The sequence below is a fragment of the Poecile atricapillus genome, chromosome 5, assembly GCF_030490865.1.
Source record: "Poecile atricapillus isolate bPoeAtr1 chromosome 5, bPoeAtr1.hap1, whole genome shotgun sequence".
In the NCBI taxonomy this organism is placed as follows: Eukaryota; Metazoa; Chordata; class Aves; order Passeriformes; family Paridae; genus Poecile; species Poecile atricapillus.
In genome coordinates, this window is record NC_081253.1 from 7,640,920 (window position 1) to 8,217,635 (window position 576,716).

General features: G+C 38.9%; 1 protein-coding gene across 1 annotated transcript; it reads left to right on the forward strand.

The window, feature by feature from the left end:
• The first annotated feature begins 140,404 nt into the window (after positions 1 to 140,404).
• On the forward strand, positions 140,405 to 384,543 carry DPP10 (dipeptidyl peptidase like 10). The gene is made up of 26 exons (XM_058840442.1): positions 140,405 to 140,602; positions 189,083 to 189,197; positions 197,493 to 197,588; positions 258,954 to 259,048; positions 269,426 to 269,500; positions 323,334 to 323,386; positions 323,486 to 323,567; positions 342,636 to 342,756; positions 345,537 to 345,691; positions 348,155 to 348,252; positions 351,322 to 351,445; positions 353,582 to 353,620; positions 354,702 to 354,809; positions 358,302 to 358,393; positions 359,834 to 359,881; positions 360,411 to 360,532; positions 364,239 to 364,286; positions 366,332 to 366,430; positions 366,539 to 366,608; positions 373,231 to 373,425; positions 374,702 to 374,756; positions 378,309 to 378,408; positions 379,127 to 379,185; positions 379,270 to 379,342; positions 380,898 to 380,971; positions 382,345 to 384,543. The coding sequence occupies exons 1-26, from the start codon at positions 140,531 to 140,533 to the stop codon at positions 382,480 to 382,482; spliced, it is 2,406 nt and encodes an 801-aa protein (XP_058696425.1). The 5' UTR covers positions 140,405 to 140,530; the 3' UTR covers positions 382,483 to 384,543.
• The last annotated feature ends 192,173 nt before the right edge of the window (positions 384,544 to 576,716 follow it).

Here is a 576,716-nt window from a genome sequence, read left to right on the forward strand (position 1 = left end):
AAAATAAAACACAGTTGTAGCTGCTTCACTCTGTTCTCTGGACTAGGAAATGCTAAATATGAAACTAAAACCCAACCAGTTCTCTTTAAGAGTAAAATATATTCTTTTTTCTGAGACATATATTATGTGTATTTTAACAATAACTTTTGGAATATTTAATTTTAATGCTAACTGTAACTGTGATTTGCAATGTCTCCTGGTGCAATTTTTTCTCTGTTAATAACTATTCATTACAGCCAGCTACTATGTGATGTATATTATGACATAAACTTCAAAATGTAATATACACACAGGCATTTCAAGCTGCAGTAATTCTGGAACCTCTGTATTTGCTTATCCTAAGTTTCACATACTTGAAACAGCAACATCTAATGGCTGTGTAAAAAAATTCTGAACATTGTAAAACCTCAATGGACAGCACATGAATTGCAGTGGGTGTATTGGGGATAACCAGTTAAACTCAGCTTCTGGTGAATTTGGATGGGGAGCAAGTTGCTCTGGGTCACTTGTAGAGGGATATTTAGTGAGAATCCAACTATTTAGAGGTGGCAAGCAATTTCTCTGCAGAGAGGAATGAAGCTATGAGGATTGTTGGTCTGTTTCTTGGCACGTTGTTATTTACCTAGTAGTGGTTTAGGGTTGATATAATTTATTGTTTTATTTTATTTAGTTTAGTTGTTGCAGTAGAAAGAAAAGGCAGCTGGAGCTGTGGAGAGGATTTGCAGCAGCAGTGCAGGGTGTGTGTGTGTGCAGGTTTTATCTTTGCTCAACCGCAGGTGTAGCTCGAGCTTTTTGTGGAAGAGCATACCACTTCCACCCAGAGCAAGTATCCTGACTGAAACCCTTCTTAAATTCTCTGCTCTTGCCAAACATCTGCATTGCTAAGGGTGGGAACAGGGAAGGAGTTAGCACGTTCTACATCTCTAAGTGTTGCTTAAGTTGCTTTAAGTGCAAAATTTTATTTTGTCCCATAGGCTGTCTCTTGTTCTCTCTTGCTCTGCAGCTGAAACCCCCATTGGGGCTGCTCCATGGTTCTTTGAGATGCTTTTACCTTCTGGTTAGTTTTTCCTTGTTTTCCCTTCAGATCCCCATTCCCCCTACTATCTGTAGCATAAACACTTGTTTCTGTCACCTGAAGCTCTGTTTCTTGCAAGGGAAGGAAGAATTATTTCCCTTCCTGACACACTGACAATCTTAATCTTCTACCAAGGTCTTTCACTTGATCTTTTTTCCTTGCAGATCTTGATTTTTCTTACACCTGCCCAAGGTTTCTTTTCTTACTGGCATGGTTTAATATTCGCTTTTCTCAAGGAGCTGTTTTTGCTGCCCACTGCTCTCCTGCTTTGCCTCTGTCCCCTGTGCAGTGCTGCTCCAGGAGCTGAGCTGACCAGTGACATTCCCTCCTCTGGCATCCTGGAAATGCTCTAAAACCCACTTTGCTGGGAGTTGGGTGAGTCTATAATATAAATATAAATATACTCTGATGTACTCAGGGCTGCAACCAAGCTAGGCACAGCCTGACATAAAAACAAAAGAGACATAGAAACACAAAAGTCATGGAGAACCTCTAAAAAGGGGACCCTGTGCATTCAAAAATCTAAAGGTTTTTTTTTCATTCTGTGTTGTAATGATGTTATGTGATGGTAACAATACACAGTGATTTTTATTTAAAAAAAACAAAACAAAACCAAAAATACACAGTGACTTTTATTTAAAAAAAGCAAAATTTCAATTACTACAAAAATGCAAGGTCTGCCACCCAATCCATGGTAAATGTAGTAGAACACTTTTATAAGGTTTCCTGGCTAAAGCAAAAGTCTATTTTAAAGTTATTAAAGTTCCATAATGAGCTAGCTTTCTAAGCTCACCGATAAAAGTACAATATTCTGTGGCTCAATGTAATAATTCAGTGAAATTAACCAAGTAAGTGGTCAATGAAGCAAATGATTAAAAAGCAGAAGATTGAAAAATGAAGATTAAGAAGGGAAAAAATTGTTTTCTATTACTGTACATTTTGTAGGTCATAATTAAAGTCCACCAATAAAGAGTAAAACCACCCTTGTAAAATGTACAAAATTACGTAGGGGTGCTTACATCTTTGCCTGCTGTATCATACTATGTATGTGTTGCTAACTTTAAAGGCTTAAAACAATTACAAGAGAATTTGCAAACAAGGAAAAAAGGTCATAAATTTTAAAATGGTCTTAAGCAGCTATTCCAGCTTTTCTGCCTTTCTGCTGGTTTGTTTTGAGGTTTTGTTTGTTTGGGTCTTGGTATTGTTTGGTTTTTTTTTGTCTTTTCTGCCTGTGGGAGTGCTAATTGTGCATTAAAGATATTTAAAGTGAGGTTCACAGACCATATTTAAGCATTTTAAGGCCATGTTCATCCCTGATATCTTCAAACTCTGCAGCGTTGGTGTCTGTGTTTGTGTGACCAGAGCAGCTGCTGAAGGGAAGGATGGGAGTCAGAGATCCTGCCAGAGGGGATGTCACTGGAGATGTTTGGAAGTCAGCAGGAGCTGTAACTTGACAGTTCGGGCTATTTCTTGTAAAATTGTGGTGGTGTTAGATCTTGTTGTTGTTCAGAAAATTCATTTTGACTTTCCAGTGCTGGCTGTGATAAACAACAGCTTAGAGACTCTCAGTTGGGGGCATCAGTGTCACTTGTTGGCTGTGCTCCCTTTGACCTTGTGCAGACACTGCTGTAGGCTTGGGCTTTTTACATCTTTTGGTTTTGCCTCCTTCCAGTGACACCCGTGTCTGGATATTTGCTGGAATACCCACATTTATGTACTTTGCACCAAGAGAAATTTGTAACTCTCTGCTTAAAATAATGGCCTGGATTTTCAGTGCCAGGCTTCCTCAATTCCTGCTGGTGTCAGTGGAAAACCATTTGAATTTCAAGCTATTAACTGTGAACATGTAAGCAATTGTCCTCAGGCAGTTGGGTGTAAGTGTAATGGCTTGAGTCATGTAACACTAATTCTATAACCAGTTAGGGACTATTATTCAATAATTTTGGCATTATTAATTTCTTTTAACTAATGTTTACCAATATTTCAACACTATATGTATTAGACCACGTCGTCTTTGAAAGTCTCAGTTTTCATAATAAAGTGTGATTTTTGTGGTAACCTTTAATATCCCAACTTGGGGATTTCAATTGAATCTAATTATGTTTCACTTGAAAATAAGATATTCCTCAGACCAAAGCTGTACATCAGGGCTCATTACTAAAGCAGCTCATTATTTTTAATGAGCAACTCCATTACATCTGATTCTGCAGAGAATGAGATATAATTCCATCAAAGCTGAGAAGCTCATTAAAGTTTGGTAGCCAGCAGCATATGACTAGCAGCCTGAATTGGGCAACAAAGATGAGGAGGGTTAAAAAATCCAACCCCTTAGGATTCTAACCCATCCCCACAGGTGAATGAGTCTGAAAAAGAGTTTTGTAGTCCTTTTTTGTTGGTATCAACTTTGTTGGGCTGGAATAGTTGTATATTCCTTTTGTGGTTGTATGTTCCACCTTTCCAGCAGTCTGTTTTAGGAAAGGAACAGCAAGCAGAATTCACAACAGAACATAATTTTCAGGGAAGTTCTACTGTGAAGAAGGGAGGTTACAGCGTTTTCCTGCCAATCTCAGAGCCTGCTGGGAGTGTTACAATATGTGTTCTGTTTCCTAGCGCAGCATTTTTGTGTTGGGGCTCTGAATTAGCTCACGAATGTGTAAAATTGTTACCTGACAACTGCCTGGGGAGGGTACAAATTAGCAAGGCCTCGGGTAAACACGGTGTTAGTGCAGCACAGAGCAGGTATTGGTGTGCTGCTGGCAGAGCTCGGTGCTGTTGTGCTGCTCTGAATCTGTTGTGGCTCCCCTGCGAAGGCTCAGGAGCTCTGTGCTGGGAGGGAGAGTCTGTGATTGCATCTCTGCTCCTGGATTTCCATTAATGCATTGTTAAAAAGCAACAGGTATTCTTGAACAGTGAGGAAATAGTCAGAAAATGTGCGTACCTCTAAGTCTGATCAGCCTTTTTGTCTTCTTGGATGCACAAGCTATTTAGTTCAAAACTTTTGTAAATTTTTTTTCTAAATTTATTAGAGAATTTTAGCATATTTCTTAGTGCTAGGGTCATTAAATTGATGATGTAGCGTTTCTGGCTTTGATGCTCCAGCCTTACTCACTGTTTTAATAAAAAGTTAGCTGGTGAAATAGAGAATACACTTAGTAAATTTGAAGGAACTGAATTTTCTTATGTTTCCTGAAAAATCAGAGTATAAAATAACCTTGATAGAACAGTGACATGGTCTAAAATCATCAAGATCTGGAAAGGTGGAGCTAAATGCCCTAATAGAAGATGGGAAGAACTTGCTAAAAAGGAGCTGAGTGGATATTCATGAAGGTGTGAGCAGGAAATAAACTACATATACATCAGTAGTTTAAAGATGAGCAAAAAATGAGGCCTGATGCTGGCCAAGTTCTTTCCAAAAAAGACAAAGCTTCTCCATGTTTGGGAGAAGTTTTTTATACTTTTCAGTGAAATAGCCCCAAAGACATAAGCCTCTCACTTCTGCTGTCTCTTTTATGTGTCATTTTAAGTTACTGGAATCAGTAACTGAAACAAAAAGAGAAAAGAGCTTTTATTACTGCTGTGAGTAGACTGTTTCTAAAACATCTGACTCATCCCCCTACTTATGTGGTTGATAAAAAACACACAAAGCATTGCTTGTGCAATGCATATGGAATTCTATTTTTCCCCTTTTGAAGAGGTTTTCTTGTTGCAGAGATGTTCATGCAGTGCGTGAGCATTCCAAAATCAGAGTTAATCTTGCAGTACAGATAATTGCAACACTGGAACCATTGTGTTAAACTTTTATGAAGGGCAGTGTAACATTTGTCTGAGGTCTCAAGTGATCCTGAGGCACTGAGCTCAAGTCCCAACTAATCTATCAAAATCTTGCTTTAGTGTTACTGAAGTTGACATAATTATCACTGGTACTATTATTTCTTGCCACCTGCAACTTCAGGCATTGGTTTAGACTGGGAAGTGTGCTGGGATGTCACTGGAAAGAGTCAAACCCTGATTACATGGGCTGCAGTGTCTGTCAGTGCAGTTTTGTGGTTTCTTTTCTGTGCCTGGAGCTGATCACCGGCCACTGGTAATGCAGTGTTTGTATGTCAGGTACATGAAATTTTGATGCAAATCCCTCAAAGCAGGTAAAAACCAATAGGAGAGCTACATGAGAGTGTTCTCACATGCTAGAGTCAGGTTTATTTCCTACCTCACAGGTATGCTTTCGCTTTCTTTGAACTTCAAGTGCCTTTGTTCTGTCTTTTAAGCCCATGATAAAACCTTCCTACCTGTATATCTATTCTGCTTATTAATTTGCGCCTTATGGAATAGCAAAGCATTTCTACAACATTTAATCTTCTCTTAAAGTGATTCCTTCTCAACCTAGAGCTGAATGAACACAATTTTCAATCTGTTGAGAAGTTTCTTTCAAGTTTATTTCCAAATCAGAACGTGTCAGGACTGGAATCGATCAGCAATGATGCTGTCTATTCAAGTCAGAAGCAATTATCAGCAGACTCAAAAGATAACGGTATCTGTGGAACAAAGGCAGCTGATAATGAGCCTGAAATTGCATTTAAAAGGTGTATTTCATGCAGTGTTTTATATCCTATAAGATGTAGTGAATACACATAATGCCTCTGTAACAGCACCCAGTAACATAAAATTTCTGTTCTCTAGAAATCTTGGTATCTTGGGGTCACTCCTTGAAAATCAACCTCTAACCCTGGAAAAGTTGTTTATTGAGCAGAGCAATACAGAGGTCTGCACAACACACACGTTTTTCAAAACTTGTAAATGTGATAAAACAGAAGTCAGACCTAACAAAAACTAGTCTTTTCTATCTGGGTTTAGTTATATTTATCTTGTTCTGTATGAGTCTTGAGGGATACTGAAAAACTGTGTGATGAGAATTGGCAGTGCACGAGGACAGAGAATGTTCACTGCTCCAAATCTGGATCTTCTGCCTCCTTGACCCAGCCATGGGCTCTGTAGCAGGAGTGTTTTCCTCTTCAGTTTTGGCACATCTCCCAGTTGTTCCCAATGAGGAGCATCCTCAGGTCTCAAGCTGGGCTCCTCTCTGGTCACACGGAGCAGTCATGCTCTCCAGGAGTGCAGCTGTGCTTTCTGATTCACCCTTTGTGATAGAAACCCCTCTCTCCTGGATTCTGAACAGGAGATAGAAGAATGTTTGGTTTATTCAATTTTTTTCTATTACTTTAGTGCCACTGGATGTACAATCAGCAGCTTGATAATTAGGCTTGCATTTTGATACACATTCCTGTGGTAAAAAATTTTTAGGTATTTAAAGATTTGCATGGAATGCAACACATTTTGAAATTCGTTCTCAGATTTTAAGAAATGGAGTACCTGTGTTTACTCCAAGGGGCTTTTAATGTTGTTTAATTGAACTGGGGTTTTTCCATGCTAGCCTTTAATCTCAGCGTGGATATTCTATAGGAAAGGGGTGATCAGATTTGGGAACCAGTGGAAATACAAATTTGAGTGGGTGTTAGTATAGTAACTAAGCAGAAAGAGATAGTTTCTCTCTTGGTCTTTATCTGACTCAGTGTAGGAGCCACAAGTATGAAAATGAGACATGCATATAAGAAAACCACAGTTTGAGCAAGAATGATTGTGTTAACTCATTTCAAGGCCATAGTTAGCTCTAATTAAGATTCTCATGAGATGTCTGTGCTTTGATTAGGATGGCAATCAAGTACTTGAGGCTTTACATATTTGCCTTCAGAATCATTTAATGAGCAAAAAAGTAGAAAATTCAGCCTCACTTTGCCAAGCAAGTCAGTTTGGTCCTCAGCACCAAATAAAACTCTGTGTTCAGAATGCTGAAGTGAAACAATCACACTACCCAGAATTGGATATTATATGATATACCTAGTTAAACTTGATAATCATTGTTAATTGTCAATTCTGTCCTAAAGGAGGTGAAAAGAAAGAAAATAGTATGACATTTTAATTATTTTTTAAGAATAATCTGCCTGAGAAATGTAAAATCTTATTGACATTCTACATTCTCTGTTTTGAAGCTTTTTTTTTTCTCCCCAGTCTCCACAGAACCTCCAGTGAAACAAGGTTGGATGGGTAACAATCTGTAAAACAGAAAATAAAACTGTGGTCCCCCTTCCATGAGGAGGGAGTGAGAAAAAGTAATTAAGTGAGAAATATTTAAAATTCCCAATGAATTTAAGGAAATGTCACAGAAAGGAAGAAATAAAGTTTGTAAAGCATGGGCACAACCTTCTATGAAAAGTTTAGAAGGAAGTTCTTTACAGGCAATTCAGTGATATGAAAGGTGTAGTTTGTTAGCTTCATTGAAATGGAAATCATTAGTAGCTACCTTGCCTCAAAACCAGACAAAACTCAAACCCCAACCCCCCAGAATACCCCCAGCAGTAAAATCCTCAAACAGAAAACACAGTTGAACTTTGTGGTTTTTTTTTTTGTAATATCTGGCACATCACAAGATCTATAGAAGAGGAAGATAACATTACTGTAGCTATTTTTAAAGGATTGCACACTTGTTTGTATTTTTTGGTCAGCAAGCTACTTAATGTGAGCTCTGGCTGATGATGTGGAACTCATGGAAGGAGTCAGCGTTACCCTTGTGGTCTGAATGAATTCTGAATATTCAGTGGGAAAATTCTTACCAAAAAAACTCCAAAAACCCGAAGCAAAACCAAACCAGCAATAGGACAGTGTGAGCTGTGATTTATATGAATTAATACATTGCTAAAAGCACTTGTCTTTATCTGTCTTTTGTGTTTCTGTGGTGAAATTTTCTTGGTGTCAGGAAGGGCTCATGTATGTCATATATTAAAATCATGTAGTACATGCATTTTATTTGGAGAGGTGGTGCGTCATATTTAGTATCCTCTGAAAATAGGCACTGAATAAATCAGTGTTTGTGCAAGAACCTTTACAACATTTGTACCTGCCTGATTGCAAACTGGTGCATGACAGATGAACAGCACTTGGAATACTTAACCTGAAGTATTTTGCTGTCATTTCTGTGCATGAATATATAAATTATTTTTGCCATTTCTTTTCAGATCTAAGTGGATGCTTCATCCTGATATGAACAGATATTGGGCTTTTAAATGTGGTGGGAAGGGGTTGATTCAGCACCATCACAAGTTATGTATATACTGAAGCTGCAGTGAAAGACTATTTCTGTAGTCTCTGAATAACATTGCTTTGGCTTGAGTGGCCCTGTTCCAAATATTCCAAATATCTATGGGTGTCAAAAACAAAGGTTGTAATGAAATGAAGGCTGATATGCTTAGCTGAATTCTCAGACTTAAAGTGGGATGGAAATACGGATTTGTTTAATGAAATAAATTGGTTCCTGTTGAATGATAGCAGAAGGCTCCTTTTCTAATTCCTTGCAAATAACCTATAACATTTTTTAAACATGGACTTGATTATAAAAGAAATGGATTGGCATTTGACTTTCAAATGCATGATTCATCAAACTATCAAATGAATATTAGGTAAAACTAAGGTTTGTATTTTGAAATTGCTTCTGTATGCAAAAATCAGACCTATACAGCGTGACTTCAAATGAAACAAGCGATTTCTGCTAATGCAGGTGTGTAAAAGATGTGGTGAACTAGCAAACCTCAGTGACAATGTTATACATAATGTACCTGATCTGCTTGAAAAATTTAAGTTTTAGCAAGGCAGGAAAAAAGTTCCTAGACTACCTCATAAAGGTGATTTTCTGAATGTGTTTAGAATATGAAATGTATAAAGTTATTATTAATTAACATAAATGTGTTAATTAATGTTAGAGGTATTTTTATTCAAGAATTATATTTTAAAAATACATTTACATTTTTAACGCCAAGTTCTGAGTTTAGGTATGCAGCAATTCTGAAAACCTCACACTTTTCATATCAGTTTTTCTTGTTTTGTGCTAAGATTCAGCTTCCTTCAGAAGTTCTTCCAAATATATTTGAACAGATCAGAAGTGGGTTCACTTTAGGGGAAATAATTATAATTGATTCATCCTTTTCAGGCTGATTTTGCCTTTTCTTTGTGTGAGTGTGACCCATATAATTCAATTATAGTTATTCCAGTGGTCTCTGTTGGAGTGAGCTGTGTGAGGAGAGCACTGACCCAGCTCTTCTCACAGCAAGTGCTGCTGGCTGAGCTCCTTCAGGGGACTGGAAACCCCAAATGAACACTTGAATTGGTCACTTTTGTCAGTGGGCTGCTGACAAAAAGGAAGATCTGGGTGTTCTGTAGATGTATATTAAAAATTAAGGAAAACATGTGATGGTGAAGTCAACAAACTAGAGAATTCCCAAGCACCTTGTGGAATGTTCTTGCAGCTTGTGTGCTGTAATTCTCCAAATAAAACTTAATGGGTGCTGAGCAAGTGCTGTAGCTGAGGTGATAAGAGACAAGACTCAAGACAAAAAATTGTGCAAACATGCAATTCTGTGCAATTTTGAGGAAGACAGTTCCATCTTTGTTGAGAATAAAATACACTTTTTGAGCAGAGTTTTTAGAAAGAAGGATGCTGGCTTTTTAGGTGTGCTGTTTGGTGTTTCTCAAGGAAAAAAATTGTATTATCTAAGTAGTGGGAAAGGGTTTTTTTTTTTTTTTTGCTAAATTTGCATTTACCAATAGTTTATGTTAGCATAATAGTTTATGTTAGCAGCCATTTTAGTAGGTGATTTTAAAAGAAAAGGAGGCTAAATAAAAAACTGAATAAAGATTTTTCTTAAAGCAGGACTTGGAAAGAAATGCTGCTGTGCATATCATACTCTCAACTTCATCAATGCAGGTTGTCATGCAAAAAGCCTGATTTTGGGAGCCAGCTCATGACTGGCAGAGGGACAAACTCCATGGAAAAATGTCAGAGTTTGTGGTTAAGTTAGCAGTGACCTTGTGCTCTGCTGTGCCAAGTGGTGTGGAGGACTGCAAGAGGCAATGCAGACAGAAACAAAACAGTGATTAAAGCAGGTGCCCAAGTGGCTCTTGGCCATGGAGAAGCAGGGGAAAAAGGGAGCTAATCATTATGGGATTAGAGTTTCTTAATGTGGATTACTGCAGCTGTAAATATTCCTTGAGAGAGCCCTGCTGCCAGGGCCTCGGTGATGAATGGCTGCCCTTGGAGCTCTCCTCCGGGAGTGTTTAGAAACTGAAGGTAGAAATAGAATAAATACAGCACACTCCCATCATTTATCCTACCTTTGCACACTGAATTTTTCATTGGTTCGGGTTTGGTTTTTTGTTTTTTTCAGAGGGAAAAATATAGAAGAGCCCAAATAACCTTCAGCCTTGCAGTATCCTATTCTTGCAACTTCTTTTTGACTTATGTCTCATGGAGGGTTGGAAGAAAGGTGCTGCTGGGTCCAGTAGTCATAATTTTGGAAGCTCCTTCACCAGATGTACTCTGAGAATATCAGCATTTTCTGCTTTCCTCTCCCAACACTATATCTTTTGAGAAATGTTTTGGATTAAGTAAGTGTAGAGTTGAGAACTTTCTGGATTGTTTTAATGAGCTGTGTTGGCTACTAGGAACTGCCTAGATTTCTATGGACTCATGGATTTCAATAATCTTCATTTGCTCAAAGTGGTAATGTTAGTAACATTTTGAGTTAGAGACAGCAGACAGATGAAGAAACTGTGGTACATAAAAGCTAAATTTGTTATAGATTGCAAGCAAAGATAAAAATGTATTTGTATAGATACATGCTTGTATTAATGTATTTGTATAGATACATGCTTGTATTAATGTATTTGTATAGATACATGCTTGTATTTTTGTTCTCAACATAACTACATTTAGTGAAAGATTACTGGATCATTTGTAGACAAAGAGGAAATATGAAGTGTTTATGTACTTAGAGCATGATACAAGTTGTTTATGGAATTAATAACAATTAAGTTATCAGAGGTTATTGTTACCTTTAAAAGGCAAAACTAAACAGTAAAACTATTCTAAACTTTAGATATTTAGGGATTAGGAAATTACTCTGCCTTGCTCTTGATAAAAGCCTTGCAGTTCTACCAGTTTTCTATTTTTGTCTCCTTAATCTCAAGCTTCTGGTGGTCTCAGTTGTGATGGGTTACCTTAAACCACAGTAGTAAAAGCAGTGTGACTTTTTCTGCAAATGTGGAGCACATACTGACTGTAATTCCCACAGCAAGAATTCACTAAAGGGTGATTTACAGAGGGCTACTATCAGGAGTTTTGACAGCCTGGATTTAAACCTGCATCTATGTAAGACTTACTGCCTGCACTGTAGTTGCATGAAGGAACAAAGTACCAGCTGATTGCAGCTTGTCGACAAAGTAATGGCTTTTTTAAAAATATCAAGATATTTTAGAAATGTCAATTGCAATCCTCTTTTTTTCCCTCCTAGTGAAACATTCAATTAAAACTCAGAAAGCTTCCATGATAAATAGATAACTCAATTAAAGGGATCTATGTTACAAGGGATGCCAAGGTTCAAGTCTTTGTTTGCAGCAGAGTAGGGACTGATTTTTTAAATGTAGACTCCAAGCTGGGAGTCTGGAAAGAGGATAATTCCTCTTCCCCATTCCCTCCAGAATTATGCTAAAAATATTTCTCATTTCCAAATTCAGAACGAAATCATGTCAAAATCTCAATGTTTTTTGTGTGTATTAAAATTCTTGGTTTCTGGCCAAACCTCTACTATTATTTGTGGCAACCATTTAATACTTATTTCCTGCAGTAAGTCCAGGAAAACCATTAAGGGTGTGTATAATATGAACTGAGGAGTCTCACTGAGTTAGGTGGGGCAATCCTGTACACCTTGTATTTGGAATGATTTAGGGAATCTAAGCACATATGAGCAGGTAATCAGGAATCTGCTCTAGGAGCAGTATTTAGTATTTAGTGCCTTCTCAGCTGATACCTCATGAAATTATGGAAATAACCCAATCTATTCTTGTGTGGATTTCAGTATTTCTGAAACTTGATTAGCATCTGCAGTAACAGCCCTTGCCTGTTCCATGGAGCACTTTTGGAATCTGTGCTGCACGGGGAGAGCTCGTGGAGCCAAGAAGTTGCATTGCAGTGCCGGTGCTGTGGCTCTGTAATTTAATTGATGTACTGCAGGCTGTCAGCTGACCTTGTAACTCTCATATTCTCATTTTTCTTCCCTTCTACAACTGGCTCATGACGTGTATGTGATTTAAATGCCTACTGCCTTTCTACAGCATCCTTTTTCCTAGCCTGTCCATTGTGGTGGTTTTTTTCTTGTGTGTGCTTTGCTGCCTTATCATACTCACATATCTGTTCACCATTTATGTTTATAAACATAAATAAACGTCTGTCTGTGTTTTCCTTTTTAGAGATCTTTTAACACTGTGCATCTTTAATGCAGAAATTTTGTGCACACTGATACTTAAGGTCATAAAGATTGCTTATGAAGAAAAAAAAAATTCAACCTAAAGCCTCAAACTACTAAGTGTCCTTTATTTTAAAATTGAAAAGCATCAGGTTCTGAAACTCTAAACTGAGGTTCCTTCCTTTCCTACAGACTATGAATTTTTCAAAGTGGAATGATCAACATGTGCTGAGAAACAGTACCTGTTCCTGAGCATCTGAAAGCACTGAAACTACTACCAGAATAAATTACCACTCATAGAAACATGAGTATAAGGATATGATTAGTTGTTCTGACTCTTAAATTTATTGCTGAAGCATTTTTCATGCTATTCAGGGCAACTTTTTCTGAATAGATACAAACTCTAAAAGGGAAAGGGGACATTACAGTAAATATTGCATTTCAAGCTTGTAGAGAGATTAACCAGTCCATTTTACCCAGAAGAAAGTGACTTTTACATTTGGCATCTGTAAGAAATTAGTTAAATAATAATGATCAGCCTGGCAAATAAATATTGGGACTTAACACAAGTTCCTACAAAAAAATCCATATATATACATTTATGTATAGTATACACTCAGACATATTTTAAATTCAGGCAACTATCACTAAATACTAAACTGAATATGATTGTTTTCCTTGGGGAAAATAATTGTTATATAGTGGTAGAGTTAACAAAATATATGCCTTTGCTGGTTTTATTTACTTCTGCAGAACTCACTAAAATGAGATTTCTAGCTTGACTAGGATATTTTGTTCTAATATAATACAGAGGGGAAAAAAATGGTTAAACTACTCTAATGATGATGCTGTGTCCTGCTATCTATCTTTGTTTGGTTCCCTGAGCTGCAAACACTTTAGGCAGATGATGATAATTATCTGTTTGACAGTGCCTGAAACAATACAGCATAGTTCTCAAAAAAATGACTGACAAAATGATCACTTCATAAGTTAAAACTGTGACTGTCCTTGTGGGTCTATCATTTCAAAGTTGTATTTAGTTGTTTTTATCTGCATTTATGTTTTGGTGTTAGGACTAGCATCAGTATTTCTGCCTTGAGGGTCAGAATGAGAAATAATTGAAGAGCACTGGATTAAAAATGAGGCTTTCCTTCTACAAAAAGGTTTTGCTTTTGTCTTGGAGTAATTTATAAAACCTGGTATTTGGGACCTATTGCTAATTAGGGTCCTTGCTCCCTTCCAGCCCACCTGCCCTCCCTTTACAGTAAACCCTGGTCAGTTTGGGGAGGGAAAAGTGGCTGTTCCCTTTCCACCACCACCACCCTGTGTGCAGCAGACAGCTCCTCTTGGCTGTCCTGCTTCAAAAAACCCCAAACCAAAACCACAAACCAAACAAACAAAACCCAGGTGAGAATTCTTCCTCTTGGGAATGACCAGGACTGGCTTTGAGCCCTGGCTGATCCTTGAGGAGATGAAGGAGCACAGAGCTACCACCAGCCACAGATTTGATGCGTGCAAAGGGATGTGAGCTGGTGCTACCCTGAGCTAATCTAGCACGCACCATCCTCTTCCCTTCCTCCCAAAGCAGGTCCTGATTTTACTGAGTGTGTGGACAGTCCTGACTGAATGAAATGTCAGAAGAGAAAAAGGCATTTCTGTCGCTCCTGGAGCTGAACCAGCTGCCACTGAAAGCGTGCGAACAATAGCAGCATCTGTGTTTTATTTTTTACTCTCCCTTTGAGAATCTCCTGGAACTCTGTAATCCTCTGAAATTTAGCATGACATTCCCTGAAGTACACTCTGTGTCCCCACTTGTAACTTATCTGTTACAATGTGGGATTTTAGGTGCATTTTAGCTGCCTTTAAGGTAGGTAGAACTGTTGTGACTTCAAGGAGATGACACTTAATAAAAGTTTATATACCTTGTTTTCAACCATGCAAGGTGTTAAATTACCCTCTCAGCTGCTCAGTGTGCTGGAGGCACATTGTTGTGCTCTGGGGTGGAGAGGTGAGAGCAAGGCTGTTACAGGATGAGGAAGAAAATGGCAGCGGGGAGAGGATGGATGGAGGGAACTGGAAATTGAGACCTAAAGCTCTTGCTCTGAGATACGCCCTGAGCTCCTCTGTGACACCAGGTGTCCCTGGGGGGAGAAGCACCCTTGAACCCACCTCTCAGGCTCGTTTTTCTGCCCTCAGCCATCCACAGACCCACATTCTGCACAGGGACAAAAAGCCCTTAATAACAAAACCCAGTGGATTTCATTTTAGAAGTTCTAAGTAAATAAAAAGGTATTACCAAGATACTCTTTAGTGGAGAAACCTTTAGTTCATATTTGTGTGGAGTATTTTGAAAACATGAGTGCACAAAAAACCCCCCAAACACCAAGCCCTGCCTCTGATGGGAGCAGCAGTAATTAGTGGTGTTGTTCTTACAGACTGACAGTAACATACTGGCTGTTTTATTTGCCCTGTAATACGTAATGAGCATTCCATTTGGATTATAAAACAACACGATGGATGAATTGGGCTGTATCGATTGAACCTCTGTACCAGTCAGTAATCATTTGGTCCCTCAAGCTTTTATGCCTTCAGAGCAGGAATTAAAAAATGGTTTAATTAAAATGTGGGGAACTATCCCCTTCAGTCAGCATCTGCTAACAATAAAGATAAAGGGATTAAAGCAGAAAGACTTGTTAAAGGAAGTGGCAAGTCATGAAAGACCACAGGAAATGGTGGTGTTTGTTTCTTTAGCTGATTCTATGATTTTTTTTATTATTTTTAAAACTGGTTTACTTTTTTTTTTAGCTTTTCCTCATCTACTTAACCTACAGTTTTTCAATGAATGGTCATTTTCTTAAGAAATGGACTTAAATTGCCAGTATTTTATTGAAACAAAAATATTCAGAACATCTAGTAATAAAGAACTAAATAAATTTATACAGAAATAAACACTTTTGTCAGTAATTTTCATGACCAGCCTCTATCTAATTGTATTTCTTCTACAAGTTAAAAAAAGCAAACCAAAGCAGAGCTGGATCCTCTAGAAGTTAATGGGCTGTCCCCAGGGATATGTCCTCTGTACTTCTTGCTGTTGGCTTTTCCACAGAGCTGTTGACCAACCAAAATATCTTTTTATCAAACTCAATTTTCTCTAGGGTGTGAGCATGCTAAGGAAGATAGGTGGGAATTAAGACTAATGGAGCAGCAGGGCAATGGGTTATTTTGTGTTGTGCATTTTGGAGCCTCCTCATGCAGCTCCTGCTCCCAGGAGCTCAGCAGAGTTGTCACTGCAGCCAGGCCAGCCAGGCAGGGCTGCAGCTCCAGCTGCCAGCAAAGGGGAGAACCAGCAGGGCTTTCACAAAGATTAAATCAAGAAAATTAGTATCATTCCATGATGATACTTGTCCATTGTCAGTTCTGATGCTGGGGGGAAGGTTGGAAAGGAAAAGAGAGGGATGTGTGCTCAAGTGATGAAATTTAAGAGAAAGCACTAGTGATTTTTGGTAGACTTTGTTGAACACCCTGGGATGGGGATGTAGGGATGGCAGAGGATGTTACCTAGCAACTGCTGGAAGGTGGTTAACTCTTTGGTACCCATCCTTTCTGCCTCCCCAATAAGCTAAGAGTAGAAGCTGAATTTCTACAGAGAAAAAGTTGGGAAGGTTTCTGCTGTTCGCAGTAATGTTTTATGGAGGCTGTAATTAAAATGTTAGTAAATAAAAAAAAAAAAAAATATAGCCCTGAAATGTTATAGTCCCTGTTTAAACTACTGTAACTATTATAGGGCTTGTGAGTAGGTTGTTTACAACATTTTAGGATTTGTGTGGAGGTTCTTTATAACCATGACAGAAATGTCTATCACCAGCTATAACATTTCTGCAGCATGAATTTCTCTAACATGTACATAATAACATATAACATAATGTGATGTAACGTGCATGTGTGGTGTGAGTCATTTACTCACTGCCTGCAAATGTCAATCTCTTGAAGATCTGAGATTTTATTTTAATTTTTTTTGCTATAAACAAAAAGTATAGAATATATCAGTTCCCTACTGTAGATCAGGCTCCCAGGAGGAATCAATTGTCCAGTCAAGAACAATGGTTTCTCCAGTTAAACCAGTTAAATGCAGTAAAATCACAGGACTTAAACCAATTGGAGATGTAACTGGCAACATGGCATTACCAGTTAACAGAGGTAACAGAGCTGTTGTTGAGATGGAAATTCATTTTAGATGCAATGGTTTTAACATGTTGCTAAGCAAGATCTCATTAAATGTGTGGAAAGATGGGGGGTGTTTAGTAAGCAGTAGAAAACACTCAACTATGAGTATTCTAAACCACAATAAAGACAAGTTGATCTTAACTTACCCTAATACACTTTTCCCTACAGTAGTCTGCTCAATATCTTTCTGAGGGTGTTTGGATATATAGTATTTTTGAGGTATTCCCATTGCCATATGTGTTTTATAATTGAATGAACATACCTGCAAAGAGGCACCAGACAGGACAGTCCAGCAAGTCCCCTGTCAACAACAGGGGCAGGAACCCAACCCTCCAGTGGGTAGTTAGGTGTATATAATCTATGCTTGTGTATAAAAGTGAAATAAGAGAATGTTATGCACAAATAAACACAATTTGTTTTCCTCGTAACATTCCTATATTACTGTGTTAGATGCAAATTCAGCATAGAGTTTCAGGCAGCATGTCTTAGTAGTCTGCAGTTATTAGAGCTGTTGGTTTGTGAGCCTTCATTCTTCTAAATGTTCTCATGAAAACTGAGGTGCAGAAAGTTAAATGATTTCTCTCATCTTATTTATTATTTTGGTTTTGCTTTCTTGCTTTTATTTATGTTTTTTTAACCTCTTACAGTTTCCTCTAGGTGAGGAGGAATTTAATAATAGTAGGTTTTATTATGCAAAAGCACAGACTGGCTGACAACAGGGATGAAAACTCCAAAGAATAATAGAACAGGATGTGCTGGTAGCTGCATAGACAACTTTAAATTACATCAACAGACTGTAACGTTGTTACTGTCTCTATAGCTGAATATTGACTTTGATTTTGATTGCCTGAGCTAATATTTTGTTACAATTTCTCATATGAGAAATGTAATTGAAATTCTAACTTTTGGCATGTCAAGTATTGCTCGTGTTACAGGTGACGGTTTAGGAGTCTCATACAAGAATATTTCTCCTTTATTCTTTTCCTTATTGCTCATGATTCTGTCTGATCAGGCTGGCTTTGCACTGAAGCAGAGTAAACATGTTCACCTGGAAATGCAGTTCTGGTTTACCGTGCCTGTAATGGAGGTGGTCCAGACCTTCATCTTGGCACCAGTTCTTTCTGGTGAGGTGGGAAGCTCTGAGAGAGACTGAGAGCAAAAAGAGCTTTGTGTTCATCTTATGTTTGCAGCAGCTGATGATGACAAGGAAATGATGGGGTGGTCATTGAGGTAATTGCTCCTGTTTTTAATTTTAAATTTGAACCCAAATACAAAGCTTTGCAATTTGTGATTTTCTTTGCACTGCAGTAATAACAGGGATCTGTTTTTAAGATGTGTTTGCCTGTGGAGGGGTGGTCACAGTACTTTTACATTCCAGAAACCCAAAGCCAGAGCAGTGCAGGAGCTGCAGTTCACCTTCAGTTGCCTCGTGTGAGCCCTACAGAAACAGAGGCATAATGGAGTTGACAATTTATTATCTGAAGCATGGCATAACAAAACATTTTGTCCAGATTTGTGGCTGTCTGTAATTCCAGTACTGGGAATGGGATGCACCTGAAAGTTGGGGTGCTGACTGTAACATGTCCACTTTACAACCATATTTCTCCAAATGGGTTAGTTCCTCGGAGCAGTCTGACTGTGGAAAGAACAGCTCTTGGCAAGAGGATCATGGATGTCATCATGGGGTCCAGCAGAATTCCTTCAGGATGCACTGGGACCCATTCTCTGGTTCTGGGTGTTCCACATCCTACCTCACTTCAGCTCCGGCACTGCAGTCCCAGTAGGTTATATCCAACTTTTTCTAGGAGCTTTCCTCCACAACTGAGATGGATATTGCAGTTCCACTGTTAGTTATTGATACAGGCTTTTGTCGCACTCTGCTTATTTTCTTGACTTCATGGATGAATTTAGTAAGCTTAAAATTGGACAGTTATTGTATGTAATTTTATGAAATGACTGATTTATATTCAGACTATCTAAATGCCTGTGTGTGTTCTCTGTTTTTTCAAGACTCTTTCTGGGAAACAACTATTAAAATTGGAGATGATCTACATAAAAGGATCAGATGTTATAGGAGAGTCTCAGAAATGGAATTTACTGAATATTTCCTCATTGTAAATTTAAAACCACGACATTTTGAGATTTATTATTTACTAAAGATCTTGCATTTAAATTTATAGTATGGATTTTTAAAAAATGGGCAGACAAGCCTGATGTCTTAAAACATTTCTCAAATGTAAGTTTGAAAGGCATCAGTGGTTATTGAAGACAGTCATGGAGATAAATTTCAGTTTTAAGATGATAAAGACAAACTTGCTTCCCTCCATCTGCATTATGCTTTCTTGTTTAAATCCATTAAAAGTTTTTGAAGCTACACTGATGAAGTGGAATCAGGATGTTCTGGATATTTGTCTTCCCTTTCTGCTGATTCAGAGAGTAATAAACAAGATACAGAAGGACAAAACAAGGCTGATATTAATTGCTCCTGCTTAGGAGCAATTTGGGATGGCTGCAAACAAATTCAGCCTTCCTGAGCAATCCTTCATTCCCTGAGTTGGAAATGCTCAATCAGAAAAGACGTGTCTACTGGCTCCATCCTAACTGTGGGATTTTTCCCTCTGTGGCTTTTCAGTATGTGTTTTAGGCTAAATGTTTTTGTTAATGGGAAATATTGAAAGTAAGACAAAATTTTAATAACAGTAGTGTGAAGGAAAATTTCCATCACACACAGTGTGACATCAGAATAAAGAGCAGGTTCTCTCTGTCTCCTTACAGAGTTTGGCTAAATGAGAATTGCTGATGATTCTGTCAACACCCTGGAAGTCACTGTTGCATTTCAAAGACACATCCCAATGTAGAATGTTAAATTGCACTAGGACAGTGGAAAATGTTTTTCTGTGACTGTTTGAAATGCTAAGCTACACAGATTTCTTTCCTTTCTGATTCTTTCTTATTGTCCTTTCACAGACATTAATGCAACTCAGGCTTAGAATATAACATGACATGAGGCAACAGCAATATAAAAGAGGTCTTTGAAGCTGTTTCTTTTTATCATGCTTTGCCCTTAACAGGGTTTCTGTGGTCTAATTCCTTTGCAGTTCTAAAGAGAATCACATTTCAAGTTCCATAATTGCACCAGGGAATTGAAATCTTGTTTAAATAAATAAATAAAAAATCAAGTATTCTGTTATTCTATTATCAGCTAGTATTGATGGTTATGTATCAAGAAAATGTTTTGAGTATTGCACAAAAATCCTATTTATAATGAATATCCATGAAAAATACAACAGGCATTACTTAAGTCACTTTTGACACACGCTTCTTGACCTCACTGAAATGTATTTGAGAAGTTCTGTGCTATCACAAACACCTGAAACTTCATAAACCTTGTGTTTTACAGAAGCTGAATTACCACTTTCATTGCTAATTGCTTAAAATGTGATGATTTTGATGCTGCTTTGTCTATGTACTTTTGTGGTACTAATATTAATTTGCATTTATTCCTAGTTTGCCTTGGAAGTACAGAGAGATGGTGCACTGGGCAAGAGCACTTACCAAAGTGTAATACAGCCATACCCAGAATGACATATGTGCTGGAATCCCTCCAACAAATTGAAAATGTGATGGTACCAAAAGTGCTGCATCTGGTTACATCCTGTCTCTTTCTGACCTGCTTGATCTTTCCTTCTTCCATTATGAATATGTTCTATTCTAATGGCTAATTTCTCTCTATGATCAATAAAATGACTCTTCCAAGACCTGTGTATCCAACAGTGTCATCCAGATAAATGGAGAAATGACTGAAAACCAGCACAGCTTTGTCCTGCTGGAGCCCCTGCAGGGGTTGTGCCCAGCTTCCCTGATCCCACCAGGCAGCTTCCCCCCTCTGAAGGAAAACATCAGCTCCAGAACTGCTGATGCTGACAGCAATTCAGTGCAATTACACAATTGCACATTTGTGGTTCAGATGTGAAGTCAGACTACAGCCCTTATGAAAATCAATCATATTTAGTGTATTTGAAAATGCTGCAGTCATAGGAGAAAAAACCTGAATTGCTCATGAAGTTTTCTGTAGAGTTTTTATTATCTTCTATGTAAATTTCTATTATAATTTGGCTTTTTTTGTTTGGAAGCCTCAATCTCTTGCATGTCCCCTGTACCCATTGCTTGTAGGCACTCAGACTCTAAAATAGAGCATCTTATTTTATTTTATGTAATGGTGGGAAAAATCCATTGAGCAATATTACTCTGAGAGACAGTGGATGGCACTGTTGGGTTGCAGCTATGAATCTACAGAAATGAAGCAGGGCAGGACAACCTGAAAAAAAAATAAAACTGTAACAAAAATCACCATACCACTCCCACTGAAAAACAAAGAAAATCCCCCCAAAAAATACTCAAAATCAAACTAAATCATGAAGTAGTGTCTTCTTAATCTGGATGGAGTGATTTTCAAACTATGCAGCAGTACTCATAAATTCTCAGACTAATGAAGTTAGCATATAAGATTGATAAGCTAGGAAAAAAAAAATAAAAGAAGAAAAGAAAAGAAACTGGATTGCTTCTGTCTGTTCATCTGACACTGTGGTTTTGTCAAAGGAGGAAAAAAAAAATCCCAGCTGGCTGAGGTGGGCCTTAGTGGTGGTAAATTAATTTAGCTAAAGCACTGGAAGAGCCACATGCCCTCAGTCCAGGCAGGATTGCCAATATTTGTGGGGTTTGAGGTTTGCTGCAGCAAGATCACACCTGTGCAGACGAGGAAGAGAAATGTGTTCAGTCATTTGGAAACTGCTTACAGATGTTGTGTAGAAAAGGTGTAATTGTCATGTCTGGTTATGGTGAGGGGGAGGGAAGACTGATGTGATCTTAAAGTTTACTAAGAAAAGAGCAGAATGGGTTTTAAGACCCTGGAATTGTGCTGAGCTTTGCATTAGGAGATCAGATTCATTTGAAGGTTTGGTTCTTTGTTTTTGATAAAACCAAATGCATCAATTATTTTATCCAATTTTATTCTAAAATATGAGGTACACCCTTGACCAGTTTGCCCTGTAGAAGTCAGTGCTGGGCATGGCCAGTCTTGTGGTGAATGTGTGGTAATCTGTCCAAATCGTGCACACAGGAAATCCAATATTGAGTGAACAACTTAGTATTTATCGTCTCAATGCCTTTATGCTTGTCAAACACCAAAATTCAATTCAATTTCTGTCATGTAAATGTCATTTAAAGAGAGATTGAAACTATTAAGGGAAAATATCACCAAAAGATGAATAAGACTGTCATTATCACTAATCTTTTTTTTCCTGATAGTAGCAACATCTCTAAAGAGAGAGAAAATTTATTTGTGGAAGTTTTACTCAATTTGAAACTTATGAATTTGATGTTACAACATTTCTACAATCCACCAAATATCTAAGCCCTTGAGAATCACATTGATGCTTGGTAGCTCACAGCCATGCAGTGTTGTACGTATTTTATCCTTCTTTAAAAAGACAAAGCCTGTTTAGTTTGTAACAGTGTAACCAGTTACAATTATAAGAAATTATCACTTGATGAATTTGCCACAAAAATAAACCCAATGGCTGGAAAGAGAAGCACCCTTGTGAATAACAGTAAATGGTTGAATTCAGCCTGGTGTAAGTAACACAAGAGCATTTCTTATAGAGAATGAGTCACAGGATATGAACTATGAAGTTATCATTCAGAAATGTGCGTTTTTAAAATAACTTGTGCTTGAAATTCCACATTTGACATTTGGTCAAAGAAAAAGACCCAGTGGAATTAATGAAGCTCTTTTCTTCTTGCCTGGATGTGCTGTTTCATTGAAATGTGTGATTGTGTAGGGCAGTTTTGCTCTTCAGTTCACTGTCCATCTCATTACAGACAACACACAGAGACCCAGGGAATGCAAAGGGAGCGGTTCAACTCCTGCAAGTTTTTAATTCTTTTGAAACAAAAGCCCTGAGTAAGTCTCAGAGGCAGGAGATGGGGGCTGTGTCTGCTCTGCACTCAGCACATTTCTCACGCTGGAAAAGGTGTTGCTCTTCATCCCTTCCTCATGTGAAGAGTGGCAGACAGGCACGGTGTGTTACTTTACTGTGCTCTCATGAAAACTTCCAGTAAGGGTTGGGTTTTTTCCTGTCATGAGATCTAGATGGAAAACTGGAAAGGATGAATTGGCTGCTTACAGGAAATGGTGTTTTATTTGAGGGTATCAGTGTTGACTGTCAGTCCACTGATGAGAGACTCCGATATACACGCACTTGTATGAAAGCTATGCCTCAAAGGTGATAAAAATTATTATATAGGTTGATAAATTTGTAAAAGGAATTAGGTGGTCATCATTGGACAAAAGTTATTTTTTTTTAGAAACTGCTGATGCATCATCTCTGTGATGCCTTTAAAGATTGCAAGAAAGGGCTTCTCCTAAATTAACACCTTTTAACACCAAAGCAGTACAAAATATTGATTCCATAGCTGTTTAATCTGTATCCTGTAATCATCATGAAAGCCAGTTTTTATTTCCAGAAACACATTTATAGTCTAATAATACATTGCATTTAGGGGATGGTAATGAAATTATACCACTCTCAGTGTTAATTTTCTGTATGTGAATGCCCTGCATAATCTCTGTAGCATTTGTGCCAGCTCTAGAAACCTCACACACAGTAGTCATTGTAGCTGCTTCTGGAATACATTTTTAATGTGCTGTAAGATTCTACGGATGCTTATGTTTCACCTGGCATGGGGACAGTGCCGTTTTTGCATGCTTGGACAAGGAAATGATGGGTTCATCTTATGTTTGATGATTTGTTTGGGTCCTTGTTGCTTCTGTAAGAACAAATTATTGTTCTAACTAATGAAACCTTACCTTTTCCATCCTGGATGCAAGGGAACAGGCTGCTTTGTCTACACCAGCAGGATTCAGGATTAGGTGCTAGGGAGCATTGCAACAGCCAAAAAAATCCTGTGCTGGTGTCTGTTTTCCTGCCTGGTTGACTGTAAGAAAATACCCACCTGAGGAAAAGAATAGATATTGGGCTTTCAGTGTTGTGCAGGAACTCTGGCTATTACAGTACCTCTGTTTTTTCTACAGTACCTTTGTTTGTTCTTTTTCTAAAACACAAAACCAAGGTGGTTGCTATGGACTCTCATTATCAGTGTGACATGCCTGAGATGAGGATCCTTTGAATGTGTTTGCCAATTAAAAGATAGTGGGAGAAAATCAAACAGTTTAGTCATGGAGGAGGACAAGAAAAGTGCAGTGGTGAAATTCCAAGAAAGGAGAACAAAGATAATGATGAAACAGCTAGCAGAAACTGGCTTCAAAATTTAAGGAGACTGCAGAGCCAATCCTTTTTTCTGCTTAAATTCCTGGAGAGGAAATTGAATCCGGCCTTCTGAAATGCTAGGGGAAATAGGCTGTGCTAATAGAAAAATCTCAACATGGATATCAGCCAGCAGTAAAGTAGAAAAATGTGGATTTGTGCCAAAAAATCAGGCTGGAGATAGGGAGTAAAATAGCAGCTTCAATGTTGCACTTGTCCAAATCCTGATACATCTTGTTCCTAAATGTGCTTTTTTTTGCTGCTAATGTACAAGTATGTTGTGATTGACGTTGTTTGTTATTTAATTTATTAAAAGCATAATTTCTTCATGAATAATTATGCTGAAGGTGGAAATATATTTGAAAGGTCTGTTTAGATTGAGAAGTGGCCCTGGGCATCTTCTTGGTTCCAGACTATTAAATATATATTATTGTATGAATATGATTATGTAATATGGTCTGTGTGAGTAAAGGAAGTGTTTCCACTACATGAGTGAAATCTCACTCCACAGAGGGAATCTATTTAAAAGCCTTGTTGTGGTACCAACCCAGAACTTGGTTAATATTGGCTAATGAAGAAAGGTAAATGCAGTTGCCTTCTGCTGAGGACAGTATTTACTGCTGGTGGTCTTTTCCATTCACTAGGCTCTTCTTTTTCCTCCCCACTTCTCCAAAGTGTTTTCAGATCCCTGGGACAGCTCATCCTTTTCTGTACTGACACTTCACTTACCAGACTGGTGTGATTTTATCCATAACTTTTTTTATGCTTTTCTTTTATGCTTTCATAGCCCACTATTTGTTTTTTATTTTTAATTTTTTCAGACCTATGTTTCTATTTCAATAACTGGTTGGAAAATTTATAATAGATAGTTCTTGGAATATATCAGTTTGTTAAAATAGGTGTTATATTGAAAGGGCCTTGTTTACTGTTGTCAAGAAAGGTTTTTTTGGGCCTTGGGTGTCTCCTGGTTAAAAGATTCTCCTGCATTATTCAACCAGCTGACAGGTCAGAGGGGCAGGAGAGGGAGAACACAGTAAATCTCTCCTACAGGAGTGTCCCTGCTTACTGGAACTCTATTTGTTTGAAACAATGACCTGAATCCTGGTTATGCAGATTCCTTCCTTTGCATTCTTCCTGCTTTCCTGTGTACATAATTTACTTGACATGCTGGAGGAGAAACTGGAAAATAGATGAAGTGAATTGGGGCTGCAAATCTGTGATCAGGATTAGAAGCTTGGTGACCTTTAAGATCTCCTCTCTAAAGAGCATCTTGCTTCTGCTTCTGGATAATCCCTTTTTTTCTTTTTTTTCCTTTAAATTTAGAAGTTTTATGCTTGTAACAGTGCAAAATGGAATATTTGTAATGCTTTGGAAGCTACTGAATGTTGTTTGTGTCTAGATGAGAAACCTTAGTGGAGCTTTCAGGACCAGAAGTGTTATGTTTCGAATTGACCCCAGCCAGAGGAGTCTTCGTGGTAAAATGACTTCTTATGAACACAAAACCTATTATGTCATTTGGTTGTTCTTAGTGCTATTGATGTGAAGATTAAGGCATGGAAAGGAATCACATCATAAAAAAAGAAAACCTCCTTGAATTACAGAAACAAAATCAACATATTAGAAAAACAGATGTCAGAAAGCTAATGGCAAATGGCTGAGTCATTGAACTTTATGTTCTACAGAGCTTTCATGGTCCTACAAAATGTAAAAATGTATTTTGTTATATACTCCTGAGCATCAGGAGATGGCAGTAGTGCTTGCTGAATTGCAAAAGAAGGATATTGGGGAGAAAGCCCTAGAAATTAAAATAAGCTGCTTTGTAAATTTGCCAAAGTGGGTATTCTAATTTATTAGAACTGTGTACAATCATCCTATTTTGATTGCAAGTTTTATTGACTACCTGGTATGCTTAGCCTAGAATTTATTGGTTTTTATTTAAAAGCATTAAAAACTGCCATACATGTTTATCAATAACATATTAATATTAGGATTTGGAAATACTTTCTAGAACAAATATCCAATCCTGTCCTTGACCAAATTCATCATTTAGGTCTCTTGAAAGGTTAAAAACATCAGTCTTATTCAGGGTAGCAGCTTTTAGCAGGTACTGCATAAAAGAGTAATCTCTGCTTCCTAGACACAAAACTACACTGCTTTATATACAGTCATTTAATTTTACTAAGTATGTCTGTGACTCAGAAATGTGCTTGAACTCATTCTACAAAATAATGAAAAGGGAAGTGCTTCTTTTCTGGGCAGAGTTGCCAGGTATGATTTTTGTGTTGTAAAGTACCCTTGGTTCCCTTCAGTATATATCTGATACTTAAAATTTATTTTGGAGGGTAATTATGGTTAAATGCTTTGTAATGCCCCAAAAGGGGAAAAGAAATTTATTAAGTTAAAGGAAGCAAATTCCAGAGGAAGTGGAATTATGTCTTATTAGTGAAATATAATTCAACAATAAATGTTGAACAATATAATGTTTAGCTAATGAATAAATGAGGCTATGCGGGGACTTTATTTTTCTTGGCATTTATGGAAGAGAAAATTCTGAAAAGGAAGATACTGAAAAGAAAATACTGAAAAGTTTCTAGTATTGTGACTATGAGGAGAGAGTATGTTTATAATTGCTTGTTATTCTAAGAAAATCATCTTTTGACTTCGCAACAAATGCAACACAAGCAGCCTTGGTTTTTAAAGACAAACTTATCCACTTAAAATGTTATCAGTATTAAATAACAGTGTCTAGAAAGTCCAGCTTGGCATTGCTGAGCAGCAGGGCTGGATTCTGAGGGAATTGTGTGGGTGAACCATGTGTGCCATTCCTGCACAGTCACCTGCAGGACAGCTCGTTCAGGTGTCACAAGCTGGGTCCCACCTGTCTGTGCTTGATCCTGGGGATGCACAGCAGTCCAGAGCATGGGAAAGGGAACCTTGGCAAGTGAACAGCTCTTTATTCCCTGGGTAAGACATGAACACAAGGGTGGGACCTTTTGAAAGGAGCTGCACTTGGGTTGGTTTGGCTCCATGAGCGAGGCGCACAGAGCTGTGGCAGATCTTCCAGCTGTGTGCTGAGCCCTGGGTGCTGCTGTTTCACCCAGCTCTGGAGCTGGCTGCTCCTCCAGCTGTGCTCCTTCAGCTATGGACAGACCATACTTGAAATTGTGTCGTGGTAGCTTCAAAGGTTAGAAAGGGTTTTGTGGAAAAACAGCAGTCAGAACACAAAATACAGCACAGCCTTTGACAGGGTGCAGACCAGGGGCTTGCTCACCTGGGGAAGATGGCATTCAGCCTCTTATGTTAATCACCTCTGAGTATGTGTAATCAGTTTTTAAATCCATCTGGATCACTGGCTCCCACAATCAATCCAATAATTTATTTACGTGTGTGTGTAAATTCCTTTTGTTCTAAACCTACTGCCTGTAAAATTCACTTGGTGTCCATTAGTCCTTGTTTTATGAGAAGTAGTGACTAATCATTCCCATTCATCCTTTTTTCACTTGGCAGTTTTCCTCAGCTAAGGAGTCTGACTTGATTTGAGCTGTCCTTGTATTGAAGCCTTTTTATGTTTCTGATGATCCTTGTGGCTTTTCCTTTTTATTCTGTTGTTCTTGAGATGGAACACTCAAAACTACATGTGCTGTCCGGGATGCAGGAATAACAAGAATTAATGTAGTGGAATAATTATATTATTTTTTCCTTTTCTACATTCTTTTGCTGCAAATTCCTGGCAGTCTGGTTGTCATCTTACTGCCTTCTGGAAGATGTGCTGATATTCCAAGGAAAGATCTATGAGATATTCTTGAGTAGCATGAGCTGACTACTCTGTGGGTGTACTGTGCTTACCTTTCAATCCCCATTTACAATCTTTTGTATTTATCTGTATTAAATTCAGTTGGCATTTTATCACCCAGTCTCTCAATGTTATGAAATCCTCTTGCAATTCTTTTTAGGGTTTGTTACCCTGGATAATTTTGTATCAGCACTGGATATTATCACTTCTCTCTTCATGCACACTTAGGTGTGTCTCGAATACCCCAAGTTCCTCAACAGAGCTGTGGATGTAACCTCCATGTTTGGAAACTTCTTTTACTCCTGCTGTTCCTTTAAAGCTCTGTTGTTTGTTGTTTGTTGTCGTCTTTCAGCTTTTGGGGAGATAATGAAGTAGGAGAAAAGCTTTTAAAGTCACAGCTGTTCAAGTAGTTTGTTTACTCTCTCAGCTGGTTTTCAGTTCATAATATTTTAGTCTTTGGCTATTTGTAATTTTCTTTTGGTGAGTTTTGACACTGTTAAGCACTTTGTCTTGAAATGGAAGATGTTTAGATTTTTTTTTTTAAATTCCTCTTAATTTCAGGGATGTTGAGTTTGAAAAGCATGTAAGAATACAGTATCAGAGTGGTTACATTGTGAGAGATCTTGCATGAGGTTTGTGTCTAAATCAGGAACACGAGATTTTGAGACTAGTTTCTTTGTCAGAATCATTTGTGCTTAATAATTTTTTCTTTCCTGCGATCTCAGTATTTCACACTCAGTGCATTGGTTGATTGTATTTCACTTGTACAACCCTTTCTTTCTTTATGCAGGTAATAAAAGTCCAGGGGAATTCTGTAGTGCTCATTACACTGAATTTATTCCATTGGCTGTTGGCTTTCGTTCGCAATAAGGCATTTCTTTGACAGCCAATTCCATCATTCCTGCCATGTCAATTTTGAAATATTGGTGTTTCAGTTGTTTTCAGATACCACAATTTTGAAGTATTTTCATCATTAGATTATAACACAGTTGCTGAAAGCACTAATTTTACGGTGTGGAGACCTGACACCATGTCAATTTTACGTCTCTTTACAACTGGACATTTGGGAAGATAAATGTAGGTGACTGGCAGCTGTTTTATCTGTCCACTCTGGTCTTCTCTCTGCCAGGGATTTATTGACTTATCAGCAGAACTGGCAAGAATTTTTGATCTTTCTTCATAACACTGATAGGTTCTGGGTTTTTTGATCTTTATTTTTGCTTCAGAGAAAATATTGATGCGGTGTCCAATGCTGCTATCAACCATGAGACTGAAGGCTTATTTCTTTCTACTGTTTCTTTTTGCAGCAGGTGTAAGAGTTTGGAGAGTGGCAGATGATGTGTGTTGGCTGTGTTTGACACCACAGAGGGACAGGATCCAGCTCACAAAGTGGATTCCTCCACTAAGGAGCAGAATAAAATCCCTTCGTGCCCCAGATATGAAACCATAGCTTGCTGTGAGAAACAGGACCAGAGCTTTCAGAAAAGACTTTCCTGCTTATTCTGGGGGATGGCCTGCTCAGGTTTGGGGGTTTTTGGCTGCTCCCTGGAAGCAAAGTTTGATAACAGCAAGGAACGTTTTCTACCAAGTTCCACTAATGACAAGTTAAATGCTATAGGGGTAATGCAAAACTTTTAACTTTGTAGATTGCTAACGTACATGACAATGTTTTGAATCTGTCAATGGGAAAGAAACATTTTTAAAGTCTTTTTTAGAAAAGAAAGAGGTTCCTTGAATGAAGAGTTGTTAGATCCTAACTAAAAAGAAAGAAAAGCAATTGTTACCAGGAATGTCAGATACCATGTTTTCCGTGGTTTTCTTTTAGGGAACACTTGAAAAAATCATGGCAAAATGTTATACAGAAGTCTGGCTTCCTGCAATCTTTTCAGTTTTATTCTTATTTTTGACTGTGACAAGGTTTGTGTCTATTTAAGCATTGCATTACTCAGAGACTGTTTCAGGGCAATGACGGGATGTTAGATATTCCTGGTAAAGAGAATTATTGGACATGTTCTCCTATCACTAAACATATGGCTCTGCTAAACTAATTATACTGCTACCTTAATGTGGAGGGCTTCCAACACAGCAATCATTAACTAATGGTTTTGTAACAAAGGTGCAGTACAGAAACTGAAAAACTGCTTTGACGCTCTTAAAACTTGACTAAAAATCCAGAGTGTGTCTGAATTGAGGGTGTATCTTCAGCAGTCTTCTTCATTTCTGATCTCACAATTTCTTACCACCCTCAGGTTTACTCAGAAAGTTCCTCTTGCTCTCTCATTTCACAGCATTGTGTATCTGAATTGAACTTGGGTGCAGAAACATGGGCAGTTTGGCTTGGTTCTCTCTTCAGGGTCAAGACTTAAAGGCTCTTAACAGAGAAGGTTGATAAATGAAGGTTGCAATTTTCCTTTCTTTTCCATCCTACCACAGTAGATGATGTGTTGAAACTCTGAATTAGGAATTGACAGAGGATGAGTAGAGAACCAAACCCTGTCCCCTTAACTAACAGAAAAAGAGGACATTTTTAAAAAAACCCAAAATATTAGAATAAATAAAAACTTGTACCTCTTCCATCAGAGGTCTCAAGTGTGCTGTTTGTAACCCTGTGGTCCTCAGCTGCCCTGTCCCACCATGGAGGTGCCTGACTGCATGATCTTGTCCCCACTGTTCAGTCACCCCCTTTGCTCTTTGAGGAGTGGCAGATGATGGATTGCTCTGTAGACCCAGATGATGGATTCCTCTGCAGACCCAGATGATGGATTGCTCTGTAGCCCCACGATTTCACAATGTGGTTGCAGCCCTACGCTGCTGCTCCAGACCCTGCCTACATCAGCATCAATTCCCATCAAATACGATGCAGATAGTCATGGCAACACAGTGCTTTAATAGAAGTCATGGTGAGTAGCCAGGATTTCATTTAAAGGGTTAGGCAAATCAGCCTCTGAGTAATCTCTGTTAGTGCCAAGTGCCTTTGGAGTGCTCGTTTTGCTGCCCTGCCCTGATTTGGAGACTTCCTCTTCCCCATGATTGAGATAAATCCATTTGTTGCACAGCCCATAAACAACTTTACATTGATACCTAAAGGAACAGTCCTGGGCAGGAACAGAAATCATTAATTATGCAATATGCCACTATAAACTGGCAAGAAATCTTACATCACTAGTAATAGTTTAATATTATTATTAATATTAATAATATATAGTTTAATATTATTATTAATAGTAATAGTTAATAATAGTTAATTAATAATAGTTAATTAATAATAGTTTAATATTATTATTAATATTAATATTTAATTAATAGTCATTAAATGCTTTCTCATGAAACCTTTTCTGCACAGGGACTGAATTCACTCTCAGCCTCGACTTAATGGAATCTTTTAAAGATCTAACGCCTTTCTCATAACATTTTCACCAATATGAAAATGTGGAATCTATTTCAAATAATGAATAAAAGTGAAACTATTAAGAACAATAGTGCACTGTATGAGCTGTGATGTTTCAAGATGAGTAACCTCTGTTTTAGTATATCGACTTGACTGACAAGTAACCATGGTTTCTGCCTTTTTCCTGCTCTCCACTTACACACTTCCATTTACTGGATAAATATACTGGACTACAGAAAAGTAAGTGTTTCTACACTTTGGGGAAAGAGAATCAAAGCAAAGCATTCCCAGACACTGAAGGGCTGCAAAAAATAGTGTATAATTATTCAAAGGAGTTCTACCAGCTGATTGAAGTGACATTACCAATGGCAAGACTGGCAAATAGACAGTTATCTGTCATTAAAATGGTGCCAGAAAGCTAAAGCTTTAAAGCTCAAACTTGAGGTTTAGGACAACTGTCAAGGCTACATGTATGCCCCAGGGGCAGCTATGATTCAAAATTTCTTTCCATTCTCTTGTTGAATTATGCTGGTGAAAAGAGTTTTGCTTTTTATTTTTAAACAAAACCACTAGAAATACAGTGATTTGAGCAGCAGGTTTCTAAGTCATATCTTAAGGGTCTCCTTTGTGTTGAGTAACAATTCATTTTCTAAATCTTTGCACTACTAAGTGCTGTTTTCCTTTAGAATCATAAAATCATGGTTGTGGTTGGCAGACTTGCTGAGGGTGCACTCAGTCCTACTGTCCATGTCACCAACAAATGTCACCAACAGTGACAGTCCCAGCAACAGCCCTGAGGAACCCTGGCACTGGCACTTGTCTCCACATGGACATCAAACCATCCACTGCAGCTTTTTGAGTGTGAGCATCCAAACAATTCCTTATCCACCCAGTGGTACAGGCATCAAATCCTTGTCTCTGCAGTTTAGAGACAAAGATCTTGTGTGGGGTGGTGCCCAGTGCTTTGCACAAGTTCAGGCTGTCAGTCATCTAAAGATCTATTTAGCTTTTATAGGGTTTTTATTAGGCACTTTACATAAATTAATTTCATGGTATCATACAACCTGGCCAGTTATTTATCTACTGGTTTTCTCCTTTTTTTTAAACTTTACTGGACAAAATAATGCTTGATTTGAGCTGATTCCTTTGTCATAACAGTTATTATTATGGAAAAGTGCAAAAGCTGTCTCAATAGCAAAGCCATTTTCTTTACAATCAGTAATCAAAATTGATCTGATTAACATTCCTTTTAAGTTCAGGTCTTCACAATAGAAATAATGGGTTGTAGTTAATATTTTTTTAAAATATTAGCCTTTGAGATGTTATCTGAAGTAATCTAAACATTCAAAGCTTTAAAGTTGATTCTTTCAATAAGATAAAGCAAAAATCTGGCATCTAAAAAGAGTAATTTCTTTTGGGTATACTGAGATTCATCGTTCTCAAACCTCTTGAAAATGTTAATTAGCACAAAATAAAGAACAGTGAAAAATGTCTGCAGTCTTCCTTGGAGACTAAGATTTGGGACAAATAATTTTGCACGTGAAGTGAATATGCAAGTATAAAGAGATTTAAATATCTGATTTTAATAGGTTTCATCCCACTGGGAGAGACACTTTTGATTATCTATGACCTATACCAATTATTGTGATTCTCCCTGTAGGCAAGTCATAATTTTAACAACTAATCAAACTAAGCCTGAAGGTTCTGCAAAATGCCAAATATGTACGTGCACTCTTGCCAGTTACAGAGCTCATACTTGCTACCTGACCTTATTTCAGTTTCTTAAACTATTGATTTTCAATCCATTGAAATGTTCATCTTTTAAAGCAGAAATCCTTGGAAATCAAAATAAAACTTGATAACAAATGGTTATGGTTTGGTTTTGGTTTCACACCAAGCATAGTCATAAAATAGCAACCTCTCAGTTTAAATGAAAGCTGGCTTGACAGGTGCTGAGGCTTGAAGTGTGTCAGTAGTGCAATGGTACAGCCTAAACTAAATTATAAAGCAGTAACCCCATTAAAATTGGTATCCTGTTCACAGTGCAGACCTAATCTTGCTTTTTAGGTCAGTAGCACATCTTGTCTATTCACTCTGCAAAATAGACTTTAGGAAGCTCCTTAAGAGTCAGAGCTGAAAACAGTGATCTGCTGAGGTGATTTTGCTCTTCTAAGAATACATTGGCTGAGCTGAAAGAGGAAATTCTGCATTTTCTGATCACGGTGCTCCATTCAGGGAGCGTTGTTGGGAAGCTTTAGGCAAGTCTGAATCTCTGTTCAGTCTCTGCAGCCTCATGCAGGGTTAACTGGAGAAGATTTTAATGTCTCTCTGTAAGAGACTGGGTGCTTATGGTTCTACAGCTTATGGTGCTGTAGAACAGGGTAAATTCAGAACAGTAAAGGCATAGTAAACAGTCTTAGCTGTGCATACAGTGTTGCATGTGAATGTCATACCCATTTCTCGAGGTGAAATGTTCTTAGGAAGTTGTTGCTACAGTTGTATACAGAGTGAATGCTTGTCAGTATTCTTCACAGAAACTAACAGAGTTATAGACAGTAAAAACTTGCATTTAAATGAAAGGAAATATTGTACATGTGTAAGAATACCTCTCTGCAGCCTGCAGGCCACAGGATGGATGTTACATGTAAAATTAGTCCAGAATTTGAATTACTGTGGTCTAGTGATGTTTCTGCACAAATGTGTTTTAAACCAAGAAAGTATACAGCATATTAGCTGAGGCTCAGACTCTGACTGAGTTTCCTGTCTCACTCTTAATGGAAATAAACATTTCCTGATTAGAAAGCTTTGGCTACACCAGCAGATGCTTTTGAGCTGCTGTTGTTCAATTCAATTTGTGGTATGTCAGCCAAGACAGTACCTACAAAAATTACTGCTCCTCTCCATTGATAATTTATAAATCTAAATGCACACCAAGTTTTTCCTAACAGGATTGTTGGGTTATAAAATCATTTGGCAAAGTTTGAAGTCTTCATTGCTTCCTGAATCATCTCAGAATTTGACTTATTGATTGGTGTATTTAGTCAACCATCCAAAAAAATTGAAATTTGAAAGACAGTACACAGTAGAGGTTCTAATTGTCATCATGTTTGTTTACATTGATCTTCATTAGCTTTTGTCTTGAGTAATTTTACAATGTTAGTTATATTTCCGTTAATAATCTTAATTTTTTTAAATGCATACATTTTGTGTAGCATTTCACATTAACTTCATTCTGTTTAAACTTGGAGCATTACTAGTTAAATGCTGAATATACATGGGTAAGATTTTTTTTTAAGAACAGATCATGTGCCATTAAAATGCATTAAGGACAATATAAAAACACACTCAAAACTAGAAAACTTCAGTGTGAGATAAAATATAACAGATGCTAAATATTTGCTAAAATGGAACAAAAAGAAAGGTGCTACAGAGCTGTATGGAAGAATATATGAGAAAAGGGATATAATTGTTTTCACTAGACCACCTAAGGTAATTGGAAAAGCCCTGATGCCAGTGAGAATTGAGCTGAGATTTTGAAAGCTTTGCACAATTTCTTTATTGCTCAGTTACTCGTTATCATGATGCTTTTTGCATTTCTTTCTTACAGTCAGAAGCTAAGTGATGATCATCCCCCTTTGGAGCAGATTTGTATTGCAAGGAGAGGACTGGACTTGTCAAAACTGAATTAAACTGAATTAAAGCTAAGAATGAAGTAGTATGGATGATCAGAGATCCTGTGTTTTAGTTTTGTTGGCAGAAACCTTTTTTCATTTATCAATGCTGATGAGGCTTAAGGCCTCACCTGAGTATTGAGAACACAGTAAATGTATTTCATCCAGTAATCACAGTCATGTTTCTATACTCTTGATTTGGAGGTTTCTTTAATATTTGTGGTGAGGGCTTGCTTTGGAGCTTAATTGGGGTGTGTGATAATGAATCTTCTCTTTGGATGAATGTAAATATAATATTTTGCATGTAAATGTAGCACAGGAGGAGCAGCCCACCCTGCTGCCGACACAAGCACAGCTCTCCAGCCCTTCTCCGAGCTCTTCTGTCAATAATGTTTCCTTTCAAGGACACCTGATCAGATGCTTCAAGTTGTTCAATACACTGAATCAGAGACCTGCCAGAAATCTATAAAATGTGCTGTGCAGAGCTTATGAAATCCTGTTATTTTCTCCAAAAGCTGTCTCAAGGTGAAGTGTAGGTCAATACTGGGATGACCACGTTTAAAAGTGCCCTGAGTATCCCAGCTGCTGCCACTGAGTTCATCATTGATTTGAGATGGTATTTCAGGCAAAAAACTCACTTTCTTCTCAGAAGCCAAGAGCAAAGTATCACCACTAAGGTTGCTGCACTTGCCATCATCAGCCAAGTGGGTGATGAGAGATGACAAATTTGTCTGCTACTCAAAAACAAGCTTGTGTACCAGCAGAGAGAATTCTACACTAAACAAAGATTGTATCTCTCAAGAAAATAGTAGCCTCATGTAAGAATGATTTGAGTCCCTGCAATAACCCAAACACCTCAGTACAGTCAGGACTGCATTATGTGTGATCTGATGTTGGAATAGTCTGTATTGTCTGCTACACCTGACAAAATAAGTGCATCCCAGACCTTTTGTTAAGTACTGACCATTATTGCCCCTAGGTGAAAACAGAACTTTCTTAAATGGAATCTTTTGTAAAAGAAAAAAATGAGGGAACAGAAATCTTTCATACATATTAGCAGTGAACAGAGAAATTCTCTCATCATAAGTAATTTTTGACTAAAATATGGTAATTACTGATTTCCAAAGGCTATATGTTGATTATTCTTTGTAAGTGAGGTTGGGTTTTTTTTCCCCAATGAAATAACACTTGTTTCAATACTTTTATAGTGAATTGTAAAATTAACTGGATTGGGGAGAGGATGCTTGTATATAAATTATGTATTTTCCAGAACAAAATCATTTGCAATTATCATTGTAGCACCTGCATCCTTGGATTTTTGTTCTAAAACTGACTCTGCAAAGCTGGAATTGATGCATAAATTAAGGAAAGAAGCCTTTCTCCAAGTTTACTGAGGCCGTTCTTGGTTTGCTGCTTTATGTAAGAGGCAAAGGCATGCTGTTTAAGCAGGTTGTTTTCTCGAACACAATTTGAAATTATTTTCTCTGAATTAAGCTGTCTCATTAAGCCTTTTTTGTAGTGAAAAACATAATTGTGAATAAGACTTTATTTAACTTAAGAAGATACATATTCCCACATAGTTGTCACTATAGTGCCTGAAATATCCAACTGTTAGGTTTTGGTTTTCTTTTCCTTCCAAGCTCTTAAATACATATGTCACTTAAAAATGTAGTTTGGAAATTTTAAAATGACTATGCGTGCTGCTCTGGCATTTTCAACATTGTCACTGTGAATTTTTGATAAAATACTGATTTTTATTTTTAGCTACTTGGTGGGAAGGAGTGTCCCAAATCCAAAGACTTCCCTTGCATTTATTTGGGTTTCATTTATATGGGTTCAGTGTCTCAGGTAGGGTGCTCCTGTGCGTGTGTGAACGCTGCACCAAAGGACATAATGCTCAATTTAGTTTTGGAACTGAGACTTGTGTAAGCAACCATATTCCCTTCTGGATGTGATGTCTGTATAGGTGAGTCTGGCCTCAAGATTATATATTTATTTAGCTTTGAATTATTTGGGAATGAAATACATGCCCAAACACTAGACTTTTTTTGCCCCTAACTCAGTAATCAACCATTTTAAGAACAAAATAGTGAGTTATACAGCAGTCAATGTTTCTGCATGAGACATTAAAAATAGTAGATTTGTTCAGTATACAAGCCCAAGAAGCAACTTATTTACTCTGGCCCCGAATCATCCCCTTCCAGCCTTTCAGCACAGGGTGAGTTTAGGGATTTCAGAACATTATAATTTTAGTGGGACAAGCCATGTAATAGATGTCACCAGAAGCCGAGCGAGGACTTCTGAGCTGTCTGTCTGAGCTCTGTGTCCCTGTGTCTCACATATATCAAGAAGACCATAACTTGGGTATCTTAATCAAAGCCTGGTGTTTAGTGGGCTTCTGTTTCTGGCTTAAATAATTAACTGTATTCTTTTTTGTATGTGTCACTTCAAATCAATACATGAGATGAATAGAAATACTGAACTTCAAAATATTCTGGATCTGTTTATTTCAGAAGAAAAAAAGCAGTTTTCTGCTTTCTTGTCTTATTATAGTCTTGACACTGATGAGTTGCATTTGTTCACAGTGACAAGCTGACTTGATGAAGGCTAGCAGTGTACTTGTGGAGGAAGGATGAATAGGAAGCATGCCTGAAATTTTGGGGAATGATAGATACCTGCCACTGAGTGCTAAATGCACTTGAAGTGACATTGTGGCTGGCAAACACACATTTTGATTTTGAAGCTAGTAATGTGCAAAGTGCCTCCAAACACGCGGATCACCTGTAACAATAGATGTAACTAGATTTTGCTCTAGTCAAATGGCACAAATCTGAAATAATTGTCCTCAGTTTGGTGGAGTTGCACCTCAGTAACTACACTGCAGTTTTGCTGTAAAGTTATTATTGCCCTCTGCTTCAATGACCATTTTTTTGTGAGTTATGCTTTTCATATAAGGTCATCTGGAAAAGTGGATTCCATATTTTGGACTTTACTAGTGCTTGAATATATCGAAGATGATTGTGGTAATGGGCAGTGGTATAGAATTATATGTTAATTTTTTAAAAAATACTCTAGTTGGGCTATTTAGGTCTAAGTAATCACTTTTTTTGTTCTCCCTGACTTACCATGTAATTCAACTCTTACTAAGAAACTATTCTTTTTCCTAAATTTCAATTAGTAAAGGTGCAGTATTATATTAAATGCAAGTTCTAGCTTTGATTTCTCAGTTAATCCTGTTCTGTGAGTCAGGGTCCAGCTACCCAATAATCAACCTGGGCAATCAGATAACAAATCACTAATTTGCCACGTTCTTCCCCAAGAGACATAATGAGAAAGAGGGTGAGCTGCTTGGTACTCCACGATGTGCAGGGACCAAATCCATTTGTGCATTTGGGAACTTGTTGGAGTGGAGAGTCCCACTGGAGCTGCTGCATAAGGAACATCTTTAGTTTGTTGGCAGGGAGAGCTGTGCAGTGTCCTTCAGTTTGTGGGTGGCTTTATGTGTGTGCTCAGTAACTGCAAGCCCCAGCCCTCTGTGTGTATTTCACAGTGCTCAGTTTATTTTCTAACACCTGGATTAGAGCTGCCTTTGCTGATTAAACAGTTATGGCTGCAGTCATCTCCCCCACCTGAGAAAGGGCTACCATGAATATTTAGGAGTAAGGGGTGCTTTTAGCAATGAAAACCGTGAACAGAAAAATGCAGAGATGTAGGAACTTTCAAAGATTGCTGTGCTTTGAAGCACAACACGGATTTTGGATGCAGGCAGAAGACAGACCTGCCCCATGCTTTATAATAGCTGTTAAAAGTGCACCTTTTTTCATTAAGACTTTGCCTTTCTGCATTTACTCTGAAATGCAGAAAGTGAGGACAGTACCTCAGCAATGCTGCAAATAGTCCAGAATGTACCCATGTACTCCAGGCTTTCAGTGGTACCTATATGCCTTTTCATAGTGTCAAGTCTTTGAAAAATGGGCATTTTCTACAGTCTGGAGATTTCACATATTTTTGACAGCAAAAAACTGTATAAAGTATGCATTTTCAGGGATATTTCCTAAAAAAATTTCTGTTAGTTCTCTCTAGGATTGTAAAGGGACTCTGTGCAAATTCCCTGCAAGTAAAATTTACCTTTCAGCCTCTCTGTTGTAGTTAGGGGCAATATACTCCAAATCTTAATCAGTGTTTCATTTCACTCCCACATTTTACTGCTGCATAAAGAATACAAATTTTTTCTTTCCTCAGTTCCACATTATATCTGCTTTCAGCAGTAATCCATGGTTAAAATACAACATTAAAATACATGATTGCTGAGTCAAGTTTTTACAGCATTTCAGGTGTACCAGATTGTTCATATGTACATATGTGCATAATGTACATTTTTGTCCAAATTGTTGCTAAGCATGTTATAACTCTGCTTAGGACTCGCCAGCTCCTTTTGCTTAGAAAAATCCAGAAGAATTGGAAAGGCAATAAGCATTAGTTACCTGTTAAATTTCCATAAAAAATCATCTGCATGTACAATGAGTGTAAACAACTGATTGCAGGAAATTTGGAGTGCTTTTTTTTGGTGTCAGTTAAGGTGATGCTGACTTATGAATTCATAAGTGTGAACACTTTTTTGAGAGGCTGACTTCTGCTGTATTCAGGTATTGTTCATCAGTCACTCCTGGCATGGAGATGGACACCTCTCTGGGGTTTTTTGTGGCAGAGAAAGGTGTCTGACTGTAGCTCATTGTTTTGCTCATCAGGTCTGTCACTGCCTTCAAATCCACTTGCAAAAATTCTCTCAGGAGGGCCCATCCCCCTAATAGCAATGGACTGGAGAAAAATGACTATTTTTACCTTTGGGCTGTATCACAAGACAAGATTTAAAATCTACAATCTGATTCAGGAAGTGAAATAGCATTAGATTGAGTATGACGTCACCTACACCTCGAGGTGCATATGATATAAATGAAAAATTATAAAATCCCTTCAGTTTGATCCCAAAAAGGTAACAAAATCTCATGTGCTTTGGCAAAATGTTATAACAACACTAATACTGAATATATTTCATTGTCATCTTTACCATATTATATATGGGAGATAAATGTAATGAAGGAGTTAACCCTCTCTCTTTCATTGGTCTCATGAAATACTTAAAGCTCCTAAAATAAATTATTCAGCAGATTCGAGTATTTTTGGATTTAAATATAGATTATTTATTTCCTACTTCAGTAGGCACTGGATATCAAGGCTGGTAGATCCCCAAGGAAGCTTGCTCAGAGTTGCAGCACTGAGCTCTCAGGTACCTTTGATCTGAGTTGCCAACATTTTCAGTACAAGAATCAAGAATACTTAACCTAAAAATAAGACTTGTGAAGGTCTGGATGCCTGATAGGGAATGAGTGGATAGCTAATTATTAACTAATCAACACAACCAAATACATCTCCTTCTGTAATATGGAAGTTTATCTTCACTGGAGATAATCACTTTCTGCTCAGCTCCACTTTTCAATTCCTTTGCATGTACATGAAACTGGAGGAAGGTTGCTCTAAGTAGAGCCAGGTGAAATTTCTGCAGTCATGACCAAATTTTGAATAAAATGATCCCAGTCTGAGCCACCTCAGACAGTACAGAGGTGGGATCTGTTGTTCTCAGTACCACAGGACACTTAAGTTATAATACCTATGTGCTATTCACATAGTGGGAAACTAGAGAACTTTTCACCCTTGTAACAGTACTGGAGATCTTTGGGCATTCCTATTCTGTCAGAATAATTTAGCACAATTATAATTGTAATCAATGAAATGGTTCCTTTATAATTGAAAAAAATAGGGGAAAAAAAGTGATTTACATCTCAAAATATTTGTTTTTTGGGTAAAGTAATTTTATCATAGTGGATAAAATTCAGTCATTTAAAACCTGATTTCATTGTGTTAGGCCTCAGTAATAAACAGGAAGCCAGGAACAGTAAATATTTAATTGGCTTATCTATATCAAATGAACAAAGAGATTTTGCTGTATAGTATAATATTTCAGTGCTCTTATTGAATTTTCTTTTTAGTAGGAAAGGTTTATGTTGAATTTCTGAGAAGTTTCCTTACTGGATTTTTAATACCTACTTTAGTAGGTAAAATGTTCCCTTCAGTGAAATACACAATAAATCAAGGAAGGTTGGTTCAGCTGCTTGAGTGTGCTACAAGCAGAGTAATCAAAGAAATAAGGAGGTGATATTTCTGGTACTAACAGTAATATTTCTTTTGAACCAGGACTACAATGCATTGTGGTATTAGTGCTTTTCAGTATTTTAAATACACTGCTGCCTCACTAGTGGGCTTTCTTCCAAGAATGAATTTTCAGAGTTGAATATGATGGGGGAAAAAAGCATCTCTTGCAATGTCATTTTTGGTTTTGGATACAGTCTTTTTGTTCAAGTGCCTTCTTACCACCCTGCATTTGATAGACTGTGTAACATTTGATTCTGGTTATAGCACTGGAGAGACAGAGCTCCTGTTTCCTGGGACTTAAAATCTTTGTTTTGCATTGAGACTTTTTCTTCAACCTGAAATATTTCATACACATGCACAGTAATTATGTTATTGTTATTAGGCACTAAGATAAGTCACTGCTACCGGTGTCTGTGTGAAATCTACCTGGGTTATGTTTTATTTTTTAAAAACTGGAAAGGAAAATCTCCAGCATTTAACATTGATAAAGACAGCTAGTCAAAACTGAGTACATACAGCTGCCTGGGAAAATGTGGTGGTAATGGAGAGGGATACAGTTCCTGTGGCTGGATGGTCCAGTACCCATTTCCAAAGGAAGTGCCAGCACTGACATTTTAACAAAGAGAAAACAATATTTGAAGGTATTGATGAAAGAATGCTGTGGCCAGTTCAAATGGTCAGAATCACTCACCATCCTTTTAACAAGCTCTGATGCTAAGGCAAATAATTGGGGCTTATTCCAGAAAAAAGCCCCAAGGATTTAACCTGATTCTAATCAGTAACTCTTAGAAAAAAATTGGTTTCTGTAATCAACACCAGATTTTTCAGATGGAGAAATTATGTCCATTTTTTTTGAGGAAAAATCTTCTATAATGGAACATTAGTTCATTAAAGACATGGGGTAAAATCCTATGAACCTTCTCTGGGAGACATGGTGATATTTCCAACTTCCTTCTGTAAAAGGTGGATGAGGTGGTAACACTCCTTCTGAAACTGTGAGCTAAAATAAAACAGTGCTTGACAACCAAGGCAAAAAATGAGACTAACTCTCCAATTTAAATACTCTGTTCTTATCCACATTCACCTCATGAAAGATCTTTGAATTTATCTTTTGAATACATCAGCTTCACTTTTGAAGCTGCATACATGATAAATTACAAATTTTTAGCCTAGAAATTCTTGCTGTCTTGCTCTTCCACTTAAAAGCTTGAAGGTTATTTTAATAGCTGAAATTACACTAACTTAAATATTCTGAAAATTAGAATTAATTTTTCCTACATCCCCTGGAGTCATGAAGACAATTCTTAGGTCAGTTTCACTAAAAAAAAAAATATTTGATTACCATGAAATGTCCCAGCAGCCACGGTGCACTAATATGGGAAATACTCTGCTACATAACATTCCTGAGGAGATAATGTGGCAAGACTCATTAACCTGCTTCAGTGCTGCTCTACTCCTGATGAAGGAGCTTGACAGTGAAACAAAATAGTTTGATGCAAACTGTGAAATTTGTGTGCTGGAGTGCAATAGACAGAGTTGATAGATACAAAAATTCAGGCCCTAAAAGCCTCAATACACTAAATACTGCCAGTCACTTTTGTAAATGTGCTGCACCTTAAAGCTAAACAGAGTTACAACTTAGTTTCCTATTTTTATTTATTTATTTTTTTTTTTAATTGATTGTCTAATTAGAAAGGATGATGGTCTCTAAATCAGAGGGGACTGAATACTCGGTTTGAGATTTAGGAAAATCATAGTTTGTACCTGAACTCAGGTAGTCTTAGTCACTTCATTCAAAACCTACCTCTAATCAGTTCTCTTTCCATGCTCTTACAATTTGGTAGCTGAGCTTAGCTTGGTTAAGTTGATTTTTTCACAAAAATATCACATGGAGCATTTTATTTTCTTTTTATTATTGTTTGTATAAAACAATATAAACATTCAGAAAACAAAAATTGCAAATAAAATCTTCTTGCCACAGAACTCGTGACATGAGTCACAAACAGGAGCTTATAAAATAAGAGATGGGTAATTGTTTTCCACAAACAACTTTAGACTTATGTGTAATGTAAGAAAAACATATTTAATTAAAAATTATTCATTCCTACAGTTGAGAGAAAAATCATTAAAAATATATGAGCACTAAATATTTGGATTGCTTCAAAGTATGCAAAAATTGATTTCCTAAACAGGTTTCTCATTCTGGGTTCCCATTTCAAAACAGACTGTGGAAACTGTATTGATTGTTTGCCCAAAATGCACAATATCTAACATTTGATAATAGCAAAATAGTGCTTCAGCTTTATGGAAAGCTCCTAGAAGGTTCTGGAAATATTTTTTTAAGGAGGGGAGTCTGTATTTGTGGTACCCCAGTTTACATTATTTTGCAGTGGCTGAGATTGGCACAGAAGACTGTTCCAGGTGAGCACCTCTGTGAATTTTTAGTTCCAGAATCACAGGCAGAGCTGAGCAAACAGACACCCTTTACTTATATTTTATTAGGCTATTTTTACACAGGGTCTTAGCAGGTGTTAGCCTAGCTAATGCTGCTCTTGGGTTTGATTTCAGTGGATTTTCAAAAAGTTTAAACACTTTGTTATACAAAATCCCATTCCTTCCCTCAAATTACCTTAATTCATTGCATTCTTGCTATGATAGTTTAATTGAGTGTAGGGTATAAAGCTAATTTACTTCTCTTTTGCCATCCTAATAGTTCTCATTTTCTTTATTGAAATAGTAATTACTGCCTTTAGATACAATAACTGGGAAATTACTTTTTCTAATAACTTAGGTTATCATATCATCATTGTCATAGTAAAAATCATTGATGCACCAAAAAGAGTTTTGTGACTTCAAATTAGTTTAAAGTAGCTGATATTGCTATAAAAAGTTATATTTCTATGGTCATCATTTAACCTTTCTTCAACAGACTTCATTGTTCTGTGCAGGAGGTAAAAGACTGGGAAAATACAAGTTTATTTTTCTGTATTTCACATACTATTTTTAGGTGTTGAGGAATACATCCAGTTATTTTAGAATAAATTTGCTGTTTTCACAGAATTTATCCCTCTACCAACTATCTCTGAGTGGTACAAGTGAAAGAAACAAAAATTTGTTGCTCTAAATCAGATCTCTTCTTCAATTACATAAGCATATGTTATAAAAGAAGGTTTAAGTGTTAAAAGAAGAACAATGCAGTGTTGATAATGGCTAAAGGTGATTATGTGAGGTTTAGGTTAACTACTTTAAAAAATGAGAAAACTGACACTTAAATTGTGTATCAGAAGAATTACTACATAAGCATTTACACACTGGATATGTGAGCAATTAAAGCTGAGGCAAAGAGTTTTTGATTGCTCATCTTCTGCAAACTGAGGGCACCATAAATGGAATAGAAAATAAAATTGTGGCTTCTAGTGTATATAGAACATAAAACTGAATTTTGCTCTTACACTTGCTTAAGTAATTCAGCGTAATTCATTTTTATTAACATGTTCATCAGACAAGATAAGCTATAAATGGGATTGTTTTCCTTCCTCCTGTTCTGTTGTCAATAATTACTTTGCATGTAATAATGAAATGTTTTCCTTTAGAGGTCAGGGTAAGAAGGAATCATTACACAGCCAGGTGGGACAGGCTCCATGTGCTGGATCTGAACAACTTTCTAGCAATGTAAAAAAAAGGTGATGCTAAAATTCTATAAAAAATATAGAAAAAAAATTATATATCTATTTATAGGACTTGTTACCTGATCTATTATTGAGTCTTCCCATTATTTCACTGGGCCAGAGTCCAAAAGACTTCAGTTTTGAGATATGTGTGCAATAATAAGCAAGTACACATTCCTTTATCTGGCATCCTGTGATTGCTCTTCTCTACAATGCCAGGCATGAATTTTCACAGGAAGATGTGCAATATAGTACCACTTAATCTCATAATTATAGAGAGTTAGCAACCATTTTTAGTGGTTATTCCTCCTACTTCACAGGTCAAGGTCACCTGCCATATTTAGGCACTACTTTAAGAATATCTCTGTTAAAAACAGGAATTGCAGTGTCCCAGTAGGAAGCTGGAATATGTTTAGAGTCTCACTATTGAAATAATTAATAATGTTAACTTAACAAAAAATCAGCAAAAGCCAGAAAATCAAAAACAATATCAAAAACCCCCACTCCAAATTTTACGGGGGAGGGTGAAAGAGGTTTAGAGGTTTTTTTCCCCTCCCAAGATCAGAATTTTATTCACTCTAAATTAGTCTCAGCCACGAGCAGTTGTTTATTTTGGGCTCAGTTCCTGGTGTGACTTTGTTGGTGCCGTGGTTGTGAGTGCCTGTGCATCTCCAGTGTAATGTTTGTGTCTCCAGTAGCTGCTCTCTCATTTCCCCTGGGAGCACTGATGGACATGATGTGCTCCCCTGATGGACGTGATGTGCTCCCCTGGTGGACATGATGTGCTCCCCTGATGGACATGATGTGCTCCCCTGATGGACGTGATGTGCTCCCCTGGTGGACATGATGTGCTCCCCTGAAGGACATGATGTGCTCCCCTGATGGACATGATGTGCTCCCCTGAAGGACGTGATGTGCTCCCCTGAAGGACATGATGTGCTCCCCTGATGGATGTGATGTGCTCCCCTGATGGACATGATGTGCTCCCCTGATGGACATGATGTGCTCCCCAGATGGACATGATGTGCTCCCCTGATGGACATGATGTGCTCCCCTGATGGACATGATGTGCTCCCCTGATGGACATGATGTGCTCCCCTGATGGACATGGACACGAAGGTCCCTTCCCCTGTGCCAGGAGGGGCTCAGCAGCTCCAGCTGAGGCTGCTGCTGCTCCCTCAGTGCCCTTTGGCTCCTCAGAAGGCCCCAGCACAGCAAAGGGCCTGTGGCTCCATGCCCATTGCACAGCATCCGTGTGAAATCGGTTTTGTTCCAGAAGCTGGTGGATTTTAGTGGCAAAGAACTGGTCTGTCTAAGGCATATTAGAATGGGAGGTAATATGCTCCATGAGCTTTTATAAAACATGAATTACTTTGCTTGTTTTGTGCCAGGCAAAAAATTAGACTGTCTTTGCATGTGGCAACATTAATAGAACTGCACAAAAGAGTAGAGAGTGGTTTTACTGTAACGTGCCCACCTAAGACCTAACATTTTTCTCTCTTGTGGTCTCCTACAAAACAACAAAAGAAACTAAACCCACAGTATATGTCTTTCTTCTTATAGCATTTCATCTCTTTGGAGATACAAATTCAGTATTATGATCTGTAATTGCAATATAACTTCTCAGGGCTTAAATTGATCATAATGATTTGCACAGAATGGGGTACTTTTATCCATAGCAATTTTGTGATATAATTTTAAATATTACAGTGTACATGGAATTGCTTGTCCTCATGTTTTTGTGGTTTTGCTCTTAAATTCTGGCCCCTATTCTTTCTACCATTTCCTGAAGCAGTGCACACATCAGTACTAGTGGTGGAAAAGAAATTGATGCCACCACGTGCTTCCCAGGAGCTTTGGCTTAGTTAGTGCTGGAAATGTATTTCTCTTCTATTGTGCAAGGTCAATCTCTCTTCTTTTAGTGGTAAAAGACACCAAATGCTCTGTGCTGCTTTTTTGCCCAGCATATTGGCTAGAAAATATGACACATCTCAGCTCACAGATTTCCCAGTAATAAACTATATGTTTTCAGCACTTCCTAAGTGAAGAAGATGGCAATAGCTTTGAATCAAAGGCGCTGCAAATAGAGAGGTCTTTCCCTGAAGACATACATATCAAATATTTAAAATGGGATGGGAAAAGACAGTAAAGAGACTCCCATCTGAAACATTTTGCAAGAAGCACGGTTTGCTTCTCTAAAGAACGTTGCGCTGTGTATCACAGAGACAAGCCAAAGCTTGTGTTGTAATGACTTGAAATAGTAAAATATCACCAGGGTGATTTATCTATGGCATAACTCTCTTGACTTCAAATAGCCTCATGTATTTTGCACCAAAGCTCTAATTTGCCAGAAAGAACAGAGTGCACCTGGTGACAGTTATTTTATTCCAGTATAGTGCTGCTTCAAGATGTAAATAATAATGGCTGGGATGAAAGAAAGAACCTTTGATTCTGTTCATTTTGAATAACAGCAGAGCAGTTGACTGCATGCACAATGTAGTTCCTGCTATGAGATTTAGCCAGTAAGAACATTCGTGGCTTTATTAGACACCTTTAATAAAAAGCAAGCAAAGCAGTCTGGTGTCTGCACATTGTTCCAGAGGTGCTTCAGCAGAGCTGGTGTGTCAGAACCCTACAGAGCTCTGAGGGGGCAGAGTTTTCAGATCTCTTGAGGCCTGGACAAGACTCCCTGGGGAGCTGCAGAAATAAGAAAATTTAAAACACTTCCTCACTCATTTGAATGTGTGTTGGATTAAATCTTAGTACCTCAGTAAGGGTATTTTCCCCGTGTTAATATACTCCAAAATTCATGTTCTGCGGAACATAGTTTTGTAATTGTCAGATTTTAAGCAGCATTATTACTGTCTTAGGAGGAAGTGGGAAAATAAATCAGTGACCCATGCTTACTTCTGAGTGCATTGATTATCTGGTGATGTATAGCTGCTTTGAAGCAAAAACTCTGACTTCTTGTCAAGACTTTTGCTGCTGTTTACCTCAATGTACACATATGATTTGACTGATCTGTCTGCTTTTAAATTTGGTGGGCTGATCTGTTTTTAGGCTGGGATTTCTGATGATGAGAGCTCTTAGAGTGTTGCTTTATCAGTATCCTTACTAACTCATAATTGTTCTAGACATGCCAATCAAGCCCCATCCTCTCTTGTAAGCAGGGAGCAGACTCTGACCAGCATTTCTAACCAGCTAAGGGAGCCTTTGAGGTTGACTTACCTTTTGAGAAAAACTGGAATGATCCGTAGGGCCAGAGAGAAGATAACAGGGATCTTAATACCATAGTCTAGCATTCACCTGGAAATGTGATTTCCTGGGTAACTCCTGAGCATATTTCATTGAAGTCTCCAGCAAACACATCTGCCTTGGAAGTTAGTCCTGCTCTCAGCAGGAGGTTGGATTAGATGACCCCCACAGGTCCCATCCAGTCTAAATTACCCTGTGATTTTGTGATTTCATATTTGAAGGGTTGTTACAGTAGATTATTCTCTAACTCAGTCTGTTGGTGCTCTGGCCTGTGTTGCTGAGGTATTCTATGCAACCAATATTGCTAACAGCTAGGAATGCACACTGGAAGAGTAGAAATAATTTGATAATCATTGCTACCTTTAAAATTAAGGTTCCCAGCCTTTCCTGCATGTTCTACATAAGCAAGCAGGTTTTAAGTGTTCAAAAATTGTAAACCTCTGAAAATTTATTTAAATACTTAGTTTGAAAATATGGTATTACTAAAATATACATCCTTTTAAAGGCCAAGGCACCACTGAGCATTTAGCAGAGTGTATCTTTGAAGCTGCCAGCCTAAACATTTGAGCTATGGTGCAGCCTCCTTTGCCTCTGAATTACAAAAGAGGATGACAAGAAATAAGGGCAAATCAGTCTCAATCATGGGCTAAATGGAAAGTCTGGAGCAAGAAATCCTGCCTCTGAGATTTGGCTGCAGAACACACAGATAACTATTTCACCTGCTGTGGTTCTGCAGACAGGAAAGAAATGATAAAGCTGGCATATTATATCATCAAGCACAATATTCTTTATGGCTCTATTCCTGACTTTTTTTTCCCCATAGGGAAGTTTTCATGAGGTAAGGGCATGAACTCAAACCACTTGGCAAGTGTACAAACTGACCTTTAATAACCAAAGATAATAGGATGTAAAATCTACATTTGTATTAGGATTGTTGCACTGGTAGAAAAAAGGAACCTTTTTGTAGCTTATGTGCTTTCTAACTTCAAATTTTATAGCCAGATTTAATGCTACTACTGTGTCAAAGATGAAGGAACATGGTGTAATATTAGTGAAAAGCTGGACTTTAAGTGTTCCCCAGATAACTGAGAATTTTAACTGTATTAAAAATCAAAGTAGTTTTAGGTGAATTTAATATTGAATCTCACTGTTTTCTTCAGTTCTATATTTTAAAGAAAGAATATTATTCAAAAAATTTCTCATGTTTGCCCCAGTTGAAGTGGACTTTAACTTCATAGCAGCCCTTCAACTTCATCCCCTTGTGCAGCTCCATTAAATATAATCAGAAGCTGTTGACAGGATTCAATAAGTGGTATCTGAAATTAAGCCATGTAACCAGTCTTAGCAAAGGCTTAACAAGGGCTGCAGTTGTACATTTTCCAATTTGGGTACGAATGTTGTCATGGGAAAGGATTAATGTCCTGCCATTTTCTGTCCTTGTTACAATCTCTTTTTTTTTTTCCCAAAGAATGTCATATCAGAATTTTAATGTCTTGTGTAATCTGTGAATTATATCATTGTGCTCTACTGCTTTGACCTTTTCTACATACTCAGATTTGATAGAGTAGCCATTCCAGTGCTCTCTCTTTTAACTGCTTTATTGTCCCATAGGGAATGTGTAGTCTGGGAAGACATTCACAATGCACTTCACTCTCATTTTGACATCGACTGTCTGCCTTTTCTTTACTTTTCAGGGCTGTTACTCAGGCTTCATATTCATTAATTGGTACCTAAAAGGGAAGTAGGCTTATCAAGGAATGTTATAAAGAGAGGAGCTTGGAAGGAACGACGTGTACCAGAATACTGAGAAGTCAAAGTGGAGTTGCATAACATATTTCTTAAAGTAGTGTAACTACACGTGATCCCAGATGACACAGAATTAATTTGCACTATGACAAAGGTGATATCAAAGTGGAAAAAGAAATCATTTTCAGCAGTTCTCATGATCTGGAGACAGTACACTTGTGGCCTCCAGTGCCACAATGGTGGCAAGAGGTATGATGAATGGGAGGCAGCACCAGACATCACATTTTGGAAGGGCACAGGAATAATGTTCCAATGTTATCAATGCCACATCTGTGGTTGAATGAGATCAAAGTATTACAACTCTAAGAAAAATTGTTTAATTTCACAGTTTTCTATTGAAGGTTCATGAGGAGAATGAGTGATTTCATTTTCTCTGATGCTCTAACAAAGTTTTGCTAGTCTGCTGTGCAAGTGGTTGCTCTTTGGCATGTGTCAGAAGTGCTTTAGGTGTAATTTGGTGTCCTATTTAGTCAAACTTAGTCTGGCTTATTTACTGAATGAAGGTTTCATGAGCTTTTGTACTTAATGTACTCTTTGAGTAAAATAATAGAATTTGCTATGACTGAAAGGTGTTTTAAAAAGAAGAATCAGGGCTAAGGAGAAACTAATTTTGTGTAGCAAGGAAAGATTCTGAGTACTTGAAATGTACTTTTAAATGTTTATCAGAGGAGGTGCCTCTCACTGTTGTTTGATCACTTAAAACTCGTGAAACTTGAAATAAGTTTAAAGTTACAAGGAAAAGCATGTTTATGCTATTGACAATAAACCAAGATATTTCAAGTTTGGGAATGTATTTCTGACTCCTCATCCTGCTTTGAAACAGCAAATATTTTTAATAGGAACAAAAGTATCCGTAATACAGAGCAACATTTCCATTTCACGTCCACTGCTGAGTGACTTTAGAAATGTTTCAGCCTCTAGGCTTTGCCATTGGCTAAATGTTGGTGCTGTAAGGGCTGATTTTTGTCTCTGGGGGCAGCAGCCCTGGCTCTGAGCTGGAGCACCTACAAACCCTGCTCAGTGTTGCTGTGTAACAGTGGGCAAAGGAAGCTGAAAGGCAGTGGAGGAGCCGGGCACAGGGCTGAGCTCCACACACGCTGTGCCCAAATTGCTGCACCCCTGGGTGCTGTGAGCTGGCTCGGTGAGAACTGCTCAGCTTTCAGGCACTCTCTGGTGCTCTGGGTCACTCTGCACACAGATAAGAACCCCCCTGTTTCTGTGTTTCCTTAGGGTTGATGGCTACAGACACAGAGGGTTTGAAAAAGCAACAACCCATGGGGTGGATGCATAAAAGCTTTCCCTGCAGTCACTGTGACTCTTCCCATTGATCTGAGAGTTTTCTTCAGCACTGTGGTTTCAGACACCAGACCAAGGGGAAGAAAGGCTTGGTTTGTTACTTGCAACTAGAAAACAAAAAATAGATGCCATGACTAAGAAGATGTCTTACATCCTTCTTTCATCTTTTTGTCTTTCATTCACTTCTTAGTATTTATGTTAAAAAAATATAAAAAAATTAGGAGCTTCTTTGTCTGATTTCAGTTTGTTATTTTTTTAATGTATTCCCTCCCTTTATTGCTATTCATTTTCCTCATCTTTTGTACATTTGCTAACCAATCAGTGGCTCTCAAAACTTCCATAGAAGATTGTCTTTTACTATAATGTGCTATAATCACCCATCTTAGTGATACACTGCAGAAGGCACAATAGCTCCAAAAACAGACAGACAATTGGTGCTTATTTTCGGCCAATTTTCATTTATGTGATTTTTCTTATTTTTTTTCCTCCCTCTTTCAAATGCCTGTGAGTAACAACTTGACTCTTTGAAGGTCTCTCTGATGTGACTCTGCCTTGGGAAGATGACTCATTGTTCTGACCTTCAGTTCTCTCTCCTCATTTTGATGAGGCAACTTTCCATTTTGTAAAACAGAAAGCTGTTTTCACTTGCAAAATCATTTCATTGTGCCAGTCAAATTGCACAAGTTGTAGCAGGATGAATCTCTGATTTCCCATGAAGGCTATGGGTACGTTTAAAGAATCTTGCTTTCTGTGCTTGTGTATTGCTTCTTTCTCGTTTGTTTTTGAGCACCAACTCAAAACATTTGCAACACAAATCCTCCCTTTGTTTGTTTTGGTTTTGTGTTTTTTCATTAACTGGTTGAGTAATTTTGGTGCAGATGGCTCTTAGAGAGTCCTCAGTACGCACAAGCATTTCCCTTTGGTAAGAATCAGGTGTTCTGGCAAGTACACATGCAAGGTTTTCTTCATTTAAAATCAAGGGAAAATTCATTTAATATTTTAAGAACGGTTCTTTTCTTTGATGGAGCCTAGCAGAAAGCACACAGAGGATTCTCTAAAACTGCTAATGTTAAATGTGTGGGTTGTTGCTGAAATTCTAGCAAAGGAAGAAAAGAATTAGAATGAACTTCTTATGAACTTGGAGTAAATTTATCCTTCCTTATAGTTTTATTTCAAGAAAAGTTTCTTAGAGACTTCTATGCTTCCTAATGTTTTTATTTCCCAAAGGCCTTAGAAAAACAAATTTAAGTCTCCATTGCTATTTTAAACTTCACAGAAATAAAGAAGCAGGGTTACTTTATTCTGATCCTTTTAAGCTTTCCATAATTATGGGCTTACCACTCTCCCATTAAAAACATCTGAATTATAAAATTTTTATAGTGACTGCCATTGCCAGTACAATGTGGGTTTTTTGTTTTAAGTGCTAACAAATTTTTTGCTAGCTTATCAGACATACCTTTGTCAGTGCACATAAATAAATGTCCTTGACTTCATTTTTGACCATCCTTATCTAGGAAACACCTGAATTATGGTGAATTGTTTGAGCAGACTTCAGGTATTTTTCCATATGGGGAAAAGAGGAAAAAGAGTAAAAGCATGTAGTTTGCAAGAACCAGTACTCTGGCCTGTGACCAATAAAAAGTCAGTTCTATTTGAGGATTTTAATAAGACTTAGTCTAGTTTTGTTCAGTGCCCATGTAAAGCTGTATCACTTGCATTTTTTGTTATTTTTATTTTTTGGGGGGGGCAAGGGGAAAGCAAAGTATTGGTTGTGTGATGTTCAGATGACAGAAATCCAGACCTGGTTGAAGGTGAGGTGAAGTTTTTCCTCAGAGAGGATTCCAGTGACCGTGTGTGTTGAGTCAGTGTCATCCCTGTGTGCAAACCCCTTTTCCTCTGGGTTGTCTCAGCCTGGCCATTGGTTTTGCATGGCCAGGATTTCTCATGGAGATCTCTTTCCCAGGGGAGGGACCTCTCCTCTTCTCTTTTGAACTCAGGAGGGCTGAGTTCTTTTATTAGGGTGTAGTTCTGAAGAGAGACAAACAAAATTAGCAAATTTTATTTTATTAAGTCATCTTCGCTGTTCTTTTTGATTGTTTACAAAATCTCCAATACTGACTTGTTTCCCATGTTATTTTCTTTCTTTGCCTTCCTCATAGGGAGCTATTTATAATGCATTTTATTAGCTCTATGATAGGTAATAAATACAAATGCAGATACCATTCTTTGTCATAGACACAGTTTTCCAGTATTTCAAGTTTATGAAGCTAGTTTTAAACTGTCTTTTTTTTTTTTTTTTATACTTATATTGCCCTAATTTATAGTTCTCCTGAGACCTATGGAATAGGCACCTAGAATGATGAAACTGTTAAACATTTTCAGACAGTTCTTCTTAAAAGCTTAGTTTGAATTGTTTGCCCATTGTTCCTGATAGAAACAATACTGCTGTTACTTGAGTGCAGTTTATGATTTCTAAACTTTGGGGAAAAACTCTGGAAGATTGTAGGAAGCAGAAAATGTTTCAATTATTCTGTGCATATGCTTTTGCCAACAAATTGAAGGCCAAAGTTTTCATCCCAGAACAAAATCAGAATGATATTGAATGAAGGAGGAATTAAGGAGAAATACAAAGTCACTAACATAATAAAAACCAATTCAAATGATTTATTTGAGATACCTCTGAAATTGGGCTAAAGGTGTATCTTGATAAGGGACCTAAGATAAAGTTATCTTGATAATATTTTTAGAGGAATATTTTATTTGTATAGAAAAATTCCAGAACAAAAGTTAACTGTCCTTTATGCCTCTTCAGTGTTTATTGTTTTAATTCTCATTGTCTATAGCGTATTCAGATTCCTTAACTTTTTAAAAAGAGCTGTGTGAGAAACTCATTATGGATGACTTTCTAGTTTAAAAACATTGCTGTCTTATGCTTTAATAACTGTTGGCGGTAATTTATTTCTTATTTGCACATAGACCCTCTGGATTTGGTAGTTTATGAATGTTTTAAAAGTTAAATGGATCGATTTTATCTCTTTTTTTTATCCCACAATTTTAATTAGATGATATGAACTCCCTTCCATCTATGGACCATAATCTTCCCACATGCTGGGTTTTCCTCTGTTTTCTCAGCTCAGGAATATAAATCCAGATGCTACCATAGAACATATAATTAAAACCTGACTTAATGATCATTGCCTTTCAGACCCAGATGACAGGACATTAAGAGAAGATGAATTCTCTTTCTACTTAAGTCCTTCCTTCCCCGTCAAACCCTTCAGCTGGTGACACTGAGCAACAGTTGCCACCTCACAGAAGGATATTGTAGCTCCTCTGTTTTTCTGCCAGTAATACCCCTGTACCTGTGTCCTTGTCCAGTTTGGTACCAGGGAAAGCATCAGCTGTGCAGCTTCTCTTCCCTCCTCTGGTGTCCTCACTCTTGTGAATTAGACTGTTAAACAAAATGCTGTTTAGTGTCCTACCCCTTTTGAGCTCTGAAGAAGAACATATTTGTATTCCTGCAGTGGATTTTACTGGTTATATCTCAAACTCTTCCATTTGCACAGCATTGCTAGCATGGTTTTCTAAGGAGCTAGGACATGTATGGTTGTGTCCTGTACTCCCAAATCTTCTAAACCTGTCAGCAAATTCTGTGTGTGTTTGACAGAAGACTTGATGGCATTTAAGCCCTGTTTTGTGATCCCAACCTGTGAGAATATCTGAATGCTTGGCTACACCATTGCAGGGTGTTCAGAAAGTCAGCAGTGTCTCCCCTTGGAGACTGGGTGAGCCTTGCAGCAAAATTAGACTTTTCCCATTGCAGTTCCTGACTGAACTGATAGTTATCCTGAGCTGAATCCCTACATCTTCCTAAAGATACCTTCCCTTGAGAAACTCTAAGGACAAGATCTGTGGGACTATCTCTTGTCTTTCCTTTGTCTAAATTATTTCAGGGAAGGGAATTTTGCTGGGATTTAGTTATAGTCAAACAAGTCTTGGGTAGAACTCCTGGTGCCTGGGATCTCATTAGGTGATTTTCACAGTGTATTTGCTTCCAGTGTTCCCTCACTTCTGGATTGGAAGACCATCTTTAATTGCCATTCATTTTGGTTGGGACAAGGTTTCAATCTTAAATACAAGAAAAATGTGTGCAAAGTTAAAGAAAGAGTGTTGGGAAATCTTGGGATGTTTTTTCATCTTATTTCATGACAACTTCATGAAAGCTGCTCATTGGACAACCAGATTATTTTTTCTAATTGACAAAAATCTCCATAAGAATCTGAGAACCTGTGCAAAGTGGATGGACCCTCTCTCTGGTGTCCTGCCATATTGAGGTTTCTGTGCAAAACCTTTTACCCAGAACCCCAGGAACTCATCCAAAATCTTGGGCACAGCGCTTTCATAAATTTCTAGTAAATTGCTATCTGTCTACAACCTTTTTTGTTTTTTTAATGAATACATATTTTTCATTCTTCCTGCTGTGGACCTAACCCTACTTAAAGTGTGTAGGAAAGGAGGGGAATTGTAGCAGATGGCAGATAATTTGAGGATAATAAAGTCCTTTTGATGTCTCTTGGATTATTTAGCCATCTCTGATTAGATGTGTTCTATTTGGATTTAGGAAACTATTTGTGCTTTGTTAAATAATTGCTTGATCACAGCCCAGAGATGTAACTTTTAATGTTTCCTTTGGTGCAATTACACCGAATGAGGTGAAATGGAAGTCACTTGGTTTACATGAAAGCTGAGAGGTAAAAAACCCCTACAGTTAGAGACAATAATTATTGTAAACTGCTGATTTTATGAAAGAATGTTGGAAGTTAACCTGAGTATGCAAAAAAAAATTAATAATTTCAAAATGTTTGCATCTAATGCATTGCCATGTTCCTGTTCTCAGTACTGACCCACGACAGATGTCAGCTATGGTTACACAGATATTTTTAGGAATAATATTGCTGCTGGGCTTGTAATTAGTTTTGTGTCTGGCAACATTTGTGGAAAAAAAAATCATCAATTAATATTTTTGTTTTGCACTTGATGACATCATAATTTTTGGGGTTCTAAGCAGTAGTGCTGATTATTGATCTAAAGCCATTTTCTTTCAAAAGAAGTGTAAAATAGCTAAAATACAATAATTCGTCTGATTTTGGTTCAAATCATGCACATTTTCCAAGGTAAGAAGGACAGCCATTGCAAAGGGAGAGAGTCCAATTTCCAGTGAAGTTTGGTTGTCGAGCTACCTCTGCTTTTTTATCAAAGGTATTCCAAAAAGAAGGATGACTCTCTGGGGAGTGTCTGTACCTTCTTAAGGTACTGTCCTAGCACAAGGAGATCTGGGTGCAGTGTGTAGCTTTGGAAAGGTTTGGCTGTGGTGTAACATGTTCTGATCACAGTCTGACCTTCCCTATCAAGTTTCTTGCCTTCTCCAGAAGTGAAGGGTCCCCTAAAGAGCACTATTTGCAGAATGCCTAATGTGTTTGAGCAGCGCTTTACCCGATGGGCTAATATCCACATTAACATGTGCAACATAATAAAAGTAGTAACATAAGTCAAATAGCAAACCATTAGAAGATATGACTTATATGGATGAAACAATTTTCTCCTGTGTAATTGAAATTCAGGCTCTATAAAGTCAGAAGCAATACACCCTCTTTGCAGAGCTGTAGTATCGCCATTATTGCCGTTCTTATAATTTGTATTAATCATATGCTTCCTTGCAGTTTAGTTCTTGCTCAGGCTCTTAAAAGTGCCTTTTTCTTCTGTGAGCAAAGACAGTGGAGAACAGTCTTGAAGGTAAAACAGAAATTCTTTTGGAGTGGGATACAGTTGGGTTTCTTGAACATTTGCTTCCAGTTCCTTTTGAAAATCCTTTTAGGTTTTTGCATGTCTGGCACGAGTCTAATGTAAGGGAAGCAATCCTTTCTATACAGGGTAATTGATTACTACCTTGGGGAGTTATATTGAAAAAATCCTGTCTTTTCTTGCCATGGTATACACCTTAAAAAGAAGTGGTTGTAATTTGAAGGAGTGGAGACCATAATTTGCTCAGTTGCTGTTCTGATGTGGCCACAGAAATATCTCATGGACATTTGGATAGCTATGAGTGTTGCAATTTATTAGAAAAATAAACCAGGAGAGATGTCAGGGACTTACTCTTAACGTTGGTTTTATTTCATGTGAAGTCTGCTGGAGGAATTGAGTGTAAATAATCAAATTCTAACGATGCCAAACTCCTCCCTTTGTAAAAGTGACACAGCACTGAGCTCACATCTGGTAGCAATGACACAAGAAATGTACTTTATAGACTGTGACCTTCACTGTTGGCTGTGTGGGAAGAAATTAGTAATTTAAAATGCTTTAGCTTTTTGACTGTTGATAAGCAGAGTGCTGGATATGAACTACATTTTCTCTCCTGTCAAATGGAGCTGGCTCCTGTCATGGTTCTGTAGAGACAGGGACGGTGTTCCCTGCGGATTTACCAGACAAGAAGGGCTCTGAAATTTATGCACAGCACTCTGCTGCAGCCTTTATCCAAAGTCCTGCTCTGGTTATTTAAGGAGTCCTGTCCCTGTGTGGGTTTATAAGCTGCACCTCTTGTCAGAGGTTATGTTTTGAAGACTCCATTTGGGTAAATTTGATAAATAGAAAATACCTGGCCCCCATTCTGAGTTCTAAGCATTAAAATCCCATGAGCTGTTTGTGTAATGAACGTTTTGAGTTAAACATGTTCCTTTTTCCCATTTTGAATGTATTTTGTTAGGAATCACTCAGTGTGCAGTGCCATGCGCATAATGTGAATGTGTATTTACCATGATGGTGTGCTGTCCTCCTCCTTGAAGTAACGGGTTATTCAGGAATTTGGTTCACAACTGAGCATGGATTTTTCATTTCCTCTAAGTAGCAGTGTTAATTTGCAGTGTTTTAAACCACTGCTTAAACTAACAACATTTGGTGGGAGTGGTGTAACAACAGTTTGAAGATGATGAAATTGATCCTTCTGAGTATTCTGGCTTATTGTGAGGGGTTGTTTTGGGCTTGTTTGTTTGTCTGGGTTTTTTTTTCAATCCTCATTATTTTTATTTTCTTTAATAGTAAAATTCAAAGCAGAGAAACTCAAAACAAACCCCAGAATCCTGTTTGACACTTTTGGGGCCAGATGTTCACGTGAGTTCCAAAGCACTTAATACATTGCTTGCAAATGTTAGTTAGGACAGGACATGGCTTTGATTAAACAGGTTTTCAGACTGCTGTTTGTAGTCCTGTTGGTGATAAATGATGGGAACAGTGTTTGATAAAAGGATCAGAGAACTAATTTATAGATTTCTTCTAGATTCCACTGAGGTAGAAAGCTGTTAAGAATTAGTGGGAATAATACAATCAGTTATTCATAAACAGTGCCTTGAAGGTCAGTTCTTGAGGACCTGGTGATACCATTTCTCAAACAACAGCCGTAATTAAAAATATTGTCTATATTTGTAGCACTACAGTAATTATAATTGCTTCAGAAATTATTAAGATCTATAATAATCCAGAATATTGTCAGAAAATGCAGAAATTAACATTACAGCATCTGCAGTCCATTTTACTACCTAGAGAAGAGGGAGGAATTAATTTTTCTTTTGTTGATCCAAATAAATTTTCCCGGCTGGTTATTACGGCCCCTGCATGTCCCCCAAAGGGCTGTCCTGTGGTTCCATGGCACTGCACAACCTTTGAGTCACTTTCAAGCAAAAAGGAATGAAAAAGCGTGCCAGGAAAGTCCCCAGATCACTTTTAGGGTAGACAAACCCTGACCTGGGAGGGCTGTGCTGTTGCCTGTTGGCAGCTGCTGCAGCTGGACTGAGCTCTTCATCTTCCTGCTCCACACCCCACTGGCCTGGGATGGCCTTTGCTGCAGAACTGGGGAAAAATAGAAGTAAATTAGAAAAGTACGGAATGTTTGGGCACTTTAATCCAAAATGCCGCATCTTTATATCCTTGTTAAACACCTGTAATTGTCCAGTCCAAGTTTATGAGCAGTCACATGACTGGACCAGGCAATCCAGATCAGGGTTTTTTTAAGGCAGCTCTTCCATGAACATTTATTTTGGTAATTTTCTTGCATGGAATGAAAGCTACTTTGGTGCCCACTGCCTGGTTTTCTCTAGGAAATTCTCTTTATTTCAAATAGTTCATACTGGCATTTATGGGTGAGGATTTACTTTCAGTCATTGATATATTGGTGAAATTCCAAGCAGCTGTGGTGTGATAAATGTGGAATCTTGCCCTATAATAAACAAAATACATATCCCAAAATCTTACAGAGTACTGAGCAGTTGTGGTGTGTGCAGAGATTTGCAAAGTGCAGCAACAGCACCAAACTGAATTAAAGATGATTAATTTTAAGTAAGTTTTACATGGTTGCATTGATTACTTTCATTCACCTAAATCATAGGGAAGAAAAACCCAAACAAACAAAAACACCAGCCATTTTCTGCTTAACTGCAACAAATAAATATTTATTATTTAGAATGCCTGATGTTCAGTCTAGAAAAATTGTCTACCAAGAGATCAGTCAAATGCAGACAGGACACCAAGAAAATAAATTGATATTGGAGAACAGGACAGCAGGACTTCTACTTTTTCTGCTCTCTAGGTTCAATCTATAAAATTATAGCTTTCTGCATTAATTAGGCTGCTGTCTAGAGCTGTGTCGTGAAATTTGCAGAGCAATTGAAGTTAATGAGTTTTCTCCCAAATGCAGCTGTGTCCTCCTTCACTGCCATTGGTACAGTGCAGCCATGAGCAGGCACTGCAATCAGGGAATTACTTATTTTCTAGTAAAGGAGTAATGACAGGTGCTTACATTTAAAATATGTGATATATGTGTACAAATAGATATCTGGATATATATTTTTATACAAACCAAGCATGTATATATAAACTAAAATGGCTATTTTTTAATATCTATAAAACAATATATTTATGTTTTTAAGCATTTTCCAGTACTAATTTATATATAACTATGAACACTTGCACAACGAGTCAGAGAAAGGGACATTCCACTCATTCAATAGCTGCACTCAACTAATAAAGCAGTTTTGAAGGTCAATAATGGGATTATGTAGATCCAGATTTCGCCTTCCAGCCTCACCACTTCTGTCCTCTCATTAAAACTACACAGCTTGTGCTGAAATACAAAAACTGCCTTAGCAAAATGTTTCAGAAAATACCACAACTTCACTGGGACTTTTCTAGCCACTTTTAATAATAGTGTGTAAAATGAAATGTGAATATTTTTTTCAGCACAGGACTCTACATTTCCAAGGAAAAGCATCTATATGTTACATGATCAGTATTAAAAATGCAAGTTATTTCTATAAGTGATGTAAAGAACAAGAATCTTAAATATCATGAGCTCTTTAAGAACAATATGAATTCATTACAATTCTGTTATCATCTGTTCATTGGAAAACAAATAATAGAAAAAAGAAATGAAATTTAATGGGAAACAAAGGACAGGAAAATTCTTGTAAAAGCTTAGAAAGGGAGATCTGCTGAAATCTAGTATACTTCTAGAACCTTCAATTGAAAGGGAAGAACACAGGTTTAATTATGGGATTAGTTGTGTCTGGTTCATTTTAGAATATATCAGCATATTACAAAAATACCTTGTAGTACTTGAAAAAGGAAAAGAATAGTAATTACACTGATTCTGGACTTTAAAAAGGGGAAAGATGAGGGGTTTTTTGTTCTAGGGAGGCTACAAAACATAGTCAGTTTAGGGAAGCTCAGTTAAATTATAACATTTTAAATGTTATAGGTAATGTCTTTTCAAGTTAGTGTTTCCAGCCTAATGCAGATAATAGGATAATGAGGCATTTATGGAGATTATATTTTACAAGTTACAAATGTACTGCTTTCCAGCCAGAGAGATTGCACACAAAACCAGAGGGGTCATTCAGGAAACCATTAGAGATGTTCACAGTGTAGAGGAGAATAAATTGAACTTTGCTGGGTTTAATGGCTTTTCCATGTGTCCTAAATACTTATGTCCTTTTTAAAATTCTCCCTTCTCTAGTCAAGTTGCACTGTGGGTTTAAAGTGCGTTCATCTCCTCCAGCCCAAGGAATTAAATTCCACATTTTTAACTCCTCCTTGGGTCCTTGTGGAAGGTCCCTTGCCTTGCCCAGTCACCAAAAGGGCAGGCACTCTGCCAGGTGGGGTTTTTGCCATCAGCTGCTACCTCAGATGGTGTAACCTGGCTCAGAGTCCTTCTTGTGGGGGAGCCCCAGCTCGTGACACAGGCTCACCTGTCCTTCTGGATCGTTTACTTAGCTCTGCAAACTTGTGATGCATTTTTAATTGCCCAGCAGAAAGTTACTGACTGTCAGAAAACTGAATTTCTTTCAGAAAAACCAAGATACCAGAGTTAGAAAAGTTTGTCAGTGCTCTTCCTCAGTAGCGTGGAGAAATGAAGTGGATGCAGGGTGTAAAAAGAGGTGTAATACAGCCTAATGCCTAAGTGCTCTCCACTGACTTTTAATCTGGTCATATATGAAGATTATGGAGATAAAGGAATGTGACACAGAAGGAAAAATGGAGAAGAGGAAATTAAGAAAGGAAAGCATCAGAGAAGAATAACAAAACCATGTTCTGCAGCAAATAGGGATCTGCTTGAAGAAGGTGTGGGTATCCATGGGGATCTCTTGTGAGACTTTCAGTGAAGGACTCAGAGCAGAATTGGAGCAGACCCAGTGCAATATTCTTCTGATCATGTATCAATGAATTAATCATTACTCGGTGTTGCTTGATGTACCAACGAAATGCATCATTACATTGAGCCATCTGAATTTTTTACAGTGCAATACATCACTGGTGAGGTAGAGCCCTAATGATAAACTAGCATGCAGCCAGGCTTCATTATGTTAAATTAACTAAAACAAGATTCTTTAGGCTGATAAATATATAATGAGAGCCATCTCAGCTGGGAGACTGAGAGATAGGAGACTGGTGGACTTGCACATGTCAGAGTGTAACAGGAGAGCAAACAGCACAATTTGGGCTGGTTTGGATATGAAATATCTGCCTAAAATGGCTGTGGAAGTAATTGGATGAACCGGCACTTCAATCATGAAACTTGTCACTCTGTAATTACCTCTTGAGTTCAGCATTATCATGCTGGTCTGTCAAATAAAAAATGTGGAATGGTAACTGAGAATGCATATCTGAAAATGTCAGTATTTCTCATTTTACAGACGTGATCATTAAGAAGGAAGAAGGCTCTGAAGGTGCAGCCTCCTTGTATTTGCAAGAAAACAGATGACAATTTAGTCAGAGAGGAAAGAGAAATTTAGTAAATTGCATTCAACCAGAGTATAATATATTTACTTCCTTCTCATATCACCTCTGCTGAAAGTGGCTCCATACACATTCAAACATGATCTGATTGATATGAAAAATAAATCATATCCGTGTGCCTGTAAGTTTGCTACATTTTAAAATAATAGCAGGAATTCTGACATTTCTAGCATTAAAGCCATAACTCCATCTGTCACTGAGTTAAGAAAATCCCAGGTGGTGCTTTTAAAAAGTAACAAATTGAAGTTGTTGCTGTTGGAAGAAAACTCAGAACGTGACAAAGAAATACTTTTAATCACGGATTTATAGAGAAGTGATTGTTTATCTAAATATATAAAACAAAAATTTTCCCATTAAAACACATTTTAGTAACACATGTAGTTATTCACAGAAAAGATGGTTTTAACTTTTATGGGAAATAATGATTTTGTTTTTCATGTCAGTTTTTGATGTGACAAAACAGGAGATGCTTGATTACAATCAGACAAAATGCAAACAGTCACTTGTTTCTGCTTCAAAAATATATTATAAAGAATTGAAATTTGGAATAAAAGAGAAGAACATTTTCCCTTTTAATAATTCTTTGGAGTAAGGAAGAATTTTGATCAACCCAAAACAAAAGTAACAATAAAATTTCATTTACATAACGTGTTGGGGAACCATTTGGAAAACCAATACTCAACATACTACTCACTATGTAGAAAAGTGGAAAGTGTGGCCTTTTAGCATTTCCTGAATTGCTAAATTTTGTTCCAATTGTTAAATTTTGTTACAAACTTTACAAAAGAATCGATGCAGAGGTGTTTTGTGTGAAACCACCGTAGAAGCATTCACTTTTCAGTGCATTTTTGTTAGGTGGGCTGGAAAATCTGCTTATTGGAAAAAAACTCCAAGTCTTTTGTGGCATTTAGAGATTTAAAACTTGGTCTGTATTCTTCATAAAGTATTGGACAGCAAGGTAGTAGCAACAAATGAAAGGCATCACTTTGAGGCAGTATCTCCCTCCTTTTCCTAAATTTAAATTTGAATATTAATATGGTTTGCAGAAAGTAGTTAACTAAAAAAAATCAAATCTAATTTAAAAATTCATGGGCTGCATAAGTAAAAGGATTTGTGGAATATAGTTAAACATTCAAACCCAATTAAAAATACCTTAGTACATTAAAAATGAGGGAACTGTGTTCATGATACTCCTGCAAATAAATTAGTTTTTTCATTAAGACTATTTGTTTAATGTTCTCCATTAGGCTAATGAAATGCTGAGAGATAATTTGGGATACATAGTTCTGTGAATTTTTCTTTTAGACTAATCCTGTGTGTTTTAAGTCCTCCACTGATTATTTTTGAGTTGGCTGCAAGGTTTATATCCCCTGAAAAGCTGCACAAGAGATGCCCTGAATCAACTACGTAAATATACATTTGAAATTTAGTTCTCTTAAAAAAGAAGGTACAGGTCCAATCAATGACTGTTGGTCTCAATTAATTAATTAATTTCTACATACACAAGCAAATGAAGTTGTCTTCAGAACTGATGAGCGAAGTGTGTGTGCATGTGTTGTGTGTGTACATAAGGTGTGTGACTATTTAAAATATGAGTATTTGCCTTGTCCTGGGGTTCTTCATACTCAATGAGAACAGAAAAGTTAATGTTGATGGAGAGGATCACACTTGAAATCTGGTTCCATGGATACCTGGACAATTAAGCTCCTTTAAAATCTTTCTTCTCGTATTTGTTTTCAATAGAACCCAGAAATTTCAAGCAGAATTAAGTATTTCTTTTTGATTTGCATAGGTAGGATTTATGGTAAAGAAGTCCTGATGGCACATCCATTTCTTACCCTCTCATCTTCTAATGAAAAAAAACAAACAAAAAGTAAAACTGTGGTTCAGCCCTGAAGGACTGAATCCAGGATAAATCTTGGATCAGTCATCATAATATTCTATTTTTTCTCATGAGGAAGCAGATGCAATAAGCCCAGTACAGGCAAAAGGTCCATAATGCTCTAGCTACCCACATTAAAATAGGGTTGTTAGGCAACAATTTAATACCAAATATGTAAGCTATTATTTGAACTACCAAGAAAATAAGCATTAGAAACATTAGACGAGTTCTGTGTGATGATGAGCTATGCAAGCTGTTGCTTAGGTGGTCAATATTAAGCTGAAAAAGGCAGCCAGGGAATAGTTTTCACCCTTTTTTACCTCTTCCCATCACTTATTAATATTATACCTTTCACAAAATAAGAATATTTGGTGCCCCCAAAGAAGAACCAGGGCACTGTTTGAATAGAACAAACAATGGCAAATCCACATTAAAAAAATCCACATTTCTGGTATCACAGAACATATCTAGCATGTTAAAAAGACATTGTTCCTATGCAGTAGATTAGTAACACTGTCTAAATATGAACAATTTCAAAAAGTACATATCAAAATTTGCCCAGAACAGAACTTGGTAGCATTTGGTGTTCTGTAGCATCATCCCTCTTCATTTGTTTTGTGTCTGAAGAATGAAGTGCGAGCAGAGTGAAATGTGGAGGTTGTGTGAGGAGCCACAAGGCTTTGTCTCTAGATGTGATGTGTACACACAGATACACATGGGGAAGGAGCTGGAGTGTGCTGTGGAGATGAGAATTTGAGCTTAAATTGCTTCACTGGATTTTTCTTTTCGATGCCATTTTGCCCCTTCACTTAATTTCTTTCTCTTCTCTCTGGAATCTCATCAAGAAACTAATTGAGAGCGTAAAAGAGCATTGGCTTAGAGTACCTTTCATAGAGCTATTTTAATCAATCTTCAGTAGTGTATATGGACTCATATAAGACCTTCAATTAACTTGCACATTAACACTGGTTAGGCAATTTTAGATCCTTAACTTATCGGGAATGTTGTATGCAAGGGATTTGAGTGGCTGAGCGGAGTTTGTCATCAAACACATTTCATCACCGTGCTCTTATTATGCTGGTCACCACCCAGGAAAGGAAACAAATGAACTGAGCATGGCATTTTTCTGAGATTTTCCATTTTTTAGGCATTCATGTTATCTGCATATTGCTGTCTCACAAGTTTCAGCAGGTTTTCTGAAGGGAGAAGCACTTGCTCACCTTGCTACCTGTTGACTTCAGAATTGAGGGGATTCTCTGTGTAAAGAAGCCAGCCTCATTTAGTGGTTTGTAACATTTGAGTCTCTCTTTATGTGGCACATTATCAGGTCTCTGAGTGGTAGCAGTAGTGAGGAAAGCTCATTTCAGAGCTGGTGCTTGACTGGCCATTTGCCAGAGCTGCCAAAGCCAGGGGGGCAGCTGGCCCAGAGCTCACTCCTGTCCTGGGGGCTGGAGCTGCTCCCTACACGTGCTCAGGGAGTGCCCGTAGCAGCTCAGCCCAGTTTTTTCAGCATTAACTGATGAGAATAAATGAATTGACTCAGCTTCTAAGCATTTATTTTACAATTATCTCCATCTCAAAAATTCTACTACAACAAGAATGAGTTATTATTGTGCTTTCCTACTTTTTAAAATCACTTTTTGGAATATATTTTTGTGTCTTATGTATGTTTCTAGGGCCTCATATGTAATAGGAGCTTACTATGGTACAGATAGAAAAATTCATAGCACACACTGGCCTTCACCAGGAAGGACCTGGATTATTTCACAAAGTTTTAGCCTTATGTTCCCATGTTCTGCTTGCAAAAACAGCAAGGTAAATCCAAATTCCCATGAATGAAAAGTAAATTATTGAACTAAATAGGAGCTAATGCTTCTTGTTCAAAAGTGCCTACAGTATTTTAACCTGTAGTGCATTAATTTCTCAAAATTACTTCGTGTCCAGTCAAAAAATGATTATAAGGAGCCCTTTCCCTAATCAGAAAGATAACAATGAGTTTCAAATCCAATTATTCTGTTACCTGCTCAAAATTTCTGATGCCTGGCTGACATTATCACCATCACGGTGGGTTCACAAGGATACTCTTTGGTGTCCTTGCAGCAATGGGAGAGAGCTCTCTGTTGCTTTAGGGGCTGGCACAGACTTTCATGTAACGCTCCTTGGTGACCCTGCTGGGTTTGAAACACAGCCACCTCTGAGTGGGTGTGATCAAGCCCTCTCAAGTGAAGTGTGTTTTGGGTTTTGACCCTGAGACTGGGACCAATCTTTGCATTTAGTTTACTGGCGAGATTTTGTGACACAAAAGCTGCTAAAATGAGGACCAATGAACTTTATTGGAGTTTATAAACGTGTGAGGAAGCTGCACAGCATCACAAAACACAGCTGGGTGCAACTGCATGTATGAGATTTATTTCTCTACTATACTCTTTGTAGAACTCAGGAAATGTGAGCTTGGTGAAATTGTTGCACTGCTTTACTGATGGTTTTCAGTCAGGCTTTGTCATCTGATGAGCTCTGTATAAAACTGAACCCCCTTATCCCTGCCACACACCTAACTCCAGGGAGCTCGAAAACTGGTTGCAGTTACCAGATACAAGATGGCAATTAAAGGGGTGCATTCTTAAAACAGACATGCATAATGTGCTAGAGACTAATTAAAGATGTGAGCACACAGATCACTAGGAATTGCCCAGGAATAGAAGTTCACTTGAAAAAAGGTAATTAAGTTAATCTTCTGATAGTGGGGTTTTGCAGTAAGTGCATGTACTAAATATGAAAGTAAGGAACTTAAGAGGTAATTAAAAGTAATTCAGGCATTAAATTAACCTTCTAGCTATATGAAGTGGTAGTAATTACAGACATCAAAATTAGAATCATATTGTAATCAGATTAACTACAGTGTAATTAATGTACCTACATCACAACCTATCTACAGAAGTCAAATACAGGGTGTTGGTTTCCCAGCAAACATTAATGCTTCAGCTGGAGAGCAAGTCTCAAAACTGGGAGCAGACATCAGTATCCCAAATCTGCACAAAACTGCCTGTGCTGGGAACATGCACCATTTTCAAGAGCTGCAGCCTGGAGTTTCCAGGAAGGCTACGGAATTCTCTGCAGATTTTACTGTCTGGAGGTATCCCTGTGCCGTGGGTGAGCTTTGCAGGCTCCCTGGCAGAGCAGGAGTCAGGGCTCTGGGGATGCAGGCAGAGCCTCCACTCTTGCTTTGTGCAATTAGGCTTCTCAACATCCCTCTCAGGAAAGTGCTGCTGGATCATTAAGGCTAATTGCTGGCAGACACCTGATTGCCTCAGAGGCCAAGGAGAGGAGCTGGGCTGAGGGGAGGGCTGTGGTGCCTGAGCAGGAGCGCCTACCAGGCAGGTGGATGCACTTTTAATCATTTCTACAATTGACTTACAGCTACAGGAAACTTGACCTTTTCTTTGATTAGAATCTGAGCTGATGAAATTCCCCTTCTTCCCTGTAATCAGTTGCCACATGAATTAGGCCATTAGATTTGTCTATCTACCTATCTGCCCCAGGCATGTTGTTAATGCAGCTGTGATTAAAGTAATTTATTACAAATTATTGGGTGTGAAAAAGGATCTGATACTATGAAGTAATATTTTAAAGGAGACATTCTAATAGGCACAGTCAGTGTCATGCTTTGTTTTCAATTGTTTTATCTCTGGCACGAACAATAGATTACCCACTACAGGCTTTGTGTTATAGGGCAACTTGTACATGATCTGTGAAGCAAATGGAACTAAAAAAAAATCTGATTTCATCTCAGTCTTAGCAGAGGCTGTACCATTTTCCAAGGCTGCAGAAGCAGATTAAACACTATGCAGTTTGATTTCTATGTATTCCTTTATGCTAGAGTTAAGCATAAACCATTTTTCATGTCAGGAGAGGTTTCTTGCATGCTATTCCTCTCTTCCCCACTTTTTTCTGTGTCTTAATTTATTTCATATATTTCCCTAGATAATACTCAACTTTTATTTCAATAAAATAAAATTTCAATGTTGACCATTTAGCTCCATCTATTTATATGTGAGCAAGAAGCCCAGCCTTTGCCCCACTATATTCATTCCAGGGAGTTTTACTGTAAACTTGGCAAGTTTTTGGCTCGAGGCTGTTCCCATGCAGCCAGACATGCTGAAAGCACCATGAGGGTGCAGGTGTACATCAGTCCTCGTGTCATCAGTCATGCCTCTGAAAGTTGATTTTTTGGGCTTCAAACATTTTGGAGGGTCTGGAGATTTCTGTGGATGGGTGCAGGCACAGCTTTGTTCTGCCCTGTGCAGAGGCTCAGGGACACCATGGCTGTGTCGATGCCTTTGTGTTTCCAGGACTTTCCTCCATGGTTTGTTATGGACTCGAGCTGGAAAGATGAGAATTGCTTTGTGTAATTACACGACTGAACTGCTGGAATTGCCTGAAGGATAGATTGTATATCACACTCATGGCATTTATTACTTTTTCATCTGAGTGAAAAAAGCAGCAGAATGCTGTACAAGTCTGATCAAATCACACAACTATTCATCAGCAGTCATGAGTTAACACATAACATATACAAGACTCACTGAAAAGTGTGAATTTTACCTTAAAACCTGTTTGATTACTACATTGTGGTTCATAAATGAACTGTCTCTTTTTGTAATTGTGGATTAAAGTTAGGGGATAATGGATAAAAGAGCAAAGAATCAGAGAAGAAAGAAAACATATTTTTTGATTCAAAGCTCTGGTTAATTCAGTAAAATGTATCCCTTCAATATTTTCCAAAAGAAAGACGTCTTTGTGCTTAGGCTGAATCTGCCTTTATGAATAGGAAATCTGTCTAACAAAGCTGGAAAGCAGCTATTAAGTCTTCTTCTAAAATATTTTTTCATAATTCCTGTAAAATTCTTACACATCTTTAAAACAAACTGTCTTATTATTTGTTGACACTTCAGGGCCATTTTTTTGTGAATGCAAATCACATAAGCATATATTATTTTGTATGTTTTGATCATAAGGACTCTTGGTTTCTCCTCTGAAAAAATATATATTCTTCATACAGGGATTCCAACTTTCTTTCCAATCTTATTGGCCAGAAAAATGTAGTTGTTTAAGACCTTGAAGAAAGCATCATGACTTCATAGTCAAAGGCTCTATGATTTCTCGCCATTTTAATCAAAAGTACAAGAAACTGATTCCTTTATTGGAGAGCTGTGAGGAAAAAATTGGGTCACAGGAAGGTTGCAAAACTGGGCATTGCCAGAATTAGTAACACTGAAGTTCTTGCAGTGGTTGAGAGGCACTTGGCTCCTTATGGAGCCCTGGAGCTACAGGAAAAATGTGTTGCTGAGTCCAAAATATCCTCACTCTGCATTGTGGTTGGACAAAATTGAACTGATTCTAGGGAGTCAAATACAGTCTACAGAACACTTCAAGATGTTAAACAGAAGTGGGTAACATCATTTATTTCCAAATAAACATAAGCAGCGACTTGGTCTTTCTCCTTTATTTTCTGGATCATCTTATTGCAGCACTAGAGAAAACCTTAGTGCAGCTATGTGCTGTAATTTGGAGTGATGGATAATAGGTTTTTGAAAAACCTGACTTTTACATGGGAAATAACACAAATGGATACTCCCAGCCATGCTTTTCTAACAAACAGCTGCTCCCACTAGGAATTAGATTATACCTGTGTGTCCTTGGAAGCACTGATGGGTACCTGGAAAAGCTGTAAAGCCAGGAGGCAAATTGTCAAGGGCTTTCAGGAAGGACACCTGACCACTTCTGCTATTGTACCCTGTACTGTTAAAGAATTCATAGCTGAATGTTTTGAGTTCATTTCTGAATAGCAAGAAAACAGCATTTGTGTTTTCTTAGTTTTGGGGGCATTAAGGTCTGCAATTTAAACTTCAGAATTGCGATAGTGTATCATATATAATGGATTTTATTTTTTAAATAATGTAAATTTCAACCAACTGATACTGTTAATCAGGTTTAAATTTGCAAAATTCAGAACATTGCTTAAGATTTTTCACTACCATCTTAAATGTAGCTGATGCTGAAAGAGTCAAGTTGTGGGAGCATGGGCTGCATATAACTCGTGGTGCAGAAATGGCTTTGAAGTCAGACTTTAAGCCAAAGTTGCAAAGTGTCTGCTCTGTGTCCCTCCTTATCAGTGTCTTCACTGCTCCAGAGCCAATATTCCAGTGCTTCAGAGCTTGTCTCCCGGCACATTGGTGTGAAAGTGGGCAGCCCCTCACCAGCCCACCTCAGGGTTGTGGTGTGTGGTGACATGGATGAGGGGCAGAGGATACTGCTAGGCCCTTGTGGATCCACACGAGCCCAAAAATCACCAGACACGAGGAATAAATGAAGTTTATGGATGTTCTGATGCTCAGAGATGACACAGCCACTGTGGACCATGTGGAGAGGTGGAACCAAGTGTGAAGGCTGCTCTGGGTTAGTGGCCTCTCCAGGGCAGTTCAGTCTGGGTTATCCCTCTCTTGCACCTGACTCAGGCCCCTCAGACCAAGCTGGAACATGGCTGGGGGCACTCTTTGTGTGGTGTGTGAAATGGAGTTGAATAACTTCCTCTCACACAGCAGTGAAGAGTAATCCTGTTCCTAAATATCATCACATGTACGTTTGGTAGGTGACCCCGCTGGTACAAACAAGGCAGCAACCACAGATCACACCCAACCTCTTTCATTTTAGCACTGTACTGTAGGAATTAAAGCATCTCTTGACTAAGAGCTTTGGATGCCACGTTAGACTGCTGTCAGGTTTCTTTTCTGCTTCCTGTTCCAGTGTAAATGGCTGACTCTTGTATGGCATGACCTGATCACCAGGACAGGTCAGCCAGAATAGAACTTCAAATTGGGTTGGATGTATCTTGAATTTAATTAACTCCTGCTGTTTAGGCCACTTAGGCCTCACTTTCTGAGCTGAATGGTTTACTCTTCTACTTTCATCTCTTCAGGATGAGAAGCTGGGTCCAAAGACCAGCGAATTGAAAGGGCTTCAGGAAACTTTGTAGCCTGTCACAACAATAATGGGGGGAAGGATTCAGAAACTTCCTTTTGAGCGGCTACGCTCCAGGTGAGAGCAAACTCAAAAGCGGAGGGCAGGACAACTGGGGTGCGCCATTCCTTAACTTTTATTCCTGGAGCTGGAGATGAATAAGGCTGGCTTCTGCTCTCTGCTCCACATGCAGCCCAGACTTTCCAGTAGGGAGCAGAGGAACGGACTGAAATGGATTAAAAGCTTCCAGGTTAGTTAAAGTTCTCTCGATTCATCTTTGTTTCGTTCCTTACTAGAGTCACGACTCAACAAACCCATTGTAACCAGTGGTGCTTTTCAAGTCTCAAGCAGGAGAAGGTGGCCCTCCTGCCCCCAAATAAAGAGCTGTGTTGGCTCTTTAGCAGGGGCATTTGTGTGTGTTTGGAGGACAGTGCTTGCAGTTCATGCTCTTTGACCTGTCATTTCTGATGCTACCAGGTGCGTTTGGAGGGTGACCACGATGGCCTTTGCAAGGTATAAGTGGCCAAACAGATGAAACGAGATGTCAGGATAAAGGCAAGTGTTTTGTTCCCCACACAGGACTGTTGTCTTGACATAATGTGTTATCTTCATTAATTAGCAGAGTTAAACCCACAGAAGTGTTTCCCCAAGTTCTAAGGAGCTGCTGTGGCTGAGGTGGCAATTCAGCAGCTCCACAGCACCTGTGGCTTCGGATTCCTGTAGAACCCCATCAAATTAATCAGAGCAGGAGCAACCTGGTTCTCTTCATGATCCAGCTCTGCTTTGGAGACATCCTTCCATCTTTCCCACTTTGAAATCAAATTTTCAGTATCCATATTCCCAATCAAGAATAGGTATAGGTTCTTATAGAGCCTGAATATTCTGCCTCTCCCAGAGGGATGAGTCTCACCATTGACTGAGCTTGTATAAAGCTGATAATTCTGTGTAAGGGATGGTTTTTCTTTACAGTTAATAAATAAATGTCTCTATTTTATCTTCACAGTTATGTGAGGTAACTTCCTTTTTCACAGATCTTTTTGCATATTTTGTGTGATTTTCTGATGCTGCACATTTTGTGCCACGTGCATGTTTCTTCCTTAGTATAAATGTTTCATAGTCACTTAAAAAGTACAAAAGGAATTAGTGTCTGCAGCTGAGCTCTCAAGGGCAATAATCTAATAACAAATGTGTGGATGAGAGAGAAAAAGACTTGATTATGCATTTCTAAACCATTATGACAGAGAACAACAGATAGGAAATGTTTTTAACCTACGAAGCTTAATTAAATTTTATCTTGCACTGTAAAATGCTCTGGCCATGGTCCAAGAAGGACTTGTGTACAGATGTCTCCTTGCTCTCAATCCCTGCTTTCTCCAGCTGGTTGCACGACCCCGTGTTGAGCAGTTTGCCCTCCTAAACACATCATGGGAAGGGCTTGGAAGAATCAAGCTGGAAGTTGAACACTGCTTTTAAATGTTGTGGGGATTTAAAAAGTTCTGTCAGTTCTGGTCACTAAGGCCTCTCCCTGTCACCTTCAATCTGCATCAGCTCCTGCCCAGCTCCCTGATGTGTCTGTGCTGTGCTCTTGCATCTCGGAGCAGTGACGGGGACACGAACACAGGGCGGACAAAGGGCAGCTGAAACCAGCTCTGCCTCCTGAAGGAAAGCCTGTGCAGGGCTTTCTCCTTGCTCTCAGTTCCATAACTGGAGGAAGAGGGAAAAGTGCTTTTCCCCATGAAAAAGGCCTCCTAGACTTGTTTTTCTTTTTACATTTTACATAAAATATATAGTTTACTTTGAATCATCTTTAAATCAATCATGCAAATATTCCCAAAGCAGGACCTGGATGCTCTTCCCAGCTGTCAGGGAGACCTTCCTCCCTCAGTGCTCCAGCTCAGGCCCAGTGGCACATGGCATCCTTTCCACCATGTGGAACAGCTTCAGGGGGACACATGAGGATGTTGCTCAGCAATAAATGTTTGCCACTTGCTGTGTATTACATCCTAACAGTGCAGTAGAAGAACCCAAACAGTGTCCACCACTGAACAGAGAAATGCACAGGCAGCCTACTCAGAGCATACTAACCCTGCCTTGTCTTGACTTTGGGGACTGTAAGCTTTGTAAAAGTGTCTTCCTATAAAAAATTCCATTCTTTCACAAAATATTTCTACATTTTTTCCTTCTGTGTGAGTTACCTGGACAAGACAGTGAAAATGTAACTAAAATAATATTGTATTGCTTGATTTTTCAAGGATGTGTAAAAGGTGACTTCTGTCATCTGAATTTATATCAGTTTTACTGCAAAATCCATGCCCAGTACTTTGTCTGGAAGAATTGTTAATGTGTTCTCTGGTTGGTGAGCAAATATTGTTGTCTGCAGTATATACCTGTGGCCTAAGATAAGAAGCTGAATTTAATCTGAGTAAGTTTGTCAGTAGCAGAGCCAGAACACAAGTTTTGTGTATTTATGTTCCTCCTCTTCAGCTGCTGAAGCTTCTCCAAAGCTCCAGGATGCTTCTACCATTAGTGCTGCTGCAATTGTACCACTGAGATGATCTCTGCAATACAGACTATTGTACTTTATAGGTCATTTAACTGCTGAGGCAACAGCAATGTTGTAGTGGAGAAGGAAAAATTTAAAGAAATTAATTGTAAACACATCAGAAATCTGTTAAATGTGGTCCTTTAGCAGTAAATCTTGAGCCCTATGGAAATACTGCCATATATGTGCAGGGAACATAACACTTGAAGGAAGTTAGTCTTAAAATAATGTGAAGTTTGACAAAAGTAAGTTCTGAAGTACATTCCAAGACCAGTTCAGGGAGAAGAACATGATTACTATGCTACAAAAAATCGAGGTGAATTCTGCTCTGCATTAGACTGAGATATCCAATGGATGTTTGTAATGTGAGTGGAAATGTAAACTACACAAGAATTTTTGACAGAACAAGCATGGAGAGATGCCACAACTTAAACCATTGTACAAAACCAGGATTTAAAAAACAATTTACAGGAATTGTTGCTACAGCAATTGGAAATCGCAGCATAGAAGGACTGGCAGAGCAAATGTTCTCTCACAGGTCTCACTTCTTTGATTTACAAGATTAAATCCACTTGAGAAAAGCATAATTTCCCATACAGGAGATGAGAAAGAGGAGGCTGTATCTAATGCTGAGCATGTTTATTTAATGGCAAATACATTAAATGCTCTGTACCAGTGGTCTCAAAAGAAAACCCCCGTGGTCTGTGCATTTCTGTTCCTTTGGGAAACTTCTGCAATGTGTAACTTTGGTTGCATGTAGCATGGGAGGTGCCACCAAAAAGTAAAATGTGATTTTAATGATTCCAGGCTTACTGAGATTTCTATGTACTCTGTGGTTTCATCTGAGGTATAAAATTGTAAGTGTTTAATTAAATTCTCAATGCAGTGTTAGAAAGAGCATGTGGTGGGTAAAACAGAACAGAACTGCCCAGGTCCAGAACTACCCACAAGTGCTTATGTACCACAGTCAGTTACAAGATGCTCATCTGTGAGTTCAGATGCAGCTGGAGACTTGGAGAAGTCAGCACTGGCTCAGTGTGAAATTTTTCCTATTTGTCATTTCTGTTTCCTAAGATACCTGTTTATTGCTTATCCTGGCTGTATTGTTCTGGAAGAATACCAGGAACATTTTTCTTTTTAGGTTACAGGGCTGCAGATTGAAACTGTGGAACAAGTTCAGAAGCAATTTTATGGCATACTTTAACTTCCACCGAGTTTTGTTTAGCGTTACATAGTCAGCTAAAGACAGAACAAGAGCATATTAGATTTAATTTAATATCTTTGTCGATGAATTGAAAGATGAAGAAAAGGCTTTATATGAATCATAGTTGTCTATTTTGTAAGGTTTGCATTTGTTTCTTGTCAGAAAGTACCAAAGTTTATTGTTGTTTACTTTAGAGACAGAGTAGTTAGACATATTTTTCTGTTCAGGCAAAAGCTTGTGTTTTGCACAAACTGCATAAAAAATGCAAATAATCTGCTTTTATAGGTTTGCTATCGAGGTGCTGAAGTTCAGTCTTTGAGTTAAGTTGCACTGCATAAGGCATGGCAAGAGCACAGAAAATAAATGCAACAAGCAATGGAGGAACAGCTGTTGCAGAAGATGGATGTTTTGCTGTAATGATGTTGCTAAGATTATTAATTTATTTAATAGAATTCAGAAAGGATTCATCTGTTAGCTGTCATGATTTTATCACTGGGAGTCTGCAGGTTGCCATAGGCTATGGGCATGCTGTGTGCCTGTTAACAACATCCAAGGGGGGTCAGCTGACAAATAGCTTTGTTTATTACCATTTGGTTTATAGTTCAGGATTCATTTGGAATGTCCCAGCTAACATTTGGTCCCTCAGTTTCCTAATATTGCTGACACCAGCTGTAACATCAACCTTTCTCTTCTGCAAAATCCTTCTTCCTTTGATGAGCTTGTTCCCGTAATTGGTTAGGTTGTTTTTTTCCTGCCTAGATTTTATTAATGTTGGTATTGCAAGGGTACCTGCAGGCCAGTTATGACCTTTCTATTCTAGCCACAGTCTGTACACATCACAAAACCATATGTTGTTAAATATCTTACAGTTTATGTTTAAAATGAGATAATGGGTGGATGAAAACAGCAGATGCAAGGGCTAAAAAATGATGAGAAATTATCTTAACTAAGTGAATTTGTAGGATGCCGTGGATTTGTTTGCTGCTTCTTTGCTGTTATTTTAGGTTTTGGTGTTTCTGTCAGTCTTCCAATGCCATGTAGCAAACAGGACTTTTGCTACTGTAGCACCTGCCTTAAAGTGTGCTGGTCTCATGTGGAGGCAGAGAGGTGAAGGTCACAGTAATTGATCCTGATAGCTGTACTGATGGCATCCATACAACCTCAAACACCAGCAGTTATTGGCTGTAATCTGGGGTTGTAATTCAAGTGAACTGATTGAATACAAGGGGTGATAATGCTTCTTCTCATTGTTATTATTATTACAGAAAAAAAAATACCAGCAAGTGTCCACCATCATCAAGGAACTGTGTGAATCAACACGGTCTGATTTGGTTTCTGACAAGCTGATGGAAGGATTTTTTTATTCTTTATTTCTCTATTTCTTGTTCCATATATATATATATTATTTTATTTATTTATTTAATTATTTATTTTTTTTAATTTAGGAGCCTTGCATGTCCATCCTTTACCTATCCTACCAGAAATTTAACATAGTTTTAGAAAATAATTTTACTTTAATTTCAAGCAATTTTATTTTTGGTAAATTTTCTAGGGAGGAATGTAAATAACAACAATTCAAGCCAACTTCTTATTGCAACTCGGGCAGATAACCCAGTCAGGTTCTCCCTGAGTGCTAGTTGAAATGGGGCCCAAAGGTTTATGGAACTAAAGAAAAGCCACAAGTTACAGGAAATGAACATAATGGAAAATTAAGGAAGAGAATAAGACCCAACTTTAGTAAATTGATGAAAGGAAAACAAAGAATGTGGGAGTGCTGGCAACAAACCAATGACATCTTCACATTTGGAAAAGGAATCATTTTAGGCAGTGTTTCAAACACATCACCATCAGTCCCAAGACCAGGCTAAGTAACGTGAGCTCTGTACCTGGAGCTTGCTTTGCTGTGCTGCTCTGCTCATGTGCTTCTCCTTGCCCACCTGATTTTCCACCTTCCCACCTTCCCTGCAAAGCAAACAGCACAAAGCCATGACAAAGGAATTTATTACTCCTCTGACTTACATATTGGAAACAACAAAAGGGATGTTGCAGAATTCTAAAAGTGAGGTGACAGGTACTGTGTCAGCCTGAAAAACAGCAGTACCCACAAAACAAAAATACTCAGAACTCAAATGACCTCTTTGTTCCTTGAGCAGGGGAGCTGGGTCTGCTTTCCTGAAACTCAGCTGAGGTGGTTGACAGGTCAGTCCTGTCCCAGGGACTGAGGTGGGACTCACCAGCTTCATCTGGATAATTGTGAAATGAAAGTGCAAAGTTGCTGTTGTTGAACAGTGCAAACTCTTGTGAGATATAAGAGGCTTCAAGTTTTTGTTTGTTGAAGGGATGGAGAGAGGAAAAATCCATGTCATCAATCCAGGGCATCATTCATTTTGGTCTGTTTTTCAGTTGTGTTGCCTTCAAAATTTGTACCCAGACTAACAAGATGATGATATCTGAAGAAAGTTCTTGTGAATGACAAGGGGAAAGGACATATCTGCATTAACCTTATCTATAATGTAATACAGCAAGGCCTAATTTGTGTTAATCATGTTTTTGTATTATTTCTAAAATTTTGTCTGAGACAAAATAAAGAATATTGTCTCATTAAGAAATCTGGCTGTATTACTGTGACAGTAATCACATTTTCATTCTATTTTCATAACCAAAGCTTCAAAGCAGCTTGAGAAATATTCATTACTCATGCAGGCTTGAACATGCAAGTGAATAGCTGTATCAGTAGTGTCATATATAATTTCACCAACACTATCCAGCACAAGAGAAGTTTATCTAACTGCAGGATAAAAACAATGGACTGCTGGATAAGATTAATGAAAATATTTCTTAAGAAGAAAATAAGCCTCTGAGAAGCAACAAAACAAAACAAAACTAATTTTTTACTGAAGTAGTAAAGGCTGCTCTTTTATTGCTTGCTGTTGATACAGTTATTTCCCAAAGGAGGGTAGTCTGCTGGATTTTAAAGATTTACTTTAAAATATATTTTTGCTCTTTGGGGAGACTGTAAAGAAAACAGAACTTCAATAATTTGGTTAGATGTTTTATGTTTAAAATCAGGTGCCCAGGCAGGCTAAGATGTGCTTATAGAAGTTGGTGAGATGTGGTGAGGCTGAGCACCTTGATTTGGCTCAGGCAGTGGGAAAGGTCAAGAGAGAATTTGTTTTTCTTCTCCAGTATTATACTGGATGTGCCCTGGGGGGGAACATTGCTGGTTTTCCTTCATTAACCTAAAAGGACAAATTAGTCTACTGAAGTTAGAAATGAAATTGAAAAGCTTTTCAGTGGTGTGGAGTTAAAAAAGAAAAACCTGAAGTGGGAGATGAGTACTATTCTTTTAAATTACCCAGAGAGAACTATGGGAACAGAAGAGGGAAGGTAAAATTAATCCCCACCATGGGGTCTTCCTCTGCACATTATTCAGGGCTGCATAGCTGTAGTTACACAAATTTAATACTAAAACTTGTGGTGATTTAAAACTGTGATTTAAATCATATTTGCCTCCTGAACCTGTGGTGAGGAAGGTGGGAAGTAACGGGAGAATGGAGCCACCACAGGAGCTCATTTGCACATCCTAAAGCGTGCTGCCACTTTGGCAAATTGTCCCACCCTTTCAGAGTTAGTTTTTTTTCTCAAGTAGACCTTAACCTTTAGTTATGGGGTTGGAATTCTCTAAACTGCTTGAAGGTGGGACAACCAGTAAATTTGTCCTATTTATTTTCTGATGGAATTACTAAATAAAGGAGTTGGAATTTGCAGTACTGTCTTTTTAAAGCCTGAGATGAAATGTACCTTCTTAAGAAACAGTTCAGAAAATGTGCAGTGATTTTGAGCTAAATCCTTTTCCTGATATTGTCCTAAGTAAAGCCTTGCTGTTATTACAGTTGTCTGTAGCAATGCAAACTTGCACTGGGAACATGAAAGAGAGGAGTAATATTTTCTGAATCAAATTCAATGCAGTCAAAGATCATGATTATTGTAACTATACCCATTCCTCTAAATCTGTAAGTAGTTCTGATTTATTAACTTTGGGCTCATCCATGTTTTGCTTTGGAATACAATATTTTTAAATTATTTTGGTTTTAAGGCACGTGGTTGTGTCCTGATTGGTTATGTCCTTGATTTTGTTGAGCAAAATGTAATTGCAGCACAGTTTGTGGTTTGTGACCACGGTGTGATGTGATGTGGAGTCATTGTCAGCTGACTCTGCAGCCTGAAGGCCTGGTGGTCTTCTAACATGCACAAATTTCCTGCCATGCTCCATTTCTCTGCTGGTTTTGGTCTGGGCTCTTACTCTTCTGTGGGTTGTGGTGTCAAGGTTTTTGTCTCCATAACGTTTAACGATAGTTAAAGCAGGTGGGAAAAGAAACTTGCGACATTTGCACTTGTTACTGAAGATAGGTTGCAGATTTATTACTGTATATTTAAGGGTACCTAGTGAGGTGTGGAATTTAGAACTGCTAATAAAGATTTTGTCCTTTAAATCATCTCATGGTGACTGCAGTTCCATTTCTATTACAAATATTTAAAGGAGTCAAGTGAAACAGGTGGAGTGGGAAGCAGCCATAGCATTGAGGGATTTACAAAACCCAGTCTTGACATTCTGGGGATTTCCTAAATCATGTCATGTGCTTTGTGCTCAGCTGTTCAGGATAGCAAAATTGTCCTGTGCCCTGGGCTGAAATAGATATTAAGGTGCCCAGTAAAGCAATGAAATGTAAGAAGCTGTTACAGCAGTTTTCCTAAGGAGTGACCCTGAATGGATTATCCTATATAGGGATTGTGTTTAGAAAGTTATGAAAGAAAGGGAGGAAGGCTTATGAGTTAAAATTTGTTGGTGTGTTTTTTCATATGAGAGGCTTCACTTCTTTCAATAAAGTTATTTTGCTTTAGCATGAGGTTATTTTTCAGATAGTTCTCCCTAAATTAAGTACCAGACTCTGTGGAGCAGCAGCTTTTATGTAATGTTCTCCGTGTATCAGAGGTTGCTGGTGGTCCCACAAGAACTGTCTTGTCATGTTTTTCATTACTTTCCAGCTCGTTACTGTTAGATACAATCGGTACTTTCCCAGGATTGAAGTTCTGTGGAAGTTCCTGCATCTGCTGCCCAGGAATGCTGCATCTCTGATACTCAAGCTCTGTACATGATCATGACTGGGAAGTATGAAATAAATGAGAGTCTATATTCAGTTGTGGATGTACTCCAGCTCTCAGGGATGGGTTGCTATGTAGGAAATTACTTCCCACTGCTGTAGGAGATAATGGAAAATCTTTTATTTTGGACCAGGACTTGGAGTGTGTGACTTTGCTAAAAATAATAATTGAGACCTCATTTATTCTACAGCAGCTGTGCCGACTATTGCTGGATGTTTTTCTTTGGCTCTTCAGATATTTTTGCTTCTTTTTAAGTTCTCTCTTCAAGAGATGCCAGAGCTGCTGACCACCTCTGCAGGGCTCCTGGGCTCTCCTGCAGGCTCTGCAGGGCTCGTGCTGTGTGTGCTCAGGGCTGGGGGAGAAAGACAAATCTGGACGTGCTTGTCTGTGCTGTTGCCAAGGGCTCAGGGCTCTGCCCTGCTGGCAATGGGCAGGACACAGATTGCCCTAAGAGATGCTGGATTTTGAGTTTTAGCACGCATTGCTTCCTGAACCAAGATGTTGCTCTCCTGTTTTTTTTAGTGTTTCCTTCCCTGGACCTAAAAATACAGCTAGCTCTGATCTTGTGAACTTCATTCTATTTTTACTTTTCTTTCTGTCTTTCTAAATTTAGTTCACTCATCTCAGTTCTGAGTCTGTGTTGTGCCATTTCTGTGCTCTGACTGCAGCAGTGTTTCTCCATGCCTGCCATTTACTGAACACTTTTGTTTTTAAGCTGAACTCCAGCAAGGAACAGATCCTGCTTCACTCCTCAACAGCATTTAAATGTTTTAGGGAAGAGTGATTGTCATGTTTGATTTGAAAAAGCAGAGTTAGAACAGAAAATTACCAGTGGAAGTAAATTCTAATCTATGTGTCTGCTTTAACAGGACAGAGGAATGGTTGGTGTGCATATGTATGACTTTGTAGTACATTTGTCACTAGTCCTGAAAATCAAACGTTGCTCATAAGGAAGCAGACGTTTAATAAAGAAGAAAGATGAGATTAAAGTGGTTGAAAATAGCTCTATGAATAAATTGTATCAAAAAAAAAGGCATTGAGGGTGAAACTTGGTGAGAAAACTGAGAAATGTGTATATTTGCATGTAAACATAATGGCAACAGTGATGAGAACATATCAGAGCTGCCCAGTAGGAATTTAACTAGATAAGCCATTGATTTTTTTTGTTTGATGCAGGTCTGTTTTTAAAGTTGAGAGGTATATAAGTGCCTATACATTCCATTAAATGGACAGAGAAACCAGTGGGACTACCTAGAAAAGGGTGAGTCTGCCACCTAATAATGTCATATGTTGAGTATTAAAATAGAAATTGAAATGCATGTCAGAAAATAAGGTGTGGAATAATGTAGGAAGAATATATAAACGTGGAACAAACAGCTTGAGTGCAGTTGTTTGAGCTCCCATGTCCATTGAAGAATGCAATAATACTGCTCATCCTTAACAACTCCATGTAAGCCAGTGAAATGAATGCTTATGCTCTTTTTGCATGTTCCCACCTCCTTCTGTCATTTAAAGCTAATCAAAGGCACTTGTCACGTGTTGTGCTTCAGTTCCAGGAGTGATGGAGAATGGCCTGGGTGACCTAGATATCCCTATAGTGTCTCAAACTTTCATGATTCTATTAAAAGTGGTTTTCCCTCTGCGACTGAGCAACATAGAGATGTCTTTAATCAGTGTCCCTCCATCTTGCTCCAAGTGAAGGATAGATCTTCTCTGGGAACTTACTGCCCCTGTGGTTTTGCTTCCTCCCTCTAGTTCTATTTCTGGGACCTCCAGTTAACTTTTCCCAATATCACTTGTTCAAATATGACATTTGGCTGCTATCTCCAGAGCCCAGCTTTCACATTTACACAGAGTTTAGCATTAAGGACTAAGCTCAGGCTCATATCATTCTGATTTTGTCCTTATCAACACAGTCTATCCCTTTTCCATGGATGTAAACTGTTGCGGGTGTCTGGTACACACTGGAACAATCTTGAAATATTACAGAGTAGAGGCACTTTTATCTGCTTGCTTTATACATTTTCTGATAAACACACAGGATTTGTCATTTTATTATTTTAACTAATTATACTGCATTTATATTAGACAGTCATGTCTAATATAAAAAAGTTAATGCTGTATTGCATTGGTGGGAATGTTTTCTCAGATTTACCAGTGAACTTAGTCCCCTTCTGATTGTATCTGGTTATTCTGTTATGACTAATGCTTTTATCAGGACTTTACTGTTAGTCAACTTTCTGGCTTCCTGTTCTCTGGCATTTCTTTTTAAAGTCAACAGTCCTGAAGTTGTGGTTACAGCCATAAATGCAGCACAAAATTTACATGTGTTAAGTGTGTGGGTAGGCAGGGCAGAATTTTGGCCAAGCTGTCCAGTTCTGCTTCCATGTGTTATGGTTTTTAGACTTTGTCATGACAAAGCTACAAAATTTTCCCAGTTGCTGTTTCCACAATGACATTAGTGTTCATTATTGATGTAATAATTATTGACTTCTCTGAGGTACAGGTTAAATGCTGTAAACAGTAGAAATATGAGCCAATATTAGCAGTGACACATGTTTATAGCATTGATTTTACATCTCCTCAGCCTGGCTGGCTGTATATTTGATTGTGAAGTATTTAACCTGGCAAGGCATAAGTATTTCTTTTGGGCCATACTGCTGTGATAAAATATTAGTAGGAAACTCAGTAAGAAGCTTCTCTTTTTAGCTGATTTCCCTACATAATTTTCCTCCTTTCTAATCTGCAGTCTGTTTCTTTCAGTGCCTCCTTCTTCCCTGCTGGCTCTGTACAGGCACAGTGGAACAGAGTAATGGTCCATCAAGTCTGTTATCCATCTCCAGTGGTGACCTGTACCTGGGATCTTGTGTACTCTGTGATATTTTTATTTTGGCTTTAGCCTTGATGTTTGCCAGGGAAGCATCCTGTTACACAAATGCATCAAGAAACCTTAGCTTTCATTTTTTAAAAAAAGGGTCTTGGAGCTTTCAGTTACACAGAAATAATTTTGAGTCCAAGCAGAAGGTGATTGTGGCAGCTCTGCCGGTATTGTAAAGCTACAAAAACATCTTTGCACGTCAGGGACATTTGGCTTCACAATATAATCACTACAAGTATCACCATGACCACATCATCCAGCTTTTTTTTTTTTTTTTTTTGACTCTTAATACCTAATTTCTCCTATTCAGGAATCACACCTTCCACAGAGGTGTAGAGACAGCAATCCCCTCATTGTTTTGTTTCATCTGCAAATGACCTGTGTGCAGATACCTTGCAAGCTCATGCTGAGAAAACCTTTCTACTCCCGTGTTTTATGTACTTGTTGTGCTGCATCTCACAGATGAAAAGGGAGCTAAATTTGGAGAGTTGTCTAAGGTTTTTTGAGACTGCAAACTTTGTGACCTTCTGCCTGCTGAGGGCAGATATCTCAGTCACCACAAAGCTTTTCTAAAAGAAGATAAGATATGTAATGAATAAATAAAAAATAACTCTCCTTCACTCCTTTAAATGTAATGCTTGTAAAGAGCAATGTCTGTTGTTCCCCTGTAAGGAATCTCCCAGAAGTACTACATTCCTCAGTACAATTTGGCTCTTGAGCAGCTCTTCAAATACAGCCCTTAGATCTGTATGACACTACTGTCTGCTCGAAAGCCTGTTCTCTTCAAATGCACATCCATTAAATATGGCTTTGCTAGCCACAGTGTCCAGGAGAGCTGTCTGTCCTAGAGGCTTCCTGATTTCACCCAAAATGCAGAGAAGAAGGGTTCTCCCCCCCACAGCTGATGTGAGCCTCTGGGTGTGTTGGTGTTGGCTGGGAAAGAGTGATTTCAAACTTGGTTCTCTTTTCTGAGGAATGAAAAAGGAACAGTTCCTCCTGCTCTCCAAAGAGAGTAGGTTCAGTGTGAATGTTTGAGAGATGTGTGTATGCAAAGGGAGAAAATAATGCACTTCTTACTTTTCTGCTGTGTACTTCCGTGGCAAAGCAGAGCACACTGCCATTTATTGCAAAGTATTTATTTCTGCTTAGGATGATTTATGCTGAGTCCAGAATAGATTGTCCCTTTTCCTAATGAAACAAATGGAGATTGTCAATAAGTGAGGCAGAGATAAGATAGATAGTAGCTTGTTAGTGATTTGGGAGTGAGATGATATGGCACAATAAATTAATGCTTTGCCTTCATTTGTTGACATTTAATCTCTAAATTTTGGTTTGTATTCAGTGTACAAAGTAACTGAAAACCTCTCCAATTTGGTACTTGTGAAGTTGATACTAGACTCGCAAACAGTTTGCTTGCTCTTCTGTATTTCATTTTTTAAATAACTCTTTTAAACTGTGTTTCTGCAAATTGACATAATTGCACCATTTTCTCCTCAGGAGACTCAGTAATTATGAATTTGTGGCACGCCTTTTCTTTTCTGATCTCCTTCCTCCTTTTCCCACACTGGCCTGGTTGGAGGTTTGCATTTTTGCTGTATTATTCAAGCACTGACACTCACTGCTACAGTGCTCTGCTTGCATTGCCCTTGCAGTCCTTGTCCTTCCTGGCACCAGTCCTCCCGTGAAGATGAGTCCTGTGGAATGGCCAAAGCCTTTCTGTGCAAATATTCCCCCACCAGAGCTCTGAATGGTATAGGAGCAAAATTTACAACTGCAAACTGTTTTTATGAACATCTGCTTTTATGAAATCAGCTGTGTTTATGAAACTCACGGTGACACAGGGCTGGACTGTTTTTCTGAAATGCTGTTAACAGCAGTGTCATACTGAGCTGTTCCTGGGTCCCAGCTGGGAGAAGCAGCACCTCTCCTCGGGATGGCTGCTGGAAGCACACATGGCACCCATCTTTTAAGCAATGGCTATTACAGGTGCAGTTGGGAGAGAGCTCATCTTAAGATCAGTGGTGATGGAAATTGTGTTTTACTCGAAGAGTCTGTGCGGTCTGGGCAGCATTAACTGAGTAAAGTCCTCCTCATCCCTGCACCTCCGAGCTTCACTGAGCTCCAGAGAGTTTGTATCAAACACTGAGCTGGAGAGAGCAATTAACTCTGCAGGTCTGGTGGAGGGTGCCAGCCCTGCTGATGCATTTGATGATGACCCTCCTTTGTGGGAGCTGTCCTTGCCATTGAGAGATTTCCTGGATGACCCATTCCAGCACAGGAGATCTGGACAGCCGGGAGCAGGGCTGGGAAGGGGCTCTGTGGGAGCTGAAAAATGCTTCCTCCTCCTGCCATGTCTTTGTCTCATCATGGTAGTCACAACTGTTCCAATTCAGCACACAATATTCTTTACCATTTCCAGGGTTTCACAGGCACAACAGATCCCTAAGAAAAGAGAGTGATTTTCTGTGCTGGCACAAAAGAGCACGGAGCCTGGTGCAGTGTGCTGCTGCAGTGTGTCTTGCTTAGAGCTAGTGTTCTTATTCATTCAGGAAATACCAGTTGAGGCAAAAAGCCAGTTCATTCATATGTTTGCTAGTGATGGAAACAGGCCCCCAGATATTATCCTGTCTTAATACAAAATAAATCAGTAAAGACCACATGTTCTGTGTCAATATAAAAATAACATTTTTCAAGGGTGTTGGTTCCCTTTCCTAGGGACAGCTCTACTTGGATTTATTTTAACCACATTTCAGCAACCATGTCTGTACCTTCTAGGACAGGTTTTCCTGTAGTTAATATGCATCACCATATTTGATTATTAATTCATCCAGTCTCTTCTAAATCAGCCTTTTGTGTGCAGAAGAATGCTAATAGACTTTTGCTTCTAAATCTTCTAATGAACTGTGAAAAAGTCTACTACATAGCTGACTCCTGCCTCTTAAATATTTAAATTCATGTTCTTCTGTCTGCACAACTGATTTGCATGTCCACTGTTTGGATATGGAGCTACCTGGCTGTTGTAAATACTTCACAGCCCCATGATTGCCAGAATGAGCCTGCAAAAGCTCTTAAGAGACTAGTTAAAATGAAACTTCTTGAGTTTTCCTTCAGATCTATTTGACTTGTTTTTAAAAAGCTGCTGCTAAGTGCTGCTCTTCTCCTCTCCACATCCCACTCCAGCACCAAGATTTAATTCCTGCTGACAGAATGAGTTACCTGTGTCTAGTCTCAAAAACACCTTTTTTCCCTTTGACCCTACCGGTTTGCTCACTGGGGCTGATAGACAGTTGGTTAAGTAAGAGCATTACAGGTGCCTGACTGTGCAAAATCCCCAGTAATGAAATCCCCAGCTCAGCCTTAGATGTAGAGACCTGGAGTTGTTCTGTGCTTTGGTGCTGTTCCAAAAGGAGGTATGGAACCTGAGCATCATGATTTTAGCAGTATGTGTTTAGCACCCTGATGAGGATCTTCCTTTGAGGACTTCCTTCTTTGGTTGGCCACAGTACAGCCTGGGAAACAGGATAAGCAGAGATGTGGTGCTTTTAATGTGTTTTGCATCCTCATTTTTATTTCTTTCTTTTACTTTTTTTTTTTTCTTCCTTTCCTGTTTTTAAAGCAGTACCTGCAAAACTTCTACATGAATTTACTTTTATATAGAACTGCTTTAACTGTCTGTTTCGGTCATGGCTTCTGAGATGTGTTTGGTTTCTTCAAGTACTACAACAGTATTCCTTAACTATTTTTTTTTCTGCAGTCCGTGCTCTCACCTGATCAGGTGAACTAACCTGGTTTGTATATTGCCATACCCAGTTTGAATCAGAGCACACAGCTATTAAGCCTAGACACCTATAAAACTATTTTATTTCCTGTAGAAGAAAAATTCCACTAAAATTGGAAGAAAACAGCATAGAAAATTGATTTTGCTCCAGTGCAGAGTCAATAAACAAACTCTGCCAAAGTATTTGTGATGCTGATTACAGGAAGGCTGCAAGAAAATGAACGGCAAAGGTCACTTGCTGCCTTCTTATGATGTTCATGACTCATTAATCAGAAAGCCAAGTTTGCATTTATAATTTCTGTAATCAGACAGTGAAGTCTTGAAGGAGAAGGGACCACTGGAGTGTGCAGGGGATTTAATGCTGAACTGACACGTGTCAGTTCAGTGTAAATTGGAGATCTGTGGAGGTCGTGCCTTGCTCTGGCTGTGGAGAGGCAGGACGCCCGTTCACTCCCCTGAAGTTGGTTTGAAGTTGAATTACTGCCTTAGAGAAAGCCATCAGCACCTGCCCTTTGAGGTGATGCAGCAGAATACAGATGATGAAGAGAGGAAAAATGTGAAGGAATGTGGGTGTCCTTTAAAAGCTTCAAATGGTCCTTTCAGCAAAAATAGGTAAATCCCACGCAGATGATATTGGTTATTTAAAGGCTTAGATCACTAACTGAGGCTTTGGAAGTGCCCTCCCAGGTCCTTTGACACGGAGCAGGAGCTGGCTGTGTTGTCTTTGGACTTGCAGAGACCCCATACATGAACTGGGTTTGTTTGTGTTTTCTGTTTCTCCTGTGGCTGCAGTGACTGTGTTGGCTTTTCAGCCTGCCACGTCCCTGAGCAAACTACAGAGGTCCATACCAACCAAACTGCTCTAAGACAAGGTGTCGCCCTGAAAACTCAGCTTCTGAGCTTGCTGACATGGTTTTCTAAGGACTTTCCCAGGACAGTAACTATAAACATAGATATGTGTACATTCTTTCTGTTACACATCTTGTGATGGACATCTCTCATGGCCAGTGCTGTGAGAAAGTGTTATCCTGACCATCCAATCCCTGGCTGTGGTCAGGAGCCTATAAATCCTGGGAGGAAAAATAAACTCAGCCCTTTCTTTCACCACACCTCGACCTGTGTCCGCGTGATCTATTCATCTTCAGCGGTAACAACAAGGTCCTTATTTCACCTTCAAACTGGGCTGAGGATTTCAGGAAGAGAAGGAGGTGGTCACGAAACATGGATTAGTTAAAAATTCATGTTTGAGCAAAAGACATTGGCAGAGAATTAACACTGTTGACCTTTTAATGTAAGCCCTGTGTTCCCTGGAGAGAGCCCAGAGTGCACATTTGGTCAGGCCATGTCTGTATCGGGGTCAGTGGCCATATGGCTGCTTGGATACCACTGAGAGGGGTTGGGGATCCTTCTCAGGAGAAAGTTTCTGTGTCTGACTGCTGGCTGCTCTAATTTGTAGAACACCTCTTACATTTAGGCACAAATGTAGATCTAAATTGCTTACTCCTGGTTATTTTGGATATAAAATTCTCCTATTTTTCATAGTGAGGAGGATCCATGAGGACCTGTTGGATGTTTAGTTGATTGTGAGATGATGGATGAGATGCTGTTAATGAAGCTGCTGTTGTGTTTTGACATTTATATCTATTTTCTCATCTCAGTTAGGCCTGTTCCTCTGATTTTGCTGCCTGCTCTTCTAAGTTTTTCTTGACTATTTGCATAGGTCTTTTCAAAGCAGTATTTATATCCAGCTGGCTTAGACCAAATGATAGCAGGAGCCTGCTGCTGGTCCTATAGACTTGCGTCAATACTATAAGAATAAGATAAATAATGTAAAAGGCATGTTAAACTGATTTTTACATTCATGAATATCTACATATGCAGTCTGAGTAGGGAATGTAGATAGGGAAGGTTTCATTGTCTCTCTTCTTTTACCTTGTCTACTGCCCTACATTTCACAGGAGTACAGTGAACTTTGCTGGCTAATTCCCCAGAGAGAGAGATGCCTGCAGAGCTCCCTGCCTCTTCACTTCCCTGCTGTTGTGGCTGTTATAAGCATAATTGTAACCCAATATTTTTATTTTACCCCACTAGATGAATTTCAAAATTTCATTATAATGAATATTTAGACTATCTGCTGGATGTGCTTTATGATTTTTTTTTTTTTTTTTGTTAATACAGCAGAGGAATGGATAATATTTTCAAGAGTAATTGCTTAACTTAGTCTTCTGTGTCATGGAATTTATAGCAGCTTATAGAATTCAATTTAATAAATGAAAATGACATTTGGAGTTCATTTAAAAAAATAATCTTTTGCTCTAACTTTCAGTCTGATTCTGATCTCCTGTTTTATCACAGCTGTATTTTAATTTCAGAATAATTATTCTCAACTCTACCTGGCAGAAGAAATCTAGATCCTTTTTTCAACTGAGCAGCAATAATTCTCTTTACTATAGGTAAATCTAGCTATTGAAGTAGTGTTAGCAGAGTAGGAGAACTGTTTTAAGTACTTTTGAAAATGTGTAATATTTCACATAATTGTGATCTGTGAAGAGATCTGTGTGGCTAGAAGCCACTGCTGTGCAGGTTGATGTAATGCCCTTTATAATTATTGCAAAGTTTAGCTTTTTTTTTTTTGTAATTGTAAATTGTAAGTAAAATATTTTTCTATTTCTGAGGGCAATTATTTGGAAAAGTTAGAATGGCAAAGTTTTGGCTTACATAAACCACAAGTATTTTGTAGACAAAGATGGACCACTTGTATATTCTAATTATGCAAGATGCAAGGAATCAACAGACTCTCCAGCTCCATCCTTCTGCAGTTTTGAGGGCTTAACAAATCAAATCATTTCACAAAGCTGCTTAAAGCTGTCTTTGATGTGCAAACGTTTGGAAACAGTGAATATCTTGTTATGTTCTTGTTGAAGCACTAATCAGCTAAAGGACAGACACGTGTTTTGTTACAGGAACAAACAAAGTTCCTCAGCTTGAGGGATCAGAGAGAAAGATACGAGGTCTGACAGCTGTAGGCTTCTAAAACAGGCTGGACTAAAATGAAATTTTAGTCAGAACAAGAGCCTCTGCTGCTATGATAATCTGTTTTCATCTAAATAACAACATTTGCACCAAAGCCGTCTCTGAAACAGTGATATTTTAATGAGAGATCTGTGTGCTTGCATTTGAGCAGTTATGTACTAGAGCTACAAAAGCTCTATAAAGATCTAAAATTTGATTTTGTTTTATGTCAGGAGAATATAAATGAGAAAGACAAGAAATTAGAATGTTGAAGATATATAATAAAAAATATTAAGTGGAAGGACAGTGCTTTCACTGTGCCATATTTACATTACATTGACTAAGGTTAAGATCTGGGGTTAAGCTCTCGGGTTAAAGTTAAAATATTAATCTAGTTTTGAAAAAACATGATTTTTACACTGAATGTGTTCTTCAAAGTAATTAAACCTTTTTCTTTTTCTTTTTCTTTTTTTTTTTTCTTTTGTAAAATTCTTATTCCTGAGGTAATTAACTCCACATTTGATGCAAATTTTATGGTGGTTCCCAGAGCCATGGGTTTCAGCAGTGCCTCTGAGATAGAAATCACATCTCTAGGCCAGCATTTGGACAGTAATGCTGTATAGCAACTTGCAGGAAAAGAACAAGAAATTTATTCTTTTATCACCTTAAAAGCTCTTTACAGAGTGTGAGGGTTGGGATTTCTGATGGAATCTGCCAGGAGAGGATAAACTCCTGCATTTCTTATGCAGTGTACTTATTCAGTGTAAATATAATGTGGTATTTTGGATTTTTCCTCCTTCCAAAGAGTGAGTTAAAATATATTGTTCTCCAATATGAAATTTTAAAAAACATCCTATATATTTCTGAAATTTTCTGTCAATCACTTCATGAACATCCAGAAAAAGAGACCTAATAAAAACTGGCAGCTGAAAACTAATATTCCAAACTGTCATCACCTAATTAATTTTCTCATTTGTATTCTAAGTACAGCCCCAACTCATATGGACTTTTGCCAGGGAACTCAACAATAAAATGTTCATTTAAAATTTCTAACAGTAAGAAAATATTGAAAGGCTGGGAATAAACAATCTAACCTTGGATGAATCAGTCTGAAAATTTTATATTTGCAAGTATGCAAGAGACTAGTCATCATTTTGAAATAATGATAAAACCATAGCAACTCTGATTGCTTTGTATTTTAGGACAAATTGAATTGCCCTTCACACCTGTTAGCTTAACTTCAGACTTTCAGAATTTACTGGTAGGTTTTTTTTTCTTCCTTACATCTTTAATCATATCAGACAAGCCAATTGTTCATCTTGCTCTTAAAATTTAATATTGCTTACATTAAATGATTTATACAGAGACTGAGCCAACTACAAGTCATTATTTTAATCTGCAGATACTGATTTCAGTAGCAAGATATTTTTTTTTCACATGCTGACGTACCTTAAGGTGCAACTAATGAGATCTATCAGAAAACATCGAAGGAGCTAATTCCCTAAATACTGAAGTACTTTAGAAACTCCTTGAGACATTACCTGCATCACTAAATATCTGTAAAACACCAGCACTACAACCCATTTAATTGCAGATTGTCAGAGCCTGTGTTCTTACTTTCCCCTGTGAAATCTCATTCATTTAATTATCCAGGGTATAAAATACATACTCATTTGTGTCCATGATACCTGGAATTATGCAGAAGTGTTCATTCTGTTCATAGAATTTCTGCCTTGGTAACTTTTACATAGTGTTTTTTCTCACGTTGTTTTGTTTGGTTAAGCAATGCATTTGTGAGAGCAGCATTGTGCTGATTGTGTGACAGCACAAAAATGCACCAACAAACAATATATCATCTGCCATGGAAAGGAAAAAAAGCACCTCACTTTTTCTAAGATGCTGCTTGGTTTGGAAATTGAAAAATTGCTTGAAACTCCGCTAAGAATGGAAAGTAAATGAAATGGAAATACAATATATTATAATGAGACAGATGTGAGCTCATTTTCCCCAGTGCAGGTTCATGGACTGTGCATTCACTTGGTCTGCCTGACATTTAAATTTGAGTAAATTCAGTGGTTTATAAGAAAAGCATCTGTTGTTGGAATGACAATAGCGAGACACAATAGCAAGCAAAAGGAATGTAATTGTTAATAGGTATTAGAGCAGCATGTCAATGAAGGGGCTCTCATTGTGCAGAGATGCTGTCTCCAGGCTGGCTGGGAGGATGCCCAGCTCATCAGGGAGTGCAGCACATCAGTGAGCACCTCAGCCCTGGCTGGGGGTGTGAGCTCAAACCTGGACTCACAAAAGTTCCCAGTGCCATAAATCAAGAACAGAGCTAATAAACAACACATTCATGAGGGGAATATGATATAAATTACTGCGCTTTACTTCTACTAACTTTAACCTTTAATCACATTAGGCTCAGCATTTAATTTTTTATAGTGATATTCCTTCTAGTACCATGTTTTCAGTCCACTGTAACCCAGGAAAACCCTGGAATTTTGCTGTGTATTCAACCTGAGCAAGCTGTAAAACCTGCAGCTTTATGGCTTCTGCTTTAAGATCTCTATTTGGGCATGTTCAGTCACTGAATAGTGAGGGCTGCTGCTAATGACTTTTAATTAAATCAAAAAGCTTTGAGATCATAAACCTGCTGACTTCATTTCCTTTTCCAGTGCACTTCAAAAAAGTAATTACTGTACTGCAGATACAGGCAAATCTTGCAAAATACCCTCCAGATACAACTCAAAATTAAGACTTCTGGTAATGAATAAAGCCAGTTATGTTTTTCAGTAAAGAAATGAACCAAAAATTAGTATATTCGTCAAAACACATTTGAGAATTTTATTTCTCTTCTATTTTTAAATAAAAACCTATAAGACCCTGCCATTTCAGGCTCGGAGAGCACTGAATGTAAATCCAGTTTTCTGTTTTCATGATTGCTTTCAATTCTCTGCAGCCAATATAGGGTCTGTGCTGGGTTTTGAGTCTTTACATTTGATACACCTTGATTTTTCTTCATCATTAAAATTAGATGAAGAGACTTGTAGGAACATGGAGAAACTATAGAGGACAAACAGAACAATGGTCACAGGGATCACAAAAAGTAAAGACCAAAAATATGAAGAAGAAAATAAGAGAGATTACTTTTCTGGTAATTTAATGTCATCTCCAACATCTTCTGTGTCTCTCCCTCACCAACTTATTTTTTAAATTTATTTTCCTTTTTGGGCTGAAAGGGCATTTTGAAGTCAAAGATCGGAAATCTACAACTATGAAATAAGTTTTCTGAATAAAGTCTTGTAATGACTACACTATTTTCTGAAATTGGGTTGCAGCTGTATCCACTGAAAGCCTGCATTGCTGGACAGGGAGAAGAAATATTTATTAAAAAAAAAATCACAGTTTTGTACTTTCTTGTGGAATAATTATTAGTATAAAGTGCCCAGTGCCCACTGCCTTTTTTCGTACTTCCAGATGTGCCTGACACTGCAGTGGTGGGTATGGGGCATACGGCAGTGCCCATGCCTACTTTAATTCCCTGAGCATAGGACTCTTCAGTTGTTCTTAGTGATTTTTTTCATCAATTTATCTGCTTTTCAGAAAGATTTCTTGTGCTGTTTATTTCTCTCTCATAAGCAACAAGTACATGCCCAATTTTTATTTGTAACCCTCTTCTAAACAACAGACAGGCTGGCACCTCCTGCCCTCTCTGGTGCTTGCACGAGTGTTTTTGCCCAAACTCAGAATGCAGAAACTTGAGATTCTCTTTTGCATTTAGGAACATAAATAAGCGTTTAATCTGTGAAGTCAAGGTGCAAGGAGGTCTGGTAGCTGAATATCCACTAATTGTGTTTCACATTCTTCTACTCTTCCTTGAATATTCACAACAGATAAAACCTTCTTAACAGTTAAAAAACCCTGTTCTTATTCAATAAATTGCTTTAATCCATGTATTTACCACCTTCTTTTGTAGAAAGTTTGTATAAAGCTAACACATATTTTGCGTGTGGTTGTTTTTGAATTAAGACAACAATATTTTGGAGGCAGCGGTGTGAAATACTCTTTTAGAACATAGCAACTAAAAAGAAACTTCTGCACAAGGTCAAGAACCAGGACAGTCTTTGCTGGAAAAAATAAGTAGACTCATTTTTTAAATTTTTTTTTTTTACTCCTACACTTTTTTTTCAATTGTATTTTTACAGGTAGCCCAGAGCTGCCTTCCAGATCTCTGAGCCTCTAACAGCAGAGGCTTCCTGAGGCAGGAGCTGCTTTTTCTGTCTTTAGAAGCCTCAGAGGGTTTCTGTTGCTGACCTGGGCACCTCCTCTGTGAAGCAGCAGCAGCCACAGTGTCCTGTGGCAAGGACAGCACAGCCACACGTGCCCCAAGGGCACAAACCCTCCTGTGGGCTACTGCCTCACCTTGCTGGGCTGAGAGAGGCAGAGCAGGGGCCATCCCTCCTCTCCCCTGTGTGGTGTTTCTAGGCTGTCTCTGCAGCTGAGACACTGACCCTTGGGACAGAGATGTGTTTGTGTGTGGGGATCAGGAGGGTGAGGAGTGTGAGCAGAGCAGTTCTTTGTGGAGAGTCTCCAGGTCAGCATTGCAGATCATCAACTGGGGATGGTCATGCACAGGAGGGATGCTCAGGACGCTGCTCCTCACACTGCAGGCAGCTCTCCCAACCCCTGCCCTGTGATCTGCTCACACCACTGAGATGTAGAGTCTTCAGCTGTATGAATTCTGTTTGCTTCCCTGCAATCCCAAAATATAATTATCTGGAAAGAACAGCCGCTGTGTCCCAGTGTTCTACCTTCCATTTGCACAGATGAATATAAACGTGAATGTCTTGTACCTTGGCAGGGTACCCCCTGCCAAGTTTGGCAGTCCCTTGAGGTTTTATTATGTTTTAGGGGTTTTTTTATGTGGGTTTTCTTAGGAGAGCTGAATTAGTCATTCATTTAAAATGCAAGAGAGGAGGTGAGAGATGCAGGTTTGCAGTTAATATTCATTTTATATCAGTTTGTGAGGAGATTAATAATTTGGTTGGAATTCAAAAGACTCTAGAACATCGAGGAGTACAAAGTATATTTAGAAAATAACAACACAGATAGATTGTTCTGACATTTATTATTTATGTTCTTGTTTTTAAAATTCTTACTCTTTAAATCAGTTGGGGTTTTGTATTTGCACATGACAAAGTCACCTGTGGACTGGGGCTGTTGAAACCTCCTGTGATGGAGGGATTTGGAGGAAACTTTTAGGGAAGTAGAATATCTCCATTTTATTGTAATGTAACTGCCAGAGAGCGAGCAGAACACCCAGGATCCCTGTGCTGTGGGATGTCAGGGATGCTGAAGACTGGAAAGGGAATATAATTTATTGTAATTGCTACCTGAGCAGTACAGCTGTCTTCTGCAACTGCTGCTTGTCTTTTCCTCAGCAACAGCACAGATAACCACACTTCATCTGTCATCTAAGGCTTGTTATATTGAAAATATTCAGGTAGTATTGGGCTTCAGTTTGGCAGCAATTACTGAGAGAATACTGTTCTCCTCTAAAACATTTAAATATTAGAATTTTGTATTGGATTACTGATCATTACCTTTTGAACTGAATAGCAAGAAAACAAGATCTGTACTAGACTAGACCGGGAGGGGTTATCTGAAAATTTAAATATTCTACTTAGCAAAAATATGTATCATACAAATACTTTTTAAAAATATATGATAATGTTTCAATTAGTTGTTCATACCTAAACTCTCCCCTGTTCATTCTCTACAGAAATGGTATTTTTCCCCTGTAGTTTTCAAAATTTTTGTTATAGTTTGATTTTATGACTTTAATATGTGGTTTTGACTTTGTTTCCAAGAAATACTTTTTCACTTGTGCTACCTTTCCCTTTTTCTCCACCCCATTCCTAGAAATTATAATAGAGTTTGAGGAGAGGCTGCAAAAATGTTTGCTGCTTATGCAGCTTGTGGGTTTTCTGTCTAGTGAAAATAGTTTGGTAGAAACATTTTAGTGGAGATATTTGGATCCTTTTATCTTTCTGTGCTGAAAACATTTTGCCCAGCTAGACTATAATTTAAAAAGATTGAAATGCATGATAAAAGCTATAAACACAATTGCTACATATAGGGAGCTGTTACATAATCTGAGCTCTCTAGAAATGTGTGTTTAGTACCCTGGTAATATCCGAGGAATAAATATATTATTATCACTTCTTATAAATTTATTTTAATAGTGAAGGTTTATAAACATCTTTGAAAGTACATAGGAGTACCTAGGGCCAGTGTTAGAAAGTGCATTCTGAGCATTCCAGTAGTGTCATGGACCAAAATCCATTTGCATAAACATCACTCCTTACCAAGCATTTAGGCTGCAGATGTCTCTAGAAACTTCTGCTTTTCCAAAGGAGCATGAGCGACAGCAAATTACTGCAATTGAAATGATAGAAGAAAATGGTCTGTTATTCTTTAGGAGTGATGCAAATATTATAATTGGCTTTTTGTATTCAAATATTGTCACAGAAATGCAGTAATAGCTGTGCCCTTGTAGAATGCAAACATCCCTGCCCTGGATTTGCCTGCACAGGTGATGGTGAGGTGAATTTCCCCCTGCTCCAGCTGCAGGGAGCCCCATCTCACTCCTGTGGGCTGGCTCCTGTTGCTGGTAAAGAAACTTCCTTTATGCATCCTCGGTCTGGCTGGTGAGCTTGCACCAAGGAGGATGGAGGAACACACAGAAACTTCCCAGGTGGTGATTTAGCTCTAGGGATTGCCTGGCTGCAGAGCTGCTGTTTCATAGAGCGAGTTCTGGGTGGTGAAGCAGCGTCACAAAAGCATCCTCTGAGAGCAGCAATGTGCAGAGAGCTGGGGCTTCCCAGGGGTGGCAAAATCTGGATTTCTTTCTTAATGTAATTCAATTGACTTGTAAAACCATTTACACCACAGGATTAGTCTGCTCAGCTGTACCATCAGCCCGAAACAAGTAGCATCAGCAAGTAGTAAAGAAAAAATGAGGTCTGTGCATGAGTAGGCATTTATGAATTTGGCATATAACCTTTGAGTATTGAGAAGGTTTTTTACCCATTTCTCCCCAAACATACATAATTCACTCTTTCCAGAAAAAATATGCAGTTCTCAGTCTTATTAACTACTCGCTCCCAGCTTTACTTCCATGGAAATCAAGCTCCATTAAACACTTAATGGTGTTCATGGGAAGCAGAGGCAAAACCCAGGCTGGTAGGGGGTGTTCTCTTCTCCACTGCACAAACTATATTATGTTCAATGCAGAAAATAAAGTTGGACAGGGCCATTTAGAAAAAAAAGTATTTATCTTTGTTCTAAGCAATTTAATGGTAATATTCCTTCACAAATATCTATAACACATCAGCTGGTGGTCTGTATGTAGCTTTAAGATAAGAAGTTGGATCACCTGCCTATAACATCATTTTCCAGGTTTGGATGCAATGAGTGAGAATTATTTGTGGCTGTCCTTTTTTTGTAAGAAAATAAAACAGCTGCTAGTGAGCAGTCAGGTCCAACATTAGTTGGGTTGTTAAGGAAGAGGGAGGAGTTACCACATAACATTGGCTTAAATTCTTCCAAACCCTTTTTGAAAGGGATTAATAAATAGGTAGAAAACTTCAAGTGACTTTGCTGGGATGATAAGGATGGCTTTAGCAGTGTTAAAATAGCTGGACTTTATTGCTTCCTGAGTTGCCAGAGCAAGCTGGGAGAGAAGATATTTTAGGAAACATTTAGGCTCAGTTTGAAGCTGTGGAGCATCACAAACAATACTCTGATTCTGAAAGTCATTAGAAACAATACTAATAATTGCAATTGTAACAATCTCAAATAAAATTTTACTGAGAATGAAGTTTGTTTTGGGGAGGTTTCCTGAGCGGGTGAGACCTTGGATAAATAATTATTTGGCCAAATGAGAATTTTTCAGCTTCATAGTGTACAATGTGCATGCCAGTGAAGTAAGACCCACCATAGCATCACAAATACCATCTTTACTGGCATGGTTATTCCACACCACAGTGAGTTACTCGCTCCAGTGTCTTTAGCCAAGCAGTAGAGTAGAGCTAAAAAAAGATCTCATTGTCCTGTGCTGGAAGCATAACTAAGTAGAAATCACTGAATCAGGGAGACTTGGCTTGAAAGCTCTCAACCAACCTGCCAACGAATGTGTCCTTTCACACCCTCTGATCCCCAACATTCCCATGAAATGGGGCAGTATTCATAATGAGTGAAAGCTGAGAATGGGGTTGTTATTACTGTTCCCCTCCTTTCTCCATCACAGACATAATAACCGGTGCCTTCAGCTGGACAAGGCAGGTGCCAGCTGTCCCCTGACAAATGCTGCTGCAGACAAATCCTGAGTGTTTAACGGCAGCCAGAAGCACTTCAGAGCTTTTTCACTGGGCAGTGCCTTGGGATGGAGTGGAGGTAGCGTGTATAGCCCTAACTGGGGACTTTCTGGTAGGGTGATGAAATGATTTTTGTAGTCCTGCAAGGTGTAAATGGCTGGAAATAGGAGCAGAGCTTTCAGCTGGTGAAGAGAGAGCAGGTGGAGGTGCCTCCTGTGAATCCCATCTCCTCTTGTTGCTGAGTGCCTGGGGACCAGGTGAAAGCACCTGAAATCCTTCTCACCTTTGTTTGGGTGTTTACCAGAGCTGAGGAGAGAAAGCACAGCGTGAGACATCAGAGACAAACCTTGGATTACAAAGTTGAACAGCAGGGAAAATCACATAATTTCCAGCTGTGATAAAGGAGAGCGAGAGCAAGGAAGCTTTTAGAAGATATTGAAAATTCCCGAGGTTTTGACAAACTGATGAAAAAGCTGGAGATGGTGCTGAGGGTGGGGGTATCTGGGATCAGAAAGTGCCCCAGCAGAGAGCAGGAGTGCTGAGTTTGCTGTGCTAAGCTACTACTGTAAATAAAAAGCTGTGTGTGAGTAAAGTACCGAGAGCAGAGGGGTGAAGTGCGGAACACTGAGCACTGCAGGATATTAGAACAGACTCCAGGCAGGGTGGGAGACAGCACTAAACATTAATGGACTGTTGAGATGGAGAAGAGGAATACACAATGAGGTGAAAGCCAGACCAAGGGAAGTTTGAATAGCGAGGAATTTCCAGGAAAAGGTCAATTTTAGAGGCACAGAAGAATTAGCTTAGAGAAATGCTTCATTGTACTCTAATTATGGCCAGTAGACTGTTCAGGTGATAGTGCATGCTCTGTTTCTGGTGATGGGCATGATTGCACGGCTTGATGTAAATTAGCATCACTTGCACAAGTACAAAATTCATCAATTACCTGATTGAGGGTCTCTAGTCACCAGCTTTCATGAAATCACAGAGCAGAGCTGGCCTTTTGTCGGGTCCCTACTCTGTGCTCTCTTCACACAAAACTTGAAAAGAGGATGAATTTACTGCATTGTATTTGCTCTTTGTTCTGGGATCCAAGAATTTATTTCATCCAGTTGATGCTTAAATTCCCATTAGTTACTAGTGCAAAAAGCATTTCATAATTATTCAAACATGAAGCTGAATTTTCATCTTGATATTTTGTCCATATAATAATTCCTCTGGTAATTGCTTTCACACTATCTTTTAAAATCAGGAAATACAAATGGAATAAAAAATACACTACTCCTCTCTTTTATATCTGCAGTATAATCAAAGGTCAATAGATAAAACTAATACCATATCCTGGTGGTTAAATAGCTGCTAGAGGTGAAATAGAGGTGAAATAGCTGTTCTGTTACTACAATAATTTGACTTGCTTATACCAAGAAACGTGGCTTGGTAAATGTTCCCTCAGTTACAACAGTTAAAAAACCAGCTCTGTCTTCTCATCAAATACATGGAAAAAATGTTGAGAAACTGATTAGATGAAAGTTTTCCGCTGAAAATCCTGTGAAGTCTTCTCAAAAAAGTGTCTTTTGGGAAAGAAAAGTTGCATGGTGTGATTTCTTGTTGGGAATGTGGTTTCTATGGACAAGAGATGGATGTTTCAGGCTGCTCCTGCCACTGGCGCTCTGGGATACTCCATACATCCAGAGCAACACACATATATGAAACTAGGATAAAAAAATAATTCTAGTTTTTATAGTAATATAAAATTAAGCCTACTAAGTGATTGCATTTTCCCCTTTGGAGGCATTTAATTAGATACATTTGTTGGGATCACTGGCACTGCTTTTATCTGCTTGATTGTTAAAATTGTATTATAATTAGGTGTCACATCATGAAAGCTCTTCTGAAACAGACCTTAACTATTACTATCAGATTTCAAAATGAATTTCTAGAAACTAATGCTAACCAGGCTGTAGAATATTCTTAAAACAATTCCAAAGAGTAAACAATTCCCATGATAGCACTTCTGTTGCCGTAATATTAATTAATTTTTAAGCAGTATACAGCATGTTGTAACATGAAGAGATGATCTGGTGTAGTAAAAAAACATAAATACAGGCTGAAAAAACTTTGCAATAGTGTATATTTTAAATAACTCTTTCAAATGACACATTTGGGTTATGGCGTTTGTCGTGGAAAGAAACTCTGATTTAGCATGTGGGCACAATGCAATTAAAATGAGAAAATACATTTTGAAGTGAATGGTAGCACTCACAGGCAATTGGGAGGCTGGCACTTAATCTGCCAGTCCTGCTCCTTCTTGCCAGATCAGCTGAAGAGATACTGTGTGGAGTGGCTGTTGAATTACATGCTTTAGCAGTCTTTGTAATTGAAATGGTTGCACATAATAACTGTATCATGTCTGGATACTCTGTGTCTAATGCAGAGCTGGGATGAATTTTGATTTGTCTTGTATAGTTCATGTTCTCTGCTTGAATACTAAAGTATTCATGTAGAAGTGGAATTTTACACCCCCAATAAGTATCATGAAGTTTTGTTGTTGCTACTGTTGTTTGATTTGCTTTCATTTTGGTTTTTTTAAGAATTTTTGGTTTTGTTTTTTTTTTTTTTTGTTTGCTTCAAGTCTTGCGAAATTTAACCCAAAATACGAAATGAAAACCTACTGGTGGTGAAAAACTACCTCTTCCCCAGCTCAGCTGAGCTCCAGGCAGTTTATCAGGCTGCAGGGTGCTCAGGTTCCCAGAAACACAGCTTGTGGCCAAAAAAGAACCAGCTGCAGGCTAAGAAAATGGGACTTGTGGATTGTTTTATTACAGACTTTCATCTTTTGTCCCTCTTTATTCTAATTTCTGTTGATTGTACCTTGCTGTGTTACCTCTTACCTGCATTTTCTTTCTTTCTTTCTTTCCTATGTCTATACATTTTTTTTTCCCAGCTGATACCAATGGTTTTGAAAAAAACTCTTTCTTGTCCTTCTGTATTGGTGCAAAATTGAATATTGGAAAAGCAGAGGGCGTGTGCAGGGCTTTCCTTTCACTGAATGTGCAGATGTTTCTGCAGGTAGATCTGCCTCTTAGTTGTCAGAGATAAGAGTGAGCTATGATAACCCTTGGTTTGATATTAACACCATGTGTGTTTTCTACAAATGTTTTACCACTTTTTTCCCTGCATCTAGAGGAGTCCTTTGAAGACAGCAGACTGTTGTCCTCAAATGCCTTTGGAAGGAAAAAGACACTTTGAAGCTTTTTTGTGGTCAAATAGCTTTAATTTTATGCGCTAATTCATTTCATTTATGTTTATTCTGCTTATATGTAAATATAAATGAAAATTGAATGGAAATTAAATTATTCAAAATGAAAGTTGAAACGGAACATTTCTGCCTTCTTCAATTGACAAGATAAAAATCCTTCATTTCATACATTTCCACTGCAAGAGGTTTTTCATTTGATCAGATTTGATCTAATTCTTCTATGGAAAATTATTCCAGTCATTTTTTTTCTAACTCTGGTTTCAGCTGTGAATACTGTAAAAATATTAAAAAACTCCAGAATATGAAATCTGTTCTGTCTTTAACACTGTTTTAATATAATGGGATATTAGAACTAGAGAATAGTTTTGTTTAGAAGGGTTGAAGGTTTTGGGAAGAATATATGAGATATATAAAGTGACAGGTAAACATCTTCCAAATCAGAAATTGATGCAAAATTCTGTTGAAAGATCATGAAGTTAAGGTTAATTTAGATTTATTGTTATGTGGTTAGGGTTATTTTGCAAGGTGTGTGGTTCTTTGCTTTGTTCATTTCCTGAATACACATTTCCACAGGTCAAACATAGGAAATGAGCTTAGAAGCTCAGGACAGAGTATTGTATTTCTTAAACAAAAAAGAACAGCTGTGTAAACTGGTAATAATAGCTGGCTGTTATCTTCTGGATTCAGGTTATAAGGAGTACATTTTTATATTTTTTATATTTCTTATTTTATAATTTATATAATATTTTTATATTTATATATTAGATCCATTGGGTTTTTTTAATGAACATTCCTGTGCTCAGCTTTGGGGACATTTGCATGCAGTACAATCCCTGGCTTGATTAACGCTGGTTAGGAACCATCAAATAGCAATCTTTATTCAGGATGGTTAGGAACTATAACCCTGCCCCTTTCAGATCAAATATTTCACAACACTCCCTTAAAACTATGAAGTTGTTCAGTCTTCTGGAGGATATGTGAGGTACCAAGATTTATTAGGCTACAAATCTTGGGTGCAGGGAAGTCATCCTGAGTAAATGTTGTCTGCTAAAGACTTTGATTGCTAGTGGAGGGAGAGGTCTGCACATCTTCTTTCAGATATGGCTGGGAAACAACTACTGAACTCTTTTTCCCTGTCTTTGGTAGAAGTCACCATCCTGTCTTGACATAGAGTTACTTTATCTCAACATACCCAGAAAACAAGCAAAACCCACCTTGTCTGTCTCTGCATCGTCCTACTGCTCTTCCCCCAGCTCTGTCTTCTAATTTCTCTTCTCTTATTGGTTATCTACAATTAGAAATGTCTATTTCCTGTTGATCACTACCTCCTTTTGTCTTTAACAGCTCCCTTCATCTTTCAGAAGTGTGCTTTCTTTACATCAATCCACTGGGTTAGGAAGATTTTGGTTTGGCTCTGGTGCATTGGAACAGAGCAAGCAGCAGCAATGGCAGCTCAGCCCATTACAAAATCTTGATTCCCAGACAGATTCTTTTTTCTCCACAAAGACAAAAATGGACATGAACCTTGCTTTATTCACTGCCTTTTATACTCCTTCCTTCAGAGTTTGCCTGTGGGTTCATTAGAAAAAAAGATAAAAAAAACCCCATCAAAAAACCTTTGTGTGGAAAGATTCTGATCTAAAGTTGTTGGCATCTTCAAAGTACTGCTGGTCAATGGGACTGATCTTTTCATGCAGACAAGGATAGATCTAGCTAATATTTAATTCCTAGAATACAAAGACTTCTGAATAATGGATAAGATGAATGTATTGCTTGTGATATTCATATCTTCCCTTATAGCAGCCTTCCAGCACCTAAAAGGGGCTACAAGACAGCTGGAGAGGGACTTTTTGCATAGGACAGGGGTTGAGGGTTTTAAACTGAAAGATTGCAGGTTTAGATTAGATATTATGAAGAAATTATTTCATTTGTGGGTGGTGAGGCACTGGAACAGGTTGTCCAGGGAAGCTGTGGATGCCCCATTCCTGGAAGTGATGGGGCTGGATGGGGCATTGGTGGAGATGATTGTAAAGGAGCATTTTCCATCATCTTCATTTGCTCCAACCAATGAAAAGAAGTGTTTCAAGATGAGCAGTGGTTCAAGTCTCTGGTGGTTTTAACTGAGAGGATGAGCTACAAAGGTTTTGCTTTCTGGGAGTGCTGCTGGAATTTCCTGTTCTGTGTGTCCACGCTGTCTTGCTGAGGCAGACCCTGTTCCCAGGGCTTGGGTTTTAATGTTGGCACACCAGTCCTGCTGGCACAGGGCAGTCCCAGAATTGAGGTGTCACACAGCCTAAAAAAACCCAGCCAAAACAGAAATGAAGGGGTCTTCCTGTAATCATCACACCTCTCTTTGGAGCACATGGATTCTGTGCTGGACAGTGACTGTTCTGACAAGATCTAGCCATAATTAACCATTCTAAGGATCACTTGGCTGGGAAGAGGGCTCTGCTTGGCAATGTCCTCATGCAGCAATGTCAGCAGGCTGCACCTATAGATAACACCAAATACCACTTTTTATTTACCTCTTTGGACAGGAAATGGTGGGAAAAGGCAATACATGATATATAACTGTGTCTTCTGCTCCTGAGGAAACTGATTCTGTGTGTGAGGACCCCATCATGGGCCAGCAGCTGCAGGGGACAGAAAGGCCCCACGCATTTGTGCACATGGAAAGACTGTGGATTTCCATGTCTCACACATGGGAGACCAGGATCTTTTATTGGGCTCTGATTATCTCCTTCCTGCTGAAGGGAGAAGAGCGAGCCCTCGTGTGCTGGCTCCCTTACTTGGGGGTGAGTTATCTCATGTCCTCTCCTTTCCTAAACTCTTCTCACGGTGCCAGATGTTGCCATGGCCTCTTATCAGACTAACTGTCCCTTCTGGCATTTACTGCACTTCCAGCAGTATCCAAAATGCATTTCTTAATATGCTGTGTCATAATTTTGGGGTTGCTTTTTTCTTCCCTTCTTAAAACCAGCAAACAAGTGCATTTAACCATGAAAGCAGGTACAAATGTATTCCTGTTAGTGGGTAATAATGAAAAGTCAGAGAGATTAATGTGCTGTTGCTGTTTATTCAGTACTGCATTGCTTGTGACTAACTACAATGGATGAGACCTTCTTTCTGCCTCATTAAATAAGTTAATCATGTAAATCAGGAGGAAAAACATTTTGGGTAGTGAGAGTACAGGCTGAGCATCAGATATGCAGTTTTTATCGCTGTGTGTTAAAGGAGATTTGACAACATACAGGTCTCTTAACTACAAAACATTAACATCAGTCTTCTGTTCTCTCTAAAGTAAATGAAAACAAAGTTAAAAGGTCAAACTGGCACTTGTTGCAATCAAAAGTGCATGGCCACTGCCTGGAATTTCTTTCAGAGAAAGAGGGGAACTCTAAAGGAAATGGAAGTTCTTGAAGAAGACAAATTATAATGAACGTTGCAATATATTCAGAAAACTTTCATGGCTTTAAAATTACAAGTCAAAAGCACAATTCATTATCTGTAAAGTAGGATTTACTAAAACTTCCAGATATTGCTCTCCTGGCTTACCAAAAACATGCACAGATTGGAACTCTGGGTTTGAAGGCAAGAGAATGAAAATGTAAATAGGGACATAATCTTGACAACCTGGGAAGGAATAGGAATAAAAATGTTTAGATTAAACCAGCAACAGTGATAAGGAATTGTAGCTCTCAGGATTAAAAGACAGAATTAGGAAAAACCCACTATGTTATCTGAATATTTGTCCAAAACAATTTTTAAGCCCAAACCAAGCTGCTGAGACTGAAGAAATTTCAGGTTCCAGTAATGGGTTTTTTAATCAGACCGACTGCTTGCATTTTGTGATTGCAGATGGAATGGAAGAAGTTTTGAAATATTATTTTTTCAGCTCAAGAACTGCTGAAATTTTTATTTTTGTCATCACAGGATTCTTAGTCCAAAGGCTTCAGAAACCCTAACTGGATACTTAATGCCAGTCCAAGAATAAAGTGGCTGTGGAGGTAATTGTTAGAAGTTGGATTAAAGGATATAGAAATATTGGAAAAGTATTGCCTGCCTTCCTTTGTTTTCAATTAAAAAATAAAGTTAAATCCATTATGGGTTTATTTTAGAGGCAGCAGTGAGCACAGGAGAAACAAATAAGGGGGCCTGCAAAAGGATATTGGGAAAATGGCAGCACTTTATTGGTTGGAAGGAAATGAGTATGGATCTGAAGCAAAACTTGCTGAAATCAATGGAAGATACTGGTTTCAGTGATATTTGAGTAAGGCTCAAGAGCTTGAGTTGATGTTACCTAATTAAGCTCCTGATGGCTTATTTGACCCAAGAAATTGTACTGATGCTTCATTGCTGGAATAATATAGAGATCTAAAAATGAAATATCCAATTAAAACCAGCCATGCCTTTGCAATAGGCTTAATCTGCATTTCAAATCAGAAATCCCTATTTTTAGCATCAAAACCTGTTCTCCCACTTCTGAATGGCACTGTAGCAGCTAGTGTTTGACTTTTGCTTATTTCTTTTTACATCAAACAAAATTTGCATACAATTGGGATATCGAAACTCTTTATGAGATTAACTGTCATTAATGTTAGCCCATATTTTCATACCTTTTAATTTCATAACAATAATAGATCAAAATTAATTTTGCCAGTGGGCAATAATGAGGCAACTGCATTTTAAAGTTCTGTCTTAGATCAGAGTTGGTAAATCCCTGGAGGTTTTGTCTCAGTTTGGCCTGGGTGCTTTAGGCTTGAGGATGTTTTGTTGTTGTAACATTCAGCTCTGATGTGGGAAAAGTCAAAAGTAAAAATAGAGAGTGAAACTGGGGCCAGCCAAGTACCAGCTCACCTTCCACTGTGGCTGTGGTCAGACCAATCCTCTTCTCTTCATCGAATTTTGCTGTGGTTTGGATTGCTCTGAGAAGAGGACCTATCCCAAAATAACTGAGCAGCAAGACTGTGTAAGAACACCTGTCCTGGTGACATTTCTATTCAAGGTGAGAGAAAAGTGGCCACAACACCTGTTGTACTATTGTAGGCAGAAATGTTTTCAGAACAGTCATTGACATTTTGACATTCCTGAAACTAATCCTTAGCTTTATTTCTTCCCTAGTGACACTTTTTTTAACTGATAATTGAAAGAACATACAACTCTTTTTTTCTACAGTAAAAATAGGTGCAGATATGATATTTTTTCCCGTTTCTATCTTGTAGCAGTGCGAGCTGTAATACATTATATGGCTTCCAATGACAAAAAAAATTATGTTTTCAATTTGGTAAGTCATTTTCAATTGAAAATATAATGCATTCCTGCATAAGACATATTGCTCTGTGGCAGGCTGTAAGTATCAGGGAAGACCTACTATATCTGAAACAACATAATTAACACTCTTTGTTCATGATAGGCAAATAAACAACCAAGGCAGGCCTTTTCCAGTGATGGATAGCATCTTTATTAAAGAATTAATCTAGATCTCAAAGCAGGATCTATCTAGTACATAAATCAGGGCCTTGTGGTTCCATTTATGGTTTCTTTTACAACCTAAGTGTTAAGTTTATTGCCATATAGCCCCATAATTCATTGTTGAGGGATGCCAGGCCTTAGTCCTCCTATTCCCACTGCAGATGGAGACACTTTTAGTTCACAGCACCAACACTGATTTTCTCTGTTCTTAGCAAGTAGTTTGAATTCTTGCTGTCTAATGTCAATGATGTAACTATAATGAGAAGATTTAGTTGTGCTGATGAAATGTATTTATGTTTGTGAAGTATTTGCTTTCCTCAAACCATATGCAAAGTCAGGATTGCCCTGCCAGAGAGCTGCACTTCTCCTCCTGAGATGGTCAAGTTTGGAAGAACAGAGGGGTTGCATGAAAGCTGTAGTGATTTATTAGCTCATGTTTGGAGATGATGAGCCTAAATACTCCATTCCAGCTGTTTGGTATCTGCAATGATCTGTGAAAACCTACCTGAGCATGTGGCCAATATAGTTAAGTAATTTCCCTGGTCAGTAGTTCTCCGTGCATATTGCAGGTTCTTGGATCCCCAAAGGCTTTTTCCTTACCTGCCTTAACTGCAAGATGGGAAATTAGAGCACAATATTGAAAGGTGTAATTCAGCTTTCATTGCTCAGCAGCAGATCAAACACTGGCACCATGTCAGGTCATTGGATTCATGTATGGTGAAGTGTAATCAGAATAAAGCTTGCAAAATGCTTTTGGGCCCAGATGCCTCACTTTGGAGTTTAGAATATTCTTAGTGTAAGGTGTGTAGGTTGTTTGGAATTCATTTTATCTATTGTATCTGGCTGTGAGCAGACTATTAGATTATTTACTTAAGAACTAAGTGATGTTTCTATGCCTCGATGTGCAGTGGATTATCTGATGATGGTTTTGTTTAAATAATTATGAGATATGGGAGATACCTGCCTACGAGGGGTCACGTCAGCTGTCGTTTCAGATTGTTGCCAAATCCATGTAGATACATCTGCAGGGATTACACCCTTGGACTGGAAAGTTTCCAGGAAAAACATAGCAGAGCTCTAATTCTTTTTTAAAAAAATATACTTGTGTGTTTTAGTGAAAAATGAGATTTAAGAAAGCATTTTAGAAGTTTGTTTACAAGATTCTCATACAGATGCTTCTGCTCATTAGGAAATGCCAATTTGGAAGTTTTTAGTCTACAAAGATTGCAGATACATCAAGGAGAAGGAAATGGATTATTTAAGCATTAACAACAGTGGAAAATCTGCAGTCTACATAAGCTCTTCAAAAGGACACACACACACCAGCTTCCACTTCTCATTCTGCTTGGGACCTTGAGAGAGGGAAAGTCCACAGAGAGATAAAATCCTTTTCACAGAGAATGTTTCTGTTTGCATTTAGTTTTGAAAAGACAGTGAGCAAGTGAAAAGTGTAACTAATCTGGTAACTGTGGAGTAAATTGTGAGGGGGTTTTTACTAAAGATAAAGGAATAAGAGTTTTATTTTGTACAGCCAAGATCTGCTACTTTCCAAGAATATGGATGTAAGACACTGTTAACATTTTTAATATGAAAAGGCTTGTGATTCTCAAAAACCAATAACTTTTGTGATTTTATATCATAGCATCAAACAAAATGATGCCCAGATTTCTGAAATAAACAGGTGGATTCTGTATAATGCGAGTTAAAGTTAATTTGTTTTGAGAAAAGGTGTGTGACATTGTCTTGTTTTCATATAACACTTTTCTGGTTTTGTGCACGCTTTTCTAAATTCATATCTAAGATATCACAAGTCAGAATCTGAGTTCACATCTGTTGAATGAGCATCAGGAGGTTTTGTGCTTCGCCTTGATTTTTCAATAACATTGACTAAATTCAGTGGGCTTCTGCTTCAAATGTCTTACCTGGATGAGGAAGTGACGTGGGCCCTTAGTGAATATTTGCATAGCAACACCTCAGCTTCCTGGTGATAAATGATTTCAGCATATTGAAGTATAGGTAAATTTGAGAAATAATGAACCTCCCATTTTCTAAGGACTTGGAATTTTAATGAAATACTTTCTGGTAAAAAAGTGATATGCTGTAAAACCCATGCTGTACTGAAACTAAGGAACACTAAAGCTGGAATAAAATTATCCACATAGGTATTTTTAATAAGTTCAATACTGTGTTTTCCTGCCTGTTTGAGAAAATTTCTTGCTTTTGGTACGTCCTGCTTATATTACTTGGAATAAGGTATGTGACAGCTCAATCAGCATCATTTTCAATCAAGGAAGAAATACCCTTTTATCCCCTTTAGATACTGATGTAGAAGCATTCCCAATGAGAGCTTCTAAACTGAACCCAGAAAATCACAGCTGTCTCAAGTGGTGTTTGAAATGTTGTATGCACAAATTAAGGTTCACCCAGATCATTATTCTGCAACAGGTTCTTTCCTGTGTCAGCCTGGTGTGTGGGCACCGTCCCTCTCCTGTTGTGACAGGCTTTGCAGGACTGCAGGATCCATCTGCTTGAGCCTGACTGCAGCACCAAGGCCACACGAAATGTTGGTACAAAATATAAATAATACATTAGTGTGCAACATGACAGGCACTGACAGTGGGGCTGGACAAGTGGTGTAAGTCTGAATAAGAAAGAAGACTTTAGTAGAGGTGGAGGCTAGCAAAGAACAGTTTCTTCCAAATTAGAATTTTTAAAAACAAACCAAACATTGCACACTTTGGATTAAATTAAATTATTACAGTTCTTTTGTAGGAAGTTGTTTTAATTCCCATTTTCTTTCCATAAGTTGCTGCGTAAATTGTATTTTCTCTATAAATTCTCCCTGGTTTGGGCTTTGCCTCCTGGGGTTTTAATTTATCAGACTTGTCATTTCTTGACTATTATCACAGATTGAAGTGTACAGTAGACACCTGGAGGGTTTTACTTTTTTCCATCCTTGGGCTTTGTAGAAATAGGACCATCTGGCCTGTAGGTCTGGAAGCATCAACATTCACTCATTAAATGTGTCTGAAGCCCTCACTTTCAATCTGCCTCATTTAGCTACCTTAGGACTGTAGTTAGGGGGTCTGTTGTTCTCACCTGTTGTTTACAAGCAGTTCAAACGTGTGCTCCAAACTCGAGGAAAACATCTCCTACACCCATCTCAATCTTTGTGTTTTGGTACCATTTGGCTGTTCCTGGAGTAAGAATCTGGGGTTAAAGTGTGGTGGTATTTCTGAAATTTCATTCAACAAAATCAGAAACATGCAACATTTCAGAAACGCTATTGAATACAAAGATTTTAAGAGGATCCTGCTGGGATGTCTGATGGTGCTTCTCAAGACACAAATGGCAGGGAAGTGTCTGCTTCCAGTGACGTTTGCTGGTAAAATTCCATGTGGGATGTGCCTTTGCTGTGTCAAACAGGGCTCAGGTGCAAAAAGGAGTTCAAAGGGAGCTCAGCTCTCTGGCTGTGTCTGGGAAAGCAGCAACATTTTCAGCTTGGAAGCAAAAGCATATTCTAGTTGTGAATTAACTAAAGTCTGTCATCTTGCAGAGTGTTCCTGGGAGTAGTTAGACCCCAGAAAGGAGCTTTGTTTTGATTATTAGCAGTGACTTTCCTGCCTGTCAGGAGATGGTGACAGGCTGTAAAACCCCCTTCTATTTTGTGTGTGCTTGAAGAGTTGACAGCAGTTCATTGTCAACTCAGCAATGAGTAATTACACTGTCCTGTTAATGCAGTTTTTCTTCTCTCTGTAGTTAATAAATGCTTTTTAAAACTTAAAAATAAAAACAGAGAGTATAAAATTCCAAACAAAGTACCAAAATTTTTAGCTTTGCCATGTGAAGGGCTGTGTGCACTGAGGCTTGTTGCAAGGGGAATCATTACAGGCATTTGGGCCAAGCTTGCTTCTATTGAGGGAGAGAAAAACTCCTCCTACATAAAAGAAAAAGAGCCTGAAATTGTGCTGCTGTGATGTAAACATGAATAAGGGTTTAGCTTAATCTGGAGACTCTCAGGATCAATGAGAAATTTTAGTAGGAGCTTCTCTGCAACATAGATCAGAGCACATTTACTGAGGTGAGGCCTGTATTTTCACAACCACAGTAGTAGCTTTAATAACTGGGAATACTTTAGAGAGTCAGAATAAATATTAAGGTTCTCTTCCTTTCCTCATTTTGCCTGAAATCCATGCAGAACTATCATTTCCTGAAAGTAGATCTGCCAAAGCTTTGGAATGTGCAAACCATTCCTGTCTCTTTGTATACTTCAGGTCTCTCTGTAATTTCTTGTTGCTTGTCCCATTTTCACTGAAGGGAAATAGCTCTCAAAATTAACATTTCATGAGATGGTTCCAGCAGACCGTAAAATACACCATGACTATATGTAATAAATATTATTTGCTTCAGTCTTCTAAGATGTTACAAGTGTGCACCTTAGTCATGCACCTTTTTGTGAAACTCAGAGGAAGTGGGGGAAGGCAAAGTGGTGGAGTTTTATTCCATCTCCAGATACTCCCTTGGAAATAGAATGAAGTGCCCTGTGGGTCAGCTCTGTAACCCTGCCCAGGTCCCACCAGCATTCCTGAGGAGCCTCTGCTGCACCTGTACAGCCCCTGTGAAAACTTCTGTGCCTCCACAGAGAGAGCTGACTTCTCCATCCTCTGGATAATGCCATGAGCAAAGCCAGTGCTTTGCCCTTCAGTGGGCTCTGGGTCATGCCAATTCTCACATGAGCTAAGGGTAGGGTGGGTTCTGGGGCCAGTGTATCAGTTTACTTAGAAATATTATTTGGCAGTGAATTTCTTGACCTGAGTCAAGAGACTCTGCCTGATTATTCTGCTTTCTTCTGTTGTACACCTATTTTTTTTCCTCTGGTGTAGCCTGCTTTCATGCAAGGATGTGCATGACACCTCAAGAGTAAGTGCTGAATGGAGAGGAGGTCACTGAGGGGTGTGAAGGGGAAAGTGGAGGTGAAAGGAGTCACTCCTCATGTTCCAGATGTCAGAAGTCTCTGTCCTTTACTTCCAGCTTCAGTGAAGTCTTTCTTCAGGCTGTCTCCAGCTTTGGCAACCCCTCTGTACAAGAAATACCTGTTCTAACTGCCAAAAGCCAATATATTTTTTAACCTCTTTGTTTAGTGACCCATAGCATCACTTGGTCTCTGAAGGGGAGAAAGAAACTCTTCTGCAGAGAAAGGATTTCCTTTAGTTCAGCAGTCACAGCAACTCACAAAACTGAGCTCTGCTCTAACTCCCGAATTTAGGGCCAGCAATTAGGAAAGCTCAGCTGGCAGGGATGTGAAGTTATTTCTTCTCTTCTTCTACCATTATTAGTATTCAGTTTCTGTATATCCATCTAAGTTAAATCCAGCAGGCAGGATGAAATGTTGGTGCTTTCTTCCAAATCAGTAAGTAAGGCACTCTCAGAGACGTGAGCATCTCCTGCTGCCAGAGCCCGCAGACAGATCCCCAGCACAGCGAAGCAGAGAGCTGAACAAAAGCTGTCATTTAGCCCTGGTGCTATCCTTGAGGGCTTCCTAGCTTCATAAAATGCATTTTGGCCTGTGTTATGATGATTTGGTACCTGAATGGTCTGTGCACCTCAGGCAGTGTTGGCAAGGTAAAATGACTGAAATAGAAACCAGTGGCAAATACCTGTATCAGCTTAAAGAGTTTTACCAGCCTCTCTTTTCCAAGTCTTCATCTGGAGTTTGAAAATGAAAAAATAAAACCAATTTAATGACTTCTTGATTTCTAGGAGTTATAAGAAATCACTCATTGAAGTGTAGCATGAATGGGAATTTACATGGTTCGAGCAAAAAGAAAGTTTTGTGGTTGGTTAGAGATCAAGCAGCAGCACCCATCTCTGAACAGGGGTTTGCTCGGGGGGAGTCTGTTTTATAAATGGTAAAACTGAGACATAAAATGATGCAGATCCCTCTGTGCAAGCTCCCATCAGCCAGAACCCCTGTGCACGAGAAGCACAGAGCCTGTTCTGCCACGTGCAGCTGGGCTGTGCACCTGCTGTAGCTGGAGTGTTCAAGGTGGGATGGGCTGGAGTAATCTCAGTGATGAGACAATTTGCACATGAGTATTCACATTTCCAAATACCCCCAAGCTTACAGATCGCTGCTAAAATAGCAAACCTGCCTGTGAGGTTGGAGAGTCAGCTGGACAGCCTAAGAAAAAATACATGTGTATAACCTTTTGAGTTTTCCGTGTTCTTTCTAAGCCTCATCTGATGTTTTATAGTTATTCCAGGGAAGACTGTACAAAAATTGTTTAAATTGCATCAGTGTGCAACTAGTGTGAGAACAGAAGTGAGATTCTTAGAAAGAAAGCATTGTTTTAGCAGTAAATCAATTCAAAATTAACAATAATACATAGTAACACACAATTCATCTTTTATTGCAGCTGGTTACTTGTGAATGTGCAAGAGGTTAATGCGTGCTTTTAGCAGCTGCTTAGACTGCAATATATAAATAAAGAAGGTTATATCACTATATAACAAACACTGTCTGAACTTTTATATTTACTATAGGAAATATCTGAAATACTGTAAACAACTGTGGTGGGTTCATTTAGCAGTAATGAGGGCTGGCTGCTGAAGCCATCCATTATATTGCAGGCTGGTTTGTGTGCCCTTCAAACAGCTTCAGCTGAGGGAGATCCCAGAACTTGGAGCCCTGCTTGCATTACAAAAGGGTGAGTTAGAAGTTACTGTCCCAGTGCCAAGTTACAGCAGCCTGGACCTGGCGAGGGGGGACAGAATAGAGCCCTCTCTGTTCACTCGTGCCTCATGAATGCGAGCAAGGATCTTGCTCTGCTTTCAAACAGAGAGAGAAAAATGCACTGTTCACTCTGAATCTGCAAAACCATATGAAGTGAAAACTGCCGGTTTCTGTTTGCTCTGTCAGAGGAGATAAAACTCCAGTGAACGTAAATCCTGGAATTCAAGTAAAAATATGACTGCTCATTGGTGCACAGGAAACGTGGAGCCAGAGCATCACGTTAATTAGCATTAATCACAGACAAATCTTGCTGTCTGATATAAACATGAGTAACAAAGAGCAGGTACCAGAAGGTCTCAAAACAGTTAAATCTTTACACAGTGGTTTTTAACAATACTTTGAAGTGCACAGGAACAGAGGATGCAGGGTTGGACACCTCCAGATCAGGAGGAGGTATCCAGAAGTTGCCCTACAGCACAGATGCAATTTTCATGGATTGAGTAGACTTAGTAGCATCTTCTCCTCCCAACATTGCCAGTTTCAGATGAAATTTTTTCATACTACACAAAGTTGATGTCAGGAATGCTTTAAAACTGGACAGATCTTGGAGTGTGTGGCATGTATAAATGCTGATAGCACTGATTTCTGTTCTTTGCCATATGAAATGTGATTAACATTTTAAGCTACTATCCAAATCAAGTTGTTATTTTTATAACCCATCAAATGAAAATTATGAGGCTCTTAAAAAGCCCTCAACAACAGACTCGTAAAGGGGATAATGACAGAGACATTAGCTGTTTATAAAAGCTAATATCTCATGCAAATTTGACATTACATGTCTTACTGTATGTTATTAGATGCTCATTTGCTATGCAAATATTATTCACTTTTTGTAAATGTCTGATCTTCAGTCAGCATAAGGAAACATGAACTTCAGTGCTATGTTTTAGCATTTTTCCATGAAAATACAGAAGAGCTAGGCTATGGACTTTGATCAATACTTAGAATGAAATGAAAATATTCATTCTTAATTCAACTGTGCTTTTTTAAGGTGACAGTCTTCTTTTTAATGTCTGCTAAATTATATAAGATGCTTTATATTAATAATATAAAATGAAATAGTACATTATATAAAATAATTAATTTACAAAATGCTGTAAATGACAAGGTTGATTCATTATTTCTAAAACTTTTTTATTAACAGTTATCATATTAATAGCACAATTATTAAAATGCCTGTAGATTGGCATAAGGAATAGCTAACACTGACATCATCCATTTAATATGAGATTCAACAAGACAGTGAATTTAAGGGTAGCATTTGATAGTATTTTTCAGCAGTAGTAAATATATGGTGTCCCATTCTTTTTCCATGAAAAGTTACTTGGCCAGATGTTGTAATCTGGAAGAGAATCAGGCATGAAGTTTCTTAAGACTGGATAGACCTTGGTTAAATTTAATTCCTGCTTTCAAATACAGTTGCTGGAGTACAGGGAAGTCAGGATTCTGGGTCATCAAAAACAGTCTTCTGTTCTGGTGTGCAAATACATCATGTAATCTATTAATAAATTAATAATTAATAAATTAAATATATCCCAGCTACAAAATGTTTCTCGAACTACTCCTCATGAAGGCTGTTCTAGGGCCTCTCCCTTCTGATCAAAATTATCATCTCTACTGCCTAGATAAATTCAAAGCAGTTTATACCTGGTTTTTATTTTGCCAATATTTTAGCTTCAAAAATGTCTTTTCCGTTCCTGGAGTGTCTCTGAAGTATTTTCTAAGAGCAATTGTACTCCTTTCCAGCCCTTGATTTCTAGGCTAAACAGGCCAGGTTGTTTTAGATGTGTCTTTTTGGAGTGAAGACTTTCCCCTGATTATGATGCCTCTCTAGTCTTGTCAGTTTTAATTCTTTATATTGAAACTGGGATAAACTGAATTGTTCAGAGCCTTCAGGGCACGAAGTAGCACCTTTTACAATTCTGGGTTGTACTTGCCCTAGGTTGTCTGCTTGGTGCTATCTCTCTGCCTACACAAAAAAATTCCTTTTTTGCCTTTTCCCTTCTTTCAGAGCTGGCAAGTGCTTGACTGACCCCTGCCATTCTGGTTCAGTGCAGTTTCCAGCTTGAAGATGCTGCCCTTCAGCAGCTCCACTGAGCCACCAAAAGTCAGCTTTAACATGGATATTCTCTTGTTTTTATCCCAGAACAAGGAGGAACTCCAGATCAGAGCACTCTCAGTTCCCCCACGGATGGAGGAGCGCTGCAAACACTGAGGCACTTTTGGGGTAAATTAGTGGGGTGGTGGAACTGGGAAGGGAGCACTGGAAATCTGCACTGGACTTGGAGCTGCAGCCTGTCCTTGTGCACACCTCGCAGCCTGACTCCTGGAGCAGGGTTCTGTCAATCCAGTGATGCTGCTTAAATCCAGTGATCCTGCTTAAATCCAGTGATCCTGCTTAAATCCAGTGATCCTGCTGTTCCAGCTGCACCTCACTGCTGGAACCATCCCTGGTGCATGCGGCAGCTGCAGAGCTGGGAGCAAAGCGAGCTGTTGGCTGCCACAGAACACGGGCTGTGCCCTCACCAGGGTGTCCTTGCCCTAAGGGTGTCCTTGTCCTGCAGCCCTGTGTTGTGCTTTTCTCACAGGGACATTCCCTGCACCCCTGGCACGCGGGATTCCTGCTGTGTGCAGATGGAAATGTAAGCTGTGAATTCACCTGACTGCTGCACGTGTCCTTGAGCCAGCAGACTGCAGCGCACTCAGCATCATCACCAGGGCTGTTCTTTTCCTGCTGCCCAGTGGGTGACTGTTCATTCCAGCCCTGTCAAAGCCTCCCAAGTGCCAAATCCAGAAATTTAACATTCAATTAGCGCTTTGTTTTGTTCAGGAGGAATTCTTCAATTGCAATATTCTGTTTGTGTATCGTTATAAGATAGCTGCCCCTCTTTGCTAACAGCTCGCTGTAATCTGTGCCATAAAGGACAGCTGAAATGGAGCTATAATTATATGTTTCAATAAAGCACAACTCAGTTTGTAGTTTACCTTAAATTTCAGCATTTCATGATTTAAAGCAATCTATCTCTTGAAGGATATTATTTTTCCTAGCAGTACTTACACATGAAAGAATTCCTTCTTTCTTTTTTTTTTTTTTTTTATTTTGTTTGTTTGTTTACTGATAATAGAATTGCTATTATGATCTGCTGGTGATTTTATACAAGTGGTGAGTTTCTACCTTGGCTTTTGCACCAACCACTATTTTTCAATAGTATCAATTCCTCCTTCCTGTGGAAGTATTTAGAATACCCTATATATGTGTCTAAAATAGAAAGGATGATGGGCTCTTTGAGCTAAAAAGTGCTTCAGAAGATCTCAAAAAAAATCTTGAGCAGCTGCCCAGAGTTGAATTACAGCCCATATGAGCTCCACATATATATTAGACACAAGCACAAGAAATTCCAAAGTAGAGGAAGAATTTGGGGCACACTGAGAGTGTAACTGAGCAGATGAATTTGAGGCAAAATATTTTTCAACTGAATGGAGTTTCATTGCTTGTTTTCTGATAGTTAATTTGTGTTGCCTCAACCTGATTTGGTCTCTTAAAAGCCTAAGAAATAGCAGATAAGTTATTTGAGGAAGATCCAGTTCTCATCTGGGAAGAGCAAATGGGGAAAGAAAGCAGATAATTAAAAGGCCTACCAAATTTTTGGGAATACCAAATTATTCTCCTGTCTAGCCTTGTGTGAGAGAACTCTGTGTAGGTATGCAGAAGTTCCTTAGTGCTACAGAGGCTGTACAGACTGACAGGGATTTATTATCTGCTCAGCATAACCGAGTGGGAGGCGGGTGTTCGGAAAAAAGGACGTCAGAAAATCATCCCAACATCTCACCTGAGGTTTCAGATTTGCTAGAAGCTTAAATTCAGTTCTGACATAAAACATTACCATTTTCCCACCTATTCAGTCAGTCTGGCAGTGTCTGTGCAGGCTTTCACTGTTCTCCATCTTGCCAGGTAGTCAGCTAAGAAAATGACTGAGGTTTATTAGCTGGCAGTGGCAAAATAGATAGAAAGAGCATGTAGTAAAGAATGTTCTATGTGTTGTGAGCTGAGCAAGAGTGGGTGGTAAGAAAAGGCCCTGAAAGTCCATCAATTTTCTTTTTGCCACAACTTCTCATCTTTCCTGGGATCCTACAAGCAGATAAATGGACCCAGAACACACAAATGCCTTTCTGAAGTCTTAGAAAAGAAGTAGGATATTTTCTACCCCTTACCACAGCAGTGACTCACTGAGAGTGTTCTCCTTTGAAAGGTCTCTTTCCTTCTCCTTCTCTACTCCTACACCTTTTCTAATACTTGAAGAGGGATAATATTCCTTCCCCATTGAAATGCAGCAGCTTGAGGGGTATGTTTGTGTGAAGATGTTCTGCTCAGTGTTCTTGTGACTCTGTTTTTCAAATGCCTCCTTGTATTTCTGGGTGAAAGCGAGCATTTTTATTATCCAATCATCTTTGTATCAGAAATCACCTGATTGGCTTACTAAAAATGCAAATTATATTGAAAAAAAAAAGGAATTTGGCCTTAAGTTTGATGAATAAATATTTTTTCTGTGATTTTCCAGTACATTTGTGTCCAACTGTTAGTCTTTGCAGCATAGGAATAGCCACTCTGCTTTTACATTTGAAAGGAAGCTTTCCATTTTCCTGGGTTTCTGCTAAAATTCTATTTTTCCACTGAGTTTCCAGTTTTGGGTAAAAAATATGTGTATTAAAAACATTAAAAGATACTAAAAATCTTCCTAAATTTAAGTAAGATAACATTGTATTGAATTGTTTGTGTCTGAAGTACTTGTATACCAGCTGTTGGCATTCCCCACTTGCTACATTGATTCTGAGTTTTAAATGGGTTCCCAATTCTCAGCATTTGGCACCTTAGGCAGTGAAAGTTTGTGGCTGAAACCCAGCTCTGGTGACAAACTGGGCAGTAATATTTACTGGTGGCCAGGAACTAAGGAAAAGGGAATTATTGTAATAAAATGCAACACAAATCCTACAGATCAAGTAATTGAATTGTGAATGGACTCATTCTGGACTTAATGGCTCTTCCTGATAATATCCTGGAATGCCATCATGGATTTGTTTAGGTTGGAAAAGGTCTCTAAGGTCATCAAGCCCAACTGTTCCACCACTAGCCATGTCCCTGAGCCCCACATCTGCACCTTTCCAAGACCTCCAGAGATGATGATTCCACCACTGCCCTGGGCAGCCTGTTCCAATGCCTCACAATCCTTTCAGTGAATCAATTTTTCATGATCTCCAACCCAAACCTGACCTGACACAACCTGGGGCTGTTTCCTCTTGCCCCATCTCTGGCTCCTTGGGAGCAGAGAGAATCCCCACCTTGTTACAGCCTCCTGTCAGGCAGTTGTAGGGAGCAGCGAGGTGTCCCTGGGTCTCCTCTCCCCCAGGCTAAATAACCAAATTCTCCCTGAATCTCAATGAGAAGGGCTGGGATTCCTTCACCCCTGCGTGTGCTTCCCGTGAGCAGCAGCCCAAGACATTCACTCACACAAATGATGCAGCAATGGGAGGCACAGCATTTCTTAACCCAATTAGAGGGGTATCAGTAATGAAGATATGTTGGTAGAGATTTCATCTGTGTCTGTGCAGGTGCCTGGAGCTCCTGGATTTCACCACAGATGAGCCAGCCATGCCAGAAGGGCTTCACTGGTGCTTGCACTGGCTCTGTCAAACCGTGTCCTGATCCAGCAGCTGCCAGTGCACCTACATTGCTCTGTACACAGGATATTTACTTACCATCCACCCGGGGTTTATTATAGTCATCTGGGGCTTGTTTCATCTTGTACTGTGTGTGATTTAAAATAAGGAGGATGGATAGGCAGGAATGGCTGTGGAACTATTCTGGAGAGGACTATTAAAGCGAAGCATAACTACAGAAGTGCTGGGTGTGAGCACAGAATCATGATCAGAGTGTATTTACAAACACTTGAGTCATGTTTTCAAATAACATTTAAGATTCCTCAGCAAATGGAATAATTATCATTGCTTCCTCTCTTTAAAGTGTTATCTCTGTGTGCCAAAATGCTGAACAAGACCACTGGAAAGAATCCAACTCACATTATTCTTCCCTTAAAGCCTCATTTTTAAAAGAATCAAGAGCACAGGCATTACGTCAGGATTACTTTTTACTTTCACAGGGCAAACAGCAAAACTTATTCAAAACAGTGTTTTCCAATGCCTAATCTGTCATGTTTAAACTTAAAAACAAGGAAAAATGGTTTTAAATAACCAAATAATTTGTTATGTTAGGGGTAGGATGTGTTCCTAAGACAGGAAGATCATCTGAGGATTCAAAATCTCCATAAATACTGAAGTGTGAGAAAGATCAGCTACCTTTGAGATTTTTTTTGTTCATAAACTCTAGACTTCTTACTCAGTTGAGTCTGATTTTTTGTTTTGCTCTGTTTTATATTAGAAACCAAACAAATAGCAGACAGGTGCACCATTAACCTCTCCCTTTTACCAGAAATTATTCTCCCCAAGTACTGAAAGAGAATTGCACCCAAAGGAATGAGATTCAATATTTTATCCACACCCTCATCATTTATGTACTAGAATGGATTAAATGTTAATCTCTTAATAATCCTTAATGAAGCAGGATCTTCAGAAATTAGCCCTATTTAATTGTCAGATGCCACCTCCAAGGAAATGCTATTTGTTAGTCAGGACAGGTCCCAGTCATCGCTGGGTTTGAAAGCAGATTGTTTATTTCTGGAGGACAAAGTGCTGCTGCAGCAGCTGGGAACTCCATGGTTTAATGCCTGTGGATAAATGATAGGAGTGGTGTGAGGCTGCCTGTCAGAGACAGCGAGATCAGCAGCTTGGAAGCTGTTGATAAGCGGTCCTTCCTCGCTTGGAAAGGGAGGTCAAGGCAAAAACAGCGCACGGGATTCATGGAAGGAGTGAAATTAGAGTACAGGGGAGGGCTGGCTACACAAATCAATCCTCTGAGAGTCCTCAGCTATGGGCTGTGAGGGAGTGAAGGAAGGGCAGTGCCAGCCCTGCTTTCTACAGATGTGAGAGCTTCAAGAGCAAGAGGGATTTAGCCAAGATTTTTATGTTTTTTGGTGAACCATTTAATATTTCTGTTAAAATGCAGTACATTTGAGCTGTCTGAGCTCTGACTCTACAGAAAATATTGACTTTCCAAAATAAGTCAAACTGCCTAAAAACTTCTTGATAAGTAAAAGGAAATATTCTTAGAGGTACTCCTAGCAGGAGGAAAAACTTGTGGCCAAGATGTATGTGGCTGCCTTAATTTTACTTAGCCATGGAGGCTTCTGCACACAAAAGAAGGAATTATATATCTGTTACAAAAATATTCTCTAAGCTACCCATCAAAAATGGTCTGTTTGTGTTATATTCATCTAATCCTGAATAATTTTTTAATGGTGTTATCTAAAATAATTGTCTGGTTTTGGATTAATTCATGTCAAAAATGAAGACTATGTTTTCCTGAGTTGAGGCATCTGTTTTCCCAAATACATTTTGGAAAATGGATAGAATAGTTTTGTATTTATAGGTGAAATGGAATGGAGTCCCTTGGAGTTGAGTATGCAACTTTTCTATTTTATTTAAAAAGTAAAGCAACAGCCAGAGGAATATTCAGTGAGGGATGATTTTATTATTCCAGAGTCTTCTATCTTCACAGCCTAACTTTAGCAGGAACACTGAAAATAATGCTATAATGTGGTAGGACTAAGAATCATAAAAAAATCTTCAAAGTGCAAATGCAAATACAGTGTTCATCTTTGAACTTTATATCATTTTGTGCCAACCAAAATAGGCACACAAACACCAAGCATCCCTCATTATTGTTATTTTAATGTATCACCCAATTATTTACTATTTTCCTTCCCTGGGAATGCATGAAGCCTTTATTTCTTTTTCTGTCATAACCACAGGAGTGGGATATACACAACTGACTGGCTGTTCATCATCTCTTCCATCTCTAAAATATGGGCAAGTCTCCCTTTTTCTCCACCTACTTCCAGCTAAACTTCTTTCACCTGAACCTTTCAGATAATCATCTAAGTTTAACAGAATAGTTTCTGTCATAAATAGAATTTCTTAATTATATTTTAAAAAATATCATCATTAAAATTATGTGACTTTTAATAATTGCAGATGTGTTGCTTATAAGCCTAAACTTCTTAAATATGCCATACTGGAAAATGGCAGGCTCTGCAAGTGAAGGAACATAACTAATCAAGGATCGGATAGGATAATTCAAATTACTTACATTGTAAAAGATAGAGGTAAGGAGGGGGAAAAAAATGAAGAAGGGAAGTTTCTTAGGAGTGATACTGGTTAAGAAAAGGGTCTATGGTAAATGTAACTTGAGAAGAAAAATGAAAGCATTTTTGTTTGCTGCTGAGTTGAACAAAATGCTGTTTGTCATCTCAGAAAGCTTCCCCTGTTGTGGTTTCAGGGGTCCATTGCAGAGTGAGTTATGTGTCTGTGAGCAGAGGGCTCCCTCAGATGGGTCAGGCTCTCACCCTGCCAGGACCCAGGAACATCAGGGTCATTATTCTTTGCTCACAGCCTGCCTCTGAGGGCACAGCACAGACAGCTCCAGCCGGGAGAGGAGGCTGATGATTCCAGCACAGGAGATGGGGGATGCTGCTGCTTTTCCATTAATGTGTGAATTCCACCCGGGCTGGAAAGGAGCCCCTGTCCCACAGGAGCTGGGGGAGGAAGGGCTTTGCTCCAGCTGCTACTGACTCACAAACCATGAGATATCCCTGGATCATGGAATTGTTTGGTCTGGAAAAAGCCTCCAAGCCCCACCATCACTCATATGCCAGTGTTTGCATTGTACCCCTTCCTGCTGGATTTTTTGCACTGTCCATAAAGGACAGGAACTTCTTTCACTAACAAGTTCAGTGGCTGTTCTTCTGGAGCAGATATTTCTAAATAAAAAGTCTTCATCTCATAGCTTCTATTATAAAATGTATAAATAATAAATCTTAAAGATGGTTTCCAGTGAACTCAAAATTTCAGCTGCAAAGATGACTTTTTCATTCTCATATTATGAAATGGTAGATAAATAGAATTTTATTCTGATTGAGCTGTGGGTTTCTTTTAAAAGGTTCATCAATACATGGGCCTTGTCTTTCCACTAAAATAAAATTTATTGGGCAGCAAACTCTATTTCAAACTTAAATGAGAAAATTAAGATTTAAAAAGTTCTGTCTATCTGCAGATGTAATTAATGATCAGAAATGCAATTAAACATTAAAGAAGTTTTAAACTTTGTGGAATAGTTTCTATAATGAGTTCCTAATAATAAAAAATATTGAATAAGTTTGAGAGTAGTTGAAGTAGGCAGTTGCTTTCAGCAAGTGCAATGCTATATAAGGTTTTGTTTATTTTTTAATCAGCGAATAAAGTGTATATACCAATGGAAGACACCCAAGATTGATCACTGGCATATTTTCAATATCTGTTAGCTCTAACTAAGCTGCTGTGTATGGGGATTTACAGGGGATATTGGCACAAATACCAACACTTTGTCATTATAAACAGCATGATAAATTAAATCCCTATTTATTTTCTTTGGAATATCCCCAGGATAAACTTTGATCAGTAAAATTGTCCCTTAGCTCAATAAGTAGACTAAACATTGAGAAGATACTTAAGCAGAGGCTGCTGGTTTTGAACTAGGATTGACTGAGTGAAATATTTCCAAATGACATTTTTTAATCAGAAAATGCAGTTTTGTTGGAGCCAAATAATTTCAATAGGAATATGTCCTTTTCAGTAACAATTCTAGAGGTAATTTTTTCTCAAATGTAATTATTTGCTCCAGTTAAGTAAAAATAAATTGCCAAGATAATAATGTTTTTATTTTGACTTGTTTAGCTCTTTTTTGGTTTTAGAGAGTCCCACTGTATTTCTAACTTTAAAAAAAATCATAGTGAGATTGCATCTTGTCATTCTTCTAAGTTATTTTTTAGTGAGAGATCTCTATCACTAACAGCACATTTTTCCATTAGCCTATCAAAATCTTTGGGAAGATCAACGTGTTTTTAGGAAGAAATATGCATGGCAAAATAATTTTAAAACCAAAAGAGCTTTTGGCAAATCTTTTGATGAAGTTTGAAGCCCATCCCAGTAAATATGACGGAACTCTCTCAGCACAGAAGGTGCAGACAGGATGGTGAGCTTTATCCCATCTCCATTACCTCATGTTATCCTGTTTTGTAAAACGTCAGATCTGAATTTTCATGGTATGCCTCTATTAAAACCTTGGTTTTAAAGATCCTACCCCTTCCAGAGAAAAGTGTGTTAGATTGAGAGCTTGTGCTGTGTCATATGAGAGAGAAGAGAGGAGAGAGGGGATGGGAAGGAAAGAGGTGCACATGAGGATTTGGTTTTTGAAGGGTGTCTGCATGGTTTCAAGGCTGTGACAACTGTTTTGATGTCACAACTGGCTTTGAAAAATTAGGTTTTGACAAGTTTAAGTTTGTTATGCTTACATTTGCTCTAAAAGTTTTCCCAGAAAACTAAAATTTGTGAAAAGTTTATTCATTTTTGTAGTGTCTCCTTGGATAAATCAACCTGTTCTGAATCAAGAAACCATAATCAGCTGATTGAGATTAGTATCCCTAAAAAGGGAATAAATATTCTGTATCATTTATGGTTACTTCAAAATGACTTTTTGAATAGAGTGTTTCAGGCTCTTTCTTGAGTCGTCTCTTCAATATATGGCATCAGCACTGAATCTGATGTAAATTGTGTGAAAGTAGTTTTATTAAATAATGCTGTGTTCACAGGGATGTTCTGTCTTTATTTAATAATCTCTGATGTCTTTTTCTTTTCACATTGGGGTGATATAAATTACCGTGGTTTGTTTATGCGCTTACCTAACCCATCTGGAGATAAATACTGATTATTTAATGAAACAAAACTGAAAACATTACCCACACAAGTAGCCATTTCCTGTAACTTTAATAAGAACATTAAATTATGTTGAAGAATAGCAGTGTGTTTAAGACCAAGCAGTAATTTAGGGGGAAATAGTGGCTTTTCTTTTCTCTTTAATAAATGGCCCCTACATGTAGTAGTGCCATGAGTCCTGGAGGGGCTCACTCACAGTAAAAGGGAAAGCAAAGGTCTGTGAAGTTTCCACTTTGAGTTCATGCACAAATTGCTCAGTGTTCAGCTCAGGTTTTTTCATCATTTGCATCATTCTCAGACCTACAAGGATCAAAGTGTGGCCTTTTGTTACTCTACTTTGGTATTTTGGTGTGGTTACTTGAGATTTTCTCTGAGGACAATGAAGTTTGCCATCTGTGACAAACTTTACCTGTGAACCTGTAATTTCACTGAGAAAATGATATAGCACAGATGCAACAAATATTTTACAAGTATTTCTGGTTGTGTCTCAAGAAGTGAACTGTTATGATTTTTTTTTAATCCCTTAGTCTAGAAAACCAGAAATTATTTCTTGTAGAATCTGGTTCTATTAATGGTGGGTTTTTGCCCGTTGCTAGAGAATCTTGGAATGTATCTGTTGGTTTAGAGTTATGAAACACAGCATTTCTTTCATAAAAGGAAATCTACCTGCATGTCTGTATGATGGACACCACACCTGTCCCACATGACATTCTGTATCTTCAGGCCTTAGAGCAAGAAAACCAAATGCATCTTTTTATTTCTTTTCCTTTGATTTGAGCATTCAGTAACTAATTTAGGAGTCACTATAAATAAATGCTGAACTCTTTTCTCTTGGCTGTAGACAGGCTCTGTTAGCTTCTTGTGCCAATAGTGGTTGTTACAGGCTGATTTCCTGCAGTAGCTTCATTGATCAGAAGTCCACTATTGTCAGTATTTTGAAATGAAATCACAGCTCATCAGATACATTGTTTTAGCTCATATTCTAGCTTCCAATTTCTATTTTATCTGTTTTGCCCCAGTCTGTTGAGACTGGTCATGAAAATGTGGGACTATTAATCTTCTTTTCAGAACTGAAGGGAAGGTTAAACCCCACACCATTTCATGGACTGATGTGTAACACATCTTTGTCCACAATGATGTCCACAGAGAGTGTTGTTTCCATTAAAGTTAGGACAAAAATATCCTGCTCACCATATACATCCCTACAGGTTTTCCTTCATGCAGTAGTGCTGGAAACTTGGGATTACTTTGGCAGGATTATTTAAATTTTGTAGTACACGGTACTAATTTAATCTTATTGTCAAATGACTGTTTATTAAATCTTCTTTAGGAAGTTGGAATTACTCTCAAATAAACTATTTTGGTGCTGTCAGCCTTAGGATTTAATGGCATTAATATGGACTCATTGTTTCTACCCCTTGCCTCTGCTCATGCTTTCCAAATTTTCAGGGTCTTTGGAGATTTATGCATTCAATTTGTTTGTTGCACTTTGATTTTCCCATGGATAAAAATCCATGGCAGGCATCTTCCATGGAGGGCTGGGTTTACCTGGACCATGTCATTATTGCTCTATGGCCATACATTGTGGCTGCTGTCAGTGAGCTGGTATAATCTGGGTTTTTTACAGTGATGTGGAAAAGCTTCATCCACATAATGCTGCTTTTCTGTTGCTTTTTGGCTTGGAATTTGCTTAGAAAATAAATGTTCCTTTTTTATACACTATAATATGTCCTGTACAACAGGTTGGTAGCTGCTCTCACTATTAAGATTTGCTGTTCTTGTGGTAAATATTGGTTTCCCCAGCAGCTTTTATCTCTCATCTTTCATAAAGCTTGAGCTGTGTTAATCAGATATTTATAGGGAAATATAAAATTATTGATATTTTTGTACATGCTACCGAAAGACTGGATTGTTCCTCTTTTCTCCTTTTTTTTTTTTTGGTTTTAATTTGAAATAGAATTCTCTACCAGCAAGCAATAATTTCCAAGGATAGAAAGAAGCTAGAAGTTAATAGAGCAATTTGGGAAGAATAATAACCTTAGGTTGTGGGCTTGATTATCCCCTTGTTTACACCTTTCAGAGTTCCTGGGAAGAGTTACCATAAATGTGTGTGTTGCTTGTTTTACAGAGATGCCAATGATTGCAAAAAATGCAGAACAGCAAAGCAGGCTCAACGTTTGGCATTTGTAATACCACAAAATGAACAGAAGCATTCCTTCACTGGAAAATTTACTGGAGAGATAATGTGAAGTAGCACAGCTCCTTCTCTTTTTTCTCTGGCAATGAGAAACAACTGAGCTGTAGCAAAAATGGGCACCTTTTAATGCCACAGAGGCCAAGCCAGCAGACAACTTGTCATGTTAGAACAGAACAAAACTAACAAAACTTCAACAATTGATCCTGAAATCCACAGCCTTATTTTCTAATGTGATTATTGCTCTACTTGACAAGCTCTTAAGAAAGGTTTAATAAATGTAGTGTTCTTTCAGGAGCACTAACAGGAGGAAAAGATGGAAATTCAGAATGTTTTCTTCGCATTTTTTCCTCTTTTTGTTATGAGGGGTGGATTGTTTTATGTGGAGATTGGGAAGACAGAAGAACTTCAAACCTATTGTGTGTTTTGGTGTGAAAGTCGAGGATTAGGTGCACAGAACTGGCCATAATTCTGTGAGTGTGACAGGGTGTAAGGCTTCCAACACTCCTGGAGTCCCAGAGATGCCAGTGCTGTAGGGGCACGAAGGCAGCTCCAGCTCTCACACTCACTCCCTGCTGAGCCTTGATAATTCTGCTTTCAAATCCCCACGTTTGCCACTGCTCCTCTGTCAGGTGGTTCCGGATCAGGCGCTGTAAGTTGTGCCTCAGTAATGTTCTCTGAAACTGTGAATTATTTCACCAAACCTGTGGGGAGCTGGAGCCCCTTTAATCTGAATACTCTCAGTCGATTAGCATTCATATCCTTAGGATTCCAGTTGTAATGAGGTACCAAATTCTGCATTTGAAAGCTGACATAAGCACCCATGTAAAATACCTTTTGCTGGCTGGGTTTGGAGATTCTCTTCCTGTGGCAGTGTCTGAATATTTGAGTGTTGTTTCCCAAGTTATGCTGGCTGAGTGCAGGAGTCTGGAAAATGCTTTAACTTTGGTGATTGTTGTCCAGAATAGACACTAGGAACAAAATTATTCAGAATTATTTGGAATGATTTCTTTCTTCTTTAAGGGGTAAATGCTGTAGAATGTTGTGGCTGCTGGATAAGGTGGTGTAAACCCTACTGAAACACCATTAACCACCTCCAAAATGTGACTTCAAACTGTTAATGTTTAATGAAGCAGTGGACAGCTACTTCTATTAGAACTGTGATTTATTTATTTTTTATTTTTTTCTAATTATAGAGCAAGAAATGATAAACAAGGACAAGCCCTCAGTGGGAAATAAATCATTTTGGATGTGTTATCAAACACTGATTTTTAGCCATTAAATATCATTAATGTATTAAAAATTATGTCAAATTTTGACCTGACTCCAGTGGTATTCTAGACTCTTTAGTGCATGAGCATACATAGAATTTCTGTCACTTAAAGCTATCTTGGCATCATTGTGATGGGCTACTGTGCTTTTGCAAATTACTTTGTCTTCTTTGTGGCTTTGCAATTCTTCTTCTTGATGACACGTCACTGATAATGTCACTTTTAACAGTGACTGTATGAACACTAAGAATTACTAATAATTTTCTGACAGTCTGTTTTTTAGATAAAGAATTTCCCTTCCTATCTTTCTTCCCATGAAAATCCAATGGTGACAGATTTTTGGAAAAATAGTGTCTAAATCTTTGTGTTTTCTCCACATGGTAGACTGTGCTTCAAGATCAGGAAGATAATAAAGTATCTCCTTTAAATAAAGTCAAGCTGAAAGGTGTGATACAGAATAACCTTGTGAAGATTTCACTCTGCAGCAAGTAATTAAACACAGTTTAAGCATATCATAAAATGTGCAATTAAAAAAAAAAAGAAGGTTGTGCATCCTGACAGCTAATATGGTAAATTACAGTCCTGCAATGTCTTTTACCTGCTACTGTATAAGCAAACACAGAGATTGTCTTTTGTTGAAGGTCCTTTGATCAGACAGCTAAATGTTGACTAAACTGAAATATCTGTCAGTGTGTGGACCCAAGGGTCAAAATAAGGATATATTTCATAGGATTGGAAAAGGGATCCAGACAGGAAAATATAAAAGCATGTGGACTCAGATATTTTTCTTCTCTGCAAAAAAAAAGTTGTTATGAGACCAGTCATATCTGGTACCGTTGAGGCAACCATCTAGTCGTGGTTTGTTTGTTTTTTTTAATTGAAAACCATCAAAACTTTCAAAAGTCCTCCCATTCATTCTGCTTTAAAATCACATTTGAGTACATTGCATAAAGCTGCTGTGCTCAGGTGTAAAGAGCTTGTTCTTAAATTCCTGTGTGTGTATGGGAGGGCTCCAGCCTGCAGTCACTGATGTTTGGGTGAATGTGATTGAAGATAAAATCACAATTGATTTCTCTAAGAACAGGACTATGCAGAAGTCTATCATTTTCATCAGTTTGCTCTGCAAATAATGTGAAGGTAAAAAATGAAGATTAGCAGTCTTCTTTTTCATGCTTCTCCCTTTTTCCAGGTCTCTTTCTTATAGAAGGCAGTTCTGTTCCTGTCTAGCAATAATTTAGTCCCCTGTCACCGTTGTAATGACTTTGGAAAGCTATAAAGACACAGTTTGCAGAGTTTTAAAGTATGTGCTTAAAGTATATTGCTGTTGAGCAAAGCACTTAAGCATGTGCTTAATTTCAGGTATGTGGTAAAGTGTCATTTGGTTTATTTATACAGCAATTGGGGTGGCTGAAAACAGAATTCAGGCCTGAGTCCTGCTGCCATGCAGAGATGAGTGTGGGACAGAAAGGGAAGGGAATTCCAAGAACCTGGAAACTGAGGGTTTGAAGGAAATCCTCAAATTCCTTTTGCCCCTTCCCTGAAGTGCCTGAAAACCACCTCTGGCAATGCCTGGTCCATTCAGATCCAGTTGGTAATGAGGGAAATTCTTTATCATCAGAAAGAATAATGCTCCTGAAGCATTCCTGTGGTTTCTGTAGTGAAAATGCTTGTCTTGTTCCAGAACAGGCTTTTGAAAAAACTCAGGTGTCCACTGTCTTATACCACTTTTTCACATACTGGGAGATTAACCAGATTCAGGGAAGTCAGATCTAATTGTGTTTGATTAAAAAAATCAAATTTCTTTAACTGCTCCTCAGATCTCAGACTTTCTTAATTACTCTTTTTTTTTTATTTATTTGTTTGTTTGTTTATATTTTTTAAATTATTTTTTGGTAGTGCAGTGACCAAAATTAACAGACCCACAAGATCAATATTAATCAAATCAAATATTGGTTTTGCTGGCATATATATAAGCCCTGTTCTTCATCTCTCCCAGGACTGAGAAGTGTTTTTGGGGTAACAGCATCAGCCTGCTGAGTCCTTGTTGGTCCTTTCCAGCTCAGGAGATTCCATGATTTTGTGATTCCCACTGCAAGACGGAGCATGGGACAAATCTGTGCTACTTCTGGGCTGCAGTTCATCCTCTTGTTGCTTTTCTGCACAGATTTCAGCTCTGCATGGGAAGCACTTCACACACTTGTGATTGAGTTTCACATTTTTGATTTTTGATTATTTTTACAGCTTGTCTCCAATTCTGATTCTGTTCTTAACTGTCTGTAAGAACACTCCAATGGCTGAAATGGTGATGAATAGTGATGGACTTGCACAAAAAGTCCCTGAGAGTTCCTAATCGAAAATACTTCCCCTTTTGGCAATTCAGTATTAAGAACTGACATTTCACACAGCTTGTCAAACAGCTGTGCAACAATAATTTCATCTCAATCTCATTTTATTACAAGAAAATCATGTGGTATTGTTCTTGAAGTCTTGCAGCACTTTGTCCTGATTATCCCTAGTTTGCCAATTGAGTGAAACTAGATGGGCTGGCTATTATCTTGTCTAGATAAATTAATACTGGGGTTTTTTAATCACCTTATTGTTCACAAACCTAAGTTTGTATGCATATTTTTTTCTTTTCAGAGACCTAACAACTAGGCTGCTTGTGTTTACTTTATTCTCCCCTTCCTTAGCGTTTTTGCCATTCTCCTATCCACCAGAATTACCCTGTCTTTTTGAACTTCTCAGAGATTTCTCTTAAATAGTTCAGAGATGACTGAAGCCTCATGTGTTTCTGAGTGAGATTGATTTGTTGACTGGGATGTTGATTTATTTATTTGTTTCTTTCTTTATATTTTTATTCACATGTTCTGGTTTTCTTAATTGGTGAGCATATAAGTTACCTAAGTATCTAGTCTGAGGTTTTTGTGTGTGACAGGAGTATTGGAAACATCAGCCTTATTCCTTTTCTCCTTCTTCTTTTGGAGTTTGCTTTTGCAGAAGACTTCTCTCATTCACCTTTCTCTCACTTTTTTCCTAATCTTCTCATTGGAATAACTTTGCAACATTTGATTCTTAACAAGATCTTTTATGTTCCTTCTATTTCCCTGGTGGTTTCTCCTTCCTTTTGGAAGACAAAGTACTGTCCCCGGTGAGTTCAGAAAGTTGACATAAATTGTATAATAAAAATCCTCCCTGCTGCCTGATCCATCCTGAGGGTGCATCTGCACATTACTCCCATCAATACATAGACATGAATCTCAGGATGTTTGTGGAGCCTGAGGCTTGTGCTTGATTTTCAAGGTTAAAGAGGGAAAGAATGACTCCCTCCAGTACAGCACCCTTACTCGTGGTTCCTTTTATCTTTATGCAGTCATTCAAGGAGACATTAATTCCCTCTGGCTGGTTGAGCTGCAGACTTCAGAACCAGCAGATGTGTTATTGATACAGAGACAACACCTCCCTCTTCCCCCTGTCCTGCTCCTCTTGAACAATTTATTGCCCTTTTACAGCAAAATCCCAGATCCACAGCACATCCCATTAATGCTCTAGTGCAGCTTACCTTGTTGGCTGTGTGCAAAAGTTTCAACCTCTTGCAGCTGTTTTTCATTTTCACAGCATTTACATATCACTACCTTAGATTCTTAATTGGGGGCTCCCTTTTTTCCTTTCCTATAGTTGTGCTTCAATTTCCCAACCAAATAGCTGGCCTGAGAGTTTCAGACTTTCATAATATCCCATTTTTTGCCCATCTCTGTGATTCTTTTCACTGCATCAGCCTAGCTTAGGGGTGCAATGTGAAGGATAGCTCTTTTCCTTAATAGCATTTTTTTTTTTTTCTCAAACCTACTGGATTCTCCAGGGTTTGAAGAATCAGCAATTCTTTATCTGCCTCTCCTGCCCAATAGCCTGCCGAAATCCTCAAGAGGGTTTCTGAATGTAGCTCCCAGATGAGTAATGATGCTGAGGCTGGGTTTTAGATATTTATTTGGAATCAAAGTAACTGTGTGTCAATATGTGGTCCTGTGTAAGTCTCCTGAGAGGATGCTGTGAGCACACTTGGGAACTCTGAGGTTTGTGCCCAGTTCTCAAGGTTAAAAATCGTCCCAAACCTTGTGTAACACTTCTCAATGCCTCCTTCTAAGTCTTCAACCCTATTATTTTCCCTGTCTGCATTTTTCCTTGCACACTTTGCTTCTAATTAGAGATTCTTGATATCAGCACTGAAAGGGAAAGAGCTCTCTTTTGCCTCAAATCACACTCCATCACTTCAAGTACCCTTAAGTGTCTCTGCCACCTTCTTTATTGAGCACAAGTGCTGAAGCGACTGCCAAACTGGAAAAGTCGCAGAGTAAGATCCAAATGAAATGTCTGGTCACCATAATCAGAGAGAGTTCACTAAAATGAGAGTTCAGCCATAATGCAGTCTAAGTGCAGAGTTCATTTGGGGTGATGTTTTTTTATTTGGGAAACGCTTGGTTGTGTTAACTTGTACTGATAGGAATTGAGTAGACTATTGCTGAGTAAGCTACTGTCTCCTTCTAATTATTCCTCTCTTTTTAGATACTTCTGTTTCTTGGGTGGACTACATTGACAGATTTTTTTTTAATTTTTATATTTTAATGTGGCACCAGTATTTGGAAACATGAAGGAAGACATGCAATAAACTAGTCTTGGTACACATTGCTATACTTGATATTCTTAAATATTTGTTTATTTCACTTAATGTTGTAATTGCCAATGTCCAAGAAAGATCCTACACTATTTTATTGAAGAATTTGCATTATAAAAGCAAAATTCTTCCTGAGTCTTGTATACTCACATATTGTATGCTTAATATTTTCCTCACAGCCTTGACTGGAGAATTAGTGTGTATTCACACAGTTGTTCTGCTTTGCCTTGGGCTGTAGATGTGTTTCCTTGATGGATGAATAGCTTTTTGCGTGGATAATTTGTATATCAGTTTGTAAAACATTTTCAGATCCTTTGGGAAAGAAAAGGTATTACACAAATCTTGGATAATGGATGCTTGTATTATTGTACAACTGTTTGATGCCTTTCATTATGAAACATCTGCAGAGGATGAACAGGCTCTTAGCGCAAAGTTCTGTGACAGCTCCATTTCATATCGCAAAAACAGCATGGAAAAAAGTTCAGTAGCACAATTTTTCACAAAACCTCTTCTCCTTCCCTTTGATGTAGTCATAAGTCTTTTGGGATGCTCAGATCTGCTCTATCCAGTGACTGCTAATCAGAATTAAAGGTATTGAACAGAGAACGGGCCCTGCTGTTCTCCACTCTTTCCCCTCAATGTTTCAAGGCATCCTAGGATTAAGGTGGCCGGTGGAGTTGCCATTTTTAAACCCAAACTGTGCAGGGTTAGAAGATTTTTGTAATTTTCAGCATAATGTAAGTACTTGTAGTCATATCTCTGTTTCAAAGGAAAACAATTCCCAGTAGAAATTTGGTGTTTAATCACTGTCAGCTTCATGAGGCTTGTTGGTTTATTTTTAGAGTGAACTGGAGCTGGATGGAAAATATTTCAGAGGAAAATCATCCTACAAAAATTAATTTTGATCAAAAGTGTCAGGGGAATTATGTAGAATTTTACAAGATTTTAGAATAGGAGAAGAGAACAATTTCTATTGGTATTGGAATATTTTTTTCTGGCTGAAATTAATTTTGACTTTTGTAATGTAGTAAAATTAACATAATATTCTTCATTAAAAAACTAAATTAAATAGCATAGTAGGGGAAAAGTCTCTTTTTGGTTAGTAGTAAGAAATGGAAGTAATCTAATGGTATTAAAGCATTTTACTTAGTTTTTTTCTCCAAATTTAATTTTATTGTAGATTATGGCATTTTGTTATGATTCTATTCTGATTTTTAACTCCCGTTATTCTCTCAATTTTTTTTTTCCTTTTTTCATTGCACTCTTTCTCCTTGCCACCTCCCAAATTAGCAAGTGGAATTTGGTCTTCCTAATCCATCCCCATTATGTAGTGTACAAGGGCAACATTTTAACAATTGCTCAATTAATTAAAACATTCAGTCAGGGTAATTTTTAATAGTAAGTGATCTATTGAGGTCCTGATTAATCTCCCACTTTCTTCCTGCATTGCTTGTGGTTAAATATCTGTGAATCTGACAAGTCAGCAAGGAGATTTTGGATTCCTGAACAGGCCAATTGCATTTTTTGTGAACTGTGATTTAGGTCATAACCTGGGTCTGCACATCAATCTGAGTTCTTTATCAGTTATCCACCACTGACAGGGGATCCTCAGGGAACCATTTGCTGTTTCTGAATATCCATGCAGTGTGAAGTTCTTTGGGGAAAAGTTGCTTTTTCTGGACATATTTTTGATTTATACCTGTGTTAATTGGAGAATTCTGAGTTCCCAGACCAGTGATTTGTTGACAAAATTTAAACTTATTTAATCTGTAAAATGTCACAGATTTGCAAATGCATGATTACACTGTATTTCTGCATTCATATATTTTACTACAAATATTCATTAGGAGCATTTTAAAGGTCTGAACCTTAATTTTTTTGCTGTATAAACTGATCCTCAGTACTAATTGTGTTTTTTTCTCCATCAGTTTCAGGTGTGTCTTCTAAAGAGTTACAAAGTAAGCTGAAAGCTTTTACTTGCAAACTCTGATGTAACATATTTTCATGGGTGAGGTGCTCTTAGAGTAACTCCTGCCAGTTTAAAGATACAGTGCAATGGTCAGAGGATGGGAAATACATGTTCCAAAATCTAAAATCTAGTCTTGCCTCTTCTCAGCCTATTCCATCATTTGTATAACTGCTTCCTTGAGTAAAAAAAGTGTAAGTGATAAGTAGAAGTAGTTTTATATTATACCATTATTTGTATTTCAGCTGTTTCATGTTAGTGAACTGCTTGTGAGATCTTTTGGTGGAAGTGCCATTAGGATTTAAATTCCAGTAATACATTTGGACAGAATTGCCTCATAGAGGCTTTGGGAGTAGGTCAGGCCTTCCCTTTGAACTTTGAACTATTGTTAGAATATGCTGTTTGATGGATAATGAGAGTTATTTTTGTCTGTACTTGGTCTTGTTCTCTGTACTTCCGCTGAAATATTTGCATGTGTATTTTAATAAGTCTTGTAACTTTCCTGCTGGAATATATTTGCATTTATTTGTATTAACTCAGTGTTTGCATTGATTGTTTTATCTGAAACAAGACAAGGAGAGAAAAACATGAGTACAATTTATTCACAAAGAAAATAGCTTTTCACTGAAGCAGGTATTAAAAAGTAATATGTTTCTAAATGCAGAAGGTGCCTGGAATTTTCCCTCTATCAAAGAATTCTTAAGAAGTAAAGTTCAAATATTCAGTTATTTAAAGCCATAGTTTAAAAAACATTCTGTACAAAACCACAATCTGTTTTTCAGCTTTATGTGACTCAGAGTGGTTTTCTTCTGGAGAACTATCTTTAGTTTTTGCAAGCCCACAAATCCACTTAAAACACAAGTGAGGAACAGTCATCTTAACTTTTCTTAGGTTTTGGTGACATTAGTTTGATTTTTAAATTCACCTATATGATTTCAAGGATATTTGTTTTTAGTCCAGTTGCCAGAGCTTAAAAATAAATCAGAAATCCACAATCAGAGTTTGTTCATGAGATTTGATTTGAAAAAGTCACTTCCAATCTCTCAAGCCATGACCTTGAAGCTTTCATAAAGTCATCAGCTGGACTACGCAGTGGGTGTAGTGGGTGATACGATGAGAGTCTTTTCCCCTCAGTTTTAAGAGTGCTGAAGTTCTTGACTAGATGTGATTGGCAATCTTTTGGTCCCAACTACAGAATCACAGAATAGGATGAGTGGGGTGGTACCCACAAGGATCATAAAATCCATCTCCTGGCCCTTCCCAGGACCATCCCCAAGAGTCACACGTGTGTCCTGGGGGATTGGCTAAACTCTTCTTGAACTCTGTCAGACTTGGTGCTGTGACCAATTGCCTTGAACACAAAAAAAAAACAAACATTCTCTGTAGGAATGACTCAACTGGATGTAAAGGTTATAAGTGACTTCTTATTTTTATAGGAATGCTTCAATAGGTATTGCTTACACGTTCACTGCAATCACACAGTAAAGAGGGCCATATAAAACATACAGAAAACAAAACTGATGCAGGTTTGCTCTTTGAAATTCCCACTGGAGCAGCAGCAAACTTATGGAACATAAAAGTCACTGCCAAAGGAAGGGCCTGGACCTGCACTGTGCCAGTAATGCTGCACCTCTTCGTGGTGGCATGTACAGAGCAGCATCTGTGTGACACAAGGCAGTGAAATCACTTGATCACTTGATCACTTTATCATAACCAGGTTGTCTGTGTGCACTGTAGCTCAGGCCCTGCAGCTCCCAGCACATGTCCCAGGGCTCTGGAGTGATTAACAAGTGGCACACAGGCAGCCTTTGGCACTGGCCATGCTCCCAACATCACCCTGGAGGGTGATAAACCACCAGGGCTTCTTCAGCAAGAGAAGGGAGAGTTCCCCTTACATGTGGCATCCTGTGCTGTATTCTTTTTGCACATATGTCTGGCCCCTTTACTTCTCAAACAGTTTCCTGGCTTTCTGGCTGCCTGTCCAAAATTTTTGCTGCACGTTAGTCTGCTGTGTGAACACAACATATGTGTAATTGAGTCATGCAACGCGAGCTGTAGTGATGGGATAATACTCTGATGGAGCTGATATTCAGCTCATGTGGAAGATAAAATAGTCATGTTGTGTTTTGACTCATGCACCCAAATCTCATGTGTGAAGATGGAGGAAGTTACAAGGAGTCTGTAACATAAAATTGAAAGGTGGATTAATTTAATGCAGCTGTAAAAGAACTCATTCAGACCATAATTCTATTGCTTTCTGCAGCTCTCTCACCCAAGTCTTAGATGCTTTCCCTGGTGATACCATGAGGTGTTTGGGTGAAAATGGTTCAAGGAACCACCATAACCACCATACAACTTTGTTTCTTCACCCATATAGCAGCAGTTTTAGTTCCAGGCTCCAGTTTCAAAGATGTGTCCTATTAACAGCTGTAAAATGTCTGTTCCTTTAAACAGCCCAGTCAAATTACTTTTAAACAGTAATTTGCTAAAAAAGACCTGAATTAAAGTTGATGAGGGCATTAGTGAAAACTGGTAAATTAATTAAATATCACCAAAGCATCAATACTATAAACCAATGAACCAACATATAAAAACAATGATAGAAGGTGAGATTTAGTGCTGTAAATAAGAGTCTTAGCCTTTATTTTAGGAAGCTTTAGATAAGAATCATTGTGTACACAGACAGTTCCCAAAGTCCTACCCCAAAAATACTTGTTTCCCATAGTTCTAATTGATTTATGAAAACCCAAGCCAGCATGCTCAACCTTTGTGAAACTTATGCTGCATATCTCAGTCCATTAGAGTGATAAAACCTCACAGTGAATATATTGTCAATGAATAGCCAAACTTCAGCTAAATGTCTGCTAATGTCTTTTTCCTTCTTGATTAGCAGTGGAACTCCATCACAATGGGTCTTATTGAAAACGAGCTGAAAGTAATCTTGATTGAAACACGCCTATTCAAACCCCAAATCATTAGAATTCTTCAGCTTTGATGAGGGCCCAGTAATTAGTTGAGTTGCAATAGACCTGTGCCATAAACAGCATGAATCAGAACATGTCTGCTTCTAAGACATTATTTGTATTACTGTAGCACCTAGAGGCCACAGGCGAAATCTGAGTCTCCCTGTGTTGTACATTGCTCAGTGCAAACAAGACCCCAAGCCCAACAGAATGCAGCCAAAACTAAGGCAGGGTTGGCAGTGAAGGCTGATCTGTGGAAGCAAAGCAGAGCAATAGATGTGGGAATGCACAAGGTGCCACCATTGCTGCCCTTTTTGCTTTTTCTTTGCATAGTGCAAATGTTAAACAAAAAGAGACAGCAGCAAGGCAGGGCAAAGAAGTAAAGGGACAGGGCTGACAGCAGCAGGGATGGGAAATAATGAATTGTAAGAGAGAAAATAGATATGTAAAAGGGAGAGGTAAGGGAAGAGATGCTGTGAAGAGAAGCACAGGAAATGGTGATTCCTGATCTGAGGGAAAGTAACTGTGCAGGTGAGAACAATCTTGTAGTTGGGTCTCATGCAGGGGCCTTTGGTGTTTTGCTGGAGAGGGATCATAAAGTTAGCAACAAAAAGAGTTTGAGTGAGTTAATTTAGATGGTTCTCCTACTCTAGGCATCACCAATTATACTCATAGTGCTCGAGACACTTAGACAATAAAGAGATTATTTTCATTCTTTGGTAGCACCTTTTAAGCATTTGAACATAGTTTCCATATCAGCTCCCAGTTCTCTTAACTGATCCAGATTATTTTCCGTTTCCCATCAGAGCACGTGCTCGCCACATTTCTGATTGTCCTTGTTACATGTCTGTGTTGCTGTGCATTCCCTGACCTTGCCTCCTGTGTTCAAGAGCTGCCCTGCCAGTGCTGGCAAGAGCAAATGGAAATGATGCTGGAGAAACAGTTTTGTGGGTACTTGTTTTAGTTCTACTCAGTTGATGTTTTTCTGTACCAGATGAAACTGTCCAGATGAAACTTCCAGTGCTGGAAGCCCTTGTGAGGCAATCTAGGTGACATTCACTGCTCTTCTACTGACAGGCTTGTTAGCCTAATAAAGAAAGAAATTAGGTTTGTTTGACATGATAAAACTCTTGACAAATTAATGGTGGCTATTAGTCATCGTCTAGTTTTTGTCTAGGGTGCTTACAAAGTTCATTTGCTTGGGTTTTTTTGTGCCTCTTGACTGATGGAGAAGTCAACAGGGCGATGGGTGATAGTGGAAGGTGGAAACACTCAGTTCTCCCAGTTCTGTGGCTGCCTGGTGTGTAGTTCCTCAGTCCCATGTCTTCTTCCCATCCCTTTTTAAACAGTTCCCAGCACAGGCTGAAATCTTAGATCTCTGTCACCGCTATTAATTATGTTCACCATGTAGTCAGAATTGACCTTTCTTGAGAGTTTTGATGCAAAATATATTAAAAATGATCAAAAGCTCCTCTCACTATGTGCTGACAGCTTTCCTTCTATCTGGCAGCCTCTTGAGACCCAGGCTGACTAAGAGTGCTGGGCTCTCTCTCCTGCCAGCCATGCATTCCCATCCCAGTGCTCCATCTCCTGCATGGAGACACTCCTGTGTTCTCCATCCTCCTGAGTGCTGGGGCATGAAACCAACCTGAATTAACAAGCAGCCCAAGCCTAGGTGTTCCACCTGCTTGGGTTTGAGGTTCCTTTCCCTTACAAAGGCTTCACTATGCCTTGAGTCAGCATCTGTCTTCACAGTTCAGCCATTTACTTCTTGATGGTTAGAATGAAATTTGAGATGGTCTGCTTTAGTCATCCTTACACAGAACACCCCTCGAAGCTACCTGATGATATGGCTTTGGGACACAGGGTAAACTGGGTCCCTGTGGTCTTCCCTTATGTTCTCCTTTTTCCTAGTTCCACATCAAGGCCTCCTGCGCTGAGTTCAGCTGAAACGGTCCTTGGAACCCCTTTCACTGCCTCGGGCTTCCCAAGAGGAGCATCTTAGTGCAAACCAGGGTTGTGATGCCCCACGCCGAGCTTCCCAGGCCGGGGCTGGCAACATTCGCTCCGGTACAGCCGGGGAGATGCGCCTTTGGCCGCTCGCTGCTGAAGCGCCGTGGCGGGGCTGGACAGCGGCGGGACAGCTCCTGCCCTGCCCGGCAAGTCCGGACCGTGCGGCACCAGAAGCGCTACAGCCGGCGAACAGCGTGGCTGGGCTCCCTTCACCCTTTCCTTCCCTTTAGCCCCTCCGGTGGTTTCTGCGGCCGGCGGCGGGGCAGCAGCGGCGGGGGCCGGTCCCCGCGGGGCGGTCGCGGGGCGGTCTCGGCGGCGCGGCCCCGCCGCAGCCGGCAGCGACGCCCCCGTGGCGGGGGCGCGGATGGTCTCTCCCGGGCCGGCGGGAGCGGCTGTGACACCTGCTGGCGGCGGCGGGCCGGCCCACGGCGGGCGGAGCGGGGGGAGCGGGGCGGGCGGGCAGAGCGTGCCCGCTCGGGGCGCTCCGCGGCCGCGCCCGGCGCTGATGCGCGGCCGCCCCCCGGCTCGGGGCACGGCGGGGCCGAGCGCCCCCTGAGCACCGGCGCGCCGGGGCACTGCGGTAGCGGCGCTGCCGCGGCGGCGGCTCCGCGCCCCCCGCCCGTCCTCCTCTTTCTCCTCCTCCTCCTCCTCCTCCGCCGCGCCACTTCCAGGGGAGGCTGGTGTCATGCGGCTGGCGCCGAGGGAGGGGTGCCCGGGGCCGCAGCAGCAGTGAGAGGCGCCGCGCCGAGCCCCTGCGATGACAGCCATGAAGGAGCAGCCGGCGCACCCGGGCGGCAGGGGGAACCCGCCGCCGCCGCAGCCCGACCAGGTGCGAGCCGCGGCGGGAGGCGCCGAGGGGCCGGGGATGGACGGGGCGGGGGGCGGCCGCCGTCCCGGAGAAGTTGTGCGGAGCTGGAGAAAAGTGTGCGGGAGGGGAACGGGGGATACGGGCGCCCTCGGGGCGGTTCGGCCGGGAGGAAGAGGGAGCTCCGCGGAGCCGTCTCGGGGATGCGCTGGGGCCGCCCGGAGGGGACCCAGCCTCGTCCGGACCCGCATGGGAGCTGGGATGTCGGCCAGCCCCGGGTCCCGCAGTAGTTTGCGCTCCGCTTCCCCGCGAGTTGCGCCGGGGGAGCCGCTCGGGCCGGGGGATGCTGCCCGGCCGCGGGGAGCGGCGGTGGCACCGCGGGAGCGGCCCGGGGCTTGCCGGCGGTGCGGGGCGCTCCTCATCGCCGCCCGCTCCGCTCGGGGCGGGCAGGGAGCGGCCCCGGAGGCCGGGGAGGTTTCCCGGGGGGGATTTTGGCAGCGGCCGGGCGGCAGTCACGTCCCTCGGCCCGACGGTGCCGCCCCGTGGGCTGGCGGGGCTGAGGCTGGCGGGGTGCTGATGCCTCTCGGTAGCGGTGATTCTCGGCACCGGCTTGCTTCGAGTCTCGGGCGGCGTCCGCATACGGGAGATGGTACCGGGGAGCAGCCGAACTTGGATGTCATGCTCACAAAATCGAAGTTTTTCATCAGCAGATCGCTGCGCCTGATGCTCCCGGGCGATATCGGGAGGGATGGGGCTGTCCCCCGGGCACCCTCCGGGAGCCGGGGCGGGGCGGGGGTCGTGCCGGAGCCGGAGCCTCGCACCTGCCCTCGGCACCCGGCGGGAGAGGCCCCCGGCAGCGCTCAGCTCTCCCTCTCCCCCAAGCACCTTAAAATATGCGAACTCCAACGGAGGGGTTTTCAGTTTGGTTTTTTTTTTTTTTTTTTTTTTGCAAATAGTCCGTGCGCGCCGCTTTTGGTGTGGAACTCCGGCACGCTGAACGGGCTCGCAGGACGTGGGGAGCTGCATTTCACGTTTTCATTCTCTGCTATATCCATCCACGGAGCTTAATTTTCCTTCGATACACTCGCATTGGGTGAAAAACGCCAGCAGTGGAAGCTGCTGGGCTCAGATGTGCTTTAGCCAGCCAGAGGCTGAGTAGCCAGTCCTGCAAGCACACCCAGGCTGCACGTTCAGCTCCGAGGAGTCTGTCCAGTATCAGTGAACCCATTCATTTAAATAAATTTAAAGATCTATGCTCTCCGCTGAAAAATGCACATTTTCGTGTAATGCTGGTAAAATAATACATTTGATCCTTCTTGAATAAATTAATTGCGTAAGTTACATGATCTGAAATAGATGGGTAACTTCAACCAGTGCTTAAATTCTGTGCAAATAGTAGAATTTATGGAAAAGTGAAGATCATTTTAAATAGGCTCAGAGGTTCACAGAGCTCATAAATTTCAAGGACATTGTTTTGCTTTAAAGGGGTACTGCTATTAGATGTAATAAAAAGTACTTGAACTTAACCAATCTCTATTTCTTTATATTCAACTCAGAAGTGTTGAATTGGCAATTGTTGTTGGAGGTGGAGGTCTTTTCAAAGGAGGATTAATATTGTATGAACAAAATTACCGGTTTGACTGCTTTTTTAGGTTATAATGAGTAACAGCAGTAAGATATCAATTTAAAGCACACTAAATATTAAGGTTTATCCTAAATATAGAAATATTATTGCCCGAGTGCTCTGGAGTTCTCAGCTTCTCTCAGTGGTGGATGTGGCAGCCACTGGTTTGTGTGTGGGCCTGGCTGAGTGAGCTGTAGGTGTGAAGTCCTGTATATTTGGATTGGGTTTTTCAGAGCAAGTTTACTTATCTTGGTTAAAGTAATACTGATGCAGCTTTGGTTGCCTGCTGTCTTAGGTGACAGGGACATCATGTAACAGCATGGCATGCGAAATGTTGCCTTTAGTGGATAGCAAGTCTTTCTATGGGTCTGAATGCCCCTCTTAAGGATGGGGGTCTGAGTCCTGCAGTGAGCTCTGTGCAGAATGAGGTCAGGATCGTGGATGTTCACCCATGCATCTCTGCAGGATCTGTGGGACACGCTCACCCTGGGCAGGGCTGGACCAGAGGCTGGGTCTGACTTAGGTTTGTGCTGGAAACCATTCTCAGTGCAGCAGTGTGATGTGCCTGTGATCCTAACAAAAGGATATTATCGTTTCAAAGCTTTTTTGTTGGCTTTTCGTGGTTGCAGTTGTGGAGTTGGTTCTGTAGTGAGCATGGGGGGAAGAAGATCAGGAGTTCATACGTTCATTCTGCTTTTCCACACCCCACAGCACTCATGGGCCTGCTCATATGGAAAATGCATCCTTCTCAGGGCCTTCAAGAAATCCATCTCTGTCTTGTGCTCATGTTTCACACTGCATGTTGCTGGTGAGCTTGTGTGAACTCGTAGTGTCACTGTCTTTGACACTTGGAGCTTATTGACCTCTTTATAACAAGAAGGTGTCTGCTCTGAGAAGGGTTTCCTGAGGCAGCAGGGCGGCAAATCTTTTCTGGTAGACAAGTAGAAAAAGGTCCTAGAAAGAAAAAGTAATTGTACCAAGATCTTCTAAGTGTAAATCTGTTTCCTGATTCCAAAGTCTGGTTTTACAGATTTCTCTGAGAGCAGTCATACCAAAGGTGAAGTATTTCTGGTAAATTTACAGGTAAATTTGTGACCCAAGATGGGATTTCAGATTACAGCAGGCGAATGCTGGGATTCTCCACTTTAAATAAAAGCTTGGATTGACTGACTGAAGCATCCACAGCCATAACCTTATAAATAATTGGACACAACTTCATATCCAACACGTCCTCTGGTAGTACTTTTAAACCAAGGCTCCCCTGGGACAAGGCATCCAATAACAACTTCCATTAACAGTGCTATTGATGTTTTGGCATTCAGTTTGATAAATCAGCCAGATTTATTCTCACCTCGCTGCTAAATGATGAGTCATATTTATTGCAAAAATTACAGTTTTATGTTCAGGTGATATATCAGTAGAAGGGAAAATAGCTGTAAATTACCTGTATTTCTGGAATGCTCTATCCAAGTGCTCAGACTTCTGTCACTTGAGTGCTGTGTCAGGAGTTAATGTGGCTCTTTCAGTTCCCCTTAGAAGACAAAAATGAGTGTTTTTCATCTTGTAGCTCTTAAGAATTGTCCTGGGGTCTTGGACAATGATGTTTAGTGATCTTTTTTAGAAGGCACAACCATTTGGTAGTCAGTGGACACAACATATTTGAAAAATATAATGTGCCTGAATGACTTGCTGGTTGATGAATGTTGCTGCCTTTGCAGATGAAAAACTAAGATAATTCCTCTAGGTATTACCTTTGTGAGGCTTCAGTCTGTTTACAAAAAACCAGATGATCTACACCACCTGGTGCTACTTGCTGTTCTTTGTGTGTGCAGAAGACAGACCTTTGAAATTTATAATCATTTTCTCCTGAGCCTCTTTTACTCTCCCAACCTGATGCCTTTTTAAAATTGATTTTAAAACAGAAAAAAAGGTGGTGAGTGTTTTTTTTTTGTTGTTTGATGGGGCTTTTTTTTGTGTGTGTGGGGTTTTTTTGTTGGCTTTTTTGTTTAGTTTTGTTTTTCCTCTATAATTTCAGAATCTACTACATTATTCTTCTTAAAGCAGGCAAGGTCAAATCAGACATTGTATTGTACTAAATTGGGACATTATTTGGTAAGCATTTAAATTACATGTTTAGTGAAAAAAACAAGGACAAGTGGCTACTGTTGCTTGACTGTTGATTTCAGGAGTTGACTTTTTCTGTCTCATGACCAGTTTCTGTGGTCACGAGACAGGTGGCACATTCTAGAAGTACATCTGAACAAAAGACATCTGCATTTTATTTTTTGCAGGGACTAGAGCCAAAATAATTTCTGGTTTTATGTCTTTCTTCATTGCTTTGCTCCTTTTTCCCCAAAGCAGACTCTGATCTTGTAGTGGGAGAAGCACTGATGGATAGCTGTGTCTGTCCAGAGCAATATTCACCTTAATGAGCTTTTATCAAGGTGAAAGGGCTCTCCTTTGCCCCACTCAGGTCAGTTTGAGCTTGATGGGTCAGGCAGAAACTTTTAATCACATACACACAACAGTTCCAGTACTTGAAAGATTTAGTCAGGTGGTCAAGTCCATGTCCCCCACTCCTGTTTGTGTTCAGAGCTGGCCTCAGGCTGAAATAAGAAATCCAATTCTAGTACATAATCCAAAGTGACTTTGCATTTTTCCTGCTTAGGGAAAAATGTTTCCAGCCTAGGGGAACTTTTACCTTGCTTTGTTGTGGTGCTCTGCCCAACTTACTGGTTTCAACAAGGTTCAGCACAATGTCACAAACAGTCAATAAGAAAAGCCAATAGTAGTGGTGAAATAAGGTTATATTATTATGCCCAGAATATTTCATAAAGAGCTATCATTTGGATCTTAACTTAAACTTTAAAGTTATTTTTCTTATGCTGTCTAGAGGCCACACTGTGTCTGTGCTGAGTCCAGCAAGGGGGATTACAGGCTTGCAGTATCTTTTGACTGTGTGACCAGCTGCCCAAGAAGCTTATAGGAAAATGTATTACCTGTGGTGGTTTGTAATATTGTTCAGGATTCAGATTCTTGAGGAAGGCACAGGATGTGTCATCTTTCAAATAGTACATGTGGCCTTTACTCATTTTCTCTGTGTCTGGTGAGTGTTTCGATGTAGTTCAGCCGTGTACCTGATGGTGGTGATTGGCACACAAAGCTTGAAGCTTGTCTTCCGTCTTCACTGCAGTTCCTGTCTTCTGCTCTGAGCTCCGTGGGGCAGGGCCGGGCTCGTTTTTGGTGAGATGCTCCTGATGTTAATAATTGAGGAGCATCGCTGTCTGTGCCATCTGGTGCCTGCTCTGGTGCCCAGTCTGGGCGAGCTTGAGCCACGCTCGTTTTTCAGTGTCTGCAGAGCACACGAGGGTGTTTCTCTGCACCTCTCAAATTCAGGAGTGATGAGTGTCAGAAAATCACTTTCCTCATGCAGAAAACTTCAAGACCCTTCCAGTCCTTTATCCAGCCTCTGCCCTGGGGCACAACCACAAAGAGATCTCTGCTGGTGGACACAGGGCAGGGTGATTGTGCTGATGCTCTCTTGCTCTTGGTGCCCTCCCCTCATGGTTCTGATGCCTTTTTGCAGCGTGCCTCGCTTGCAGAACAGCGTGTGGGAACCCGGGCAGCATCGCACAGCACCTGACTCTCCAGCATGTAGAGCCCTCTGCTTGCAGGTGGATTAAAGGGATTACTTAATGCAGTGAATCAAAAACTGTGAAGCAGGGCAATCGTTTTGGCTCTTTTGTGTTTGAAAGAATTGCAGGCAGCTGTAGGTTACATTGTAGCCTCAGCTATTTGAACATACACATTGTATTAGCTATTTTTAAAAACCCTGTCTGTGTTTTTTTCCAGCATCTTCCAATTGAAAGTATTGCTTCAGGCAAGCTATTTTGATAATTAACAAGAGGGAGGAACTCTTTAAGCAAACAGAGATGCTGTTTATGTTATTCTCAAATTTGAAAGCCATCCTTTTAGCACTTTTTAATAACTTGGAGGCATTTGGAGATCATATGCATGTGTTAGTGACACACAAATGTGACCACAGACTCTCTTCCCATGGTGGTAGTAAAAAATTAAGTAAGTGATCCCTAGAGGGGTATCACTGTTGTTGTTATTGTGTTTTGTTTTTATGTTTTAACTAATAAGAGTTTGGAAATTTGTCTGACCTGTGGAAGGACTTGTGGGTGCACAAATTTGCATTTCACATATTTGACTTTCTTTAGCATTGCACAGGTAGTCCCACCTGCTGCCACACCTGCCTGTGTCCTGCCAGCAGGTACCTGTGACTTGTTGACACTGTCTTTTGAAGTCTTACAGGACCTGTGTCATATCTCAAGTCGATGCATTAGTCACAAAATCTCAGATGTCTCAAACTCTGTCCCTTTGCACTTTAATCATGCGCTTCCTTTTATGCTTCACTCAGCTGCATCGAATGACGTTCATGAATATATGATAGTAAAAGAACAACGCTGGTGGTGACTGATGATGATAAATTACTGTATTTATCCATTAGGAAGGACATTGGATGACCTACAGATCTGAGGCAGAAGCTAAAAGACCTTTTTTAATCTTTCTTAACACTGCTGGCAATAGCCACATAACTTATTATGTGTTATTTATGTAGAGAATCTGTAAATAGTTTTGACCGATTCCAAGATAAAATAGATAAGATAAAACCCCTCTGGCATTTGGAGGATATTGCCTAAGAAAAATCAATTAGGGAGTATCAAACAATGTAATAATTTAAGGAAAATAAGGATTCTTTAAAAGCTTTTGGGGGCATATTTTAGATTGCCTGGGGCAATATTTGCAATTTGCAATTCCCTTGGAGAGGAAAGAAAAGCATTTTGTAGCTTTCCAAAAAAACAAACTGGGCCAATATTGAAGTTTTGTTTTTGAGAATATGGAGGGAATTCCAAATTCCAAGGGGAAAACTGTTAAACTTGCTTGAAGTGCTGGGCAAGTGCAAGAAAGTAAATCAAACACTGCCAGTGCGACTGATCATTCATCCCCTGTGTTTGTTCCCTCTGCCCCTGGCAGTGCAGAGACTGCTGACCTCCTTTCCCCTTCTCCATCCTAAGGCTTAAGAGCCTGGTTAAATCAAAGCATTCAGGATTTATTGCGGGAGACTTTCAGAACAAGGGTTTGAGGACAAGTCCACCTAATTATGAGTGATGGTGTGCTACAGTTTTGAGTCTTAAGGAAGAGGTGTTTCTATCAGTGGTCTAATATGAATTCTAAATAAACAAGTAATAGCTCTAAAGGTTGGGTGACCTGAGTCAGTGCAGTTCAAGAAGAATCCCTTGGCCTGCAGTACATTGCAGTTGGGTAAGCCCATTACAGAATTTTAGTTTGGATTTAAAACTTGATCAGTGAGCAAATCCTGACTGACCCTGCTGGATTCTGTCCTGCACCCCAGAGCAGTTTCAGACTGTGAGCTGGATTCCCTGAGGATGAAATGAAAGAAGCTGACGTGCTCCAGGAGCACATGTGGGGTGCACCAGCTCTCAGTGGGTGTTGGGTCCTTGGGATCAGCCTGGAGCTGGTCCATGGAACCCCCAGAAATACAGAAGTGTGCAAATCAAGTCCTTAACAGATATGGCTTCCCTGTCCAGTTCTGCTGCTCTCTCTTTGCTACACAGATTTAACAAACATAGAAGGTGATGAATGCATGCATATATTTAAAAGCAGCTGTATGATTTTGGTTTTTTTTTTCACTTGGCTTGGGCCTGATACAACTACATTGCATGACTTTGGTTTTTTTTTCATTTCAACACTGGATCAGTTTCTTACATGTTCGTAAGTATTTGTTTGCTATTTTTCAAACATACCAGTGTTTATTGCCTCCCTAGTCGAGACAGAAATATACTGACATGAATGAATGAGTTTGAGGTGGAGGAGAGGTCTAAGTTTCACTTAAGAGGACCACTAAGAATCTGAAATAGACAGCAGGAAACAAAAAGAATGTAAGTCTTGCTGGAGATTTATGATCTTCTGTAACTGAGATGTTTTTCCTAGCTCTGCATGGGTGGATGTATCTGAGAGTTCCACTAACTTGAAAGAGAATGGACATTATGAAATTGGAGGTTAAAAGCCCTTGTTCTGTTCTTGCCTGACTGCAAAATTTCTGTGATTTAGGTGGGTCCTAGAAGGCTGCAATTTCAGAAATAATGTCAGTGTTTGAGGTGTGTTGTTGTTTTGGGAATTTGAAATGTCAGAGTTGCCTGTGATGGACCTCCAGTGCCCATTTAGGAAAGCTGGCTGCCTTTTTGAAATGTTACTGAGCAGTGCCATGGGGAGGCAGCTGATGTGTGGTGGTGTTAGTAAGAGTGGTTTGTGCTCAGCACGAGTCTGGCTCACTGGTATTTGTGTGATTCTGTGAGGAAAACCCTCAGATTTAGGGGTATCCTCACAACCCAGAGGAGCTGCAGGAATGCTGGTAATGGTGGTAGTCTAAGGGTCTGGATTTCTGCCCTTCAGGCAGGAGCCTGAGGTGATAGGAAATAGAGTGGTCACAGTGGCTGTCTCTTAGGGTGCAGCTCCTGCTACCAGAGTGTTGCACGTCCGTGTGTCTGTGTTTGCTGTGCCAGTGGAGCAGTCCCAGGTGTCTGGGAGAGATAACACGTGCTGCTCCTGCTCAGGGGTTATGGCACTTGGTTATTACTCACCCTCAAGACCGTCCATGCAGCCTGGAAACTCCAGGTGGAAGATTTTCTATTTATTTCAATTGCGTCTGTGAATGGAGTCTTTTTTGTGTAGTCCCAAAAATAAAAGGCTGTATTAGAAAATCAGTTTAATCTGGTTTTCTTGTACTATCCATACTCCATCCATTATTCTGGGAAAATGGTAAATAGAAAGCATACTTAGGAATGTTGGGTATGATCCAGCAGAGCTTTCAATGATTATCTCTGAAGTGGTTCATAATGCTAAAGGCAGCATTTCATCTGCATAATTCTGTGATTTTGAGTAGAATTAGTATTACCTGTTTATCTAACCCCAGCAGATTTGGGCTGTAAATTCCTCCTCTGTTCTTGCTGCCAACACAATCCTGTGTGACTCAGCTGAGCAGGATGGACTCTTAACCACTCACCTATTTTTCAGTGATCTGTGGATGCTGAGGATGCAGCACTGAGTGTTGCTTTCATACACTGTGAGTCTTTCCATCATTTCTAGGAACTTTAACTTGCACTGGTAATAAGGAGGAGAGGAGCAGCACACCAAAATTTCCAGCAAATTGCAAAAGACCTGATAAAAACAGGGTTTTTTTTCTGCCTGTGTTGTGCTTAGTGTGCTCAAGTAGAGTATGGAGTAATGAGCCATAGTCACATTTACATGGAAACCACTTCCCTTAATGAGGGGAAAGGCGTTATCTATTTCACTGTAGTGGATTTCCATTAAAAGCAGGACTTCAGCACATCCACCATCTAAAATGTGGGCTGGGACAAGCTTGGTGGAAACAAGGCACATAAATAGGAGGGATGGGATGGATGAGATGGAGATCTCTGGCTGTGACCAGTTCAGGGAGAAAACAGACACAGTGCAAGAAATCCCTCCCAGGTGCTGCTTTGTGTTTCAGTCGAGTGCCTGATCTTGCACAAATCATAGTGAGAAGCAATAGGTACATAAAATGAAAAGGAAAAAGGAAAGGGAAATAAGGAGCATACTTTTCAAGGCAGGCAGTTTAACCCCTGGAATAGAAATGCTGAGGTAAGTTTTGAACTCTGCGCCTTTTGGTGTCTTTAAATGAAAAATGGTCTCCAGAAAGATGCCCAAGCAAAAATTTTTGGCCCTTGGAAAAAAGTGGTATCCCAGGGAAATGTAATGGGTTGCAGTCTGCAGGAGATGGGATGATGGGGATGCCCTGGTGAACTACTGGTAGTTTTATTATTGTTGATAGTCAATACAAATGAACTCCTATGAGATAAAAATACCAAACCTTTATTACAATAATCTCTCTTTTTTTTCCCCATTTCTGCTGCTTGACAATGATAGAAAGTTCCTCCTTTCCTTTTTATGTGCTACTGTAAATCTTTGTTATAATAGGAAAGGAACAATAGGTTATCTTATATCTGAGCTAAAGAGAACTTTTCCTGAAGACCTACAGACTGAAATATGGAATTCTACCAATTTCCACACAGCATGTGGCAACACTTAATATATATTTACTTTGGGGTCAGAAAGTTGCAGCTGTGACTATGGAAAGGACTTCAGAGGTTACACTTTGGCTGGATGTGGTCAGCATTCATCCATGATCTGGCATTAACTCTCATGCCAGGACCTTGGTCTGGCTGTAAGTACTATGCAATTTTTTTTTCTTTTTTGTTTTTTCTTTCTTTTTACCTCCTTGAGAGAGCAAGAATTTCAGTTATACAGCATCTCACTTGCTATAAAGATTTTGAGGAAAGGACTTATTTTTTTTCTTTTTATTTTGCATGGACTATTGCAGTGAAAGCAACTTGATGTGTGTCTTCCTTGCAGTATGGTGGTTAGGTTAAAGCAGGCACAAAACCACACCAGCACTTGTTTGGTGGCTTTAGCAGGTCCATGTTGGGCTGTGCACATGCAGTGATGTCCACCCAGCTCTAGTGGAGCAATTCCATTTGTTTGGTAGATCACTTGTTCTGTAATTCAGGGAGGGGTTTTCCTCCCAACAAGTTTTGTTTTACAGCTGGCATGTTGAGATTTACTCCTGAGACACTGCACATGGTAGGCAGACAAAGTCTGTATTTAACAGTATTTGTAGAAGCAACGTTTTGTCACTGAAAATGAGTTAACTGGTTCTACAAAGGCTCTTGGATTTAGCTGACAGGTTACTGGGAGGCTTTTGCCCTTAAGGAGTTTCTTGAGGTTCTTGATATGGAAAAAAGCTGTGCTTTGAGATTAAATTATTCAGGTGTTTTTCAAAGTAATTAAGGCTTCTAGCATTTAATGTTTTATGTATGCAGGTTAAAAATGAAGGTTGATTAAATCACAACAAAGGGAAGTTTATTCACAAACGACAGACGGCAATGTCTCTTTTGTGACTGGTGGAATGCTGTTGAGCCCACTTCATTACATTGAATATTGAACCATTATATTAGTGCCATTTTTTCTAAGTGATGGTATTGTTAAAAAGCAGGCAGTAGAATTTGATGCAGTACAGCCCTGGCTGTGCTAAGTAGTGCAGAGTACTTTTTTTTTTTCTGTCAAGTATCTGATTTATAGACAATTTTTCAGCTTGTGTTTTTGGAATGGCCAGGTGAGCTATACAAAACTCAGCAAGACCAGGAGGCAGGCCAAAGTAATGATTTTCTTGTTGGAAAGTAATAGACATGCCAGTATAGCATGTAATAACAGCAGGTTTTACAGAGTGCTGCAGAACAGTAGGAGTGTGAAACACATACGTTACATAAATTATCTGTGCATACATTTCTGCAGAGTTCTGGGCTACAGTAACTCATTCATACTTTCTTTTTATTTTTATTTTTATTCCCTTCTTTTTTCCAGTCACTGTGAGTTTCAATGGATGAACTCCTTCAGCCTTTTAAAAACTTTACCTGTCTTATCTCCTCTGGATTGAGTACCTTATCCTTTGGATATATTGATATATATTGATATATATACTTGCTTTTCAGGAATCAGAGAATGGTCTTTGAAATCTAACAGCAAATCAGACCTCACTGTTGCAGTGCTGTCTCTCATTATCTTCTTTCCTATCAGGAAAAGGAAAACAAAGAAACACCTAAGACACAAATCTAGAATATCCCCCACGTGTCAGTGTGAGACAGCTCATCTGTGCAAGTATTTATTAATTATTCTAATCTGCTTTTTTAAGGGCTATTTCCATAGTAACACTGAGGTTTTGTACTCTTCTGGTAGTGTTCCTTGGTCATGGTGAAGATCTGGAGGCATATTTTGTCCATAATTTTTTTTGGTCCATAACTTTTGGATATTTTATGTGAGCACACAGAAAGGCACATTGTCCTGTGTCTTGTGTTTCCATTCCTGTACCCATCAGCCATGGATTGTAACAGCTCCTCCCTCTGCCTATGATCCCTCCAGTTTCTCTCTTTCACGGCATCCAGGGAGGTCTGGATCCTCTCCTAATAATTTCTGTAAAAAGTAAAGAAACCAAAGTTGCTCAAAATTATCTGTACAAAGCTTAGAGTAAGCAATGTAGGTTAGAAGAGCCCTGGTTGCTGAAGAGAGAGACATTTCAAGAGTGTAAATCCTTTAAATTTCTTGGGCATTTGAAGCAAATCCATGAAAAACTAGTGAGCTCTGTGAAATATCATAAGGGACCCTTCATCAGTTTCCACTGGTCCTGGAGAAAGCATAATCATAGGTGTTTCTTAATCAGCAGTGATGGAAACTTCCAGGTGATATTAATAGACTTTTTCCACACAAGAAAACATTCTCCCTTTGTTTTTTGCATTACCTTGCATAAAGCTGTTTTTGTTTTTGTATGTTAATCAGGCTTTTTTAAAATTTTAATCCCATCAGAGAAAAGGAATGTTCCTACAGAGATAATATTTGTATGTTATGAAAGCGTTTTCAGTATTAAGTCTCCTGAAAGTTGACCTGGATGAACCAGTGACATTGCAATGCCCTTTCTGTTTTGGGGGTTGTTTTTGTTTTTTTTGTTTTCTTTTGGTTGGTTTTCTCTATTTCATTGTTATTCCTGTCTCTGTGACTCTTTTTGCTATAAGAAAAATTCCTTGCCCATTATCATACGAGCCCTTCATGCACTTTACGGATTTAGTTTTTAGTAATACTTACGAAAAATAAGTCTACTTTCTGATCATGGAACAGTCTTCTGACACTTAGAGGTGTCTGTGCCTTACCTTGAAGTGTTTGAAAACAGCTCTCAGTTATCAAGATTTAACATCATTTGGGAAAAATCAGAAGTTAGTTGGCTTTTAAGATATTGCCCAAAGGCAATGCATTCAGCATGCAGCCTTCTCTGATGGTGGTGAAGCACGAAATTTGAGAGTCCCCAGAAATTCACCTCAAGCATAAAACTTCTAAGTAAAAACAGGCTTTGGAGGGTGCCAAGAGGTTAATCTGGGTGAGGGTGAGTTGTTTTCACCAAGAAAAGCGTGTTCCTTTATGGACATCTGAGCCAGGTCTCTGACAGATTCAGGCCCACAGCTCTGAATCTGTCAGTCACTGAAATATCCCATATTTTTTAGTGCACAGGTTGTGGGACCTTTCATTATTTCTCTTCAAAGCAGCTACTGGTTTTTTGAGGGCTCAATTCTTCAGCTGCATGGCACCAAAGACTTGTTTCTATGGTTTTGTACTTCAGCAGTTGCAGTTCAATTCTAAACGTTTGTGAAAGTTTTATTTATATTGTGACAGAGCTTCAATCGCCATCCAAGACTGAATTGCAATTGGAACATAGAGGGAAACAGCAGCATTTTTCTGAAGTCTAAACAGACAGGATGAGTATCAAGTGGATGGAAATTAATACTGCTATCTGCATTTTCCATTTTTCTGTTTCAGTTTTTCTAAAATAGCCATGAATTGGTGTGATTTGATAAACCTGCCACGAGTTTACATTGTCTGACTCTGAGATGGGGAGAGAGACTTTCCAAATAGACAAGAAGGGGGAGGAAGAGCATTTAATTCTCTTGAAGTGATTAGACTGATTTTAAAAAAGAAGTCACTACATAAACAGAATATTTGCAAACAATCCCATCAAACTGGAAAAAGAGGCAGAAAGTTTGTGTATTAGGAAAGGAAGTAGCTGAGGGTATCCGTGTGATTTGGCTGGAAACATTTAACCAGAACTTTGGGATTATTTTCATGGTGATCTTTCTTGCTTGGGGACTTTTGGTATTAATAATTCTATGCATATAATGAATTAATTTAATTGAATGTTTTTAGCATATAGAGATATCTTCAATCTGCTGCAGTCTGTGTTATAATTATTTGTATATACTGACTTGGAGAGTTCATTCTGAATCCACTGCTGCTGTCTTGAACCCCAGGATAATAAACTCCTGTTGTTTGGGTAAAGTGTTGAGCTGCTGTGGTCCTGCTTTGCTGTAGTGCCCCAAAACCTTGGGGGTCAGACCCTAAGCATGGACCAGTGAAGGAGGAGGCTGAAAAAAGCCTCTGGAAACAGTAATTGGAAGATGAAGCAGTTGGTACATCTGACAAGGATTGTGAGCGCATTCATCCCATTTCAAGTCTCTGACACTGATTTTTCTCCTCCTTTTTGGGTCCATGCCCAAAGAGTCTTTTAGAAACCTGCAAAGAGTCTAATTCTGGGAGAAACATAAAGCTTTATTTTGGGTTTTATTATTTTGCCACTGACCAAGAGAAGCCTTTTTGTGCCTGGATTTATGATTTATGGACGTGTATAAAAGCTATTGTCTGCGCTTTTCCCATGGATTATTCATCTTTTTATTTCAAAATGCACTCACATCCTGGGAAGTTATCCTAGTGCTTGCAGTCGAATCTGGAAGTTTGGAGGCATCAAATCACTTGTGATGCTAAACCAAGCTGTAGTTGGATGTAATGATACCTGCTTCCCAGGGGTTTACATTTCAGGTAGTGAACATTTGTGATGCAGCTTGAAATGATACAATGCTGGGTGCTTTGAAAATGTTCCCCAGAACACTAGAAGGGCTCATAAACATGTAGCTGTTACTGTTGAGAGTTACTTAAGTTTTCATCTTGGGGCATGTGTTGTGTAAATTCAGGTGGAGATTTTATTGATATTTTCTTGGATATAAATGAAACTACTGGTACCCTGCTGCCAGGAGAGTAGCTGTGCTCTGATTCACCATGCTGTGGCTTTGGAGAAACCAGCCTTACAGGAGTTTCTCTGTTCTTACAAGACACTGACCTGGTGAACCTGGATGTGAGCCATATTAACCTTTGCTCCCAAGCAATGCAGCTTAGAGCAAATAACCCTATCTCTAGCGGCTTTGTCCTCTGCTGTATAAACCAGTCTCGGGAGGAGTAACAGAACAGCAATTAAAAAACTTTAATCCAGTCATCCCCAACCCCTGAACATTAAGATAAACCACCCAATCCAATTTTCCTTTTCAGAAATGTTGCATAATAAAGCCACCAGCTGTCTGGATGTAATCTGCCTCTTGCTGCTGTGCTGCTGGTCAGAGTGAAGGGCTCCTGCAGTGGAATGTGGGATTGGGCACTGATACACCCATGAAATAAATATCAAGAAAATATTGCAACAGTTCGTGGTAGTTTTATGCTATTGTAATCACAGATTTTAGACAAGGTGTTGATGATTTAAAAGCTGGGAAGAGAGGTCTGGTATGGATGGGCCACCCACAGTGCACCATGGCACAGCCCAGTGCATACAGAAAGTGTGTCAGGTCCTGTGAAACTGGGTTTGTACCAATACTCCGTGTTATGATCCTGCTTCTGACACTTAATTTAATGTTATGATCCCACCTCTGATACCAGTTAATGTTAAGATCTTCTGGAATAATGTTAGGATCCCACTCCTGAAATAATATTAAGCTCCGAATTAAGGTGCAAACGAGACCATATGCTAAAGTTAATAGTACAGATTTTATTTAACAGGAAAGAGTGGGAGAGTTTGGAAGGGGGGGTGTATAAGTAGTAGGAGAGCGGGGAGAGAAAGACAGATTATATTCACCACCACACATTGTTGCTGCAGTATCCATCTGTCCTTTCTTCTTTTGGTGGTGGGGGTACCCTGGTGCTCTTCTAGAGGCACCACTTTTATGCAGCTCAAGTCCCGGGTATCCAGAGCCATTCCCACGCTTTGGGATGGGGTGTGTGTGTGAGCAGTTTCTTCCTTTCCCCAAGTTTGCCATGGTGGGAGTTTTTGTCCAAAGTAGGTTACCCAGCTCTGCCTCACCAGGCATCTTCCTGTTGATGTGTCCATGCTTTTCCCACAGTCTGCACAGTGGGGTCTTGTCCAGTGTGCCAGTTCCACACCTTTCTTGGCAAGGTAAAGGAGCAGTTTATACTGAGTGCCATCACACACCACATACAGGATGGCCAGGGTACCAGGCCCAGCCAGCATGGCTTTAGGAGAGGTAGGTCGTGTTTGACCAACCTGGTCTCCTTTTATGAGCAGGTGACCTGCCTGGTGGATGCAGGAAAGGCTGTGGATGTTGTCTTGCTGGCCTGCAGCAAAGCCACAGCAGTCCTGGAACAGCTGCAGCCCTTGGCTTGGACAGGAGCACTCTGTGCTGGGTTAGGAACTGGCCAGAGAGTGGTGGTGAGTGAGGCTGCATCCAGCTGGGGACCAGTGACCACTGGTGTCCCTCAGGGGTCTGTGCTGGGGCCAGTCCTGTTCAATATTTTTACTGGTGGCATGGATGAGGGTGTTGAGTCCTTCATCAGTAAGTTTGCAGATGACACTAAGCTGGGAGTGAGTGCTGATCTGTTGGAAGGTAGGAGGGCTCTGCAAAGGGACCTGGAATGGTTGGATGTCCATCCAGATGTCCAAAAAGTCCCAAAAGATGTCCAGCAGAGTCCAAAAAGATGAAGTTTAATAAATCCAAGTGCTGAGTCCTGCATTTTGGCCACAACAATCCCCTACAGTGCCACAGGCTGGGGACGGTGTGGCTGGACAGTGTCCAGGCAGAGATGGACTTGAGGGCACTGGTGCCAGCAGCTGAACATGAGCCAGCAGTGTGCCCTGGGGGCCAGGAATGCCAATGGCTCTTGGCCTGTGTCAGGAATGGTGTGGCCAGCAGGAGCAGGGAGGTCATTCTGCCCCTGTGCTCGGCACTGGTGAAGGCACACCTGGAGTGCTGTGTCCAATTCTGGGCCCTCAGTTTGGGAAGGACTTTGAGATGCTTGAGCACATCCAGAGGAGACAACGAGGCTGGTGAGGAGCTTGGAACACAAACCCTGTGAGGAAAGGCTGAGGGAGCTGGGGTTGTTTAGCCTGGAGAAAAGGAGACTCAGAGGTGACATTATCACTCCCTACAGCTCCCTGAAGGGTGGCTGTAGGCAGGTGGAGGTCAGTCTCTTTCTCCAGGCAGACAGAATGACAGAATGAAAGGACACTGTCTCAAGCTGTGCCAGGGGAAATATAGCTTGGGTATTAGGGAAAAGTTTTTAAGAAAAGCACGATAAAGTGTTGGAATGCTCTGCTTGGGGAGGTGATGGAGTCACTATCCCTGGATTTGTTCAAAACAAGATTGGATGTGGCACTTGGTGCCACGGTTTAATTGAAGTGTTAGGGCTGGGCTGGACTCAGTGATCTTGAAGGTCTCTTCCAACCTAGTGCTTCTGTGATTCTGTGATTCTTTGGAGCTGTAGATGCCATGGTGTGTGTGGTTTCAGCTCTCCTGGCCATTGGCAAACCTGGGAAGAAAATCACAGACTGAGCTAGCAAACACTTTGCCCTGGAGTGTGACTGATCAACATTCAGAAATGCTAAACGCTCACAACATCCAGCCTGAGGTACTTGGGTGTCTGAAAACCACTTTAAGGCAGAAATGATTACAAACCAGTAGACAGTAACCAATTTTCATGCCACTGTGACAAAGCCTTTTCAAATAATTGCATGAAAATACTACTTTGAAACATGTATTTTCTGTATTTCTAGTGCTATTTATCAGATATGCATCAAGTTGTTAGAATTAATCTTCATTTGCAAATTTCTTTGAAGCAAAGCACTACGATTCTGACTGCATCATTATTAATGCCTTGAGTTTACCAACATGTGGACATCAGAAGAAATGCTGTTTTACTTTGATTGGGCTTTTGTGCAGAGAAAACAGCACATGCTCTGTCTGTCTGCTTCATTAAACTGTAAACACAATTCAATTTTGTAACATTTTAATTCATGGGCATTAAATATTTTGTAGACCTTGAGTAGCTATCTGGCTGTTGTATTTTTAAAGCAAATTTAATGTGTTCTAGGTTTCTGGGTTGCCTTCTGTGCTTTCTTCTTCTTAATTTCTTTCTTAATTTCTTTTTAATTTGAAAGTTCTCTAACCTGACTTTAAGCCTTAGATGAAGTTCTTAAATCAGTGGGGAGGATTAGATAAATTTTAGGTATTTCAGCAGAACAATTCAGGTCATCAGTCTTCTGCAGTTAATTATAGAGGGAAGCCTGGGTGACTTTGCTCTTAAATTAGATGCCTGCAATGATGGTGAAATGATCTTAGCCTGGTGAAATGATTTCACATCCCAGTACAGCGGGTTAAATCTCCAATCCAAAAATATTTTTTTTTTCCTTCATTGCTATTAAAAATACATTCTCAGTCAATTTTTATGAACATTTCCTCTGCATAAAACATAGCCATGTCTGAGCTGGATTTTCTTCAGATGTTTGCCTGCATTTCCTTTTGAAAGGCAAGAGCATCCCAGGCAGTGAAGGAAGGGGGCTTGGTCTGCAGTGCCTTTGAACCACTGCTGGGATGGTGTGAGGCTGCTGAATCACAGCCACAGGATCTGCTTCAGGGCTCATTTGTACCCAAACAGTGCTGGCACAGTTCTGGGGGTTTATTAGAGTTATGTCGTGATTTCAGAGTTGTCTCAGGCTGCTGGCTCCCAGGAGAGAAAGTGGCATTGTGTCACAGTGTTCTGGTGGCACAAAATATAAACCTTAGACAAAGGTGATTGACAAAGATTAATGTTTTGTAATTGGGAACATTAGAGAAAGCTAAAGACCTTTGTACTGTGGATTTTTAAAAAACAACCAGAAGGCTGTTCAGAGCAGTATAGTGTGGATCAGCATAAAACCTCATTTTTCTGATTTTTCTATGTAATGAGAGCCTTAGTTAGAGTTCAGTAAAAATTGCACTTTGCTTTGAGTTGTTTCCTGGCCCTGTTCATACTGATACGTGTGAGGCTTGAACTGAGGACCTGAGCATGCTTTGAGATCTACACTTAAACACTGTACTACAAATATTACATTTTTCACTTCTGAGATGCTTTTCCCCCTGCAATTTAAAGGAATAATATTTCCCTTATATAGCATTGCCCAAGCTGTTAACAGGCTTGTTTTATGTTTTGCTGTCACATGAAGAGGGTGGAAATCACCATTGTAGCAATTATTGGGCTTCAGAAGTGAAAGACAAAAGTGTTACCTTTCTCCTGAAAGCATCAGCTACAGGACAGGTGGGTTTTTTTCCAAGTGTTCTCATCAAGTTGCAGTAAAAAGCTTTTCTCCATTCCGTTTGTGTGCCTTCTGTTGGGCTTCAAAGCCAGTTTTACCCTTGGATGGCTGAAGTCAGGAAAAGCATTCTGTACAGACCATGGCAAAACTAACTCCAGCAAGGAAAGAGAGAGGATTAAAATCCTGTTTATCAGAGAAGAGAACTGACCCCAGTGCCCCGAGCTCTTACACTGTGTCAATGGCCTCCCTTGTTGGCGTCAGGGTGAGCTCTGTGTTGGCTGGAGCTGTTCAGCCCTCGCAGGCTTCACTCTGCTGAGCTGCCTCTGCTTTGGCTCTGCAGCCCAGGAACATCTGCAGCCCTGAAAGGAAGGAGGTGACAGAGGTGAATTATTTTTGACCTGTGATCAAATAGCATTTTCAATGAGAAAGAACAGCAAAGAGAGCAGGCTGTTTGCAGAGTCCTCCTGACTTCCCCTTGCCTTCCAGGCTGTCTCCCTGCGTTTTGTTGTGCTGGAAAATGGCGTGTGCCTTGCTTCCCTGGGCACTTCCACTTGTCAGGCCACTGCTGCCAGCTGCTCCAGGGGCTGCCCCACATCCTTGTCCCCCCACATCCTGCCCACACTCAAGGTTTGTCTGAAGAAGTATGCACGATGTAAAGGTGACAGTTTCTGCTACATGCAGGGCTGTGGACCGAGCAGGGACCCCATGGGATAGAACCTGGCAGAGAACATAGCTCAGATACTGTTGACAGCACTAAGGGCTTAAGGAGATATTTCTGCCTCCCAGAAATGTTTTTTGAGATTTTTGTTCATTTGTGGTTGAAGTGCATCTTCAAGATGATATCTCTAGGTTTTTTCCACAAAAGAACAAAAAGAAGATTTATGTCATATCAATGTGTGATTACTTTTATTTATATTATTAACAATCATTTCATAGTAAAAGATTCTCTAATGAGGAACAATAATAATCATGTAAAGTCTTTCTGCTTAGTAATGTTGCTGGGACTTTTTTGAAAAACGTCTCACAGACAACTCTAGATGTCAGCTGGTAAAACCAAAAGTCATTTCAGTGCAATAGTGCTTTTTATCATTGTGAGAGATAAAAGAGATTCTGATGGAAGACTTTTGTGAAAGGTACATTTCTGAAACCTTTCCCAGCAGTGGAGCCTGCAGGATGCTCTCAGCTGATACAGCACATAGTGGAGCTTCAGACCAAAGCTGTGTTCAAGTGGATATTGTTTCACCAGCCACCCTTTCTGAGGTCCTAGCTATGTGCTGTTTCCCATCTGTGTGTCTGCTGGATTAGTGTGCTACAGAAGATGAAAGGCTCCAGCTATTATGTTTTGGAGACAATAAGTTCTCAAGTGTCTCATGTTTCAGCTATTGCCTCTGGAATCCATTTTCTCCATGCACCAGTTTTGGTTTCCCCAGTATCTTTTTTTTTTTTTATTTTTTTTTCTGAAAGTGGACAACAGCAGATCCTTTGCTCATAAACTGCTCTCAGAAATTATAGGTGCCATGCTAGAGTTCCTTCAGGCTGTATGCAGCCTTCTTCATCAAGGCAAGAGCCCTGAGACACAGGCAGTGTCCCACTGAAAATCAGGACATTTTAGGATCATTTTTACATCCATGGCCCTTGTCATCTTCCTCTTGTTTTTGCCATGCACTTGTTGCTGCCAGAGCGCTGTTGTGCCAGGGCAGGTGCAGGTGTGATTGTCTCTTCCCGTGTGTTTTAGGGAGTTGAGGTGTCCTGTTAATGAGATGGGAAGCTCTGGACTGCTGGATGTGATCTGGGTGTGGTGCAGATCGTGTGTTCTCCACGTTCTGCACATCAGACCCGTGTCAGGATGTGCTCCTGGCAGCTGTGGCACCTTGTCCATGGCCAAGAGCCCCAGGGGCTCCTGTCAGCGGCAGCATTTTCAAAAGTTACATGAACACCTAAAGGCAGACAGGGATTCTGTATGTGCCCATTTCTGTGAGTCTGTAATTCCCTGTCAAGGAGAAGGAGGGTAGCAGGGCATGGTCTTTGGAAATGCCTTTGTGCACTGCTGGGGATAGACTGGGAGTGGCTTTTCCCAACTCTCCTGGGTGCAGGTGTTTCCAGCAAATCCTGATGCTCGGGAAAATCTGCTGGGTTTGTGCTGCAGCCATGCAGAGTCTGTGAGCAGGCTGTGGGGTGAGTGTCTGAGACCCTGGGCAAGCCCAGCTGCTCCGCTCTGGGCTGAGCTGTGGCTCGATTTGCAGGTTGAGGATGGAGCTGGGTGTCTCAAGAGGAGTGCAAGGACAGACCCCCCCAGAAACGCAGCCCCTCCTCTGGCAAAGCACAGTCCCCTCAGGAAGCATGAGTACCCATCTAGGAAATGGCATTTTAAGAAACTGTAAAATCAGCAGTTGGGTATGATTGAATTGTGCCTCATATATTTGTTTTGTCAGTGCCTCCTGTATTAAGCTGTTCAGTTATTAAGAGAAGGAAACCCTCCTGAGATGTCTCCTGCTTTCAGAAGTGCTGGGCAGGGTGTAGCTGCACCCACAGGGTGCTGATTGTCTGGGAAGTCCTGGTGCCATAACACAGCAATCTGTATTCATGTGCTGTGCTTTCATCCCAAGATCACAGAAGAAAAGGACCATTGCTGTATATTTAAGGAATTAATTATGTGGCTTAGTTTACTGGCAAGGCTGTTATTGAGAGTAGAGAGCAGTGTCTTGCAGAGGTGTGTGACCTAAGTCATGGAGTTCATTTCTGCAGTCGATCCTGCATCTTATCAGAACTTCCTCCACCTCTGGAATCCCATCTGTGCCTGCAGCAGGGTGCAGAGCTGTGACCCCCAGAAAAGAGCCCCGTGGTGGGTATCATACCCAGGGGATTTTCTGGGTGAGAAAAGTGTTCATTTTCTCCAGAAACAGGGAATGCCTTTTGGTCCTGAGGTTGGACGTGAGGAGCAGAGCTCTATCCCCCTGTGTCTCTTTGGAGGTGTTTGCTTCAAAAAAGCCATAGGTGGGTCTGTTCCTAAACTTCCATCCTGCTCTGGAGGCCTTCCATCCTGGCCTGTGGAGGGGCCAGAGGTTCTCCTTGTGCCTCCTGTGTTTAATGCTCCTGACAGAGATGTGCTCCTGCACCGTGCCAGCAGCAGCAGCAGCAGCAGCAGACTCTTTCCCCAAAGGCTTGTCAGAGCTTCCTCAGCTATCTCAGCAATACTTTTATCTATTTATGGATAAACAGTATTTAAAGGGAACAAATGGCCTGTGTGATCATTCTGGTGTTCATTTTTTAGTGTGTGTAATTCCCGATGCTGGCACTTGGTTTTTCAAAGCGGGATTGGGACCGCTGAGGATAAACAGTGCCAGCATTACATACGGCAGGAGTGGGGACCTGTGTAAAGCTCAGCCAGGCTTGCTTATTGACAAAGCCTAATTAAAAATGGATAAAGTTAAAGATTGTTTTTGTTGATAGTCAGATGTCCTGGCATGAACTACCCTGTGCAGCTATTCTTTTTGTTGTAACACGAAGGGATTTAAACCGTGAGTTGATTCCAGTGTCTGTGGTCTCTGGGTGTTCCCAAGAACCATGGGCTGAACGTGCCATTTCCGTGAGCAACACCTCCAAACCTCTGCCTTCTCTCTATGTATTCTATTCCTGAAATAACTTCCTGGAGCAGTTCTCAAAGCAGGCAGACTGAGCATCAAAGGATTGCCCAAAGCCCTGGGGTGGATCTATTTATTAAGGCTGATTAATGCAATGAATGTTCTGCATATGAATTCAGGGCCCCCTATAAATATTGGACCTCCAGGGCTTTATAGAATGATTTTGGAGAAGTGGTTCAGAAGCAGTGCTACAGCCATTGCTTTGCATTTATTTTTGGCCTTCTTTGTTTGTTTTTATTTTAAGTAGATTGTGATTACCATGAAATTTCTTTTAAATTTTACCTTTTATTCAGTGTTTAAACAAATATCGTGCTTGTAACAGTGAGAGGTGTACAGTCTGTCTTTCAGAATTAAAAGGAATTTTTTTTGCTTGTTTGTTTTGGGATGGGATGAGTGATGACTTCGGGACAGCTTTGTGGTAGAGTGTGTTTTGCTTTAGGTTTACTGACGAATGTTTTCTTCAAGCAGCAGGCTGGCAGGGAATTGCAAACAGTGACCTCATTTATCCTACCAGAGCTCACTCTTCTTGACGTTTTCATCAGCCAGTGGGGGAAGACGTTTGCTGTTCAACTGCTGCCAGCGGAGCTTATTTTTATCTCGGCAACCTGGGTGAATATTCTGAGCACTGTGTCAGTTTAAGCAGTGTTATGCCTGTCCTACATGGTCCCACGTTTTGTGCTGAGATAGGAGCAGCAGCAGGTCCACAGTGACTGAGGCAGGTTGGCTCAGTGATGGATTTCATCCCAGGTTTGTGCAGTGTGTGTGCTGCTGTTTGTAAGGCTGTTTGTAAGGGTGTATCTCATTTGGACCTCACTAGCTGGAAACTGCTTGCAAAAATAATGCAGTGTACTATTGCTACTTTCCTCCTTCACGAAAGAAGCTGGAAAATCTACACATGTGTAATGTTACTGTCCTTATCTTTAGGAAAGAACTTAATGAACCTACTGCAGAGTCATCATTTTCTTGTCTTTCTTCAACTTTTAGCAGATAACTTAAAAGAGTGTTTTGCAGAAGGGTTGATAGACAAACCAATAGCGAAATGTTGAGAGAAAAACAATTATTTCTGCATTCCTAGAAACAATAAGAACTCTGAACAGTTACCTAAAGCATCTCCTACTCAAGATTAGTTGTTTTCATTTTGCAAAATCAGGCTTTGACTTCTCCTCCAATACAGGAATTGTGTAAAGTAGTGTGGCCTAACTTGGTGTTATGTTGGAAAGCAGACACTCAAGTCTTTCTTTTCTTGTTGTAACCTGGCTTTAGCACTGCAGACATAATCCCTACAGTGTGTGTTGTGGTAGAGGAGGGCAGAAGTGTCCTGGCAGATGCAGGCTTGAAGACTGCCAGGTTTCTTTTGTACATGTCCTGGCAGTGATTTTGATATGTGTCTTATTTAATGGAAAGCCTCAGAATATTTTTTAAAATTAATTAGTGCTGTAAGAGTTCAGATAAATAATATTTATTTAATATTCTGTAGTTTAAACAAAATACTTATTATTATTATTAATAATAATAATTTCAGTGAGTTTTCAGACTTTTAAAAGTCATTGTTAATTTTGCCTTTTCTTCCTCATTTTGCACCAAGTTCCAGCAGGATGTGTAGAGGCAGGTGTGATGCTGACTGAGGTACCTGCAGCTTGTTTTGAGTTTGGAAGAATTTTCCTTTGGAAGCTATTTTTTTTTAATATTCTTTTTGTCAAGAACATCTCTAGTTCAACTGAGAAGCAATGCCGTGGGTGCACTGTGCAAAATAATTAAAAGTGTATAAGACAGAAGAATTACGAAGTGGCTTCATGTGATATCACTGGCAAATTTGGGTAGATTTTTTGCAGCTTTTAAGGTTAAATAAAGGCAGACTACTAATGGGGTTTTTTGAGTAATTGAAAACTCATTGAGTCTGCTAGCAGGTTTTTCAATCATGTAATTAATAGTAAATACTTTTGGAAATTGCTGCTGTTATGCAGATCACCTTTCCTGACTTCAGATTCTTCTGGAATAGGTTGAACTCTGATATTTACTCTGCAGCATTCAACTGAGAGCAAACACATCCATCTCAAAGACAGGGCTGGCTACTTTGCTGCAGTAGCATAATGAACTCATCCTGAACACTCATTTATTCAGTATCTCTGTATCAGTGTTTAATCCTTAACAAAACTGCTTGTTGCTGTGTTTTCCTGGTTCTAGAACACGTTGCAAACAGCATAAAGTTCCCCTACTGTTGTTGCACTGGGCTTGCAAAATCATTTGTTTTGCTGTCCTGAAAACAGTACTTTCGTAAAACTAAGCTGTTTTGATGGTATTTATTGTCATCTACTTCAGGAAACAATAGTGGCATCTTTGACATATAAATTATATTTCATGTTCCAGTCCTATTAAAAAAAAACTGTCATTATTTCCAAATTTAGCTGCTGCTTGTCCATAGCCACTTCAGCATGATTTTTAGGAGCAGCATTCTAAACATCCACAGTTACATACAGTTTATTTTCAGGATATTTAAATATCATAAATACCAGCCTGACAGTATATATCTAAATACAGATAAGTACTGGCATTTGAAGTGCATGTAAATGCTTTTTAATAGATAAATAAAGACAAATAACAATGAAATGTATAAGGCTTGAGATACCATCCCTGCCCAGGCTGCACGTGTTTCTCCAGCACTCCAGAAACACCATGGAGATGGGTTTTCAGCACTTGTTGTGTATCTCTCCTTGGTGCTGTGTGCTGTTAAACAGGCTTTTAACAAAACAGCACAGCCTTCCTTTCTTTTGGACATCTTCAACCAAAAAAAACCCAAGTAAATAAATGTGTTTTAAGGTATCAAAGATGCCCAGACCTGTGAGCAGTGAGTGCAGCAGGGATGCACAGCTGTGTGGGCAAAGCCTTTCTCTGCAGAATTTTTTATGGGCTAGGGAGATTGGTATGGTCAATTATATAATGTGCATTTTGAACACTTAGAATGATTTAGTGTATTACATAAATGGAAAAGAGAAAAGCTATATCTGTTTTTTCCAGTTCATTGTTCATGACGATAAGAGGAGTTTTATTAACTTCACAGTTGGTGCTACTCTTTTAATTTTTACTGTGTTTTGTTTTAATCCATTAAAAAAACCAACAAACCAGGATTATACTGGTTTGGGGATTTTTGTGGTTTGGAATTTTTTCTTTCTTCCTTTTTTTGTTTGTTTCCCCTCTCTGGTCTGGTGTTTCTTATTAGAAAGCTGCAATTCTTCATAAAACTGACAGGTACAATTTTGGCTGAGTATTCAAACCTGAATACTCCATAATAAGCATGCAGGAATAATGCAGACACTGAAAAATGGGGAAAGGCTCTTCTTCTGGGGCTGGAAAATCAAGTATTCTCTGTTAGTTTGAAGGCTGAGAATGCCATATAAATCACATTTTTTTCAGTAAGTAATGCAATACTAGAACAGTGGAGAAGGGAAAAGGTAAACATTCATTACGGAATGTAATTATGGAATTCATTACAGAAAATATGGACAAATAAAGAGCTGAAGAAAAGAGTTTGAGAGATGTCCTTGTCATTCACCTTTGCCTCTGAAGTGTTGCATTTCTGCAGAGGAGTAAGGAGGGGTTTTGTCTTTCTGTGTGCTCTGGGGGCTGGACTGGAACAGGCACTGGTTGGTTGTGCTCTTTTGCCTGGATTTAAAGCACAGAACAATCTTTATTTACACTTTTCTTAGATTCTTGTTTTTGCTCTTTGGGAGGAATGCACAGCAGATGACCCATAATTCATAAAGATCTGGAGGTGCTTGTTATTATTTATAAACACTGATAGTGTGGGTAGTAGAAAACTCTGAAAATAGGTAGGAGATGTAAAATCTGAATTGGAAACCAGAATATGTGCAAGAATTTGGATGAATAGCGCATATTCATAGGAAAACTAACTTGATTGGACAGTTACTTAAGATAGGTTAGGGATATTTGGTGGACAAGAACAGCAACAATTTGCCACACAAGTGTATTAAAATATGTGAAAATGTGGAAAGTTATTAAAGGATAGGGAAAGAGCAGGGAGGGATCGGAATAAGAAAATGAATCAGGAGTGCAGATAGACATTACTGTCAGAGAGTTTTCTGTGTGTTATCTGCAAACAGTTCATTTTGGAAAGGTGAGTTCTTTTCGGTCCAAAGAGCAGCTGTAGAAACCATTAGAGGTGATTACCAGGGCAGCTTTGTAGGATGCTGCATTAGAGATTATCACTTACAATTATTAAAACTTTCTGAGTGTAAATGTCACAAGTAACAGTTCAGCTGTGTGGTACATCCATGAGAGCATAATTGAATGAGCATTTAGTAAGAGCCTTTGGGGCTGCATTCATGTCCTAAGCAAAGTTTAAATACAGAAGGATTCAGATGCAGCACTGAAGCTTAACCAGACTTTATTAAGAAACAAATCAAAACAAACCCCAACATTTTGAAAATAGATTTTTGGTACTGAGCCATGCTTTGTTCATTGTTGTGATGGACACCTATAATCCAGATACAGGTTTACCACACAATTACAGTTATTTGTTCAAATGAGTGTGTATAAATTCTCAGCAGATTTAAAGAAACACTGTGGGGCATTTGCTATTGTCTAAATTCCAGAAGGGTTCTTCATTTATGTTGAGAGATCCATAAAATTTAAGGGAGCATTTCAGGATGTGTGAAGAAGTCGATAAAGAATTGTCTGCTTCAAAAACTTTCTTTGTTAAAGTACTGTATGAAAAGAGCTTAGAGAAGTATAAGTCTTCAGTCCTAGAAGGTTTCAGGGCTTACTCAACCAAAGCAATAGCAGCTTTGAGGGATCATCAAGGGCACAGCTTCAGAAGATGATTTATATAGAGCCCAACCTTGAGATTCAATCCCCATCTTCTCTGCCTGAGGTGGTTGGTGTGTCTCTCTCAGCAAAGCCCTCATCCAGAGCCTTTTGTAATGATCCCTTCTGTAGGGCCCCTCCTGCCTTTTCTTTAAAATGTGCTCCTGTCAGTGCACAAATCTTTGATGTGGTTTATGAGCTACGTAACATTCTCTTGGAAGTTTATATTTGGGTGACTCCTGTGCCTTTACCTGGTGAGATACACAGAGCATCACTGAGAAAAAAATGGGCTCTGGCTTTCATCTGGAGTCATCTCTGGTTTTGGCACTGGTGCTCCAGAGCTGTAGCTGAAATCAGAATCTGGGGTAATGTGTTGTTTGAGAAGCTATTAAAAAATAGCCCAAACCTGGTTAATATTCTTGTGAAGATGCACACTGTACCATACATCCTTCTGAAGAAGGACCAACCCTAATCTTCAACTCTGTCTTTTTGGCTTTATTTTCTGTCAAAAGTGGCAGTTAACCCTGAAATAGGCTACAAGGCAGAAAGAATTATTTTCAGAAAATTGCAAGGATATTTCCAGATGCTGAAATAAGGGAAGAAAAACAAAAAAAATCTAGTATATCTAATTTTTCTGCAGTCAGAAAATGAAGGAGACTGTTGTGAAAACTCATACTGTTCATAATCCTTCTCAAAAGTCATCTTCTTAATGTTTGGCAATATTTAAAATCTTAAGCATGTGTATGGAATACCAACTGAGGTAGTTTCAAAATTAATGTTACCTCAAACATGTTTTGAATCAACTTCCTATGAATTTAATTAATCATTACTTCTCTGGCAATTCAAATTTACATATTTTTTAAGGCTGGCTCTGATCCATGTTGGCATCTGAAATACGGAGATCTGAACTCCTCTGAGTAACAGTGAGGCATCAAACAAATACTGAAAATTGAAATGCTGTGTGAATTGTTACCTTCTGCCTCATAATAAAACTCTGGATTTGGCAGGCTGAAGAGATACTGTGCAGCCACTGAAAAATATTTTGTTTCAAACCATGCTGTGTACTCTAGCAAAGGCAGCCCTCCAGGGCACCTGTTTGTCCTGGAAACCATGGCCATGGAGAGCACCCAGAAAGTTTCCTTGAAACTTGGTAATTCAAAATGTTTGGAAAGCAATACATGACTGTTCTCCTCATATTATCTTATCTCTGTCACCAGCAGTCCAGGAAAAATGTATCTTTTAGGTAAGAACTAATGGAGAAAAAAATGAATAAAAATATCTGTTCAGATAGATGTGTCATGATAGATGTGAAGTGGATGAGTAATGGTACATCTTGTTAAATTGGAATTAAGGAAATATTTATAAAAAGAGCTTTCTTAGTGGGAGAAAGGTTTGAGGGCTGAGTTTTATTGCATTGTCTTCAGTGATGTGCAAATGAGCATGACATGAGGTAGATGATTTTACTGGCTTAGCTGCACTGGCTTAGCTGCAGAAGAAAATTTGTAGTTATGAATTATCTCTTCTACTACTGCCATCAATAACAGAAGAAAAAAAAAAAAGAATTTCCTCCATTATAAGCTTCTAGGGGAGATGAAGTATCATTTCTGCTAGACTGCTGAGTGCACACACTGGTTTGGGGTTGGAAGTGGTGACACTGTCAGTGTTGAGATGATGGAAATTGTCCCATCTCTGGGTGAACATCAAAGGAAAGTCAGCTGCTGGTGTGGAGGCTTTTTGCAAGACTCCTTAGGAGATCCATCATGTGTGCCCTTCATCCTCTGCTGTAAAAGCACAGGGTTGTCCTTTCCCATCCCCTCACCTGCTGGATGTGTGCTGGGAGTCACTACAAGGGAGCAGAGCTCACTCCTGTGTTTGTGGTTGCTGCTGTTCTGTTTGTTCTTGCTAGGCAGTGCTTTCTGTCAGGAGGTGCAGAAACAGGGAAGTTTCCAGGAGGAAAGTGTTGTTTCCAAGGCATCCCGCCTCGATGAAGAGGCACTCGCTCCTGTTTCATCCGAGGCTGCGTGGCTCTGTTTGTGCAGGAGCCAGGAGGATGAGCCTCCAGCCTTTTCCTCCCCTGTGGCTCCAGCCCTTCTTCAAAGGCTTTCCTCAGAAACAAATTTTTGTAGTAACCTAGTTGAGTCTTCCCTCAAGCCAGACCTGTTACATATCCTTTTTTTTCCCCTTCACTTGTTCTTTCTGTTCTATGGTTGGTTTGCTGAAACTCTCCACTCATAACTCACTTGCTTCCTATAAACCAACGCCCCTTCCAAACCCCTAAAATGATGTTGTGAAGGGTTACTTGTGACAGTTTTTGCTTTCAGTCAAAACACAGAGCATTAGCAATTTGCCCCTGAGCTCTATCCAGCTTTCTCTGCAAGCAGCTTTGACTCCTCAGGTAAATATTTCCTGAGCAATGTTTCTGCCCCTGCTCTGAGCTGGGGGGAATGCTCAGGGGAGAACCCTCCATGGGACCTGTGTTTAGGATGATGCTTTGAGTGGAACAGGGAAAACACCACGACTCTGCCATCCTCCTTCTTCCAAAAGTCCTTCACAGCTGTTCCAAGAATGCAGCCAGCCCATACCTGTGGGTTTGTGCTGGTGGGAACTGAAGGTATTGTTTTTCAGTTGTGCTTCAATCCAGCTTAAAATGAGTTGGTGTAATTATGATATACTGTGTGGGAGTTTTGAGAATGAAAGTAACTTTGGCCACTACTTCTCTCTTCTATATTGTTTTAAAATAAGTCTATTTCCACTGTTTTCAACTGTTGAAATACTTCTTTTAATGATCTGTTATATTTTAATTAAAAGGCCATATTTGAAGACTGAAGTCTAATTTTATGTGTATAGAATCTGCTTCTGGAGTGCCTTTGTTCATTAAAATCAGAAAATTAAAACAGGAAAAATAGACAAGGGAAATGAGGCATATTATACTACTACTTTCATGTTTGCTTTTGAAGGTAAAACTGTATCCAAATGATAATTAGGCTTTGCCCTCTAAATGGCCTTGCTACAGTACCTGTACTGATGGAAGCAACTCTGGGACTTCTTCCTTTCTGGAGTTAGAGAATTCCCATCTGAGTGGTCTCCAGCCACTCTGCTAAAATAAGATTATCATCCTTGAAACCTGGATGCGTGGGAGATGGAAATTTATGTGTGAGGAGTTAGAGGCATCACTTGGAAGACACTGACAGTAGAATTGATTTTGCATTGGAAAAATGTTTACTAAGAAAAACTAGTATATACATTAAAACTCTGGATTCAAGCCTCTCAGAAAAATGGCATTCCTGCAAAACTCACTTTATGTTTCAATGCTTTTACACACAATTTTAAGGGCTTTTTTGTTTTTTTTTTAACTTACAATGCATATTTTGCTTTGATATGCAAAACGTGTTTTATACATCCATTAAAGCAAATCCACTAAATTACAGAATATACTGCCTCTGATGGAAGATATTACATATTTGGGTAACTTTCCAACGTCAGAAGACACTTTTCATCTCTGGGCTGGGTGTGTTCTTCACATGAGCCCATTTCAGGGCAAATCAGCATTTATTCACCACTTGGGCACACAGCTCTTGCTGGCTGCTTTGGGGCCCTGTGAGCTTTTCCAGGTGAGAGGTTGGATCCCATTTCTTTGTCCATCCCTGCATCACTTCAGTTTTCTGTGCTGTGACTTAATTACTGATTCCCAGATGTGCAGAATGGCTGATCCTCTTTAAGTCTTCTAAGCTTTGCAAATAAGGAATGATTCTAGGCAGGTAGACAAATCTGCTCTGATGATACAGTGGGATAATCAATTCAGAAATCTGTGTGTTAGCTCAAAACCAGTCTTGAACTGATGCTCACATTTGCTTTTAGGCTTTTTTGGTTTTGAAAGGACAGTGTCCAGGTAGTGTAAGGTAGGTTTGCACGTCTCTGTGTGCAAATACTAAAGTGCAGGGAAATTAAAATGCAGTGCTTTTCATAGTACTTTAACTTGATTAGGACTTGAGTGGGACTGTTGGTTCTGATTTAAAATAAGCCATCTCCATTGAAATAAGGAGACTTAATTTAGGTGCTATTAAAAGCATCACCCTGAGAAACTGCTGAGGACTTAAGAGCAGAGATCCATCCGTGGTTCCACATGATTAATTCAAAATGGGTGAACCCTTTCAAAGTACCTACAGTAAAAATACAGTGACAGAGTGCACACTCAAAATCAGTAATTCACATTAAAAAAAGGAGCTGATTGCCTATAAACATGAATTGTTTTTATCCTCTTTTATGATTACAAAATGGTGCACTTCTGAAGTTTCTGTGAAGCTCTTATTTTTTAGGGGAGATTTTTTTTTTTTTTTTAAATTCTAACCTTATTAGATTAGAGCAGAGTCCACACTCAAAACTGATATTCAAAATTAATTTCTAATTAATGACTTGTCATCAGGTGTAATATTTACCTATGATTTGGACCTGTGGCATCTGCTCAAGGTCAATCCACATTTCATTTACATTTTTTCAAAGCTCCTTGTTCTTACAATTTTGAAGTTTTGGTTATTGCTGAGGGAAGGTGAAGAAGGATCATCTTTCTAGGTTAGTTATGCTGTATTTTAGTTATGCAGATGTTCATTGTGGGTGAATAAAGTTTTAGCGTGACATAGTATTTCCTTGTAAATGCTGCAAAGACTCGTAATGTGCTTCCTTCATTCAAGAAATACAATATTAGCTCAAAAGAACAGGTTGATAGAATAGAGTGGTCTACAACAGCAGAGAACTGCGGGGATTTAATTTGATTGGCAGCGCGGCTTGATTTTGGCAAATCCTTTTTGATGTGAGCTAATAAATGCTGGAGCATTAAATCCTGGAGATTATCAGGTGTTTGTAGAGAATGAAAATTGTCTTTGCATTGTGTGCTCGAGGCACTGCAGAGGTGCAGGAGGTGCTGAAGTGAGAGCTCTGGTGGGGAGCACTGGGGGCACATCCCCAGTGAACAAACCCCAGCGCTCAGCCTACCCGCTCTGCTGGAGCAGCTAAAACAATCTTACCAGGCCCACAGACATTATAACTTTGAAGATCATTAAAGATCATTAAAATGATGTCTATCTTACTATTTAGGATTTTTTTTTAATTATTTTTTTTATTTATAATTAGCTTCACAACACAGTATTGCTTGTAAATAGGATAATTTTTAAAAAGAATATAGTCCTTCCCAAAAAAAGATCTGCATGCTTATATATGTTTAGAAATATTAGGAGCTGTTCTTATGGCCAGAGGCATTTGCTAAAGCAGAGTGATTTGGCTTTAGCTTTCCAGTTCTTAATGGTCATTAGAGTTAACAGAACCACTTATACCTCTAGACAGTAAAACTCAAATGCATAGAAAATGAGAATTGTGGAAGGGAAGAGAGAGTTATATGGTTATATGTAAAATATGGGCAGGTAAAAATGAGAGGCAGTGTAGAGCTTTTGAAGAAAAGGAGATAATTTAAACTCTTCTATCAGTGTTAGGGGTAACAAAACCAGGAGTAAGTGTAGAATAATGGGCTAAAATGGGAAGGAGAATGAAATTTCAGTCACCTGCTACAGCAAATGTTCTCTGCAAATTATTCCAATTTTACCAAACAGAATAAAGAAATTAATTTCTGAAGGAATTAAGTGGTAGTGAGGATTTCAGTAATTTAAACAGAAATCTTAAGACAGTAGTGGCAATTTTCAAAAGGCTTGAGTAGATATTCCTGAAGACTGAACTTGATTATTGTATTGTCAAGTGGCAAGACAGATGTATGAATCTAAGAATTATTAAAAACTACTGGTAGTAATTGCAACTCAGGTGGTCATTTTTAATGGCTTATTTGTGAAGAATTGACTGGACCAGTGTTGTGATGTTCTGTAGTGGTTCTTCTGGATGATTACACCTGTGGCAAAATGACAAAATGAAAAACCTTCTGAGGACTTAGGAAATGAGTCAAAAAAACACTTAAAATAGTGCCAAATTAATTTTATTATATTGGTTTTATTCTGCTGAGATTTACAAGCATTCACTGTTAAAGCAAAAAACTTACACTGCTCTGAAATACACTACAAGGTGATTGCTGTCGTCAGTCTACTGAAAACTTTCTAAAATGCAATGATTTTCTAAAGCTTTAGGCACCTACATTTGCTGGTCTTAGAAAATTTTCAACTTCTGAGTGTGTTTTGTCTTCTAAGGTTTTTTCTTCCCTGAATTTTCCATCTTTTGGTATAAGACAACCATGATACCAGTTTGGCTAGAGACATGGACAGAAATCTGACAATTAAGATTAAAAACTTTTAAATAAGAATAAAAAAGAAGTTGAACTGCACTACATAGTCACATTTTGCCTCTCTTCATTTTTAGATGATCATGGTGCTTCTGTGATGGAAATTTCCCATACTCCATGCATTTTATTCTCCTTTGACCTTGTATCATCTCTGTCACCTGGTACATTAAACAGCAGTCAGGTTCAGAGCCACTTATAACTGATAAAGGACTTAATGAAGTTTTACCCATCCTGTGATTATCAGTCTAATTTTCAGGTGTGAAAATTACTGTTGTAATCTCAGAAGACAGTGACCCATAAAAGGTGTATGATTGAAAATCGGATCTATAATTGAAAACGTGATCATTGTTTCTTTAAATCCACGTTTATGTGTCGGTGCCATCTGGCAGTGCCTGGATGTGCCTTTGCTCAGCTGTCATTGAGTGGCTGGGCAGGTACAGGTGTCAGGATAGATGTGGGTCATGAAGATATTCTCCTCTGAGATGAGAGTGGCCTTATTACAACTTAATCTTTTTCATAAGAACAAAAGAAGGGATCACAGGGGAGGTAAAGCTGTTCATGGTTATTTGTGCTGTTTGAGCTGAGAGAATTTCCACTTTTCCTCCTGCCTCTCCACTCCTATCTGCCAAGGATTTCAGAAACTGTACATTTAAGCCACAATTAGTTGTCCTGATGATTTCTTCTACTCACCTGCCTAATTACCCGGTGAAGTGTGCAAATCAGCCCGGCTGCAGTCAGAGCACTCCTAATTGCACCTTCAGTTTGGAGCAGAAGTGGAGGGCTTGGGGAGATGTGCATCCTGCCTGTGTTCACTGGGGGAACTGCCAAGGATTGCCTGTGGGCCCTTCCTCATCAGGTGCCATTGATTTAATTCTTCTCCTCCGTCCTGCAACAATAGCTCGACTTGTAATCTGAATAAAATGTTTTTCTTTTCTTTGTAACCTACACATTAACACAGTAATTACTGAGTGGCTGGGAGAATTGGAGCGGGTCTCATTTTTTTTTAAAAAGTTTATGGCCTTTTTTTTTTGCTTGGTATCCTTAAATATTTGAAGTTGCAGCTTTAAAATAAATTATTGACAAAAGCACTAAGGGTTTCTTGCATTGCTCACTTGCAGGGTTACCTAAATATGCAACTAATCACCACAGGGAGTGCATAAAAACCAGAAAATAAAACATTCTTACTGCAGTGCCTTGCAGTGTGCTGGCTACTGATGCAGATATATTCAGAGAGGGGGTGGTACATTCAGGGGGTAGATAATGAGTGGTAGTGAGACAGCTTTTGGATAAACTGCAATTTTTGATTCCCACTAAGGTAGGGGCACCCAGAAGAATTACTTTGTATATTTTTAGTAGCTTCTTGTTTCAGAAGCTGACATATACAATTACTGTTGTTGCAGTTGTACTTTGCAAAACTTTTCATTATCCTCTCGGATGTTTTCAGATGTTGGCTATTTTTATTCATTTTTCTTTATTCTTAAAAAATAAAAAGAAATCCAGCTTTTTGCTTGTAGTAAGAAGTACACACTCCTCCTAAATGCACAGAATAAAATTACATAGGTAATAAAATTGCCAAGTCAAAATGTCAGACTTCAATTCTGTTGCAAAATCCTGTTTGCTGTATGAATTATAAATAAAACAATGTATGCATACTTTTTTTCTAGGGGAAATAATGGAATAATTACTACCAAAACTTTTTCCCTAGGTCAGAAGAACATTTACTACATTCCAACTGTGGTAGATAAACAACCATTTTGATATATTTTAATTAAGAACAATTTTAACAATGTAGATATCCAGTTGTTATAGTGGATTAGAAACTTCAAATTCTTTTCCTATAAGATGTATTGCTTCAATTTCTCTTGCTGCATCATGCTGAAACATCATGTAATTAAATCATCATGTTGTTTTGCAGAATATTCCCTTGTAGACAGGTAGTCTTGGTGAACTGATGAGACAAATACTTTTATTTCACTTTATAAATATGTGGAAAGCAATTGGTTTTTGCTCTCAAAGCCTTCTGTAGAAAGCACTAATGGAAATAGCTCTCCATCATCAAATATGACTGATTGGATTTTAGAAGCTGAGCTCTTTAGTTTTCATGACAAAGTAATAAAAAACCCTGCAGTTGTCCCCATTAACTCCCAGCCAAGTCTGGGTGAGCAGGCTGTGCACAGAACAATGCCTTGGGTCCTGTGCTGCTGAGAGCTGATGGAGTGATTTGTAAGGCTCGTGATGAGCAGTGACACTGGGCAGAGGTGAGGAAACTGCAGATTTTCAACCAGCTGGCCCATCAGACCAACTTGGGTCCCAGTCAGCTTTGTCAGAGCCACTTCTGGGTTGTTTTGCTCTTGGGGTTTAGGTTTTGGTTGGTTGGGGTTTTCCGGTTTGGTTTGTTTTTGGTTTTTTTTTCATGTATTCTGACTGAGTAGGTGGAGAAAGGATGAGCAGGTTAGAAAGGATGGAGTGAAGGTGCTGGGCTTTGTTTTCCCACTCAAGGTGCTTCACAAGAGCTCCTTTAGTGCTGGTTTTTATTCTGAATACCCTGTGCCTAGCAGAGAGCCAGGGGGATTTGGCTGCACATCTCCACACGCTGTGAGTGGAGGAGCTGCTTCCTCCAAGGGCCACTGCAGACAGAAATCACGGGCACAGCTCGCAGCCAGCTGCTGCCTTTGTCACTTGCTGTCTGTCAGGTCAGCTTCAAGGAGCTTTGCTACTTTTAATATTCCCCAAAATTTGGCTCCTGTGGGAACAGCTAGAGCTGCCTGAAGTTGCAGTCTCAGAAGATTAATATAGCTGCTTCCAGAAAATTTCATAAGTTGTTTACACAAAGAAGACAGGGATGTAAAAGATGATTCAGTTACTCGGGAGGCAATAAGGAGCATACAGTGCTATGAGCTGCAGAAAACAGGAAGAAACCCCACAGGTATAAAATCAACACAAAATGTGAAGAAGGAAATTTTCCCGCAAAAGTCAGGTATTAACTACACTGACACTTTTGTTAATGTTCCCTTTTTGTAAATTAGCTACAAACTAATTCTTGGAGAGTTTCCATCAGTTTGCAAATACATTTGTACATCACTGCCACTTACTTATCTGTGATAAAATTCAGACTTCTGTTCTGTGGGTGGTTTGTTTGCTTTGTTTGTTGGTTTTTTCCCCCTGTTTTTGCTCTGAAAGTGGTTTATGTTATGAACATTCAAGATTACCTGTGAATCCATTTTTGTATGATATAAATTTGGGAAATTCCTTTTGTAGCTTATTAATTAAATTATTCTGTTTAGTTGGCCATATAGGTCTGGATTCTGAATTCTAGCAGCTTGTTTTTTGAGTACACACTGAATATGTTATTCATTCTTGTTAAAAACTAAGCAAGTAATTAGAAAAAGGAAATGAAGGTTGATATTTTTTTTAAATTATAATCTGGGGAATCATGGAGTCTCAAAAGAATCCACTATGTTTAAGGCCTGTAGTATAAAAGTGTTAGTGTTACAGCCTGTCTCATAGCTCAACACCTTCATTTGAGTCAAATAGCCTCCAGACATTTCAGTAGGAGCAGTTGAAATGGATCTGCAGGAATTATCTGGCTCTTATATTAAAGCTCAGAGCCAAGGAGAGATTTTGAGCTGAGTGCCTGTTGTGAGTAGTGGATCTGTGGACAAGAGATCATCTTTCAGTGCATTAATGGAAAATTCAGTGAGGGGGCTGCTTTTCACCCACTTCAGTGTATCAGCTCTGCCAAAGGCACATACCCACTTCTGCATTGGTAAGGTCTTTCTCTTCTGTTTATCAGAACTGTAATTATAGCTCTTCTAACTTTTGAATGGCAAGAAACCCCAAAGAAATAGATAGTATGTGTTTTATAGTGATCATCCTTGCCTTATTTGTCACTGGAATCAGACAGAAAGAAGATGTTACTCTGGAGAAAGTGAAAAGTGCCATTCATTTCTTTCTCTAAGTCAAAACTCCTAGTTTGGATGGATTTCTGCCAAAATTTCTAAGACAGTGATATGCTCTCACCTTTATTAGTAAAAATATTAAAGCATGCATGGAGTGCTTGACAACATCACTGCCTTTCTGGGCACTATTATTATAATAAGGATTATTTATCCCTACAATAAAATAATAATATCCCTACAATCAAAGGTTCATTTGAGTTGCTCCTTAGAATGTCCAGGCTTTGCTAGAGCAGTCCCTACAGTATCTATGCATTTCTTTGCTTTTGAGTAAAAACAGCATCTGGAAAAGTTTGCCAATAGGAGCACCTTGACTCCTATTGGGTGGCTCACATTTCCCAAAGAAACTTAATGGATAAAGGGCCTTTGAGGTGTTTTAGGAAGATAGTTTTGGCCATTAGGCAAAATGATTTTGCAGGGAGAGAAAAGCTGGATTTTTACATTATCTGAAAGCACACTGAAAAAATCAATGAATCCGGTAAAACAGCCAAGAAATTCCTGATGGTTTTTTCCTCCTAGTACTAAATTTGCTTTTTAATTGAGTGGAATTTATGTAAAGAGATGATTTTGTGACCCATTCTCTTTCTATAAATGCTTTTTTACAAGCTCTATATGTGTGTATGAGTGCTGGGCAAATGTGATGTCCTTAGTGCTGTGAGGACTTACACTGTTTTTAAGTGAAATGTGATCTTGGCTCTGCTGGGTCATAATATATATATATTTGTGTATATTAACTCTATATAATGTAGCATAATGAATTAAATCTACAAACTTCCTGATCACCTCTCTGGTCTTTTTCTCCTAAAAAGTGCAGTAGAAACCGTATCTTTATTTCTGATCACAGAATCATACTATTCTACTGCTTTCAATAGAATTCCATGTCCTGGAAAAACAGGTAATTTAATGGTGAAGCAGACTGGGAAAAACTAAGTGATAAATTTCCAATTAGAGTCCAGTGATACTGATTGAGTAATTTTGCTTGCTACAGTTTTGTTGACAGATATTTACATAAAGAGTTGCTGGTTTCCCATTCTCACCTGAGCTTGGGAAACTCATGCAACTTTCTGCTGGTTTAGATCACTCTAAACACAGGGACTGTGTTTGTGTTCCCTTTTCTGGTACTGACACTTCTTGTTTTATTAACATTTTTATTTATTTGTAGGGATGTTGACTTGAATAATATTTGTCTCTATATATTCAGTGATATGTGCATGTGTATATGTATCTATGTGCACAGTCTTATTAAAGCACATTTGGATTTAAACTACTTGTTTTATTTGCATGTGATTTATATGTAAATCTGAAAACAAATAGAAAAATACTGATGTAAATTTGCAAAATAACCTTTACAAATGTGTTCCATAGTTTGATAAATCTGATTTAATCTCACTCACCTAAAAAAAAGTCTCTATCAGATTAATTTTCCAGGACTCTTAAATGGCATAAAATTAAGCATGTGTACAGATACCTGAACAGTGAGAAATTCCAAAAGCCAATTTTGTTTTTTCTAATCTAAAATTTAAATTTAAATTGTAAAATTTTGTTGCTTAGGTCTAAATATGACTTTATGACATTGCTGCAGTTTGGTAACCTTTGTTGTTTATCTAACCTTCAGTGAACTGCAGTGTTGTGTTGTCAAACAGAACTGCTTATTAATGCTGAAATTGTTGAAGTCAGTCTTAAAAATCATCTGTCATGGGACCTTGCCAATATATCAGGAAATAAAAGTACGTGTTAAAGCCTTTCTTTTTTTTTCCCAAGCCATCAGGAAAGGTATAACTTTGTTTCTGAGAAATGAAAAGTACAAATTCCAGCAAACAGCTCTGTTATATATATACATACATACATACATACATACATATATATATATATACATGTTATTTGTAGAAAGATCTATAGGTATGCAACATGGATAGCCTGTATTCTTTTATCTTTTAACTTCCTTTTTCTTGAGATATGTTGTTTTACTTGGTTGGGGGAGTTTTCTTTAACATGGTAAGAATGGGAGACATATTTTACTATCTTGTGACATTTAATTAAATTTAGGATCAATAGAAATATGTGAAAATACCTTTTTGGCCATAAATGGCTGTGCCAGTGTTTATACAGACTTCTTGTGTTACATTGTAGTAACGTGGATGAAATCATGTTTATGCCTGATGCTTTGTCATCTTTTCCTGTCCTTGTCCTTACTTGCTTTAGTAAAATACTTCCAAGAATTTTCTTTAAATGTGGCAAATGAAGTGTTGATTTCCTGTAGATGCCAGTGGTGCATGGGCTCACTGGAAATGAGCCACTTGCTTTATTTCCCTGGAATCTCACAGGCAGTCCTGAAGACACAGAGATGGCTTTTCCTAATCAGAAAAATCTCATTAGCTTCCCGATGAGACTGGTGTGAGGGGAAGAACACACAGCACAGTGTGAGCACTGGGGCTTTGGTGAGGACACCAGGAACAAAACCTGAAGTAAGAGCAGTGATGTTGGTGAACCTCGTCCCCCAAAAGGTTGTGAGGCTCCTCTGGACAACACTGTGTCTGGAGGTGAGATTTGCAGGGGAGGTTGGAGTGCTGTTTATTAAAGCAGCTGTTCATTAGCTGTTATCCTCAGGAATTTGCAGAAGTCCCCATAGGCAGCTTCCTGTAGCTTTCATGTCCCACTGCTCTTCTGGGTCCCAAGAAACTTCCTCATGTCTTGTCAGAACTTTGATGTTCTCCCCAACTCTCCAAGTATTTCTGCTGGACTGGAAAGAAAGAGTATTTTTACTTCTGAAACTTTGTTAGAAACAAACTATAAAAGACTGTGAACACAGGATGAAAAGGGATAACAATTCTGAAATGCTGAGGCTCAGTGAAGTTGCCTCTGATGCTGGCACTGCACCTCTTCATTGGAGTGCCTTGCATTCAGCTCAGTTCCCAAAAGCATAAGGAGCTCCCCTGCCTGCTGCAGCTCCTCTCTACATTGTGACTGCTCCTTTTTTTTGGATACAAACCAGTTCTGTCATCCATTGCTACTTTATTCAAAATTCCCTCTGCTCCAGCTACTCAACAATGGCAGTATTTTCCATGGCCTGCATTTTCCATAGTTTATTTAATATTGAGACTGTGATATTTTACTTCCCCCCTGCTACTATGTTAGCTAAAAAAAAAGCAGATGGCCACAGATTTTCACTTGTGAAGGTGCCACACTGTTTTGGTAAGTTGTGCTGACCCATCTCTGCTTTTGTATTTATTACCTGCAGGAATAATGACCTAAGGTTTAGACTCATCTGCTGTGATTAGACCTTGAACAAGGGTTTCAGCAGAATGCTTTAGAAGTTAAGCTTTCACTTGTTTATCTAGTGTAATAGCTAGCTCATTGTCTTTCAGTGTTACAAGGTACACTGCAAAAATGAGTGGGAAGATGTGGAATGTATTCTTAATGCTGGCCATAATACAGGGAATAGATTCCATCAATGTTTCTGGTCCTTTCCTTTGTGAGTACTTGGAGCTAAGGGTGTTGAGAGAGCTAAATACCAAAATAACCCAAATAACCAAAGTCCTGTTCATGAATGGGCGTTTGCAGGTCCAAGGAAAATTCTCTCTGCTTAAGAGCAAAAACGATCAAGCTGAAAGAAAGCACAACATGTTTCATAAGTTTAATAACCAGTGTGAGTGATCAACAATTCTCAGAATGATTTATATATATGTGCACATTTATTTTAGTTTATTTTTACTGAGGAGGGGTGGGTTTGGATTTGTTTTAGTTGTTTTGGTCTGGGTTTTTTTTCAGTTTGGCTGTGCAAACGGAATGCTTTGTTCTACCAGTGCAACCCAAAGAAATAAAAATATGAAGACAGATTGTTTCTGTATCCAAACCCTGCACCTGTTCTGAGCAGGGTAATTGCTAACAAGCTGCTCTCTTTTTAAAATGCCTGTTATCCATAGAGCTGACAGAATCCTGCATTCCTCTGAAAGTGGCATTTTACAGTGGCTCTGAAAAGAAGTGCCAATGTTTTCATGAATAAAGATATTGACCGGGGAAAGCAATTGTGTGACCATAATCATTGAGACAAGAACTGTAGCAACAGGATCTTATAACACAGTGGATTGCAAAGGGAACACGAGGGATGAAAATGATAGGTACTTATGCAAATGGATTAGAACTATCCTGTGCCACTTTGTGGATCTGTCTTTTAGTCTCTCTTGCTATCTAGGCCATGGGATTAGTCAAAAACAGCAGGAAAGGAATGGACACAATCACTTAATCACAAAATCAGAAGGCTTGCTGGGGTAATTTCCCTTCAAATAGCACACTGCAAACCCAGGGCAGGTAGTACTTAATACCAGTTGCAAGCCCAGCTCTATAAAGAGCCTTGGAAAGACTGCAATCTTTCTATTATAAGTGTATTGAGTCTGTCTTTTGAAACACCTGAAATGTGACATGAAATTATTCGTCTTTTTTCATTTGACACCTTTTCTTTATGTTTGGGGAATGCAAATGGCAAGAGTTTAATGAAGTGATATTGTTGTGATTACATCTAAGGTGCAGAGTGAGACATTCTCATTCCTACTGCAAAGCAAATTACATTTGCTTTTCCTACTCTAAAGCACTTTGCCCCTGAAATTCTTGCCAAAATAAGGGGGGGGGCTGTGATTCACTTTAGTGCTTTTCTCTGTAGGCTTTGTTCTGGTAACAGAACAGCATTAAAAAAAAAAAAAAAAAAAAAAAAAAAAAAAAAAAAAAAAGAGATGAAAGAAAGCAGATGATTTATTCCAGGCATCAGAAGATGCCATGCTGGCAGAAACTGCCAGAGCCCCAAATTGCTACAGCCCAAAGCTCCTCTAAGATCTTTCACCTGCCTCAACACAAAACCAGGTGAGCAGGAGGCACTGCTGCAGCTCAGTGCTGGTGGGTTTTGTGTTCCAAATAACCACAGTCCAGGGGTAAGCACCAATGTGCATCTGCAGACCTGGGCTGTTGGGCACATCAGCCTGGTAAAGTTCACTCTGGACTGCAGAAATTACAGCAGAATCTCTGCTTTCAGTTTGAGCTGAACCCAACTGAATTGCTTGAACCTGCTTGAATTCTTGTTCTTAATTTTTATAGAGAAATGCATATTTTCTGCATTTGGCTCATCTCACCATTTATCAGCTGGGTTGATGCAGCATGGACAGGAGTTCTTTGAGGAGAAGCAGTTTGGTTAAATGCCAGCTCTCAGGGTCAGCTTGTCTCTGAAAGTTTGGGTTTCACTTTTCCTGAAGGGGATGATGTGTTTTAAATACCCAATGGCTTCTGGAAAAGCCTGGCAGAGGCACTCAGGAGTCCTCAGGCTTTAGGCAATGCCCTTCCACGTGTCTGCTTCCACCAGGCATTCATTCTCCTCTTGCTTCTGGCATTATTTCCATGGTGGAAATTGTACTGTGGTTTACACAAAGAGTTTTCCAAGAAATCCAGAAAATGCTGTTAGGATAATTCAGAAACCTGACTTACTAATGCCAATGTTATGCCAATATTTTCTGACCTTTTGTTCTCTTACAACAGCCTTAGTTGTACACATTTGTTGGAAAAATTATGTTTGAAAGACTTTTTATCCTCATTGATTAACAATAAAACTGTGCAACTCAAGCTTTAGGGAGGAAGCTGTGATTTTTTTCTGGTTATGCTGCCTACAAGAAAGATTGTAAGTTTATTCAGGTAAAAATATGGAAATATTTGAAAGTTTTTTGTGTATTCTTCTACTATGTCTCTTAATTCTAAATGATGCTTTTTCTCAAATCAGTATCCCCAATACTACTTAAAATATGTGCTTGCATTTTTGTGTCAAGGGATACAAAATATTTCTATATTAAATAAATATATATAGAATAGATATATAATAGGTATATAATATATTATATATATATAATATATACATAATATAGATATAATTTTTATATTGAATAAATCTGATGGAATTTAGTTTTATTTTTTTACTTCTTTGTTGTAAGAGGAACTTGGGTCAGGTCTTCTTACAGTCTTGTGTAATTCAGCCATTATGGATGCAATTTCATAGTGTTTTTATTCTAAATATGAAACACCCATGATAGAATCTGTATTTCATTCCAAAAGAGAGAATAAGATCTCAGAACTCCTGAATGAGGCTACAGCCTTCTAGGACAGGGTTACAGCATTGGTGTACCAGGGAAAAGCACCTGCCATGGGCTTGTGCCGGGCTTTTGGCACTGTCCCACATCACATCCTTGGGACCCTCCAGCCTCCAGGGTCTGTGTTCGAGTTCAACAAGGCCAAGTGCAAAGTCCTCCATATGGGTTGTGGCAATTCCAAGCACAAATAAAGGTTAGGCAGGGACTGGATTGAGAGCAGCTCTGAGGAGAAGGATTTAGGGGTGCTGGTGAATGAAAAGCTCAACACGACCCAGCAACGTTCACTTGCAGCCCAGAAATCCAGCTGCATCCTGGGCTGAATCCAAAGCTCTGGGGGCAGCAGGGAGGGAGGGAGGGGATTCTGCCTCTACCCTGCTCTGCCAAGACCCCACCTGCAGAGCTGCATCCAGCTCCGGGGCCTCCAGGGTGAGGAGGGTGTGGACCCTGTTGGAGGAGTCCAGAGGACTTCACAAAGATGCTCAGAGGGCTGGAGCACCTCTCCTGCAGAGACAGGCTGAGAGAGCTGGCGCTGTTCAGCATGGAGTAGTGAAAACTCTGTGAAAACTTTAGAAGGACATTCCCTAAATCTTCTAAAGGGATTTCAAGAGAGCTGGAGAGGGCCTTTTTACAAGGGCTTGTAGTGACAGGACAAGGGAGAATGGCTTTAAACCAAAAGGGGACAGGATTCCATTAGACATAAGAAAGAAATTCTTCACTGTGAGGGTGTGGAACTGGAATAGGTTCCTGGGAGAAACTGTGGCTTTCCTGGCAGTGTTCAAGGCCAGTCTGGGTGGAAGGAGACAGGGAGATTGGACTGAGCTGATCTTTAAGATCCCTTTCAACCTAAACCATTTATGATTCTCTGTCATAGACTGTGATATTCAAAGCCATATCTTGCTGCTGCTTAGAGGATTTTCATGCCTATAGTGTATCAGTTCATCATCAGCCTGTAAACTGTGTCTGGAGATGGACTATATATTTAGAAAATGGCCTAGAAAAGGAGAGAGAAAGATGCTTCAGCCTATTTGAGTTATACTTGCTTTGCATATTTGCTGGATATGTTTTTTTTTCAGCATTTCCCTCTGAAATACCTTGTGGCGAGTGGGATTTAGCAGGATGCAGAAGGGTGGGAGTGACTCATGTTTTCCTCAACCTGCCCTCCCCCCCACAACCAGTCTCTGCAGGTTTTTGGTTGAGCCTTTCTTTTGGTTACTGCTGCAGGATTTGCAGCCTCTGTAATGCTGTTTCACACATGTAGTACATGCTTTTGAAAGAACAGTCTTTTGGGGGTCTTTTCAACAGAGGTTGAATGGAGACAACCACAGAGCAGAAACTTTAGGCTTTGTCCTTTGGTTGCATGCATTGAGATCCCTGATGGTGAGTGCTTGTGAGCCCTTGGTAAATGTGGTCTTTAGCATTTGGCAGCAGTAGCCATTGGAATCACTAACACTGGTCTACACTGTGCTGTTCATGCAGTGTTTCATTTTTCTCTTCGTAGCTATGTTTTAGTAAGGTAACTCAAAGTGTGTTTTAGTAAAGTAACTCAATCAAAAATTGCATTCAGAAATATGTATTACTTGAGGATTGTTTTTGGCAACAGCACAATTAAATGGTTTGTGAGAAAGCTACTATAAATAATGAGAAAACTTGCAATTGTATTATTCTTTGCACAGCCATTTTCTGATTCATTAGAGTTAGACTGTAAAATCTATAATCACATTATAGGTAGTATTATATATAAACCACCATATTCAGGAGTTGGTAATTTTTCAAACCACAATAATAAAAGAGCGTATTTAGAAGATTAAATCCTTAAATCTCCATCTGTGTCTGCATTGTTGTTATGTGCCAGTTAGCAGATAGTTATGGGGAAACTCCATGGTGTCAAATGCTTCTCATTCTATGGCTCTCTGTGATGTTTTCTCTTGAATGCCTTTATCTTCATGTCACACTCAGAAATCACAGTTTCTGCCTTACCAGTGATACACTGTCCAAAGATCTATTTAACTGCCTTTTGCCTATGGCCATTTTGAAAAGCAGCACAAGGCTAAAAATATTTTATTGTTGAAGAGATGCAGCTTACACTCTTTTAAAACTTTGTAGGTTACAGTCCAAGAGTTGCATTGCTTAGCATTGAAAAAGTTAATTGGAGATGCCCTCGATAGTGATTGTGCTATGAATTCACTTAATTGTAGTAACTTTTCTAATATTTCATCAAATATTGCTTGTGTACAGTAACTTCATAAATGTCTTATGAGAATCTTGTCACTCAATGTCAAAACATCATCATGACCTTTAATAATTTCTAATATAATAATTTGATATAACTTGTAATTTTTGTCCAAATATTAAAACCAAATATCTTAATTTGAGACAAATCCTTGTTTTTATGCCAGTCTCCAAGTTTTCAGCTAGCTGGAAACTCTCTTCTTTCTCACTGTGGGTACCAATAAGCTTTGTATGCTCAGTACTTGATTCACTTCTTTGATATACTCCCTGCACAATTTGCAGAAGTATTTAAAATGAAGCTTTATTTTTAGAAACTGAACAATATTCATGTCTGCAGAGAAGAACCTTGTGAATAATGAGGTCTTGGGACATTTTTTAGAGGCTTTGGTACATTCATCAAGTTGTTCAGCTTCTATCATTTTAATTCGGTTCTTTGGAATAGAGTTTCACAATGCTCTGAGGGGAACTACAGTTCTCTCATCCCCACTTGGTTCTGTGAGCTTCTAGCTCTTAAACTGGATCTGTCAGGTGTCATTTAAATCAGGCTAATACTGTGATGTTTAGAATAATAGATGTTTAGAATTTGTGTTTCCTAGGCTGTGATATTAGCACTTTAAGATAATTCTTAAGGGAAAATAACAGCTTGGATCCGAGATCACCTGCAGGATGCAGAAATTCTGTATTTTTGTGGAAAAGCTGTGTATCCCTGCAAGGTCAGCGTGGCCAGGGCTGTCCAGACAGGGTGGAACCACACGATGCTCATAACCTAGGGATCACCAAAAGGGCTGATGAAGAACTCATGCAGGCCTTGAAGACCCGTGTCTAAGGCTACACAGGCTGTGGTAATTAGTATTTCACAAGGTAGGAAAGAAAATGAGGGAAGCAGGAAGGCTCGAAAGTGGTTGGGAAGCAGAGGCAATGGGGTGGAGAAAGGAGACAGGTGCCAGGAGTTCCTGTTAACATCATTTTTTTCCCCTGAGTGCTGAAGACAGGAGTCCTGAACTTCAGTAAAACCCCCCCAGGTATCTCAGAGGTGTTGTGGGTTGTGGTAATCAGGTTCTTCCACACGCTGATCCCGGGAAATTGAGAAGTTCAGTGTGGGAGGGACTGGCCACAAATCCTGTGCTGAGCATCACCCATTGCCTGGCACGGGGCAGTGTCAACACCCAGGAGCTGATTCCCGTGAGAATAAAAGGGTTCAGAGGTTCTGCAGGACAGGGTGAGCCCAGGCTGCCGGGACCATCGCCGGGGTTGGGGTGTGGGGCCAGGCAGGCTGGCACCCCTCAGCTGAGGGAGCTGCTCCTGTGCTGACCAGCACGGCTGGGGGAGGCACTGAGGACACAGAATGGCTGCTCTGCCACTCAGCTGGGGCTAAAAATCTCCAAAACGAGCAATCTCTGGCAGGCTGGGCAGGGTGATGGGTCCAATGGGCAGAAGATGCCTTGGGGAAGTGGAGACATTCCTTGCTGGGAGCTGTGACGTGCTAGGACTGGTGTGAGAATTCCCTGTGGGATTGATTGGAGATTGCGTGGGGCAATTCCCCTTTTATTTTCTGGAGAAGAGGACCAGGGAGAGAATCTGTCATTTACATGTGGAAATGAACCTACAAGGGGCTAAAAGAAAACAACATTAAAAAGTTAAAGACACTGTTGCTGCTGTGGGTGGTGTGGATGCTGAAGTGGTGTATGTGAGCCAAGAAGGCACAAGAACATTGCCACTTTCTGTTGAGACTTACCCATTTCACACTCATTATAACCCTGAAATGCAGAATGAAATAATATGTATGTGAGTAAATTTTACCATGCTTTTGGAAGTTTGTAAAACATAGCAGGCAGTGGGTTTTGTTGTTTTTGGTTTTCTTTTGCAATCTTACCATAGCATTTAATTTTGAGATACTAAAGACACATGTAATTGTGGTAGAGAAACATTTTTGCTTGCCAAATCTAGATAGAAAAAATACTGTTTTCTGTGAGGGAAAGTTGGGTTTGTAAGAGACAATTGCACTAGTTTTGTCATTGTGTTGTTAGATGTTTATGTGCCGTTTGGTCTCAAACTGTACCATGAATGTGGGCAATGCAGTGCTATTATTGAAAAAATGTAAATGGTGCCTGGCAGGAGTTAAATGTGTAACCACAGAGGATGTAGGCTTAAGTGCACTGGTAGTTACAGAAACATTCATTTAACATTTGTTATAAGCTACTGTTGTTTTTTTATAACTAATAGGGGAGCAGTTTACAGTTGATCTACTGCATGGAGAAAAAGAGCTTGTAGCTTCAGATGGAATACTTGCAGCCTCAGGCAGTTTTGCTAATGCTTTCTATTACAAATAAGTTTAATAGTGTGCATTAAAAAGGATGTGTATTTAAACCTTTATGGTCCATACCATGTTAGGTAGAATTACAGTAAATTGCTGCATTTCATTTCTGTAATTATCTTATAAACTGCTAGTTGATATTGTCCTGAAGTTTATGTTCAGGACATTTTAACACCAGTTGTATTTTGGACAGCTTGCATAAGATCATCTGATTGTCTCTTAGGAGTACAAAATGACATATATATTTAAAAAAAGAAGAAAGAGATTTATTAAAAAAGCATGAGTTACACCTTTGGATGACTCTGTGTACCATTGAGAAAGAGGGATCACGATCACCTCCCGTGCTGTGATTATGAATGTGCACAGAGCAATTTTCCTAACACTAATAGTTCTGGAAATGTATGTTTATGAAACGTGGTCTTTTCCTTTTATTTCATTTTTTTCCATTCCTGTAGGAACTTGGAAGTAACAGCCCTCCGCAGAGGAACTGGAAGGGAATTGCTATTGCGCTGCTGGTGATTCTAGTTGTTTGTTCACTCATCACTATGTCAGTCATTCTTTTAACCCCAGGTAACCTACTTCTTTATTTTATCTTATTAAAGGTGTGTGATTCATAATGCAGTCATCAAAAGCAATGAATGTTAAAGTGTTTCTTGCCTTTCAGCATTTTTAACTTGTGGCTATTGTAAATTTGGTGCCTGTGGGGACTCAGGAGCTCCTGGAGGTCTTGCAGAGCAGAAATGTCTGGGGTTGGCAAGAGGTCCTTAGGATTGTGTTGGCCTTGAGGGGGCTGCAGCCATCCTTGTGAGCCTCAGCAGGTGTCAGCTGACTTCAGGAGTTTGTTGTTGGTTTTTGGTGTAATTTCAGATTCACAGATGAGCTAAGAGAAAATTGTACTCCATGGAAAACTGATTCTGAGAATGCAACTTCTCACTGAATGACGAACATGGATCTTCCATATGTGCATGCACAAGCTTCTTCCCTTTTATTTCTTTCAGAAACAGAGGGGAAAGTAATGGTTCAGTCACAGAAAAAAAAAAAAAAAACAAAACAAAACAAGGAGAGGGCAAGAAGTAGACAAAAAGAGCAAACAATGCACAAGTTTTAAAGGAAAAAAAAAATCTTTGAATCCTTTTGCCAATTTTAGAGTATAAAGTATCTGATTTGCATGGCATGCCTAGATAGTAAATATTGGTCTGCAAATATTCTGCCATTTGAGTGCTCAGTTTGTGTAAACCAGAAAGTTAATGAAGCTCTTTTCAGATAAATAATGGTTCCAGGCTGTTTGGCCATGAGGTGAAATCACCCAGGGAAGCTGGCTGAGTCTGTGCATGAGCAGGGACAGCAGCAGAGTGCTGCTGCTTTAAGGGAAGGTGCTGAGGCTGAATGGAAAAGGATCAAGAAGCTCTGCTTGTCAGAGGGGATGAGGCAGCTGGAAAGAGTATGCAGGAACACTGTGGATAGTCTGCTTCCTCTGTTTTCTATAAATGATAATATTATCATTTTGCTGTCCACTTAGATCATGTTGAGAAAAGTAAAAGCAAAGTTGTGCTGCTGTAGTCTCAGTGAATAGGAGCTTTCTTCAGGGAATAATATGAAAGATTTTGAGGGCACATATTAGTGGTACACTTTAAGGCAGAAGACTGTTTTTTGCTTTGGGGAGAGGTAGCTTTTTTTTTTGAAGACTTGTAAAATATCAAATCTTTCCTGGAATCTACAATAATAACTTTCAGTTGTGGCTCTTATATCTGTATAGAATTATTAATGATGTAAAACCATAAAATGAAGTCTTTGAAGGCACTCAGGGAAAAAGAATAAACAACCTAGGGGAATGTTAACTTTTTAAAAAAATATGTTAAAAAAGCTCAGTGAATTACAACATCTCTGAGGCCATTTCAGAATCCAGAGATCTTGGTTGGAAACTTGTGTAAGCTGGGACCTACATTTCAGTTCAAGTCATGCGAGTGAAAACTAGTTCTGTCAGCTCAGATGCTCTAAGATATCCCATAGAGACTGTGAAGCTTGATAGAAATAAAAGCCTTTCTCCCAGAACAATCCAGGTCTGTAAAACTGGGCTTTCTTGTGGGTTGGAAATGCTTACCACGGAAAGCTTTGGAGGTGCATTGTAGGATAGATGCTTGCCCTGTTTTGGCCCTCATCATTGCTGTTCCCCCTTCACTTTCATTATTTATTTGTTTGATTATTCTGAATTATTAATATGTTTTGATATTTTGCTACTCTGTTGGTCTGTTGGCAGGTGCTAAGCAGTATAGCTGAAGCTACTTTGTCATGAATATGTGTTAAGATCACTTTGGGATGTCCAGGAAAAAAGTAGAGACCCCCTGACATCTGGCTATTGGGAAGTGCTCACTTCCAAGTTGATGCTAATTTGTTATTATAAATATTTAGGTTTGAAAATCCTTCTCATAAAATATAATAGGTCTGAATGAAGATGTTCAGTGCAAATGTCCTTTGTTACCTTGGGATGTTTCAGCATTCATTTCTAGTACTATTTTGAGCATCAGAGAGTTCTCTCCCTATTTAGTTCTGCCTGTACGGATGGGTGCTTCTTAGATTCCATGTAAATTCCCCTAAACACTGTACATCACGCTGCTTCTTTTTGTGGAAATGATGATAATTTCAGATGGTTATTTCTCAGAAACCTGATTGTTTCACTGGTATTTTTTGCAGGCAAATGGGTACTGACTGATAAGCCAAACACAAGAGCAGTGATCTCTTTTGCCCGCAATTATTTACACATTGTTTTGTCCACAATATAAGAAACTCTCAGGTCTGTGTACACTAACAGTTGTCATTTGACTTCTCTCAAATTTTGAGCAACAGCTTTCCTACCTTTTAATAGAGGGACCAAGGCTTCCATGTGGGATAGCATATTTTTAAAAGAAAGTGCAATTCATTTGCAAAAACCTACAAAGAGGCTTTAATTTCCATTAAAGATAGAAATGATATTAAAACTAAAAGGAAATCCTTGATTTTCTTTTTGATTATCTTTTATTACATGAAATATAACTTCACTATACAATACTAAGCAGGATCTCTGTTGAAGTGAGATGTATTTTGACCTATTAATATCTTAGCTTTTGTTCAAATCTGAAACCTCTGTGTTACAATTATGGTTGTGGTTTGAGTAAATGCATTGTACCAACAATATTAGTAACATTTCTGATAATTTTATCATGCCTTTCATCTATGATAATACTCAGAATCTTTATAAATATCTTAATGTTCTCAACAAAGAGATGGAAAGTGGAAGAACAAACCATCCAGTGACGTAAAACATTAGTGGCAGAGTCTGAATGACCTCTCATCCCAGTGTCCACTTGTTGGGGCTCAGGAACTCTTTCTGAGCCCCTGTGGAATAAGGAGTAGTAATTAGTAGGATAAGTAGAAATTGCTACACTGCTCCATACCTGGAAATAGAAGGCTTGCAGGCAAATATCCTTGCTGGTTTTCTTCAAATTAAGAAAAGTGCAATAAAGAAAGTGCACAGAGATCCTAAAGAATCAATTTGCCCTTGTTAAAGTAGGGGAGTGGAAAAACTTGGAAGTTTCAGAACAGGAGCCCGTCTGTCCTCTGTGGTAACTGCATCATGAATCTAGTGATTTTTGTTTAATATTTGGAGTGGATTGCTGGAGCAGTATTTAAGAGAAAACAAAAGAAAATACCTTGGGAATAATCTTATATATATATATATATATGGAATTAATTGCCAGTGCAGAGGCACAGGTGAGTTTCCATGAGTTGCCATCATTTGGTTACTTGGTTTGTATGTCAGTATAAATTTAACACAGGCACCTTTCTTCTTCTGCTTTTATTCTATTGCATGTTTTTGAGGTTTCATCTCACACCTGCATATACTGTAATAGTCACAGGTAGATTTTTAGATATCAGTGCCTTTAATTCATTCCTGCCTTTGAATCAACCTGTTCTTGCTTTGCATCCTGACAGTGTGTTCCATGTTATAGGAATTATGTCAAGACCTATCTGATCAACCACTGTTGATCTGTATTTCAAAACTGACAAATGTTCAATTGAAAGTATTAGCAGCTGAAAGCTCTTATAGGAAAAACCACTTAAGAGCATCCTAAGAGTTTGGCCTCCCCTGTACAGGTGTTTTGCCACAACACTTAAATTTGTTTTTTTCCTTTTGGGACTGACAGTAGTTCTACCTTTGTGTTAACTTAGATTCTGAAGGTGTGGAAGACTCAAATGCTTTTTCTAGGACTCCCTCACTGAGATATTGATGTTGGCATTTAAACCATGCCTGCTGATATGTGCACTTACTGTTGAGCAAAGTGGCACCTACCTCTAATCATAGACTGAAGGAAAACTCACACATGATGGAAAAAAAGGACACCTTTTCAGAAAAGTTACTTTAGAGAACATTTAGGTCAGAGAAACGGTCAGAATGTGCTTTTTGTGGAAAGGGTTGAGTAAAATCAAGCTCTGGGAAGAGAATCCATTTGGATTATGTCCAGCAGATAAACTGTTCAGGGTTAGGACTGGCCTCTCCATACCCTCCCTCATACTACTCTTAAAGGAAAAGAAAGCAAACTATAACTTTTATTTATTTATTTATTTATTTATTTATTTATTTATTTATTTATTTATTGTGATGTGGATATTCACTGGAAGAAAATGCAGTTTTCTGTTCAATCCTGTATAGACTCCCTGTAACTACTGTAAATTGGCAGGCAGGTTTTGATGTCTGACTATTTACTGGCAAGTTTTCTTCCTTTGTCATGCTAACACAAAGTGAGCTATGCTAATTCCCAGTTGCACCTGATAGCTTGCATGCAGTTTACTACTGGTGTTTTTCCACTTTTCAGATGGCATTTAACATCAAGCATTTATCCTAATTTCTAATGTAAAAACTTTTTTTCCCCACAGAAAAGTCAGTAGTAGGGAGCTTCAGTTAATGGCATACTACAGTACATAATTATTAGTTTTATTTGCTAAGTTAGAAGGCAAATTTTATGAGGTGTTTAGACTACATTTAACCTGCAAAAATAATATATTATAAACTCGTGAAAAGTAGCAAGGCCATTAATTTCAAGTTTTGGAATCTTCTAGTTTAGTAAGCACAAACAGGTTTGTAACTTTGAATTAACACATGCCAGTTTTTGAACTGTTTTTAATTGGATGAACAGTTCAAAGATAATAATTTAGTCTTTGGCATTTGATTTTGTTTGTATCTTCTGTAATCTATGTCATTTATTATACATATATATATAATTTCAGACCAAAATACAGAAATCTGTGGTAAATACTGTGAGAACATTGGAAATAGCATTTCTTCAAGGAATAATTCAATAAAATTTATAATGGAAATGAAAAAGAGATAGTAGGGTATTTTGTAATGTAATAAATACAAAGTAATAAAAGGAAGTCTTTAAAATGAAATAAGTACATCCTAGAATCAAAAATTAGTTTGGCTTGAAAGGGACCTTAAAGATCATCTCATTCCACCCTCCCTGCCATGGGCAGGGACACTTTTCACCATCCCAGGTGTCTCCAAGCCCTGTCCTGGTTCTGAACACTTGCAGGGATGGGGCAGCCACAGCTCCTCTGTGCCAGGGCCTCAGCAGCATCACAGGGAAGAATTTCTCCCTAACACCCAATGTAAACCTGCACTCTTTCAGTCTAAAGCAATTTCCCCTTGTTGTGTCATTCCATGGCAGTCCAAAAGTCCCTCTCCAGCTTTCTTGGAGCTCCCTTAGGTACTGGAAGGTGCCCTAACATCTCACTGGAGCCTTCTCCAGGCTGAACAGTCTCAAATCTCCTCCTGTCTCCATAGCAGGGACTTCCTCTGGACCTGCTCCAACAGGTCCATGTCCTTGTCACTTGGAGAGGAGTTACCAACAGTGCATCCCAGGAACCTTCTGGGTTGGTTATGCCCTCTGTGCTGTCCCCCCAAGAGGTATTGGGGTGGTTGAAGTCACCCATGAGGACCAGGGCTTGTGGACGTGAGGACATTCCCCTCTGCCTTCCAGCTCAGGTGGCCTGTAGCAGCCCCAGGGTGACTATAATGTCACCTGTCCCTGTCCCCTCTCCAATCCTGACCCATAAGGTCAGCTCCTCATCCATCCTCAGGTGTAGCTCCGTGCATTCCAGCTGGTCCCTGACACAGAGGGGCGTCCCCTCCTGTCCTCCCCTGCCTCTGAGTGTAACCATGGGGGGGTACAGCTAATTTGGGCTTGTGCTCAATAAAGATTAACCCACTACTGTTTTGAGTAGTGCTCATGGGATCATGTTTATTCATCCTGTTATGGATAAACTGAGTATTTGAGATATTGATAGAGGACCAAAAGGTAGAGTTCAGGGTTACAAACAGAGCTCTGATTTGGTTAAAACTTATCTTTGGAAAAAAATACTTCTAAAACACCTACTGAAGTTGCTTGAATATGCCATTTTTTTTAGTTTACAAATGCTAATCGTAATTTAAAAATTACTTTAAAATCCAATCCATATCGGGATTCCTTGCCAGGGGTGTGATGGAAAACAGGGCAGGGCTGGTGATCCTTTCTTCTCTAATAGCCTCTCTTTACTCAGCTGATGTATTGTTTTAGTGATTTTTACTTAAGCAGTTGAAAAAAAAAATCTGTCATAGGCAAGGCAATCTTTGACAACATAACAGCTTGTGTGAGCTTGATTGCTAGTTGGCAAACTGGCAGGAAATAAAGGGTCACGATAAGTAGAAACAGACTAAGGTAAGGTTAGAAGGGGAACATGTTTGGAATTATAAACAGCATCAGAACCAGGGTGTTTTGAATCCAAATAGGTGATGGAAAACAGCTTGTGGAGGGTAGGTTGTCAACAAGGTTCTGGAGAAAGGGGATAATGGGCATGTGAAGAGCCCAGTGTTTGATGCAGTTAAGTCAGAATCGGTGTTTTGAAGACACAAGAATGTATTTGTGGGGCTGAATAGAGCACACATAACAACATGTGCTTACTTTGAAGATAAAAACACAGTGTGTGGCAGGAGCAGGAGCTAACAAGGTCCCATGATGTGTAAACAGAGGGATTAGGTATAAATCAAGAGAGATAATGTTACTCTGCTGTAAAGCTCCAGTAAGACTGCAAGTGGAATATTGTGTCCCATGCTGGACTAGCAGATGAAAAAAACAACAACCTAAACAGACTATTTTGATTCCTGGAAGGTAGGAAGAGGGCAAAAAGCTTATTTAAGGATTAGAATTTTTGTTTTATGAGAGAGGATTTGGACAGCTCTGCATGCTTGGCCTTACAAGACGTGAAGTGCAAGAAGAGTTGATTAGAGCGGTGAGTGCTTCCCAGAGCCCTGCTGTGACCTGGGAGGGAACAACATGCAAAATGCAGCAGAGCTGTGCTGTGAGCAGCTGGGATGGCCTTGTGTCTATTGTAAATTCATGATGTGCATTAAAAGGGAGTTTCTCTTCAGTACACCAAGGATGCACCTTATTAATACCAGCTGAAGTGACTGCAGCAGGCAGTGCTGACATTTAAAGGCAAAACTATTATACTGCTGTTAATTCCAGCTGGCCCTCTAATTGAGAAATTATGCTGAATAAAGACCAATAACAAAACTATTGATTGACTTTATTCTCTTTGAAGGGTCACATTTTCATCCAAAATGTTTTATAAGATATGACCTTTACAAAGCAGGTTTCTTTGTTAAAAATGTCCTGGTAACATCATGGGTTGACACAAAGATAACAAGATCACTGCTTGACTGCTGTGATGACAGATAACTCTTTTTGTATGTGTCTGCCATCAGAGCACTGTTTAATATCTGTAAGGACAAAAATCTGCCTAACACAAAGTTCCTCTTGTGGAGAAGGAAAGAAATGCCCATAGAGAAGAGAAAAAGTTCAGTAATTTATGGTAACCTGCCCAATAATACAAAATTATTTTAAGAACCTGGCTGGGTGTTTGACTGGTTGTGTGGGAAGTGCACAGGTGCATCTTTTTGCAAGGGCAGAGGCAACAAAGAGCACAGCTCTTGGCAGCTGCTGTTCTAAACAGCCTAAAGCAGTCAGGTGAAGCTGCTGCCAGTGATTATTGCTTGGAAACTTTGGGGGTTTGTCTTTTGACAGTAAAACTTTTGCTGTAATAGTAATGGTTCAACATTACCACTGTTAGTGTAGCAGTTTGCTATTGACTCTTCACTACTTATATTTTAGCTTGCAGCACGAAAAAACATATTTAGCAAAGCTTATTTTTTAGTTTTCTTTAATGTGGAGATGATTTTAGATGCAGGAAAATGATTTTTTTAAAATTTTGTTTTGTAAGTCAATGTTGGCTAATGTTCAGAATCACATCATTCCTGGGTTCTGTCGTGTTTGGGAAAAACACAAGGCCAATAGCCAAGTTATGTTGTTCACATCCCTAGAAAGCAAGAACAGGCTATAAAATGTGCATGTAGGTTTTTTAAAATTTCATTTTAAATTGTTGAATAGGTGAAGTTGGTTGCAAACTTACTTGCAGGAATTTTTTATCTAGTTTCTCTCAGTGTAAAGTACTCAGTATAATCCTTTGGCTGCCAGGAAATTTTGGTATTGCTTTGTAATTTTTTGTGGTGTGGGGCTATGGTAGAGAAAGAGCTTTTCTGGGAAAGTCCCAATATAAAAAATATCCAAACACTAAATCCTGTAATTTTCCTGTCCAAAAGATATCAATTCTTTGTTTCCTGAGGCTTTACTAAACAAAAATGATACTTTTTCTTGTTGTGAAAAAAAAATAAGGGCAAGGTATTGTTACCAATTTTAACAGGACTTTGGTTCTATAATTCCAGTGTTTTTCAAACAACACTGAATATATTGTTTTTGATAATTATCTAAAATGATCTTGTTGTGTTTGTTTTAGATGAACTTGCAAATTCATCAGAAAACAGATTATCATTGGAAGACCTCTTCAGAAAAGAGTTCATAGTTCATAATCCAGAAGCCAAATGGATTAATGGTAAGTTTATAAGCTCTCACTTAATTTGAAACTAGGTAAAAATTTTAAGTATTGAATGATACTATCCAGTCACTGAGGAAATAAAAAATCAGTTAGAATTTCAAACCCTCTTGAAATTGGCCAGTGTCCCAGTTTTCCTTGTTGCTCTGAATCACGTCTCTTTCATTAATTTTTGAAGTGGCTTTCTAATTTTAAAGCTCTGTCTAGTAGAAACCCACTAAAATTATCTGTTCATGCTCCTGACTCGGTTGGAAGCAGTGGTGAAGAATTGTGTTTAAGAACTGGATCTTGTTTGTGGAGTCACAATAAGATAAACTCTATTAATATCTGAACTTTGGGATTTGAGATTGGTTCTCTTCACATCTAGAAAAGACTTGAACATTTCAATGTACTTGTACAGTCATAACCATTTTCTGATGACCACCAATTGTATTTAGTATTCTAATTTGGTAAATGATTTGCACATGGCATGCAGATTCCTCCAAAATCAAGCAGTTTTAATGTAAAAAAGAAAACAGATTCAAGCTCTTTTTCAACTCATTGACTTCTTTTTTTTTGATTCCATGCCTTGTTCACTCTCTCTCTGTAAGAAATGTACACATAATGCAGTAGCAGCTGGCTGGTCTGTGCCATTATGGTGATCTGGGTGTTACTGCAGGTGATGGAATCAAAGCAATGACAACAGGATTTGAGCAAAACTGGGCAAGGCAAAACTGTTCTGGAGTGCTCTGTGCAAGGCAGGAGTCTGGCAGCCTGGTTTCTGTGTGTAAATTCAGAATGACATTGAAGGGAAAAAATGCTTCAATTGTTCCAACTTTGGCGTTCAGCTAGAACTGCTTTACTTAGTAGGGAGCTGTGTGATTGAATTGCTGCTTTGTGATAAACTCTGAAGAATGAAGTGGGTATAATAAGGATAAGTGCATTTAAAAGCAAAAGCATATAAAGAAGGAAAGTATGGTCAGTCTTTTTTCTGCTCTGGTGTAATCTGTTACCCATTAAGGGCTAAGAGAAGGGACACTCAGTTTGGTTTCTGCCACTCCCTTTCCCCAGCTCCAATGACATCTCTCTGCTGAGCTGCCCTTAGTTTCTTCTTTGGAATGGTTTCTGTCTGCAGGCAGTGCAAAAAAATGTGATACTAGGTAAAGCTGGAACACTTGTGTTGCCAAGAGGAGCAGTTTCTTGTGTTTGGCAGAAAACTTTTCCTGTAAGACTATTTGCTAGTGAAATCATAAAGCAGGTTTTCAATTTGCTGTTCCCTCTTCACAAAGCAGCTGCCTCTGACCCCACCCTATCTGAAAAACACTGGTCCTAATTGTCAAATAAAGTTATCACAGGCCCAGTATGGTAAAATAAACTGTCACTAAAAGCAGCTAAATACATAGTGGAAGAAGATTGTTCTGCTGGTTCCATCTATTACTCTTCTTATTTAAAAAATGCATGAGATGATTCTCCTAAGAACTCTAGTAGTTCTTCATAACATGTGCATAATATTCTGTGCATAAAAATAGTACTGATTTCAAAACTCAGGACAATAAAACTAAATGGCTGTGGATGGAGTTATGTGAAATATTGGTGATGCTATAAAACTTGTAGTTTATTGTATTTCTTAACTCTCTTCTATAGCCTATAATAAGAGCAAAGCTTTTTTTATGAGTTTTCCAGATGTGGTAAAAAGAAATGTAGAATTTGATGCTAAACCCTTGTGTGGATACAGGTTTCTCCTGTGGTCTTCAAAATCCATCTTAAAAAGCTCCTGCACTGAAATATAATTTTATTAACATAATGTAAAAAAAAAGTATAATTTGTATTATTATAATTTGTATTATGTATCATGCAAAAAATTGTTGTAAACAATTCAGTCTAAAAGCTATCAGATTGTACAGGTATGAACTTCCCCATCTCTTCAAAATGATATTAGAAATGCTATTTATTACAAAGGCCCTGTGTTTTATTAACAGCACTGATATCCAGTGTTTCTGCACTGATGGTTGTCTGAGTCAGTGTGAAAACTTCTAAGCTTGCAGTTAGGTGTTCATCTGAGTTTGTTGGCTAAAGAAACAATGAAGTCCAACAGCACAAAAAGGAGGAAAAAAAAGGATATTTTGTTTATTAGAATATGTGTGTGTATGAGAAATAAAGAAAAATTGGGGGTAATTAAGGATTTATGAATTATTTAGTATTTTTTGATAAACACAGAAAAAAATATGTATAGGTTTTAAATTTTTTTTTACATTTTCTTTGAAAATGGCCAGTATAGTTTATGATACCAAATATCCTGGGCAATAAAAAACCCCAAGGAATAGCCTTGCAAAGCAGCATTTCTGCTTCCTGCTTCTATTTTTATTTTTTAAGACTTTATTTCCTGGCGCTTTGGCAATGCAGCGATGGCATTATATGCATGGAAAATGAAATATATAACTTCAGATTCATTACTGTGGAGGAGCATTTGGCACTTTCTTTGGACATTGGCAGGGTAAGTGAACTCTGCACAGGATGATTTTAGCAGAAAATAAATAGCTACTTACTCCCTTTTGGTCCTCTTGGAAAAGAATAATTTGTATCCATCTGAAAGTTTTATCATCTTTACCTCCTGGGAAGGGGTAAAAATAGAGATTGGAAAAGTGGTTCCTGCTGAAAGCAGTGTCTTCAGGGTCTGGAGCATGTTTTGCAGAAAAACAAAAAGAAAGATTTAAGGATTTCAAGTGGTGGGTGAATCACTGTGTCCTTAGGAAAGGCCTGGTATTTAACTGCTGCCCTTTAATGAAACTTTCCCTACTGATCTTTGAATTTCTCTGACATTATCTTCCAAGCACATTATTTCTTCCTTTTTTGAAAGCTCCTCCGCTACAAAATCCATCCCCACGTAGCTATTTCTAGATTGCTCTTTAATAAGAGAAGCCCTTAAATGCAGAAGTTTTTACAGTCCATTTCCTTTTCTGCTTGAAATTGAGACCACAATTTTATGTGCTTGCTGCCAAAGTTAATAATTATGCAAATATCTAAAGTTGGAGAGGAGATGTTGGTCTTTATCTGAGATAATCAGATGTTGCTGAAGAAAATAAAAGAAACACTATGAGCTAGTCTTAAAAGTGACAAAATATATTCCCATTTTATATAATATGTAAAGATATACCTGTGCAGAGATCCAGATTTCTTCCTCCCTTCCTTTTTTTTTTCTCTTTCTATTTTGGTTTATTTCAAAGGCAATATATTTTATTTTAAACCTGACTTGGATCTTTTTTCTTTCTTTGAAAGAATTTACAAAGGAAAGAGTAAGAAAATAGGGATGATAGCTAGTAATTTTGTTGAAAATAACTTAGTAGTATACTAAGCTTTGTCAGTTATAAATCTGATCACTTTGGCTGTAAAAGAACACGGTGGAGAGTACACACAACCATTAACCAGTCCAATCCTGTAAGAGGGAAAAGTGTTTAATTTCAGAAGGCATTCCAGTTGTCTGGCATAGTTTTGGAGACATTAAATGAGACTACATCTTCCTTTAGCATTATTGATCTTCAGGTTTTCTAATAGGAAATTAGAATTTAAAATGCTGCCAGTGAATAATGAAAGTAGTTGAACCTGACAGCTCATTGGTGCAGAGTGAAAAATTTGTTCATGATGTTTTCCCAATTTCTCTTAAGTTACTCAGAAATATGTATGCTGCCCTGTGGGAAATATTGAGGACTCAACAGATTTGCATTCTATTCCTGAGGTCTGTGCTTACATCTCTTGTTTCAGGGACTATAGCTCTTAATGACAATAAAATTCAGAATATTTGTGTTTATTCCTCTGTGAATATATGAGTTGCTTGCATTTTTTTTTTCTGTTCAGACATTCTTTGCCAATCTTTCCTGTATGTGATGGAGTGCTCTGGCTCCTTGGTGGTACTCTGTCAGATGGGTGTAGAGTCAGCACAAGGACACCATTTTTCATCTATTTTAATAAAGAGTGTTGCAGAAGGAGCTGCAGTGTGAGTGATGGCCTGCAGCAGGCAGTGCCCTGGAATCCTGTCTTGTGCTAAAGCTCAGCAAATCACCTGAGCATGTGTGGTTTTGTGTTTGTGTGTGTGTGGGTTTGTGTTGTGTGTTTACTTTTGTGTTGTTACGTGTGGTTTTGTGTTTTGTGCTGTTGTGTGGGTTTTGTGTTGTTTGTGTGGGTTTGTGTCATGTGTGTGTTTAGTTTTGTGCTGTTGTATTTAGTTTTGTGTTTTGTGTTGTGTGTTTGGTTTTGTGTTGTGTTTTGTGTTGTGTGTCTAGTTTTGTGTTGTGTGTGTGGTTGTGTGTTGTGTGTTATGTTTTGTGTTGTGTGTTGTGTTTAGTGTTGTGTGTTATGTTTTGTGTTGTGTGTTATGTTTTGTGTTGTGTTGTGTTTTGTGTTGTGTGTTATGTTTTGTGTTGTGTGTTATGTTTTGTGTTGTGTGTTATGTTTTGTGTTGTGTGTTGTGTGTTGTGTGTTGTGTGGTGTGTTGTGTTTTGTGTTGTGTGTTGTGTTTTGTGTTGTGTGTTGTGTTTTGTGTTGTGTTTTGTGTTGTGTGTTGTGTTTTGTGTTGTGTGTTGTGTTTTGTGTTGTGTGTTGTGTTTTGTGTTGTGTGTTGTGTTTTGTGTTGTGTGTTTAGTTTTGTGTTGTGTGTTTAGTTTTGTGTTGTGTGTTGTGTTTTGTGTTGTGTGTTGTGTGTTTAGTTTTGTGTTGTGTGTTTAGTTTTGTGTTGTGTGTTTAGTTTTGTGTTGTGTGTTTAGTTTTGTGTTGTGTGTTATGTTTTGTGTTGTGTGTTATGTTTTGTGTTGTGTGTTTGGTTTTGTGTTGTTGTGTGTAGTTTTGTGTGTGTGGTTTTGTGTTGTATGTGTGGTTTTTGTGGTGTGTGTGTAGTTTTGTGTGTGTGTGGTTTTGTGTTGTGTGTGTGTAGTTTTGTGTTGTTGTGTGTAGTTTTGTGTTGTGTGTGTGGTTTTGTGTTGTGTGTGTGGTTTTGTGTTGTGTGTGTGTGGTTTTGTGTTGTGTGTGTGTGGTTTTGTGTTGTGTGTGTGGTTTTGTGTTGTTGTGTGTAGTTTTGTGTTGTGTGTGTGGTTTTGTGTTGTGTGTGTGTGGTTTTGTGTTGTGTGTGTGTGGTTTTGTGTTGTATTGTGTGTGGTTTTGTGTTGTCTGTGTGGTTTTTGTGGTGTGTGTGTGGTTTTGTGTTGTTGTGTGTGGTTTTGTGTGTGTGTGGTTTTGTGTTGTGTGTGTGGTTTTGTGTTGTGTGTGTGGTTTTGTGTTGTGTGTGTGTAGTTTTGTGTTGTGTGTGTGTGGTTTTGTGTTGTGTGTGTGTGGTTTTTGTGTTGTGTGTGTGTGGTTTTGTGTTGTGTGTGTGTGGTTTTGTGTTGTGTGTGTGTAATTTTGTGTGTTTTTGGTTTTGTGTTGTGTGTAGTTTTGTGTGTGTGTGGTTTTGTGTTGTGTGTGTGTGCCAGCACAGGAGAAAGGGTTTGCAGTGACCTTTGGGCAGGGAAGCACCCAGAGCTCCTTTCTTTATCAGCCAGCTGGAATGTGAATGCAGAATTCCATGAGAGCTTCCTGGAGGAAGTGTGTGTTTGCACCTCATTCTCTTCTGGTAAACCCCTGGGCTGGCATTAGGTTCATCACTTTGTCCACCATAAAATCCATGGCTGTGCCAGCAGTCTCAGCAGGTGCACCCTGTTCAGATTTAATTTTCAAAGCAAGTAATTTTTTCATGCACATACATTTTCAAGGCAAAGGTTCTTCAACATTTTTTTCCTTCCCTTTTGCAGTTTTAATGTGTTTCTTTGGAGATGATAATAAACCCCTCCATCTAAGCCAGAAATATTTTCACTCCAGGTTGTTTTTATTTTAACTCAAGCCCTTGCATTAACTTTATTTAGTTGTTTTATTTTTATTTTATTTATTTTCCAGATTTCCTGTGTTAGCTAAGCTAACAGCTGTTAGAAGCTTTAATCTGCTGAGTAATGGCTAGTTCTGATGTGGGCATCTTTATTTTCATGCAGGGAGGAGAAAAGAGAATAGGTGATGACACCCCTTTTGAACATCAGAGAAACCATGGGGCTGGTTTGGGGTGGAAATCCCTCTGCTCTCTTCACATTTATTGTGCAAACATTTATTTTGTGTAGTACAGTATCTCAAAAAAAAAAAAAAAGAATTAAAATTTACAGCTGACCAGTGGTTTCATTGTTATGTTTTGTAGACTGTGTATTACAGTTAACATGGAAAGTTATTGCTTGGCTGAAGGAGTATTACTTCAGCTTCTCATAAAATGTTTGCTTTCCCTAAAGAGCAACTGAGACAGTGTCTGCCCATAATTTTATTTGTGATTGTCCCTGGCTTGTTTCTCATGCTGTACACTGCCATTGTCACCTGAGGAAGGAAATGTGTAGACACAAATGTGGCCTTTGCTGGAGCTGGTGCTTCCCTTGGGTCTCTGTTGCCTCTTGTCTGTCCTGAAAAACAAATAAAAAGTGGGCCTGGGAAACCTGACATGGAAGTGGTTGTAATTGCTTTAAAATTATTTATGGTAAAAATGGAAGTGGTTTGAGAAGCACAACACAGATTCCATAATAGCACATATGCCAACTTTGTGCAGTAAAAATGTGGTTTAATTCATTTGGTCCTTCTTAAAGGAAGCTTTTCCTGTGCATGAGATGAACACAAACTTGTTCTCACAGAGCTGGGTGTGTTGTGATGGTTGTCAGTGGATATAGGTCAAGAAATAATCCATCACTGAGCAAAAAGAGAAGAGATTCTGCTCCAGAAATTTGGGTTGGATTTGAGAAGCAAAGAAATACCTCTAGAATTATATATTTATGTATGTTGGTATTACTCTGGCAATCAGTGATGGACATTAAGAGTGAAGTCCTGTGTTATTTTTTCCCTGTCCCCTAAATGAGATGAGAGTCTGAAGTGGAATGCAGCCACTGTGTTCAGGGGCATTTCTGGAGTAGCAGGGGCTGTGTTTGATGCTCATACTTTTGCTGTGATGTGCTGCATTAAGCTCTGCCAGGGGCTTGAGGAGGGTGTGCTCAGTGGTACTTGTGCCAACTCTGCACAGAGCTTCCATTTTTTGTTGGAATCTCTCTGTGCAGAGCCTGGAGCTGGAAGCCAGGCCAGGGAGTTGTTTTGTTGCCTGGGTTCTCTGTGAAGAGTTTATTTCTGAAAGGCAGTAGAGGAGGTTGGACTTTGATTCTGTGTGCTGCAAAAAGCAGCCTGTGGAAGAACAAGTAAAGAAATCCTAAGGTAGCACTCCAATCTTTGGAGGCTTTCAGCTAAAACTCTTCTTTCCTAAAACTCTAGCAGGTTGTGGGAAATGCACACCCAGGTTTCACCAAGTCTGAAGATAAAGTTTTGGGAAAGGCCCAGAAAATCTGAGACAATATATAGAGCATCTCCAGGCTGGCTGGTGTTTCTCTCAGAAACTGCTAAAAAGGGGAATAAAAGGCCTAATTGAGACCATTCCATTGACTTATTAAAATAACTTCTTAAACAAAAGAATTTAAACAATGTTTTGGTGAAACAGGTTGAATGATTCAGGTCTCTCATTAGGGAATTGGCTGGAGGAGTTTGGGGCAGTGTTTGTGCTGATGCTGAAGATTCTCAGTGAGCCAGCTGTGGGTGGGTAATTGGTCATTCAGGGAAGGCTTGTGGAGGTACCAGGTACAATGTGCATTGTGCTGTCCTTTGATCCAGGAACTGTGCTTCCTCAAGCAATGGACAATTTTGGGTCAGGAAGAGTTCTTATTTTCTCATTAGTTTTAGTTTTTGTGGGTGGTTGGTTTGGTGTTTTGCCCTCATTAAAATTCTTTCTTCCACCGTACCACAATAAGGTTTTTCCCTCTGTAATTTTTCCTCTTGGCTCTGGTCTAGTCTTTAACCAGTGTTACTCAGTGCCTGTTTTACCTGATCTCCCCTGCCCACCACACTGCTGTGCCCCTTTCCACTCTCCTGTTGTTGATGTCTCCAAGGTGCCACATTTCTTGCTTGCTTAGAAGCAGATCTTGGGTATTTTCTGCTCAGATCAACGATGTTAATCCCTGCTGCTGCATCGATAGCGGTGCCACTGTTAATGATCATTAACAAGCATTAAACAGTGCTGTGTATCCAGGGCCATTAACTTGTGTCACTCTTGTGTTCTGCAAATGACTTCTCCCTTCCACCACCAATATTCTTTCTACACCAGGACAACATTGTGTTAGTTGTGACCTCTGCAGTGTCCTGTGGCTCTTGTTTTTTTCCTCAAGCATCACCATTATTGATTGCAGAAATGGTGGTTTTTGGCCATTTTTTCCTAACATTTTGGTTTTGATTTTTGCTAGGCATGTTTATATATATATATATATATATATATATATATATATATATATATATATATATATATATATATATAAATAAATATAAATATATATATATATAAATATATTTCTTCTGCAGAGTACTTGAAATATACTTTCCTTAAGAGTCCTTGCTTCTTTTAACAACTTACTTCTAGTTGTATTTATTGAGATGTAGCCTGATTCCATGCTAGTTGAAATGTCTGGGTATGGGACAAAATCCAGAGATTGGAATATAAGTCAGGAAAAAATGAAATCAAGTATTCCAGCTAGTGGGAGGTCAAACTGCCTTTTGCCACCAATAGCCAAAACCACAGCTAATCATTGCAATCCTTCTTAAAATTTATGTCCCTATTGATTTTTTACTTACTCCACAGCCCAAAGCATTAAAAATTTAACAAAGACATCAATATAGTTAGAAAACATTTACACAGGGAGAGTGTATCTGTTGCACAGGATGTCTTTTGAAAGAGGTTGGCATAATGATTTACATTTTCTAATCAGTATTTCTGGATAGTAACCTAATGTTGAAAGGTTAAGTACAGCAGTTCTGTGTGAGAACCCCTGGGAAAGTGGACCAGGCACTAAATAAATTTCAGTTCTCCCTGTTTGTTGAAGAAAAGTCTCCTGAGAGTAGTGCAGGAATAAGTTTAAATAGTCCCATGGTTGCCATAGCGATGTTGGTGAAAGAGGGAGGCTTTTTCTCAGTAAGGCATTTCTGGCTAAGACATCAGTCCTTACTGTGATCAACAAGTCTAAACTGAACGTGCTCCATCACTACTCTTAGGATGCAACCCCTAGGGTGAATATTTCTGTTGCATGAGCAAAGCTGAGCAGTGGATAAAGCGTTTTGGAATGGTAACAGATGGTGGGTGCTACACAGCAGACTTGTGAGGTCCCTCCAGACTTCCACATTGTTTTCTGTTACTCATGAAGACTTCAGGGGTGTATCTATGTGCATCAGCAGGCTCATCTACACATGAAGAGTCATATTTTCACCCTGTTCAGTTTTCCCCACTTGTCATCCCTGTCCTGAGCACAAAGTGTACCCAATGCCCAGCCAGAGCTGCAGCCCTTTCCCCATGGGATGGACTTGTGGCCTGTTAGCTTTTCCTTTGGAAGCTGCTGTTTATACCTGAAGCTGGCTTCATGATCCTTCTTAAAGGCTCATTTAGGTCTGCTTTAATTTGTTCATCAGCAACTGGATTTTCTTCAAAGGAGAGCTGTGCAGGAGGGGGATAAACCTGGAGTTGCAGCAGCAGCAGCAGCAGCAGCAGCACATTTGGTTGATTCTGACTTGTTTCCATTTCCCTAAACCAAATCCTTGAATTTTCATCAGTTTTCTTCTTTAACTAACACTCAGTAGTGTTTTGTGGCAGATAAGTAAGCCGTACAGTGCATAAAGTCGGTATCTTTAAAAGCCAAAGTTTTACGTTTCTAATCCTTACATCTTCTTGTCCATTCATATTTTTTTCTTGGATTAAGGGGCAATAAAACCAGTGCTTCCTATACCATTCTAGCTCAAATGTTTGCATAATGGATCCATAAAAATTGCATTTTTAAACACATTTTTATCTATGAAGAAATATGTACACATAAGTTTATTTCACTTTTAGTCCTTTTTTTTAGTTTGCTCTCTTTAACTAGTTCTGTTGTTGCAGATTTCAGAGACACTGACTCATATTTGCCACTCATTCATCCATTTTCCTGGTCTGTTTTGCCCAGGACAGGGTTATTCTTCATATGAAAATGTGGTTTTCACTTGAACAGTTTTGCTTGTTATCTCTTTCAGAGTGATGCAAAAGGACTTTATTATCTTTAGGTTTTAGTATCTTTGGGAAAGTTTGTTTGGATTTATCGGTCTACATATACCGAGCTCATGTTTTCAGGATTCTTTGGAGGTCTGTTCAGTGCATCAGTTCTGTTCAATTCTCAAAATAAGTGTTTGTCTTACAAATTGCAGTCTGCTGCAGTTTTAAGTGCATTTTAGGTGTATCAGGACTATAGGGTGAAAGTCTGGAGGAAGAAATCTACAGAGTGAAAGCATAAGATAAGTAACAACAAAAACAATGAGAAAAAAGAAAAACAGCTGGGTAGAGAGAAAGCAGAAGCAGGATCAGGAGAGGGAAATGAAGGGACAGCCCAATGGAGAGCACAAGGCCTGAGTTAGATCATCACCAGTGCCACAGGACAGCTGGGTTTCCATGAAGGACATGTCTTTATTCCTGAACTCCACATAGTCTGTGGGAGGACACACATAAGTGGTGAGAATTTCCATGTGCTCAGGGTTTCTGACCTTTGGGATGCCCTGGTGGTGAGCAGGACACGAGGCTGGTGCTAAAGGCACTCCTGTGGTGTGTCAGGAGCCCCAAAACTGCACCAAAGCCACACTGCTGGCCCAGTCCTGCTGGAACACTGCCCAGGGACAAGCTGGTGGTGTGACCTGCCAGCCACTTGGGCCAAAAGTTGTGCTTTACTGTTGTGGTTGTGACTTCATTTAGGGATGTGTGAATTGCAGGGAGAGCATCAGTGCTATAAACTTTGAATTACTGCATTTTTGATGATTGGATTTAATTACATTTTTAATTTACTGCTGTAGAAATCAAATTGTCCCCCCTACTTTCTGTGTGGCACTGTAAAGTTGAGAGGAACCAGAAGCAGGTTGATATTTGCTTATTTCTCCAATATGACAAAGTTTATAGGCAATTTGTTTGAAAAACTTGTAGCTAGTAATCTTTAGAGCGGCCATATATTGTTTTTCCAAATCTGTAAATATAGATTTGCTTTGACCAATTAATACTGCAGTACAAACTCAGAGCCTCTTTAGTGAGATAAATTAAATTCTAGGCACTTTGTAAAAATAAATTTATTCAAACAGGGGAATGGGAGAATCAGTCAGGTTTTTGACAATCTAGATATCAGTCTCCCATGGTAAGAGCCATGGAACTTTAACCCAGTTTTTGCCAATGTTTTCCATGATATTTTTTTTCCTCAGGGATAAAGCATGTCTTTAGTTTTGAGAGGGGAATCCACAGTTGAGACTTGCTTGATGAATGCAGACCATCTCATTTAACTCATGCCTCAAAGGGAAAAACAGGGTGTGCTTTCTGCACTTGCAGCCTACTTTAGGCATAGGACTGACTGAATTTCTTCTGCATGTGGAATATTGATTTTTAAGTTCAGCCAAAGCTACTTGGAAGCCTAAAGTTTTCTACAAGTCTTTAAGTTGCACTTTGAAAGTAAAAATTAGAAATACTTTAAAAATGTGGCCGTGAAAACGCAGGACTTTTGGGTTGTCACTGTGAGCAGTACATGAAGCAGGTAAGATAATCTGTTTTATTGCAGGACAGGCATTACATGAGAACTAGTTTGACTAACTCCAAAAGTTAGTTTTTGACCCCATCCTAGAGCAGCCATCTCTAGGATGAAAAGGCAGCTGTGTTTCTTCTCAGGCCTGGAGGTTTTGTCTGCCAGATTGAGCCTGTTAATTCTGTAATGATGATTCAGATAATTATGTGTTTGTTACCAGGATCTCAGCTGGGACAGCTCATCAGTAAAGGTCACTAAGCTGTCAGATTCAGAGTGACAGGTATGGTTGGCTGAAGATCTGATTTGTTAGAAATATTTTCTGATGCTTTCTTTTTGTTTTTAGTTTTCCCTTGCAAGTTTTGTATGAAGGAGTGTTTTCAGTATAAGCTTTGTGAAGAAGGTTTAGATAGTTTGCTTCAGCTTTCTGACATTTTGGACAATGTGATTTTTAATTTTGAATGTTGAAATCTTATCTTTGGCATAATAATTTAATTTTGACATTGTTATTTTAATGTGTTTTAGATTACTTGGACACACTATTTTATTAATGCAAAAATTATGTATTGTGCTATTGAAGTGAACAGTTCAACATTTAAAACCATGTATTTCAGTACATTCTGAGGAATATTTTAACCAAAAAAAATAGTGAAGTCTAAGATTTTCAATTTATTCTAATTTGGAATAAAAATGATTGCACAATCCAATATTTATTCCTCTCTATGGGCAATTTAGAGAAGGAGGCTCTAAGCCATATTATCAATTACAATTCCAAACCACATTATCAATTTCCCAAGCTGTGATGTCACGTTCCATTCATGGACATCTGTTGCAGAGTTAATATAATAATCTGCAGCACCTCCATTGATTCTTGACGGATTCCAGATGTGATATGGAAATGGGCTCCTCTTATGAGATGCTTCAAAGGTAGATGCTAATTCTTTGCTTTCTGGGCAACTGCACGTGTAATGAAATTTATATAAACTATGAATTTTTATCTTTTTTTCCATTTTCATACCCAGTGTTGTACCTTGTCCTCCTAGAGGCAAGGACTCACTGTTCCAGCAAGCTAGCTCTTTCTTTTTTTAGCAATTTAAAGTGGTCATATAACATGTTACATAAATGTTCCACTCTGCTTAAATACTCTGCTCTCTTTTCCAGCTATTTTCTGAGCTCTTATTTTGATAAATTGTTAGTTGAAAACAATTGGCCTCAAACTTCTTTCTGAAGACCTTGATTAACTCATGCATGTTACTATAATGGAAATAACAGCAACAGTTCTGCTGTGTTATTCCAGAAGAAGTTATAATGTTAAATTATATTTTTACCTGCTTAGCTAAAGTCAGGGCAAAGAGTATTAAGAAAGCTGAAAGTGAAGATAAATCAATTTTTTTCTTCAGGTACTGCCATTGCCACCATCATTGTTTGATGTGTTGTGTGTGGAAGCAGAGGCAGACAATGTGTCTTTCAGGACTAAATTCTTTGTGTCTCACTGCCATCTTCAAAATAATCTCTTATTAATTTTCACCAAACATTTTTTGAGTGTAGGATGTGTCTGTCCTGAGTAGTGCACACAGCCACTGATTGCCTCGCCCCTAGGTTAAAAAACACTCGGAGTTAAGTTGTTTTTATTTCCTTCCTCATTATGAAACTGAACAAGTCTGAATATTTAATAATTTGCATTATTTTTTTTTGTGTTTGCTCAGTGATTTTCTGGATTGGGAGAGGCCAGACTCTCAGGAAATAAATGACATTTGAAGTGGGGTTTGCTTTTCTCTGAGCAGGGCTTTGCTGAGCTGAGGAAGCAGAGTTATTGACAGCCTGACTGCAGGATGGTTTGTGAGAGCTCCTCTGTGCTGAGGGCAGTCCAGTCCCTGTGTTGAAAACCATGACATTTCCTAATTCCCTACACTGCTAGTGTGTTGGATAAAGGTTATTTTAATTCTTAGTAAGAGTGGAGATTGACTTAATATCTGCTTTAGTCTCTGTATCCTTGTTTGTTTAATAACCATAAAAACCTTCAGAGCAAAGCTTCTCAAGCAACTTTGTTCAGTAACTCAAACTGAGTACATTGATATATCTCTAGCTACTCATTCCCTTAGTAGTGAACTTCAGTACAGTCATATTATAAAAATATATTTCATTATTAGAGTGGCTCAAAAAAGGAAATTTGAGCTTAAATCAAATCTGAATTTACAGATACTAATTTTTAATCAAAATTTCAAAAATGCTTGGGAGTTTTTGTTGTTTCTAGTAAATGTTATTTTTAGTAAATGTGATGCCTCTGCTGAGTAACAGTTTATAATGTTATATTTGTGGAATAGGTAAAAGAAATACTTGTGTAAATCTTGATTTTTCAGGAAGACTCGATTTTTCAGCACCCACAACTGACTATAATGCTTATATAAATGAATTTAAACATGAGAGTTTTCAAAATAGCTCTTTGTACTTTCTTAGGTGTGAAGGAATTTAGGGAATTCCTTGCTTGGGAGCCGATGTTCAGACAAGTGTGAGGAGCTCAGGGGTCAGGAAGAGCATTTGGTTTTCTAGCAAATATGGAAATTGATATGGAGAAGCTGTTAACAGGCACTGACTTTGACAGTGCTGCTGAGTGCACAGTGCTGAGCACAGGGAAACCTCTTGGATGTGGCAGGAAAGATGGTTTGCTACATGTCTTTTCAAGGAAGGTTTTATGTTCTGTTTTGTTTTTTTTTGGTTTTTTTAACAGTGTTGATGCTTGTGCTGGAATAAGAACTGTGCTCTGATCCTTTTGAAGGTTAATCTTAATGAACAAATAGTGGCAGAAAAGAGAGGTTGGCATCTGTAAGATCTGCTGTGCTTTCCCTCAGAGCTCGTGATGGCCTTTTCCTTCCCCGCTTCTCAAGGAGGGATAAAGCTTAAAGCTTTGTCAGAGAATTTACTGAATAAATGAAAAAAAAAAAACCAAAAAAGTTAATAAGATCTTGGTTTGTAAATTCAAAACGCTATCAGTTCACCATCTTTATTAAGCCATGATTATCTGTGTGTCCATAGCATCACAAAATAGTTGATAGAGACCTTGAAAGCCCCTTAGGTGAACCCCCCTGCAATGAGCAGGGACATCTTCAGTGAGATCAGGTTGTTCTGAGCCCCATCCACCCTTGAATGTTTCCAGGGATGGGTCAGCCACTGATTCTCAGAGCAGCTTGTTCTGGTAAAAAGAGTAAAAAACTTCTTCCTTCTAATCTAAATTGGTCATCTTTTAGCTTCAAAACATTAGCCCTTGTCCTGTTGCAGCAGACCCTGCTAAAAAATTTGACCCAGACAGATAATGTAGATATACCAAAACACTCTGCTGGTGGATGAACTCATAGTGATTCTTTGGAAGGGCATTAAGGAAAGGACCATAGAGAGGCATTGCCTGATTGTTCTCTTCACCAGAACAGCAGTGAAACATTCTTTCAATAATGGAATATTTTTAAGCATTTTACCATGACAGCCTTTAATTATAAGGGTGATTATTTTTACTGCATTTTGTGATGAATTTTTTTTACACAATAGAAAACTGATTTGCTGCATTCAGTTCTCCCAGTGAAGGAGAAATATTTTTTAAGTGCTTAATCTGAATTTAAATTAATGCAAACCTTTGTACTCAGCTTGCATAGCATGCAAGTCTTCACAAAAATACAGCTTTGTGACACACTGATTACTTTTGTAAAGATAGAAGTATATTCTCCCTTTGATGAGTGTGTCTAACTTCCATTAGTGCTAATGGGAGTTATGCATTTATGCTTTGAAGAGTCCACACTCCAATTAATTATAACACTTAAAGGAAATGTGAGATGTTGTTGAAAGTAGAGGTTCTTTAGTGTTGAAATGTTTTTTTTTCTGAATTTCTCTCCTGTTGCCTCTGACTCTGTGAATGCTTTGACGTTGACTGACATATTGTCATGAAATCTTGTAAATACGAGTATTGTGTGTGGTTGAAATTACATTGTGACATATCGATAGTTAAAGTCATCTCACATGTAGCTCTTAGATATGTAGTCTACCTTCTGGCAGTCTCTTTCTTTCCCTGCTTACCTTTATGTGACAGCTGAATATCTGTTCCCTTGATTTATCAATTTCAAGGTTAACCTCAGATCAAGTTTTACCTGACTGAAGTTGAGACAGACAAGAGAGCTGTGTTCCTTATGCCTTGCCTTAATCTTCTTGTTGTGAGCAGAAAACAACAAGCATCAGAAAACAGATAAATTTTCCCTGGATCCTGTGCTTCAATCTGATTGCAAACAGAACACAGCACTTGAGAGAAGTGTGAATGGCTTTGAGGAAAACAAGGATGAGCTGTTGCTAGAAGTCACTCACACTGAAGGTGATGCAGATGCAACAGGTTCATCTGGGAACTAAAAGCCGTTAAGCAATTTACTCTTTAAAGAGACATGTAAGTGTCTCAGCACAAGATCACAAAGGGAAAGAAGATGAATCAGTTGGACCAAAGAGACCTAATTATTTCTTTTCTCTAAAAGTAGCTTATTAATGTTAATCTCTGTTGCTTCTCCCTGATGTGTGACACTTGGAGCTGCCCAGGCACTGACAAATCCTCTGTAAGGCTGAAATCTCCCTGTGATCCACAGGGGTTTTTTGGGGCTGGAGGAATACAAATTTCATTCAAACTCTGATTTGTGGATCTCAGAGCTGAGCAAGATCAATAAGGATGTAATGATACTTTTCATATTTATTCTTGTTCACAAACAGTGTAAAATTTGCAGCTCAGCTTTGCCACAAGTTGGAGTCCCCAGAAGCTGTTTTTTTCTTTTTGCTCTTGGCCTGAGGGATTGTGATGGTGGCAAATGCATCACTTGGAGTGTCTGCCAGAAAGAGGGAGCAGGTTTCTGGTTATGGTTAGGGTGTAATATCCAGTTTTATTATTGGATGTTGTGTCTTTACCTGACACAGTCAACTCCGTTTTATGGCTTCTGTTTCATCTCCAGTTTAATACTACCCAGTACAAGTTCTTTCTACATTTATAGAAATTTTTTCTTATATTGGTGTCTTGAACTTCACTTTTTCTCTTGCTGACTGAAGTCAGGCTCTACCTTGACTGCAGAGCTGATGATGAAAATCCTGACACCATTCACCACAGCAGCGTGAATGTGCTGATATGATAGTTTAGTCTGAAAACATGTAATTATGATAATGGCAAAAGAGCCAGTCTCTGTGGGGACATAGATTTCCTCCTAAAATGCAAACAAAAGACACTCTCAAAACTGTAAGTTCTGTTGTTTCATCAGTTAAAATGGGCAATTAATCAAGGCTCTGGGAGAAAACTCCACTGATAGTGGTGAGAGCTGGCACGTATCTTTCTAATTTGTATTGCAACAAATTGAGAGATGTAATCGCAGCAGAGGAGGATGTTTAAATAAAATTAGAGCTGTGATGTGAAATGACAAAGGGAAGAAACTGAGAGTTAAGGATGACATTCTGTCTTATTTTAAAGGAGCTGTGAAATGGAAAAAGACCATCTCAGTGGTTTGGGCTGTGCTGAAACAGATGAGCTGTCAGCCCTAACTACAGATTTCTGGCTAGGAATTTGAGTATGATATATCAATTGCTCTAACAGGATATATAAATAAATAAATAAATATATATATTTGTATTTGGTCTGTGATTTTCTTGCTTTTATTGTGCTTCAACACAACTGGAGAATAGATTAAAATGCTTTTATTTAAAATAGGAACAAGCTGCATTGAGGCTGATTTATGAATATACATATGATGTATGAGTATACGTGTTATACATCAATGAATTTCATCTAGACCTCTGTCTGCCTACAAAAACTATGTTTGATTAGGCTTAAATAATTTTTCTTTGGTGTCCAAAACCAAGATTTGTATCTGTGGTTATGAATATATTGGATGTACAACCTAAACAAAGAATAACTTTTTTCTTCCATAAAATCAACTGTCATACCTGAGTTTGGAGCCAGGTTTTTTTTTGTTTTTTTTCTTTCTTTGCATGTAAATGTAAAAATTCTTTTAAATGAAGACTGGAGACTGATGTAAATCTCTGTTTGGCTCTTCACTGAGGTCCATGTGCAACTGTAATTCCTGGTCTTTGAAGAGAACCCGGGTGTTACAATGCATATTTTCATAAAGGAAGTTCTGTGAGACAAAGTTTGGATGGATTAGGAAGTCACTGCAGGCTGCAGTTCCTCCCTCTGCACCGATGCAAAAAGAGCTGCTTTTTTGTCTTCTGGAAATGATGACCTCAGTGAAGATCTGCATCATCTCCATAATATATTTTCTTTATCATTGTGCTTTATCAGTGAGAAGCACAATCACTATCCCTGGTTGGACATGAGGAAATTAAGGCCTAGTGCTGAAGAAATGAAATCAGAAGCTGAAGAGAATGGAATTATAACTTCCCTGTTTCCAGGGTGGAGATGGTGGGATTGTTGCTTCAGGCTGTGTCTGTGTCAACCTGAGCCTGCAGGAGAGGATTTAAAAGGGAGTCAGCTGGTGTGAGGCTGGTGTTAGCATCCCTGTGTGCTAGCAGGGATGTTTTATTTCAGCCCAGCTGCTGTCTGGTCCCAGAGATGCATCAGGTGAGCTCCTGGGGAAGTTTTGTTTCACCGTGCAGGACTCCAGTTTTTCTGGCCAAAGATTGTTCTGTGATGTGAAGCAAAGCATTGTCAAAGGGAGAGAAATGAGATGATGACACAAGCACCTTCCAGGAGTGGTTTGGATGCAGCTGGTTCTTAGCAGAGCAGGGGAAGCTGCAGGAGGAAGAGATCAGGAGAGAAGAAATTTGAGAGAGGAGAATAAATGCTTTCTTGACATCTCTTCTGGTCTGTCTTCTCTGATTTTTAAGTTCATAGAATTTTCATAGCATTGTGGGAAGGGAGTGTTTCTGCTAAGTGAATTCAGCTTTCTTTGCTGCCTTTCCTGTGCTTTTATTATTGCAGGACATTCCTCCTCACCAGGAGTATGGATTAGCCTGGGAAATCCATCATGAGCATTGTTACAGTGATTTATCTCTATACATCTTGCATATTATGGTGATGACTGCCTTGCGGTACCAAACCCTGGGAGAAATAAATTCCAGGCTTGCAAAATTTTTCTGCAAAACAATCAAATGATTTCACCCAAAACTCCTGGGTAGCAATAAAGAGTAAAGTTTAATTAAAAATAAAAAAAAAAAATCTGCTGCTTGCATTTGCATAATATGTATATTAAATCCTCCAGGATTTGCCTGCATTGCTGGTCTCTTTTAATTGGGCTTAATTGATTACCAAGAGTAATCTAAAAATGTTTGTTGTATGTCTAGACTGACATTTACAGCTGAGTGCTAAATTCTTTGCAATGGTTATTTAATTGATTTGAATGAAGAGGAGAACTTCAGCTTCATGGTCTTTACCAATTTCATCTCATGGTAGCTCAGAGGTGCCCTGGAGTTGATTCTGAAGCCTTGCAGTAAATCACAGTCAGGGTGGATGGCTTTCATGGGCTGGGATTAAAGATTGGTGCTGCATAGCTTCTCTGAGTTAAAGCTGAGTGAAAGCTCAAATATTCTCATTTTACAGTAGGTACAACAAAACGGATTTTTGGCTGTGCTGTTTTTTTCAGGATTCAATGCAAAGAAGAGGGATACTAAATAATCTAATGGCAGTTGTGTGTTAGGTTTTGGGTTTTACTGAACACTGTGTGGTTTTTTTTAAACATGTGCCAAACACTGCATGAAACTGATTTTTATTTAATAAGATTACTTTAAGCTAACATCTCAGTAGAAATTTATTTTTTTAAAGTGCGTGGTAATTGATGGGCAGTTTTAACTTGAATGTCATGAAAAGTGCTGATTATTATGATGCTTTTATAAAGAATGTACTCACACACTCCTGTTTCTATTGAATGAAGCTCTATAAAGATTAAATACATGGTACTGGAATGGGGCCACCTCTTGCCCTAGCCTCAATACCTAGTAATTTCTTCTTTGCATGCCATTTTTAAATAAGCAGTTCCCCAAAAAGCTAAAAGCAAAAAAAAAAAACCCAAGTCAATACAAAAAATAAATTAATGGCATCTTTGAATAATAATATCTTACAGCACTATCAAGACCTGCAGTTCCATTTTGCTGACAAAATCTTTTCAATCACCTTTTTTTCATGTAAATCCTGTCTGTCAGTGTCTAAATGCTAGTATTTAGCACTTAGAGCAAAAAAGAAGTGATTGTGCTCTAACCAATGACAGAAATGTTGAGGGAATTCAGGTTGCTTGGAGTTGCTGTAGCAAGTGAATTTCAGTAGCTTTATCATTGAGCCTCCATATTTTCCCCTGCCCTACTGTGCTACCTTATCAGTGAATGCTGAATTTTAGGTAAAACATAAAGAAACTGAAGCTGGAGAAATCAATAAAAAGCCAAAGATGGAATTCTGGAATCCCTGAGTGTTATTCAAGAAAGGATGTTTTTTCTGAAAAACTAAATGATCCTGTGCACATCAGCCCCCAGTCAGACAGAGCTGCTGGAACAAGCCAAGGGATGAGTGCAGCCAGGTCAGAATGCTCCCTGCCCTGCTCCCTGCTCTACCTACCAGGGCAAGCACCATGCCTGGGAATACACTGAACCTTTAAAAATATCTGTGAAATAATGTCAGGGGAATTGCTCTGCAGGAAATGCCACTTCCCCACAGGGAGGTAATAGGCAAACCATTTACTCTGTAGCTGGTGAGGGATCACAAATTTAGAGCAGTTTTAGCTGACAGTGTGTCCTGACAGAAACTATCTGAAAAATAGTGCAAATTTGAAACCCAAGGGTAAAATATTTGAAACTAGGGTTTCTTTTATTTTGCAGCTTGGAGGGATTTATTTGTTTTCCCTCTCTCACCTTGGTTTCATAGCAGCACATGTCCAGGACTTGCAAGGGTTAATTATTTTTTGTAACAATAACAAAAGACTGAAATATTCTTCCTCTACAGGCTCAACATTGCCTAAGCAAGTCAATCTCATTTTTAAATTACAAAGATGTGTGAAGAAGAGAAAAATTAAAGGAAAGTCTTATTTTCCACCATGCACTTGAAACACTGTGAGGAGGGATTGCTTTTCTCCAACAGCATAAGAGTAAATAATTGAGGTTACATACATAGAAACTGTGACATCAGCTTATGAATTGAAAAGAAAAACATATTTTCATGGATGCTGGCTTCTTACATTTTGTAAATGACCAAGATCCTGTGTTTCTGCCAAAAAAACCCACAGTCTCCTTGCTTTTCTTGCTGTAAACTTGTGTCACATCTACTTTGAGGCTGAGCATAAATCTGTTTCCATAGCTTTGCCTCTTGTTAGTTTTCCTCTGTGGAGAAGTCTGTCCCATTTCTTTTGGGTGTGCCCAAAATGCAGCAGGTGGAGATCCTTGTTGGCTGCAGGATAAGAGCTGTGTTAGTGCAGTCACAGGTCAGCACTTCATGCCTGCATGACTCTGTGAGGAGCTGAATTCTCTTCCTCAGAGCACAGTGAGATGTGCTCCACGCCTGCCTGTGAAACCACTGCACCCACAGCCCCACTCCATCATATTCAGTGTGTCAGGGATAAGTGGGAAACCCTTAGGTGAGTATCTTGTTGAGATACACCATTAGTGATGAGTTTCACGGTAGGTGATTCTCCCAGAGGTTATTTGGGGTTTTTTTAGCTTTATTCTTTGCAATGGGAATCTTTAAATATTATTTTGCTGGAGAGGTAATGGTATTTTCTGACAGAAGGAAACAAAGTGATTAAGTGGCTAAAGTGAAAATGTCAGTGTTGCAGTAAATTTTTGATTCAGGAACTGATGTTTGCTACACGTGGCCCTGCACTGTAGACATTTTGGATCCTCTGTGCTCAGATCAGCCATCCCATTTGTGTGCTGGTGTTGTAGGACCTTGTGCACAGTTGGAGAAGAAATGAAGGTAAATAAGAATGTAAAAATTTATTTTCATTGATTGTCTTCCTTTTCCCAATCACACAAAGCAGGAGGAATTAGATATAGCCTTTGTTTCCTAATGATCTGAGAACAGAGAAGGAGCTCCTCCCTTATTAAACTGGAAAAGGGATGGTCTGAATGCACATGTGACTCTATTACCATCAGTGACATGGTTGAATCCAAAGCAGTAGGCACCTGAATAACCAGATGTTCTCAAAAAAGAACCATCTCTTTTTTCTTTTCTTCCTGCAGAATACATTTAGGGAATACAAAGAAGCATCAGGAGTGTAAGAAAATTCAGTTATTAACTAACACACTTATTTTTACAGCTCTGATGGGCAGGACCGTGCAGTGCAAAAACAGACCTTTCATAAAAGCCTTGCAGCCTAAATTTAGGTGCAGGGCAAAAGGAATTGATCTCAGGAGAACTGATGAGGAAGACACTGCTTAGGCAGTTGGGTTAGGAGGGAGAACACCAAGCCATGCCAAGGAAAATAATAATATATAATTATTAAATAATTAATCCCAAATTTGTGAATTCCATCACAATGGAAATGTGACAGGTTGCACAGCTTGGTTTTCTGGATGTACTCCTCAGTTTTCTGTAGCAGTGCAGCTTCCCCTGTTAAAGCAGGCCCTTTGTGATGGAAGGTGTAACACGTCTGATAGTGTTCCTTGGCAATTTTTAAATTAGTACTTCAGCTGTGAGTGGACAGATTGTTGAAGGACTTTTCAGACAGCATTTTTCTCTGAAAGTCTGATAATTATCTAAAAAGGTATAAAAAGCCACTCCTAAAGTCAGTCCCACAAAGTGTTTGTAGCATTTGTAAGACTTGAATGTTGTGAGGTTTAGTCCACACTGAGACTTTTAGTGAAACCTTAGCTGTAAACACTCAAAGCACGATTATTGTCTTGCAATAATGCTATAGTAGGCATTGTTAAAAAAAGTATTTTATCTAAGAAGTGGTTATACATATGACATGGTTTTATAAGATATGTGTATAGAATGCAATATATTGTCTATATGGGTGACAGGGGTCACTTAAAAATCATGCTGCAGGTGCTCCAATACAAATAATGACAATTTTAAGAAGGGAAGGAGGTGAGCTCTGCCCTTGTGCCCCACCTCAGACTTGCTGTATTTATTCCCAGTGGAGTGGAGGATGCTGACAGTGAAATGGGTGTCATGCCTCACTTTACAGATGTTACAGAAGGATAAGCTCTTTCAGAGATGGATTTCTCATTCTTTGCTGTTTTGGCCTTGCCATTAAATAAATATCTAGAAGACTTGTGCAAAGTACATGGTTAAAAAAAAATAAAATATATAGAGGGCTTGAAGTTAGGCATGTAGTGATCTGATCTACCAGAAATCCAAACTAGGCACATTCCTCTGTTTCTGGGAAATACTGTTTCATTGTGATCCTGAGGTTATTAGAACATTGCAGTTAAAATCAGGAGGACTTCTGACATGTTACTCAAGGTTATGCTTTCACCATAAATGTGCTGTCAAAGCTTTGCTGGGTCTAATTACCAGTTGCCTCAAGATGTCCTGTGACAGCAGGATCAAAAGGTTCATTATATGTTCTGAGGAAAATCTTTATTCTGTCCATATTATGTCTTCATTTTAATATCAGTGAGGAAACACTTGTCTTTCAGAGAAGAAAGGCAATATATATATATGTTGTTTCTCGCTGTATTTGAGGCATCATCAGGCTTTTTTTCCTGAATTGAATATATAATCTTAAATATTTTTTTATGTTTTCTGTTTCCAGCTGTATTCTTTTGCTTTTCATAGATTATTTTGTGTCACAGAAAGTGAAACAAACATATACCTCTGTAAAATGGCTGGTTTTAACATTTCTTTTTCAACACATCCCTTTCCCTTATGTAGTTTGATTTTCAGTCAGATCCCTTTCTACTCTGAAAACATAATATATCTGGTTCTCTTTGGTTTTTTTTTTTTTTTTTTTCCCTACAAAGAAATTGCAGTCAATTCAGAACTCACTCTAGTAAACAAATTCTTTAAAATGTTCTTCCTAGTGCACGCCTCTGTGTTTGTCTCTGCTGGCAGCATTGTGTTCCTGGCTTTGTGGGCTAATGCACTTTACTGGAAAACAGAAGGGAGAGTGCTGAAATGCACCATGAATGTTGTAATGTAATCTGTCATCTGGACAGAACTGTCAAGTTGGTCTTCACAGAACAAATTTAGACTCAAATGTGTGGTTCTGCCATGAGACCAGCCCCAGGCTCAGTTCTATAACCAGGCTTTGGGAATGGTCCCCATTTAAAAGGGAAAGAAAAAAACACTGCATGAATTGTGTGGGCAGCAACATTGTGAACTGAAGTTGACTCTTGTCCTGGGCCTCCTTCTTTTGGCTCACGTTTTCCTCAGGGATGGACTAGTTCTGAAACTCTTTCAGAGACACCAAAACCTCATCATTGTCACTGCTTCCCTCATTTTGTTGTCTGTGCTACTGAGCTGTTCCTGCAGACACCTTGGGAGAAGAGACTCAATGAAATGAGGATCTATTTTCATCCTAAAGGCTCTTCTGATTTTCATGATGTTTCTCTGGTTGCCCACGTTTCTCACTGGCACACGTAAACTTTAGTGATGGCATCAGAGGCTGATAATCCCCAAAACACAGACTTTGGATTGTGTGGGAAGGAATCGTTCTTGCAGTGGAGTTTTGTGAGTGAGTCTGGGCAAGTTCCTCTCTTCTCTGTACACAGAAAGGCCAAAGAAATAGCTGAGAAATGGGGTTTAGATAAGGAGAACAAGTGGAGGGAAGCCTTGATGTGATCACCTGCAGGCAGCCACCCCCTCTGTGCCTAACACTGAGATGCTCTGGCACTTGTCTTTATTGCATGTCTTTTCCTTGTTTCTTATAAAATCCCAGCTAAACCAAGTCAACTCTCTGAGAGCTGCAGAGTGTTGAACTTCCAGGTGAACAAAGATAAGGGAAGTCCAAAAGCCTACAAGAGTTTTTTCTTTATCAAACTAATTTAGGTTGATACTGAATATTCCAGTGATGAGCAAAGACAACTCATAAACAGCTGAATCAAATATTTAAGAAAAATAATTAGAAATTATATCTCTAGGTTGTAAAATGAGATTCTGGATTAAAAATGAGAGCCAGGAAGTCTTGACTGTGTCCTTGACTTCCATGTTGGTTTTATTCATTTAATTACTAAAATAATCATTATTGCTAAAGACCAAGTGCTGTTAAATTGGTGAAGATGGACTATCACCTTGGTTCATCCATCATTAGTCCTTGGAGTCTGACTTTTGAAAATGAAATGTTGACAGTGGTTATTTCTGCATAAATATGGTTTGCTAAAGGTTGTGGTCCTAGAAGATCTGAATGAACAAATATGGCAAGTTATTTCTCTATGGTTGTGAAGGTCAGTCTCATCTTTTTGATTTTATTAAATTTTATGTCTTTCTATCTGCTACTGTATCTACTTCATTATTTTATTTTGGCAGTATCATATATGTAAGTCTTTTGATATACTTTGGATAAATAATTATTATGATGCATAATTCAAGAAAAGATCAGACAGTCCTGAATATTTGAGTATTTTCTGTCCAAGAGGATGCAAATAATTTCTGTTCGTTGTCATTAACATTAAACTTCTGAATTTCTTCCAAGGTTTCTCAGCCCTTCCTCCAGCCATTTGTCAGGAGCAACTAGCAGGAGCTTTTGATTAACATTCAGATGACTCCTCTCTTGTTTTATCGACAGCTTCTGTGGTCCTTCAGCCTCATCACCTTTGAATTCTTTCCTTGGAAACTGCAAAATCAATTGGGTTCAAAGCTGCATCAAGTGTTGTGTAGTCCAGAGGTGGAACTCGCTGTGTGATATGCAATGAACATTTTATCCTCTCCAGTGTTGCATAGAGTAGGTTTTGTTGGTTGTTTTGCATTTTTTCCCCTTTCCTCTTTCCACACTCTGATGTGATTGTGTTGGCACAGAGGCTGTGGGGGCATGGACTGTAGGGCCTGTGCTTCCAGACTGCAAAAGAACCTTCCCTTCTGTTGGATTTGAAACTGCCTTTGGTTTCCCAGATAACTGACAGCAGAAACACCCTCTGGTATGTTCTGGAGCAGGGATTTTTCAGTGCTTTGTGCTGCAGAGATTTCATTTTGGATGGAATGATTAAGCCTTCATTGGTCCTGAGTGTTGCACGGACTGTAACAGGCAAAGCACTTGACCACGAGTGGGGTATTCGACTCCCAAACTGGACATCAAAAGTCTCCAACATATTTTATGCAATCCAGTGCTGCATAGCTTAAAACTATATAATCATAAAATTTAGATAGGGATCCTAATCCCAGTTATTTGATCCCCCAAAGTAACAATTCAGTAAGCATGGAAAAGAAAGGATCTTTGAGAGTCTTTTAATAGAGAATGATGCTGAAGGTGAGCCCAGGAGCCTGTGAGTTTCCACATTTCTGACAAGTGACATAACAAAATGCTGTTGAGCTGAAAGAACAAGAGGAAAACAATTCATAAAAAGATATTGAAAGGAGAAATGACTGCGGCTCTGAAAAATGCCCTGTTCCCTTTTCTAATTTCCCTAAATTCTGGTTAGCTAAGTGCCTGCATGCTGGAATAGAAAGTGGTTGGTAAAAAGCTTTTATGTAATTTAATAAAAAAGGACAGCAGTGTAGTGCTGGAGTAGAAAAAGCGTCTGAGGTTTCTTTTTGCCCGAATGTGTGATTACAGCACTATTGTACACTTTTATTACACTACAATTACAGGTATGTGAAATACCCTGTGCATGATAACAGTCCTTTCATACAATTTAATTTCTGTTCTTAAACGGTTTCTGTTTAGTAATGCTCTGAAATACCTGTTCTGTTCTCAGATTAAAAGTTTGAAAGGTGGCCTGTTTGATTTACAGCCTAGTGCCCACTAAATTTAGCTGTTGGCAAGATGAATGGTGACATCTAGTCATAAGGAGCTAAAATTTATTTTTAATGGTACTGATAGATAAATGCTGTGGTTGTTAGTTCTGTTCCATTAGCAATTTCTATAAATTGTTGGGATGAGTGTTCTGTAAATTGGTGACAAATGTTATCAAAAAGTTTCTTCACCAACGCCAAGTTGTGCCAGATGCCTCCAAAAGAGTCTTGTGGGGTTTTTTTGTCTTCCAGTGTTAAAATATCCCAGTATGGGATGACAGAGTTGTAAAAGGAGGGGGAAAAGGATTGTCTGAGAGGTTGATGTGGAATGTATTGAGATTAATTGATTTAGCTTTGTTCTTTCTACTCAAATGAAAGGTTCTGGAGTGCCCTGAGCTGGCTGGTGAAATTGCTATTGCTTGGATTTCATTTCAGATGGTGTCTCAGGATATAAAAACCTCATAGAATAAAAATACGGTTTTAGCCTCCAAAATCCTTTGATGTTTCTGTTGTTCATAATTACAAATTTTAAGCTTTTAGCTTTTCCAATTTGATGCTAGAAGTATTAGGCATTGCAAATGTGACTTGGTGTGCTCTGGAGGGAGGCTTTGTGCATGATTTGTATAGAATATGACTAGAGCTGAGGCGATGACTGTGGTCTATGTTCTATGACTGCAAGAGAAAAGGGAAAGACAAAAATCTTCATTCTGCTGTTCAGCAGAGCACTTAAAACATTAATGTACCAGAATCCCAAGACTAAACTGAGAGAAAATTGCAATACCAAAGAATAATATCTAATAGCCTTTGGCAGATCTTCACAGCTGCAGGGTTTCTAATGGCAAAAAAGAAAAAAATGCTGTGCATCCTGATAGTCCTGGACTATTTTACCTGGGGCACCTGTGTATTTGCCAGTGAGGAGAGTCTGTGCACATTTTTCGTACCTAATTTGATATTTTTGTTGTAATCCTGTTTTCTTTTAATGGTTTTGTGTAAGGCCATATAAGCAACAGCAAAATCTTTAAAGCCACTAGGGTAGAAAATATTCTAATGATTGAAACACCTCTAAAACTTAGCTTAGGGAATATGCTTCTCAGTGCCTGCTGCATTGTTTGAGACCTGAAGGACCTAAAATAGTCAAATGTTAACTAACTGTACATTGTGTGTACAGAAATTTTATGACTTCAGTTCATCAGAATTTTTCTTTAAGGCTGCCTGGCAGTTTCTTAATTAGTGGAAGAAATGAATGTAATGTGAGATCTGCTGGGAAAAAAAGTGATGGTCCTGATTCACCATCAATTCAGGATTTACTATGAGTTTGGTATTAAAATATTTATTTGGCTTTAAATTAAAGATTTTATTACATTCAGTTGTAAGCCTTTAGTGGTGGCTTATAATTCAACTGACAGAAGCTTTCTTAGAGCTTTCTTAGGATTTAAAAGGATTTATTAACTTTGTATTAATCCAACAATTTAACTAATTAGATTATTTGATTCAAATACAATATTGAAGTCAGCTTTCTGGATTGGCATTGATTTGACTGCTATCATCTTTATTCCTGATGTAATGTACAGTTATTTGCATTAATACTTGAAGTTTGGTTGGTTTGTTTGTTTTTTCCCCACTCCCTCTACTGATTTAAGAACAACAACAACAACAAATTGTAATATCAGCTTACATTTCATTCAAGAAAGGTGGAATTTCTGATGACTTGGTTAAAACTCTGAACCAGTTTTTGTTTCATTGTAGATATGCTCTCTCACAGTTAGTGACAAACCCTGGGACAAGCTCAGCAGCAATCTTGAACACTTTCCCACTGAGTGGCAAATATGTCCCAGCTTATAAGAAGTAAAGAATTTGCATCACCTTGTGTTTACTGAGTCTGCAGGCGTTAAACAATTTGCCATTGATTTCATTGTAATATGAGCTTCATCCACTCATAACTTAATCCATTTCTATTTAGGCATTTATTCACTCATAATTTTAGGTTATTTTTCATTAATATCTGAGTTCCAAATAATCTTAGAGTTTTGAGTCATCCTTGGGACTCTGTTGCTGCACTGTATCTGTGTTTATTCCACAAAGCAGGATTTTATTCAAGAAATGTGAATGTGGTGGGATCTTACTCATAAAGTGGGGAAGGAATCTAATAGCTAAGAGTCCTATTTTTCATACTGTTAGTTTTTCTGAGTTTGTTTAGTATCCACTGTAACACTGGAAACAGATGAAGAATGTTCAGGTTCAGAGGACACGTTTTATGACCAACTCTATTCATAAATCTGGAAGAATCTGACAAAAGAAATAATTTGCTGAACTGTTTTCTGCACTGAATATTCTTCAGTGTAAACATTCTTCCCTGTGCCCCACAGAGGAAGGTTCAGAGGAGCCTGGCTGAAGGGACATTATGTCGCTGTGACTTCCTTTGTCTTGTGAGTGCAGTGGCTCTTAAGAGAAGTGATGCACTGCCCTTGCCAGAATGGTCCACAATAAATAACCACTTCACTGAGAAAGAACATTTTTCACAGTGGAATGAATATCTGAGTGTATAATGCTAAGATCTCATCAATGTCTCTTCTTTCAGACACAATGTTTAGTTATTACTGCTAATGACAGTGAGTTATAAATACTGGCTGTTCAATGAATATTGCCAACTCTCTGCTATGCTGGGGGGAGGAGGGTGGATTTTTTGATGCATTGAGAGCTTTGTGACTGTTAGTTTGAAGGTCACTTGTCCAAAAAGCAGGGAGAAAAGACTGTCAGGGCGTGTGGATGGAGAGCATTTCAGAAGGCTCTGATGAAATGTTTTCTTCTTCAGCTTATTAGTATTTTCTGAGTCAAGCAAGCATTTATGATTCAGTAACTTTTTATCCTACTGTATTTTACTATGTGGTTTCATGGCAAGCAAGGCAGCTGAAAGTCAAACTTCTGTTTAATTAAAGCAGTAAGAAACATCTGAAGGGCAATGAAGTTTTTCTTCCTAGTTGGTCTTTATTTTTATCTGCAGCTAAAATGAAGCTATTTATATAATAAAATATCCTCACTCTTTCTTGGTATAGAAATTGTTTCTTTGATGTCTATTTGTTTGTGTCTACAGCTATAGGACACTGACTTCAACACCATTAAATTCATGAAGAAAGCGTAGTGGACCTTCTTTTGAAAGACTGGAATACTTTAAGATGGTAGTCAATGAAATGCTAATACAAGTTTAATTCAAAAACTTGAAAAGATGCATCTTGAGATGAAGGAGGTCTTTCAGTGGTAGCACTCTGCTTTATGTCAAGAAAAGTTCTTTCTTATATTCAGCACTCAATGTCTAAAGCATTACCTGTATCCAAGAGTCAGCTACGATAAGGACTATTCAAAAATGGAATAATATGGCACCTACTTTCAAATGGGTAGGAGTGCACACAATATGATGGTTGAAGAGGAGCTTAGAAAAATAATTTTATAAAGAAACATATTTGTATTTACATGTTGTAAAGTAGTACTTCTGTGGGTGCTTGAGTTTTATAATTGGTTTTATTATCTTTTCTTAGCAGAGAAAATATTCTTTGCAATTGCTCACTGGTAGCTAAGTAAAATAATTGATTCAAGTTTTTTTTTTTTTTTTTGTAATTAAAGATGATAATCTTTTCTTACCTTATTGTTAATGTCATATAATATGCTGACCATTAATTTGGTGCTTTGGGCAATTGGAAGAGTATTTTCCCTCATAATTATTTTGATATATTTTCTAAGGCAGAAACAGAAAAGAAATTGGAGTATATGTCTGTGATTTCCCTTATTTTTCATTCTTTAGACAGAAAGAAACTTTCAGTCTGGCAGCAGGCAATATGGTATTTTTCAGTTTTAGTGCCAACTGAAGGAGTTCACCTCCTTGTTTGCTACCAGAACCTTTGTGGTTGCACATCCAGTCAGTTTAACAAGAAGTATTCCCTGTTACTTCATTTTATTTTTCTTGCCCAGTCTTCCATAGTACAAGAGATTTAAACTAATTTAGTCTTCCATAGTACAAGAGATTTAAACTAATTTAAAAAACCTTCAAAATACAACCCCAGGAGAAGTAAAGAAAAAAAAAATTCAAAACCGTGCTTAGGGCCCATCACTAAGAAGAAATAGCCCATACAAAACACCTCCCAGTTTATATGTCAGAACATTTTCTTCTCCTGTGCTTTGAAAGTTGGAATTCAAAACTGTTGAGGGGAGAGAACAGCTCATGAACAACTTAGTGAATGAGTTCTATATTGCAGTAGTGAATTTTACATCATTTAGTGAAATGCTGTGATAAACCCACATTATTAAATACTATGCTGCATAAATGCAATGAAAAACTATTCATGTGATTAGCATTTTCTTACTGCATACCGAGCACTACTTTATTGAAAAATCTCTACTATTACAGAACAATTTTCATTTCATAAGAATACATCCATCAGAAGAAAACTGCTATAAAGGTTAGATATGACTAAATGGCTCAAAATTTGGAAGCTCATTGTGTGCAGAAGAAAGGACAGTGGCTGATAAAGAACAGGAAAGAACAAAGTGATTTGTATATACAAAGGCCTAAACAAAGAACACTGATCAGAATGTGAAATGTGCCTTAAGAGTCATCACACTTGCATTTCTCCTCCTAGCCATTTTAAATTTGATGAGTTAAGTAGATTTGTTGAAATGATTTCATGAATAAAATTCTTCCTTTACTTTTTCTCAGTTAATTTTGTGGAGTTGTGGGTATTAAAATATTTTATATGAGGGTTTTTTAATGCTTTTAGGTGCATGGTCAGGCTGTTAATGCTGTGTTACCAGGTGGAAAGCACAGGCTAAGAGGTTTCTGGGGCCCAAAAATCCCAGTAACCAAGGGTCACTGTTGAAATTGGTGACTGAATGTATCAATCAGCTGCTGATTATTTCATGTCAGGGGAGTTCTTCCTGCACTTTAGCAAAAATATGCACGTGAGCTTCTTGGGATGTGAGAAACAGAATGAGTCTTTCAGAAATTCGAGAGTCTAACAGAAGGAAAGAAAAATACTGGAATCAAATGTCAGTGTAATTACTGTTGAGGTGGGTTTTTTTGTTTTTTGATGGCTCCAGGACAGTGGTTGTAGTTGTACACTGAGAGGGGGTGGGGTGGACATTTATTCTTAGGTTTTTGGAATAATCTCATGTAGGAAGGAATTTGGAATGGCTGGAATCTGTCTGCCTGTGTGTTTTAATTTTTAAATATCATTATTTTGTATAAGCTGCAGGAAATCATTGTGTGCAGGGTAAGCTGCTTACTAAAAAATCCTTTTACAAAATAAATGCTGTGAATTTACAGTAGTCACGCAACAAATGCTCATATTTTTCACTTACTTGAGCTCATTTGATAAAAATAATTTGCTTACTAAATCAAAGACCACAGAAGGCAAGTTGCAGTGGCAGTGATGATTTTTGGACTCTTAAAACCACGTTAAATTATAAAAATATTGTTGCTTGCTATTTGGGGTGGTCATGGCTGTTGTGATCAGTTCCATCATACAGATGTTCTGTTGTCACATCTGTGCAATCAAAGGACAGGATGAAGAGACCAGCTTTTGGATGCAATTATTTTTGTGTTTTCTTGTAAACTCCTTTGTCATATTATTGAGTTGCCTTACAGGTATGATCATATTTACCTATGCAGGAATGAAAATGCTTTTTTCCTATTTTAATAGCTGAAGCAATGAGTCAGAATCAGCCTGATAAGTTTGCCATCAAGTGAGACCTCTACATTAGTGTAAGAAACTGCACCTCAGTATTTTATATCCCACACTTGCATCTTTGCCCAGGGGTAATGAAACCCTTGAATTGACTCAGTCTCCTGAACCAAGAACAGCAAAACTGTGCTTTGTGGCTTAACACACCCTGCTCTCCCTCCTGCCTCTGCTGAGGGACAAATACACCAGAAATGCCAGACAGACCACATTGCTTCCCTATCCCATGTCCCTGTAGGATAAAACCCCAGGCAGACAGGATAGCATTCCTGGTCTGCACACACACACAGAGCATGGCTGCCTGTTTTTCTCTCTGATCTTGGCTCAGTGGCACGTTGCAGCACTGATAAGGCAGCAGAGAAGTGGGAATTGAGAAATACAACTTCACTCTTTATGGGGATTTGTTGCAAAGCTGCTTCTGAAGAAGCGTCGTGTACGTACAGAACCAGTGGTACTGGAGTTAGCACAGAGAACTTTGTCACTGATTTCAAAGGCTCAAAAAAGCAAAGAGGAGGAAGAAGTTAATCAAAGATCAGTTCCCAGAACTATTAGCTTTGGCTCTGACCACAGAGGTCGTTGCACTGTCAGTTTCCTTTCTTCATCATCTCTCTGTCAGGTCTGTGCTCACCTTTACAAGAGGAGTGAGTTGTGTAAAACACAGTGTAAGATAAGTCTGAAATATCAAAGCCTTTCCATTTAATGTCAGCCTCTGTTTTTCCTTTAGGTGACAAGGTTAAAGGAGAGTCTCAAAACTCCAATGACTTACTTACTTTCCTATTAACCACTATTTAAGAACTATGTGTCTGACCCACATAACAAAGTTTATTAATAGTAATTTTGTGAACAGGACTCTTTAATATTTCTCCTCAGTATCAGAAATTAATTTGATATTAATTATGTGATTCCAAGGTCATAGTAAAATCTTTTGCTTGTGTATAATTAGTATTTCTTTCTAACCACTAGGGACAGTAAATGAGATAGAGCAAAGCAAGACTTCTACAGCTTGATTTGTATTAACTCCTACCAGCTCCAGCCCTATCTGTCTTTGATTTTGGTGGAGTTACTTTTGATGAAAAATAGTGAATATTATACTTTGCAAAACACCTGTGAAAATATTTGTCACCATTCTAATCCAGCACTTTGCAAACATCTGGACCAAAGGCTCAGGCTTGCAAACTCTTAAGCACAGAAGCGTAACTTTCGATGTGAATCACCAAATTGATATTTGTGAGCCAATTTAGATGAAAGGGACCATTTTGTTATACCAGGAATCTCTGGCTATTCCCACAATGAAGATCACTTGTCAAATCTTCCTGGGGGAGGTGGGGCACTGTGACCTGAATCACTCTGTCAAGGTACAGGGACAGTCTTGGGCTTCTCAGTTATGTGGATCTGTGGGGGTTTTCTCAGGTCTCCAGCACTCTTCCTGCCTACAGATAACTTCTGCTGGACTGCAGCTCTTCCTGATATACATACAGCTTTCATTTGGTCTCTGCAGAGCAGTAATTAGCTAGTAAGAGAGATTTACTTTTTTTATTTTTTCATTTAGAGGACGATGAGTTCATGACATATTCAGGCTTACCTTGAAAGCTCTTACAGCAGGGAAATTGTGATATTTTAGACTGAGTTTTCCAAACTGATTTTGTGTTACAGTGTTCAGAGGATTACGCCTTAATTTTGAGTAACCATTACGGTCATTGCAAAGAATTTAATTGAGTGGTATTACTGCACAAAGAGGGATTCTTACAACCAAAACCAGTCTGGGATTCTTGGGGAGCAAACTTCCTAGAGGTTTACATTGAATTCCTTTAATATGGAATGTTATGGAGTTTGGATCAGGGCTCTCATCAGGATCAACAGCCGGTTGTATGTAAAATGCTAATAAACAAAATGAGAAATAGAGATTTCTAAAAGGGTGAGTGTTTTTTATAGCAACTCCTGGGTTCTGGGCATTTAACTCATTGACCTTCCATTCTTCCTTCCTGTATTTTCTGTTTGTTTGGTGATCCTGAGGAGATTTTTATTCATTCCGTGCCTTTGTAGAAATTGTGAAGACCCTGAGGCACATGGTGATGGCCCATTTGATGTTTTCTTGGCACACAAACATGGTTTCTGCAGCTCACCAGCTCTTTCATTAATAGCACTCTTGACTTGGCTTACATCACTTCGAGAGTTCTGCACTGACCCAACATTTAAAATATACATTGAAATTAAAACTTCCCTAGAAGTCACTGTAATACATCTGTCCATTTATATTCTGGAGGGGGACATGCATGGCAAAGGATGTCCAGGGAGTTATTAGAAACAGCTGACTGCTCTGTGTTTATCAGTGTCATCTAATAATTGCAAATAGTGTGAGATTAAAAACAATTCAGCAAATAAACTCTACTTTGTTGCCTCAAAAAGCTGCACAAACCCAAATTACATTTGTTATTTGATGAAAGACTGTTACCAGCAAAAGTAGATCCATTTATCTTGAAAAAACAGTATTTTAATCTTCGTGTGGTGGAAATTGTATTAAAGACTGAAATGCAGTCTCTTTTTCTTTCATGGATAGATGTTGGTCAGTGCCATGTCAGTTTGGAGCACAGTGAATATTAGGCTGATGGAATTGTAAAAAATGTTTGTTATATGATATTGGCTTTTTAAAATTTTATTCTAGTATGTTTGTTTTGACAATAAATCTATTCTAGCATAGAACATGTCAACCAGCTTCTAATACAGAATTCAGTGGCAGGTGCTAAAATCCCAAACTCCTAAAATAATTAATGCTTTGATGGTTTTGGTTCTGGGGGTCTTTGTTTTGGTTTTTTGTTTGGGTTCTTTTTGCTTTGAAAGATTCACTGATTTGGTACCAAAGGTTTGATAGATTTGGAAGTACAAAATGTGCAGACAGGTGTGCACTTGCTTCATTGAAATTTAAATTAGTTATGAATTCTCAGGAATGAAATCAGCTCTTTCTGTCAGGAGTGTCTTGTGGAATTTCCCACAGAAACGCAGTTGCGATTGCCTGTGGTGAAGTGAGTGTTTGTTTTTTGAAAGAACTGAAATCTTAACGCAGTCAGAAGGTTGCCTATAATGTATATTTAATTGCCATCGTGGAGACCAATTTTCTTTTATGTATTTGGAGGCATATTTTATGGTTAATTTGTTTTTCAGTGCACAGAAACTCCAAGCATTCCCTCCTCAGTCCCCACATTAAATCCTTGACGAGGTGGTGCACAGGGAGCTCCTGAGAGCTCAGGAGGAAATCAGGCTGCCTCGTCTCCTGGCTGGGCTTTTGAGTGGTCAGTATTTCACCTTCTGTTGAAGCCTCTAGCAGCACAGTTTCTTCTTTCTCTCTGTCAAGGATTTCTAATTCTGGGCAGCCATTCAGCCACACACTGCTGTTTCTCATTTCAAAGAGCTTTTCCCACCATCCTCTCTTGTTTTGTATCACCCGTTCTGTAACCTGTGCTTGAGATGGAGGATTTTGGCTGTTCTTAGACTTCACTGCTGAGAGACTAAAACACAGGCTTTAATTAGCTCTAAAGGTTTGTTTTCTCTAAGACTTGTTTTTAAACACTTAAATTCCACCCAGTCTGTGGATGCTTATCTGTTCTGTAGCAGGAAAGGTAGCAGGAAAGGACACTTGAGCCCATGACTATTTTTCAGAAAAATATTGTCATTTAGAATCGAGCAAATTCTTTCACCTCTCACATTAAACTAAAAAGCAGTAGAGTGCATTCTAATGGATTAGGAATCGGCTGCTTGACAGACATTAAAATGTACCTGTCAGTGGGAAGTTAAAATGTCATGAGAATGGTTTGAATGGGGACCCCATGGGGGAGCTGTGGGTCCCACACTACCCTGTTTGTTCAATAGTGAGCTTGAAGAGTCTCTGCAGCTAAAATTTCCTGGAAATGATGCTAAGATCCTCATGAGAGTTAAAATAATACATGTATCTGTGTAATATAGAGAAACAATACTCCAAGAGTATTTTGTTTTGCCTTTTAAAACTAATACCTGTAGTCCTAGGAAAGAAATGATTGTGCTGCAGTCATACTGCTGGGCTGTATTTTAGAAACCAGTGACTCTGATAAAGGTTCACCTGCAATGATGAGCAAAGTTATGTGGGTCTCTAATGTGATACTCTGGCAAAAAAAAACAGTTCAGGGAAGTGATACCAGCCCACAGCTCCTGCAGCTGTTGAGCAGGAGTAGAAGCAGAGAGATGCCTTCCAGCTCAGGATGTGGAATTGGCAGGTTCAATACAGGAATACTGTTTCCAGTTGAGAGGTCCCCAGCTTTGGAAGCATTTTTGAAGGGAGATAGGGGATAGAATATAAAATCTTTAAGGAGAAGATGGATTTTAAAAAAGGTTTTTTCTGTATCCTGACTGAATGCTATTCAGTTACTAGATAAAAAGATTTTCTGCCAAACTGACTGTGAACAAAAGTATCTTCTACTCAGTTTGGAAGGATCCCTGTCCATTTTCCATCTGTTTTCAAATTCCTGGATTGAGAAACACAGAGGACTTCAGAGGTGGGATAGATAATGTATTGATCTGGACTGGGCTTGAATGCAGGTAGACATACTGTTCATCTCTGCTCATGTAATGAATGTACAGAAGCTATAGCACCTGGAAAAAGGTGACATTAAAAAGTAAATTCATTTGCCATTTAGGATTCCCTCTGTTTAGAAAGTAATTGGGGGCTTTCACAGTTTTCGCTTCAGGTCCTAAGGAATTGAACACATTTATTTGGAAGACTGAAGGCTCAGTTCTTCATTCTGATGACCCAAAAGAAGTTGATTACACTCTTCTGAAAATTCATCCATATCCACCATCAAGTGAAACCTTTTTTATTGCATTATTGTGTCACATTTTGACAACTAAATAATTCTGAACACTATTCTCCCAGAGAAGGAGAAAAGAAAATGTCTCAGAATGATTGGCGTCTCTCTATCTACTAAGTGCAGAGCACATTAAAGTGATAGATGACTTCTGTACAAGTTACTGAAAGTGGAAGGTTCATTCAGGGAATGTTGCCAGTAGCTCAGTGGGGTGAAGGGCCAGGGTGCAGGAGCATAGCCTGGCCAAGTGACCCGCCATAGACTTTGTGTTCTTTAAAAAAAAACACAAAAAAAACCCCAAACCAAAAGCAAGCACTTGTGTGCTATGTTGTTATTATTGTTATAACTCACATGCTGATTAGATCTTCAAATTCACTCATCATGGGTCAAACAAGATGTTGAAGTGTCAAGGTGCATTTTGTGGTTGTCAGCATCCATCCCCTTCAGTTCACCTGTTTACTGTGCCTGCACTTGGGCAAGGCTCCTGCAGTGAGGATCTTCTCTGAAGACTCTGCCGGAATGAATGAAGGAGAATGAGGAGAAGAAACTTGTGTCTTGCCTTTATTCAGGTTTTTTTCTATCTGTGAACTTTTTTCCTAAAACAAGGAACAATTGAATTGTTTTTTGTTCTTCTAAGACTTGGCTACTCTTCGCAGAGCGCACAGAAAACTGCTGCTTGTTTTTTGTTACTGAAAGATCTGGGCTGTTGAATAGCTGTCACACTTGCTTTTATCCTATTACATCTTCTCAGGGAGTTGAAAGTGAAGTTTGACATCTAGGGAGAAAAATCTAAAACCTCACTTTCAAATGTTTCTTTCTATGTTTCATGTTCCCAGAATGGCTTTTTTTTCCTCTTTTTTTCCTGAAATCATAACAGCCATGCAGAACGTTTCTGTTTAGGCCCAGTCTGTATATTTGTGTGCTAGAGTATTGCAGTGATAATCAGTAGCCAGTCTAAAGGTGCCTGTGGGCAGGGTCAAAACACAGAAAAAGAGTGATCACATGGCAAGGGACGCACTGGAACTCTTGTGGCTGCTTGGCTGAAATATCATGGCATTACTCCTAATTTTGCTTGGGGAAGGCACCTTTTCATCCTGCATGTTTGCAGATGTTGTGTGGTTGCTGCTCATGGGAGCCTGGGTTTAGTTATCTCACCACAGACCTGGAGCACTGTCTGAGAGCTGGAAACTCAGCAGGGGTCAGCCATACTCTATTGAATCTGCAGGTTTCTTAAGAAACTAGAAAAAAACCCAGGTACTTCCATGTGCAGTACATTGGTGCAGTGCTGGCATGTGAAAATCTATTTTCAGACTAACCTTAGTGCTGGAATTTAAAGATGATCACAGACATCTTAATGGAGATTGAGAATTCCCACATTTGGTACAATCAGCTCCTTAAACTTGGAATTCTTTTCTAATATCAGTCTGCAGTGTACAGAGACTGGGCTGAAATCTGGTTATTGGAAACCTCCCAGTTGCAAACTCCTCCCTCATCTGCGGTGTTGCACACTGAAATGACAGGGTTATATAAGTTTGCCTCTTGGAAGGACAGAAAAAGTGGCAAAGACAAGAAGTAACTAAAGATATGTCTAAGCTGAGATACAAACATGAGAAATCAGCATCAGTGCTTAGAAAATATTTTGCTCTAAAGAGTGAAATTCACTTGTACAGGAATAAGGCAGACAACAGAAGTGCTGCTTAAAATATATTTAAAATATGCTTATAAATTCTGCATACCGTTTCTGCCAGCACCCAGAGCATAGGTAAACATCACCTGTATTTCCAAAGAAGTACTGAAATTTTTAAAAGGTTTTTCTTTTGGTTTGATTTTTTTTTTAGAGTACATCTTAAAAGGTTTAATTGGTAGATTAAACCCACTCAAACTGCAAGATTTGATCTGGCATGGTTACTGTTTGTATCTTTAAAAATAAAGCTCCTATAAATAAAAGCCACATCCAGAGCTCATGTAAATTTGCATAGTGTCAATTAAGTTAATGATAGCATTATAATGAATTATATTACTGATATAATTGTGCTATTTATTTTTATCTTCGCACCTTTAAGTTGGCAGAGAGAGGGATTTTTTTTTTTTTTTAACCGTGACAGGAAAAGTTCTTAAATGTCAGCAGAACTAATAACATCAGATCATCATCTTAGATTATCATAAACTTTTAAATATTGCAAAATCTAGAGCTTCGTACATGACAGTTTTAGAAATGTTTGGAAGCAAAGATGCTGGCTCTTCCTTTTTAAAAAATACGAAGTCAAATCAATAACTATCTAGAGCTCCAACTTGAATCAGTCTCTGTTGATTAGGTGAAATTACCCTGGCATTGAAACCAATTGGAATTGCTGAAAACTCTGTTTTGTTCTTCTGTTGGTTGCTGTTAAAAGTTTGTCTCAATGGCTTCTGTCAGAATCGAAGTGTATCACCACTAGTGATGATAAAGTAGATTTCACTGCTAGTGAGGGACTAATTGATTGATATTTAGGAGCGAAGCGTGCCCTGATAACTCATTCCTTCCCCCTTTTCAAGCTTGGAATACATCATTTGAGGGGGAACTGAAATTGAAAGAGGCATGCATTTGTGTGAGAGATAGATAGGGGGACGAAAGGAATTTGCTGTACTTTTTCTTGAGCCTCTGGAGGTGATGCAGGAAATTATTTATTATGACAGCTTTGCAATCAAAGCTGATGGCAGTAAAATATATGATTAATAGACTGTTCTTTAAGCAGATCACCAATAAGAATAAACAGATAACGTGTAGGAGGTATTCCCATCTGCACATATGTATTAAATATTATTGAAAATTACGTTTTTTCTTTGTCTCTGCTTCAACTGTATATTGATAATAAAACTTATCCCTCCTTGAGCTCCCACCTCAAGCTTCCCTATTTCTATGTGTGCGCTTGATCACTGCAATACTAATATTATTGCTTGATACTGTGCTTGGTGTAATTGATCTTAGCCCACTTATTCCTATTGCTCAGAGTGAATAGGATTTCAGCTGTGTTCAGAATAGTTGTATTCCCTCCCAGTTTGTGATTTCATGCACATTTGAGTGACATAATAGCTGCTTTATCCGAGCGCACTGTAGTTCAGCAGGCATTATCATGGCTGGATCATAATGGCTTTGCATCTTCGTTTTGTGACATAAAGCTGGTAGGGGGAAGCATAACAAGGGTAGTCATTGTGAGCAACTGCTGTGCTCTTCTGCAGACAAATAGCAAGAACCACCACGGTTCCTTACTCTTCCGTGCTGCAGCACCGGCGTAAATCTCGGCGGTGATTGGGATAAACGCTGGTAGCCATGATGGCCCACATTAAGAGACCCTGAGATTTCAAGTCTCCCACCGTTTTTTTGGAAGGCAAAGATAATTCTGCAGATAGCTCAAGAAAGGTATTCTTCTCTGCTTGTTCTGGTAGCTGAAGCTGCACAGGATAATTGCTGTTAAGAATCCACGCGTAAAGCGACGTTACCTTTTTAATGTCCCAAAATTGGCTGTTTCAATAGCGGAAAGCGTGTAACATTTCCAGCTCTGTGACAGTTGTAGTGCGCTGTAGGATACAACAGCACTGTGTTATCCTGTCCAGGAAGATTTTTGTCATTATGGTAGCAAAAACCTGCGAAATAACAATCACTGTAGCATAATTGCTTTCCCCATCACAAGTCACAAAGTGGCATATATAAGGGCAATTTTTGAGACAAAGAGTATTTGCATACTTGCAAACTTTATCCTTGAAAAGTGCAAGAGCTAAGTCTGTGTTAGGAAGCAATTCTTAACTCAAATGACCTTTCAAATCTTTCTGTGCCTTTCCACATTATTATGGGACTGTCCTTGGAAATACTGAGCATTCGGTTCCCACTGCCTGCCTGCTCTCAGAAATACTCCATCATTTGTAGTGATTCTGTATCTAATGTACAGATACCAACTTAACTTTTCCTTGTTCATGGCCATTTTAATATATCACAGTTGAAGCTATGAAGCTGAAACCTTGGTCATTACTCATTCTTTATTCATACTCAAAAACAGGTGATGATCACTCCTGGAAGTGGAATTAAGTGATGTACTTTCAGACAACACAGCCTGAAAATCCAGGGAAAGAGCAGAGCATAGTGTGCAGCCAGCATTTTTGAGAATGCATTATTGCTAGAAACAAAAGTAACATGAATTATTTACCTAGAAATATTAAACTGGCTTGAGATCACTGCTGGAAATAGAGGGAGTTCTGAGCCTCGTGAATCATTCATGAAGCTTTATTTAACAGACTTCTTTTTTGTCTTCACAGATCACTGAATCGTATTTTATAACTTTCAGGATGTTCCTGTGGGTTTCATTCTACTAATAATAGGTAGAGTTTTTTTCACAGATCAGTAAAGTTACATTTTTATGTTTGCTTTTTTCACACATCAGGAGATGTGGAAAGGGGCAAAGTGTTGTGGGGAAGGAAGAGGAGGTGTGTTATGGTTTCTGCAGATCATATATTTGTCCCAAGTTTGCAGACACTGGTAAGCACCCCAGTAACTGGACCCATGGATAGGGATGGCCTTTAGCTGCTCCTGAGGTTTGCTCAGCAGCTCTCACAACCTAAAGTGCTCTAGTGTTTACTTTTCAGGAGATTATATTAAAAATACTGCATAATATAACCAGAAACTTGTTTTCTTACGTGTGAATATTTACACTCTTAATATTTGGAGATGCAGCAGCTAATGCTGATTCGTTAATATTCAGATGTGGGCTTCTAATACTATTTTTGGGACTTAAAAATCTTCAGTAGTTTCAAAGTCTGAAAGTTACATTGCTGTAGGAATAAAAAGAAAAAAAAACCCATTAATTACTCTGGAATCCCAATGCAAACACTTGGTGCTTGATGTGGTGTCACGGTGAGCAGTGGGACTTTTCCTCATAAATCCTCTTCTAAAGGAAATGAGGTAAAACGAGGGGGGAAAGAAAGTAATCTTAGCTGGATTTAAGAAAAAGAAGATAAATGCTAGAATTATCAAAACCTCTCAGTTCAGAGAAGAGGTCCTCCTCTTCCCCTGGTGAGAGTTATGACTGCCTCTGAAAAGAGGCAGAGGAACTGTAGGTCACAATGACATCCTGAGTCTTGCTCATGGATGTGGGCTGTACCTGACAAAGAAGCACTCTGAAAAAACACTTGAATAGTACTTACAGGCAGTCTTAATTCCAGAACAGCTCATCCTGTGAAAAATACACAGCCCAGCAGGTATAATTATACAATATTTCTTTACATTTCTTATAAAATCTCTGGTGGTAAGAGACATTTCTCAGGAATACTGCTCTTTTCAAATATACATTTAGTAAAAAGCATACAACAACCAAGATCTGTTGGTGGTAGTCAGATGATTTACCTGTTCATAGCACAGGTCAGATCATTTTTGTATTCAGTCTGACTTCTTGCTGCTGGAAATTATACATTTGTAAAGGAAAAAAAAAAAGCTAATGAATAAAATGGATTCTTCTACTGTGTAGGCTTTCTCTACTTTGTGCCTAGGATTTTTATACCCCATATCAAGACAAATTAATCCATTTGATTTATCTTATTTGATCTATAAAGGAAGAGGAGAATCTAAGTGACCTGCAGACCTTTGCATCCCCAAGGAGAGAATGGAAAAACATCTAAACAAGAATTATTTTCTATTGATAGTTTTAATTGTTTCCACTCCCCTGTGAACCTGCAACAGTAGTGAGAAAAGAGTTGCTCTTAGTTCTCTGCTGCTTGCCCAGCTGGGGGCTTGCAGGGGTACATGTCACTGAAGCAAGAGGCTTTTAATCACCCAAATTAAAAAGGGAATATATTCACCTATATAACTCCTTCTAAAAGAGCTTTGTTAGTATCAAATGTATATGCAATACTATCTGTGTTTATGGTGCCTGTGGATATACACTGGTTTTATCCTAAAGTTAGTATTAGATTTCATCATAGGATTTGTTTTAGGGCATCTCCAAAGAATATAAATTGTATTTCTGCATTCACTGTATGCATGGAGTTGCCATCTCTATGAGTTACACTTTCATCTTCAGTAAAACTGAGAGAACTAGAGGGAGAAGGAGGATTGCTCCAGCACCTGTGTGACTGGAGCCTGTCTGGAAGCCTTTCCTTTCACAGCACTGATTGATCCCAGGCATAATAGCAGTTCTCAGCTCTTTTTCAGAACTTGCATGTAGTTAAAGCAAGGTTTGGCTGCTGTGGGTGCTGAAGTGATTGTGTTTTGTCCTCTCTCATAGCACTATGAAACTTGTTCATTTTCAGCTAAAAAACTGACTAAATGTTTTGCTATAGCAGCTGAACTGAACAAAAAGATAGGGAAATATGTGCATTTATGTAAAAATACTGATTGTGGGTCAGCTCAGCTCAAATACCGAGATGCCTAAAGATTTTTGTTAAATTGGGAAACTTTGAGGTAAATGATGCTTTAAGTTATTTTAAACAAACGTGAAGGTCTGAATCACAGTGTGTTTTAGGAGCAATTCATGGAACAGGAAGGAAAACAAAGTTCTTTTCTGTGTTATATTGTTTCTGACTTTTTTTAGAGATGTGGCAAACCTCTTTTCAGTCTTTCCAGTTCAATCACTGTGAAAAGTTACGACCAATCCCCACAGAGGCTAAGACAGGGACAGGTTATCTGTAAGGTCAGTCAGATCCTGCTTCCTACAACTTGGCTTAAAGCTGTTGTGATTGCCAGTGAGGTTATTTGAACCTGATTTTGTGCTTGCTTGGGTGACAGTTCCATCTGTTATGTCAAAAGGCATAGTGGTAAAATATTTCCAGCTGAAGCTCACAGCTTGAGCTCTATTTTCAAAAGCTGATCTAAGTGATTTGATTTTCCTCTTACCTTTCTCCAAAATACTTAACTCTCCTAATGATCAAACTCTCAGTGTGGTTCACCCAGTTCCAAGGAGCCTCTAGCTTCTGCCACTGAGGTGATTTCTCTTCTAGAACTCAGAAGTAGTCCTTTGGAGGAATTAATGAAAACTTCTGACTGTAGACCTATAAAATTTATTATATACCTCTTATTTTTCCCAGCTTTTTTAGACTTCTCTCTGCAACCTTTCTGTCATATTGGTTAATACTAATAGAATTTGAAGGTGCAGGGATCTTCAGTCATCACAACATGTCTAGGGAAAAGTCAGGTGTCTCCCCTCTCTGTTAAAAAAAACCCAAACAAACACATTAAAAATAGGGCATCATTAAAATAAAGACAGGAGTTTAATGTACTTTATAGTGACTCTGCTTCTGTTATGTTCAGTGCCAAGATCACTGTATTTCAAATTTGTGGAAGAGGTGCTAATGTTATATCTGCTATATATGCTATAAAATGTACTTTTTTCCATTAAAATAAATACCAGAGGCTAGGATGTGACTGATAGGGAATATCAGAATACAGTCTGCAGAGAGTAAAACCCAATTCTCTGTATCACTGGAGGGATTCAGACATTTCAGAATTCTGAAGCTGAATTTTAAGCTGTAAGTGCTCATTTGCTCTTGGATTGCCACCGTTCCCTGCTGATGTGGGTGCTTAGTTAAGCTGGATGTAGTATTTTGTTTCAAAGCCAGTTTAATCTCAAAGCCCCGTGTCTTTTACTTAAATAATTATAGCCTGTGCTGCTACCTCACATCAGTACTGGGGTAATCTGTGCTAAGAAATACTATGCACAGTTATAAACTAGATACCAATTGATAGTGACTTATTAAAACCCTCCAAATGGCCTTTTTTAATGGGAAGCCTGCATGGTGGTACCACATACCATATTAAATTGATTAGTATGTAGCATTAAAAGGCAAAATTACCATGGAGGTATTACATTTAGCACCATATAAGCTGCTGCACCTAGAATATAATGAGGTTAAAGTCCTTGCAAGATTCCAAAAAGCCGGTGGCGAAAGTCACGCTGCCGATGTGCTGTTGCTTCTGCAGGAAATTCACACTTTTATTTTGTAGCCAGAGTGGCACAGAAGTCACCAATACTTCCCTTCCTGTCATTTGCCACTTTATTTCTGTCAGAGTGACTGCTCCATGATTGGAGGGAGAGCTCTGCTCCCCGGTTTATTCATGCTCCACGCAGAGCTGCTGTCCTTGTGCAGCCACCCCGTGCACTGGGCTCATGACCAAGTCCCTGATTTTGCATTCAGGCTCCGACACCTCCGTCTCTGCCGAAGGTTGGCTGAGCTCTGTTCCAGAGTCACTCCTGACAAATGTCTAGGGCAGCCACACAGATATCTTCTCCATCCATTGAAAAATAGCAGCAGGAGGAAGGGAGCTTTGTCAGCTCATTTTGTCTGCTGTAAATATGAAGTGACTGGGAAATGTTTGTCTGTAAGTATGAATTTGCTTTCGAAATCCAGTGAACTGACTTTGTACTTCAGTGCCTTTTATTTGCTGTGAATTTCCTGTAACACTCAAATGTTACCTGCACAGGTCCTTCATGAATAGCAATAACTCTTAATGTTGATTGAATGTGAAATGTAACTGTTACATTTTCTGGGAATATTTTGGGTTTGTGTGTTGCAGGAATCACCAGCTGGTAAACTGAAATAATCTCTTATGTCATCCATAATGACAATAGTCTTTCTTAGTGTTAGTCATTTCCTTTGAGGGGGAAAGATTAATTTAAGGAATTCACTGGTGAACAACCTGCAAGAATTTTGGCATGTTGTCTGTATAAGCAAATAAATACCATTTCTAAACATTTTTTTGATCTAGATCATAAATATTCATGTGCCACAAGCAAGGCCAATTATCTCCAGCAGCATTGTCCCCACATCTTTTCTATCTTCATATCAGTTAAGAGAGTTTATCTATTGCTTCTTGTAGAAGATACTTCCCACCAAGATGAAGAACATTTGGAAACACATTTTGTGCACTGAGTGTCCTTCTCTGTAAGGGCATCTTCTTCTCTCCTTCTTCTCCTATCTCATGGTTGTATAATATGACTGATAACAGCTGCTGATTCTTTGCTCGAATGTGGAATATCAAAAAACTGGATTTTTTTGTTTGTTGTATTGTTTTTGGTTGGTTTATTTATTCTTTTTTTTCATTTGATTTATTTATTTCTTCTAGCTATAGGTTTTAGAGAGAATATAAAAACTTAGATTCTTACTTTATTACTATATCTATCAAACCTTAATTAAAATTTTTATTTATTGGTTCTTATGTCATGTTTAATGAGTTCAGACAATCTTCTTTAAAGAAAAATTGAATCTACAAATATCTTCATAGTATTAATGAGGTACTGGGGTATAGACTCATGTACACCATTGTTGCTGTTAAACATGTTATTTTAAGTTATGCTCTGTTTGGCATATTTATGTCTTCTTGTTGCTGCCTTTCAGAAGAATTTATGGCTTTTTGATAGTTTGGTTTTCCAATATGATGTGCAAGAGGTTAGGTTTGGTGACTTTAACAGTCCCTTTACTCTTCAGTGTCATTGTTTCTGGTCTCTGACTGAGTTGCTCTAGAACAGTCATCAGGTAACCAACCCCATAAGTGTAACCCATTTATCTTCCAGCCTTCAGTTCAGCTGGACAAAATTGGATGTAAATAGAATTCAGTTTGGTGAAAAAAACTCAAATTAATTAAAAAAAAAAAAAAAGTAATCCAAGGGTTAGACTAATAAATAATAAATGCTTTATATTTCTGGGTGATGCAACTCAGGGCTATTGGAAGGGGCATCTCTTACTGCAGAAATGCAGAAGGAAAACTAGAAAATTTCTATGCATTCTTCTAGACTTGAAAACAATTTCTCCCATGAAATATAATGCAGAATCCCTTTTCTGGTGTCTCTTCCCTGGGCAGGAATGACTCCCCCCGCTGGCTCTCTGAGTTCAGGTGTTCTGCATGCATCAGTTCAACCTTTCCATCAGTATGTTACCAATGGAAGGATGCAGGGGCATAAATAAACCTATCATAAAAACTGAACTACAAATACTGTCCATTTGATTTGCTGTCCAAATGGAAAATATGACTGGTTGGAATTCTCCTGGCCACCACAATTTTTGCTGCCATCTAATGAAGGCATCAGAATGCCCTTCCGTCACTGCTGGTGGCACCGTGAGCAATCCCAGGATAAAGTATTATAGATTGGTTCTGTGCTCAAGCTGCTCCAAATCTTTTTGAACTCAAAGGATACAAAGCTAGGCAGGATGCTTTTATAGCTGAAGCTGCTCTGTGTGACAGGCAGAACACTCTGGATGTGATACAGTGTAAGTGATGTAGAAAGCAGTGCCCTTGTCACTGTTGGGGTTTGCTCTCGGGGTTTTGCTTCTATGACTTATCAGTCAGAAGTTGCCTCAATGTATTAAGCTTTAAAATATTTTAACATTTTCTCTAAACTGACTTACTATTCAAATGTTTCATTTGACATTTATGGAAAGCATTCATTAAAGTATAATTATGGAAGAAAAACCTATTTAAAGGGGAAAAAAGTCACTAGTTTTGCACTTGCCGATACATATTATCAATTATATTGATTATTTAGTATTAGTTTGACCAGCATCTCTGGTGCACAAGTAAATCTGACTGAATTCGTGATCTAGATAAAGTGATTGGTGCTGTGCCAGGGGAGCAGGTTCAGATCTGGTCTGAGACATGAGCCCTTCCCAGGCACATTTCTCTCATCCTTCTCCTGTGTGCATCTGCTCAGCCACACGTCTCAGCTGCTGCTCGGTCTCACAGTGCTGGATATCACCTTGTCCTCTTCTTACTCTGCATGAAACTCAGGATTTTAGTAGGAACTGCATTTGTTGATTGCTGCTTAGAAGAATTGACTTCACATTTTTGCTATGTGAACTGTATTCTTTTTTTAAATAAGCTGTGTGTGACATTCTGGAATTGATACTATTCTCTTACTGTATGATGAGTAATCACATTATATAACACAATTGATTTTAACTGGACATCTTGAATAATCTAGTGCATGAACACTTCTCAGGCAGATGGTAGAACTTCACAAAAGGATTACTATGCCCTTAAAAAGTATGAGAATTATACAAGTATTTAAGAAATCCTGATGTGGTCTACACAATGTAGCTAATATTTACAATTTGTTAACTTTTTAATTGCATTTATAATTAGTGTATGAACGCTGTTTTATGAAATATGTAATATTTTGTATATTGTATATTGTACAATATGTTGTATAGAGTTAGATGCCACATCACTTTAGCTTTTAACTGTGTAAAGGTGTGCTAGCATTGGATTGTTTATCCCCCCTCAAGTGTCTGTTTTACAAGTGAAAAATAAATGCAATAGAATCTCAGATACTAATTAGAAGTGGCATCTAGAAACCCAGAACTTGAAAATAACTCAGTGCTGAAGGATTTCAAAGGCTTTTTGTCTTAAAAAGCTAGCAGGTTAGGAAAAAAAATGGGATGCAGATTGTTTATCACATTATGCTTTATTTCTATTGCCTTGTGGTGTTTCAGAAGAAGGGTGTTTAACTTGCTATAAGACTGCAGAAGCATGAGTGACAGTTTTTTGTCTTTTCTTAGCTGAAAATAAAATTATATTTCATAGGTACTCCTGTAGGTATTGCTTATTTACTGAAAATGAATATATTTTTCTTTGCTTTATATGTTGTATACTCCTGATATTTCTCCTAAAGAGAACAGTGATTAAGTCCTAAAGCAAGTGCCAGATCCAAGCTGTGCCAAACTTTGTCAGTGATGAGTTTCAAATATTTTGAAAGTTACAGTTTTCTCCCAGCTGCTTTCCTTTCTGTATAGAATAAGTAACCTGCTCCTGCCAAGAGTTACTCTATTTTTTAAAATTTATTTATTTTTTAAGTGAGAATTAAAGCACTTCTCTCTCCTCTCATCTCCAAAACCAAACATGCCAAGCATGTCCTAATCACTGAGTACAGACTCATAGTGCTGATATTTCACTCCAGGGAGCTTGGAAGCTTTTCTTCCTCTGCCTTGCTGCTGAGTAAGGAATGTGAAAAGTCTTTCTTGGAGTCCTTGGTTTCAGGCCAAGGGGTCTTGGCATCTGCTTGAAACAAGACATCTATCATCAAATGCAGTAGCTATTTTATTCCTAGGAAGTCGTTTCCTTCCTGGGAAGGTCCAATTCTGGGTTCTTTCCTTGGAGAAAAAAGGTGGATTACCTGTTTCCTGTTCAGGGCTGTGTGCTGAAAGCTGATACAATGCTGCTTTTTTTTTTTTTTTTTTGTCTAAGATGAAAGTGTTACAGAGACAGCAATGCTGTCACTGCCTGTTGGGCTTCATGTTTAGAGAAAATGCCACAGCAGAAAAAGGAATGTTTGTGCTCTGTGCAGATTGAATATGTGTGATTTTGTATGGAGTATAGAAATTTATATGCACATCTTAATTAAATTATGGAATAGAAATTGAGTAGTTGGTCTTTGGATACATTGCTGTAACACATAACCTGTGTTTCTACCCTAACAGTGAATTGTTTCAGTGGCATAAACTGGATTCAGACAGTTGAAGTGGGCACTCTACAGAACAGGGCAGAATAGGCTCCAATTTCTGGCATCTCCTTAGTGTGCTTCGCATTACACTGTAAAATTAAATAGATTTCTTTTATTGCTAATTCCCCCCAGGCATTATTACAGTGAAAGGTCTTTAAGTAAGGTGTTAATGGCATCCTACTAGGATTTGTTTTTTCGTTTGTCAGCTCACAGTGTTATATCAAGAGCTATAGTGGATTCTGCACTGAAGTGTTTAAAGCAAGTGTAAGAGCTGCATGCTCTTTATAAAGGAAAACCCAACAGGAAATTACAGGCCTGGTGCCAGAATTGCAGGTCAAAATCCTGTAATCTTGGCTCTGAAAGAATTCAGGACAGAAGTGCATAATGAGCTCTTTTGGCCCTGAAATCTTTGAATCTGCTGCATAAAATGAGTGCAATCTAGTCCATTTCCATCAGTTCCAATGGTCCAGCCTTTATGTACTTGGAATATATAATTTGGAAGACAATATCGAATTCATATACTCCATATGAGTATGTTGGACTGCTAAGTGGCTTTTCTGTAGTGACTTAAATTTCAACCTGTAAACTAGAATAAGTTTGTCTTTAGAACTACTGAAAGTGATCTGCAGTTGGGAAATATGGGAGTATTTCTGTGTTTCAATTATGTGCATGAAGGGTTTGGGTTTTCTTCATTGCATGAAAAATGAAAATAACAAAATCTGTTTGACAATTTCACCATCAGGAAAAATGTTTACTGAAGATGATAAAAATGAGTAAGTGTAAACAAATTTAAAAGCCCTCATTTAGAAAGATATTTTATATTTTTCCAGAGCAAAATGTTTAGGTGTGAAAATATGGACGTTCTGCCAAAGGCAAAGTTACACCAGAACAAATTTTGTTCCTGCTACTGTATTTGGAGCAGCCCTTCTTGCTTGCCCTTATATCCTTGGTAATGGAGTGGAGGAAAAAATGCAAGAATCTTCCTATTCAGGCTTTCCTCATAACATGATGGTGCTTATTGTAGATCCATTTAATAACTGCTAATTATGAGCAATTATGGTATATATTTTTCAGCTATAGCACTCTATTTTATTAAGTCCTTCCAGATACTTTCCTCCTTTTTTATGGTACAAAAATTAAAAAAAAAAAATCCAGACAGGTGCATTAAAGTTTGAACAGAATATTTTCTATATGTCTAAAGCATTTATTGAGCAAGTATGGACTTACTAATGAAGTTAGTGTTTCAATGAAAAAATGACACTTTTACTTAGGGAAAACCAGAAACTAATAAAATGAATAATAATGTAAATCTGAAAGGGGAGCTTAATTCAGATGGAAAATAAAAGCTGAATTGCTTAAGTTCTGTGATAAGAAGCAGGTAAGAGGTATAATTCCATGGAATAATTATTAGGATAAATTTGGAAGCATAATTTAAATATTTATTCTTTGAAACTCATGTATGACTAAAGCATGGAGAACAGTTCTACTGTTTCACTTGCACGTAGCACCTGGAGGAGGCCTGTGCTCCTCCATTTGTTGGGAACACTGTCAAAGTGCCACTAAATGTTCGTGCTGGTAAAGAACAGCTGGTGGCTTGCCAAGAATACCACTGTTCACCCTCTCCTTCATTTTCTTCTTCTTGTAATATTCCTGTTCAGCTACATTTTATTTTAAATGAATTGTAGAGATAAGCTACACAAAATATCCCTTACCAGTGTGTCACCTTTGTAATTTTGAAAGAAGCACAGTGAAGCCCATGATGATAATGTTAAGATAGAGATTTAATTGCTTGTGTCTCTTTCCGTTTGGAACTGAGACTTCATCTCTGAGCCAAATACAATCTGTTGGCGAGCGCTCCCAAATGCAATCAGAATCCTTTCCAGGCCAATATGACAGGCTTAATGCTGATGTGTTTTGATCAGAAAGCTGGTTTGTGTGAGTTTGAGCTTACACCTGAGTTTTCTGTTTGAATCCTGAGGATAGGATACTTTCCTAGGTCATTTGCTCTCCAGATCCATTTCCTGGTCATAGGGAGCTTCCCCAGAGTGTGCCAGGCAGGACAGGACCTGTTGGGTCAGTCCAAGCACTGTCCTGGTGATCCTGCACTCCCTGGCACTGCCTGTCCAATTCCCCACACTCCAGCAGAACACTGGAATTACATGTACAGACAAAACAATGGCATCCAAAATGAATGAATGCCAAAGGAAATTCTGCCAGTGTTTTCAAATGCTGCTGCCAAATCTGTGTTTCCATATCTATGCTAATTAGATACCTATAAACTCACCATTTAATTTTCCAATTACCTGGCATGGTTATTTCCCAAGAACTTCAGTAGTATGGTAAGTGATGAACACATGTGACAAAAACACCTAAATTGCTTTCATTTTGTGAGTCAAATTTAGATACACACAATTTAATATTTCTGGGCAAAAACTCTTAATGGCACATGTGGCTGTTGAATCTGTAATTTCTATTCAAAGTACAGATGACTGATCAGTAGAAATAATTTAATGTAGACAAGTATTTAAGGTTCATAAAAAGATACAAATAAAATTGCAAAACAGTGCCTTGCTGTGATTTATAAATTACTGGGTTCATGATAATTCTTCTGAGTTAATGATCTTCATTTAATCAACATTTTGTTCTCATAAATCAGAATGAGATTTGGAAGAAGCAAGTTAAATAATTGTGAACAGAAAGTTGCCTACTTTTGTTTACTTTTATAATAAAATACTTTGTTTGTTTTTCAGCTGTATAAAATAAAACAAAAAATTCAGCATTGTCGGTGTACACCTGGAAATCCTACTCCATGACCTTGTTTGCCTTGGATGTGCTGAGTGTGCCAGACTCCCAGGAGCTGGGTTACAGAGCTTGTTAAGGACAGCCCCAGGGCCACGTGGATATCATAGCTGTGATGTTTTCACTGCCTGAGCTGGGGCTGGGCACTGAGCCACCAGCTCTGCCTGCATCAGCTTGCTGAGATGCTCTCAAGGGCACAAAAAGAAGTGAGAAAACTGCAGCCCTAGGGCTGCTCCAGAGACTGGCCTTTTACTGGGATATGTACATAGCCACTGAATTTTAATTATCTCACTTGCTGGGCTGTTCTAGGAAACACCAGTTGCATCTGGAGCACCGCAGAGGTAGGGGTGAGCCCTCAGGAGTGATTGTTTGGAAGGCTTAGGGAGTTCTCATTCCTATTGCGAGCTGAAACGCTCAGTTTTATTTGAGATTTGCAATTATATAGGAGTAGAGAAGCATATAAATCTCCCTTCATTGAAATCAGTGTCTTCTCCAGAGTGTAGCCTTGCCAATTCAGCAGTCTGTGTGAAACCTGGCCCGGGCCACGCTGCCGGCTCCAGAGTGGGGCTGTCCGTGTTCCATCTGGCTTGGCTCAGCAGAAAGGTCAACTCCCAAGGCTGCCAGAGAAGTGCTGCTCTATTGTGGTGTACTTTATTATCCCTCTGGGGAAGAGGCTGGAATAGGATGTGTGAGCGAAACGGAGAATTTGTTCCCTAATTTTCTCAGTAGTCCAGGGCCATGTACGCTATTTGGACAACAGCTGTCTGAGTCCATTGCCAAGCTGGCTCAGCAATGGTCCTTAGTGCAATGCAGGACAGCAAAAACCTTTCCAAGTAGTTGGGAAAACTGAGAGATTTGTCGGAATTTTTGAGCTGGCAAAATAACAATGTTTGATGTTTCACCATCACCGTGTAATATGGGCTGGGAAAACCAAAACTTTGTTAGAAGTTTCACCACTCATCATCTTTAGCATTTTTTAGCATTTTTTTTTATTTGAAAGCTCCCTCTGTCTCTTTTTTAAACATAGAGAATGGCTAAAGAAATGTGTAGGTACCCAAAGTTGTGTGGAACTCGAGCAGTGATGTGGCCTAGAAGGAAGGTTCTGTCATGATTACAGCAGCTCCTCCTCTCTTTCTTTTGGTGCTGATTTACTGTTAATTGCATTTCAAACAAATTGGAATGGACTAATAGACTGAAGCCTATTATCCTAGCTTTTAACACAATGAAACCATGTTTAGTGCTTTGCTCTAAGGGGGGGAATGTATATCCCTGACATTTTCCTCCAAGTAATGACAGAAATACAGATGGAGATTTCTGCATTATGAATAGGTGGGATGGGGAAAGCATGGGGAGGAATGACAGAAACAGTCACATTTTGTGCTTTATTCCATCAACTCATTGCTCTTTGGGTTAGATAACTGCCTCCCATTTACACTAGATCAGTTACACTTAGATCTTTGCATTTTTATTTATTTTTGTTAATTTACTTTGTAGTGCTTTGGCCACTTGTGTTCTAAAATGAGGAAGACTTAATTCTTCTTATAGGAGAATAATTATGGCACAAGTCTTATTTTCTTTCAGCTTTTTCTGATTGTTAGAAAGCTCCTTAAATGACATCAACATCTTGCTTGCAGATTATGGTTTTGGAAAGCTGAAGCTCAGATGTAGCTGTGTTATTCTGAGTGTGCTCTTGAAACAGAAAATGAGACAGACCCTGCTGGGGCAGTCTTGATTTGAGAAGTTTTGAGTGAGCAGATGCATGTAAAGGTGCTATGCTCACTCCCAAGCAGAGTACCAGGGGAGCAGAAGAGAACTTTATGGCAATTTGTTCATCCAGAAGGACTGGAGAAGAAATAGCTTCAACAAGCTGTTGCTGCTCTATGCCACAGATAGCAGGACCAAAGCCCTCAAACAGTTACAATTTAAGTTACGAGTGATTTGATAAACTTCTAGGGGAAACTTGGAAATTTCTAAATTAGAACAGCTTTCCAGTACCCTGTCAGTGCACAGTAGAGGAAAATATGGTTTTATTTTGCTGTGAAAACTGAGCTGACAGTACACTTGGACTGCACAATGTGTCTGGGTGGAGCCCCAGGACAGTCGCTGCAGCTTTATTCAGCTGCCTTCTCCGTGGTCACCTGCATTTCAGTTTGTCTGCCTCTATTTTTGTTGTTGTTGTGAAGTAATTCCCTTGTGTTTCCATCTTTCCAACATGTCTAGCAGTGACTTAGGCAGCAGACAGTGATGTTCTTCCAGCTGGGCTTGTCACAGACATTACAACCTGTGGCTGCTGGTCACTGTCCTCCCTATTGCACTGTATATTTCACTGTTGGGTTGATTTGTTGGGGTTTTTTTCCTCTTCTTTTTTTATTTGTAAATCATTCTCCCAGTGGATTTGTTAATACTCAGGAGCTATCTGGGCCCCCTGCTCTGTCTGAAGTGGGCACGGGGATAGTGTGATACGGATACATGGTCCTGTGCAGTTACGTGACAGGAGAGAAATCAATTTCATAAATGAATATTGGCTGTTGAGCAGAGTTGAAGACTTTCATACATCGATATGCTAAAGTAACTGGGACCACTGAAAATCAGCATGAATTGAGCCTGACTTGCTCTGCAAACCAATGACCAGATCAGGAAAAGAGGAAGATCCATTGAGTATGGATGGAAATTTGAATTTTCTAGGTCAATCCATGGCTGGCCACTTCATTCTGAAGTTCAAGAAGGTAGGAAGGGCAGAGCTCATTTGTTTGTGCCTGGCAGGGTGCTACTCTCACTCTGCCACCTCCATTCCTGTAGCTTCTGCACCGTAAGATCTCCATCTAGGTTTTGGTTTGTTAGCAGTGGGCATAGATGGGAGAAGGAAGTAGGGATCAGAAAGAGCAGGAATTACCTGTGTGTATAAATTTGCAAGCCATTTTGAATAGGAAATCTTCCATATACTAAAGGATTGTCTGGAGGAGTGCATTCCAAGAGTACATTGCTTTATAAAACTAGTGCAGAATAAGTTTTGTCTCGAGAGCACTACTAACAACAGCTGAAACTTAGAAGAGCAGTGGAAATCTTGCTCAGCTGACACGTGATGTTACTAACATATTGAAATTTGGTCTGTATCTCTAATATCTTTGTAAATGACTATTTAATTAATTAATAAACACTTCATTAGACAAAGAATTGTCTAACACCCCCTGTTTATTAAATCAGAAAGCATTCCCTATTTTAATTAGCATGACATTTTCTATAATCAATTTGATGAAAAGCCATCTGCAGTTCTAATAATACTGTGTACAGCAAAGGCTGATGGACATATGTGCTGACTGCAAGGTATCAACCTTCTTGCATGTTTGCTTTTGAAAAAACATAATATATAAAGAAGAGGAGAACTCTAACTTGCTAATGCTGCTGTTTGTGCTGCAAAGCAGAATTTTAGCTAAACAAACCAAAACTTAGTGAATATTTTCAGTGGGAAAACAAGCATTAACCATCCAGGTTAACACTGTCAGCAATTTCAGAAGACTACCCTGAGGCCTCCTTATTCTAGATACTATGGAATAGATTTTCAGCATTGCCTGAATTATTTCCTTCTCTTTCCTCCACTTTTTAGACACTACTTGCTCTCTTAAGACTTTTTGATAAATTGCCTTAATACCCAACTGTTTCTATGCACAAAACTGCCTAAGTGCTGATCTCCTTTGGGCAATTAGCTTGAGCTAAGATTTACAGCGCTCTGTGCAAATAACCAGCAATTAGCAGTCTGTGTATCCTTCTTTATAAATCAGTTTTTTCATTGAACTATTCAATATCAGTATTAGTAAATTCTAAACTGCTTTTGAGCCAGGTTATAGCAAGTTGGTCTTGGCTTGTATCCCTTGAAATTGATCAGTCCACACAAATTTCTCTCAAGAGTTACCATGAAATAAGCCTTATTATCAACAAGTAATAAAAATCTAGCAAATATTTTACCAAGCTACTTTTGTTTGGCGAACAAAATGTACATTAACTGTACTGTGAATTTAGTAAGAATGAGGGTTTTTTTTACACTCAAAGAAGTGCTGTAGATTCTGTTGCTCCTTGTCAGTGCTAGCAGCTGCACAGATTATTCACATTAATCTCAGTGAACATGACGGCAATGTAGATTTACAGGTTAGGCAGGTTTTAGTTTTATTATAAGCTTGGGTTGCCATGATGACTGTTCAAAGCTAAAGAATAACTCAATGTGTATTCATAGGTCAAAAATCATTGCTTAAAACCTCTGAGAATGGAATAGACTAGGTAGAAATGCAAGTCTTGCCTGGGTAAAATGAAATATGCACAGAATAGTGGAGGCTCAGATTCAGTAATCTTCTGAGTCCTGTGGCTTTTGTGAGCCTGTGATGCTTCTCTATATTTTCATAAATTCTTAAAGTTCATCCAGGGCAGGATTTCTGTTTTTTATACTTTATCAAGGAAGCCCCACTTGTTCCTGAATCTGTTGATCTTTCCAAGTGCAACACAGATTGGTTTTAGTAGTTAGCTGATCATGTCTCATATCTCTACTGGTCTGCAACCTCTTGTAAAATATCCCAGTTTTAGAGACCTGCAGAAATGACAAAACATTTCACATCCCCTTTGCTCATTCACATGAAGGAACTTCCTTCTCTTGTCTTGATGCTGAATTATGCAGATAGCACCTGTGTCAACATCTGAAGGCACACAGGGAGGCTCTTGGAGTTACTCCATGGGAGAAAAAGAACAAACGTGATAAGCATTCTGTGGCACATACAGGTCTAAAGATGAAAATACCACCAATAAACTGATAAATGGATGTGAAAGTGAATAGAACACTGGACTAAAATTCAAGAGACTTGAAAGTATGTGGTAATGTGTCCTTTCAACTCAGTATGTGTAATTTAAATAACAAGATGGGTTGCTTAATTTCAGTGACATGTGAAACCAGAGTTTATACTCTTCAAATAAACCACCACCCACTCAGTGTCCTGCCATCAGAAAGCTAAATCATGAAAGGCCATATAGACCCTGGGCCAAATTCTTGCACTAGAACAATTTGGGGATTGATTTGCAGTGATGGGGATGTATTTAAGGATTGAAGTTAGTCCATTTTCCTGCTAAACAATACAGGATTTTTCATTAGAATTTACAAGACCTGGATTTTGGTTTTTTTTGGTTCATGTGAACATACCATGCGTAACTGTGAGTGCTACAAAAGAATTCTGCAGCATTTAGGACATGGCAGTATGTTGTCAGTTCAATAAATGGGGTTAAATTCAATAAATGGAGGTAAAGAAATTATTGCAAAATTGATGGGGGTCAAGCTTCTTGTCAAGTAGGAAAGGCTTTGCATTGATTTATTTTCATTTTTTGATAGTTTGCCTGTACTTTGACATTCCCTGGAACAATTTATGTTACTCAAGGCACAGTATAGAGCTGCATTTCGTGCCAGCTCATACCCTGATCTTAAACAAAACCCTTAGCAGTGAACCTAAAGCAGAGGCAATAGTCTTAGTGAAGCTACTTATAAGAAATGCTTCTGTTATTTAAAAAAAATACTTGAGATTATCATGGTGCTGTATTTATGTAATGGTGCTGTCACTGAGGGCTATATTTCTATTATTCATATATACATCCAAACTGTGATTTAAAATGTATGGATTAATCATTTCAGCAGAACATGTATTCTTTGCCTAGAGATAGGGAAGATGATGAAAATATTTATTTTTAAAAACATACAATAGCATAAGAATTTGGACATTTAGCCTCTCGATAAAATAAATTACTGTTGGTTCTGCAGCTAGTGGAATTCTATAAGAGAATGTTGCTGACTAACTTGATTTTTTTCTGCTGTGACAATCCCAGAATTTTTGAGGGTTTTTTTAATGTAATATTTTATTTAATGTTGCATTCTTTGTGAAAGCCAAATAAGTTGAACAAGCTGTCCTGCAGATGTGTGTGTCCACTAGGCAGCCTCCTTCTCAGTTAGCCTTAGGAATAACATCAAAAATCAAGATGGAATCAATTCTTCCTGAAAATAGTTGTGTATAATAACCCTGTCTGCCTCTTTATTTTTCATAGTGATACTTATTTTAATCCTTCTAATGTTTACCATTAATTCTTTTTAATGTAAGCTTTGGATGTCATAAAATAAATCAAATAACTTGGACAAAAACCCAATACACTATTTCAGCAGGGTTGCCTCTATCAAATACAACACCTCCAATTTTTTTTTTACCAAGATCTATGTTCTGTAAAGTGCTATTAGGTGTTAATTATATTGCCAGCCACTATTTTTGTGGGAAGAATCCTGGATTTATCATGCCCGTATTTGATCTGGTACTGATGTCAGGATAACTTAAGTACAGACCCTTGGCTGCCTGTCTTCATGTTTTAGTAAAACAGAATAAACTAATCAGTTATTCAAAGCTCTGGAGTTTCCAAGCCTTTCAGAAATTTGAGAACTATTATAATTAGGAAATTTCAATCAGTTGTTTTTAAGACTGTTTTTGTGTGCATCAGCCAGGGCTGGTGACTTGATAACACATCTTCTTTACAGAGGCTTCCTCACATTCTCCTCTGCTTAACACAGAATGCTTTTTATTCTAGTGGTGTCCTCAAATCAATAATATGGCTCTTCAGGGAGGCTATTTGTGCCCAGATGAGAGCTTTCCACATGATACTAATGTTTGTTTCAAATTAAATGAGAATTTCTTTGAAGTAAGAACTCTACTTCTCTGAATGTCTTTGTGAAGTGTCAGAGGTCCCTGAACCTCCTTGTGGTGAAGGCACCAAGATAATAAAACAAATCCATCAGCTGTGCAAATGGATGAGGCTAAGGACTCAGTATTGTTTTCTTTTGTAGAATTTCTGACTCTAGGTAACAAAAACTTAAAAAAAAGTTTTTTTCATGTATGTTCATGGCTCTTAGTTAACGTTTCAGCTATCAATGAAAAAAATCATCATCATGTGGTGTGACAATCAGTTATCACATTGTACAGCCTGAAAAATATTGGAATGGGATTTCCATATTAATTACTATGATTACTTTTGAAGCTCTGTGTTTACATGGGATTTTGGTATAATCTTTTACCTGCAAATCTCCATACATTCTGCAAGTATTGATTTGATTTATCCACTTCAGGAGTTAACTACTGAATCCAAGTTCAGAGAGAGGTATAATTACTGTTCAGAAAAACCTGGCTTTTCAAGAGGTCTGACTCAGTTTTCTGTTCTGATTGATTAAATTTTCTTCTAACTTTAGAGAAAAGGCTTTCATTTATGTCTCTCACAGTATTTGCCATTTTAAATGTTGTTTCACACCTTGTGAAGGACTTGCAAGAAGAGCCTTAGGACTGTGTATTTCATTTGTGGTCCTCTTAGGAATTTTAAGGGAAAGTGTTTTTTTTTGAGTGAATTGATTTTGGTAGGATTAGTTAATGAGGCACAATGCTATAAATCCTGTTGGCAAATGACAGGTAGGGGAGTAGATAAATGAGATGAAGTAACATTCTGTACTCATTTGGATTTGGGCAGCACATTAGTGTCATGTGTGGGTTTGAAATGCATGGTTTGGAGCACTCCTGTTCAGTGTCTCTGGGTTAGTTATGCTGTTTCTCACAATGTGGTTCAATCATAACTAGGGACAGCTCTTTAGCCAGACAACTTCATTTTTCTATAATACTCAGCACCGTGATCCAATGTCATTGGAGATTTCCAGTGCTGGGGTTCCTAAAAGAATATCTGCAAAACAGCCTAAAGGAAGCTGCAGAAACTACCATGTTCTGTAATTGGTAACCTGAAACCAAATAACTGTCTATGAAGTGCTGTTCCTTTTTATTCAAAATGAATAGTTGAAATACTTCCTCTTTAAAAGGAGCTGCTGTTAATTCCACAGTTCACAATCTGATTTGCCTTCCTAAACAGCAGCTCTAATAATACTGTCCTAAACTACATCAATCCCACCCCACTTCCCAGCCGTGGTCCTAAAATAGCTTAGTGAGCTCTTCAAATGAGACTTCATTAATTTTACAGAACATACCAGAGGACATTCACTAATGCTGTATATCTGGAGTTCCTGTGGAGTCAATTAAAATAGAGCTACATTTTTCTGAATAAGCAAAGCATTTTTTTTATGATCGCATAACCTTTTTCTCCAGTCATGTTTACTTCCCACTTCATAAAATTCAGGGATCTGTAATGAATATCTCAGGCATTACTGAGGATCAGGGAAGTTCTTTTGTGTTTCCTTTAGGCTTAATTTAGAACTCTTCTTCTTTTTTTTTTTACATTGTTATAATAAAATTGTTTCATTTAATTAAGTAGAAATCTCTTACATGGGTCTTAAATAATCTGAGAGAATCAGTGTTTAGTCTATTCAATCTTGTTACAAATAGTGGAAAATTTGGAACTTTTTTCACTCAAGGCTGATGTAGTAATTGTGTGCTTCTTGTTAATTTTGCAGGTTTTGATATTAGCAAATACAAAGTATTTTTCATAGAAGGAATCCCAGTTATTTTCAGATTTCTTTTCTTTTTTCTTGAGGTGTGTTAGATTATTTTTCTCACAAGAAATGATAAATCAAATGAGTGGAAAAAGGAAAATGTTGCAACAGTTCATTCCATAGTGTTTTAAATGTTTTGCAGGTGGACCTACTTAGCTTTAACCCTCCTTTACTAACATTCAGTTCACAAGAAAATTCAGTATTTTGCGGCCCATCATGAATCACACAGAATATGGACTGTCCTAAAATAACCATAACTTTGTCCGTCCAGTCACCAGAAATACAGACCAGTACAGAAGTTTTGTTGGAATCACTTCTAAGATGACATGTGAATAGGATGTCCAACAAAATCTTTTGGTTTTCTGCAAAACTTTACTTCGGTATATGGCCAAAACATAGATGTACTGAACGAGATGAGCATGCTATACAGCATAAACTGGGAATTTTTAAGCTCATAAGGCAAATCAACAAAACTGTCTTGTTTTTGTGTGTTGTAATAAGGATACTCTAATTAATTTAACATGCTGGTTCTCTCTACAGATGTATTAAATTCTCAGTGTGCTTGCTAACTGCTTATTTCTTTGTCATTGCAGATACAGCAGTGGTTTATAAAACCAGGAATGGACATGTTGTTGAACTGAACGTAGAAACAAATACAACTACATTATTACTGGAAAACACAACTTTTGTAAGTAATAGATATTATCTGCTTTCTCAGCGGAAGTCTGCTTACATTTTTTTTTTTTTTTTTTTTTGTAACAGGAAGGAGAGAGTACAATATATAAAATTTAGAGTAGATATGTTCATAACCTAGACTATATTACATATAAATGAAAAATATAATTCATTCCTCTGTCAGTGAATTCTTTCTGAATGAAGTTATTTGTTGTTTTATTCAACCTACATGTAAATAACCAAGATGTTGGAGGATTTGCTCTTGGCTGTGCTTTGTCCAGACCATCTGAAGGATGGATCATGCTTGGTGTATGTAATGGGGAATCTACCTGATGTCTGTTAGGAAAAAAATATTTCATAAAAAGTGGGAATGCTGCTTAAATATTGAGAGTTTTTCACTATTAGATAAGGGGGAAATTGTTCAAGATTCATAGGAATATTTTCCTTAAGGGAAGTACTGACAAGAAATGCAAAGAAAAATGTCATGTTAATCTCTGGTTTAGCTGTTTCTCTGTGTTTTAATGGTAGACCAGATGATTGAGGATTATTCCTCTTGACCAGTAAAGGTTATGTACATGAATGGTTTCTGACTAGCAGTAATTGCTAAGAAGTACTTTAATACTTTAGTCTGCATTTTCTTTTGCTTTGCTTGGTGCTGTTATTCTCAGGGATACCGCTTACATTTCACCCTGTAATTCTTGTTTATCAGGGTTTTGCAGCATAATTGTGTGGCTTGCCAATCTTTCCTCATAAATACTCCTGCAGACCACTGGCTGTTATTGTTAATCCCTGTACTTTTAATTTAATAAAATCTTTTACACCTGCAGACTCAAAAGGATGATTCATTTTCATCAGCATTCTTTGGCAAAGGCTGATTTTATTCCTGGTCTGTTTCTGGCCTTTGCTGATAGAGATTCCTCTTTTCAAAGCATAAAGCCTCAGGTGACCTTTGCTTCTAACTCCTCAAACAAGAAAGAGGAGAGCAGAACTTCAGGAGGAAGAATTTGATGCTGATTTCCTAGGTCAGCGTAAAGATGGAGGAGGATGGAGGAGAGAATTATATTTTAATGTTCGTGTGTGATTCCCCTTCTGTGAGCTGCATCCTTCCATATGCTGGGATGTGCCTCAGGGTACCTCTTAGCCCAAAAAAGGCTGCCAGACACAATTAAAAGTGGGTGGAAGGGTGAGTTTCTGTCAAGTACAAACCCTAAAGCATTAAGAAGCACTTTCCCTGTTCCCCATTTATTCCAGTGTGTGTGAGCACTTGCCTGGCCAGCTAGGCCTGGGTCAGGCCTGTGTGAGGCCTTCAGCGCAGAACTTGAACACGAGCAGCTGCTTGGGCATCCCTGGCTGTAAAACGTGACTTTAATGACAAGACTTGAGTCTCCTCACAGAGGAATTCATGCACTTTTGGCTGGAAGTGCTGCAGAGTGTGGTGCCAGCATGACTAGAGAGCTATTTCAGGCCATTATGCCACACCAGCCTTGCCAAGTGACGATGGGTTGGGAAGGACAAGCTGCTTCACACTGCGAGTGCCACCTCGGTTTGCAAAGTTGTTCTTCTTTGGGCTTTTTATGGAACTAATTTATCCTCAATTCACACAAGCCTAGTGAGCTCTAGATACTAGATACCTAATATTAATTAGAAATGTGGGAAACTGATGCAAAACAGATAATATTCAAGCAGCCATTTAGCAATTATGGGTGGAAAAAATAAAAAGCTAAGTTTATTTTTTTCCTGCAGAGCTCCTCTCTTCATGTAGCCAAAAGTTGAGAGTGTTATACTTAAAAAAAAAAGTCAATTCCAGCAATTAGTATTCATATGGAGGAAGTATAAGAAAAAGCTGAAAACAGAGCAGAAGGCCCGGCAAGTTTGTTGGTGTATGTTTGGAAGAGAACAGTGGGAAATGTTCTGTTCTGTCTGTTGACATGGTGGCCAGCAATTCTAACAGGATAACATTACTGAGGCAGCCTGAAATCAAAAGCTGTCCTATTCTTCTGAGCTTGACTGTCCCCAAATTTCCACTGTAAATGTAATTTTCTAAAGTTAGACACCTGGATCATTAATCAAACATTTTCCTCATTCAGTGTCACATCTGCTTAATCATCAGTGCATAATTAGGATGGTGGTGGTTTAATGACTCTGCAGACACGTCTTGGATTAATAAAAAATACAGCAGAGATCCAACACAGGCAGTGGCAATGCAAGTTCCATCATTCTTCCTTATCAAAGGGTTTTAGTCACCTTTTGATGGGAGTTATTAGTCTGATTTCAGTCTGCATTTGCTCTCCTGTTTGCCTCTGCTCAAGCAGCCATGGAAATGGCAGGGTTTTCTTAGTAATGTTGATAATTGTCCATGGAAAATTGAACTGCTGTGATAAACTCCTTGTGCAGAGGCAAGGGGCAAGTAATAACTCTTTGTCACCCCTGATTGGACTATGATTGAATCAGCAGCTCAGAGGAGATTTTCTTTTTTTCCCCTCATTGCTCAACCCCTGAAGCAATCTTCCATTGAGCACAGATCACTGGCTCTTCTTTTGCATCCTAGAGACTGCTTCTCTCCTGCAAAGTACTCATCTTTTATCCTTCTTTGTGTTGCTTATTGTGTAGAATCCAGATATCCCTAATGAGGATCTGCTGTGCTCACTAAGTAGGTGTATCATCAAAAAGGCAGGTTGCAGTTTTTATAAAAACCTCTATGTTAACATATATAAAGATAGCAAAATCCCCCAATCTTTAAAAATACCATTAATAATATTAATGCACCTGAAAAGAGGAAAGGCTAGTGTTTTGTCATTCTAGGCTGCCCACTTCTTTTACGCAGGGGAAGTATCTATCCCAAGTTCCTGAATTAAAGTACTTATTTCCAGTATAATCAGGTTGTATTTAGAAGAAATTCTTGCACTTCATCAGTTCTTCTGGAATGGAATACTTTTCTGTAATCAGTTAGTAAAACACTCTGGCCTTTATATAATTAAACTATCAGCAAAGCAATGTTACAGGTAATAAATACAGTGCCATAAGTGAAAAGGGTAGGTTGCAAAGCACAAAGAACATTTGTTAACATCTCTGGGTGTTATTATTTAAGGATGTTCTCTAAGACACATTTTCCTTTGGCTGTATCCATGTAGTGCCTCCTGTTTCAGCTGTCTAATAAACAGTTAATATCCTTAGCCAGCGGCATGTAAATGTTCACAGCTGGAGGCTGGGCAAGTCTCCTATTAAGAGGAGCCAGAAAAAGCCCTAGACATTAATCACTGTGTGGCATCCTGGTGTTTGAGATGCTGCCTCAATACATGATTACAATATGTTCTCTATCATCTATCTGGGCTGCCTATTACCGTGATCCTCAGTGACAAGCCTGCCAGTTTTTCAGCATTTGTCAATACTTTATTGCACTTTACACTTCCAAAATCAGTGGCATTATGCCACGTTTAGCTAAGAAATTTCAGTATTTAGCAAGTATTTTATTTAATGCTTTTGCCATTAGCTGTTCCATAAGGTCAGTAAGAGCAGGTTACCAGCTCACACACAGCCCAGCCACGAGCTGGAGAGGAGAGCATGGAGGACCACATGGATTCTTTAGCTCAGGGAAAGCTGTCCATCTGGATCCATATTCTAGCTCAGCTTCTCAAGTCTGTTTTAAAACCCTTAAAAACAAAACAAAATGGAAAAAGCAAGCACAGAGAGGATAGGAAGTATGTATGGGGACTGTGTGTTCTAGTATGGAACTTTCCAAATGTATTGAATTCTCTGAAAGACACCTGCAGAAGTTTTGCTTTCATTTCTCCTTCTTAAAAAAGCTGAAATAATTATGAAAATGGTAAAACTTTTGTTAGCCCTCAGTTTCGCTGCTCTTGTGGTGCATATATTCAGATACCATGCATGCACCTGAACAAAGAGGATCCTCTGTCAGAAATGAGTCTGCTGGGACTCCTCCAGTCTTTTGAGTATGGATGATGGGATACATTTTGAACCTGTTGATTTATTTTCAATACCAGGCAATACAAGTGGAATTGTTTTCAGTTTGTAAGCTCTAGAATAGGATCCTGTATTTACTACAGCTTTCCCCCAGCTGTACACTTCAGACTCTTCTAACACCCAGTAATTCCTGACTTGCTGTGCCCCTTGATTTCTCTGCCTTTCCACAGCTCTTTTCAAGCTCAAAGGGAAACTGCATCGTGGTGCACAGCAAGCAATCATTGCTGAGTTTCACACCTGTTTCCAGAGGCTTGTCAGGAGCTACCCTGGAGCCTGTTGTGTCACTGTGGACCATCCTGTACACAAAGGTGGAGAGGGAAGGACCTTGCTGCCTGCTATTGGCGTCAGAAGGGTGACAGAGCAGGAGCAGTCTTGGCTCAGGGATCACGGTCAGGCTGCGGCAGCCCAGCTGTCAAAACCCTGTGGAGGCCTTGCAGCCAAAAGCAGAGAATGAGAGCTTCAATCCAAGAGAGCTTTTGGCAGGGACTGTTTTGTGGTGTTTTACAGAACATTGTTCATAAACAGCTCTACTTGTTCTCTTCCTTTTGATACTTTTTCTTGTTTGTTTTTTTTTTGCGCTCCCCACCACCACACCCCCTTCCTCTTTTGACAGGAAACTCAGTGCAATAATGCAATTACAGTTCCTTTTGTTGATTAATGTAGATTTAATTGCAAGAGTAGTTTACAAGCTTATATTTTAAGAACCTTGCATAAGAGATTAATGAAAGGGCGAATAATAGTAAATACATTAAATAACATTATATAACCGCATAAATATTAACAGTTGTTACAACACCGGACATTTTAATGACCCACACATTGTAAATAGGTGGTTATGAATATTGTAACATTCTCTCTACTCTCCCATGGTCCTCTAAGTGTCCAATAACCCTCTCAGCACAGCCTTTTCAGTAGGGGGGGTTTTATGAGGAAGGGTTTATTGTTGCAGTGCACCACTGTGCATCGAGGTGGGAAAGCTTGGCAGATGGAAGGGTTTGCAGTCACTGGTTTGGGGGTGGCCATTGGTTTTTGTCCAAGTGAAGCAGGTTTCACCATAAAAAATGCAAAACTGTCAGGTTACAGCAACTCTGTTTAACATCTTTAAATAATAGTACCTAGAGATGTTAACAAATATTCTCTAAATAACGTTCCTGGTAAGATTGTTCCTTGATATAGTTAAGGGTTGACTATGTCAATGTTCCTGAGAAATGTGAGGGGAAAAACTTATGGGATTGACTGGTTAGAGGTTATTGTCTATCAGCGAGGCCATGGTGCAAGGCTCCTGCTTGGTTCTTGTCTGTTTTTATGTCCTACAGTTCCAGGTGGGTTTGGGGAATTCGGTTCCTGTTTTTGGGAACCAGCCACCCATAGCATGGAAGTGAGCTGAGATCATGTTTTAGGGCACATTGTCTTTTAAACTGCACAGAGAACCTGAGTGTTAACAGTTCCAACAGCTGGAATTGCAGCATTTTTTGGTCTAGATTAAATGCTCAGGTGACACAAGAGGTGCCACATTAAGAAACATAACCTTGGAAACCCAAAATTTTCATCATTCCAATTATAGCACATTTTTTAAATTATAACATCTTTCTCAGAGGTTCCCTGTTTGCAGTGCTGCAAGGCTTGCTCTTCTGCTGGGCTCCACTCTGCTGCTTTCTCTTGGTCCATCTTCTCCTTGCGGTCACAGCAGTGGTAGCGAAGGACGATCCCGTTATTCCCTGGATTGCTGGTGTCTCCCAAGGGAACTGTGACATGCCAAATGCCTTGTCCTCCTGCAGCTCCTGTAATTCCATCCTACCCAACTCCTTTTGTGCCATTTGGCCAATGCCTAAGTTGAGCTGCATACCTGATGAATTCCACTGATTCTGCTACACCTTTAAGTTAAATTTTGGATCATACAGGTGTAGGTGTGTACTGCAGAGATGTATAATTTCTTGGGCAGTCGTGTTGCCACCAAGCTCTAAAATAACATTCCTGGAAGTCTTAAAATATTTCATTCTGGATGAATAATAATAATTAAAAAAACCAACAAAAAAACTAAAGCATAAATGAGCATTAAGGGAACATTAGAGAAAAACTGGAGAGGGAGAGTAACAGGAGTGTGGAAGATAGAAGTTTCTGGGGAAAATAGAAGCACAAGAAACTGAAACAGCAGAAGGGGTAAAACAAAAAATAAAAACAAACCAAACCCAACAAATAAGTAAACTCCACAACAGTGAACATGTCTTTAAATCAGTTTTAAATGTGATGTATTGTTTCACTTAAAACCATCCAACTAAAACTATGGAAAAAGAATACTGTAAAGTATACATGTTACAAAAATATTTTTAGAACTCCGGGCTAGACTGTATTACAGAATATGACTGTATACAGAAGATGATAACTTCATCTGTTTGCTCTATACCATGTTTTTGAAAGATTATGAATAAGGCACTGATTTAAATGTCGTAGTAGTTAATATCCACAAAATCGGTAAACCAAACAATTTATAGTATGTGAAAGATGAAGAGAGTTGCCAGTACATCAGTAGCTCAGAACTAGGGTTTAAGAAAAGAGGAGAAATAGAAAGAGCTGATACTAGAGGCCCTTACTGGGGATGCAGAGCCTAAACCAAGCCTAAAATTTCTCAGAAACACAATCATAACAGGTATTTCTGTTGACAGGAAAACACACATAAAATGCAAAGTTAGAAAAAGAAATATTGACACTGAAAATCAAAATTAATACGTTGTTCACTGGAATTCTATGTTCCATTTTAATCACCCATATGGAAAAGTGGAAAAAGCCAATTCTCCTTTTCCATGCAAAACTATATTTTAGGAATTCTTGAAAAGTAGATAAGAGAAGAAAACTGGAAAGCTGAAGGACAAAAGCCTGCTCAAAATCTCTCTGTCTTTTGGCCTGGATTTGGCTTTTACTGTTGCAATCTGTGGTGGCAGTGAGACCACTGAGGTCATCACATCATGCATCACTGTCAGGAGAAGAATTAAAACTCTTATCACATGAGCTATTTCAAAGAAACCTAGAAATACAGTGTTTCATATGGTTAGACCTGATTTTACAGTCAGTGGGGGATTTGGTCGAGTGAGGAATGAAACATCAGGTGTAGGAATCATTTATGTCTGAAAAAGTGAAATTATGTCAAATGCAGCAATATAGGAAAAATGGATAGCAGGTGTGTGAATTAAGCAGGGAAGACCACACAAGTGTTAAAAAACCCTACATTTATTGTGTCTCAGAACCATACAATAGCATGGACTATAACCAATTTAAGGATTACAGCAATTTCTCCAGTCCAAGTGTTTTCTGGTTGCATAGAATTGATGTTTTTCATAGGGATTTCAGCTCTTGATGGGGCTGGGTAGAGGGATATAAGGAAATTCCCTTCCCTTTTTCCTTATGGTCTGCCATGCCTCTGTTGGGTTTGGAAGGGGATTAGGGTGTGCATGGAGTGCACAGGGTTGGACGAGCCCAGTCTCTAACTAGCTGATACCGAGCAGTGATGCAGAGGGAAAACAGCCCTGTTCTGCATCCCTGGACTGTGCCTAATTAGGAAGCTCTATTTCTCCCAATTTCAGAGCTTATTTGTCCAAAATTCCATTTTTTTAGAGATAAAGCACAGCAAACCCATAAGGTTATAGTCACATGGGGCAGCATTTAGGTCTGTCTTCCTTAATGAAGGCTAAATAGCTCCTGACAAAGCAAGAAGCTTGAGAAATTGTGGATATGCAGACCTGTGGAAGAGCTATCCTCCACATTTTGGATAACAAGATACCTGGGGGATTTTAATTCCCCATGTATTTCCAATGTGGTATTTCCTCAACACTTTAAACTCAAAAATGTGTTCTCCTGAGAAGAGAATAAACCCTTGGGGTCAGAGTCCTCACAAACTTCTTTTTAATGAATAAATATATCTAATCCCCTGTAGGGAATGGCCCAATAGATAATCTCCCAGAAGTTTGTGGGGCATGCATCTCTTCTCCTACAGCAGGGACTGAAACTTCCTTTTAAGCCCTTCACCAGCTGACCTAATCTCTTCAGCCATGGAGTCAGGCAGCTGTTGGTTGATGAAATCCCTTAGACATGGTTGTAGGGGAAAAAAGAGAATTTTGTCTTTTGATTTAGTGATTCACAGATCATGAGTTTACTTGCCATGTAAGGCAGGAGGAATGAGTCAGGTGATTTAATTTCCTGTTCTTAATGTATAAGGGCTTTCTCTGTGCATATGAGTAGGCAGTTTCTGAATTAATTGCCAAAATTGTGCTTGTCTTTACCAAAAAAAACCTTCCAAAACCAGAATTTTAAGGAAATTGTAATCACTTTAAGTCACTTAAATCTCTCTGCGTTTCTACTAGAATTAAACACCTATTTCATTAAAGGCTTGATTGTAAATCGAACTTAAATAAATGGCCTAATTATGTTTTTATGATAATTTAAAGAAATCAGCATTGCGATCAGCTTTGGCAATGAGCACATGATTTCTGCTGGTCTAATTTTCAGTTTCTTATTCCTGAGGTGAAGCATTCAAAAGAATTAAACAGCTTTGTACTCCTTTTACCAAGAATTATGCCATTACACACATAGTAAGTCATATACCAAAACAGACATAACAAAAAGAAAACTATTTTGCCCAAACCCATTACCACACAGTTTTTGGCATTGAATGTACAGTGTGTCTGCAGGCAAACACAATTTTGCAGGTGAGTGCAAGCTGAATAAACGAGGTCAGTGGGATTCAAAAGACTTTAAATCCCAAATCCACAACACTCTATTTGAACATGCAAGTAGTTCTTGCTGGTAACTGCCAATAGCTTGTAGCTGAGCTGCTCAGGTGTTTGCAGGAAGAGCCTCATTACCTTTGTGGTGGCATAATCAGGGACTGCAGATTTTTGTTAAATATGTGAAATGGTAGGAGCTGCACTCCCTGGGAATGAATTTGGAAAGTTGCCTGGGTTATATCATGCTGAACGCTGAGGTAGTGGGGCAATAATTAATAAACTGCTAGAAAGAAAACAAATTTCATATCTGAAAATATTTTCAGTGAAGTGCCAGGAAAAGGGAATGTTACTCATAGATTAACATTAACTCAGTCTCTGCTTAAAGATGATTAATTCATAAAAGCAAATTTGGGCACAGGAGAAATCTGTTCTGGATGCCTTATAGATACAGAGGGATGGTTTAAGGTGTGTTGTCTTTTTTTTTTTTTTTTCTTTTTCCTTCCTTCTTTCTCAGGACCGTGGATTTATCTTCTGACTTTTAATTCTGTTATGCTGCTGAATCAAACAGTTTATCTTAAAAAATATGTTTCCCTTTAATTCTTTTGGATAGCTTGATTCTAACTATATTACCTAGGAACCTGAGTTTAATCTATGTATCACAATATAGCATCTTTTCAGTTTATTGGAAGCTTTATTTTTTTTTCCCCAGATATAGCTCCTTAGCTACTCTGAATCTAATAGTTTGTGGCTTCCTGCTTTAAAAGCCTGTTGAATTCATTAGTTTAGCAGTAGGATTAGGCTAAGCAGAACAAGATGCTTAAGAAATAAAATAGTAGATAGGTCCTGTTCTACATAGCTATTTTTTTATCTGTTTTCATTTTATGACTTTGTGGTTCTGTTATTTTTTTCTGTCCTACTTTCTTCTATTCTTATCTGCATTTTTCATTTTTTCCTTTTCCTTTCATTCTGCAAATAGATGTCTTGAGATTAATTTAAAATTATTTCTTTCAGTGCCCTTTAAAGCACGTTCCTATCTTTCTCATGCATTAGATTAATTAAATTATTTCTGACATCAACATCACTCCTTGATGGAATTAGAATCTCGAATTCAAGACTGGGTGTCACATAGTCTTGAGTGGATGTAAAGAATTATTAATTTTATAATGCTACCTTATGTTTCACTTCGCTCTCTGCTAGGAATTTTCTTTGTTTTAAGAAAGACTTTTGCTTTGGTTCAAGTTGTTTTGCAAAATGTTTGTATATGTGGTGTTAAAAGAAAAGCAGTAGAGACATAGTGCACACCTATCCTTTGTCTTGCATATTACCTTTAAGGCTAACCTAGTGATGAATCTCGCTTTTAATCTCTCCAACCAAAGTTGGAATTCATTCCTCTGGAAATAAATTGGTTATAGTTGTTATCCTTGAGCTTAGTGCTTGTAGTGATGATCAAGAAACTCATCAGCCTCTTAATTGGTATTTAGTGTGGAAGCCAGATTCTTCTGTTGTCATTGTACTGATACCAGCTAATTAGACTAAAAATTGAGTCCTTCTTTTGTGAAAATTACAGCAGTTTTCTAAAACAAATCTGTTTTACAGATGTGAAGTTCTTAAATGAGATGTAGGAAAATTTGGGGAAAGGGATCTTATTAATTTCCTGTTGCAAACTCACTTTTACTGTTACTTCATTGCAGGTAACCTTCAAAGCATCAAGATACTCTGTTTCACCAGACTTAAAATTTGTTCTTCTTGCATATGATGTTAGACAGGTAAGCCAACCCTTTGTAATCAAAGAGCCTCTAAATCAAAACTTCCAAAACCTCGTTGTTGTGCATGTTTCATTTGCAATTCCACATCATACAATATGATTTGTATTCTTGATTTCTCTTTACAAAACCTTCTGATTCCGTGATGGGGAAGGCTGTATTTAGAAGTGTGTGGAGGTATTGCCTGGTTCTCAGGAAGGTAATTGGCTGTGGCTCCTCTGAAGTGCCATGCTGGTTTTGGCAGCAGAGGTTTTCTAACCCTGAAACTGCTCTCTTACTACCTGTTCATGTGAAATCCTATCTTTTGATATTCCTTCTGTTTTAGACAGCTACACTGATCATTCATGGACTACACATACAAAAAAAAAAGTCTAGGTTGAATCATGTCATGGAATTTTTATTGTTGTCTTCAGGAGTCTGAAGTGTGATAATCTGGAAGCCTATATAATACAGTGTATTCTTTGTTTCTTAAAGTATTTAGAGATTTTGTAGGCTATTACATTGTCAAAAAGAGTTTTGATCAATAATACCATGTAGTTTTCTAAAATAAATCTCGAAACACTGAAAGGATAGCAAAAAAAAAAGTTTTATGAATTTCTTCTGTGTATATTGGTGCTTGTATAAAAAGTGCTACTAAAATATGAACTACCCTTCATGAAAGAATAGTTTTGGATTGATGAACTCAGTGGTTATTTGAACAACTTTGGGTTGTTTTGTTTGTTCCAATAGTGTTGATATAAAGTGATTTGTTAACTTGGTATTACATCCAAATAGGGTTTTCATCTACCAGTTCTGCTGGATTCCATATCAAGCTTTCCTTACTATATGCATATATCAATATATACCTTGAGAGAGCTGTTGTTGTTCAGTTCACTGTGTTTTTGTTGAAGGATTCATGTTTTATTTCTGTCTGAAAAACACTTGCTCCTTGCTATTTCCCTTCTTGATTGCTTCTTATTTTGTAAAAGAGTTTAATAACCCCTCATACTGACTTAAATTGCCCATTTGTTCTATTGAATTTTTGATTTTGGATGGGTTTTTTTGATTTGTTTGAGATTTTCTTGGTACTAACATATATAGCTGATATAGATAAATAAGGAAAATGTGAAAGTATCTGTCACACTTTATTATATCTGAATTTGTTGACACCAGGGATGAATCCCTGCTCCATGATGGTCCATTGACATGCAGAGGGCTCTCGGTGTGTGCTGATTCTATCAGTTTGCAGTAGAACCCTCTTTCTGTATTTCAGTCTTGGTTTTGTTGTAAAAAGAAACTTTTCTGTCCTTTCACAGTGAAGTTACATAAAGGAAAGAGGTTTGCAGCATTTATATTTTCTGTCTTGAGGTTTTCTTTGCTCAACTGTTTTGACAAGTAATTAAAATAAGAAATGAACAGGGGTTGGCAAGCAGTTTGTGGTGGTAATCCTGGGTGTTTTTGGATGAGGTTTGTGTTGCTTAGACTGCTCCAGCTGAGCTCATGGCTTTCAAACCAGAAACATACTGTGATTGCTGTGTCTTCTACAAGTGCTGGTGGTGGTCCTAAAACTCCTAATAGCTGGATGTTTTCACTCAGATGTAAATAATGCCTTAGCTCCTGAATCTGTTGCTTGTGGTGGAAGGAAGAGGCACCAAAAATCATGTCAGACAATTTAGTCAGACATTGCAAAAAAATATTATTGTGAATGACTGGGGAAAGTTGGGGTGGTTTTTTTATTTATTTATTTTTTTTCTCCAAATTTTCTGACTCTTGGGATATTTGTTAGACTGGTAAAGCACTTTTGTTTCCTCCAGCTCTCTTGGAGAAAAGGCATGCAATGCCTTGGAAAGCCCGTGTATTTCTTGTTAACTAATGCTTCTGAATCATGTCAAGGGTTAAGTTAGTGTTAATAATTCTTGCATTTTAGGAATTCTTTCTTTTCCTCAGTCAGCCAGACTTACTGCATCTGAATGGGAGGAAATTTGCCTGTCTACCTTTCTTTTCCCCCCCACATGCTAACTATAAATTATTAAATTTATTGACTATAAAATCAATACTAAGCAGCATAACTTAATTGGAGAGTTTCCAATTAGTTTCAGTAGAGCCAGGCCAGATTTTGAGCGTAACTTTTTATGAAACTGGGGATTTTCCTATTGTCAAAATTACAGCACATTGTTGAGTATAATAATACCCAGTTTTAGGAACCACAAGTAACTTATAATATCTCTCCATCTGCTATGAATTGCCACAGATCTCTGGACCTTACTAGCTATATTTGCTCCTTATTTTTCCTTCTTTGTTAAGATTTAGGTGTATAATTGTCCTGCAATGTATTTGATGAGATTTCTGCTTTTGAAGACTGTCAAGACTTTGGGTTTTTAAAAGTATGATGGTTGTTTACATACATCAATCTGTGTTCTTCATAACATACAGTAATACAGCTGGAACAGATTTATTAATCAACAGTTTTGCAAATAAGCTAGTGTGTTTCAGCTGAGCAGATTGGAGGGAAATAGAGACAAATACTTCTTCAAGACATTTTGTCATGAAATTGTAATTAGAAACAAGGTTATTTTGATGTTTGGATTAAAAATAAATGTTGAGTTAAATTAAATAGTCGAATATTTATTTTACTGTTGTCAGCATTTCCTTTAATCTATTTTATGCTTGGAATGGCAAACTTTAATTAAATTTGCAGTTGTTTCAGCACAATTAAGAATATCCTCCATGCATAATGAAACATAAATCTGCATGAAAATAAGCCATCTTTGAATACAAAAGTAATAATTGAATGGATCATTTAAATTATACTTAATACAAGGACAAAAACCATTTCATGTGGCATAGCAGCTGGTCTGGTATAGCTCTATGAAAATATTATGGAGAAAATCCTTTTGCTAAGGAATTGGAGGTGTTGTACACTGATTTTTGGACTTCAGGCTCCCTCCTTCTCCCTCCCAGCAGAACACAAGCCCTGGGGCTGGCTGGTGTTTCCTGTTGGGACACAGGGTGGTGCTGATCCTAGCAGTCCTTTCTGTGTGTTCTTTGCTGCAGTACTCCATCACTCTCCACACTTCTGGATTCTGGATTGCTTTTCATCAATTCTCCAAGGTTTCTGACTTTGCCAAAGCTTCCATGGCTCAGCTGCAGTGTGCATGGTCTTTCTGTCTGTAGCTCACTGTAATTTGGTCAGTGTCACTGAAAAAGTCTCGTTGTGCAAAGCAGCAGATCAGAAATAGAAACTAATTTGGGAAATGAGCTCAGACATCCTTGCTGGATGTCAGGCCATCCTGATTCTTCTGGGACAGTGTGAAGACAGCACCAGGGAAACCGCTGTACCTATTGTACGCAGAGAGGGGACAGTTGTACAGTGCTGTATCTTTTTGATTTTCCTTTGAAGATTGTCAAGGTGTGAGCAATGAATGTGATGGTGACAGCATATCTAAGCTGGTTAAGATTTCAAGAGGAAAGATGATTTCACTGTTGCTTTCAATAAGGGCTGTGTTAAAATGGTATTTTAAACTTCTCTCACTCATCTGATGGTATAATTTACAACTACCAAAATCTGATTTATAGTTTTGATAAGAAAAGGGAAATTCAACACTCTGTTCTTGTTTAATGGTAAAGAATGGGGCAGTAAATTTGCAGAAGAGTGAGAATTAAGGTCCTAAGAAATTATTTTACCATTGGGAAGCTTTGATGTTAACTTGGTATCACATCCCTCAGCAGAATGTTGCAACCTGTCCCTGGACTCCACCTGAAACAAAAATAAGCTTTATTCCAGATATTAGTGATTTTTTGCTCAGACATCATGGACATGTTCTCCCAGTGCTCTTGCTGGAGCATAATTTGCCACAGAAGAGCAAATGAGAAGTAGATGAGATCATTTCCTCTCTTTACTCATGTGATGAAATCCTTGTGATTTTTTTTTACTCGCCCTACAAACAAACTGTTATTTCCTTTTTCTCTGCTCAAAAAGCCATTTTGAATGCCAAGCTTCAGGATTTTTTTTCCGGATTTATTCCCTTTTCTATTAATAAAGCATCATCTTCTGTTTTCAGTACAAGATTAATTATGTGTGAATTTTTTTAGCTCCTGGTTCAGAAATGTTCTCAAAACCAGATTAAAGTTCAACTCCAGTTTAGTGAGCATTTGTACTCCCTAGAAGAGGAAATCTTTTCCTGAATTAGGACCTCAAACCGTAATGTTTTTTAGATAGAGAATTTTAATAAAACAATATATTTAACTTAAAAGAAATATATTTTAACACTTCTTATGGTAAGACCAGGATGAAGAATGACCCAATCCTCTTCAGAAAGGAAGGAGAGAATTAATTTTAGATCTAAATGGCACTCATCCAGAGGAAATAGTTCAAAAGTGTATCTGTTTAATGTGATACAGTTTAATGTATTAAAGACAAGAGTCCAACATAGCATTTGAAGTAAAGAACCCCCAAGTTACTCTCTGCTGTGTGCTGATGCCTGTCATCTCCTTGTTGCTATAATATCTTTATTTTTAGAGGATTATGACAAGGAGTACTGACCACGGTCTACAGCAAATGAAAGCCAAACAAGTGACATTCTCCTCAAGCTTTTGGAGATTGCCTCTGATACAGACTTATTCAAGTGCAGTGAAAGGATCTTCAGGAGTTTGTCTGCAAATTAGGAGAATGCATGAGGGGAAGAACTCACTGAAGTCTTAAATTATAATTTTGTGTTCTGTATAGAAGATTATCTTCCAAGCAGGTGGAAACTAAATGCTCAGTTGTCAGTGAAATTAATTTGTGGATTTTTCTTCTGAAAAAGTTGAAAGGTAAAGAAACTACCTTGCACCATGTCTTATTTTTAATCACAACACTGGTTTTAACACGTGCAGGTGTTTTCACGATAGTTTATCCAGTGCTTGTGGAAGTCTGGCTGTGAAGAGCATTATCTGCAGTACCAGCCAAGGGTTGGAAAAACACATAACAAAGATGAAATGAAATCTGTTGCCTAGCACATGGAAACTGCATTTTCTCAACAAGATTATTTCATACAAAGGAATAACAAAAGACTTTTTAAGCCAGCAGCGATCTGGCCAACAATATTTTACATAGCACTCTCTATGAAGTAAAGATCTGATATAAAATTCATGCTATCACCTTTTTCCTCCAGAAATGTATGCTTCTTTAGATAAACCTGTTTTTTATGTGTAGTTCTGCAGGTCCTCAGGGTAATCTTTCATCTCTCATTTGTTCATTTTGAGACAAGTCCAGAAGCAAATCATGCATGTGCACAGTCCTGAACTTACAAGATCGTAAATAAAAGTCTGATCCTGACATGACTTTCCCATTCATCTTTATCTCTTGTCAAGAACACGAAAGACCAATTTTTACCAGCTTTAAGGCAGCAAGAAAAAAAAATGAGAAGGGATTTTTAAGAGAGATCCACCCCCAAAATCTGAGCTTATTTCTTGCAAATAGTTCTTGTGATGTATTTTATTCCTCTCTTAGGTATGACAAGACTGGGTGCTTAAAAGGTCAGATATTGAGCAATTCATGGAAGTAGACTGTTCAGATCTTTGCCTTTTCAAGGCTGTTGTTCTGCTTTGAGTTGAAGTTTTAGATGGACAGAGTCTGGAATTATAGCAGCTAGGGCTGTAGGTTATGTTGGCATAGTGCTCTTCTTTTTCATATATTTGACTTTACTTTATAGAGCTCCACAGACAAGCAAGGTATTTTAAAGATGTAAAAAACCAAGGTCTTTGCCTGAGGAGATGATGTCCTTTGTAGTAAAACCTGGCAAAATTAATTTAATGAATTATCCCTCAGGAGTGTGAATTCATGTGAATACACAGTGTCCCACTTCTGTCCAGGATTCTACCTAAATTACGTGGTAAAACATAGTAGCCACCAGTCCCCATAAATGGCTGATGGGGAAAGAGTCTATTTTATGGTGAGAATCATGGACATTGATATTTTTTTGTATTTTTCTGAAAAGCAGACTTCACCTTTCATTCCTGAGGAGTTGTTGTCCTTTAAGTGCCTGTGCTCAGTCCATCAGACAGGTTGCTGCCTTGCCACTTATTAGAAGTAGCAGAGTTATACATAGAGGATCTGCATATATCTTCAGTACTGTGTAAAAATTATTGGTGTATTTGTGATGGGATGTTGGGGATGCTCTCTGTCCAGGTGTTACTGTGATGGCCTACAGGACAGAGCTGGAACTGTCACAATTTCTTCTTCTAAAAAAAACAACAATTGAACTAAAAAGATGAGAAACTGGAGTACTATGGGGATGCTTCCACTGTTTCTTTAAATCTAATAACTATCATTTGTCACATACCAGTCCTTATGCATCCACTTCCTGTTTTTCATTAGGGATGTGTTGGTTCACATATGCAAGTTCAGCCTTGTGTTGCAGTTAAAAAAAAAAGATAACTTTTCTTAATAAACCACATGAGACACAGTGTTGCTACTTTTCAAGTAACTTCCTGAGTTTTTCTGTTCTATTTATTCTTACAGGATTGCTGCTCAACCTCAGGTTTTAGAAGCAAGCAAAATAAATAATTCTAATTGAGGTAGAAGATGTTTTTTTTCCCTTATTCAGAGTTTCCAGAGCTGAAAAATCAGAATTTATGTTTCAGGTTCTTGTTCAAAGCCAGTATTGAAAAACAAGATTGTTCTTTGCTGTTGTTCAGTAAAAATGAAGGCATTTAGCTTTTCAGACAAAATGTTTATTGACAGAAAAAGTATTTCTTTTCAATAGTATTGTCACTCCTATCAAGTATGAATACTGTTATTTCAGGAGGACCCAGGTGGTGTCCAGCTGAATTTCTGAGATCCAGCAGCTTAGAAGCTCAGTCTTAACTCTGATTTTCACGTGGTTGTATTTCTACATCCCATAATAATCCATGGGGACTGGGATCCCACTGTGCTGATGCTATAGAAACAGGCAATATTGCACTATTTAAGTCAGCAGTTCCCCTAAGCTGTGGACAATTTATACTACAAAGCATAAGTTCTGCCTTCTGCTGTGAAACTGGCAACAATCACATCCTCCCTGTTCCTCTCGTGTGCATGGAAAATGTGCAGAAATGACCCAAAAATGTCCATTGTAGGTGAAGAGTTTGTCTGTCACAGCCCACAGACAGAAAAACCCAGTGCTTGAAAGATTTTCTCTGGTGTTTTAATTATCTCTTCTATGTGCTGGAAATCGTGTACGACTGAAAGCCAGTTATATACAGTGATATCGTAATGTTTGGGGGGTTTTAGAAGATGGGGTAGTAATGATATTTTTATCAAAATATGTGATAATAAGTCTTCCTCAACAGTGCTGAATGGAAAAAAAAACAAGAGGCTGTTTTTATAAAACAAAGGACAAGCAAGAACAGCCTGAATAAATAACAGGGCAAGGACTGTTAGGAGTCCTAATTGGGGACTGTATTAGTAGCTGTTAAAGGCTGGAAAAGCTGAACACAGCTTTAATTTGGACTGAGATCTGTCTGTTTTCACCACAAACAAGACTTAACTGGTGCACCCACCTGTTTTTAACAATTCTATATTCTGTGCTCCTGACAAATAATAATTCCTTTCTACCATAAAAATATGGACTAAAAGAATATTTTCTACATCTTTCAGTTTTGACAGGTTTTACCATGAGCATGAATCATTGCTACTTCAACTGCTACTCAAATTGATTTCTCAAATACAAGAGCTGGCTCACATCAAATACTGTGAATAAATGACTTCTGAGGAGCAAAATCACTTCATGGGTCTGACTGTCCCGTTATGTTAGAACATTTTACTGAAAATGCCATGTATGTTTTATCTCATGTAGATATCCTCATGTCCTATAGTGACTAATTTCAGGTCTGACTTAAAGACACTCTCTTTTAATATGGACTGCAAATAAACAAGATGGAATTACCTAAAGAATAGTCCTCTAAGCAAAGGCTTGCAGTCCAGTTCATGTGTTCAATACACTTAGAAAATCCATTTTAAACAATGGGCTTTTTTTGCTTTTATTTCATTTTTCATAATAGCCTCTCTCTGAAATTCAATAATAATGTCTCTTACTGAGAAATGTGATATGCATTATAGCTTTCTCATTAAACTTTTAAATAAGATACCATTAGTATTGATGAATGTAATCCCAAATGGTCACTTAATCTTAAAATCGTCATTGATCACACATTCAGAATTTTAGTCTTGCAGCCAAAATAGTATATATTGTCAGTGGTCATGAATTTTATACCAATAGCAATTAACATCTTTCTTTGGCTGCAGTGTTATGAATTAGATTTACAAACTAGGGATGACTTAATGAGTTTCTGGTTGATGAGTTTTTTTTTCCATAACAACATTTGCTAAAGAATCTTTTCAGATATATTGATATATGAAATAGAATGCTTAAGCACAGTCTAGAAACTAAAGTTGTCATCTTTTAAAATATTTTGGTTTTGACTTTTAATAGAAATTGAGGCAGAGTCATTCTAAAGTGTTCACTTATGAGCTACCATATGGTTAAAGTCACCCTAACAGTAGAGATTGTTTTTAATAATATCTTTAGAAAAAATGAACCAGATATCTTTGTAAAGGAGCCATGGTGTTTTTCACATGTTAAATTTGTCATAAAATCATAGAATGGTTTGGGTTGAAAGGGACCCTGAAGTTCATCTCACTCCAACCCCTGCCATGGCCCAGGACACTTTCCACTAGACCAGGTTGTTGGCTCAGGCCCCATCCAACCTGGCCTTGAACACTTCCAGGCACAGGGCAAGGATGATCCATGAGAATGTGTTTAAATATACATATATATGCTTATATTTAAGTAAATATCAACTGACTATTTGTTTAAAATATCCTAGAATTTAAATAACAATACAGACTAGAAGCATAAACAAAGCAAAAAGGGGGTAGTACTTCTCCAGTCTTCTCCATGCTCTCATACCTGTTTTGACAGAACTCTGTCAGTGATGCTGTCTTGAATTCAAAGCTCCCAAATGTAATCTGCAGTTTTTATTTCAGTTGTTAAATACAATCAAGCCTAATTAGACTCTGCCCAGAGAAGCTGTGCACCTTCAGGCCTGCTTGGATCAAGCCCTGGGCTCCCTGGTGTGGGTTCAGTGCTGATCCTGCTTTGTTGAGGGAGTTCAGCTGATGGGTTCCTGAGATCCTTCAAGTGTGGCTGAGTCTCTGAGTCAGCACCATCACACCAGCAGCGTTCCCCCTTGAGATAAAGATTCCCAAGATTTTAAAAAAACAAAGCAAACAAATGTTATATTTTGGATCAGTTTCCAAGAAGGAAAACAAATGTCAAATATCTACCCAAATGTTCAGTTTTATAAGGTTTCAGATAATATGTAAATATCCCTTAAACCATTTTCAATAATTTTATTTATACTTTTATTAAGATTAGATTTGTAATCTCCAGGCGTTTCCATATCTTTGTGTATATTACAAATCTCATCCTTTTCTGTTTCAGACAAATGGACAGAGGCAGTTCTCACTGTATCAATCATGTTTTGTTGGAAGAAATTCTGAAATATTTCTCTGCTGCAAAAATGAGGAAAATCAGAAAAAGGGAAAAACCTAAGCTTTGACCAAAGGTTCACAATCACTTTTTGTTATGATCAAGTATCAAACGGGCTGGCCAAATCTGGAAACCAATTATTCTGAAATGTGAGAGGGGGAAAAAAATAAATATGCTTTTCAATTGTTCTGCATAATTCTGTCTCTACCAGCAGTGCATACTGAATAATAATTAAATTTTGCTTAAAATAGACAGGTTGGGGGAAAAAGAAATGTAATTTGAAAAAAATCATAGCATGATCTTATGACTTGCAGCTTCTTTTTAATTTTGAACATCAGGTTCCTGATCAGAAGAATACAATACACAAACTGAAGGTGTAACTATAACACTCTTAGCAAATGTTTTCATCTTGAACAAGAGAAACTGAAACTTTTTCAGCAGGGATGAAGTGTTAGCCTTTTTTTGTTTGCTTGTTTTGCATAAGGATTAAAAACCTAAGTATGTTGACATCTTAAAATGCTGGCACTGTTTTGGAGAAAATTAGTCACTTCAAAGACAGGTTCAAGTATCAGTACCTGTAACAATGGGAAATGGTCCAAAAAATGAGCAAACCTGTTTAAAAACTGTCCCATGCAGAATGTCTGCTCTTCCCAAATGTTTAGATCCTTCCAAGGAGGATTGAGAACCCAGAAGGTGCCATGGGTGCTCCAGAGCTGCTTGTCACACTTCAGAAAACCAGTACAAGCACATCAGAATTTAATTTTCTTCTCCAATCTTTCATTTTCACTGCACAGGAAATATCATTAACTTGATATTCAAGTAGCCATCGTTATCTAGCAGGCTCCTCAAGTGCTTATCACTTTTGAACTTGATGAAAATGCAATTAAAGTCAGGAGAACTTTTCCCATTGTCTTTAAAATGGACTTTTGGATTAGCCCTTGTCTACCTATCTCACAAATGTAATAAAGTCATCTCCACAGTGTGACAGCATCAGCCATGTGGACAATGAATAAGGCACAGGATTTTCAGCAGGATCTTGTGGAGGATTTATCAATGGTTTCAGCAGCTCATCTGTGCTGTGAGCTGGCCTTTAGATCTGTAGTTTGTTTTTAGCTTTGTGAAGATCAAGTCAACTTGTTTCTCATGGTGTTCTCTCTCTTAAGGGACAAATGTGACAGGCACTTCTTACAGCTTGCTACTGTCATTGTTATTTTCTGTAGCATTTTGAGTGCAATTCACTTGGCCCTGATGCACTGTCAGCTCACAGTGTTTCTAATTGCCATCTTCACTGTCATTATCTTAAAGATATTTTAAAATAGTTTTCTTCCAGTGGAAAGCTTCCTGAATGTGACCTTCATCTGCTTTTTGTGGATGCTGAGACAAGACATGATTCAAGTTCTTGTCACTGTCAACTTTGTCTGCCCCTGGTTTCTTGTCTGGCCCTTCCTTTGCTGTTTTATCTGACACACGTGTGAAGGTTCTGAGCTTAACATGTTTAAGAGGCTGCAGAGGGGAGAGTGAGACAACTTATTCCTCTGCTTCTTCTCCCTCTTGGGGAGCTGTGCTTGGTGTGGTACCACTCCTGCTTTGCATCAGCTCTTCTCTCTTTGGGATTGATGTTCCAAGAGTAGAAGGTGAACCTGGCCTTTGATTCCTTCTGGGATCTTCACCACCTGTGCTGGCCGGGCTCTCAGAGCAGAGGAAATCAGTAACTCATTCTCAGTGCAAAGCACATCTGAATCTCAGCCTCTCCTGTGATAATCCCCTGTCTCTCTTCTGTCCCCTGGGGATGGCTGGCTCTGAAACTGAGATCTGACAAAGTCTGCTCAACAGCTTGAATTCCCATTTATGCTCTGATGGGGGATTTATGAATTTGTATAGTTTATTCCTGAAAAAAATAATCTTTTTCTAAACTTGTCTTGGAGGACAGGTAGGAGGAAGAGTCTATTTCTGTGATTAGATTAGCCGGGGACAGGTTTGCCTGTGGAAAAGCTGCTCTTGTTTTCATGCTCTGTCAGTTAGTAGCATAAGCTGTTGTACCCCTTGATGGTTTATTTGTTCATACATTTAGATAGTTTGCAGCTGCAATGGACTTCTATCTCTAGTCCTTACTGGTATCATGTGGACCTTGTGTTCCAAAGGTGCATTGAGCTATTCCACAGAATATCCTGAGTTGGAAGGGACCCCTGAGGATCATGGAGTCCAATTCTAGTTTCTCTTAACCCTTTGAATTTCAATCCATGGGGAGATACAGAAAATTAGGCTGTTAGAATTAACTTTGTGCCTCTCTAGCACATGATGCCAGTGCTGCTTTATTTTTGTCTCTGATGTCTTTTTGAGTCAGCAACACTAACAGCAGTGGAAGTTTTAGTAGAGCAGCATAATGAAGATCTTAAAGGGCATGGTGTTAAATGTGCTTTTAGCTCATCAAAATGTCCTTGAGGTTCAGGGCAGATAACTGGTATTAATGTAACCTTTCTTTGGAGGCTTCTTTCAGAGAGTGGACTGCATAAATAGTTTAATTTACGGTATAGGTCTCAACCCTTTGCTGTGAGGTTTATATTTGTCATGTCAGTAGATGTTGGTCAAAGGTGAAGAGTCTTTTTTGGAAAATGTGCTTTCTTAACCTGGAATTCTACCACAGAGGCTCAGGTTTCCGTAATGGTTGAAGAACTTACCTGAAATAATGTAAATAAACTGTTGTTAGATTTAAATTAGCCAATTGAAGTGGTACTTGTTTTAATAGGGAGTGTATGGCTATTTCCCAGTTAATTTTTCTGTAATCAAATCTCATACCTTTAAATTAAACAAGGACTTTGTATGAATGTTATAGGCCTTAGATCTGAATTATTTTGAGGTACTTGTTCTTTTTTTTCATGTGCCTCAGATTTTTATCTGTCACCAGTATTTATATTACTATAAATATATATGTATAAAATTTTTATTAAAATATTTAACACTAGAAAGGGTTCAGTTGAAGGATTCAAAAAACACTGGGCTATTTTACATTGTATTATTAGGTTTCATTCTTCATTTTGCTGAAAGATTAGGAGCATTTGGAGTGGGTGGTTAATAAGACTACCACATAGGAAGCTTAAAAACCATTAAGCTAATATATATACACATAACATAAAAATACGGCAGTTAAATTTGAAGTTTGGTTTCCAGCACCTTGAGACACACAAAAATCAGTCCTTCCCAAAAGGGCAGATATAAAGTTGAGAAAGGCAACTTGTATATTGATAATATTTCTCATGAGTGGAATTTCACCGTGACTCTCAGCTGTGGTTTTCATTACAGCAGCCATCTGCTTCGGCAGTGCTGTAATTTCTTTTTTCAGTGTCTCAGATGAAATTAAATTCATCATACAGTGAACACTGCTAGGAAAGTAAAAATCTAAATATGAGCTTGGTATTAAAGTTATGGTAGCTCATTGCAATTTATGTCCTATTTGTATAGTGTTCCAAAAATAGAAGAACATCATTAACTGTTTTGAATATTCAGAGAAAGGCTGTCTATTTGGGTGGTTTTGCTTATATTAGTAAACCTTGTAACCTTACACGGGTTGAAATGGGATTTTAAAACTTGAAAATTTGACAAGTAAATGAATGGGGAAAAACACAGAATCAGCAAAGGTCACAGTGAGGAACAGATTGCTCTTCTCTCCCACTCTCTTTCCTATTAGTGATATCCAGTGATATGTCATTCTTTACTCTCCCTTTTCCTCTGTCTCTTAATAGTCTGAAGCTTGCAGCTTTTTGCATTTATCCTAGTAGTTTGGTGTTATGTTCTGTCAGGTATTCCCAAATTTGAGCTGTGTTTTCTGTGTATACTTCCACGTGCACATTAAAAAATACCAAGTTAACTGAGAAATCTTGTGCCTGCTTCTCTTTTTTCCTTTCCCACTTCTCCAGCTTTTCTCTTCTTGCCTCTGTTTTCTCTACTTCGTTCAGTGTTTGTGAGACTTTAACTTGCCTAATCCTATGCCCTCCCAGATATAATTATGCACTCTCTTACTCACTTAATTTTCCTTCTTGTTTTCTCTCCGTCCCTAAGAGAGAAAGTTCCCTTTTCAAATATGTTTCTTGATCTCAAAAAATCCTCACTTAATCCATATTCTGCCTACTTTATTATTTTGCCTCTTGCCACAGTTAGTAATATCTGCTTTCATTATTGCTTGTCTTATATTTGATAGTTTTATAGATAAATCAGTTATAACCATCTTATCTGTGTTCCAGCCAAATAAAAATGGGAATTCAGAACACACAGTCTCTCTGCAGTTCCTTGTGATTTGGCTAGAGTGAGACTGGAGCGTGCTTTGGAAGTGTGAAACAAGAGAAGATACCTGATTGCAGAACTCCTGTGCTAATTCTGCTGGTTTATCTAAAGCTCAGAGGTGTTAAATGACCCAAACTGGATATATTGTCTGATGGAGTGTATTTCTATGAACTGGGCAGATGGTCTTACTCCTGCCAAGTGCTGCTGTATGTCATGAGTTGGAAAGATGTCCCAGTTTATTCCAATTCCTATAAAGTTCTTGCCACTGCGATGGCCTATCAAAAAGTCTGAGGCTACAAAAAGTTCCCATGTATAGAACTGAGCTGAAATAATATTCAGAGTAAAAAATGAATTCAGTAGATGAAAAATGCTGGCAGCTAAATTTGGTCCTCACTTCCACTCTTTTATGTCTGATAAAGTACTCCAAATGGATAGTGGATAGGCATACCTATCAATCTATACATTTACTTAAATAATGGAAATGAAGGTCAGTTCCTGAGCTATATGTCTCTCAGAAATGTCTGAGACTTTTTCTTTTTAACCTTGAGGTGTTATATATGGTAGCATATTAAATTAGCATAAAACGTTATGATCATTGAGAGTGATATATGGTCATGTGTTCTCTTACAATGCATCAAGAATAATGAGTGGTAATTGGTTCAGGACATTGATTAAAGAGCTTTGGAGATGTAGTTTACTGTACAAATGGCCTATCAAATTTCATCTCTGTTGTACTTGCCACTTTATTACTCTAACCTGAAAATATTTCATGAAACTATGCCTGGACATATATATATATATATATATATATAATAAAAATTTTGATAGTTATTTGGTCAAACTGTGGAAAAAATCCATGTTCAAAGAGGTAGACTCTTGACATCTCCAAAAGAATTTTCTGTGGAAGTAGATCTTTAGGTGTTGTGTCATTAATTGTGGGGGATTATGGGTGGTCACAGAAAACCTTTATTTTAGCCTCATTTTGGTGACCATGTCTCACAGCAAACAGGTAACTTCAATGAATTCTGTTCAGTCTGGTGTGCATAGGCTGAGTCACCATTCCTGGAGGTATTTAAAGGTTGCACTTGGGACGTGGTTTAATGACAGTGCTGGGTTAATGGTTGGGCTCAGTGATCTCATTGCAACCTGAACAATTCTGTGGTGCTGTGAAACCTTGTGGAAGTGACACACTAATCCTTCACATAAAATAGTTTGGAAACAATCACTTTGTTACTGTTAGGTGAGGAAGATATTTAGAATGCATTGTAAATTAATAGATTTGCAGAGATTTGTGTTTCTGACATGTTTCATTTATTTACATGATTTTTATTTTTTTTCTGTTTTGTCCTTACAAGACATAAATTCTAATTTGTCAAAGGAAAAACACAGTTCAACCAGAAGCTTTTATTTTGGAAGTGTCATCTTATGCTAATAAATTGCATCCTTAACTTAATCTTTTATTTTTTGGGATAAAATGCTATGCCAGCTTGCTTTCTGCATGCATAAGAGCAACACACTTACCTTGAATAACCTTTGCCTTGCATTTTTTTATTTGAGCAGCATATTCAATGGCAACACTATGTGGGTTTGTGTCCAATAAAAATAATGGGCAAAACAAGAAATCATTCTTTTTCCATAATTCTTAAAAACTTGTATGAAATTATCTTAAGGTGGGAAAGACAGATTACCTTAAGGCCTTTGCACACATCTGCAGTAAATCAATTTGCTATGGAGATTGGGAAGTGAGCTGACATGGCCGTGCACAGGAGGGTGCAGAGGCAGCAGTCAGGATATCTGTGTTAATGTGTCTTGCTTCTGACAGTTAATCTCCACTGGATATCTCAGACTTTTCATGACTCTTTTTTAATTCTCTGAGCAATTTTTTTCGCCTTTGCTCAAGAAGTGAGGAAGAAGACCTTGAAAAGATCTGGGGAGATTGATGGGCTGTCTCATAAGAGGAGCTAAAAATGCTTGGTTTGTTTGATAAAAGGATGAGGTAAGGCAGGGCTTTATATGCTAAAGGACAGTATTGACATTAGAGCAAAGAAATGAAAGTGAACTGTGAGGTAGAAGAATAAGTCAAAAGTGATAACCTCTAGAGCAGGGAAGTTTGGGGTCAGTCTTCCAGCAGCAGAGCAGAGGCAACAACCTTTACATTTGGAGGGGGAATCTTAAACAGTCTGTGCATGAAATTCTGGGGTTTGGGAGAAGTGGGATGCATTAGATAGAAGAGAGGGCTCTTTAAACCTCATTACTTAGTACTTATGGTAGCTGTTCCAGTGATTAAAAGATGTAAAAAGACTTGGTTGAGTTTTAAAAAGTATAAGCTGATTCTTGAATACTTTCAGAACCGAAGTGAGCGTAGTGCAAAGGAGAAAAATAGTAATGAAAAAGGACCAATTCTGTACTACTAAGTAGGTGGACCATGTCCAATATTAAGATTTCAATGTTTGATTACATTTGATCCCTTTGATCTTTCAACTCCATTATATTTCTCTCTCATGACTTCCCACTTTCAAATAGCTTGCATTCATTTATTTCCAGTCGTACACAAAACACTCTTGCCCATCTCTGTGCCAGTCATCTATAATCTATTGCCTTTCCTTTTTTCTTTTCTCTTTGTTTGTTTGGTTTTTTTCCTTAAAACATGTACTGTAAAATTTTTATCACCCAGAACCATTCACCATCAAAGTGAGTTAACAAAGAAGTGTTTGTAAGCAAACTTTTCTGATAGTGGAATGAATTTTCTGGAGCTCTGGCTCAGCAAATTCCTGCTTTGTCCCACTGTTACCAATGACAAAGAAGAGGATCTCAAACTTTCTGGGAATTTCATAAAAAGAAATTTCTCCATCTTTTCAACTTGATTGTGTTAGTCAAGGGAAAGGTTTCAGTACCTTAAATAAAACAAAAAATAGCAAATAATAGCGTGGAGTCTTAGGGGCTTTTTTTTCCCTTCCATCTCAGGTTTTGACAATGGATAAAAGTGACTGAATTAGGTTGAGTTGAATCCAGTCAATAGACTCAAAATGTACAAAGATACCTAAGCAGATTAAATAAGTTTGAAATCAAAGCTTACTCAGCAACACACTTTATTGTAGACAGTGAAGGTTGTGTCCATAAGGAGACACTGAAAACTGTAATCTACATCTTATCTTGGATAAGCAGAATTTCATCTGCAGATATGAGGAGAATTAGGAGTCTCATATCATTCTAAACACTTAATCACTTATAAAGATTTTATGTACCACAGTGTCTTCCAGTGATGAATTCTAAAATGGTTTAAGAATATATTTATGTCACAGTTTTGGTTTGTTTTTATTCTGAGAGCTGTTCAGTTTCTCTGATATTGTGGTTTCTCATACGAGTTTGTATCCCATCTCTGCTTTGGAATAAAGCCAAAGGATCAGGTGCTGGGGAAGCGTAGTTGTGAGTCCTGGCATTTAGTGTGGATGTGACCTGTGAGAGCATACCTGACAGGCAGTGAACGTAGCAGGAATGCAAAGGGATCATGACAAGAATTTTGCTCTCTCTGGTCGAGTCAAGGGTGACCTGTACGATTTCTGCTACTCTTGCTCTTTGAGGCGTGTGAGGGGCCGCGTTGGCAGGGGCTGTGGCTGTGCTGGCCAGAGCCCTGTGGCTGGGGACAGGGGACAGGGGACAGGGGAGGTTCAGTGGCACAGCCACACTGTCCCCTGCGTGGAGAGGCAGGGACTGACCCTCGGGACACGGGTGCTGTGGAGGATGTCACCACAAAGGGCTGCCCTGCCTAATTCCCCTGCTCCTCTCTCCTGTATTATCAGGTGTTGCTGCAGCTTCCAGTGAGTGCTATTGTAAAGTGCTGGAAGATTGATCAGGGTGCAGTTTTTTCCTCTTTTCATTTTCTGCTTATTGCTTAAACATGGTATCTCTGGTCCCACACATGGCAACTGAACCTTGGAGTGGCACAATAAGGTTTTCTCAATGCACTGATGCACAGTGTCTGTTTTGCCTTTTGTTCACTTGCCTTGGAGTAGCAAATGTAAAATTTGAGAGGACAATATTTGGTATTGATTTTACTTATAAAATCAATAAATAAAAATAACTTGGCACAAGAGGGAATTCAATTACAATCTTCATAAAAATTGTTGGAAGCCATAATAAAAGCTTAAAATGAAGTAATATGTATAAGTAATCAAACAGTGTTGACTACATCTTTATGAATGACAAGCTTACAGTATAAAGTACTCTCTTAGTCCTGAAGGTCTGTTTTTATTTGTGACTCTCTTCCACTTCTCATGGGCATAGCACATAAAAATGATGTATATTGTTTAGAGAAGTGTCAGCAAGGCACAATCTTTCAGAGAAGCCCTAAAATATGCTCCTCATTTCTCTTCTGCTTGTCCGCAGCTTAGTCTTCTTCTCATTATATTCTTCAGCTCTGACTTAGTGGATGCAGTAAAAACTGGTATTCTGAGCTAATTGTCAGTAGATTTTGCTGGAGCTGCTCTGTGGCATTTGGTTCAAGAAAAGCCAGTATGAAACAGGTTAAAAAAGCTGTTATGCATAGTACTGTGTAAAAACTGAGATCTGAACATCTAGACCAGTATAAGTGCAGTCAGGATCAGGAAAGATGACTATAGCTAGAACAGCTGACTTACTCTGAAGCCATTTTGGGGGTCTTTTGGCCAATGTAGTTAACTTTGGAAAGTCACATTGCAAAATCACCTTTGTTCTTTTATACATCTTCCTTTTCCCCCTCAACCCTCAATTATTACTCATTACATGTTTCTAATAGCTGCTTACACAGAGAGGAAGGCACATTTCTCAGTTCCATATAACAGATGAAGCAAAATGATCATGCTACTTTGAATGTTCTCCTGCCTCTGAAAGTGTGGAGGATCAATAACATGTGTAAGGGTTGGAAGAATTTAAGGAGCACAGAATAAAAAAATTAGAATCTTTATGTATCTGTTCAACATGCTCGTAGAATTGTTCTACACCAATAAAATTGCATGCCTCTTATTTATAATTATTTAAATTAAATCAGTTGATCTGTTATATAAATCAGGAATTTGCATTTGGTTGAAGATTATATGATATCCTGAAGTGTGCAGCCTAGGATCTTTATGATTTTGCAATCAGGCTTCCTGAGAACTCCTTTATACCAAAAGAGAAATACTATGTAATTACAACTGAAGTTCATGTTGGGAGCACCAGTATATTGCTTATCTAATTTATTTCAGGGTTTTCTGAAGTTCAAATCAGTCATGGTGCACAGAGCTAAAATAAAACCCTTTTCAAACTCAAAACTAGGTTTTGGGTAAGATGTGAGAGGGGAAGACTTTACCTGTGTTTGGTGTGTCTCCCTCTACCCCCAAGGGTCTCTTCTGAGTGCCTCATGCAGTGAATAAAAGAGAAACCTGTAAGGTTTTCCCAATATTTTTGGGCTTATTTCCACTGTGATGCTACAAAGCAGAGTCCCACCAAATTGCCTTCTGAAGCTGACAATTTCATTTATCTTTCTTTTAACTCTAGCAAACGTACAGGGACCCTGGTATCTGAAACGTGCTTGTCATTTACAGCAGGAATTCATTTTTTCTCCCTTCCTTATGTAAGTTATTAGACTGATTCATACTTCAAATGCTTTATGTAGGCTCTCACTTTATTCCTGATTGAAGAATAATTTATCATGTCCCTGCACATAGGAATCTCCCCTTTGGGAATCCAGCCATTTTGACAGGAAGGGAGAAAAAGTGAAAATATATCTGAAGAGTGGGAATATTTCAGCTTGCATCCCTGGACCCAGCTGTCCAGTTTCACAGTGTTTTATTGTCTGCAAAGAGCAGGGGCAGGGTGGTGAAACAAGCAAATAGGGATGAAAATATGAAGAACATTTCAGTGATTCAGCATTTCACTTTTTTTCAGTATCAGGCACTGTATTGCCCACCCTGCAAATCAAGCACAATAATTAGACCCACAGAGATCTTAACCATGACTGTACAGAAGATAAAAAGCTGTCAGAGATCCCAGTCATTCAGGAACACACTGCTAATGCTTATTCAACCACAAAGTAATGGAAAATGTAAAAATTTATGACTCCAAGAGTCATAAATTAAAAACCAAGACAAAAGAACATGAAGTTCTTTTATGTTGCAATCTTTTAACTTAAAATATTGTCCTAACGATTTAAATGTATATTTAATGAAAATAAGAGCATTTTTAAAAGGTTTAAAACCCATAAACGAATTGTAAGTTGGATTTAGTATAAGTAATTTTATTTTTTTCTTTCCTCTAAATAAAAAACAAACTTAAATCTTAAGTGTTGTCTGGAATATCCACTGTGACGATATCTTGAAATTTTACTTGTGCTCTGCAGATTGAAGTATTCAAGCTAAGTGTATGGATTTGAAAACATCTTCACTTGGAAATGGTAGCATACTACCACTAAACTAAGTGTTGGTTGAAGATTACGGTTGTGAAAAGATGGATAGAATTCTGAAATGTACCTGAAACTTAAAGCTTCTAATTATTGCTGAATGGGAAAATAGGGAAGTGTTTGTAGTAAACCCATTTCTGCATGATATTTCTTGTTTCTTGCAGGTCCTCCCACATATGATGTGTCCTGTCCTTTGAGTCCTGTTACAGTTATCCTTTGACTTAAATAGTATAGTTCTTAGGTTCTTACTATCTTACCTTTTAATAACAAAACAAAAGACACTTTGAGAAGTATCTTAAGCCTTATTGTGTTGGACTGAATGAAAATGGTGTGTTGAAGGAATATTCAATATGGGCATTTGGTAGCTTTTGTGTTTCCTTTGACTATTAAACCAAAACTGTTGGTGAGAGAGGGCCCCACTCCATCATGTGAGAATTCCACATGGTTGAGTTCCTATGAGCACAGCAAATACTGCTCTTGAGCCCTCTGCTCCCTTCTCCCTGATCCCAGAGAAATGTGTACTGCAGAGAATAATACAGAAGTAGTCCTTAAAGGTGTTTGATAAACACCAAAATTAGAAGAAACAAGAACACACAATCAATTGTACTGATTTGTTTTTAAAGTGGTGTAGACTAGTCACACGTTTATGTCTGTGGTAGTGACACAGATGTTTGTTCAACAGAATGCACATGTTGCTATGGCAATCATTTTGTTTGTCAAATGCTAAGTAAAATTTAAAAAGAAAAAAAAGGAAAAAAGCCTTTTGCTTTTTTTTTTTTTTTTAATTTATTTATTTTTTTATTCTGTTGTGCCTAGTATCTCCAGCCCACACACAGCTGCTCTAAAATAGCTCAAAGTCTTCTGGCATAGAGGCTTTCTAGTCTGGCAGGAGCGTGGCTGCTGTCAGAGGGGGTCTGTGCCTGTCTGCGGGCACGGAGCACACGGAGCATCCCTTCCTTCCACGCTGTTCCCCACGGGCTGGGCACTCCTGCTCGCCCTGCTGGCACTTGCCTGCTTTCCAAGGGCACAGCCCAACTTTCCCTCTGTGCCTAAGATCCCTTTAATCCCTGCAGGATAATTCACTTTTCTTACAGCCCTAGTGGAAAGGGTGCCCTAACCTGTCCCTGTACACAGGCTGCAGAAAAAGCACAGCTTTGTGAATTTATGGGTCAGGGATGGAAGTGTCGTTTCTTTGGAGAGCTCTGACAGCCTGGCTCTGCTGTTTGCAGTTTGGGGTGGGTGTTCAGGTTGATGTATTCCTTGAATTCCATTTTGGAGGGGGAGAAACCCTGATCGGATCTGTTCACCCATAGCTCTTACTGACATCACCTCTCCTGGGAGAGTGGCCGCAGTGGGAAAGGATGAAAAATGATGCTTTGCCTGAAATTTCCTCAGAACCTGTGAATACCAGTGGAAGGGAATTTTCTCCTCCTCTCCAGCAAATAGTTTGCAGGGACGTACCTGACAAATTAAGTCCATAGAAGGGACCTCCTTTTTAAAAAAATGTTACAACTCCATTTTTACAAGTGCTCTCTTAAATTTTCATCTGTGAAAAACATATTTTTTTTGTAACCTGTGACAGCACATTGAGAGTAAAGCATTTTCACCTGCTTATGAGAGCTTCTGGTGGGCATCTAACAGTGACAGCACAGGAAACTATTTGCCTTTTTCAAGTTCATGCATTTGAGTGCAATTCTTTGGTTCTCCTGCATCACAGCCCTGTTGAGATGTGTGTGATGGTATTTTAAGAAGGAAGAAGTAGGAAGCTGCAGCATAAATCCCTTGTATGGATTCTGCTCTTATGGGATCATGTCCAGAATCCTCCTTAATTTGGTGACTACCCAGAAAACACTTGAGTGCTGTTTCTCCCTTTAAATAATAGCAGCTGTGTCAGCACTTACTTGGGTGCAGCAACATTTTCAACAATTCCATGCCCATGACTGTGACCATAATTTCACAACTTGATTCTGAAATCTTTGGGAGGTGAAAGTTTTGTCTCACACAGAGGAACGATCCTGCCAAGTGCATTGGCTGCAAAAGGTGGAGTTCATATGTCTTAGTCAGATGTAGCCAGCTTTGACTGAAATACTCTTTTGTGTGGTGCTTGCAGGGTTGTGTGGGCAAGAATTCATGTTCAGATATCTTGAACTTTTTAGGCATCTTATAAGGATAGCTTTAAGCTGTAATTTTTAGAGGAAGATACCTTGGTATAAGAAAGGTTGCTCTAAAGAAGACACAATTGATGTGTAGGTTGGAAAAAAGAAAAGCTAAATGCATTTATACCATCTGTATGAGAAACAAACAAAACTGTATTGCCCAAAAATAAATGATCTGTTTTCCCACATCCTCACTTAATTGAACTGTTCTGGAAGCTGAATTTGGAGAAGCATATTTTGTGTTGTGCTCTGAAAAGGAAATGCAGATATTTTGATTGGCAAAGGAAACTCTGTACAATTTATATACTCTCATCCTTGTCATGCCCATTAATATCAGTATGGGCACTTATAATCTCCACTAATGTCAGTATTGCAAGATAAAGAAATTGGAAGAGGTGAGAGTTTTGCTCTAGTTGACTTTGGCCTGTACCTACTGAAATCCTGATCCTACTCAAGCAAAATTCCATATATTTCAGCAAGGTGATGATTTGACTTCTTGAGTTTTGGCTATGAAGGCTGATCTGATTTGTGCCTAGGATTTGTAAAGGGGTGAGAAACTGAACACCACCTCCTCAGGCCCTCTGTGGTTGATTTTACTGAGCAGATCGTGCTGGGTGAGTTCCAGCCATCACGATCGCACACAGCTCGTTCCTGTTTCCAGCCTGGACCCGACACATTTGTGGCTCAGAGGGAAGCTGCTGCTGGCTGGGTGCTGCCCAGGACACTGGAACAGCCTTTAGGGTGGCTGATTTCCAAGGTTTCTGATTCTGGCTTTGATAAGATTAACAAAAGAATTCCTTCAGTGCCAAAGCAAGGGCAGTTCAAGGATTTGATGATGTTAGGCAGGGCATTGAAGAGACCTCTGTGTTTTTACCCAAGTGGAATTTTTAAATTTATATGCTAATAATAGCATTTTTCTCTGTAGTATTCTTGTTTTGTTTTTGCTCTGCAGTTTCACTGTGGGTTTGTTTTGTACTTAAAGTTACTGGCAGAATTTCAAATGTCATACAGGAGGTGTTAGCAGACAAGCTATTAGCTGGGAAGTTGCAGACTTTGAATGCACATACATAAATAAACAGAGGCTGGAAGAAGAAAGATGTCAGTGGAAAAGGATGGGTGCAGTGGGTTTTAACTGTTTATGTGTGAATGCAGCTTGCACTTGGTAAAGATTTCAAGTTGGCAAAGTCCTTATTCCTGTCATCATTATTCCCTGCTATGATCATCAACCTCACAATACAGCAATGCAGGAAAGATTTTTACCTTCATCTTCTGAACTACCTCATGGACACTTGGAGCCCATTTCTATGTAGTGTCCATTGATAAATGTAATATCTGCAGGTGTGGTGGGTGCCTTAAAGAAGGCAAATTCCACACTGCTCAAGTGTGTGCAGAGCACCTCTGGACAGGGTAGACTGAATGTAGATGACAGGACTGGGGAAAATTCATGAGCAAAATGTAATCTATTTTGCCACATATTTAGTATACCAATCTTTTAGATTTGTAACTTGTTTCAAAGCTCTTCACTTGGAGAAAACCAATGTGTATTGGGAAAAGTAAATGGCACAGAGAGAATCCATTCTTCATTTCACTGGTCAGTTATCTGTATTTCTTTAATGCTCATCTAGGCAAGTGTGGTGGGTTTTTTTTCATCAAAAATTGCTAATATCTGGTATTTCCTTTTAAAATTAGTTCCTGTATAATCTGCTGTGGATAGTGGACTCTGGTTTTCAAGCTAAAATGTGGTACAAATGCCCTTGACTTGAGCAGATATCATTATTCTCAGTAGTTTATCTAGTTCAAGCCTGTGATGATGTCTTTGACATCTGGGATCATTTCAGTGCTTGACTACTTAGGCTCTAAGCATTCAAGAAATAATGTGATTAAGAGCTGGCTCCTGTTTCCATTGTCTGCATTGACTGGATTCAGTGGCAATGGATCAAGCTTTTCACATAGAACATACAAGAGTGAAATAAAGACTTCAAAACCATTATTTATACTCAGTTGATGGGAATTGTTCTGAGATTAAATGTTCTGGAGAGGAAGCTCAATAGACAAGGGAGAATTTGAGGAAAGCCAAAGAGGAATAGCTACCAAACCTGCTGACTGCTACCATGTCAGGTTTGGGTTTGTCTGCACTACTCAATTTGCTATGAAAACATTTAGAGACAGCTTGCAGGTTATAAATTACTGTACGAGGTGAAAGTAATTAATTTTAAATGGCAGTGGCACTGTTTATAAGCTTTCTCCCAGTAATAGTAAATCTTGGAGGGCTGTTGGATTCCTAAATTCCAGCCAACCCTCACCATCCACGGTCTGCTGTGTGGGAGTTCTGGAGAGAGCAGATGCTGTGAGTGTTGCCATGCAAAGGATTTCGGAGTCCACATTTCCCATGCATTGGAGACTTGTCTCACATAACAATGAGTTGTTGAAGAGCTTGTGTGCTAGAATAACACGGGTAGTTGTAGCAGAAAAATTCTATTAAATGTTTTTCATTAGAAGTTTGTTCACTAGGCAGTTGTTGCTTTCATTTCCAGGCTACTGGAATCTTATTACAGAACAAAGAATCTTAAATGAAATCTTAATTTGAAAATCCTCAGCTTATCAACCAGCAATAAGTTCAGGTCGTCAGAGTTAAAATTCTAGAGATATTTTACCAGAACTGGAAATGAAAAAATAGTGCTCCATGCAATTTTTTTTAAGTTATCTGTGCAACAGAAACAGCATTTAATGCTCAATATGTACAAGCTTTAAACCACAATAATTTTATAGTGAAAAGCTTGCATTTAGTGTGATACATCAGGTTCCTTGAGGGATCTGTTCTGACTCCCAAAAGCAGGTGTTGTCAAAATGGAATAAATACATACAATTAATCAAGATGTCTGGGTGCTACTCTTCATTTTAATTAACAGTGGTCTTTGGCATAAGTAAATTTTGATTATTTGCTTCAAAATCAAATTATTTGTAACTGAATAAAATTAAAATATCAAAGCTGATAATGCATAAATGATTACCAATCTTACCAGATTGAACATCACATGTGTATTTGTTGAATATCTATAAGCAGTTGAGATAAGTCTGCCTTGGTGAAGGTTTGCTGCTTTCAATCGTGCTCTGTGACCTGGGCAGGTGAGGCCCTTGCTGCAGGGCTGCTCTGAAGAAGAAGGTGCAGATTCATCTGCCCCGTGGCTTGCATTTCTCCCTTCTGAGAAGGCTGAAAGCTCAGGCTTCCCTTCCTTTAGTGAATTTCTCCAGGCTCTCAGTTCCTCAGGATCTGAGGGTTTTCATGAAGGAAGACTGCTTTGTAGGTTACCTTTTAAGGGTTTTACCTGGATGCCTATCATGCTCTGCATTCGATAGTTCGCAACGTTTTAGCTGCAAATGCATCTTTGCAGTAATTAAAGCTGAAAATGAATCTGGCTACCAGGACTATTTTGTACATTCCCCAGGGAAGGTTGGTTATCTTTTTCATGCAATGGCTTAGTAATTCTGTACAATTCCATCTAATTCCGAAACAGTACACCTGAGAAATGATTATAGTTCTCATTATTTTAGTAATGGCTTTTTAAAATGTGCCAGTCTTCTTTTTTTTTCCCTGCCAGCTTTTTAGTTATATATTTCTATGATACTTTTTATTTACATATTTCTGTGATACTGAAGTCTTTTGTTTCCTTCCTTTCCTCCTTTGTTTTTTCCTGATGTAGTGGGCAACAAACAATGACAATTTTCATGAAGAATTTTATAGTGATTCCACCTGTTTTATTTTTCCTGATTAAAAAGCTTGTCAAAGTGGTCAATATTTCACTTTTTTAGACTGGTTTCTTAATGAAATAATGAAGTTTCTGGGGCATGACCATTAGTTATTCCTCTCTCCCATGACCCATCAAAATGTTAATGTTTCTTATCCATCTTCTATGAAACAAGATTTGGAATACTAGAGGTGTCAAGGTTACAAGCGTTCCTCAGGTTTTCCTCTGCTTGTCCTTGCATTTTTACCAAGGCATCCAAATTAATGTGTGATGGATAATTCTGGGAGGTCCCAAACCAACCTCTTTTCTGTACTTGACTAATTTGACATTCCTAATCCGTAAGAGTTTGCAGGTTTGATATTCCCCTTGTCTGTGTTTGGTCATCCTCTCCAAGCCCTCGCCTTCTCATGCTGTTTTCAGGATGCTCCTGACTTTCTGTGTGGCATTACCAAGCCACCACTGCTGAGGATGATGGGTTCATGAATTCTGTCATCAGCAGTGATGAGAGGCCATTAGGTACTTACAGGTTTTACATTCACTGCACTCAGCAACTCAGCCCTTTGTGTTCCTGCCTCTTTCACACAGGGTCTCCTTTCAAGCACTGTTTTATATTGATTGATCTCAGCTTTCTCACCATCTGCTGCCAAATCAATTTCCCATTTTCCTTCTTTTACTTTAGCATCTTACCTGTGTTTTGTTCTTGACCAACCTACTTGAATTGTACTCACGAATTTCTTAGGAACCGTGTCGAAGGCAGATGCTACTTAGTGAGGCAGAATTGATTCAACTTAAGGAAGTGGGGTTTATTTAATATTATATCTCTGATATAAATTGCAGCATTGGCAAGCTCCAGAGCATCATGTTATTCTGTGGTGGGGAGAAGGGGTCACTTTTTAGATTGCTTCCTTGGTGAACTGAAATTTTACCTGGGTTATACCTACCTTGCCTTTGCAGTCCAGGAGGAAAAAAAAAACCCAAATCTCCCTGACTAAGTCACTGCTAAGAAAAGTTACGTATTTCACCTAAAACCCTTGACTGTATCCTGTTAAGCCAGGGGTTTTTTTTTGTTTGTTTTCTAATACACAGGAGATTGTAACCATCTGTTTACAGTTTTCTAAATTCCTGTGGGGTTTTATGCAAACTTCTTACAGTTCCTTGAGTAAGCCCTACATGTTCATCATCCTTGGTTTTACTACAGCATTCTCTGGCTCTTCTTGTGTGTGTTAAGCAGGCAGTGTTGGCAGAGATGTGAATTAGAAGTCATGTCCTGTAATAAAGACCATGATCTCTTTGATTAATGTGAATAGTTCAGGTTGCTAACAATAAATGCAACCACAAATAAACAACAATGTTGTATTTAATTGTAAATTTCTATCTAGATGTGCAATACTTTACAAAAGTACCTTGTTAAGTCCCAAAAGTAAGGACCTTTGGGTAAAACTTTTAGAGGGATTGAATACATATCATAAAACAAATTAGGTTCTGCTACATTACTAATTATACCTTGTCGATCGGTATAATTTTCTATAGTAAAACCATGTTCCTTGTTATTCTTAAATGCATGTTAGAATGTGCATGGATGAATTAACTTCTAGAGATAGTCAAAGTGAATTAAAGATAGAACTCTATGTGAATTTTAATAGTAATTTTGTACAAGTTCTGTACTCATTCTTTATGAGCTTTATGCAGTTAGGCATTTCTACCTCTTTTCAGTCTTTCTATATGTTTATGTATTTTTAATGTCTTTTGGTTTAACTGCTTCAAATAGTCTGTTTCATCATCACCTGTTACGGAAAAAAAATGCGTGCTTAATTGAATTTAAATTATTTTAAGAGTCTACAACTTATAACCATCATCTACTAAGACAAAATTTCCAACTTGTAGGAGTTAGTAACTTTGAAGTTGACATTTCTTTTCTTCGGTAATAATTGCAATCGCAGATTCTTCACAAATGGCATATTACATGAAGTGAAAGTTTAATTATAAGGGGAAACTTAATTGAATATTTCTGTTTGATTAATAATAAAGAAGCAGGGACATCATGTTTGATTTTAGACAGGCCAAATAAAGGCTGTTGAAGTACTGCTGTCGGTGTGTTAAATGTGCAGTGCTAAGGTGTGAGTTTCTTGAGGCAGAGCATGGGCTGTGGCCTCTGCTGGGGTTTGTGAGATTCAGAGCAGTCCAAGGCAGACCAGACCCAGGTCACGAGGCCTTTACACAAACTCTCTCAGCTGCTGGTCAATAGATGATCTTCAGTTTAGTGAATGCAGCAGCCCTGCTTGAAAGAGCAGACTGGAAAGGTGGAAAGGGTGAGTATTGTGCTTTCCTCAGAGCACCCAGAAAATAAATGGGACTGCAGTTTCAAAGTCAGTGGGCCCCATTCACATCTGATGTAAAATAATTTAAATCCAAAATGGCCACAGAGACCTCAGTAAAATCACCCCACAAGGAAGCAGCAACAAGAAACAAGCAGAGGAACAAAATAGGGATTTTTAAATTTTTTTTTCTTCTCAGTATATCAGAATTTCAGCTTTTAAAATTTATTTAAAATTAAAGACACTTAAATCATGTCATTTTTTCCCGGTTGTGATTATGGATTGCTGAAACCTGCCCATGTCTATTTCGCCACCATGACATCTCCTTGCTGGAGTTCCTAATCACTAAATTATTAACTTCAGAGAAAGCTTGATCTGCTGCCAGAGACATGTACTTTTTCCAGGCAGGCTGTTTATGGCATATAGCTCCCAGATGATTGTCATATCACTCAGCAGTTGTTCCTGAACACATCCATTTAGTGAATGTACAGGATTTTTTTACTAGCCAAGTTACTTTACCAAATATTTTGATGCGCAAGAACTAAAACACAAATTAAACTAAAATACAAACATTACTGAAAATTCAAAGAAGTGTTGTCTGTAAATTTATGCCTGGTAGTTCCTTTACTGAGCAAGAAGCTCAAAAGAAAACTTCTAACAAAACAGCTGTAACTGGAAGATATCCATGTCAGGCTTTACATGTTGTAAAAGATGTGCATTACAAAGTGCTGGGTTTTACAGCGTTGTGATGGGATGCTATTTCAATAACTAAGATACCCTAATAATTAAGAAATACTCCTGAGTAACCAAGCCCACTTTTAAGTACTTTGTGTTTCCATAGGATTTTTTGCCAAAAAAGTTATCAAACTTACTGCTTAGGGCTAGAACCTCACACAGTTACAATCCCATCACACCACATCTACATCTGTATCTTACACCCAGAACAGTCCAGTATGCTCTTTTTTTTTTTTTCTTCTTTTTTCCTTAAAAAAAGTATTGTGATGCACCAAAAAAGAGTGGAGTTCAGTTTCTAACACTAAAAGATATAAGAGGGAAAGAAGAAAATTGTTTAGATTTTCAGGGTACTGTTGAGCTTCATTAGGCAGGTGCTTGTAAATGGATACTAGTTTTCCTACAAAATCAAGAATTTCTGGAAATAATCACATAGTAGCTGGGCATTAGCACTGCTTGATATTCTGATAAATGAAACTGCCCCCATGATGATGTTTTTGAATCTACACCATAGGAGATTTGGATTTACTGGCATATCTGCACTATAACCCATGTATCTAACCCTAGCTTTTTGCTGGAAAAATTGAAATGAGCTTTGTAATTCATCTGAAATCTATGCCAGGGCTCCCAGTGCATAAGAATAGCCTGATGGAGCTGTATGTGAAGGAGGAGAAGCTTCTGAACTTTTCAGGAGGGGGTTGAATGTATATTACAGCAAATAGATCATTTTAAATTAGTGTTCAGTACGTTTAGGATAGAGTGTATTTTTTCTCCTGTAGAAATTGCCTCTGAACACAATTCAGAAACCCAATCTTAGGCTTAGCAATGAACATTTCAAAAACGTAAATTAATATCCTCATGGGGAAGAAATATGGTTTATTATAGAATCACCTGCAATTGCCACTATAATTATGGCTTTGTCAGTATTTCTGTGAAAACTATTTATTAGGAGTTTTGGAAAAATACACTTTCAGAATGAGCTGTAATTGAGTGTGCAGCTTTGCAGGCAATGTCTGAGCCTGAGGTGTGTCCTGCACTTGGTGCTCAGAACAGACAAATTTGACTTTTCTCCTACGAAAGGTCATACACAAGTTGTTGGGAGATTCCCAGAGATGCTGACTTTTCTCTCTAAGTAGCCTTTTTAATATCTTAAGCAGGGAATCATCCTGCTTAGGATGCCTCTGGCAGAGGTCAGTTCTTGCTGACAGCATCAGTCCCTGGAGTGTGGGTCATGCCCCTTCCTGCAGGGCTGGCAGTGCCAGAGCAGAGGGGGAATTGGCCTCTCCTCATGGCCTTGGCAGTCCCAGGTGAATGATTGGTGACCCTGGAGGTCTTTTTCAGCCTATGTGATTTGGTGATCCTGTAATTTCTTTGTTTTCCTTACAAGAAAAGATGGTAAATTTGCAGTTAGAAAACTGTTGTTGTATCCACTGGCACAGCAGAGACATAGATTCAATATTCTCCTCAATACTAGTGCATATATGTCACCCTGAAAATTAAGCCTTCTGATAATGTTTTCATGGTTTTGGTTGATTTCCCATGAGAGTCTGGTAAATATGAGTTGTTTGTCACATTCCTTCTGAGAAATATTTTTTGATGGACGTTTTGCATGACCAATGTGCTTGGGAAAGTGGTAACTTAATTATCCAATCCCTGGTCATTGTCAAGAATCTATAAATACCGGAGTCAGAAAATAAAGTCACGGGTTTTTGTTCTAACGCTGAAGGTAGTAGTGTGAGTCATTTGGTGTCCTTTAGTGACACGTGCTTGATGCTCTAAATTACAAAAATTAATTTAATTCAGATTTCAAAGTTAGTTATTATCCCAAGAGACCTATATAAGTTTGACAGGAAATTTTAATATATTAAGAGGATGCTATTTTACCACGTTGACTTTCTGTTTCAAAATGATGACTTTAAGTTTTATCTCTTCTTTAGCTGGTAATCTGGACTCTGTTTTGTGAAACAGTCTTGTGGTTCTGGAGAAGTTCCTCTGAAACTAATAGAATGAGAATTAGAGTAAAAATGAGGTTAAATAAATAAGATGGAAAGCCAGACCTACTCAAAGAAAAATACTGGAAATGTTGACCACCCCATAGTTAATGTGAGAACATTGATGTCTCACAATAGTCTTGTAATGTGAATGACATTAAAAGCAGGGAAAAAAATTAGAAATTTAGGAAAAAAAAAAGTGATCCTCACTTGTTTAATCTGAAATCAAGCAAGCAAATTTTAGTGAGCCGAGAGTGTTTTTCAGGAGAAACATAGGTACAGATCCTGGGGTCAGGGATTTAGGACAGGAAGAAAGTGCCTTTTATCCCACTTTTATGGGCTTTGTTTTAGGGAGAGAAGAAAAAAGAATTCTTGCACCCCTCCAACAGAGATCATTATGTGTCAGCCCAATGAAGCACTTCTTTCATTACAGAAATGTAAAGTTATAAAGACATTCAGGAGTACTGTTTTCCTCCTCAGCTGGTAATATAATTTGAGTGTTACAAAAAAGGGTGTTAATGAGTGATTAAAAATGGGCATAATTTAGTTTTTAAATGTCCTGCTCACTCTCTCACAATTAGCAGCATGTGTTTATATATTAGTAGAGCTTAATCAGATCAGGAGGGAAGAATTTTAACTCAGAGGAAAGGAAATCCCAGGGATGATTTTTCAAAGCAGATGTGAACATCTATTTTCATTTTAGGGATTACCTAAACAAGACAGGATTCATTGGTGCTCTAACTCTGGCTATGGAATGAAGATGGGCAGGTTCTAGATTCTAACTGTGACTTAATGGTTTTCTTAACAGGCTGTTCAAAATCATAATTTTGGCATATTTTTTTAATTAGGGGCATGATGTGTCAGTCATGGGGTAATATCTGTCATTAGCATGAGGTTGCCAAGAGCTCAAAATAGGTGATTAAAATGGTCACTTTTGTCCTTCAAAACAGAAAAATGTAATACTGTTCTTTGTATTCAGAACTGGTACAGAAACTCTGATTTCAAAGCTCTATTTAATCTTCAAAAATTCCAGAAACTGGATATTTTTTTTTTCCAGTTCTGTCCACTGTCTGTGAAGAGCTGTGTTTTCTATCCCCTCTGTAGTATGTCTTGAGATCACAAATAATCAGTTTGTGCAGCTTATCATTACCTCTAATCCTTAAATTACACTCACACTCTAACTGAAATCATTGCAAGTGGCTTTCACGAATTCAGTAGGGCACAGCTCTGTAAAAAAAAATAGCATTGCAACTCATGAAGGAAGCACTTGAGAGAAAATATGTCCTGGAAATGGCCAGGACTACTTCCCCATTCTGTTTATCTTGAGGAGTGAGTTTATTCTGTGGTAGTGCCAGCTAAATAAGCAGCATTAGTAGTTAATTAAGAGACTATTAAATATAAACAAGGCTGTCATGAACTTGGAACAGGGTAAATGGAATAGAGAAAATGTTGGTTGAAAATATAACATGAAAATTTCTAAGGTTAATCCATCAGAGTTTAATAGCTTGCATTGTCTTTTGTCATAGATTAAATAAAGATTGATAGCACATCTGAATAGTAGCATTTTCTACTCAGTTTTTGGGAGGGACTGGTTTTAGTAACCCAGCCCTTACTTACATTGGGATGAGAATGTGTTATGAATATAGCTTAATTTCTACATGCTTCAGTCATCTTCAGATTTATTTAAAATAGTGAATCTGTGTGTGTGACAGTAGCCACAAACCAGTGCAAGAGATATATCAAACAAGCATTTGAAAAGTGGAGGACAGTTACAAAAACAGCGATGCTTTTTAAAAGCATTTTAAATACAGGCAAATAATTTTTTGATACAAAATGAGTGATTTTAAAATTTTTGTTTTCTTTACACATTCTGGGAAATTTTAGGAGTAAAAGTGAATCATCTCATGCATGAAAACACAATAATTTGGTAGTAGTAGTAAAAAGAGAAAAAAATAAAGTATTTTAACTTAACATATTCTGCTGCTTTCCCCCATTCCTGCTTCAGGAAGAGTCAGGCCATGCCTGACAATAGATTTGCAGTAGAAGTGTATAATTCCCTTCTTACAGGCATTCATTATTGCATTAGAGATATTTCATTTCATAACAAAGGCAAAGAATCATCTTAGGCATGGTATCATGGTAATGCTTTAAAACATAGAATGACATTTGTGGTTTTTGCATATTCCTTTCATCTTCTGCAGAATGGAGTATATCCTGTATGACTGTGAGTACCTATAGCAATTCCACATCTTCCTCTTTGATTTCCTAGGGTGGTAGGAATTTGCAGAGAATGTTTTATACAATGGTTGGTTTAGTGACTGTGGTGTCATCAGAGATGAAGCTTCAATTCCAGTTTCTCTGCCTTTGCCAATCACTTTTAGGAGATGGAACATTAAATAGGCGCGTTCAGTTTTCCTCCTTTTTTTTTTCTCTTTCATACCTTTTTATACCCTTATTGTCAGATGTGCCCAAAATACAAAGGAAGCTATTAAAAAGAAATTAAATCCCTGCAGTGAATTTTGAATTGATTGAGAATGAATCTCAGTGGTTTGTAGCAGATTGTCCCCAGTGAGGGACTGCAGAACACGTGGTGAGTGTGTGCACACGTGTGCAGGGAGCTCTCCTCTCTCCACATTATCCTTTCCTTGAGAGGAGATTGATAAACACAATTCCTTTTTTCCTCCGTGGGAAAAGAATGGATGAGTTTCTCACCCCAGCCCAGGCACATGTGGAATCTCATTTTGTGAGGCTCAGAGCCACAGGCTCACAGACGTGCTCAGGCTTTTAGCAGGGACTGAGTGAGGTAAGCCAAGGAGCCAGAGCTGCTGCTGGTGCTTTGAGAAGTCTCTTGCTGCTGTGCCACAGGCTCTTCTCCTCCTCTGCACAGCAAAGTTTCCTAGGTTTGTTCTCAGAACTGGCAGAACTGCTTTTCTTCATCAGGAAAAGCAAATTCCATGCGTTTTTGCTGGAAGGCCCCTTTACTGAATAAAAGGTCAATGAAAATACCAACGGTTCGAGGTCTGCCAGTCCTAAGCATGTAGAGTAATGTTTCAAATGTTACCAGCAAACTGTAGCTGCAGGAAAATACTCTATAAAGTGACTTCTACACCTCTGTAAAATATTTACATGTGTTTGAAATGAGATGATCCCTCATAATGAAGTATAAGTAGCCAACATACTTGCTTGGCTCTACTTGCATTTTAAGTTTGAAGGCTTTTAAAATTTGAAATCAGATGCAGGTTTTTTTTCTTGTCTCAGTGTAAATTAAAAAATGAAAAAAGAAATATGGGTGAATCCATACACTTTATTCTGCTATTAGATTATTTTCTCAACTTTCCTTTCAGCTCTTTCTACCGAATTCACACTTTGAGTGGATTTAATTCTGGAAAGTTATCAGCTTTATTACACAACTGTGGGATATGCTTCTCTAAATGTCAGGTATTATCAGAGCACAGCACATTTAGAAGAACTCAGACTGTATAACCCCAAGGTTATATGTATTTAAATCTGACTTCATTACATTTTATACAAGACAGAATATCTCTATCCAAAAAGGTCTGCGAGATTTTTTTTCTCCCATTACTTGCCACACTTCAAAATCAGCTGGAGAAAAACCTTCAAAAGCAGAGCTGTGAGGGTCGGAGCTGCACAAAGCATTGACGTATTAATGTTGCATGTGTTTGATTAACAGTGAGATACAACACTGTGTTATTCATCATGCCAAAAAATACCTCTTCAAGAACCAACTAATTTCTTCTCTGGAAAGGACTGGCAAAGGATTCAGTCAGTGGGCAGGGAGAGAGAGTTTGCTGCAGGAGGGGAGCAAACCCCCCTTGGTGCCAGGGCTGTGTCTTGGGGCAGCATTTGGCAGGGCAGCAGTGGCTGCTGGGGTGTGGCACAGGCAGGTGCAGCGAGTGCTGCTCTGAGGATGCTCAGCAGGGCCAGGGGTTCAGCTGCTGGGGGTATCACATCTATTTTATGTGTGACAACAGAACAATTTAGCACCTGTTTCAAAACTCGTTTTTTTTCTCTTCGATGTGTGAGGAATTTTAATCCTAAAAGGACATCTCTAGGAGGATCCAATAATTGAGTTTCTACCAGTGATTCTTCTTCCCTCAGGGCTGCACTATTGGGTTGCAGTGGCTATGATCCACTTTACAAACCCAGGTTCTGTTTACATCTGCCTCTTAAAAACCATCCTGAGAAAGGCATCCTGCATTCACGTAGGATTCCAGTTGAAATTGATAAAACAACCAACCTCATGGTGCAGTTAACTTCAGAAATGTCCATGTAAATCTTGATGCACAGGTGCTTAGCTGGGCCACAGAACATGCAGCACAGTTGTTTTAAGCTGTGTGAGACGTTGGTAGTTGCAGAGCAATAGCTGATTCTTATTCCCCCTTGTTCTTTTTTTCTGTATATAACTTTTTTTTTTTTTCCTTAAGCAGTAGCTAGAAATCAGACTGTTGCCTGTTTTCATTCATCATCTCCTTTGTTTGTTCTTGCCTGGGCCTGCCTGAAAGTCTGGATAAAATGTGTGAATCAAAAAAAAAAGAAACAGATGCCTTATGCTGAACTTTGTGCAGGAAGAGAATAATGAGAGCAAGTAGAGAAAATCAGTCAAACACCACAGGCAGGGGTGTGAAAGCTGAGTAGGGATTGCACTGCAGATGGGCTGGGTGATCAGGAGAGCACCTCGCTTCCCCTGCCAGCACTGTGGCCATGAAAGGAGAAACAACAACAGCAACAACAGGGGAGTTGCTGCTGATTTGTGTTTTCTGTCAGTGTGTACTTACGGCATGGCCATGTGGGATGCAGGACCAGGCACTTGGGATGTTTCCCCAGGCTGAGGGAGTGAAGTAAAGAGCCCTTAGAAAGTGAATCAACAAAAATGAAAGGAAAAACGAGGGAAAAGCCAACCTGTCTGTTGGAGAGAAGAGGAACTGCTTATAGGAGTGAAGGTTAAAGTTCTGTCTCTTCTGCCCCAGCGTTCCAAAGCAAGGTTAGCTGTGACCTGGTTAACCTAAAAAATGCTTTGTTTAAGAGAGTGAAATAAAAGATTAGAATTGCCTTCCTCGCCCTGATAAAAATTGCTGCAGGGAAGTACCTGAGGTAAAGCAATTGTGATGATTTTTGATCTCTGAAGACATATGGAAGATAGACAAGATCCATAAAACTGGAATGGACAGAGTGGCTTTCCCCCAAAGGAGAGAAAATAGGAGTTTCTTAGGAATTTTGGTGGAGAAATGGAGTGAGATTGATTTTTTTTGAGAGGAGTTAAACTACTTGAAAATACCTAGAATTTAACGAAGAGTAGGTAACTGCCAAGATTATTCTGTAAAGTTCAAATCATAACAAATAGTGATAAGGAGTGATTACTCCATGGTAGTGGCCATGGTAGTGTCAGCAGGGGGAGATGATGAAATGTGGTCTAAATGGGACCACCAGAATTAAAAGCAGATTGCAGTTCTGTGCTTGGAGTGAATGCTGGCAAATAAATGGTTCACTGTCAAAAAAGATGGATTTATATCTCATAGGTCTCTGACCAGAGACCAGTAATATTCAGCATTTTGATAATTCTGATAACAGAAAAGAGAATACATCTATTTAAATTACCAGATAATATCAAAGTGGGTTACCTCACTTTGATATTATCTGGTAAGCCTCAAGAACAAAATTAGAATTGAAAGCTATATGAAAGAATTGGGAGAAGTGATTTGTGTATGCAGGTTTCAATTCAATGGATACAATTGCAAGATCCTACACTTCCTAGAGAACAAACCTAGTAAACAATTACCTAATAGGCAGTGTATTATAGTCAGTAGTATTATGTACAAATATATGGGGATATGGGTCAGGGAACAAACTGAACACAAAAGTTATGTCCTATGCTTTAGGGGAAAGGAAAAATGAACTCTCACACTTTAGTGTTTAAACTTGTGTTTTCTGTAGGACATAGTGAAGTCTTGAAAAGAATATTCAGGTCAAGAAAGAACTGAGTTTCCTTAGCCTCAGCAGGGGGAGGCTGGGGATACAAGTCTTCAAATATGTAGCAGATTCCTGTGTACAGTGAGATGTTTTTCTTTTATATGATTTTATGGTAGGAGATTAGGATTAGATAGATAAATTTGTAGCCAAAGAGATTTTGGTTGGAATGAGGAGAAACATTTCTAAATCATAAAATAGTTAAAAGCTGAAGTAATTTTTTTTTTTTAGAAAGTGTGTAATTTCCACATTTGGACGTTTTTGTAGCCTGATTAAACCTGATTCCTCTCTGTGCTTTAGTGGCAGCTCATTTTGTCTTGAGGTGAGGCTCAGTCAGATTTTTCTTCCATTTTTCCACCAGGCATTGATATTTTGGATACTAAATCCCACACTGCTTGGTATTGCAGTCCCCTTCTCAGTCTGTTTCAGTGCAGGGGATAATCCAATAACAGAGGAAGTCTATTTACGTACATCTTTGAGACTTAAGAAATTCCCTTTTCCCATTGAATGCAAAACCTGTTTAGGTTGCATTAAGTATGACCAGAATGTTGATCAGCTCTTCTGCATTACCAGGCAGGGTGGAAAAATTCCTCTTTCTTATTACACTGAGGTCTCTTGCATTTGCATGTTAAGAATTACAAATTGTGCCAAATCTGATACTGTGGAAGAAAACCACATGATTGGTAAAATCAGGTAAGGAGAGGAGTAAAAAAATTGCCCCAAGAAGTAATTTAGATGATCATTAAGTACATACTGTTTGCCTTCAGATCTAAGTGGAAAACTTAATTTAAAGCTAATATTCTGTATTGAAAGTTATTAATGTTTTTAGTGTCTTTCCTACTGAAAAATAACATATGTAATTTGCTATATTGATAGCATATAGCATAATAACTTGGTTTTAGAATTATAACTTGGTTTTAGCTGGCTCTAATTTTTTATTACTCGAAAATTTTTAAAACTAAGTTGCACATGAGAAGTCCACTCAAGAATGTCAAGATTCATGTTTTGGGTGTTTTGGTTTGGTTTTTTTTCCCCAAAAAAGAGTGTTTTGACACTTTACACACAGCAATTTAATACTCAGAATTAATTGCATTGTTCTTTTAATTAGAAATGGAATAATTTGTCAGTGTTAGAAAGTTAAAGTTAACTTGTAACTGTGCACAGGGCAGTCTATCACAAACCACTTTATTTCCTACAGTGTATTTATGGAATATAATGCACCTCTTTGCTGTGTGATAAATACCCTCGAGAAGATTGTTCAGGAATTAAATGTGCTGTTATCAGCATGGAACAGAGCAGATAACCTTGCTGTAGCAAGCATTGTGGTGTCTTTATCTCATCTTTGTGCTGCAGAGCTGCAGTCACCAGCAGGGTGATTGCTCCAGAGGTTCTGTGCTCGGATCAGCTGCCGTGGGAAGGCCAGGGAATTCCAGTGGAACAGCTAGTGATGGGCTAGCAGAGATTCAGTCAGCCAGGAGCTATGCCAGAAATGCAAATGGAGCTTTACAAGGGCCTCCTTGGGAATAATGGAAAATGCAATTTCTCCTGGATAAAAGTAGTGGTGGGATCCCAGGCTTGAGTCCAACAGATCAGCTCCACCAGAGCAGTCTTCTGTGGGAAGCTCCATCAGTTAATCATGGGAAGGGATGATGAGAGAGTTAAAATTTATTTGACCAAAGCAGATCATTAGCTGCCTGATGAACTTTACTTCTGAAGTACTGATGGAGAAGTGTCTGCTGAGAGAAAGAGCTCAGTAGCATTTAGTTTTGTGTGCCTTGGCTCTTGGGTACTACTGACCTAATTGGAACAAAAAAAAAGGAAAAAATGGATGAGAAAAAAGAAGTGATATCTAATAAGTTCTTAATAGACCCTTAGAAATTCCTAACCCACTAAATAAATATACAATTAATCATATAACTTGTACCAACCTAAAAGCCAGTTGCAGGCTACAGAGGTCTGGATGTGTCCTGTATTACCTTGGTAGTGCTGTGCTTGTGGGGTGCATTGCTCTTACTGATGATCATTCTTAATACTGAAAAAGAGAAAAGAATGATCAGCTTTTTAACAAGTATAAACTGTTAGGGTCACATTTAATGTCATTTCCAAAGCCTTTAACTGTAATCCATATACATCTGTGTTCATTTAATATTAGCTGGAATGGGAATGGTGCATAGTTAAGGTCACAGACCATTATAAAACATTTATTTGTTTGATGGAAACCTGCAGTCTATATGTGTGAAATAGATGCCTGAAATGTCTCTTTGTGAGGATATCTACTCCGTACCACTGAGCACCATGAAATTTTTTGTTACTGAATTGAATCAGGGAAGATTCAGATCTTGAGGAAGTGTAGAACCAGTTACACCACTCGGTCTTGGGCACATAACCAAATGTAGACTACACTTGAACCCTCTGAGAGGGTGGATTTACTGTGAATCCTATCCCTCCTCAACATCTACAAAAAGCTTTTCCACTTGCATAATCTAACACAGGGTTCTTATCCTTGAAAGAATCCTGGATCAACATACATGATTCTCTGTATTTATTTTTTTTTTTTATCTCAGCTTCCTTATTGAATTTATATTTTGTACAAGTAAAATTTAACTAAAGGGTATTGGGTAAGAGTCATTTGAACTACAGCACCATTATTAGTAACAGGAATTCTGTAATGATTTTGCTAAATTAGTGATAAATTTCTGTAAGGGATGAGGAGTTTTCAGGGTCAGTCTCCCTCTTGAAAATGTGACCTATTGTGCATCTCTTATGGCAAATAAACCACATTAAAAAAAAAAACAAAAAACAAACAAAAAACAAACAAACAACAAAAAAAGACAAAAATATTTTAAAAGGGAATTCAGATGTAAAAACAGACATAGTGCAATAGTGAACAGAGGTTAGAAATCATTACAGCAATTGAGAATTTGGCCAGTGGATTTTAGTCAAATAGCCACTGCTTAGTTAAAAATCTAAACAGCTCAATTTGATACAAGTCAATATTATTTTTAAAAGAACACAAATGTGAATTTGACTAGGTAGTTCCTCATATTAAAGGTGCTTAAATAATTTTATAACTATCACTTACTTAAATTTAAAAAAAAAATTGATCTGTTTTTACGCATTATGTACATAATCATTTTAGGTTTAATCATTTAATTCTGCACACTGAATTACAAAGAAGATGAATTAAATATCAAATAAGTGTTATATTATGGAATTTGCTCCACTTGAGTATGTGAGAGGAATATAAGCACTTTATATCAGGTATTTGATGTAAAATCTCTTGAATTTCATTATTTTGATTAGAATGGCTTTAGTGCATGTGGAAAGGGTAATGATAGCAATTTCTGTGGTTTTGTGTCACATTTATGGAGGTATTTGAATGCCTAAAGATGCAGCACCAGAGATGGTCTGTAGGAATCCTGCTGGAGCTGTGTATCTCATTCTCTTACTGGTATTGCATTGACTGCATCTGACATCTAATGCATCCATCTTGAGAAAGTTTAGGATTCTATTCCCCACATATCTTTTCACAGAGCAAATACTAAAATTATGTCAAATGTGGCCCCAATACAACCTTGGTTTTATTGTTGTCCCTGCAAAAGAACTACAGCCTAGACTAATCTGTCGAATTTATGACTCACACTCATGGGCTGTTGGCTACTTAGTTCATCTCCATGAACAAAGAACTCTGTAGGGTTTCACAGTGCAAATAACTGAAAATCTGCAGTTTGACCTTTGCTTAAAAAATATATGTGTGTGTGTATGTTATATACATATATATATATATATCTGACATACTGTGAGTATATATGTCAAATTAATATCAGTGTGTATTTAAACTAACAAATCACACACTGATGAACTAAACAAAGTTTAAAGAGATAAATAAAAAGGTTTTCATCACAGATGTATTTTCCTAGCCATCTCTTTTCAGATTTGTCCACATCAAAGGTGGGTGTGGTCAACAGAATTAGGCAGTAATCTATTTTTATCAATACTTAGATTTTCCTAATAGATGTTTCCTTCTGTCAAGATTATTTTCCTTTCACAAAGTTCATACACAGAGCTCTTTTTATAAAAATAGTTCTATTCACTGGTACAGATGTTCTCAAAAGAAAGCCATCCTTCTGAAGATGACATTCATAATCATATTCTCAGTAGGTACAATTATAAATATATTGGAAATTAAGCCTGCTGACCAGAAAAAAACATTGCAAAATGAATGTTCTGTGTAATGAATCATAGAAAGATCTGGTTTGGTTGTCTAAGATTTATTTTTTTTTTAAATTTCTCTTAAATCACTAGCTTTCTCACAAATTTTTTTTTGGATCACAATAGGAGCTGAGAAAATGTGCAAGTGCTCTGTCAGGAGGTTTTGAAAGTTGACTTGTAGCCCACACAGTGGTGTTAAAAGAACAAATCCAGATGAGTCCTTAACTTGGTATAGTGAAGCTGGAATGGTTTTGCCATTCTTCAGTAAGAACTAATAGCTGATACAATTCAACAAGCAGTTGATACATTCTGTGACAATTTATTATGTAAAATCAGAGCACAAAGTAGTTCTCTGGGAAATATTCAACATGGAGAAAAAAAAAAAGTAGTTAATTATTTTTAAAATAGAACAAATGTTTTGTAAGAACATTCTACAAATTAGAAGGGTGAACATAGATTTTAAAAAGTATTAAATGGAAAGAACCCCCCCAACCACCTCCACTCTATGAGTCACTTCCCGTACAAAACAGAAATAAGGCAGTGAAGTATCAAGCTAGCGCCTTCATCACTGGAATCTGGAATTGCTCATTAAACAAATACTTTAATGGGAAGCCTGTGCCTTTCTATTTATAAGAAATAACTTAGCCTGAAGGGAAAGGGTCAACCTGACCCAGGTCATTGCCTCAAAAGTGCTAAGGCAGAGTTTTCATTCGCTTGAAACACCACTGTACAGCTTTATTGAATCCACCATGCTAGTGGATATCAATGGGGATGGTTGACACTGTTTGACTCTTAAGAAGTAATACATTAATCCAGTGGCTGAAAACTTTATCCCAGGGCAGATGTCCAAAGATAAAAACAGGCTGTGTGTTTTTCAAATATTTTAACTTAAAAAATATTTAAAGACTGTCTCACAGTCCTTTTCTCTTAGCCCACTGCATGGCAGGGGTATTTCCCATCTGCATTATGCATGAGGAAACCATCCCATCTTTCTCACAGAAGAGGAATTGGCCCCATTCCTGGCTCCTTGATCACGAAAAAAAGTTGTCTGACCACCTCTGACAGGACAGTTGGGAAAGCAGATAGATCTGCTGGTGTTGGCATTTCTCAACAGTGCTGAAAGAAGTGCTGGATAAGTGAATTTCCATAAATGAGAGTTAGCAGTTAGTTTGGTACAGATAGAATGAAAGAAAGATCTTTTAAAATACAGAGTTGAAATACCTTGAAGTAGGTGGCAAAGACTAGACCTTTATGTAACTGTCCCAGAGAAATGTTTTAAGCTGTCTTTGTTGCACATCACTCTTTAAACCAAGCTTCCATCTCAGGCTATGAGTAACACTGATAGTGTGACAGACCTAACAGATCAAATGGTTGAGTCCACTTTTTAGAGAAATATTAAGATGTGCCCTTTATTATCCAATTTTTGTGTTCTTTTTAAGTAAGGACAAGTCCTTTTGGGTATTTGAGCATGAAAGGTTTAGCCTGGGGTCTTAGGCAATAAATTAATGTTCCAGCGAAGGCAGTCAACCACCTGCACAAATTTAGCTTTTATAATTCTATTTATTGTCTGCAAATATAGCACCAGATTAGATGTTTCCTGGAGAGACGAGTTTGGTGTGAGGTATTCATCACTTTGTTACAGCTTCTTTGAGATCACCATGAAGCACTCCCTTGTATTAAATGAATAGCTCTCTTATCATGACCTTTTAATCACTTCATCATGAAGAGGTCTTTTACTTGCTACAGGAGTCTACTTCATGATACCACCATCAAAAGGACTGTAATATCATAAAACAGCCACAACAGAGACCAGTACAGAAATATGGCACAATACAAGAAAATTAGTGAAGGTAGACCTAGTTGGCTGCAAGCAGCATCATGGCTTGCTAATGGGAAGTGCTGGAGAGGATAACTGGCTGTGAGCTCCATTGTTGGGAACGGCACCTGGAGGTGATATTTTGCTCAGTTTTGTAACCGGGTAGAGGAACAGAAGGGGAACAGTGTAAGCCTGTTAGCAGGGCCAGCAGCACCAAAGAAATCCTGGAGATGTGGGAGATGAATAGGGCACGACCAAAAAGGAAGTTTAAAGACGACATTTAGCGGTAGTGATACTTGCCGTACTTACTCCTATGGAAAAGGTTTTCTTTTCATGCTGTATTTAAAACATGAAGATACTGGAGTTCACACTGCAGTGCAGAACTGATGTAAGGAGGGGAGAAGTCCAAATTGTGGTGTTCAAATGATTTGAAGAGTTTAAAAAAGTTTTCTAGAGAATGTCTTGGAGGGATGGAGTCCCGGCCATGTTGGTTGCCTGGAATCATAAAGGTTTGATTGCAATACAAGAGCACTTTAAACACATGGATTTCAAAAGTAGTTGTGAGAGCTGTTCATAGCTCAACCTACAGGCAGATAAATATTCAAAGAGAAACAAACAGTCATTTTATCATGAAAACTCTGTAAAATGCTGCATAAGGTATTTATTGATATTAAAAAACTCTGCCAGTGGCATACAAAGATTCCCTGGGCTCTCCAACACCCAGAGTTACCATTAAAGGTGTCTTGATGTCACAGTGGGAGACCAGGAGAGAGGATGACTTATCACGAGAAACACCCACTGCCTTCCTGCTCTTCCGTGTGTCATATCCACAGTAGGCAATTAATGCTGATGGTAATCAAGACAGGTAGTTCATGTCCAGGTACTGAACTTCCAGATTGCTCAGAAAACAGTTTTTCATTCATGTCTTCGATCCTCCAGAAGAGAACGGCTCCAGGTGCCAATCTGTTCTAGCTGAATTCATTCTTCTGTTCCCTGAGCTGTGTGCTCCAGCACCACGCCTGCACACTGCAGGTCTGCTTGCTGCTGTCCTTCCCTGCTGCCTCTTCTCCTTTGATCTCATCCTCTTCATTTCCAGCCCTTTAAGGGTCTCAGCTCTGTTTTGTTCTGGACTTTTTAGTTCTTTATGGCTCTTTTTTCCCATCCTGATATTTTTAGCCGTATCTTTTTGTCTTCCTTCTTTCATCTCACATGCTTGCTGCTTTAGCCATCTGCTTCCCTCAGCCCAGTTTTCTTTTCCATTTCCCCTTTGCATTTCTTCAGACCCACAGGCCATTTATCTCATTGCTTCTCCTTTCTCCAGCTCCACAGGGTCTTTTCATCTCCTCATGCAATTTGTAAGCAAACAGCAGATGAGCATCCGGTATCTGCTTCCTAACTGCTGCCTGAGTGACTCAGATTGTCTGGAGAAGAAAAAGAGACTATAGTCTTTACTTCAAAATTGACTCATCACATGCTTTGATTTCCTTTTGTATCCTCATCATTTCAGGACACCTTCAGTTTTGTTTAGTTTTGTGCTCAGAACCTGGACATTTCATTTATATGAAATGCTAATTTAGAAAATATTTTCTCAGTAGTTTTTTAACTTTTTTTTTTCATCATATTTCACATGAATCAGTTTATGCATATTTTTGTAAATATCACAACATGAAGAAGTGTGTCTCTTCAAAACAAGGAGGTGTTTTTTTCTGCATTTGGCAATTTTCTCTTTAGCAATCTGCTTGAATAAATACAATATGTGACTCACTGTGGAAAAGCTGAAAATAAAACCAAGTCTTGACTTGATTCTTTCTTCCACAGTATCTCAAGGAGCAATTAAAGCATTGCAGAACACTCTGAGAAGACTTGATGAAGCTTTGCCTTTAAGAATCAGTGTTTTAAAACATATTTTGTTTTTAGTTAACAATTTTAAGTACATGTGGAGACACTTAATCCAAATTCCCTGTAGATGATACCTTTTGTGTGGGATATGAGTAATCCATAGGACCCAGTAAAGAGATTGGATGGTGTAAAGTGTTCAGGCATATTAAAGTACTTAAACATGTATTTTTCTAAGACAGATTTGGATTCTCAGCTGCACTGACCAGGGGCAAACACCCTTGCCCATCTCATATTTCTGTAGAGATAAAGCTCTGGTTGTGCTATCAGAATTTATATCTTTTGTTTTCCCTTATGCTTGTCCAGATCAAAATATACAGACTCTAAAGCTGCCTGCAACTCAGTTCAGGAAAAGAGAAGTTTCTGTAAATCCCTAAATACTCATAATGTCCACATTTTGATCACACTGAATATGAGTGGGAGCATATGCTTGAAAAGGAAGTGCAGATACCTGTGTATCAATACAAAAAAAACAACAAAAATGCACCTATTATGCATGAGGCTTGAGATTTACCAGTTTGACTGTCATGTAACAATGATTTCAGTGCAGTCATTCCTGGTTTTTAATGCTGCAGGTGAATAAGCCAGACAAAAAAAAACATACAAATTTTTGTCATAAGTCATCTCATACAAGACTCAAGAAACATATTTTACGTGATAGTGTAACTAATAGAATTTCAAATGACAGTGATATGTGAGGCTTTCAGAAGTGGCAATGCAGAACATTCTTTCTTGAATAATTCACTCATCTGAGGTTATTATATATTCAAAACTGATTGAGTTGCATATCCAAATGGTGGTCTATCAGCTGTTGATGCAGGAGAAGAAAAAGAAGTTTCAGCATTTATTCTGAACTGTGGTTTGTATCATGTTACTCTTGGTTATATGAACTGAGTTTAATTGATTGTGATTTAATTTACATTCTGCAGTGGGATGTCTTTTTCTTGAGATAATTAATCTTATTGAAAAAATTCTATGTGAACAGTTCAGGCTCTAACAGATTTTCTAGAGGTGCTTTTTTGTTTAGGCTTCCTTGACAGTCTTTTTTCTTACAGATAAATTACGTGTCTCAGAATGTCTCGCCTTTATATTTATTTTGGTTTGGCAGCATATAGTTATGGCTGGCAATATTTCATACCCCAAAGTATTAATGTTAACCATAAATTACTACCAATGATATGCAGTGGTTCTTATCAATCATGAGAAATAATCAATGCTGATTGAAACAAATAAATATGATGCTTTTCAAAGTTATAACCTTGTCATATAACTTCAGTGCTCAAATACATCAAGCTCTACCTTAAATTAACTCTGCAATTATATACAGAGTTTTCATAAACCAGATATTTCACCGAAAGGGCCAAAATTGCGCAAGACTATATAAAGATTTTGACATCAATAGTGGCAAAATGTACTGCTTTTTTTTTTTTTTTTTTTTTTTTTTTGCTTCCAGAATTGGGTAGAAATAATAGGATTTACAGATGGGTGGAAATTCATCATCTCAGTGTTACAGACTCTTCAGTTGATATTTTCTAAGAGTTTGCTCTGAAACCAATTGAAGAACATATTGTGTCACTGAAATGAGAAGTCCCCAGGGCCCTCTCTCTATCCCAGATATAATCAGTCATTAACTGATGTGGCTTAACTTACTGAATCTAACACCAGGAAAATTCCAGTTGAATACTAGAGCTCCAGGAGCCAAAGGTACCACTTCACTGCTGCATGGTGTGAAGCATTTCTGGGGTGTATCCCAAAGTGAGCTGAGCTTTGGTATCAATGCATAGTCTGAGGTCTGTCTGTATTGCCATGGCATGAAATCAGCAGAATTCCAGACTTTAATCAGTATTATCTTCATGGATATGCAGAGGCCGTCACTTATTGGCATAGAGTGTGGTTTTTCAAACTCTGCATTAATAGCATAGGTGTTTATCCTGTGGTTCCACATCCCTCTGTGGCTCAGAATCCAGTGCTGCAGAGCTCTCTCTTCACTTCTTACACACCCAAGGAACCAATCACATGAAACCCAACCACGTCTGTGCCATGTTTAGCTGTTCAACTCCATTTAGCAGCAGTTCCTGTGCTGGAGAACACATGGAGTCAGACTGGAAAGACAAAGGGGGAGAATTTGAGGTGAATGATAACAGAATTTTAGAGAAATTTGGGTCTCACCATAATGTTATTGATACCATTAACATTATTAATTTATTTAGCACATAAATTGCAAAATGGATGGAAGTTTCATCCAGCATCTGTGCATTGCCTTTGGCTGTAGTCATGCTGCTCCTAATTTAATCTCATTAACTCCCTCACAGGTTTAACTAAGGGGGTGCTGAACATCTTGCAACACAAAGATAAGAAAGGAATATATCTTTTTTATTGTTTTGTGATCAGCACATTAGGTACTGATTCCATTCTCTTTGCACTGCAGTCCCAGCAAGGTCACGTGTCTCAAAGCTCATAAAAAGGAAATGAGGAATAGGAGCTGGTTGTGTGAATGTTAATCTGGATTTTTGGAGAGCAAGAAGTTGCTGCTTGGAATCCTGATGGCATAAAGCAGAGACTGCCCCCTCCTACTGTAACTCATTTGCTTTCAGCAGACTTTCCACAATGGAGGAAGCTGGGCCACAAATAATCTGGTGTTCTCCAAACGTGTAGCAGAATAAGGAGTTTGTACACGACATTAAAGACCTGCTGAAAGTATTTTCTTATTTTCATTGCTGGAAATCTGAATTACACCAGTGTTCTTTAAGCAAAATTGATAGTAAAATATCACTAACTACTGGAAAAATAATTTCAATAATTATTTGCATAATTTATATAAATAATACACATAGATTTTGTATAATTTAGTATAATTTGTATTGGCTATGGTTTTTGTATGGGGAATGAGCTTGAATATGTGTTAACTTACTGAAAATACATAATACAGTTATTTTTTCTGGCCACAAGCACACTGTATTTATATCAGTAATCACTTCAAAAGATCTCCATAACCATCGTGTGCCTCATTATGTCCCCTCATATTCTCTCTACTCTGCATCTGGTCCTTGCTCATTATTTGTAGCTCATGGCATGTTCTGGATATTGCATTTTTCTTCCAAGGTACTTTTATCCTAAAGCCAAAATAGGAAGCAATATATGTTTACATTTCTTTTTCTAATTTGTATTTTTGAGCCTTTAGTGGAGGTTTTTTTAAAGATTTGGATTTCTGAATGGGATTTGTCATTGTGTGTGAGTACTTCATTGCCTGAATGGCAGATGAATGATGGGTTATTTTTTGCTTGGCCTTCTAATCACTTTACCACAGGAAAGGCTTTTTGATTTTCAGCATAAGTAGATTTTTCAGTAATTCTTCAAATGCTTAATTCAACTGTAGAAAAGAGAATAAAACAGAATCCCACTCGTGCTGGTGTTTTTTACACTGTGCAAGACAGACAGTAGTTCTGTGGCTGGCACCCACCAAGGCAGTTTGGAAACGTGCCAGAACATTTTACTAATGTATTATGAAAGATCTTCAAAAGTGAGAAGGGCCATGGATGAATGGAGAAGTGAGTGTCCTTGGCAAGATGTATTCCTGTTTACTTCCCTGCTTCACTGTGTCCTGTCCCCTGGTGTCTGGGTTCACATACATTTTATGATTTGCACTGTAATGCAGGGTATTCATTAGGAAGGATCACTTTGAGTTGTAGGGTTGGTTTTTTTTTCAGCTGGGCTTAAGAATATTTGTTTCTCCCTGATGTTGTTATAGATTTGGTGGCCTGAAGAGATAAATGAGACAAGATTTGTGGGAAGAGGTAGTATCTTTTATTAGGCCAACTGATGTAGCTGGAAAAAACAGAAAAGCTTTCAGGCACAGAAAACCTTTTCCAGGTTGGGTTCTCTCATAGCTTTGAACTGCCTAATAATTGACTTGTGCCTGTGAAGCAATAAAAGCAGTTTTTTGATCTTTCTCTTTTTATGAGTAATACTGTTTGGGAGGCATCCATATATTGCAGGAGTTACAACTTTAGTCAGCTAAGGTTGATTATCCTGTGTCCAAATCTGATTGAATTCTGTAACTCATAGTACAAGAATACAATCATTTTTCATTCAGACTAGTAGTCTCTTAAAATACTAGATTTTGGTTTTTGTGGGATCAGAAGTGTAAATTAACCCATGAAAGATCTGATACCTCACTGGTGAATCAGAGAGATCAGCATGGCTTTGAACCTTATCTGGAAAAGTGCCTCTCTTTCCAAATCAGGGTACATGTTTGGAGATAAGTGGGATGGGGATGATGGCAAACACTGTAATTTCAGTTATTTAATGAGTGTCTGCTGCTTTTTTGTTTTTTATTAACTAATGGGAAGGTCATGGCTTTTAAGTAGTATGTTCTGTTTGCTATGTACAATACAAATAGATGGATATCTCTGTTGTGTGCAAGACACAGACACCATTTGGCTGTTAAGCTTTGGAATAACTGAAAGTATTACTGCAGGCGCTGAAATTTTCAAAATATTTTGTATACTCTCACCTTTTATAGTTCTTGCTCAGATTGAGTGCTTTTATGCCCTGTGAGATGTCTTACTGGAACCTGAAAGGGGAATTTACAGAGTGTAGCAGCACGGAGAAATGCAGGCGTGTGTTCAGATTGCAGGCGTCTGTTTGGGTGAAAACAAAAATACAGGACAGTCACTCCACTACCTTGCAAAAAGCCACGCCAAGAGGGCATCATTATTGCTCTGAATAAATAACCCATGAAAGAATGTAATTGGTTTATAATACAGGAAATGGGTAAAGGATGCATCAAGGTGTCTGGCATGCCCAAGCATTTTGGGATTATAGCACTGTGAGGTTCTAATGTCATCAGCTCTCTTCCATTTCCCTGGAGCTAAGAGCTCTCATCCCACTGTAAAAATACTTCTACTGAGGTTTTCTTGGCAGCTTTTTAGCAAAAACACTATTCTGCTGAGAAATGTTTTCCAAATTACCCATGGACAGTGAACTGGATATTTTCTGGAATGTATTGCAGAATAAGTGGAGTGTGTTTGTCTGAGTGTATAAGGCACTGGTTTCTTCCATCTTATTGGGCTATGCACTGAGTTCCATGGAATTATTCCATTTTTAGAAACCGCAGGAAGAGAAAATAATTTCTTGAAATGCAGGGAATAAAGGACATATGAAACCCCAGCACTCAATTGTTGAAAGAATCACACCTTCTTCTAAATGTGTCATCTAAAAGTTCAGATCATGATTGATAAGTGTGTTTTTTATTGTTGGCTGTTAGCTGAGTAATAGATTGTTATTTCAATACATTTTGACTGGAGCAATTTGTCTTGAAATACTTTTGTCACCTTTTCCTTTTAGGTCCTTTGTAATGGAGTTCTGTAATTTCATTTTTTTCATACACAAATGCAGCTAACTTTTTCAGTGTTGAGCGGCACCAGATGAAAGCTTGTCATCACTTTATAAACTGATAAAAGAATGAATTCAGAAGAAATATTTAATATGCAGTGGTTGTTACCGACTGCATTCTGTGGCAAAAGAAAAATTAAATAAATTGTGCTGAGGAGGAGGTGTACTGTCTGTCTGATCTAAAAAGCCATTTTCACAGTTCTTAACATTGCGGGGAGCATTTTCCAGCTTATCATAATAGAAGCAGCCAAGTTATTTACTTGCCAGAAAGGCCTGAACCCTAGCAATCATACATGCCACTTCTGAAGGCTCCTCACAGTGCCCAACCTTAACATGTATAATTATTTTAATAAATTAGACCAGGCCATTTTCCTCTCTTTGTTTCCCTCAGCTGATATGACACTGCAGAAGTTGCTGTAATGCATTTAATATTTTAAAAGGCTTTTCTCTCCTACATTGCTTTTCTCCTTAGAGATGTTTTGTGTGTCCATAATCTTGAAGTGATTCTCTCTGTATATAGAAATGAGTATTTTTCATACAACCAAACCCTTTTCCTCAGTTTCACATCTCTTATTTTGGTCAATTGGAGCAATTCAGTGACCATGTTTAAATATTAATCTTCTTTCAATCTTTTGACAGCACCTCCATTAGAAGGCATGGGGTACAAGAAATGTCTGAAAGCATTATGGAAAAGAAATGGTTGCACTTTGGGTTTGACTTGCACACAGTAGCCAGCTTTTACTGTAAATACACTGTGAGAGGCGGCAGTGCTGCAGAAATAACCAGGTTTTTTCTGCTTTGTTGCTGGGGCATAATTCCCCAATCCTCTTCCTCAGAGGACACAGCTAGTGGCCATGTGGGAGGTTCGATCCAGGTGTTCTGAGGGTTGCTGCTACTCCTCCCTGCGGTGCCAGATGTTGTGTGACAATGTCAGGGAAGAGCTGTGTGCCAGCCACTGACACAGCCCTGTGCAAGAGGAAGCCAAACAGGTTCAGCCTTTGTACAAAACCACAAGAGCTCCCTGAGCACTTTCTATGAGAGCCAGGCTAGAAAAAGATTTTCTACATCCTTTTTTATTGATTTCGTTTCGATAGTGATTGTGTTTCAATGCGTGGCTCTTGCAAGCAAGATGAATTAGGAAACTTCATACTTGTAATTTATACATGGTGTTCCTGTTAAGAACTAAAACTAATATGAGTAAATCAAGAAAAATGTCAGCATTCTGTCTGAAAGTGACTTCACTGTAGTGAAGTCTCCACTGGAAGTGGAGCTCTTTCACCTTTTTTCAACAGATATTAATGTTTCTGTGTAAATGTTTAGACAGAAATGTTACACAAGGCAGGAGCAGAGTTTCCACATGATATATGAAGTGTTGTTCTTGTTGTTACAGTATATTTTCTGTTTAAGCTGTCAGAATGACTTATTAGTTTAGCATTTCTTGTTGAAATATATTCTGTCAAATAATTTACTCTAAAAATATTTCTATTCAAAATATTTATCAACCCTCCCCACATTGTCTTTGATACAATTTTCCCTTTTCCCACGAGGGTAAGAGACCCATTTCTCTTCTTTGTAACTGGCCTTTAAAAGCTGCTGGCAATTGCCTCTCTGGGTAACCTCTGGCAGTGCACACCCTGTGCAGAAACCACCATGATTTAACCATTTGTCTCTGTTTCATTCACAATTCTCAGAAGAGGCTGGTACCTGGCACAAAAAAACAGTTTACATTTAGCTGTAATATAAAATATTAAAAAAGTTTGGGGCATACTTATTAATATATGTGTGATTCTTACTGAAGCAACAGCTCTGACATTAAGCACGTTAGACTTGGAAAATTAAAATTATTTTTGTCTCAAAGGGAAATTTTACAGAAGGGATGTTCAGCTGTTGCACAAAGTAGAGTTACTAATCTTAGAGACCTTTGTGGGATTCTTGCTGCATCAGTCAGCAAAGATTTAGGATAGGCTAAATTCTTGCCATGTGTTGGCAGAGAACTAATAATGAAAAGGGAATCAGTGAGAGGATGTTTTGGATGGCTCTGTTATTGAATGGCCTCCAGACAAAATAACAACCTCTGAAACCTTTTTGTGTGCCATAGTGACAGATTCCAGTGGCTCTGTCCATGTAAGATCCCCCTTGGTCTGTTCTCTTTGAAGGAGACACTGAAAGTTCCCAGAGCAGAAAATATAACCTGAGGAGTTCCCAATACATGTACCCATGTCAAGGTTTTTACTGTCCACAACTAACTGGGATTAGCCTGTCCAGAAATAGATCCTTCATTTGCCCAGCAGAGATGCTGTTACTGTAAACATGAAGCTGCAGGAAGTCTAGTAGGTGTCATCTAATGTTTTTTCTGACAGAAGTTTACATTAAAAAGAAGATTTTTCTTAGTTCAGTAATATTTAATGGCAAATATATTTCATATTCCAAGACCATGACGTAATTTCAAATTATATTAAAACTAATACTATGGAATTAGGATGCTTTCATGATACAAGATATGGAGGCAAAAAATGAGCTAGGTAAAAAACAATCACTCAAGCCTGGAAGAGAGCAAAATATCTGTTACTCATTATCTGTGTATAGACCAATGTTTGACTAGACAGAATGTGCAATGGTTTGCTTTGATTTGAGCCCTTTGGTGTGGTGGTCCATCACATTACACACTGTAAATGCTCCTCTGTTCCCTTCAGAGAATCCTACAGGTTTGGAATCCAGAAGTCACTGGTAACTTGCTGTTGAATGAGAAAGGTTTACTGAAAAGTAGTTCTTTGTTTTACCCAGACAAAAAAACCTTCCACAGACTTTTCCTGAAAAACAAAGGAAGTCAACCAAAATCAGACCAAAACTTGTTTAATGAAAGTCACAGCAAACAGAGCCCTGCTAAGTACACAGCCATACCTGAGAGGTCCTTCAGGCTGCTCATAGCAGGTGGTCAGAAAAATACCATCTGACCCTCTATTGGTCTGCATTTCAAACAGAATTACTGTGATGCGTCTGCAATCATTTTGACACAGCTTGATGACGAAAAAAAAAAGTGGTTTTATTTCTTAATGTATATTCTCAGTGTGTTTGTTGATTTGTTTTTTTGGTTTTTTTTTGGGGGGGGGGGTGTTTCTATTTTTTTTTTTTTAACAGGAATGCTGATTTTTCTAATTGGGACATTTTCTGTCCAGTTGTTGTGCTGTTACAGTGTCTGGTTAAATTAACAGGTGAATATGTGTGTCCTTCCTACAGCTTTCAAAACCTTGTTCAGGTCTGTTGGTTATAATTAATTCAGTAAAACATTCTTTCAGTAATAAAGGTATCAGTGTTTACAGGGGTTAAAAGACTGTGACTGCCCTCATGGTAGTCTGTATTGAATCCTGGATTTTGTCTTGTAATTCTTTGCTTTTTCTTTTTTTTACAGGTTTTTCATTACTCTTATACAGCTTCATATGTGATTTATAACATACACACAAGGTAGGTCACACTGTTTGTTCCATACCGTGTCTTTGTCAGTGGCTCTGTGCATGAGGTGATGCCAGTGTGTTCAAATAAAAATGTTTCCCTTTTTTCAAGGGAAGTTTGGGAGTTAAACCCTCCAGAAGTAGAGGATTCAGTTTTACAGTACGCAGCCTGGGGTGTTCACGGACAGCAACTGGTAAGCACAGTCATTAAAAATGTATGGACTCCAGACAGACTGAGGTAAAAACAAAACTGAAAACCTTAAGATGTGTTATGTTTTTCTGCACTGTGCTAGCATGCTCCTATTACAGCTTTTAGGAGAGCCCTATTTATTTGTTTATTTTTTGTTAAAAATATGTTTTTCCAGGCTGACCCCCAGTAAGCACATGGTAGAGTTGGTGAAATAATCACACCTTCATCTAAATATGCACCCAAGTGATTTTCAGGGTTACCATCTTTATGGCTACTGCTGTGTGGGAAGGAAAGTTAAAGGTGAAAAGCAGTTTTCTTTTAAGTGCAATGTCAATAAAAACTGTGGGCAAAAGCTTAGCACCCAAATGTGATGTGATGGATTCATGGAAAGTGATGTTTTCATTTCAGTGTGAAAATTACTGCCAAGGTCAGCTGTGCTGTATTGAGTTCATAATAAAAAAACAAGATGCCATGTTTCATGTATAACTTTTTCCCAGAAGTTTTGCCATTTTTAATGAACATTAATCATCCATGGTCTTCATAACCAATGAATATGAGAAGAAAAAAATTGTGGTTTTAGAACAGCATTGGTTTTGAGCCGACTTGTGTTGGTAGTTGAAGGCAAGAGACTGATTAAATCTTCAGTTCTGCATAAGAAATTCAGATAATCCTTGTTACAGTGTTCTAATAAGCTCATTAATGCCCCCAGGCATGATCCCAGGGCCTCCTTGCACATCCAGCTTGTTCATGCAGAGAGGCTGTAAGCTGAATGCCTAGAGAATATACCCTGTTGCTTTATATATCATCGAGATGATTGGAAAGTAAAAAATGTTTCTGGTTGGAATATTTTGCATTAAGGAAGTGGAGGCAGGTGAGAAAAAGTAATTGAAACATGCTTGGTACGTTTTAATAATTAACCACATTAATTTATTAATAATGAGAGCATGGCACCAGGAGTAGTGGTAATAAATACATAGGTTATTTCCCAGGAAGCATTATGGAATGTGGCAAACCACGTAGGTTCTAGTGGAAAGGAGAGGCATTTGCAAAATTGGACAGTTTTAAGAAATATTTTAACAAAATTGCGTTTTTTTAAGGTTTGTCTGTGCTAGACAGAGTATCTGAACATTTGTGTGTACTGATCAGAGAATCAGTAAGCTGAAGTAGAACTAAAATTAAGTGCAGTGATTACTGAGAAAATAACTTTTCCTGAGATGTGTCATAAGAACAGGGTCAGATTTACCAATCATAAGCCTCAGAAAAATAAATCAGAATAATGCTGGCCTTAAGTGCTTTGCTTAAAATGTCATTCTGAAAATATGTATGGATACTTTCAGATACAGGCACAGGTGGACTCCTATTACATCTCAGAACAGGGAAAAAATAGGCGATCATTTTAGGTACAACCTTAATCATCCAAATTTGAAAACATTGGCATAATTCATACTTGAGTGAGGATAACATTACTCATCTTTGTTAATGTCCCTAGTAAAGTTAATGTCATGCTTAAAAAATATCTGCTCTACTGTGGGTTTTATGATGCCATATGGTCTGCAGAATTAGGAAATAATAACTTTGAACACAAAATCTTGTGTGCTCTCTGAATGGCACCGAGTGTTGCCATAGTGATGTACACCTGCAGGAGCAGTCCACTGAAGGTGACTTTGGGAGTTGCCAATTCAAAGGATGTCCTCTTGAAGCTGTTCATGTGGCAAAAGGAGGTTTCCAAAGTGACAGAAGCGCCTTGCTGCATTACCCTCCCACTTCAGCAGCAAGCCAAAAATGGAGAAGGAGCATGAATGAATAAAGAGTGTTGTGAGTAATGGTTGTTGCTGCTGTCCAAAGGAACATCTGCCTCGAGCAGAAACAGGACAGAGAGTTCATCCCAGCAGAACAGGTTAGGCACAGGAAAGATGTGTGCCTGAGGACACATTGCCACAATGCTTCTGTTATAAAATTTCTCATTGGAAAAAACACTGGATTAGTGGGTTTTGAGTAAAATAGTACAGGAAGCAACCAGCAGTGAACCAGGGCACAGAGGATGGCATAAAGGGAGAGATCTGATGATGAAAACCCATCAGGAGCTACCAATGGAATGTACATGGGAGCAGAGCTGCACTCACAGACCCATGCTGCCAACCATACTATGAGTGGTGTCCCTTCCTGAACAAACCTTACATGTCTTTTCCATGGAATCAGGAAACAGTGATAATTCATGAGTAAAACAAGCAATGAAATACTTCCTCTAAATAAATTAATCATAGTGTATTAACCTGGGTAATCTCCAAGAGCCATTCTTTACAACTGAAGAACAAGTGAAGAAAAATTATAGAAGAAGAAATTTATTTTATGTACAAAAATTTGATGTAGAAGGACCCATGACATGTGCTGTGTGCCATCACAGAGATAGAGTGTATGTAAAAACAAAGTGAGGGAGAATATCCCCCTGCATCTGTGGTGCAGGAATGTAAAGCAATCCTACAGCCAGGACTGGTCAGGAAAACTAGCAGAAAATGTGAGGTATGTCTGACTGAGCCAAAGATCCCAGCTTTACACTATAACTATTTGGAAAGTCCTGGATTAAATCCAAATTATAGGGGGATAACACATGGGCTTAGATCAAGTATTTTCGATAGTAAGGCTGTAGTATAAAATAAAATGTTTCCAGTCCACAGTTCTGCAGATCTCAGTAACAGTGCAGCCTACATAGTTATCTTAAGGTCTTCCAATGAGGAGGAACTGGCAAGATGTTCAAACAGATGATATAAGAATATGAAGGAAAAAAAAAAGCCAGGAAGGAAAATATGTATGAAGCCACAAACTGCTTATTGCATAGACAGAATATGGCTGCAGTGAAATCAAGTACATGCAGTATTTTACATCCTTGTGGAAAGCATGCATCATTTGAAGTTTACTGTTGGGAATAATTTCTGGGACTGTCTAATGGGCCAGCAGGCCCCATGTGGCCAGTGAAGAACAGAGTTTTCTGTCAGAAGCCGGGTGACTGAGCCACAGTACCCACTGCTCTCAAGCTACCACAGTGGTTGCAAGTTATTTCAGTTCCTTGGTATTTACCTAGAGTAGAGGGTCTTGTAGTGATTAAGAGGAAAGCCCAGAGAAACATCTGCTGCTTGAGTCATGACATTTTGGTGCTGAAATTGAAAATGTTTGCCATTGGGGAGAAGAAACTTTTATCTAATGAATTAATGTACCTTAAGGTCACATAGCTCTTAAAACAAGAATTGTTTTCAAGGTCACACTCATTAAAATGCTGCTTTTTAACTGTGTTAGAACTGTGCCAGATCTAAAATACCATTTCTGTGTCAAAGTATGTTAGGGAGCTGTTTATGTATTTGCCAAACATTATTCATGTTTAAAATTATGCAAGTCATTAGTTGATTATCTCTTTACCTCCATAGAATCCATCACTGCAGCATTAAGTAATTCCAGGAAACCCAACTAGACATCTAATTTGTTTCATCAACATTTTTCTGCCTCCAGTTTATTGATTAAAGACCTCATTGCTTGTGTCTGAGAAAGAGATACCCCTTACCTGGTGGGAAGGCTTTACTGAGAAGAAGAATGCTTTGGGGTTTTTAAAGGGCCGCTGTTGTTGAATACCCATTTTTTTATTTGGTGTTCTCCCTTCCTGAGCCTTACCTTCTCCAGTAGTTTGTAGCAAAGGTTTTCATGTGTTTGTGCTGGACCTGGTTGTATGTGACACAGGGGAGACAGCTCTGGATCTGCCTGTGGGGATGTTTTGCAGCAGGAGCCTGGCTATAAAAATTCAGGCTGGAGACGTCTCCAGTGTTGTATTTAACAGTGTCTGTTAACACTGTCGTGTTCTTCTGCTCCTTGTGATACAAATAGTTCTTCTGATCAGTTTTGAGTGGGCTACTTCAGCTGGCTCCCAGTGAAGCATGGTTAGAAGTTGTTCAGTTTGACATAGCTTTTTCTTAAAAGTTACACATATTTTATTTTTTTTTGCCTTGGTAGTACATGTTGTTTAGCTTGTATAAAGTACCTTATTTCACTTTATTCTATGAACATGCATCCATGCAAATCACTTTGCCTTTGTATTTATAATAGAAGTTTTGTGTTATTTATTGCAGTGCACTCATTTTTCTTTTGATATTTTAAGTGATTCTGAGGAGAGTTGAAGTTATATATTTGGATGGATTAGTATAAATAATGATCTATTGTCTTACAGATGAATATATATACACAAACTGATACATATTTTAACCAAACATAAATCAATAAAATAGTAAAACTATCCAGAATACTAAAGAAAATTATTTTTTAGAAGCTTTGTCAAAAGCTGATGCTGCCAACAAAATATAACACTATCAAATTGTAGGACTAAATATGAATTTTACATTGCTTTGTTTTAATTGAGGTCATCATTGAGTCAAATTACCTATTAGGCTGTATACACTAAGAACAGTCTGGTAGCTGAATTTTGGACTCAGAATGTTCTCATCAATTTTTAGAAAGTATTTTAAATATTAGAAATCTATAAGTTGCCCTCATCTTCCAAAAATACAACAAAAAAAGGTTACTTGAAAATAGATATTAGAATCTGAAGCTTTTACATAAAGAATGCAAAAGATCCAGTGAAAGAGGACCTTGCCTTGTATTCAATCTAAAAACCAGCTTACAAACAGAAACACAGAAATAAACCAGAGCAAAATGTGCTTTAATTGCTGTTTATAAATGTACCGTTTCAAGAACTCTCTGCCCTTTTGCTCTGTGATCAGTCATCTTATCTTTATCTTTTTTTCATGTTTGGGGCTTCAGTTTCTCTTCACCCCCCCAGCAATACCTATTGCCCCACAAAAATGTAAATATCCCAGACTGTATTAACATGACATTGCCTTACAGTTGCCTTTTGCCAAAGTTTTAGCCTTTTTTTCCCAATGGCTTTCAAAGACTGTTTTAGATAAGACAAATAGTGGAGCAGCAGAGTTCTTTGATGTTGTATTATTTCCCATGTACTCAGATAGGCGCTGGAGTAATTTTAGTAAATGAGGAATTAGCAGGATTGTTCTTGGACAGTTACCTTGCTCAACACATGCTTTAACAGCCATTACTTGCTGAAAGCTCCATTTACTGTTTGGTCTATCAAGGTAATGTACAACTGCTATAAAACATGGTCATTTGTCTTTCTGTAAAATATTCGCCATGTGTTTTCTTTTTGCATAATTAGTGCTGTGGGTACTTGGCACCCCCTCCTGGCAAGAACACTTGCATATGCAAATTAAGTAAAAGCTTAATTAATGCTAATGAAGTATGTCCAAAATAAATATATTTCTTCTGCTGTTTTTATCTGCAAAGTCTTCTGCTCTTTTGACTTACTGTATTTTAGATGAGTAACTTAAAATTACATATGGAAATGTCAAGGCTTTATTTCATCTTTCCTTTTAATGACTATGCTAATGAGGCAAATGGCAGTGAAACAGAGAGGGAAAGGTCTTCTTGAATTTATTCTGAAAACTAGAAATAAACAAGAACACTTCAATGTGGCATTAACCTCAGGTATGATACCTCATTTAAAATGCATGAGGGGTTCAATTACCAAACTTCTGTAGTTCAAAGCACATTTGGAGATCCTTTGTCCTGCTGAGGATGTTTCTCTGAAGGAAGAGAGCCGTGGTTGAGCATTTCCCACCCAGCTGAGTGAGTCCACAGAACTGGAGTTACCTAAAAGACTTAGTTAAACAATCTTCCTTCTAAGCTGCTGCTACACATTGGATTTTTTTCTTGGATTTGTCAAACTATCATTGTAAAATCTAAATGTGTTTTGCCTTTTAATTTAAATTATTTGATTCAAACTATTCTTCAAAGAAAAAAAAAATACTGTGAATTGCTCTGAAGGTATTCTACTAAAGTAGAATATCATGATAATTTCAGATAATTATATATGATTTCTATTATGAATTTCTGGGTGCTCACTCTATTTAAATATGGATTGGAGGAGGATTTAATGCATGCTCTCTAGTTCCAAAAGTGATACTCCATCTGAAAGCTTTTGTTCCCATCTCAGAAAAGGGGAATGGAGAATGCAGCCAGAAAACACAGGCAGTTTGGCAGAACAGGAAAAAATACATTTTTACTTGTGAAGGCTGGATTTATTCAATAAAAATTCGTGAGCTCTAGAGACCACTACAGCATCATAAATGGAACATTATAAATGGAACAAGGGTAAGCTAAGCAAAGAAGTTTCTTCATCAATTTGCTTGGATGAAATACAACAAACGTGTTCCAGTATCAAAGGCAGTTTAAAATTATGTTTATTAAGGATTAGATATTGCTGGCCCTTTGTGGGAATAGCCACTTGGCTGTGTCGAAAAGAGGTGAAGACATAATGAGAAAATCATATGTTTTATAGGAGCATTATTTCTCTACTACTGTTTGTCATGTGGAACAGTAAAAGGCCCAGCAGCTTTATAGTGGATAAATCAAGAGGGAAGGTAAAAGATGTTTCTTCTCCCTGGTTCTTATTCTGTTATCAGTGATCTAGCATGCAGCTAATATTTGAGTCAGAATGGAAGCCTTGCACACAATACATTTTTTTTATCCAGAAGCAAATATATTGGGAATTTGATACATCACTGAGCAAAAACTCAATTATTTTTTCACATGGTTACTTGTGTGGGTGTGTGTATATATATATATATATGTATGTATATGTAGGTATGTATGTATATTTATTTACATACAGTCCCACAAAGCCACAGAAAGAAGTATAGACACACATTTGATAGGAGCAGTTACAAGGACTTTTCCATGCAGCAGCCTGCAGGGAGCACTGAAAACAGCAATATGCACCACTCATTGTGTTGTTCAACATGTCCATGTGTAACAAAGCATATCTGAATATTCACACTTGTGTCTGTTAGCTAATATTAACTGCAAGTCCAATGGCTCATAAAATAGGGCTGCTGTGCTTCTTGTGTGAAAAATGTGCAGCTTTCTGTAATGCAGAAACATGAACATTATATTTCAGAAGTCTGAAATTCTTTGGAAATAGTCACCCATAAAAACTGCGAAGCAGAGCTTGAAATCTGATGGAATCCTTAGCTAAACTGGAATTGGAAAAGATTGGGTTTTATTATGGTCTGGATTTCCATATAACTTTAAAATCCTGCCCCAAACCATTGCGTGCTTACTTGTGTCCCTGGACCATATAATCATGTAGTCACTTCATATTTAGTGATTAAAAAACAAGTACATCACAGCATGGAATGGAAAATTTGTCATATCCATCTTTTGGTAATGTAGTGTAAATAACAGTTTTATCTGGCAAATAGAAAAAAAGAGTAAAAAACACCCAAGAAAGCAGATATATTCTATGCTCCCTAACACCGTGGAAGAGTCCAAAGAGGAAGGCACCAAAATGTTGAAACAGAAGTGTTTGAAGATTTCTAATGCCTTTCTGGTTCAGGTTCTATGCCAGAGGTTGTTCTAATAAATTGTAAAGATGACTTTCATTTACCTTTTGTAAAGAGTTTGGCAGAAGACTTGTAAAGGACTTTGGAGTTTGTGTGATGGAACCAGTGCCTACAGAGCTCTGCTAGGAACAGGTTGAAGCGGCAAAACCAACTGGACACAAACTCCACTGAGCTCTTGCTCTGTGGCAGGGTCCCTCCACCTCTTCCATTTAGAGGTTCTGTTTGCTGTATGTTAAAATCTATTTTCTCAGTCAGCACATAACATCCATCAGAAATACAGACAGGTTTCTATCAGTGGAAGTGATGGTGACTGTCCTCGTATGCAACATTGAACAACTATGTTCAGTTCTCCTGGGTACTTCTCTCTATTTTAGCCAAGTCCCTCTGGAAGAAGAGACATTAAATTCTATCATCAACAGCTCATAAATATCCTTGCATATTTCTTTTTCTCTAGAGTGGGGTTATGACTTCCTTGTGCTTGTGCTGAAAGATCAGAGCTGATTAAACTTTTGCTGCATTGTGTTCAAGTGACTTAGGCTTTCATGCTGACTCAGCCTGCACCAGACAGTGAAATTCCAGGAACTGTTTGTGGATGTGTAGTTGTGGGGAATGTATCTCCACTGGCAGTTCCATGGCCTGGAGAATAAGGATTAAAAAGCCAGGTGTACTGCTGATATCTAGGAGAAAACATTGCATTGATTTCCTTCTCCATTTATGGCAGGTGACAGCGCGTTTGCAGAAACAAAAGGGAAAAGTTTTGTGTGGAAGAAAAGCAAACAGATATTTTTTCAAGTGTTGTTTCCCAGATGCTGAACTGTCCCAAGCAGATGTGCTATTCTAAGAGCTAGTCAAAATTTCCTAATTCCTCCTTGTCTCATTCCTAATGAGATATTTTAAGACGAACTGTGTTTCTTGCATTGGTTAGATATGCTGTGTGGAGTCTGTATATGAAAGTTTACTGGATGTCATCCACTAAAATTTTAGTCCATCACAAAGGCAACAGGCAGCTTGAGCCCTGTGTGCAGTGGGGAGATGAAGGCACACACCCTGAAAGCAAGATGGGCTGGGATAGCAACAGCAGCTGAAAGCACAAACCTTGGTGAGAAACTCTGCTTGGGTTTCTCATGTAGGAGATGCTCAGAGGCACCCTGGTCTATTAAATTTCATACAAAGTTCTCAGGGTTTGTGCACCACCCTAAAAATAGTAGCATGATTTTACAGCTCAGAATTTTCAATTCTGTATCTCTTTATTTTTGTTCTTGCAGTTATAATGCTACTTTCTTACATTTTGTCAAAGAAAACAGAAGATTTTTCCTCTGACACCAAGCCCTTACAATTTCCTCAGATATTTTTCTGTCTCCCAACATTGCTTTTTTTTCTTCTGGAGTAACTAGGTTGAAAATTTTTCAGTTTAACTTGTTATGGATTTATCAGTCTGGGCATAATTGAAAGCTTGATATCAGTGTAAGATGAGCTTGAAACAACCAGAGATCATTTTGAAAGATTTTATGGTAAGGACAGATTATGATTTTGTTATAAGCTCCATGCTGGCTCATTAGTCAGAAGCGATCAGTAAGTGTGAGGAAGGAGGAGTGTGAATTCCTGAGCATGAACTGGTTGTAGATAAGTCTGTTCTTCACATCACTTAGACAAGGATCAAAGGGCTGAGCATCCCAATCCTCAGTGACATTTTGCACAGTGCTGCAGCCAGCAGAGCTCTTCAGGCAGCCCCATGGGAGGAAGCAGCAGATCCAGACCATCAGCCTGGGGCAAGGCATTCTTGCTGTGATCTGTGCAGCAGATTTATGAAGCAGCTTTCTGCCTAGGTCGTAGTTCAGATATTATACGTGATTTTATTTATACAGCATATTACACTATGTTTGCTCTCCTGGGTAAGCTGTCATGAGATGAGGCAGGGTGTGAATTTAGTGAGCATCATGATCCAATATCATTGGAAAGGCAACATAATTAATGTGTGTTGAAACAAAAGAGGGCAACGCTTCCCCGCATTTATTGGAAACCAAGGACATAAACATCAGAGTTACCATGGAGTTGCTGATAGTCTGAGTTCATGGCCTGGTTTATGTCATGACATTAGTAACTAATCTTATAGCTTCATTATGAGTGCATCCTCACTATTGTTTACAGTAGATTTATAAACTATCTAAATAGCAATTAAATATAATGGCCTTGTAGATTGTTTGTGGTTGTTCAGAAACAATTGTGCTAACACATTGCGGTGATGCAGTGGCATTAATCTAGACAGAAGAAAAGTGGTGCTTCAGTGTTGTGTTCTTCCTGCTATGTCTGGCAGCTTGATTACTGCAAAAATAAAATTAACATATTGTAACTGACACCAGAAAAACGTATTGTGTGACATTGGGGTGTCTGTGCTTTGAGGTCTTCATCCTCCTAGTGATCAACAGCTACTCCTCCTCTCCCTTAATTACAACATAACCTAAATGCTTGAAAGTTTCCTCTGAAAGAACTGTTGTGCAGGTCAATCACAATGTTTAAAAAATAAGTACCTTTAAGAGTGAATATAGTTCTTATTGCTTACAATTATAATAATTTTGTTATTATCTATTATTTGGTTTCTGCCTCATTTGCAAAGTCTCTGATGATTTTTGGAACATGGATCGTGTAAGGACAGATTTTTGTCCACTGCCAGGCATTGCTTAGGTAGCTCATGGGGCCTGTGGTTCCTACTACCTGCTTAATTTATTGCTCCATGGAGCAAATCAGAGATGAATGGCTCTGAAAATTTTGTACCAGTACAGATTGACCTGCAAAAGGAAAAAAAGAAAAAAAACATCTGCAGAGAAGAGATCAGAGCCATTATGCACTCCTGGAGACTTGCAAAGAGCTGTATTCCAAACTAGATCAGACATTGTAGCCTGCAATCCTGCCTGTGAGAGCTCACAGTCTAAATAGACTACAGATATAATGGAGGGAAAAAGGAATAGGAAATAAAGCTGCTTTGCAATACCATCCCATAAAACTTTCCTTGAAATTGTCATCCTGTAACATATGTGATCTGTAAGAAAATTTGTAAGATGTGAGAAAAAAATAAAAGGCTTTTGGAAGAAGTCTGCATAACTGTAACTTGCTAAGTCACTAATGAATATTCTGACCTTCTAAAAGTCATACCTATAAAAGCTTTATAAGCCACTTTTCTGTGGTTTATATTATCTGAAATATAATAATTCTCTTTGGTTTTAGAGATGGCTGCTGGACCTGTAAGAGAGACAGCAGGATAATCAGTCCCACCAGTGAAATGCACTATGAGTGTTTGGGGTGGTAGTTTGCCACCTTGCATTTCCCTTTCCCCTCAATAAGTGAATGTCCTCTTCATCACCGTGGAGCTTCTTCCACAGCTGATTACTGTGGGCAACAATGGCAGACACCCACCCTTGATTTTGCTCCTTTTCCAACAAAGGGCCAAGTACCTCCTGGAAATGTGGCTTGTCAATGTGATTTTGTATGCAATGTGTGTACAGTTCACGTGAGTGGAGCAGTAAACCAACTCCTAACTTGGAAATCCTCCAGAGCATTGTCACAGGAAGGCTGGTGCTGTACCTGTTGTGCTGGCCATGGGCAGTTTGAGTCACCCCTGTGCCAGCAGAGTCATGAGTGTCCAGCTAATGAGCCAAATGACATCACGCCACCAGGTCAGCACAGAGCACAGGAAAAGCCACCTCTTTCCTGCTCCCAAACAGAGCCCTGAAGGATTTCTGTGGCTCTCTCCACGTGCCCTGTGCCTCTTGGCCACAGAGGAGCTTTCATAAAGGCCAGGAGGTTTGGATTGCCATCATGGAACTTCTAGCTTGGTATAGCAAACAACTGTTCCTGTTTAACACTGTGTGTCCAGTCCTTCTGGATGATGTTTTCATCCCCAAAGCAGCATTTATCTTTTCTGTGAAAGGGGAAAAAAAAGAAAATAGTGTTTACACTGTTATTGTATTGGCACACAAAACACATAATCTTAACTAAACTTTGATTTTCAGTGGGAATCTGCTTCAAGTAAATAAGATTTTGGCAAGGAAAAAGGGACGGAAGGGGTGCTCATCTTCTGTAACAGTGGGTATAATAATGGTCTGACAATCTCAGTTTAAGTCAGTGAGTCCCAGGAGTATAGTAAGTGAAATCACAGATGACAAGAAAATGTTTGCTCAGTTTGAACTTGAAGAAGAGAGTAGATATTACACTGTGACTAAAAATAACGTAATCAGTGGCTCTCAGGAAAAAAAAATTGTCTATCAGAACTTTAGAGAATGCTGAATGGTGGCAGAGAAAATGCCAAGCCAGGAATTCGTTTGAAAGCTATTGCATTGAGAGATCCTATGAGTGATTTGCAGTATATTCTAAATTGGTGAAAACTAATTGTAAATTTCTGAAGTGGAGCTATTTCTATAATTTTTCATATCTGTGAACCAGGAGGTAGAAACAAATACTTTAAATACTTGAATGAAAACCAAACTTGCTACCTTAACAGCAGGTGTTAAAAACTGGCAACCAAACTGTCTTGATGTGGATGCAGGGCTTTGATTTTAGTTTCTTCCTGCAATCCAAAGTTAGTTCTAATATTACTTACAAGTCAAAGGAAGTGCATGGATATCTGCATTTTTCCATAATTATGGTGAAAGCAACAGTAGGAATTGAGACCACATTTTTAGAATAAAAATGGCTTCAAAATAATTCTAAAATTAATTATTTTATTTAATATGCCACTTATTTATTTCTTCTATGCAAGGCTGGTTTTTTGTGCTGGACTTTCTGTATGTTCTAGAACAAAAGGGCATCAACCCTTTGGATATATACTATATAAATATGTGAATACATGTTATCATGCAGTATACTTGTTCCTAGAACTGGAGAAGTTGTGGTTTAATCTCTGAAGAGCAAAGTTCAATATTTGCGAGACAACTAAGAAAATATTCTTTATTTAAATTTGTTCTGCTCATGAATAGCTGATATTATTTGTATTAATGGCTTTTAGTGAGAAAACACATTTCATCGGAAATCTTAGCAAATGATCTGACTGGGGGCAGCTGGATTTGGCCCTGGCTAATGTATGGTAAGACAGGAGACAGAACAAATGGTGAGGCAAGCCCAGATGGAAAAGCATCTTGAAGCTTTTGAAGAATTAATTATCCAACTAATTGGCTGGCAGTCTCACAAGAAGGGACGGAATTTTGCTGAATGTTTAGGAAAGCAGCAGCTCTGGTGGAGCCTGTGCCGCGGTGCAGCTGGGCTGGGCTGGGCTGGCTGTGTGGGGCACAGGGTGCTGACACTGCTTTCTGCAGCAGGAATGTTCTCACCCCTCTGCAGAGAGCCCCAGGTGGAGCTCAGTGCTCTGTGACAGGGAATGCTGGGCTGGCCAGAGAGGGGTGACCTGTGTGTCCTTGCCAAGGTCACAGGAATGCAGCCAGGGCTGGGCTGCCTGAGGATGCCCTGGGCCGATGTCTTTAGTGCTGGCATTAGCAGCTGCAGGAGTTCTGCAGCAGAAGCATTTCCTGAAAGCCTGAAGGTCTCCTTCTGGGCATAATCAGAAATTCCTTAGTCTTGTCATAGCTCATATTTAGAGTGTGAAAGGTAAGGAAGACTGTTACATTCTCTGGGGTATTAAGTGGGAGTGCTGAAGTTGCTCCAGATTGGAGTAGTTATTTATTTATTGGTCTGAGATTCTGTGGAAGAATCTGAGGATCTTCTTGCATTACAGGTAGACCTCTCACCTGTACAGAAAGAGCCCAGTGTTTGTTGTATGGATTTCTTTTCTAACCAAAGATGTACAGATACAGGTGATTTTGTTTCCTTTCCAGCTGCATCTGCTCTGTGGCTTTAGAGTTTGGTTGGCACTTTCCTTGAGCAAGGTGTTTGTCCTGATGAATCCATGTAATGTGAACAGTTCCTATAGCCACACTCCACAGTTTCTTTCCTTCCAGCATGTTCCAGTCCCAAACCAGCCTCTGGAGTGATGCCTTGAGAAAGCTGACCTAGAGCAGAGGCTGGACAGAGTTAAGAATAAAGTAGGTATTTATTAAAAGTCCTTAAAGGATATACCTTGAGCCAGGGCTACACCCAAGATGGCCCTAAAATTGATCACAAAATGGACAACTGGCCACGAGGTCTCACATTTTTATAAGTTTTGGTCCATCTGCATATGAGGGTTAATTGTCCAATCACTGCTTCAGGTTATGAAGTCCCATCCTTGTTTTCTCTCTTCAGTCCACTCTTTCTGCTTTTGGGCCTTGTAATGATCATCCTTCTTATCAAGCTAGAAGAGGAATTGTTTTGTCTACCTACTCTATGAAGAGAGCTCACTGACACTTAATATAAAGCTCAAAACTACACTAGGGAAAAATGTGAAAGCTAAAACTTACGGCTTCAAGGGGAAGAACCTTCTTCTAATACCCAGCCTAAACCTCCCCTGCCACAACTCCAGGCCATTCCCATGGGTCCTGTCACAGAACAGATCAGTGTCTTCCCCTCCTCTTCCCCTCCCAAGGAAGTTGTAGCTGCAGTGAGGTCTCCCCTCAGTCTTCTCCATGCTGAACAGACCAGCTGTGCTTTCCTTCCAGAAGAGCTGGGATTCAGAGTGCCCTGCAGCAGCTCTGGGCAAGGCGCTGCTGCCCGGCTGGAGCACAGAAGGCTCGAGCTGTCCCTGCAATCAGAGCAGGGATTGAGTGTGGATGTGCCGTGCAGGAGGCTCCAGCGGAGCACCAAAGGGGAAAAAGTGGAGTATTTTTCTGTCATTTAGCAGCTTCTCTCTGCCTGTAGTGTTTGAAATGATTAAAGACACACGGGGGCCTGTCCAGCTCCTGGCACTAGGTTTGCTGCTCAGCTGGGGAGTGCATGTCTCTGTTTTCACAGCTGTGTGCCATCTGCAGTGACTCGGGCTGGGTGCTCTGCTCCAGACCTCAGCCACAAAGAAAATCCTGTAATTGTGAAACATGTTGCCAACAGTAAATAAGTGTTTTGGAAGGAATTAATTTAGAAGGTTTATGAAAAAGTGGTTTGGGGAATGCCAGATGTGGAAGTATGAGATGGATTAGTGCTGAGGTAGAATATTAGAGCAAGCAGGGCCTCAAATTCTTCACAGTCAGTGGAAATAAATGTGATCATTACCAAGAATTAATGTATCTCACTAATCCAAAACATTCTTGCAGGTGTTTTTCATTAATTGGAAAATACTTGATAAAATAATTAAAGAAATTCTGTGGGGTTTTTCTCCATTTGGTTTAAGACTTGATGTGAAAAATCTCTAAGAAAACAGAAAGTCAGATAATTGTGAAGGCAGTAGATTTTGACATTTATCCCTATTTACACCATTATGAGTTGAGGGTCTCCGCTAAAAATTGTTTTAAATTTTTTAAGAATAGTCATAAAAGATGGGTAGAAGAGAAGAGGTTAAAAAAAGCATAAAAATAATTTCCACATACAATAGCATATCCTGGTTCCACTTTGTGCCTTTTTCAATTTACTTTCTTATCATCATACCTGAAAGCTGTGAAAGCTTTTTGGGCACAAAGCCATTGATGTATTCTCACTGATGAGAATACCTGATATACAGTTAGCAACTCCTTTTTTAGCAGTTTGAGAAGATTCAGTAGTTGCAGTCAACATTTTAGTACTTGTGATGTAGTAAATAGAGCCAAGTGTATACTAAGAAAAGCCTTTTACTATTACGTGCTCCCATGTACCTGAGTGGAGAGGGACCAGCAAGGGAAATTTTGGGTTATATGATGTTGCTCAAAACACAGTATACAAAGTGATGAACTATGTGAAGTCCCCTTCCTGGAAACCTTTGGGCACATCTTTAGTTCTGCTTGCTGAAGTCAGGTAAGGCGCATGTGTTTGCAAGATTGTGCTGCAAGGATTTGGTTGGTTTTGTTTGTTCTGATCAATTATTCTTATCCCAGGGTCGTGATTTGTTATCTGCCTTGCAGTGGTAGAGAATTTCAGTCTCTCTTATAGGAAAAGTAGCTGTCTGAGTTCTCTCTCAGCCACTTTCTCTCTCTTTCACTCAATTTTGAAAACCAAATTATGGCTCATGAATTCAACTTCCAGGTATTCCTGTACTGCAAGTAATCAGCAGGAGCAGCTGCTTCTTAAAAAATAAAAAATTTCATCTAGTCTCTGTGTTTTTGAAAAAAAAAATAAAGATTGGAAATAAATTTTAGTGTAGCACTAAGCAGAATTGTAAGTAGGCTTCATCAGAAAGCTTTGGTGCTGATGTTTAAATTCAGTAAGAAAGAATAAAATATGTGTAGCAAAGAAAAGGATGTTGGGTATTGTGCAAGGAGGGGAGGGCTTGGCATTTAAGGACTTCCCTTCCTCTAGGGATTGAATTTTTTTCTGCATGTTTCAGCTGAGGAATAATTCCATTTCTACTCTTAGTTTGTGAGCTCTTGATAATTCACATAAGATAAGGTCAGGGTCTGTTTTCCTCCTGAAGCCACTTCACATTGACACCACCTTTTGCTGCTGGCTGGTGTTGTATTTGCAAACACAGGATGAAAGCAAGCAGGATCTACTCACAATCTTGGGAAGAGAATTAATTCCAAGGGGCCATCTATTACAATTTCAGTATTTTAGAGCTATGTGTAAGGTGCATTTGTATCATATAAGTATTATACTGGGAAGAAGAATTCACAGCGAGTCTGCCTTTTGGAAATGCCTTTCTTGGCTGCAGACTGATGGGAGATTGGGCTGTGTGGCTGCACAAAGCACTTGTGCTTAATTGAATGCACTGCCTGCATTCCCTGAGAGGGAAGTGAGAGCCTCTCAGGCCGTGGCTAAGTAGCCTTCACAGTAATGACAGCGCTCCTGTTGCACCTCTGCTGCCTGTTTTGCTGCACAAATCAACATTTTAACTCCCAAGTCCTTATTTCCAAGTGGTGAATGGGTTAAATAGTTACAGATGAGCCCTTTGGCATGGAGGGGAATGCAGCCCTTGCTGCAGGGGCCAGGCTCTGTCCCTGTCGGAAGGATGAATTCCTGTCGGTGCAACCAGCAGCCCAGGAGCTTCCTGGGGAAAATGGCACCTCCTGAAATACAGCAGATAGTCCAAATTACAGATGAGATTAAATGACTAACCCTAATGGAGAATCTTTCCCAGATGATTTGCAGGCATGGGGATGTTGATCTTTTGGAATGCTGCAGGCAGTGAGTGCAGGACCATCTTGCCAGAGCACCAAGCTCTCATCCATGTGCACTTAGGTGCAGCTTAGTTGTGTTGAGGAACATGAATGGTTGTATTTCATAAATGTTCTGGACAGGAACATGAAGTCTTCCTTCTTAATGTTAAATTCAAGTAATCAGTGAGCTCAAGGCTTGCTTGGGAGAGAGCTGCTGTGTGACTTTCAAGAACTTTAAAGTGTTCCGATAGAAAAAAAAATGTGGGTTTGGATCAGCTTTCAAAGTTGAAGGAACATGTTTCAGGAGTGATGAGGAAAGAAGAGAAGCTTTGGATGATAGAGTAGACTAAGATTGTGAGGATGTCCAGAGGGTGACTGAGAACTGGTTTAGGATGGAGACAAAGCTGCTTTATGAAATGAATGAAGAATAAAGATAATAGTGGCACAACAGTGAGTTTCCTTCAGAGATATTTACTTATCTGAGGTCTGTCAAATGGAATGAGCAATGCCTGCTAAGTAGTAATAACAGGATTAAAAACCTTCTCAGGATTCAGTCATAAAACAAGTAATCCTTAATCCTGTTCTTTGTCACTGATCATTTGAAATGAAAATTTTCACTGCAGAGACAAGACAATGTGAGTACTTTTACCATTAAGAACACTAACAGCCTGAAAAAGGGGGAGAGAAGCAAAAATCATACTCCTGATCTTCAAAAATGAATTAGATTGATTTATTTTAATTAAAGAAGATTAAATAAAATAGAACCATTTGACCAAGTAGGGTTTTTTGGTAACCTTTTGAAAGCTGGTGTTAAATAGGAAGAGGATTTCAGCTGTAAGTTGTTTCATAGGAAGCAACAGTCATTGGAGTGGTTCATTACTTAGTCTACCTGTAATGGAGTCTGGTAGCAATAGTTTTAGTTGACATAAATAAAAAAAAAATACTTGGTTAAATTGTTTTGGTTTTCTTGGTTAAGTAGTTAATCATGCCTTAATTTTGCTCATATTCATTTCTTTTACATTAGAAATAAAAGTGTATTTTTAGTGTGGAAATACACATTTACAGGAAGTTCTTGTTGATGTTATTTCAAAAGCTTGATACATCCAGCATCGTTATTTTCTTTTGCTGTTGGGTGATACATCACCTTCCCAGAAATTCTCTGTGCTGATACAAAGCTCAGTACATTTTGGATTATTCAGACTGGTTCAATTTGAAGCAAACTATTTTTGCTTCAGGTTTGAGCTCACGGCTGAGCTTTGGATCCTGACACAAAGGACTTCCACGTCACCCCTGGTTTCCAGTAATGGTTAAAATCATTGCATTGCTCATGGTATGAAAAAAACCTCAGATTCAGCTTTCTGCAGCAGAAATCATGAGGTGGCTACTGTTAAAAATCATCAGTTTGGGGACTCAGAGGGAAATCTGTTTCAGATGGTAATTTAGAAGCAAAGGGAACAGCAGTAATAGTGATAATAAAACTTTGCTCTTTGGTTAGTGTTTTCCCATAAGTCATTTATTATCGAAGTATGAGAGAATGATAAACGACCAGGCTTTTTAATAGTCTTTGGTGGAAATATATTTACTTCCTGTTAACACTCCCTGAGACTGTATATCAGTGTACAGTGCTGAAATGGTGCACAGAAATTTCTCTGGCATTTGGCTTCTTTAATCCTGTCGCAGATGCATTTTCTCAGTGTGAATTGAGCTGGTGCATAATCTTGCTGTTGCTTTGATTTTTGTGTTAAGCTGTGGAAATGTGCACGTGGCCACTGTAATTTATTGCACTTTGTCATGGAACCTGGAGCTCAGCTTCTCAAAATGAGTGATCTTGGTACCCTTTGCAGCAAAGTGAGCAGGGAAAGAGGAGCAGACAAGGCAAATGAGTGGCAGTGAAGAAGGAAAAAGGAGGATGAGGAGCCCAGACTTGAAAAATAAAACTGAAAAATGGTACACTTGAGGTAAAACATTGGTGTGTCAGTCAGAAGTCATTAGCAAGCTGAGAAAAGTTAACTGCAGGCTGCTATTTGTTTTTGCTTCTCCAGTGTGTTCTCACACCATGATATAAAGCTGTAAGTTACACTTCTATGATGTATGTACTATGCTGTATGTCCTTGCAGAAGTGTGTCTCATTTCACAGTTAGAAAACCAGATGAAAATTTCTTTATTCATTCAGCTGTTATGAAACTTGTCTCCTGTATGATTTTGAGGAATGTAATAGTAGTTTTTAACATGAATAGAAATATTTCAACTGGAAAGACAATTTCAAAGGAAGGATTTGCTTGCCATAAATATTGAAAGTTTGTTTAGTTTGTCCAATTTTATAATAAAATGGAAAATTAAGACAATGTTGGTGGAAACTCATGCTGAATTATTCTGTACACTGTTCTGAGCCTGAGGAAATTATGTATTCATTGCTGAACATTCATTTATATCTACCAAAATGTTGGTTTTTCTCTCCGTCTCTCTTACCTCATCCAGATTTATATATTTGAAAATAACATCTACTATCAGCCTGATGTAAAGAGCAGCTCATTGCGCCTGACATCCTCAGGAAAGGAAGGAATTATTTTTAATGGAATTGCAGACTGGTTATATGAAGGTAAGCTGGATGAATATATCTGTTTATTAAAACAGATGAAAGGTCCTTGTACAGACCCAACAGCACAAATCTGTTCATTTCAGAAAATGCTGAGGTTGGGTTTGCTCCTTTCCCTTCTCATTTTCCTGCAAGATTGCCTTTATATCTGCTCAGTCTTTGTGTTGGCTGCTGGTTTGCATATAGCAGTGTTTTCTGAGAAAGAGGAATTCATTTCCAAGCTGAATGTTGCCAGTGAACACTTGGTAGCATGCAGAAGTGAGCAGGGAAAGGGCTCAGTTCGATGCTTTTAGGGACAACAGTGATGATCCATTTGCAGTTAAAACATCCCCATAGAAGAGGAAACCCAAATTTGAGTGGGGGGTAGCTCAGTCTGTCCTCTACAGCCAGTGGCACAGAATGTTCCTCTCTGCACCCAAAATGCTTTTAACATAATGATAAATTTAAGAAGAAAAAAAAAAAAATTAATAAGAGAGCAGATTATCTAACTTGGTATAACAGCGTAAAATTAATACACATTTCAGCTACTTCTATGGGACTCATGTGTTCCATAGATAAATAGCTTGGGGTTAAATACTCAGTTACCAGAGGGATAGAATTTCTTGTGTGAAGAGTTGTTTTTTTTAGGAATGGTGTTAATGCCGTACAGCACAGAACTTCACCTTAAAAATGGTCTATCCACACTTCTTGGCATTGCAGTAGTTATGAGCAAACATCTCATCGTGGGTTTTTTTTAAATCTCTGCCCAAGTGAACTCTGAATGGCAATTTTCATCCCTCAGCCTGTATTTGATAGTTACCTACTTCCAAGGTTTTCTTTTGTTTTGAAATGTTTTAATGTGGCAGCACATTTCAAAAAAAAAAGAACATTTTTTAAATGGAATATCATTTTATATGCACTTAATAATCTTAAAATCTAACACGACAGCATGCGAATTGAAGAATTTAAGCAGATACAGCTCATTGGAGTTGATGGAGTTTATCAAGGTTTTGCTAAAACAAAGTGAAGTTAATAGGGGTCACAGCCAAGAGAAGGAAAAGTTGTCTAGTTTGGGGCTAGAAAGTTTTTGAGGTGTTGTGGGAGATGATGCCAAAGCCTTCCTCATGAGGCATGTTCTAAAGCCTTCTTTAAGTGAAGAAGCCTTCTTTGCTCGTTATTTTCCATGGTTTTTAACCCCAGGTGGGATGGTGCATTTCCTGACCTGCAGAGGACTCACTGGGGTCCCAGGGCTGCAGGCAGGCAGGGAGGGAGCCCAACTCAACCCCAGACACCGTGGAAGCCACGGGAGGAGGAGTTGTGTCTGTGCATTCTGGAGAGCCCCAGTGGCTGTTGGCACAGAGGAACACACTGCTCCTCTCCCATTAACCTACAGCACTGCTCCCCTTTCAGCAGAGCTTTTTAACAGCATCAGAAGCTGAGCAGGCTGAATATTGTCCAGGTGAAGTTGAGAGATTTTCGGTTGACTCGAGCACTCTTCCTCTTTTGACCTCATTTGTTTTCTTTTACCATTTCATGAGTTTGTTATTAGCATTTTACCTTACCAAGCATTTGGGAATAGCTTTTCTTTGTGTGAATAACCTTGTCTAAATGCAAACAGTAATATTTTAAAGCAAACATAATTGTGATATTTTGCTATCTGATATTCACCATTCGTTCTCTGCTCTTCTCCTGTGTAAAAGGTTTTAGTTATCCAGCCAGGGAGAGAAGCATGACCCAGAATATATGACTTTGAATATAGGTCCCAGCTTCATTTCACCTAACCTTAGATAATTCAACCCATTAAGCTGCTTCAGAACCCTCAGAATCCGATTAGCAACTTGGAGAGTCTCTGTTGACAGTTTAAGTAGTTTTGTTAGGTAGGCTCTCAAATTAGGTATGCAGTCAGGCCTTTTCCCTTAGTACACTATTCTCAATTAGTTTTCCAGCCAAATTCTTCAGATTTAAATACAAAATCCTTGCTAAGCAGGCCAACATATCAAATACATAATGAAAATTCTAAGTCTTTTCACAAGTGGAAGCAGAAGACTTGTGCAGGGAGAATTTGGAATTGCTCAGGAGCTGCTGTATGAGATTCCAGGAGTTTTGGTTCTGTGCCTGTGGCTGTTTCTGGTTTGTTTCTTTTGACTGTGATATACAATGACAATAAATGTAAGAAAACATTGAGTGACATTCTTGAGAATTGGATTCATTTGGAAAGCAAATAAAATTTGGATTAAAAAAAAAAGTTTGGTTCAGATTTTCAAATAGTTTCACTCCAGAAAAACTGAACTTCCCAAGAACTAAAGCGGTCCACTAGACTGAGACAAGAAAATCATAATCATGCACTCCAAAAATTGTTATATAAATATGACTGTGTGAAGATCTGCATGTTATCAGGTTCCACACCTCAGAGAAATCAGGTATACTGAAATTCTGTATTAAGAGGAGAAGAAAAAAGAATTGGAAAGCCCAAAAAATACGCCAAGCCCCCAAATTACTTAAAATTTGAGTGAACACATGTATTGGAACGCAATAGAAGTAAGCATATGCCAGTAATAATCATCTCTCACATTTATGTGATTTATTGATGTTAGTGGAAGTATGCATTTGAGGAAAATGCTTAAAGCTTGGTCCTTCAATGTTCCTTGTTATCCAACCATTTAACCCCAGATGACGTGAAATTAATGAAATTACAACAGACACATTTCAAGTTGGCACAGGGAGGATAACTTGGTGCCAGCTGAACAAGCTGGACACTATGTGTGAGGTTTTCTTATGGACCCTAAGGAAATCTGGTTTTGCAGAGGAACTTCTTCATTCCCACGTTGCCCACTGGTGGTCTCCAGACGGGGAAAGATTGGCCTTCCTGACCATAAATGACTCTCTAGTGCCCAACATGGTTATTCCCCGCTTCACGGGACCTCTGTATCCAAAGGGAAAGCAGTATCCGTATCCTAAGGTAAGATGAGTGGGAATGCAACCCCCACCTCCTCTTCTGTGTTCACTGATAATATTCAGTAGTGTGAAAAGAGTGTTTCCAGACAGGAACAGAGGCTGATTTTGTTCATGATGCTTTTCAGCAAATAATAATAATTTTTTTTTTTTTTTTCCCCCAGTAGATTATAACACCTGAAAAGAATCTATTGGGTGAGGGGACAGCAGAGAAACTAATTTGGTGTAATTTCATCACTGATATTTGGCTGGGTAAAATCAATCCAGCACCTAGAGAGAAGGGTAATGCATTTGAGGGACTGTGTAGGGAAAAGATCCAGCCCCAGCTGTGCTGGAGTCAGACACTCTGTGCAGAGCACAGGACAGGTTCCTTCACAGGCACAGAGATCTCAGTAGGCTGTGCTGTTACTAATAAATGGGACAGACTGGCAGTGAGTAAGATAAGCCACAGTAACATATTTTCATGGCCATCAAAAAGAGAAAAAAAATTAGAACTATCAGTGTTTTAGAAGATTTAGAGGAAGGTTTTTAGATTTGCTTTGGAAAGTGAAAGAACAGCCCAGACAGGGGTAATGCCTGAAATCACTCCTCATTTTCTGGAGATTTTCTGGTGAGGTGCCTCCAGATCTGTTGCTTTGATCTTCCAGCTGATCAGTTTATCAAGCCCTTGCACACAGTTTGAAAGTGGCTGGATTCCTTTCTGGCAAGTCCATCTCTATGGTACTCCTCTGGCATTTCAGGGGAAGTTTACTGAGAGCTTTAGAAAATATTCCTTGCTATTCCTGCTACTGTTTTTTGGTGATGAACCTCTATTCTTGATGGCTGAACAGCTAGACTGTACCAGGTACTATGAAACAATAACATACATTAAATAAATAGAATATCTTTGTACTATGAAATAATACTCTGAAACAATGAAACAGCAGTAATTTTAGGTGTAGTTTATATTCTTGCATTGGCAAAAAGCCTTGAGTGACAGAGCAAAGAAAAAAATAAGGAATATTTTAAAGTCAGCTTTATAGACGAGAAAGGAGTAATTCCATTTCATTAGCAATTCAGCATAAAAGTGATACACAATACTACTTCAGTAATCTCATTAATGAAAAAACATTATCTTTATTTAATGTCTCCATTTAATACAAATTTAGCTACTCGTTAAACATCATTAATTGGTAATGAAGCTGGTGGTGTAGCAACAGAGATTACAAAATAGATTTGGTCCTTGTTATAGAGTGCAACCATCAGAGAAAATTATAACTAGGATTAAAAAATAAAATGAAACACACATGTTTTTTGTAAGCACTGGAACATGCTTATCCATATCTGTGTATATGTCATACACACAGACTCTATTCTTAAAAAAATAAGGTTTTAAAACGTTTTGGGTATTTTTTTCCTAGCAGTGTTAAAAACACACAAATGCCACTTCCTTGTCCTCCATACTACTCAGATATGAGTGGATACAGCATTCAGACTTTATTTTGAGATAAGCCCAACTTCTAAAAGGCATTTTTGGGTGTATTTCAGCCTGTGAAGAGCCAAGTATACACAACTTTGTAGTTTCCTGTAGTAATTCCATAGAATCAGTGACTTTTACCTTTCCTTCCAGTACTAAGCAGAGGTCAGCCCCACTGAGGAACACATTGCATTTTTTGTAACCCAATTTAGTGTAATTCCTGTGACATGAAGCTGAAACTTGGGGTTGGCATGTCTAGGACAGGGGTGTGGGACCTCCTTGCACCCATCAGAGCCTCTCTTCCTATTTCCCTGTTTCCAGTGCTTTCTCTCCACCTCAGGAACATCCCTTAGTAACGAGCAGTGTTAGGGGAGAAGGATGATTCCCACCTCCCTGTAGATCCTCAAGATTTATCAGACTCTTCCCAGTGGATATCTATCAAGCTGCCACGTTATTCTCCTTTAGCCACAAGAAGCATTTTGTTTCCCTTGGAGCTGGCCTGCCAAAGCAGCTGGCTCCTGGTCCAGGCCAGAAATTGAGATTTTCAGCTCAGCAAACAAGGGAAGGAAGACTGAGGGAAAATGGTAAAGAAAAAGAGAGGAGGGAGTGGAGGAATGCTATCCCAGACTGAGGTGGTGCAGCTTTTCAGGAGAAGGAAAAATAGCATCTGAAAAAGGCTTAGCTGGAGGCTGGATTTACCTGCAGATTTAGGAACTGACTGTGTTTTGGAAGCTGACTTCACTGAACTTGGCAAAGCCACTTCTAGTGCTGGTCACTTGCTCTGCACAGGAAAGTCTTCCATCGGTAAAGGCTGGTGAGAGAATCACTCAACGCTTCATATTTTCATCTGTGTGATTCATATGGCTATGAAATTAATGCTTCAGATTTAAGATACTTGAACTTTAATAACTTTTCATTATTATAAAGATACTGAATTATGTTAACAAGTGAGTCTGCTTAGCTGTCTCTGATTCAGTGCCTCTAAAAGTCCTATTTATTTTTTCTTTTCCAAAGGCAGGTCAAACAAACCCCACAGTAAAGCTGTTTGTAGTTAATCTGTATGGACCAGCACATACCCTGGAACTGATGCCACCTGACAGCTTTAAGTCAAGGTATATAATTTCATGGTGAAATGTTTTATGGTAATTGTTCCCAAAACAATCAGGATGTCAACAGTGGTCACTTATTCAAAACTGTTACAAATAGTCTTAGGCTGGTGTAGCTCTCTTCTACACAAATTGAGGTACTCTAATTTATTGCAGGAATAATTTAATAGTGAATTATGCCTTGCAATTATTAGTGTCAACTGGAATGCTTTCTGATTGTGTTAGTAATAGAAATTACTTTGAATGAGTCGAGCATTTTGAAGTATTTTCTTTCTACTGATGGGCCACTGCTGAAAAATATAATAAAATCTGCTGCTGCTTGCTAACCCTTCATTAATTTAAACAGTGCTATAAGATCTAAAAGAGATTTCTTGCCATCAAGATCAGCATCTTCAGTCTCCTTATTGGCATTAAAGTTGAACTTAAAGTGTCGGAAGGCACAAAGAAGTTAAGCAAGAAAGCAGTGTATAAGAAAATATCCCCAAGAAAGAGATAATCTTGAAAATGTTCAGATGTTACGGTTTCACTTCAGGGTTTTCAGATTTATTCTGTCTCCTCAGCAGATGGAAAGTAATAGTAGACTCAAATTTGAATGTTAGTATCTTAAAAGTTTTTTGGTTTTCTTCAAGCTGTTGCCAAATCTCTGGAGCATCTTTGCCAGTTCTTGATAAAGATATTGTTGTTGTTCAATTGATAAAAATTCTGGCTTGCTAATGCATGAGAAGACTGAGTAAATCTATTTAAACCTGTGGGAAAAAAAATTTAGTTTCTTCTACATTTTAACTATTAAGGTATAATTTCCATGCTGATGGAAAATCCATGCTTAGAAATTCCATGCTTAGAAAGATTGTGTAATTGTGAGACAGTTTTACTGTAAATTGTGAATTTGACTCTGGATTTCAGTAACAGCCTTCACACTGGTCATCAACCCATATGAGTCTATATATCAGTATATAGAGAGAGGTATGAAAAATGTGCTTTAAGCAGGCTTTTCTAGAGTGAAAATCTTTGAAGTTTGTAATGATTGGGAGTTGTGTTTTTCCTAAAGTATTAGCTTTTTTAGTAAAAATAGTAGCTACCTTTAGCAGTCAATTTATTTCACTTCATTTCTCAGCCTTTCATTATGGAGTTATTAGTAAATAGGTCATGGGTGTTTTCAGAATTAAAATGAATGGTTCATTATCCATTAGTTATAAGGATCTTTCAGGGAAGAATCATTTTAGAAATAGGTAATGTACAGGTCATAACCATCTGCTGTTATGGAGAGATTCACTCCTACACAGAGAAACCACAGAAATGGGAAGGGAAGGGGAAAGAGGTTCTGTTAGTTAACCTCAGAAAGTAACATTCAGATTCTCAGCCTGTCCCAGATTGTGTCTGGTGTAGGACCTTTGAAGATACTAAACTGTTTCCCTGATTTTTAGGACATCTGGGAACTTGATGTAAGATTGAATCGATTAAATGAAAAATTCAATGAATAAATTCAATGAAAAATTAATTTTCTTCTTTTAGGGATCCTGTAAAGGTGCTTGGTAATATTTCCCAAGTCCTGTTCAGGCTACTCTGATACAAAGATAGGGATAACACTTGCAAATTTTGCTCCTGAAAGTTTCATTCTGTAGAAAAATTTACCACCTACTGTGCACTGTTAATGCCACAAAGAGACTGACAGTCTTCCTTCAGATACCTGGCTGTATTTCATGAAATTACTGTTTCCCCTTTGGTGCTTCCATTTCACATGTACAGTTACGTTTTCTTCAGTGACAAACATCATTTAATATGAAGCTTGGGGACACAAACTGATTGCTCTCCTGCTTGTATCACCTGGTGTCATGGTAGATCTTGTTTTACTTGTGCATACATTTTTGCCCCTCAGTAAGATTAAGCACTTGTTACAGAAAGGAAAAAAAAAAAAAGTAAATATTAGAGTCAGAACACACTTGAAGTCCCCATTTCTTTTTATCATTCTGGTATCCAGATGTGCAGATATCTGTTTTACCAGAAGTGACATATGAAAGCCAAAGGAATCTGTGCATGCTGGGCTGTTCAGGTGTGTTCTGCAAACTGCAGCAGGCTGGGTGAAGCTGTAGTGAACTCCTGTCTCCTGCCTCTCCTGTGTGCAGCCTTGCAGCTGCTGCTGCTGCTCAGCATCTTTCATCTAGTAAGGAGGCTTTTGAATGTATAATTAAAAGCCTGTTGTCAAAGAGTAATGAGATCTTTATCAGTAATAGATTAAAAGCCTAATTATATCCGAGCTAAGCCCCTTGTTTTAAAGGGGGTCTGAGTTTTTTCCAGATGAGCTCACTCCACTGTTTCACACAACTCAGCTGGACTGTGAGAGCTGCCAGCAGGGGAGAAGGGAAGGAAATAGCTGGGCTGGGATGCCAGTCTGCAACAGGTCTGAACATCCCCAGCCTGCCAGCCCAGCAGGATCCTGGGGGGATGGAGGAAATCCTGCACAGCACGAGCCCAGGAAGCCTCATGTGCTCAGCCGGGGTTGCTGAGGGACAGACACTTTGGCCAATATTATCAGCTGTTTGTAAAAACAGAAACGGGAACACATTGATAGGGAGAGGCACCTCCCTTTTATCCAGAAGTCCTTTTATACAATACTTGTTATTTTATAATTTTGAAGTGGGCTCTAGCTGCACTCTAATATTACAGAACTTTTTTTCTTTTCCTTTGGCAGTAGGATTGGATTATTTTGAAAAAGTGGGTGTCATCTAAAGTTATTTGTTGTAGGCTGGCTTCTGTTGGAATTCAGTGCTTGCTTCTAAGCTGGCTGGAAAGTACACAGTTCACGTGTATTTGCAAGTATATGTTTCACAGTTGGTAAAGTTTGTACATATATATACAAAAATTTCCCAGAGGAGGATCACACTGAAGGACTGAGGCGTCCCACTTGTAGGAACACAGATGCTGAACATTTGGGGTCACTTTCTCCATCCTTTAGTAGTGGCACTGTCATGCAGTCCAAATTCAGCATTTGAATGAACTGCATATATTGGATTTTTTCTAATGTCTAATCTGAAATATCAATGATCTGAACATTGTGTTTTCAAATGTTTTGCTTAGGGAATATTATATCACCATGGTCAAATGGATAAGCAACACCAAGGCTGTGGTGAGATGGTTAAACAGAGCTCAGAATATCTCCATCCTTACAGTTTGCGAAACCACGACTGGAGCTTGTACCAGGGTAAGTTGTTTGTGTTTTCTTTTTTTTTTTTTTTTTCCCAAGGTCTCTTTTCAAGGTTTCTTCTGCATTTTGTTTTCATATTCAGGAAAAGATATTTGGAAATCAGTTTGCAGATGCAGTAGTTGCAAGCTGAATATAATTAGTCAACAGGGAGGAAATGGATGTGAGAAAATTCCGAATGTGGTGAAATGAGTTCATGCAATTAGCAACTTTGAGTGACATTTTCAGAATTACTAAGCTTTGTTCATACATTAGCTTCATTGGAAGCTGCAGTTGCTGAACATCATGTACTGGGATATAGCTAGAGCAGTGACAAGCTTGTCCTCTGACAGATATTTTCAGCTGACTGCTTTCTCCTCTCTCCCCCTGCAGAGTTTCGTTTCAGACCTTTCTGCCTCTCACTGCTTACATACACTAAGGAAAAGGTGTAAAATTCTTATAACTCCTTCAAATTTGATCACAGAATTAAATAACTTTAGGGGAAAAAAAAAATAAATTGAAAGGCAACAGGGATATTTCATTTTTGAATGTGAGCCAAACTGAAATACATTTTTCTCTTTGAATTCAGACACATTCCACCCCTGGACCCAGACTTTGACTTCTGACGCTCCTGCATTACATCTCCCCATTTTCGCAGTCAATCTTGCATCTTGAATGCATTTGGCTGCTTTCCCATTCTGAGTCACAGTCTCTTCCCAGAACCAGCTAAAAGTATAAATATTTTCTATACATGCTGATATCAGTACCAACAGATGCTCCAAAGCAGAGGGTATAATTTGGCAGTGTAAATGGTTATGAGTGATTAATATTGGCCTCTGAGTCAAAAGGCTCCCATCAGTGTCTGCTACTGAAGTCAGTCATATTGAAGTGTTAGAGATTATTTCCTTGCTTGTCTCCTTCTTTTGCTGCACACAACAGGGTGCTTTTCCTCACTCAGAAACTATGAATGAATTCCCAAAGTATGGATTAAGATTGTGACCAGGGAGATTTGGTTGCTTTCCACCTGGTTTTGTGGGCCTTTTGTCTTTTTATTAAGAAAGTTGGTCCTGAGCCACTGCAGCTGCTTCTGAGAGGGAAAACTTTATGTTCTCCAGGGTCAATTGGACTTGTTGGAAGTAGGTATCCAGGGAGCTGTAATCCAGGACATAATGTAAGAGAGAAGGACTGAGAAGTCCCACTCCAGAATACTTACAGTGCAGAAAAGGACATTTTTAGAGGGTGAGGAATGACAGTAATGTACTCTCACTGTTGTGAGCACAGCCCAGGCCCTGCTCATCCTGCAGGGTTCCTACACTGCACCCTCTGGATAAGGTGATGCTCTTGAAATCATTAATGCATGAGGAAAGGCTAAATATTGTGAGAATTTAGCATTTTATCACACCATTTGATTTCATCTGTAAACCCTGTTTTTTCTCGCTAGGATGTTGCACACATCAGTTTCAAAAAGGAATGTACAGAATCAACTGCTGCAATAGCTACAGATTTTCATTTTTCAGCCCATATACATACAGATTCTTCTATAGCTAATAAATTTTCATTACTTCACTGTGACTATGACAATTTGCAGCTGTTGATGTATATTATGTATTTTTTCCAACAATGTGTGCATTATATTTAGTTGTTTTGTGGGGGTGGTTTTTTCAGATGTCATGATGAGAAATATGAGTATGAACAATAAAACTCAATAATTTGTTTTTATTTTTTTTTTCTCATCACTAATGCCACACTACAATACATTAAAGCACGGGATTGTGATTTGAAAAGGTCTCACAATTTGAGCTTGATGCTGGCTGTTTGCCCAGTGTTGATGAAGGACCTAAAATATCCAGTTGTCAGATGATGCCTAGAGGTAAAAAACAAATAGAACTGCCTGTGTAAAGCTTCTTGATAGCTAATCAGAAAGGACTGAAATGGCATTCTTAGTTCCCCTGTGGTATTCTACCAAAAACTCTGAATAAAGCAGCTGACTTTGTAATTAAATTATCATTTGTTTCAAGTGCCAGCAAAGAGATGAGATTGTAACACAGTAGAAAAAAACCCCATGAAATAGCTAGAGACCTTTTGCTGAATGTGGCAAATATTTTTATCTATAGCTATTCCATAAAAGCAATTTTTTTCCTTTTTTTTTTCTTTTAGAAATATGAAATGCAGTCAGACCTGTGGCTTCCTAAACAGGTACAGTATAAATGCTATTTCTGGGTGCATAATGCGTAATTGCTTCATTGCCATTTTTATTTAACTGTGTGTTATTTTATAAGCTAATAAAATCCTGAGACACCTGTGAGGGTTTTGGAGGCAATATTCCCTTCAGTTTCTGGTCTGTCTGGATTCAGTTCAGTATGCATTTAGATGAACAGCTGATTAACTACCTAAATCTGGGATGGTGGAAGACAGACCAGATGAATCCCATTCCAGGCATGTCCTACTTACTGTGATTTGTTTCTGATTTAAAAATGATCACACCAAATTAAAGCAGAAGGAGTTCAAAGATTAGAGGTCATATGGGCTATAATTGGAATGAGAAAGTAAAATATTTCTAAATTCATACCCAGAACAATATGTTTAACTAATATGTCAGCCAATTATTCCACTTTCATAGCTTCAGAAGAACTGTCCAATAACTGGATGAAACACATTCTATTTAAACTACATTTCAGGCTTCATTTTGCAATGTGCAAATGAGAAATCATTTTAACAGGAAAAAAAAAAAGAAATGCTTTTATAGCCAGCCATTTTCGTTTAATATTTCTGTGCAAAGCCAGACATGGAGAGATGGTATCACATCAGGCTACAATTTGTGGTAAAACCCTGATTCAGAATATCCCTTCAATGTGGTTATTTTTTCCATACAACTTTATCAAAATCAGTGGGTGTTAAACATGTACTCAGTGAGTCCAAACCATTGAAACTTTTGTTCTCCTCCTCAGCAGTAGGAGTTATCTCTGTCATTATTTGTATGTCTGTAAAGGAAACTGTCCCCCTGCATTGGGAATGAGATTCCCAGAGCTTTCCTGGTGAGGGAGAGTTCTGCAAGGGCTGTAAGCCGTGCTTTAGGACAGGATTGCACATGGCATGAGCTACACTCAGCTTTAACCGCCACATTTTCGTTAAACTTAGCAGAATATACTTAAAACCTAAGGATGGTTTCTCCAACTGACTTCTGAGCAAAACCAAGGAGACAAAAAGCTTTAGGCTGATCTTTTGTTAAGAGGTGTAATGAAAAGTGTGCCAGACTGCCACGATGTTACATTTGCAGAACGAAGAGCCCGTTTTCTCCAAGGATGGCAGCAAGTTCTTCATGACTGTGCCAGTGAAGCAGGGGGGCCGTGGCGAGTTTCACCACATAGCCATGTTCATTGTGCAGGTAAGGCTCTGCTCAGGCTGCTTTTAATATCCTGCTGGTTAGCTGGGACTTCTACTGTGGCCCTGGGAAAGGCCTGAACTTCAGTTTAATCACAGAGCTTGTGTCATGGTCATTTGTCCTGCCCAGGTTGTCTCTCTGTGAAGTGGGATGTATTTATAATTTTTTCCAGAATAAACACTAATACTACCCTCTCTGTGTACACTATGCATGCATATTTTTAAGTAATAAAATAAATATTTTTAAATGTTTATTCAGAATCTGCTCTTATACAGAACAGGAAAGGGAGGTAATACCCAAACTTAAAATTTGTGTGAAAGTTAGGACACTTTTATTACCCTTTGCAACAGTTTTTCAACAGCTTCCATTTCCCGGGGTCATTACTTTTTCCAAAGAAGAATCTGAAAGAAGATAAATTTGCAGTGTGACTTTGAAGGTCACCAGTATGAAGTTGTGATGAACTAATAAAGGAAATTATGCCCTGGAACAGAACACTCCAAGGCATCTATTTAAATCATCAGAGCATTAATCCAGGTGCTTTAGTGGAGCCATATGACACAGGAGGGATTACCAGGGTACCCAAAACATCAAAATAGCAGATTTGTGCCAGGCAGCTCTGTTACCTGCCTTTATTACAGTGTTCTGGTATGAACATTATTAAGTCTGAAATGTGTTCACAGAGCACTGCAGACAGAACAACAACAAAAGAATTTTAACGACAGTTAAACCTGAAGAAACAATAACAAAAATATTCCTTCACTAGAGTAAATCATCATTAACATCAGGAAAGAGTCAGTGAAGATAAAAGGGATCACAGACATGTCAAATTCTATTTCCTAAAGAAAACAGTAACTCAGATGACAATCTGGCAAAGATGTATTGATATAATAATAAAAATTCACACCTGAGCAAAACCATTTAGTCAATCAAGTCTTATTTTGGTATCTTTCACACTATGAGTAAGTACCTTTAAAATACATGAAATAATAATCAGATCTGGATCTGAAAGGTCACTTGCAACATGCCCAAGGATGTTACAAATACAATCAAGTGTGCATTAACCTTGTAGGCGCTGCCATTTCTTGCTACTAGAAAGCCCAGGAAACTTGATCCTAATTCAGGAAAATATTTAAGCAAATATTAAGCCCACTCCTATTCAATAAGGTAATTAAGTACATGCCCACTTTTAAGCACATCTTTTAATTCCAGCAGAATAATGTTTAAAGTCAAACTTATGTTTCAGAATTTACTATTTCCCTTTCAGGCAGAATTAGAGCCCTAGGTACTGTACAGCTCCAAAACTAAAAAAATACTTCTATTTTGCCTGCCATCAGCATGAATAAACAAATCTGAATGTTATCACCAATGACAAATTTGGCTTTGAGCATGTAGCTGCTCCTGAGAAAGAGGAAATGTGATATCCCATGTATCAGCCATTATTCATCAGTAAGCAACATTCTGCGTGGTAATGGGGCTGATACAGAGCGGTAAAGGGCAGGAAATATGTTTATATGATGTGTTTTACACACTGCATTAATCTGATTGTCCATTATTTCTAAAGCAAACACAGAGACATAAAAAGTATATTAGCCGTTGCACATAAAGCCCTTTGTCACATTAGATGTTTGTCACACCTTGTGAGAGCCACAGCAGCAGCACTGCAGGTGCCCTGCAGAATTTAAAGCAGTCAGCAGATCCCCAGTACCCAGATGGTCACAGCTTTTCCATGATGGAAAAGGGTAACTCTGGAGTCTGGGATTCTCATCACTGGGATTCTCATCCCTTCTCTGGTGCCACTCAGTAGAGACATCAGCCCATAGACAGAAATCAGCTTTCGTGTGCAGGAAAGTTACACAGAACCAATGTGGACCTGCGGGGATAAAGAAGCAAATTTTAATGGCTCTCTTTAATTTAATTAAATTAATTTCTCTCAATCTTACAACAAATGCTGGTCTTTCTCAGGCTGCATTTCTTTGCCTGCACTTCAGAAAAGCACATGTCAATGACACAAAGCATGTTAGCAGAGGCATCTAATTAAATCTTTATGCAGGGAGAAGTTACTGTCTAAAAGGCTACTGTCTATCATAGATCATTTACTGTCTGAATGTAGAGGGCTGGGGGTGTGGGTTATTGTTTTCAAATGCTTTTAATAATTTATGAAATATTTAAAAGAAACTAATCTCAAAATGGGATTGAATCATGTCTTATGTATCTAGACTTTTCTTTCATGGAGTTTTGCAACTCTAGAAAGTCTCTTTTTTTTCCAACCACAAAATAAGAATTATAAAGGAACTTTAATGGATCAAGGCGATAACTTTCTGCAAGCTTCATAAATTATGTATTACGGCTGTAACCTTGAAAAATAACCATGTTTATTAACGCTTGGCTGCGCTTTTTATTGCTGTTTCTTGTTAGATTCTGTGATCTTAATATTTAAATATCTGTTTCAATAGTTGCAGCTTCTCTCTCTCTAGAGAAGAAACAGTCACTTACACTAAATCACTAATATGTATTTTAATCATTGCTGGAGATAGCACTGAATATCAGAATCTTCCTGAACAGGGAGCCCTCAGAATAAACATAAGTACAGCACCGAGCACAATATCCTGATGCCATTTGGTACTTGCAAGGCTTGTCACAGAATGGCTGCATCATTCTTTCCTCATGGATCTGTTAGGAAACAGATCAGTTCCAAGGATCTGCCTTGTCATCTCAACAAGTCTCATAGGGTGTCTTTGAACATTTGCTTCTTTTTAGTTATTGCTGCTGTTGATGTGGAGCCAGGGCACAGTTCAGAAATACATGGATTAAAAAAAAAGGCCAATCTTTTTGCCTTTATGACTTTTTGTAGGCCTTATAACCACGGAGTATCACCTCTGAAATGTTGCCTTTTTACTTTATAAAGTTTGTCTTGAATTTGAAAACTACTATGTGTATCCAGGCCAAGCATAAAACCCTAGTATAGAAAAATCCACATAAAGTACATCCAAGCTGTGAGGGTTGAAGTTTTAACCTTCAGTAGCCTGAGCCATAATTTTACCTTTTGCACTAGGAAACACCCTCAGATGAGCTTCTCACTTAGGTTTTGTTGTTTTTAACCTGTGTCTGATGAAGAGTCTGCTGCAATTTCCAGCCAAAGAATTGATTTTACCTGCATTTCATCCTGACTTCTATTGTTTGTTGATATGGGGGGCAACTGAAAGAAAAATTGTGCTGAAAACAGATTATTGTAATGACTTTGAAAGGCTTATAGATGGGAGAGAAAGGATAAGTGAAGTTCAGGCCTGTCCAGATGTGAGGTTTGTGGTTTAAAGATGTTATGTTGCGTAATACAATATAAATAAATAAAATAATTATATATAAAATATGTAATTAAAGATAATTATATTGCATTAAAGTTTAAAAAGTTGTAATCAGTAATGACATGTGCAGGCAATCCTGCTAGCAAAGAAGAATGTAACAAGGTGAAAGTTAATGTTTTCTATCTCTCAACAGGCTAAAAGTGAACAAATCAGTGTGAGACACCTGACATCAGGGAACTGGGAAGTTATCAAAATCCTGGCATATGATGAAGATAATCAAAAGATGTAAGCACTATTCTCTTCTTTTTTGGTAAAAATATTCAAGTTATTAAAGTTGAATCCATTTAACTCAAAATTATGCATCAAGATTTCTTTTATTTTGGAGCATTACCATAACTTTGACACACCTGAGCACGTAAGGTACAGCTGTAAGACAATTCATCTGCTGTTCTTTTCCTAAATTCTTCTTTATGCAGAGGGAAAGAACCACACCATGATATCACTCACCTCTGTATTTTTTTGAATAAAAGGAGTCAACACACAGTGCAGCAGTAATAACATTTTGGTGATTTCTTTCCTGGAATCCAGATGAGAAGTCGTAGTAAACTTTTGGTGCTTGATAAAACATCACACCTTTACTACATGAGGTCTCAGAGTTGATTGTGATCCAACTTCATAAATTCAGGTTATTGGTAGATTATCAGAGCTCCTGATTCTCACCCACAGAGAAATCTTTCCACAGCCCATCTTAATGTTAGAGTGGAAGGAAATGCAATGCATATTTGGTGGTTTTGGGGAATTTAAAACTAACACAAAATGTCTGAAAGCTTCACCTGACTTCAGAGGATCTTGATTAATTTTCACTTCTATCTGTCCACGACAAAATATGCATAAGCATATCTAATTCTCATTTGCTTTAAAATAAATGATATTTCAACAAGAACATTTTTGGGGCTCTGTAGGTCCCATCTTTTCCACTGGTACCAGAGAAAACCCTTTTTTGACAAGTCTTTCTATGGGTTTTGAAAATATATCCATAGAGAATTTTCTGGTATTTCCACAAGGCCCAGGGGTAAAAATGAGGTCTGGATGCACTCAGGCTGCAGGGAGGTGACAGATGTCACATGGGCTGTCTCAGCCAATTGAGGGGATTGCCTTGCTCTCCTTCTGCCTGTCAAGCAGAAACTTTGTGGGGATCTCATCAGGGAAACACCAAGGCCTTGTCTCAGTGTTTTTGCAATGTCTCTTTCCACCTATGCAAAGTAGATAGAAAAAAAAGTTGGTTTACAGCTCAAAAAGGCTCTCAGATCTCATAAGACTTATTGTAATATATGACATAATTTCATTTTGACCTCTGTCTACTACTTGGATTTATATTGCAAACTCTTGGTGAGAAGCAGAAACTTTCTCTTCAGTATTTTTAACATGCAGAAGTGTCCTGGTTGGTACTGAAGCTCCTGGGCATGACAGGAATTAGAGCCATGAAATCCTGTTTTCATCACTGTTTTAACAGGAAATTGTATAGCTTCTGAAATAACTAATCTGTATATTGGATCTAAGTTTAATCTTGGAACTTGCGTTCATATATAAGTATTTGATCTTCATGGATATTTGTGAATTTTTAATTTTTAAAAATGTTACTTATGGTGTCTCTCTCCTCTAAACACTACCCAAATCAGACAGTTTACCAAAGTGAGTTTAACTTTTTTCTTCTTTTGGATGCAGTTATTTCTTAAGTACTGAAGAGTCCCCAAGAGGAAGACAGCTGCACAGGTAAGAGGTGCATAGGGCTGGTATCAGCTTCTTCATCCCAAACCATATGGTGCTTGGGTAGTCATTTACATCGTGTAAAAATTTGTATGCTCGAGCTGCAACAAGGAAAGAACCACAGCTTCTCAAAATTAGAATTGCCATTTTCTAAAAAACGGAAAATTTCTAACACAAAATGTTTTCACCACTTACATCTTCACTAGTCCTTTATAAGCATCTAAAGAGTTAAACCTAAATACAAGCATTAAACATGACTTTTTTAAAAGTAATCAAAGTTTCCTAAATAAAAATATTTAGAGGGTTTAATCATGTAACTTAAAGTGTGGGGGCAAATCACCTCATCTTCAGTGTTTAAATCTGAGGTTAGTGAAGTTTGCATGGTTTCCTTCTCATGCTGATGTTATCCCCCAGCAGTGTGAGTTATTGCAGTGCCAGTAGTGCTTTGGGCAGCTTTTGGATCCTGCCCACATAGCCAAGTTTACTTTATTGTATTTTGTTCCAGTGTAAAATTCTGATCATTTTCTTCCCCCAGTGTATCAACAGTGGGGTCATTGAATCGTCAGTGCCTCTCGTGTAACTTCTTCAAGGACCAGTGCACATATTTCAGTGCAAAGTTCAGCCCCATGAACAGGAATTTCCTCCTGCACTGTAAAGGTAAGGCAAATGCACAGGATGCAATGCTATCTGCTTCTGAATTAATGCATTCCCTTGAGAAAGGTGTTAGGCAGGAGTCTAACCTTTACCTCAGCAGTGGATTACTCAAAGTTCTGTACAGAGCCTGTTCTAAGACTGCAAGTAAAGGTGTTCTGTGAAGCAGATAAATTGTGAGTGATGTCAGAAAGCTGCTCCAGTCCTGACCCCTATGTCCAAGTAAAGGGCATCAACTTACATCCACTCTAAATAGAAATCCTTCACCAAAAAATTCAGAATTTTGGTAATGGTACTGTGATTTGTAATAGTTTATTATTTTATATATTGGGGTTGATCTTGTGTGACTATACATAGTTAAAAAATGAGAGCCTGTGTTCTCTAGCAATGTCTGTACACCCCCATAATTATATGTATGGGTGTACCTACCAAAAAACAGCTGTGTTTTAATCCCCAGAGACAGATCCTCTGTATCAGTGCAATTGTAATAAATAACTCAGTGTTTTACTGTTAGCTGCATTCCAGTAGCATTAAATGACACCAGTTGGCTTCAGAATTTCTGTATAAACAAAAAATTAAAACCATCTCGCACAGAAAAATTTATAACCTACACACAGGAAATAAACACTGATATATAAGTGATAAAAACAGGGTTCAGAAAAGCATGAGACAATGCATAATAAAGTACATAGCTGTACATAATAAAGTGCCTATTGTCCTTGAAACTTGCAAACTTTTACAGACACCATTCCCCCAGTATGTTTTCATAGCTAGGACCAGAGTGCAAAGAGTAGAGGACAAGTCATCTGAAATACATATGAATAGCTCATTTTATATTCATGTTGTTTCTCTGTTTCTTTCACAACTCTATTTTTTTTTTTCCCCCACACAAAAATAAAATACCTGCTGACTTGAGCATTGAATGTATCCAAACAAAGAAACTATAAATAGGTATTGGCTAAAATAAGGGGTTTGGCTTTGGTTTTGTTGTTTTGGTTATTTTTTTTGTGGAAATGCACCTGCAGTACACAGCTGATTAGAAGAAGAATGTTCAAACTGTGTGGTTTATACATGGTTAAATCTGCAGCAGAAGTCATAGAGCAAATCTTGAGGTCCTTCTCTGAGTAATGAGCTCCTCATGCTTTAGGCAGAGTTTTCCCTTGTGCTTGACGTAATCCCTATGGGGTAATTCTTGCAGGAGAGAGGGTTGATAAATTGGGAAGAGTTTTTTGCCCTGAATCAGCAATGTGCCGGGGTCCAAAAGCATCTTGTTGCTATTTTAGCAAAGTATATTCAGCCTGTAATTTTTAATGTGCATCTTTGATATAAAAATATGGATGCCAGTAGGGGGTTGTGCATGTGATTACTCACAGGCTCACGACTTTCAGTGACTTTGGCAGTTCTCTGTTGGAGCTGGAAAAGTTGCAGATCATCCTCCCCAAATTAAACCTACACTCCGAGTTGCAGTAGCCTGCCCTGAGCTGTAGATGTTGGGATGCTAAACCACTGTCATTAATTGTTTCTGCCTCTAGCATTAATGTAGAGTTAGTTCTGGCTGGGAGTTACTCAGGATCTTCTCCTGTGTTTCCTCAGAGCTTGGCAGGTGCAGCAGCAGCGTGGCCCCCGTGTAGTGCCAGGGCTGGGCATTTGGCAGTGTCAAAGTTGATGGCAAGGTCACCTTAGAACGGGTATCAAAACTCTTCTGCTTGTGAGAGGATGAGGCAAACTGCTTCAAGGAGACAAATGACACATCTACTGTGTGGATACACACTTGTTTTCCCACAGCAAAAAGCCTTCACCACATTGTTACAAAAGCAATTTGCCCAGAAAAACACTTGGGGGACTCTGAACTGGTTGGATCGGTAGAAGTTTCAATCCTTCAACCTCCTGTTTACCCACAAGCACCTTTATTAGGATAGTTTTTCCTTCTTAGTTTCCCTCAGCCAGGAGATCTGTCTCATTTTACCAGCTGTAAGCATCTCCAGAGACTCTCCTGAGTGAGGAGTTATTTCTTGCCTGGTAGATGGAGGACTGGCTCCTCAACATCTCAGTTTTGGCAAGCATATCTTTGCACTCATTTCCCACACTGCTTATGGATTTTTTTCCTTTAGCACTTCACAAACACTGGCAAGATATTTTTCTCCCCACTCCAAAAACATAGTTTAGAGAGGGAGTAATTGTTTCTCTCCTTTTATACAGCAGGAAATAAGCTGTGGATTTGGGGTTAGTGATAAGAGGTCAATGGGAAATCCAAGTGCTGTGCTTTGTTCTGATGCACTGTAACACAATGCTTGTGATACAAATTTGCTCTTTTTTCCCCTCTGATCAGCATTTTAATATACTGCAATCTCCTTTTTTTTCAAAATGTCATCATCCTTCCATCTTTTAGTATGACAAATAGAGATAGGCTGGGAAATGCTGGTGCTTTCCACTTCAGAAACAGTCTTTCTTAAATAGGAATTGAAAGCAAAATGACAAATTCAGAAGACATAAAAAGAGCTGGAAATAAAAACAAACCAAAGCAAAAGAGACATCTGAAGAAATTATCTTCTTAGAGAGCTAAGGCAGAAGGCTGTGATTTGTCAACAATCTACCTGTAAGTTTTTTTGTCAATCATCCCCCTTGAGGGAGAGAGTGAAACTGATAAAAATCTTCAGTGAAGGCTGTGAATGTCATCATGCTATTTATTTCAGGTATTTACATTTCCCTAGGCTCATGCCATAATTAATTGAGAGCGACAACCTCTCAAAACACATAAATTAAGCTCTGTCTCTGAACTCTCAAGGGGAATTGTTTTTTTCTCAAAAAGAGAGTTGTAGCTCCTAATTTCAAAGGGTCCATGCCTTCATCTGCCATGGGGTCCTCAGGGACTTCAGCTTTTCTGCATTGTTCTTCCTTGCCCAATGGTGACTGAATGCTTGTAACTTAAACACTGAGGTAAAAAAGAGCTTCTCACGTGTAAGTTCCATGTTGGGGGTGGGGACACAAGATTTTCTTCTGCAGGTTTAGACTGGTGGGGACCTTCAGAGCAGGGACAGCAGACTCAGCCACTTCTGGGTGTGCTGAATGCTTGGTCATGCCAGTTTCACATGCCACCTTGTGCATTTGCACAGAAGCTGTTGAATTATTCCTGATTTTCAGTTTCTTAGTGGTACAATGAAAATAATGTGAAATAGGATTCGACTACATCACACCTAGATTTAGCTGTGATGCTGTTGGTTTTGCGGAGTTGACATATCAAGGGAATTTCTTAAACAGATAATTATGTGAAATATATTTTTTCTACACCTCTATAGCTTTTCCACAGAGAAAATAAGTGGATATTATCATTAATTAATTTCCCAGTCAAGGGAAGCCTGAAGTTTCAGAATGTCAGACTGCTATATTTTAAACAGTACTGTTAAGTGTGTCCATAATTTTTTATTCTTCACTTAAAACTAAAACATGGAGATTAATAAAAAAAAAAAAGAATTCTCCTTCTGGGTGCAGGGTCTGGGCTGCTGAACAGGCAGAAGGCAGTGTCTGTTCCACACCTGGTTGGTCCTGTAGTCATTTCCAAGAGGTACCAGTGGAGTTCCTGCTGTGTTTGAAGGGAATTGTGTGTATGGAGCTTGCAGGATCCTGTCTTGTGTGGCAACTGATGCTCCCATTCTTTGTCACTGAACTACAGAGAACAAACTACCTCACCCTTCCTCTGTTCTTCCCAAAACAGGACCAGGTGTTCCAGTTGTAAGTGTGCACAGGACAAGTAATACTGCAAGTGAGTATACCTTATGAAATGAGTCGGTTTTCTTATCGTCCCTAATTTCTTTGGGGAGTGTGGGAGAGGAAAAAGTAAGCACATGGAAATGTTATGTGCATGAAAACTAATTCATGTAAAGTGCTAGTAATTACTTTTTAGCAACGTCCACATCAGCAAATGGTAAGGAAAGCCATTAATCAAATGACTAAAACGTTTCCAGATTTTCAGATATCTGTTGGATTAAATGAATGTGAATAATCTTCTGTTTACACTTGAGTAAATTAGACGGCAGGTTGGTCTTCATCCTTTTCACTTCCTGTGTAGATCATGCTGCCATTGCAGTACACCCCCAGAATTTTCTGAGATGTTTTTAAAGTTACAATCCAATTATGTTGGAGTCAGGTACAGTCCTCAGATGATTGATCATAAAAGCTGACCTACATATGGTGATTTAGTCCTTCTATTTCTGAAATCAGAACAACTCCACTGACATTTTCAATGAAGACAAATCCAGTAATAAAGGCTTTTAGGGAGGGTATTCTAAACCCCTGTTTGTCAAGTTTTAGTCATTATTTTCTAGTGTATTGATGCAAAATCTGTTATTGTATCCTGGCTGCTGAGGGACTTTTTTAGTGGAAAACTGTCCTTCAGCACTTGAATTTTCCTGGTGGTGCAGCAGAGGTAACAACTCTGCCACCTCCGGCTCCACTGTGACTCCACTAGTATGGAGATGTGGATTGCAGGAATGGGGGACAACTTGTCATTCAAAAGCACTAAACCAACTCTTATATATCCTCATTTCATTAATTGATTATCCCCAGAATTTTTTCCAGAATCCAGAAATGCTGAACTGTACCTGTCTGCATCCCCTTTGTCCTGGGCCAGTCACTGTTCAGTGGAGCTAATCTTGTATACTGAAGTACCATCCTGATAAATAGTGCCATGCTAAGAAGTCTTAATTAATATCTGCACTTTAGTTTCTTTTTTCTTTTTTAAGTGCCATTGTTTGTGTTTGCAAAGCCCAGTGCCACAGCACACCCAGGGCAGGGAGTTTTATCCAGCTCAGTAAAGGGTAGCTATTGCTCAAATAAATGTGTTTTAGACTTCTGTGGAGCTCCTCAATTCCATGAAGGCAAGCTTTTGCTCTTTATTACCTGCATCTAAAGTACTATGGAGTGTGAATTACTGAAATAGAGATTTATGTGCAGCACCTTGGAGTAAAATAAACCCCAAGTCAGGATAGAGGGACGTTGTTTGTTGTAGCAACAAAAAGCCAAATAATAAGAGAGATAATTTACCATTTGTGTTTCAGTACAAGATTAGATTATCCACTTCAATTCATAAAGGAATGATTAAGGATTATTTCAATTATTCCATCCTCAGACTATAATTATACCATTTTGGTTGGCTGCCCGGAACAAGCATTCTCCTCAGATTATCTGTTTTGGCCCTAAGTGAAGAGTTTATTATTTAATTAAAAAAAACTAAATTTTGGAAGCAAGATCAGTAATTTGAGTTAAAAAAAAACCAAAAACAAAACCAACAAATTAGTCATTCTTTCCTGGGTAAAAGGGTTGCTTCAAATTAGTCTGCAGCTTTAAACCAAGCTGATGGTCTTGCTCTTGGCTGAAGTGCAGAAGATAAATGAGGACAATAATTGTGCTGGCTAAATATTGCCCTGGAATAGGTAATGTTGGGGAAAAGGATGCCTGCATGAGATGTAGGATCTTGCCCAGCAGAGCAGCCTTGTGCTGCAACAGCTGCTGTTAGGATTTGTCAGAGATGCTGATGTTCATGTTGGTCATCAGAAATTGCCTTGGTAGTGCTTAATGAAAACAAAGACTGCCAGAAAAATGAACTGGATGTGTATCTTTTTGAATTGAAAAGTAGTTGTATTATAAAAAAGTGTTTACAGACGGAATTAATTTGTGAGGTTAATTGCGAGCTTTAATTTGCGAGATCATTGCATGTTTGTTTCTTTTTCTCTTTTTTTGAATCCTGATTTATCTCTGGTGTGATGATTCTCCATGCCTTTCAACATGGTTTTTCTTCTTGCTTTTTAGAGTTTTATATTTTGGAAAATAACCCTGTGTTGAAAGAAGTTGTTTTTAAGAAAAAGAGTTACAAGACTGAAATCAAAATGCTTCACATTGAGGATTACGGTAAATCTGGCAAAATTTTATTTTAGCAAGCCAAAAGCTTTCTTACAATGTTACTGTTTTTCATCTGTGTAACTACCAGCCTTTAATGTTTTGCTCTTTTCTTAAAAGAATTCCCGTTACAGTTGTCACTGCCAAAAGATTTCACGGATCGAAACCAGTATGCCCTTCTATTAATAATGTAAGTGTCTGTTTGGAATCACTCAAAATAATAAAGAAGTACTTCACAGAAAATATTTAATTCTGAAATTAGATTTTTGTTTGTTTGTTTGTTTGTTTGTTCCTTTTGTAGGAAAAAAATATCTCATGGATTTGGGTTGAGAAATCAAAAGGCTTGTTCTTGGGAAGATTTTGTGACAGGTGCTGTCTGGTAGAGATGCCTGGGGTTTTTTTGAGCTAGTCAGACCTGACTGTGCTTTGCTGTACTTTCATGTTTGGGAGGCACTGATGTTTCTGATGGTGTAGCTTCAAGTAGCCCTGCGGTGTTTCCTGGACCCTTACTGATCCTGCCCACAGGATCTCACTCAGAGCATGTGCTCCTTTTTATCCCTGAGAGGAATGAGTAGAGCTTCCAGAGCTTCTCAGTTGAGATGCATGAAGCAAAACTGCTTTTAGGAACATCAGAATGAAATAAAAGTTACTTTTGATCATCAGTGGTTGAAGGCATGATGATAGGCGTGATCCAAAGTCTGTTGATTTTTGTAGAAAAGCTGCATGGGAGGAAGATGGTATTCCCTGGAAAGCTGTGCTGTTCTTTTAAAAGGAGATGGAGTGTGTGTTTCTTGCAGGGAGAGTCAGCCTTTAAGTTGTGTGTCTGCACATGTGTAGCAGAGGAAAAGAACAGAGTCATGAGTGTGCTTGAAGCCTCCCTGGGAAAAGTGGCTCAGGGCACCCACCACTCCTTTCTCCACCCGAAATCAGCATGGGTGGAGAGAGCTTTCCTGGACCTACAGAGCTTCTTCCAGTCCCAGCTGGAAAGAACTGATGGGATTTTCAGTAACAGACATGTAGGAGTGGGCTGCTAAAGTCATGAGAATGCCACGTTACTGAGCTGTGTCACCTGGAGCAGCTCTCCCCTCAGTGACAGCACAGATCCTTGTTGTTGGATGTGAGGTGTTTATAGACATGAGAATGATCCCAAATTCTTCTGCTCAGATCAGAAAACAGGACAGAAAGGCACAAGCCTGCTTATTACTAAGCCCAGTTTGAGTTTTAAAACTCAGGATTTTCAGTTATAATTATCTGCAGTTGTGGAAGCTCTCTGCTTTAATAGGCTCACAAACATATTTTTCTTTTCTTCTGGAAAACAGAACACATGGATTTTATTTCATCTTTGCAGCATTTCCTGGCATCATCTTGGAGGCATGATTATATTTTAAGCAGCTCTTATACGAGTGCCAAAGGCAAACTGTCTCCATGAATTGACCCCAGCAGCGCTGCAGGGACTTGCAAACACTTGTGCTTATTCCTGTTTCTGAGAGCAAGGAAACACAAAGGTGTTCACAGTGCAGCACTCCCCTTTTCAAGTATCCTAGTAAATACATAACCTGCCATATACAGCTGTGGGAAAAGATGGGGTTAGAAACTCGTGTAGAACTGAGAGAAGACAGAAGGGAAAGATCAGAAACCTGAGAAGTCCAAGGCCAGAAATCATAGCATAAAGGAAAAGGAAAAAAAAAAGCTAAAGAAAATACTATTTTGATTTGATTTTCGATATCAAGAGTTGAAAGAAATGAGAAGAGGCAGGGTCTGAATTTAAACTTACCAAAGTTGTTGGTATCCAGTGAGCAAATAGTGTGGCCAAGTCACACTATTTGTGATGTATGGATATGTTTTATAATTGTTTTGGGGTTTTTTATGGTAGGCATGTGGGATAAAAAGGAAAGTCATCAAACTACAAAAACATATTGTTGTATCTACATTTACAGTATAAAGACCTTGGTTCTTTTCGGTCAGATTTTAATCTTTGCAATACTGAATTCTCAGTGCTAGCTTTAGCACAGGGGATATTTTAGAAAACCCTATACACTAGTGAAAATATGAAACTGAAAATTTTAAATCTGTCTTGGCTCGTGTACTGTAGCTTGTTTTGTGTCCTCCTCTTCCCTAGAAGAAAAAGAAGTTACATTAAGCTGTATTTCTTCAGCAGCTTTTTACAGACTTAAAGCTAAGGTTGCCAGCAATCCCTTTTTCTATTAAAGAGGTCCCCAAATGAAATATAAAACTGCAAACTGTCACTGAAGTTATGGGAGGTTCCCTTGTGGGATGATTATTTGAGCTTAATAAATTCTGCCTAGCTCTTGAGAAGGAACAGTTGGATATCTGTGGGCGTATAGGGGGTAATTTCTTGACCCACACAGCTCCAAATTGACATCCTAAGGTTTATTTCATGACCAGAAGTACTACTTTCAAAAAAAAAGAGAAAAGTATTCAGGGCCGAGGAGAACATGTAGCTTTTATAGGGAACATTGATTAGTTGTGTAGATGATATCATTTCCCAGATACTTGACTTTTCTGAGTCCTGAGTGGTCCTGTTGGGACTGATGCAGAAACACCCTGTTCCTACTGCCAGCAGCGTTAGATGAGAACTGGGGGCTGATAACAAGTGCTGTCTTTTGTACTGTTCAGCTGCCCCTGCTTGCTTCCTTCCATTCTCAGCCATGATATGATTATCATTATATTCCAGCTATTCAGAGAAAAACCTTTGAACATGAATGCTTACCTGTGTCCTTGGTAAGAATGTTGGTTTAATTACATGTCCATTTTTTTGGGAAGGAGATTCTATAAAACATCTTGATCCAGGCAACATGCACTTGGAAATATAAAATCAGAGGATATAAGAACAGAAAAGGGGAGTATTAGCACAGAAGTGGGGTTTGCTTTCCATCTCAGTAGTGATTCAAAGTGCACTTTGAAGAGGGAAAAGAGGAGGGAAGGAAGGAGGGAGGGAGGAAAGGAAGGAAGGAAGGAAGGAAGGAAGGAAGGAAGGAAGGAAGGAAGGAAGGAAGGAAGGAAGGAAGGAAGGAAGGAAGGAAGGAAGGAAGGAAGGAAGGAAGGAAGGAAGGAAGGAAGGAAGGAAGGAAGGAAGGAAGGAAGGAAGGAAGGAAGGAAGGAAGGAAGGAAGGAAGGAAGGAAGGAAGGAAGGAAGGAAGGAAGGAAGGAAGGAAGGAAGGAAGGAAGGAAGGAAGGAAGGAAGGAAGGAAGGAAGGAAGGAAGGAAGGAAGGAAGGAAGGAAGGAAGGAAGGATTTTATTTTTGTTTTTTTTCAAATCAGTGAAAGCTGGTAGCCATTTCAAAGGTGCATGGCTGTGAAAAGGCTTCTGTATTCATGGTAGGATGTCTGCAGGGAAATTTGAACTCCTGCACATGGTCCCCTGACACCTGGGTGTTAAGGCTGAATCCTGGAAGGAAGCTTGCACCAGAGGAATCTGGCCTGAACTGAGCACAGTTCCATGTAGACACAAGTTCAGCTTAAGGACCAGGACCTGATTATGCTGTAACCATCAGCATAAAGATTGTGTGAACATTCATCCATTAGCAGCTGCAAAGCAAGCTGCAACACTCAAATAGTAGTCATTGTATTGCTGTGTTTAAATTTATGTCCATCTGTATGGCTGGACTGTCTAACAGATCTCATGTAAAAACCAGTTATGTTGGCTGGCACTCTTTTTCTTTACAGAATTGTGATGAGTAGCCCATAAAATGTTAAATAGATTAAAACACTTTCTTCCATTTGTTCTCCTAAACCACTGATAACAGTTCACACTCAGTTTCCTTCTGATGTAATACACACAGTGTAGCTATATATTAGAGAGCTGCACGGTAATTGCCTGAAAAAGTGATTACCATCTCTTTTCTATATAATTAAGATCAAAGTTTAAATTTCAGATCTTTGATTTCCTCATTATGGTTCACCTTACTCATTAAAAAAGTTGGAAGATACACTTCTTGGTAACACACAGGAAATGATTAAGTAAAGACTCTGGCATTTAATCTGGGTAATAAAATCAGAGTTGATAATCATTCTTTATTTTTCTTTGATCGTAATTAACCTCATTCCTTCAGATATGTAGATAATGTATCTTAAATATCAGTATCTATTATTTAATGCCATTTAAAGTTGTCCAATATGTAAGCTGGTATTGTAAAACTGAATCAGTGGAAAAATTGTCCTGTTATTTGAGGGGAAAAAAACCCTGAGTATTCTTGAAAGTAGCAGTGAATTGTCTCTGAGAGGTTTCTGTTTGCTTACTTGTTTTCTTATATTTTGATCATTAGCAGGAGTTGGTTTACCTGGTTTTGAACTGATGAAAGTTTTAGACCTTGCACAAACAATTGAACCTGTTTATGGCCCCAGTGAATGCACTCTGATAGCGAGACAGGACAGTAGGGTTGGAAAGAGAATCTTCTGTGCAGCTTTGGGAACAAGCCATTAAAAGACTCAAAGAAACATAAAGAGGCATAATGCAAGTATTGGGAAATATATGTCTGCTGTCTCTCTGTGGAGGACAGAAACACACCTCAGATACTCAGTATCATTTTATAGCTAAAGAGTAGAGAGACCTTTTGGTGCTAATGGGAATTTTGATATGTACCTCAATGGAAATAATTGAAATGCTTACCACTGACTACTTATATGGACATTATTGAAATAAACTAGCCACTGGAAAATTGCTTCCTAAAGCAGTACATCAAAGAACCCATCATACAGGGCTGGATGATGTGTAGTGTTTAAACTCTGAGCCCAAAAGTAGCCCAGCTGTGACCTCCAAAAAGGAGCTTGAGAAACCATCACTGTCAGTTCTCATCCACTGAGATGAGAAATGTCTGAGGTTCTGTTTGGGGTTCTGGCTGAGGTTCTGTTTGTTGGTTCTTTTTTACTGGGGAAATTCATTGTGGCTATCACCTTTGACTTAAAACAATTTTTGGTTTTAAGCACCTGGTTTAGAGAGGGCTTATAACTGTAATGGCTCTTCTCCTATTCCTAAGTGTCTAGAAATACAAGATATCTATATCTATATGCACTAGTTGTATGTAAAACCTAGATACAGAACACATATCAATCAAATGTGAACACTGTATTAGCTTTGGTCTCATATTTAAAGGGAGGAAAGCAGGCTGACTCACGATAATTTCACTTACATGGAATGTGTTAATCTGTTGAAAAGTTACCTAGTCAAACATGGATATTTCTGACACATTGATGTGGAAAGTTGGAAGAACTTACAAATAATTGTATCTGGTCTGAGGCTCCTATTATTGAAAGTAATGATAAATACATTGTGAAAACATCTGTGTCAATGTGCAGTGCTTCTGAAAACCTTGCTCTGTGCAATGAGCAGAAATTGGAAGTATTGCTCTGCTCCTTATTACAAATAACAATTAATAGATATTTCCTGAATTGTGTGTTTTCTGCAGAGCTCACTTGACAGAATTTCCAGACTCATTGCTTCACAGTGTTAGTAATTAGTGTAATCACAACTGAATTGGTTAAGCACACCAAAAATTGCCCTTTTTTTCTTCTTATAAAGCCAAGCCTAAACCTGATGTGCAAGATAATGGTAAATCAAGCAAAACATGTTGTGGCTGAGTCTGTAACCAAGTAATCCTGATTTCAGTACATGATATAGCAACTAAATAGATAGGTCTGACTGAATTTGAGAACACACATGTTCATCATATGCTTGCTAATTAACTGAGTGATTACCTTGAAGGTGGTCTGTGTTATCCACAGCCAGATACTGAATCAGCATGTTATTGTATTTAAAAGACAGGACTTATTGTAGGATATTTTATCTCTTTCCTCCCCAGGGTTTACATAAGTCTATTTGGCAAAATAATAATTTCTGTCTTCATCTTTCTTTCACCTTAGACAGGATATTCCCACAGACCATCCAATTTAATTTCCATAAGCCAGCACAGACACTTTTACATTTTAATTTGCATTCCACTGGCAGATGCAGCCTGCTTAGAACTATTTTGCATTTTGTACAACTTCATGGTAGCCTGTTCTTTTATTCTGTGTTTATCTTGGGGGAAAATAATGACAAACTTCCCTTTTAAAACTGACATTTTATTTTCTTTGTAAGGAAAATAGTGTATTTGGCTTCAATGGAAAATCTTATTGTTCTTCTAGAAACTACATTCTCCCATTCTATTTCACCTTTTATGCTGTAAACCACCTTTTTTTTTTTCTTGGTCATAAAATAGACTTATCACTCCTGCCTGCATGCGTTGCTTCCTATGAATTTGGATGGAGAAAATATAATTTTCTCCAGTGTATGCTTTAGTCTTCTTTGTACTCTATTTCAAAAAATCTATTCAAGGATACAATAATGCAATTATTTTTGTTTTCTCAGATGACATCCTTCTTAATAGTATTGTATATCCTACAGAACGGTAATAGGGTGCTGAATGAATTTTACCTTTTTGTGTGTTCAGTGAGACTTTGCAAATTCTGCATGAGCCTCCTCAGAACCGAGCTAGCCGTTACTGATTATGTTTGGGATTTTTCCCTTCACTTTATTATAAACAGCCCTACCTGCTTTAATTTTCCGTGCCCTTCAACAGAGTGTGTTCAGGTATTGGCAGCACTGCAGCACAGCGGTTATAAAGTTAAAGAAATTATTTTGCTGCAGGGTGTGCAGCCCTAATGGGACGGTATTGATGGAAGTGACAGTAGCTCAGCAGGGTTGCATAACCAACTGAACTCTGCCACGTAGGTTAAATTAAATATCAGAGCTCGGCACAGCGCATCACATTGTCAATAGTCTTCGTTTGTGTCTGGTGTGTTGGTATTTGCAGTGATGAAGCTCCAGGCAGCCAGTTGGTTACAGATAAGTTTCACATTGACTGGGACTCAGTGCTTGTCAACTCTGATAATGTCATCGTAGCTCGATTTGATGGCAGAGGGAGTGGATTTCAAGGCCTCAAGATCCTACAGGAGGTCCATCGATGCTTAGGATCAGTGGAAGTGAAGGACCAAATAGCAGCTGTAGAGTACGTATGTGCAAACTCCTCTCTTTCACCCTGCCTCCACCTGAACGAGCATTTGGACTAAAACTGCCCAGAATGTTTTCTCTGCATTGTTAATGTTTGGTTTTTAATGCAGTTGCAAATTTTGCACCCTTAATCCTTCCATTACAAACAGCAAGTGAAAAATCAAAGAGGTGTTTGTGGGGTTTTCTCTGGGTTGGTTCTCTTTGGTAAAGCTGTCCTGCTCTGTGCAATCCAGATATGCCACCTGAGCTAATTCATACTTGTCTGTATTCTGTAGGTAAATTTCTTGCTGTCCACATTAGCATATAAATGCATTATGTTACAATATTTTAGGTCTGTACCATAGGAAACTGCTCTCATTCCCACCACAGAGCTCTGGAGTAATCACACAAAGCAAGTGGCATTCTTGTGGTGTAAATGAAAGCAAAATTTTGGCAAGTGCCTCTTATTTCTCATTTGCATTATCATTTTTAGACTGATATAAGCCTACCAGCTGCAAAAAAAAGTCATTTCTGTCTGTGGAGTTGTCATGTATAGCTTTGACAACGCTCCTTACTCAGGGTGCACATGTCAAAATGGCTCATACCAAGGTCTGGATGGACTTTTCTGGGGTTTCCCAGGGAAAGGCAGATTTTAAGCCAGATATTTTTAATTCTTTTGAAATAGGCCAATGCTTCAACCATTCCATGAATAAGCAGCTGTGTCTGATATTTCCCCTCAAGTTATTCTGTCCTTTCTGTATAAAATTCACCATAGATGATGAGAGCCTTGATGAGAGAATTAATTATTTGTATAATTATCTAGATCCAAGAAGCTCCATTCATCTTAGCCTCCTTTAGCCGGTGCTAGGCACCTGGTCAAAGCCTGTCATTTAAGCTCTAATCAGTGGAAAATCCTGGCACTTCTGAAGGATGATCCTCCCCAGACTGAGAGAAATTTCCAACATGTGTAGGAATGCTAAAGATTATCTCTCTTCTCTCCATTAACTGAAAAGCAGATGTAAATGGATAATTTAGACAAGATGCTTAAATTCAGATATCTAAATTAGGTGAGAGGGGCCAAACACCAACTGTTTACCTTATAAAAAAGCAATTAGGAAAGAAATCACATTTCCCAGTGCAGTACTACTTGTATGGATGTAATTCTTCTTCTACCTGATCTCCATTTATGACAATTCTTTAATGCACAAATAATTAAAGTTCTTTATATACTATATTCAGAAAGTAAAATCCACCATTTTACTTTGCCAAAATTAAAAAACTTTTTTTTCTTTCAGATCACTTCTGAAACAGCCCTTCATTGATCCTAAGAGGCTGGGTATATTTGGAAAGGTAATGTGAAAAAATAGCAGGCTATATCATGATTCTTTAAGAAAGTGCTGTCAGTTCATAAACAAATATATTTATATATGTTCCTAGGACAATTTCAGTTATTAAAATGGGGAAAAAATGATCCATAATTTACTGTTTGTTCTGTGCAGTATTTTTTTTTCTCAGAATGAGTAGTTAAGTCAATAAAATCAGTTTTATGGTATAACACTGTTTGCATTTCAGAATCTGAAGGAGAAAGTATTTGTTAAAAATTCTGCTTTCTGCTTTCTTTAGAAAAGTTTCATAGGGACTTGGTTTTCGTGTAAGCTTCTTTCTTACAGTTTTATATTTGGGCTGCAGTTAAATTGACAATGTTGTCCTATAAAATACAGGTTTTATATCTGCATGTTTTACTGACCCTTGAGCTTAGCTGAGCACCTACCCTGTGGTGCTGTCAGCAAGTTCCTTGTTGCACCAGTGAGAAATCTTGCCTTTGCTATTTTATCAGCTGCATGTCATTGCCCCTAGCACGAGATGCAACAAGGGAAAGGTTCAACTTTTAGTGGCAAACTAAACAGCATTTTACTGATGTCTATTAAAAAGCAGCAATTAGAAACACCACACAACTGCTGCTTCATCTCTGAACTGGCATGTGCAACCTTTTAATTTTTTTTAAGATTTTTTTTTGTATTAAAAATGAAGTTGTTTTCTGCCTTTGAGCTCAAAGCAGCAACAAACCCTGATCAAGTACCCCCCAGTCATCACTTTAAGGAGCAGCATGTGTTTCACTATGAAGTGCCTTAGTTCTCACTCTGCTGCTGAGTTGCTGCACAGCCTCAGGCAAGTCATTTAACCTGCCTGTCTCAGCCTGTCTGGATGCAGGATGGGGAGATTGACATTTACCTCCTGCATGGTAGCATTTTGAGGACTGGCTGATGTTTGTGACTGTTATTAGCATTTCACATGAACATGACCTTCCTCAAAGCTCTGAGCTCCTGCTGCAGTCCTTGAGCTGAGAAAGAAACTCTCACTGCAAGAATTTCACTAGGGTCAAAGCCAGTATTGGGGTTGTAAGGGGGCAGCCAGAGATTTTTCAGCTGAGGATGCACAGGCAGGGCCAGTTTCATCCAGCAGGTGATCGTGGCACACATTGCTATTCAGGTTTTATTGCCTTTACCAATGTATATGAAAGTACACATAGAAGTAAGCGTAGAAGCATCAACGTTTCTCCGTATCCTCTTCCTCTTTCAAACATTTGATTGAAAATACTGTTTCTGGAATGAAATCCCTAAGCATCCAGAATTGCTTGGATTTGACTGCAGAAATGCTTTTCATTGCTACTTGAAAATTCCCACTTGTTTTCTGTCAGAGATTCATCAGTATCTTTTTTTCCTAAGAGTGATGTGATAAGACAGTAACTGAAGGGCATGCACGGAACCATGGCTTTATATATCTGCCAAAACCCACTCCCAAATTTCTTTCACAAAATGCTATTGATTGCCATGTTCCTGCATTTGTTTTCTGAAAGCAGTGTTGAGGAATGAAGAGTGGGAAATTCGATAAGCTTTCAACACTGCTTTGAATTCAGGGAAATTTCCCCTTTCCAAGTTAACTTTTCAGAGTTGTTTTTTTACTGTCAAAAGGAAAAAAAATCATAAAATTTGAAAGTCAGTTTTATAATTAATAATAAAAAAAAATCTATTTAACAGCTTCTTAGGGTTAATTGTATTTTCCTCCACACTGTTTTAGAGTCGATTAAAAATCTACTTTAAAACTCATTTCTTTTTTATCACATACAAGAACGTGGTAGGAAAACAAGTTGTTTTTTTTTTCTTTCTATGCATTAAATTTGGTTTACTGATGGAAACAGAATATGCACTTTGCTTGAAAATAAGTTGGCTTTGGAATGGCTTAATGCTGATCTCATAAATCTGGACCTATGCACACTTTCAAGGAGCTCTTTAAGAGGTTTCAGAACTACACAGAAGTAAAATTCTTGTCACAACTGGTGATGTCAGTGAGGCACAAGAGTAACAAACTGTCCAGAAAGTGACAGTGGGGAAAATCTGCCAGTGCCCCCTTGCTTCTCTCGGTGAGGGGGGTGAGCCTAAGTGATGCATGATCCAAGGGCCTTTCCGACCTGTTAGACAGACAAGTGTGGCTCCATGGAGTTTGTGGTTTTATTCATGGATGTGAAAAGAAAGTTTAAAAATGAATTGCAATTCTACAGCCAACATCTTCCTTGAAAATGTGGCAATTAGGCTGTAACCCCAGAAACCCAGCAGATGAGAGAGGCACCACATGTTCTTGCACCAGGGAGTATGGAATAGCAATGTCACTGTGAAATGCTTCTAAGAATTTATAAAAAACTCACTCTGTAGTGTTTTTGTCCTGGAAAGCCTGGCTGGAAGCAAGGACACAGGCACAAAGGGAAGAAACTCCCAGGAGAATTAAACAAGCTCTTAATGAAAACATGGAATAAATAATAAATAACCTGGCAATACCTATCCTTGGATTAAAATTGTGCTGTGGAGCTACTGGGAAAGATGCAAGCAGAATATTAAACAAAAGTAAAAGCAGAGAAAACCCAGAGGCAGAGGAAAGTTGCTATTCTCTTAAACTCTTTGAATGATACAAATTACAGGCTCCTGCTCAGAAATTCTGTCTTAGGTGAAATCTACTCCAGCACATGAACAGATCTGGGTTGCTCTTGGCCTCCTGGGCTCAAATTTGTATGGGAAAGGAATAGTTCAGCTCTTCACACTCCTTTAAAAATCCAGCTCCTATTTGGTATTTTCTTCAGTGTGTCCACTCCCACTTAATATGGATTGATTGCAAAGAACAGGAAACCTCTGTGCTTGTATTTCTTAAATAAGGTTAGAGGGGTTTCAGATATTACCATTCTTCCATAGAAATCATCTGTTCAATAAATATTTAGACATGAAAAAAAGGAGCAGGCAGCATTCATAAAAGTCCATGAGAAAACTGTAAGCACTTGATACATAATCTTCTTTTGGATCAGCTGGTGTTTTGCATTGTATTTTCTCTGTCATGGGATAATTTTGTCTTCCTGAAGTGTGTTGTGCCAAACTCAAACCAACAGCAAAAAATACCTGAAGAAATAACAATTTTTCAGTAGTGATGAAGGGAAAGCAAAGATGGCAAGTAGAGAAATTTGAGGATCCCATAATATAAGAGAAAATCATCGATTCCAGGTGCCACAATTCAGAATTTCATCTTCTGTGAGTCTAGAATGATTAGAGGTGTACAGAAATGGATTGCCATTGTCATTTCAAGGAAATCTGTGGTCTCAAGTTAAAGCTTTCACAAAGGTTTTCTGACTTGCTGGTATCAGCTCTTCCAGGAGAGATGTGTTAGACTTTGGAGATGGTGAAGAAATTTGCATCACTCGTTGTTACTAGCTGCATAGATTAAAAGTCATGACCAGGCCAATGAGATCTTTATGCACCCTTAAACTCTAAAAAAAAAATACTACTGGATTAGCACAGTGGCCTTTAGCTTCTTTCTTGCTAGAATGCCATAAATCAACCAAAATTTCAATCCGATTGTTAGGGGTACGGTGGCTACATTACATCGATGGTGCTGAAATCCAGCGAGCGTCTCTTCAAGTGTGGAGCTGTGGTGGCACCAATCACAGATATGAAGTTATATGGTGAGTGTTCCCTGCCCAAACCTGTGTGATAGCTCATTCAAAATAACTCTTATTCATTGAGGTGATATTTATTTCAGCTAAGGGCAGATAACGTAACAATGTTAGTGAGATTCCACCTCACTGTCTTGGTCTCTTCTTTAAATGAAAGTAAAGCTGACACTGGGATGGTTCCCAAAACCCACAACAGACATGGTATTATTGACAGCTCTGATTTTGCAGTTACCTCATTTCCTAAGAATCCTTTATGAATATCAGCATGAATCAAGTCTTGTATTAGGAATGAATCCTTTAAGGTTAGCAGTGAGTTCCCTACAATATCAACCATGTTGTCATTCAGTCACAGGTTATTTTGTTCTGTATGTGAAGTTTTGGGCACAGGCTGTGGACAGGAAACCAGACCAGATTACTGTAATAGTCTGTTGGACTTTTATTTGGGTTTTAGCTTGTGTTTTCTTTTGGGTTTGGGTTTATTGTTGGTTGGAGTTGGGGTTTGTATTTTTTTGTGAGGGGAGTTGGTTGATTTTTGGTTGGTTTCTTTTTTTAGCTGTTTAAAAGTGGGTTTAGATGGTAGATCAAAATCGTACATTCTGTGTCTCTAAATGAACATCTCGACTTCATGGCCTAAATAGCTTCTGACTCTAGGTCAGAAATTATGAGTTTTAAAATAGAAATAACTTGGAATTCACAAGGTTTTTAGGGGTTCTTTTAATTTTTACAGCATCAGCCTTTTCAGAAAGATACCTTGGGATTCCATCAAAAGATGAAATTACCTATCAGGTAAGTTAGCATAAACAAGTAACTTAAAGTGACCATTTTCCTCTTAAAACACAATTGAATTACAGCTCTGTGTTTGTTCACTAGGCATCCAGTGTATTACACAATCTTCATGGTTTAAAAGAAGTGGATTTGCTAATAGTTCATGGGACAGCTGATGGTGAGTATTAACAGATGCAACTAATTTGGAGTCAGAGCTTCTAATAGGCAGATGTTCAAGGGCTGATGGGGCACATCCAGCGGGTACATTTGCAGTTTCACTTTCCCTCTGATAAGATTTTTTAATTTTGTTTCAACTGTCACTTCTAACTCTGAACTGGTGATGCTTTTCTTTGCTGAGGATTTGCACCTTTTAGGTGCTGTATGCTTTAATTTGTTTAAATCATGTGGACCACTGTGTTGCTAATGAAAGGTATTACATGTATTATTAATAGAACAACATACATTTTTAATATTGTTTTAAGTTCATATAAATTCTGCAGAATTATCAGTACAGCTGGTGAAGTACATCACCAAATGGGAAGTTAATCTTTTCATCTAATTAATTACAAGGTACTGCCAAACCTTCAGAAACTGAAGCTACACAGAACATTTTAATAGCACCAATACTTTTAGCAGTAGATTAAGACAGAGAATGAGTTACACAGGGTAAGTTCTAGCGCTTTAGATGGAATCATAAGACACATCAATTGAGATAATTTGTAATTGCAGATTTCACTGCAGTGTATTCTTCTGAACTTTCTTAACTGATGTCTAAAGAATGAGCTTTGATGCAGGCAGAAATTACAGTGATGCAAACAGCTGCTCTGTAGAGACTGACGTGCCTGCTTCTCTCCCAGCATTTTCTGGTGGATGTGGGATAATACAAGGTTTCTTTCTCAGTCTGAAGGGAGAAGTGGCTCTCGCAGGCTGAGGGCTGAGGTGACAGTGCCCATAGTGCCAGCCTGTCACCCCTGACTTTGCCAAACCCATGTTAGAGGGGTGCAAACCTGTCCAGTGCTTCTCCCCAGAGCACAGGGAGGGGGATGAAAATATACTGGGTGCCTGAGCAGGCATGAGGGGCTGAGGCTTTACTGATTGCAACAGGCAGCAGCAATTTCTGCCCCTCTGAACCTAGCACCAGAGGGAACTGGGGCTTTGATAGATGTCTGAGCAATGTCTGAGATGTCTGTGCTCTGGCCTGGGACTGTGATTGTCTGCTGCCTCTGCTCAATATCACATCCAGTGACACTGCCCAGCCCACTCGCAGCCTAAACTCTGCAGGGTTAGGACGTGGTGATCATGGTTTTGGGATACAAAGGTCAGGTTACTGATAGGTTCCAGAAAGTCCATTGCCTAAAGAAGAATGGGGTGTAATGACCCTGTGCAAGCAGTAGAAAATGCAGTGTGCTTGCTTTCAAGCAAATTAGAAGATGCCACAATGTTCAAACAGAATGGTTTCACACATCTCTAAGCTGCCACAGGATATGTAAACTAAGGGTAAACAGAGGAGTCCTCACAAAGTGTCTGGAAAATGAGACTTCCCCTGGGGCTTCCAGCTCCTTCTCCAAAACCTCTGCTGTAACACCCTCTTCTCTTGCTGGTGGGGCTGGCCTTAGAGATTATCAGCTACACATCCAGAGCCTGGAAATGTTTTCAGCCAAAGCTGTGTAACAGATAAGTATCTCATATTAATGTAGCTGTTTCTAATAATATCAAATGGTTTTTTTTTGCAGCTAAAGTTCACTTCCAGCATTCAGCAGAACTAATTAAGCGTCTAATAAAAGCTGGGGCTAATTACACTATGCAGGTACGTGCACCTGGAACTTTTCCTATAAACTTAGTTGAACATTTAACCTCCTGTTGCTATTTCTTCACTGCAAAGGAACCTCTCTACCACAACACAGTGGGTGAGGTATTACCTCAATTTGCAGTTAGAACTCTGTTTAATCCCATTTTTCTCACTGTTTGTATGGATGTCAGGAGCTATATCATCTTGTCATTCTCCTGGGCTCTTTCTCCTCTCTCTCATCGTTCTTTTTTCCTGTTTATCCTACAATTCTATACAGGGTGCTCTGGAATCCATGGGCACTCTCATAATGTAGAGATTTCAGTACTTTGGGTCCCTGTTTACCTGAAAAGGTATCAGGTCAAATGAGAGTAATTTCCCCTTCTTTTCAACATTTAAATTTATTGAAAGAGCACAGCAGAGCCTCTGTCAAGGCACAGGCTTGCCTGGGACTCCCCTGGAGCTCATGGATGCTGCTGGCAGAGGGTTTTGATTGAATTGGTATCTCCAAACTCTCCTGATGCTCGTTGGCCATCACAAACCTCGACTTGCTGGGCTTAGGGTGATCCTGTGGTTTGCACTGGTGTGAGCTCATGTCAGGGTGGAGGTGGCAAGAAGGGGGCTGGTGCCACTTAAGGAAGGAAAAAGGACTTTAAATGTAGAATCTGTTCCTGCTGCCCGTGTGGTTTCAGCTGAGGTGGTGTGAAGGCCTGTGGAGAGAGGAAGAAGCAGGAGTGACAGAGTTCTCCCAGAAGAGCCCTGTTGAGCCGTTCTCATGTAACATGTGATAACCTGGGTTTGAGGAGGCAGCTGAAGCTTTTTGCCTCAGGTCTCTCTTCTTGTGGCCTGGATTTCTTCGTTCGGCCTGCAAATGTTTGCTCAGCCTCCCTTAGGAGAAATTCCCAGTGGTATTTGTTTTAAGAGATAAAAATGCCCACATCCACCCTAGGAGGGAGAGGAGATGGGCTTTAGACCAGATAGGAAGATGGTTAAGATATGAATGAAATGGGTTTTTGCCAAACACTTAGAAGCTGAAATATTGAGAGGTCCCTAAAAGCATGAGGTAATTAATCCTTGTGGATGTTAATGGGATTTGGATGCCTAGGCACTATTGAAAATGCCAACTAAAGTAAACTGTTGTAAGCACAGTGGCTGAGAATATAAATTTTTTCACTTCAGCAGATCTCACTGCAGTGCTTATTTTATTTAAGTTCAAATTCCAAGAGAATGAGTCTTACTTTGGGTTTTATTAGCTTTCCTTGATGCCATAAAACTAATGTTATCATCCTGTTGTCATCTAAAACACGTTGAAGATCAGAGAAAGAAAATTAGAGCCCTAAATATTTGAAAAGCCTTTAAAAGCTATTTACTTTTTTTCCTTTCTCCTCTGCCAGATCTACCCGGATGAAGGTCATAACATTGCTTCCGAGAAAAGCAAATATCACCTTTACAGCACAATCCTTGGGTTTTTTAGTGCTTGTTTAAAGGAGGAGACACCAATTTTACCACAGGAACCTGAAGAGGATGAATAAGGAAGCCTATTTGTGTAGTACTGAAGGGGACTTATTCTGCGGCTCAATAAAACCTTAAATAAAAGTGACTGTAAGATTGCAGATTCTGCAGAAGCTCAAGGGCAGCTAAAGGATACCACAGTGGAACAGCACATTTACAGACAATGAGCTAATAAACTGGAATTCGACTACAAAGTCCAAACATATTACCAAGGGACAAAAACTTTACCTTTGTGGAAGGTCAACAGTTGGTTACAGTTTCCTGGAAGAACTTAGTTTTGCATAAGTGTAGGGTTAGTGCATGTTTGTTATGTTAAGCCTCACTGTTGGTTCTGTAAGTGGTTGCTTGTTTTCTGTTGTTTTTTGTTTTTTAATTTAAATGTACATCTTTATTCATCTTTGCATAAGGCACAACCTATCATAAGTATTACCACCACTAATATTCTAAAAGGTGAACTGCAATCTAACACTGTAATGTTACAATAAGTGCAATTCTTCTGCTGTCTATTACACGTAAGAAACCACAGAGATAATAAAGGGCACGATATTTTCTCTAGTTTTTGCTCAAAGGGGATATTGTCTAGTGCATCATATAACATGGATATTGAAAATTATTTCCCCCACACAATTTCAGCATTTACAATTATTGCTGTACCTACTAGTAACCAATAGGGGACTTTTTGGTGGTGTGCTCTTGGTCTTTATGTATATACCCACAAATCCCTAAGCAGAAAATCTTACTGAGCTTGAAGAAATTTTTTCAAGATGTAATTGACAGCTGTATTTAAAACAATAATCTGCAATTGAAATCATTCCCCATTCCAAAAATGTATCTATTGTTTCCTTAAGATATGTTTGAGTTGTGTTTTGGTATTGTTTATAGTAGTTAATAGTTTGCTGGTTACACTCTAATTTTAGAATATGCTACTTTGTCACATGTAAATTAGATACATAAATATTAAATTATAGTTTCAGATAAAGAAAGTTTATTAACAATGTATAATGCCATTGAGTAATACTTTGCTCCTCAAATGAAGAGATATTTTGTATAGTGCATCTTCCTTTCCTCCCGTCTGGTCTCAGATGTAATTCTGATGTTCATCGAGGTGGTGACGTAGCTCAAACACACCTTTAGTTCTTATTCCAGGGCTGCTCATTCAGTCTCTTGCAACAAGATTTAGTTTCAACAGCATCACAGAGGAATGAAATGTTTTTCATTTGAGGCAAAGGAAGATCTGACGGGTTAGATTTTATTATTTATTCAGAGGGCGAGCCCCTCATGCATCCATTTATTTGCCAGGGTGAAGTACAGCAATAGAAATTGAACTATGAAATAAACAAGGCAGCCAGTTTGGGTCTGCAGAATATTAACTCACAGATCACAGAAAGCAAGTTTATTGGTTTAATTTGAGATATCTTCCTGAAGGTATGTGAAAACTCCTGACAGATGCTGTGCCACTTATAGGGGAATAGCTGTAGTTTTTTTATTTCTGGATATATTCCAAATACTTTCCTATCTAATTAAGGTTTAATTTCTTGCAAGACTAAAAATATAGTAATTTTTGAAGGTAAATATGCTATTTAAGATGTAAAGTTCTGCATATTTTATGAGAATGGGAATTGTTTTTAATGTAATGAAAAATCACTTGAAGCTTTTTTACTCATCACTTCCTTCTGGAATGTTTTCTTTCACTGTTAGGATTTTTTTTATGATGGAAATAATTAATTTGTCTGAAAGGCGTGGTTTTATGGAACACTGAAAAGTCTCTTGTCTTTTAATGTTTAGTATTTCTCTTGTTTTGTTAGCAATGTTCAACTATTTTTCAATTAGTTTAATACAATTTTAATGTGCAATGATATCTTGTTTGGGTCCCAGTGTCACCACAAAGTATGGCTTTGCTTTGTGGTATTTATAGGACATATGGAGTACATATGTGCAGTGTAGGTAGGGTATAATTTATGGGGGCTACCATGTGCACTACAGTAAGATCACACAGAATAACAGAGAAAAAGTGAGAGCAGAATTCAAACAAGGTTTTGTAAATCCTGCTTTCCATGGAGGAGTGGAGTTTTCAAGTCTTCTGTTGGCTGGGTCTGCTGCTTTGTGATTTTATAAATTACACCCGTCACTTAATAAACGCTCACCTGACAATACTGCTGCTGCTCCTAGCCAGACATGGGAAATGAGGTTCCAATTCCATGGGAAGTGAGGTCCCAATTCCATGGGAAGTGAGGTCCCAATTCCATGGGAAGTGAGGTCCCAATTCCATGGGAAATGAGGTCCCAATTCCATGAGAAATGAGGTCCCAATTCCATGGGAAATGATGTCCCAGTTCCAAGGGAAATGAGATCCCAGTTCCATGGGAAATGAGGTTCTTGTCCAGCTGAGTTCACTGAGGTGGTTTTTCCCAATTTGAGCCAAATGCACATGAAGGAAATGCAGGCTGTGGGCTCATGCTGAGCATGGATTTGGTGTGCTGAGGATACGGGAAAAGGCCAATTCCCCCAAAATGTGCCGGTGTTTCTCTGCAAAGCAGCCACTCCATGTCATATTTGCCATGAGTCACATTTAGTTGTGTTTAGCTACTTGCAAAAAGAAGCAGAGAAGTCTTGTAGTCTCAGCAGCAGCAAGTGCTGAGGAAATGTGTTACCCCAGATCTTTGGATCCCATACTGTTTCCTTATTTCCCTATAGCTCTGTTTCAAGTCCCCATTCCCTATTCATCCTACCCCAACATCCCACCTCCAGCTTTCCAGACTTTGAACCTGTCATAGTCTTCTGTAGGAGTGCCTTTGGCAAGACTGCTATGCTTAAAAATCTGAAATCTGGGTGGAAATGTGGCATGCTTTTAATGTTGTCATGATTTCTCACACTGTCCTACAAATACAGGTATATTTATGTAATTGTGTACCAAGGGTGAGCATCAGACACAAATTAATTGTTTTCACTGATATTTTTATGCATGAGTTGATTTCAGATACTGCAAAAGCGTTTGCCAGATGCAGGCTCTGCTAGTTAGACTGAAGAATTTGGTGTAGGATTTTACTTTTCCCTTTACTTTTGCTGACCTGTTGAAATCATCCTTCTACTTACAGCACAACTGACCAGTGTTACCTATCAGATTCTACATCATGACTAATAATAATATCATAACTAATCTACATTGTAACTAATGGCAATCATTAATTACTTTAGGTGATCTACAATAGTGAGCAAGAGTTAATACACATTGCACTGAAATAGCACAAGTGAAGACTTTTGTAGCTTATCCATTGTTAAGCACTGTGATGACATTTTAGGTCTGAAGAATTGCTGTTTGATTCAGCTGTCCTTAAAATATGACACTCACTAGAATAGACCTATTAATTTATGGAAAGCTAGGGAATCAGCATATCCATTTACTGCTTGCTAGAGCTTATCTTTACCTTCTTGATTTCCTCTCTCCTTTTTCTGCTACTACAACTTGTAAAATCTATGAAACCTGTAGGTCATATTGAAATTTCAATTATATTACGAAACTGGGCATAACTGCATGTCAATTGGAATACTTTCCCCAGATTGTGGAGTACAAAGAAAGGCTGATATTTTCTTTTAATTAATGTATTTAATCTTTTGGCAGCAAGGATGGAATTATTTATGACCTGGTTCTATCAATGTCTGCTGTGATTTGCTATAATCAACTGCTCCTTGTTGCTCAGTTTTTGGCATATGTAGATCTCTCTTTGTGGCTGAAAGTGAAGATGATTGTCTCTGTTCTCTCAGCTCTGGCACTTGAGTGTGGAGTCAGTTAGGCTCAGTTAGTTGAGAAATCACACCTTTTAAGATAGAAGAGCTTTTATTTGATCTGAAGCCAGAGATTCTCCTTGGAAACTTGGAATATTGAGAGTTGGCTCCTTTAATTAAATCAGAGGATACAAGGTGTGACCTCGTATCCCTCCTCGCAGGTTTATTAGACATTACTGAAGAAACAAGCGAGAGGAGGATGCCCAAAAATCCTGAGTGCCACTTTCTTCTGCACAGTTTAAAAGTACACAGGCAAGGTGCAGTGGTCCTGGTGTTTTATATTTACTACAAGTAACTCATCCTGGTGAGTCAGTTGCATCCAGGAAAGGAAGAACCTCACTGGTATTGATTACTGATGCATCTTCTGCACTTCTTCAGTGGCATCAAGATTCCTTCTCTTTATCCTCTGGATGATTTCAAGAGTGCTACAGAGAATGGGGAGCTCCTGGGATGTGGCTAAGGAGAGTCACAACTTCCCAGGTGCCTGGAGCATTGAATAGGAAAGAGGATTTAGTTAAACTTCTGTCTGCTGAATTTCAGACATGAAAGTGGAGAAGGAGCCCAGCTTCAAGGAGGTAGGTGCATGCCAAGTGTTAGTGATTCTCTCATTGGGGGAGTAAAACTACAGGCATCTTACAAATGTAGCACCTAAATGTGCAGTGGTGAATAAAATATTTGTTTTCCAATGTCTGCAGATTACAGTGTTGTTAGGCTGGGTATTTGGATAGAATGAAGGAAATTAAACCACCTGTGTGTATGCAGTCCAAGGTTTCCATTAAACTCGGGACTAGACCTCTTTCCTGTATAATTAGGTTAGAAATCCAATATCCTATTTTACCTGAGTGGAACTTAACAACAACAAAATTGATTTAATCATGCCTATACTCTATGAAGACACAAATTATATATATATATATATATATATATATATATATAATGTATATACATATATATATGTGTGTTTGTGTATGTATATATACTCACACAATTCTTTTTAAATAAAATATCCCATAAAGTGGTAACAGCCCGTTTTTAGATTTCATAACCAAAGAGGAAAAAAAAAAAAAAAAAAGGTTTCTGACTGATAAAACCATCAGAGGGAATATAATTGGTAGGGAGATATTTAGGAAATATTTCCCTAAGGAAACTGATGTTTTCTGCTGTAGTGTATTTTGTGTCCTGAGTGCAGCTGTCAGAGGTGCTTCTGTGGGAATTTAGCTGTTGATGTCCCAAGGCTCATGTGGGAAGCAGGTACCTGTTCAGGCAGGTGTTCCCATCCCCCAGGCAGTGCAGAACCTTCGCAGCTCTCCGTGGAGAAGGGTCACAGTCTGAGAGTTCAGTCCATCAGAGAGCACAATTGATAGGAAAAGGTGTGAAATTGTTGCCTTGGGAATAAGAAGAATATTGTTTAAAAATGAGAGAGCAATATGGGCATCCTGCTGTTCTCCAGTTTGTCTGAGGTGAGGGTGGGACCTCGGCCAGGGCACTTGGTGACCCACTCCACACACCCAGCTGACAGAGCAGCTGGCAGCAATTACAGCTCCAGCAGGGTCTGTGCACGCTCCAGCCTCACTGTGGAAAAAAAGGAAAGGGCAGATAACGTGTGGACAGAATACCTTGTGTCTGACAATGCTGCAGAAGAGCTCTTTTAATAAAATGATGCCTCCAAAACCCTAATGGAGAGCAGCACATGCCTGAAGAAGTGCTGCAGTTTGTTCCACCCCTCAGCCTCTTCCTGGCACATACATTTGACAAATGAAAGAGTGCAGGGAGTCCAGTCCTAAGAAGATTTTCAGCACCATTAGGAGAGGGATAAGAAAGAGAAGTGTTCTGGGAAGACAAGCACAGAGACACTTTATTGCAATATGTTGCTCTGTACAGAGCTGCAGCTCCAAAATAAAGTGGTGCACTGGTAACCTTAGAGACAAGTGTAGCCAGCAGTTGATTCAATAAACTTCCATCTAAGGCAGGAAAGCCAGATCATTCTGTTATTTCCACAGAGGAATTATGAATTACGTGGTTTCCTACGGATTTTCAGTCCTTTTTGTGTGCAATTTATATCCTACATTTCAGATAGTCATTATAAAATAAGAATTATGCTGAATATAATTCCACATTTGAAATAAGCAGTTACAGTAAAATAATTCATTTTTTAAGGGCACAAATTGTTGCGTTTAAAGGTATTTACATTGCCAGGTTAAGTGTTCTTCCTTTTGGGTTGTAGTAGGCACTAAATTTATTGTGTTCACAGCCTTTTTTAATTGCAGTGGAAATTGTACTGAGCTTAGACAGAGGAGTTTATCTTTTTGTAGGAATTGCATATGGAAATACAGTGAATCTGAATATTTGAATATTTGAAGGAGGGTTTTTAGAGCAGCATATGAAAAATATAGAGCCTCATACAAAACTACACATGTCTGGGAAGGTGAGGAACATGAAGGAACAAGTACAGTAATTTGCCAGTATAATCAGAATTAAGCAAGACAAAAGAAAAAGCAGTGTGGAAAATTGATTTAGGCAGAACTTTTAGGCTTCTCACTGTGAGAGAGCATTTAAAGTTTTGTAGCTTTGTTTTATCCTAAATTTTGTTTGTTCTTTCTGAGATGAGGCTGGAAGCAAAGTTGTGGGCAGTTTTTTCCAACAGGGCCCTGAGTCTCTATCAGTCATTTTCTTATTAAAAATCAAAGCCCAGAGCGTAATCTAGGAGCTCAGCAATAAAAAATTGGAAGAGCAGGGGTTCAGCTGATTGCAAGGAGCACAGTGCTTCAAGAAGAGGCCTCAGCACAGTGGGAAAATAGAGCAAGGTGCTGTTTATACCGAGTGAAAAAGTTGAAATGTGGTTCATAAACAGCATTAGGATGAGATTTCCTGTCTTACTATGATGTGATGAGAAGGTCCAATTTCTTTGGTATGCTAATGAGTTATTCATATAACACATTCATTATGGCAGAGACCAAAGCTGAGAGGCTGAGTGCCAGACTCATCTGGTGCTGTGTGGGTTCATTGACAAGGAGAATGTATCAGTGCTCTTTCAGTGTTTGCCTGGCTCTCCCATGGCCCTAGGGAAGAGTTTAAAAGCAGCCATGGTGGGAGCAGTGTTGGCAGCAGCAGCCCAAAGGCCTCCATGGGAAAGGGAGGAGAGAAAGGGAGCTGTGCAGTCAAAAGGAGAAACTTCTCTGCTTACCCTTCCTGGGGAGCAGGGAATCTGTTCAGGGAAGGATTTGGGGTGATATTTGAGGCTGGAAGAAGCTGGTTCTTGTATCTCCTCTCATTGCCCCTGCAGGTTTGTTCTGGAAAAAGTGGGTGGTAAAATCCTGCTGTTCCAAGGGAGAAAGGAAAGTTTCCCAAAGTGGCCCTTTGACATGTGTTCATGACCCTGAACTGTTTGGGAAATGGGTGGTGCTGCTTGGCTGGGGAGAAGGCAACTCCTCCAGTCCCTCAAGCACTTTGTGCTCAGCAGGGAAAGAAATTTCAGTGAAAACTACGCAGGACCAGCGTTGTAAGCCAGCTGCAGGCAGAGCTACAGCTTATCTAACCATGGATTAATTATGGTTTTCCCTCATCTTTCACACTATTTTATTATCAATAATGATGTTCTTTCTCTAAGTCTTAAGGCTCACCACAGATTTAAACAAATCCAACTGGTTGTACACTTGGAATTGTTTTCCTACTGCACAGTCTGTGTACGTGCTGTTCCAGCTGGGCTCTCCATCTTCCCAAAGAAACACTTCTGGCTGCTCTGCCCAAAATCTTGTTCGTGTGTGAAGAGGAATTGCCTCACATGCAAAGAAGTCTCTGTACAGCAGTGATACCTACTCCCTCCTGATCATGACACTAATTGAGCATTTGGGACCATGGCATCATCATCATCTGGGTACAACCAGAGCTAGAGCAGATGCAGGGGCAGTGTGCAGAGGGGAGATCTCTAGTATTCAAAATTCCCATGAGCTGGGCTGTTGACCTGCAAGCAGAGTTGTTGCCTATGCCCTGCATGAGGTCTTTCCAGCTGAGGTGGCACAAAAGTCCTCAGCTCCTGCAGGTAAGGACCTGTCTGTATCAGCTGCTTGATCCTGGAGAGGGTGAACCACTCCTCACCTCTGCTGAGGTGGTGGATGAAGGGTATCTGCCATGTCTTGCCCCTTCAGTCTGTGAAACAGGGAAAATAGAAGAAAGCAAACGTAACCTCTTCTGTAGTTCAGTTTAGAATTATGGTTTTGATGAAAAAAATAATGCAGCCAACCTGAGCATGTTCAAAATAGATTCAGTGATAAGCACTCACTTTTTTCCAAAGCAGTCTCTTTTACAGTTTAATCCATCTGCAGAGCAAACTTGGACTGTCAATTACAGTTTCCCAGCGTATCAGTCTTGGTTCCTCTGTAACTGTGTGTGTGTGAGCGTGGCACCCTGGGAAGGGAAGAGAGCACATCTCAGAAATACTGATACACAAATTGCAGTATAAAACATGGCTCTTGATCAATCTAAAAGATTTAAGAGCCCTTTTCTAGCATCCTAGCTGAAGCTTGTAATTTCTACAGATAAATATTGATGTTGTTGCCATAGAAGCCTTCAGTTCTTCTTCAAATCCTGATTTGGGTTTTGCTCAGTGGCAGGCTTGGGGTGAGGGGAATTATGTGAGGATGTGTAAAGAGGAAACCAAGTGTGTAACACACGCTTTGTCAGTGTTGTCCCTCCACTACTGGTTCTGGTTTCCATCTGGTTTCTGGAACCAAGTGTTGAGTACAAGGAAGCCGTATCTGCACTTCATCCAGCAACTGCAGTGGGACTCTGGAGCTACAAACATTTTATTTATTATTTTTTTTTGTTGATGGAGAAAAACAGCTTGATGCCTGCAGAGATCATTCTGTTTTTTCCTATAAATGTATAAAAACACACTGATGCTATTCCAAGATACCTGTGTATTCTGAATATTACTTTGAGAGGGTGTGTGTGGAAGGAGTGGAAGAAGTTTTCCAGTTTTTTCCCTGTTTATATCACTGGAACTGGCTGCTTATTATGGATTCTGTACTGCATTTGTGTTCTGTCCCAATTAACCTGCCACCTTCTTAAATGAAGCTTGTGCAAACGTTGTCGTGCATGACCACCAAATGTCACTGCACCTCAGCACACTCAACAGAGAGTTGGCTGTTTTATGTTTCCTTTATTATAGCATTAAATTGATTATTTATACATTGATTATTAGAGCAAGTTCATCAGTTTAATGATGCAATAAACCTGACATTGGGCAAAGTTTTAAACATGTCAAAGTATAAAAATATGCATATGGCTGGACTTTTCTAAATTGCAGGTTTGTGAACCAGAGAGAGAGAAAAAACTGAAAGCTATGTGTGACATTTAATGGCCATATTAAAATTCCTAATAGTAGATGACAAGGTAATTAAGGCTGGAAAAAAATACCCCAACAAAAGTGGTTCAAGCAATTACAATAATGTTGTGGAAGTAAAAGAACACATCCAACTTGCAGAGGGGGCATATCAGATTGTCCAAGTAAATTGATTATTCAGATTATCAATGTCTCATTTAAGTGTCTCCAGCTGTATAATGTAATGTATGAACTGGCACGTGTGACCATTTTAAGAGCTGCAGAGAATTATAAACTCCACTGGATGATGCAGAAATGTATCTACAGGTGATGCAGGGACCACAGATACAGAATAGATTAACTTGGATGAGGAGAAAAGGGAAGGAGGTTTTATACATTTGCTGCTTTGTGGAAAATCTGTGCCAGATCCAGATTACTGGAGAATCTAAACCCAAACCTAAGGATTTATATAGAGATAGGAAGGTTATATTAGATGTGCTTGGGTATTATAAGATAAAACAAAATTAGGAGTTGTTTATCCCACTCACCTCCTTTGTTTCCTTCTGTATTTTAATTATTCTACTATTAAACATTCATGTTGTTCCTTCATACACCTTTTCAGACACAGCAGCTGGACTGTCCATCTTCATGAGTGAGAGCATTTGCACGAAATGTTTCAGAAGAACACTGCTAAACCAAACTTGTAACTCTCTCCAGGTGAATGCAGTAACACTTTATTGCACATCTCAAAATGCCTACAACGGGAAACTAAAATTCTGCTAGAGATCATAAATGTTAAAACCCCTACTTTTATGATGAACTACAGTGCTCAAAGGAAAGTACCCAGAGAATTTTCCTGCTCTCTTCCTCCTCCCTCCCTGTACAACCTATTTGTCCTTCAGAAGCAGAGGGGGCTCAGCCCATGAGCTCCTTAGCCTGTTAAAATGCAACATATAACACACCACAAAGCCTTTTGATGGATAGCTCAGGAAGGAGATAATCTAGGTACTTAATTTGTTTCTATAGCAATTAGTTTTAAAAAATGCATAAACCATCAAGGCTAATTTTTTCTCAATATAATTGCTCTTAAAACAAGCAAAAAATCATCCTGCCTAGTTGACTGTCTTGACATCTTTTCAGCTGGATTCCTCTGTGTTCTACATGTAGGTTTCCTCTCCAAGTCTCTCATTCAGCATTTGGGGTTTAATTTGGAGCAGCTGATGGTGGGAGTGTGGGAATTGTCCTCTGACTCCCTCCCCATCAAGCCTCCTCAGCTCTGCAGTGGGATTTCAGCAGGGTGAATCCTGCTGTGGTTGAGGTATGTGGCCCTCTGGGAACTCTTGTAGCAGTGTGAGTGATGCTCCAAGGGCTGCAGTCAGAGCCCATGAAGTCAGCAGGTGCCCTGCAGTTCCCTCAGTGGGTCTGGATCAGACTTTTCCTGCTCTCTTGCCCTAACACCCCTGCCCTAGTCTGGTGCAAATTCTACAGTGACAACACAGCAGGAATCGTGTTGGTCTGATTACAAAAATGCTGGGGAAATGCTACTAAAGGCTTCTTTTATTTCCTCTGAGAGGAGAAAATTACCTATTGCATTTGCTAAGGTAATTTCCTCATAATCTGAGTGTGCTCAAGGGGATCAGAGGTTTCTGGGTTTGTGGTGTGTACATGAGTGCAGCCAGTGCAAACTCTGAGGGAGATTTTGGGCAGTGATAGACACAGCACTGTCCTCTACTGCAGATGCCTCGTGTGAGGCAGTAGCTTCCAACATGGTTTATTCTGTCCTGTGCCAGGGAGATGTGTTGCTGTGTGCTATGTGCGTGCTCCTCCTGCCAGAATAAAAGTATTAAATGTGGGAATCCAAGTCTTGCTCAGCCATTTGTAAACAGCCCCTAAGGAGGAGTGATAAGGGTTGCTAATGTTTCAGCCAATTTAGTCTGACTTGTTCACAGTCTCCCTAATCCATTTCTAACCAAGGTGAAGCACAGCTCTTCCAACCTGAAAGACCATGCACTGTGTCCAGTGGAATTGCAGAGATAGCTGTTCTCCTGAGCTAAGTTTACACCATAAATTTCAAAATGTATCACATTTACTTCTTATGTTTTATGTCTGGCACAATAAGAACACAGCCTAGCTACTGGGGCTTCTGGTTCCTCATGTGTGAAGCAGAGGAGCAGGCACACAGTGATGTGAAAATGCACAGGAGTGATGTGTTTACCTTAAACACTTCAATGTATTGGCATATTGCCTGTTTTTGTGAGGGTAAGGGCAAAGAGTAAACAAAATAAACAGTCTGCATTATACATATGGTTAAATAATTATTTGTATTGATTCTCAGAGAATTTATGTTCAGCAGAAGTGGAGTACACTTCCAATGTGGATTGCATTCTCTTTTATCAGAAGGTGGGAATGAAAAGCAGGAGGAACATTCCTGCTCCCAGCTGAGCATCTCCTGGGTGCCTGGTGAGACTGGAGTGTGGGGGGAAAGCTGAGCACTCTGACCTGGGCTCCTCCTGCTCCAGGGGTGATTTCACCCTGGCTAAAGACAAGGCTGAGTGCTGTGTGGAACAGTAAATGTTTAATTTGAGAGAAGGAGGAATAAACAATTATCATGGTAATTAAGCAGCCCAGAAAAAAATCTTACTGGGCCTTACTCTATCTTTTTCTTTCAGTGGCTGCCTTGTCTCATCCCATGTCTGTTATGGTTGTTGCCAGTCTCTAGTTTCAAAAGTTTTGAAATTTTATGATGGACTCAATTAAAACAAAAGAGAACTGTATCACCCCCCTCCCTCCTGCTGTTGCCCACACTTCCCTCCTCCTGGTTACTATTGAGGATCAGGTCCTTTGCCACCCTGATGGAAGAGATTCTGTGTGACTGCTTTGATTTTCCATCTCCATCCTCCCCATCTCTCTTTTTTGAGACTGTATTTGTCAGCTCCTATGAATGACAGGTTACCAGAAGGAAGAATCAGGGGTGAAAATATCTGTATTCTGGGGGGAAACCTGCTCCTGCACCCATGGATAGAAATGATTCTGTTTGATATCTGCAATGGTAAAAACCACATGGGCTATTTAAATCAATCCATTCTGCAGGCTACAGGTGTCTGAGGAAATTCCTTCAGGATGGGCAAGAAAAGTTTTCTGGATTTGTTGGGAAAATGAATCCACCAGTGTTTCACTTCCAAAAGCAGACCCCTTTTCCTGGTGTTTATAGAGACACTTCTGCCTGTGTAAGAGATTGAAACGCTGCCTCTTCAAGAGACTGAAGGTCTTTGACAGCAGCAATCAGTGGTATAAAAAATGAGGAATGGTTTTCAGGACTCATCCATCCCTAAGCTTCTCTCAGTGACATCCCAGCTCTCTCTTTAGGAAGCATCTCTTGATGAACACATTTTTTCTCCTGCTGTTGACAGCTCTGTTTTCTGCCAAATTTTTACTTTCAGGAAACTTACTTGTATATTTTAAGCTCTTAATCCTGATGAAAAAACAGTGAGATAAACTGATGTTCCCTTATTTGATGGGCATTCAAAATGTGTGTCTTCCTGCTTTATTCATGTTTAGTCCTCCCAGGAACTGAAGTCATGAACCACATTCCCTGAGAACTGTGGCCACTTTGTCCCAAGTTCTGCTCAGCTTCAGGGGATTGACTGCACTGATTTCCTGGAGCCACAGGGACTCAGGGTAAGCTCTTCTGATAACACTGGCCAGTTCAGAAAAGCAAAGTAGCCAGATTATCAGTGGGATCAGAGTGATTTTCAGTCATGCTGGGAATCTCCAGAGGACTCTGTGTCCTGCTGCCTAGGAGAGCTGTCCTCAGAGAGGTGGTGGAGGGAAGGCAGTAACAGGATTTGTGCTGTCTGTAACAGGAGACTTTTGAGAGGAGATCCTTGAAGAAACCCCAGTTTGAATGTCAGTATCAGCCTATAATTCCAATGGCTCAGGTTTGTATTGAGAGGCATTTATAGGTGAGTGAGGTGTTACAGTAGCTACAACAGGGATGTGCAAATACACATTGGTAATGTGCAGTGAAATTCAGTATTTATTTTAAAAGGAAAAATGACAAAGACAATTGGGGCATGTTCTCCCACTCACATTTGAATGGTCTTTTTATCAGCTTTTGGTATCCCTGAGGTTTTGCTTTGCTGAGTAAGTCTTTGAGAGCGCTGACACTTCAGGAAGCAATAGGGATGGTCAAGGTTTAATGCAGGAGGAGCATTATTCTGTCCTTCTCTTTGTGCCCCTCAGTTATCCTACTCTCATTTACAAAGTACACTTGAATTCAAATTACTGGGGGTTATTTAAAAGATAAGATTAGAATCTAGATATATCTAGACAATCTTCTTCTTCTGAGGGCAGGAGGTACTTTCTGTTCCTATGCCACAGAGAACTTGGTGGAGAGGTGACCTATTTAGAGATGCTAATGTCTCTTTCTCAGAAGCTGGAGGAGGAAAATCAGGTGGAGGTTTAGTTGTGAGTAGTTCATTGACCCTGGAATGTGATTTACCTGTAGGAGACCCTATCTGTATCAGTGAACTTACAACATTTCTATGCAACATCCTCAAGGTGGAAGACACACACCAAACAGCATGGCATTAAATTGAGAAAAACTTTTCAAGGAGCAGCTTAAAGGCCATAAAACTTGTTTAAAATGTTCTAATAGATTCCTGGAATAAACACCTTGTTAAAAGGAAAAAAAAAATCTCTTTAGAAGGAAAAAAACCCCAGCTATTCAGGTAAAAGAGGATTGTGAAAGATGCTATTAAAAGTAATAAAGACATACTTTAAAATGTGAATAATATTTAAGAATGGGAGAAAAAAACCCCAAAAAACCAACTGGTAGCTGACATGTAAAACACAGCAGATGGATTGGAAGACATTTCAAGACATGGTTTCCTGAAGACCTAAAAGCTGATGATGGAAAGCTTCCCAAATCCTGGCAAGGCAGAGCCTGCAGGATGCCCGGGGGCCGGGGTGGGAGTGGAGGGGGGGCTGTAAGGGAGCATCGTGGGCAGGGGCAATGAATCTCTGCAGAAGAGTTCCAGGCAGAGATGGGACCATGCTGAGACCTCAGCAGAAATGTTTTTAAAGCAAATCAATAAAATTTACAGTTACAAATTGCCAGGCTCAGATGCTGGTGCCCTAAAGCTCTCAGAGGATCTGAAGTGTAAAGCTGATGAACTATTCCTGGCATTATGGAGTGTTTAAATACATCTTAGCAGCAGACAGGAGAGAGACAAATGATGCCAATCTTTAAAAGCCCATGAGGAGGGCAGTGGAGTTCTGCATCCAGCATGGGAACAGGAAAGAAAGGGAGGGAAAGGCTCGTGGTTTGGGATGATAGTGTAGGAAAGAGGTGCCCAGGATTTTGCAGAAACCCCCTCTGCCCTAAGAGCCAAGGCATGTGCACAGGACTGCTCTGCCATACGTCACTTGTGGATTTTTTAGCAGTCCTTTACCAAATTCTCTTGTTGACTTGAACTTCTATGCCATAGAAGAGTTAGCAATAAAACTACATAAAAAATGTGAAACGAAGCTGGGAGCTAATTATTTAGATATTCCAGGAAAAACAGCGTTGCAATGTGTTTGAGATGTTCATAAACGAAGGAAAAAGACATGAAAACAAAGCCAAAAAAAAAGGACTCTGCTGATGATATAAAATTGCTTTGTTCTGACAAGCCCAGAGCTGACTGCCAACACGTACAGGAGGATCCTGCAGTCCTGGATGGCTGGGCAATAAAACTGCAATGAAATTTAGCAGCAATAATGCAAATTAATGCGTAGAGGGGAGAAATTGTTCTATTTTTGTGCATGGTAGGCTCTAACTGCACTATTACTATGCAAGGGAGAGATCATGGAATCATTCTGGATTGTTCTCTGGGTACTGCATGAAGTTCAACAGCAAGAAGGCCAAGTAAAGCATTAGGGATTATAGAGGACACATAAGGAATAGAAGGGAAAACATTATTATGCAGTTGTGGAAATCAGATTTTAGAAACCCATCCAAAAATCTTAAATACCATGTGTATTGCTATGCTTCCTCAAAAGAGGTGAGATAGAAATAGAAACACTGTTTTCTACTCAGAAATTGTGAATATTTACTTTATAAATATGATGCACAAAGCAAGTAAATTTCTTTTTTCTTGACATCTAAATCTTGAGGTCTGAATCACTAAAGATTTGCTTGAAATGTTTCCAAGAGGATGTATCCAACAGAATTGGCCTATACCATGAGTAAAAAATATTCAGTTGTTATAACTCTTATTAAATTAAGTGAAAATTCAGGCAAAGTTGGTCTAACAGCACTGAATATTTTTCCAGCGAGAAATCATGCATTTTTAGCCAAAACACATTTCTGTGTTTGTGCATTTTTTACCAAAATGTTGCTCCAGTCAGGCATGAAGGATCTGCTATGTGAGGTGACTCATGGCAGGTGAGTGAGGAGAGCTGGCACAGCTGGCACTGCACAGAGATCTTCATTAGAGATGAAAGAAAGGACTTGGTCTGAGAGGGGCTGTAACCTCCCAATTGTGGCATTTCCCCATCACCTTCTGACGGTCTAGCACCGTTTTTCTTGCTGTTTTTGTTTCCCAAACACCATCTTTCAGCTCCTGCTGAGTCAGGCACACGCCAGGTGATGCGGTGCTCCTGCTCCCTGGAGTGCTGCTGTTAGAGGTCCTAATCCCTTGTGTAACATCACAGTAAATGTCAAACTGCTTCACCCACATCAGGGATGTTCCCAGTGTAATTTCCACACCTTTCAACACTGTGCTCTGCTAAATCTGACTTTTATGTCAAAATAAAACAGGAATACAGAAGCAGCAGAGTAGTCGTTGCTCTATACCACGGCAGATAAGCCAACAGAAGTTAATTAAACTTAGCTTTAATTAAAATTTATGCAAGCCACTAAAAATATAGGTTATGAAACATTGTTTAATACCAGGATTTTAAAATAATTTTTTTATTTTTTATTTTGATTTCATTTTGTTGATTTGCATGGTATGACTTAGAAGGAATCCCCAGCTCTGGCATGGAATTATATGATAAACTACACATAGATGAGGCAAATTAGAAGTTAATACAGCATTAAATAATTTGAAGTGTTTCCCATTCCATAAAAATAGAATGGAAAAATGCTAAAGCATGCTCTAAACTGCCTCTTTCATCATGCTGCTGATAAATTATTAAAGTGGTAATTTTTCAAGTACTTTACTGAATAACACCTATCATTATGGAGCAATAAATGAATTGAGGAAAACAAGATATAGAACCAAAGACTTTCCAAATGAACAATAAAAAGTCAGTTCATAATGCAAGTAAAAGGAAAATAGACATGGTCTGTGACATTTGGACAAAATATATACACCTAGAAATGTGAAGTGCCATTGATCTGCCAGGACTCTTGAACTGAAGCCCTGCTGAAAGAGGAGTTAGAAATAATTGCTATTCAACATCATCCAGGGGAGGCCAGGGTGCCTAAAACCCCGATAAGAGATGTCAGACCAAGTGTCCTGACAGGCAAAATAGCTTGGGAATCACACCTCCAACCTCAGCAGCTCAGCAAGCCCTCCTCACAAGGTGGGTGTTTCTGTTCCTCACTTTAGGATCCGAGTACCTGAAGTGTATTTAAGCACTTTTTACCTCTCAAAGTAAAGAGGGACCTGATGTTTTCTAGACAAAACAGGCATTCTCATAATTTCAGTTCCTTGCTGCTTATCCAGTGAGCAGGAGTTTGTTTTTAATAGTGGCTGGATTGCAGAGTTATAGTGAGGTGGGTTTGACTTGGAAGTGCAACATGGGTGGGAATTCAGCTTGCCAATGAAGAAAACAGTTGTGTGACTGGGTGTTTCTGACCATCTGAAAATGTATATAATTTTAAACCATTTGAGGTAAAAATCACTATATGACATAATTTATTTCTGACTGCTGGGAAAATGAGGGGCAGGTGCCCAGTTTACCCTTTGCATGAATCCTAAGAATGAAAAGTTGAAAAATTACTGAAGATGAAGGACAAAAAGAAGACTGATGAGTTCTATTTTTGCATGTGTTGAAAGAGAGCCAGCTGTTGAAAGGTTTTGCTCTTAAAGCCAGCTATCTTTTATTTCCTAGCAATTTTTGCTGGGAGCTCCCCCATGGTTGCTTAATTAAAGAAAATGACGAGTTAATCCTGAGGGGAAATGCACCTTGGATATGTGATATTCTAATTTGTACCCAGGGACGAGGACTGGAACCACACTGGAGCACAGCAAGTGTCCTGCAGGTGAGAGGGTGACTTAAACTGAGCTAAAGGGAGAGGATGCTGGGGAATTGCTGCCTTTATATTTCTATTATAAACATATATGTGTATTTGTACTTGTCAAGAGAGAGAGGAGTGCATTTCACAGGTGGAACTTCAGGGAAAATGGGGTCTGGTGTTTTGTAGCCTGTAAGATAGAGGAATTTGGGTTGTGTTGTTGCAACTGGATACATCATAGCAAAACAAGGATTTTTGCCATTGGATCAAAAGTAAAAAAAACACCGTAGATTAAGTTATTTTAAACAATCATTAAAAGTCTAATGTATTTCTTAACAGTGGGAGAATGGTTATAATTTCTTCATGTCTGTGCCATGAGAAAACTCTACAGCTTCTTACAAAAAATTGAAGAATGATTACAAAACTCTTGACTTTTGTCCTCTTCTCCTCAGTTTCTCAGTGTAAGGCCTGGCTCTAAAAGCAGTGAAAATTACCATATATTATTGTTGGCTTCCTATCTAAAGACAGTTCTGAGGCTGAAATTAGGCTGAGGACACTAACCCAGCTCAAAAGTTGTATAATCATTGAAATACCTTTTTTTAATTTTTCTTCTCAGAAATGGAATAGAAGTCTTTTATTCTGTAAAATTTTAGGATGATTCTTACAGTGCAGGGTTGCAATCAGTCATAAAGTGACCTTCAAACTTGCCCTCCCTCCCTACAAGGCAGCTGGGGAGGCTGGATGAGACTGATCTCTCTGTGCACAATTGAGAAGTGCCCAGCTAAATTAAACTGTCTTTTGTAAATGTAGCTCAGGGACCCAGGCAAGAACAAATCTGAAATTGCCTAACAAAACTAGAGAGTGGGAGCATGAGAGGGAATTGAACCTCAAAAGGACCAGTGGACACAATGGATTTTTCAAAGCCCTGATTTTCTGTTGTAGAGCCATTCTCAGAAATGTCTCTCAACCCGCATCTAACATAAGTAACAAAACCAAATAATTAAATTACATGTTTTAAAGGATTTAGATACCCTTAGAAGTCTTTGCAGAATTAAGAGTATGTGTGTGGAAACCTAAATTCAGTCCCCAGCAATAGGTTCCCTTCTGCATCCAGTTCATTCTCATTTCTTTCACATACAACCTTGGGGAGATTTCTAGTGCAGAAACTGCAAACTCTTATGAACTACGAATCTTTTCTTTATTCTCTTGCTCATTTAAAATATTCTCTCAAGCAGTTCATAATGTTTATTTGGTTTTGTTTTGATTATTAAAGTTTCTAACATTTCAATGCATTAGAGAATGGGTAAAGCTGTTTTCTCAGTGCAGTGAGACAGCATAAATTAAATGAGATGTGGAAAGTTTATCTTTTGCCTTGTGAATCTGTTCATTTGCAATGGCTGAATTAGTTCATTTTGCATGTTGATAGAATGTCTTGTTCAATCTTGGAAACCACACACAGTATCTTTTTTTTTCATTTATAGAAGGTGGCTTGTGCTGTGCACACCATTAATTTGAGAGGAAGATAGTATTGTCACAGGGGAAGGGACAGGGACAGATTCTGATTTGGCTTCACTTTGGGTTGTACATTTGTATACATCTGCCTGAGGAATTGCTCTGGATTTTTACTGTAATTCATAAAGTAAGACTGCAGTGAATCTATTTGCTGATTTCATACAATTCTCTTAATACTTTCCTTCTCTGAATGATCCTTACATATTTTAGCACTGCAGGTCCCTCTCTCTTGGCTCTCCTTGACTGGCTCTTCTAATTTTATTTTGCATCAGGTTTCATTCTTATTTCTGTTTTCCTACCCAGGATCCTCCAGAAATTCACCTCTTCACATTCCCCTAAGTTTGATTGAGTCAAAATAGTCACTATTTCTACTGGGTGTTTGGAGGGTTTCTGAGAACTGTGATGTGCAAAACATAGGTAGAAAGAAAAAAACAAAATTACTTTTTTAATTAAGTTTGGCCTAGTTGGGTTATTATCCTTTTTGTTTAATATCTCTATATATCTCTATCTCTTCACCTGTATAATATCCCCCCCCCCACATAAATATATTCTATCTATTTATCTCCTGTTTATTTGATCTAGTCAGCATTGTTATCTGTGTCAAATGTGGGCAGCTGCATTTGCTGTCTCAAAGAAAGTGTTTTACAGTTTTCCTGATGTCCTTTGCCCTTGTTTCTTGCTTTATAAGCCCTTTGAAGCTGAGAACTGCATCATCCTCTCTGACCTGCTGACACAACATTTATTGACAGCCTACCTAAAGGAAGGGCTGATGGATAACAGGAACAGGAGGAGGTTTTAGTTTGATGGATGGCTTGGGTCCCAAAAGCTGTGATCAGTCCAGCAATTGCCTTTGTCCATTTGAGTTATTCAGGAATCATGTTAGTCCTTTCCTTTCTCAAAACTAATAAATCTGTAATAATAAATCTAGTAAGTTTGCATTGTGGCAAACGTGCCTCCAGGCAGTGTGGAGGTGGGGCTGGGCCAGGGCTGGGTCATGGAGAGGAGAAGGTGACCTTTGCAGCTTTTCATCTCCAGTCTCATGCTCTCCCTTATGTGCTGTTGTAGTTGTCAGAGGTGTTTTACACAGGCATTGAAGACAAATCACATTTCCCACAACTCTTTCCAGAAAGCAGTTCTGATAAAGACTTGTGCCAGTCCTAACAGAAATACTCATGGATTACTATTTTTTGCTTTTCAACAGAATTCCAATTTACCAGCTTAAATATATTAAAAAAATCACTCTACAACTTAAAGAATGCAGCATGAGGGGACCAAAACCTCTGATTTCTCTATTTCTGAGGGATCTCTCCTTACCAGGGTGCCTAAACCCTTGCTCCTTATTCACATTTCTTTCCCACTGACTCTTGAATTATTTTTCAGTTGCTATTGTAACTTCATGGCAATTCCTGGAGTTTGTTCATACAGCTGCCCACTGGCCAGGCAGGGCCAGGGGGTGCAGAGGAGCATCTCAGGCTGCTGGGGCACTTCTGCATGGGCTGATGAGGCTCAGGGGGTGACAGTGGGGTATGGGGCACAGATGCCCTGAATGGCTTCAGAATTAGGGTTTACTGAAGAGTTTCTGGCCAGCTTCTTGTGGAGCCACACGTGAAAACATCAGAAAAGCTTCTTCTTTTTCCCTTTCTCAGCCTCCTTCCCGTGCCTCTGGTAATGTCCTCATTTCTGGGGAAAAGGGGCAATTCCAAGCAGCCTGCAGGCCAAGGTGAGGCTGGAAGATTTGGGGAGGCCGGGATGGAGGTCCCTGGCCATGGCAGTGCCAGCCACAGGGAGGAAAGGGACAGAAACCCGGGCTGGAGAGTCACAGCGATAATTCACAGAGCTCTGAGGGCTGCATGGCAGAAATGCCACGGGAATGTGCTGGACAGATGCAGCCCTTCCCCCGAGGCTGTGTGAAGCCATTGGTGAATGTGGGAAGTGCAAAGGGAATGAATTGAGAGCAGCATCCCTCAGGGGAGGAGCACAGAGCTCTGTGCTGAGCCAGAGCACACTCAGCTTTCTGGGATGCGAGCACGGACAGCAATTCCTGCCTTTGCTCTTGGACAACTCCTCCCCTTTCTTCCCTCAATTCCACCTCTGCTTTCTGTGCTCACACCAAAATTCTCACCCTCAAAAATATAACAAAAAAGTCATGGTTGTTCCCATCCCCGCAAAGGCAGATAATTAATGCAATGATGAAAATATTTCTAAGTTAACAATCTGACTTTGCTGCTGCCTGCATCACACTGTGCCTGGGAGGGGAGGAGTGGGAGTGCCACTGGCTTCATCTGCTGGGAGTCCTTCCCAAATATAAAGGCATGGCAGGTGTTGAACTTTGGCAATTTTTTTGTGCTATTTTTTAATCTTTATTTTTTGCCTCATCTTTGATGGTTCAAAACAAATCACCGTCTGGCACTGTCATTTATGACAGTGGCACAGGATCCCAGAAAATTACTTTCTGCTATAAAACTGACCCAAGAAACTTCTTTTAGAAAAAGGGGAAGAGTATTAGCCCTACATCTACTTTTTCTCTTTCAATTTTTTTTCTGAAGAGTAACAAAAAATAATCATGGCTAATTTATGACTTCACTTGACTTTCTTGTATTGGTTTACAGAAGCAGCCCCACTCAGAATCTGATTTAATTAGGCTGCATGCAGAAACCACACATGTAAACACGAATTTTTTTTTTCTCTGATCAATCAAGGACTATACTTCCAAAGATACCATTCATATTTTTGGCCCTTTCCACCTAATATCTATTTTTAAAATAAAAATTTTAAAGGTCAGTTGCTGCAGACTGTCTTAACCAGCCTCCCAAAAGGCCCTAAATGCCTCAGACAACCCTCAGCCCTAAGACATGTTTGGAAAGGGAGATGTCAAACACTAGTGAAGCCTATTTCTTATTTCCAGTTTCACTGTGAGGAGGAAGGAAGCAAAACATTGTCCTGTTTGGGACTTGCAGAACACTGAATTAGCAACCCAAGGGCAGCAAGAGAGGTTCTTTATAGAGATGATGAGATGCTGCTCTCTGAAAAAGCTGGAGCTGCGGTGCCTGGGCCATGCATGTCACTGTCCCTGTGGTGGGAACAGGGGCAGTGTGCACCAACACAGCCTTTTTGGGGGGCACAGGAAAAGGTGACACAGCCAGTCAAGCCAGATGAAGCAACAAAGCCTGTGGCCACTCTGGGGATGCAGGAAGAAGCAGTGCAGCTCTCAGGTGTGTCAAATAGGTAAAAAAGACCAAATAGCAGTGTTAGCATGACATGACCATTAGTATTTGCCTGTCTCTGGGGATTTTAGAAGTGGTTTGTATCTTTAATAGTGCTGTGCTGTCAGATGTGAGACCTCAGTGACTCTCTGGGGTGTTACAATGCACATCCTGGCTTCTGCTGTTCTCAAGGCTGATTAGTTGAGGGCTGATAAGCACTGATAGGCACTGCAGGTGTGGTGTAAATATTAAAATCTGTTGAGATGGCATAACTTAGCCTTCTGATAAGCCCACAATCTGAAAGCTTTTGCATGCAGAACTGGTTTACTGCACACAATGACTGATAAGAATCACCTTTCTCACTCAGTACTCCCTGAAAAACTTTCTGTGGGATAAGTGGTTGAGATGATTGAATGATTGAATCTCCCTGAGTGGCAGGGAGGGATTCAGGGAGCTCTGACACATCCTGGGGAGGGGTTCTTGTGTCCCCTAGACTCTGCCAGTGGCCTTATCAGATGGCTCTGTTGGCATGGGTGTGACCTGGCTCACTGTGTGAGATGGGATGGATAACACCCTATATCCCTCTGTAGACATGCTGATGTCTGGAAGACAAAAAAAAGCAAAACAAACCCACTCAAATAAAGAAAATGTATGTGATCAATACAAGATCATCATTTGCTCTGCAGGAAAAATAGGCAATCTATGTTCTTTTGCAGAAATACAGAAAATAGCACAAATTGCACAGGTTTTGGATTGAGGCTTCTTCAGTGAGTGCTGTGTTTGACTGACAGGTGTAATTTAAAAGAAGAAAGGATGCTATAAATATTTTTAAAGACAACATAGCTCCATCTCTGAATATAGAGGTCTTTCTGCCTCACAAACTCCATATAAAGATGCATGTCCTTAGGAGACAGTAAGTAAAGTAGTAGTGAAGCTTTTATCTCTCCAAACCATTAAACACAATGACAAAAATAAGGGTTGGTCACATAATACCTTGCAAATGGAAAATGGAAGAGTACTTGAAATGATGCTGTATGATATATACACCCTGTATGCTGAAACTATGACATTAAATTTACCACTTTTTTGATTGTTTTTGATTTAATTTAATCAATCAGATGTAATCAGTTTAATTATCAGGGATTCCTGAAATGTTCTGGTGGTTTTTGTTGATAGATGTGATGAGTGATATTTTCAAATGTTGGCTTGTGAACATTAAAGATGCTTGCAGTGAGCATCTCTGGTTGAGCTACTTGCCTTGTGATGCTGTGGTGAATCTGCCCCCAAAGGCTTTATCCCCCCAGAGATTCTGCATTAGGCAACAGATTCTCACGATGAAAAGCAGAGCTCTCCAAGGGAAAGATATTATAACTTACCACACAAAAAACCCAGTTCGTTCACAGGACATTACTTACAGATTCCTGTGGAAAATCCTGACAATATCAGTGCATTTGGGCTCCCACACAACCTGTTTGAAAGGCTAAGTCTGAGGAATGAGATCACAGGAATGGAAGCCTGAATTTCCTTCCCAGAACTGCCAGCTGCTGGGCAATATTAGGCCAGTTTGTTCTGAACCCTGAAAGCCCATCGTGGCTGACCCTCTGCTCACCACCAGATGGTCTGTGTGTGGTACAGTCCCCCCTGACAAAAGACTGAGGAAGACCAGTAGGTTTCACCAATTGAAATGTAATGAGGAGTGAAAAGAGCTAGGTACAGGTTTGAAAGACGCTCTCCTGATTTTTTTTTTTTCCATCTTCAAAACGACCTTGCATTTTAATGGCTGCAGATTAACACCAGTAATGAATCCCAAGAGCCTAATGCACATCAAGGCCAGGTTCAGGAAACATTAAGGGATACCTAGGAAGAGTCATAGATTTTACACAGGGAGTACAGTAATGATCCTGCAGACAAAAATTAATGATTTAAGAAAAAGCAGAAATGTTCTCATTCCCAAGGTTAGAGAAGATAAATCAGGAGCAATTGCTTGTTTTGGGATAAGAAACTTGATACAGCTGTAATGATAAAACATGGGAAGGCTTGGGGCCTGCATCAAGACTCATGAAATTCAATGACTGCTGGCTGATGCCAGCAGGGTGCTTTCACTGCCAGCTCCTGGTGGAGGGCTCATGTCCTTAGAGAGGCACTGGGGAATATTGCACTGTTAATATGGAAACACAGATCTGTCTGCTGTGATCAAACTCCACTCTTCAAGCTCCACTGAACAAAATATTTCAATTTCAGACTAGGGAGAGGTAGATATGGGAGAGGAACCATCCACTGGTGCATTTGAATGGGCTCAGAGGCTGATGCCAGCTGAGACAGGAATCATCACCGAGCTGTTCAAAAGGAGCTTGATTTGAAGGTGCTGACACCCAAGAAACTGAGGTGGAAGGATGCTCATTAGAACTAAGACCTCACCAGGAAACCCGTTCAGAGCCAAATGAAGAGGTGGTAACTGACAGGAAATTGATCCAAAAGTAACTTTAGAAACAATGGGAGATGTGGCTCAAAAAATATTTTTTTCAAAGTTAAGGGAAAGATTGTTTAGAAGTCCCAAAAGAAAATTTGCTTGGAATTAATGAGTTTAAATTAAAAACAAAAATCATATTGCTGTGAAAATTATAGATAGATTATAGAAAAGCTGGTGAGAGAAATAACAGAGTAATCAAATATATGATCATATTTGACCAGTGAGTGCTTGAGGTCCTATGTTGTGGACTTTATCAAATTGTTGAAAGTAAAATATTTTAGGAAATGCTACAATTTGGAATGAAATTACATATTCTATCTACAATTGGAATTAAAATAATGCCCTCTGGGCAAATTTTGAAGTGAATGTCAATCAGTGGGTCCAATCCCATCCACACCTGCTGAGTGTTTTATCTTTAAATCAGCAAAAGTTGCATTCTTTGCAGCGTTGTAAAACTGTTCTGCATGAAGTCTGACTACAAAACACTCCTTGAAGCAGCAGAAAGCCAGGGTGTTGTACAGAAAATGTGATCTTTTCTCCAGGTCGAGTGAGATCTGCCATGGGGCTGGGAGTGCTGCGAGGAGCCGGGATGAAGGATGACTGAAACAGGGCTCTGCTCCTAAAGGAATTGCTTCTGCTCACCTCAAAGCCATGATGACCTGGCTATTCTCTTTCTTTCCTGTGATAGCTCTGGCTCATCTCTGCTGTGGAAGAGAGGGGAATTTCCTTGGCAAGTCTCTGAGCTCTTTGTGGTCTGGAAAACCACGAGTGCACATCCCAAGAGATGTCCAGGTTGTACATCCTGGTTTCTGTGGTGTGAGGTACCTGCTCTGAGCAGGAGGGGAGCTGAGCAAAGGTGTGGAGCCAGGTCCCACAGCAGCCCAGGCAAGTAAACATGTTTTCATCCAGGAGCTGGGTTCACTCACCCAAACACGATGTTTGTGTCCTCGGCAGTCTGTGCGTCCCTCTCCGTACAGCACCTCTGCTTCTACAGCCCTGTATCGGCATTATGGTCAGCTATAATACATTGGGGTTGAGTCTTTAAACCCTTTTCTGCCTCTCAGTTTTCCCCCTACTGCAGCCTTACACAGCAATTGTTGTTTTTTGGCACCTTTCATAACACTTAAACACAAAGTGAATATCCAGAAGCTTTAGGTAGCTGATAAAATTAATTCTAATTCTTTTGTCTGCACTAACAGAGTGCTTGTGAAAAGGCATTTCTCAGCAATAGGATACTGAACTTTCTGCTCTGGCCCAGGAGAATTCTTATGTATCAGCAACTTGAAAAGGAACACAGGTACCCAGCCTTAACTTGCATTCATGAAAATCTCATTGTAGTTATTGAGTCTGATCAAAATAGTAGTAATTGCCTGAACATTCCTTGCACATAATTTTATGTCAGTCAAGAAAGACACTGAAATCTGTGTTTGCAGATGGTGGACTAGGTCAGTGCACCTTTTTAGATTTTTTTTTCATCTGCAGTTTACACGTTACTCATCAGTGTCATAACAGAGAAAATGTTAGCTCAGATTGCATAGCCACTACTTCAATCTGTCCTCATTCTTTCTCATGGTCCCTTCCCCAATGACCTGGCATCACTATTTTTTTTTTTTTTATGTGAGGCATTGAATGAATAATAAAAAATTCCTAGGACAGGTGCAGTTAAAAGATTAGGAAGTGCTAGAATTTTATATTGGCAAAAATAAGTAATTGAGGCTGATGTATAATCATATAGGAAAAGACTCATTTGTTGCCAATTTAATGTAGTAAGAACAGATAATAATACATCTTAGAGTTCTCAAGTGGGGCAGGAGGGTGTTTATTCTTTTGTGGCAGGTGGTGCTATGCCCAAGCCTGGGTATATTGCATAAATATTGTTAGCATCAAACATATCTCAGAGAAGCAGACAGATGATGAATCATCCACTTGGAGAAGTCCCAAGCCACCATTTAGCTTTATTTACCTGCATTTTTTACAGGCATTTGATGCTTTTGCCTCTGTTGAGAAAACTACATTATGTGTAATGCCTCTTCTTCTTCTTCTTCTTTTTTTTTCTTATTCATTTTTACTACGTTAACAGGAAAAATTCTTGGCAAGGGACCAGACACCTCCAAGATGGAAATTCTGTTCTACAGCCAGTAAGAGAAATTGCCTTAAAAAAAAAAAATTAAAAATTATTTTAAAGCCTGAGAGATAGCAGTTTAGAATTTGTCCTTCTAATTTGTGTTATTTCCTTACTCAGACCCCAAAACAAAGGGAGTTTTGGAGAGTAACTGGACCCAATAGCTATATGAAGCCTCATATACTTTTCTAAACTTACAGCAGCATGACTGGATGGTTTGGTATCACCCTGGGTGACAAGGGATGCAATAAGTGCCTAATAGCTTGGAGCATCAAATGGAGACAGGGAAAAGCATTTTGTCCATACAAAACCCCAGTAACCCCAAATAAGTGATCACGGGTTTATGGATGGCAGCAGGAGGCAGAAGTGCTCAGTATGGAGAACGTGGAGCTCCTTTTGCTTCCCCTGAGGACCAGGAGGAGCTCCATGCTCCCCAGGGATCAAGGTGAAATTCCTCAGGAATGAAAACACTGCCATGATTACAGCCTGACCCCCAGAATTCAGCTTGAAAGTGCTCAAAATCTCAATCATGAAACTGTTTTTTGAGGTGAACACCTTCCTTGGACTGCTATTATGGAGAAAGCCTCTTAAATGTCAGTCAAAAAGGCAAATGATAACTTAAGCTCTTCTCAGTGCTTAATTCTAAATTTAAACAGGTGCTACTGAAGGATGAAAGGCCTGAGGCACAGCTAAAATCATGATACTGTAGCCTACATTTAAGAAAGATGCAAGAAAATAGAGGTTTTCAAGGGTTGTCTCTTCTTTTGTGGGGACAAAAGTAATTTCTTGAGAAAATAATCAGGTTTTGTCTCCTTACCATTGTACCTATCTTAGACTGTGACCTTGGGGTATGTTTTATATTATTATACCTGCCTTCTTTCTGGAAACAAATAAAGATAGAGGAGGTTAGAGATATTTTCACCTGCTCAGACATGCAAAAATGGAATGAGATATAAATCAGAAAAAAGTCAGTTGTGTGTCAGAGGACAAAATGCCATTAAAACCAGAACTCCAGAACTCGTGGCTCCCTTATGGTATTTCTAGAATTAAAATATCTCATTGCACAGCTCATGGACTTCTTCCAGTACCACCACCACAAATGCAGAGCATTTCTTTGTAGATCAATTCAGTTATCTTGAGAGCAGAATGCATCCCCCTAGGAACAACTGTAATAAAAGTGAAATCATAATTTCACAGTGCTTCATCACTGTGATTGCACAATCACAATTTTGACAGTGCTTCATTCCCTTGAGGTACAACTGAAGTCAAGAAAGCCCTTTGCTCCTAGCCCTTAAACTCCAGGAGATTATCATTAAAATGCAGCACATCTTCTTCTAAACCTGTAATTGAAAGAACTTCTCACACACTAAAAATGACGTTCAGGTAGATGAAGAAATCAGAGGGGAATTGGCAGCACAATCCTTCAAAATGCAGAAAGGCTGATCTGTTTTCTGACTGTTCTTAAATCTGGATTAAAGGCAGTACGAGGTGTGTGTCACTAATGATGGCTGGTTTAGACTAGGCCTGGGCTGTGCATGAGATTGGCCACGTGCAGGTAGGGATGAGTCGAGGAATTCTGGGCAAAAGCCCTCCACAAGCAGCCTGTGCCACTTCTGGAGTCAGGTGTTCAGTGACAGCGTTAAATCATTCACTCCCTGTGGTTGCAGGGACTCAGCACCGTCTTCAAAGATGAGTTTTGGTGCCTTGAATGAGAGCAAGCACTTCACAGACTGTGTTGGTAGCAGTGCTAAGCTTGTTTTGTCTCAGAAGAGCCTGTTCTTGTGCTGGCAGACTTTTTAGTTTAAGAAGCTGGTATGCTTTTTTTTGCCATTTGGTGAGCCAAGCAATACTCACTCACTAATTTTATCTGCAGAAAAATTTGATATATATCAGGATTTAAAGTTTGTTTTCCGCTTTTGCTAAATGACAGATTCATTTCTGTTATTACGTTTAGCTCTCCATCCCCAACAGATTTACTCACTGGTGCAGTGACTGCTGCAGCATCCACTGTTTAGTTATTTATCTCTCAGAGCTGAGCACAGAAACCAGATTGAAGTAGCTACATAATCTGGATAGTGCACAGGAGGAGCTAAACTCTCTGCTGTGGGATCCAGAGGCACCAGAGGGAATGAGCCATAACAAACCAGGCAGGATGAGAGAAGGTCCTTGCCTCTCTCCTGGCCTTCTGTGCCTTATGAATGGTGAAATTTGGTGTCCCTTGCCCTGGAGGGGTTCTCTAAACATTGATCCTCCCCTAAGCTGTGGCTTTTCAGAATGCTGTGGCCAGAGCTGTGCTCTGTGCCAGGGTCATTCGTGCTGGGTATGCAGAGGGAGGGTCTGATGGATCAGCTCCTTGGGGAAAATGGGAATTCAATTCCAGATTATTTGGATGATGAACATGGCAACCATGAGCTAAAAAAAACCAAAGAAGTAGCACATCCAGGATTTGTGGCCTGATTTCCAGAACTCTGGGGAGATACAATAATGGTTTTTATATCTCTGAAACACCATGGCATGTAAGAGTGTCTCCAAGCTGCCCTCCTGCTCCTGCAGAACCTGCTGGCTTTGCATAGGGGAACGTGAGTACCCACATTTTTAAAGGCAGCTAGGAGACTGCAGTGAATCAGAGCATCTGACAGCTGGCCTGGTCAGAGCTTTTCTGCCTAAAGCAGTTCCATTTTCAGGATAAACTACACACTCTGAATATGCCACACATTTTATAAACACTGCTGAAAAATGGGGAGGTGGCACAGAAGAGCCACAAAGATATTATTTGCAAAGTCTGGCAGCAAAAGACAGGAACCCAATCTGTTGTACTAACCGCCCCTAACTTGGTAGTGAAAGGCAGAAAAAAGAACCTATATATATTGGGGAAACATAAATTATCCATTTTACAAGGGTGAAAACCTCCAAATGAGACAAAAAGGACAGATTTGAGGGGTGGGGTTGGGTGTTTGTAGAGGTGGAGAGTGAGAGGATGAAAAGAAATGAAAGTGTGTGGAGAGAATTACCAACAGAACAGCTGCTGCCAGGTGATGGTGGGTACCAGAGCCTCCCATCTCCTCAGGTGTCAGCTGGATAACTCCCAGGAAGATGTAAATTAACCAAGAAAGGGTTACATTTTGACCAAAAGCAAGTTGTGCTCAACACCCAGCTGCTATGCAGTAGTCAGTCTCACAGAGAAGGTCATCTTTGGTAATTTTATGGTTCTATCAAGCCTTGAATTCCTTAGTTAATCCCATGAGAAGCTCTGCCCTCACAATCCTTCCTTGGCAGAAGCAGCCCCTTCCTTCTGCCAGCACAGACTCCTCTCATGGTGGAGTTTCTGCCATGAAGGCTCTGGGCCAGGATTTCTTCCAGTGAAAACAAGCACAGAACAAAGCCAAATTTATCCGAGGCTGTGCAAAGAAAAGAAGCAGTAAATTAACTAATCATGTATTAAAGAGTTTTCACTAAATATCAGTACTAGGTGCAGGAACATCTGAGTACAGATCTTGAAATTAAAGAGGTTGTGCTGCTTCCAAATGTCCATGAGGAATGTAGCTCTTGCTCTGGCAGCAGAAATCTCTTCAGCAGGTAAACTTCTGCAGCTACAATGAGGCTCTACTCAGATCTAAAGGTAGGAAGACAATGGGAAGGGAGCTCAGAGATTTCCAGCTTTCTCCCTCTTATTTTTCAGATGTATAAACGATATTTACCCTCCATAGCTTTCCAAGAGCTCCAGGGTTTTGTCTTTTTACCATAACCATGAAGCAATCAGCAATTTTTCCTGTGCTTCATAGCAACATTAAATATGGAAGAACTGGTGCCAGCCAGCCCAGTATCATCAAACCTTAATCACAAAGCAAACCTAGAGAGAGTCACCTTTTGTTATGCTGCAGTACAGAAACCTCTGAGCCTGATCTATGGCCAGGGAGGTCAGAAGAAATATTCCTGTTGTGTCTTGGGGCTAGGAGACCATTCAGTCTTCCTGTAAGGTCAGATTCTCTCCTGTGCACCAGGCAGGACACGAATGAAGTGGTATCAAAGATGTAACACAAGCCTTAAGCAGAATAAATATTATATATATGTCAAATCTATCACTTGGCATTTCTATAGAAAGTATTTTATGCATTAGAATCTGTCAGTCTTTATTGTCTCTGTTTGAGTGAGGGTCTCTGCAAACCCTTAAGCTAAATATTGACTTTTTGCATAAAGAATATGACAATATACATAGGGGATGGGTTAACAGGCCAAGGAGGAAATGCAGGCTGGGCAGCAAATCAATAGTGAGATTCAGTTCTTCAGGGCATAGGATGAAGCCAGGCATTGTGCTTGTGAAATTATTTGCTTTGCAGTTTAGAAATGCACAGAAATTATTTCTCCAAATGTGGTTATCTCATCTCAGTGCTGTTCATTCAAATTTTTTTAATTCTCATTATCCTGGACTGCTGAAACCAATGCATTTGAGTATCAAGGAAAGAAAGGTTAAGGCTTTTGGTGAAAGCTATTCCTCCACCTTTTTTTTTCCTTTTCCTTCTCAGCAGTAGATGTACTTTAAAGCAGATAAATTCCTGGGGTACATTTCTTCTCTCATTCTGGGATCCTTCTCATACTCCCTTCCAGTCTCTGCTTGGAAAATAAAGCCAACTTCCCGTGAAGCAGTCTTTATTCAGCTATAGAGGTGTGTACTTACATACCTGTATATCTATTTGTATTTGTACAAAAAAGTCTTTAGGCTAATACCCTAAAAATCTGCTCTGGGCATTTGCCTAATGTGCTATAACAATAGAAGTAGATAAGTAGGCATAAATAATAGACAGTGCTGCTAAAAGCCAATTACAGACCTTTATCATCAGAATAGCAATCTGAAGAATTTCCCTTTAATTTGTCCTTGATTTTGGCAGAGCTACACAAAACGTGTATTGTCAGTCTGTGGGAGTCAGAGCTCTTTGCTGGAGTCTAGCACACGTTCTTCCATTTCTCATTACATATTTCTCTTTTATCTACCCAAGAAAGCTGTGCCACTTGCTTCCAGCTAGTGAGAAATTTGAGCAAATATTGTCTCCATTGTCCCTTTCTATTTTTGATGCTCAGATGGAAAAGTCACTCTTTGGCCTCATGCAATTTGCTTCATCATACTTAAAAAATCTAAGGTAATTGCAAAAGTGAATGTAATTTATTTTCCCAATGCCCTAATGGGGAAGTAATAAGTTAATGGCTTTTTCAAAAAACAAAATGTAACTCAAATAGTTTGGATTTTACATGGGGATGTACAGCTCTTGCAGGAGCAGATTTAAACAGTTGCTCTCCAAACACCACAGATTTCTCTAGGGATCTGTGGGAAACACAGGGGCTGAAGGAAAAAAGGCAAGGCTTGATCCTGTTGCAGAGTGCAGTGACCCCAGAGCACAGAGCTCTCTCCTGCAGAGGCTGTGGGTGCTGTGCACAGCCTGACGTAGCCTTGGAGTCGTTCCTCCCCTCCCAGGAGCAGGGGAGAGACAGAGATACCTGAATTTTAAACAAGGTGTGTAAACATCCATGTGGTTGCTGCAGCTATCTGCACAAATTCTAGAATAAATTACCAGATTTTGGTGTTATGGTCATACACCAAAGAAAGAGCTGGAGAAGGAGGTGTGAGCCTGAGCTGGAGCTGCCAAGTGCTGAGGCTGGGAAGGCCTCCTGAAGCCAGGCAGGGAGCTGTAGGCAGTTATTTCATTACCTGCTGCTCCCCAAAGATCCTCAGCATTCAGCCTTTATGAATCTACAGCTTTCCACTCAGAAATGGGGAAAGAAATTGTTACAGATATGCACAGGCCAGGGAAGTAACCAAGCACCAGCCTTATTTTAATCAATGTGCTTAAGCAGCTTTCTTACCCAAAATCATCATAACCGTGCACATACAAAAACTAAGCATTACTGACATTTCCACAGAGTACTTATAAGTTCAGGAATTGTTATCAGTCTTTTTTCCTAACCATGTTTATTTTATCTTCAATCAGTTGTTGCCCTGTGTCCCACTAATTTTGAATCACTCAGCTGTAAATATATGGGAATAATACTGCAATTGTAGGTAAATCTGCTGTGACTACCCTCCTTGATAATAAATTAAACTAAAAAAATTATTAACCTGGTTTCATATTTTATATGTATAATTTTAAGGAGTGAGATTCATTATCTATATTTTATTTAAGCTGTGTTAATTTTCACACAGTAGTTAACCTTCCAATTACCTGATTTAGTTAAAATTATAACCATCAAAAATCATATGTAGCATAATTAGAGCCATTTTAGCGTTATTGCAAAGACAAGGCAATAAATTATCTTCCATGTCTACTTAGAACAGTATAAGTAATAATAGGATTAATTTTCAGCCAGCAAGATATAGGTTAGGCTTTAAACAGATTTTTTTAATCCTGAGCATAGTTAGCAGTCAAAAAACCCAACAAACTCTTTACTTTCTATTACTGGAGATGGCAGATGAGACAAGCATCTGTCCTTAGCAGATGAGGGGCAGCACAGTCTCTCTTAAGGCGTGCACCTTGCACCTCTAGGAATTCCTCTCACCCCAGGGCTTTTCTATTTTTACTTTGAATTTTCAGTACAGTTTTTGCCTTTTTTTACAGCTGCTTTAAACTTTTTTTTTTTTTTTCAGGAAGGTTCATTGTGCTTTTCCTTTGTTAAGCATTTTCTCAAGATGTGTTTATGAATAGCACCACACTCTTGAGAACAGGATGGGTGATGTTTGGTTTTCATTTATGTGGATATATTGAGAATGGAAATTTTCAGTGGTGCTCCTGCTTAGTGAAAGATGTTTCCTAGAAATGCTATTTTAATGGGGAGTTTCACCTGACCTTTCAACATTTTTACTTCAGGGATGGGAAAAAAATATGGAGAACTTTTGCCCTAAATATAGTTGATACTGTGTTTACTCAGGACAGTCCTACTGAGAGCTTCATTCAGAGTGAGACCACTTAAAGAGTCAGTCAGTGACCAAATTATATACTCATTATTATTAAAGACACTCATATGTTCAGAGCATCACTTTTCAGGTTGCTTATTTTCCCCAGAGAGTATTTTTCACAAGAAATATATTCCCTTCCCTTCCCTTCCCTTCCCTTCCCTTCCCTTCCCTTCCCTTCCCTTCCCTTCCCTTCCCTTCCCTTCCCTTCCCTTCCCTTCCCTTCCCTTCCCTTCCCTTCCCTTCCCTTCCCTTCCCTTCCCTTCCCTTCCCTTCCCTTCCCTTCCCTTCCCTTCCCTTCCCTTCCCTTCCCTTCCCTTCCCTTCCCTTCCCTTCCCTTCCCTTCCCTTCCCTTCCCTTCCCTTCCCTTCCCTTCCCTTCCCTTCCCTTCCCTCAGGGAAGAAAAGAAAGATGATTTTCCATTTAGGTAAATTGTGATCCTTTGGCAGCTTTCTGAAAGATTTTCAAGTTTTGCATTATGCAGGTAATTCAGATAAAACCAGGATTTGATAAGCTTTCTTTTGTGTGCTGCTGACAGTGCATCTATTTCCTGCACTTACCAACAGGTGCCAAAACTGGTTGCAATAAATAGCTGCCTTCTTATAAGACAAAATGTAAAAATAAGATTGTATTAGTATGCAAATGCTTTTCATTTATTCATTATAGTCTTTCTGAGATTTGTGCCTCTAGAGACACTTTTTTGTTTAAGGCAGAAGAAACTCAGATACTTAAAAGATATGCAAATCCTTTATGAAGTGGACTCAAAACACCAAATGACTTTGGAAACATCTCACAGACTACTGGAAACCTGTGAGTGAAGGATTATGCTGCATCTAGTGCAGGAAGTAAAGTAGGCTTCAAAAAACCTTGTGTTCTTTCTAAATAAACAAATAGATAAAGGAGGGTCTCAAAATACTTTAGCTATAAATAAAAGTATTTATGATCAAGTACAGAATCTTCCAGGACTTCTGGTGTACCAGGTTAATCAAGATGGATTTGTGTGCACAGAAGTGTTCAAAGGTTGATAGTGACAGGTTTTCCTGTTGCTGGAAAGCTACAGGGGTAATAAGAAATACTGTGAGCTTTTGTAATTATGATTATAGTAATATATATTTTAATATAATATTATAGAAACTATTTATTTATAAATTTTAGATACATTTTATTATATATTTATATATAATATAATAAATACAATATAATGTAATATAATGTAATGTGATATAACATAATGTAATATAATATAATATAATGTAATGTGATGTAATATATAATATAATATAATATAATATAATATAATATAATATAATATAATATAATATAATATAATATAATATAATATAATATAATATAATATAATATAATATAATATAATATAATATAATATAATATAATATAATATAATATAATATAATTAATATAATATTATAATATACATAATAGAATAGAATACATTAAAATAATAGAATACATTAAAATAATAGAATATATAAATATAATACAACTGGATATTTTAAAATAATAATAATTTTAATGCAAGGTAAAAAAAAGCAAACCCTACAAGGAGAGTATTTTAAGCAAACCCCCAAGAAGAGTATTTTTCCTTATCTGACATTTACCATAAGAAATGTTTTCAGTGTATGTAGGACTCTCTCAAATTGGTCTCTCATTTTTGTGAGTGAGGGCAGGCTGAGAAGCAAATTTACTCCTTGATGTAGTTCATGGAAAAATAGAATGCTTAAAAAAAATCCCACCTAAGTTAGGCTGAATAAATCTCCTCTTTGAGACCCCACAGGGTCTGAGCCACACATTTTCACACACATTTTCACACACATTTTCACACACATTTTCACACACATTTTCACACACATTTTCACACACATTTTCAGCGACATCAAGCAGCATCTTGTACAAGTTTTGGATTCGGTGCAGAAAAGCACATGGAGATCTGGCCCACTGCATCATTTGCCTTGTATTTCTTTGCTTTTGGGAGAGGCTTTGCTGGGTTTCAGTGCTCCAATTCTTGTTTGACCTAATTGCACTTAAATTCTTTTTGATCTTGAAAGAGCCTCAGCTACAAAGAAAACAAAATAATGTTGTTAAGGAACATCCATGTTCATAAGGAAATGGGTGTAATTACATTGCTTGAGTGATATGAAAGAAGACTTTTCAAAGTAATAAAAATTACATTAGGGGAAACAGATCCCATGGCTAATCTGCCCATATATTGCATTATGTTGGGGTTTTTTTTCAATTCTGAGTGCACAAGAAAGAGCCTGAGAAGCCAGGAAAATAGCACCATTATTTTGATTTTCCATACTAAGAGTGGAGCCACTTGGGAAGGCACAGGGGACTGTGAGCAACCAGAGCCACTCTGCTGGTGGGAGTACAGTCCTCGAGCAGAGTGTGACATCCTGGCACTGTCCTGCCAAACCCTGCTGCTTCCAGATCAGCCCTGCCCCTGTTTCTTGATCATTTCACATTGGGAAGTGAAAATAAATTAATGGAAATAAAGAAAAAAATGGATGCTGCTGAGACATCTTTTTGAATCTTGTACAATCACAGCTGGCAGAAAATATATTTGTGTTCAGCTCAGAGTAAGAGAAATGCTGTGGATGAGCTGGTGTTCAAGGTCAGGCTGGATGGGGCTTTGAGCAATATGATCCAGTGCAAGATGCCTCTGCCCACAGCAGGGGGGGTGGAACTGGATGACTTTTGAAGTTCCCTTCCAACCCAAACTGTTCTGTGATTCTGAGACTTCATGAGAGGGGCTCAGAAGCAGAGCACAGCTCCATCCCAGTGTGTCCCAGCATTTATACTTCCCACACAGACATTGCCTTGCCACTTTCTTGCAGACTTTAACAATGCTCCCACCTTTGCCCCTTTCCTAAAGATAGTTTATCTCTTTTTTCCCTTCTTGTCATCTTCTCCTTCCCTGTCTGTGGTGCTCAGTTCCCATCAGCACAGCTCTGTTTTGCTGGTTCCTCCTTGCTGAAGCCCTGCAAGAGCTGTTCTTTCCTAAATGAAGCTTCACTAAATCTGGCAAACTGCTGCAGTGTTTCTGTTTATGAGCTGACACTTGCTGCTCAGGAAATACTTCACTGTAAAATGTTCACCCAGCTGTAGATACCACCTTTATATTTTGTTTTCAAGCTCCAATCACCCTTCCAGGCCTTTGCCTGAGCAGGCTGGGGGAGGAGAAGAGAAAACGACAAAGTTATCTTTGTTATTTATTTTTTTGCAGAGAAATATCTAACAAAGGCAAAAGAAACCCCACTGAGACCATGTTAACAGCTGTGTATCATTAGAGGGCAAAGCATCCCTAGCTGGTGTAAATAAAGAATGAAAATAAGAACCAATCACTATGGTTCCAGTTTAACATAATTCCTGCAGCATTAATGAAAATTATTTCTAGGGACGTTCATTTTTTATGAGAAGTCATCCCTGGCAAGTTTTGTCTTTTATAAGAGTAAGCCAGACAACAAAAAGATTTGTCACAGTTGCATTGGATGGGCTTTTAGTGTTTGCTGTCTTGCTTCAGATGCTGCATAGTGTGAAAAAGTAAAACTTTGACATCACCTGCAGCAAGTTGAGATGAGCTGGGTGACTGTGAAATCTTGAAGATAATCTCGCTTGACATGCAAATTGTGCAGCCTAACCAGGGAGAAAGCTCGTTCCTCATTTAATCTTGGAAAATGCAATTTGGGCTGCTGTAACTGGAGCTTTCCAAGAGATAAATTTCTCAGAATGATTAATATCTCTGGCAGAAAATTATATCAGTAATATGTGTAGAGCACAAAGGAGGCTTGGAGTAATGTAATTCTGTTCAAATTTTTATTTTTTTTTCATAAAAGGGAAGGGTAGATTATGCCATCTAGTTAAGCCTTTACATATTCTAAGAGAAGCAGTATATTCAAATTTAAACTCTGCTTAAAAAGGAATAAATTTGTCCTTGCAGGTTTTCAGACCCTCAAGGTGGTGGTTTAAATGAAAAATGACATTTTGGAATGGGGTGAAATTTTAAAATCCCAGCAAAAAGAAGATTCTGAGTTCTTAAAATTGTATTTTGTCCTGCAAAAGCTGTTGATACTGCTGCAAACCCAGAGGTAAATCATTGATGGTTCCTTTTTATTTTTTTATATGTGTTTTTCAAAGAACAGTTTATTTTACTAATCCTAAACTTTTAATACTGATCTAAAAGCTTAGAGAAAATTGCAGAAATTATGTTTTTGTAAATAACATGACTAGTTTAAAATTAATTTCCCTGAAACTGTAGGTCTACTTCAGTACTTATTTGGAGAGGACCTTCAGAATCCAGAGAGATGACCTGGACCTTGGGATTTTTTAAAGGGTTTTTCAATGAATGAAAGGATTATTGCATTGGACATGTGAGGTTGAAGGCCAGGTGTGTGTGGGACACTCTCTGTTTTACCTTGTTAATTAGCTATAGTACATATTTATCAAAGAGCAGGTAGATACTCTTTGCCAATTATTTAACACCATTAACAAATGATGAGATAAAAGGGCCCTATCACTTTCTCCCAGGTTATTGGTTTCATTTGATAATTAATTATAGCAATGTCAATTCAAAAGAGGGTGTACACTGCCTAATCATGTCTTCCATACATAAGAAACATAAAACATCAGTAAATCCTTCCCCAGAGTGATCCTGATTTATACTGGTGGGTGAGGAGAGTCAGGCCTGACAGTGAACTGCTGACCTGCATTGCTTTCACTTTCTTCATACAGACAGTGCTTTAAAGAGCTTCCAATAAAAGCCCAGTGCTCTGATTTACTGCCTCAAGCATCCTGCAGAAAACTGGGATGATGACTGTGATGGCTGTGGTCCTTCTTTGCCACCAGCCTGGTCAATCTCCTATTTCTTCTTATTTCCCTTTAAGGAAATATGGGAACTATTCTGCAGTCCCCCCCAAAAATTCTTTAGTAAATATTAACATTATAATGTCTTTAAACAACACCTGATTGCTAAAAACTAAATCCAGAACAGATGCCAAGATCCACATTCATTTGTTCCTTGCTGATAGGTTAAAGAATGGAGAAAGGACAGAGATGATCACTTCTGCCCACCTGATCTCAACAGATTTCTGCTTGCACAAGTCCCAGCAGTTCCAATTTTAGACCCTAAGAGCCTAATGAACCAAGTAGGAGATTGGGAATGTGGTTGTTAAAGCTCATAAGTAATTGGGTGGATTTTTCTTCTGGTGCAATTTGTCCCTGCTCTACCAAAGTTGTATCATCTTCAGTGCATTAAATGAAGTGTAGAGCTGTAATTCCCAAAACCTTTAGTGTGAAAACCTGCGTGAACCAATAAAATTTTGGACAAAAAAGATTTACCACTGGGAAAAAAGGCATGGAGTAAAGAAACCGAGGCACTGGCAAAGTACTGTGTTTGCACTTTCAACTAGAGATATCCAGGTAACAAAGAGAAATAAACTCTGTCTGTGTGCAGGAAGGGTGTCTCCATCTTTCCACCTGGCTCGTGTGACTGGCCATTAGTCAATGTGTGCCAGCCTCATCTGGAAATTTTGCTCCCTTTTATGTCTGAATTTTCTGAAGAGCAGAATCTCGTGCAACCTCTCAGATTGAATTGCAGAGCGTGTCAGTAGAGTCATGTTGACTGGAATGACCTCTGCTTTGAAAGGGAAGGAGGTAATTGGGTTTCCAAATTCAATGCTGCATCTGACATCAATCAGTTGTCAAATTTCATTAACTCTCACACTTTGGCTTCCAAGAAGATTGACTGCACATGCCTGTATGGCTGGGAAAGCACTGAAATTCTGACAAGCCTTGATAACCAGAGCTGCTCAAGAGAATGTCTTTAATAAATGTTCTCTCACTTTTCTGTATGACCCAGAATACTTCAAGCAAAGGCTATTATCCAGAGATATAAATATTCATATATATAAAATTAATATATATTTGGGTATAGGCATATATGGAGAGTTGTCACTCTCTAGATAGATTATATATATATATATGTTATATATGCACACATGTAGGTATATAAACACAGGTCAGTATTTATACTTTCTAAAACATCCACTCCATTTTACTTTAATCCAATCTAATCCAAACAAAATAAAGTCCCCCTGAAAGGGAAGTCTCCTGTAACTTGCCAGGGGAATGGACCCACAACACCCATTGCTTTGTGGAGAAAAAAAAGTTCTGGTGTCCCTGCTTTAGGGCACAGAAAGAGTCAGAGGCAGGGATGAGTTAAAAACATGCTAAAAATAATCTTGAGCTTAAAAGTGTACTTTTCAGGTAGGCAAATATTCACAAAGCCAGAACAAGATACCTTGGGCCAGGTATAAAAATAATTCAGGCTTTAGGAAGGAGAACATTTATGCCAACTTCACAATATGGGTTGTTATTGAAAATTGTGTTTCTAACACTGTAAGTAATCTGCTGTCGTGGATCTGAAGATTTTTTTTTTTGAAAGACATTATCAGAACAAAAATTTAGTAAAGGGTAAATACTATCAAATTTAAAAAAAAAGAAAATTTAAAGGCTATTTTCAGGTTCCTGCTGCCTCAGTGCTGCTATCCAAGCACAGACAGATCTGCTTTTGGAAGAGTGCTGGGCTCCAGCAGGAGATAATCACAGCTTATGCTGGACATCTGTGGTCCTAAAAGAACTGCTAAAGCTCTGGGTGTGGAAATCAGGTGAGCAGAAAATAGCTTTTAACTTGCTAAACCAAGAACTACCCAATTAAGGAACCTTAGTCACTCTTTAGTATCCTTGCATAATTTGTTGAGAATCTAAACATTTTAGTATTTATTTGTGGACTTGGTAGCCTACAGAAATGCAGACTGAAGAATATGCAGTGACTCCCAGCTTTGTCTGGTGTGGCAAATAAGATCACGAGATATTTTTTTTAAAAGTCTGACTTCCTCTATTTTTTGTTAATATTTTATTGTCACACTCTTATCTCCACAGTTAATTTAATTTGCTCTTATACCACCCACAGTGGTTGTTTGTTCATTCTCTTTCACCTCCCTCTGTATCCCACAAGAATCTAGAGTCAAACTCCTGTCACGGTTCCACTTCACAGAAGTAACTGGTCAGAACAGCAGAGCTATATATTTTATGTGCTCCATTTGCATCACCAAAAGTCTTGGAAACTCAGTTGTATCCATTGTTTGCTCAGTTGTATACATGCCAGCAGCACAGAACTCATTTTAAATTGCAGTTATTTATGCTTACACATGGCAACAAGTGCCTGTTTTCCCCTCCTGTCATCCATTCTTCACCACAACTTGTGATTCCATTTTTGACTCCCTGGTTGTTACTTCTGGAAATGTTTGGAAGGTTTGTGCAAGCTAGAGAACATTTGAAACAATCAATCCAGTTAAACACATGGCAAGCAGCACTTCTCCTGTAATTGCTGCTCTGCATCACCTTTCTTCTTCAGCCCTTTCAATGCCAAGATCTTCTCACAAGGAAAAAAAAAACATGACTTGAAAAAAGCACGTTTGTGATAAAGATATTCATTATAAATTCCATACACATTGGCTGTTTGCCATGATTTTGTTTTTCCACTTGCTCCTCAGGCAGTAACAGTAAATTTGGGTGCTTGTGACATTTCTGCAATTCTAACTTTGAATGAGGCTCATACCATATATTGCCTTATAAATACTGACTTAAGTCCCATGCGTGCCTCTCATGTAGAAATGAAATCGACAGTATAGTCATTATTCAACTTAATTTGCAATATTTATTGCCCTTGGTGGATACAAATGTATTTGTTACGCTCACAATAAATGACCTCTGGGTTTCAGAGATGCATTATGTCAGGAAAAACTTGCAAGAAGTAAATAATACCCTTCCCTTTCTCTCTATGATTATTTCTACAGTGCCACTATTGTGTCCTGTACCTAAATTTAATTCATGCTAAGCTGAAGGACTCTTGCTCATGCTATAGTGTGAGACAGGGGTAACATTTGTGTAAATGCAGTGAGAAAAAAAGCCACTGTAAGACTTGCCCTGGTGACAGTCAGAGAAAAATGCCTATAAGGACCAGCTGGAGAGTAAATGTGGCATAAACTTGGGAAGTGTAAATGCTGCCTTGTCCTTGGGATGAGGAGTTCATTGTCACTCACAGCCAGGTGGATTGTCTGTGAGCAGGGGAAATGAACTGCACGAGCACGGCCATGAGATCAGTGTCAAGTCCCTGATGATGAGCTGGAAACCACAGCAGAAGCAGAAGCAGCAGTGGAGGAGCAGCTGCACACCTGAAATAACAGGCTGCTCCCCTAGTGTTTGCCTCTCATTGAAAGCTGTGCCATTTTAGTGGCCAGAGCTAAAATATTTCAATATTTTAAGATCAGACGGAAAATGTCAGATGATTAGATTATGTGTAAAACTGTATTCAACATTCATAATTCATAGATTAGTACATCTAGTACTAAGCTTCCCAATAAATGTCAAGAGGAAGAAAACGTTATTATTTTATTTTAAAGCTGAAAATGGAGTGATAAATTGACTTTCCTGAGGTCCCATGGGAAGACTGTGCTAGATGTGTATTTTCTCTGAACTATCCATGCCAACCTTCCCCTTGTTTCTGTGGAGTAAGCCTAATTTTTATACTTTTCTTTACCCTTTAAAGCCCCTTCTCTCCAGTCAAAAGACACAAATCAGAAAGAGATAGTCAGAACATTTATGTTGGAATTATGGGAACAGACTCCAGTAGGTGCAGTCCCCTTTGACTATTTTGCATTTGCTAACAAAGGGTAAAAGTTCTATCAAACAGGGACACTAATTATTTGATATGCAAAAGAGGCCGATTCAAGAACTGACAGAGAAGTTGGATTTGACATTTTAAGGTTATTTTAAATTAGATATTAATAACCTGGAAATCAAGAGAGGAGGGGAAGAGAGTTTCTGTGTTAAACACAGAATAGAAAATAAGGTTTATTCTTGAAAGGAAATTCTTAGGATACACTTCATAACTCCTGATGTTTTTCAGCAGAAAAGAAAATCTCAGTCTCACAGAAATTCCTGTTGCAGAAGGTAATTTTATTCAATTCATAAATCCTTGTCACAGAGATTTTGCTTTGCCAATTATCCAGATATTCATTTCACATGAGATAATGAAGTATGTGGTAAATGTTTCAGCTGATCTTATTTTAACATTTCACCATTCATGTGACGAAATGCCGTACATAAAATCTTACATCAGGTTTTTTATTGGTGTAAAAAAATGATACCTCAAAACATTATGTATGCTCATGGATGAGGGTCTAAAATCAAAAGCCATAAAATGTGTTATTGGAGGTTGTTTTTTTCATAAATGGCAGCTGTGCCCTCCTCCCATAATGTCACTGCCAAAGCAAAGAGAGATAATAAAACCCATTTTTCTTCGGCTTATTTTCTTTATAAATGATATAAAAAGAAGTCACACACTTATTACCTTATTGAAATGCTTTTTAAGATTTGATATTTTCAGAGAACTACAAAATGTCCCTCCTGTCTAAGACTCACAGTGGCTGACTGGAATGAATCTACAGGTTTTTCTGGCTTTGACTGTTAGACAGGATTATTTGCTCTTAAATCAAAATATGGATATTGTAATTATCTGAGAAAACTGTAAGACATTGTTGCCTACATCTTTCTCCAAAGCAGTTATCCAGAATAATTTAAAAAGTAGAACAAACCCCTATAATTCTAAAGAGCACAACTGAAACAGTTAAATTTAGACCAAAGAAAATGTTGTTTTATCAATAATATAATATATATAAAAATATATATATAAAATAATATATATATATAATATATATGAATACCTATAAAAATAGGTAGGAAAATGAGTGACAAGTGTCTATAAAATCAGCTTGGAAATATCTAAATAGAATCTGAATCTCCATTATGATCTTTGCAGAATATATATATATATATATATATATATATAAATTTTTCCAGCTCTGGTTCAACTAACTGCCTTCTGGGGCATATGTGGAGCTGCATTTTCAATTCTATTCTATGACATAAAAATAGACACTTTACTCCAACTCTCACAGAGTTTTGTTGGATGAAATTTTATTTGGTGGGAATACAGAGATGGAGCTTCCACAGCATTTATAGCCCTTGAAATTTGTGTGTAGTTGCTCTAGAGAAATACTCAATTTCTGCTTCATCATGGCCAGGTGTGAGAGCTCAGTGAGCTCATTGTGGAACTCGACAGAGCTCTTTGTTGAGAGGGTCAAGTTCAGAGCAAAAATCCTCGGTTTATATAGTGTACAAGCATCATCTTACACTCATCCCTGTGGTTTTCTGGAGGGACTTTTTCCTGGTAGCTCTTTTCTCACTGTTCTCCCTTCCAGCTTTTCTGACCTGATTTTGTCCCTTTTATAGTCCCATTCTTCTCATTCCTGGAGTCGAATGGGGCTGCAGAAAGACTGAGTGCTGGGTGGGAGCTCCATTAACAACTAGGACAGGGTTATTGCCTGGCTGTCTCTGCAAATGTCTTTTTTCATCTTTACTCACTAACAAACTCACTTAAACCGAGTTTGGTTTGCATTTCTAGTGAGCTGAAGCAGATGCAGGTTGTCCTCAGAGAGCTGTCTAAGGGACACTTGAGATGTGCACGTGCATAAGATCAAGGATTCGTTTTTCTGCTTCAGAAATCCACCCAAAAGCCATCTCAGGACTTTTACAGATTTAAAACAGTGTCAAAAGTGTTCCACAGCCACCTGGAGAAACCTGACAAAGCTGCTTCAGTCTAGAGGGATAAACAGAAATCAGCATCAATCACTCCTACCAGTGCATTTTGTAATGAGTTATTTATGAATTATCTCTTTTTTTGTTTTACTGTGGGCAGGGATGCCTTCCGCTGGACCAGGTTGCTCAAAGCCCCACCCAGCCTGGCCTTGAATACTTTCAGGGGATGGGGCACCATCATGTAAAAAGTGATTTTAGCAAATTCCTTCATTTCAGAGGCCTGTTTTTGGTAGTGTTTCAAACTTACCCACTGCATTTCCTGAGGTGTAGCAGCACCAATAGTGCTTGGTGAATCACAGGAATTATACTTGGTACCAGACTCCAGGTCTGAGCCTCTAATTAAAGAGCTGAAATGTGGCTCCCTGCGGTTTGTCCTGCTCAGCCAAACTGCTGGGCCAGTGCCTGCTTTTTAAGAAACTTAATTTCTTTCACCAAGCCTTTTAAATGTAAAATGAACTGGATTTATAAAGCTCTCAATGACTTGCAGTTCTGGGTTGAATACCTTGTGTTACGTGGTTATTTATATAGCATTGAAACAGCCATGGGCAAGATTGTAAGGCAGCACTCCTAGTGAGCCCTCATAAAGAAGAGATGTTCATCTCATCTGGAAATTGCTGAGAACAAAAGGAAAAAAAAATATAAATTATATTTAATAGTGGCTGGAAATGCTGTGTGCTAACAATAGAAGCATAATCCCTCTCCGTGCTTCCTCTGTAACATCCTCAGCAGAAACCTCAGGTGGAGCAGCCTTTGCAGCACACGGGATAATGCTGCCAGAAACAACCCTTGCATTTGCTTTTCCTTTCAGGAACGCTTTGTTTATCTGAGCTCTGTACTGGGACTATTTGCAGAATGTCTTAAAACTTTCAGGAGAGACCTTCTCCACCTAAACCAGCAACTATTCAATTTATTTTCTGCCAAAAGAGTGAGTTGCCTTTTACTTTACTACACCAGTAAAATGGATGCTAAACAAATGTTGAGAAGTCACAGATGGAATTGAGGGAAGGTTTTTTTTAATCCCTTAAAAACATGAAAGTGCTCTGCATACATGGATAAATGCATTGATTTTTTTTTTTCCTTTCTACAGTGTTAGGTGTCACATTTCTGTGATCTTCAGCACTGCAGTTTTATGTTATTGTTGTACAAGTATATCCACCTATAAAACAAGAACTGTCTGAGGTTTTTAATGCAGGCTGAGGTACGAGATGCCACAGGAAGAACATAAACCCCTGCTGCCATTAGACATCTGCTGTCCCTCAGCTGCTGGGGGTCCAAGACTGCTCACCAAAGGCTTCCACTGCTCCTGCACCAAGAGCAGGTCCCACCAAGGATGAGCAGATCTCAACAGGGGTTTGGAAATGGTGCCACAAATAGCTCTGCCTGCTCAGACATTCTCCACAGAGCCCTGCTCCCATGGTGGCTGTGGGTGTTGTTTTAAGACCCCTTCCCTTAAGAAGCAAGGCTGGAATTGCAACTCATGACTGGAGTTTGGCATAGCTGAGCTTCTTGCTGTCAGACAAGACAAGAGTGAATAAATCAATCATCTATTTGCAACAGCCCAAACATATCAGGGAGCTGCATGGGCTGTGCAGATGTGCCAGACCAAGCAGGGAAGGTGAAAGTTATTTTGAAGCTGATTGATCTCAATCGTTGGTCAAGACACAGCAGTGAAGAGGCAGTAAGAAGCAAAAAGATTTAAGACTTATTCAGCCTGAAGATGTCAGGCTTTATATCTTTAAAAATGCAATATTTAGTGATTCACTTTCAGATCTGTACTGAATTAATAACTGAACTCATCTATAACCTTTTTTTGGCTGTCAACAATGGAAAAATCAGCAACAAATACAAGATCTGCATGTAGGAGAAGGTGAAGTTTAAAAGAGGACCTTGGTATATAAATTCAAGGCAGTTTTGACTGATGAGGGAATAGAGACAGGCACTGGCAAGGAAAAAAAAATGATGCTGAAAGTGTGATGGATTTGTTGAGGCACACTACAATGAAAATGGTATAAAAAAAATTAGTTATGAAAAGAAACATTCACAAATGTTTTCATTATCGACTTCAGATACATTCTGCTGACAGACAGAAAACACAAGAAGAAAAAATTACCTTCCCAAGAAGATTTGAGAGGCTAAAAAAGAAGAATGAGTGTGTCCCTCAAGAAAGTTGATCCTTAGCTGAAGAGAGCTAACAGGAAGGTGTTTTCCTAAAATACCCTTTGTAAAAATTATGTGGATTCAGAACTATGTTAATTTATTTTAATCTTTGTGGGAAGGAGGAGGAAAGTTAATAAGGTTTCAGTTTTCTCCACAAAGACCTAATAATCAAAGGTCATTAGACTACATATCTTACCATAATTAATGTGAAATAAGAGCAATTAGTGATCCTTCATTAATGAACCTGTTACTTTGAATTAGTAAGTTTCTATTTTTGTCAGAAGCTATTTAACACACTTTAAGAGAGGCTTGTTTTTTTAAACTTCAATCTTCACAGAATTCCAGCTGGGAAAGGTTTAGAAACTGGAATTACTGCTGATCAAGCTTTTCTTTTAAAGTGAAGTGTCCTGACTGACATTGCTGAAGCAGATGTCTGCTGAATTATTTTGATTTTGAGGTTCTAGGGTTCAATTTTCTAGGGTTCAAAGGCGATCAGGTACCCGCATATCAACAAATCAATGTGTGTTCAAATTCCACTTGTGCATTCATATTTTTACTTCTCCAGCTAAATATATGCTGTTAAAGAAAAAATCCAAAATCACCACTCAGGTGGAAGCTGAGCTTCTCTTTGGAAAGATTTACTATATTGTTTACAAAGGACATTGAAAACAATGATGAAAAATAAAATACAAGTGCAAATTATAATTATCACAATTCCAAGCTATTTAGTATAAACACCCAGTTAAAAGAAATTACTCATTAACTGACTATTTTCGTGGTTTTGCTGAATCTAGATATTCAGTTGTTTTTTCCATTATTAGCAGCAAAATTGGAGTAGGATCTCTTATGTGAGATTTGACCCTTTCATCTCAGCTGTTGCAAAAAGTCTTTTAAAAATCAGAAAAGCTGTACTTGCATATTCATTAGTGATAATGATTTACTAAACAAAGAGCTAATTTTTTCCATCATCACCTTGTCCTCTGCTTAGTCCAGACTGTGAAATTCTGCTGTTAGCTCTCTCTGTCACTGAGTGCAAGGCAGGTGCAGAGTCTGCAGAGAAAAAAAAAATAAAGGAAACTCCAATTTAATTCAAATTTTACTGATGATTAAGACACATCCTGGATGTGGGGGTTGGTGAGTTTCCACGCAGTGTTTTTAATCCTAATCACTTCTGGCAAAAACGTGTGCATGAAAACTTTATTTCCATCAATGCTGTGATATACCAAGAGGGTACCCAAAGAGAACATCGGCATGCTTCAGCTTCACTATTCAATGAAATCCAACAGTCACTTTATTTTCACTCAGTCAATTAAGCTTAAGTACATAATTGTTTTCTTAACTCAGGGACCAAATAGCCTCAGTTCTCAATGGCAAACTGAGCAATTGCACCCCATGGTTCCTGCAACAGCAAATGTTGTGTGTTTATGAACAAAAGAACAATGATTAGGAGAAAACCATTGAGGAAGACCATCCCTTTTATTGATCCAAGATTAGTGTCAGCTGTTGAAATAGAGAAAGCTGTACACAGTAAAGCATTAAAGGTTTGGAGTTGCCAAGGCAAGGCAAGATGTCTGCTGTAATTCACAGGGATGCTGCTCCAACCAAAGATGTATGTACCAACAAATCCTGCAGGAAATGTTCCAGCGAAGTCTTTACTTATTCTGCAGTAAGATTCAGTCCAAACATCAGCAAGGAACTGGAGGAAGGGGAACAGTAATGCACAAAGCCTACAAAAACTGTCCTTTGATGAAAATACTGCTTCTATAGCCTACAAAATCTGTGAATAAAAACAAGTCTGAGGTTAGAATCTTACTGGAAGTCAACAGTTGATTACCTACTTCCAAAACATTGTTTCATGCCTTCTATCAGTCTAAATGTCAGAAGGCATTACAAATCCCTCAGAAACATCTTTTTAATTTTCCAGGTTTTCAAAGCCAGTGAAAAGGAAATTTAATACTGAAATAATGAAAAATCTTTAAGGGCAGTTATTTAAGGTTTTAGGATACATTTTCTTTCTTATTTTTTATTCCATCTTTTTCTATAAATTTAGTGTCTCAATATAAAGGGAAAAATGTTGAGAGTATACCACAGCTGTCAGATTCAGAATTCATCTGAACTTTGTTCTGCAATTATCTATAATGCTAAAATGTCAAAGATGGTATTCTTTTTATTCCTAAATACTACTCATTCTGACTTTTTATATCAGATGAAAATTGCTGTGAAACTACTTGTTTTAAATTTGTGTATTTATCTCCTACATGCAGCATTTAATTTGGATTCTTCCTTTATTCATGTAGTGGTATTTGCTTTCTTATTTTCTGATTATAGTTAGTAATGATATTTGTGATTACACAGCTTGCAATGTGGGGGTGTTTCTTGCTGGGACAATAAATTTCAGCCCTCAAAAATCTAGATATTAGATTTTGCAACAGTGAAATTTATAGCATGAGGGTGAGTTGTTTTATTGGTCAAAAAGTATTTTAAGTCTCTTTCTGGCCCAGTTCCCCAGGTAACATGACCACAAAATACTGAGAGAACAGGTCTGTCAGACTGAGAGGTTTTGCTGATGCTTAGGAAGAAAAACAGAAGTTGAACATCTGGAATAACTGTCCAAAATATCAATACAGGTGTTTTTGCTCCATTCTTCCTTGGGTCAGCTAAGACAGTAAATAACACCTTCTTAATTTCCTTTATAGCTATATAATTATCATAAATTCTTATACAAAGAACCAAAATAGGGAAGAAATTAAGTAATCTCTTTACTCAGGGTACATCAAGAGGCAGGGAATGAGAGCAATTTTTCTTTTTATCACCTAATAAAGTGAAATAATCACTGTCCTAAAAAAGCCTGTTCTGTTTGGGCTCCAGAGGTTCTGATGTTTGGCCTTGAATCATCCATGAGAACAACCTAATTCCTCTGAGCTGATATATCTGCTACATTTTGTAGAGCCTGTTCTGCTCAAAGATGTTAAAATGTTTGATACATAATAATTATTCATATCATTTATTTGAATGAATCTCCTAGAAATCCAGCCATGAATTTCCAAAGCACCCCCCAGCTAATCATGGCCTAGACAGCCACCTCTCAACTCTCAATTGCTTGGCAATATCATGTTGTCTGCATAAATTGTGTCAACCTGTAATTAATTTAAAAAAAATTCAAAAGAAGCAAAAATCAAGCCTATGAACATCCCGCTTGCTGCTCATGTCTACATCTTCAGTGTGTAGAGTAGGTTCTTATGTCTACATGGATCTTCAATTAATATTTACAATTAATTATGTTTAGAATTGAAAATGTGTAATGTAAATCATGATTACATTGTTACTGAAATAAAAGTTGTGTAATGTTTCAGTCTTATCCCTGAAACATTTTATTATAGATAATATCTATTCTTTGAGCTGCTATACACAACAGAAAGGACCTAAAACACCACAAAAACCCAATGAAGAAAACCAAACTAACAAAAAACCACCAAAACAAATAAAAGATTCCGATGCAAATTTTTCATTTATTGCAGTAACAAATTTCTGTCTAATGAAAAACCCTTCAGGTTTTCTTTAGAGAACTGAATAATGTGTAATTCATAGGCAAAATGTCTTTCTTTCCTGCAGTCACTTTTGAAATATTAAACAATTCTTGGCTTTTCCCAGCTATGAGTTTGTTTTGCATTTTCCTGGGATGGTCCTCCAGCAGTGACATCCTTTGGAAAAAACAGCATTTAAGTATTGGTCTGATTAGCAGGTGGATTGTAGCATGTCAGCCTACCTCACAGCACTTCCTTGAGACACACAGGAATAACACTGAATTCTTAAATTCCTAAATCCAGACGTGATACAATCCTTTTTACATACAGTTCAAGAAATCTTCTAGAAGTAGAGCTTGTTTACTCAAATGGGAAGACTGACAATCTTGCTGATTTGATCTTCAAGTATTTTTTTTTATTCATTGCCAGATTAAATATCATTAGAAGTTTTGTTTGTTTTTTTTTTAATTTTCCTTCATGATTTCTTTAGATTAATAGAGTTGGGTGTTTCCCCCACTCTAATGTTTATATTAGTTTTTTTTTCCTGTAGACAATAATCACATCCTCTTTCCATATGAGTTTTCCTAAGCTGAAGAAGAGGAAGAAGGCATTTTGGTCTCCTGTTTTCAGATTCTTCATCCCTCAGATCACTTTAATGTCTTTTTCTGTAAAATTTCTTATGAAAACTCCCCTTTGCTCTCAGCCTTTCAGAGGACACACCACCCAAGCTTCTCTGTCCCTTCATCACCTGGATGGTGACACTTTCATGGATGATGGGGTTGAGGTTCATATCCTGTAATCTTCCAGGTACTGCAGACTTCCTTCAAACTATTGTTCCCAGTTCTTTATCACCTCTGTAATTTCCAGCTGATTTTAGAACAGAAATGTGCACAGTTGAACACCATGTGCTTGGACTTGCACACCACTCCCCAAATTTACACTGTCATGTAATTCAGCTAGAATCATGAGGAAGATTTTGGTTCACTGGTTGTATACCTCTTTCTGTACAGTCTGCTGCTTGTTCTTGTATTTGTCTTTTACAGTCATGCTTTTAATTACTCTTTCAGAATAGTGAATCAAAGTCAGACTAATAAACTGAGGTCAGAAGTGATTTCCTGAACCTCTTTCCTCACTTATTCCTCTTCTAAAAGGCAGGTACTTTATTTGCTGGTTTTGGTTTTACAGTGCTGCTCTAATGACTGTGCATCTATTATAGAAATGCAGCAGAAATGCACATTGCCCCCCAGTCCTGCAGGAAGGCAGGAACAGGAATGTTATCCTCTGTCTCCAGGGAGCAGGAATGTTATCCTGTCTCCAGGGAACAGGAATGTTATCCTCTGTCTCCAGGGAACAGGAATGTTATCCTGTCTCCAGGGAACAGGAATGTTATCCTCTGTCTCCAGCTGCTCCACCATTCCTTTTCCTGCCTTTACTCATCACCTGCTTTGCCATTTGCACGAGGAAAATCTCAAAGATAAGAGGGTTTCTGTACAAACCTTCAGCAGTTCTTACAAACCTGAAGGAAAATCCAATATAACATCACTTGGGAGCTCACAGCTCAGTGATGCTTCAGAGCTTTTCTGGACAGGGCCCTAAGGGAGTCACACATCATCTTTGTGTGTCCCCATTGCCAGTGCCACTGTCCCTGTCCTGAACGTGGCTCTCAAGTGCTGCACTTGACCACCCCATGACCTCAGATATTTCTTTTGCCCTCAGTTTTTCAGCTTCCTTCAGCAGCCCCAGCCCATGCACTCACAGAGTCTATGACATGAAAATTAATTTTTGTGTGTTAAAATAAGAAAAACATTTCCACAGAACTATCCATTCTTCTGAGGATTTACCTTTTCCTTTATGCATTCATTGTAAAAATATGTTTCACTGTTTCCTTAGTGATTTATTTCCCTGAATCTTCTCTGATTAAACACTGTAAGATTTATTTCTTCAGTGTTATATTCCATATAGAATTTTAATTGTAGAGCAGTGGGAAAAGAGCTGGAGCAGAATAAAAACATACTGGTGTAATTCAATTTTTATACCCATTCCAAGATTTTTTACCTTTGGGGGATAACTGTGTTTGGGGATGGTGAGGGGAATACAACTTATAAATTCTACTTGAGTGATCAGTAATAAAAATAAACGATCTTATTAAAAAATTTACATTAAACACTGAAATGTTGAATGAGCATTTTAACTTGACAATAGGTGCCATGAGGCATATATATAACAAAGTAGTGACAGAGCAGCAAAAAACTTATTTTAGTCAAAGAACATTCTCCATTATCTCTAGAAAATATGGTGCTTTTTGGCATACTTTTGGCATACTCTTTTAAATGGAGCTTTGAGATCAATAAGTTACCAACAGAGGTCGTTCCTAAGTGCACAGCTGTAAAAATCTGAAGAATTTAGAGGGAGCTTTCATCAGGATTTGCTCATCTTGAAATATTTACAGCACAATTTTTTTGATTAAAAGAATATTTCTTAATACTTCAATCTAAAAATGGTGATGAAACCCTTTCATCCTGGCTGAGGTTCTCCTCTAATGGGTAGTGGATCACACAGGGTAAAGCTCTGAAGTGAGACATTTTGGAGTGATGTGCAGAGAGCTGCAAATGTCATGGTTTCTTACCTTCCTTCCACCTGGCCCCTTCAGCACACTTATTTTTTGCTGGGTGAAGTTCACTCTAAATAATCCTCGGTATTTTTATTACTGGAGCATTTGGAGTCCTGAGGCATGCCCTAGGTCCCAGGGCTGCTTGGTGCTGTTCAGAGCAGAGTGGCACCACAACTTTAAAAAGTTCTGTGTTATCAATCAGCTTGCCAGCTCTTGCAGCAGCCCAAAAGTTAACCCCTTGATTCCCAGCAAAGCAGGACCTGCTGGGGCAAGCTGTGATGCTGAAGACATCAGGTGGATGCAGCAATGCTCTCATTGCAGGAGGCTGAAAATTTTCATACAGTTACATATTTAAGAAGGAGAGAATAACTGGGTTATGTCTTTTTCTTTTATTGTCACTTAAAAAGACTCATCTCAGGATCTGGTCTTTGTTATATTTCAACTTTTATACCATTTAAATGACAGAGAAAATAGTTATTATTTATGTTAAGAGGCAGTGGGTGGTTCTGCTAAATAGTTAGAAAATGAGCAGTACTGTGGATTTGATTTTAATAGCTCTGGTGCCAGAGTGGCTTTAATAGAACCAGTGGACAATGAACACTAAACACAGAGATCTTGGTTTTTTCCCCCAGGTTTTCCTCTGTAGAAGAAAAAAGATAATTTTAGTTTTATAATTCCAAAGGGATTTTTCCCCTTATCTTTTATCCATATTGCAATTTTTAAATTCTTCACCTGAGTTACAGACAAGTGGATCAAGAGCTAGTCTCCATCCCAAGCATTAGCACTTATTCCTCCACTTTAATCTTGGGGTTTTGGCATTTTACCAGTGACTTCATGGGTCTCATGTTTCCATCCATAGTTAATAAGCAAATATTTCATACAGTGTTGTCAGTGGGTAATCTTATAATATTGTACATCATGAATTTAAATCAAAAATAGACAAAGACTAATCTCAGTAGATTTTGCATATGTCACACAGGCTGGGAGATATGAGAACAGTATTTTTAGGGGAAAGATAAAAGTGTTTCACAGCATGTCTATCTGTACCTGAACATGAATCATTAATGGACTTTTGGTCCAGCTTTAGCTGGACTTTTTTAGATAACAGCCAAGAAACAACCTCTGATCTCATATGTCATATCTATCAATAGATCAAGAGACAGCTATATATATATACATATATCTATATATATTTGCCTTTATTATATGTCATGTCCTGCATTATAAACCAAGGCTTGTCAAAAAAAGAATGCATGGAGATGCCAGATTTGTAATGTATGTCTTTTAGTATTTACTAATTCTTATTTTCACTTTTGACTAAGAATCACTTGATATATACTATCTTTTCCCAAGCTTTCCTCTGTATAGAAAAACTGTCAATGCTCCCTGAGACGTATTATAGAAAAAATGTCAACTCCTCATTAATCTGTGTAAAGTGAGCCCTTATTATGGAGTTGATTTTTTAAAAAAAAAAACCTTTTCTTTCTAAGAATATAAACCAAAACAAATAAAAAGAAAAATTTAATGAGGAAATTAGGAAAAAAATGGAGACAAAGGGTGATTAATTCTTGCTAAACAATAGGGACTTCTCCCAGTGTCTTAACTGAGTATCAAAGACTTCATGTTTCCAGACAGAAGGAAGAGTAAAATTGAACAACCAAACTTAAAACTGATATATTCAGGAATCTAAATTGCTACATTAATCATCTTTTCTGGAAACTTGCATGGAATTTTGTATTTATTTCTCCATAGACTACTGTCCAAGGATACCCAAATCTGTCTTCCCTTTTCCCTATGCTGTAATTTCTGATAAATGAACCTCATTATCTCAACAAAATAATTCTGCTTCATTTCAGACTGGTTTTAATGCCTAGATTATATTTCCAGTCTAATACCTAGAAAAAAACTCACCTGCTTTGAGAAGCTTTCAGAAGAATTTGAAGTCTTGTAACCAAATCAAAGTGCAAAGCATGTGTTGGTGAATGGCACACCTGAATGGTGTTTATAGCTGCCCAAATTCTTGTACACAATTTTACATCCTGTTTCATGTTGGTATTGGAAAAACAATAAGTCAGAACTATGGTAAATATGTAATCTGAGTAATTTATTATGTCAGCCTGAAACATTGCCCGACTGTCACATCCTTCATGAAGCTGCTGCTTTTGTGGAATATTTATGTTTCTATCACAGTAATCAACTGCAAACCAGTAACAAAAGACAAGTAAATATGGAAATTATACTGCCTGAGGAGAACCTGCCACTCTCAGTACAGTGAGAACCAGCTCAGGCAAGAGGCATTTGGTTCTGTTCCTCTGCTTCAGAAGGGCACTGAGCTTGGCCACATGGCAGAAGAAATTGGATTACTTGCAGGTAAGAAGGTCTGGGACAATTGTGTGGCTCATGTTGTAGAGATGAAAGAACTGCCTGCACTTTTTAGTGCTGAGAACTGAGCCCTGGCCCATCTAAATGCTCCAAGGCTGCTGGCTTGCTGCTGGGGTCTTTGGGAGACTGAAAACTGATCTGATTCCTGTTAATATCATTCTCTCTGTACCTACAGTCTCAAATGGGAATTAACAACTTCTCTTATGAGTGTTTGTCAGGCATTGGAATAAAGCTGGTGTGAAGTGAGGCAGCTGACAGCCTGATGACAACAACCCAAACAGGGCTGTGGATACACCCAGCTTAAACTGCTGGGAGTTTTTAATCACAGGCATCTGAATTTAATTCTCTAGAAAATGATATTAAATTCATTCCCCACCACCACTGATCGGTTTAAGAACAAGACAAGGCATGAATTACTGGTATTTTATTCTGGGGCTTTTTGTCAGATCAGACTTGGGCTCTGCATATCTTGCTGTCTGCCTGTTTATCCATCTGTCTGTCTATCTTTATCAGCTCTTTGGTCTGTCTGATAAAGCAACAAGGCTGACATTTCCTGGACATCTTTGGAAAAAAGCAAGCAATAATTCAGGAGCAATAATTCATTACTTCATTTTTAAATAAGAGGTTTCTGCCAGAGATGATTACATGAGGCAAAGCCCAGCAACAAGCAATGTGTGAAGTAAACAGACTTTTCACAGAAGAGACTATCTCATCCTCCTTGTGATCCTTGAATTCAAAATGTAAATCCACTGGGATTATATAATTTCATAGCTCAGAAATTAATGTGCCACATTTCATTAGGGTCTCTGGCTGCTTCACTGCAGAATGTTTTCTCCTCTTTATTCCATCTGTGACTTGCAGTTGGAAATCCAAAATGGACCGGTCTGGGATTCTGCTTCAGCGCCATCTCACCTGACAAACTGTTTAATAAATGTCCTGAAGAAGGGATGTACAGCCTGCTCCTGAATAGCCTTTCACCAGATGCCAACAAACCTGTATCCATCTGCCTGATCATGAGAGATTGTAATGATTTTCTTGTCATGCAGCTTCCCCTTCACTGAGCTGAACATGGCTGCTTGCATGGTGTTGAATTGTTCTTATGTCAGTAGCCAAAGATATTGAATTTTCTGGCCTTGAATACCAGAAATTGTAAACATTGCATGATGTCAGTGGATTTCAAAAATTACATAGAATGAACCATCATTCTCACTGTCTATAAAGATTCTCTATTATTTTAATATATTTTTAAAGATTATCCATGGTAATTTATTCAGGTTTTCTTAATGCCCTCTATCATGAAATATGCACATTAAGGACCCTGTAAGTGCTTTTGGTCAGTATGTCATTTTAGAAAAGGATTTCCTGACTTTGTGCCAGCTGACTTCACTGCAGTCACACTGAAATATTCAAGTATCTTCACTGGAAACCTTTTCTCTGGCATTTTATCATTGATTCTGTTTTGATGTGTCAGCTTCAATATGGTGATACTTCAGCATTTAGACACTGAGGCTCTACATCACTCATGTCAGCATTTCTGACAATCATGGGGCTTCTCCCAGGCTGGTGAAGCTTTAATAATATTTGCAATATATTTCAGACTCCTCAGAACAGAACAGAAGCTCTTGTTTTTAAAAAATTCCCTATCATAAAGTTGAACTCCGAAAAATCCCCTGGCATTGGTTTTCATCTGGCAACCACCCACTAATGAAAGATGTACATGTGTTATCCACCTCTATTTAAAATTAAAACTCTCTCTTTTTGCTGTAATATGGGTAATTATATTATCTGTATAGTCCATTATATGGAAGCAGCTTTTCCAACAAAACTGTCTCTTCCAAAGTGTTACTTTCAGAGGACTAATATAATTAATTTTTTTCCCATTTATATTTTCTTTTCTTGCATTAATATAATTTTGGTTAAGTTCAGAAGCTGAAAAATGCAATCCATCCTTAGCCCATCCCCCTGGATCATTTATTTCTGTCACATGCCCAAGGATCTTTCCCAATCCATGTCCTCTTCATTGTTTGGATGATGCTTCTTGTTACGTTGTCATCAGGCTAGAGGACCTTGTCTGAAAAAGATATGATGAAATAATGATATTTTAGTAATCTGCAATGAGGAGAGAAAGCATATTTGATTTTTCTGTCTATGAATCAAAGGGATTTCTCCTCTCTCCCTAACACCTCCTATTTCCTGGAGGGAGTTAATGAGGGCTCCTCTTTTCTCTCTTTTCTCTCTTAACTCTTTCTTCTCTTTTCTCCTCTCTTTTCTCTCTTCTCTCTTCTCTCTTCTCTCTTCTCTCTCTTCTCTCTCTTCTCTCTCTCTTCTCTCTCTCTTCTCTCTTCTCTCTTCTCTCTTCTCTCTTCTCTCTTCTCTCTTCTCTCTTCTCTCTCTCTCTCTCTCTTCTCTCTCTCTTCTCTCTTCTCTCTTCTCTCTTCTCTCTTCTCTCTTCTCTCTTCTCCTCTTCTCTCTTCTCTCTTCTCTCTTCTCTCTTCTCTCTTCTCTCTTCTCTCTTCTCTCTTCTCTCTTCTCTCTTCTCTCTTCTCTCTTCTCTCTTCTCTCTTCTCTCTTCTCTCTTCTCTCTTCTCTCTTCTCTCTTCTCTCTTCTCTCTTCTCTCTTCTCTCTTCTCTCCTCTCTTTTTTCTCTTCTTTTTTCTCCTCCCTCCACTGTTTTCTCTGCACAAACTCCTCTACTGTGAAGATGTTATTTTTGCTTGACATACCCTTTATAAATATTCCCTAAGGACTCTCAGCTAAAATGGTCTGGTAGTTTAGACACCTTTTTCCTGCTGCAATATTTAACCTTCTTACTTGCCTAACCTGCTGGCAAAGCTGTTATTTTCAGCTTATTAGACAAGCTTTTGGGTTGGTCTTCTCTTGCTTTTTCTTTATTTCTTTTTGGTTTTTTTCCCCCCTATAGAGCTATAGTTGCAGTCTTCATAAAAAATTACAGACATAAATACTCCCCAATACAGTCAAGTTTCATTTTAGAGCTTTTATTTAGCTTTTAGTAACTTTGTTTACAAAAAGTGGTCTGCCCTGAAAATTTCCCAGACATTTTAAAGCACATTCTGAGAAAAATGTTGAAATGGTTCTCCATTTTTAATAAGTCTCTAAATTTAAATTGAGCAACTGCAATTCTGATTTTAAAAGGGTGTTATTTTTGCACAGAAAGCGAAAAATGCAATTGAAAATGAGAAATTATGGAATAAGACTGGACATTATCTGTTACATGAAGGACGGGCAAGCCATTTATCAGTTTGATTTGCTTTAAAGGGGCCTGCTTTGCAATGCTAACCTACGAAATATTTTGTCCCTCTTCAAAGCCCTCACACTGAGACTTCACACCTGTCAGTGGTTGCTGGACAGCAGCACTTTGATCTTCTGATTTCATGGTAGACTGAACTCCCTGCACCAGAACTCTTATTTTATTTTATTCTTTTTAAATTCAGAATAGGTTGGGGAATGTGCCTGAACTGGTGCTTGTAGATTTAGTGCTTTGCTTTATTTTTGACCAAACTTGCAGGTATAAAATAATTGTGTTTCAGTTTGTAGACACTAAGAGAAGTGCTGAAGGTGCTGAGTGAATGGTGGTTATTTTGTAGAGGAGTGAATGTAAGGTTTTATTTGTGTGCAGAGATTCAAAAGTTTGGTGATCTCTGAAAGTCTTGGCTCAGAATTTTAAAGGAATATGCCCCTTTAGAAATATAAATAACAAACTTGCAGAGTATCTCTGTTTTTAGCCCTGGTGTTTCCCAGTGCAGGTGGCAAGGTCACCTTGTAAAGCACAGACACAGCTCCTGTAAGAACTCCCCTCTTTTTCCCCAAAACATGGCCCTTTCCATCCAGGGCAGGATTTGCTGAGATCTGGGCAAGTTGAGTCAAGAGTGAAGGTTTTCCCAAGGATCAGACAGCCCTGAGCAGTCATTGACACTATTCACACTGATTCCAGCAAGCAGGGACAGGAGTGCAATTCTGCCGAGTGCAACAGGAGTATGACAAAATATTTCTGTCCAGGACAAGGCTTCTGACTGGGTGGGAACCCGTGTATGTGTGTGTAAAGTCTGACTTTTCTTATAAAAATAAAGAAAAAAACTCTCCACTTCCTATAGAGTTGTTAGAACTTGTAAAAAAACACATTTGAAAGCTATGGAAAAATATCAATTTCATTGTGTTCTATTTCTTGAGATAATGCAATGTAATAGCCCTAGAAATGCAAGTTTTATTTTGATATATTGTTCTTAAAAATGTGCCCATCACCCTAAGTAGCAATATCTGCATTAAATGATGCATAGTTAAGACTGCTATGTTTAACAGGATATCATGAGACATTGTACCAGAAGGTAAAATACAGTAAAATAATATTGGTTCTTTTAACAAATCAATTTAAGCAGAAGCATCAATTGCCAACATTATATTTATTCAATATACTTCCATTAGCAACCAAAATATAGATACATTTGACATGGAACAACAAAATTTCTGTGGGAAAAACTTAATCCCATCAGATAAAAGTAAAATGTTATCAGTATTATTATCACTGCTCCTGTTGTCAGTCATTGCTGTGTGACATTGGAGATGGATGGTGAATAAGATGCAGACTATAATCTAGAGACTGGGACTAAGAGGTAATGTTAAAAAAAATTAAAAAGTAAAAATGAAAAAGTCCTTTCCTTGGGGTAGCAATTATATTTTTTAACGGGAAAATTCTTTTGACAGAAATGCTTTCACCAACTGAGCAAGAAAAAGGATATGAATGTCCATGGTCTGGCCATGTCTGCTGAATTCATTGGAATTTCAGGGTTGCATTGCAAGTCAGATAAAATAGAAAGACAGTTGTCACAATATTATCTACTTTCTCTTGCATACTTAGAAATGTCCAGTCCCTCTTCCACCCACAGTGGATGGATATCCCATCTTTATTCCCATGAGGAGTGCCTTGATTTTCCTCTGGCAGGCAACTCAGCTTTTATTTCCAGGCAGAGAAATGAAGACTGCCTTGGAGTTAGTGAAGCCTGCTGAAGGTAGGATGTCTGAAATGGCCCAGCACAGCACAGCAGAGCCACGAAATGCAGGCAGGCTTCTGGAAATTGCAGTAGTAAATGGACTACTCTAATTTCTGTTGTCAAAGTTTGCTAGTCTTATGCTGAGCAGTACCACTTTCTGTGAATAGTCATGCTGAATTTAAACAGGAACTTCTGCAGAATAATATGACAGGAAAATTGATGAGAAATTTAATAGAGAATTGTGACTACCATATAGTGAAGCAGAATGCATTCGACCTGGAAATCTCTGTACAGTGCCCAAGGTGTGTGAAGGCATCCTCAGGAAGTGCTTACAATGGTAATTAAAAACTGAACTACATACAGCTCCAAACAGGGTAAGAAAAAATGTTTTTGTGAGGTTTTTACTGTTTGAGTGAATAAAGACAAAAGTAATGGAGAGCTGCTTTAGCTGTTGGAGTCTGACAGATATCAGGGAGCCTGAATGAGGGATGGGTCCTCAGAGTCCTCTCAGCAGGAGAAGGAATTGCTGTTAGCTCTTAGATCTGCAATATTTTACTTGAATTTCTGCCCGGAGAACAAAGAAGTGAGCCAGACTCATGTGGAAGAATTTCTAATGGAGAAAGGGAGCAGCCTGATTTTCAAACCCCAGCTTAATTTGTGGAGGTGGAAGTCAAAACAAAGACAGAAACCTTCCCTTGTATTTCTGACTTTTAAACTAAGCAGATTTGACCTGCCACTGCTATGGAGGAATAAATAAAGCCACCCATGAGATTAACCTCCGAGACATTTTTGTGACCTTACCTGATCTTTTTCTGAAAAGCAACAAATCCTCCACTCCTGAACAAGTTTCTTTTCCATAGCAGAATAGATGGAAATACCACATCTAGCTGTACTGTTCAAGGGTTTTGTCTCCATTTCCAGCAATATGATAATGCTTCAACATCTTTTCTCTTAAAGCCTAACTGTTAAGGAAAAATATTAATTCATTTTTAGTAATTGACAAGTTCATTATTTTAATTTTCCATGGCAAAGGAAATTTTCCTAAGGAAATTTTAATTTGCTCCTACATTTTTTATGTACCTGCAAATCCAACTGGGTAATAGTGAAGATTTACCAAGCCCAAATGTCCTTCAAAACATCTTCAGGAAGTGAGAGAATGGAATAAAGGGAACAGAAATATGGGGAAAGTGAACTAATGAGAAATAGAAAATTTGCCATTAGCTTTGGATTTCATTTCAATGTTAATAACATACCTCAAGATACTGAGCTGGCCCAGATGCCATGGTTTTAAGGTAGCCCAGAAATTCTGATATACAGTTCTGTACAACCAAAGCACCCTGTTCAACAACTCTCCAGTTCCTCTAAGTGTGTCCAGTCAGAATTTCTGGGGAGCAATCAGAGGACAGTGAGGTGAAAGAACAGAGTCCTTCTGGCTATTGGGATTCAGAACAAGGAGTAAAAGCATCCATTAGCTCACAGGGATTAAAAATATACATGCATATAGATCCTTATAATTGCAGGTATGAGAGCAAGAACAAAAATATTTATGGGTCCCGAGGGCAGTAACTTTTTTAAGATTAAAATCTGCTTGGAAGGATATCTTTGGTGACTGGAACAGCTGCTTTGGCCCTCTGAAGGGCCAAATAACACAGGTCATTCAAGTGTTATTTAATGCTAAATAGCACTTGAATGGCCTGCCAGAGGTAAAATCAATTTTCTGGCTTCTTTTTGCCACCGTCCTCCCCTCCTCCTTCAGAGTCAAACACCATTACCCTGTGGAGGAAGGAGAGGAAAGCTTCTTGTTTTTGCTGTCTCTGTGAGCCTCACTCTCACTCAGCACAGGGCACTGATCCCCTGGACTGGAGGAGAGCAGGAAACTCCATCCAAGGAGCCGATTTTAGGACTTTTCCTTGCTTCCAGTGACCATGAAATTTTGTGTTTCACTTCTCTTGGTCCTTTGAAATGCTCTCCTCCCCCTGTGTGGGCCCAGGAGCTGGCTGGGTTTGGATCCCACAGTCACTAAGGTGTGGGACCATTTTGATGAATGCACAGGGAGATTGGTGAAAGCAACATGCAGAGGCCTGACAAATGAACAAAACAGGGAGCATGACACAGAGAAACAGCGCTTTTCCTTTGTGAATTTTTTAAATTATCTTTTTAACAGGCCTGGCTGGCAGGAGTAGTGGGCATGAGCAATTCAGATGAGGATTTGAGTTGTAAGAAGACAGAGTATCTGTAACATTCATCAGTCTCCTGACTGCACTGAGGATTTTTCCTTATGCATAGAAAAGGCAACGTCATTTATCCTTGGCTGAGAACCACTGATACATTTTAACAATGGAATTAGTTATTCACTGCAGTACAATGACTAGCTTTCTGTAATTTGACATTAATATGCTTCTACCTGAACAGTGCAAAATGTGAATTAAATTGCCACAGGGAAAAATGATGAACCTATTCTTTGATTTAATCTAAAAGCAGACAGTTACGGTCTCCTTCCTCATAATAATGTTCACCCCTCTCTTCCCAAAAACTCTAACTTGTCTAAGTTTTCTTTTTAATGCACGAAAAAGGGCACTATGCAATGTGACCTTCCTTTTACCACTTTTTAATTCATAAAACATAAATATTTTAATAACCAATACAGTTATATATTCTGTATAATTATATATTTAAATAATTCTTTAGATATAATTATTAAGGTTGGAAAAGACCTCCAAGATCATTGAGTCCAACAATTAACCTAACACTACCAAAACCATGTCCATAAGCACCACAGCTTATGTTTCTTGAACACTTCCAAGGACGGTGATTCCACCACTTCTCTTCAGAAAAAATATTAAATTTTAAATTATGATAAAACATAATTTCTTCATTTGGAATTAAAAGTGGAAACAATACTTACAAACATTTTTTAATCAAGTCTTTCCCCCCCTCTCCCCATTCCCACAATGAAAGGGTCAAGGCAACATTAAGGATTCAGCTGAGGCTCACAAAACCCCCCCCCCCCAAAGCCCAACACTGGGGAGATCATGCTGAAAATAGATTTTTAAACATTTTTCCTAGTCCATAGCATATCTCTGGGATGTGTTTAATGCTGTACCTCTGTAGAGTAGTGCTTACACACCCTTTTGCCACAGTCTGACAAAGCACAGATAAACTTTGCTCCCTCTCCCAGCTGATTTCTGTCCCTGTGGAAGGCAACAGTCAAAGGCATTTAAAAGGGAAAACATTCTTATATCTGTGGCTCCACCAGCTGTCTGCCTCTTCTCTGAAACCAAGGAAAGAGAATATTTCATGGCAAACTGTAAAATGCAAATGTCCAAAATACATAAATATGTTCTTTGAGTAAGGCAACATATATTGATGATGTTTTATGCATAATGTTTTTCCTCTCTCTCAAACTGTTATTTGTTAGACATTTGTAAAGATCTGAGGCATTAGACTCCTTTTTATGTGATATTTTTATGTGCATTGCTAAGTGGTCTGGCTGGAAAACAAGATTATGTGATCTGTGTTGCATTTTTGGTACTATGCTTACAGACATAAATTCAGCTTATTTGTGATAGCAGCAAAGGTTTTTAATAACACATCCCAAGATATAAAATAGCTAACCTTCCCTTATCAGCTAGCATCAAACCTTTCTCCTCCCATATCTGATAGGGCTCCTGTGTTCTTTGATAAGCCTTGGTACAGATTGGGTTACAGGTGGTCTTCATAAACATTAGTGCTCTCTCTATAAATTATTTCTTCTTGCTCCAAATTCTGCTTAGCAGGACATGTATTATTTCACCCCCTTCTCCTGGTTTTCTGTCCTGCAGTGAGGAAAATATTTTGCTGTGATGGACAACATCACATAGGAATAAATCCACTTATACATTTTAAAAATTATTATTTCTCGCTTTTTATCTGCTTCTGTTGGAATGCAGCACACAGAGCAGGCATGGTAAATAAGTCCCTTTTATCAGTAAACATTTCCCCATATTAAATCTCTCATTCATTCTGGAATCTGCAGGCAGCTTAAAATAAGCCTGATGTCTGTGCCTCCAGGGCCTGGGGACGTTGCAGGGCTGGGAAGAGATCAACTCTGACAGGGATCTGTTTGTGGGGAGACCTGGAAGCTGTGCCAGTCACACTCCCCACATCTGCCCCAGCTAGGACAGGGAGACAGCCTCATCATTTTTATGGCTGGCATGAGTAGACAGGGCAGAACCCCAGGAGATAAGCAAAAGTGATGGTGTCACTCTCTTTCTCTCGATATATATTCATAATATATGATTCTAAACATCCTGTTCTCTAAAACCATCACAGACAATTCTGTATCTGTTAATATTTCCTCAGACAAGCGTGGAGAGGCCTCACTTTCCATTTCAGCTGAACCAAACCACCACAGTCTGCAGTGTTTCATCTCCACTGTGGCCCTCTTTATACCTTGGTGTATTTCCTTACCTAGAATTTAGAATTTAGAATTTGCCCTTCCAAAAACAACTGCTTCTCTGACTTTTTCTCCAGATGTCTGTTAGTAGCCATTCAACCAAATACAGGAGAAAAAGGCATGCTCCTCTCTCTTTTGGTCACTTGCTCTAAATCACTTTTAAACCTTCCTGTTAGCAGCAGATTACATAAACTACACAATTTTTTTTCTCTGCATCTATTAATCAAATTTTAAAAGTCTGCCAGCAAATGCCTGACCACAGTAAATCAGCAGGGTTTCACTGATTTAAACAGGTTTGATCACATTTTGCATCTGAGGGGTGATTACCTTGGTGGTGGTCTCTCACACAAAACCTCAGCAATTACGTCACACATGAATTTTTCAACTTCATTTTCATTGCTAATGGAATGTGGCAAATTTTGCCTTCTATGAGGTCCTCCTGTGGATCTGGATATAAAATCTACTTATCTGGATTCCAGTGCACAGATTGATTAGAAACCATTTAATCCATCCCAAAACAATTCTAAGCCAAAATATTATAGCAATTTCACATTCACAATACTGATTTTTATGATATATTTTTATCAAGACTATCACTAGGAGATCTCTAACCATTTTTTAATTGCATTCAGGTTTAAATTTGGCTTTGTCATGAATTAAAGGCTTCACAAATTGACTAGGATCCTTTAAAGATCATAAGCATCAGCTCTGTGAATCCATTCTTTTAACTGGAGCACCTCTTGAGCATGAACAGAGAAATCCTTGAGGTGTTGGTATCTTTACATAAGGCATTTTTTCTCTAATATTTCTGATTTCCTGATTAGCTTTCCTTTAACTTTATGAAATACCTCTAATTTCTAGTGCAGGGCTTCTTACTGATGTCAATACTTCAGACTAATAGTTTTGATGCAAACCAGAGCACAGAGGTTTTTAAAGCCTGTCCATGAAATTTTCTCTGCCAGATAGGCAGAATTTGGGGATGTTCTCACACTATTTGAGAGCTGCGGTTGAGAGCTCTTTGGTAAAATACAGAAAATTTTGTCCAATACAGAGAGGAACCTTTCCTTTCCCTTACTGGACAGGGAGCTTGCATCATTCACAGCTATTTGGAGAAATAAATATGTAAATCTGAGAAGTTCCTGGGGGATCTCATGAAGCTACCTATTTTCAGTCAATGATGGTACAATAAATATTTCTTGAGAAGCACTATTTAGTGCATGAATGAATGAATGAATGAATGAATGAATGAATTTTATTAATTTGACAGAATTTTTTTTTAGTTACAAAAAACAGGCCAAGAAAAGACAGAATTAGGCATAATCAATGTTACATAGGAATAAATGGTAACCTGCCCCATAATTTGTCAGTTGTAACTAAAGATAAGATTTGAAATTTCTTTGTAGCATTTTCCAATGCCTATCAGGATATAAATCTAGACTAAAATATCATAAAACAGTTCAGGTGTCCAAATACAAAATGAAAAATAGGCTGTGTTTGTTTAAGACGGACTGACTGAAATAGAAATGGAAATTGAAGTGAACCATGGCTCATAAATGATGAAGACATGATTGCACATGCCAACTTCTCTGTACAGTTGGTAGTGAGTTAAAAAAGGCAGTTAGGCACACATCATTTAATCAGAACTTCCTCTCCTGCTCGGAAGAGTTAGCCAGCACAATCAGACACCGAGAATGAGATAAATAATGCAAGCAGATACTCCAATACATTTTAAACAGCTGCCAGGGAAAATGTGTTTATTTCTTCAGATACTTTCAAACAAAGATCTGAGCTGCAAAATCTCTTTTTCCTTTGCTGTATGATCATGAGTTTCCTCATGACCTACTGCCTAAAAAATATTTCTTGAAATACTTCCTGATGGATTCACTGTTAAAACCCTACAAACTCTCACAGAGTTATAAAATTATGGTCTGGCTTTTCTAGAAATGCCCAATCCCCCTGACCTGCCTTGCCACCAGCCCAGTATGGGCACTGCTGGAAGAAAAAATCCTTTAATCCATTGCCAGACACACTCTGTTGCACATGGAAGGAGAAACTCTGGCAGCTCAAATGCAGTAGGGATGGAAAAAAGGTCTCCACTGTAATTTTTTCGGTTTCATCTTAGGAGATGTCAAATGATCACGGCAGTTCTGCTTTCTCTGACCCTGACTTTGGCCCTAATATTAGAAAAGACCATTCTCTGAAGCTGAGCAAATTAAAAATCAACCAAGGCTGAAAGGAGGTTTATCTAGAACATACAAAAACTGTGAATTGAACATTATTAAGAACATTAATGGGCTTTTGTCAGCAAGGAATAAAATGGACATGATACAAGATTTAGCAAGCATCTCTTTCTCTTTACCATATTAGGAGGACTTTTGAAGCCTGTGAAAGCATTTATTTCAGGGAAGAACCCACATTCTTCTGCAAATGGCCAATCATTAGCTAGAGGACTCTTTTTTTCCTTTTTTCCTAGTATTTTACAGGTAGCTTTGTTACTTATGAGGGGTATTGAAGATTTTGGGAAATGCAGTGATCAGTGGCACATTCTCTCAGACTGGGTTGTTAATTCCATGTCCAGAGCAGCAGAGCTGGCTGAAGAACAGGAGGAAAGAAAGGAGACCCTGCTGAGGTCTCACCTTTTGCCCAGCACTTCGACAAGGCAGGAGATCTGAGGCAGCTTTCGGAGCTGGGTTGTCCCCAGCCTCCTGTCCTTGGTTCTCCTCACTCAAATCCAGGTTGAATATCTTCTCTATTCAAGATTGCTCCGTTCAAGAGCTACGCCACAATCCCAGGATAAATATTTTGAGGTCAGTTCAGATGCAGCAAACCATTGCTAATTTCTGTACTAACAGTAAGAACAATCACTATAACATTGTTGACTTGCTGCGTATCTGCTGAAAGCACCTGGAAGATTGAACCTTTTGACTCCATATGTTAGACATAATTACCAAATACTTATAAAATTGATAAATATAATAATTAATATTTTAAATACTCTTCAAAGTTTTGACTGGAGTTTGACCTTGCTGAATTTTCTTCAGAAGTCAATATACAATTAAGATTGTATGAAGCTGATAGAGGTAACAGTTGTTAATATACTCAGAGAACATTTTAGAATTGCCTGATGAAATCAACCTGCTTAGGCCAATTTACATTGTCCTCGGTAAGTACTTTATTTGGAAAATGTCTCATTTTTTTTTCAACAAAAAAAAGCGCAAAAAAACCCCAAAAACCCAAAAAACAAAACCAAAAACAACCCCCAAAAAACCCCAAACAAAAAATAAAAACAAAAACCAACAAAAACATAGATATATAAATTCAAAGGGAAATAAAGACTGTGCAGATGAGGTTTCTAGAAACTATGGCTGTTCAAGAAAAAGTTGAAGCAAAGACAGGGAATTTAGAATAAGTATCTACAAGTTTTGTTTTGATGTGGTAATGCAATGAAAGGAAAAATGCATGATTAGATTTTCAAAGATTAGGAGGTGAAGAAAGATTTAAATTGAATACTAATTTAGTTTGGAAAGCCTTGAGGAAGCCGTACCCTTCATGTAAAAGGTCTTTTTTTGAATTAGCAAGGTGTTTCATCTGCTCGATAAGCATAATTGAAGTAAAGAGTTTATGCAGACAGAGAAGGAGCAATCCTTGTTTTTATCCTCTGCATAGCAGTCACAGCTGGAGGCTGGTGAGGTCAGTGTTTGTGAGGAAACATGCAATGCTTTTAATCTGGCAAGTGGCTGAGGGGAAAGAGACTACTTGGAGCCGAGCCCACTGGTAAAAGTTGGTGGTAAAATTCAGAGCCTGTATCCTCTGAGCTTAGGGAATGGAAAAAGATGCAAAAATGGAAGAGTCTGGCATGCAGGCATCACACTCTTTTGTCAGCAAAAAGGGTCTTGGAGAAGAGCTCCCAGTTGACCTTATTGAAAACATCACTTTTCTTTTACAATATAATAAGAATATATAACAATATAATAAGAAATCCTTTTAAAGCATTCATTCATCCATGGCTTCAACAGCACACAAAATAGCCATAATTAGAAAAATAATTTTATTGAACTATGACGGAACAGAGTTTAACACGACATTATTTGCTGCTACTTTCCAAACTCCAGATGTCTTTAGGATATTTTGGCCCAAAGATTTGGAAGATTTCTCCCTGCACAGTCAGCCCCACGGAGGGCCGTGCGAGGCCTCAGCTGCGCGAGATGACAAAATGACAGCTCGGTCACAGGATAAAACCCCCAAAGTTTCCCTTCAAGGCTTCAATCTGTGATTACCTGCAAATCAAACTTCCTTGGTTTTATTGTTTTTCATTCAAACTGTGATGGGTGAGGTGAAGACCAGTTTCTGTGAACTGAGTGATGAAAAGCAATGGGCACCCAAGGGAGACGGCTGGCCAAAATTACTTTTCATCATATTCTGGCATGACTAGATTATTTTATCAATAACTGCATTCAAGTGTTGCAGCTAAACCACACATTTAAGATGTTTTTTGCATATTTATAATAACATATTTATAATTAAAACAACTGTGACTTACTTAAGAAACCTCAGATTTGACCTTATCAAATAACAAGCAACTAAGCTCAGCCTCTATGAGGTGTCATGAGGTACAGAGCCAAGTGAATGATCTGGAAACATTGAAAAATGTGGTTTTTGTTTGCTGAAAGAAATATTTTTCAGAAACATATTTGGGATTATTATTAAAGAACCCCTTGATAATCAGAAAAATACACCCACAAAGCAACATTTAATTTATTGCAAAAAAGAAGGCAGTTGAGGTCTTCTGTTTCAGTAAGCAAACACATTTGTACTCAGCAGTCTTAAGGTCTTTTCCAACCTAAATTGACTCTATGACTCTATGATTATTTAATCTACATGGATTTAGCTGAAATTATAGAATCACAGAGTGATTTGGGTTGCAAATCACCCAAATCTTAAGGTGATCATATAGCTTAAAGATCATATAGCTCCAGCCTCCTTCAGCCTTCTCTATATCCCAGGTGACCAAGTTTTCTGGTTTGCTTCTGGGCAGGGCCCACATTTCCCCTATTCTTCCTTTAATCACGAATGTACCTATAAAAGTTCTTCTTCCCTTGACATCTCTGGCCATATTTAATTCTATAAGAGCTATAACTTTCCTAACCTTATCCATGGATACTTGGACAAATTCTCTGTGTTCCTCCTGGGCTGCTGGGCCTGACTTCTGCTCTCTGCAGATCTCTCTTTGTAATATGGAAAATCTCAAGATTTTTATTCCTACTGTCACTATGTGAAATTCCCCCTTAGTACAAATACATCAAACAAAAGCTGGTAGGCAAGACATAAAAATCAGCTTCTTAATATAAAGAAATGTTTTCATCCCTATCAACAGCTAAGATTTTTCTTTCCAATGATTCATGTCTGCACCAGACAATATTTTTTGGCTACTGTAGAAGTTTAAAAGATGTGAAAATTATTCTGCTTATCGATTTCCCTTCATATGTAGCAGATAAATCAATAGGATGTGAAGATGAGGCTCCATTAAAATGATTTCTGGTGACATCACTTTTGCCTGAAAGTTTCCACAATAATGACCCTTGAGTTTGTCAGCAAGCGGTCATTCAAACAAAGGAACAAATAAAATCACATGCCTCTCATGGGTTTAGGCTGTAATTTCATCTCTCAGGGTAATTGTATATCTCAGCTGATATTTCTGCTATGATGTAAGTACAATTTTTTTCTGATAAAAACAGAAAGTAGAAGAAGGGAAAAAAAAAACCTGTAAATTTTATAAATAACCCCATCTGAGCTCACTTTTCAAACTTATAACTGATAACAGTCTAATGCAAGAAAGCCCACGACAGAAATGCCTCTCAGAAGAGCTGTAGATACACAATAGAATTGAGATGCCAAAGATGCTCCATCCTTTGTAAAACTGTTACAGAAGATGGAAATAAACAAAAATTTGCAAACATTGTTCCCTAAAAGATGCTTAACTGGAAGTTTTCCTCAAGAGTCTGGTCACCAGGCTGCACAAAATCTACAATCTGAGGTTTTGTGGTTAGCAGCCTTTGCTTTTGTCCCAATTTCCAGAATAGAAAAACCTCCACAGGGCTCAGGGTCCCTTACCTGCAGAGAAGAAGGAGGGTCCACACACAAAACCCTCAATGTGTGTGAAATGAGGTGACAGGGAACCACTGGAAGGGTGCAGAAGGAGACCAGGGGACTACACATCCTTACACCACAAAACTAACTGGTAGAAATCTTATTTTTATAACAGGAGAGGCAGATGGAATTGAGATGTAGATCACGTTATCACAGAGTAAAAAAATGGTTTTGTTTAAAAAGGGAATCCTGTGGAAAAAGAATGAGTGAGTAAATAGCTTGGAGGACAGCTAGGAAAAAATTGAATCATCCAAGAAAGGCAATATTTCAGGAAAAGGAGAATGGTGGCAGTATTGAAGGCAGCTGTCAGGTCACAGAGATGAAGACAGAGTACAGGTTCCGGGACTTGGGTAACAACAGGCCATTAAAAATTTTGGCATGAGCGCTTTGAATTGATCGAGTGCAAAGGATACAAGGCAGAACTAACAGGCCTGAGCATGGAATTGAGGGAATTGAAAACAGCAGGGTAAATAAGAATAAAGATAAATGAGAATGGGAAGGTAGACTGGTCTCTACAGAAGCAAATGGGCTAAAGTGTGAGAGTGTTTGTTTTTAGTAGAAAATACCAGAGCAGGATTGTGTAATGAAGACAGGAAAAATAATACTGTGGTAAATGAGAAACTGAAGGCAGCAGTAACATGACAGTGAAGGAAGGAATGGTCAGCAGATGTGATGAAATTCAATACAGTGCAGAGGCTGGATGGTTTTTTCAATTGGAGTCAAGAGGAAAGAAAGGAGAAATGAAAAATAGGCAAAAAGAGGGAATAAGGTCATGTTACAGTTTGATAATTTTATCTTCACATCAGCTGTTAAGAATGTGAGAAGACTGCAGAGAGGATGCAGAAGAATGATGGAGATTTAAGAATGCCTTCTGGTGGAAACATTATAAAAAGCATGTATGAGAGGAAAAAACATAAAAATCAGCTATGAATAAAAGTCAGCTATGAATAAAAGTCAGCTATGAGAGGGATGGGAACAATCTAGAATTTATGGTGCTAGTAGATTGTTGATATCAGAAAGCTCAAGTGACAGGGTCTGATTGACTAGAGAGTGGAAACAAAATGCTCTGGGAGAGTAGGACATAGTAAAGATAAATTGATTAAATTCTCTCTGCAGGAAGAGAAAAGCAGCATGAAAATCTAGACAGACTGTCCACTAGAAGGCTTGAGGGAAACTCTCCTGCAAGTGCTACCAGAATGTCCATGACCATAGTGCCTGTATAAACCAGAAAGAATTTTGGGGTCAATGGTTTAGACAAGCTCAAAGATGACAGCAGGTCCTCAGGGATCCTGTTCTAATGTCTGAATCCCTTCTTTTTGTGACAGTCATCTCCTCAGACGTGAATTTCACCCAGACAGAAATGATGCAACTACTCTGGTTATTCTGATCTCTTTTCCTTCATCTAGCAGGAGAAATCATCATCTGACACTTGTACAACACCGAGAAAAGGTAGGAACAAATGTAAACAAATTCAAAACAACTGGGTCATCTCATGACTAGAATTTCATTTGGCCTCTGGGTTACAAGACACAAAAGTGCAGTTTCTGTCAATTATGTATTACATTAAATGGAAATTTGTTCTAATTTTCCAACCACACAATTCTTATTAAGTATTCAAGAAAATTATCATTAAAATCACTGCACATAGATTTGTAATGAGCAAGAGAAAAAACACTGAATGGAGAAATACATGCATTCAATAAGATAAGATTCTAAGGTATTTGGTTCTGCTTTTATTCTATATTAAGTACCTTACAGAGAAAGTTTTGATAGGCAAACTCATGAGAAAGTGTTATCCCAAGCAGGCCAGATCATCTTTAGGGAGAAAGATATTACTAAACCAATCAGTGCAAAATTTTCAATATAATATTGAGCCCACATTGTTGTCTCTGGAAGAACAGCAATATTGCTTTGGAAGATGGGGACCAGCAGCTCCTGACAGGCACTCTAACACTCTGCCAAAAAGTGTCCTCCCAGAGCACAGTACTAACCTTGGGTTGTAGCAGTGCTGAACCTCCTGGACTGGGACATTTTATCAGCTGGATCCAAGAGCAGACATTTCTGTATTGCCCATCACAGTGTGGTGCTTCTGGAAACTCTGCCCTGTCAGTGCATAAGGAAATCAGATCCAAAAGCTAACTAGAAAGTGTTATTAATGTAACCATCTTTCCCTCTGGGGATCCTCCTCACGCACAGCAGTCTGCTATTCATTACCTGAAGTAGTGAAAATGTTTTCTTGCTCATTTTTTATTATATTCCTCCACTCCCTCTGAAGCAGCAGTTATTGGCCAATTTAGCCTGGCAAATCCCATGTCCTTTATCTCCTGAGAGATCTGACCTTACTCTGGGATCACACATTGTGTGAAAATCTCATCTAACCTTGTGCCATGTTCTCATTCCCTTTGGCTGTCCTGCTGCACCAGGGCTGAACCAGTGGCTCAGAGGATATTCATTATTTACATTCCTTCTGGATAACATGTAAAAATAGGCACTAGATGAAGAGGACATCAGCTGAAGAGACCTATATTTATTGAGAGGATCTGCATTACTAATTGAAGCTGGAAGGTAGATTTTGCAATAGAAGTCTCTGTCCCACAAAACGGGCAAAGGACCCCTCCTCTGTGGGCCAAACTCATGACAACCATTAGATTTCCAACATCTCATCCAATATTTTGCTGATAACAGATTTTGAGTGAAATCACTCTTCCCTGGGTTGCATTTCTTCCCATCCAGACCCCAGTGACAGCAGCTCTTCCTCTGCCTGTGCCCCTGAGTGCAGCCAATCCCACCCGGGCTGCTCTGGAGTAGTTAGAAGGTGGTCAAATGGTCCTGCTCTGGAGATTTGCCACATTCTGGGGAAAAAAGGCAATGCTAGAATAGCAAAACAGATGAATGGCCTCTTAAATTCCTCTCCTTACGAGCCATATTCTAGAGCAGAGGTGCATGAAGGTGTTACAGTCCCTTCCCTAAATTCCCAAGCTGCAGCATAGTCAGTGACCTGCCCCAGCATTTTCCTGTTGTAGTGATGTTTTTAGGGTGCAAAGTGTTGAACAAAGCCTGCAGATCCTTTTGGGATCATGCCTTTAATCTTTAGGGAGGTGCCTGCCCTGTTTTGGGTCCTCAGATAACACTGCACATTCGAGTAGAGTTGAGTTAACAAAGGTTTGTGAGGGGACGAGGCCATTAATCAGCATTTTGGCAACCTCTGCTGTCACTCAGGATGCAAATGGTGCTGCCATCTGCTTTTCTCTGTGTTCTCATCCAGGCTATGAGATGTGCCCTTGAGAGACTGAAAAAATAAAAAACCCAGGAAAGAATAAAAAGAACCAGCTTGATTTTGGCTGCAGCTTGAAGTTTGTGCCAGTCACTGGCAGAACGCTTTGTTTGGAGGCAGCCATGGGGTGTTAAGACAAATGACTGTTCTGCTATGGAATGTATTTTCCAAGAAAAATGTTGGGATTTCGCCACAAAGCTCTCTGGAGGTTTTGAATCATCTCCTTGCCTTCTTAGAAACATGTTTTCTCCACTGGCAGGAATATATTTGCACTCTTTCTGTTTGATTGAGGGAGCTCTGAGGCTGATTTTGGCACTCTTGTTTTCAGTGTTGAAACTTCCATTACAGGAGGTATGATTGTGTGGATCTGCATTGTTTCCAGCCTCAACAATGTTACAGCTCTTTGTGATCCATTCAATTATGCACTTTCCTTCTGCACAAGAAGCAGATGCACAAGATCTTCTTTGTCTAAACTTGTGAAATGCATCAAGATTAACAGGGGAAAAACAGCATTGAAAAAGCTCACAAGACTTTTTAAACAAAATTGAAATGAAGTGTCTGCAGCAAATAACCTGCTGTAAACTAGGATAACTTTCCAGCTCAGCTAATCCAACTAATAAAACTCCTGAGACCACACCAGTCTTGGGAGTTTGTGGTGAGCCAGTTGAGCCCCACTGAGTAACCCAAGTGCTGATCTCACTGGGTGGGGATTTACCAAAATCCTTTCCCTGAGTGCTTTGAACCAGGACCTTCAATGTCTGTCTCCTTGTGCCAGTGTGAGATACAATGAATGGCCGTATCCCAAACCTTAAACCACTCTCATTTTCAGTATACTAACTTCTAAAATACTTCAAAGGTAATTCACATCAGGCTTTGGCTGTACAAGATGGAAGTTGCCACATTACTCAGCTCCATGTCTCCTGCATTTCCTTCTGTCATTTAAACTTTTCAATTTACCAAAGCCTTCAGCATGGTATTTTCTGCACAACACTGCAAAAATATGTCTTTTCCCAGAAGAAAGATCTCAGAAAAAGGAAAAGAACCCCGTCCAACCAACCCCACCTCAAAACTAGTTCTTTTTATCCATTTTCATTTTTTCAAGGAAACATTATAAATCTAATTTTCATCTAGTGCAAAGCTCTCTAGACTCTGAATGTATGATTGTTCCCCATTCCTGAATTAACTGGCTCAGCAGTCTTAAGAAATAAAATAGGGAGGAACAAGCTTTAACTTAATAGCTTGCTACACTGTGTGCTGTAATCCTCACTTTTTGAAATAATTGAACAATGGTCAATGTAAAATTCAACTGAGGATGAAAAAGTTCTTCTTTAATGTGTGCACATTGAGGTACCAGTGATATAAGCACAATTTTAAGACCACAGCTCTTCTAAACTCACCCTTCAGACTAAACTAATGTTGATTACTGAATTCCAGACAGCCAGAAAAGCACACACCGAATTAGTTTTCCATAAAAGTATGTGGATATGATGGCCAAACCACTTTCTTAAAGTGTTAAATATTTACATAATCTTGGTCTTAGATTTCTTCTAAGGGGAAGATGTTGAGTAAAATCTTTGCAGCCTTCAGGTACGCACTGTAATGACATTTTCAGGCATAAAGCCAATGCATATCACGCTTCAGAAATCTTCTGAGAAAGGAAAAGATGAAGGTCTGACTACACCTTGGGGAAGGGAGGTTTTTGAGTAGTAGCTTTCAGAAAATCTAAGGTTCTCTTCAAATGAGAAAAACACAGAATACAGGTATTGGCAAGTTGAATGTAAGAGACACAGAAAGACAGACCAAAAATAGCTTGTAATTGAAAAGTCTTTACCAGCTGTGTTTATACACTTAATACATCGTCCTTCAAACACATTAGCAGTAAAAAGCCTTCCAGAAGGTCTCTAGAGTCAATAGATAATAAAGGTACAAAAGGAGCACTCAGGGAAAAAAAGGGGCAAACCAGAAAACAAAATTAATTTTCTGCCTTTATATTTGTTGTGGAAGAGCTTGGGGAGGTTTCTGCACTGTAGCCCTTCATTATGGGGCATTCACTGAAGAGCTGAATCAAATTGAGGTGTCAATACATTTTACAGGGCAAACAACAAAATTGGACAGGGACAAATTGCATCAATAAGGACTTACCTAGGAATCCAAAAGAAGTTCAAGGACCAGAAACTGAACAACTGTTAGTGGTGCATAAAGTGTCCCTTAAACTCACTTCCATATCTGAGAAGGAGAAAGGGGCAGATACAGTAAGGGTGAAAAATTTTCAAGAAATATACTATGAATGATCAAGGGAGCTACAAGCCATTAAATGCAACAAAAAAAGCCATGAAATTAGGAGTTTATCCAATTTTTTTAAAAATTCCTTAATATATATGAAAAATTTTGCTGAAAATACAGTTCTGAGGTTGTAAGATCAAGAGATTGTGGCTGCAAAGGTTGGCCTAAGGATACTGAAAAACCGGATCTGAGAAACAAAATGGACAAATGAATTCAATCTGGTTAAATGTTATGTAATGTACATGGGTGGGGGGAAAAAAGGTTATTTTGCATCTAAAATTATTTTGCATATTAAAGGAAGAGATCTGAGCTCAGCAAAGTTGCTGAGGGTGGGGTTATGATGTGTAGTTCAGGTACTTTCCACAGCTCAGAAAGACTGAAAAAAGAAAATAGCATGCTAAGACCTTTTAGAGAAAAGAGAGAACAAATAGGAAACATTTATGCTCCTGCATAAATCCATGCGACACAGCTCTCATCCTCCTCTACAAAAAGGCTCAAAGAAGGGCAACAAAGATGAAAAGGAATATTGAATACTGTTCTTACTTTGACTGAGTAGACAAGGACTTGTCCTGCTGGAGAAAAGACGGCTGAAAGAGGATTTGATAAAGGTCTGGTAAATCAGGCTTGGCAAAGGCAAAAAGGAATTGATTATCCAGCGTCTCTTCCAGTGCAGGAGTGAGGAGACATCAAGTGCAATTAGCTGTGAGCAGAATAAAAAAAAATAAACCACGGAAAAGCAGCTTTTCCTACATCTCATGTTCGAGCTGCAGAGTTCCTTGCTGCAGCAATTATGGGTGCTAAAATTATAGAAACTAAAGGAAACAAATTCATAGGAAAAAATGCATAGTATGACCTCCAGCTCAGGAGGTATTTGATACTTAAGGTTTTGGAGGGTATCTTGGGAGAAAAAACATCCTTAAATAAGATCTTTCCTAAGTTTTAGACTTCTTGCTGTGTTAGGGTAAAAAAAGTGTTTTGACATGCCTTTGGTATGACATATCACATTTCTCTTTATCTTTCAATTTGCATCCTTACTTCCAAATGTTTAAGACAATAACAAATCAATATTTTTATCTATTTCAGAGACAGTGAATAAAAATTTTGGCTGCCTGCTTTACCAGACAAGTTATTCAAATACGTATATTGAGGGGAGAGAAAAGTGTAAGCAATATAAGAAGTAATTTTTAAAATATAGTGTTTTGATTTCACAAAGATAGCAAGGCAAACCATTATGTCATTGCTTAAAATAAAATATTAATTAAGATAATACTTTAAAATGAAGATATGGTTGACCACTTTCACATAAAAATACTTTCAATGAAACTGAAATAACCCATGATGAGATTTTGATAAATTCTTTTTCATCAGTTGAAATTCAAATCAAATCTGACCCATTCTAATAAGTTTTGCAAGTTTCAGAACAAACTGTCTTCAAGCATTTCAAGAGCATCCAGCATATTCCAGAGTCTGCTGTTTCTTTCACAATAGCTAAGTAATTAAATTTATCTTCTCTTATTATAAAATTATTTCTTTTGACTGAGTTTCTTAGAGGGCTAGAAAGCTTTTGTCAAACATTACTATCCAATAAGAGATGTTTCCTTTCACTGGTATCATTCAGAAGAAAGCTTTAAGGTTCCTAGACACCTCAGGAACTTCATCCATCATCATTCTGGAAATCTGATAATTTAACATGAGTGACAGTGGGGACTGTTTCCAGTTTTCCTGGAGCAGTGAAAACCCTAAAGCCAGGACCATCAGTGCTTATGTACAACCTACAAAGTGTTGCTGAACAGGTTTGGTGCACAAAGCACACAAAGAGTGAAAGCCCTTCTCCAATTCTTGTCAACAAAGCACTCCAAATAACCAAGAACCCAAAGGCACCAATGTGCTGCTGCAGCTTCAATAACCTACAAGCTCAGCAAATTATTTCATGTCTTCCTTTGCTATCAAGGAAACATAATCACAGCTCTGCTGGGTAACACACCCAACAGTCATGATCAAAAGCTTTCATTCTGCTTTGTCTACTGTGCCATCTGCTCATTCCTTCCAGAACTCCGCTCTGGCAAGTGACCCACCCAGCTTGGCAGAGGAGTGACATCGCTGCACACTCTGTTTATGTGTGTCTCTGCATGCTGAAATTTATAAATATTCATAGGGGTGCTTTTTAATTGAGCTTAAATAGAAAGCAACACAGCAATTACTTGTGTAGTGAATCTGTAGTGAAACAGATTTCTTGCGTTTACTCTTAGGAAAAAAACAACACAAAATATAAATAACATTTTTAATAGGGAGTTATGTGGTAGATTTTCTAAGACTCCAGGGCTGTGCTGGGGAAATTTTGGTTCCTACTATATCAAACTAAAATTCATGGGGCAGGGAAACTGAAGGTGAGGAGGGAGCTACATTTGCTTCTAAGTTATAAACCACAGTAATTGTAACTAGAGAAAAATTCACCGTATGTAAACTTGCCTTGGAGAGCAAGAGCCTATTTGGAGGGTTGGCTGCTGTGCAGGAAGATCTGATGACTTCTGTCAGTAGGCAACTGGACAGATGACAACACCCTTGTTGCTAAATTACTCTAAATTCTTGACTACCATTGATTAATATCAACCTTGTCAGACAGTAACAGATGAAAAAAGCAATACTATTATTTAATAAATTGTATTTTCTACAAAAACTTCTTAAAATGGCAGACTCAACCACGGGGAACTTGTTCACATTTTTTCCCTTTATCAAGTACTAAGGAAGGCTTTAATAAAAATATCAGCCTGTTGTTGGCATTTCTCTAAAATCCTTCGCTAGCCACCCTGAGTGTCATGGGTCAGCTCTCTTACAAACACATGACACAAGGAGGGCTTCAGGGTTCTTTGGTTATGATGTGGCAAAAGAGATGTGCTGGCTGAATTCTGAAAAGCAAGGTTTGCAATGTGTACATGAATTTTGAGTAGGTGTTTGGTTTCACCCTAATTTCTCCCTTTTTTACTCTCTATTCATTAACATTCTTGTGGGTGTTTGTGGTTTGGGGGTGGTTTTGTTAACAGAAATATTTGAATAGCTGTGCAGCAAGTAAAAAATAATGTGTTTTCTTATGTTATTTTTCTCTCTGTTTACTTCTGTTATCTTTTGTTCATCTATTTGAGTTTCAAATGTGCCAAGCTAAAAGCAGAACTTACTCTGTGTTATAGCTGTCACATTCCTCTGAATAATTCCTTGTGAACATTTAAAGTGAACAAAATTCAGGCAGATTTTTCAATAGAAATTTTGAGCTCCAAGTGTCCAAAAAATTTGCAATTTGCATTGGGTCACTATGACATGAGTTAGTCCATCCCCAGAAAGAAGATCCACATGCCACCTGATTTCTTTATGAAAAGCATAAATCTTGCTGGGTGTTTTATACATGGAATTTCCTTTCTGTGGATGGGTTTCTGGGTGCCTCTTTGTTCAAAGTGGGCTCTGGCAGGGCACTCGCTGTCCCTGGCTAGGATGGTACTCTGAGATTGAGGAGCATTCATTAATTTAACAAAAGAATATATTCCTCTGGATGATGAAGAAAGTACTTATTGCTATAATCCCTCTGAGTAATAACAGAATATGCAGACATAAAGAAATTATATAATCAAAATACTAACACTGAAAACTCTGATTTGGACAGTGAAATCCTTATGTTTCATCATTTTCATGACAACAATAAACTAATTCACTGACTGAAAGGCAGGAAAATTGACAATATATTGCTTCTTCAGTAACTTCAGCTTCTTCTGATTTTCTTAACAGAAGTTCAGAATATGAGTGCATATGGTCTGTTTTAAAAAAAAAATTCTGAGAGGTGAATTGCTGTGGATTAAATGCCAGAATTGTTTATTTTTTTCTCTGATCTTCTTTTCTAATGTGTCTAAATATTTCATAGGATAATGTTGTATCAGATATTCATAGTCTTACATAGGGATGCATTTAAGAGTTGAAGAATTTTGAATTGCTGCGAGCTGCTAATGTGTTACTGCAATTAATTCAAAAACTATTTGGCTTTGGCAGAATGCAGTATTTTTCCTCATTTGTGCACCATCTTCATTAGACAAATTATCTAATGGGAAGTTAGTAAAATATTAGTGACAAGTGCCAAAAATTGCATGGACCCTTTTATACTGGGCCTTAAATTTAGAACCATGATATAATTCCCTTAATTCTGTTTTAAGAAAGTGAAAAATAACTGCAGTTTTTCAGATGTCTTGGCACCCAGTCGTCTGCTACCACTTATATTTATAATGTTTCTATTTGAGAAGTGAGATGGAATTAGTCACAAACCTTTAAGAACTTCCTCAGCTCAGCACAAGATTAATTAGGATGATGCAATAGAGAGAGCACTGAGAAACATCGCTAAAAAATGTGTTCCATTTCAAAGGTGAAGTCAGGTGCACTTGTTGAGGAATCATAAACCTATCTCCTTCTTTTCCTGATGCATTATGCTGTTATGATTGGCTAAAACTACTCTGCTGCTTCTCCAGAAGAAATCCATCAGAGCTAACTAAAAGAGGAGTCTGGGTTTTTAATTTATTTCCTAAAGGAAATGGTCATTCTAAGCCAACTTCTACTCATATTTTTTATGTATTCAAATACCATTTTTAGCATTCCATATGATTTCTTTTTCCTTTTCATGACTTCCTTACTAAAAAAACATCAAATTTTGCTTTTAGAAATATCTCAACAGCAGATAATGATGTGAATATTAATTAGTTTTATTGCAAAGAAAATGGCATTGCCAGTCATTGTTACGGACTAATGGGTGATGACGTGCAATTGCAGTAAGATAAATTATTATTCTTGTTAAGTAGCATATAGTCTGTTCTGCAAAACATAATTTTTAAAAAATAGAGAAAATAGAAGTGAAAAAGTAAAAGATGCAATATCTGAAGTAATTAATTTCACAAGTTATCAAGAAAGATGAAGATGAAAAAGAATTAAAAGTGAATTTGTTAATTGAAGATACTGCTGGAGAACACAATTTCTCTGTTTCTTGCTGTTCCTGTGTTTTATTTAATTTTTCTCTCCATAGTATTTTTTCTGACTCAGGAATGCAGATGTAGAAAACAAGTAACTTTGTATCTGACCTGAAGTTTATGAAGTCCTTTTAAATGAAGAAGGCTAAGAGAGCAAAGGCTTTTGAACATGGGCTACAGCTGCCTCTCTAAAAAAAGCAATAGGGAGAGAAGACAGGAATACCAGCTTCAGGCTTAAACAAGGCCATAAAAAGCCTTAAGAATGTCAGCTGTGATTATTGTCAGTGGCTGCCTTAATGAGAACTTGAGTGTGACTGATTAGCACAGCTCTCTCTGTTAAAGCCCCAGTGAGATACCTTTGCTGTTGTGGTTCAACCTGAGGAAACAAATAAATACTAGAGATATTAAACTTAGAAGTATGAAGCTGAAGATTCTTATCTGCCAATGTTTGGGGGTGCTCTGAGGGTATGAAATAAAGCCTTGAGCCAAATCGAGTGGGAGAGACATGAACAGAATGTAGTTACCAAAAGATGATTGATTATGTTGGGTATAAAGGAGTCTACCAAGCTTTGTAAAGGAAATAAACATTTTTTACCTTTGCAAAGGCAAATGTTGTTTGCCTCCATTGATTTGGGGTGATGCACAGACAGGGCTGGATTCAGTGGCTGCTGTGTGGGCACCATGCTGGAAAATCCTCTCATCTGTAGTGCCATGGGACACACAGGAGCTCTGTGTCCTCCTTGAACCAAATGTGAAGGGCAGACAGAACACCCTGGAAACCCACAAATGGCCTCCAACACTAAAAACCCACAAATGGCCTCCAACACTGAAAACCCACAAATGGCCTCCAACACTAAAAACCCACAAATGGCCTCCAACACTAAAAACTCACAAATGGCCTCCAACACTAAAAACCCACAAATGGCCTCCAACACTAAAAACCCACAAATGGCCTCCAACACTAAACCTTGCCCTTCACTGCACAATGCCCAAACTGCTAAGCCTGGCAGCAGCCTGGTGCTCACATTGCCCTGAGGAAAAGAAATCCACCTGGCAAATCCCACATCAATCCTCCTACATGGTGGGACAGGTCTGTGGACAAGGTGGGCCTTGCTGACAGATTCTATTGCAAGAAATATTAATATCAGCCTGCTTAAAAGAAATTAAGGTATAATGTCCAATGCTAATGCTCCAACTGCATTTATAGGGCTCCCAGCACTGGACAATCAACTCAGAATAAGTTGTATAGCAAAAAGAATTTTTTAAAAGGAAGGATTTAAAAGGAAGGATTTTTTCTTTTTTTTTTTTTTAAAGGTATCTTTACATGTGGGAGCCAAAAAGGCCCACAATGGAAAACTTTGTAGGAGGATAGAATTTTTCTTTTCAAGCTAATAGACATAGCATTATAGAAAAAGTTTCTAGAGAGCAATTTATAAAGCAGTTACCCCAAATATATATTTTGAGCCAGTGAATAGATAGTCTATCTAAAATGAGCTTGCATGTGCCAGGGGAAACCTCCCACACTGTGAAGAGAAGAAATATTTTTAAGTTCTCATCTTTCAATCAAAATCAGAAAAATGCTTTGTAGAGACAGCATGACACCTGCTCAGGAAGTGGGACAGGCCTTGCAATAGCTGCCTTTTCTAGCTGAGAGAAGAATCCTCTCCAGTGAAAGATGTCTCTGTTCCCCACCCATCCTCAGAGGCAGCACAGTCATCTTTGCCCCATTTGGCACCTTGTGGTTTTGCCCAGCACTTGCAGTGTCTGTGGGAGGAGCAGTGTCCTCCAAGGATGGCATGTTTTAGAAGAGCCATGCACTTAACTCACAGCATGATTTATGAGGAATTTTGGTCTCTAGTGTAGCTGTCAACCACAGTCAACAGGAAATTTCCCCAGGGCAAAGGAGAAAATAAAGCCTAAACCTACAGCTGTCCTCCGAGAACTGTAAAGGTTATATCCTGATTTTTTGTAGAAGTCTTCAAAGAATAAGGAATTTTACAAGCAGGGCATAATTTCAACAGTATTTGACATTTTCCTAATGCCATTCCCATAGACCCAAGACTACAATTACAATCCCTGTGTTTGCAGTCCCACTGTCAGCAGAGGCTGATAGAGATAGTGTACACAATATTTACCATTTCAGTCCTTCTCACAGGGCAGCTTATCCAGGTCCAGATTGTATCCACCCTTTTCAAGTTCACTCACACAATACAATCTCCTCAATCCTTTTTCTGCAGTCCTTCTTCCCTTTGTTGTCATGTTTTGTTGTTTTTTCTAAGCTCCCATTGTGTTTCCGGTCTGACAATTATTTTTGGCTGCCAGCAAAGAATAATAAATGAAGAAAAAACGAGAACCAACCTTTTACCTAACAATCTGCACAACATCAACAGGAGAGGAGCTGAAAGGAATCTGTCTCTTTTTCCATTGGCAGGCTTTTTCTTTCACACCCTTTTGTCATACTCTAGTGAGCCTTTAACAATTGCAGGAGATGCCAGATTATAATTATGTTCAAATCGAGCAATGCAAAATGTAGAATCATTTTTTCACATAAAATCTTCCTTACTTTTGTGACTGTTTGCTCCTCTGCCCCTCTAAATGCAAGGAAAAAGCACAACAGAAAAAGGGTAATGAGGATGAACCAATTCCTTATGAAAGATTTGATCCTTGAGCTTCTGGAGACTCTGGGGCTCTGAGAAACCTGGTCTGGTTAAAGATGTCCCTGCTCATTACAGGGGGTTCATTACAGATGACTTTTAAAAGTTCATTCTAATCTTAATTAGTCTCAAATTCTATGGTTTAGGTAAAGCAACACAACACTACAGTGGGGAAGCCTTACAGGTCCCAGGAATCACAGATGGCTGTGGATTCTGTCTATGTGGAAAAGGAAAGCGTGTCAATGTATTAAAACTACATTCAAATTCAGTTTTCTAATAAAAAGCTTTTCGTAGTGCTGTTCCTTAATCAAACCAGCGGAGTGCAGGATGTGAGCACACAGCACACTCCATGGGAGCTGCTTGATGCCAGAGCCTCCAAAAGGCAGCGGGAACCAAATTCCAGCACTGTGGTTTAAAGCAACAAAACTGAAAGCACAAAAGACACAAGCAAATACGTAAGTGCCATCTGTTTTTCAAGGAAATCTGCCTTCCCTCTGCTCAGTTTTCTTCTCACTGTGTTTCTTTGCTTTTCATGCCAAAGTTGTAGGTAGCTTTTGCAGCGTTTTTGACAGACCTCCTAGAACAACGGATGGTGACTCAAAAGGGCTAGCTAACCTATCTTCACTACATTGCCAAATGCAAAATAGCATCTGTCTACACGACTGACTGAGCCTCATCACATTTCTAAAATAATTTCCTGAGATATAACAGAGGACCTAATTGCTTGCACTGGAGTTCACAACACTGTGCTTATGGTATTGCAGATGCATAATTATTAGCTATTATAGAGCAATTACAGCACCATGAAAGTACAGTCATTCTCCATTCTCAGAATAAACCATGGAAGATTTCATTGCATTTACAAATCTGAACTAAAGGGAGGAGGAGATGTATGGTTATGCCAACATTTAGAACAGATGATTGGAACTTCTCAGTGAAGCCAGACTGCAGATAAATTCCCTGGTTCTAACTTTAGTTTTGTACTCCTAAGGAGACATTTCATGTATAAAGAATTCCTCACATTTTTCAACACTCATGCCATTTGGCTTTACTGTGAGTATAGACTCGCCATCCTATACAAACGTGACAAGATGTACTCCAAATGAGAGTATTAGTGCTAAGAAAGTAAATTACAGTGCAAGATTATTGGTGGGAAAAAAAAAAAAAGGCAATAAATCCTAATCCAACTGAAATCACTGGTAGGAGTCTCATTAATTTCATTTTGGGCTGGGATTTTGCCTGGTGTCTCTTGTGACATCTTGCATGGCACAGAACCAAGATACTGTTCCTCAGCTTCACCATCACTGATTAAACTCAAAAACACCTACCTATTGCTTATTCTGCATACTAAATCATATTACTTATTTATTCTGCATTCAGAATGGTAATGACTCAGACCTTTAATAGCTGTCACTGCCTCGTTTTGTTTATTGCTTGTTTTCTTAGTTTAAGTGACTGTATTGCCTCCACTGAAAAATGGATCCCTGCCTCTGCTCTTGTATGCCTATAGGTCCCTTCTTCCCTCTCCATAAATTCTTGTGACTTCAGCATCCCTGGAATAGACTATGATGGATAAAGTCTGCAGTCACTTCTGTTAAGGAGTAATGCACATTCCAACCCCTTCCTGACAGGTTTCTGAACACGGCATAAATTGTTTCCTTTGGACTCTTTTCAGGGAAATATTCATTCTGACCTGAACTGGCAATGCTAATTCTGTCATTATGACAGCTTTGATATTTATTAATCCAAGAAAAGACACAATCAAGGCTTAAGAAGATGAAATTATATTTCCAGGGGAATTTGTTACCATTAATATATACTCAAGTTCCAGTGTGTGGAAGCATCTAGTGACCTGATCTAACAAAAAGGCCTTGTTAAAGCACTCTTTTTTGCCAACACTCACCCATTCCCAAGGTACAAGACGAGGCTCCAGGGAGATCTTATTGCAGCCTTTTAGTGCTCACAGGGGCCTAAGAAGTACAAACATTCAGTAGGGCCTGTTGTGACAGGTCAAGGGGCAGTGGTTTTAAATTAAAAGAGACTGGACCAGATATAAGGATGAAACTTTTTACAACAAGGGTGGTGAAACACTGGCACAGGGCTTCCAGAGAGGTGGTGGATTCCACATTACTGAAGCCATTTAAGGTCAGGTTGGACAGGGCTCTGAGAAACCTTCTCTAGTAGAAGATTCCCTGCTCATTGCAGGGGGATTGGAGCAGATGATCTTTAAAGATTCTTCCAAATTGTTCTGTGATTCTACACCAACTTAAGCTTGAACAAACCAATGTTGCAGATTTTGTCTAACATCTGGGACAGGAACATTCCCAGGATGGCTTGAGACTATAATACTGATATTTCACTGATTTGAGGAGTTGTCTGGGATTCTCACTCAGTTGGAAGTAGAATAGACAGCTGGGAGACAGCAGGGGATCAATTTGCTCCCAAAGTTTTCTGATTACATCTAAGTCAGTGTAAATTTCATCCTCACCTCAATCAGGTTTGCCACACTGAGATACTGTCATATAGATTCTCAAAGTCTCAAATACTAGGTAAAACATAACCCTTCATACAAAGTCTGCCACAGAATGTATTTCTATCTTCATATGCCCCTGCATTTGGAAAACAGCCTTAAAAACTTGTGTGCCTCTGCTATCTGTTTTTCCTATATTGCCTGTGCTTGTAACTGATAAGAACATGCTCAGGCTCTGGGATGAATGCAAGTTCCATTACAACTTTCATTGACATGCTATGTCTCTATGTTTGCAGTTGCAATCTGATAGATTTTAAATTACCAGTATCACAAAGAACATTAATTAGCCTGTGGATCATTAGGAATAATGGCATTATATTATCAGATGCTCTTTTTCAGCACTCATGTTTGTGAGCTGAGCAATTATGAAAATATTTAAATAACTAATGTAATTGCCTATTAAAATTATTATTGTGCAAAAATATTTATATTCCTAATCAATGATTCCTCAAAGGTATATCTGTAAATATACAGAAAACCACATGCGTGTTGTACATGCAGAATCCTGTGTGCAGCTCCTCAGCTGGTGTGAATCATCCTGCTGGAACTGCTCTCACAGGGACACCATCCTGCACAGCTCTTTCAGCCTGCACTGATTAGTTCTGAGTCTTGCTTTCGACTGGCCAATGTCAGACACCAGAGCCCACGGTGATTTTCAGACAGCAGATACCCAGTGCTCTCTGGCAATCAGGCACCTCTGTGGGTGGCATCCCAGCCTCCTGCAAGTCAGGGCAATTTTCCCCTCCAACTTCAGTAGGTCTGGATTCTGCAGTGAGACAGAACTTAGCATTTAATACTTGCAGTTATTTTCAAAAGGGCAACCATGTTCTGTTCTTGATTTGGGTTTGTGACCATTTTGGAGAGATGAATTATAAAGAGGAATGAAACTATAAGTCAAGATAAATCCGTATGCCTGTTTTCATAAACATTGACAAAAACTCTAAATGAATAATTTTTTATGTCTACCATCTTTGAGTTCCTCCATATCCAGCTCAATTGCACCTTGCTCTGAAAAAACAAAAAACCCTAAAGGTGACATTGGAATTGTGCAAGGAGCATAAAGTTTAGAAGCTCAATGCTAAATGTAGCACACTTCACTTGGAAAGTTGGTGAAGAGATGGTGTCTAATTTCTTTTTAGCTCTGAAATTCTCCAAACTGTTTCATTAATTCCCTGCTATACACTGTATTACCATATGTAAATAATTGCATTAACCCCTGTGCTCTCCCACCTTGTATCATATCACAGGGAAGAGCAGACTGACAGAAGAGTCACAGCAGGACATAACAGAGCAGGGTGAAGAACAGCAGATGATTTCTAATTAAGAGTCAGGAGTCTTAGATGACACATTATTACTGAAGCTGAACGAGGACAGGAGATGAATGTCTAGGATAATGGTGTGATATCTAACAACGAGGTACAGCAGCAATGCCCTGCTAAGGTACCCTTTCCATTCCAAGGATTCCTGTTCATTTCTGTGGGTCTGGAGGACGGGGAGTACCTGTGTGTGCAGAGAGCTGTGCACATTTGAGGGATGACTGACACATATTTTGAGGTTACCCAGAATTAGCAGCGCCTGAAGAGAAACCTTACAACTGACAGCAGCCCCATGGTCTGAGCTCAGTCTCAGGAGTAGAATTTGGTTACAATTCGGTCTTGAAGGCTGAATTGTTATTTACTAGAGTCAGCATGTTTTGGTTTTGGGCATGCCCTGTGTAAATGGCTCTCATTCTTTCCCTTAAGGATTGGTACGTGTCTATGTGTGCCTGAATTAACCTGTTGGTAACACAATATATGGTTAATAATAGTTTTCAAGAGAAAATGTCACCTATCTTTGTAATCATAAGCTCTTTCCAACAGATATTCAAGCACTTTGTATATCATCCTTTCAATGCTCCAGTCAACCACTATTTGCCATTTGCAAGTAGGACACTGAGGAAGAGGCTGTTAGGTGAGTTATCAAATATTTAGTAGTAAAGAAATATCTGCAGATGAGGACAGTGAAGTGAATCTTTGCAGATATTACGTAATAAATTATGGTACTTTCTCACAAGTTTACAGAAAGATCTGGAATAACTTGATAACAATCTGGAGCTGTACTTTAGTTTGCAGCACAATCTCTCCCAGGGAGCAGCATTCAAGCTCCAGCTGTATCTTGTGATAAGGACTATCTCCTACTACTGAAATCATGTTGTCATCTGCTTTTTGGCAAGAATAAAAACAGGATAGTTAATTCCAGTATTCAAAAAAATATACAAAACCTAGAGGTGCCAGGGAAGAGTACAACTGGGGCCCTTTTCCAATGAATTCAAGGTAAAAAATTCCCATTTTCATTAATGGCAAATCCAAACATGAGAGGAAATATAAGTTTAATGTTTAACATCCTGAGCTTACTGGCTCTGTAGCAGAATTTTCTAGTAATCTTTCATACATAATTTAGGGAACATTTCATAATGTACTTGCAGTTGGAAATTTAGTTTCAGGCTTTATCTAATTAAGAAGTGGAAAAGGCATGGATTACTATTCGCTTAGCCAGAGGAAAGAATTAACCCCATACCACATTCTGTAATGCTCTACAGACCACGCTTAAAAGCAGGGGTGGGGAGGAAGTGTTTCTAAAGATCTTCAACAGGACCATAGGACTCAGTGTTCTTGAACCTGACTACAATTCCCTTAAGACTTTAAATTCCAGTTTTACCCTTTTGGCCATTTTTTCACATTTCAGAGCTGAGCTGGACTGCCTGCCAGTTGTGTTGTGTGTTCTGACCCAGCTGTACCACAGCATCTGCTGGGATGTGAATTCCTCACACAGAACTAAAATACACATCCTGGGGGGCCAGGTACCCAAAGAGTTTTGATGGAAGGGACCTTCCAACCATGGCAGGTGTTCTCTATTACTGTGTGGAGATAGACCTTTAAACTGTTGGTTCACTTCATGAACACAGAACAAATGCTGATTCTGACTGAAAAAAATTGTGCTTAACTTTAAAGAATAACGGCCAGGATAGATATGAAGAAGCAATGGAAAAATGGCATTGGGAATACAGGATAAGGCACTGCAACAGCTGATGGTACTTGTGCAAACTGCATCTTTGGAACACTTTTTAATGCCTCCTTACGAATTATGATTATGTAAATATTTATAAAAAGTGAGGAAAGATACAACAGTGATAAAAGTTTTAGCCCTATTTTAGTGTCAAGTAGAGACTTTTCAAAGAACAGACAAGGAAGCAAGAAAAAAACCCCAAAGACTAAACCATCAACTGAGCTCTGTGGGAGAGTTAAGATCTGTCACCACAGACACAGCAATTTGCTTTGTAGATTACTTTTAATTTGTAAAAAAATCCCCCTTTGCAGTTCATAAGGCTTTAGATATTTTTAGTACTTTTCAGTTTTTGTTAAACTGATTGGGGATTTACTTTAAAACTGACCTAAAATTATAAAGAAAAATCTACCTGCTCTCCAGGTCAGATTTGCTTGCCTCGTTGGTCATGGATTTAACAGTGAGGGACAGTGAATGAAATCTATTCTTTTCAAGCAAATAGATTGTTTTTATCCATTTCAAATGGTATCAGCCTACTGTGTCTCACTTTGAAAACAACAGTAAATATTGCCACAAAATGAGTTTTATGTACACATCCATTGCTGCTATTATTGAGCTATCTAATTTGGATGTATACGTGGATCCCCAAATTCATTTTTATGTGACATTTGTTTCTGTTCCTAGGTAAAGCCACGCTTCTTGGTGCACGGTGCACTGTTATTATAACAGATGGCTTATTTCAATTCATAATGACTGGGAAAAATAACAATGAATCATGTAAGCAAGAACAAGCACTTCAATTTCTCTACAAGTTACCCAGTGCCTGCCAATTTGAAAAACAGCTGAGCGCTCTGGCTCCTCATCAGAAATGCAAGGCTGCTCTCAGATTGGACTGCAACAGTACATCAGATAGGGGAAGAGTAAAACTAGCTAGGTGTAGAGCCCAAAAAGCTTTCCATTTGGACATTCTGGGTTTTCTTTCCTAACAATGAGGGGAAAAAGTTACATAAATCCCTGGCATTGTCAGGTAAATCAAGGGAAAGCAAACGCCGGTGTTATTTCAGGATATGAGGACTCAAGCACATCACTGCATCCACCTCACCCAAATGACTTTTGCCTCTCTCAAAAAGGAGGGTCTGACTTACAGCTCCACTGCCACTGCTCACTTCTGGGTGATTTGGCCTCTTTCTCAAGAGCCATAGGAGGGTAGAACCTCTAATTCATTGAAAATGAACAATTCGTTTGAGGAATTTTATCCTAAAAATTAGGAATTTGATCAGATTGCCTACAGTTAATATTCTGCATCAGCTATCTCAACACACAAACAAGAGTATAAAATTTTGTTTACCTTGACACATCTCCTGTCTATCCAAAGCCTCGAGATTTATCTCCATTTCTTCTTTCTCAAGTCTTTACATCCTTCTCCCTGAATACTGCAAGGAAGTGCATACTTTGAAAAGGACCCAGAATTTAAACAGATGATTTCCAAATTACTGTAAAATGTGATCCAATAAAGAGTTCTCCTCTATTACTAAGTAGCACTAGAGTGATTTTGATATTTAATGGCTTGAAAAAAACAGTAGATTAATCAATAGAAATCGACTTTTAGAAACAGAACTCTGTTTATCAATTCTCTTTGCACTGCTGATAGTTGTCTGAGTCAATGGAATAACTCAGGCTTTCTCCTAGGTACACATTTTCTTGTGCACTTCTTTCTTCCTGTTTGTTAACCTCTTTCTTCCTATTTTTTGATTCCTTCCTAAGGCACAAATGTTGCTATGTGACATTATTACCTACATAATTCACAGATCCCTTTCAGAGCTCAAGGTATAACATCCACCATTAAATCAGGAATTTCCCTGTCATTGGCTCTTCTCTTCCCAGAGTAGATAGGAATAATTTTGAGTTTCCTGTTTTAGTGGAAGATGTCCTGCCCCAATTTTCTTGGGGAAAAACATCCAAATCCCAGGCACCCTCTGGGGGGGACAGGAGCCCCCAGCAGGGCAGGGAAAAACCCCAATTCTGTGGGAAAAATATGGAATTTTCCGGGCTGGAAAAGAAATTTTCCTCCCCCCCGAGCGGTGCTGGGATAAAGGCAGGGATGGATTTTCCAGGTGAAAAACGGGATTGGTCCCAGCGCTGCCTCAGCTGTGATTAATCCGGGTAATTAATCCAATTAATTAATTAGTTCATCCCGGGGGTGGGACACGAGGGAGGCTGAGCTCTTCCAGGCCGGTGGCGTCATCACTTTGGAGGTTTCCATCCTCTCCCGCAGATTTCATGGATTTGGGGAAGTTTTTCCTCCCTTTTCCCACTCCTGGGCTGGAGCTGAGGGAATTGGAGCTGAATTCCAGAGGGAATATCCCAATTCCTGGGATCCGGCCCCAGCCACGGGCACAGCCCAGCTGCAAATCCCGGGATTTACGGGGTGGGAAAGGGCCGGGATCCCTGGAATTCCCAGGATTTGGGGTTCAGCGGTGGCAGCTGGAAATCAGCTGGATCCTACCTGGAGCAATCCCGGGAATTCCTCCTCCCTGCGCCCGGCACAGCCCGAGATCCCAAACCCCGCTGGCTTTTCGGGGAATTTTTGGAAGTCCAAAGAAGTGATGTCCAAATGCTGGGAGGAATTTCAATGGATTTCCCCCGTTCCGGTGGCAATTTCATTGGATTTTCCCCATTTCACTGGGAATTTCGCTGGATTTTCCACATTTCACTGGGAATTTCACTGGATTTCCCCCATTTCAGTGGGAATTTCATTGGATTTTCCCCATTTCACTGGGAATTTCTCTGGATTTCCCGTTTCACTGGGAATTTCACTGATTTCCCCCATTTCAGAGGGAATTTCAATGGATTTCCCCCTGGTTGCAGCAGGAATCTCTTCCCATCCCCTCTTCCGTTCCATCATCCCTTTCCCTCTGTCCCAGGGTCCCCAGTTCCCTTTTCCTGTCTCCTCTCCCCATTTTCCCGGGATCCTGATGGCATTCCCGGGGCTGTATCCATGCCTTTGTGCTCAGGCCGAACTTCCCGAGCTTGCGCCGCTGGGAACGGCAGCTCCAAGGGCTTTGGGGGCATCCAATTTGGGATGAGAACCCCAAAATCTAGGCCTGGAACACCAAAAATTTGGGCCGAGAACCCCAAAAATTTGGGATGAGAAGGGTTAGGTTAGGAACCCCAAAAATTTGGGCCTGGAATCCCAAAAATTTGGCTCAACCCCCCCCAAAAAACTACAGAGTCTAGGACCCCAAAACCCCGAGTCTAGAACCCCACCTTCTGAGCCCAGAACCCCGAAACCCGAGTCGAGAAAACCGAAACCTGAGTCTGGAACCTCAAAATGCTGTGTCTGGAACCCCAGAACTCTGAGTCTAGAACCAAAAAACCTGAGTTTGTAACCTGGAAAATTCTGCGTCTAAAAGCCCAAAAATTTGGGATGAGGAGGGTGAGGGTAGGAACCCAAAACTTTGGGCCTGGAAACCCAAAAATTTGGCTCAAAACCCCCCAAAATCTTCTGAGCCCAGAACCCCGAAACCCGAGTCGAGAAACCCGAAACCTGAGTCTGGAACCTCAAAATGCTGTGTCTGGAACCTCAGAACTCCGAGTCTAGAACCAAAAAACCTGAGTTTGTAACCTGGAAAATTCTGCATCTAAAAGCCCAAAAATTTGGGATGAGGAGGGTTAGGGTAGGAACCCCAAAAATTTGGGCCTAGAACTCCAAAAAATTGGGCCTGAAACCACAAAAATTGAAGATAAAAACCCCAAAAATTTGGGCCTGGAACCCCAAAAAATTTGGGATGAGAAGGGTTAGGGTAGGAACCCTAAAATTTGGGCCTGGAACCCCAAAAATTTGGGCCGAGAACCCCAAAAATTTGGGCCGAGAACACCAAAAATTTGGGATGAGAACATCAAAAATTTGGGCCTGGAACCCCAAAAATTTGAGATGCGAACCCCAAAAATTTGGGATGCCTGGAACCCCCAAAATTTAAGATAAAAACACCAAAAATTTAAGTTAGGAACCCCAAAAAATTTGGCCCGGACCCCCCCAAAACTACGGAGACTAGAACCCGAACACCGGGTCTGGAACCCGAACCTAGAACCCCAAGTTCCGAGTCTAGAACCAGATCTAGAACCTAGAACCCGATCTAGAACCGTTCTAGAGTGACCTAGAACCCGATCTAGACCCGTTCTAGAGCGCTCTAGAACCCGATCTAGAGCCGTTCTAGAGCGACCTAGAACCGTTCTAGAGCAATCTAGAACCCGACCTAGAACCGTTCTAGAGTGATCTAGAACCCGATCTAGAGCGATCTAGAACCCGATCTAGAACCGTTCTAGAGTGATCTAGAACCCCAAGGTCCGACTCTAGAACCCGAACCTAGAACCCAGAACCCGAACCTAGAACCCCAAAGCCCGAGTCTAGAACCCCAAAGCCCGAGTCTAGAACCCCAAGTTCCGAGTCTAGAACCCCGAAACCCCCGAGTCTGGAACCCCAAAACCTGAGAATGGAACCTCGAAAATTCTGAGTCTGGAACCTCAAAATGCTGTGTCTGGAACCTCAGAACTCTGAGTCTAGAACCAAAAAACTGAGAATGTAACCTGGATTATTCTGCGTCTGAAAGCCCAATAAATTTGGGATGAGGAGGGTGAGGGTAGGAACCCAAAACTTTGTGCCTGAAACCCCAAAAATTTGGGATGAGAACCCCAAAAAATTTGGGATGAGAAGGGTTAGGGTAAGAACCCCAAAAATTTTTGATGCGAACCCCAAAAAATTGGACCTGGAACCCCAAAAAATTGGGATGAGAGTCCCAAAAATTTGCATTAAGGGTTCGGGCAGGATGCCCAAAAATTGGGATGAGAACACCAAAAATTTGGGATGAGGAGGGTGAGGATAGGAACTCAAAACTTTGGGCCTGGAACACCAAACATTTGGGATGAGAAGGGTTAGGGTAGGAACCCCAAAAATTTGGGGCTGGAACCCCAAAAATTTGGCTCAAAACCCCCAAAAAACTACAGAGTCTAGGACCCCAAAACCCCGAGTCTAGAACCCCAACTTCTTCTGAGCCCAGAACCCCGAAACCCGAGTCGAGAAACCCGAAACCTGAGTCTGGAACCTCAAAATGCTGTGTCTGGAACCCCAGAACTCCGAGTCTAGAACCAAAAAACCTGAGTTTGTAACCTGGAAAATTCTGCATCTAAAAGCCCAAAAATCTGGGATGTGGAGGATTAGGGTAGGAACCCCAAAAATTTGGGCCTAGAACTCCAAAAAATTGGGCCTGGAACCACAAAAATTGAAGATAAAAACCCCAAAAATTTGGGCTTGGAACCCCAAAAAATTTGGGATGAGAAGGGTGAGGGTAGGAACCCAAAACTTTGAGCCTGGAAAACCAAACATTTGGGCCTGGAACACCAAAAATTTGGGCCTGGAACAGAAAAAAATTTGGGATGAGAAGGGTTAGGGTAGGAACCCCAAAAATTTTTGATGCGAACCCCAAAAATTTGGGCTTGGAACCCCAAAAAATTGGACCTGGAACCCCAAAAATTTGGGATGAGAAGGCTTCGGGTAGGAACCCCATAAAATTTGGGATGAGAACTGGGATAAACAGAGACCCTTTTGTTCGACTAAACATGCAGATATGATACTCTGTAATGCTATGTTCTGTAAAATCAAGATTATATTGAAGGTTGTTACTGACGTTTGCATCATTATTATGGCCTTGCCAAGATTCCTTGAATTCCAGAAAGTTACTGAGCTAAGCCTCTAAAGAGAAGAGTGAAAAAAGTCAAGAAGATAAGGCAGAGAAAGACCCCTAAACCAATGGAGACGCATGCGCAGAGACAGCCGAGAAAGGACACGTCATCGGAGAGCCGGACCGATTCAAAGGGGACACGCGGAAGACGGAAGCACGGCAGCGGTGAAGCGGGATCGCTTCCCGGCCGTCCAGCGCTGTTATTTTGCTATTTGCTCCCTTGCTATAATTAATAAAATCCTTCCTAATTAAGACATATCGCTCTCTTTGAGTGAATTTATTACAAGAACCCCAAAAAATTGGACCTGGAACCCCACAAATATTGGGATGAGAGCCCCAAAAATTTGCATTGAGAAGGGTTCAAGCAGGATGCCCAAAAATTGGGATGAGAACACCAGAAATTTGGGATGAGGAGGGTGAGGGTAGGAACTCAAAACTTTGGGGCCTGGAACACCAAACATTTGGGCCTGGTACACAAAAAATTTGGGATGAGAAGGGTTAGGATAGGAACCCCGAAAATTTGGGCCTGGAACCCCAAAACTTTAGGATGAGAACACCAAAAATTTGGGCCTGGAACACAAAAAAATTTGGGATGAGAAGGGTTAGGTTAAAAACCCCAAAAATTTGGGCCTGGAACCCCAAAAATTTGGGATGAGAAGGGTTAGGTTAAAACCCCAAAAATTTGGGCCTGGAACCCCAAAAATTTGGGATGAGAATACCAAAAATTTAAGCCTGGAACACCAAAAATTTGGGACTGGAACCCCAGAAATTGGGATGAGAACACCAAAAATTTGGGCATGGAACCCCAAAAATTTGGGCCTGGAACCCCAAAAATTGGGATGAGAACACCAAAAATTTGGGCTTCGAAACCCCAAAATAATTTGGGATGAGAACGGTTAGGGTAGGAACCCCAAAAATTTGGGCCTGGAAACCCAAAAATTTGGCTCAAAAGCCCCCAAAAAGCTTCTGAGCCCAGAACCCCGAAACCCGAGTCGAGAAACCCCAAAACCTGAGAATGGAACCTCAAAATGCTGTGTCTGGAACCCCAGAACTCCGAGTCTAGAACCAAAACCTGAGAATGTAACCTGGAAAATTCTGCGTCTGAAAGCCCAAAAATTTGGGATGAGGAGGGTGAGGATAGGAACCCAAAACTTTGGGCCTGAAACCCCCAAAATTTGTGATGAGAACCCCAAAAAATTTGGGATGAGAAGGGTTAGGGTAAGAACCCCAAAAATTTTTGATGCAAACCCCAAAAAATTGGACCTGGAACCCCAAAAACTTGGGATGAGAGTCCCAAAAATTTGCATTAAGGGTTCGGGCAGGATGCCCAAAAATTGGGATGAGAACACCAAAAATTTAGGATGAGGAGGGTGAGGATAGGAACTCAAAACTTTGGGCCTGGAACACCAAACATTTGGGATGAGAAGGGTTAGGGTAGGAACCCCAAAAATTTGGGCCTGGAACCCCAAAAATTTGGGATGAGAATACCAAAAATTTAGGCCTGGAACCCCAAAAATTTGGGACTGGAACCCCAAAAATTGGGATGAGAACACCAAAAATTTGGGCCTGGAACCCCAAAAAATTTGGGATGAGAACGGCCAGGGTAGGAACCCCAAAAATTTGGGCCTGGAAACCCAAAACTTTGGCTCAAAACCCCCCAAAAAGCTTCTGAGCCCAGAACCCCGAAACCCGAGTCGAGAAACCCGAAACCTAAGTCTGGAACCTCAAAATGCTGTGTCTGGAACCCCAGAACTCTGAGTCTAGAACCAAAAAACCTGAGTTTGTAACCTGGAAAATTCTGCGTCTAAAAGCCCAAAAATTTGGGATGAGGAGGGTTAGGGTAGGAACCCCAAAAATTTGGGCCTGGAACACCAAAAATTTGGGCTGAGAACATCAAAAATTTGGGCCTGGAACACAAAAAAATTTGGGATGAGAAGGGTTAGGGTGGGAACCCCAAAAATTTGGGCCTGGAACCCCAAAAATCTGGGATGAGAACACCAAAAATTTGGGCATGGAACACCAAAAATTTGGGCCTGGAACCCCAAAAATTGGGATGAGAAGGGTTAGGGTAGGAACCCCAAAAATTTGGGCCTGGAAACCCAAAAAATTTGGGATGAGAAGGGTTAGGGTAGGAACCCCAAAAATTTGGGCCTGGAAACCCAAAACTTTGGCTCAAAACCCCCCAAAATCTTCTGAGCCCAGAACCCTGAAACCCGAGTTGAGAAACCCGAAACCTGAGTCTGGAACCTCAAAATGCTGTGTCTGGAACCCCAGAACTCCGAGTCTAGAACCAAAAAACCTGAGTTTGTAACCTGGAAAATTCTGCATCTAAAAGCCCAAAAATCTGGGATGAGGAGGGTTAGGGTAGGAACCCCAAAAATTTGGGCCTAGAACTCCAAAAAATTGGGCCTGAAACCACAAAAATTGAAGATAAAAACCCCAAAAATTTGGGCCTGGAACCCCAAAAAATTTGGGATGAGAAGGTTTAGGGTAGGAACCCAAAAATTTGGGCCTGGAACCCAAAAAATTTGGGCCGAGAACCCCAAAAATTTGGGCCGAGAACACCAAAAATTTGGGATGTGAACCCCAAAAATTTGGGATGCCTGGAACCCCCAAAATTTAAGATAAAAACACCAAAAATTCAAGTTAAGAACCCCAAAAAATTTGGGCCGGACCCCCCCAAAACTACGGAGACTAGAACCCGAACACCGGGTCTGGAACCCAAACCTAGAACCCCAAGTTCCGAGTCTAGAACCCGAACCTAGAACCCCAAGTTGCGAGTCTAGAACCCGATCTAGAACCGTTCTAGAGCGACCTAGAACCGTTCTAGAGCGCTCTAGAACCCGGTCTAGAACCGTTCTAGAGCGACCTAGAACCCGATCTAGAACCCGATCTAGAACCGTTCTAGAGCAATCTAGAACCCGATCTAAAGCCGTTCTAGAGCGACCTAGAACCGTTCTAGAGCAATCTAGAACCCGATCTAGAACCCGATCTAGAACCCGATCTAGAACCCGATCTAGAACCGTTCTAGAGTGATCTAGAACCCCAAGGTCCGAGCCTAGAACCCGATCTAGAACCCCAAGTTCCGAGTCTAGAACCTGAACCTAGAACCCCGAAGCCCGAGTCTAGAACCCCAAGTTCCGAGTCTAGAACCCCGAAACCCCCGAGTCTGGAACCCCAAAACCTGAGAATGGAACCTCGAAAATTCTGAGTCTGGAACCTCAAAATGCTGTGTCTGGAACCTCAGAACTCTGAGTCTAGAACCAAAAAACTGAGAATGTAACCTGGATTATTCTGCGTCTGAAAGCCCAATAAATTTGGGATGAGGAGGGTGAGGGTAGGAACCCAAAACTTTGTGCCTGAAACCCCAAAAATTTGGGATGAGAAGCCCAAAAAATTTGGGATGAGAAGGGTTAGGGTAAGAACCCCAAAAATTTTTGATGCGAACCCCAAAAAATTGGACCTGGAACCCCAAAAACTTGGGATGAGAGTCCCAAAAATTTGCATTAAGGGTTCGGGCAGGATGCCCAAAAATTGGGATGAGAACACCAAAAATTTGGGCCTGGAACCCCAAAAAATTTGGGATGAGAACGGCCAGGGTAGGAACCCCAAAAATTTGGGCCTGGAACCCCAAAAATTTGGCACAAAACCCCCCAAAAAGCTTCTGAGCCCAGAACCCCGAAACCCGAGTCGAGAAACCCGAAACCTGAGTCTGGAACCTCAAAATGCTGTTTCTGGAACCCCAGAACTCCGAGTCTAGAACCAAAGAACCTGAGTTTGTAACCTGGAAAATTCTGCCCAAAAATTTGGGATGAGGAGGGTTAGGGTAGGAACTCAAAACTTTGGGCCTGGAACACCAAAAATTTGGGCTGAGAACATCAAAAATTTGGGCCTGGAACACAAAAAAATTTGGGATGAGAAGGGTTAGGTTAAAACCCCAAAAATTTGGGCCTGGAACCCCAAAAATTTGGGATGAGAATACCAAAAATTTAAGCCTGGAACACCAAAAATTTGGGACTGGAACCCCAGAAATTGGGATGAGAACACCAAAAATTTGGGCATGGAACACCAAAAATTTGGGCCTGGAACCCCAAAAATTGGGATGAGAACACCAAAAATTTGGGCTTCGAAACCCCAAAATAATTTGGGATGAGAACGGTTAGGGTAGGAACCCCAAAAATTTGGGCCTGGAAACCCAAAAATTTGGCTCAAAAGCCCCCAAAAAGCTTCTGAGCCCAGAACCCCGAAACCCGAGTCGAGAAACCCCAAAACCTGAGAATGGAACCTCAAAATGCTGTGTCTGGAACCCCAGAACTCCGAGTCTAGAACCAAAACCTGAGAATGTAACCTGGAAAATTCTGCGTCTGAAAGCCCAAAAATTTGGGATGAGGAGGGTGAGGATAGGAACCCAAAACTTTGGGCCTGAAACCCCCAAAATTTGTGATGAGAACCCCAAAAAATTTGGGATGAGAAGGGTTAGGGTAAGAACCCCAAAAATTTTTGATGCAAACCCCAAAAAATTGGACCTGGAACCCCAAAAACTTGGGATGAGAGTCCCAAAAATTTGCATTAAGGGTTCGGGCAGGATGCCCAAAAATTGGGATGAGAACACCAAAAATTTGGGATGAGGAGGGTGAGGATAGGAACTCAAAACTTTGGGCCTGGAACACCAAACATTTGGGATGAGAAGGGTTAGGGTAGGAACCCCAAAAATTTGGGCCTGGAACCCCAAAAATTTGGGATGAGAATACCAAAAATTTAGGCCTGGAACCCCAAAAATTTGGGACTGGAACCCCAAAAATTGGGATGAGAACACCAAAAATTTGGGCCTGGAACCCCAAAAAATTTGGGATGAGAAGGGTTAGGGTAGGAACCCCAAAAATTTGGGCCTGGAAACCCAAAACTTTGGCTCAAAACCCCCCAAAAAACTTCTGAGCCCAGAACCCCAAAACCTGAGTCGAGAAACCCGAAACCTGAGTCTGGAACCTCAAAATGCTGTGTCTGGAACCCCAGAACTCCGAGTCTAGAACCAAAAACCTGAGTTTGTAACCTGGAAAATTCTGCATCTAAAAGCCCAAAAATCTGGGATGAGGAGGGTTAGGGTAGGAACCCCAAAAATTTGGGCCTAGAACTCCAAAAAATTGGGCCTGAAACCACAAAAATTGAAGATAAAAACCCCAAAAATTTGGGCCTGGAACCCCAAAAAATTTGGGATGAGAAGGTTTAGGGTAGGAACCCAAAAATTTGGGCCTGGAACCCAAAAAATTTGGGCCGAGAACCCCAAAAATTTGGGCCGAGAACACCAAAAATTTGGGATGTGAACCCCAAAAATTTGGGATGCCTGGAACCCCCAAAATTTAAGATAAAAACACCAAAAATTCAAGTTAGGAACCCCAAAAAATTTGGGCCGGACCCCCCCAAAACTACGGAGACTAGAACCCGAACACCGGGTCTGGAACCCAAACCTAGAACCCCAAGTTCCGAGTCTAGAACCCGAACCTAGAACCCCAAGTTGCGAGTCTAGAACCCGATCTAGAACCGTTCTAGAGCGACCTAGAACCGTTCTAGAGCGCTCTAGAACCCGGTCTAGAACCGTTCTAGAGCGACCTAGAACCCGATCTAGAACCGTTCTAGAGCAATCTAGAACCCGATCTAAAGCCGTTCTAGAGCGACCTAGAACCCGATCTAGAACCGTTCTAGAGCAATCTAGAACCCGATCTAGAACCCGATCTAGAACCCGATCTAGAACCGTTCTAGAGTGATCTAGAACCCCAAGGTCCGAGCCTAGAACCCGATCTAGAACCCCAAGTTCCGAGTCTAGAACCTGAACCTAGAACCCCGAAGCCCGAGTCTAAAACCCCAAGTTCCGAGTCTAGAACCCCGAAACCCCCGAGTCTGGAACCCCAAAACCTGAGAATGGAACCTCGAAAATTCTGAGTCTGGAACCTCAAAATGCTGTGTCTGGAACCTCAGAACTCTGAGTCTAGAACCAAAAACCTGAGAATGTAACCTGGATTATTCTGCGTCTGAAAGCCCAATAAATTTGGGATGAGGAGGGTGAGGGAAGGAACCCAAAACTTTGTGCCTGAAACCCCAAAAATTTGGGATGAGAAGCCCAAAAAATTTGGGATGAGAAGGGTTAGGGTAAGAACCCCAAAAATTTTTGATGTGAACCCCAAAAAATTAGACCTGGAACCCCAAAAACTTGGGACGAGAGTCCCAAAAATTTGCATTAAGGGTTCGGGCAGGATGCCCAAAAATTGGGATGAGAACACCAAAAATTTGGGCCTGGAACCCCAAAAAATTTGGGATGAGAACGGCCAGGGTAGGAACCCCAAAAATTTGGGCCTGGAACCCCAAAAATTTGGCACAAAACCCCCCAAAAAGCTTCTGAGCCCAGAACCCCGAAACCCGAGTCGAGAAACCCGAAACCTGAGTCTGGAACCTCAAAATGCTGTGTCTGGAACCCCAGAACTCCGAGTCTAGAACCAAAGAACCTGAGTTTGTAACCTGGAAAATTCTGCGTCTAAAAGCCCAAAAATTTGGGATGAGGAGGGTTAGGGTAGGAACCCAAAACTTTGGGCCTGGAACCCCAAAAATTTGGGCCGAGAACATCAAAAATTTGGGATGAGAACACTAAAAATTTGGGCATGGAACCCCAAAAAATTGGGATGAGAACCCCAAAAATTTGCAATGAGAAGGGTTCGGGTAGGATGCCCAAAAATTTGGGCCAAGAACACCAAAAATTTGGGATGAGAATACCAGAAATTTTGGCCTGGAACGCCAAAAATTTGGGCCTGGAAACCCAAAAATTTGGCTCAAAACCCCCCAAAATCTTCTGAGCCCAGAACCCCGAAACCCGAGTCGAGAAACCCGAAACCTGAGTCTGGAACCTCAAAATGCTGTGTCTGGAACCCCAGAACTCCGAGTCTAGAACCAAAAAACCTGAGTTTGTAACCTGGAAAATTCTGCATCTAAAAGCCCAAAAATTTGGGATGAGGAGGGTTAGGGTAGGGACCCCAAAAATTTGGGCCTAGAACTCCAAAAAATTGGGCCTGAAACCACAAAAATTGAAGATAAAAACCCCAAAAATTTGGGCCTGGAACCCCAAAAAATTTGGGATGAGAAGGGTTAGGGTAGGAATCCTAAAATTTGGGCCTGGAACCCAAAAAATTTGGGCCGAGAACCCCAAAAATTTGGGCCGAGAACACCAAAAATTTGGGATGAGAACATCAAAAATTTGGGATGCCTGGAACCCCCAAAATTTAAGATAAAAACACAAAAATTTAAGTTAGGAACTCCAAAAAATTTGGCCTGGACCCCCCCAAAACTACGAAGACTAGAACCCGAACACCAGGTCTGGAACCCGAACCTAGAACCCCAAGTTCCGAGTCTAGAACCAGATCTAGAACCCGATCTAGAACCGTTCTAGAGCGACCTAGAACCGTTCTAGAGCGCTCTAGAACCCGATCTAGAACCGTTCTAGAGCGACCTAGAACCCGATCTAGAACTCGATCTAGAACCGTTCTAGAGCGATCTAGAACCCGATCTAGAACCGTTCTAGAGCCAATCTAGAACCGTTCTGGAGCGCTCTAGAACCCGATCTAGAACCGTTCTAGAGCGACCTAGAACCGTTCTAGAGCGACCTAGAACCCGATCAAGAACCGTTCTAGAGCGCTCTAGAACCCGATCTGGAACCGTTCTAGAGTGATCTAGAACCACAAGGTCCGAGTCTAGAACCCGAACCTAGAACCCAGAACCCGAACCTAGAACCCCGAAACCCGAGTCTAGAACCCCGAAACCCCCGAGTCTGGAACCCCAAAACCTGAGAATGGAACCTCGAAAATTCTGAGTCTGGAACCTCAAAATGCTGTGACTGGAACCTCAGAACTCTGAGTCTAGAACCAAAAAACTGAGAATGTAACCTGGATTATTCTGCGTCTGAAAGCCCAATAAATTTGGGATGAGGAGGGTGAGGGTAGGAACCCAAAACTTTGGGCCTGAAACCCCAAAAATTTGGGCCGAGAACCCCAAAAATTTGGGCCGAGAACACAAAAAATTTGGGATGAGAACATCAAAAATTTGGGCCTGGAACCCCAAAAATTTGAGATGCGAACCCCAAAAATTTGGGATGTTTGGAACCCCAAAAATTTAAGATAAAAACACCAAAAATTTAAGTTAGGAACCCCAAAAAATTTGGCCCGGACCCCCCCAAAACTACGGAGACTAGAACCTGAACACCGGGTCTGGAACCCGAACCTAGAACCCCAAGTTCCGAGTCTAGAACCCGATCTAGAACCGTTCTAGAGCGCTCTAGAACCCGATCTAGAACCGTTCTAGAGCGACCTAGAACCCGATCTAGAACCGTTCTAGAGCAATCTAGAACCCGATCTAGAACTGTTCTAGAGCGATCTAGAACCCGATCTAGAACCGTTCTAGAGTGATCTAGAACCCCAAGGTCCGACTCTAGAACCCGATCTAGAACCCCAAGTTCCGAGTCTAGAACCCGAACCTAGAACCCAGAACCCGAACCTAGAACCCCGAAACCCGAGTCTAGAACCCCAAGTTCCGAGTCTAGAACCCCGAAACCCCCGAGTCTGGAACCTCAAAACCTGAGAATGGAACCTCGAAAATTCTGAGTCTGGAACCTCAAAATGCTGTGTCTGGAGCCTCAGAACTCTGAGTTTAGAACCAAAAAACTGAGAATGTAACCTGGATTATTCTGCGTCTGAAAGCCCAATAAATTTGGGATGAGGAGGGCGAGGGTAGGAACCCAAAACTTTGAGCCTGGAACACCAAACATTTGGGCCTGGAACACCAAAAATTTGGGCCTGGAACACAAAAAAATTTGGGATGAGAAGGGTTAGGTTAGAAACCCCAAAAATTTGGGCCTGGAACCCCAAAAATTTGGGATGAGAAGGGTTAGGTTAAAAACCCAAAAATTTGTGCCTGGAACACAAAAAATTTGGGATGATAACCCCAAAAATTTAGGATGAGAAGGGTTAGGGTAGGAAACCCAAAATTTTGGGCCTGGAACCTCAAAACAGAGTCTAGAACCCCAAAAAGGAGGGAGGGAGGGAGGGAGGGAGGGAGGGAGGGAGGGAGGGAGGGAGGGAGGAAGGAAGGGAGGAGGGAAGGGGGGAGGGAAGGAGGGAAGGAGGGAAGGAGGGAAGGAGGGAAGGAAGGAAGGAAGGAAGGAAGGAAGGAAGGAAGGAAGGAAGGAAGGAAGGAAGGAAGGAAGGAAGGAAGGAAGGAAGGAAGGAAGGAAGGAAGGAAGGAAGGAAGGAAGGAAGGAAGGAAGGAAGGAAGGAAGGAAGGAAGGAAGGAAGGAAGGAAGGAAGGAAGGAAGGAAGGAAGGAAGGAAGGAAGGAAGGAAGGAAGGAAGGAAGGAAGGAAGGAAGGAAGGAAGGAAGGAAGGAAGGAAGGAAGGAAGGAAGGAAGGAAGGAAGGAAGGAAGGAAGGAAGGAAGGAAGGAAGGAAGGAAGGAAGGAAGGAAGGAAGGAAGGAAGGAAGGAAGGAAGGAAGGAAGGAAGGAAGGAAGGAAGGTTGGTTGGTTAAAACAGGGCACTAAGCCAGTGAAAAGGAGGCAGATTTCTTTAGAAAAAAGCAGAATTTTGTGGTGATTCAAATGATTACTTTTGTGGCCGTTTCTCTGCTTTAATACTATCCTAGAAATCTTTACTTTTCAGTTCAATGTCCACTGCACATGTTTTGCCAGTGAATTACTACGATGAAAAATGTATTGCTTTTACATTCCTCTCTCTTCCCTTGTTGGTTTCTGCTAAACCTCATCCTTTTTTCTTGTCAGTGGCTACTGTGAGCATGTCCAAATGGGAAGTACAGAGATTATGTATGAGCTTAAACTGCTTCCGAATTTCACTCATAGCTCATTTTTCCCAGGAAAAATTCAGGAACAATACCAGACCAGATTCTAAGCAACCATTCCCCACACACTTGGACATATAAAAGTGTATGGGCACCAGTTCATTCTTCACAGTAAAATGTTATCTGTGCTATATATCCCACTGCATATTTATGAAGAGTGTGGGTAATGGTAGATGGGAGCCTATCGTGCCAGCAGTCTTGTTTATCCCATTTTCTGTGATCTGCTTTTGTTATCTCCTGGTCTTACTTATTTTAGTGAATATTGCACTTTTCATTGCTTTACCAGACACATTTTAATGCCTTTCTTTTCCTGCAGAAAGCACATACTGGGCAGCAGCTGGCTTTGGAAACATAGTTTATACATCCATATATACACTGATAATTGAAGATGCTTTATAAATTGTGGCAGCCTCGTGATACCAAACTTATCCTTGTAGCAGATAACCAGGAGGTATTCTATGTGTTAAACTGTATTATATCAATAAAACGTCTCAGCACATATATATCAACCCAGTAAGAGAGAATGTGTTAAAAATGATGTATTTACTTGCCAAGGCACTCAATTATTTACAGGGTATTCTTCTCTTGTGCCAAAGACTGTAATATGATAGTTCTTCAAATCTGCCCTATAAGCCAGATCTTCCAAGAATTCTTTCTGGTTTTCCTAGCAGCCCTTCCCTGCATGGCAATGGCTTCACAGGTCTGCCTGTATCATTTGCAGAGCAACAGCTGACTGAAGATGCAGCTGAATGTGCCTGCAAGGTGCTGCTCTGGATGTGCCTGGGGCTGGGATAAACCAGGTGCACAGCTGGAGCATTTTGTGTGCACAGCTGGAGTGTGGCTTTCAGTTTGGTGTGGTGCTCACAGAGCCCAGGATCCGTGCTGAGGCTCCAGCAGGAATCAAAATGGGGTTCTCAGAGCTCTCTGGAAATTCAGGAGAGCAGATCTGAACCAGGCTGCTAACACAGGTCTGTCCTGACCTGCTGAACACAACACCTGCTGCTCAGCAAGGAATCCTTAACACAGCTTGCCATTAAATCTGGTTAGAGGTGGAGTCAGCTGACCTTGTCAGCTAAAGGAAAAATGGGTGTCAAACATCAAATTTTCCTTTGCACTTTTCTACCCTGTGGCAAATAAAATTATGAAGCACTAGGAATTGTATTCAAACTGGAGCATACTTGAATTGAAACATGTTAGGAATATACTGCTGGCATTATGCAAAGTGAAATATCACTGGCACCTTCTCTTTGAAAATGTGAGGGAGCTTATACTCAGTTTAATTAAAAAAACAAACAAACAAACAAACAAACAAAGAACAAACTAAAAAAACAACAAAAAGAAACCCCTATAGATTTTGTGCAAGAGAACTATAAAGCACACATGAATGGTTTCTCCAGCAGAGGAATGGAATTAGTGCACACAGGGGGCTTGATTTGAGTAGCTCATTTATTTGCATGATAATAAAATAATAAAGGGGATGTTTGTGCATAGGGGCACACAGTAGTGTTTGGAACCCTGTTCAGCTTATAAAATTCCCATATTCTCTATTTTATGTAAAAAAAATAATTAAAATTTCTTTGATTTACCTGCTGTTTCTAATTCTTTATGGGTTATCCATATGTTTTCCTCTGTCTTGTATTCAGAATTGATGTGTGCTTGGTTAGAGAAAACTATTTATTACATTTTTAATATTGATTTTAATATGCTGAATCTAGAATATGAAAGGTGTCATGACAGCCTCAATGTTATATGCATGAAACTTTGTTTACTAAATGCCACACCCATCTCAAACTCTACCTTCAGTGCATAAACTGTAGCTTATGATCATCTGAATTCTGAAAAAATATATATATATATATTATATATAGTGAGGGATAAGAATGAGAAGTAAATGACGAATCTGGCAATTTTTGATTTTATCTTGGCAAATCCTGACTTCTTCATAATTCACTGCAAAACCCCTCTGATTATACTGTGCAAGAATTTCCCTATGTGAAATGTGATTGATGATGTGATTTTCACTATAAGCATCTGATTACACTTCTGTGTAGTTTCACAAAAACCTTCAATTCAGATCTTAAATTTGTTTCTGAGCATCCTAATATCCTCTTTCCCAAACTGGGCAAATAATGTTTTTTTTCCAAATTACTCCTAATGTGTAGCATTGAAAAAAATCAAAGGTGAAGCAGTATCACTGGAATGGTGTAGAAGTGGTATGTTCTGACATTGAATACCTGAAAGACTTTTCAAAGACTTTTCATGTTTAGGGGGAAATTTCACAGCAGTTATTTCAATATAATTTAAAACATTTGTTGAAGTCTAAACCTTCCTTTTTCTTGATCTGAATAAACCTTGAGCTGTGGAGTTTAGCTTGAGTAGTAATGTGCAGAAAAACACGTTGGTGAGACGTGGAAATTTATCAAAAATGCATATTTATCGAAAATGCATATCATCAGCTCTGTATTTACCAATTTAGAGAATGGACAATGTGTCTTGCAGTACAAACTACACATCATAAGTAAACAATGTGGATTAGAATTGATTTGACTTGGCAGTGTGTGCTATAAATCAACAAAAATGCTTAATGTCAAGTATGTCAGAAAAACGTCATTCATAAGTTCTCTTGGATCACCAAAAAAAAACCAACAAACCAACAAAAGGTGATATTTATCAGCTAAGGTTGCTGCTGTCTGCCAGGGGATCAGCTCTAGCTGTTAACAACACACATATTGTCAAGCCCTGTGCCAACAGGTACTAGGCAGAGAGGTTGCTGTTTCACCAGAAGAAGTAATTCACCACCCACAAAATCCATTTCTTTGCCAAATAATGCTTTCTATCCGAGAAAATTCTGATGTCACAGATGAAAATTACAGAGAAATCCTTCACCAGGCAGGACTGTACGGGGATAGATTAAAAGCAAAATAAGATGTGGCTGGTAGCAGTTCCCAGAGGGAAGTGACCTGTGAGCCAGACAGCTCCTCCATCGCAGCTGGAAACATCACACGCTTCCCAAAAGTCCCCTAAGGCATCATTTCAGAGGGGAAAAATAAAATATTCCTCTCAAAGGTAAACAGGTGGGCTGCAAGTGCTGCAAGGAAGTTCACCTGTGAGAGCCTGAGGAAGTTCAGTAAGGCCAAGTGTAAGGTGCTCAGACTTTATTCTGTACTACTTAAACTGGGATATGAAGTTTTGACCTTTAGGATAAAAAAAAATTCTATCTGTGATAGACTCAGTCTTAACTATCTGCTCTGGAGGATGAAGTTTGATCATAAGGAGATTAAAGAGGCTTAACCTGACATGCTGAAATAACCCCCTGGGATCTCAAATCTTGTTATAAGTAGGAAGACAAAAGAGTTACATTGAACTAGAATTTCATTTTCAGTCTCTGGGATCTGGCAAATGCTATTACACAAGATAGGCCTGAAGGTTACAACACCCTGGTCACATGCCTTCCTTATTTCAAACTCCTTTCCAGAATAACTGCCATGGAATTTTCTGCCCATAAAGTTTACCCATCTTAATGAAATTTCAGAAAAATTCACTTAATATCACATTATAGTTTCCAAGCTACATCCCCAGTTATTCAAATTTCTATTCCACTCACTTCTTTGAAATGCTGCAATAACTTTCACAATAAAATGGTACAACAGGGAACAAAGAGACCAATACTAAAATGTTTGATCAGTGCTCATTGGTGGGAAGCAAACACCTTAGCAAAAGTTTTATGTTAATGTTTAAACTATACACATCTCCAAAAGATTATTCTAATGACACTGTACCATTTAATGAACGTATCAGCATTTTTAATAAGTTTTTATTTGTTTGAGAAACTGAGTAAAAAAATCATATTGGCATCTGCTATTAAAAGTCAAAAGATAACCCAGTTATTTAAAAGGCAAAACACTGATATGATTCTCGTTCCCTGTTAACTGATGTTTACAGCTGTGTTTTTGTTAATGTGTGGGCTGGGGCTGTCACACTTTATGTTGAAGGAGACAAAAATCTACTCATGCTGATGAACATTAACATGGATTATATTCTGAGGAACACAGAAAATAAATTTTTAATTTTTGTTACTGTCTTCATGAGGGAGGCTTCTTATACTTTACATTTGTTTACTTCTGTGTAAAACACAGGTTTCATGGGAAAACACACATTTCAGTATGTGCTCTAACACTTTCTACCATGGAGCATCTAAACAACTTTCTGACAGTGAAGAAACAAAGAATATTGAGAGAAGAGATCGATCATGGGTAAAAGGGTGTCAATATGTGATTAAAAACTAGCATACAGGTACTCTAGCATCTACATCAAATATCTTTTTTTAAACTCCCTTCAAATATCCATCTCTAAATCTCTGCATAAGCTTTCAGTTGAGTCATTTTGCTGACAAGTTCCACCATGACTCCATCAATGGAGAGATTTAGGGAGATATTTAATGGAAAATTATCCCCACCAATTATAACCTGAAATAAATACACAATGGAAATCATCAAACTGCTGTTACTCAATAAACAATTCTCAGCAGTTAGCACCCCAGGCAGTGAATTTCCCTGCTTTTTCCAAATTTACTTGCTTATGCATGCCTGTTTTAGCCTAGAATGCATTTAACAGCTATCTTTTTTAGGTATTTGCTATTAATTATATATAATGCAATGTGGACTGCTCATCTAAAACAGAGCATCTTTCTGATTGCTGCCATTAAGGAAACAACAAGATATTAAAACCAGGAACTGTCTTGAGACCGAAGTTTTGCACAAGTCACATTTAGATGTTTACGTAAATGAGTCTCCAATGGAATTTTAGCATGGGAAGAAAAGTCCGGGGTTTCTATTGAAATTTCCTTCCTGGTCATTAAGTCAAATTTTCTACAGGTCTAAAATCCATTTTCACATTGAAAAAAAACCAAGAAAAAAAATAATTCTTAAAGTGAGAATAATAAAACAACCAAAAAAAAATAAGTTCCTTTCATCTTTATTTTCTTAAGTCTTCTGAAAAATATGCACCTTCCAAGTCTTTAACTCTCAATCTTTTTCAGTGAGGTTATCATGTAAAGCAGAAAAATAGTGGAACAGAAAAGAAAAAGAATAAAATACAGTGCAAGTGTCACAGGAAAACTTCCCAATTCTTGCAGTTTAAGGAACTATTTAATAATTTTTTCTGCTGGGTAAATGAGCAGAAAAATGTAGAGACTATTTCTGGATTAATCTTCCATTGGGGATAACATAGACTAATCTCTCACTGCAGTATTTTGCTTCCACTTTCCCCCTGAGCCTCCAGTAAGATTAATGTGTGAGCACAGCACAGTAGCTTATTTAGCTTCACAACGATTCTACTTGGTGGCAAATTATTAATATTTGCAAAGAAACTGTGGCAGCAGAAGGTACTCTGTGCTGGATTAGCCATCTAGGAGCACATTTATAATTTTGGAACTAGAGGAAGCACCTCAATGAATACCCAGTTTTTGAGTGCCCCAGCAGCCAAGGCTAGAAGCCAGTTGCAGCACTGATTTCTGGCATGTGTGCATCCACACCTCTGAAAACTCCACTGGATTTGGGATTTCTCATAAAATATGCTGAGGCTTAACTTGTCCCTCTTCCTTGAGCATCTCCAGTGCATGACCTGGAGGCACCTTGACTCTCTCACAGCCTCTCTGGCCACAGGGCATTGCTGGCAGGGCATCACCCCCTGCCTGAAGCTCACAGGTAAGACTCGTGCCCTGACTCCTGTCCCTCCTCTGCAAAGCTGGCAAGACGTGTTTTTGTAGAGCAGCTCTTTGCTTCTTGGCTTCTGACTAAGGCACCTCACCAATTTGCCATCAGGGAGTGAAAAACAGGTCACAGCCCTATGTTTTGCTCCACTTGGCTTTGGTGGGGCTCAGTGGATGAATTGATCCTTGAGTATTTAACACAGATCCTTAACAGGGAAGGGGAGACGTGTTACCTGGTTCTGCAGTCACTCAGTCTAACTAATTGTATGAAGGGTCATGGCTAGATTAGTTTTCCAAGCTAAATTCTTTTATTGCTTGAAAGCAATAAATCTAAAGCAGAAACCAATGTCTATTCTCTAGAAATAGATTTATTTTCTGCTTTGCAATTCTCAGGAATTGCTGCTGAAATGGTGAACTTTTCTAAATGTCACTAAAAGGTTCGCTGATTCCTTTCCTCATTTCCTGAATCCAATGTTTGTGTGCCTGTTGCTGTACCTAACCCTGCCTTGCCACTCTGCAGGAGCTCCTCTGTCCACACTTCTCCCCTGTACTGTCCCGTACTTACCCTTCTTTCCTTCCCCTCCTGCCTTCCAAAGATTAATCCATTTGTTCATCAGAACAAAGTAACTAATAAATTTCACTGAGCAGCTAACTGCTTTAAAATTTGCACATTTGAAAAGAATATTTTTTTTTTCTCTTATGTTTACTGATTATATATAGACTTGAAAATGCCTTACCTTTGAGATTTCCATTTCAGTCATTTCCTTGTTCTCATCTCCTTTTACTTGTCCTTAAAATCCTCCTGGATTGTGTCTCCTGTTTTTCCAATGGTATTTGCATGCAGCAGTACCTTCAAGGACAAATGTTTAAGATGTAACAGAACAAAGACTCTATAAGCACCATCTTAACAATATAAAGAGACACTATAAATAAACAACATATTTTTCTGGCTTTCCCTTTTCCCTTAACTGATAAATTGGACATGTGAGAACAGAATTGATTTCTAAGGATATTGGGAATTTTGTTCCAGTGGTGGGGAGGGAACACAGCCTAGAAATCCTTTCTTTGTAACAGATCCTGAAAAAAGAATGGAGGCCTCTAAAGGGTCTCCAGGGTAAAAAATGAAAGGAAAAGTCAATTTTTATCCACTTTATCCTTACACTTCAACAAGTTTTCTTTTCCATTTAAATGAAGGAAATGTTGATGTACATTTCTTTGGCATTGTGAGTGAATTTGATTCCTATTTATTCTCTCTTGGACAGAAGGAGGAAAATCAAAATTGAGAAACTAGGTCATAGATGGGTGTTTTACCACCCACTTTTTCCCTCAACTGGGACTTTTAAAACAAAGCTAGAAAAATTACAGGCCAAAGCTACGTTGTAAGGAATGAATTGCAGAACAGAGTTTAGACAAACCCACAGGTGCTCCCCAACCATGACTGGGAGCACCGAGAGACCTGAGAAATCTCATGTTTCTGTTTTGGATAGGTTCAGTCATGTTTGCCCCACTCCTGAGCATCCTGCAGTCTCCTGGAGCTGCCGAGGACCCGCTCGCGGGAATCGTCCTCCGTGGGCTCTGCAAGAGCCAGGCTAAAGCTCTGTTTGTGTTGCTGCACCCACTGCAGCGGTCTCTGCAGGACAAGATCCTGCTGAACCACCACACTGAGAGTCCAGCTTTAATTTGTATGTCTGTGGCTGAGCAACCCCACAGAGGAACTCACTCTAGGATCAATAGGATCGCGTGAAAAAAGCACATATTCGGCAACTTGGCTCCGAGCTTTCAATTTCTTTGGGTTTGGTGTTTTGAAATTTAGTTGTGGCCTTGCTGTTGCTATCCTAAAATTTTAGTCCTTTCCCAGTTCCTCTCTGTATTGCCAAGTTTTTCTTTACTCATTTTGCATTCCTTCAAAGTCTGCCTCTGTCCAATCTATCGGCATTGCTGCGTTCTCCGCAGGCTTTCAGCAGCATGTTAAACCCCACGGTGGAGGAGAAGAACAAAGAGTCAATGTGCTGAAAGAAGGCTTTGGGTGATATATGTTTGAAAGGGATCTTTGAAATCTCAGTTAGCTGAAATTGCATGTGTGAAGCAGCCTGCCTTCCTGAGGTCGTCAGCAAGGTGAACTCTTCTCATCACAGCACAATAAAAATGCCATTGTTTTATGTATAGCAATTCTGGATACACTCTCCCTTGCAGTGAGCAATTTGTCCAAGAATAAAAGGTAAGTGTTCACACTATACTTTTTATATGATCATTCCTGTTTGAGGAATCTTACCAGGCAAACTGTGTTAAAGCAGGTGAATGTGAAGAGGAAAAAAATAGCATACAAAGAACAAAACAGGACAATATGTAGGATCAGGGGGGGAAAATGAGATAATAAAAAACACAGGACTGTGTTTTTCTTGACATCATTAAGGGGAACTGAACGAGTTAAAACCTTTTATTAGTGAATTCTGCATGGCATAAATAGGCTGTTACCTGCTTTAATGGCAACATGTTCTACCAGCAGTGTTCAGCCTATGAGCAAGACACTTTTAGCTCAGTCTCATGTCCCAGACAGCAGCTGGAGGTGGAGGCTCAGGGGAGAGGGTCACAGCTATGCCACCACACAACTGTGAGCTCAGACACTCTCTCAGCTCCAGAGGGTAGTTACCGAGGCCAAGGTCATTTGTGTTTAACAGTCAGCCAAGAAATATTCCAAACACAGCATCCAACCCATTCCTTCACACTTTTTAAAACATGTATAGGCTTTTTTTTTTACACACACAACACTGTGTGGAAATGATTCCCCTGGCTTCCTACACTGCTTGTAAAACAGAGCCTGGACAACTTCTAAAAGTGGCACGTTTTTCAAATGTTCACAGGACATTTAAAGGAGCATCAGGAAGAATAAATCCAAGTGCCTGTAACACAGTATGAGCCTGTGCAAGCTTTGAGCTTCTGGAGTCAAATTACAATAAATTCTGTCTTTTAATAAAACATGTTACTTCTCTCATTTTTCGGAGCCAGAGGAACACTGTGATTAGACAATTAGAGACACTCACACTGAGCGACTCAATTACTCTAGATGCAATTTTACGAGCTGATTTAAATCTTTGACCACTTAATGATGATTGAGTATTTCATGCCACTTCCTATTAGCAGAAAGGGACCCTCTGAGCAATGGGAGCTTCTGCCATCAGGCCCTTGCCCTCCCAGGGTGGGAGGTTTTCTCTCTGTTCCAGCACAGCCCTCACCCCACTGCAGTGGCACAAGCTCAGCAGCCTCTCTGAAGGTTCATGAATAGCAAAAGGCAACTTATAGCAACTTAAACAATGTGATTCTTGAGGAAGTCCCTCTCCTCTGTGCAGAATGGTTACTCTTGCTTTAATTTTTAACTGAAGGAGTTGGTGCCTGATTGCAGCCTGAGAATTGCATTAAAATAAAAAATAAAAGAAGAGTTTGCAGTTTTCCTTGCCTTCTCATTTCAATGTCTTCATGTCTCTACTGCAGGGTTTGGCCCTTTAGGACCTTCCTAACACCTTCCTCAGTACCTTACTGTGATTTGAGAAGGAATACTTTTGTCTTCTTACTCAATATACAGCAGGGTCATCCAGAGAAACCAAAAATCTATTGCCACCTCTTAAGATGCCATCTGTGAGTATCACTTAAAGCTTCAGACCATGGACTGTCTCTCACACAGAGCTATTTGCACCAGGAAAATCAGTTTTCAGGAACAGGCAGACCAAAGAAACATGGGGAATGATTTCACAGAAATTCTTTGACACCTTGCTTGGTCTTCTTTTAGAGAAACATTTATAGATGACACTGTCTTATTTGGATTTTTTACTGTCACTTTAATTTACATGCCATTTTCCCTTTTGCTGAATGAGGCTGCTATCCAGCTTTGCTCTCAAAGGCCAAGGAGTGCAGGACTAAGAAACATCTGGCCAAGGTTCACAAGTCCCTGGTGGAAATTTGCAGATCAGCTCCTGCAGAACAGATCCCTTTGGCAGATTCTGACTGATGGCCAAGAGCCATCAAGTTGGAGCACACAAAACAAACAGTGTTTAAAGCTGTGTTTAAAAACATTAATTCCTGAAAGATGTCATTTGCAACTCTGTTATGCATTTTATGAGCTTTGGCTTATGCACAATGTGGGCAGAATACAGCAGAGACAAATTTATGGGGAAGGAAGAGGCCTTTAGACAAATCTAACTCTAGGGCAAAACTACTGAAATGAATTCCTTTCAGACACAGAGGCAACTTTTCAGTGCTCCCTTTGAGCTGCCTCAAAGCAGCTGTTTGCCCTGATGCATCCCTTTTAGCTCAAGGCTGGCACATAAGAAAGCAAGAACAGACATTTCTCCTCGTTTAGGGCAGATTTCTCTCTCTCTTTGCAGCCCAGCAACTTTCCTCCTTATAGCTGAATAATTTTCCTCATGCTTTCCATGGTATTCTGTGCTCTAAGGTATAAATCATTTATATTTTTGAGCATTAAGAGGCAGAACTCACTGCTTGATCACTGACAGACCAACAGCCAACAAGGAAGGCTCTGCTACCAGCTGTCTGGGAAGAGGGTCAGTCCAACAGCCCTTAACTGGACAAACTTCCAAAGAATCCAGAAATTTCAGAAAAATGAAATATATTACTAATAAAGAAGAGCAAATATTTTGCAAATAATGATCTATTTATCTACATGACCTCCTCATTTTCTCCAAGCTATAGGTTACAGCCAGGCTTTTCATAAAGGTCATATTTTCCAATTCTGCAGTTCAACAGTGATAAAAAAAGGATCAATGGGGGGGGGGGAATGTTTATTATTAATTTTTTTTTTAAATTCTCACACAATAGTAATTTAAGAGTGAGATATGCACCTACATGTGTGATACCACCCATACAAAATATTTCATGCCATTAACACCTGAGGCCAATCACATCAAAGCACATGATCTGTTCCACACCAGTGACACACAGAAATAAATCCCAATCATTACAGTTTCCCCACACAGATTTTCTTTTGGGAAGAGAAAAAAAAAAAAAAAAATCTTTTTATAACATGATGATTACCTGATAATCAGTTCTGTTAGTTCCTTGTGAACATCCAGATGCAACAAACACACATGAGCACACATAGTGCCACCAGGCTGGAGTGGTGCGAGACTTCGTTAAAATGGAAGATAAACAGTGAATTAAACCATTACAGGAATTTTATCTCCCTTCACAGAGTAGCTGCTACATACATATATCATGAAAAATTTCAGTTCTAGGCAGGTAAAGGTCATAGAAACTTTAACCTTTTTTATTTCCGGCTTAGAAATGTGCTGAATGGCCAGATCTTTGTGTTTTTATAACTATTTAATATTTCTCTCAGCCTGTCATACACATAAAAAAGCAAGCTAGAGTCTGAAACCCTATATTAGGTCCTAATATTCAATGGAGGTTGATGATATTTGCTCAGTGACTTTCAGCAATTCATTATCCTGCTTCATACCATTAAATAGCCCACTAGAGCTCACCTGCATTATCTGGGTACTTCAAAACTCAGCAGAGCTATGAGATTAATCAGATTTTCTGTGTATTTTTACCTTCTATCCTTTTTTTTTAGAAAAAAAAAGAAGCCTTACATTTCAGCCAATTTTACTAAGAAAAGCAAACCCATTGTCAAGCTTCACTAAAAAAGTGACAGTAAGAAAAAGGATCTCAAATAGGTTCCTACAAGCCTTGCAAAGGCAGGTGAATAGCTAGAGGGAAAATATCCTACAACTGCCCTGGCAGAGAAAAGCACACAGCAGAAGATGACATAATATTCAATGCTGGAGAATCAACACAGCAGGAAAAAAGCCAGAATGCAATGCCTGGACAGCATGGAAAACTTCACCTAAAGACTGCAACCAACAAGGAAAATTATAAACTCTTATGAGCACCTGAGAAAAAAAATACCTTTGCTGTGTCTCCTGGTTCCAGGACAGTTTTATATTTAACACCTAAAGACTTTTTGCCTATAGATTTCATGTTGAGACCATACAACAGCACTGCTCAGAAAATCCACTCATTCTATTTTTTTTCTTTGACTCCATTTGGTTACCAGGCTTTTGGTGTTTTCCACAAACCTGGTGGGATATCCCATATTTCTTACTTTTCTCTGGTCACTGCAAACCACAGCATGTGAACCACAGCACTGGCTAGAAGTCCCAAAGTACAAAATTCCAAAAATGAATTCAGCAGACCTAAAATTATATATCAATGTAAACAAACAGAAGCTCTATCAGAAAGTGCTGCCTTTCACTTTGACATCTAATAACTCAATCAAAGTGCCATAAAAAACAAAACACCATTTCTGAATTCCTTCACCGCTGGCTTTCATGCAATAGTAACCATTAGTGTCTCACTTCCTTTTATCCCACGGGTTATAAACACAAACAGAGATGAGCAAATTGCAATGTGTGACAAAACGGTGTTTCTTTGGCTGCATATTTTTTCGGTATAAAATATTGTGCTCTTCTTTCTCTGCCTGTCTCTTTTTCTCTGCTTTTTCCCCCCATGATGTCAATTCCCACAGTAATGCTCAGGGCAGAGTGCATCACTGCAGGGCCCAGATGCTTAACTATGGAAAACTGTTCTCCATCTGGTTCCTTTGCAATATCCTTAAGCAGATAAGCTTGCAGCTCTGTGTCACAGAAAACTGTGTTTTCTATGCAGCTGCTGTCTTCAGAGATACTTGCCCTGTGTGTGGCTTCAGCTTTAATTTAGGAGGAGGAGCAAGGTTATGATAAAGCCCCACAATATTATCCAAATCACTTGGGAACAGGGAAAAAAAGTAATCCTAAAAATTTCTCCTAACAAGTGGCTCAGGTTTTATAATAAATTTAAGTCCTTTGAATTTTTACACCATTCAGTATTTCTTATTTTCCAAACCAAAGCACATATTTGTTTCCTTTAGTTGCATGCCCCTTTAGTGAGAATATGGACTGTTTTAAACATCAAATGCTACTGCCTAGTAAAAAAGGTGATGAAAAAAAATCCGTGGTGGTGTCAAGACTAAAGTAAAAACAGGTGCAAAACTTCCAACCAGCAACTAGAAAGTCTCTCAGTGCAGCTGGAGGGAAAAAAGAGATGACCTGGATGCTAATACATGTACAGATGGGATGTGTGGACTGCAAAGCAGGAAAAATCCAATAGAAAATAGAAGAATATTTTTAAGAGGTCCTAAAATAAAACCAGATAGAGCTTTTCTGCACTCAAGCTACAAAACCCTTCAAGATCCACTGAGACTGCATCCTCCCTCAGGCTGCAATGAGGTTTGGATCAGGCCACTGCCTGTACTTAGAGAAAACAAATAATCAATTTGCTGGAAAATATTTTAGAAGGATGGTGTTGGATGGTCTGATTCTGTGAGGAAGGCACCTCCCTTTATCTACAAGAGTTACATTAATAGTCAGGAATTAGAAATGCTTTGTGCTGCTACCAGGGACGCTCCTTCAGCCCACTGGGCAGACTGAGGGCAGTGCCAAGATCAGCTGGGTGATACTATTATTATTATTATTATTATTATTATTATTATTATTATTATTATTATTATTATTATTATTATTAGCAAACCATTTAGTCCTCATCACTTCTGGAACAGAGCAGGGGGATTTGCAATCCAGAGCTGGTTTTGGCTGGAGCAGGGTAACTGAAGTGCTGCTTCTCAGCCAGCCCTGCTGCTCCCAGCTGCCTTTGGACAGAATCGTGCTGAGCTGGTTGGTTTTTTCCAGGCTGGGACCTGAGCTTCAAGCCAGAGTCAAATATCGAGTAGGAAAAACCACCAGCAGCTGACAGCTGGTCTCTGGCCCCAGCCTTGGCCCAACACTCTGAGGGTGATGTGGAGCATTCACAATTAACTGGGCTTTTTGTAAGTTTCTGAGAAAGTCAGTAAAGAGATAATAAAGGAAATTCACATTTTAAACTGGTTTATGACTCAAACTAAGCAGAATTTTACGGGATTATATAAAAAAAAAAAAACTCTTTTGAGTAAGGGTCCTTCTCCCAGCCAAATAGGAGAGGGACAATACACAAGAAAGTTTTTCTTCTCAAACGAGGAGAAAAACATGCCAAACATAAATTGAGAGGTTAATAGAATTATTGTATAATAACTGTCAGGATTAAAAGAACCCCAGCCATATAAAATTAGTGTCAAAATGCAAATACACATGATGGTTTCATGGGAGATGGTGAAGGTAAGCAGCCAGCATGCTGAGGATGCAGTTTGAACAGACAGCTCAAGGCTGAAATACTGAACATAACAAAAGAACTAGAAATTAAATGAAATTAAAGAGGTAATAGAACAGAAAAAGCTCTGTGCTGCTGTTTCACATTGTCTTGGTTTCAGCTGGGGGCTAACATTCTTCCTACTAAACTCATACAATGCTGTGTTTTGGATTTACTATGAGAACAATGTTGATAACACACTGATATTGTAGTTGTTTCTAGGAAGATTTTTTTTCCTCAAAGCTAAATACTTTTCAGTTTCCCAAACTCTGTCAGTGAGACGTTGCACAGGATGCTGGAACAGAGCACGGATGGGACAGGAGACTCAAAGTAACCAAAGAAATATTCCATATTATTATCATTGTAGTAGAAACTGTATTTTGCTTTATTTATTGATCAGTTTTTATCTCAACCCATGAGTTCTACACTTTTCCACTTCTCCCATCCCATGAGAGGCTGTGTGTTATTTCCAGCTGGGGTTAAACCACAGCTCACAGTCTTGGCCAAAGGAGCAGAGCAGATGAGAGAAAGGATTCACATTGAATAAACAAATTTTTCCAAGTTCTTCACAAGAAGCAACTTAAGAAAGAATGAAATAACAAAGAAATATTTATGAGCTTTCCTCAAGGGAAAAGGACACAATGGACAGGGAATTAAAGTCTTAATGAAATAAGTTGAAATATCACACTTTAGAGAAAAATGAAGTGAAAAACATCATTCTTCGAGCTAAGGATTTATTATTTATACCTTCTTTCCCCAGTGCACATTTCTAACCAGAAGGGAACTATTCAGAGACTGATTTTGGTTTCCTTTTTTGTTTTTGTTTTAGGATACATTTGATACACATCCCCATGTCCTTCACAGTTGTGGTGACATCAATCAGCCCAATTCCTTTGACACAAATGGAGACAGGCTCTTTACTCCACCTCTGCAGTCTGCCCTCATTAACTCATGATGAGAGAGATTTATTATTATATTACTATTTGTTTCTCCAACCATTCTTTTAACAAGAACACAAAAAATACATTTCTCTAGTTTTTGTACGTTCTTTGAACATTAATTTGCACAGCACAAGAGATTTTTGCCACATTTCCTTTTTTAATGGACCTGTCATCTCAAAGAAAAATAGGAGAGATTAAGATTTGTAAATATTTCTTAAAAAATGCTAAGGGATTCTGAGTGATAACAGCTATGCAGAGTGAGACTGCTAAGGAGAACTTCTAAACTAAGTCACATAAGAGTATTTTAATGAATGTAAAATGTCCCTACTGCCTTGAGAGGAAAATTCCCATGTGAGAGCATATTTTTTCTTTACCTGAATCTCCCTGACAGCCATGAGGACAGACCTGTGAGCTCTGGAGCCTACAAGGACTCTTGCAGGTACAGGAGGTGTATTAAAGGCTTGCAGTTGTGCTGTTCTCTCTCCTTGTCTTCAAATTCCAACTCTGGGCTGTAGTGGATGCTGTGAGATGTCTTTGGCTATCCAAATGACCTTCATTATTATTATTATTCATTAGAAGAAATTCACCCATAAAATATAACCTGGGATATCCAACTAGACAAACATTTCACTTCAGTGCAGGCAGCCACTGAAAACACTGTAAAAGAGTATGAAAATGTGCCAAAAAAAGGAAGGTCCTTAAAAGCCCTTTATCCCCTGCTCTGGATGTTACATCAACACCAGTCACTTGCATTCTGAATTTTTATCTATTTGCAATTTGTCCCTCTCACCTCAAATTAAATACAACCGATTATTTTTTTTTTAAATAGCAACATACCACCAGTAGTATTTTGGAAATTTTTTTTGCCTTTTTTTCTTTTTTTAGAGTAGCTGACAAAATATATCTGTTCACGGCTGATCTTTCAAGGCCTCTAATTTGTTTGAATTTCAAGGAAACTGAAAAAATAATGTGAAAGCCTGAAGGACAGTAGCTTCTAGCACAGGCTTCTCTTTCCCATTCTGTAAATCTAATGATGCATGCCATCCTGAGCTGTGAGAGATGCACTGGACTGTCATCTCAGCTGTCAAAAACATGTGGCAGTTTCATTTAGTCTGGAGCAACTTTGACCACTTTTGCCAAATTTCATTAGGACAGATTTGCAGATGATGCAGCTGACACAATTGAATTTCTGTTCCCAGCAGTTCGTGTAGGAGGGACAGATGCTTGTGAAATCATACAGGCACAACAAAGAGCAGGGTGACAGTGGGAAAACTACTTAACCCCATTAGCACTTGACCATGAGCAAGTCCTGGGGAGCACAAGGACCAAATATGTACTGATAAAATTAATAAAAATGTTTTTTAAATATGTGAAAATAATACACTCACTTAGCAAAGGGTGGAAGAGAAACCTTAGGAGATAATTTATCAGCTTCCCTGTATCTTGCTGTTGGCACTGAATAAAGTGCCCTACCTGCATCTGCTTCCTGAGAGATCAAAGCCATTTCAGATTTAAGTGCAACAACACTCTTAAATGATACAAGGAATTTCAAGCTAAGCTAAGAGGTGCTGCCTATGCTTAGAGACTCCCAGTGACGTGTTTGTTCCTAAGAGCTCTGCACCAAGACTACTCCCAGTCACTTCCCATATGCGCTTTTACATATTCATAAAACTCAGAATCTGTCCAGGTTTCCCTGTTAGGCTTCATCATAAGACATCTACAGAAACTTCAGGCTGAAATCACTGTAGATTTCAAAATACATGTATTTTTAAAATATATATATTTTCTTAGACACACAATAGACTGCAAAGACACAGCCGGATGTGAGTCTGCTTAGAGGTTATTTCGTGTAATACACTGAGTCTCCTTCTATTTTTAAGTCCACACTTCAGCTCCTTGCAGCTGCAAGTTGTGTCTTAAACAGGAGAATAAATAAATCCCAAAGAACAGAGCTCATAACAGTACATTAGCATAGATTCCTTTGTGCTTCTTGCTCCAGATGCACTAAAGAACAGCAAATCCTTTCAAGTGCTTCGCAGTGGCTCCACCAGTTAATCTTTTTATTACCATCACAGCAGTTAAGGCTGCATCTACATTGAGAGGGAATTGCACACCGAGCTGGGATGTGAATTTGTGTCACATCAACCCTTTACTGCCCTGTGTGGGTATTCAAGACCGTGCTAAGGGCAGATTTGACATCCATTTGTTTTGGCAGCCTGTGCCCTTCTCCTCTCCCTCTCCTGACCACCCAGCTCCTTCCAGCATCTCCCTTTAGGCATCCTGGTACAATTGTTTGTGACACTGTGGGAAGAACTGATCCAGAATAATAAAAGCCATTTTTGCTAGGTTATTTTAAACCTGTTCCAATCCCTTGAGGTAGTTCAAGGCATGGATGCAAAAATACCTGTGCAAGCACAGCTGAGGGGGAGGTGTAGGAACAGAAACAGGCAGGCAGCATTAGAAATCAACCTCTCACCCTGCTAAATAAATATAGCAATTTACATCAAGCTTACAAAAAAACCCTCAAAATCCTACACCCCCCAAAACCAAAAAATTAAACAAAAAATCCCCCAACAAACATATCACAATTCTATTTCTGTCTTGTTAGAGATTGAAAGAGGCTCACCAGCAGAAGCAAACCCCAGTCCCAGAGGAAGGGGAAAAGGTGGGAGCAATCAAACAATTATGGAGTGCATGAGGAACATGGAGGGAGTGACACCATCTGATTGCAATTTGATTTTCCTCAGCTACAGCTGAAAAATGCTCCATTTGGTATTCATGTCATCAATTTGTTAAACAAGTATTGGGTTCAGGAAACAAGATGTTTCTGTGATTCCACTTTTAGGCTCCCAGTTTAGGACTGCTGACATATTCTGGTTTTCAGAAATCTGATAAGAGCTGAGTTCCAGCTGGGCAGTCAGTCCCTCTCTTGGGGTGCTGGAGACTGACAGAAGTTAAGTGATTTCTGCAAGCAGAAGGTTATACTGTGATATATATTTTTTGTTAAAAATCCATAGAAACTAGTAAAAAATTGCTTACTATTTTTGACCAAATGACACTCACTATGTGAGCAATTCACACAGTGTACACCACCATTAAAGCAGAAAAGTACAAACCAACACCAGCCAGAACTAAGAAAATATTTGTATTTAAATATTTTATATAAGAAGACACTAACAAAAAACCTTTCACCACATCATTTAGAAGAAAGAATAAGCATTGTGCTGCCATCAATGTAAAACTTTTTGTTTTTAATTAAAATCACTTTTCAAAATCACACTGTTTCCTTGAACAATAAAGAAATTTTGCAAAAACTTTGATATGGAAAATGGGAGCCACTCGAGTTGCTCAAAATTTTCTGCATCAAAAGAACAAGATTTGAAATTATAAAATTGCTAGAGAAACAGAGATTCTGAGTCCTTCTGAGCTTTAATGACATGGCAGGGAATGATTCTGGCGCTGCAGAATGAGATTTGCAAAGGAGATTTCCGCTGGCAGGAGCGCGGCAGCTTTCGCTGTTGTCAGTCACCGGGAAGCAGATGGCATGTCTTGGCTGAGTGGGCTCTCAGGCATCTTATTTCAACAACCACTTCAGTGTGGCTGACAGCATCGTCAGATGTGGAACTAAACTACCTAAACGCTACCTAAACACGGGCCCCGACACCCCCAGGGGGATGAATCCCAAATCACTGCAGGATTAGCGAGAAACGGAGCGCAGGAGTTCTGCCTGCCCTGTGCAGGGAGGAACTTCCCTCTTGTCTCCAGGCAGTTACTTGCAGACTCCTTCAGGTAATAGGTAAATTGCTTCTACTGTGATTATTTAGCATAAAAGCAAAGGATATTATTTCTGTTGTTTTTGGTGTTAGCAGTCTGAGAGTGTCAAAAGCAGGAAAATAATTAAAATAGTCTTCATCTGTCATATCAGCTTAGAGCAACAAAAATACTTTTAATAACTCCCACCTCATGCAGGAAACTCAGGGATTGTACAGGAAAACTGTGCTGGATGCCTTTTGTTGTGAACACTGTGACCCCATTACCTGGGTGACTTTAGGAATGCAGCCCTCCACAGTGGAGGACTATTGTGCAAGTCAGACCCATGGGAATGCTGAAAAGCCCCTTGGAAGCCAATTCCCTGCTGCTTTCGAAAATGCCAGCAGATATTCACTTGCTACTTTAGGCACTGGGAAAAAAGTGGCCCTAGAATTCTCACCTAGCATTGTACACTGTGTGACAATGCCAGGAACTGAGCTCCACGTTTCTGAACACCAGGCCAGTGCCTGCAGCACAAAGCATCCATCCTCACTCCATTAGTCTGACACAAAAAGTTATTCTGGATGTCCTCTTACTCAGCAGGGCTCTGGTTAATAGAGGTGTCACCAAGTGACGCAAACAATCATCAGAGAATCAAGTTCCCCACATAGGCATTATGTACCCTGTTAAAACCTGAGAGTAACTGTCCAAAATACTGCAGTCAGGGGTAAAAAACCCTACAGAACTCACTCTTTCACTCAAAAAAATAATAAGCAACATAATTTTAAAATGGATTGATTCTCCTTGCCTGTGATCATAAGTTTGCTCTCTTGTCTTGCACAAACCACACACACAAACCAGGAGGCAGAGCTCTCATGGCACTCACGTGCAGACAGAAGGACACTTGGGGGTAGTTTGAAGTAAATAAGGCATAATCAGATATGCATATATAGAGTCCAGACATCTGAATTTAATAAAGCCCTGGTGCCCCAGTCATTAGTGCAGGGGTATCACTTCATTTCATTTGCTATGTAGGAGCTGAAAGAGTGATCCACAACAGGGTGAGGCCATGAACTCACTCTCAGTGTCTGTGCAGAAGAACAAGCTCCAAGCATGTAAAACACCTGTAGATTAATTGAAATCCTCAGTAGATAGACAATAAATTACTTTACTGACAATATTTATCACTCCATTGGATCTAAACCCATCAATTCTCTTTTATTTCTTTGGGTATAAGCAGACTGTCAATATAAAACTGGCTTTTATGCAAATGAGTGTTATTGCCATGAGACATTGAAACGACTCTGGCAGTACCATCCAAAAAAACATAGTTATGTTCTGCCTGTCTATATTGTAACTGTTGATTTTAGGCATATTAGTGGATACCCCACTAAATGAAAAGGGAAAGAAAGAAAGAAATGCACAGAAATTTGAATTTGAAGTGGAAACCTCCACTGTATTTCATCAGTCTGCCACCAACACCAACTATTTATTATTGTCTAAAATAAAAAAGACAGATATGGTCAGAGTTCTTCTTATCAGGGTGATCTGAGGGATATTGGGACAGACAGACAACGATACAAAGGGTTCATGGACTAATTTCACAGGCAACAGCCACTGCAGTGGTCTTATTAGGCAAGGTTGTACAGAAAAGAGAAAGGCAATAATCTATAAGAGTTTTCTTGCCCAAAAGAAAGCAGTGCCATGAAACAAAAGCACATGTACAAGATCCTCAGAAAAAAACCAAAATGTATTGACTGATACGTCACTCACTATGAACTGAATTGAAATGAAATTTATATAAATAACACGTCTCAACTATTAATGTGGCTGATCATCTGCCCACTCCTTCTTTAAACAACTGTTAACTCTATGCACCCAGAGGGTGGAAAAAAATACACAAGACCAAAATTAGATGCCTTGAGCCTTTTTTCTTTCTTGCAGAGCTGCTGCAGATGATTTATTAGTGAATGGATATCTGCCATCCATTTTGAAATTAAAAATCCCTTGGAGGCTCTGCAGCCCCCTCCATTACATTACCAGCATGTGCAGGTCACAAAGGTACAGCTGGGACAAAAATTGTGCTCCATCAGTCAAAAACTCTATTTTCTTCCCAAGTGCCAAAAGTCTTGAAGTGTGCAATTTGAATCATCTCTAAGTTCCCCAGCATGTTTAAGCACTGTGCTAATAGGATAGTATTAAAGTATTAAAGGATACAGGTTAATCCCAGGGCTCTCATGCCTCGGTCTCTCGGTGGCAGCTGGGGCTCAGAGTAAAGAAGTGATGAGCTCAGACTCCATTCATGAGTGCTGAGGAGGGAGAGAGTCACAACTGAGATTTCAGAGCAACATTCTCCAATTCACCACTTCTATTTCCCTTTTGTTTATGGCTTCAGTTTTTGCAGGGTGAGTTTCAGCAGGCACAGGGTCTGGCCTCTGGTCTCAGCCTGGGTTAACAGGGGAGATAGTCTGCTCTGTGAGTGTCCTGGCCCAAGGCTAAGTGCACTCTTCCGTGAAGCCACTGACAGAAATGAAGGGTAATAACCATGCCTGGGAGAAACAGGAGAAAACTCCAGAGAACAAAATAGATGGGCAGACTGACACACCTAAACCCTACTCAAGTTCAATATCATCACCTGGGCCTCTACACTCCCACACAAACTGTGTGCCCTGCTGATTCCCCTGCTGGCACCTTGTGATCACCCTTGGCCAGAGCAGGTGTGTTGGACCTTCATATTAGGAAAAAAGCACCAGGGTTATTAGGGTTTAATAACTAAAGGGTCATTAAGGTTCTTCAGGCCTGGCTCATACTGTGTGTGATGTTTATACACAGGCATATATTTTATAGCTGGAATTTAAAATGGATTTTAAGACAGCTTGAGAAACACTTTCTCTGACAGTCATGAGAGTACAAACACCCTCCGCCAGGTTTCCAGAAATGCCAACATTATGAGAGGGATTTTGGTGGTTCAGATGGAATTTGCAGCATGCCAAGCTGATGGCACATCTCTCTTCATCCTTTGGATGCTGACTCCAGCCTTCTGCTGCAGTTACCTGATGGGATTTGCCCTAGAGCGCTGCACGCAGCTCTACACTCTGCAAAACAGATCAGCTCCTCTCCTTGAAATAACTTTGCTACTGGCCTAGGGAGTCAGAATCAGAAAACTTGCACAACATGGGTATTTCCCACCAGGCAGCTGTAGATCAAGCAGACAGCTTATCTGAGGGCTGCTAATTGAGAGGACAAACCTTTGGCTGGGATTAATTAGTGCACCTCAGCCTGTGATGACTCAGGTCCCATCGGCAGGGAACATGAACATGTACATGCCTCATCATTTTATTAAGACACCTTTGTTCCTTACTGTACTTGTCAGATCTTAAATAATTACAGTAAACTATTTCTCTCTGATAGAGCTGGCTAAATCTTACATAATTGGGAAGAAAAAAATACTGAATATTTTTTTTTTTTCAATCTGTTGGTGACAGTTGCATTCTACACACAGACTTTTGCCAACACACAGGATGTGACCAAAGAGAAGCCCATGGAAATGGATCTGTGTTTACACCTTGGAAACAGAAGTTGAGCACAGACAGGTCTGCAGAGCCTGATGGATTTAAACACAAACTATGCTACCCAAATTTTAATGGATGTATATGCCATGGTCCTAGTTGATGCTATCAGCTTAGAAGATGCCCAGCTAAGAAAGGACTTAGTTTAAAAACTTTTATAGTTTTGCCAGTACAAAGTCTGGGCTATTCTTTGTCCAGGTTTTTTGAAGTCCATGGAACACTGAGCATCTATTTTTTTCTCCCAAAGGAAATGATTCAATGTTTTATTCTATAACAAGCAACAGCTGAGCTGCCATGTACAGAGACCTTAGTATGAGAAACCCATTCACATCAAGAGTAGAGGAAAAGAAATTGTATTAAAGAATAGCATGTGGATACGCTTTTTCATGCTCTGTTTCCAGATACAAATATGTTTTAAAGCCAGTAAAGTGACAAAAGTTCTTTTTCCAGTTTCCTTTTCTTTAAATAACAAATTTGAAAATTAGGGAGATTAGACACATGACTGGCAGCACAGACACAATGCTAAAAATTAAATAATAACTAAATAAATAATTAAATGAAGAGGAATTTGCATGGAACTCAAAGCAGCCTTGCTCTTCAAAGAGGACAAATTCCACTATTTTCATGTCAACAAACTGCAAAAGATTTGGGCAAGTTAAGAGCAAATTAAGCAAATGGAAGACATCAGCCACAATTAAGTTTGTGCAGCAGGCTGAAAGGGAAGCTTCCTTTAAGTGGATGTTCATTTATGAAATGGATATTAAAGCAAAAGTCTTTCTCAAAGCACACATTGCAGATGTGTGCCAGGGGAACTGTAAGGTCTGACTGCCAGAAATGTGTCTTACCTCCTGAGGGTAGGCAAGGAATTTGCTCCACAGATGCTGGAGGAAGCTGAGCTGCAGAATTGCAGCGACTCCCACAGATCCTGACACCACCCTCTCAACTCCTCCTGTGTCTCGGGATTTTCAAGGTCTGAAAAATAACTCAGTGAGTATGAAAACTGGGGGCCAGTTGTGAATCTATGTAGATAATAGGGGAATAAAGGAACAGAAATCTTCAGGAGAAGTAAATGACTCTGAACCGCTGCCTCCTGTTTGGAGGGGCAGGGAGAAGGCAGAGTTTGCTCAGAAACAGGAGCTCATCTGAGTTTCCCAAGGGAGCAACCAAATAAACTGAAAAGTGGCTGTAATTTGATCTCTGCTCTGCTGCTGGGGAAAAGCAAATATATGCTGCCCTTTGCTCAGAGCTGAAGGCAGACTGCCTGTCAATGCAGAGCTCTGGGAGAACATTCTGGATGCGAGCAGCAAATGTGAAGCCCAGTGCTACACAAGGCTCGGAGGAAGCACACCTCATCCAAAGGCAATTAACAGATAGGCAACACTACAAGAAAATCTATTAGTTCTCTGCCTGATCTAATCAAACATAAAAGATGCTTTTGGTCATGTGCACACATATGTGAGTGGGAGGAAGAAGGAGAGGATAGGCATGCATGGAAATCTGTCCAAGGATACACACGGATCCAAAATCCAGGGATGCTTCACTCCCATATTATAGCTGTGCAGAACAACCACAAGATTGATTGCAAGATCAATGCAATCAGCTAGGCAGTGAGAACTGATTATCTGGGAATTCTGAGTAAAGATTATCCATAACAGAATAAAGAGCTGCTGCCCAGCCAGCTACAAACCACAGGATAAGTAAAAAGTGCATTACAGGCTCCTCAACAGGGTGTCAACATGTGAGGATGAATGAGGAAAAAAATACTTGTGCACTTTTAAGAGAAGTTTAATAAGTGCTGTTTAAAATTTCCATCAGTAACACATGTGGAAGAGTCATGCAGGTTTTGTATTTTACAATTGCACCAGCTATCACTGGCAATATCCATCTGGTTATTTCTGCCAGCTATCAGTCCTGTCCTTGCCATCAGTGTTTAACCAGGAAATTTTCATTTAATTTCAAGGTATGTGTTGTTTTCCTCAACAGAGGAATGAATCTACTGAAGTTAATCTGGTGAAGGGTAGAACTGATAACTCCTGTCGGATTTCTAAATAGAACAGTATAAGTGCAGAGGCCATTTCTTATATACAGAAATACATAAACTGTGTGTATAGGCTGAAAATCTGTTTGTCGCTTACAAAGAGGAAAACGTCACCTTTAAAAGTTAATTAACTTTGATTCTTCATGGTCATTATTGGCATAGATCATTAGAGAGAATATTTGTTATCTTATAAATATATCATTCATTGAGAGGTGAGGTTGAAAAGAGGAGGGGAGAGTCACAATTAGGGTTAATTAACCCAAAAGAATGTCTCCTCCCAGGTGACTGTTATCTCGACATGATGGAAGGCAGACTGGATTATCTGTGTGGTGTTTTTCCCCAAACACAACTTGATCCCAGAGCCACTACAGCACAGAGCTTGGAAAACCAAGGGGTCAGAAATATACCATGTACAACAACAGCAAACAACTCTCAACAAATATAGTCTGTAAACATACATTAAATCTCAGGTGGGGATGGATCATTGAGTCAGGTGGGAGGAACACAGAAATGTAATAACAAATGCTACAAGGAAGTTGTGAGTCCTTGGGGGATCAAGTGACCTGCAAAAGATCTAATATTCAGCACCACATTATCAATCTTACTTGAAATCGTAGATTAAAGCCTTGGTCTCTTACACACAGTAACACTGAAAATAAGCAAGGTTGAAGTAGAAGGATTGTCTTCTACTCAACAAAAGAATTTCCTGCACAAGTCACTGAATGTCACTCTAACACTTTGCTCTATCTGTATATTAAAAGTTTTCCACTAGAGAGACTATCTTGATTCTTATACAAAAAATTTCAAAATAGAAGGCCCTAAAGTCTGTTAGCAAATATGTAGAAAACTAGTTCTTATTTTAAATAGTATATATATATATATATAATATAAATATGTAATAAAATATTATTTAATAATATTTTTATATGTTTCTTATTCGTTTCAGAAGGCATCCAAAATGAAGATGAAACCCCTGCAAGATCACTCAAACAGATCACACTGCACCTTCATTCCTCTGACAAACATTCAGTGATTTCCACTTTTGGCACTTCTGTTATTGGGGTGGGTCTGACCCTGTTCTGGTTCCACTCCTGTTTTCTTTCAGTTCAGATCCAGCTGCTGCTCCCTGCTCCCTGCTTCCAGGTTTTTTTACCTCCACTGCACTCCTCCAAATCATTGTTTGCAGCTACTGGGCAAAGCCTCCAAGAGCAAAATCCTCCAGTCTCCTTGAGATGCCTTGGCACTCAGTTTACAGAACCAAAACACTTAAATGTGTGTTTGTTCAAGCTCTAACAGTGTTCACAGTTGCATTTAGATTATATGAATCTGTAAAATATTCCCCAATATTCAGATGTGTGAGGTAGTTCATGTATTCTCCTTTCTACAAAAATTCTGTATTTGAGATTAGACACCTCTCCCAGTGGAAATTTCATCAAGACCAATACATTCACGTGAAAAGTTTCAGCCCCAATGAACTGACATTTTTCTGATGAAAATCTTGCCTCAAACCTCTGAACTATCTCAATGTGCAGCCTTATGGTACTTAGGCAGCCACTGCCTCAGGCTTTTTACTTTAATTGTATACATTTTCATCAAACCCTGATGCCCCTCATGGGTTTGTGCAATTTCTGAAATGTAGCTAAAACATTTACTGTATATTTCTGTTCGTTGATTTCAAGTGAAATTATTTCATCACTTTATGTCTCCTTTTTCCTCCTAGTCCTGATGTATTTTGACATTCAGAGAATTACATTTAACCAAAACCCTTTAAATTGGAGTTTAGCAGAAAATGAACCTAAGTAAAAATATTTCACTCGGAGGCTAATAGGCAGAATGAGGGCAGCGACAATTCAGCCATTCAAGTTAAATAAGGGGCTCATTACTGTCCTCTGTGACAACTGCCCAAATGCCAGATTTAAAGGTTCCATTATTTAAAGGTTCAGGGACTACAATATTAATGTATTGTATAAGTTTTTATTTCAAAGTAGCACTTTAAAGTTAAGATCAGGATCCTGTTGTGTGGTGTTCTGTAAGATGGGTCATTTTACTACTGTCACCCCACACACCTTCCTGGGAAAGAGATTTCTCCTGCCCTGCAGTTTTTCTGCTTGTCTGAAACTCTTCCAGGGAGATTGAGCATACCTCTTTTAAATAATTATTAAACAGAAGGATGCCCTGGAAAAGAGAAGCTGTGCATCCCATATCTTGGCCTGAAGATACTTCAGAAATCAAAAATTGGAAAACATGACATGATGTTGTGTTTGCCTTGTAAAAGAGACTGTATTTAGCTGAAAAGAAATCAATTTATTCAGTAACCAAATGTATGGAGAGGCTCCCTACATTTGTCTTGGGACACAAATACCAGTGGAGAAGAGGAGCTACTCAGAATATAATTGACACAAGAAAAAGCAAATTATTATGTGACAAGAATATGTTTAGAAGACTTTGTAAGTTTTCTAATTAAATCATGCTCTGTTAAGTATATTGTTTAGCCTAACACTACGTGATTATCTTTTCCTTTTACTGAGAAAATATATAATTCCAAATATTTCCTTCATGTTTTTAATATGAAATTTAAATTTAGTAATTAAATGTCTGTTTATCAGTCCAATTGCTCATGCTTGGGAAGTCTTAAAAATTTCTTATCCATAAATTTAACAGAATATTTTCATATTCATATAGGTGCCCTCAGCTTGCTTTAAAACAGTGTGAGCATCCTGAAGGGTTTTCACTGAAGTTTTCAAGAAAACTCAGCTCAAGAGCTCAGAGAACTTGTACTTTAAAACGGCACCTATCAAAATAAATTTAATAAATTGTTATTTCTAAACTGAAAGTAAAGTTTGAGTTACATGATTGCTTAGACAAGAAAGGTGGGAGATGGAAGACTTGCTGGCACTGTAAGCAAGACTGTGATGGGGTTATTTCAGTTGTCAGGTTAAGTTTACCCAAAATCTATCACTTCACTTTTGGGAGGTTTTGATTATTTGTTTTTTAACTTATGGAAAAAAATTGTAATTGAAAGTTTAAATTCTTCCAAATTTTAAAAGTAGAAAATTGAAAATTATGCCATGTGGACCAGAAGAAACTCTTTATTCAATTTAGCTGAAATTACATTTGTTATTCTGCTCTTTTTGATTGTAAATCCAGAATTTTAAAAAAAGTATTTTCAGTGGAGAAAACATTTTCACTGGTAAATAATAATAATAAATGTGTCCAGAGTTATTCCCTGCCACTGAAGCCAGTTCTCACAGACTGGACTCCATCCATGCTCTTAATCACTTTTAACATTCATACCCAGAGTAACCCCACACAAACTGCCTGCTCTTCATGCATTCCAGCATGTGCCAGCCACCAAACACCACCTTCTTTAACACTGCAAAAACACAGGAAAAACACACTGCAAAACTTTAACAATCAATTTCCAGTGATCAGGGACATTCCCTGAGCCTTTAGAATTTGCAAATTCTAAAAGTATTATGAGTGATGTCAGAAATCAAATAGGAGTGCTGTCAGAATTTCCCAAAGAATTAAAAAATTCACATTCTTTCCAGTTTTGAAAGTCTAGGAAATTAGTTAGTATGTCAAATTTACTAACAGCTGTCATTGAAAAATTGATACTGATAAGGAAGCATTTTAAATTAATATTAGTTCTAAAGTCTCCAGCAGCTCCACCAAAGAGACAGAAGACAGACATAGAGACAGAGACCAGTTTCTCTGAAATCTCCTTGACAAGTCTGTGGCATAACTAAAATTTCAAATCCAGTCTCCTGGACTCTCTTCCAATGATTCCATAACAAATCTTTCTCAGGAGGAAAACAGATAAAGAAAACACAGAAACACACAGATTGGCCTGGCAACTTTCACTGCTGAAAGAGGCAAAGCATTTTGCTTCATAGTGTGGAGCAGGAGTGGGCAAAATGCCTGGATTCTCAACAACTCTGAAAGTAGGAGTCTTTTATTTATTTTGTGCAGGGGAAATGTATGAATTTGCAATCAGGACAGCTTGTGGTACCATGCTGAAATGTAATCAGTTTTCAATGTGCAGAGAGTCCCAGAATAACTTTTTAACAGCAACATTAGAAAAAGACACTCCTTTTTCCCCAGGCTGTTTGTACCTCCAACATGTAATTTTGCCATTAGTGAAGTGTGATGAAAATTAAGTCACTTGTACAGCCCAATATGCTCACTCAATCAACCATTATTATTTTTATTTGCTTTTTGTTACTAAGTCAGGGCTCAGCTCAGGAATAAATTGGCTGCAGAATTCAAGCTGCTAAAAGATTTTTGAGAGTCTTTAGCATTGCAACCACACTGCCTTATCTAGGGCTGTAATCTATAAATCTGAGGAGAAAGGAAGGTCATGCTAAGATTTCAGAGCCATAACCCAATCTCTTGCCTCAAAACATGTCCTCTACCACCATGTGGATATTTGACATTGCAGGCAGGCAGTTTTCCAGCTGCCAGTATTAGCACAGGCACTTAAGGAAGCACAAAGAGGACCTATGAGCCTCTTAATATTTTCAGCTTCTCTATTTGGTAGCATAGTTTGCTGATGGAGTGCAGAGGTGAGTTTGTGCAGACTGCCCATAAAAACAGATGTATGAGGACAGTCCAGTGGATCTCCTGGTCCAGTAGACTCCAGCAGGAGACAAAATCAGAAAGACAGGGAGGAAAAAAGAAAGCCAACAGCAATACTTTCCTAGTGCAGTCTATCAGGCATGCTGTAGTCATTGATTAAAGATACTGTCCAAAACCTGTCCCCTTTTTTCAACCAGAACCCTGTGAAATTAGAAGATTGGCTGCCTGGGCTTTATATATTGGACATCTCAAGGAAAGTGAGCTCATGCACTGCCCCTTGAGCTCTAAGCATTTCCTCATGGCTGGTATCCACATCTACTGGGAGAAAACAGATCATACTGAAAACAGAACACACCGAAAGCAGCTGGTGAAGGAAATCTCCCAGATTTCACCCACATTTCTTTGGAACACGGGAGCAGAGAATGCAGCCTGTGGTGCATAGGAAGGGACCTGCAGAGAGCTGCCCTGGAGTAGCACTGGGCTGGGCAGTGGGTCTGAGCTCCAGGAGCTTTAGGAAGATCCCAGTGCCCCACACAGAGCAATCCTGCTGCTCACTGCATTCCTAAGGGAATAGGAAGCAAACAGCTCCAGCTTTTGTGATAAAAGAGTGAATACACTGAATTTTTTTCTCCTAGGCTGAGATCTTGAAAGCTGCCTTAGACATGCAGCCAGACTCTGGGATCTCCCCAGTCAGACACAAAAAGGTGCATTGAGATCCTGCTGTACCTTCCAGCACACAGTGACATCTCTCCTGCCCAGAGAGTTCCATGTCTGCTCCCAAAAGAAGGATTCTCCTTCTGAGCACCTCTTGACAACCCCACAACAAAATGTGTCTTTCTCACACAAGAGCAGCCTGCCCTCCCCCCAGCCCTGGCAGACACAGCATTTCCCAGCTCCCTGAAGTGTTCTTTTCCATGTCAGCCTGCAGTCCAGCCTGTCTGCCAGTGTCAGTGCCTGTCTCACAGCAAACCCTGCCATCCCTATTGCTGCTGCTGCTGCTCTCACTGATCATTCCCCCCCAGCACATCCCCTCTCATCCTGGGAGGGCAGGGAGGGAATGGGGATGTTTCTAAACGGGCAGGAGGGGATGGCAGCACCAGAGGGACTGCAGTCCATGGGGACACTGCCCAGGTGTGGCACCTGGGCCATGGCAGGTTCATTTCATGTCCCCAGCGCTGCTGTCTCCATGCCCAGCTTGCTTTTCTTCCCTTTGCACCACGAGCAGCTCTGCTCAAGCCATGGTGACACTGGCTTGGCTTGTGGCTTAGGCATTCCTTTGGAAACGCAATCATACCTGTGCTGCTCTTGGGAGCAGTGTCTGCCTACAGCTAGCAGGAAAAAAAGTGCAGAAAGCGCCCAAAATAATAAGGGGAAGCAATTAATTACAAAAATGCTGTGTTTAGAAGTCTTAAGCAAAATTTCCCAGCTGTCTTCCCCATCATTTCCCTATGGAAAGGGAGGGGTTTTGTCTGGATTGCTGTTCTGTTTGTGCCATTTTACTGACTGCAACAAATACCTTTACCTATTTTAGAATAATACCTCATTTGCTAAAACACAAGGAAACCTCACATGGCTTGTTTCCAAGTACAGTAAAGATAAGCATTTCTTGCATTCTACACATTTTTAGGCAAACCAATCACAAATTTTGAGCTGAATCACCTTGCTTGAAGGAAACCCTTTAAAGACTGCTAAAAGCAATGTTTTGGGTTTTTTTTTTCTTTTCTGCATTGCCTGGATTTGGATAAAAGGCTTTGCACAGCAAACTGGCCAAAGAAATATTTCTTGACACAGCCAGCTTATAGGACACAGTGCAGCAAAGGTGCCACTGAGACCAATGGGCTAATATTTTTCAATTATAAAACTAGTTATTTCATCTAATTATCAATTATTTGGGGTCACTCTTTCAAGAGGACAAATTTCTAGCCCAGTTATTTGCTTTGTGCATAAATAGAAACAGTATATGTAATTTATAATAGCAGGTTTGTAAAGAGTTTTGAAACAAGCAAGCATTAGGAAAAAGGCCAAAATCTAATTGATGGGTTTTGCAAATAGACTTTTCCTATGGGTGGGTTTTTTTACTGAAACAATTTTCTGCCAATGGTTTGTTAACTTATAATAAAAAAAAAGGTTGATCAGTGCTTCAGATTTGAAATAGTATAAGACTATACCTATTCAGTTGTGAGAATAAAAGAAATTAAAAATTTTGTAGGTGTTATTCCCAGCTATATTTCTCGAATTCAAATGCAGTGAGCTCTTTTGATTGAAAATTGCTCATAAATTATTTCCACAAAGTAAATCAACTTATAGAAAAAGATTTTATTCCTACCAAAATAGGAACCTCAGTGACATTTTTGTTTTTGAACATGCAAGTAGAAAAGCCATTGGAATTTTCGAGAAGTTTCATTGCCACAGGGAAACAAAAATCATATTCTCTCACTTGACACAAAAGTTTTTCCCTGAACATTTAAGTAAATTTTACTTTTATTTAAAAGTACTAAAAATTTTCACATCTCATTTTGAGCTATGCAAGATATTTTGATTTTTCTTAAAATGTTTCATACTTTCTAGTCATTTCCATCACCACATTGTCTGCATGATCAGTCAGGAAGTGAATCAGAACAGGCTACACTGGAAATTTTCTAGGCTCATTCCCTTCTGTTTCAGTTGTTATCATGGCACATTTGAATAAGAACTTCCACAGAGGAGTTTAGCCAAGTTTGACTAATTTACTTTTAGAGCTCATTCAGTTCAAGTTTTTTGGGTTCACTCCCATGGATAAATTCTGTTTCAGTATCCTTCACTTTCTAGTCCAGCTTGCTTTGTAATGTCACAAATTATTAAATAGTTGGTGTGAAGGTGTCTTAAAATCACAGTGAATAACTCCATCAGTAGAGAGGGCAAGTAAATATAGCCATTACTGCAAAGCTTCTAACCTGTGGGGAATTGTGATATTAATTCATGCTTCTAAATTTCACACAAAAAAGGATAGTAAGTTCAAATTGTTATTATTATTATTATTATTATTAATTTTATTAATAATAATAATAATCCTGTCTTCGTTGAAATATATTAACCCTATCAATATTACACAGAATTCAGCATAGTTTTAGTGCTCACATTTAAGGTGCATTTCTTTTCAATAAACAGCAAAACCACAGAGAGTGCGATCAGAGCTCTCAGCCAAGTGTTTGTACATCACCAAACCTGGACACACATAAAGAGGAAGCAAAAGAATGAAAGAATATTTTCAATTTGCATCTTTCAAGGACCTTATAAACAGGGCAAATCATATGAAAACCCCACAATTTTGCCTTTCCCTTTGCAGAACACAGTTAAACTGGGCTTGAACACTTCACCCCTTGTTCAGACGAGCCATGCTTACAACTTTTCATCTATTTCAGTAAAAGCCTCTTCAGGTTGAAAATACAGATTACTGGGGAATGGAGCATCATAAGCAGTCACCCCTCCTTTACTCAATTGCTGCTTGAGGTTTCTTTTCCCTGAGGAAGAAATCATGCCAAGAGATCCCAGGGTGGGGACCCTGAGGAGGAGGAGATCTACACAGAGATAAAGGACAAATGCAACCCAAATTCAGATCACAGCTTTTCCTGGAGAAGATGAAGACTCACCTGATGCTGCTGGAGTGAACTCTGGTTTTAAGGAGCAAGGGAAATCAGAACCAGACATTCACAGTGAAATTAGCTTCCTACTACTACAGAGATTTCCAAAATAATGATAATGTAACTGTAATTTCATTGGGAATAAATGAATGTGGAACCAGTCTAGAGCAGTTCAACCTCAAAAAATATGGCAACAGAATTTTTTTGTTTGTATCTCACTGTGAACAAACATGGATGCTTTTTGCTGTTTGAGAGGGTGAATCATTATATTCTGTATTTCCTAATATTATATGCTTCTTATTTTTAGTAAAACACATGCTAAAAATATAAAGCAGCATTTGAAGGTGAATTTATTATTCTGATGTCAATGTAAGATATTAAATCAATTTGTTAGCAAAACTGATGTTAGATTTAAGAGATGGCATCCAATTATTGGAACAACATTTTGATGTCCTAAAGTTGTCAGAATTGACATGCAAAATACAGAAATGATAAATACAGAAGTTTGTAATCAGAGATTGTTTTCAGTTTGGAAGAGAACAGAGGAGAAAATTTTTCTCCCAAAACAGAAAATACATATCTAAGACAAAGTTTTTGATAAATATGTCTTGAGTGAATTATTTTGATTAATATATATAATAACTCAATTTAAAAACACTTTCTTTTTTTTTTATTTTGAGATTATATTGGCCTTTCAAATCTTTCAAGATTTTCAAGACACCAGATAAGAATGTACCTAATGCTGAACTAAACATTCTCTTAGCCTCAAAACTTATTTAGTCATATTTTTTTAAATTGTCAGCAGACTAAAAATCATTTTGTATCCCCACGGAAAGGAAAGGAAAGGAAAGGAAAGGAAAGGAAAGGAAAGGAAAGGAAAGGAAAGGAAAGGAAAGGAAAGGAAAGGAAAGGAAAGGAAAGGAAAGGAAAGGAAAGGAAAGGAAAGGAAAGGAAAGGAAAGGAAAGGAAAGGAAAGGAAAGGAAAGGAAAGGAAAGGAAAGGAAAGGAAAGGAAAGGAAAGGAAAGGAAAGGAAAGGAAAGGAAAGGAAAGGAAAGGAAAGGAAAGGAACACTTTTTAGATCCAGATTATTTGGTTATGTCTTTCTGGCTGCATTAATTCATCTGAGGAAACGAATACATATAAAAATGCCACTTCAAATTTCTACTCAGAAGGATATTTTATTGTTTGGATGAGGCACGATGTCACATCACATTACCAAGTAGCACAACCCCATGTTCCTAATTCACAAAAGTCTGTCTCCTTGCTCAAAACCAAAAGTGGCATAAACCTATTTATAATTTAAGTAAGTTGCTGGCAGTTCCTAAAATGGCTTTCCTGGAGAATAATGAGATAGACCAGTGGGGTAAGAAACATGATAAGTGACTGCACAACAGAAGGCATAATGAATAGTTGCTCTGTCCCTGGCAAGTGACTGTGGTACCAGAGAACCCTGTCATGCACTGTCTTTTATGGCAAGTCATAAATTAAAACAGATTTTTATTGTGAAAGCTTCTGTCACTGCAAGGAGGAAGAACAATATAGAGCCACATTTCCTTCCAGGATTGCAAATCAAGGCCAAAATCTCTCCTAATGTAAATGAGGCCAATACATTCATTTCAGCTGAGTTTTACCCATGTTTATAATCAGAAAAAGTCATAAACTCTTTCCGTTTTAATTTAATTGGAGTATCGATTCTTCAAAATTGTTATGTTAAATTGAGTTTTAGTTACCACTGTCACCCTGTAAAAGACAATCTGGCACAAAAAGCTGATTCTGCGTATAAGTCAATGGGACTAGACAGGAGGATAGGTATTAAGGAAATGAAAAAAATGCTATTTGAATTTATAATGCCAGAGAAGTCTCTGTCTTCTGGTGTAATCACCAGAGATGATCAGTAGAAATTACTACAATCTGTTGCAGCCAGCACAAATAGAAATGTAGCAACAGCTCCAAAATAAAATGTTACTTTTTTTTTTTTATGAATGTTTTTAATTAATTTTTTTCTTTCACTGCTCATAGCTTAAGAGGAATCAAAGACCTAATTTAGGGTTAACTTTGCTGCTAATAGCAGCAAGTGGCCAGCCAAAATATTCACCACCTTTGCAGAGGTGAGCCAGCATTGTTCATAGGCTAAGAGTGTTGGAGGGCTGGCCACTGCTGCAGCCTGAGCCAAAAATATGCTTAAAGTGTAGTTTCTGTGGTCTTTCCATATCTTCTGTTTTTCTTCCCTGTCAAAATTCTTTCTTTCAGAAGCATATACACACATATTTGTGTGCACAGAGATGTCTCTATGTCTACACTTGGAAGGTGAGGGGAACTGACCCAGCATTCAATTCACTAGGGACTAAATTCCTTGCATTTCTTGTTCTGCCCCATTCCAGGTATCATTAACACCTCTTGGGTTTATTTTTTCCAGGTCAAATGATGCTGCAGGCTGGGTTTTTTGAACCTTGCACTGCCACTGCCCTGCCCATGGGAACTGCAGGGCCCTGCCACTGCAGCTGCTCACTGTTCTTTACTCAATACCAAGGACAGCCACACTGGTGGCTCACTTGTATTTAGAATTAAAACTGGGGGAAAACAGGCCCTAGAGGAAGGAGCAAATATTCTGATCATCCTGAAAAATTGTACTTGTGAGGTGGGAGGAATGCAAACAAGTGTGGGAGTAGAGTTTTGCTGGTGGCATCAGTGGGTACATGCGTGGCAGTGAGCACACAGGTGTGTGCTTCTGTGCCACTGAGCTGAGTGGGCCACTGCACCTCTGGGAACCCTGCAAGGATCTTCGTGAGATTTACACCAGAACCAAGGTGGTTTTTGTCTTCCAGCAGTGCTGGGACCAGTGAGGACTGGAGCTGGCTTGTTCAGACCATACACACCCCTTCCACACACACCTACCCAATTACACACATCCACACATGCTGAGTGCAAGGGCTGAGAATCAAACTGGCAGCTGGCCCTTGAGCTGAGAGCACACTGATATAATATAGATATAATAGAAATAAATAGAACTATAATAAATATAAATATAAATAAAGTAAATTAAATCCTTGGATACTTGGATTTAGAAGCGCTTCCTTCTAGACACAACCATGTTCTGATAGAAAAGTTTTCTACCAAGGGAAAACAACTTAGGTAGCATTTCCTCAAAGACAAATATTCTCATAATAGCTCTTATTTAGACAGAGGAAACTGGGAGTATTAATTTATTCTCCTCCCAGTGAAATTCCATTGAAAGCTCTGAACTCCCTGCCTTCAGCAGGAGCTGCTCGCACCCATCCATACTCTTTCCTGAGCCAGACTGTGATTTCTAGTTTCATATCACTAATCAGCTATTTCCCTCTTGCATTCATTTAATTATTCCATATCAATAAACCTTGACTTTTAGACAGGAGCTCTATGAGGTGTATTCTCAACATGATGCACATGAAAATCCCCCTGGCACATGTGGAGAACTGATTGTAGCCTTAGGTTTTCAGCCATTGTTACGTTTTAGATTTTTCCTCTGGTGATTTCTTGAGTGCCAATGTACTGCTGTTCCTGTCTTTGCTGAAAACCTTCCTAGGAACACTATTAAAATGGTTCAATTTATGCAAAATGGAATTTTGCATAAAATTCTAGAGAATGCAGGTTTGAGACACCACATGGTGAAAAAATCACCTCAAAGTACAGCCAAAGAGGTTACAAAAGCAAGTCACAGAAATCTGGTTTCCTAGGGAGCTTCTGTGCATTAGAGAAATGTAAGCAGCTACTGGCAACTCCAAAATGCACACATTGAATGTGTCTACAAAGAAATTTGACAGGTCTCTACAAATGTGGGACTTTCTATGCCTGTAGAACATTTCCAGTTTTATGGCAAGACAGAGCTAAGAAGCAGAATGGTTTCTGTGCAATGGTTCCATACTGAATGAGCACTCCTTTGGACAAATATTCATTTATTCTGAGGTCATTTGCAAATCTCTGGACAGTCTAAAAGTATTTTATTTTACTTACTAGCTTTCCACCTCTTTTCTTCCCTCTAACATTTGAATATTATGACCCAGTATGATGTTGCCGGTATATTTGAATTCTTCTGCAGGATTCAAGGTTAGCTCAGAAATACTGAACTCACAAAGAAACATGTTCTGCTCTAAGTAATTTCAATTACTTAGGATGGGAAAGGTAACATTGTGAAAATATTTAGAAGGTTAGAAAGTGAATACCTCTTCACTGTTTTGGTCTGGGTAATATGCCTTAATACAGTAATAAATAGTCCCTTCAGTTACTCAGATGAAATAAAGTAATTCATCCATGGCATGATTTTATGAGTCGAGCTAGAGGAAGTTATGTATATAAAATAAGAGCTAAGAGATTTGCATAGTCCTCAGCAAATGTACAAAATGGCATTACAAAATGTAATGTGTATGTAGTACACAAACTATTTGTATTCACACACAAGCATATCTGACAGATGCAGTAAGAGATGAATTTTCTGAAAGTGATGAAAATTGAAACTTCAGTTAAATGCTTGATTTTCAGAAAGTGCTGATAAGACACTTGCAGGAAATCAGGAGAGTTAGGGTGATCATCCACAAACTGAAAATCGTGGGAAGACAATTGGAAGAATCATAGCTAAGTGAAAAGATCAAGTTGTTCCTGCTTCTGAGCAGAGTGCTCTTCATCTGCAGCAATAAAGAGACCCTTGGAGTTTTCCTCAGAGCAGGACTTTCCAGCTACTAGATCAGTGCCATACCACATGTCACTTTGTCCTTTAATTATAACTGGAAGGCAAGAAAATGTCAATGTTTGCAGCTTCTGAGAGACGGATGCAATTCAATATTTCACACCGGTGCAATTGTGCATCACGGTTGGCTGCTGCTTTATAGGATCTTAGAGAACTTTTCTGGAAAGTCTGTAATAAAATGATCATTACTTTAAAACAAAATTCAACCTGTTCTCCCAGAAAAAAAAAGAAAATTCCTCTGTTAAGAAAACATAGAGGGTTTGCTTCTCTTTTATCAGCTATCCCATGAATTTATCTGCTTGTTTTCTACTTAGAATGCCCATTTCTGATCAAGCATGTGTTCTGTGCTTTTTAGGCACCTGTTCCTTTTTGCTTCCTCTGCAATGTTCATTATTGCCCATGACAGATCTTTTCCTAAGACTGCTAAGCAAAGCAGAAGCTACTCCAGAGCAGCGTTGCTCTCCCTGGGCAATTCAGACAAGATCAATATTCATTAACATTGGTAATTCACCACACAAGGGGACAGTGCCTTTAAAATAAACCTCTTAGGGACAGACACAGGGAATGTTGCCCACATGGGTAGGACACCACAATCTATTTACTACACACCCTCTGGACAGCTCACATTGGTGTTAATTGCTGCCACTGCAGCATTTTCCTTCTGCCCAGCTGCCCTCTGCCCCTGCCTCTTCTCCTTTTGCTGGAAGTGTCCCTGAGCCTCTGCTGAATTCTTTATTTCTCCCAAAGCCTCAGCTTCTGCCTGGTCCACTTCCAAACTGGGCTCACTCCCAAAATTTTTCCTCCTGCTCCTGCTGTCAGGTTTGGTTTCTGATAGGAAGGAATCCCACGGCTGCAGTGACTCATTTTATCTCTACCTTCACCCGTATTGAGTGAGGATCAGTCTTTGGAACATCTCTAAGCTGTGACATTCCCTGCCCATGGAAAAGGTGAAACATTTAGTGAGGCTGTGATCCTGCTGCATCTTTATGCTGCAACATGCTTTGGTCCAAAACAAACCTGGGAAGAACTTTAGCTTTTCTTCAGCTTAAAGAACACAGGCTTGCTTGTTCTGTATGGTTTTGTTTGTTTATTTGATTATTTTTAAGTATACATTAATAAATTTAGGACAAAACCAAAAAAAACCATCCTGATTTATCTGTCTCTACCCAACTATTTTCCATTTTTCTTGGGTTTCTTATGCCCAACAGCGCCTGACTACATGAAGATAAAACATGTTAAAAGAAGTTTGAAAATGTGGGAAAATGTCAGTCTAACTGGATTTCTGTATACTCTTACGTGCACAAGTGTAAAGCAATCTTTGTGACGGTATTCTTCCTTTAATCAATGATATTGGGAAAAGTATTTATTTCAGGATACTACATTTTTTGCTGAAAACATTAAAAAAAAGAAAAATAGAAACTATCTGAATTGTTTCATTTTGAAGTATTTCAGTTTGCATTTGAGGGTATGGAGGCTTTTCATTCCTTGTTTGCAATAAAATTTTAAGAACTTTGAATACACATAATAATTTATATATATTTATATATCATAATAATTTTACATTTTTTAATATGCAAAACTCCCATTAAGGACAAAGTTTTTACTAAATACTTAAACCTATCTATATTTACCTCAGGTGGAAAGGTGATTAAAAATATTGGGGTTTTTTTGCTAATAAATCTTTTTAAAACAAATGTTCAAGTCTAACGGTCTCATCTATTTCTTTTGTGAAAGAAGTAGCAGATGAAGGAAGATGAAGACACTGCTAATTCTCAAAAAAACTCATTGTATATTAAAAAAAAACCATTATATATTAACCATTATGTTTGTAACAGTCTTAACTCAGTAACTCCAATGGCTTCACTGAGCTAAGGTGAGATATGGCATTCGAAACAGCTCAATTCTGATTGCTATATGTTTCAGTTATTTAGTTATTTATTTATCTTGTTTTTCATCCCATGAGTTGGGTATTTCTCATGGGCTTGAGGAACACTTGATCAGTTAGACTGGAGTTTTTTCTTATCTTTAACTTCTTGCTCCTGATACTAATTAAAATAATAACAAAGCCACAGTGAGATGACAGTAATAAGAATTTAGAACAACAGAGGTGTTGCATGATAGTAAGAAAAGCATAAATCAGAGACCATCTACAAAAAACAAATTGCTAGAATCTACCCAGTCTTTCTTATTAATGGCTTTCCAAGATGAATTTAATTAAAGCAATGAAGGTTTCAACACACAGAATGAAAAGGAATTAAGAAATACAAAATGTTAAGATCAGAAGGTAATTAATCATTATGACATCCTGCCAAACCTCAAGATGAAGAATATGACCACAAAAGTGAGCATCCTCAAGAGATCCAGCTGGTGTAGATGGAGGTTTGCTCCAGCTCCTCCTGCTACGTGACAATCTCTAGAGCTGAGGTTTGCTGCAGCCTGGGGACTTTTGGAAGATTTCCACCCCCTTTGCTTTGTTTCTGTCATTCCTTTCTGATGGGTTAGCAATCTCACAGCATTTTCTCACTATCCTACTGTGAGGGTTTTATTGTTTGGGTTCTTTTGTTTTTTGGTTTTTGTTTGTTTGTTTGTTTTCAATTTAAAATAAAGTTTCTACATCGCCAACTTGGCAAGTCTCATTTTTTAACCCTGAAGCGTTCCCTGCTACCATCAGGAACCCAGAAGTGCAGCATGCCAATTTCAGGTTGGCTTGGCCTCATCTTGTTTCACTGAACAATGTTTGAACAATGACCTGAAATGTTTTTTGGCTGTTTTTGTTTTTGTGGAGTTTGATATCAAACCACATTTCTCTGATCGGTGCTCTGTTTTGGAGCACCTGAAAGATTTACAAAGGTGAAAACTATAATATGTGAAAAATGCTGAAAACTAATAATTTGGAATAGAAAATAAAAATACAGTTATCTTGAGAGAGCTGATGAGTTATTTCTTTTCCCCAAAAGAAACTCTTAAAGATTGGTCAGAATATTTTGTATTTCTGGATAACATTTTTCCACTGAGTTATTCTTTAAAAGGACTGACCAACACAACGTATGAAAGTTATTTCTTGGTCACCTGATTCTTTCTTATATTCTTAGATCATAATTGTGCTTTAAACTTTCTTTTTCTTATCCTTCTACAGCCATCTCCAAGAAGTTTACAGCTCATGACAACATCCATTTAATGTTGTAGCCATTTGTTAAACTCCTTCAAGATTGATTATCACCCGTTTTGCTGATGGGTTTGCTTGCCAGTTTTAATATGCTTCTTCATTCCTCCGAGGAACTGCACGTCTTTTTGGCAGATTACTTTAAACTGAACTGATAATGACTTTAATGTGCTGATAATTTGATAATACAGCCTTCAAAATTGTATTCCAGCTGCTTTCAGTTTGCTGATTGGCCACATCATTTAGCAGGAGGAGCTAATTGGGAAAGACTCGCAATTTTGCACAGGCAAATGTCACACACTTTATGTATTAGCATGGAGCACATCTGGAGGAGGTCCCCTGAAATTAAACCCTATTTATACAAATAAAAATTGAGAAAATTGATATTCCGTAAGTGTAAAAAAATTAATAAATAGTCACAGACAGTCTTCATCCATTCCAATGGCTGTCAGAGAATTCAAATTAAAAACAAAAATAAATTCTTCACACCAGGTAGTAGCATACCTATTCTTTGTTGTTTTAAAACACTTATGTTCTGCAACAGAACAAGTGCATCTTAGCATGGAGTGGCATTACGAGCAGTCTCTGACCAAGGTATCAAAACCTGATTATTACTTTAGTCAACCATCCCAATTTAAAGAATATTCTCAGTTTATATGAAAACCTCATTTTTACAGCAAATACTGAATAACCACTGTACTGTTCACTGATTTAATTAATGCTCTATTCTCTGAAGACAATTTTTAGGCTTGCTCTCATCTTTTGCTGACCCTGGATACAGTGAATAAACACAGCTCCCTGCCCTTGTGCCATGCCTTGTATCGGTGCCCTGAGTCACACACGTGGCTGAGCAATGCTGTTCAGCTCGTGGTGAGTAATCACAGTGGGAGAGCCTGCTTGAATGTCACCACAGGGAAATGGAAAACCCACTTTGATTTGCTCTGGAGAGAATTTAAATGTCCTTAACCTGAAGAACTTTAATTACGCCCAACAGACATCACTTGTCACAGAGCTTCACATGAGTTTGGAAGGGGGAAAAGGGTAAATTCAGGCTCACCAGTGATGAGTGGTGGGACAGTGTGCCAAAACTTGAGGAACCTTTTGCATTTCAATATATCATTCAATATTGTCTCTCAGAGTGCCCCTCTGGTCTAAATGCCCATAAGATAAACACATTATGGGATGGGTGAGCACAAAGGGTTGGGCACAAAGGGTTACAGCCTCACAGAACTCAAGAAGCATTTGGACAATACCCTTGGGCACATGGTGGGACCTTTGGGGTGTCCTGTGCAGGGCTGGGAGTTATGATCGATGATCCTTGTGGGTGCCTTCCAACCCAGCTTATTCTGGGATTCTGGGATTCAATGAACTGCAAAACAACTGCAGTTGGTTCCAAATCACCTGCTAAAAATGCATTTTAAAATGCACCCACAGAACTGTCTTTGAGTACAAAAAGTTTAATAATGAAGAATATGAAGCACAAGTTAGATTCTCAGCTGACATTAAATCAGCAGGTCTTAACATCAGTGGAGTATCCAGCTCCAAATATACTTTTCATTGGCAGTGAAATATGTGTGTATGAGCTTGGACTGACAATGGAGGTTTCAGATTAAACAGAGGGTTGAAGTGCTGACTCAACATACAGCTCCATTAAGTAAATTATCATGAATTATTTTTAAAGCATAAATTGCAAGTGGCTGACACTTACATGTGTAACTATACATATTGATCAGCAGCAGAATGAGAAATACAAGTGTATCTGGAAGACTGCAAGGTGTACATGTTGGAAATGCCTACAGAGATGTGCTTTTAAGTGACTGCTCAGGAACTCTGAGAATTGAATTCAAACCTTCCATCCTACTGAACTAAGGGCAGCTTCATACCGTTCCCTCAGGTCCTGTCCCTGGGCACACAGAGAAAGGAGTCAGTGCCTGCCCCTCTGCTTCCCCTCATGAGGAAACTTCTTACACCCTTCCAAACCCAGCCTCTGCTTCTGGAGGAAGAAGAGGATGTTTCTCTTGTTTGACAGATTTACTATTCAATATTATTTCATTTGAAAATTAATGAAAATAATTCACTGCAACTACTTGTGAATTTACCACTCTCTATCATTTCATTACTAGGATAACAAGAGCTGCAACATCTTCTCATTTAGAGGACGGGAGGAAATGTGTCTGGCTAATTTAAAGGCAGAACTCTTAAGTTTAAATTGCAAGGAAAGGCTGAAGTATCTCACCTAGAACTCTCCTCTCTCTTTGTGTCTTTTGTTCACAAAGCTGGTATAAAAATAATGAATTCTTAATAATCTGATATTTTGACATTTTGTAATCTTAAACTGTAAATTGAGAACCTATAATTTTATTCCATTTCTTTACTAAAATTATATTTTACATACAGGAAGGAAATAGCAGCCTCTGATATTCTTTGCACCAAGTTATAGAGGAAAATATTCATCAACAGAAACACAATTAGGATTTTACTCCTTTTTGTTTCTAGCTAACCATTACAAATTCCAAACACTATCTTAATGAGGGTGCATCATCCTTCTTGGCTGTAAAACTAGAACATTTTAAGACTCTTTTCGCTTTATTATCCTCTTTCCCCTTCATTTTCCACATAAACTTCCCGCTTCATCATATCTGAATACTTCTGAATCCTTCTTCAGCAGCCTTTTGCGAACTTCTGACACTTCATAGTTCACACTCTTCTCAGACTTTGGGAAATATTGTCTTATTTGTTTGGTGCTAAGGAGAGTGTTACAGGGATAGAATCTCAGTGCAGGAGAAATAGATGTATTCAATTACAGTCTCCTGCCTTACTCTCATCAAAAACTTCAGACAGACCTTGGAGACTGCAGGATGTGCATAAGTGAGCTAACACAGGGATCACACACGTTTTGTAAGAGTTCAGAAGTGTCTAGAAAAACTCCTGTTTTTTTATTTTCTGTTCCTTGCTGAGCTGCTGTGAGCTGCCCCATATCACCTTTTCCTGACTCCATGCTTGGCTGGCATCTGGTTGCCATGAGTTTGTATTGCTATTGCTCCACCTTTTTGTTGTAGACTTCATATCCTGGTAGGTATCAATCTACAGTACAAGCACTCCTTTACACAAAAAAGGCATTTAAAGTAATTGTAAAAAGCGTTAAAACGTGGAACATCTAGGAAATAATATAGCCTAAAATCAATATAATAGTAGGAAATCACAGAGAATAAAACAAAATAGTAGATTGGTTACATTGCTGCCTCTTTTTTCCTAACTAAAAAAATAAGTCAATTAATATTTTGATTAAATGGTGAAGAACTGTCATAAACAGTTTCTTGAACTGAGGTAGTTTAGCTAAGATCATTTAGTCTTCAGCAGAATGGAAAAAGAACCATTAATAAACAAGAGTTAATATTTCAGCTGCAGTGATTTTCCACATGCAAGATAATTCTTACTCAGGTGAATGTTCCCAGGAACTTTAACCAATTTACCTGTGTAACTCCTGTCAGCCTGGGGGTTCAGACATGGAGAAAGGTGAAGGCACATCTTAAAAACTGTGTGAGCCCACGCTCCTCAACCACACCAACCTGAGCTAGAATTAGTACTTTTACCACTGAGTATTTCATAACATGTCAAATACTTGTTGATATTCCAGAATACTGATGAGAAGAAGAGATATTTCTCATATGAGCTCTACTAGAAATCACCTGAGCAAAGAGGCTCCTCATGAGGCTTAGGGTATGATCAGCAGCCATTACTATGCAGATGTAGAGATGCTCTAGCTGTATTTCTATACTGGAGGATCCATTGATTTTTGTCAGGAATTTTAAATAATGGATGAGTTGAACATGAGCTCCCCGAGGGAAAAATGTGTCATGCAAACATGAACAAGTATATCATTCATTTTTGCTTCGAAAAATTCAATTGTCAGTACACGATTTTCAAAGTCAGCTGAGCAACAGGAGAAAATCTGTCTTGCAGAGATGCTTGTTTTTATGTTAACATTACAATGTAAAAGCTTTTAGAGTCAGGAGAAAGCTGGTATCCCAAACAGCTGGGGGATAAAGGGTGGGTGGGAATGGTGACCTTGGTCACGGACTGCTCTGAGCTCATCGGAGCGTGGCTCACTGTGGGAGCTGCTTGAACCACATTAGTCTTGTTTCTGCCTTTGTGCCCTGGCTCTGTGATTAACCAAGGACTATAGTTTAATATTTTTAGTGTTCCAGGCACGTTAATCGGTTTGCAAAGTTTGTGCAATCCCTCACTGTGACAGCTCTGCCTCGCTGATCTCTGAAGCGTCACCAGGACAACGCACCGGATAAAATTCTCTGGAACTTTGCAAACTTGAGGGGGAAAAGAATCTGGAGTGGATGAGGATGCTGTGGAGCACTAAGCAATTTCAGCCCCAGAGTGGTTCTCAGCTGTTATGCTCTGAAAATGAGAGAGTCTGCTTGTCAGACAGGCAGGGTGAGTCAAGAAAGAATCATTTTGTGATATTCCATGTCTTCCTTCACCAGTCACCTTGGCATGATGGAGAACGTGGGGAACAGGCAATTACTTGAGCAAACTTCTGATTTAGTGTTGTGTGCTTCTGTCTGGTGTTTCATTCCAGTTACAGTACTAGGAATTTTCATTTCCCTGTATATCTCTCATGTCTTCAAAGTGTATGAAATGTATGTATGACAAAAAAGGATTAATCACAATACAGCAAGTGGCCATGGAATAACGAAAAAATTGTACACATTTGGAGCTCAAGTGACATAGAGGAGGTTTAAAGATGCTACTCACTAATACACACACCTCTGATCAGACTATTATTATTGATAATAATTATTATTATTATTATTATTATCAGACTATTATTAGTGATAGAGCTCAACAGAAGCTGGTTTCCAACAACAGTTTTTAAAAGAAAAAAAAAAAAGCCACTGTTTCAGGGCAACAAAATTTTCAATAAATCTGTACTAGATTTGATGAGCAGAATATTTGGGAAGAGAAAGTAAAATGATGAACTATGGAGGAAGAACAGCAGAATAAACAGAACAATTTTAATATTTTCCAAACGAGTGCTATGACATTTTGCTTTAAAATATCAATTTAATTTCAAAATCACCAGCATTAAAAAAACAAACAAAAAAAAAACCCAACCAAACAAAAAAGTCTACAAAAGAAGGAAAGAAGGAAAAAAAATACCAGATAGTTGGAGGAAATAATTGTGACTGGCATGAAAGGAATTCCCTCCACTTTCTTCTTCACATTATTGAGGAAATTGTAAAGTAAGAAAATGAAGCCGATATAACCAAAGCAGTTGCAAAATCTGCATTTAGAAACTCGAGGCAGACTCTTAAGGCAGTGCTCTTATCTTTGAAACATTAATAAGTGATGGCTGTTGCAGAGGGACTTGCCTGTTCATATATTTCTCTCACATTCATTGGCCCCTCTGGAGAAGGGCTGTGCTGTACTTTGGAATAAAGTTCAGCTCTCCCTGCTGAATTCCCGTCAGCAGAGGCTGAGCTGTAAGCATGACTCCTGCACTCCAATTACTTAATAAAGCTGGCAGCTGCTGTCCTGGGAGCATGAGCACTTGCCTGAAATATTGCATAAAAAACAGTAGCACAAATACTCAGGAGAAGAAGGAGAACGTGAGTCCACTTCTATCTGCTGGAGAGCTGGCCTAGAAGCGCGGCTGGTTTAGGGAACAGGGTGCTTATGTCATAACAAAATGCAACAGAAGCCAATGCCCTAATTAAATATTAGGATGCCCTCAAAGTGCTCCTGCCTGCCGAGGTGTTAGCTGAGATTGGAAAAGCAGAGCTTCCACTCATGACTGATAATCAGTGTGGAATGGGTTTCCTTGCTGGGGATTTTGCAAAGCAGACACATGGCAGCTGCTGTGCTCCCAAACCTTATCAACTGGTGCCTGTCCCCTGCTGTTATGGCAGGAGAGGTGTGGTGTTGTTCTCCCCACTGTTTCTGCTTTGTTTTTGCCACCCCAGCTGAAAAAGGCCCCACATTACCACAGAGCGGTGATAGTATTTACTTTGCTAAAAGGAGCTCAAGAAAGAATATATATAAACTCCTTTTATTCTGGGCATGGATTGACCTGCTGGAGTCAACTGTTTGTCTAAAAGGGATCACTACAGGATTAGCTGAAAGAAATTCAGATTCTCTTTTTGCCCCCACGAAAAGGATACAGAAGCCAAGCAGAAATGTAACAGTCAGGCTTATTTCCTATTATCCCCTGTCTGGTCCAACAAAGACGGGAACAATTTTGCCTAGCACAAACAGTCAGTGGGATGTTTGAAATTCCCATTTAGAGTGATTTCAGACTGCAAGTCCATTATGTTTCTATGAGACTCACACTCTTAAAGTACTAAGGATTTAAAAAGAAAGCAGCTTGCTGCCATATCCCAATGTAAACTCAGAAGAACCATAATTGTCCTTTCAGCATCTCTGCAAGTGAAACATTTTCTTTTCTTTTATTGAATTCTGCAGTTCACAGTAACAGAGTAAAAGTTTTTTTCTGACCTGAACTAATGAACAGTAAATCATTTAAAGCATGCAAACGCAGTTCAGAGAAATAGAAAAACTCAGTTGTAATACGTTGAATTTACAAAGTCAATTTCTCTGCATGATGTTCTTCAGTTCTCTTTTCACAGAACATACTTATTTTCAAGAATTAAAGAGAAAAAAGAAAAAAGAAGAGATAATTTTGTTTCATCATATGAAGTGTAAAGCAGCAGTCAGGCCAAGGGAAAGAGACTGAGAGAGTGGAAGAAAAAAAAATCATTATTTGAGAATATTTCATAGACATCTTCTCTTACAAAAATATTTTCTCTTCTAACTTCCTCAAAGGCACTATTTAATATGGTTCCATAAAGCTTATTGAAAAACCTGGTAATATTACAAAATGAAATTAAACCAATCAAGACACCCAGTAGAAAAATTATGACAAATTATGTTAATTTTGGTCTACTGTTCCTCTACTGCTGAACAAGAATCATGTGTTGGCAACAGGAAACTTAACACTCAATTGTAAAAAAAAGTTGATTCCACTAAAATTTTCCTCAGATTATGGTCTATCCTCCAGCAATATTTTCTATTTCTTTAATTTGCATCACACATTTAATTACAAATATTAAAACTGTGTATCCAGGCTCCTGTGGAAAGATGAGTTGTGGTCACAGGCTCACTGGATACTCAGATATTGTTGCTTTTCTCTGTTGTAGTCTCTCCTGATTTTGAAACTAGTTACCTTCTATTGAAGAAACTTCATATTGGCAATCATTTACCCCTTACCCAGCATCCTTTTTTGGAGTGACAAACTGTCATAACCTGCCATCTAAACAAGCACTTTTACTGTTTAGTGCTAAAATCTGACCCCTTGGTAAAGATTAAATAAAAGGAATTTGATTTTCGTAAGACACATTTTACCAGCAGAGACTTGGAGACCCTCAAAATAAAATCCAGAGCCAAGAACCTGAAGCTGATAACTGCTCTTTAAATTCCTGAATTTGGGCTAACAAGAAACATTTTGCAAGAAATTGCATTTGGTTTGGTTATATGTAATTAGCCAAATAAACGGCGGTTATGTAAAAATAATGGTTATATAAAAATAATGGATCTCTCACAGTATTTTGATAAGTTTGCAAGGCAGGGTAAGGCTTGGGCTCACTAGAGAACAGTCACAGTTTTCTGTACTTACTTATGGCCTCGGTGCCTCCATTGCTACAGAAAGAGAGCCTGAGCACTAATCCCAAATTCTCCAGCTCTACTCTGACCAAAGACCCTCAAATCACATCTGGCAGCCCAACACAGATCTAAGAAACCGCCCTTCAGGATTCAATTTTCCCACATTTGTGATTTTGTGAAGTGCATTACCTTGCTCAAGGCTCACTGTAGTTTATAAACATCTTGTTTATGCACGCGATGTTTCCTTCAGCGCAAAAGTCACTCATGGGGAAATTGTATCTGATAAAACAGACACTCCTAAAGACTAAACCTCCAGGGACTCAGCTTAATGGACCATATGGAAAGAGGAGTACACCCAAATTGATACAGGAGATTCTGTTCAGCTCATTTGTAATTTACTTAACAAACACAAAGACTTGCATATCCCACAGACATTTGTTTGTAGGTAAGGTCAGCTCAAGAGCGTATATTTTGCATTGGTAAATATAAGTTTAAGCTACATTTAAGGAAAATATTATATTTTTAAGTTGTAGATAACAAAGACTGAATAAAAGCTGTGAATTTTGCCATATCCAAGTATATTCTGTCTAAAATAATTACACTAAATAGGGGGAATGAGCAGCAGACACTGCAGAGTTCAGTTTCCTTTCTGATTTACACAAACTTTCCATAGTGGAATACAAGCAACAAGAAGCTGATTTTTCTCTAAGATTCTGGCTGTAGAGATAAAAGATCTCCTGCACTAAATGACACAACACTCATCTTTATAGCTTCAGAGGTCAGCGAGAGATAAGGCAGCCTTTAGAGAGAGGTGTTGCTGCTGCTTTACAAAGCAATGATAACAACACATTCATAATGAGGTGCATCCTCACCATAAATTTTCTGTTATCTCCAGTCAAAAAAATCATCTTGTAGGGAGTTTCAACTACCCTGTGCTTTCCTGTTATTTGTTCCACACAGAAAATACTTGCAACATAATCTCCTGGACATACAAGTACCAACACTTTATGATCATTTGCCACAATATCACAACTGGTGTAATCTCTGAACTTAGCTCAGAAATTCATTTTCCCAGAGCTTGCTCTTCCACAGAAAGCTCTGAAATCTGACCTGCTTATAGAGGAGCTGTGCTCATTGAGAGCAAGCAAACTTTAGCAAACACAAACCATGAAGGAGGAAAAAGGTGGCAATGCACTGCAAAAATTCAAATTTTATGCTGGCAAGAGGAGGCTGCTCTTTCAATCAGTTTTTCAGTGGCCTCTGTCTTTGGCACATAAGTATAGGGATGCCAATAAATTTCAGTTTCCTTTCAATATTCAGCTAGCCCCTTGTACTCTCCGTGGCTGTTGTGCTGCTCCAATCCATTATCCCAGCTTCATTCTACCCAGGTCTGCTCAGGGAGTTCAGCAGCATTGAATAGCTGACGGTGCCTGCAAGGTGCTTGTACTGCTTTATTTACTGAGATGCATTTTTCTGTTCCAGCATTAAATCCTCCACATCATTTAACCAAACAAAAAAACTGCAGAAGACACCAGATGTTTTGTTGTGCTAGTAACTAATTATCAGAGAACATGACAGACATGTAATTTCTGAGGGTATCAGAAAAGATTTAAGCAGTTGAATAAGGAAAGTTTAGGATTAAAAATTTGTGATATTCAGAAGAAATAATTTGTTTTCCTTTTGCAGGAATGTTATAGCCCACTCCTAAAGGCAGAGCACCAAATGAGAGCCCCGCTGAGGAGATGTCCAGTCCAGAGCTCTGCTCAGAGCTGGGACAGCTGCAGCAAGTTCCTCAGGACTCTGACCTGTTAGTCAAGATCTGGAGAGGTGTAAATTTTGGTAAAAGGAGGCCACCACCTGCTTTTCATCCATCACTTTGAAAAGAAAGAAAATTAGGAAAATGGCTGGAAAAGAAACCTTTCTTTTCCTGTGTTCCCTTTCCTACCAGGACAGAAAACTATTTGTCATTTGTTCCGTCCTCTAAATTAAAATGAACCTTTGAAATTTATACTGTGTAGTCTGTGCAGACAGAGCTAGAGATTCAAGAAACAGGGAACCATCAAGGAAAAAACAAATAACAATCTGTGTTTGCAACAGCCATGACCTGAGGAGGGATGTTTAGCATTCACTGTCCCTGAAAATCAGCCATACATGTGTTTCTGTGACCAACATATCCCCAGTATAACAATTCACGCTCATCGAGCACAATCAGGAGATTTTTGAGTGTTAGCACACTTGAGTCCTGGTCCCTGCAATTCCATGAGCTGATGTTGTATTTCTGGCTGTACATGTTCCTGTGAGCTCTCCTGACTATTTCCTCACAGAAACACAAGCCTTACGGATGAGACTGAGCTTGATGCAGCAAAGCCAAGTCCCTGGAGCATCAGGAGGACAGCTCCTCTCCTCTCCAGGGTGGCACTGATGAGCATTTGAATCTCCCTTCCCAAAAAAGGAGAGCAGCTACAGGAAATTTCTCCAACACTAAGACCTGCCACAATCTTTGCTCCATACCACTGTATTGGATATTTTCCTTTGGCTATCTCTGAATATTCTGTCTTCTTCTCCTGACACTGATTCTTCATTTGAGGAAGTAAATGGTGGTAGAGCCACAGGACAGTGTGAAATAGGAAGTATGTTTGGAGCTGGTTATGACTTTCAGAGAGAGAGAGAATATTGTGCAGCATTCAGGCAAGCTGCATCCCATCAGTTTGGTAGAGAACATGCTGTAGACTTGCCTAAGAATCATGAAGATAAGGGGGGGGTTTGCTTTTTGTTTGTTTCTTTTTAGCACAACCTTGCCCTGTGACAATAACATAAAGTCAAAATACACAGTACTGGTTTTCTGTTCCAATTCAACAAGGAAATTTGTCTTTCCCATTGTTTCCCCTCCTGGATATTTCCCCTTTCCTTTGCCAAGCCTCTCCATTCTGGAGAGCAGTGTGCCTGCTCTCCTTCTTGAATATTTTCTTTCCTCATTGACAATCCTTGAACTAGCACAGCTTCTAAACATTAAACACAGGCTTAATCTCTGTTCTTAGTAAGGAATTTGTATTGAAATGTGCCCTTTAAACAAAATAAATAAAGCTAAATTCAGATCAGAGGAAAACTTGGCAGTTGGCAGCCAATATTTAGCAGCTTTGATGTCAGATGTAGCTAAGAAGTTGCCATCTCCTGAGGCTTCCAGCAGGGATGGAAGATAATCTGAATTCCTCCCAGGAGATGCTCAGAAACATCATGAGATTTACTGTTAATAATGGGGATTAGATGGGACAGTGGTTGCAAGACCATGTTCACTGTAACCATGTCAGACACTTGAAGATACAGGGATGCAATGAACCCACACACAAACTACTAAGAGGTCATTGGAACACATTTTGATCTTCTGCTGTTGATCTTTTTCTACTCAGATTATTTCAGAGGATAAATTTACTGCAGCACATATAAATTAACCTTAAAAATATTCTAGAGGGTCTAAAAAAAAAAATTTAAGTAATTTGAATATTTGGAATGCTGTTGGCAAAAAAAAAAGAAAGATATTTTTACTTGATATATTGTATTGTACAGTCTGTGAATGAGTTCAGTTACAGGGCTATGCCAGCTCCCTCTGCTAAACACTGTCAATCTCAAGGATCATTTATCATTCACTGTAACTGCCCAAATTTTGTAGTTGCTAAGTGAAATAGCAGAGCCAGAGAAGATAATTTGGTTTCTGTCCTTTTCTATAATTTAATTTTTGTACAACCTAGGTGGTAGCTCAAGCATAGGTTACAGCAAAATTTGGCTTTTCCTTCTTTGCCTCCCAGCAGTACCAGCAGTGATATTACACAGTGATTCTGGGCACTTCACAAATGCATAGGAGCTAATTTCAAAGCTGATCCTTCAGACTTAATGTCCCTGGAGTTCTCTCTGGACAAGTCATTTATCCTCTGTAAGGTTTCTTGTTTACTGCCTGACAAAGAACCTGGTCCTGTTGACACTGCTGATAATTTATGGCATCGAGAATCTCTCAGCAGGAGCTTTCCTCACCTTTGTTCCCCACAGTGGTGATGCACTCACTGATGGGCTGCTGCACAAACACTCAGCTGAAGGAAGAGCAGCAATGTTCACTTCTGTTTCAGAAGCATCGCAGTCTTTCCCTCTTCATCAGTGCTTTACATTTTTCCTACATTTTGCATCTCCCAAAAGGCCCAGAAATGTTAAAGAAATTGTACTGCAATCTCTGTGAGACAGGAGTGCACTTGAGAGATTAACAGAAATTTTCAGGTAAACTTTTCCAGAGAAATTCAGATCTACTAAAAATTAAAACTGCTTTAAACTTCCAAGAAAAGTGTATCTGAAGTACACTTTCAAAAAATCCTTCAAATTCCCACTTTTAATTCATATTCTCAATGGACAGTCTTATTTTTGTTTGATTTTTTAAAAAATATTTTTAGGTTTTCAAGTGCTTATATTTTAGGTGCTGTACTCTAAAAAAATATACAGAAAATAGAAAAAGATAAAACATGAAAAAGTTACTCAGCACATAACTTGTATATGTACCTACTTTAATTTTTCCATGTCTGAAGGTTTTCTGTAGCTCTAGAGATTTTAAATTTAAAAAAAAAAAACAAAACAAAACAAAAAACAAAAGACCCAACCAAACCAAAAGACAAGTAGAAAAAAAACCAAAAATCTCAACAACAAAAAATAAATGACATTGGAAAGAATTTCAAAATATCATAAAATTCCTGTCAAAAGGGAAATATCTCCCTCACAATAATAGTACATTATTTCACTCTGCAGATAGGGAACAGATAATAATGAAATGACTTTTCAGTCAAATGACTTCCACACAAATTTGGTGACATACCTTCCAGGTAAAGGACTCTTTAAGGTTTAAGACTAAATCTAGACTGCAGAATCTGAGTGATTTGAGAGGTTTGTGAATTAAAACCAGCTGTGAATGCAAGGATCACAGCTTTGTTTTGCAAAATAAAGGTTTAAAACTCATAGACTCACAGAATGGTTTGTGACTTTGGAAGGGACTTTGAAGATCCTCATTCCAACTCCCTTTCCATGGGCAGCTTTCACTAGACCAGGGGCTGCTTTCAAGAAAGAAAATTGTGCCAGTGTTCCAGGGTATTTGGGCAAGAAGAAGCAGAGAACAGAAGGAAAATGGGGAGCCTGTGCAGCAGGGCTGCCTCACTTTGGGTGCATCCAGCAGAAAACCCCTTTCTGTAGGGCAGTGAGCACAGAGCAGCTTGGAAAATCACACAGAAAACTTCTCCTGAGTATCTCCATCCACGGTGCTTTAGGAGGGTTAATCAGGTGTTATGGGATGCGTCAAAATAAGTCAATTTCACAGTTATACAAAAATGGAGACAGTGATAAATGTAGTTTAAATAAGTGCATTAAATCAACTCGCTCGATGAGAAGACTGCACTGAATAATTTCAGCGCTGAGATTTTGTCAGAGACAAAACTTGCATATCTCCATTTCCTCACACACCTGCAATGAATAAGGATCCTGCACTTTGTTATTTCTGACATTTTAAATCATGTGCACTTCACTCTGCAGTGAATTACACATTGTATTATATATACATTATTTAAATATATATAGAACATTATATATAACACACATTATATTATATATCACAATTTGAATTACACAGTATATTAAAAATGCTAAATACATGCAATAACATGCATATTGTGCTAATGACCACTCTCTAAATTGTCTCCAGGTGAAAAAGAGTTTATATGTTCTGGTTTAACTCAGTTGTAAATTCTTTTCCTATAAATACCCACTGGACTCATATTTCCTGTAGGCATTTATAAAGTAAAAGGAATGCATGCCAGCCGAAATTGAGATGAATGATACTTATGACACTGTCTGTACACAGTACATTATTTGCAATACAAAACTAATCCAACTCATGTTGCTATGAAAGGGATAATGTTCAGCAGAGTTTTGGAACCTCAGGAAGGGTAAGGCAAGTCTGCATGCTTGTTTAAAGGGGAGCAAGTCTGCCAAGGTCATGCCAAGAGGTGCTGTTTACCAGAGCAGACAGAGTTCCCTGTTGGAATAAGGGACCTATCAGGATGCAAACAGTGATTATAGGGCAAATTCTGCCCTTCAGTTCTCCTTTTTGGCAAGCCAATGGCACAAGACCCTCCACTGGTACTTCTGATGTGCCCACCAAATCACATCTGGGTGTTGGTATGTAAAATAATTGAGCCTATTGATTTCAATATTAAGAGGGGAAGAGGGCAAGCCTGAATTTTCAGAACAAAACTTTCTTTAATACTTTATTTCTGATTAAAACCTTAGTTAAAAATGGGTTTGTAATTTACTCCTTGTTATGGGGTCTCATACAAAATGAAATATTGAGGATTACCCAAAAGGAAGAATAGATCTCATTGATTTAAAATTTAAAAGGGAAATACAGATTTTAAGTCTTAAAACAGATTCTCAAAAATTAATGAATACTGGTACAATTAGGAGCCTCCATTTCCCCTCAAAAACTTTGTGCCACATTACAGCTGCCTTGAGAAGATAAAGGCATTGATATACGGGCAGCACATGGGTGCTTTAACGAAGCACGGCGCTAAAAAGGCCATAAGGAAATAAAAAAGTCTGAATTTACAAAGAGAATTAAAAGATCAGTAAATAAGTCATGGTGATGCACATTGAATAATGAGAATAAAAGGAAACACCGAAGAGCTACTCATTTAGTGAGACACATTCATCCAGTGCACTGAATGAGGCAGGAGCCCCACGGAGAAAGCAGTGTGTGATCAGGTAATTAAAGACTCTATCATAATGTGTGCGCTCAAGGAAGCCAAATTAAACTTGCACAGAGCTATCAGCGCAACGCTTCCCAACTTTTACGCCTTTGACTTTGTAACCTCTACGCTCTTTTAACGGCAATTTTTGTTTTGTCTCCTTTACCAGAGTCATTGGTACACATTAACCATGGAAAACTTGTATTGTTCTTAATGATCCAACGTCCATGTAGCTTAGCTGCAGCTTTCCAAACACTGTGGAAATGTGGCTGGGTCATGCAGAAAATCAGCTACAGAAATAGAAATTAGAAACTGCATATTAAAACTGTGAAAAAATTAATTAAAACACTGACTTGCATAAACCCATGTGCACGCATGCACAAAAGCAAGATATCCACTTTCCCAGAAAGTTTTCACCTAGCTTGATTTCCTAAGTATAATTTCTGTTATCATGATGTGTGCTTATCTACTTCACTGTTTGCCAGTCCTTGCCCTTCCAAATAATTCTGAGTTTATTTGTAAATTGTAGAGTAGATACAGAAAAAAACACAACAAAGGTGCCAAAGATAACCAGTTTATACAGATTTCATGAAAATTTATGACTGAGTAGAGGTAAGACTCTAAGTTAATGACCTGTAGAAAATTCAGCAAAAATAAAGGCAAGCAGAACTTGGCCATTATGGACTCTGTTTTACAGAATAAATAATGGGAATCTAGACTGGGATATGTGAACAGGAACACGAGAATAAATAAGTCACAAAATTTTCTTAGTAAGTGTTTTGTGTCCCTCACTGTTATTGCACTTCTTCATGGACTCATTCAAAATCTGAAAGAATCAGGTGGCCAGGCCTGGACTGGAGTCATCCCCCCGGTCCTTTCAGTCTTTCTTTGGGCTGAGATCAGGACTAAGTACACCAACTGGAAAGTCTGGATGCAGAGTCTTGGGAGCAGATTACATCTTATGGCATTTCACCACTCCCAGTCTTTGCCATTTATTTTCTTACACATTGTCTAAAACATTTCCAACCTTTTTCCTGCCATTTCCTCCTGCATTTATTACCTTTTTTTGTTACCTCTCCACAGACATAAGGCAGCTTTATCTTTTTACAGCCTCTGAGACAATATAAGCTGATTCACATCTTCAAGTCTCAGCTCTCTTTCTCTCTTCAATTTGAAACAGCTTCCCACAGAAAAGCATAATTTAATATCCTGTGCAGAGGAAGTTTGCAGTTTAGGAACTGCTTGGTGCTGTGCTGAGCATACAGCCAGAAGTTACGATAATAAAAAGTGACACATCTAAGTGAGCATGTTTCTAGATATCTCATTGCACCCAGTCCCCCTCCTTCATCCCCTCCCATAACTTCATCTCCATATTGTAACTACTGCTCACTTGGCTGGAACTTGGTCAGATCTTTCCAGGATAAAATATACAGAATGAGCAGCACATGCCAAAATCCAAACTTTAATCCTTGTTATTCCAATCTTCAACAAAATATACAATCATTTTAAGACTCACCACAAAAAACTAAACCAACCAAACAAAAACAAACAAACCAAAACAAAACAAACAACCCAGAAACTCTTCAGAAACCTGATAGCCATCACTTGACATGAAATAATTTTTCAGTGATATCTCTGTCAGTCACAGAGCAGAATTCTACTAGTTGATTTTCTGCCAATATTGTTACAATTTTTTTAACGGGAAATTCTTTGTTAGTTCTGAAAGAAATTTTATAAGCACAGCTGAACTCAGCTCTGAATCTTTGCTTTGAGCAGAGAAGATTAAAATAACATTTCTCTGCTCTTTGAAGAACAAGAAGCAGCTTTTAGTGGTGTAGCTGACAGGAGATATCATGACAAGATCTTGAAATAATCCTTTCTGCTACTAGTTGAATTTAAAGTCCCTGATGTCAGGTAAGACATTAATGAGTTCTGAATCTCACCTCAGATGTGCAAAAGGCTTTGGTTAAAAAATGCTATTATATGCTGGCAAAAAGAGAAATTAACATTTGGACATGTTTTCTGTGAGACGGCATTTGCCCAATCTAAAAAGGTTAAAAATAGGGAAAAAAAAAAAGAGCTTTGATTCAGAATTGGTAAATATCAGTAAGTTACATGGGAACCAAAATTAAAATGAATATACAAATAGGAAAAAAAGCATTATATAAAATGGATAATTCTTATATAAAATTAAATTAAAGCATTATTTAACCAAAATGTGAATAGAAACTTCCATTAAAGTAATTGAAATCAAAACGTCAGTCCTCTGCACAACAGAAATAGTGACCAAATACTATGTATCAAAAATTGTTCTGTTTTGATTTAGCTTATATATCATTACTGTGAGAAATGAGAAAAGGTTATCAACAAATAGAAAAGAAAAATAAGAACAATAAAAAGAATAAAAAATAGCAAAACAAGCTAAACATAATCTAAGATAAAAGAGAGATGAGTGATGAATAACAAATGCTGATCTCACATCAAAAAAAAAGGAAAAATAACAGCAGACTCTTGTTGAGTGAAATGACTAATAACAAACTCGAGTCACAGATACGCTGACTGAATATAAATAGTTCAAATTGTCTGGCAATGAGATGTTACAAATATACAAATGTGTGCCCTGGTGGTAGAGATAGACTAGAGACAAATGCTCCATTCTCAGTAACACACTGCTGCTGCTTGTCACCATTAATTCCCTGTCATTGTTCTTATTCCCTTCCTAGGACACGATCAGCAGCAGTAAGAGACTCGAGTCGTACAGTACGGGGTTGAGACAGAATTATCAGGCAGTATTGTGACAAAGGAGGAAGCTCTCTTCAGCTCATCCCACTTGATCTCATAATTAGGGACTCTGGTGTTCTGGATCTGAGAGGTTTCCATAGAGTTCAGGTGAGGAACAAACCCCAGAGGAGCCCTGGGCATCCCCCAGGGCCACTCCATCTCTGTGCTCAGCTGAGACAGTCATCACCATCTCCAGCTCACAGAGGGGAATAGAGACACCCACAACAAAGGATCCTACCTCTGAGGAGCTGAGAAGACTATTTATTAATTTTTTCTTACATTTCTATTGATAGTTCCCACTGTTGCACAAAGGTTAACAAATTCTTGCAACAATGAGGACAATGTGAAAAAACAGTGGGCAGTCCTGTTCCACAGTGAAATAAATAACTTACTGTTAGGGACAAGAGAGACTGATGGAATGGAAATCTATAAGAACAAAAAAGTAAAATGCACAAAAATATGTGTATCAGCTAATACTGATGGGAAAGACAAAAGCCTGGGTGTTCAAGTCCCATTTGGAAGTTGCAGTAATATTTTCCATCCACTAGTCCTAATAAACTTTAGAAACCATTACCTAATATAACAGAAATCCTCTTTGAGTAAGAAATCTTCACAACAGAGCATCACACAAAATGCTTAAGTCTATCTTATCTATTCCAGAGCACCAGTGAGTTAAGGCACAGCTGTGTCATATTTATATATGGTGCAAAAACAGCTCTAGGAGTCCTCCAACTGGGCACTCCAGAACCTTCCTACACTACAGTGCTTCAGTATTCTTATTATTGAAGATTTTCCCAGTGCTTATGAAAATTTTCAAGCATGAATTTGGGTCTGTTGCTGCTGCAGATGAGTGTTTTCCTTCCTTTTTCTGATCACCCTGTAAGTCCTTGGAGGATATTATCACATCCCTGACATTTTCTCATCATTAAGCTCCCCAACCACATTTATATTTATATGATGCTTTTTAAGGTCATGTTTTGTAATGTGTCAGTCTCTTTTTTTTTTTTTTTTTTTTTGTTCCCTAGACCACAGTGCACATTTTTTGTTGGGTATGAAGTGCCAAAAATATACAGAAGCTTCAAGAGACTTTTCCAAATTTTAATTTTTACCTTTATAACTGATTCTCCTACAAATGACCACATGTACATATATATTTATATAGATAAAGAGCATATCCTAGGCAGGAATAAAACCTGGAAAACTAAGGATTAACATGCACCTTTACAGGGTTTATGCCAATTTAGGCAGTGTTCTTTCTACATTTGAGAGATGCAACACACTTAAAAGGTCATAATTATGACATGCACCACCATGAATTATTATATACACTGTAGATACAGATGTTGTCTGGTTGGCAGATGAGGAAAACGATAAATTTTCAGACTAGAAAAGCTAATTTTTATTTTTTTTTTGAGGCAGGCTAGCTCTCAGTTCAACAACCTTCTCATTTACATAAGTGCAGTAGCTGTCGGTTCATTAGCAGGTTGTTAATAACACAGGGGTGGGAATGAGGGTTGCAGAATCTCAGTGAAACATAAGAGGCTTAAGCTTCTGGTTGCAAATTTATGTTAAACTTGACAACAGTCAAAGTCACAGGTCAAAAATTATCCTGATGAGGAGTCAGAGTTCACCTACCTTACACTTAGAATAGTCTCACATGAATTAGCACAATCAAATCAATGCAGATTTATAATTAATATTTACAGAATATACTTCTAAAGCAGAATAAAATCCCTCAGAATAGCCTGCTTTAGCTCTGTATATACCACACTGTGTCTCTTTGGGGGCACCTGAGCTGACACTGGTGAGTTAAAGATGGTGTTTGCAGCAGAGAGAGCTGAGGTTTTGTGTAGTAAATCTGAGGTCTTGGCCACCAGGCGTTATAATAAACCCCAAACCCTCAGCTCAGGCATTGCCACCCAGCTTGCCTTGTCAAAGGGATGAGGAGGAGCCACAGTGCAGTTGGAAGTTGTTGTAGCAGTCAGATGATGGGTCTGAAAAATCTTAAACTAAAATTGCACAGGTGATGTGAATCTCAGGGTGTCCCCTGTCTCAGCTTGTTCCATTCCACTGCTTCAAATGTCCGTGCTACTGGCAGAGCCCAGCAGTTGTCCAACATCCACCTACAGATATAGGAACATCCCTGACTGGTTTTCAGACAGGATTTTGATGGGTTTAGGAAGATAAAACAGATATTCAGTGGGTTTTGGGGTTTGTTTTGTTTTTGTTTTTTTTTTTTGTTTGTTTTTGGTTTTGGTTTTGTTTTTTTTCCAAATGGAACAGAACTCTTAAAAACTGAGACCACACTACTCTGGCTTAATTAGAAGAAACCAGAACCTCCTAATCAGTCAGGGGTTGTCAGTGAGCAAACTTTCAACATGTTTTTTTCTAATGATGTTTGCTAAAATTCTCTAGAGCAGAGTGTGCTGTGTCAGGATTATACAAGCAATGTGCAAGAGATATATTTGTTATGTTACTTATTACCATAGTGAACCCAAGAACAGTGGAAGGAAGTCCCAGCTTGAGGTCTCTTATCAGCTGATGGGTGTGAATTTTGATGTGTTTTATTTGAAATCCAACTGTTGTTGTCATCTAAAATCAATAAATGCTAATTTCTTTTGTGATCATTCCAATATTGTGTACAACAGTGATAATTACAATAGGCACATTTTGCTTTTCAGAGAAAAAATGAAGATCTACAAGGGCCTTATATTATGACCCTCAAGCCAATGTCTGACCAGTCAGTTCCAGTAACAAAAGTGTTAGAAATGGAAACTTTTCACTGTAGACAGATTTGGGCAGAATTCAATCCTGCAATTTATCTTTGTCAAGAGTCTACCTGAGTACAATAGCATCCAGTCAAACCAGAACAAGAAGGCCATAGGACAATAAATAAGATCTCTTCCTCAAAAAGTCTCAACTATGACTGCCCTCCTTCCAGCCAGTCAATTTACAGGCTACTACAGAATCAGCTGGCAATTATTACGAGCCTTCTGAATAAACTGAACTAACATATGAGGTCACATACTCCCATGCCAGAATTCCTCTTTAATGCTTATCATTCTCTGCTTTGAGGCAGAGAGCCCTAAAATTTTTCTTTTTTCTTTTTTTTTTCCCAGCAAAATATATTTTGAAAGGCAGAAATCTCTTATGAGATTAATTCCTTTCCCTTGCTCATCCATTCCCAGTCCTTGTCATACCAGTATCCCAGCTGCATTACTAATACTGTATTTGGAAATAGATCTAGTAATGGCTTTAGTAAATCAAAGTAGAAGGTTTTGGCTGAGAAACCTTCAGCTGCACATTTAAATAACTCATATTTCAGTCAGGTCCTACAGACTTGCCCTGTCCCTTTGCTGGATGTTTTCTCAAACAATCCGTGCCCTACCACATCACTGAGTTATCCTCAGCATCCAATAACAGAGACTCTGGCACAGAGAGGGATGTGCTGGCTGCATTAGGAGCAAGACATATTTGCCAAAATAATTTGCCTAGATTTTTGCCTAAACATCAGGCCAGGTTGACTTTGGAGCACAGGAAAAAAAATAGGAAAAATAAAAGAAAAAGAGAGACTTAATTTTTTTTTCTCTATGCCAAAAGAGGAGCCTCACGTTAAAGCTTTGGGAGAAACATGAGCAGACACAATCTGCTTTAGTGCTCACACCTTCAGTGAAAGGGAATGTATGCTCTCTGAATCTTAATTTACACATCTTTCCTGGAGGAGAACAAACAAACAAATCCCCCTCCTCTTAGATGTTAAATTCGTCCTGAATAAAGCAGGTGTGTCCTGCTCCACTCAGGAGCTGTGGTGCTGAAAGCAGCAGTCAGAGCTGAGCTACTCTGCCCCAAGAGCATTACTGAGGTGCTCTCCATCTCTGCACTTGAACTGTTCTGCCACTAGAGCCAGCATTTTTGTTTGACATTTGTTACTTTGCAGGAGTCATTTAACAAAGTGAAACATCACAGTGTGTTATTACCTTACATCCCTAAATTGTAGGTTTTAATGGATTTTATTCTGCTTCTGACCACGCTAGTTTTGGGAAAACATAGAAAAGATCAAAGAGGGTCATTAAAATGGGACCTTTTGCAATGTAAAATGTCATTCAGTCTAGTGTGTTTCAAATACCAGACAGATATTTACTGCTCTTCATCAAACTGTCACTGCCCAGAAAGTGACTCTCCAGTATAGGAGCCAATTAAAAATAGCACGTGATGGGAAGTATCTTTTTGTGCCTTTTAATTTCCTAAAGTGTTAGAAGAAACCTGAGAATTTCCAAAGAGGGAACATATCATCATGACACTTGAAGTTTCACTACTTTTTTCATAATTCTACAGAGAACTCCTGGGCTGTGACTGTTTTGACTGCCAACACAAAATTCCCCAGTACTAAGGTTAGTTTGGTTCCTTTGAACAACCTTGCAATACTGAATAATGAAAGAAACCCAAGGTATTGGTACATTAGTTTTGAAGCAATGTAATATGTTCACATGGAATATTTACTCTGGTGCTGCCCTCAAACCACTACAAACCAAGTTAGACCTTGTGCAGCTGCAGAGGTGTCATTACAAACCCCCATGTGTCTGAATTCTAGAGATGGGAATGGAACACTGATATCCAGAGGATTCATTTTGATGCACTGACAGCTGTTAAAACCATTTCTCTCCTCTGTGCTGGAAGCTTGACTAACACAGTGCTGCAGGTACAGTGCAGCACAGCACAAGAGTACCAATGGGTATTTCTTCCACTTCTTTGCTCTGTTGCATTTATTACCACTCTGTGCAATAAGTTTATTTATTGTGAAAATGAGTGTATCAACAAGTGAAGCCACTCCTTGGCCACCAGATCAAATTTACAGGGCAAACACCCCTCCTGAATGAATGAATTCAAATTCACTCTACCCTGAAGCTGAAGGCCATCCTTTGAGACTTTAAGGGGTTTTTGTAAAATTTTTATCACTACCATTGTAATTACTATTTTGCCTTCATCTACACCACAGTTAACTGCAGTGGCTCCTCACTGAGCATCTCAGATGCCTTGGGCTGTGGAAGAAGGGAAAGTCACAACAGCTGAGGTAAGAAAATCTTGTGTGTAAATCAAAGCTAGAGGGATGAATCCAAAATGAGCCTCTAGTTGCAAACAACCCCATGCAAGAAGTTTCCCTTTACCAGCCAAATTTCCATAGTTTTGATGACTCCCTTTCCAGGAATTCCAAACAGTTTAAACTATCTAAATTTGGTAACTTATTTTTAGCATTTCTATTATAATGTAAGTTGTTAAATGTATAAAGTCCTTTATAGCATTTTGAAGATGTTGAGACTTTATTCATAAGTAAAAATGAATCATAACTTGACAGTCAGAGAGGATTTGCTAACAGTGATGAGAATATGTTGGATTATCTACTGAAGCACCCAAGAACTCAGACAGCAGATCACCAGTTATTGTTTGGCATAACTCAGACAGACACCAAGAAACAAACAATAAAGGCTTATGAAGAACAAGCCTCATTTCTCTGCCTGGAAGTTATGGCACAGTTGAATTTGCTAAAACAAGTTTTTTGGGAAGAGCCAAGCTCCCTTAAAGGGAGATTTTTGACACGTACACAGCTGAGGGCAGGAGTGCTGGAGACCCTTTCTACCTTTTGCAGGTCCATTGGTTTGGGCATGGAAAGAAATCTCTGTAAGGCACTGGTAAACAATGGAAGGGCTCAGAGGAAAGTTGAACAGTGTGGGAGCTGAATTCAGGTAAAACTCAACATTTGAAAATATTCTGTTTCATTCAACAAAGGGAAATAGGAGACACTGCAAGATTTCAAGAATGTTATAATCTGTGTGATTTATGAGCACATGAAATAAAAATAGGGCAGAAAGGCTAACTACAATGACAGTTTAATGATCCAAATGAAAATAAAATTAATTTTAACCAGTGGGAAGCTGCCACACTCAGAAAGAAGCATGAACAGAGTAGAAACTATAGAAATCCAGCTGGATCTGGCAGGGGAACAAATCTTGGCAGCAGGAATAACGTCCAGCAAATCAGATATCTCTGATAGGAAAGGATTTGGAAAGAAGACAGACCAGGATAAGGACAACACTAAAAGCACATTTTTGCAGCCCTGATCAGATAAGGCTCAGACTAACAGAAAGCAGCTGGCAGGAACATAAATAAGAAATAATCACTGATGTTGCAGGAGTAGAGCAGATTTCTGCTCAAAGGTTTATTTGCTTTGCAGCAGTGAGCAGTAGCTGATCACATTAACAAACTGATGTCAAAACAATATAGAAGATTTACTAATCCTGGTGGGATTTTTTAAAGCAGACTATTCAAACTTTAAGCCTTCCACCATTAGGACCAATATCCAAATATTGAGTCATATTTTCAGATGTGTAAGATGAGTAATATAGACTCATAGAATCATTAAGGTTGAAAAAGACCTCCAAGACTATCAAATCCAAACTCTGACCACAGTCCTATGCAACACACGTTCACAATATGTAATTATTCAGGCCTGAAATGTTGTCCTCATTTCAGAGAGAGCTCAGGAAATTCGAGCTTGAATTTGAGCTCTCAAATCTGGACACCAATACAAGATGTTGAAGTGGAACTGGTTTCACCCACAGCATGAGGCACCTTCCCCATCACCTGTGGGAGAAGCACATTCATATTTCTGGCAGATGTTTTCATGATCAATTGAAGAAAGAGAGGTCTCCTGCCATGGTTCTCAAGAATGCTGCCTGGAAAGATATTCTGTGTATGTTTAAGGTGATTTTACTTATTTTTTGAGTGTCTCATTGAAACATTTGACAGTATTCTTGGCACTGAGGCAGAATTTAAAGTGGTGGCTCAAAAGCTTTACCAACATCTATTGTTTACCAAAACATCAACTTGACAGAGAGTTTCTTTTGTAAGGGAAACCAATTTCCTCAATGTAGCCTGAGCACAATGGACACCAGTGGGGCTGGCACTGACATCTGCTGGCACTGCCCAGTGAGAAAGCAGCTGCAGAACACAATATTTAATAAAATAACACCCTAAGTTTTAAATGCTGTTTTGCAAATTCTTACTTCTCCCTTTTTTCAACATGGGGTTTCTTTTGGTGGACAAAGATTTACATTTATTTACCTATAGGAGAAACAAATGCCCACAGCATAATGACCCTTTGAATCTGGCTCTGGAAAACTCTTTTAAACTCAGACACAATGCAAGAAGCAAAGCACTACAACTTCTTTGTCTTGTTGGTGGGGGTTTGGCTTTCTAAATAGTGCATGAATTTATTTTTTAAAATCAGTTATCAAAACTTAAGAGTTATCAAATCTCTTAAGTTTTTATGCTGTGCTCATGCACATGAGTATGACATATCCAGTCTGATAAGGACACAGAGTTGGAATGGTTTGGGTTGGAAGGGATTTGAAGATCATCTCGTCCCAAGCCCCTGCCATGGGCAGGGACACATTGCACTAGACCAGGTTGCTCAAATCCCCCTCCAGCCTGGCCTTGGAGATGTCCAGGGGTGGAGAGATGGTGTGTGTGTGTGTGTGTGTGTGCAAAGGGATGCTGGGAAGCAGGACATCAGTGCAGCCACCTCGTGGGTGCAGCCTATGAGCACGAGGCTGCACCTTCTGTGAGAAAAGCAAAACCAAGCTACGAGTCCTTGTGTTTTAGTTCCATTATCCTTGGCACTGGTGGATGTCAGGACTAAATCTGCTGAAGCTTTGAGGCAGATCCAGACACAGTGAATGCACACCAGGCTTGAATACTGAACATCAGCAGCACAGATAAATGCTGAGAGAGTAGGCTAAGAGCTCTTGTAAGATTACAAGGATAGTTCTTCATTGCCTCAGAAGCTCAGTTCATTAGTACCTGGAAACCTTTAAAAGACACTTCAGAACAGAGCTGATGTGTGTACAATTTCTGGCCTGTATCACCTAGCAAAAATATATATAAAAAGTATCTTTAGAACATATCTACTGAGAGAGCCTGGAAAGAGGGAAAAGACATCTTAAAGGTCTGAGGCAGCATCAAATTGTATTTAAGTTAGCTAATCAGACTTTAAAGGCAAATAAATTTTATTATAAAGCACTCAGCAACACCACCAAATGCAGAATTAGGTTCTTCTAAAATATCTTGTAGTTTGAAAAAGAGAACAAAAATCTCAAGTTTTCATCAGGGCAGAGCTGCAGAGCCATGCCTGGGAAGGAAGCCCTGTCTCGGAGTGGCACTATGAACAGCAAGGCTGACCAACCTACTTGTGCCATTTCCAGCAATTAAGTAGCACATCTTCCTTCAAATGGGGCACAGTAATGCACAGTAAATCAGGAGTAGAGAGGCATGGCTTTGTTAGAGATATCAGTCTGTAGAAAGGCTCATTATAGCACTGAATTCTTTTACCTCTAAAGGAGAGAGCAATTAGGGCAATCTCTGGGTGCTGCAGGCAGAGGAGCAGGTACATCCATAGCATCCCTCCACGAACTGGCTCTCCAAACTTGGTTGCATAATTCATTATATCTCAGATTACAGTGGGACAGTAAAGCCAGCTCCCTGTGCCAGTGAGGAACTGCAGGAATGTGCTCCTTGGAATGCAACACCCTCGACAGGAATTCTGTGTAATAAAACCCAAGCAGATACACCCATTATTATTTACATCACGTTACTCCTTCAGGAACCAGCCAAGATTTGCTGCCTTTACTCAGCACAAGCACCTCTCACACTACAGACCTTGGCAATTTAAGCAGGTCAAGAGAACTGTAAGAACATTTCAGCAAAAAATCATTTACTGCTTTGAAAACTGTTTTAACATCACTGAAATTTTTAATGAATTCAAGTCAGATCTGTCAGAGTCTGAATAGGATAGATATGTCAAACATTTTAGAAGGATATATTCCATTTTCAGAACCTGTTTCAATAATGGCTTTAAAAAAGACTATTTCAGTTTGAAATTTGTTTAAATTGAATTGTAGTAATGGGCTTTAAAATTTCCTAAATAGCAATAACTTATCTTTGTCTGATTACATAGTTCAGCTTAGCTGAAAGGAATGTAGGTATTCCAACTGCAGAGATTTGAGGTTTTTAATGTGGGAAAATTTTATTTTTTAAGGAATAGATTTAATTCTGTTGCAGGGAAAGAAGCATCAGACAATAGAACTGCCTCCCTTCTGACTCTATTAAACTGTAGCCAGAAGCATTGCTATTAATCTATCAATTAGCAGAGAACTTTGAGGTAAACCCACATTCTCTGGAAAGACAAGTAGACACAATCTCTGGAGTTTCTTATTTGATGAAGAGTGAAAAACTCCTTTCAGGATGAGATTTTGTTCCATTTTCCTTCTCATATGCTTTCTCTAGCAACTTTGGGAAAATCAGACTGTGAGCCAAAAAAACCCACATAAACAGATATATCTAATTTTAGGCACTTAGTTACACTGACTAATTGCTGAAACCTGGAGGTTGTTTGAATTTCCTAAGAAAGAAAGCATTGGGAAATAATGGCTGTTGAAGAAAAGTTGGATACAGCAGAAATGTGATCCTACATTTTAGTTTGGCCTGGAAAAGGCTCTGAAATCTTGACAGAGCAAGTCCCCTCCATCAGGATACATAAAATGACAATACTGAGTGTAAGAGATTGTGAAGTAACCCTTAGAAATGAGACAGAATCTGCGCTTTCCTCCTTAATTTGTGATTAAAGAATACTTTGCTTTTCAAAAACAATAAGATGGGGAAAGTAAAAATTAAAATAAGAGAAAGTTAATGAGAAGGTATAACAGGAAGCAAAATGTGAAAATTTTAGGTGTTTGTGTGGAGCTAAGATTCAACTAAGGAATATATGAACTTTACTCTTCTTTTTTACATCTCCTAAATAACTTGGAATGGGAAAATCTCATTGCATATCCCACCAGGAACAAGGGGCCCAAGGGAGCCATTTCCCTCAAGGAAGAGACAGGGATGTGTGAGATTACAGCTGAAGCTGCTGAAAAGGAGCTCACCATTTTCTCATAACCAATATGCTTTTGTAAACCAGGCTAAGAACCAAGAGGCTGAGGAGATTTCCTGGTACAGATTCAGGCATCTCAATGTTCAGATTAAATGAAATTCACTTTGCTCAACACAGTTGCTCAGTCTGGATCTGTCACAGACTAAAAGGAATACTAAAAGGAAGACACTCTATCCAGTATATCCATTCTGGAGGAGGTGAAGGACTTCTCCTCTTCCCTGATTCTGGCAATAAAACATGATCAGGCAGGGCAGCACTGGGGCTGGTGGATACATGACACACCAGGAAAGGCCCAGAAGCACTTCTTAAAGTTATTTCAGAGCCCCTGGTACCCCTCACACCACGGGATGTACAGCAGGGATCTGAGACTGGAAGGGATCATTCCAGCATTCAGACTTCACAATCCTTTTCTGGGATCAATCGACCTTCAAGCTCATAACTTAGTATCCACTCAGACTGAAGTACAATATCCATCTCACTGCAAATCCACCTGTGACATGTGTAATTTCTTTTTTACTACAACACACCGTCATAGTCATCCTTATCATCAGGAAAAGTGATGTACAGCTTATTGTAGTGCTAAAAAAAATCCACAGATTACTTTACAGAAATATCAGAGCATGAAAGAGATTTAAGATTGCTTTGCTTAAGCTTTAAGAATGGCAGACAACAGTAACAATAAAAAGAGGGGAAAAACCCCTCCTCTCATGGTGTTTTCTCAAGTGGCACTTGAAATATTGGAACTCTGTTATTATACATATCTAAAACCGACCAAATACTGATGTGTAAAAATCACTGCAGTTCTGAGGTTAAAAAGGCCCTGCAGGATGACACCCACTATCTGGAGGTGCCACTGGAGCTAATATCACCCTTTACTCCAGGGATCAATATGGAATTCACTCAAGTACACGTTGATTGCTGTAGATTAGCTTTGGATAAGTGCTAAGCAGCAGTACAAAATCACCCAGACCACATCTGCCCTGAATACTGAAGCTGAAAACTAAAACAACACAGAGGAAGAAGCAAAGAGAGGAATAGCTGCAGCTTCTCTACAAAAGCTGTTTTACTGCAAATGCACCTCACTAGCTCCAGGAGAGAATTAAAAGAGTGAAGGCCTTTGACCAGCCTACACAGGCAGTTTAGGCAATTCAATGTTTCCTCCTGGAGCCTCTGAAAAATTCAGTTAGGAATGTCTTGGGTCAAGTCCCGGGAGAATTGTGGTGTCTTGTTAGTTCCATTTGTTATAATACTAGGAAGAAGTCCATTGTAGCTTTTGCAGAGAAACTCCTAACAAGTCAATTTTGGAAGTATAATTTTTGGCATAATGTGAATTTTTGAAGGTCAGGCTGTATGGATAAAGTAGAAATGTTCTGATTTCAGACCTTTTCTTTCTTCCATACTTTTGCAGACTTGTTCATGGGGAAGAAGAAGTTTCTGAAATTCATCAGACCCTCTGATTACAAACTTCTGGAGATCATCTTTAAAGTTTGGAAACTGGAAACTGTTTTGCTGAATTTAAGAGCAGTAAATTTGCTTCCTCTTATACTTATTCTTTCTAGATATCTAAAAAAACAAAACAAACAAAAAAAATCCAACCCACAGATTTTAGTTGACTGAATTTGTGAATCTCAAGTGATAGTATGAACTAGTAGATGGCAGGAAAGGAAGGGAGGAAGCAGCAGGGTTCTGTACATATCACTCTAACAACAAATGAGATCAGATTGTTTCTGCTCATCAGCAAAGAGCCAGATGCTGAACAGGGTAAAATCCATCACATCCTGCTAAATAAAACCTTCACTGAAAGGGTGGAGGAAAGATTAGAGGAGCTCCTATTATGGACTTTATACTGTGATAATTCTCCAGTCTTCAGACTGAAGAGCACAATCCTGGCTGCTTCATTTGTGTGATCAGACATCCAGGCTTAAACCCAATAATAAAAATAAGCTGCTTCAATGGGATTATTTGCACAAGTGAGGGTTTGCAGAACAAGAGCTTAAGCTGCCCACCCATGTGGTGCTCACTGGCAGCCTTCAGGGAAATCTTCAGAGAGAGGCTTTTTGCAAGTGCTGTGCAATTTCATTTAAGAGGATGGGTCAGACACTCAGCTGATGCAATTCAAAGCAGTATTGTTGATATTAGCTATTCTCTATGGTCTTCCCTGTAAAGATCTGACCTGCAGAACCAGCTGTATATTAGCATTATCTTTTTATGCTTCCACAACAGATAGGTTTAATAAGCGGTCATCTCTTTTCATAATGTTCTTGCCATGAGACAAAACAGAAATACTGTCTGCAATAATACCAAGGTCAAAATGTACTGCTAAGAGACAGAAGAGCATTTCACCAGAGAATAGAATGGGTGTTAAATATTTTAAGAATCTGCTGTTAAATAAAAAGTAACCTCCTGTACATTAAAAATACATTTATTGATCCTATTCTGGATTCAACACAAATACTTCCAAGAGAAGAAAACTTAAAAGGACTTGTTCACTGCCAAAATGGGAATGTTTATAGGACTGTCTTTGGTAAATGTAGGAGAAATCACAGAATGTACTTAATAAAAGGGTTTGAATCCTTCTTTTCCCCTTCAATAATTAACCTAAATTACAGTTCAAGCATTGACAGCGCAAGGAGAGAATATAAAGTGTGAGATAAGAAGAAAAAAGGTGCATCACTTCAGACATCCTAGCTAATATATGCAGATAGAACTGTTAAACAAATAAATTAAAAAGACCCCCACTGTCAGCACTTAACAGGAATAGAAGTCACATTCTTTACTCTCAGTGTACCCTTATCTTTCTTCTCTTTCCCTTAGTGAATGTGAATCAGAAACTGACACCGGCAAAACAACTGAAAAACTTTGAATCCCAGAGAAAAAGAATCTGGGTTTATTTCTGTTAATATGGAGTCTGGAATAAATTCACCTCCAAACCATCCTCCTACCCCCCAAATAAACCCTATAACATGGAGCACTGACCTTCCTCAGCACATCACATTTGCACTATTTATTTAATGTCTTTGTATCTTTGCAGTTCTGGTTTTTAACTTCCACAAGAGACAAAGAGACAACTGGGTTTTGGGAGGAATGAAGAACTCTGCTCTTTGTACTATTAAAAAAATAGTGGCAATGATTTATTCAGTACCAGACTTAGAATCTGCAGTGAAAATGAGAGTGCTTCATAAACATTTTACCTGTTCCTATCAGTACCTGTTCAGATTGGCAGAGTTCAGAGAAGTCTTTCAAGGCTTTTATCATCAAGGTCTCATCTGACTTTGGAGCATATTTGCTCTGAAATTATTCATGGTACATAAAGGAAACAGAGTATCATCAAACTATGATGTGTTAAACTCTGAAAAATATCATTCTGAGAGATGCCACAGGAATTTCCAACATAAAGTAGAGCTTTGTAATAGGAGTCCCTCTCTCCATATGATAAGGATATTTGGAAGGCACACTTTTGATATGTATAGACAACCCAAACTCCAGACTTTGATCAAAAAGTGTGGATGGGACATGAGGAATTCTATTTTTATTTAATGCACATCTATGGAAAAGCCCTCCAACACCTTTAAGGGTCAAATCAGTACATGTCCTTTATTTATGCTTCCTGTTTCTCTTGCATTTGTGTATCTGGATGTATCCTTCAGTTAGAAAATGGAAGAGAAAATACAATCTGAAATGGATGCTGATTCCAAATGAGCCATGAGAAAGAGGTGGCTCCTCGTTATGGACACCCTCAGACTGGGGGGCTCTGCAGACACAGGGCATCACAGAGCTGATGACTGATGTTGGAAGGAAAACAGCTGAAAGAAAGTCTTGGCAGGTAACTGGAAACCAGGCTGCCCTCCTGAATTTATGAAGCAATGCCTTTAATCTGACAAGGAGTCTCACTCATGAGAATAAGGCTCTTTGAGGCCTGATGCATGGATTAATACGCTTGGGACAATAACTCTGGGTGGGGGGTGCTACTGGCACTGCCAAGAACCATCAGATCATTGTGTACATGCACTCATAGAATTCCTGCCCTCAACTCAGTTTGTGTTCCTGAGCACTGAAAATCCTGGCAAGAATGGGACAGCTGAGTAGCACCAGGCTCAGCTGGTTATTAACTAATTAGTAACATGGTTCAAATTCCTCCTTCCAAAATTTTTTCCTCATGTGAATACTACAAATCCAAGTGTTATGAAATATTAAAATGGGAAATTACAGTCAAATTTCCATTCTTTAATATTGTGTCCCATACTATCAAGAATTACTATGCCACATGAGACCAAATTTGTTTTTAAGATTCGGCACCAAATAATTTCTTCCACAGATGGGGTTTTTGGGAGCCTCTGCATGAGTCTCTCTTACATGTCTCTATTGATAATCCATATTCCATTTGCCTATCAAAGTAGATTACTCACCACCACATCACGACAGCTTTCAATGATACTTTGTGAGAACTATTAGTTTTTAAATTGATTTTGATTTCTTGTAACTTACTGCATTAATCCACTAATTAATTCCTTTGACAGATGTGTGAGTATATCACAGAAACACACACTTTTTAAAAATAGACATAAAAAGAGACAAAAATATTACAAATATATTTTAGCTAATTAAATTCAAAAAAGAATGACACAGAGTATATGTAGCCCTCCTCATCCTTTATAGTTTCTAACTTCTCTATGTATAAAAGTGATGTAGAAACCCCATAAAAATTGCTGAAGTGACTTATTAAAATGCAGAACTATGTGAAAGGGAAGCATGGGAAACATTTCTGACATCTAAAGGCAAGGCAAAGTTTTCTAAAGAAATAAGTTTGCAGATCAATCCTACAGCTAAAAGACTGGCATAAATTAGCATCCTTGTGTCAAGTATTTGAAACAAGTGAACCTATCTTTTAGCAACCAAAGCTAAAAATATGGAGCAGTTACTTTTGCTTTCAGCAGGACAAGTGCTTTGCATAAAATGAAATATTCATGAAACAACTTGGTTATAAAAATAGGTAATTTATCGCTGCAATCATAAACACCAGGGCCAAGGAGTTGTATCCGTATCACAGGGAGGGTAAGGTGAATTCAAGCACACTGCTGTCCCCCAGGACACACTGACATGCCCTGCAAAGCCCTTCAGGTAAGCAGGACCTGTGCTGTCTGCCAGCTTAAGTCAGAAGTCAGAAAAATAAAGCAATATAAACAGAAGAAAAACTTTTTATTAATAATCTTGTTTCTCTAAAGCCCTCTCAAAATGTCTCTTTCTAGGCTCTGGATATGCTTGCTTCAACACTGGTCAAGTGGATTTGCCATTCACATAAATGGGGGAATTGCTCTGGTTAAAGCCCTGTGGGAGTCTCCTGGAAAAGGAGTGAACTGGATGAGGAAGATGCCAGAGGAAACCCAAGTTGATTTCCCATTTCCCATTTCCCAGAACAGAGCAGCTCAGAGCAGGGATTTGCAGAAAGATGAAGATTTGGCTATTTTAATTGATTGGCAGCTTTACAAAGGTTACAAACGTGGGAACTCATCTGGAACCATTCACACTTTTGCTTGTTGTCAGAACTGGGATTAAGATCAGGTCTTAGAGGACTGAGAGAAGAGCGTAAGGTAGGCAGGGCGTTAATCCACTGCCAGCAAAACCTCAAGACAAAGTTTGAAATAGAGTTTTATTTATGAGTCTTACATTATTTTCTTTCCTCTTAAATGAAAGGCAATGCACTAGAGGGGTGTTTGTGATATAATATGCATGTGTGAGCAGGAATAATGGCTTCACATATTTAAACTGAAAGAGGAAAACAATGTTCTTGTTTCACTTGGCTGAAAGAGAGCAAGGGAGAGAGGGAGGAACATGGCACTCATTAAGGTAAAATAAAATATTTAACATGTTTCATATTAATTGAATTGTCATACTTAAAGTCTTCAGCTCAAGTGCAAAGCATATGAATCTGTTTTTAATTTACTAGGTTTATGAATTTTACAACATACCTTGGAAAACAAGAAGTAAAGGGTGGGTAAAAGTCACAGAGTTCGCAGATTAAATTATTAAGACTAATTGTAGGATCACAGAAAACTACAAATGTAAAACTAAAATATAATTATAGAAAACTAAAAACAGCTACAAGGCCCATGGAAAATATGTGGGGAAAACCTGAGGGATTCTAAACCAATAACACCATAATATTTCCTTTGCTTCATATGCTTAGGCCAAATGGCTTTTCAAATGTTTTACAAACACATTTCCCTTAACTGGTAAATGACAGAAATGAGCTCCATAATGTTTTAAGGAAAAGCTCCAAGGACTTGTAAGTGCATTCAAGGCCTTCAAATACTCCTGTGAGGTGCTGCACCTTCACGCTGATGGTTCACCCTCCTATAAACTGAAATAAACCTCTGGGAAAGAAGGGATCACATCCCAAGTCTCCAAAATCTAAGATTCCTGTGCTTCTCCTGGCCAGGGTCCTGTTACTGAGAAGAATGAGAATTTTGGTTCCTCTGTGATATTTCAGAGTTGACATCAGCATGATTGCTGGGAATGCAGAATGAGGTTTATAACTGCTGTTTCTTAAAAGACTGATTTCTGCTGAAAACATTTACCCTGAGTTTAAAGCTATGAAATGCCAAATATTTTACTGATTCCTATTTAGAAAATACAAAGATGTCATCTATGATTTTGCCTGTCAGATAAAATACTTCTTGCTTTTTTTAACAATTATTTTTTGTCCATAGATCAGTTTTTCTGAGCAAAGGTTCCCTGCTCTGAAAAGGGACAAATGGAGCTATTTTTAAAAGTTCATTTTCTGTAGGCAATGAGAAAGGAAGAGATTTTTTAATTTTTTTAAAAGGATCTGTAGTAGTCTGTTTGTTTTCTGTTTTACTTTGTCACAACAGCCATCATTCTCACTGAGAATTTCAGAGCATTAAAGGCACTTAAATATCAGAGGAAATGAGTCTTTAAATCAACTCATTATTCAACCAATAAACACTAAGCTCTTCACTTTTCAGCCCCATACTCTTTCTAGTGTCATATTTGATATTGCTATCAGTAACTTGAGTGCACATACCTTTTATTAGTGTAAAGCAGCATAAACTTTATTATATCTAAATATTAATTTGACAAACACTTGTTAATGCTACTGGATAAATGTCTATGACTTTTAAATAGGATTAATCTCAATAGGATTTAAAAATGCTATCTCCTCTCTATTGTGTGTAAACAGACAAAACCAGAAGGGTGAATAAACATACGAAATCTAACTTCAAAAATAAAATTACTAAAGGTATCCATCATAGTCTTAAAAATTCCTGTGAAAATGATCTTCAGTTTAAAATCCTAAAATATTTATTAATATTCTGTGTAGTTTGTCAAGCATTGACAACAGTGATAGAAGAGATCAAACATTGTGCAGACAGGGCCTCCTCCATAAGAGCACAGTGACAGAAATGAGAAGTCAAGGATAATTAATGCCTTTAAAAATGTGTTAAACTCCATTTTTTTTTACCTCAGTAATTTAATGCATTAGAACAACAGACACATTGATTAGATTTTTGTGTGAGGCTCCCAGGAGGAAAATGAAATGGAGGTGTTTTCTGGCACCTCTGCAGGGGATGCCCAAAAGGGGAACCCAGAACATTGAAGACTGTGCCAAAATGCTGCTGGACTTCAAAGTGATGAAGGTTTCAGGGCAGCTTTGAAGCTTTACAAAGGTTACTGGAGAAAAAAGTTGTCTTTCATATGCCAGTGTGAGGACTTACTACTATAGAGCTTGCTTTTTTATCATTCATAACAAAAAAAACTACCCCATTTCTGTATATTGCAGAGTCTGATCAGTGCTGACACCATTAAAATCACCACATTATGCAAGGGTAGTGAACTTGTACTCACCTACCCCAGCATGAAATGCCATCCTCCTCCACAGTCTTCTCTGCCTCACACACTGCTAAGATACATCTAATTACAGTAATAAAAGCCTCCACCTGTTTCCTCTGCTTATCTGGGTGGAAAAAGAAAGACAGACATGGATGAACTTAAGTGAATTAAAATTAACCTAATAGTCAGAGTGATTTAAGCAATGGCAGGTGGTCTGGCTGCCTCTTTCTACGCTTTCCTACAGGAAGTGGGCAAATAGCCTGCCAGGTCTGTGTTCTGCTTCGCACAAGGGTTTTTAAAGCTGTTTACCCACTCAGGGAAAGGAAAATTAAGGTCACTGCTAAGAAAAAATAGGAAAGGAGTTTCAAAAGCACTCAGCACAGAAGTGAACCCTAATCCTGTTCAGTGTGCTGGAGATGTTTTCATTAATTTCTGCAGGGCCAATGCAAAATATCTTGGAAAACCCGAGGGAAGAGACTTTTTATGTTTAAAAGTATTGATTAGTTGTTTTCCCTTTTCCCCTACCACACTGCTCCTCAGATTCCTTCTTCAACAAGATTTTTAAAAAATCAAAGATTACAAAGAAGACTTGAAACATATCTTGAGGGCATCAAGAGGGAGAAAAGCATTTTCCTATCAGCAGTTTTATTTTTATAATATTCAACTTAAGAGCTACAAAATGTTGCAGATTCTGGCTGAAAGGTCAGCAGGGACTGTGAAGACCTGATGTTCAAATTAAGAACCTATATATTTTGACTGAAGCATGATATGCTGGTATACAATCTTTATCAGCAGCTTTATCACAAAATGAACATCAAGCAAAAGCATTTATGAATTGCTTTTCAACAAATAATGGCTATGGAGAGGGCTTAAACGGCATGATCCTAAGGAGGATTTGTATCCTGTCTTTGTTGCCTATGGACAACACTGGCAGCAATTCTTACTTCCCTCTGAAGGCTAGAGGTTTTAGAGGTTATCAAAAACAGAAATATTTGACTCACTGAGATCAAACTTTGGAACAGCAATGAATTAGTTGTGATAAAAAAACTAGCTCAGATCAGAGTAGTTCCCTGTCCCAGAAAAATAACTATATGTTGGGTGCAGCACTTTTATGAAAAAGAATGGTATCATCCATTTAGTTAACTGTTACATTTTAGCAGATGCATGTAATGTTAAATTCATTATACTTTAGAAGGAAATAGTTTTTCATATTTTGTCCTAGTTAAAGAAATAAGCTCCAGCCTGAACATTGGTCTTGATATTATTTCCCTTTCTTTCACTATTTTACTCTGTATCAAAGAAAGAATGTTTCAGATAAAGACATAAAAATCTTGGAATTGAATGCTTCAGACAGTCCCCTTTTCCCTGTGATTTGTTTCTCCTCTTTAAACCATAGTCTTCAGAGCTTAAGTTGTAATCTTTCAACCTACATTAACGGGAATTTTCACTTCCTTACAATGCCAACACTGAGTAATAAAATTTATGGAGATAGTGTTTAGTGTTGTGATTACATAGAGGAGCAAGGAAAGTTGTATATAAGTATATTAGAATGATTTTTATTAGAGGTTTTGGAGGAGAGAATTCTATACCTGTTCTGTACTTAGCCCAGAATGTCAGCCAATATTTTCAGGGCACTTTTGCACTCTGGAGTGTAAAAAAGCACTAAGGAAACAATCCACTGCAACATCCAGGCAATAGAACACATATGGATAATGCATCTGTATCAATATGTCACTGATTCAGAAGTTTAGGAAACTCCTAAGTTTAGGAAGTGTTTATATTCACATCTTCCTTAAAAACACTGGCTTGGGAGACATTTGCTATTTAATCTACATTTTATAAATGCAGCTAAAACATAGGTCATAGTAAGGCTTTCAGGAGAAATATATGTAATTAAAAAAAGGTAGCTAGGCAGAAGGAACCTGAAAGTCATTATTTGGGGTCGGTCCTTGGGGGATTGAGGTTTGTATTCATTAAGAGAACTAAAAAAAACCTTGCAGTCTGACAAATGACAGTAATTTAGGTAATAAGGCAAGCAGTTAGGAACAACACAGCCAAAAGTCATTTTAAACTTGAGAATGGGACAGAGCAGACAGTGAATCCTGCTGAAAAATGAAAAATTAATTCCTAAGCAGCTTTTTTGTGATTATTTCTAAATGACTAAAACATATATCAAGATTGTGGAAATGAACATCATCATCTGTTCACTTTTGGGTCCCTCATGACAGTAAAGACATTGAGAGTACCCAGAGAAGGAAATGGAGCTGGAGAAGGGTCTGATGGGGGTAGCTGAGGGGGCTGGGGGTGTTTAGCCTGGAGAAAAGGAGCCTCAGGAGAGACCTCTGCTCTAAAAGTCCCTGGAGGAAGGCTGCAGCCAGGTGCAGGGCCATCCTTTTCTCTTGAGTTACAAGCACTAGGACAGGAGGAAATGGCCTCACACTATACCAGAGGAGGTTTAGACTGGATATTAGAAAAAAACTTCTCTGCTGAAAGGGTTCTGAAGCCCTGGAGCAGGCTGGCCAGGGAAGTGGCTGAGTTGCTGTTCCTGGAGGTATTTGAAAGCTGTGTAGGTGTGACACTTGGGGACATGGTCTGAGTTAATGGTTGGACTCAGTGACCTTAAAAGTCTTTCCCAACCGAAATGCTTCCATGATTTTATTCAATGTTTTCTCTTTCCCAAGACAGCAAACAGCTCAGACTGTCTCACAGGTTCCCTGGCCTGGCAATGCTTCCTGCCAGCTGATGGGAGAGAAACACAGAGCCAAACCAGAACAGTTTTAGGTGCCAAGGTCAAGCACAGCAACCTGAAACTCAGTAATGCTTTCTCACATGACTTTCAGACATTTCTTCTTTTTCTTCCTTCATTCTTGATAATTTAAGCTCATGATCACTTTCCATGCATTCTAATAAACAATGATAATTTTAGAACATTTTTGAAGTTCACTGTTCTGTTCCTTGCTAACACTTACATTCTCAGATCTTGCACCAGTTCTTCTATAAGGACATAAAACCAGCAGATTACCTTTTTTCTCATCACCAGTTAACACCTTTTCACTTTCTGGAAGCTTATTTTAAACTGTTATTTTATTAAATGTTTGAGCCCTTCTCAGGGTTATTAAGGAGTCTGATGTCTAAATGCAATGCTGAATGTGCCATCACTTTCCCCCATTTTATTCTGATCCACCTTTCCAAATGTTAATTCTAAAACTGGTGACATTTCCCCCTGAACTGGGAATTAGTCTGATATGTATTCATTAATTTCTGTTAACACTGATTCATTTGATCACTCAGTATTCCAACCTTTGGTATGTTTGTCTGTAGCTTGATAGAAAAAATGATCTAGTTCATGAAGGACAGAAGTCCCTAAATTGTTTTGCTACTTCAAAAAAACAAAATTAAGAGGTATCATAAAAAGCTAATGAATTGCACTGCTAACTATGAAATTCCATTTTTAAATATTAAAAACCACAACAAATAACAGAAACCTTTCTCCTTGTTTTTATGTAACTGTGCAGATGGTAACTAAGCATCCAAACTGCTGAAGATGAGAGGACCCCTAACCACGACATTAAATTCTGCACTGTGGTCACAATGTATTTTGAGTAAATTTCTGCAGGAGAATCCATCTGCAAAGGTATAAGGAAAGCTAAAGGTCTTTGGAAATTCATCATCTGTCCTTTTTTGATGGAAAATATTAGCCACGAAAAATATCACAATCTAGAAAACACATCAAAGAACACAGGGTAAAAGAATTACTGCAGCCATACTCTTTGATGCTGAAAAGCCTTTGATACATCTATGATAGAATACAGGACAGATGACTTAGCTACAGGCTTTCTAACTGGAAATAAAGTCCTTTAATAATTTCTCAACTGTACCTTTGTAATAAATATATAAACATTGCAGCCTAGGAATACCTCTATTGTTTGTTGGGAATACCTTTATTTGAGAAACAAACTTACCAAAAGTGTTTTTGCATTAGATTGGCTGTTAGGAGAGAAATCTTGGGTAACTATGGCACAAAAATCTCCTGACTATCAGATATATTGGATTGTTTCCACATAAATATCCACTGTTTAGCAACCTGTCCTTGGAGATAAGCAGATTCCCACAGAATAACAAACGTACTGCCCAATATTCCCCTAATGATATCTAGAAAGTAATTTGTGTGGAGATTATTCCTACTGCTGAAGGTGTGCGCTGCACTCCTGAGAGTGCATAACTTTCCTTATTATTTCTGAAAACTTGTGGCCCTCAGTGATGAAACTTTAATTAAATAACATCCTAAATGATTTCTTCTGTTTGACCTTACTCAGTTTCACAGACTCAGTTTGTGTGAGGGATTCCACCACTGGTCCACTCAATTTAAATCCCATACAGTTCTATAGAAAATTCTGCTAAGAAAATTCAGTTCTGCTATAATACCTTTTTAAGCAGTGCTGGTATTTGCAAAACAACATCTTTTTTCTTTCCACTGTATTGCAGATTTATTGATACAGATATGCAACTTCCAATGGAACAGACAGAAATTGGATTTAATCCTCACAAAGACCTCCCTGTGATTCTTTCCTGTTTTCCCCAACAAGTTGCGGTTCAAAAAGAATTATCTTATGTTATCCTCATGATGAGAAAATAGACTATAAAATTTGTCTGTGCAAATTCTTCAGCAGTAAAGAAGCCCCTGTAAAATGATTTTAAAAGTCCATTTAGAGAATTAAACAGAACAGACCAGGAGTACTAATGCACAGACCAGTAGAGGAACAAGATGTTTAGTGGTACATACAGATCCAGCAGGGAGCTCACTGCAAATATTGAGGGAAAAATAACTCAGACACAGTAAATAAGAAAACCATGATCTGTGTTGACCAAATTAATTTTAATTACTAACTGAAAAATCTGTTATAAGTAATTTATGATGCTGTCTTTCTTTTTGCACTAATTAAGCTTCCATAATAAAAATAGATCTATAGACTACTTGTCCGAGAACTTTGATGCAGTTTTTAAAAGAACTTTATGTGCTTACTACCCTGTCAAAAAAGAATCTATTAAGTAACTAATATTTAATAATCTATTGAGTTTGCCACCTCAAGTATGATTAATTATTTTGGGTTTTTTACCACAAAAGAAAACTCAAAACACTTTTTTGTTCTGCAAACCATTTTTGCACTATCTGGGGGTTTAAATCTGTTCCCATGAAGAAAAAAATGTGGAGTAACCATATTGGGTCAAATTAGGATGACTATTGTCCTTGCAAACATCACTATTCATATTACTAATATTCAAAAATAATTTTTCAAGGCTTGAATTTACATTTTGAAATAGAACAGGAAAAAAAATATCTTTCTTTGGCAGCAGTATTGGAATGGAGCTCATTAAAACATCTCTTGACAGGTTATATTAAGTGCTACAATTATGCCTAATTTTGGTTTAGTACAATATGTTAATTTTAAACAGTTTAAGAGATTGTATCACTTCTGGCCATTTTCTCTCTGCTTTGAAAGTGCACTTCACTCCAGCAGCAATCATAATTTTATATTGGAACTAACTGCATTTCTTTAGCTCTCACATTGCAAAGAACAATTTAATAGACACACTGGCCTTACTCTGCTGAAGCCCATAAGTTTTTTTGAGTAGAGTATTTAATATCACCATGAGGACAGAGAGGAGAGACCTGAAATTACTGAGCAAGATTCTCTCTTTCCTTGGAAAACAGCAACAACATTCATACAACATGCATGGCAGGAAGAACTGAGAGCCAGGATTAAACATATGGACTGTTCTACACCATCCTTTTCTAGGGGAAGGATTATTTTCCACTGGAGAGAATTTATAGACATGGAAGCAATCCTGGTGCTCTTTTTTGGGGATTTTATTTTTCCCCTCAGTGTGCAAAGATCTGCAACAGGTTACCTCACAGAGCCAATTGGAAGAGAGATTAGGATGAATATTAACCTTTGAACTGAAGTGGAAAAAAATCTCAGGATACAGATGAAGTCATGTGCACTTTGGGTTAATGCAGAAGGCAGTGCTTCAACCTACATTTTCATTTAAAGGGAAAAGACTAATGATTTTAATTTTCTCTTTTGAAAGGTGGTATAAAACATAAATAATATAAAGCAATGTCTGCCTGGGTCGAAAATTGAGAGATGAGCATTTCAGCTGCAAAATAACCTCTAATACCCAATTCTGAGTTCTTAAGATGAAGTCATTTCGGTTTCACGTAGCTGTGTGTGAAACCAGGAGTGGTGAACCTTTTCTCCTGTGCAAATTACCCATCACAGCCTGCAGACAGCCGAGAGATATGAGACACAAACCAGTCCAGAGGGCAGGTCTTGCAGGGAAAAGGAGAAAAAAGGCTACTGGAAATCCACTGGAGTCCTGGTCCATTTGGAGGGCTTTGGTTTTTTGTATAGAAAGTGTAAGATAACAATGTGGTTGAATCCTAGACCAAGAATCCTAGGCAAGAGAAGAAAATCAAGCATGAGAGCAGCTCTGAAAGTTGTAGGAGAAGCTCAAGATCAGACAGAACCATCACCCCTTGTCAGTTAGATGATGGAGGGCTCAGAACTCATCATCTCAGGGTTCAGTTTCAGAGCAAAAATCATCTCACCCTCCGACTTTTAAGTCCTGCTATTTTCCAGCTTAAAAAGGAGCAGAGAAAAGCCAGTTATAACTATTTTTTCCCAAGATTATGGAAAAAAATCCTAAAAATCCATCACCCTAAGGAGTTTCTGTTGATTGAGAAAGTGCAAACCATAGACAGAGATGACTTTTTCTAGCTGAGCTGGATGTCTGAGTCACCTTGCTGCTGGAATTGCAGAGGCTCTGTCTCCTCTGAGAGGTGGAAGGTCAAATCATTTAATGAAGAGATTTGCAAGCCTTTAAATGTCAGACATATCGAAGACAGTCAGCAAATAAAAGATGATAATACCAATACCAATAATAATAATACTGCATGAATTTTGAATAGACACTCTTGTACATCAATAAATAATCACATTTCATTTGAACATTTGCAAATTAATAAAAGGCATTAACTTGACTGTCAAGCATAAAATAAGGACATTTGTTTGCTGGCAGATTTCTTCACTGTGAGCAAACATCCCTGTGTCAGGTTCCCACATAAGTATTGATAACTAGATTTCCACTAATAGAGAGTTTCAACAGGTGGGCCAGGACTTTCCTATGAAATTTTAATAAATCACATTATTAAATAAAATTATGCCTTCTGCTGCTGTGGATTTTTTTTCCCACAATTTTAATATAAAATATTGTGTTACAGATTTGATCTCTTAAATGAAGCTTAGCAGCCAGAATGTGAAACTTTGGGAGCAGTAGAAATGGCAAATTGCTCTCAGAAAGCATCCAAAAGTGCCATTTCCACTTGACCTCCATCTTTCTGACTGAGGAGAGCAGCCAGCTCTCACTGAGCACTGACAATGGAGCTCAGTGCTGAAGTGCAGGAACTTCTAATGACTGCTCAGTGCCTTTAATTATTTTCCTTTGTGCTTTTGTTGCTTGTTGGTAATAAGTGATGTACTGAGTTTTAAAAACCATTTTGTCAAAAAGCTAATTAACTTTCTTTCCTTTCCCAAAGCCACAGCACCGATTGTTTTCCAGCTAAATGCACTAGATTTCTGATGTTGTCCTGATATTAATATATTTATTACCTAGACCCCTCAGCTGAGTTGTCAGTTTAAGCACAAGTTATAAGCCCAGTGATGGCAGGCAAGATATCTCTGAATAAAGAATTCATTTTAAGAAGAAGCTGGTGTAGGGAACAACAGTAGAAGCAGTTCAGTAGGAGCAACACATCCCCAGTGAGGTGAGTTCTGGCTGCAGAGATCCCTCCCACCTCTATCCATTGACATGCCTGAGTTTAAACATTCCCAATTTAAACTGAAACAGTATTTTTGCATTGCATTTTTGCCCTAAAAGATTTCTAGTCTTCATAACCCATTTTCACAACAGATTCTGCAGTAGGGCTGAAGACCAATTCTGTTTAAATTGCTATTAAATTGTCACTTAAAACTGGGACATGTGCATCAAACGTTTTCTAAATTTTGCACTCAGTGAAAATGTGTGACCTTCCTCATGAGTAGCTTCAAGAGATCAAAATCAACATCTGATTATTACAATAGCATGGAATTAGAATTTTTCTTCTTACAACCCTGGGTTCCCCCACGTGCACTCACAGTTTCAGAACTGCATTTTCTTACAGCACATGGCACTGAGGAGGTCTCTTTACCTCCAGACAGGTATCTGGATATGCTGACACAGCCCTTTTATGCCTGGCACCAGAATAAAACCCTCCTCTGGTACAGAGGAGGCACAGGCAGAGGTTCAGATAGCAGCTTGTGTTAGTCTGAGGTCCTCAGGAATGTGCAAACATCTGAATAGCCTTGGAAAAAGCCAGCCCACCAAATCAGTCTGGTGTACTGATATCAGCAGGATTGTAGAGATTTACAGACGTTGCAAACCTGGGCCAGGAAAGAAAAAGAGCAGACAGATAAATCCCTTAGATCCCAACCATCGATACATTGGATACTGATATGACAAAAACATATTTTCAATTCATCATCAGAGAACGCTATATCTGAAGAATTAAATATTCCTAAAATACTGGATTTGTTTACATCTGACCTGAAGGAAGTCTTCTAAGCTCTGTGTAGTGTGTGAGATGCAGTCATATTTGAAATATGATTCAGACCATATTGTCTCAATTATCTGATGATACAAAGGTGGCTGCTGCTGAGGTATCTGGCAAATACTCCACATCAGTGCTACTGTCACGCTTAACTAACAGATGTTTAAAATGAAGGGCTGACAGTTTTTATGTGATGATTTAATCTTTTTAGTTGCCAACTGCAGCTTAATTTAATTTTAATCAAGAGTAATAACCACCCATAATTGCTATTATAGTAAGGCTCCTTTTTTACCTAGAGCCTGAAGCAAAAATTAACAAAGATTGTGCCTATAGATTCTAACCTCAAATCTTTCTGATCTGAAACATTCTTCCAAATATATTAACTTTGAAGTACTTCCAAACAATACAGATACATATATAAATATGAATGAAACAATATAAATATGAATTAAAAGGCAAAATCACTAATCAATGGAAACTACTGTACAAAAAGGGAGTGTGTGCTCCAAGAGCTGATGAGGAAATATAAATCCCATTTCATCTGTGTTGTTAAGGACAGTAGAGAGCAGTCAGTGCTCAGGGTGCAGCCACATGAGCCCCATGTCCTTTGAAGCTTTTCCAAAAGAAGTTCAGGTGTTACCCCTTTTTTGCTGTGGCTAGGTCAGCCTTTGACCCAGAACATCTCTGCCAGAGCAAGAGCTCACACACTGATTGCTTTGTCCCAGAGCACTCCCCACTCAACCACTGGCTCCAACAAGGTCACAACAAGCACACAACACGTTCAGAGCAGGCTGTAAGCAAGAAAAATCTAGTATTTTACATAGGTACAGTTTCTGCTAGTGTGTTTTCCTGCTCTGTCCTTTTTACCCTTACAAAGGAAGACTGTCAGCAGAGAGAGGAGAAATAAAGAATGAGTTATACAAAAAAAAAACTCCTAACCAAGAATCATGTGAATAAGTAAAGGAAGCCAAGTGTAGGTAAGCCAAGTTGATCCACACTCACTGGACCCAGCAGGGTAGTCTCAGGGCCACATCCAGGAATTAAGCCAGAAGAAGGAATGGGAAAATAGATTAAAGGCAGAAGGTTTATTGCAAGATTTCTTGCTGCACCTCTGTCCTGCTCATGGCCATTATATGACTGTGCTTGTTCTGAGAGCTGGCCTGGCTCCAGTGATCGCTGCTGCTGACAGCAGACCTGAAGTTTCATGTAATGCAAAAATGAGCATGGGATTTAAAACTTTTCTTGTTTTCAAGAGCAGGCACACTGCAAATCAGAACAGACAACTCCTGCAAGCAGATACATATTTGCTTATCTCAGCTTATTTCAAGATCAGCCAGCAGAGGCCAAGGCAGCACAGATGACACATGGATAATTCTTCCCTTGATAAACCTGCTGTGGTTCATCAGAGAATATCAAAACATCATCTATCATCAGAGAACCTAATGGGTGGGAAGCCAGGTGGCAACTGGAAGAAGTCAAATCTTCCTCCACTGGATGCCAGCCAAGATTGATGCCAGCCAGTTTGCCCTCAGGAGGTGACAAAGTGACTCTTCCTGAATGTGCAGCTGCTGTAGTTGAGGTGGTGGCACCTGCCTGACCTCACTACCGTAGGCTCATTAAAATCTTGAAGTTAATTTCAATCTGCCAGATTGGCTGTCTCACAGAAAATAACTGTCATGAGTTTTAAAATTTCCAGCTATAACAGTAAGTGAGCATCTTAGGTCAGTTCCACACCTTCAGATACCTGTATTCTTGTGGCAGTTTTATTCAGTTATTTTTCAGCTGCCTTGTACGTGTGGTTTGCATACTGTATTACACGTGCTACACAAAGAAGTACACATCCTTCTCTCAATAGAAATAATTGGTCTGAACCTTAAGAGACTGTGGAACATTTCATTCTAACATGGATAGAGAAGTTGGAAGACAGCCAGGCAAGGTGGCTGTCCAGGAAAAATGAAATTAAGAAAACAAAAAAAAAGATGAATACCTCCTAAGTTATTTTCTTTTTAAAACTAGGCTTTCCTCTTTTTTATTTTTCTCCTTTATACTTTGAAAGAGAGGCGAAGGTTATGAGGAAACCTGATGGGTAAGAAACAAAAAATGTCATTAGGACTCAGAAAAGTTGGCTGTGGAGACACAGAAGATTCCAGACCTAGAGTTCTCTGTCAGTCTCATTCTTAATTTCACACATTTTCAGAGCAATATGGCTGTGCTGGCAGGTCAAATAATCCAAAGCACAGATGTTACCATGCCTTTAAACATCACTGGCAGGACACTTTCTCTGAAAATGGAGCACAGCTCAGAACTGTATGAGAGCATACAAGTTTTGGTGGAACTTGTATCCAGAAATGATTTCTCAGCTCCATCATACAACTTCTTGCCAAAATTAAAAGAGATCTCTTTTTGGAACCTGTATGCCAGGGCAAGTACCTGGGATGGGGAACACCAAGAGTCACCTCGTTGGCCTGAAGGAAGCGGAGCTGAGCTCCAGATGGAAAGCAAACTGTAGAAAACTCGTCCATATCAACAGGAAATGTTTTTGTGGTCACTTATTTAATGAGTGGAGGCAGAGGCTAAAAATGAGCTTTTATCCTTCTGGTATAAAGCCACAGCTGGTACCATACTGACCCAAATGTTCAGGCAGAACAACCATCAGTACCAACTGCAGTATGATGAGAAATGTTTCTTTGCTGTGAGACAGCTCAGAGCCCAGCAGCAATATTTGAGGTTCTGATAAAGCAGGAGCACAGATTCAGGACACAAGTTTCAGGCTGTGTGAATTTGGTGAAATTTCAATGTTCCATTGGTGAGTTACAAGCATCTGAGAGTGCAAACTGAAGGAGCCATGGCAACAACACAAGGGATCACTGCAGGAACCACCCACCCAGGCTGTGGGCACAGGAGGGAGGAGGGCAGGACCCTAAGGCAAGGCTCAAGATTTTTCAGGTCAGTGAAAAATGATATCAAGGAGATTAAATTATTGAGAAAAGGTGATTTCAATGGAAGACACACTCCTTTCTCAGGGAAAAAGATCCATGTAAAAACATCACCGGAGAAATATTTCTGGTACTGTTGAATCCGTAACTGTGAATAATAGTTCCCTTTCCTCTAGAAAAATAGGAAAAGGCACAGAAGCTGTTCTTCATTCCACTATAAATTTCAGATGTTAACGGCCCAGTTTTCATTACACTCTTGATGGGTAACACTTATTTGCCCTTTTCTGATTCAAATGACATCAGAGAAAATGAGTTTAAAAAAATTTATTTCTCTCTTTCTAAATGCAAAGCATATTTTCAGTATCAGTGTGTATTTAGCCCTTAATTACAGAACTCTGTAAAAAATCTTGAATATTTGTAATTCGTTCCTGCAGTTAGAAATTGGAATCTCATTTATCACCAATCAGTGCACCAGTAGCACACAAAAAGTTACATTCAGCATTTGATCTTTTGATAAACACAATAGGTGTTAGTACCTTTGCCAGGAGACAACTTCAAAAAGCTGTTCAAGTTCTCAGTTTAGAGTTCCTGTTCATTCCTTCTACAAGAATGTGCAGTATTACTGCAATAGCTCACCAGGGCTGCTTTTCTCTGATGTATTGTTGCAATATATCATAGGAACGGTGTCTGGCAGGAACATGAATTTCAGACACAGGCCTACTTTATATGTTTTATTTGAGGACACTTAAGGAAAATCAATGTGGAGTTCAAGAGCTGGCACTGGAGCTTAAGGAATTCAGCAGAATTCCCTTAAAATGCTAGAGGCATCGCAAAGTTTAAGAAACTATGAACTATGAAGGATGAGAAGGACTACCCTCTACCCCCTTTATTTAGTGAGTGGAATACCTAAAATTTTGGCTGGATAAAATCTTCTAACTTCTATCCCATCTCTGGGATCACTCTGAAGGCTGAAATATTACCCTATTGTCAGAGTCTTGCTGTTTCCTTCCCCAAAATTATTATAAATAAAGTACTGAATTTTTAAAACCAGTTAGGTGGGTTTTTCTTTACACACTCATTTACAATGTATGGAATCCTTTACACTTGCCAAATTAATGAAGAAATTATAAGAAGTGAAGCATGGTTTATTTTACAGCAGCAGCTATTGACCCCCTCTGGGTCACAGTACAGGAGACTCTGGTGTGGAAGGATTTGAAATGGACTGATCATAGACTTGGCATCATCTCCATGCTTGACCCCAGGCCTACAAATGTAATGATGATGACAAAAAACATATATAAATGCAGAAGTGTGGAGCAAAAGGGCCATCAGAGTGACAGGATACCTTACCTCACACAATTACCAGACTACATTTGTTTGGAAAGCAATGTCATATGAGCCTTTTCATTAACAAATAAGCCTGGCAGGCCCATGCTCCTGAAATGTGTTTTCTGTCAGTCGGGGTGGGTTTCACAGAGAAGGGTGACCAGAATTTTGGGATGTGAATATTCCTGCTATCCAGCCAGTCTGACTTGGTGTTTGCCACTCCATCTGTGCAGGGAACAGAGCTGAGCACATTTTGGCAGTTGCAGCGTTCAGGAGCTACATAAACCCTTCTATTTTGTGATTCTGTCTGCAAGGATTTTCAAGGGATTCATAAAGTTTAAGGCCAGGAGAACCATTAGTTCATCACACTCAATCTCCAGTATACCACAGGCTATTACATCCAGTTACTCCTCTATTAAGCTCAATAAAGCATAACCATCTTTTTCCTAAAGGACCAGTCTTTATTTCAGGTATCAAGAGATAGACAATCTGCTGTTTTCCCTGCTGTTTCTTCATATACCAAAGGCTAATCATCATCACACTTAAAACTATGTGTACATGTTGTCATTTGAATTCCTCTAGATCAGCTTCCTGGCACGACTCTCGCCTGCCCATCTCAGTGAGATTAAAGGTTCTTTTTCTATCCACTGTCTTCTCCACATGAAAATACTTAGTCTGCAATCAAATCATCTTCTCTTCCTGAGACGCTAAATAGATTTGAATTCTTTAAGTCTTTCACAGCAGTATATTTTTTAGTTCCTAAATTCTCTTCTGAAGTTCTTTCTGTACCAATGTAACTGGTTCAGAATTTTATAAAATATATTGACACTAAAAATATATAAAGTACTGCTTCATCTGTCTGAACAATGCTGGATAATCAGGTAAAAAACAATTCCTTGAATCCATGCACTGTACTCCTCCTAATACCCCCAAAGATTACTAATTTCTTTTATCTGTATATATATATATATATTTATTTTGCAGGGAGACACATCA

Coding starts and splice junctions, on each gene's coding strand:
- DPP10 (XM_058840442.1), top strand. CDS start 140,531: ATGACAGCCATGAAGGAGCAGCCGGCGCACCCGGGCGGCAGGGGGAAC. Junction 364,287..366,331: donor CAGGACAAGTAATACTGCAA/GTGAGTATACCT, acceptor CTTGCTTTTTAG/AGTTTTATATTTTGGAAAAT. Junction 380,972..382,344: donor GGGCTAATTACACTATGCAG/GTACGTGCACCT, acceptor CTCCTCTGCCAG/ATCTACCCGGATGAAGGTCA.